The 576,716-nt window shown below is 43.7% G+C and overlaps 6 protein-coding genes, 2 long non-coding RNA genes and 2 other non-coding genes across 22 annotated transcripts; 4 read left to right on the forward strand and 6 right to left on the reverse strand.

The window, feature by feature from the left end:
* Positions 1-41,786: 41,786 nt before the first annotated feature.
* Positions 41,787-331,913, forward strand: NF1 (neurofibromin 1). Of its 7 annotated transcripts, XM_009190060.4 has the most exons (60): positions 41,793-42,229; positions 108,913-109,056; positions 111,866-111,949; positions 116,462-116,652; positions 123,197-123,303; positions 134,875-134,942; positions 135,172-135,247; positions 136,287-136,444; positions 157,960-158,133; positions 158,572-158,694; positions 158,953-159,027; positions 160,701-160,730; positions 163,830-163,961; positions 164,740-164,784; positions 172,042-172,176; positions 176,562-176,675; positions 179,192-179,271; positions 180,776-180,899; positions 182,411-182,566; positions 183,436-183,685; positions 184,222-184,295; positions 184,530-184,613; positions 186,030-186,470; positions 186,844-186,983; positions 187,269-187,391; positions 187,851-187,934; positions 189,072-189,188; positions 189,699-189,880; positions 190,001-190,212; positions 192,956-193,117; positions 193,263-193,366; positions 202,567-202,702; positions 206,845-206,907; positions 212,256-212,414; positions 212,935-213,032; positions 214,261-214,407; positions 215,611-215,757; positions 218,814-218,924; positions 283,068-283,500; positions 284,690-285,030; positions 287,484-287,686; positions 291,650-291,843; positions 293,118-293,258; positions 293,410-293,689; positions 294,141-294,355; positions 294,589-294,650; positions 294,802-294,916; positions 295,473-295,574; positions 297,252-297,392; positions 300,601-300,727; positions 303,212-303,343; positions 304,262-304,397; positions 306,338-306,495; positions 310,560-310,682; positions 311,074-311,204; positions 311,383-311,483; positions 312,554-312,696; positions 313,040-313,086; positions 314,528-314,744; positions 328,248-331,913. In XM_009190060.4, exons 1-60 carry the CDS (start codon positions 42,170-42,172, stop codon positions 328,388-328,390), a joined length of 8,595 nt encoding a protein of 2,864 aa, XP_009188324.3. In that variant the 5' UTR covers positions 41,793-42,169; the 3' UTR covers positions 328,391-331,913. The 7 variants fall into 7 exon arrangements, with proteins under 7 accessions (XP_003912611.3, XP_003912612.3, XP_009188324.3 ...); XM_009190065.4 differs by lacking the exon at positions 206,845-206,907; XM_009190064.4 differs by lacking the exon at positions 164,740-164,784.
* On the reverse strand, positions 225,566-226,937 carry LOC103878716 (circumsporozoite protein-like). The gene is made up of 2 exons (XM_031657454.1): positions 226,473-226,937; positions 225,566-226,314 (listed from the first exon to the last, which is right to left on the reverse strand). Exons 1-2 carry the CDS (start codon positions 226,642-226,644, stop codon positions 225,803-225,805), a joined length of 684 nt encoding a protein of 227 aa, XP_031513314.1. The 5' UTR covers positions 226,645-226,937; the 3' UTR covers positions 225,566-225,802.
* On the reverse strand, positions 248,511-251,276 carry OMG (oligodendrocyte myelin glycoprotein). The gene is made up of 2 exons (XM_003912565.5): positions 251,009-251,276; positions 248,511-250,200 (listed from the first exon to the last, which is right to left on the reverse strand). Exon 2 carries the CDS (start codon positions 250,192-250,194, stop codon positions 248,872-248,874), a length of 1,323 nt encoding a protein of 440 aa, XP_003912614.1. The 5' UTR covers positions 250,195-250,200; positions 251,009-251,276; the 3' UTR covers positions 248,511-248,871.
* Positions 260,847-271,350, reverse strand: EVI2B (ecotropic viral integration site 2B). 2 transcript variants are annotated; one of them, XM_009190056.3, is made up of 2 exons: positions 271,222-271,350; positions 260,847-262,722 (listed from the first exon to the last, which is right to left on the reverse strand). In XM_009190056.3, the coding sequence occupies exon 2, from the start codon at positions 262,699-262,701 to the stop codon at positions 261,346-261,348; it is 1,356 nt and encodes a 451-aa protein (XP_009188320.2). In that variant the 5' UTR covers positions 262,702-262,722; positions 271,222-271,350; the 3' UTR covers positions 260,847-261,345. The 2 variants fall into 2 exon arrangements, with proteins under 2 accessions (XP_009188320.2, XP_021784596.2); XM_021928904.2 differs by lacking the exon at positions 271,222-271,350 and adding an exon at positions 263,613-263,915.
* Positions 274,564-284,941, reverse strand: EVI2A (ecotropic viral integration site 2A). Of its 4 annotated transcripts, none has more exons than XM_017950491.2 (3): positions 284,854-284,941; positions 278,749-278,863; positions 274,564-276,265 (listed from the first exon to the last, which is right to left on the reverse strand). In XM_017950491.2, exon 3 carries the CDS (start codon positions 276,254-276,256, stop codon positions 275,546-275,548), a length of 711 nt encoding a protein of 236 aa, XP_017805980.2. In that variant the 5' UTR covers positions 276,257-276,265; positions 278,749-278,863; positions 284,854-284,941; the 3' UTR covers positions 274,564-275,545. The 4 variants fall into 4 exon arrangements, with proteins under 4 accessions (XP_017805980.2, XP_009188318.2, XP_009188319.2 ...); XM_009190054.4 differs by lacking the exon at positions 284,854-284,941 and adding an exon at positions 278,204-278,251 and having other exon boundaries at positions 278,749-278,978; XM_009190055.4 differs by lacking the exons at positions 278,749-278,863; positions 284,854-284,941 and adding exons at position 277,535; positions 277,615-278,172.
* A 15,033-nt stretch (positions 331,914-346,946) lies between the features above and the next one.
* RAB11FIP4 (RAB11 family interacting protein 4) lies at positions 346,947-493,874 on the forward strand. 3 transcript variants are annotated; one of them, XM_003912567.4, is made up of 15 exons: positions 346,947-347,131; positions 386,829-386,916; positions 388,986-389,074; positions 473,167-473,393; positions 476,799-476,993; positions 477,552-477,686; positions 477,990-478,025; positions 479,141-479,240; positions 479,518-479,621; positions 480,708-480,848; positions 483,463-483,544; positions 484,036-484,173; positions 484,250-484,408; positions 485,976-486,119; positions 487,257-493,874. In XM_003912567.4, the coding sequence occupies exons 1-15, from the start codon at positions 346,973-346,975 to the stop codon at positions 487,371-487,373; spliced, it is 1,914 nt and encodes a 637-aa protein (XP_003912616.1). In that variant the 5' UTR covers positions 346,947-346,972; the 3' UTR covers positions 487,374-493,874. The 3 variants fall into 3 exon arrangements, with proteins under 3 accessions (XP_003912616.1, XP_003912615.1, XP_021784599.1); XM_003912566.5 differs by lacking the exons at positions 346,947-347,131; positions 386,829-386,916; positions 388,986-389,074 and adding an exon at positions 443,955-444,228 and having other exon boundaries at positions 487,257-488,674; XM_021928907.2 differs by lacking the exons at positions 346,947-347,131; positions 386,829-386,916; positions 388,986-389,074 and adding an exon at positions 463,623-464,921 and having other exon boundaries at positions 487,257-488,674.
* On the forward strand, positions 444,240-449,550 carry LOC110741594. Its single transcript, XR_002518046.2, has 2 exons — positions 444,240-446,373; positions 447,752-449,550. It is a non-coding gene; the product is annotated as an uncharacterized LOC110741594 (long non-coding RNA).
* An 11,099-nt stretch (positions 493,875-504,973) lies between the features above and the next one.
* LOC103878718 lies at positions 504,974-505,951 on the reverse strand. Its single transcript, XR_639010.3, has 2 exons — positions 505,653-505,951; positions 504,974-505,451 (listed from the first exon to the last, which is right to left on the reverse strand). It is a non-coding gene; the product is annotated as an uncharacterized LOC103878718 (long non-coding RNA).
* A 114-nt stretch (positions 505,952-506,065) lies between these two features.
* TRNAT-CGU lies at positions 506,066-506,137 on the forward strand. Its single transcript has one exon. It is a non-coding gene; the product is annotated as a tRNA-Thr (tRNA).
* Positions 506,138-519,337: 13,200 nt separating this feature from the next.
* Positions 519,338-519,463, reverse strand: LOC116271156. Its single transcript, XR_004179593.1, has one exon. It is a non-coding gene; the product is annotated as a U6atac minor spliceosomal RNA (small nuclear RNA).
* Positions 519,464-576,716: the final 57,253 nt, after the last annotated feature.

Raw genomic sequence — 576,716 nt, forward strand, 5'->3', positions numbered from 1 at the left:
ATAAAAGACACAATCCCTGCTGTCAAGAGGTCACACTTCTGGAAGGAACCCAGCAGTACTGGAGGCAGCGCTAGCGGGGAATGGGAGCACATAGAAGAGGCATTTGACTCAGCTTTGGGAGGAATTGGAAAAGGCTTTAAAATAGAGTAACAGCTTGCCAGAAAGAATAATAGTTACTACAGCTTTTATTACGCGTCTTCTATGTGCCAAGCACTGTGCTAAAATCTCCCTATATATATTGTTTTATTTTAATCCTCACAACTCTAAGAGGTCACTACTGTAATTATTCCAATTTCACAAATGAAGAAAGTGAGATTTAGCAAGGTCACCTTGGTGGGGTGTGGTTGCTCACACTTATAATCCCAGGACTTGGGAAGCTGAGGCAGGAGGATTACTTGAGTTGAGGAGTTTGAGGCCAGCTTGGGCAACATAGTGAATCCCCTGTCTCTACAAAAAAAAAAAAAAAAAAAAAAAAAAGCTGGATATGGTAGCATGCCCTTGTGGTCCTAGCTACTTGGGAGGTTGAGGTGGGAGGGTGACTTGAGCCCGGGAGGTTGAGGGTCTAGTGAGCTGTGATCATGCCATTTTACTCTAGTCTGGGTGACAGAGCAAGACCCTGTCTCAAATAAATAAATAAATAGGCTGGGTATGGTGACTCAGATTTGTAATCCCAGCACTTTGGGAGGCCAAGGCAGGTGTATTGCTTGAGGTCAGGAGTTCAAGACCATCCTGACCAACATGGTGAAACCCCAGCCAGGTGCGGTGGCTCACGCCTATAGTCCCAGCACTTTGGGAGGCTGAGGCGGGAGGATCACGAGGTCAGAAGATCGAGACCATCCTAGCTAACGCGGTGAAACCCTGTCTCTACTAAAAATACAAAAAAATTAACCGGGTGTGGTGGCGGGTGCCTGTAGTCCCAGCTACTCTGGAGGCTGAGGCAGGGGAATGGCGTGAACCCGGGAGGCGGAGCTTACAGTGAGCTGAGATCGCGCCACTGCACTCCAGCCTGGGTGACAGAGCAAGACTGTGTCTCAAAAAAAAAAAAAAAAAGGTGAAACCCCATCTCTACTAAAAATACAAAAATTAGCCGGGCATGGTGGCACATGCCTGTAGTCCCAGATACTCAGGAGTCTGAAAAAGGAGAGTCACTTGAACCCAGGAGGAAGAGGTTGCACTAAGCTGAGACTGCATCACAGCACTCCAGCCTGGGTAACAGAGTGAGACACTGTCTCAAAAAAATAGTAATAATAAATAAATAAATAAAGTCAACTTGCTTACATCTTTACTAAGAATAAATAGCAGAAGTGAGATATAGATGCAGCTTTTCCTGACTGTGGAGCCCATTCTCTTACCCAAGGCTGCTGTTTACAGTCGTGCAGGTTGTTCACTGCACAATTCCAATGATGGCCCTGCACTCAATGAGCCATTATGGATGAGAAGGGTATCCAGGCAGAAGGGGCCTACTTTACAGAAATATGAAAAAACAACCTCTATTCAGGGAACTGGCCCCATAAAGCCATGTCAGAGGCTAATGAACTCCTTGAAGATGCTCAGCTCCTCTGCACCTCCAGTGATTATTTATGGAACTGACCGATAGTGTCTTGAAAGAGCTCCTGGGGCTTTGCATTTGTTTATTTTGTTGTTGTTGTTTCTTTGTGTTTGTTTTGCTTTTGAGACGGGTCTTGCTCTGTCACCCAGGCTAGTGGGCAGTGGTGCAATGACAGTTCACTGCAACCTTGACCTCCCAGGCTCAAGCCATTCTCCCACTTCAGCCTCCAGAGTAACTGGGACTACAGGTATGTACCACCACACTCAGCTAATTTTTAATTTTTTTTGTAGAAATGGGGGGTCTCACTATGTTGCCCAGGCTAGTCTCTAACTCCTGGCTTTAAGCAACCCTCCTGCCTTGGCCTCCCAAAGTGCTGGGATCACAGGCATGAGCCACCACTCCAGGCCAGGCTTTGCATTTGGTATAGAGACCCAATCCTTTCTTCTTACAGAGCTATGGAGCTCTCAGCAGGATGTGCGTATTTCTGAACTGTTGACCATGCAAACATTCAAGGACATAGGATGCAGGAAGTCCTGAGTCTCCAAACTACTCAGTGTCCTATGAATGGCCAATCAGCTTCTCATGTATAGGCACCAAACATAACCTGCCAAACAAGTCAGTTCAATATCTAAGCCACCCCAACTTCTTTGCAGAACTAGTTTCAGTAGCAAAGAACGGTCTGAGAAAAATGGGCACAACCAGGGTGAATGCCTACAACACTCCAGGTTCTCAGCAGATGTGATCTCTTCCACTCTCACAGCTTTATGAGACATCATCTTTCATTTTGCCAATGAGGAAACTGAGGTGCAGGGATGCCAAGTAACTTACCTAGGTTACGTGTGCAATAAGCAGCCACGATTCTCACCAGCATCCTTCTGGTGCCACAGCCCCTATGCTTCTATCCTAAAGTCCACTCTCAAAAGGTACCCGGAAAAGGACAGGAAACAGCTTATGTGGTTCCTCAAGTGCCTGAGCGCATGTACATGGCAGAGTCTCTCTCTATTTTTTTTTTTTGAGACAGAGTCTTGCTCTGTTGCCTGGGCTGGAGTGTAGTGGCATGATCTCAGCTCACAGCAACCTCTGCCTCCTGGGTTCAAGTGATTCTCCTGCCTCAGCCTCTCAAGTAGCTGGGATTAGAGGCATGTGCCACCACACCCACCTAAATTTTGCATTTTTAGTAGTGATGGAGTTTCACTATGTTGGCCAGGCTAGTCTCGAACTCCTGGCCTCAAGTATCCACCCATCTCAGCCTCCCAAAGTGCTGGAATTACAGGCATGAGCCACCAAGCCAGGCCCAGACTAAATTATTTCAATTTAATGTACTGGAGGTTTGAAAATTAATACTTAAAAAGAAACTTGTCTAATGGTTCAGAGTTTCAGTTTGGAACGATAAAAACGTTCTGGAGATGGATGGTGGTGATGGTTACACAACAATGTGAGTGTACTTAATGCCACTGAACCATACATTTAAAAACAGTTAATATGGTAAATTTTATGTTACGTATATTTTACCACAATTTGAAAAATCACAACCTTAAGAAAGAGAGAAAATTACTAAATGATATGTGGTATGCTGGAAAAGAATATGATCTATAGTTTAGTTAATATTATTGTACCAGTGTTAATGTCTTAATTTTGATAAATGTGTCATAGCTATATAAGATTTTTAACATTAGGGCAAACTGGGTTCAACGTATCTGGGGGCCGGGCATGGTGACTAACACCTGTAATCCCAGCACTTTGGGAGGCCGAGGTGGGCAGATCATTTGAGATCAGTTCAAGACCAGCCTGGCCAACATGGTGAAACCCCGTTTCTACTAAAAATACAAAAATTAGCTGGGCATGGTGGTACATGCCTGTAATCCCAGCTACTCAGAGGCTGAGGCAGGAGGATCACTCGAACCTGGAAGGCAGAAGTTGCAGTAAGTAGAGATTGTGCCACCGGACTCCAGCCTGGGGAATACAAAAAGACTCTGTCTCAGAAAAAAAAAAAAAAAAGGCTGGGCGTGGTGGCTCATGCCTGTAATCCTAGCACTTTGGGAGGCCAAGGTGGATGGACTGCTTGAGGTCAGGAGTTCAAGACCAGCCTGGGGAACATGGTAAAACCCCATCTCTACTAAAATACAAAAATTAGCTGGGTGTGGTGGTACCTGCCTGTAATCCCAGCCACTCAGGAAGCTGAGGCAGGAGAATCACTTGAACCCAGGAGGCAGAAGTTGCAGTGAGCAGAGATTGCACCATTGCACTCCAGCCTGGGCAACAAAGTGAGACTCCTCCTCAAAAAAAAAAAAAAAAGAAAAGAAAAGAAAAGAAAAGAAAAAGAAAAAAAAAAGTATATGGGACTGAGTGTGGGCTCATGCCTGTAATCCTAGCATCTAGCATTTTGGGAGGCCAAGGCAGGAGGATTGCTTGAGGCCAGGAGTTTGAGAACAGCGGGGGTAACACGGTGAGATCTCATCTCTACAGGAATGCTTAAAAATTGGCTGGGCCTGTGGTGCATGCCAATAGTCCCAGCTACTCACTAGGCTGAGGTAGGAGAATGGCTTGAGCCCAGGAGTTCAAGGTTGCAATGAGCCATGATCAGGCTACAGCACTCCAGCTTCACAACTGAGTGAGTATATGGGACTCTTTACTATCATTGCAACTTTTCTGTAAATCTAAAATTGTTTCAAAATAAAAAGTTTATTTTAATAAGGAAACTACATTATAAACATTTTAATAAATAACTTTTATAAATGACATTCAATTCATGAGGGTTTTCAACACGTAAACTACTTTTGTGCAAGACATCCACATTGTTCCATAAAATGAATAAGAAATGTTCTTACCGGCCGGGCGTAGTGGCTCACGCCTGTAATCCCAACACTTTGGGAGGCAGGGGTGGGCGAACCATGAGGTCAAGAGATCGAGACCATCCTAGCCAACATAGTGAAACCCCGTCTCTACTAAAAATACAAAAATTAGCTGAGCATGGTGGCTGCACCTGTAGTCCCAGCTACTTGGGAGGCTGAGGCAGGGGAATCACTTGAACGCGGGAGGTGGAGGTTGCAGTAAGCAAAGATCACGCCACTGCACTCCAGCCTGGCAACAGAGCGAGACTCCGTCTCAAAAACAAAAACAAACAAAACAAAACAAAATATTCTTACCTATTAGAAATTCCACAGTATGATGATGTTCTCATCTGAGTCTTCAGTTCCCTTTGCCTTGATCGTGCAGTCAATAGAATATTCCTTCTCAGAATCCAAGCCACGTAGACTCAGAACTGATGGAATTAAAACTATACAAATCCAGGACAATCACACACCACGTACCTATTCAGGTGATGCAACACGAGGCACACCGCGTCACATCTAAGGTAATCATCCCCAAAATGTTTAACTTGAATCTTGTTAAGCCTTTAGGTTCCATTTTCGGGGGAATACAGGAGATCGACGAAGAAGTTTTGTGACACCATGAGGGGAGAAGTCTGCAAGCTCAGAGCCTGGGGCAGACCGGAAGACAACTGGTGTGGTCTCTGGAAACAAGTCTAAGTTGTACTCTTTTGAGAAGTTTGGCCGTGAAGGGAGCAGAAAAATGAGGAAGTAGGACCTAAGAGGAGACACGGGCAGGCTTTTTTCTGTTCTTCATTTCCAGTTTTTCCTCAGCTGGGGATCAGTAAGATCCTGAGCTAGGCATGGACGAGGGAAATGTCCCTGTCTTCTTTCCCTGTTCTTGTTCTGTGTCGTTTGTTGCTTCTTCTGTACATTATGTGGTCATGTTTGATATTAGAACATTTCCTTCTTAGATCAGAGGTTCTAATTTAATTTGCAGAGCATTTTGCCTGGCTGGCTGTGTGCTCTATAGACACTAAAAGAATCTAAAAAGTCAAAGTTGTGAATGAAGTGGAGATGAACAGAGCATTAAGAGTCAGGCTGGCACTACTAAGGTGAGGTGAGTGAGGCACTTGTTTTAAGTGCAAAGTTTAAGGGAATGCCCAAAAACTCATTGATCAAGAGCAATAAAATTTTAATGCAATATTTTAAAAAATCAAAATTAATATAAAAACCCACGGTGAACAAAATATCAGAAGTTTAAAGAGCCTACATTTGTACAACCCTGACTCATTCATCTCATGCTAATCCCAGCCCCGTAAAACTTTTCCTGCAAAAACACACAGTTGGCTTACAGGCATAGGTAGCTCATCTGACTTTTTGAAATGTTGCATTACAATATTATTACTCTTGATTACTGAGTTTTCTGGGGCCCTTTTAACTCATCTCATCCTAGCCCTGACATTGCTTAAGTTCTATGTGTGACTCAAAGAAGCAATATCCATAAAAGACATTTTGGGGATAAAAGGAAGAAATGATATATGACAATATTGGGGAATACTGTTAACGTTTAGGTGATAATGACATTGTGATTGTGTAGAACATGTCCTTGCTTTTTTGGAGATGATGTCAGCAAAACATATAGCTGATATGTAAATGAAACAAATTGGTCGGGGGTGGTGGCTCCCGCCTGTAATCCCAGCACTTTGGGAGGCTGAGGTGGGTGGGTCACTTGAGGTCAAGAGTTCGAGACCAGCCTGGCCAACATGGAGAAACCCTGTTTCTACTAAAAAAAAAAACACAAAAATTAGCCCAGCATGATGGCGCACACCTGTAATCGCAGCTACTCAGAAGGCTTGAGGCATGAGAATTGCTTGAACCCAGGAGGCAGAGGTTGCAGTGAGCCAAGATTGTGCCACTGCAGTTCAGCCTGGGTGACAGTGTGACTCTGTCTGAAAAGGAAACAAATAGGTAAAATTTTAATAATTGAATTTTGTTCCTGGGTACAGATAGGTATTCACTGCACTATTCTAAGTTTCCAGGTGTTTACTTTTTATGATAAAACATTTTTAGAAACACTTATATAAGCCAAACTTTTATAACAATGTAATAGACTGCAGACCATCTAGAAGAGGCTAATTCATTACTACATAGCTGGGTGGTAAGGATGGAGGTACCTCATTTGCCCTAAAACTAACCCTAACCCAATCCTACTCCTTCCAATGCCTGCTGCCTCAGATGTAGCCTGTCCTTGCTCCAGGCCCAGGAGGAGCTGGGGGTAAGGGTGCAATCAAGTTTCAGTTTAGCTACTCAGAACCCCAATTAATGAATATCATTTCAGGCACTTCTGCTTTGTCCGTCTTTTTCCTGATATTTCCCCAGAGGTGTCCAATGTAAGACAGACCAGCCTCACATCATACACAGAGAAAAGGAAAATGTGATCTTTTTTATTACACAGAACAGAGGGACTGTCACAAATGGGCCTCAAGTGACGCAGTAGCATGACCTGAGTACTTGCTGCAACTCCAGGAGCCTCATCTCAGACCTACTGAATCTGAAACTCTGAGGGTGCAGCCCAGAAATCTGTGTTTAACAAGTCCTGCAGGAGATGCTGATGCACACCAAAGGCTGAAAACCACAGATGCAAAGAGACACACAAGTGCATATGAAGAGACTTATTTCATTTGGTCGTTCCTTTCTATCAGTACGTAGCCTGTATTTCATTATACCTGTGGTGGATGTGCTAAAAAGAATTTCACAATGACACTGTCATGTGCATAATTCTGAGAGAGAGGTTCCATTAGAATGTGCTCAAGAACCTGCAGGAAAGCGTGTCAGAAAAGTGCCAGTGTCACTTTAAGGAGCCACTCTGAGTAGAGATGAACCCAAGGATCATGGGTTGTTGCCAAATCTGTGGCGTCTTCTGACCTTGCTTGTCTTTTTGAGCTTGGTCATATTTTGCAGAGAGCCATGGAGACCCGTATAGTCTAGGTGTCTTACAGGCATTTTCAGGCTTTTATGAGGCCTCAAACTATATAAAATATAAAATATATATAAAATATTTTGAGGCCTCATAAAAACCTGAAAATGCCTGTAAGACACCCACACTACAGGTCTCCATGGCTCTCTGCAACTATTTTATAGTTGCTTTAATTTATAAAAGCTTCCCAGCTGATGTTTATATGCAGCCTGGATTGAGAGTCACTGCTCTAGTGTCCCTGACAAGTGAATATCTTTGATAAAAGAGCAAAGAAATCTTTGTTTCCTTCTGTTTCATACACACACACACACAAATACACACACATTTGATATGTATACATATAGAAGAAACAGAAACAAAGAGAGCTCATTGAGGACATTAGGAGCAGGCTCTTGGATGGGGTGGTGTGCTTCATCCAGTGGCGCCCCAAGTTGGGCCCTGCTTCTACTTGCAGCTCCACGCACTCCACACAGGGAGGCCTCCAGCAGCCACTGGCTCCCGTCCACCCGCTAGACCACGGCAGCCTCCATCTGGCCTCAAAACATGGAGCCGTTGCTGCCCCCACCACAGCTGGCCCAGCTGCACTCACGTTACCCATTTGGCCTTCACATGATTTAGGCAGAAGGTAAACACAGATGGGGCGGGTGAGCAGCAGGAAGTCCAGGTGTGCTGAAATTCCATCGAGGCAGGAAGTGCCTGTGCTGCACTATTTGAAGACAGTTTGTCTAAAAATAATCAAAAAGCAATTCTTCTCACTGAATCTGGACCCCCCTCAGGTGGAGATGGTTCTCCCCAACTGGGGGCCTGGGCGTTTTTGTGAGTGGGCCACTTTCATCAGGTGCAGGAGGTTGCAGGCTCCTCAGAGGGCACATCTCTAAGGTGGGTCAGAAAATGCCACCTTCTAAAATAATAATGAAAATGAAAATGAATCATTTGCATAAACTGTGCTAAATGATGACTTGGAATCGTGCTTCTGGGGTTTCTCTAGTATCAGCAAGGGGACTAGAACGTGACATAAATTGCGATTCAGGGATGGTTGTAGGCCTGAGTTAATGCACCTCTGTTGTGATGGACATTTGTCAGTGTTTGTGGCAGCCTAGCATCCATGCCCTCCCTCTATTTGGGGGATATTCCCACTGTGTCAGTCACAGCAAGCTACGCCTCCCTCTAGGGAAGTAGGAAGGTCTAGAGACTAACCTCTTCCCCAGCATGCTTTTAGTTAGCACAGAGGCAAATGAGAGGCTGGCCAATCAGATGCTCTCACCCTAGACTTTACATTGTGAATAAATGTGTGACGTGAGGCAAAGATGAATGGAAAGTTGGAATCCATGTGCATTGTCTGGGTGCAGTGGCTCACACCCCAGCAGTTTGGGAGGCCAAGGCTGGTGGATCACCTGAGGTCAGGAGTTCAAGACCAACCTGGGTAACATGGTGAAACCCTGTCTCTACTAAAAATACAAAAATTAACTGGGCGTGGTGGCATGCGCCTGTAATCCCAGCTACCCAGGAGACTGAGGCAGGAGAATCGCTGGAACCCGGGAGGCAGAGGCTACAGTGAGCCGAGGTCGCACCACTGCACTTCAGCCTGGGTGACAGGGCAAGACTCCGTCTCAAAAAAAAAAAAAAAAAAAAAAAATCCATGTGCATTGGAAGGATCTGACCAAGGCATGCTGGTAGGTTTGTTCCTGCTCAAAGATGATTATCTTGTATTCTGCTCCTTGGGCCCCTGTCTCTATCGGTTTTTGGCCCATATAATTACCTCTCTCTCTCTCTGTATGTGTGTGTGTGTGATGGCAAATTTCAAATAGACAGTACATTATTATCAATCATAGTCCCCATACTGTACACCCTATCCCTATCTTCTTTCTTCACCTTCTTATAATCTGTTTGTTGCTTCCTACATATTTTGAGGCCTCATAAAAACTTGAAACTATTTAATTCAAAGTGGCCTCTTAGTCTCTTTTCTGCTTATAATAATCAGAGTGGTTTTCTGCTGCTTGCAACCAACAATTGACTATATAGACATGTTTGGAAGGCATAATATAATGCTGATTTTTCAGGTGCTGTAGGGATACCCAGATGAATGCAGTCTGGAATGCACTACACACAGCACATGAGAATACAGGCTCTGTGTGAGACAGGCTTCAGTTCAAATCTTGCCTCTGCCACTTACTAGCTGGGTGACCTTTCACCTGGTCTTTTATCATTGCTGGGTTTCATTTCCTTATCTGTAAAATGGAGTTACTAAATCGTCTTGAACTCCAGACCTCAAATGATCCACCCGCCTCGGCCTCCCAAAGTGCTGGAATTACAGGCGTGAGCCACTGCACCCAGACTTGATGATGATTCTTTTTTTTTTTTTTTTTTTTTTTGAGACGGAGTCTCGCTCTGTCGCCCAGGCTGGAGTGCAGTGGCCGGATCTCAGCTCACTGCAAGCTCCGCCTCCCGGGTTTACACCATTCTCCTGCCTCAGCCTCCCGAGCAGCTGGGACTACAGGCGCCCACCACCTCGCCCGGCTAGTTTTTTGTATTTTTTAGTAAAGACGGGGTTTCACCGGGTTAGCCAGGATGGTCTCGATCTCCTGACCTCGTGATCCGCCCGTCTCGGCCTCCCAAAGTGCTGGGATTACAGGCGTGAGCCACCGCGCCAGGCCTTGATGATGATTCTTAACTTCAAGGAATTTATAATCTTGTAGGTCTGGCTCACAGTCACTAGTTCTTTTCAAACTTCCATGGTAGAGATTCAAGGACTGTAACAAAAGGCAATCACTACTTGGGGTCTAGAAATGGAGAGCCAACGCATAAGGCCATGTGTCAGGCATTCAACAAATAAGACCCACAGATACGTATTCAGATACTTATTGAGCTCCTATTATACGCCATGATCTTACTAAGGATTATTTCAATGGTCTCTAATGGTGAAAAGAAAGCTTTATCTAGAAGAAATATGCGCTAAAAGAAAACAGGGTTGGCCAGGTGCGGTGGCTCAAGCCTGTAATCCCAGCACTTTGGGAGGCCGAGACCGGCGGATCACGAGGTCAGGAGATCGAGACCACCCTGGCTAACACGGTGAAACCTCGTCTCTACTAAAAAACTACAAAAAACTAGCCAGGCAAGGTGGCGGGCGTCTGTAGTTCCAGCTACTCGGGAGGCTGAGGCAGGAGAATGGTGTAAACCCGGGAGGCGGAGCTTGCAGTGAGCCGAGATCCGGCCACTGCACTCCAGCCTGGGCCACAGAGCCAGACTCCGTCTCAAAAAAAAAAAAAAGAAAAAAAGAAAACAAGGTTAATTTTCCAGCCTAAAAGAAGCGAATTCCTCTCAAAGCCAAGCTCTTTCTTTTGTCATCAAATGGGCTTCTGAATACTCACTAATTTACTTTCTCAGGGACCTCACAGTCAGGAAGCAGATATCCTCTAAGTGTAGTTATTGGGAATCCTGTTCCAGGTGCTGGCCTTCCATGAAAAATTAAGTTTCTAAACTTGCAAAGATAAAGACCAGATCCAACACTGACAGTTGACCTCACCAAGAAGCAGAAAGCCTGTGAGACCTATCCTGCCCAGATACCCCTAAATACTTTTTGAGCACATCTTGTGTGTCTGGCATCAGGCTAGGCACAGGGAATATCACAGTGAATCACCTAGGATGGCCCCTGCTATGTTGGTGCTTACTCTATGTCTAGAAAGGGAGATGTTTACCAAATAATTACATAGTCAGCCGGGCGTGGTGGCTCACTCCTGTAATCCCAGCATTTTGGGAGGCCTAGGCGGGCAGATCACGAGGTCAGGAGATCGAGATCATCCTGGCCAACATGGTGAAACCTCGTCTCTACTAATAAAAATACAAAAATTAGCTGGGCGTGGTGACGCATGCCTGTAATCCCAGCTACTTAGGAGGCTGAGGCAGGAGGATCGCTGGAACCCAAGAGGCAGAGGTTGCAGTGAGCCGAGATTGTGCCACTGCACTCCAGCCTGGCAACAGAGCAAGACTCTGTGTCAAAAAAAAAAAAAAAAATTACAGTCATGTAATGACAAACTGTCTTAAGTACCCTGCAGGAGACATTTAGGGATTTATGAGATCTCGTAATAGGGAACACTGATCTAGTCTAGGGAGTTGGGGAGGGTTTTGATGAGTAGGAGCACACCTGAGCTGTGATCTTAATGATGAGTAGTGTTTGACTATGCAGAGAGGGGAGGATGGAACAGGTAAGCCAGAGAAAACATAGATAAAGGCCCTCTGGTGAGAGAGAGCAAGGCCTGGGCACCCACCTTCTAAGGTGTTGTGGGAAACATATGCAGTAATACACAATACATATTAGTGGATGGAACAAATAATAAGCTAGTAAAAACTAACTTTTTCTTAGCCCTTATTATGTTCTAAGAACTTTTAAAATGTGTTAGGTTAATTAACACTAGCTACTATAGCAAAGAATCCCCAAATCTCTGTGGCTTAACGCAACAAGGATTCATTTCTCCCTCACCTCACAGTGAATGTGAGTTGGGCCGCCCTTTCAGGCAATCTCCTTCTAGCTGTGACTCAGGGATCCAGGCTCTACCTTGTAGCTCCATAACCCCCCAGAGCCTTCTTGAAGTTCTCTCCTAGATCTTTTCTATGTGATTGCCCACCTAGTGAAGGAAGACAGTGTGGAAGATAGTGTGGAACATTTTGGAAACAGGTTTATAAGTGACATACATCACATCTACGCCTGTCAAATGGCCAGAACCGTGTCAACCTGGTCCTAACGTGATTGCCACAGAGGCCATGAAAGGTAGCTGTCCTGTGCATGGTGTGACTCCAGAACAAGTTCTCTTAACCATGCCCAATATTTGCCAAGAAATCTGTATCAAGAATCAGACTTAAGTGCTTATATGACAAGGTACTATTCTGGATGAAACACAAACAGAATTAGATAGAAATGGTCACCAGTTTTGGAAGCTTATACCCAAAGAGCCAGCTCTGGCCAGGAAACTCACCAACTTAGAGCACATTCTGTTGAAGATCATTAAACCCAGGGGGTGATTGCCAACTGTCTGGGAGTGGAGAGGGGGCCACGGGAGAGATTTCACATTTCTCAGGGTGCCTGTGTAGTCTGGATAGGCATATTCTAAGATGACCATTGTTTTAATATGTTTTCAGTCATGTCACATTTATTTTGAAGTTTTGAATAAAATTGGGGTGAGGTGTGGAAGGAAATATTTATATTTTCAAAGGGGATTCCAAGAAGGTTGAGAAACTGCAGACCAGGAAAGGGAAGGGAATTATTTACCAGGGGCTGAACTTACGTGTGTGTGGGGGGCGGAAATAAAGGAATCATAAAGGTATGATTTCTTCCCTTTCTCCTTCCCCCAGCCTGAACACATTTCATATTTTCTAAACTTGGTGGGAATTTCCTCCTCAATCTCTGGCCTTGGAGAGAGAAAATTAGGGAAAGAGAAGACCAGGGATGAAAAACTGGAGGGAAAGAATGAAGGAAAATCTTGAATAAAAGAAAGTTGCTTAGAACATAGGGGAGGAGAAGATATCATCAAAAGCCAAACTCCAGACTTAGTTTAGGTGTTAGAAAGTGTTACTGCAGGGTTGGAAAGCCCAAATAAGTCCAAAAAAGATTCCAAAACTGAGTTTCAAAGAAGAGAGGGGTAGCCTGGTGGTTTGAGGCGGCTTCTGAGTATGACATGACTCTGGATAGGGCTTAGAGATTTGGAATGGTGAGAGTGAACAGTGAATAACAAAAAGTAGGTAAGGCTTAGTGAGGGTTCCCACTCACATAATTTGCCATGTGAATTTCATCTGCTTTTAATTGTCACAACATTCCCATGGAACATGCACCCCTGTCAGTCCCATCTGCCAAAAATCACACTGTCAGTAAGTGGCTAAACTGGGATTTGAACAGTCCTTCTGGCCCCAGAGTCCAACCTAGAGTTAGATGTGCCTGAGCTGGATAATGGCTTAATTAATTGTTGGTGTTTATGAAGTGGAAATACACATAGTACAATCAGTTAATTACTTTTCTTCACAGGCTGAACATTAAATATTTTCTCCTTTACCTTTGCTCTGGTCTCCCACTTGGAGAGAGAACCTTTGCATTCTTTTTTTTTTTTTTGAGATGGAGTCTTACCCTGTTGCCTGGCTGAAGTGGCACAATCTCGGCTCACTGCAACCTCTGCCTCCTGGCTTCAAGTGATTCTCCTGCCTTAGCCTCCCGAGTAACTGGGACTACAGGCACGCACCATCATACCTGGCTTTTTTTTCTTTCTTTCTTTCTTTTTTTTTTTGTACTTTAATAGAGACGGAGGTTTCACCATGTTGGCCAGGATGGTCTCGATCTCCTGACCTCGTGATCCAGCCACCTCGACCTCCCAAAGTGCTGGGATTACAGGCGTGAGCCACTGCGCCCAGCTGAGCCTTTGCATTCTTAAGGATAATCTGCTTGTTTCCAGTTGGACAGCTTGGCGAGGAAGAGTGCTGACTCCTAGAAAGCTCCTAATTACTGCCAAGGTGAACCAAGTGAAAAGTTGGTTCCATTTTCTGCAAAGAGGGACAGTTCATTTAATTCCAGCAATAAACTGGCTTCCAGGAGAAAGGACTGTTTAAAGATCTGTGTCAATTATATGGTGATTATGAAATTCATGATATGACTAATCCAGTAGCTGAACCTATGATTATCTGACACAATCCAAGAATGCACAGTGTAACAGGCTCTATGACTCCATTAAAGAAAATTCAGTTTAATTCTCTGCTACACTCCAGATTACTTCTCTCCTTTCCTAAATCTCCTCTATGAAAGAGAGTAGACATTTATAAAATGATTTCTGAATTCAACTCAGTGTCCTGGAAGCCAAATGAGCTATTTTTTTCATGGATGACTCAGAGCTTGGGAATTCCAGTGTGTTGCTTTATATAATTTGAAGTACCATAAAGACCTTTGACCTAGAAGACTTCCTTTGTTGAATGTGTATCTTTTCCTGTAATTAGAGACTATGATTAGACTACAGGCCGTCATGACAAGCCTTTAGCTTTCCAAAGCACTCTTTATTTTTGGATCTTTCTAATTTGTTTTCTTAGGAATACTACATTTTGTAAATATTAACCAAAATCCATTTGTAACAAGCACCTACAAGCATCCCAGTTTCAAAAATCAGGAAGCAAAAAATTTTGCCCAAACTCTGTGGTCACTGACAGTGTTTTGGAGAAGAGTCTAACAAGTCTCTGAATTGTTGCAACTTCCCAGAGCCTTTCAGAGACAAAGGCCCGTGGTTCCTGTACATATTTTGTGTCTTGTGGCCCAGCTTTCCTGGCCAAAGCTGAGTGGACCAAGGACTAGGAACTGATGAAAAAGCTGCCATCTGTAGATTAAACAGCAGCCAATGAGATGTCCTTGTAGAAGAGCCTGGCAGAAAAGGGGCGCCCTCTACAGGATGGGCTCTGGCTGACTCAGTTTGACTGCTAGAAATACTAGAATCATCAGTCAGAGGGAGTGAAGACAGTCACAATAAAGGTAGAAGTCTAGAGTCTGCAGCAATAGGCACCTGTGCTGAGAGGACAGCAAGATAACCAGGTATTTGCCTTGTATCTCAAATGCCTGTTGGTTTTATTGATTTCCTAATCATTTCTCTATGTAACCTTCTAAGAAAGTCCTCATTGACTGACAAAGCTAGAACTTGCTTTCCTGACACCTGTAGTAGACTGAGTAATCCCTAATCCCCAGAATCTGTGAATATCACCTTATACGACAAAGGGACTTTGAAAATGTGATTTAAATTAAGGATCTTGAGATGACGAGACGAGCCTGGATTATCCAGGTGGGCCTGATTGACTGAAATCCAATGTAATCACAACGGTCCTTATAAGTGGGGACAGGAGGGTAGGAATGATTGGTAGGAGATGTGACCACGGAAACAGGAGGTTGGAGTGATGTGAGGCAGGAGCTATGAGACAAGGACTGCAGGCAGCCTGCAAAACTGAAAAAGGCAAGGACATGTATTCTCTTCTGAAGCCTCCAGAATGAGTCATTTCTGCAAACACTTGGCTAAATCTCAGTGAAACTGATTTTGGACTTCTGACCTCTGGAACTATAAGATATACATTTGTGTTGTTTTAAGCCACTAAATTTGTGGCATTTTGTTATAGCAGCCATAGGAAACTAATATGCCAACTGACAGACTAAGCTGGAGGTCCCGCATTTTCTGTGCTCTTTTATTGAGGAAGACAGACAATAAGTACCTCAAGCACTTGACCATTCTGCCTGTTAGCATTGTGAGAAGTTCTCTGATCTGCTTTGAACAGGTTATTACATTTTGCCAGAAAGATATAAGAGAGAACATGGGAAACTAGCCATTGAATAAAAATGACAAGAGAGTTGCCAGTGGGACCACATCGCTCAAAACACACACCGTAAGAGCAGTCTGTGGCTGGGTGCCGTAACTGACACTTGTAATCCCAACACTTTGGGAGGCCAAGGCAGGTGGATTGCTTGAGGCCAGGAGTTCAAGACCAGCCTGGGCAACATGGTGAAACCCCGTCTCTACTAAAAATACAAAACATTAGCCGGATGTGGTGGTGCACGCCTGTGGTTCCAGCTACTCAGGAGACTGAGGTGGGAGAATCGCTTGAACCTGGGAGGTGGAGGGTGCAGTGAGCTGAGATTGCAACATTGCACTACAAACAGGGAGACAGGGTGAGACCCTGTCTCAAAAAAAAGAGCAGTCTTTGTAAGGAGAAAGAATTTGATGTTATATTTTTAAAACTACTAATGACAATGAAAACAGACAAGAACACTGGTAAAACTAAAACCACACTTCACCCAGGGCTGTACCCATCACACAGTAATTTTTCATTAATTCAAAATCTGTCTGGAGAGATATCTCAATACTCTTGTTAATTACTTCTTTCAAGGCATTCTCCTCATTGTAATTGAGCACACCCCTGGGTACCATCCTATAAGTAAGCACATTAATGACTATATACAACATATCGAGCCAAGTACTTATACACATAGACTGGCTTTCTGGCTCACCTTTCAACTCTCCCATTATAATTTCTAGAGAACACTGCCAGGTAGGCTTGCCTGTCATCCTCAATAAAGACCCAAGTGAGGATTCTTTTCTGTAAAGCTTCAAGTTTAATTAGCTCATTCTGCTAGTTCGTCAGAAAAGGCTTTCTGCTGCCAAAGAAAATTAAGTTTTTTAAAACAAAAACAAAACAGGTTTCCACTCATTTGGTATATTTTAGGATAAATGCATTTTGAAGGTAAGGGCAAAGTTTTTTTGTTTTTGTTTCTGTTTTTGTTTTTCTTTTTGAGACGGAGTCTCTGTCGCCCAGGCTGGAGTGCAGTGGTATGATCTTGGCTCACTGCAACCTCCGCCTCCTGGGTTCAAGCTATTTTCCTGCCTCAGCCTCCAGTGTAGCTGAGACTACAGGCACATACCACCATGCCTGGCTAATTTTTGTATTTTTAGTAGAGACAGGGTTTCACCATATTGGTCAAGCTAGTCTTGAACTCCTGACCTTGTGATCTGCCTGCCTCGCCCTCCAAAAGTGCTGGGATTAGAGGCATGAGCCACCGCGCCTGACCAAGGGCAAGGTTTTTATACATACTTTTATTTATCCCTTAGTAACCTGAATATGACTAATAAGGAAATCTTGGCTGGTGCAGTGGCTCACGCCTGTAATCTCATTACTTTAGCAGTATACTAGCTGAAAGTACAGACTTTCATTGAGACAGATCTGAGTTTGAATCCTGGCTTTACCATCATGAGATGTGGGGCGAGTGAATTAACCTCTCTAGTCCTTTGATGTCTTCACTTACAATCCAAGGATACGAATAGTACCTACCTCATAGGGCTGCTTTGAGGATTAAATGAGATCATGTTTCTAAAGCTATTAAGTGCTAGAAAGCACTGGAAATTGCTAGCTATTATTCTCATATAGCTCTCATGATTACCATTACTTACAAATTGACTGAAATCCATACGGTCACTGTGGCAGATTCCACGAATGGGTCCACACAACATCTGCTTTGACCATTTGTAAAACCTACAGTGTCTGGACTCTCTTGTAGCTAGGGTTCTGCCTATGACCCAGGTTCTGCCCAGCAGATGCCTATGTGCTGCAGGAAGATGAAGGTCATTTAAGTGAAGTGGCAGCACATGTAGGTGGGCCCATCTTTTTGCAGACATGACTGTGAAAGAGCTTTGAGAGAAGCCCCACTGTCCAGCCCCTAGCATCACAGGTATTGATTGCTGAGCAGCAGCGATGGAGCTTCTGTGAGAACAGTCCTGTTTATGGCTGGGCATTTCTGCTGGGGTTGTTTCTGGCTGTGTGGTATCCTAGCCTGCTTCTCTGGCACTGGTGAAAATCCTGTAAACTACCTAATACCCTGCTGTAACCCCTTTCTATTGAAACTAGCTAGAGTGAATTCTGTTGTCTGCAACTAAGAATACAGTAATTATAAAAACAATCAATACAGTAACTATCAGAATAATCCTTATTACTATAGTATAAAGATTTTTCTCTTTTCTTTTTTCTTTTTCTTTCTTTCTTTTTTTTTTTTTTTGAGGATCCTTTATTGAGGATGACAGGCAAGCCTACTCATTATTATTGTTAGTTCATCTGCGAGGGGCAGCTTGACTAGCTAATCTGGGCTTCCCATTTCTGGAAGACTTTACCCACAGTGGGACTGTGATACTTGTGTAACTGGAAGTGGCAATGAGATCTTCTGAATGTGGAATCCAAAGGAAAGGGTATGTCTCAGCAGTCCTGGGTTATATTACCTTTGTGTCAGATGTAAGGTGACAAGCCACGCATAGGAGATGCACCAAGTGGAAAAGTCCACTGAAAATTTTATCTTTGAAGAGAACAGAAAAAGTATTAAATCTCTATATCTTGTACAGTCTATATGGGTTGTTTTATCCGAAAGGGGAAGGAGGAATGCTTTAAAAAAAAAAAAAAAAAAAGTAACCTTAACTCTAGGCAAAACTTAAATGATTTTCTTCTCTTTCTTCATTTCTAAAGCTAGAGCCAGTCAGACAAGATGGGGCGTGTAGTGTTGCACAATGATCCTGCATTTTCAGCCTCCAGGCTGAGAAGCAAGTGCAATTAACATTCCAAGGTGCGAGTTATTTCCCCACCATTTGAGCCCTGCAGCATCTTATTGTGATTACAAAGGCTGGACTAACTCTGGCTTTCTCAATGTATTGTATACACATTAAACATATACAGACAGTTCTTAAAAAGTTATAAATTCAAACATTCCATAGTATGTGGAACCCAGTGAATTATAGAATGGCAGACACTTTCAAAGGAGCACCTGATTCAGTGTCCTCCTACCTTGTTTCTAATTAAAAAAAAAAAGAAATATAAAAACAACGGCATTGTAGTCATGCTTTAATTTCATTCTAAACTTGTGTCATCCTGTTGAATTGAGGCCCACAGGGAACAGGGCCCAGCAAATCCCTGGACCTCTTGGTATTTGGGATAAACACAGCACCTAACTTGGACTGGCTTCCATACAGCTAAGACATTTTCTGTTTTGCACACAGAGCAGTATGTTCCAAAATTACATATTTTGTTCCAAATATATGTTCCAAAATTATAAGCGTGTGTGTGTGTGTGTGTGTGTATAATTTTTTGAGTCAGGGTCTTGCTCTGTTGCCCAGGCTGGAGTTCAGTGGTGTGATCATAACTTACCTCAGCCTTGAACTCCTGGGCTCAAGCAACTCTCCTGCCTCAGCCACCTGAGTAGCTTGGACTACAGGTGAGTGCCCCCATGTCCAGCTAATTTTTTTTTAATGTTTTGTAGAGATGGGGGCTCGCTTTGTTGCAAGGTATCCAACTCCTGGGTTCAAGTGATCCTCACACCTTGGCCTCCCACAGTGCTTGGATTACAGGTGTGAGCCAATGCACCTGGCCATGAACACATATTTTTTTAAAATACTTATTTGTTTAAATGCATATTAAGAAAGACTATAATAGGTCAAACATGAGATTCATAGATGTTACTGCTCATAGCAAGGCTAAGATTTTAAAAAAGAAGGGGGAAATCACTGCAAGGAATTAGATAAATAAATAACATGATACTCTAGCGAAACCAAAAATGGTGCAGGTGGTCCTGGAGTGACGAAAGTGAGGGAAGTCATCGAAGAGAACAGTGCCTGGATTTAAGTGCCTGCTCTGTCACTGACAGGCTGGAAAGATCTTGAACAAGTCATCTCCCCCTGATGAACTTCAGACTGTAAACTAAGAGGATGTACTGGGGCAATGTTGAATGTGGGGCGTGTTCCTACTTGCTCCAGGAGACCAGCACTTCCCGTGGTGTCCGAGGCACTGGGCAGGAAGAAAGGTGAGGCTTCCGCTCCCAACAACTTCAACTAGAGGCAGCTGTCACTGGCTTTACAAATGCAGCTTCTTACAGAAGTTGGTTTGAAAATAAGGTTTCATTGATTTAAAAATCCAAAAATGTTCTTCTCAGCCCCAAAATAGAATATTTATATACTATGCTTTTATAAACCATAACCAAAAAGCTAAAGATATCAAAATAAGTTCAGCTGGGGTGCAGCTTGTTTCAGGAAGTCTATTCAAGAGGAAAGTATAGCCAAATAATAACAGATAATGTGTTTGATCACAGGCTATCCCAGACACTGAACTATATACACTAATGAATCTAGGAAAAACAAAACCAATAAACAAAATAAAACCACCACTAGGAGGTACGTCTTATAAATAACTCCACTTTCAGATGAGGATACTGAGGCTCAGAGAAGTGAAGTGGCTTGGCTTAGCTTACCCACTCTGTATACAGTCAGGGTACAAACACAGGCAGTCTGACTCCAAACCCTTAACTGGATCACTGTGTTGCCTCGCAGGAGGGCAGAGAGAGGTGCCTGGAACCTGGGAACTGGCGATCTCTAGCAATACAGATAAATACCCCGTTTAGTGCACATTTCAGGCTACGCAGTCTATGACCCAATTTTCAAAGACTTTCCATTCAACTAGTTGTTAGGCAGTGGTGGTCCAGGCATGCTTCTTTGGCCAGGCCAGGGATGATTTCTGTTTCATGGTACAGTCTTTGCTGTGAGAGTTCATCTGGGTGGGGGCTCACAGACCTCTTGCAATGGAGTTTCTCATATTCTGAACCAATTCTGGGTTCTCAGGCCAGTCCCTGAGTCATATTCTTTTTTCTCCTGGACCACATGGCTGGGTCTACCTACTTTTTTTTTTTTTTTTTTTTTTTTGATACTGATTCTAGCTCTGTCTCCAGGCTAGTGCAGTGGCACAATCTGGGCTCACTGCAACCTCTGCCTCCCGGGTTCAAGCAATTCTCCTGCCTCATACTCCGGAGTAGCTGGAATTATAGGCATGTGCCACCATGCCTGGCTAATTTTTGTATTTTTAATAGAGATGGTGTTTCACCATGTTGGCCAGGCTGGTCTTGAACTCCTGACCTCAAGTGATCCACCCGCCTCAGCCTCCCAAAGTGCTGGAAGTCTTCATTCTTTATGGTACTTCAGGACTTCCAAATGCCTCTTACTATCCCCTCATGGTTTGCATTTCTGCACTGGTGACTCTCTCTTCATTGCAGTGCCTTCTGCATATCCCACACGGCAGAAGGCCCAGACAGGAATCCCCACGGTGAAAGCGGATGTTTGATCTAAGTGTTCTGCCCAAATCCCTCCAGATCTTCTTTTTTTTTTTAAGTCAGGCAGCCCTCAGAATCACAGCAGCTTCAGAGAGAGTCCCCCTCTAGATCTTTTTATGATCTTAGTCATTTCTCTCCACCTTCAAGTGTGCTTTTGTTTACAATGGCCTGCACCTGTGACTCTTCTTAGGGGAATTTGCCCTGGGCTGCTGGAGCCACTTTTCCCTCAAGGATGGAATTCTGGAAGTGCCTAGTAGGTTTTCATGCTCTTGGCATGGCCCTTAGTGGATGATCAAGGGTGAGACCCTCTCTTGTCTTAGGCTGAGACAGACTCAGGTGTGACTTACATCCCAGAGTGTTCCCCCACCCCCACCCCTCCTCCCCCGCCACAGGATAGGGCTGAATCACAGACTGGCTGGGCTCCTTCCTTTGCCTGCCTCCTCCACGCCTTCACTGATTTCTCCTGGGAGCCCTTGCTTAATTTACTTCTTACACACAAGTCCTCATCTCAGGGTGGTGTTCTGGGAAACCCAACCTAGAAAAAGACTTAAAAGAAAAAAAAAAAGAATTACAACTTAAAACTTAAAATAGTTATCACTGGTTTTAATGCAATATAATAAAGCCAGACCTGTTCCTTCTCAGCCTCTTGAAGAACTTAATGCTCAATTTAACATTTTATTTACATTTTCATTCATCTTTTTATGAATTAATCATGCCCAATCTTTTGTTGCTCTTTCCTTCCTTTGAAAGGTTTCTGAGTTTATTCCCTTCTCTGGAAGTTAACTGGTAAGGACTGCCTTAAACACAGTTTAAGGAGTTGTGTTGCCCCCAACCCCAATATCCCCTTTCAGGAAGCAGCATCTTGGTTGTGTTTTGTCTTCCAACACACAGATGTGCACACACACGTACCCACAAATACACACTTGTGCACACACTGATGCACACATATTATGTTCCCACATGCAGGCATGAACAAAAACATGCAGTCACACTCATGTGCACACACAAATCACATACATGCACACATGCACACACATATGCAGACCATACTTAGAATTCAGCACCTGCCTATATGCCTTCCTAAACTGTTCACTGTGGAATTTCCTGATGCTTCTTTTCACTTGTGTGGTTTCCTGAAAGAGTTTGAAGGGCTCTGATGGTTGTCAACAGACTGTCAAGTGTAGGACTGAACCAAATGACATACTTTTGAATAGAATGAGAAAAATAGAAGGCACTGAGAGAAAAAGAAGGCAAGTAGTAAAATTTCTTTGGGTAGGTTCTAAGCACACATTTTTAAAGTTTTTCTAAAGTCTAAGGGGGCATACAAAATTATCTTTGATTAAATGTTTATTATAGCTTCCATATTAATGTTAGGTCAGATTTATAACACGGTAGATTCTGAATAGAACTAGGTTTTTTTTTTTTTTTTTTTTTTTTTTTGAGACAGAGTCTCGCTCTGTCGCCCAGGCTGGACTGCAGTGGGGGATCTCAGCTCACTGCAAGCTCCCGCCTGCCTCGGAGTTCAGGCCATTCTCCTGCCTCCAGCCTCCTGAGTAGCTGGGACTACAGGCGTCCATACTACGCCAGCTAATTTTTGTATTTACCCAACAGAGACAGGGTTTCACCGTGTTGGCCAGGATGGTTCGATCTCCTGACCTCATGATCTGCCCGCCTTGGAGAACTATGTTTATACTATGTCTTATATACACTTTTATTTTTATTTATTTATTTTTTTTTGAGTCTGAGTCTTGTTCTGTTACCCAGGCTGGAGTGCAGTGGTGTGACCTTGGCTCATTGCAACCTCCACCTGCTGCATTCAAGTGATTCTTGTGCCTCAGCCTCTAAAGTAGCTGGGACTACAGACGTGTGCCACCACACCTGGCTAATTTTTGTATTTTTAGTACAGAAGGGATTTCACTATGTTGCCCAGGCTGGTCTCGAACTCCTGGACTCAAGTGAGTCACCCGCCTCAGCATCCCAAAGTGCTGGGATTACAGGAGTGAGCCACCATGCCTGGCCTGCATTGTAATTTTCTAAAAGGAGGATGGAGTCATACTTGCCAAACCTATTGGACTATAGCACCCTTCCTGAGGAGCATCTCTGGAATGAGAGTCCAATGGACAATACTCTCAGCAGTGCTGACCTGCTTTACCCTTGGACCTGCACACTTGCAGTGATCTGGTCTAGCTTTTTGTTATATGAACACCAGCATTTTCCACAGATGTGACCTCCCACTGTCAAGGTAATTTAAAACAAAATTTTTCTGTAAGAACTAAAAGAATCCTTGCCAGATAATTTAAGCATCAAAGAGATAAACGTACATGTGATGTTATAGAAGGAAAAGAATCTTCTTGGGAGGTGCTACTTCTCCCCTAGCCCATAAGGACCAATATATACTAATGAGGACCCTTCTCATCTATAAGCCAGGGTGCTAAGCACCCCCCACAGACTATCTGATTTACTTATTACAGCACTGCCACGAGGTAGATAGCATTATTCTCCCTTTGCAATAAAAAAGCCTGAGGGTTACTTGAAATGCCCAACATCATCTGGTAGGTCTGGATTCAAATCCAAACCTGTAACACCAAAGCTCATGGCCTTAAGCAATAAAAGGTAAAAGGCCGGCATGGTGGCTCACCCCTGTAATCCCAGCACTTTGGGAGGCTGAGGCGAGTGGATTACCTGAGGTCAGGAGTTTGAGACCAGCCTGACCAACAAGGAGAAACCCTGCCTCTACTAAAAATACAAAATTAGCCGGGCATTGCCTGGCGCATGCTGGTAGTCCCAGCTACTCGGGAGGTTGAGGCAGGAGAATCATTTGAACCTGGGAAGTGTTGGTTGCCGTGAACTGAGATCTCGCCATTGCACTCCAGCCTGGGCAACAAGAGCAAAACTCTGTCTCAAAAAATAAATAAATAAATACATACATAAAATAGAATAAAAGGTAAAAAAGCAAGGATTGAGGGGAAAACATATCCAGGTGAACATCTGTACATCCCCCTTCCCTTGTGTGGCTCTAGCTGCCTGGAATTAAAGTCAGGCCAGAGCCTACATACCCCAAGGTATGGGGCCCGAAGTGACCATGTTGTTTTCTCAGACCTTAGGACAGGTCACCCAATGACAATAGCTGATATTTATGGAGTGCTTCCCCGGCGCCAACCACTGATAGGATCTTCACACGCATGATCTCACTTAAACCTCAAAGTTCAAAGCTGTGAGGTAGGTACTATAATGACCCCATTTTACAGAAGAGCATAGGTTCTGAGAGGTTACTTTGCTTGCCCAGGGCCACACTGCTAGGAAATGGTAAAGCTGGGCTTCGAACCCAGGTCTGGTCTGAGTTCAGGCCATATACTTAACCCATTCTCCTATACTGTCGTTCCAAAGTACTGTATTAAGAAAAACCAGAATAGTCTGGTTCTTAAATACATCCTTTCAAAACCTACCATATCTTTGAGTTAAAACTGGAAAAAAAAAAAAAAAAAGAAAAGAAATATCAGTCTTTTTAAAGTATCTCCAAATTATGAACATTTGCTGGTTTCGGGGACTACGTAACACCTAGATCTCCTTCCTATTTTGTGGGAATTCCACTTTTGGAAGGTCTTGATGGGAAGGCCTCTGCCTGTGGGAGCTGGAAAAGGCCAAACATTCCCTGTCCCTGCCTCCTGGCTCACCGGTGGGCTGTTCCAGCAGGGAATGATGGTTTTTGGGGGGTGTGATGATGCCAAGACACAGGAGCCCTTAGAGAGCATCCACAGCAGCGGCTGTGGCTGTGGGTGATGTTCCTGTGTCACATCTTTGACTGGGCTTCCTGCTGACTCACCTACATGGGTTCCTGCCTGTTTCCTGGGGCTGGTGACCAAGCCTCCCCACCCGTTCTGTGACCCACCAACATTCTTCCAATATACTCACTCCCTTTCTGTTTAGGTAAACTGCACGTGGCTTCTGATGTGTGCAACCAAGAACCAGACACGTACAAAAGTCTTCGTACTTCTGGAATTACATAATTGGAGCCAAAGATAAACCTTTGTCTCAGCCTCCTGCAGATGATTTAAAAGTGTATTCTTTTGTGAAATCCAAGCAAAGGACATAGCTGTGGCTTTGTCCTTGCATAACAACCACCTTTTGTACACTGGGGCTATAGGCAGAGAATTCCAGTTTCTCAGTGAGACCTTCAAGGCTTTGCCCAGATTAGCCCCATCCATGACTCTGTCTTCTAACTAGGCCCATATTCCAGCCAACCTGGCCTCCTGGCTGCTCCTTAGCCATGTTTTTGCCTTTTCTCACCCAAATATTCACATGCCCTTCTGAGGTCAGCTTCTTCTAACATGGGTATACATGGAAAGCTTGGTCTTACATATACCTTGAGTCATCCACGTAGAAACACGTCCTACATGTAACCCCAGCACTTTGGGAGGCCCGGCCAGATGGATCACTTAAGGCTAGAAGTTTGAGACCAGCCTGGCCAACATGGTGAAACCCTATCTCTACTAAAAATACAAAAATTAGCCAGGCATGGTGGCACGTGCATGTAATCTCAGCTACTTGGGAGGCTAAGGCGAGAATTGCTTGATCACAGGAGGTGGAAGTTGCAGTGAGCTGAGATCGCACCATTGCACTCCAGCTTGGGCAAAAGAGTAAGACTCTGCCTCAAAAAAAAAAAAAAAAAAAGCAGCAGGTCCTATAGTCACAGATTTGTTTCCCACTGTTCCTAGCTCTACTGAGGGCTGTGGCTCCCCCACAGTGGTCTGCTAACTCCAACTCTAGGCCTGAGGTAGTCCAGTTGGTAGGAGAAGAGTCTAGTTGTCTCTTCATAGGCCTCACTGGGAAGTGGGCGAGGGAGCGGGTCTTGTTCCCCTTCACCACACCACCCCAGGTTGTACAGATGGAACAACTCACTTCACTGGGCATGTTGGAACCATTGGAAAGGGAACCAAAATTCAGTAAAAGGAAGGTGAAAGTTCTTGATGAATCTGATTCTCCCCAAGTTGCAAGGGAAAGTAGCACAAGATGAGGCCTTCACTGGGTTGGGGTAGAGGATTCTGCTAAGGTCTGGCCCTGAATGTCCCACTTTCTCAAGCGTCTTCTACTATGAGACTTTTGGGAAAACCTCTTCGAGTCACTGGAAAGCACTGGGAAGGCTCTGTTCCATCCCTCTCCTCTCTCCAGACATTCCCTCATTCAAATGGGCAACTCAGCAGGACTATCAGCCCTGCTAGGACAAGCAAGTCCTGAAGACCCATCAGAGGTAGCAGGAGCTGGGGAGAGGCTCAGGCTCACCAGGGTCTGTGGCTGAGGATCGGTATGGGTCGTCTGGGTCAGATTATCTTTGTGCTTGCTATTCCCTTCTGCAAACATGGCTGTGTCAGTAGCTTTTGAACTTGTTAGATTTAACAGGTAGTGGTTAATTAAGAAGTTTTTATTCATTAATAACGTGCTTCCCCTTTCCCTTGAAGTCCCTAAATCCCGTTATAATGCACAGGAGGGGTTAGCCCCTTTCTCATTTTGCCTATCAGAGCAATGGAGGAGGCGTGTGGCTCATGCCTGTAATCTCAGCACTTTGGGAGGCTGAGGTGGGAGGCTCATTGAGCCCAGGAGTTTGAGACCAGTCTGGGCAGGGCAACACAAAAAAATTTTTTAAATTAGTTAGGTGGCCAGGCGCGGTGGCTCACGCCTGTAATCCCAGCACTTTGGGAGGCTGAGGTGGGCGGCTCATGAGGTCAGGAGATTGAGACCATCCTGGTTAACACAGTGAAACCCCGTCTCTACTAAAAATACAAAAAAAATTAGGCGGGCGTCCTGGCGGGCGCCTGTTGTCCCAGCTACTCAGGAGGCTGAGGCAGGAGAATGGTGTGAACCCAGGAGGCGGAGCTTGCAGTGAGCCGAGATTGCACCACTGCACTCCAGTCTGGGTGACAGAGTGAGACTCTGTCTAAAAAAAAAAAAAAAAAAAAATTAGTTAGGTGTGGTGGTGTGCACCTGTAGTCCTAGTTGTTTGGGAGGACTAGTGGGAGGATCATTTAAGTGGGAGGATTGTTTAAGCCTGGGAGATTGAGGCTGCAGTGGGCAGTGATCATGCCACTGCACTCTAGCCTGGGTGACAGAGTGAGACCCTGCCTAAAAACAAAAAAAGAAGAATGCAGGAGTTACTAAAAAAAAAAAAAAAAAGCTTTATTCACATATAATTCAAGTATGATGCAATTCACCCACTTAAAGCACACAATTTGAGGGTTTTTACTACAGTATTTTCACAGTTGCAGGCCATCACCACAGTCAATTTTGGAATACTTTCATCACCCCAAAATTAAGCCTCATACCGATTAGCAGTCGTGGTAACCACTAATTGACTTTATGCCTCTATAGATTTGCCTTTTATGAACAATTCATATAAATGAAATTATACAATACTATATGTGTTATTCTGTGACTGACCTCCTTCACTTAGCATAATGCTTTCAAGGTTCATCCATGGTGTAGCATGTATCAGTACTTTATTCTTTTTTATAGCTAAGTAATAGTTCATTGTATGAATATACCACTTTTGTTTATCCATTTATCAGTTTATAGATCTTTGGGTTGTTTTGACTTTATGGCTATCATAAATAAAGCTGCTATGAACACGTGTGTACAAGTCTATGTGTGCACATATGTTTTTTCATTTCTCTTGGGTATATACCTAGGAGTAGAATTGCTTGATCATAGCTCTGTTTAACCTTTGGAGGAACTGCCAAAATGTTTTTCAAAATAGCTGCACTATATTACATTCCTACCAGCGGTGTATCAGGATTTCAATTTCTCCACATCCTTGCTACAACATTATTATCTGTCTTTTATTATAGCCATCCTAATAGGCATGAAGTGGTACCTCACTGTGGTTTTGATTTGCATTTCCTAATGGCTCATAATGTCGAGCATCTTTTCTTGTGCTTATTGGTCATTTGCATATCTTCTTTGGAGAAACATGCATTTACATCCTTTGCCTGTATTTATTGATTTATTTATTTGAGATAGAGTCTCTCTCTGTTGCCCAGGCTGGAGTGCGGTGGTGTGATCTCAGTTCACTGCAACCTCCGCCTCCTGGGTTCAAGTGATTCTCCTGTCTCAGCCTCCCTAGTAGCTGGGATTACAGGCAGGCACCACCATGCCTGGCTAATTTTTGTATTTTTAGTAAAGATGGAGTTTCACCAAGTTGGCCAGGCTAGTCTTGAATTCCTGACCTTAGGTGATCCACCAGCCTCGGCCTCCCAAAGTGCTGGGATTACAGGCATGAGCCACCGTGCCCAGTCAATTTATTTATATTTATTTATTTATTTAGAGATGGAGCTTCACTCTGTCACCCAGGCTGGAGTGCAGCGGTGCAATCTTGGCTCACTGCAACCTCTGCCTCACAGCTTTCAAATGATTCTCCTGATCAGCCTCCTGAGTAGCTGGGACCACAGGCACATGCCACCACATCCAGCTGATTTTTGCATTTTTAGTAAAGAAGGGTTTCGTCATGTTGGCCAGGCTGATCTTGAACTCCTGACCTCAGGTGATCTGCCCGCCTCGGCCTCCCAAAGTGCTGGGATTATAGGCATGAACCACCGCACTGGACCATTGGCCTATTTTTTAATTGGGTTATTTGTTTTTGAGTTGTAAGAGTTTTTATATAGTCTAAATACAAGTCCCTTATCAGATATATGATTTGCAAATATTTTCTCCCATTCTTTGAGTTGTCTTTTCACTTTCTTTATGGAATTCTTTGAAGCACAAAGTTAAAAAAAAATGTGAAGTCCAATTTACCATTTTTTTCCTTAACTGCTTTGCTTTAACATCATATCTAAGAAACCATTGCCTAACACAAAGTCACAAAGATTTACTTCTTTGTTTTATTTGATGAGTTCTAGAATTTTAGCCCTTATATTCAGGTCTTTGATCCATTTTAATTTTTGTATATGGTGTGAGATAGAGGTCCAACTTTATTACTTTGCAGGTGGCTATCTAGTTATTCCAGCAGTACTTGTTGGAAAGACTATTCTTTCCCTGTTGAATTGTCTTGGTATCTTTGTTGACAATCAATTGACTGTAAGTGTGAAGATTTATTTACAGACTCTCGATTTTATTTATATTTATTTATTTATTTATTTATTTATTTATTTTGAGATGAAGTCTCACTGTCTCACGCAGGCTGGAGTGCAGTGGTGCGTTCTCGGCTCACAGCAACCTCTGGCTCGTGGGTTCAAGCAATTCTCCTGCCTCAGCCTCCTGAGTAGCTAGGATTACAGGTGCCCACCACCACAACCGGCTAATATTTTGCATTTTTAGTACAGATGGAGTTTCACTATGTTGGCCAGGTTCCAACTCCTGGCCTCGTTCCAACTCCTGGCCTCAAGTGATCTGCCCGCCTCAGCCTCCCAAAGTGCTGGGATTACAGGCGTGAGCCACCGCGCCTAGCCTATTTCAATGTTTTATAGCTGTCCTTACACCAGCACCAGAAGTTACTTTTTTTTGAGACAGAGTCTTACTCTGTCACCCAGGCTGGAGGGCAGTGGCACAATCTCTGCTCACTGCAAGCTCTGCCTCCTGGGTTCACGCCATTCTCCTGCCTCGGCCTCCCGAGTAGCTGGGACTACAGGCACCCGCCACCATGCCCAGATAATTTTTTTGATTTTTAGTAGAGACGGGGTTTTACCGTGTTACCCAGGATGGTCTCAATCTCCTGACCTCGTGATCCGCCCGCCTCGGCCTCCCAAAGTGCTGGGATTACAGGTGTGAGCCACCATGCCCAGCCCAGAAGTTACATTTTAATCAAGGCTGCTTTCTTTCCTTCCCCAGGAGGAGCTCCTGGTTGACAGTTCCGTTGTTCACAATTTAGTCTTGGAAGAAGGATAAGGTTAGAGAAAGGAAGGGAGGTAGCCAGTTCTTTATGTCTGTATTTTCTCAGGCTGTTCTCATTTCTCCAAGAGTAGGACCCCATACCATAGAGGACATGTTAGTGACACCCTCCAGGTTCATTCATTTATTCATTTTCAGTGCATGGTGATACATTGCAGCTTGTCTGTGCCTAATTAAGTGGTTATATAGATTACACTAACTGGATTCCAATAAACTAAATTTGCTGACATTTTCTGTGAAGGCCAGAAGCTGTCAGTAGTATCAAAACATGCCTGCGTGCGGGTGCATACACACACAATGTGACCTTTAAAATAAAGGTGTTATTTAAAAATGATTGAGAGAATGACAAACTCCTTTCCTAAAAAAACATGTTATGGAGAGGGCATTTGGAAAACAGATCTTTTAAAAATATTTCATAGTTATGTGGCTTTGTTGTAAAGACAAGTATGTATTTATAAAAACTCATAGCTGCGGCCTGGCACAGTGGCTCACACCTGTAATCCCAGCATTTTGGAAGGCCGAGGCAGATGGATCATGAGATCAGGAGATCGGGACCATCCTGACTAACACATGAAACCCCGTCTCTACTAAAAATATATACAAAAAATTATCCAGGCGTGGTGGCGGGTGCCTGTAGTCCCAGCTACTCGGGAGGCTGAGGCAGGAGAATGGCCTGAACCCGGGAGGTGGAGCTTGCGGTGAGCCGAGATCACGCCACTGCACTCCAGCCTGGGCGACACAGCAAGACTCTGTCTCAAAAAAGGAAACAAACAAACCAAAAAAAAAACCTCACAGCCATATATTTTTAAAACTTGGAAATCAAAATTTCTAACCCATTTAGGTTTAAAAGGAAATGTTTCAGTGGATTTTGTACTCATTTGTTAGTTTAGAAAAACAACTGGTTCCCATCAGGAAAAATGGAAAGATGCTAACAGCATTACAAGAACAGCAGCACCCTTGCATAATTAGTGAACAGGGTGGAAAATTAATATCATAGGCTAGGCGCGGGGGCTCATGCCTGTAATCCCAACACTTTGGGAGGCCAAGGCAAGTGGATCACCTGAGGCCAGGAATTCAAGACAAGCCTGGCCAACATGATGAAACCCAGTGTCTACTAAAAATACAAAAAATTAGCGGGCTGTGTTGGTGGGCATCTATAATCCCAGCTACTCGGGAGGCTGAGGCAGGAGAATCGCTTGAACCCCAAGAGGCAGAGGTTGCAGTGAGTCGAGATCGCACCACTGTACTCCAGCCTGGGCGACAGATGGAGACTCCGTCTCAAAAAAAAAAAAAAAGAAAAAGTAAGCAGACCCAATGACAACTTCATCCATTTGTGTATATGTACTCTTTTAGAGCAAATGTGTAAGTTATGATATCCATTTAAAAAGGAACAAAACAGGCCAGGTGTGGTGGCTCACACCTGTAATCCCAGCACTTTGGGAGGCCGAGGTGGGTGGATGGCTTGAACCCCGGGGGCAGAGGTTGCAGTGAGTTGAGACTGCACCACTGCACTCCAGCCTGGGCGACAGAGTGAGACTCCGTCTCAAAAACAAACAAACAAACAAAAAACCTGAACTTTAGAAGCAGAACTTTGAAAAGAACAATAAATCAATATGCTGAGAAATAAGGGCCAGGCGCAGTGGCTCATGCTTGTAATCCCAGCAGTTTGGGAGGCTGAAGCGGGTGGATCGCTTGAGGTCAGGAGTTTGAGACCGGCCTAACCAACATAGTGAAACCCTGTCTCTACTAAAAATACAAAAATTTAGCCGGGCAAGATGGTGGGTGCCTGTAATCCCAGCTACTCAGGAGACTGAGGCAGGAGAATCGCTTGAACCTGGGAGGCAGAGGTTGCAATGAGCCAAGATCACGCCACTGCACTTCAGCCTGGGCGACACAGTGAGACCCCATCTCAAAAGAAAAAAAGAAATTAGCTTGGTGTTGTGGTGGGTGCCTGTAACCCAGCTACTCGGGAGTCTGAGGCACGAGAATCACTTGAACCCAAGAGGAGGAGGTTGTAGTGAGCTGAGATTGCGCCACTGCACTCCAGCCTGAGCGACAGAGCAAGATTCTGTCTCAAAGAAAAGCTGAAAAATGTAAAACAAGTCCAATCACAATGCTCTTTGTAAAAATATTATTATAAACAATATTAACATTTTATGTTTATAATATATTAAATACTATTAATCATATCACAAATATTACTAATGCTGGAAATTTTAGTGAGAACAAAAATTAATATATTAAACAGACTAAAATTAAAAATAGTTAAAAATATATAGAATCTGTAAGTCCTATACTGGGCAGAGGTGCTTACATTCTTTTACTGATACGAATATGCCTTCAAAAAAATTTTTTTTGTTTGTTTTAAAAAAGGAATATACTGTCAAAAAAGTTTGGAGGCCACTGGCTTAAACTATTACATTGTAATACAGAACACCACTGTGAACTGCCAATAGGGAACTACAGTGCATAGCATTTCTCAAACTCATCTGGCCACGAGTCATTTGGAGGCATGAAAGTTCCAAGAAACTGTCTTTGGACCATGCTGTATGGTGGATAAGAGCATGAATCTGGAGTCAGACAAAGCTGACTTCAGCTGACTACCAGACTCATACTAGCTAGGCGACCTGAGCATTTTACTAAATCTTTTTGAACTCTTTTCCTTATCTGTAAAATGGGGATAGTAATATCTACCTCGCATGGCTGTATGGACTTTAAAAACAATATTGTATATAACTGCATAGTATAATGCCTGGTGTCTTGTAAGCACCCCTTAAAAGGAAGTTTCTATCATCTCTGATAGTTATTTAGAGACCTGATGTATCTTTCATAACTACACCTCTTCAGAGCAGAAATTGAATCTTCTCTTATGAGTCCCATGGAACACTTAGCTGCACTAGGTATGCGAGAATGAAGAAATGAATGATATTAATAGAAGCAGAGTTCTCTGAAAGATTGAGAGACTATATCACCAAAGACCGAAGGACAAATGTTTCTTTCTCAGCTGTTTATGACTTACCTTTTTAATGGCTACACCAGAACATTCACATAGGATGAATCCTCATAGTAATTTTCCTTACCTAGGCAGTTGATAACAAATTAGCCTGTAACTGTTTCCAGCTGCTCCCCTTAGATTAATCAATCAAAACAAATTTATAATGGTTCTCCTGTGGTTTGATACTGCTAGGAGCCTGGCATGCCTGAGATAAAGACAAGATGACTACGTGCGCTTAAAAGTCCAGGAAATAGGCTGGGCACGATGGCTCACGCCTGTAATCCCAGCACTTTGAGAGGCTGAGGAGGGCGGATCACCTGAGGTCAGGAGTTCCAGACCAGCCTGGCCAACATGGTGAAACCCTGTCTCTACCACAAATACAAAAATTAGCCAGGCATGGCGGTGGGTGCCTGTAATCTCAGCTACTTGGGAGGTTGAGGCATGAGGACTGCTTGAACCTGGAAGGCGGAAGTTGTGGTGAGCCAGGATCACGCCACTGTACTCCAGCCTGGGCGACAGAGCAAGGCTCTGTCCCCCCAAAAAAAAAAAAAAAAAAAAAAGTCAGGGGAATAAGGACTGGAGTGGCCAAAGCAAATTCAGCACTGGAGGATTAGGTGGGCTTTAAAGGAGAGACAGTGACTCACGCTTATAATCCCAGCACTTTGGGAAGCTGAGGTAGATGGATCACTTGAGGCCAGGAGTTTGAGACCAGCCTGGCCAACATGACAAAATACACAAATTAGTAGGGCATGGTGGTACATGCCTGTAATCCCAGGTACTCGGGAGGCTGGGGCACGAGAAACACTTGAACCCAGGAGGCAGAGGCTGTAGTATGCTGAGATCATGCCACTCTACTCCAGCTTAGGCAACAGAGCAAAACTCTGCCTCAAAAAAGAAAAAAAAAAAAAAAAAAAAAAAGGACAGACAAAAGAAAAGTTATTTCAGACCCAGGTAAAAAGAGCAAAGGCATGATAGTGTCAATTTCTAGCTCTCATTTCCTTTTGTGCCGCTTCCTCTGGAATGTTCCTCTTACAAAGTTTTGTTATAGTAGTACTAATGATACTACTACCACTTACGATAATTACATAAGTACTTAACAAATAATCCAGGCCGGGCGCGGTGGCTCAAGCCTGTAATCCCAGCACTTTGGGAGGCCGAGACGGGTGGATCACGAGGTCAGGAGATCGAGACCATCCTGGCGAACACAGTGAAACCCCGTCTCTACTAAAACTACAAAAAAAAAAACTAGCCGGGCGAGGTGGCGGGCGCCTGTAGTCCCAGCTAATCGGGAGGCTGAGGCAGGAGAATGGCAGGAACCCGGGAGGCGGAGCTTGCAGTGAGCTGAGATCCGGCCACTGCACTCCAGCCTGGGCGACAGAGCGAGACTCCGTCTCAAAAAAAAAAACAAAAAACAAAAAAACAAATAATCCAAATAAGTCCTAGGCATCACTTGGCCCAGTTTTGGAGTAGTATAACATTCAGAGGAAGAACCTAGCAACCAAAAATTCCTATGTATATTTTCCTAATTACAACCCATAGTAACACTTCTGAAAATCACCTCTTTCTATACCTCTAGGTTCCATTCAGCAGCTGCTTAAAGCTCCTCTTTCTTTACGTTTCTCAGTATCTGCCGGGGTCAGTTAGGGTTGCATTCAGCTGCATGGAACTGAAACCTGGATGCACATGCTTCACAAAACAGAGGTTTTATTTTTCTTCTGTAACCAGAACTCTGGAGGCAGGCAGTTCAGGGCAGGTACAGCTGCTTGAAGAAGTATCAGGGACCCAAGTTTCCTTTAGCTTCCATCTTTTGCAAAATAGCTGCTTCACTTCCAGGCTTTGATCTATGTTCTCAGCAGGAAGAAGAATGAAGAGTAAATGACAAAAGATCCGTGCTGTTGCTGGCAGATTGGGCATTTGGTGGCATTAGCAGCTGGATCAGCCTTATTGAGTGGGAGCCCTGCTACTCTGTATTTGCATCCTTTTCTTTGATGTTCCCCCAGGGGATGCCAGTTTTTAAAAATGTAGACTGTTGGCTGGGTGAGAGGGGTACCATTTTAGAAGTTTCCCCAGGTATGGCCTTGGCCTTCCCCACTATGACTGCTCTTGCTCCACAGGCCAAGGAACTACTATAGAAGTTCTGCCAACCACCAAGTATGCCCATGCTAAGTACCCATTCAGAGAGGACAAGGACTCATCACTATATACCCTTGCTGGGAATCCAGTCTTCCTCAGTCATTAGGTTCTGGAAATTGGCTCAGGTTGAGAAACAGGGGAAGGGATTGACTCTTGGGGCAGCTCCTCTCAGCCGCCTCCTTATCTGTCCTTGTGTTTTAAAAACTACACCTTGAGGCACACAGTATCCTCCTAACTACCTTCATAGCTCCCTGGGGGTCAGGCCTCCTTGGATGCCATTCTGTCTTGCCACTCCTAACAATGCCATTTAATCTTCTGCTGGTTATGCACTGCCACCTGGTCTCTAGCAGGCCCATTGCTCTCAGGGACCCTAGCCCCTGAAACATCTTCCACCATAAACCCTGGTCTACAGATAAAAGCGGCTATTGGACTTCTCAGCGATGCTTGTGTCCCTCTCAGTAGCATATTCCTTATTGCTTGTGATAAAGAGCAGAACACGGCTGACAGGATAGCATGTAAATAATATATCATTCCCACTTCCGAGTCTTTTGCTCCCTTCTTCCATTGTTCGCCAGGACAGCTCTGGCCTTTCTATTTTGCTTAGTGTGGGCCATTACTTTCTCCAAGCTTTCTAGAGCCATCCTAGCAATCTGTTAGCTTTATCTCCTGGAGTCCTTGCCAGAATGTAAATACATTTACATTGCTTATATCCATACACTCTGCTTTATTTAGCATTATTTTCTCCTCCCTCCCCATTTCAGCACACTGGGGACCCCTTCCCCATTTCTCCCACCTTCTGCAGATGTATATATAAGTTGGGCAGGTTTTTTTTGAGACGGAGTCTTGCTCTGTCACCCAGGCTGGAGTGCAGTGGTCCGATCTAGGCTCACTGCAAGCTCCACCTCCTGGGTTCATGCCATTCTCCTGCCTCAGCCTCCAGAGTAGCTGGGACTACAGGCACGTGCCAACACACCCGGGTAAATTTTTTTTTTTTTTTGGTATTTTTAGTAGAGACGGGGTTTCACCATGTTAGCCAGGATGGTCTCGATCTCTTGACCTCGTGATCCACCCGCCTTGGCCTCCCAAAGTGCTGGGATTACAGGTGTGAGCCACTGCGCCCAGCCTAAGTTGGGTAGGTTTTTTAGCTCCTTCAGGATATAGTGCCTCTCCTCCCTTAGCAGGTCTAGCATTTTCTTAATGGGGTTATGTGTGACTTGACCTTAGTTACTGGTCTGTTAGACAGGTGGAAAAGAGCAGGTAGATCCTGAGGAGAGTGTGTGTGGCCTTGCAAGGTAGATAATACTTCTTGATCTTCAAGCAAGGGGGTTGGGGTGCTAGTTTCTATAGGGAGGAGTGGGACACTTCTACAAACCCATAGCACTCAAGGTGACGTGGGTTTTGAGGTTCTCAAGTGCATTGACCCAGATGCCCCATCTAAAGTGTCAGGGTCCCACTTCTCAACTATGCCCCGACCTTGGTATAGTAGACTCACTAGGGCTGAAAACCTTTTCAGAGTTCTGCTGCTCTTATAATTAAATCTTGAGCTTGATTTTCTGCTTTTTCTGCTCCTACTTCCTTTATATGCTGCTAAGGAGGCATTCTGGCTTTCTTCCTTAGCCTTTAATTGGTGATTAATCATCCTCAACCTTTCATTGTCTTTCTCCAAAGCACAGGTTTACTCCATCAGTAGCTATCCAATTTCATTGTTCTTCAACTACTATTTGTCCCATATTGTTAAAATGCCTGATAGATTGCACCTATGAGTGCCTTGTTCCACTGATGTTACATCCCACCCATTCCAACTCTTCACCATTGCTGAAAGTTTTAACATTCTACTGCTATGGCAAGCCGGGGCCTGTCTGGGCTTCTCCTGGGGACCTTAGTGCTAACTGGCCAGGGAGATGTTTCAGCTCCACTGGATCAGACCACATTCATGGGACATTTTTGTCTGTTTTGAGACAGGGTCTTGCTCTGTCACCCAGCCTGGAGTGCAGTGGTACAAACACGGCTCACTGCAGCCTCTACCTCCTGGGATCAAGCAATCCTCCAGCCTTAGCCTCCTGAGTAGCTGAGCTGAGACGACAGCTGCTCACTGCCATGTCTGGCTAATTTTTTTATTTTTTGTAAAGATGTGGTTTTACCATGTTGGTCAGGCTGGTCTCAAACTCTCGGGCTCAAGCGATCCACCTGTCTCAGCTCCCAAAGTGCTGGGATTACAGGCCTGAGCCATGGTGTCCAGCCACACTCATGGGACTCAACTGCCCTTGGAATCAACTTCGTGCAGGAGCGAAAGGAGTAGGATTGAGCAGAAAGAGAAGTTGGACTAAATGTAGTCACAGTAAATGCCTCAGCTTCCAGATCCTAAGGGAGCTCTGGAGCAAGGAAAGCCCTTCAGAGCAGCCCCACCCTAAGCCCTGCATCTGCCAGCCAGTGCAGACGGACCTGGTGAGAGGCAGCTTTCTTCAGCTGAGGGCAACTGCTGGAAAGGGATTTAACTGATAGCTGTTGGCAAGCAATGTGCCCAGCAGCTGAAGAAATGAGCACCTTAGTCCTAAAGAGTGGTGTGCTCCTTGGAATGCTGTGATGGTTGGTTGTGCCAGTGGAGATGGGGGCGGTGGGTAGAATAAAGGGAATGCTACTGTAAAAGCTATTTATTTATTTATTTATTTATTTAATAAGACAAGGTCTAACTCTGATGCCCAGGCTGGAGTGCTGGAATGCAATGGCACCATCACAGCTCACTGTAGCCTTGACCTCCTGGGCTCAAACGATCCTCCCACCTCAGCCTCCCAAGTAACTGGAACCACAGGCACATGCCACCATGTCCAGCTAATTTTTAAAAACCATTTTTGTAGAGATGAGGTTTCGCCGTGTTGCCCAGGGTGGTCTTGAACTCCTGGGCTCAACTGATCCACCCACCTTGGCCTCCCAAAGCACTGGGATGACAGCATGAGCCACGGCTCCCAGCTTGGAACAAGACTCTTGAAGAAAATATTGGCAGAGCTTGTTGCCTGACCAAAAAACAGAGGCTGAATGAGAGAGATGCATTTAAAACAATACGAAACACTAAGGGTTCCCTGAATACTGTTGGACACTGCAAAATGGGGGAAGTTAGGATACAAATCTAATTCTGTTCTACTCTAAGGCTCATGCCTTTTCACTAGACTAGAGCTGGTCAAACTGGTGTTCCATGGGCTAAATTCAGACAGCAGACGTATTTTGTTTGGCTGCACAGCACTTAAAAAATGTAAATTGGCTGCCACTATGTAAAAATTGGAAGAGTTTATATGTAAGTTCAGATCTCTAGCTTCTCTTGAGTAACTAGAAGATCTAGCAACACTGGGTCAACATTCCTGCATGGCAGTAACTGGAGTTGAGCGACAGATACTCCTTAAATGGAGAGAGTATCTCTTATCTGGATAAATAGAGGTGGGCATATGCTCCTTAGTTCACCACAGTCTCCATGCATTACCTTCTTTGGCTTTTTTTTTTTTCTTTTTTCTTTTTTGAGATGGAGTCACTCTGATGCCCAGGCTGGAGTGCAGTGGCACAATCTCGGCTCACTGAAACCTTGGCCTCCTGGGTTCAAGCAATTCTCCTGCCTCAGCCACCCTAGTAAGTAGTTGGGATTACAGCTATGTGCCACCACGCCCGGCTATTTTGTATTTTTTTTTTTTTTTTTTTTAGTAGAGATGGAGTTTCATCATGTTGGCCAGGCTGGTCAAACTCCTGACCTTAGGTGATTTGCCTGCCTTGTCCTCCCAAAGTGCTGGGATTACAGGCATGAGCCACAGCACCCAGTCTTCTTTGGCATTTTTGTTTAGAATTCCTGCCATACATACTATGTATGATCTAACAAAGTACATAATGTATAACAGGTATTTGGATACTTTTATTTTTATTTATTTTTTAGAGACAGGGTCTTGCTCCGTTGCCTAGGCTGGAGTACAGTGGCAAGATCACAGCTCACTGCAGCCTCGACCTCTCAAGCTCAAGTGATCCTCCCATCTCAGCCTCCCAAGTTGCTGGGACCACAGATGCACACCACTGTGCCTAACTAATTTAAACAATTTTTCTTTGGTAGAGTCTGGGGTCTCACTATGTTGCCCAGGCTGGTCTTGAACTTCTGGGCTCAAGCAATCCTCCCACCTTGGCCTCTAAAAGTGCTGGGATTATAGGCGTGAGCCACCATGACTGGCCCATTTGGACACTTGATACTGGTTCAGCAGAACTGAATGAATTTAATTGGAGAGGAAGTTGGGGTGAAGTCTAGGCCTCTGACTGTAATGAGAGGCTTGGCACTCAGGGGAAGCAACAGAACAGGGAGTACAAATTAGGATGAATTAACAACATGCTGGCAGGAGCTTGAGTAAAGGAAGAAGAGCAGAGGGCCAGCAGAAGTTTGGGTGTCTTAGCACAGAGCTAAAGAAGAGTGGGCAATGGTGGAAGAAACTAGAGAAGAGGAAAGAAAGGCACAGAGGAACTTCAGCAATGGAATGCCAGGGAAGGCAAGGGAGCTGAAGGTTTGGGCAGTTGCGTCCAATGTAGGGAAGAAGATCAGGGAGATAGGCAAAAAGCCATGGCAACAAGGAAGTACTTAGGGACTTTCAGAGTAAGTACGAGAAAAGGAGAGGAAGGTTGTGGGTCTGAAGTTTAGCAGTGCAGTAGGGGCACTGGAATACTATCGTGCGGGTATGAGTGAGTGCTTTTTCAGGGGTCCTACTTGGGAGAAACATAGACATTCGTTTAATATTCATCCATTTCTTTCCAGCATTGTTATCATTCTGACAACATCTAAAATAAATTAGTATCTGCATTGCATCCTTAAAAGAAGAAGGGACCAAAGACATGTCCAAACTGTCTTTTTGTTCTAGTGGAATAAAACATTTATTTAACATGTATTTTGGACAACCACCGAGAGATTGGAAACTTTTCTCAAGGATGTATCTCTCTGTACGTGGGTTATTGGCTTTGTGGATTTTCTGTAGTAAAATTAAAATTCTAGTTTTGTTTTCCCTTATCACCCAATGTCTTTCTGTGTGGCCTAACTGGCTGATTAGCGTGTGCTTGGAATGTGTAAATTCATTTTAACATTAGCCTAGGGGCCTGTGTGGCAGCTCACCCCTGTCATCCCAGGACTTTGGGAGGCCGAGGCAGAGGGATCACTTGACGCCAGGAGTTCCAGACCAGCCTGGGCAACATAGCAAGACTCCTGTCTCTTCCACAAAAAAAAAAAAAAAAAAAAAAAAAATTAGCCAAAGCAGGGTGGCACTCACCTGTAGTCCCAGCTATTCAGGAGTTTGAGGTGGGAGGATCACTCCAGCCCAGGAGTCTGGGCTGATTGAGCCACTGCACTCCACTGCAGAGTGAGACCTTGTCTCTGAAAAACAAAAACATTCACCTAGGTAAAATGTATCTAGGAAGACAAATTTTAAAATTACTCATTCCAGGCCAGGCGCAGTGGCTCACACCTGTAATCCTAGTACTTTGCGAGGCTGACGCGGGCGGATCACAAGGTCAGGAGTTCAAGACCAGCCTGGCCAATACAGTGAAACCCCGTCTCTACTAAAAATACAAAAATTAGCCAGGCGCGGTGGCGAGTGCCTGTAGTCCCAGCTACTAGGGTGGCTGAGGCAGAAGAATCACTTGAACCCGGGAGGCGGAGGTTGCAGTGAGCCGAGTGCACCTCTGCACTCCAGCCTGGGTGACAGGGTGAGACTCTGTCTTAAAAAAAAAAAAAAATTACTCATTCCAAAGTCCAATGTCAGACATAGATAGATTATCCGTTGTTTTGGATGTAATCCTCTTCCTGGAAAACTGGCACAACCAATTACACATGAAATCCTTTCAACTCTGGTATTGGAGGCATAGGGAAGGACTTTGTTTTAGGAGAGCCATAGTCTGCCTCTATTGTCCTTGGAGTTAAACCACGTAGGTTTATATCCTGACTCTGCCACCTGTCAACTCTGTGACCTTGGGCAAATCAAGGGTCTGAGGAGTGCAGGCTCCCAGCATTCCCACGGGGGTGGGGAACGTGACCTATTCATCAGTTAGATGAGGATAATGATATGTATTGAAAAGATTTGTTGAAATATTTAAAGACGATGAATATATTGAATTAATAATGAAAGCGAGGCCCTAAAGGTGTTTTGAGGGTGGTGAAACTTGAATCTATTATCAGCTGTGCAAAAGTTATATTAACTTTGGTGGCTATGAGTTTTGCAGAGGAAAGCTGGGCTTAAATCCCAATGCTAGACCCGGTGGCTAGACCTTGATTGCCACTGGGTCTAGCATTGGGATTTAAGCGACCTCTTAAAAAAAAAAAAAATCACGGAATCTCTCTTTGGCCTTCCTTTTTTGTTTCTCAGCAGTCTACAAAGCTAAGAAGAACCTGAAAATCGGAGGGTGTGTACTTTATTTTTTCTGAGAACTTAAGGCTGAGAGCACAGCCTCCCCAGGAGATTAGCGGCAGAGATCCGCGCGGCCGGAGAAAGGCTAGCCCCAGGGCGCCCTAACTTCCAACTCCGGGAACAATCCAAACCCGGAGGCCGGCGGGGGAGGGGACAGCCCTAGGGGGCGGTGGGGATGGGAGCGGATGCTCTGGGGTCAGCTCTGGCACTCGCCGGCTGAGCCCAGTGCCAGTCTAGGTGAGCCCCACGGCGGTGAGGGACGCTCGCGAGGCGGCCCAGAGGAGTTAGATGACGTCACCTCCAGGAGGACTCGCTTTTTCATTAATGAAACCGGCCGGCGCGGGCGCATGCGCGGCAGGCCCCCTTCCCTCTCGCTTCCCCCTCCCCTTTCCCAGCCGCGCTCTCAATCTCTAGCTCGCTCGCGCTCCCTCTCCCCGGGCCGTGGAAAGGATCCCACTTCCGGTGGGGTGTCATGGCGGCGTCTCGGACTGTGATGGCTGTGGGGAGACGGCGCTAGTGGGGAAAGCGACCAAGAGGCCCCCTCCCCTCCCCGGGTCCCCTTCCCCTATCCCCCTTCCCCCAGCCTCCGTGCCAACGCCCCCTTTCCCTCTCCCCCTCCCGCTCGGCGCTGACCCCCCATCCCCACCCCCGTGGGAACGCTGGGAGCCTGCACTCCTCAGACCCTCTCCTCGCCTCTTCCCTCACCTCAGCCTCCGCTCCCCGCCCTCTTCCCGGCCCAGGGCGCCGGCCCACCCTTCCCTCCGCCGCCCCCCGGCCGCGGGGAGGACATGGCCGCGCACAGGCCGGTGGAATGGGTCCAGGCCGTGGTCAGCCGCTTCGACGAGCAGGTAACGGGCCCGTGGCGGGCGGGAGGTGGGAGCGGAGTGGGGGTGGGGACAGAGTGGGTGAGGGGAGGTAGGAGCGGCCGCCTCCCCCGCGGCTGCCTCTGGCTCTGGAGGAAAGGAAGGGAAGAAAAGGGAAGGGGGGATAAGTGGGGGTGGTCAAGGCGGGAGGTGAGGGGTAGGAGGGGACAGCTGGGAGCTTGGGCTCCCTTTCCCTCCTAAGTCGGGGGGTGGGGCCTTGTCCCTGACCAGCCTCCGACCCTCCGTACCCTTTATCCCAGCCCTTCCGCTTGGGAATGGGGATGAGTGACCTGGGGGCCCCTTTAGGGGCGCGCCATCTGGATTTAATAATTACCCCCTTACTTTTGTTTTTGAGCAGAGGTGGGTAACGTTTAGGGGTTCTCTCTTCCTCTTCCCTCCGTGACCCTCCTAACTGGGGACGAGCGAACCCTAAGGCCTGTCTTATGTACCCACAATAGGAGAACGATAACATTCCGCCCCTCCCCCAGTTTCTTCAGCTTCCTCTCCTGGAGGGGGAAGAGCAGAAGAAAGCAAGGAAGGCACAGGTTTTCTTACTTTCTGCTCCATCGTCTCATCCTGCCCCGAGAGCTTCAAGTGCACACTCACTGCACATCTTTGTGATGCCCCAAAACGTCGTCCCCCATATCCTGATGACACAGACTGCCTTTTTTTTTTTATTGCCGTTTGCAGTGGAAACCGTGTTTCTGAAATATCTTCCCCTTCCTTGATAATTGTAGTCTCTCCCCCCGCCTTTTTTTTTGCCAGTGGTCTGAGGATGTGATGTATTCTCGAGTGAGGATGTTGGGGAGTAAGGGGAGAAGGGTGAAAGGAAAGTGAGAAACTGCTTCTGAGCCACCAACAACACAGAGCAAAGCCAGCTGGGATATGGTCCTGGAGCAGATCATTCTGCTAGTGTTTGTGGTTGTTTTTGACTCTCTCCTCCTGGTTGACAAGAGAACTTTCATTGAGAATATTTGGGATGGAAAAAAAAGTTTTGTAGCTTGAGGAGGTGACTTTTTATCGGCTGAGTTTCACACAATAAATCCTGGGGCTGATTAGAATGAATGCACGCAGCATAGCCTTTTGTCATTGGAAATTAGTTTAACTTTGTGTTGCTGTAGGTAGTTGGGGATGGTTTAAGGGATACTTTCTGCAGCTGTGGTTGCAATGGGCTTCCTGTGATGGGGGAATTGTTTAAGATTGAGTCAATCTATTTTGTTTACTGGATATAATGGTAAAACATTGTGGGAGTTGAAGGGGTGGGGGAAGAGCTCTTCCCTTATTTGATCCATAAACATTTCTTTACGGCACTCAAAGTGTTTCAGACCTACCTGGAAAATATCTGGGAATAGGCAGAGGAAGTTGAGAAGAAGCTATGTAGATAAAATAGAATTATGAAGCTGTCAGAGACTTGAAGGAATTGTTTTATCCATTCGTATGCTTCCAGACCCAAAGGCATCTAAACCAAACTATACTAATCCATCTGTGGTTTAATGTTACTGCATATAAAATATTGCATTATTGATAGAGTGTTAGATTTAAAACTTGGTAGAAAAGACTGTAATTTTAAGAAAGGATTTAAAAGGCACATAGAAGAACCCCAAAGCTGACCCTTGCGGACAGCAGAATCTGGATGTAGGAATTTGAAGGATTCATGCTGCAATTCTCCTTAAATTTTAAAAATTAAAAATTTTTTTCAGTTTTTTTCTCAATTTTATTTTTTTTACTTCTTACCTGTTCATCTCTAGGCTTATTTACCATATTGGAAAAAGATATTTTAAAGAGGAACGATTTTGGACTGGGCACGGTGGCTCACGCCTGTAATCCCAGCACTTTGGGAGGCCGAGGCAGGTCCATCACCTGAGGTCAGGAGTTCGAGACTAGCCTGACTAACAGTGAAACCTCGTCTCTACTACAAAAATTAGCCTGGTGTGGTTGCGGGCGCCTGTAATCCCAACTACTCAGGAGGCTGAGGCAGGAGAATCACTTGAACCCAGGAGATGGAGGTTGCAGTGAGCCGAGATCATGCCAGTGCACTCTAGCCCGGGCAACAGAGGAAGACTCTTGTCTCAAAAAAAAAAAAAAAAAAAAAAAGGAGTGATTTTGATTATATGCCCATTAATGCAAGAAAGTGTTTCTCCTTCTGTCCCTAGTGTTAAAAGACCTTAAGGCTTCATTGTTATGCATATTGTGGAATCAAACTCACCACCATCTGTTAAAAATTAAGGACATAAGTTTTTAAAACAGCATTTTTCTGCATTCCTTATGTTGTAATTAAGAGAAAGATACATAGCAGAGATTATTCCTCACTTTTTTTTTTTTTTAATTGAGACAAGGTCTCACTCTTCTGCCCAGGCTGGAGTGCAGTAGCTTGATGTCGGTTCATTGCACCCCTGCTTCCCGCATTCAAGTGATTCTCCTGCTTCAATCTCCCAAGTAGCTGGGATTACAGGTGTGCACCATCATGCCCGGCTAATTTTTGTATTTTTAGTAGAGACGGGGTTTCACCATATTGGTCAGGCTGATCTCGAACTCCTGACCTCAGGTGATCTGCCCGCCTTGGCCTCTTGAAGTGCTGGGATTATAGGCGTGAGCCACTGTGCCTGGCCTGTTCCTCACATTTTTCTCTTAGAAAGTTAGTCTCTGACCTTGAGATGCAAAAATGTAAGGGTTTTCAGTGTTTAACATAAGGTACTTACATATATTAATTTATTATAGAGTGATAAATGTTGAATTCATATTAGAGTTCATCTTAAGGTTGAAAATGTCATTTAGTCAGAAAACTGAGGCATAGGGAGGTTAAGCGACATAAATGTATTAACAAGAGCTTCAGTATGAAAAGTAGTGAATGCTTGACCGTCAGGGAGATACTTTTCCTAAGTATCCCACAGAATTTGTTCTAATCCATTAAATAGAAGAGTTTTTTTTTTTTAATTTTTGAGACGGAGTTTTCACGCTTCTTGCCCAGGCTGGAGTGCAATCATGCGACCTTGGCTTACTGCAACCTCTGCCTCCTGGGTTCAAATGATTCTCCTGCCTCAGACTCCCAAGTGGCGGGGATTACAGGCGCTGGCCACTACTCCTGGATAATACTTGTATTTTTAGTAGAGGTATGAGATTACAGGCGTGAGCCATCGCTTACATTTTTATTGAGGGGAGAAAAAGCCCTGCATGTACTGAGAGATATTTGTATAAGAATCTTAATAGTTGGCCGGGCGCGGTGGCTCACACCTGTAATCCCAGCACTTTGGGAGGCTGAGGTGGGCGGATCACGAGGTCAGGAGATTGAGACCATCCTGGGTAACAAAGTGAAACCCCGTCTCTCCTAAAAATACAAAAATTATCTGGACGTGGTGGCGGGCGCCTGTAGTCCTAGCTACTCGGGAGGCTGAGGCAGGAGAATGGCCTGAACCCGGGAGGTAGAGCTTGCAGTGGACTGAGATGGCGCCACTGCACTCCAGCCTGGGCGACAGAGCGAGACTCCATCTCAAAAAAAACAACAAAAAAGAATCTTAATAGTTTCAACTGTTAATAAAACTTTGAATTTTGGATTATGTTATCTGTACTTTGCTCTACTGGGCCCAGGGGAAGTTAAGCTTTTCCTTCTTATTACAGCTAAGAGTTTGCATGTTGGACCACTTACGCCCCCAGGGAGCATATGCGTGTCAGAAGATGGCAACTCTGTTTATGATTGCTGTTTTGGTTGGATTTCCAATATTTGGTGTGATTAAAGCAGAAATGCATTTCTAGCCACTGCTGATTACAGACATATTGCACTCTGATGGGTATTGCTTAGCAACTTAGTGCAGTAGACTCAGTTAAAAGAAGTGGATGTGTGCCATATTGACATTTTGAGCTCACATTCTTGTGGGTAATATAAAATTCCTTAACCTGATAATATTGCAGCTAAACCTAGTATTTAGGGTCTAACTTGAATGAGTATTACCAATTTTAGAAGTAATCACCTCCTTGGTTAGGGAAATGACAGTTGCAAAGGTGGACAGCCAGAAAGCTGAATGTTATCAGTTACATCTTATGTCTCTCCTTAACCTGCCTTTATGGTGCCAGATAGCAAGTTTCTAATTGAAACTGACAAATTGTATGTGTGTAGCTTTTTTTTTTTTTTTTCCCCCTTGAGATGGAGTTTTGCTTTTGTCTCCCAGGCCAGAGTGCAATGGCGAGTTCTCAGCTCACTGCAACCTCTGCCTCCCTGGTTCAAGCCATTCTCCTGCCTCAGCCTCCGGAGAAGCTGGGAGCTACCACACCTGGCTAATTTTTGTATTTTTAGCAGAGACGGAGTTTCACCATGTTGGTCAGGCTGGTCTCGAACTCCTGACTTAAGGTGATCTACCTGCCTTGGCCTCCCAAAGTGCTGGGATTACAGGTGTGAGCCACTGCGCCTGGCCAGGTGTGTAGCTTTTAATTGTGGTTCATTAACCCGGTTTCTAAGCAAATTAGAACCTTCTGTGTATCTCACCTAGTTCTGTATGCCCCACTGGTCCCTGTAGAGCTTTATTTCTGAAAGGAAGTATGGGAAAACTATGGATATTTGAACTTGAAAAAGAAGTCCATCCCAAAATCATTTGTTGTAAATATGATTATTTAAAGCAATTATATTTTCCATATCTGATCAAGCAAAAGCAGTATATAAAAGCCAAAAAAAAAAAACCATTTAAATAATATGTTACAGAATAAACTCTGATTTTAGAGGTTATAATGGCATATCTGTTCTCATACATTGAGTGTTCATCTGAATGTACTTTGAATATGCGGTGAGAGGTTCACAGTATAAAATGATTGGCAAGTATCTTCGAAATTACAAACCACATACTAATTAGACAAATAGATTTGCAAAACTTTGAAGCTTTTTGGATTTAAAAAATATCTCCTAGCTTCATTCTTCAAGCCTGGTCTGTAATTTTTATCAGGCCTTATAATAGTTGAAAATGAGTACTAATTTGTTTTTTTTTTTTTTGAGACGGAGTCTTGCTCTGTCGCCCAGGCTGGAGTGCAGTGGCCGGATCTCAGCTCACTGCAAGCTCCGCCTCCCGGATTCACGCCATTCTCCTGCCTCAGCCTCCCGAGTAGCTGGGGCTACAGGCACCCGCCACCTCGCCCGGCTAGTTTTTTGTATTTTTTTTTTAGTAGAGATGGGGTTTCACTGTGTTAGCCAGGATGGTCTGGATCTCCTGACCTCGTGATCCGCCCGTCTCGGCCCCCCAAAGTGCTGGGACTACAGGCTTGAGCCACTGCGCCCGGCCATGAAAATGAGTACTCTTTTATGGTGAGGAATATTTTATGGTGAGTGAGAAATAATGCTTATTCTTCCAATTTTAGTATATGTGGTGCTGAAGCGAGCACAATAATGCTTATTCTTTACTTTGGAATTTTTTTTTTTTTTTTTTTTTTGAGATGGAGTCTTGCTCTGTCGCCCAGGTTGGAGTGCAGTGGCGTGATCTCAGCTCACTGCAACGTCCGCCTCCTGGGTTCAAGCGATTCCCCTGCCTCAGGTTCCCAAGTAACTGTGACTACAGGTGCATGCCACCACGCCCAGCTAATTTTTTATTTTTAGTAGAGTCGGGGTTTCACCTTGTTAGCCAGGATGGGTCTCAATTTCTTGACGTCGTGATCCGCCTGCCTTGACCTCCCAAAGTGCTGGGATTACAGGCATGAGCCATCGTGCCCGGCCCAGAATTCATCCTTTAAAAAAATTTCTTCCAACTGTTCCTCAGTTCTCTGCACCCCTTACACTTTCCACCTTATCTGTCTAGGAACTAATTTAGTCTCTATGTGGGCTTCTTTCTTTTTCACTTTTCAGGCTAAGATTTCCTTTCTCTTGGAAATCAGACATTTACTTGGTCCTGCAGCTCTCTCTGTGGACCAGCCTTTTTTGTTGTTGCCAGATACCCGCCTCTACTGTTTATCCACCCATTTCCTTTATAACTCTGAAAAGTAGCTCCTGCTTCTGCTTTCCTTCTTGATTGCTGTTTTCTTGAAAGTGATTCCTTATGGCAAAACATAGTGGTCTTTGCTTAGTTGTAATGCCACTGTGATGTTCCAGTACCCACTGGAAACCAATCTCTTCTAGTTCCCAAGACACAATACCTTTCTGCTGAATTGGAATTCCTTAGTGGTGGTCTTAGTTTTGTTCTGTTATTCACTGCCTTTGTCCCTATCCTAGCCATTAGCTTTCCTATAGATCCTTGATTTCCTCATCTGTTGAAAAAGAAGTGGCTAGAAAATCTTTTAGAGTCTTTCAAGTTTAAATATTCGGTGACTTAAATATTCTAACAGCATGTCTCTGTGACCTAGCAGTCTACCGGGAGCTGACCCCACTTAATTTACTAAACTCTTTCCCATTATGCCTCTGCATGCACGTATGTTCCAGGCAGGTCACCTCAGTCTCTTCTATATGTATCTTGCTTCTTCCCACTTCTTGGTCTTTGTTTCTGCCAGTCCCTGTCTGAATGCTTTAATTCCTCCTTTGTGCTTTTCTAATTCCTGTCCTTCCTTCAGTGTTCAGCTCAGACTTCATTTTTTTTTTCCCCATGAGGTTGTTTCACACTAAACTCTGCTATCTCGCTTCTTGGTATCCTTGTCACCTGGAGTTTTATAAACCACACAGTAAGTTTTCTTCCTTTAGGAGGGTTGGTTGAACACAGCTTGGTTTGTTTTCTTTTTTTCTTGTCTTTTTATCAAATGGAGTGTATACTTTCTGAAAAGCAATGAACCCCATTTGAATTCTCTTCTAGTCACCCCAGTGCCCAGCACAGTCTTAAGCACACAGAACATTGATGGAATGTTTTTGAAATGATTCCTGGTTGAAGGGTAGACTGGCTAAATTAAAAAAAATAGTACTTTTGGCTTTGTTTTACTGAATTTTACTTCCGTGTTTGTAATAGCCTAGGTTTGATAAGTGATATTTTAACAAGCAATGAGTAAGAAAATTAGCATAAAGAAGGAATTTGTACATATTTTTATTTCCTCCCATAGAGCAAACATGTTTTTTGTATCAGGTTTCAGATCTGATCAACTACTTTTGTAATTTTGGATTTGTCATTTACTGTTAGGACATTTTGCAGTAGTCTGATAGGATATGAATGTGAAGCACTTTGAAAAGTCTAAAATTTTTCTAATATAGGATTTATATGTTTTCTTTATAGCTGATTACTTTTTTTTTTGTGACAGAGTCTTGCTGTGTTGCCCAGGCTAGAGTGCAGTGTAGCTTATTACTGATTATTGTGTTTTCACTAAATAAGGGAGCGTAGGCCGGGTGTGGTAGCTTATGCTTGTAATCCCAGCACTTTGGAAGGCCCAGGTGGGAGGATTGCTTGAGGCCTTGAGTTCAAGACCAGGCTGGGCAACATAGTGGGATGCTGTTTCTAAAAAATATTAGTTGGGTGTGGTGGCATGTGCCTGTAGTCTCAGCTACTCAGGAGGCTGAGGCAGGAGGATCACTTGAACCCAGGAGTTCAAGGATACAGTGAGCCATGATTGTGCCACTGTACTCCAGCTTGGGTGAGACCCTGTTGGAGGGTCTGTCTTCCAAAAAAAGTGTGAGACCTCAAGAGTGAGACCCTGTCTTCCAAAAAAAAAAAAAGGGAGCGTGACTAGTCTCTGGATATTCCTTTGTATGTACCTTGGCCAATATATACCTTACCTTAGTATCCATTGACAAGTTCTCTTTTTTTCTTCTTTTTTTTTTTTTTTTGAGATAGAGTCTTGCTCTATTGCCCAGGTTGGAGTGCAGTGCCATGATCTCAGCTCACGGCAAACTCCACCTCGTGGGTTCAAGCGATTCTCATGCCTCAGCCTCCCAAGTAGCTGGCATTACAGGCATGTACCACCACACCTGGCTAACTTTTGTATTTTTAGTAGAGACAAGGTTTCGCTATGTTGGCTGGTCTCAAACTACTGACCTCAAGCGATCCGCCTGCCTCAGCCTCCCAAAGTGCTGGGATTATAGGCATAAGCTATGGCGCTGGGTTAATATTGTTACATTTTATTTTAAATGTTCCTGTTTTTTGCCCTACTCTTTTTATTTGACTTTTTAACTATTAGGAAATTAGATTCTTTTCTTAAATCTGCATTATTATTATTATTATTATTATTATTATTTTGAGACAAGGTCTCGCTTTGTCGCCCAGGGTGGAGTGTAGTGGTACAATTTTGGCTCAATGCAACCTCTGCCTCCTGAGTTTAAGCGATTCTCCTGCCTCAGCCTCCCAAGATTACAGGCATGTACCACCACACCCAGCTGATTTTTTTTGTATTTTTAGTAGAGGCGGGGTTTCACCATATTGGCTAGGCTGGTCTTGAACTCCTGACCTGAGGTGATCCGCCTGTCTCGGCCTCCCAAAGTGCTGGGATCACAGGCTTGAGCCACTGTGCCTGGCCCTATTTTTGTATTTTTAGTAGAGACGGGGTTTTGCCATATTGGCCAGGCTGGCCTCAAACACCTGCCTCAGCCTCCCAAAGTACTGGGATTACAGGTGTAAGCCACTGTACCTGGCCTTAAGTCTGCTTTTAAAAAATGTTTTGGCTGGGTATGGTGGCTCATGCCTATAATTCAAGCTTTTTGGGAGGCTGAGGTGGGAGGATCACTTGAGCCTCAGAGTTTGAGACCAGCCTGGGCAACAGAGTGAGACCCCATCTCTACAAAAAGTGAAAAAAAAAAAAAAGAAAAGAAAAAATCAGCCAGTGTGCATTGGTTAAAAGTAAAGTAAAGAAAAAGCAGACAGAGATTAGCCAGGTGTGGTAGTATATGCTACTTGGGAGGCTGAGTCAGGATTGCTTGAGCCCAGGAAATTAAGGCTGCAGTGAGCCATGATTGCACCACTACACTCTGGCCTGGGTGAGACCCTGTCTCAAAAACATTTTTTTAACATGGAGAAAGTATTTTTGTTTTTCATTTTTTATTTGAGTACAGGCCACTGCACCAACCAAAAATTGTGTCCTTAAAATTTGAGTCATATAATACAGTAGTAAGAATGCCTTATTTTTCACATCTTTGTTCTTTAAATTACTCAGATTGCTATGGGGCATTTTTGTTGTAGCTTTCAAATTTGGTGTTCTGGGGTTCTACGTAGACTATATTGCTGCATTCTAACCACATACTTTTAAGAATAAGCAGTGTATTAATTAAAAATGTGTTTTCCACTTGTGTTCCTTAGGTCTGCGTCTATTTTGGAGGTGTGTGTATATATAAGTCAAGGGACAGGAGGTATCGGAAGGCTCTAAAGGAAGTTTAAGGAGGAGAATGTTCTGTAGAAGTGGAAGGGGAGATTTGTGGTCAGCTTAAACTGTTAAAAGGCTTGGGATCAATACCGAAGCAGAATATGAGCATCTTAATCTGTTTCTTTGCAAAGGATTGACTTGTGTTTATAAAAGCGTTGGCTTGTTTCATCTGACATCTTTTAGAATACCTCATTTTCTTGGGGGTGGGAAGGGAAAGATGAGACCATTTGTTTTGATCTTGAAGGATAGAAAAGTGGTTTTACATCATAGTGACTGTGAATTAAGTTTAAAGTTTCAACAAGTTGTAAATTTCTGTATCATACTATGTGGTAGAGCCTTCAGTAAACAGAGTACTCTCAGGTGTTTAATGCTATAGGATATGAATTATAACTGCTATTTATAGTACCCTCACTAAAGTCTCTTAAAGACGATCCATTTGATCACTTCAAATGTTATATGCTTGTGATATATGGTTATATTCTCCACATATAACTGGTTTTTAAAAATTGTTTATTATTCATTTGTTTTAGAAGTGAGGTCTCTTTTTGTTCCTCAGGCTGGAGTGCAGTGGTGTGATCATAGCTCACCATAGCCTCGAACTCCCGGGCTCAAGTGATCGCCCATCTCCTGAATATCTAGGAATATGGGTGTGCGCCACCATGCCTGGCTATTATTTTAATGTTTTTTGTAGAGACGGCATCTTGTTATGTTGCCCAGGTTGCCCAGGCTGGTCTCAAACTCTTGGCCTCAAGTAGTCTTCCCACCTTGGCTTCCCAAAGCACTGGAATTATAGGCGTGAACTGCTGTGCTGAGTCCTGAGTGGCTTTTGAGCCATGGACTATATCATCAAAAAAGCTTCTGTTGAGACAAAGCTTCAAGGGGAGTTCATCCCACTAAAATGAAGAATTGGCATTACATTCTAAAACTTTACATATTCTTACCATAAATGGTACTAATTACTTTGCAGTAGCAGTAACTTGAGGTGCAAACTTCCAGATTGCATATTTTATTTAAACCATAGTCTGGCACTCATGGTTTGGCTTAGGGTTGCCACTGCAGTCCACAAGCTGTCGCCTGCTCTTATTCATATTTTATAGCTTTGAATGTCTTATTCCGTTGAACTTCAGAGAACTTTTTTTTTGAGATGGAGTTTTGCTCTTGTTGTCCAGGCTGGAGTGCAATGACGTGATCTTGGCTCACAGCAACCTCCGCCTCCCAGGTTCAAGCGATTTTCCTGCCTCAGCTTCCCGAGTAGCTGGGATGACAGGCATGTGCCACCATGCCCAGCTAATTTTGTTTTTTTAGTAGAGACAGGGTTTCACCATGTTGGTCAGGCTGGTATCGAACTCCCAACCTCAGGTGATCTGCCTGACTTGGCCTCCCAAAGTGCTGGGATTACAGGCATGAGCCACCATGCCCGGCCGAGAACTTAACTTTTTCTGATGAAATTCTTTCCTGTTCCACCTCATTCCCGTGTCCCACCCCCACCAACAGAGTGGTGTATCTAGCACAAGAGGCATGAAGTTAATTTAGTAAATAGCAGGACTGCTAGAAACTTTTAAGGATTTTATTTAACTTATTTTCAATCAAAATTTTATACTCAGATAATGACCTTTTGGGAAGTTATGTCTCTTAATGATCTCAAGTGGTGACCATTTTCTGTTGACACAGTTTCTCTTGGGTAGTTCTCATAGTAATTTGGGCATGAGAAAACTTTTACCACTTTAGACTTGTGAGGGTAGCCTACTATGTAGTAAAAGAAAAAGCTCTTGACTGTGCAATTTGCAGTGTGGTCTTGGGGAAGTCTCTTAACCTCTCTGAACATCAGTTTTCTATATTTTCGTATGTAAAATGGGCATGATACTTAACCTACTTACATCATGGGCTTGTTTAATGACTTAGGTATGAATCTTACATGAAAGGAAGCTGTAAATAGTCATAAAATTGTATTAGCATCTGTGCACTATTTCTATCCATTCTTCATAATTTGGTGATTATTATTTCTATTCTACGTGAGAAAAAAGTTACAGAGGCAAAACAACACATTCACAATCATATGATATCTAATTAACTGAGTTAAACTAGAGTATGGATGTCTTAATCCTTAGATCACTAACTTTCCAATAAATAGTCTTAAGTCTAAATTTTACTAACAGGTAGTACAAATATGCAAAATGAGGGATGTGTGATTGCCTCTTCACTGGAAGATGATATATTATGTTTTTCCTTTTATGTTCATGTTAGAGTATCTGAATCTTTTTAAGTTGGTTATATGTTAGAAATAGACGTAAATTTAAAAATTATATCCTTGATTTCATTATGTATTCTCCTGGTCACTTTATCAAAACTTCTTCAGCTGTTAGAAGTTGTAACATTGTTTCCCTTTTATTTAGTTATATACTCTCTGTACATTCTTAAGTGACAGAATAGAATTTGTGAGAATACCAACAGAAATATACATACAGCTATAAATACGAGATTATCATTCTTTGATGTTGGTATTGCACAGTCTGTTTTCGTAAAGTTAGTTTTGTATTCTAAGAACATTTTACTTAGAGTTTGATTACATTTTATTAAACTTTGGTAGTATTTCAATGAAGATTCCTGGATGTGGTTTTTTTAATTGTTACATCTACTTTTTCAGTTTTTCTTTTTCCCTAGAACAACTCTCAAATCCTTCATCTTGTCTTTTGGAGTATTTTTTCTACTCTCCTGTCTTTATCAATGCCTTCTATTCCTGTCCCACCGTGGGTCTGGGAAAATGTTGTGCCTTTATGTTCCATGTGAATCTTCTTCCTTTTGGGTAATGAGTGAGGAGGAAAAAAAGGAAAGTATTTATTTCCCTGTTATGTTTCAGTTTTTGGCCTCTGGTAAGTGAATCTGCAGTAGGGAATGACAGTGATGGTAGGTTTTGTTTTAGTCATATATTAACAACAAAGATCAATGAAGACCTGAAGTTCTTGTTCCTCTCATGACACAAGCTGCCTTTGTGGCTCAGAATTCATAAAATTAAAAAATCTTTTGTTTCTTTTTTATTGAGCCAGCCCTCTGGCTGAAAAAATAATTCCAGTCAGTAATTGACTAGTCACAGATTCTTAGTTAGAAAGAATCTGAGATTATTTAAGTCCTACTTGTACAGTATCCCTGACAGCTGATTGTCTAATCTCTATGTAGACATTAAAAATAAAAAAGTAGTAATTCATATCCTAGTAGTATGGAAAATGCAGCAAAATCACAAAAAGTAAATATCATTACTAATATTGTGACTCAGAACCACTGTTAAGATTTTGGTGCGTGGTTTTTTTTTTTTTTTTTTTTTTTTTTTGACAGAGCCCCACTCTGTTGCCCAGGCTGGAGCTCAGTGGCACAATCTCACCTCACTGCAACCTCCACTTTCCAGGTTCAAGTGATTCTTCTGCCTCAGGAGTAGCTGGAATTACAGGCACGTGCCACCACACCCAGCTAATTCGTGTGTGTGTGTGTGTGTGTGTGTGTGTGTGTATATATTTTTTTTTTTTAGTAGAAATGGGGTTTCACCATGTTGACCAGAGGATGGTCTTGAACTCCTAACCTCAGGTGATCCTCCCACCTTGGCCTCCCAAAGTGCTGGGATTACAGGCGTGAGCCACCACGCCCAGCCAGTGCATGTTATTAAATGTGCTGATTCTGAAATCAGATTGCTTAGGTTTGAATCTCTGCTCTCTGCTACTGCTTTTAGCCCTTGGACAAGTTACTTAACCTCTTCAAACTTCAGTTTATTCACTTGTAAAATAGAGTTAAAAGCACCTGTTTCATAGAGGTGGTTGTGAGATTTGATAAAGAAATGTATGTAAAGCATATGACACAGTTTCTGGCACATAGGACCTCAATAAAGGTCAGTATTGTTAGGGTGTTGGAATTGAATGACTTAAATTGTTTTATAATCTGTTCTTTTAATATAAACACTTACCATATGATTACGTTTTCTTTTATATTGTTTTAAAATTTAAGGGATTATATGTAATGTTTTTTCTTTTCTTTTTTTTTTTTTTTTTCCTTGACCTCAAGTGATCTGTCAACGTTGGCCTCCCAAAGTGCTGGGATTACAGGCGTGAGCTGCTGTGCCTGGCAGTTTTTTCTTAATATTTAAAAAATTTTGAATTTTTTACATTGAACATATGTTTTTGTAATCAGAAAAGTAACAGTAAATGTTTCTTAAAAATGTAACTAGAATGTGTCAATGTAAGAAATTATATTCTCAATAATTTCTAGTACTGTAAAGTTAACATAAGAGCAGGATCTGAATATGAGGTGAATATAATAATAAGGTGATTAAAGTCTGAGAACTTCTTTTTTTTTTTTTTCTCTCCTGTCATCCAGGCTGGAATGCAGTGGTGTGATCTTGCCTCACTGCAACCTCTGCCTTCCAGGTTCAAGCGATTTTCCTGCCTCAGCCTCCCGAACAGCTGGGATTACAGACGTGCATCACCATGCCCAGCTAATTTTTGTGTTTTTAGTAGAGACAAGGTTTTTCCATTTTGGCCAGGCTGGTCTCGAACTCCTGACCTCAAGTGATCCACCTGCCTCGGCTTCCCAAAGTGCTGGGATTACAGGCATGAGCCACCGCATCTGGCCTCTTTTTTTTTTTTTGAGACGGGGTCTTGCTTTGTCACCTAGGCTGGAGTGCAGTGCCATGAACACGGTTAACTTTGGCCTCGACCTTCTGGGCTCAAGTGATCCTTCCTCCTCAGCCTCTGGAGTAACTGGGACTACAAGTGTACACCACCATGCCCAGCTAGTTTTTGTATTTTTCTGGTAGAGACAGGGTTTCACCACGTTGCCCAGGCTGGTCTTGAACTCCTGGGCTCAAGCGATCTGCCCACCTTGGCCTCCCAAAATGCTGGGATTATAGGCGTGAGCCACCTTACCCAGCTGAGAACTTGTTACCATACCTTTGGCCCTGTTTAGGTAAGAGGGAACTGTGAACTGCCATAAAAGAGCAGTCTGCTTGACAGGTCTTTGGATTTTAGTGTTTTCAAGGATGGTTAAATGGTTGTGCCACACAAAATTTAACCATTTCCATTAAAAGACATCAGGGCAGGTCATTCTTCTTTTCTTGTGCTGTTCTAAATACTATGATAGGCAGTCTTATTTTGACCTCTGAATGACCAGGTATACTATAGCTCAAGGTAACTCTTTCCATTTGTAGACTTGTAATTGTTATAAGCTCTTCCCTTAAATTGAGCCTCATCTGTCTAAATCTGATCAGCAAACATTTAAGTGCCTTCTATTTGTTATAGATGCTGGAACATTGTAGTAAATGCTAGGGAAATAATAATAAGATGTGGCTCTTGGTTTCCAGAGATCCTAAAGCTAGTATGGGATAGATAAAATAAAATTATAGTTAATATTATGATGGATGCATAAAGTACAATGGGAGTATGTAACAGGAGCATTTGATTCAGATGGGGCAGTTTGAGAGAGAGCTTGTCAGAGAAAGTGATACCTGAAATGAGTTGTGAATCTCATAGCTGCTTATATGCCGTACTAAGATGTTCAGATTCTTTTGTGAAGGCTTTGGGCATTCATTGAATGGCGTATCCTTTAGTGAGAGAAGTTGACAAGTATAAACAAGGGAAATGATGGAATGAAGAACCATAGGACATTGAAGAAGTTAGAGATCCAAATTAAGGTGAAATTTAGAGACTGAATGGTAGAGAAGGAAAGAATGGGTTTGATTCATAATAGCTTTGGGGGAAATGAAAGAGTGGTCTAAGGATACTTAACAATATTGGACACTTAAAAACTCAGCTGAATTTGCAGACCCTTTCTTTGTTACGGTCATAGTCATTGGAATTGAGGAGATAAGGAAAATGGAGGACTAGATGTTGGATAAGTGACATTGAAGTCACCTAGATTAGGGTTGTCAGATTTGGCAAGAAGAAATATAGGATGCTCCATTAAATTTGAATTTCAGATAAACAATGAATAAATTTTTAGTGTAAGTATTTCCCAAATATGGTATAGGGCATACTTAAAATATAAAAATTATTCACGTTTATCTGAAATTCAAATTTAACTGGAAGTCCTATATTTTATCAGGTAACACTAACCTAGATGCTATCTAGATGATGGTGGATGTGGGGTGGAGGAGAAACTGAGCCAGGAACCAGTTTCTTTTGATGAGGGGGAAATAGCTAGAAAATTGGTAGGTAATTGTGACAAGGTTTGGTAGTGAGTATATGAGCCATAAGCCTTAAAGTGTGGGTTTTTATAAAAGTAGAAAAGTTTAGAATTTAGAGTCTTTTATCCATTGTTTCTACTTCACCCTCTCTAACTCAACAGAATAAATTTGTCCTTTTACTTTAACAGATTTGAGGCTGGGCATGGTGGCTCACACCTGTAATCCCAGCGCTTTGTGAAGTCGAGATGAGATGATCGTTGGAGGCCTGGAGTTTGAGACCAGCCTGGGCAACATAACGAGATCCCGTCTCTACAAAAATGTTTCTTTTTTAATTAGCTGGGCCTGGTGGCGCACGCCTATTGTGTCAACCACTTGGTAGGAGTTCAAGGCTGCAGTGAGCCGTGATCACACCACTCCAGCATGGGTGACAGAACGAAACTCGTTTATTTATTTATTTATTTATTTATTTTTGAGACAGGGTCTTGCTCTGTCACCCAGGCTGGAGTTCAGTAGCACAAACATGGCTCCCTGTGGCTTCGACCTTTCTAGCTCAAGCCATATTCCCTCCTCCGCCTCCTGTGTAGCTGGGACTACAGGTGCATGCCACCATGCCTGGCTAATTTTTTAATTTTTTGTAGAGATGAGGTTTCACCATCTTGCCCAGGCTGGTGTCGAATTCCTGGACTCAAGCTATCTTCCCACCTCGGCCTCCCAAAGTGCTGGGATTACAGGCATGAGCCACTGTGCCCAACCGAGATTCTGTTTCTGAAAAAAAAAAAATAAAATAAAATAAAATAAATAAATACAAATAAATACATACAAATAAAAGAAAAACATTTGAAGACATCTTAAGTACACCCTAGATTCCCACCCCCACCAAAAAATTTCATTCATTCTTCAGCCATTTCTCGAAGGACATGTTTTCAAGACACCTTACTATCCTAATTGTTTTCCTTTTGGTGTAATGGTGGTCAGTACTCAGGCATACCTTTTTTTTTTTTTTTTTTTTTTTTTTTGAGAGGGAGTCTCCATCCACCGCCCAGGCTGGAGTGCAGTGGGGCGATCTCGACTCACTGCAAGCTCTGCCTCCCGGGTTCACGCCATTCTCCTGCCTCAGCCTCCCGAGTAGCTGGGACTACAGGTGCCCGCCACTACGCCTGGCTAATTTTTTTGTATTTGTGTTAGCCAGGATGGTCTGGATCTCCTAACCTTGTGATCCGCCCGCCTCGGCCTCCCAAAGTGCTGGGATTACAGGCGTGAGCCACCGCGCCTGGCCTCAGGCATACCATTTTTCATCTTTCCTCTCAATGTTGTATGAGGGCATTATATGAAAATTAAATGGATTTTAAAATGCTGAGCTTGCTGGACATGGTGTTCATACCTGTAATTCCAGCACTTTGGTAGATGGAGGAGGGAGGATTGCTTGAGCCCAGGAGTTTGAGATCAACCTGGACAACATAGCTAGTATACACAAAAAAATCTGCACCAAAAAAAAATCAAAAAAGTAGCTGGATGTGGTGGTGCACGCCTGTAGTCCCAGGAACTTGGGAGGCTGAGGTGGGGGGATGCCTTGAGCCCAGGTGGTGGTGTTTGTGGCACTACACTCCAGTGAGTGGTGTTTGTGCCACTACACTCCAGCATGGGTGACAGAGCGAAACACTGTTTAAAAAAAAAAAAAATGCCGAGCTTCAGGTACACTGTATTTTTGGTATGCATTTGATTACCAATACAGTGTACCTATCAAAAATGTTAATTACATTGAGAGGTGACAATGGCTAGCAGCCCTCACTCTCGGGGCCTCCTCGGCCTTGGCGGCCACTCTGGCAGCACTTCAGGAGCCCTTCAGCCCGCCACTGCACTGTGGGAGCCCCTCTCTGGGCTGGCCGAGGCCGGAGCCGGCTCCTTCCGCTTGCGGGGCAGTGTGGAGGGAGAGGCGCGGGTAGGAACCGGGGCTGCGCGCTTCGCTCATAGTCCAGCCCGAGTTCTGGTGGGTGGGGGCGCAGGCTCTGCGGGCCCCACACTCGGAGCTGCTGGCCGGCGCCGCTGGCCCAGGGAGTGAGGGGCTTAACACCGGGACCAGCAGCTGCGGTAGGTGCGCCTCGTCCCCGAGCAGTGCCGGCCCGCCGGCGCAGCTGCCTCCCTGCGGGGCAGGGTTCGGGACCTGCAGCCTGCCAGGCCGGAACCCTCTCCCCGATGGTGGGCTCACGCGTGACTCGAGCCTCCCTGACGAGCCCTGCCCCCTGCTCCGCGGTCTCGTCGACTGCCCAGGGGCTGAGGAGTGCAGACACTGCTTGGGACTGGTGGGCAGCTCTGCCTGCAGCCCTGGTGCAGGATCCACTGGGTGAAGCCAGCTGGGCTCCTGAGTCTAGTGGGGATTTGGAGAACCTTTATGTCTAGCTAAGGGATTGTAAATACACCAATCAGCACTCTGTTTAGCTCAGGGTTTGTAAATACACCAATCAGTACTCTGTGTGTAGCTCAAGGTTTGTAAATACACCAATTGGTACTCTGTATCTAGCTAATCTAGTGGGGACTTGGAGAACTTTTCTGTCTAGCACTCTGTGTCTAGCTAGAGGATTGCAAATGCACCAATCAGCAATCTGTGCCTAGCTCAAGGTTTGTAAATACACCAGTCTGTACTCTGTATCTGGCTAACCCAAGTTGGGACTTGGAGAACTTTTCTGTCTAGCACTCTGTGTCTAGCTAAAGGATTATAAACACACCAGTCAGCACCCTGTGTAAACGGTCCAATTAGCTCTGTATAAAATGGACCAATCAGCAGGATGTGGGTGGGGCCAGATAAGGGAATAAAAGCAGGCTGCCCAAGCCCGCCAGCGGCAACCCTCTCGGGTCGCCTTCCACAGTGTGGAAGCTTTGTTTTTTTGCTCTTTACAATAAATCTTGCTGCTGCTCACTCTTTGGGTCCACGCCACATTTATGAGCTGTAACACTCACTGCGAAGGTCTACAGCTTCACTCCTGAAGCCAGTGAGACCACGAACCCACCGGAAAGAACCAGTTAACTCCAGACGCGCCACCTTTAAGAGCTGTAACACTTATGCAAAGCTCTGCGGCTTCACTCCTGTCAGCGACACCACGAACTCACCAGAAGGAAGAAACTGCAGACACATCTGAACATCTGAAAGAACAAACTCCGGACACACCATCTTTAAGAACTGTAACAATCACCGGAAGGGTCTGCGGCTTCATTCTTGAAGTCAGCGAGACCAGGAACCCACCAATTCCGGACACAACATGTTTTAAAATGAAAAGTTTCAAACATGAAAGTAGAGAGATTTTGTTGTTGTTGTTTTTGTTGTTGTTGTTTTTCCTGAGACAGAGTCTTAACTGTATTACCCATGCTGGAGTGCAGTGGCACGATCTTGGCTCACTGCAACCTCTACCTCCCGGGCTCAAGTGATCCTCTGTCTCAGCCTCCCGAATAGCTGGAATCGCAGGTGCACACCACCACGCCTGGCTGAATTTTTAGTATTTTTTGTATTGACAGGGTTTTGTCTTGTTGTGCAGGCTGGTCTCAAACTCCTGACCTCAGGTGATCAGCCCGCCTCAGCCTCCCAAAGTGCTGGGATTACAGGCGTGAGCCACTGTACATGGCCTAGAGAGATGATTATAAATTAATCCTTTTGTATCTATTACTCAATTTCTCCCTAGTCTTATTTCATCCATTTTCCTCCCCATTTCCTGCTCACCACTTCTTTATTATTTTAAAGCAATCCTATATATTATTTCAGCATGATTTATTTTTATACTGACTTTAAGAGCTGTGTAATGTAAAAACAATGCAATGAGGAATCAGAGGACTTCACTTTAAGTCTTAATTTTCTATTGGAGTGAGTTAACAGTGGGGCAAGCCAAGCTGTATGAGCCCTGAATTCCTAATATGTTGAAGAGAGTAACAGGTGGTGGAGGGAACATAATGTCACCTGCCCTTTTTCACAGGAATGTATGAGAATCAAAGATAGGAGGTAATATGCATGAAAGTATTTTGTCTATTCTGAACTCAAGCAAAAGTGCTTTACAAAGGTAGGATTTTATTCGTAAATGCTGCTTCCCTGTATAAGTGCTAACAACTCATGCATAATCAATCTTAGAAATATCTGGATGCTGATATTAAATTAAGTCCATAGTATTAAAGTCACCCTTTCATCTTTGCCCATTCTTGCATTTTGACAATTGCAACATTTTCTCATTCCCAATCTGGCTCCTGTCTACTTTTCATGACTTCTGCATGTTCACTGACAGCATTTCTAAATTTTCATCTATACCTTGGATTCATGTACACTTGAGTTTAGGTAAAGCAGGGAGGTGGGCTCTTCATGCTTTATGTATCTAAGTTCTGATGACTCTCAGCAATGCTCTTTTTCAAATTTGAAGATCATTTTCTTTCTTTTTTTTTTTTGAGATGGAGTCACTGTCCCCCCGACTGGAGTGCAATGGCACGATCTCATGGCTCACTGTAACATCGACCTCCTGGGTTCAAGCTATTCTTGTGTCTTAGCCTTTTGAGTAGCTGAGATTATAGGCGCCTGTCACTATGCCCGGCTAATTTTTTTATTTTTAATAGAGACGGGGTTTCACTGTGTCGTCCAGGCTGGTCTTGAACTCCTAATTTCAGGTGATCCTCCTGCTTTGGCCTCCCAAAGTGCTGGGATTACAGGCGTGAGCCACCATGCCTGGCCTCATTTTATTTTCAACTAGAACGATTAGAAATAAAAATTGAGTTGAATAGTTCTGCTTTTAATGACCTATTGGTGCTGGATCATGGACTCTAGTGATTCTTGTTCTTCTTTCCTCATCTTTTTGATCCTAATGTATTTTAAAAGCCTTTACATATTTTTGTCTTTAAAATTTCTAGTTATTCTGAACTTTTGTTTTAACTCTTCTGTTAATTTCATCCATTGTGTGTAGTGTGTATTTTTTCTTAAATGTCCTTATAAATACTGAGCTATGGGGGAGGGGAGAGGAGGAGCAACTCGTGCAGGCAGGCAAGTTTCTTTAGAAATGTAAGCCTTGCCAGATCACTTAAGACTTGTTAAAAGGACAGATTTCCTGGCTCTACTAAACATCTTGTGATTTCTAGAGGTCCCAGGTCATTTTGACATAAAGCTGGGTTTGTAAACCACTGATGTGTGATATACAGGAAGAATTTAATTTCTGGGTGATATTTAATAGGTCACAATACAATCGTATGTATCACTGCAACAAGTTAGAAAAAAAAAACCACAATTGGATGAACTTTAAAAATCAATATTAAAAAAAATACTGGAGAGCTATGGCTGTAATGAGGACTAGATGAATTAGAATTCCTGAGATAGAAGAGATCTTTATAGGTGAGCAGAGGATTGCTGACGTTTGCTGATTCAGGACACACACTGAAGGAAAAGGAAACTAGAGAGGAAGTGCATTTTACTAAAACGCAACATATCCCTGGCCCAGTTCAATTCCTTATTGGACTGAGGTGACCAGCCTATCCTATCCCTTTGTTTAATAGAGGAAATAGACAGCTCTTACTGAGAAGATATATTCTGGAGTTTCTGTGGTTCTTTTCATTTATAATACTATCATACTGTTAACTATTTCTAGAGATGTGAAAGGGTGGAAAAATTCAAGAGAAAAGTAAAACTATAGAAGCAGACTCAGAAAATTGAAGTTCATCAGACAAGGACTTATTTTAAAATACACTTAAGAAAATAAAGGAAAATATGGACAAAATGGATGAAAATTTTCAGAGAATTGGAATCCACAGAAAGAAACCAAATGGACATTCTGGGAATCAAAAACACAACATTGGTTGCTTAAGGTCTTTATTTGTAGTTTGATTAGAAACTTTGGTGCAGGATTCTAGGACCTCATTTTATTGTTCCCCCATTCTTTATTGTTCTTTTAAAAAAAAAAACAGGTAAATTGAATGTATACTATTTGAGTTCCACGAGAGCAGGGCCTATGTCTGTTTTGTTCATTGCTGTACTCCCAGGGCTTGGTATAGTGCATGCCACATTAAAAAACAAGACAGAACAAAATCTTCCTTAACACCACCACCACAACCCCCCCATTAATAATTAATTGGCATTAATCTGAAATTATTCATTGTACTGGTTCAGTAGCAGACTGTGCATAGCAAAAGGCAAGACTAGAGAACTTGTGGACAGATCAATAGAAAATATCTAGATAAAAGCACAGGAAAAAAAAAGAATGGAAAGAGTAGAACAGAGCCTAAGAGACATGTGGAGCACTTGTAAAAAATCTAATGTGTAATTGGAGACCCAAAAGTAGAGACATTAGCATGAAAGCAAATACTTGAAGAAGTAATGATAAAATATTTTCCCAAACTGATGAAAGGCGTCAACCTATAAATTCAAGTAGTTTCGCAAACCCCAAGCAGGATGAACACAAAGAAAACTACACTTAGCATATCTTAATGGAACTGTTGAAAACTAGAAACAAAGAGAAACTCTTTTTTTTTTTTTTTTGAGATGGAGTCTCGCTCTGTCGCCCAGGCTGGAGTGCAGTGGCACGATTTTGGCTCACTGCAAGCTCCGCCTCCCGGGTTCACGCCATTCTCCTGCCTCAGCCTCCTGAGTAGCTGGGACTACAGGCGCCCGCCACCACACCCAGCTAATTTTTTGTATCTTTTAGTAGAGACGGGGTTTCACTGTGTTAGCCAGGATGGTCTCGAACTCCTGACCTCGTGATCCACCCGCCTTGACTTCCAGAAGTGCTGGGATTACAGGCGTGAGCCACCGCGACCGGTGGAAACAAAGAAAGCAGCCAGAAGAGGGGAAAAAAGGCACTGTGTTCAAAGGAACAATATAATATAACTGATGGCTGACTTTTTAACACAACTGGAAACTGGGAAATAACAGACATTCTTTAAATGTTGGCAAAAAAACCTGCCAAGCTAGAATTCTGCTTCCAGCAGAAATATCCTTCAGACAAGAAGGCGAAATAAGGACGTTTTTAGACAATCAAAAGCTGACAATTTATGACCAGCAGACCTGCACTGTAAGATTACTGAAGGAAGTTTTTTAGACAGAACGAAAATATCTGAAATGGAAGTACAAAACTGGGAAATAATGAAGAGCACTCACTCGGGTAAGTGTATGAGTGTATAGACAAGACCTGTTGCCTCTTGTTTTTGTTGCTGTTTTTAGGAACTTTATTGCTTTTTGCCATTCTAGAATAATAGAATTTCTACAGCTTTTAGGTTAAGGTAAAATTGCCATCCAATCAATAAACTGCACATATTTAAAATGTATAATTTGATGAGTTTTGATACACACATAAATAAGCCTTTGATACCATTACCACAATCAAGATGAAAAACATATATTACCAGCAAAAGTTTTCTCCAGCCTCTTTATAATCCATTCCTACCTCCATCCCATCCCTAGAGAACTCTTGAGCTGTTTTTGTCTCAGTGAATATATCATAAGTCATTTATCCATTTACTTGTTGATGGATAACTAAAGACAACCCAAATTTTCACCATTACAAATAAAGTTGTCTTGAAGATTCATATACATGACTTTCATTTCTCTTGAGTAAATATAAAGGAGTAGAAATGGGTGGATCATATGGTGGATGTATATGATAATGATATGTTATAGGATATTCTGTAATTTTTTAAGAGGCCACCAAGCTGTTCCTAAAGTGTACCATCTTATAGCAGTATATGATTGTACCATATTATAGCAGTATATGAGAGTTCTAGTTATTCCACATCTTTGCCAACACTTATTTAATCTTTTCTTTTAAATTATAGCCATCCTAGTGGGTATGAAGTGGTGTCTCTTAGTGGTTTTGATTTGCATTTCCCTAATGACTAATGATATTGAGCATCTTTTCATGCGCTTATTTACCATCTGAATATTTTCTTTGGTGAACAGTTTATCTCTTTTGCCCATTTTTTAAAAATTGAGTTTTACTAGAATTTTGAGAGTTCATAATATATGCTGAATACAAGTTCTTTATCAGATAAATGATTTGCAAATCTTTTCTCCTAGTTTTTGCTTGTTTTTGCTTGTTTTTTGTTCTCAAAGTCTTTTAAAAGCAGATGTTCTTAATTTTTCTGAAGTCCACCTTATCAATTAAAAAATGGATCATGTTATTGGTATATCTGAGATACCTTTTTCTAGTACAAGGTCACAAAATTTTCTCCTGTGTTTTCTATAGAAATTTAGGATTCATACTCAGGTTTGTGGCTCATTTTTAGTTAATTTTTGTATTTGTGCTATATGCCTGTTATGCCAATATCACGTAGTCTTAACTATAGAAGAGCTTAACTATATAAAGTATATAATAAAATATCAAGTCAGGTAGTATAAGTCCGCCAGCTTTCTTGTTTCTTAGAATTGTTTTGACTAGTCTAGAACTTTTGTTATCCTTATATGGTTTCGGATTGGCTTGCCAATTTATATTAAAAAGCCTGTTTTGATAGAGATTGTGCTGAGTCCATGGATCAATTTTGGGAAGATTGCCATTTTAACAGGTATTGTTTTTTAGCTTCAATGTTTGATTGTTGCTAATATATAGAAATACGTGGATGTTTATTGATCTTGTTTGTTTTTATTTAGGCCATAGATTTTTTCTTTTTCTTTTTAAAGACAGGGTCTTGCTCTGTTCCCCAGGCTGGAGTACAGTGGCATGATCATAGCTCACTTCAGCCTTGAACTCCTGAGCTGAAGTGATTCTCCCAAGAAGCTAGGACTACAGGTACACGCCACCACACTTGGCTCATTTTCTTATTTTGTAGAGACAGGGTCTTGCTGTGTTTCCCAGGCTGGTCTCAGGCACCTGGCCTCAAGTTGTCCTCTTGCCTCAGCTTCCCAAAGTGCATGAGTCACTGAACCTGGCCAGGCCGTAAATTTTTTTGAGACAGGGTCTTGCTCTGTTGCACAGGCTGGAGTGCAGTGGTACGATCATGGCTTACTGCACCCTCGACTACCTGGGCTCAAGTGATCCTCCCACTTCAGCTTCCTGAGTAGCTGGGTCTATAAGCACTCACCATGATGTCTAACTAATTTTTGTAGGGACAGGATTTCACCATGTTGGCCAGGCTGGTTTCGAACTCCTGACCTCAGGTGATCCACCCGCCTCGGCCTCCCAAAGTGCTTGACCACTCAGCCTTTATACAGATATTTCATCTTCTTTACAAGAAGAAAAACACTCTGAGCTCTTGCCTAAAAAGATGAAAATGTTATTTGTAAAAATGAGGATGTCCTCACCCTCTTCCCAAAATGAGGAGCAGAGTCTCATAATTGTATCGATTTCTGGGTGACATTCACACTGTCCATTTCTAGGCTGTGTTAATTATGCCTCAAATTCATAGTCCCTTCTGAATATCCTGTTACCTAGGGACTAAATTGTAAAGTTAATCTTTAATAAAGTTTGAATAACAGAGAAGAAGAGAGAAGGAATTGATTTATAAACTCGCCCGATTCCCTGTAATAAGGAAGAAAACATGTATAGCTGTTGTAGACCTTGCTTCTGTAACTGGTTGAGAGATTGTAGTTCATATTTATAACTACTTCTGCTGTGCATTCCATGTTTCCTTTGTTCTCATACAGGATCTCAGCTGGTGGGGTAACCTAAATCTTCATTAATAAAGAATATGGCTTTGGGAGGCCAAGGCAGGCGGATCACGAAGTCAGGAGATTGAGACCATCCTGGCTAGCACAGTGAAACCCCGTTTCTACTAAAAACACAAAAAATTAGCCAGGCGTGGTGGCGGGTACCTATAGTCCTAGCTACTCGGGAGGCTAAGGCAGGAGAATCGCTTGAACATGGGAGGCAGAGGTTGCAGTGAGCTGAGATCGTGCCATTGCATCCAGCCTGGGCGACAGAGTGAGACTCTGTCTCACGAAAAAGAAAAAAAAAAAAGAAAAATGACTATGGGCCGGACACGGTGGCTCACTCCTGTAATCCCAGCACTCTGGGAGGCTGAGGTGGGTGGGTCACAAGGTCAGGAGTTCGAGACCAGCCTGGCCAACATAGTGAAACCCTGTCTCTACTAAAAATACAAATATTAGCTGGGCGTGGTGGCAGGTGCCAGTAATCCCAGCTGCTTGAGAGGCTGAGGCACAAGAATCGCTTCAACCAGGAGGTGGAGGTTGCAGTGAGCCAAGATCACACCACTGCATTCCAGCCTGGGCAACAGAGCAAGACTCCGTCTCAAAAAAAGAAAAAAAAGAATACAAATCCTCGGTGGTCCTGCTTCATGTGTGTGCATGCCTGTGGCTGCTGTTTTCCATTAACTTTTGCTCTTATATATATAGGTTTAGAAAAACATTTCAGGGAATCCTCAGGGTTCCAGACATAGTCCTCTTTGTCCCCATTATGTAGCAACAGTACAGTATCACCTAGTAATAGGATTGAATTATATCAGCTAATAGAATAACCCCCTTCTTTGACTGTTGATGTAGTGTTGTGATTCTTAGGACAATTTTGCCTCCCAGAGGACATTTGGCAATACCTGGAGACATTTTTAATTGTTACAACTTTCATGGGGGTGGGGAAATGCTACTGGCATCTAGTGGGTAGAGTTCAGGGATGCTGCCAAGCATCCTGAAATGCACAGGACAGCCCCCAAGGGTAGAGACTGATCCAGTCCAAACTGTCAGTAGTGCTAAGGTTGAGAAATTCTGATTTAGTGGTATGGAGGCAGTAGTGGTCACGAGGGTCGTTGTTACTTCCAGTTCAGTGGAACCTGGTGGAATCATTCCCTGCTTGGGAACCAAGGCCTCCAATCCAGCAGATATCAAAGTCGTAGGTACTTGAAACAAAACTTCTGCTATTGGAGTTTTTAGGAATAATAGAGGAACTACTTCTACTTCTGCCTGTTGATTCTCAGGTCTTTGTAGTCTAGCTATAGGGAAAACAACATTGTATATTGCTCATTGATCCAAAGCAGTTAGTACATGTTGTAAGATGAGAACCCTCATTCTTGAGGATTTAGTCTCCCAGCCAGTACTGTAACTGAGTGAATCTTCAGTAGGCCATTCTGTTAGACTGGCTGCTTCTGGGTGATGGAGTATGTGGTAAGACCAGTTCCATAACCTATTTCCAAGTTCCATAACCTATTCCTACATACCCCTTTTTCTGTGAAATGAGTTCCTTGATCAAAGTCGTGTTGAGCAGTATACGTTGATGATGAACAAGGTGTCACCCATGTCCTTGATGGTGATACTGGCAGAAGCACTGCAGACAGGGAATGCACATTCATATTCAGAATATGTTGGTGCCAGTGAGGACAAATTCCTGTCCCCTCCATGTATATAGAGTTTTTGTTTTGTTTTCTTTGTTATGGTGTGGTACTATCCACTATCATTAATATTTTCCGAACATTTTATTTCCACATTAAAAAAGAGCAAAATAGGTAATAAGTATCTCACCAAGAAATGTTTTAAATAAATCGTAGACTTTTGACAACTGTATCATCTATCTAAAAACCTTGGAGTAACTGTAAAGTAGTGAGTTTTGAACTGTAGACTTGACTGATGCAGGTATCTTACTAATTTTGTTGAAATCTACCAGATAGAAACCCATTGTTGTGGGTTGTATGGTTGAAAACTTGTTAGGCTGTCATTTGTTTCAAGATACAGATTGACGGCCGGGCGCGGTGGCTCAAGCCTGTAATCCCAGCACTTTGGGAGGCCAAGGCGGGTGGATCACGAGGTCAGGAGGTCGAGACCATCCTGGCTAACATGGTGAAACCCCGTCTCTACTAAAAATACAAAAAAAAACCTAGCCGGGCGTGGTGGCGGGCGCCTGTAGTCCCAGCTACTCGGAGGCTGAGGCAGGAGAATGGCGTGAACCTGGGAGGCGGAGCTTGCAGTGAGCCGAGATCGCGCCACTGCACTCCAGCCTGGGTGACACAGCGCGAGACTCTGTCTCAAAAAAAAAAAAAAAAAAAAAAGAGATACAAATTGACTTGGTATACTTTAACACTTCTCATAGTTGACCAAATTTAGGTAAAAGTATTTAATTTCATTGAAAGTTTTAGGGAAAATGCCTAAATATTAATAGAGATAGGATGAATTAAAGAACTTACCCTTTGAAAAATTGCCAAGGTTAGCAATTTTTATGTGTGGAGTGGTATATATGTTTCAGAGGAATAATATAAATGTTCAGATAAGAGTATCTACCGAATCTAACTAGGACCCGTCTAACCTACCTGCTTAAGGATAGAGGAAATCTTGAGAGACTTGAAATTGAAGAACTTAAAATTTTAAGTGTTCCCTTTCCAGGCCCTATCAACACATCATGACCACATCTTTAAAAACTTATTATTTAATATAGTTAGAAAATTTTATTTTTAGAACTCCAAAATCATTTTATTTTATTTATTTTATTTTTTTGAGATGGAGTCTCGCCCTGTCGCCCAGGCTGGAGTGCAGCCTCTTGGCTCACTGCAAGCTCCGCCTCCTGGGTTCACACCATTCTCCTGCCTCAGCCTCGCAAGTAGCTGGGACTACAGGCGCCCACCACCACGCCCGGCTAATTTTTTTTTTTTTCTTTAAGTAGAGATGTGGTTTCACCATGTTAGCCAGGATGGTCTCGATCTCTTGACCTCGTGATCCACCCGCCTCAGCCTCCCAAAGTGCTGGCATTACAGGCGTGAGCCACCATGCCTGACCCGTTTTATTTTTATTATTATTTTTTGAGATGGAGTCTCACTGTCTTCCAGGCTGGAGTGCACTGGCGCTATTTTGGCTCACTGCAACCTCTGCCTCCTGAGTTCAAGCAGTTCTCCTGCCTCAGCCTTTGCAGTAGCTGGTACTACAGGTGTGCCACCAAGCCCGGCTAAATTTTTGTATTTTTAGTAGAGATGGAGTGTTACCATATTGGCCAGGCTGGTCTTGAACTCCTGACCTCAGGTGATCCTCCTGTCTTGGCCTCCCAAAGTGCTGGGATTATAGGTGTGAGCTACCGTGCCCGACCTCCAAAACCGTTTTTATTCATTATATTCTTTATTAAGTATATGTTTGATAAAGACAAGCATTTTTCCTTTTTTCACTGTTACATTCTTTCTGTTTAGAATAGTGATTTGCGGCTGGGCACGGTGGCTCACTCCTGTAATCCCAGCACTCTGGGAGGCCAAGGCAGGCAGATCACAAGGTCAGGAGATCAAGACCATCCTGGCTAACAGGTGAAACCCCGTCTCTACTAAAAATACAGAAAAATTAGCCAGGTGTGATGGCAGGCGCCTATAGTCCCAGCTACTCGGGAGGCTGACATAGGAGAATGGCGTGAACCCGGGAGGTGGAGCTTGCAGTGAGTCCACATCACACCACTGCACTCCAGTCTGGGCGACAGAGTGAGACTCCATCTCAAAAAAAAAAAAAAAAAAAGTAGTGATTTGCACATAGAAAGGACTCAATAAATATTTGTTGAATGAATGAATATATGAAATAAAATCTTTCATGCTCTTGAAGAGAAGTATTTGTCATATAACTGGTCTTATATGGCAGAGTGTCCCTTGTTTACCATTCTTATTCCTTTCTAAGCAAATCATAATACGTATTTTTAGGTATTCTTTGATATTTCTTTTTGAACGCCTGGAAAATGCTAAAATATGGTTTAAACCTCAGTGTTTGTGAGTTAGGGGTTAGGTGCAGCCTGACTTAAGGGATAAGGGCTGAATTATAGAGAAATTGCATTATGCTTTCAAATATGGTATGCATATGAAACTAATACATGGTTTTGTTTTTTTTTTTAACTGGGTTAAATGTGGTAAATGCACTCTGTCAATTCAGTGTTTTATTAAACTTTGGTAGATGTTGTGTTATAAGCATAAACATTTCTAAAAGAATTTTTGGGCCTAGAAGTTGTGGGAATTGTTACTTTCTTTAACTTTTGGTTTGAAACAATCACAGATTACACTGGATTCTTAAAAATGTTGTAGGATCTTTAGGAATCTCAACTGCAGTCCAGATGCTGAATTTTTCTTTTTTTAAAATACTTTAAGTTCTGGGGTACATGTGCGGAATGTGCAGGTTTGTTACATAGGTATACTCATGCCATGGTGGTTTGCTGCACCCATCAACCTGTCGTCTACCTTAGGTATTTCTAATGCTATCCCTCTCCTGGCCCCCCACCCCACAACAGGCCTGGTATGTGATGTTCCCCTCTGTGTGTCCATGTGTTTTCATTGCTCAACTCCTACTTATGAGTGAGAACATGCAGTGTTTTCTGTTACTGTGTTAGTTTGCTGAGAATGATGGTTTCCAGCTTCATCCATGTCCCTGCAAAGGACATGAACTCATCCTTTTTTATAGCTGCATAGTATTCCATGGTGTATATGTGCCACATTTTCTTTATCTAGTCTATCATTAATGGGCATTTGGATTGGTTCCAAGTCTTTGCTATCATGAACAGTGCCGCAGTAAACATACGTGTGCATGTGTCTTTATAGTAGAATGATTTATAATCCTTTGGGTATATACCCAGTAATTGGATTGCTGAGTCAAATGGTATTTCTAGTTCTAGATCCTTGAGAAATCACCACACTGTATTCCACAATGGTTGAACTAATTTACACTCCCACCAACAGTATAAAGGCATTCCTATTTCTCTCTCTTTTTTTTTTTTTCTTTCTTTCTTGAGACAGAGTCTCGCTCTGTCACCAGGCTGGAGTGTGTAGTGTGGTGGCATGATCTTGGCTCACTGCAATCTCTGCGTCCCAGGTTCAAGCGATTCTCTTGCCTCAGCCTCCCCAGTAGCTGGGATTACAGGCACATGCCACCACACCCAGCTAATTTTTTGTATTTTTAGTAGGGACAGGGTTTCACCATGTTGGTCAGGATGGTCTCGATCTCTTGACCTTGTGATCTGCCTGCCCCGGCCTCCCAAAGTGCTGGGATTACAGGCGTGAGCCACCGCGCCTGGCCTTAAGAGTTCCTATTTCTCCACATCCTTTCCAGCATCTGTTGTTTCCTGACTTTTTAATGATCGCCATTCTAACTGGTGTGAGATGGTATCTCATTGCGGTTTTGATTTGCATTTCTCTAATGACGAGTGATGATGAGCTTTTTTCATATGTTTGTGGGCTGCATATATGTCTTCTTTTGAGAAGTGTCTGTTTATATCCTTCACCCACTTTTTGATGGGGTTGTTTTTTTTCTTATAAATTTGTTTAAGTTCTTTGTAGATTCTGGATATTAGCCCTTCGTCAGATGGATAGATTGCAAAAATTTTCTCCCATTCTGGATGTTGCCTGTTCCCTCTGATGATAGTTTCTTTTGCTCTGCAGAAGTGCTTTAATTTAGTTAGATCCCATTTGTCAATTTTGGCTTTTGTTGTCATTGCTGGTGTTTTAGTGATGAAGTCTTTCCCCATGCCTATGTCCTGAATGGTATTGCCTAGGTTTTCTTCTAGGGTTTTTATGGTTTTAGGTCTTCCGTTTAAGTCTTTAATCCATCTTGAGTTAATTTTTGTATAAGGCATAAGGAAAGGGTCCAGTTTCAGTTTTCTGCATATGGCTAGCCAGTTTTGCTGACACCATTTATTAAATAGGGAATCCTTTCTGCATCGCTTGTTTTTGTCAGGTTTGTCAAAGATCAGAGTGTTGTAGATGTGTGACATCATTTCTGAGGTATCTATTCTGTTCCATTGGTCTATGTATTTGTTTTGGTACTCGTACCATGCTGTTTTGGTTACTGTAGCCTTGTAATATAGTTTGAAGTCACGTAGTGTGATGCCTCCAGCTTTGTTCTTGTTGCTTAGGATTGTCTTGGCGATACAGGCTCTTTTTTGGTTCCATATGAAATTTAAATTTATCCCCCATGATCAAGTCAGCTTCATCACTGGGATGCAAAGCCAGTTCAACATATGTAAGTCAAGAAACATAATCCATCACGTAAACAGAACCAATTCTGCGAGAAAGAAATAAAGGGTATTCAAATAGGAAAAGAGGTAGCTTGATGGGAATAGTATTGAATCTGTAAATTACTTTGGGTAGTACAGCCATTTTCATGATATTGATTCTTCCTGTCCACGAACATGACATGTTTTTTTCATTTGTTTGTGTCATCTTTTATTTCCTTGAGCAGTGGTTTGTAGTTCTCCTTGAAGAGGTCCTTCACATCCCTTGTAAGGTGTATTCCTAAGTATTTTATTCTCTTTGTAGCAATTGTGAATGGGAGTTCACTCATAATTTGGCTCTCTGTTTGTCTATTATTGGTGTATAGGAATGCTTGTGATTTTTGCACATTGATTTTGTATCCTGAGACTTTGCTGAAGTTGCTTATCAGCTTAAGGAGATTTGGGGCTGAGATGATAGGGTTTTCTAAATATACTGTCATGTCATCAGCAAACAGAGACAATTTGACTTCCTCTTTTCCTATTTGAATACCCTTTATTTCTTTCTCTTGCCTGATTGCCTTGGCCAGAACTTCCGATACTATATTGTATAGGAGTGGTGAGAGAAGGCATCCTTGTCTTGTGCCAGTTTTCAAAGGGAATGCTTCCAGTTTTTGCCCATTCAGTATGATATTGGCTGTGGGTTTGTTATAAATAGCTCTTATTATTTTGAGATCCTTTCTGTCAATACCTAATTTATTGAGAGTTTTTAGCATGAAGGGGTGTTGAATTTTATCAAAGGCCTTTTCTGCATCTGTTGAGGAGATAATCATGTGGTTTTTGTCATTGGTCTGTTTATGTGATGGATTATGTTTCTTGATTTACATATATTGAACCAGCCTTGCATCCCAGTGATGAAGCCGACTTGATCATGGGGGATAAGCTTTCTGGTGTACTGCTGGATTCGGTTTGCCGGTATTTTATTGAGAATTTTCACAGATGCTGAATTTTTTTCTGGGAAGAATTTACTATGACTTTTTCATCCTACAAAAATTATTCTGGTTCCAAAGGACGCAAGTGTTTCAGTGGTGTCTCATTAATATAGGCCTAGCACAGTTCTTGCTTGGTTATAATAGGCAATTAACTGTTGAATGAATGAAAGAATTTTAACTTCATTCTGTGGGTTACAGGGAGCCATTGAAGAGTTAAGCAAGTGAGTGGCCTGCTCACATGTGTTAAAGGGTGTTTCCTGGTAGTGATATAGAGGATGGATTTGAAGGGACGCTAAAGACAAGAAGAATAATTAAGAAATTGTTATAATAGGGATGATGTTCTGAGCCAGGGTACTGATCATAGGAAATCAGGGGCAACCTGGATATGAGATTTGTTTAGGAGATGAAATTGGAAGGCTTCAGATGGATGATAGGGGTAAGGAGGAAAGGAGGAGATTTAAGTGAATAAGAGTTGAGGAGAAGGAGGAGTTGTAAATGAGAATTTTCTTGTTTATTGTTTTGAACAAAGGGGAACATTGTTTTCAGGTATTCATAAAGGACTTAAAAATGGACTTTGATGCCAAAAGTTGTTTTGAAGTTATTTCCTGCTTTATCTTTGGAGATGCTTCCTCCCACCCCCACATCAAAGCAAATCCCCCCAACTGCTTTAGATGCAGTCTTGCATTGAAGTAGGTATCATGTTGGTTTATTTTGCTTGAATGGGTGCTGTTGGCTTAAACATCTAATTGCATCTGCTTTGTCTTCTTTAATTGTTGTCTACTTATGGGCCAAAAGAGCATTTCTACCTCCGTAATTTCATTTGCTTATTGGTTTTCAGATAAATTGAAGATTAATTATACAAAGTATATGGTTTGTAATATCAATTGAAGGTGAATTTTTTATTTTCCTGGTTGAATATAATGGAATCATTTTGGTATGGAGAAGAAATGGTTAAAAATAGACTAATGGGTCATCTCAGTGTGAAGTCAGGAGGACTTCTAGGCTTAAGCCTGGTAGCTAAATTTCTATTGGCTCTACCCTCTTCATGATGAGTTCAAGTTTATTTTGATCTGCATCTTTCTTTTTTTTTTTTTTATGAATGAAATTCTCCTTCATTCAGCCTGATAAGTAACCTGGCCATTAGTACATGACTAAATAGCTCAAGCTTCTGGCTTGTATTAAGTTATAAACTTAGCACAGTGGCAGGTGCTTGAACTGCCATGTTAAAACTAGCGCATAGAATCTTTGTCATTCAAAAACTGTTGTCTCAGTCCCATGAAGGAGATGAAGCCTACATGGGAATCTTCACTGATTGTGCTAACTTTTCTTCTACAATTTTTAGTTTATTACATGTATAGTATAGTATATTAGTATACTATATTACATATATAGTATAGTATATTAGTATATTACATGTGAATTGTGCTAGGATATTTTGTTAATATGTTCTTAAAAATTCAAATCCCAGGGGTAAACATCAAATAATTGTTCCTACACACACACACACACACACACACATAGTTAAATGCGTATAATCTTCATTCTCAGTCTTTCAGAATCCTTGTTTTCCATTTTCATTTTTAACATTAGCTGCATTATTTCTTTATATAACTAGGAAAAGGGATTATTCAGAAATTTGGTTGATGGCTTTTTATTTTGTAGAGACAGGGTCTCTCTCTGTTACCCAGGCTAGTCTCTAATTTCTCGTCTCAAGTGATCTTTCCACTTCAGCCTTCCTGGTGTTGGGATTACAGGCATGAGCAACTGCAATGTCCTGATGGCATTTTAAAGCGTAGTGTTAGGAAAATAATTAATTTTTGCAAGTGAAGATAGTTGAAATGTTAGCTAAAATGATGACCTAGAGGCAGCTCGTTTTGGTAAATATCTTAGTCAGTTTAGGCTGCTATAACAAAATACCATAGATTTGGTAGTTTATAAACAACAGAAACTTAGCTTCTCACAATTCTAAAGGCTGGGAAATCCAAGAATAACATTCCTTCAAGCAAGGTTGAGTGTACCAGCTTGGGCGATAGTGGCAAGTAGCCTCCTATTCTATTCATTGCATTTGTTCTAGAAAGCATTTTTTTCTCTTTTCTATTATTTTTCTCTCTGTGTATGTTTATGTGTTAGGGAGAGAAGGAGAGAGAATATTTTTATATTTTTCTTTAGGGGGGATATTTTTATTTTTTAATTATAAATACTTCTAATTTGCGAATGATCCCAGATATAGTTGAAGCTCTTTAAACCCCTCTGAGACACCATTCTGTCCTCTCTGTTAACTACTATTCTGAAGTTAATTTGTATTCTGTCAGTTTTTATCCTTTTATTACACATGTTTGTGTTCATAAAGCAATAATTATAGTTTAACATTTTTACATAAAAAATACTTGTAAATATTCTGAAATTTGCTTTTTTTAATTTAATTTTTAATTTTTAATTTTTTTTTTTGTAGAGCCAGGGCCTTGCCTTGTTGTCTAGGCTGATCTGAAACTCCTGGCCCCAAGCAATCCTCCTACCTTGGCCTCCCAAAGGGCTGGGATTATAAGTGTGAACCACCACTCCTGGCCTTGCAGCTTGCTTTTTAAACTTATTCTAAGACTTGATCCCTATTTATACATGTGTATTGAGTTAACTCACTTTGACTGCATGTATAATATTCTATTATCAGTATGTCAGTTGATCCATTTCTGGTATAGCAGAACACTTAATTTGTTTTCAGGATTTTTTTTTTTTTTTTTGCTTGTGTTTTTGTTTTATTATAAACAATGCTTCAGGAAGCATGTATTTGTATTCTTGAATTTTTTTTTTTTTTTTTTTTTTTTGAGACAGAGTCTCGCTGTGTCACCCAGGCTGGAGTGCAGTGGCTCGATCTCGGCTCACTGCAAGCTCCTGCTCGCGGGTTCATGCCATTCTCCTGCCTCAGCCTCCCGAGTAGCTGGGACTACAGGAGCCTGCTACCACGCCGGGCAAATTTTTTTTTGTATTTTTAGTAGAGACGGGGTTTCACCATGTTTATCAGGATGGTCTCGATTTCCTGACCTCGTGATCTGTCCGCCTAGGCCTCCCAAAGTGCTGGGATTACAGGCGTGAGCCACCGCGCCTGACCGTGAATTTTTATTTGACTTAAAACATACTGTGAAACTTGTAAGAATATATGAATCATGTTTGTACAATTTATACTTAAAAAAAAAAAAATAGTGAACTCTTATCAATCCACAGAGTAAAAAACAACATTCCCAATGCTGTGGAAATGCCTCTGTGGCCCAAATCACAGTTCTTTTCTTACCATTCCCCCTACCACTATCTTGAATTGTATTTTAAAATTTCCTTGCTTTTCTTTATGTCTCCATGAACAATGTATTGCCTTGTTTACTTATTTTGATCTTTATGTAATGGAATAATACTGTAAGTATTCTGATTTCTTTTGTAAGCATCATTTTTCTTTTGAGCGTCATCTCTGGTATTGTATGCACTTCATTCAGTTTTACTGCTATACATTAGTTCATTATTTGTATATATCACTATCTGGGCTATTGATGCCTATTTGGATTGTTTCTAGGTTTTTGCTATTACTAACAATGCTGCTTATGAACATTCTTATTCATGTCTTTTGTGCATGTGCAGGAATTTAGAGCATATATCTGGGAGCAGAATTTTTCATTTTATGGGGTATGGGTTTGTTTAGTTTTAGGTAATGCCAAAGTTTTCTAATTTTAAAATTTTTTTAATTAATTTTTTTTTTTTTTGAGATGGAGTTTCTCTCTTCTCCCCCAGGCTGAAGTGCAATGGCACGATCTGGGCTCACTGCAACCTCTGCCTCCCGGGTTCAAGAGATTCTCCTGCCTCAGCCTCCCGAGTAGCTGGGATTATAGGCATGCGCACGACGCCCAGCTAATTTTTGTATTTTTATTAGAGACAGGATTTCACCATGTTGGCCAGGCTGGTCTCGAACTCCTGACCTCAAGTGATCTGTCTAGCTCAGCCTCCTCAAGTGCTAGGATTACAAGTGTGAGTCACTGTGCCCTGCCACCAAATTATTTTTTAAAGTGATTGAATCAGTTGACACTCCCAACTGCAATGTATAAGTATTCCTATTGCTCTGTGTCCTTGCCAGTGCTTAGAATTGTCTGTTTAAAACATTTTATGGGGCTGGGCACGGTGGCTTACACCTGTTCAAGACCAGCCTGGCCAATGTGATGAAACCCGGTCTCTACTAAAAAATACAAAAAAATTAGCTGGGCGTTGTGGCATGCGCCTTTTGTAGTCCTAGCTACTCGGGAGGCTAAGGCAGGGGAATTGCTTAAACCTGGGAGGCGGAGGTTGCAGTGAGCTGACATTGCACCATTGCACTCCAGCCTGGGCAATAAGAGCAAGACTTTGTCTAAAAATTAAAAAAAAAAAAAAAGAATTATGTATCTGGTGGGTAAGAAATGTTGTTTCCTTGTAATTTGAATCTGTATTTTCTTGACTACCAGTGAGGTTTAGTTTCTTTCAGGTATTCGTAGACCATTTGTGTTTCTTACTCTGTGAAATGTATTTGTGTTTCTTATTCCGTGAAATGTCTGTATATACTTTTTTGCCCATTTTTCTGTTTGGATTGTTTAATTTTTCCTGATTGATTCATAGCAATTTTTGTATGGCTTTAGATCTAATGCTCTTGTTTTTTGAGGCAGGGTCTGGCTCTGTCACCCAGGCTAAAGTGCAATGATGCAATCTTGGCTCACTGCAACCTTGGCTGGGCTTAAGCTATCCTCCCACCTCAGCCTCTTGAGTAGCTGGGACTACAGGTACGCACCACTGTGCCTGGCTAATTTTTATGTTTTTTGTGGAGATGGGGTTTTGCCGTGTTCCCCAGGCTGGTCTTGAACTCATGAGCTCAGTTGATCCACCCACCTCAGCTCGCCAAAGTGTTAGGATTGTAGGTTTGAGCCACAGTGCCTGGCCTAGATCTAATTCTTCATATTTATGTATGTTGCAAATATCTTTTCCAGTTTATGACTGGATTAAAAAAAACTTGGGTGATTGAAGTTCTTGATCTTACTGCAGCTGAATTTATCAGTCTTTTATGATTTATGTTTTAAAATTTTTTGTGTGTCTTTTCTCATATCATTAAGATAATTGTCTATTTTCTAAAAGTTGCTTTTCACTTTTACATTTAAGTCTCTAATCCACGTGGAAAGACTTTTTTTGTAAGGATCCACTTTTATTTTTTTCCCATATGATAACAGATACCTAATTGTTCCAGCCTATTTATTGAGTAGTGCATTTTTTCTCCTGTGATCTCAGTGCTTACTTGGGTGAATATTGAGTGTCAGTATATGCACAGGCTCAGTTTCTAGGCTCTCAATTCTGTTCTCTCCTGTGGTGCCAGTAATCCACTTGATTATTTGTCCTGATTGTGGTTGCTTTATAATAATTCGTAGTATAAAGTATGGCAAGTCTCCAAAAGACTCATAATAATGCCTTTTCATATTGATTTTAGAGTCAGCTTATTGATTTCCACAAAAAAAGATACTGGGATTTTGAATGGTATTGCATTGAGTCTTTGGATCAAGTTGGGAAGAATTGATTGACATTGTTATGATATTGAGTCTTCCTATTTAAGAACATAATATGACTTTCTATTTATTTTATGTTTTAAAAAATCATTCCAGTTAAGTTTTATAATTTTCTCCTTATATAAAGAACTTGTGCATCAAATGTCAGTTTTTCCTAGAATATTTTTATTATTTATACATGATATTTGAAAAATTGTATTTTCTGATTGTATATAGAAATGAGACTTATATTTTGTCTTTATACATTTTTTTTTTTAAAGAAATGGGGTTTTGCTATGTTGCCCAGGCTGGTTTTAAACTCCTGGCCTCAGATGATCATCCTGTGGTCTCAGCCTCCCAAAGTGCTAGGATTACAGGTGTGAGCCATTACATCTGGCTTGTTTTTGTGCTTTTATTGACTTATATCTAGATTCTTTGGGGTTTTCTATGTAGACAGTGGATAATCTACAAATAGTTGTAGCTTTGTTTCTTTATCTTCAATCTTTTTTTTTTAATCCGTGCATCTGTTGAGGGCTTTTAATGTTGAATAGGGGAGATGACATTGGGAAGCTAAGTCTTGTTTTTAATTAATTTTTTTTTTTTTTTGGTATATTGACCTCTTCTGTACCTTGCACTTCTTTTTTGTTTTGCTTTGTTTTTGGAATGCAGTGGCACAATCACAGTTCACTGCAGCCTTGATCACCTGGGCTCAAGCCATCATCCCACCTCAGCCTCCCAAGTAGCTGGGACTACAGGCGTGTGCCACCATGCCTGGCTGATTTTTTTTTTTTAAGAGATGGGGTTTCATCCTGTTGGCCAGGCTGGTCTCAAATTCCTGAGCTCAAGTGATTCATCTGCCTCGACCTCCCAAGGTGTTAGGATTATAGGCATGAGCCACTGTACCCAGCCCCAGGGTTGTTGCTTGTTTATTGAGCATGCCACTCAGTGCCTTTTAACTGGGACATTTAGCCTGTTTACATTCAAGGTTAGGATTGACATGTGTGGATCTGATTCTGTCATCGTGTTGTTAGCTGGTTATTATGCCGACTAGTTTGCGTGGTTGCTTTGTAGTGTCACTGGTCTGTGTACTTAAGTGTGTTTTTTTTAGTATCTGATAATGTTCTTTCCATATTTAGTGCTGCTTTCAGGAGCTTTTGTAAGGTAGGTCTGGTAGTAACAAATTCCCTCAGCATTTGCTTGTCTGAAAAGGATCTTATTTCTCCTTTGCTTATGAAGCTTAGTTTGGCTGAATATGAAATTCTGGGTTGGGATATCTTATCTTTAAGAATGTTGAATATAGGCCTCCAATCTCTTCTGACTTGTATAGTTTCTGCTGAGAGGTCCACCGTTATTCTGATGGACTTTCCTTTATAGGTGACATGTCCTTTCTCTCTAGCAGCCTTTAACATTTTTTTCTTTCATTTCAACCTTGAAGAATCTGATGATTATGTTTCTTGGAGATGATCTTTTTGTGAAGTAATTTGTGGGAATTCTCTTTATTTCCTGAATTTGAATGTTGACTTCTCTAGCTAGGTTGGGGAAGTTCTCATGAATGATATCCTGAAACATGTTTTCCAAGTTGCTGCCTTTCTCCCCATATCTTTCAGGGATACCAGTGAGTTGTATATTTAGTCTCTTTATGTAATTTCATATTTCTTGGGGGTTTTGTTCCTTTTCATTCTTTTGTCTTTATTCTTGTCTGTCTTATTTCAGAAAGCCAGTCTTCAAGCTCTGAGAGTCTTTTCTCAGCTTGGTCTGTTCTGCTGTTAATATTTGCGATTGCATTATGAAATTCTTTTTTTTTTTTTTTTGAGACAGAGTAGTGAGGCGATTTTAGCTCACTGCAACCTCTGCCTCCTGGGTTCAAGCGATTCTCCTGCCTCAGCCTCCTGAGTAGCTGGGATTACAGGCGCCTGCCACTATACCCATCTAATTTTTTGTATTTTTCGTAGAGACAGCATTTCACCATGTTGACCAGGCTGGTCTTGAACCCCTGACCTCATGATTCGCCTGCTGTGGCCTCCCAAAGTGCTTAGATTACAGGTGTGAGCCACTGCGCCCAGCCATGAAATTCTTGTAGAGTGTTTTTCAGCTCTGTGAGGTCATTTATGCTCTTTTCTATACTGGCTATTTTGTCTGTCAGCTCTGTATCATTTTATTGTGGGTAGCTTCCTTAGATTGGATGTCAACATTCTCCTGAATCTCAGTGATTTTCATTCCCATCCATATTCTGAATTCTGTTTCTGTCATTTCAACCACCTCAGTCCAGTTCAGAAACTTTGCCAGAGAACTAATGCAGTCATTTGTTTTAGAGAAAAGAAGATGCTCTGGCGTTTTGAGTCATCAGAGTCATTCTTGTGCTGGTGCTTTGTCATCTTTGTGGGCTGATGTTCCCTTAGTCTTTGAAGTTGCTGTTTTTTTTTTTTTCTTTTATCCTATTTGATGACCTTGGATGTTTGTGGTACAAGGTGGGTTCAGTTAACTGGCTTCATTACTGGAAGGGCCAGGGCTCCTCTCAGGACTCCCAGAGTACGTGGGTCCTCTAACTCTGGGGGACTGGTATTGGGCACCAGTCTTGTTCTCTGGTTCTTCAAGCTTAGGAACCTGCTGCATTGGAGGGGCTGAGGTGCTCCTGGACCTCTGGTCACAATATTAGCATGGGTTGTACCGGGCAAAGTGTAGGGGGTGGCAGTGGAATCCATTCTTGTTCTCATGTGCCAGCAGCAGTGGCAGCAAGGCAGGGTGCCAGGGTGTTGGCCTCCATGTGGGCATTGGCAGCAGCAGTGGCAGTAAGGCCAGGGTGGGGGGCCACTGGTACACATTTGCACTGGTGGTGGTGTTAGCACCCGCTGGTGGGTGCAGGACTGGGTGTGCCCTCTGTGCACGTTCATGCTGGTGGCAGTGGCTGCTAGGGGGTAGGGGTGGGTCCTCTATTTTCTCTGCCTAGTTTCATGTTGGTGCAGGGGCTGGGTTCTGGTGGGGATGGCACTGGTGGACTCTGTAGCTGCCAGTGCTCCCTTGACAATGGCCGTGGGGGGACGGGCAGGGTGTACTCATGCTGGCCGCAGTGGCATGGGAGGGTGCCTGCGCACATGTGTGCTGGCAGGGAAGGGAAAACAAGGTAGACCTGTGTACACGTGTAGGCAAAGCATTTGGGGGGTGGCCATGGGCGAGTGCCTGCAGGCAAAGCAGCATGGACCAGCCTTCAGTGGGAGGAGGGTATTGGCAGGCTGATGCTTTTCCACAGGGATCACTCTGGTGGAGCACTCTACCTGTCAGCACCTCACCAGTGCAGGAGCTGGTATGTGGCCCCCCGGAGGTACCGGGGGGCAGCACTGCAAGCATCCTGGCCAGGCTGGGGCCCCGTGAGAGACCAGCAGACTAAGGGTGCTCAGGTCACACCGCCCCCACCTTACGGGGAAGACTGCCGTGCAGAGTTCAGGTCTGGCAGTTCCTCTAGGGCTAAAATCTCCTATGGGAGCAAGTTGAGTCTTGGGGGATGGGCATTCCTGGCCCTGTTCCACTACAGATGCTCCAGCACCAAACCCTCTGAGCTCTGCCCTGGCTGGAGTTCTGCCCCTACCACTTCTCTAAGCAGCTTTCCCAGCCAACTCAAGTGTCCTTGGTGGTTGAGGGGTCTCCTTGTGGTGGAGGAGTCTCCTCCTGCAGGGATTCCAGAGTCCCCTGGTGAGGGTGGCTTGCTCCTTTCCTGTTCAGCTCAACTGCCTCTTCAGGAGTCACTGGGGGCCAGGAAAAAGTCCCTGTGCGCGGTAGCCCTGTGCAGGGTTCCTCGCTTCTTCCCTCTTCAGCATCTGTGTCTTCCCTCTGTCAGCACTCAGTGCTTTCCCTCTGAAGATCTGCTAGGAGTGTGCCAGTCATCCTGGTCCTTTGGGAGATGTTCCTACTGGCTGCAGCTAGTTGGCCATCTTGGAGCCCCCTCCGTGTGGCTTTTCATGATTTCTAGTAATTACGTTGATGTTACATTCTGTAGGCTGTTCTTATTGAAATGTATAATTTTAACAAATCAGTTGTTGGTGTAAACTTGCTGATATTTTGTTTAGGATGTTTGCATCTATGTTTGAGTAAGATTGGTTTGTAATTTTCTTATATAGCCCGTGTCTGGATTTCATATCAAGGTGGTTCTAGCCTTATAAAATCAATTGGGGAGTTTATATAATCTATTTAATCTCTGTGTTAACTGAAGTTATGTCTCATTTTCACTCCTAATGTTTATTTCTGTATTGTTTCTTGATTTTTTTTTCTGTTTGTGTATTTCATTTTATTTTTATTTTTTTGAGACAGAGTCTCACTCTGTCATCCAGGCTAGAGTGCAGTGGTGTGATCATTGTTCCCTGCAGCCTTAACCTCCTGGGTTCAAGCAATCCTCCCACCTTAGCCTCTCAAGTAGCTGGGACTACAGGTGCATGCCACCACCCCTAGCTAATTTTAAAAGGTTTTTTTGTAGAGACGGGGTCTCACTTTGTTGCCCAGGCTGGTCTTGTACTCGTGGACTCAAATGATCTTCTTGTCTTGGCTTCCAAAGGTGCTAGGATTACAGGCGTGAGCCACTGTGGCTGGCCTCAGTGTATTTTTAAAGACTCATTTCTAGGCTAGACTTGGTGGCTCACGCCTGTAATCCCAGCACTTTGTGAGGCTGAGGTGGATGGATCACTTGAAGTCAGGAGTTTGAGACCATCCTGACTAACATAGTGACACTTGTTTGTACTAAAAATACAAAAACTAGCCAGGTGTGGTGGCAGACGCCTGTAATCCCAGCTACTCAGGAGGCTGAGGCAGGAGAATCGCTTGAACCCAGGAGGCGGAGCTTGCAGCCAGCCGAGATTATGCCACTGCATTCCAGCCTGGGCAACAGAGCAAGACTCCATCTCAAAAAAATAAAAAGACTAATTTCTTAGCTTTTAAACTTTGTTTTCTGTTTTGTTAATTTTGTTGTTATCGTTTTCTTTTCTTGGGTTTATTCTGCTATGCATTTTTCCCCTAACTTTTTAATATTACTTATTTATTTTTTGAGATGGAGTTTCACTCTTGTCGCCCAGGTTGGAGTGCAGTGGCGTCATCCCGGCTCACTGCAACATCTGCCTCCCGAGTTCAAGTGATTCTCCTGCCTCAGCCACCCAAGTAGCTGGGATTATAGGTGCTCGTCACCATGCCCGGCTAATTTTTATCTTTTTAGTAGAGATGGGATTTCACCATTTTGGCCAGACTGGTCTCGAACTCCTGACCTCAGGGGATCCACCTGCTTCGGCCTCCCAAAGTGCTGGGATTACAGGCGTGAACTACCACACCTGGCCTTAATCTTATTTTTAAGTGTGGAAAAATGTACATAACATAAAAGTTACCATCTTAGTTGTTCCTAAGTGTATAGTTCAGTAGTGTTAAGTACATGCACATTGTTGTGTAACCAATTTACAGAACTCCCTTCATCTTAAAAAACTGAAACCTTTTCTCGTTAAACTAGAACTTCCCATTCCTCCATGTTCCCAGGCACTGGAAACCACCGTTCTACTTTCTGTTTCTATGAATTTGACTACCCTGGATACCTCAAATAAGTGGCGTCATACAGTATTTGTCTTTTTATGACTGACTTGTTTCAGTTAGTATAATGCCTTCAAGGTTCGTGCACATTGCAGCATATGTCAGAATTTCCTTCCTTTTAAAGGCTGAATAATATTTTGTTATTTATATAAACCACGTTTTCTTTATCCGTTCATTTATCGATGGACATTTGGGTTACTTTCACCTTTTGGTTATTGTAAATAATGCTGCTGTGAACATGGGTGTGCAGATACCACTTCAAGACCCTGCTTTTAGTTCTTTTGCATATGTACCTAGAAGTAGGGTTGCTGGATGATACAGTAATTCTATTTGTAATATGTTGAGGAACTGTTTTACTGTTTTCCATAGGTAGATACATTATTTTACTTTCCCATCAATAGTGCACAAGGGTTCCAATTTCTCCATATCCTCATTTACATTTGTTATTTTGGTTTTTTTTTGGGACAGAGTCTCACTGTGTTGCCCAGGCTTGAATGCAGTGGTACGATCTGGGCTCACCTCAACCTCCGCCTTCCGGGTTCAAGCGATTCTGCTGCCTCAGCCTCCTGAGTAGCTGGGACTACTGGCCCGCCACCACGTCTGGCTAATTTTTGTATTTTTAGTAGAGACGGGGCTTTGCCATGTCGGCCAGACTGGTCTTGAACTCCTGACCTCAAGCGATCTGCCTGCCTTGGCCTCCCAAAATGTTGGGATTACAGTCATGAGCCACTGTGTCCGGCCTTATTTCATGTCTCTTTTTGACAGTAGCCATCCTAATGAGTGTTACGTGGTTTTATGACTTTTTTTTTCTTTTAATGGAGACAGGTTTTTCCTCTGTCATGCAGGCTAGAGTATAGTATCATGAGCATAGCTCACTGCAGCTTCAAACTCTTGGACTCAAGCAATCCTCCTGCCTTAGCCTCCCCAAAGTGCTGGGATTATAGGTGGAAACCACAGTACCTAGCACGTTTTCTGACTTTAAAAGTTAGATTTAAGCTCATCAATTTTGAATATTTCATTTGATTGAAAGTATTCAAAGTTACAAATTTATTAAATGCTGCTTTAATTGTATCCTACAAGTTTCAATAATTTCAATTTTTATTTTTCAATTCTATATTTCCATGTAATGTTTTCAATTATGATTTCTCCTTTCACCTAGAGTGTTTCATATGAATATGAAACATGTTATGGTTTACATGTTACCAGTAATTTCAAATTTGAAGTTAGCTTTGTGACCTTGAGCATATGTATTAGTTAGTTATTGTTGTTATAAATTATTCCCAAATGTAGCAGTTTTGTACAGCAAACATTTATTATCACATTAGTTTCTGTCCATCTGAAATCCATTAGTGGCTTAACTGAGTGTTTCTGCCTCAGTCTTTCATGAAGCTGCAGTGAAGTCTTGACTGGGTCTGTAGTAATCTGAAGGCTTGACTGGGGGTAGAGCATTTGCTTCAAAGTGAATTCACTTACATAGCTTTTGGCAGGAGGCCTCAGTTCTTTGCTGGCCATTTGTAAGAGGTCTCACTTCCTTTCTACTTGGGCTTCTCAGTCGAGCTGCTTGTAATGTGGCAGCTGACGTCTCTCAGAGTGAGTGATCTGAGAGAATCAAAAGCCACTTTCTTTCATGATCCTTAGAAGTTACATACCTTCCTGCTTGCCATATAATATTGGTTATGCAAAACAACCCCAATACCAGATGAGAGAGGATGACACACAGGTGTGGATATCAGAATGTAGGAATACTTGCAGACCATCTTGGAGTCTGGCTACTGTAAGCATACAGTCTATTTTTATAAAGGTTTCATGTCTTCTTGAAAATGATATGTAGTCCCAAGTTCTTGAGTGTGATTTTTACGTAGGAGTTTGATCACGTTTATTAAGCAGTTCAACTCTTCTAAATTCTGATTCTTTTTTGTCTGCTAGATCTTACTACTGAGAGAGGTAAGTTAGGAAATCTTTCACTGAATTAGTATGTTTATACTTTTTTCTTGCAGATGTGTCAGTTTTGTGTGTGTGTTATTAGGTACATAGAGGCTTACAGTATCTTACAGTTGATTCGAGTCCTGTATCATCATGTAGTGCGCCTCTTGATCTCTAATCCTTTTTGTCTTAGTCCTCTCCTGTTTTCTCTTGTTTCTATATGCCTAATAGATCGTTTTCCATTTCATAAGTATCAATATGTCTGTGCCTGTATGTTTTATATTTGTCTCTTACAAACAGTATGTGGGAAACCAGTCTGATGGTTTTTTTCTTCTAACTGGAGTGTTTAGTTCATTTACATTCATTGTGATTACTGATATATTTGGATTCCTTTCTGCCATTTTCTTTTTAAAATTTAATCTAATTATTATTATTATTTTTGAAACACGGGGATCTTTCTCTGTTGCCCAAACCTGAGTCCAGTAGTGTGATCATGGCTCACTGCAGCCTCTGTCTCCTGGGCTCAAGTCATCCTCCCAGCTCAGCCTCCCTGGAACTATAGGCATATACCATCTTGTCCAGATAATTTAAAATTTTTTTTTTTTTTGCTGGATACAGGGTCTTGCTATGTTATCCAGGGGCTAGTCTTGAACTCCTGAGCTCAAGCAATCTGCCTGCCTCCTCCCAAAGTGTTGTGATTACAGGTGTGAACCACCACACCCAGCCTGTCATTTTCTTATGTGCCTTTTTATTCAGCTGTTTCAATTTTTTACCCCTTGAATCTCAGAATTTACTTTTGGGTTCATTTTACTTCTGCTTGAAGCATCTTCTTTAGAATTTCTTTTGATGAGGGTCTGTTGCAGTAATTGCTCTTACTTTCCTTTCTTTGAAAATACAGTAGCCCCCACTGCTGTCCCCCCCAACTTATCAGCAGTTTTGCTTTCCATGGTTTGTTGCCCACAGTCAACTGCAGTCTGAAAATGTTAAATGGAAAATTCCAGAAATAAACAATTCATAAGTTTAAACTTGCATGCCGTTTTGAGTAGTGTGATGAAATCTCACAGAGTCCTGCTTTGTCTTACTTGGGATGCGAATCATCCCTTTGTCCAGTGTATCCACACTGTTTATGGTACCTGCCTGTTAGTCACTTAGTAGCCATCTCATTTATCAGATTGACTGTCATAATATTGTAGTGCTTGTGTTCAATTAACCCTTATTTTATGTAGTAATGGCCCCAAGGAGCAAGAATAGTGACGCTGGCATATTGTTATAATTGTTCTTTTTTTAAAATTAGTTATTATTGTCGATCTCTTACTGTGTCTTACAAATTAAACTTTTTTATAGGCATATATGTGTAGGAAAAAACATAGTGTGTATATAGGGTTCGGTACTATCTCTGGATTCAGGCATCCACTGGGGGTCTTGGGACTTATGCCCCATGGATAAGGGGAGACTACTGTATCTTTATTTCTCCCTTATTCTTGAATGATAGTTTTGCTGGATATATAGAATTCTGGACAGTTATGTTTCCCTCAGTATGTTAAAGATACTATTTCACTATCTGTCTGCTATTATAGCCGTTGAGAATTCAGTTGACGTAATTGCCTTTATTTTATAGGTGATATTTTCTCTCCGGTTGTTTTTTTTTTTTTAGGTCTCCTTTTTGTTGTTTGTTCTGTAGTTTCACCAAAATGTTTGTAGGGATATAGATCTCTATTTATTCTGCTTTGAGTTTTTAGACTTCTTGGTACTGACATGTGTTGTTGTCTAACAGGTCTAAAAGAATAGCCATTACCTTTTCAAATATTGTTTCTTTTCTGTATTTCTATTAGTTTTCTTCTGGGAGTACAATTAGATGTATGTAATGTTGTTTGAGGCTGAGCCAAGAACTGTACTGTGATTAAGTTTACTTTCTGGTACAATTTTTTGTGTCTCCTAAATTTAGTAAGTCTCATTTAGTCTCTCTTTTTTTTTTTTTTCATTTGCTTCAGTTTTTATGTACCTATTGTTATTTCTTTACATCATTAACACGTTCTCAGTACACTTTTTCACACAGGGTCAAACCGGTTAATCTGTCCAATGTGACCGTTTTCCTTGAGGATTTCCTCCCATGCTCCTGTTTAGAAATGACTGCTTGCTGTGCCAGGTGTGCCTCCTGGGTTCTCCCTTCAGCATCATTTTGGAAATTCCCATTGCTTGTCTCCTGTGTTTATTTGCTTGTTTTGTGGATCCCATTCATTTACAGCACACCTTCCACTAGCTTGCTCGGAAAAAAAAAAAAAAGTACAAAGGAGGTAAATTTTGAGACCTTTAATGTTTGCAAATGTCTTTATTCTGCCTTTTTTGAAAAAAACAATTTGATAATTTGTCTAAGTATTCTAATATGAAAAAATTTTTTTTCTCAGAATTTGGAAAGAATTTCTCCATTGCCTTTTAGTTTATCACTGAGATTATTGCTAACCCCAATGCCATTCTGGTTTCTGTTGCATTGTCAGCAATCTGTTTATTTTTTCCTTTCTAGAATCCTTGGAATTTTTTTTCCTTTGTCCTTGCTGTTCTGCAGTTCAGTAATAACATACTGGGATACCAAATGGGTCTTACTTAGTTTAGAGACTCTTCAAGTCTGGAAAACTTCTTGTATTATTCTTTGGCAATGTCTTCCTATCTTATTTATTTATTTTTTATTTTTTTCACATGTTGGAATTGATTACTCATGTAATTTTTTACATATTTTTTCTTTTATGGTCTTTTTTTTTTGTAGAAAATATCTTGACTTTATCTTCCAACTCTTTAATGTTTTCTTTCTTTCCCTTTTCTTTTCTTTTCTTTTTTTTCTTTTCTTTTCCTTTGTCTTGTCTTGTCCTGTCCTGTCCTGTCCTGTCCTGTCTGTCTTCTTTTTTCTCTTGAGACGGAGTCTGGCTCTGTTAGCCAGGCTGGAATGCAGTGGCACGATCTCGGCTCACTGCAACCTCCACCTCTCGGGTTCAAGCGATTCTCCTGCCTCAGCCTCCCAAGTAGCTAGGACTACAGGTGCGTGCGACCACGCGCAGCTAATTTTTGTATTTTTAGTAGAGACGGGCTTTCACCATGTTGGCCAGGATGGTTTCAATCTCCTGACCTCGTGATCCGCCAGCCTTGGCCTCCCAAAGTGCTGGGATTATAGATAGGCATGAGCCACTGCGCCCGGCGTGTTTTCTTTTATCTGTGCAAAGTTAACATAGCAGGCCTTAAGACTATTATCTTTAGAAAGGCGTGCTCCGAAGCTTGGCGATTGGCTGGTATCTGGGAGCTTGGATTTTGAAAGGGTTCCTACCGTTCCCTGATAAGAATAGCTCATTGTACTTAAAATGGTATGTGTAATGTGGTTTATGCTGAATGACTGTTTTCCTTCTGGGTGCCTGGAATTTGGTATGTTTTAGGCAGAGGATGCCCCTAGTGAAAACCCTGAGCACTAAGTATCTAATGAACTTACCTTGTAAGCAATATTTCACATGTGTTGTCACAACTCATTGTTAGAAGAATTTAGCATGTTCTGTGTGGTCCCACTGGGAGACAACACTTGGAAGCTTGCACTTGGTTTCTTCTGGACCTTGTCCCATTTTCAGCTTTTCATTTTGCTGATTTTGCTTTGTATTATTTTGCATAATAAATCATAGCTATGAATATGACTGTATGCTGAGTCCTGGTGAGCCCTTCTAGAGAACACTGAACCTGTGGATGATCTTGGGGATTCCCAACATACTGCACTGTATATTTAACATTCCCAATGTTCTCTTTTGTTCTTATGCTCTCTTAATTTTAATTTAATTTATTATTTTACTTTATATTTAATTTTATATTTTTAAGACGGAGTCTCACTGTGTCACCCAGGCTGGAGTGCAGTGGCACGATCACGGCACTCTGCATCCTCCACCTCCCTGGTTCAAGTGATTCTCCTGCCTCAACCTCCTGAGTAGCTAGGATTATAGGTGCCTGCCACCACACCCGGCTAATTTTTGTATTTTTGGTAGAGATGAAGTTTCACTATGTTGGCCAGGCTGGTCTCGAACCTCTGACCTCAGATGATCCACCTGCCTGGGCTTCCCAAAGTGCTGAGATTACAGGTGTGAGCAATTGCACCTGGCCTGCTCTCTATTTTAAAAATAGTATTCTTTAATTTTTTTTTTTTTTTTTTTTTTGAGATGGAGTCTCGCTCTGTCGCCCAGGCTGGAGTGCAGTGGCGCAATCTCAGCTCACTGCAAGCTCCGCCTCACAGGATCACGCCATTCTCCTGCCTCAGCTTCCCAAGTAGCTGGGACTTTTTTTTTTTTTGTATTTTTAGTAGAGACAGGATTTCATCGTGTTAGCCAGGATGGTCTCAATCTCCTGACGTTGTGGTCCGCCCGCCTTGGCCTCCCAAAGTGCTGGGATCACAGGCAGCATTCTTTAAATTTTTAAGTATTTTTTAAGATACTAATAATTTACCTTTTTTTGAAGTTTTCTTCTCTTTCCTCATTATCTTTTTTCTCAAAATTAATTGTGTTTTCTTGGTTCTTTTTCTTTCATGTTAATAAGGTTTACTTATACCTGGTGATTCTGAGCTGTTTTCACTTTAAATATCGAAGTTTTGTTTGTTTGTTTTTTGAGATAGCGTCTCATTCTGTCACCCAAGCTAGAGTGCAGTGGCATGATCTCAGTTCACTGCAACCGCCACCTCCCGGGTTCAAGAAATTCTTGTGCCTCAGCCTCTCAAGTAGCTGGGATTACAGGCATGTGCCACCATGCATGGCTAAATTTTGTGTTTTTAGTAGAGACGAGGTTTCACCAGGTTGGCCAGGCTGGTCTCAAACTCCTGTCCTCAAGTGATTGGCCTGCCTTGGGCCTCTCAAAGTGTTGGGATTACAGCATGAGTCATTGCACCTGGCCTAGTCTTGGATCTTAAATGTTTTACACACACACGCACACACGGTAACTGTGATGATGGATGTGTCGATTGTGGTAATCATTTCAGAATGTATACATTTATTAAATTATCATGTAGACCTTAAATTATAATTTTTGTCAATTATACCCGAAGCTGGAAAAAAATGCAGATCTACTCTTTTTTTTTTTTTTCCCGAGATGGAGTCTCGCTCTGTCACCCAGGCTGGAGTACAGTGGCGCAATCTCGGCTCACTGCAAGCTCCGCCTCCTGGGTTCACGCCATTCTCCTGCCTCAGCCTCCTGAGTAGCTAGGACTACAGGCGCCCACCACCATGCCCGGCTAATTTTTTGTATTTTTAATAGAGACAGGGTTTCACCGTGTTAGCCAGGATGGTCTCGATCTCCTGACCTCGTGATCCACCTGCCTCGGCCTCCCAAAGTGCTGGGATTACAGGCATGAGCCATCGTGCCTGGCCTCTACTCTTAAATGTGAGATAATTGGAAGCTAATGTGCATGGGGTAGGGTAAGTTGGTGGAGAACTAACTTTATTGTTGGAGGCTTTCTAAATGTGTGTCTTTTCTTTGAACATTAGTTTGTTCCAGAAAATATTGCGTGGTTGGTTGCCTGGGAAGATATATGTCTGATTATCGGACTTGGAAGCAAGATAAAGGAAAGAGGCTGCTGGTTTATGTTATAGAGATTTTCACTCGTTAAGGAACTAACGAAGTAAGGAAGTAGGGTTATTGTAGAAATACTATTTTACAGTTCAAGTTTGTAAAACACAGGTGAAGGTAATTGTTGATGGGTCTCTTCCTCTGAGATCACCAAACTATCTGTAGACTGATTGGTAGACTCGCAGAGACCACTTGTTCTTGGACAACAGTTAGAAGCATACTGCCCTAGGCAGTAAAAAGGTGGTTGTTGAGGGCAGCAAGAGGCGGTGCATTTTTCTTTCCTTAGCAAGCATGTACTAATTGCCTTTTAAAACTCCTGACCATAGGGGATAAAATGATTACAAGAAAGATACCTGCCCTGCTCCCATGGAATTTACATTGTAGCACAACAGTGGATATTAAACAACGTATCATCTGGTTATGTAATTACAGTAATAAGAATCATGTAGGGGAGGTCAAGGAAGCTTACTGCTGTGGGGTTCAGGATGGCATCTCTGAAAGTATGAATAAGGAAAGTGGTGGGAGAATAAAAGGAGAGTGGCAGAGACTCAGACTGAGAGATTAATTGGGATAATGACAATTGTGGGATTCAGTGAGGTATATAATGTGTTTAGTGCCTGGTACTTGTGCTCAGTAAGTGCTAATTAGTGATTGTTTATAGCAATATTGTTATCTTGGATGATCAAATAGAAGATCCCTAGCAAGTAATTTTATAAAGACAAAAATTTTGTGTCAACTCTATAATAAAACAATATATCCTTAGAATCAGTTATCACTTAAAAATCCTTGTTTTATAGAAATTTTTGTGTTTCAAAAGTATAGCTAGGGCAAGTCCCGCTTCAAGGTGGATACTTGAAGGAGGTGAAATCACCTCATAAAGGTGTCTGCACTCCAATGTTCATTGCAGTGTTATTCCCAAGGTAGCCAAGATATGAAAACAGCCTAAATGTCTGTTGATGGCAAATTGATAAAGAAAATGTGTATGTGTGTGTTTATACAATGGAACGTTATTCAGCCTTTAAAAAGAAGGATATTCTGTCATCTGCCACAATATGGTTGGACCTTATGCTAAGTGAAATAGACCACACACAAAAAGAAAAATACTATATAATCTCACTTATATGTGGAATGTTTTTAAAAAGTCAGATATACAGAGATAGAGAATAAAACAGTGGTTAGGTTATATTGATAACAAAATAGCAGATATGTAGAATAAAGAAGTCTGGAGAGCTTAGGTATAACATGAAGACTATAGTTAATAAAATTGTATTAGGGATTTTTATTAAGTAATTTAACTGCTCATAACACACACACAGACACACACACACTAACTGATAGATATGTTTTCACTATAGTAACCACTTTATTGTCTATAGATATCCCATGATATCATCTTGTAAATCTCATATGCACAAATTTTTTTTTAAAGGTATTGTTGGGGCAGAGATCAGGCTTAACTTTATGGTTGTATCTGTAGTACCCAGCATAATGCCTGACACATAGAAGGTGTTTAGTCTTTTTTTTTTTTTTTTTTTTAAGTATCTGAAATATTTACCAGAAATTCTATTCTCTCAGTTGAGAGACATCTAGGAAGGATATGTGATTTTAGATATTAATAAAAGAAATATTCTTCCTTTTTTTCTTACTACAGTGTTGGTATTGGTGCTGTTTCTTCAGGGACATTATTGATGGCCTTTTAGTTAGAATTTAAATGTTAATCCTTTCTGTAGCCAGCAGGGATCTGTTGGGATAAAGTCTTATTTTTCTTTTCTTGGGAGTAATTGGTGCTTTCTGACTCTCCAGCACTTAGACTTGCAGTATATTAGTTATCTATTGCTGCAAAACACATTACTTCAAAACTTAGCAGTTTAAAACAACAGACATTTATTATCCCACAGTTTCTATGGGTCAGGAAGGATAGGAGTACCTTAGCTGGATGCCTGTGGAGCAGAGTCTCTTGAGGTTGCAGTCAAGCCATTGGCTGGGGCTATATCATCTGAAAGCTTTACTGGGGCAGGAAATGATGTGCTTCCAAGTTCACTCCCCTGATTATTGGGAGAAGGACTTAATTCCGTGTCGTGTGGGCTTCTTCCTGGTTTATGTTTGTTACCTGGTGTCTAGAGCTGATGTACTGGGCACTTTCCCCCTAGCATGGTTATTTTCTTTGTTTTTTCTCTCATTTAGATGAAAACTTATGTGAATTTTAATGTAAACCCCACCCCCATTATGGTCTAAGGGGCCTTTTAGAAAATGAGTAGAATGTACACAGGGGCAAAAATTTTAGCCTGTGACCTTTTGAAGAATTTTCTAAGTGAAACTAGAAACAAATTAACCATTGTTCACAGAGTGCTTTGCTTAATGTTATGCCTTCTTTTGCTAAATCCTCTTGTTTCTTGAAATCTTATATCTTAAGTTGCTGATAGGTTGTTAATAGAGATGATAATTATATTTCTTTGTGCAGTTTAGCTTTACATTTCTTCCATTATACCCAAAGATTTCTATAATATAGCAAGAAATGTTTTTAAAAAGGGGTTTTCCCCAATTGTGTGAAAGTAATGTATCTAATTGAAGAGAAACTCATAAAAGTAAAAATTTTAAAAAATCATCTTATTCTTACCTCTCAAATACAATGACTTCATATTTTTAATTTGGCTGTAGGTTTTTTCCTCCTCATTCTAGGCATAATTATTTTCTTATGTGTGTTCCAGTATTACCTTTTTTGTGAAAAATGTGGTTACAAATGTGGTCTAATTTCATTTTGCACTTTAAAAATTATTAATGAGGCCGAGTGCAGTGGCTCATGCCTGTAATCCCAGCACTTTGGGAGGCTAAGGTGGGCGGATCACGAGGTCAGGATATCGAGACCATCCTGGCTAACATGGTGAAATGCGGTCTCTACTAAAAATACAAAAAATTAGCCAGGTATGGTGGCGGGCGCCTGTAGTTCCAGCTACTTGGGAGGCTGAGGCAGGAGAATGTCGTGAACCTGGGAGGCGGAGCTTGCAGTGAGCCAAGAGCACGCCACTGCACTCCAGCCTGGGCAACAGAGTGAGACTCCGTCTCAAAAAAAGAAAAATTATTAATGAGATGGTCATATTTTTATATATTTACCGATCACTTATCTTTGCATTGCCCCTTATTTCTTGAAGTTTTTCCAATAAATATTCTTATTAATAGACAAGACAACCTTATCTATTAGTTATGTAAACTTTTTGGTAGCTAATTGTACATTCTTTTACCTCCTGTTTGTTTATTAGCAGTGTCTTTTTGTTATAGAATTTATACATTTTCTTGTAGGCAAATATCATTGTTTTTATTATAGGTGCTGTGTGTTTGTCTTGCTTAGGAAAATCTTTCTCACTCCAGTATTATTAAATTATTCTTTAGTATTTGTCCTAATAGTTTTATGGCTTTGTTTTTTCTTAATCACACACGCACGCACGCACGCACGCACACATGCTCTTTGAGACAGGTCTCGTTCTGTCGCCCAAGCTGGAGTGCTGTGGTGCAATTACGGCTCACTGCAGCCTCAACCTCCCGGGCTCAAGATATCCTCCCACCTCAGCCTCCCAAGTAGCTGGGACTCCCGGTACATACCACCACCCCCAGCCAATTTTTAAATGCTTTTTTTTTTTTTGTAGAAACAGGGTCTCACTTTTTTGCCCAGGCTGGTCCAAAACTCCTGGGCTCAAGTGATCCTCCTTCCTCAGCCTCCCCAAAGTGCTGGTTTTACAGGCATGAGCTACCACACCTGGCAGCGCCCATATATTTTAAAATTTGGTGTGAATTAGTCTTGTCTTTTTGATGTGGCATCATTGTGTTGACTAATCCATTCTTTACCATTGATTTGAAAAACCACCTTTATTATATTAAATTTCTGTGTAAATAGGAGTATCTTTTCTGTGACTGAAATTAATTTATACTTTTGTACAGGTTGTGTTATAAGAGCTTAACAGTATATTTCAGTACTTGGTCATGTCTCTTGTTCGTGTTTTTCTTTTTTTGCTTTGTTTTGTTTTTTGAGACGGAGTCTTGCTCTGTCGCCCAGGCTAGAGTACAGTGGCACGATCTCGGCTCACTGCAAGCTCCGCCTCCCGGGTTCACGCCATTCTCCTGCCTCAGCCTCTTGAGTAGCTGGGACTACAGGCACCCACCACCACGCCCGGCTAATTTTTTTTGTGTTTTTAGTAGAGACGGGGTTTCACCGTATTAGTCGGGATAGTCTTGATCTCCTGACCTCGTGATCTGCCCTCCTCAGCCACCCAAAGTGCTGAGATTATAGACGTGAGCTACCGCGCCTGGCCTTGTTCTTGTTTTTCAAAAATTTCTTAGATATTCTCACAAGTTTATTCTTCTAAATTAACTTCAGAATCAGCTTACCGTTTTAAACAAGCATCCCCCTTCTAAATCTATTATAACGTCTCACTACTTTCTCTTCTGTTCTTACTAGCTTAACTGAGCTACCATCCTCCCTTGAGTAAGACTGTTTTCTAACATGGAGCAACAAGAGGGTCCTTTTAAAAACATAAATCGGATTATGTCATTCCTTTGCTTAAATTCCTTCAGTGTCTTCTTCCCCTGTCTTTTGGTTATCTATTGCTGTATAATAAGCTACTCCAAAGCCTTGTAGCCTAAAAACAACCATTTTATTGTGCTCACAATTTTTGGGGTGGAGGAATTCATGACACGTTCAGCTGGGCAGTTCTTCTGTTCCATATGGTGTTGCTGACACTGGAGAATTCCTTCCATTATGGCTTCTTCAGTCACATGTCTGGCTCATCAGTGCTTCTTGGCCTCTCTCTCCAGAATGGTGTCCCATTCTTCAGAATCTTTGCGTGTGGCCTCAGCTTCTCACAGCATGCTGATCTCAGAGTAGTCCCATTTTTTACATGGCAGCTGACTTCTAGGAAGAGGGAAATGAAAACTGTCAGACCAATTAAGGGCTGTGGCCTGGAACTACACAGTGTGCCTTTCAGCCGTATTTTATTGGTCAGAATAGTCACTGGGACCTGCTAGATGAAAGGAGGTAGAAAAATAAATTTCTCTTCCTAATGAGGGAGTGGCAAAGTCTTATTTCAGGAAAGCAAGTGGGATGAGAGATACTTGACAGTTGGAAAATATAATCTGCGACATCATCAAATTCAAAATAAATTCAAAGTTCTTAAAATGGCCTATAAGGCTTTTCATGATCTGACTCCTGCTTCTTGAATTTCTGACCACATCCCCTAGATTTTCCTCTTTTGTTGCCTTTGGGTTAACCACATTGGCCCTCTTGGTAGGCTTTGAACATGGCACACCCAACATCGGATCCATTTTACTTGCAACTACTGCCGTGAATGCTCTTCTTTAGATCTTTGCATGGGTCTTCCCATTCTCATTCATTCATTCATTCATTCATTCATTCATTCATTCATTCATTTATTTTGAGACAGAGTCTCACTCTGTTGCCCAGGCTGGAGTGCAGTGGTGTGATCTTGGCTCACTGCAACCTCTGTCTCCTGGTTTAAAGCAATTCTCCCACCTCAGCCTCGTGAGTAGCTGGGACTGCAAGCATGTACCACCATGCCTGGCTAAGTTTTGTATTTTTTGGTTTCACGAGGTTTCCCCATGTTGGCCAGGCTGGTCTCAAATTCCTGACCTCATGTGATCCGCCTGCCTCGGCTTCCCGAAGTGTTGGGTTTAGAGGTGTCAACCACTAATCCCATGGCTGGTCTTCCCTTTTTTTTTTTTTTTTTTTTTTTTTTTTTTTTTTTTTTACTACTTTTAGGTCTCTGCTCAAATGTCACATCTTCAGAGAGCTTCCCCTGACCACCTCATCTGATAAATTCTTGGTTACTTAGAACTCCTTAATCTTGATTTTTTTTTTTTCTCTGTCATAGGATTTGGTGCTGTTAGTAGGAGCCTGGGAGATCTGAGTACCACTTTTCTTCCTTCCCTGCCTGGCTTCTGAGCAAGTTGAGAAATGAGTAAAGGTGGAGGCCAAAATATATTTTAAAAATTCCTCTGACTAAAGGGAGATGAAGTAAAGGGAACAAAGTATCATGAAGATTCTCAGATGTCCAACATGGGACATCTGAGAGAACAGGTTCAACTGGGCAGTTCTTCTGTTCCATATGGTGTTGCTGACACTGGAGATTGTGGTATTATTTACTAAGACAGGAAACATAGTAGGAAGATTATGAATTAAGCTTTGGAAATGTTGAGTTTGAAGTGCCTACAAGTTATCCATGTGGAGAAACCAAATGGACATTTGGATAACACATCTGAAGCTCACAAGAGTTTACATTATAGATTCAGGTTTGGTAGTTGTTCTAGTTTTCTATTGCCGTGTAACAAACTACCACAAACAGTAGCCTAAAATTCACAAAATTACTATCTTACAGTTTCTGTGGGTCAGGAGTCAGGGCATTGCTTAGCTGGGTTCTCACCAGGCTGAAATCAAGGTTTTGGTTGGGGTCTCAATCTTATCTGAGGCTTGGGGTTCTCTTCCAGGCTCACTGGTTGTTGGCAGAAGGTTCAGGAATCTGGGGAGACAAGATTTTTGGGAGCACCAACCCAGATGTTTCCATTCCATGTGTCAGAATCTTGTTCTTTCCCAGCCGGGTCCCTGATCTGGGCGTAGGTGACCTGCTGCCTTTGGGAGTTCAACCTTTGAAGCTCCACACATATAGATTTAGATACCTAATCTATCTGTCTGTCCGTCTGTCAGTCCTTCCGTCCATCCATCCATCCATCCAACCTGTATATCTCTGAGATATAGAAGTATAGTAAATGAGCGATAATTAAGTGCTGGTTCTGGTCCTTAGGTCTCTCTGCCCTCTTGCTGCAGGAGAGGAGAGTCTCTGTTTTCAGAGGTTCTCTAGCTTTCAAACTTAGTCTTCAATTGGAAGTTAATCAGCTTTTTTGTTGTTATCTTTTTTTCTTTGAAATCAACAGCTGGGAGTGAGGAGCACTGGGCAAATGCAGTGCAGGCCCAACACCAGCTTTGGCCAACCCCCACTGGGAGCCTGGAGCGAGAATGGGAGCCTGGGGCAAGAATGGCTCTTCTGAGTTGCCCAGAATTGCGGTGGCTGAGGTGTCTAGGCCTTTATATTGCCATATCAATTAGTCCTTGGATGTGGGTTATCTTGGGAAGGGTATGACCTTGAACAGGGTTGTTGCCTGTAGGTGAGGCATTCCCTGAAGGGGCTGACTGATAGCACTCCCAGCATTTAAGGCAAGTCTTTTTTTGAAGGAGGAACTGGGTAGCACCTCAGGGTCTACCACAATTTCTTTGTATCCACCAAATGGCCAATTTGTTTTTGTTTTTTATTATCATTATGCATTCATGGATTTAAGCATATATTTAGCAAACTTTCTGTTATGTGTATAGAAAAGGGCACAAATTGTAAATACACAGCTCAGTTAAATGTTCACAAAGTAAACACACCAGTGTAAACAGTATCCAGATCAAGAAATAAAACAATGCTGTGAATCTAGAAGTCCTCCTCGTGTTTCCTTTCAGTCACTGTCTTCCAGGGATCTATCCTGACTTCTGAAATCATGGGATGAATTTAGCATGGTTTTGAAATTTATGTAACATCATACAGTATATCTTGTTCTGACTTCTGTCAGTATTGTATTTGTGAAATTAAGCTCACAATTATAGTGTATTTTTTCATGGTATGACTATACCAGTTTTTATAAACCATTTATGCTGTTGACATTTGGATTGTTCCAGTTGTTGGAAATTATAAAACATGCTGCTATAAAACATTGTTGTGCCTGTCTTTTGGTGAACATATATACATTTCTGTTGGGTATATATATCTAGTGAAATTGCTGAATGTGTGTGTGTGTGTGTTCACTTTTAACAGATAATGCCAATTTCAGCAGATAATGCCAGTTTCCAAGGTAAGTGCTGAGTTACCTACTAGTAGCTCACCAAGGTTTCCAGTTGCTGTAATGTGCTCCTGTTTGTAGAAGACACAGCCTTCCAGGGCTTATCACTGAGAACTGTATTTACTAAGGTCTCCACTAGCAGATTCTGAAATCTTTTAAAGTCGTCTTGAAGCTGCAAGGCTTTCAAATTCTGCTTTTCAGAAGTTTTTACTTTAGCCTTTTTACACTCTTCCACTCATGGGGGCATTTGAGATTCCCTCACGTCTTCAGTTTTGCCAATCTAGCTCTCAGTGAACACCAGAATCTCTGATGGTTTCTTCTTCCAGTAGAGATATATTGCCTGGGGAAAAAAGCCTTATTTCTCAATCTCTTTTCCTGACCAGAATCTGCAAATGTCCCAGGGGAAAAGCAGCTGCAGAAGATCCCCTTATCTCATTATAGCTCACTCTTTTTGGAATCTTAGTGTTACTAATCCCTATTCCTTCAGTAGCTCTCTGAATTCTTCAAACAGATGATTTTTATATTTCATCTTTTGTTAGAAATTAAGTTTGTGGTGGGAGCTATTGTTTTGCAGTAAATTACTCTGTCCTACATGGAAACAGTAGTATGGATTTAAATATATTTAGTATGTTTCAGTAAATTGCTGTCCTTAACAATGTTCAAATTATTACACTTTTGGCCAGTGGGGACCTCTTTAAAATTCATTCCTAACCATTTTTGACTTGACCCTTATTAGTCAGTGCTGCTGTCTGGTATGACAAGATGTTCCAGGGTCATTATGTCCTTTGTGTGTGTGTGTGTGTGTGTATATGTGTGTGTTTTTACCTCCAGACATAGAAGCAGCCATTTCCTAAAGGAGTTCAGATTCCTTTTACTGGGAAATGGTAGTTCAGGATTATAACTGAGTGAGGATTACTATGGGATTGGTCATTAGTCATTACTATGGGATTGGTCATTGTTTCTAGGCATTTTCAGTCGACAGAAGTAGAAGTATATGTTTTAAAATACAAAATAAAATATCTTGACTTCATATAGATACTTCTATTTAAAATTCAAGACTACAGGTGCTTTACTTTACCATTACTTTTATTTCCCATGCTGAAAGTCTTGGGTTTTTAGAGACACTAGGAGTGATGGAATTAAAATACCACAGAATTATTTAGTTCCTTTCTTTATGATTATACCATTAAAGAATTAGATACAGATTTCAGTTCATTTGTTCATTTTTGATTTCTAGACTTCTTAAAATTTTAATTTTATGTTTATGTAAGTTACATAGTTCTAAAATGAAATCTACAAAAACAATATGTATTCCATATAGAATATGGATTCTATCCTTGTCACTTCTACTTTATTTCTTTTCATTTCCTAAAGGCAACCACTAACTTTTTTGAGCATTTCATTCTTCTGCTGTTTTGTTTTGTTTCTTAATATAAGAAACATATATTTCTATCTCCTCCCTCTTCTTAGATGAATGGAACATACTGTATATATTTTCTCCATCTTGTTTTTTTTTTTAACTTAAGATATATCCTGGAGATTATTCTATCGTTTAATGAATTTTGATTCATTTTTTGGTTTTACATTACATTTAATTTTATACATGCCTTTTATTTAAGTGTCACTGTGTTCATGCTCTTTGCTCTTTCAGCATATATAAATATATACGCATATATACACGTACACATACACGTACACACACACACACACACACACACACACACACACTTTTTGAGACAGAGTCTTGCTCTGTTGCCCAGGCTGGAGTGCAGTGGGGCTTAGCTCACTGCAGCCTCTGCCCCCTGGGTTGAAGCAGTTATCATGCCTCAGCCTTCCAAGTAGCTGGGACTGTAGGTGTGCACCGGCTAATTTTTTTGTATTTTGGTAGAGATGGAGTTTCACGATGTTGGCCAGGCTGGTTTCAATTGTGTGCCTTGGCCTCGACGTATATTTTTGTATTTAGAAAGATTTATTCAGACCAGCATTCAGACTGTGTAATGATAAGGAATTTATTGTAGAAATTAGATTGTATACAGTTTTGAGGGGATTAAGTGAGGTGAGTATCTAGAATGGGGAATTGGAGGATCGGGGAGTCCACTAACCAGATAGTCCAAATCAATGACAATGGATAGATAAATTGGAGGGGTTTGGGAAGTCTGAGAAGTTAAGTATATCCAGCCACTGAAGTGAGATTATGAAGGAGGAGCTTGAAGAGGGCACTGTGGGACACTCTTGCCATGTAAGGTTTGTCTTACAAAGCCCTGTAGGTTTGCACCCAAGCATCTGGTGGTAGGTTTGGGCTAGTATTGGTCAGCAAAGTGACCACTGGTCCAAAGAAAGAGCTGGACGTAGAGTGAAAGAGAGTAAAAGCTGGAACTTTCTGGGTGCTCTGTATCTGTCTCTCATTGTATCTTAGTGTGAAAACCTTCAGAACAATAGCTGCTGCTTCACTTCCACATTTCAAACAAATTTTATACAGGTTGAGTATCCCTTATCTGAAATGCTTGGGACCAGAAGTGTTTTGGATTTCAGATATTTTTGGGTTCTAGAATATTTGCATTTTACTCCTCATGATCATCCCTAATCTGAAATGAGCATTTCCCTTTGAGAGTCATGTTGTTGATCAACAAGTTTGGACTTTAGAGTGTTGTAGGTTTCAGATTTTTGGATTAGGGATAGACAGCCTGTACAAATTACCCTTTAGACCAACTCTAACCCAGAACCATACAGTGAATGGGATCTGAGAAAGTAGTTCCCAGCTTAACAGTTAACACACCACACACCACCAGAACAATTTGTGTTTTTGTTCTGGTGGTTACCATTATATTAATACCTTTATATGGTATTCTAATTTCCTTCTCTTTTGGGGTGGAGGGGTATTATGTGTTGGTTTTTTACTCTGAGCAATAATGAAATGAACTAGAAACCTCCTTTTCTCATCTTTTTTCCTAGCATTTTACTCTCAGTTAATAACAAGACAAGAAACATAATCTGCTATTTATATGCTGTCACCACCCTCCCTCTCCTCAATTTTGATAATTGTATCTATATTATCAAGTACATAAAGCAGTCACCTAATATACTTTCTCCCTTATTACCACCATTCTCAGTTCTTTTAGAAAATACAGTGATGCTCCAGCTGGGCGCGGTGGCTCATGCCTGTAATCCCAGCACTTTGGGAGGCCGAGGCGGGTGGATTACCTGAGGTCAGGAGTTCAAGACCAGTCTGACCAACATGGTGAAACCCCGTCCCTACTAAAAATACAAAAAAGATAGCCAGGCATGGTGGTGCACACCTGTAATCCCAGCTACTAGGGAGGATGAGGCAGGGGAATCACTTGAACCTGGGAAGCAGAGGTTGTGGTGAGCCGAGATTATGCCACTGCACTTCAGCCTGGGTGACAGAGCAAGGCTCTGTCTCCAAAAAAAAAAAAAAAGAAAAAATACGATGATGCTCCACATAATGACATTTTGGTCAATGATGGACTGCATATGTAATGGGAGTCCCTTAGTATTATAATACGGTATCTTTACCTTTTCTATGTTTAGATATACAAACACTATGTGTTAAAGTTGCCAAGAATATTCAAAACAGTAACATGCTGTACAGTTTTGTACCCTGTTACCATATAGCCTAGGGGTGTGGCAGGCTATACTATCTAGGTTTGTATAAGTACACTGTGATGTCACATGATAGTGGAATCATGTAAGGACACATTTCTCAGAACATACCCCATCATTAAGTGACACATGACTAAATATATTTATGATTCTTATTAATGTGGATGTCTCTCGAGGTATTTTGGTCATCTGAAGCATATGCCCTAGTATATCCTCCAGGAAAAGGAAAAGGGAACAAAATTTCCAGGGTTCTTGCAGTTTAGAACAGTTTGTCATTGCTATACAATTGTGTCTCAGTATCTGAGACATTGGTTCCAGGACCCCCCATGGACAGTGAAATCGCAGATGCTCAAGTCCCTGATATGAAATGGTGTGGTATTTGCATATAGCCTGCACATATCTTTCTGTGTACTTTAAATCATCCCTTGATTACTTATAATACCTATTACAATGTAATACTATGTAAATAGTTGTTATTTATAATACCTAATACAATGTAATACTATGTAAATAGTTGTTATACACTGTTATTTAGGGAATAATGACAAAAAGTCTGTACATGTTCAGTACAGACATACTAAATTTTTTTTTTGATCTGCAGTTTCTTGGATGCGTAGATGGAGAACTCATGGATTCAGAGGGCTGACTGTATTTGAATTCATTTTGGCTATATATGAAATCCTTGGTTTATGTTTTCTTTAAATATCTTACATTTATTTACTTTATTGTTTTCTGACAAAATTTTGTCAAAGTCTGATGAGAGTCTAATATTTTTTTTGTATAAATAATTTCCTCTTCCTGTAAGTTCAAAAGATTTTTTTTTTCTTGTTCACAGAAGTTCAAAATATGTTCAGGTGTTGGTCATTCTGGCTCACTTTTTCCAGGTGTGTGGTATGCACATTAAAGATATGGCTTCAAGTTTTTAAAAATTTCGATAATAATTTCAGCAAAGTTTTCTTGAATTCTAGTTTCTACTATCCATTTTATTCCATTGGTTTGGTTTCTTTCTTTGGTGATTCCCGTTATATGTATGTTGGATCTTCTTTTTGTATCTTTTTTGTCACTTTATTGCAAATCCTTACTATCTCATATGTAATTACTTTTTTATATTACAACTTTCCTCCTTATTCCTCCTTTTTTTTTTCAACATTCGTTTACTCTTAAAGCATTATCTTCTGTGTTAATTCATTCTTGTGTATCTTCTGGTTAGTCTTCATTTCTGAAATGATTTATCTTCTGATTATTTCTTGAGTTCTGCCAACTTATTTCTATCTGTAATTCTTATTTGTGTTATTCCACATCTTTTGTATTTTTCTTAATTTCTCTTGGCTCACTTTGAAATAATCATTTACAGTTTTCATCTCTTGGTGGATATGTCTTTTTGGATACTTTGATTTTCTGTTGTTTAGATCCTTATTATGATTTTCTGTTTTGTATTCTTTTTTCTTATAATAACTTTGCATATTATTTGATCATAGTACTTTTCTGTTGGCTGATTTTTATGTGAAATTAATTTTTCTGAATTGGTAGGAGAGATTTGTAGGCCAGGATAGCTTTGTAGCTTTATGGCTCTAGAGCTTATTCTTTTTTTATTTTCATGAAATTTAAAAAAAAAATGGTCTCATTCTTTCAGAACTCTCTTGTTCATCTTTCTGTTTTTCATCTTTATTTGGACCTTTTTCCTTTTCTCCCTTTACCTGTGTTTTTGGTTTGGAGTTTATTCTCAGCAGTTTCTTCTCAGTGTGGGCTAGAACTGTGCTGTCCAGTCAGATCTAATAATTACATGTGTGGCTACTTAAAGCTAAATTTAAATAAGCTTTATTTAATAATAATTTAAATAAACTTTAAACTTTTGATTTCTCATCTATGCCAGCTAGGTTACAAGTGGTTAATAGCTACATGTGACGACTAGTGGCTATTATATTGGGCATTGCCCATACAGAGCAGTATCATTACCACAGCAAATTCTATTAGACAGTGATGGTTTTGAATGTGCTCCATTCTCTTCAGACTTTATCATAGGCCTTTTTCACTCATCTGCAAATTGCAGTAAGCATAACTACCCTCTGTTTTGGCTAATATTCCTAAATTGGGCTGCTGTGCTTTTTATTAAGGATGTAGTACATTGGGGAATCTCCTCTTGTCAGATCCATTAGACATTCTCCTTCCACCTGCTTTCTCTTGCATAGATGCTTATACCACACCAGTGTTTTTGTTTTTTGTTTTCTAGAGACAGGATCTCACTCCATTGGCCAGGTTGGAGTGCAGTGGCTAGATCACTGCAACTTTCTGGACTCAAGCAGTCCTCCTGCCTCAGCCTCTTGAGTAACTGGATTACAGGCACACACTACCAAGACTAGCTTTTTTTTTTTTTTTTTTTTTTTTTTTTAAAGTAAAGATGAGGTCTCACTCTGTTGCCCAGGCTGATCTTAAACTCCTGGACTCAAGCAGTCCTCCTGCCTCAGCCTCAAAAAAGTGCTGGAATTATAGGCATGAGCCATTGCGCCTGTCCCCAACCAGTTTTGTAACTGTAAATGGTTTGTTTCTATTTGTTCACTTCTCTGGGTTTGGGAATGAGGGGCCTTGTCCCTTCATTTTCATGTAGATGTTCATCAGTTTGTGGTTTTACTAGAAGAATTCTAGTTTCTCTAATTTTTTTTTTTTTGAGACAGAGCCTCTGATGCTCAAGCTGGAGTGCAGTGGTGTGATCTCAGCTCACTGCAACCTCCACCTGCTGTTCAAGCCATTCTCGTGCCTCAGCCTCCCTAGTAGATGTGTGCCACCATGCTTGGCTAATTTTTTGTATTTTTTAGTAGAGACAGGGTTTCACCATGTTGGCCAGGCTGGTCTTGAACTTTTGACCTCAAGTGATCTGCCTGGCTCGGCCCCAAAGTTCTGGGATTGCAGTAGAGCCTCCTGCACCTGGCCGTTCTCTAAGTTTTTCACAGGGATGCTTAGGGATTCACAGAGCTGCATTTTTGGCTCCTACTTTTAATCTTCTGAAGGATCCTATTTTTGGCCCTTCAGGTTGTTTTCCTCCATAATCTTTATAATTAACATTACAAAGTTTTGTAGTTTCTGTTCTGCCTACTCCTTTACACTCTAAAAATGCCCCATTTCATTTAGTATTTTTTTTTTTTTTTTTTTTTTTTTAGGATGAGTCGGCTCTATCACCAGACTGGAGTGCAGTGGCGTGATCTCGGCTTACTGCAATCTCTGCCTCCTGGATTCAAGCAATTTGGCAGGCCTCAGCCTCCCAAATAGCTTGGATTACAGGTGCATGGCACTACACCCAGCTAATTTTTGTATTTTTAGTAGAGTCTGGGTTTCACCATGTTGGCCAGGATGGTCTCAATCTCCTGACCTTGTGATTTGCCTGCCTCAGCCTCCCAAAGTGCTAGGATTACAGGCCTGAGCCACCGTGCCCAGCCTGTTTAGTATTTCTTTACTATCAAGATAATCGTCCATTATTAACTGATTTAGCAAACTTGGGCATGCCCCTCGGTCTCTTTCCACCTTTAGTTGTACTATGTTAAAAATGAGAATGTTATATTCAGGTTTGTTTTTTTCACAGAGGAACATTGCTAGGTTTCTTTGTTAGCATTAGCAGGGTTTAATATTAACAGTAAGTATGTCTATGATGCTTTTGCTGTTTTTGAGCAGAGTAGAGATGAACTTCTAGACAGTGGAACTTATTCACAGAGAAATGTAAATGTGATCTTCTCATAGAATATTTTTTCTCATGGGATTTATCTACTTGTGTTCTTTTATCCCTTCAGTTGTGTAGCTGAGGGTGCTTATCTTACTGAGTCAGTCTTACTGTGTTTTTTCCAGGTTTTATAGTTTGTTCTTGCTTCTGAACAATCAGCAGTTGTTTGCCATTATTGACTAGAGGTCTAGGACATATATTTTCTTGGTCTGTTTTTCTTTTAATGTCTGAGTTCAATGGATAAGGGAAACGGTTGTATGCATTTTATTGCAGACATTCTCTGAAATAATTTTTAGCCACAAGGAAATAGCTCTATTTCTGTGAGTCATCATTTCTTCTTATATAGTGCTGGGTGAAGAATTTAATTTTGTAGCTAGAGATTTAAGACTTCCAGAAAGAAAGCTGCAAAAGTGAAAGTTTCCAAATAATTTAAGATTTGCTATAATAAATGCTATCATATATTGGAGTTTGAAATTCAGATATAGTTATCTGTGTATCATATATTGGAGTTTGAAAATTGGAGTTTGAGGTGCAAATATAGGTATCTGTGGTTGATACAATTTTCCTAAAACATCATGATTTTCAATGGGAAGTAAGTTATTTATAGTCATTTTTAAGGATAAGCTCTTAACATGTTTTTTTTTTTTTTTTCAGCTTCCAATAAAAACAGGACAGCAGAACACACATACCAAAGTCAGTACTGAGCACAACAAGGAATGTCTAATCAATATTTCCAAATACAAGTTTTCTTTGGTTATAAGCGGCCTCACTACTATCTTAAAGAATGTTAACAATATGGTGAGTATTTGGGTTACTGTGTTTTGGGGAATTTGCTTTCTTTTGTTTTTGATTAAAAAGTTTAGAACAGTATATTTTGAAGTATGGAAAGGGATTTTCTGTGGACTTTGGATATAACCATTAATCTTATTTTGTTTACAAGCACAGAGAACCTTTTTTATTTTATTTGTTCAAATTTTTAATTAGCTGGGTTTTAGATTCAGTGAGCACAAGTAACTAACTTTCATTTTAATTTATTGTTTCCCTTAGAAACATCTCCTATTCTTTGTGACCATATTTCCTTTTCCAGTATTTTTCTTGAATTAGGATTTCATACAGCTTTTGTGTCATACACGAACTGACTACAGTAATCTATTACACATATTTTTCTTCAGCATCTTATTTCAATTTACATATGATTGTCTCAGCCCTAAGTAGATGATAGAATATGATCTCATAGTCCTAAAATGTGGATTGATTTTTTATTGAAGATATTACTGTGTTTTTTCTACCTTCTGTAACCTGTGACAGATTCTATAGTAGTTAGCCTGTTGTTGAAACAGTTTTTCTCAAATACCCGTTTCATCAAATAATTCCACTGTTAAAAGCTCATTTCTTTCTTCTTCCCATTTTCTAAAATCTATTGACGTTTCCTAGACTTCAGAGTACTCCAACTGTTCTCCCACTGTACCTTTGAACATACAACATCTTTTGTCTCTCAAGTGATCCCTTCCTCTCTCTAAATTCCTATTTAATGTCTCCATTCTAAGCTGTTCCAAACTAACATACTCAGTTCCTGGCAACTGATCTGGATTTTTCTTGATTAACTCTGAACTGTCTGCCAGTCTTTAGCATTTATTTATTTATGAATGAATGAATGAATAAATGAATAAATGACAGGGTCTCATTCTGTCACCCAGGCTGGAGTGCAGTGGCGCAATCTCGGCTCACCGTAACCTCCCCCTCCCTAGTTAAAGTGATTCTGCTGCCTCAGGCTCCCCAGTAGCTGGGATTACAGGCATGCGCCACCATGCTCGGCTAATATTTTTGTATTTTTAGTAGAGACAAGGTTTCACCATTTTGGCCAGGCTGGTCTCAAACTCCTGACCTTAAGTGATCCGCCTGCCTCGACCTCCCAAAGTGCTGGGATTACAGGTGTGAGCCACCATGCCCAGCCTGCATTTATAATCCCAATTTGTATTTGTTTGTATTGAGTTGTGAAACAACTGGTTATAGGTTGTGAAGATCATTCCCCCTCCCTTTTTTTTGAGATGCTCCTTAGGTTTATTAGATAATGTTCTAGTATGACATTGAAAAGACATGAAGTTACCTTTTTGCCTTATTCCCATATTTTAAATACTTTTTCTCTTGTTCTGTTTTATTTTTTAATTGATACACAGTAATTGTACATGTTTATGGGTACATTGATGTTTCAATACATATAATACATAGTGATCCCACTAGGGTAATTAACATATCCATCATCTCAACATTTATCATTTCTTTGTGTTGGAAATATTGAATATTCTCCTGTTATTTGAAACTATGTAATGTTAACTATAGGCCGGCGCAGTGGCTCACACCTGTAATCACAGCACTTTGGGAGGCTGAGACGGGCGGTGAAACCCTGTCTCTACAAAAAAAAAAAAAACCTTAGCGGGGTGTGGCAGCATGTGCCCATAGTCCCAGCTACTCGGGAGGCTGAGGCAGGAGAATGGTGTGAACCTGGGAGGCGGAGCTTGCAGTGAGCCAAGATGCGCCACTGCACTCCACCCTGGGTGACAATGAGACTCCGTCTCAAAAAAAAAAACTTAACTATATAATGTTCATGTAGTCATTCTACAGTAGTATAGAACACTAAGTCTTATTCTTCCTATAAATCTGTATTTCTGTATCCTTTAACAAATCTCTACCCACCCCGATTCCCCCTATCCTACCCTTCCTCCCTCTAGTGTCCTGTCTTCTACTTTTTACTCTTTTTAGCTTCCACATATGAGTGAGAGCGTGTGGTGTTTCACTTTTTGTTCACATCATCCTTGGTGTGTTTCCTTTTAAGAAAGTTGCTTACACAATACTCTAAACGTACAAAACTAATAAACTGGAGGTGTAGAAAATTGTTTACCTTCTTTATGGAAAAAATTAGTATTTTCCCCCCAAAAGTAGGACTATTTATAAATATATAAAGAGATTTACCTAAAGACATTTAATATTTTTTTTTAGCTCCTCTGTTGCAGTGTGTGGGGCACAGTTTAGTATTTGCACATATGAATATATGGCTGTGTTCCCAGTTAGATTGAAATATTTTAATATTTGGGACCCTTTTTTCAAAACAAAACAGCATTGTTATATTGGCTTTCATTTAGTGCTTACAAAACCATAGTCTCTTGTTAATACATACGTAGTATTCATTTTGAGGATAGTGAGTACTTAAAATTCACTATGGTGCTGTAGCATTTTTTTGCTATGAAAATTAAGACTTTTGATTATTTCTTGGCATAAAAGTGTAGTTAAATCCCCAATTCAAGATTCTGGTACAGATCTATATGTGTGTCTAAATCCTACGTATTTTTAAAACATGAACCAAAACAGCATCTTTTACTGTTACAAGGTTAATGGCAAACTCTTAATAAATGCCATTTCTGTTTGCCTGAGAATTTAGTTTTTATGAGGATTAGGATAAAATCAGAAATAATAAATTTAAGTATAGTATAATCTGGGAGATAAAATAGAAGATTATTGTTGATCTTTTAGTCTTTCACTTTTCAGTTATGTGTTGATTGGTAGCAGAGAGTGAAACTAACTTTTACGTTCTGAATATCTTTTCTGTTAGAGAATATTTGGAGAAGCTGCTGAAAAAAATTTATATCTCTCTCAGTTGATTATTTTGGATACACTGGAAAAATGTCTTGCTGGGGTAAGTAAATTGATCTTAAGTAGGCAGGCTTTGTGAATTCAATCTTGAGAATGATCTTATGTACCAAAGTACAGATGTGGATCAAGAGGACAGTCATACGGACTTTTGTCTAAGACATATAAATACGAGTTTTGTTAATAATAGCTGACCTGGTGACAATTTTTCGTGAGAAAATTCTCTCATCTTTTGTAAATTAAACAGGTGTTAAGTTTACTTATAAAATGTTATGTTTCAGCCACGTATCTGTCTCTCAGGTTTTTAGAAAATATTTATGAAGAGATCACTATTTAATTTGACGGATCTCTCAGAGAGTTGTTGGAGAATGTGATTCAGAAGACCAAGAGTAATCTTGTATTTCCTCCTATATGAATATGATTTTGATATTCTACTTTTCAAATTTATGTAAATGAGAACTTAAAAATTAAACCTATTAAGGATAGATACTACCTTCAGAACACTTGTTTTATGTAGACACACACACATGTGATAGGTATGTGGAGGAGAGTACCAAACAATTATTTCTCTGGTTTCCTGTAAGTTGTTACCACAGTGTATTTCAACCATTAATTAATTTGAACTTTTTCAAGACTATTTCTATTGTGTAAAGAAAGTATTTCTATATGTCAGTATCCTTAATTCTTCCTGGAACATGGTGAGAGTTTATATAAATATATAAATTGAATACCTCCATTTTAATGATCTGCCTAGTCCATGTGTATTGAAATTAACTCATTTCTTATGTTCTCTCTTCCTTTGGCTCAGAATTCAGAATTTTGTTTTTATTCAGAATTGCTTCCCTCTTCCACATATGTTGCAGTTCGCTATAGTAAAACTAGTTGAAAGAGACCTTAATATATGAGGACTGATAGTGTGGTTGAGAAGTGTTGGTGGAAGCACTGGGATAGGGAATTGAAAAAAAAAAAATTATATTGACACAATTGTGTATCCTTAGGGAAGGCTATAAGCCAAAAAATCTAAGCAAAATATATATGTATACACAGACATTATATATATATACACACTACATGTTGTGTATATATAAATATATATGTGTATATATAGTATATATAGACATTTCCAGTATATGTATAAATATATATATAGTGTGTGTATATATATATTTTTTGAGACGGAGTCTCACTCTGTGGCACAGGCTGAAGTACAGTGGCACTCTCTTGGCTCACTGCAACCTCCACTTCCTAGGTTCAAGCTATTCTCATGCCTCAGAGTCCCGAGTAGCTGGGATTACAGGCATGCACCACCATGCCCAGCTGATTTTTTTGTATTTTCGGTAGCCGTGGGGTTTCCACTATGTTGGTCAGGCTAGTTTGTCTCCTATCCTCAAGTGATCTGCCCACTTTGGCCTCCCAAAGTCCTGGGATTACAGATGTGAACTACTGTGCCTGCCCTAAGCATAATATTTTAAATTTTCTTATTGACCCTTGACCATATTCCAAAATTATGGAGACAGTGTTGTAAGTTTTCTACTTAAAATCGAAGGTGAGCTAGTTGTTTTAGCATGGTATTTTCTGTTAACTTGTGATATGCTATTGTTCGTGTAAAATGGAGTGAAAGAGCTAAAGAGCTGTTACATAGAATTATGGAATTGGGAAGATGGGCAAATTTTAAGCTTTTCTTGAATCAGTTTTTTCCAGTGGTCTTATTACTTTGACTGCAAATTACGAGTATATCAGCCACACCGATGACTGAATGGTGAGGTGCGGGGTGGTTTATTGCCTTGTTCAGTTTCACAACTTTTCTCCATTAACATTTGTAATTGAGAGGTAATGATAAATGTATTTTGGAGAATGATACTGATATTATTGGCCTCTGTTTGATTTAATACTCTTTGAAGATAGCCTAATGGAAATGCTAATAAGTGGGCCTGGTATAACTTATATAATGCATAAAATGTATATTACCTTGCCCTGCTCTACTGTTGAAAAATGTGTACGCATTTTCATTACATTTACGATTTAAAAAATAATGCTATTTATATTATTGAACAATTGTTTTCTTTATTTCCTTCAATGATTTTACAGATGTTTCTTGATTCTTAGTTTTAAATCAAAGTAAATTGAGGCAGTTTAAGAAGAACTGAGCTCACAAGTACATGTTTGTCATATACATAGTTGGAATAGTTAAGTGAAAGAAAAATACTTACCAATATGTTGTAAGTGAAATTTTGTAGAATTTGAGGAATCTTAAGTATTTTTGTTCCCGTGAATATGACTTATTTAAATGATTTAATACTTCTCAGATTTTTATGTTAGAGTTAACATCTGTATTATTTGGTTAGTCTATAAACAAGAAATAGGCATTGTAATGTGAATTCACAGGTTTTTGTTTTTTTTTGTTTTTTTTTTTTTGAGACGGAGTCTCACTCTGTTGCCCAGGCTGAAGTGCAGTGGCCGGATCTCAGCTCACTGCAAGCTCCGCCTCCCAGGTTCACGCTATTCTCCTGCCTCAGCCTCCTGAGTAGCTGGGACTACAGGCGCCCGCCACCTCGCCCGGCTAGTTTTTTGTATTTTTTAGTAGAGACGGGGTTTCACCGTGTTCGCCAGGATGGTCTCGATCTCCTGACCTCGTGATCCTCCCGTCTCGGCCTCCCAAAGTGCTAGGATTACAGGCTTGAGCCACCGCGCCTGGCCCACAGGTTTTTATGAAGTCTGTTTATGTATTGTCCCTATGTTTTAGTGTATTTGCATCTGAGAGTGCTTGGATTGCAGTTACAGAATTGAGCGTAGCACACGATTGTACAGATTTTTGTTCTTTGCCATCTTGCTCAGTGTTATTAAAATTCTTATCCACATACAGATATCAAGACTGTTAGGTGAAATAGTAATGTGGAACAGCATACCTGCAGGATAACTTATCCATTGATTGTTAATTGTAAAGTATATATTTACTTTACAAAGTAGAGATTTCAGTGTTAACACCAAAGTTATCAAACTTGGTGTCATTAGCGGGACAACCTCGCTTTTTGTGCTCATGGTGCGATGTAATGTAACCTGTAGTGAATCCCCTAAACTGTTTAACCTCAATCTAATCAGACCATTAGGTTTAAATTTTAGCTTACAGAAAATATACAGGCTGGGCGCCATGGCTTACACCTGGAATCCTAGCACTTTGGGAGGTCGAGACAGGCGGATCGCTTGAGGTCAGGAATCCAAGACCAGCCTGGCCAACATGGCGAAACCCCATATCTGCTAGAAATACAAAAATTAGCCAGACTTGGTGGCATGTGTCTGTAGTCCCAGCTACTCAGGAAGTTGAGGCAGGAGAATCACTTGAAACCAGGAGGCAGAGGTTGGAGTGAGCCAAGATTGTGCCACTGCACTCCAGCCTGGGCCATAGAGCGAGACTCCGTCTCAAAAAATAAATAAATAAGAAAATACACAATACAGTAACTAGAAGAGCAAATCAATCTATGTCACTGGAAAATAATTAAATAAAGGATATAGAACATTCTGTAAGGCAGCTGACCCACTTAAAGTCATGGGAAATAAGAGTGGTGAATATGGGCTGGGGGTGGTGGCTCATGCCTGTAATCCCAGCACTTTGGGAGGCCAAGGAGGGTGGATCACTTGAGGTCAGGAGTTTGAGACCAGCCTGGCCAACATGGCAAAACCCCGGCTCTACTAAAAGTACAAAAATTAGCTGGGCATGGTGGCGGGCGCCTGTAATCCCAGCTATTCGGGAGGCTGAGGCAAGAGAATCACTTTAACCCTGGAGGTGGAAGTTGTAGTGAGCTGAGATTATGCCCTTGCACAGAATAATGAAACTAAGGAAACATCCTATTGCAATTGGTGAACTTTTTTGGATCCTTATTGAGTAAAAATGGCTACGAAAGACGTTTTGGGGGACAATGGTGAAATTTGAATTCAGACTTGGTATTAGATGACACAAGGGAATTGTTTATTTTTCCTTGGTGTGTTAATTGTATTGAAGTTATATTAGAGAAAATTCTTACTTTTAAGAGATGCCAGGTCACATGGGATGAAGTATTATATTTATAACTTACTTTGAAAAGATTCAACCAAAATAAAATTACTTTGAGTAAGTAGTGTCTGTTTTGGTCAGTCTTCACAAAAGCAAGTGTGAATGCTCACCCGGGAATTTACTTAAATGTTAAGACAGATGACACAGTGCACTCATCAATCAGTATGAGTTAAGTTGTTTCTGTAATTGTAGAACTCACAACAAAATGGGGATTCCCAGGGAAGGGCTCATTTGATGAACAAGAGAGCAACAGGAATGGGAGAACTAGTAAGGATGGCAGGGGGATTGAACTTTAATTGTGATTATGGGGTCAGAGATGGAACCATCCTCTTTATTAAACTATCTTTAGACAGATGTAGCAAATATGATAAAATGTTAACAGTTGTTAAATCTAGGAAGTGTGTATATAGGTGTTCATTATTTTTGTTCTGTGTGTTTGAAAATTTTCATAATAGAAGTGTTTATAGATCAAATTAAAGTTTTAGAATAATGTGATTATTTCTATTTTAGCAACCAAAGGACACAATGAGATTAGATGAAACGATGCTGGTCAAACAGTTGCTGCCAGAAATCTGCCATTTTCTTCACACCTGTCGTGAAGGAAACCAGCATGCAGCTGAACTTCGGAATTCTGCCTCTGGGGTTTTATTTTCTCTCAGCTGCAACAACTTCAATGCAGTCTTTAGTCGCATTTCTACCAGGTTAGTGTGTAAATCCACATGGGACTAAAGTAATATGAATACTGGAAGTCTTGATTTTGACTACATAAAAAGTTAACAGAAATGAGGATTTTTGTTTTTGAGACAAATTCTGTTGCCCCTCACAGCAGCTTCAACCTCCCAGGCTTAGGTGATCCTCCTACCTCAGCCTCCGGAGAAATGAGTTTGTCTAGGCTTTCGTAGAAATTTTATGCATTAATATCTTCGACATTTTAATTGTGTAATATTGTGATATTGATATGTGCAATTAAATAAGAGCACTGTTATGAATGTGAAAGTCTAAATTTTACATTAAAATACCTGCCGTGAGCAGGCTTTAAAAAACAATACTAGGTATGAACTTTTGGTTTGGCTTTTTAAACATTATTCCTTTAAATGAAACTACCCAATCAGATGGAATAATTGATGAGAGTAGTCAGAATTCAAATACTTTCACAACTCTACCCTTTATCACAAGATCTTAGGTTACCAAAAAACAAAACAAAAACAAAAACAAAAAAAAACCTAAGTGATGTGGAAACACAAGGAAGTGAATAATTGCGAAGTAGAATTCTCCAGAAAGTGGACTGTGTTTTAAGTGTATGTAAAATACTGCCATTTATTGAGTATTTACAGCATTTCCTTTGCTGTCTCATCCTCACAGTAACCCTGATGATACTTCCCCCATTTTACAGGTGAGCAAACTAATACTCAAAAAAGTTAAGGTGATGTGCCAAATAATGGAGGACCCAAAATTTCTAAGTCAGACTGGCTTTAGAATTCATATTAGTTTCACTATACCAGATTGCTTCCCTATCTATTTTAGCCACATTTTGATGAAATCCTTTTTATAAAATATACTTCTGTTTTTAAAGATGTATCAAAAATATAATTCAAGCTTTTATTGATGACTCAAAATCATCCTGAGCATTAGTTGTGATATGCTACATACAGGTGGAGAAATTAGTATAGGTGTAGTGCCCAGTGGGATAGAATTATAAGTGACAGTAGCAAGTAACTCTGCAAATTGTTGTTATGCAAATGATTTGCCTTTCTCAGGCGAGTAAAGTCAAATGGGTTATTAACTTAATTAGACACTATAGCACAAATTATTTAGTGATTCATGAATCGAAGACTAATACCAAATAGAGAAAAACAGTCCTCTCTGTTGATGCCTGCATCTTTGGCTTGTCAGTGTTGTATGAACAGTGGACTTTATTAGTCAGATTTACTGATTCCTTTGTTGTTTTCCAGCAAGTGTGAATGACAACATACATCACCATTTGAGAATTTGTGTTATGTTTTTTTGGAGGAATTGATTAACTTCAAAGTCCTGCAATCTTTTTAATCAACAATGACATTTCTATAATTAAGATCCTAGGCAGCAATATTTTTCAACCTCAACACAATTTTTGATCGAAAGAAAATTAAAGTTTTATTTAATGGTATATTATTGGTAATCTTGAGTGATATATATATGATAGAAAAATATTTTCATGAAATCTTTTGAGCAGTAACATTTTATATTCTGAGTAATAATACAGTGGTTGAGTCAGCAAGGTAATAAATACCTACAGAATAGGAGGGTGGAAAACTGTATTTAATAAAAAACGCAAACTGTTTTCATTTAGGTGACTGCTTGGCCAGCCTTACTATTTGAAACACCTGTTACATTGAAGGTTGAAAGTGATACAAAAAAACCCAAATGTCTTTTAGTCTATCAATGCATGAGCTGCTTTATAGAACACAACAAATGTGCCACCTTGGAAAATTCTAGAAAATTTCTAGTCACCAAAGGTTTTACTTTATGGGATTTTGCAGCATTAGCACATGTAAAAAATAAGCAACTTTTGTTTATTTCCTGAATCTAGTTCACTGTTGCCAGAATAGAAACCAAGTGTCTAAAATTTTGTTAGCTTTTAGAGGACAGACTGCTCAGAAATGGCATCTATGAAATAACATTGTTTCAGACAACTGCATTTGCAGTTTCATTTAACTTGTGTCAGAAATAGGAGCTGATCTTGTTGAAGGATCACTCATCTAAAAGACCATTATGATGGTTTACTTTAAGTGGGAACATCTTACGCTGTCACAGTATTAGGTGACTTAAAATATGCATGTGGCTTGAATGGCAGTTCTTTCTAAAGATTGATTTTATGTTTCATATATAATAGATGAATCAGTATCATGAAGATGTTTCCTGTTTGTCCATTCTCCCCGTCAATGTTTCTCCTTTAAGATTTGGTTTTTTTTATTTCTGACCTTTATTTTTCTTTAGGGGAAGATAGGCTACAGATTTATTTATTTATTTTTTTTGAGACATAGTCTCTCTCTGTCACCTAGTCTGGAGTGCAGTGATGTGAACATGGCTCACTGCAGCCTCGACCTCCTGGGCTCAAGAGATCCTCCCACCTCAGCCTCTCGAGTAGCCAGGACTACAGGCATGTGCCACCATGCCTGGCTAGTTTCTTTAATTTTTTTGTAGAGACAGGGTCTTGCCATGTTGCCGAGGCTTGTCTTGAACCCCTGGGCTCAAGGGATCCTCCTGCCTTAGCCTCCCAAAGTGTTGGGGTTACAGGGTGTGAGCTACCATGCCTGGCTGGCTATAAATCTTAAGATAGCTTTATTTTTCTCCTGGACTATACCATTTTCTGTGGCTCATAGTACTATTTTATGTAGAGGAGTAGCTGCTTTCTCCACAGAATTACTCCACAACTGCAGTAGATCTAGTTGTTTTGTAGTGAGACGGTGCTTCAGAATATCTAATTTGATATACCACCAGAAGCAGAAGACCCAATGACTTTAAACGTCATTTGGTTCTTTACAGTTTACCATTTGGTTCTATATAAATCTGTTCATTATGGTTTCTTACTCCTTTTATAAAAATAGTTTTCAGTTTTTTTCTATGTCTCTGATCATTTAAAACATATTTTACATTCTCTTTAGTATTGTTTAATATTGATTTGTTTGTGCTGATTCATTCATAGCGAATTGTTTCATCTCAGTTTTGGAATCCTTGATTGGAAAGTTATCTTTAGTGGGGCCTATATTTTCTTTGAGAATCTTTTGTAGTCTTGGGCTGAGGGAATGTTCTAGTGATGGTTTTGCATTTGCATTTGCCAGGTACCCAGTTCTGGAACTATTTTTTTCTTAATTTCTCTGTCCCACCCTGTATGGGCAGTATAAATTTGAACTGTAAACTCTTAGAAGGTAAACAGCTCTAGATGACTTTTTTCACTTTATCCAAAGTTTAGGCAGAGCAGGTAAGCTTCATTGTGCTGGTAGATATTTTTTCTTTTTTCTTTTTTTTTTTTGTGGGGGGTGGTGGTGGTGGGGGAAGTGCATTGTTCTTTCTAGTTCATATTTTATGCAGGGGCCCGGTTAGAATCCTGAATTATTAGGTTACAAGGCTTTATATCCAGTCTCCATGTGGATGTTAAGCCCCAAGCTTCTAGGTTAAGGAGATCAAAAACCTCACTCATCTTTCCTTTGTTGCAGGGCCAGACCATGTACTCATGTACTTAAATCTCTGGTTTTCAGTTTTCTTCTTTTCTGGACCTATACATTTAAAGTATCTTTCAGTATGCCTAGTCTTTCTAGATGGTTTAGTGATGGGTTTTCTACTCTTCATTTCTTTTGCTCAGACTACCCTTTATCTGATTTCTCTGCTTCAGAAATGATGTTTAACCTTCACAAAATACCTACTCCCAATAAGGGTACCAGACTATAAAAGTGACAAAATTTTTCTTCCATTTTTCACAAGCAAACACAAGAGTCAGCTTTTGAAAAGTTGGTGTTGCTGATCTGTGATGTTGTGTTTTCTAAGGAGCCGTACTCCATATTTCTATGCTCTTTGCAGCAGCTGTGGAATTTTTAGCATTGAGGACAACCTCATTCCCAGCTTGAAATGCTGAGCTTTTCTTACCCTGATGATAGGAAGAGTGTTCATGTAAGTGCTTAGAATAGTTTTACTGTTAGCTGTAGGCTAATTAAAGCTAAAGTGAGTGAAAGGAAAATTTGAGAAGAAAGAATAGGATTGATTACATTCTTATCAACTGAAGGTTTAGTGTAATGATTAATAACTCAGTTGCAAATTGCACTAAATGATTGAAATTCAAGTTACTTCTTATAAATTATAAGACCACATAGTATTTGTGCCTTTTCTCCATATCTCTATTGCTGCATTTATAAAAGTTAGCAATTTAATTGTGCTGCTTATGTTTTTGATGTCTATTAATATGAATAATGAGTATGCCTCATTAGGTAGCATAATTTAATAGGTTAGCAATACCAACTTTTGAAAATCTGAGCGCTGTGGTTTTTGATGTAAAATGGAAGAAAAGTTTAATTGCTTTTATTAACATTTAGGCTAAGTGAATTTCTTTTATCAGTTTAAAAGTATCTACATATTTGTTAAGTGTTAAATTTTTCTACATTTGTGATAACTTCATATTCAGCATAAGAGAAACTTTGGTTTAAACAGATATTCCTGTCCTTATAAGCTTACATTCTACTGTGAAGGAGGGATATTAATCAAATAATTACATAAACGCATGTACATGTACAAACTGAAAAGTGCAATGAAAAAAGGCTTACTCAGTTTTCAAATACAAAGTAAATGTACCCTGTGAATATAAAGTTTCATTCGTGTTTCAGAAATCTAGTTGATATAAGTAGAAGTTAGTAAAATCCAGCTTACTTATTATAGTTTTACTTTTAATTAAAATTATACTTTTACTTGTAATTTGAAATATGAATTTTGAAAACTGTTCATTGTGGAAAAATTAAAACATACACATAGCAGAGAGAACAGTACTTCAGTTCCCCATGCATCTCTTACCCTGCTTTAACTGTTTCCAGCATGCTATGATTTCTCTTCCTCCCTTTTCAGTAATTTAAAGCAAACCCCAGACATCATTTCACCTGTAAATATTTCAGTATATATCTCTAATAAATAGATTTTTAAACATTTAACTATAGTATTGTCATACCTATCAAGAATCATAATTCCTTAATATCATGTATTGCCAAATTTGTGTTTAATTTTTTTTCATTATCTCAGAAATGGCTTTTTTATTTGTTTTGTTCAAATTAAGATACAAACAGGATGCATACTTTGCAATTGGTTGATATTTCTCCTGAGCCTCTGTTAATCTGTATCATTTCTTCATTTCTTCACCTTGCTCTCCTTTTTTTCTCATGCCGTTTATTTGTTGGACTGTGCTATTTGCCTTATAAAACTTTCTACATTCTGTATTTGGGTTTCACTGGATTCAGGTTCATTTGGCTGGGAGGACAAGAATACTTTACTGATGATGCTGTGTGGTTCCTAAAGCATCACATCAGGAAACATGTCCTATTACTGACTTTTAATGTTATGATCAGTGGTTGGATTTCGATGTTATCAGTGTTATGCATTCATTATACAGTTTCCCATAAATTTGTACCTAATATTTTTGGTAATCACTGATGATCACTGCCTGGATTCCACTTCACTGGGGGCTGCAAAATGAAGTTTTCTATTCTGTCATTCATTCTTTATTTTAAAATTGTGACTTCTGTGAAAGATTTTTGCTTCATTGTGTGTTTAGTTATCTTGCCATAGAGTCCATGTAGGGAATGCAGGATACAGACTTGACTTTCATTTTTCATTATCAGAACGAGTTGGTACCCTAACAGTTGTGAAAGGTTACCCATGAGTTTTTTCTTTCAATATTACAACAGGCTTGTGAATTTTAATTTATTGTATGTATTTCCATTGTAGACATAATTCTTTTGATCCTCAGATTATCCCATTTTTGACAGTTGAGATGCCTAAAGTCCATACCTGTGTGATATTTGACATGACTCTGATAGTTGTTGATAGTTTCCTTGTTTTCAAGCCCAAGGTGACCTGCCCTCATCTTGTAGATCTCTTGCCCCCATCCTGGAATTAAATAATTTTCCCAAAGAACCCTGGCCGAAAGTTGGAAATATCATTTAGACACCTCAGTCTTAAGGATAAGGATGCTACAATGCTACGTTTACTGGATTATCATGGTTTCTTTTATCATATCCTTTAAGTTAGTTATGTTCCTTTAGGATTTTATAAGAAATATTTATGGCTTTATTTTTATATGTGTCTTTACTCTTATGAACTCATCTTTGGGGGAAGAATCTGTTGAATTCAGAATTTAGAGATACTCTAAGACTTTTTTTGTTTTTGTTTTTTTTTTAAAGAGACAGGGCCTCACTCTGTTACTCAGGCTGGAGTACAGCGGTGTGATCACAGCTCATTGCAGCTTCAAACTTCTAAGCTCAAGAGATCCTCCTCCCTTAGCCTCCTGAGTAGCTGGACCTATAGGTGTGTGCCATCATGCCCGGCTAATTTTTGTATTTTTTTTGTAGAGATGGTGTCTTGCTATGTTGCCCAGGCTGGTCTTGAACTCCTGGCCTCAAGTGATCCTCCTGCCTTGGCCTCCCAAAGTGCTGGGATTACAGGTGTGAGCTACCACACCTGGCCCCTAATACTTAATTTGATAAGTTATTTTTGGTTTTTACTTTTTAGGTTACAGGAATTAACTGTTTGTTCAGAAGACAATGTTGATGTTCATGATATAGAATTGTTACAGTATATCAATGTGGATTGTGCAAAATTAAAACGACTCCTGAAGGGTAAGTTTAAATGTATAATATATCTGAAAAAAAATCACTAGGTCAAAAACCAGTATCATGAATGTACTAATTATATTAATTGTGCTGAACTAGAACACCAAACTGGATTTCATAATGACATTTCCTTGTGAAATAGCCAGTAATAACATATGGTTAATTATTTTTCAATCTTTGAAAATAATGCAGTAGAGAAAATGAGCCTTTTAAATCTTGGCAATGGAAAGTTTTGCTTAACTACAATTTTTGTTTTCAATACAGAGAATGCGAGGGTGCTCTTATTTCATTTTTCTGGAATTTGATTTCCCAAGGGTGGCTATAGGTTATAGAAGCTATCTGTTTAGCTATTATAGTGCTTTAAAAAGATTGTCTGTAGTAGGATATCAAAGTTTTATTGCCGAATGGAATGAGGAGATTGTGATGTTATGGTGAGAGGATGAAGTGAGCCAGAGATTTCATTTCTGACATTTCTGTTTTCAGCTCTCTTACTGACTTTACAGCATTACAAAGTCCCTTAACCTTCCATTGCCTAGTTTTGTCTCCTTGTTAAACATGTCAATAGTAGTTCCATATATTATAACACCTAATATGTGACTTTAAAGCTTTGGAATTACTTTACATGATTATGTGGATTGAAATAAACTATCAGAAGGAATTGAGATAAATTCTGTGTTAAGCAGTGATGTGTTCGTGTAAATCAGATATCAGTGAGTATTCATAAACTGAGTATGATCAGGAGGAATTGAGATAAATTCTGTGGTAAGCAGTGATGTGTTCATGTAAATCAGATATCAATGAGTATTCATAAACTGAGTATGAATATCTAAATTTCATTTTACAAAAAATGTTTTTTAGTTTTTGGCATTATTAGACCCTGGCTAATTTAGATATGAAACCTTATACAGTTCACACATATTTTTATTTGTAACTCAAGGAATTGTCAAACAATAGCATTTTTAATATCTGACCTAAAACAGATTGAATGTTAGCTTCAAAAACATCAGTTCTGCAATATAATTTTCAAAATACCTGGTTTTGTTTTCTTAATATTTGCTTTAAACTCAATAACTATCTCACCAGAGATGTAAAAAGGCAATACCTGTATAGAGGAATAATATAAAGCTGTGTTCTATTTATATTACTCTTGTTCATAATTTATGATTTTAGGTCATTACCATTGTGAAACCAAGCAGCAATTAAATCAGTGTTCAATAACTTTAATAAAGGAAAATATAGGGATGATTTTAGCTGTTATGCCAAGATAGGAACATGTGGACAGCAATTATTTTGGATTATAATAAACCACCATTGAATTAATAGTTAAGATTTACAAGATTTTAATATCTATTATTAAGCATTGAGCAGTTGAGGAACTGAATGGTAAAATTTAGAGATCTCTATAAGTTAAAGTTAAGAAGTATTAGTGGGATTTTATGATTTTCATAACTCTTCAGTGATGTTTTGGAAACAAGTCTAGCCCAGGTTGCCTGTGAATGGATGTTTAAAACAATAGAAATGTTCAATCCATAATAATTAATTGAAATGGCTCTTCTGTCCAAATAAGAGAAGCTAATTGAATATGTGGATAAATGACTTTCTTTTATACTGTAGTAACTTTCCCATTGAATGCAGCTCCCTCATGAACATAAATTTAGAGTATATGCTGATAAATATATGAAGTGTAAAACCAATATTAAATAGGTCAGCAAAAGATGGCTCTTGGTGACAGTGATAAAAGGAATGCACCCTTTCAATAATGAGTAGTAAAGGTAGTAATGTGTTTTAAATACAATTCAACAAGCTTTTGTTGAGAAACTGTGTATAAGAAGCCATGCTAAGTGCTGGGATTACAAAAATTAATAAAATAGGGACTCTGTCCCTAAGGAGCTCATGGCATGGTTTATGAGACAAATGATATCATTATCAAATTATTTGCAAAAAAAGCTATGATAAACTTAAATAGGGTGAGTGTAAAGTGAGAGAAGAAGTATATAGTTGTCTGAGGGGATGGGAGATGAGCAAGATGTGAAGGTACAATAATAGGTCAGATCATTTTAATAAAAATATGGCCAGGCCTGGTGGCTCGCACATGTAATTCCCACACTTTGGGGAAGCTGAGGCGGGAGGATTGCTTGAACCTGAGCAACACAGAGAGACCCCCATCTCTACAAGAAAATAAAAATACTAGCCAGGTGTGGTGACACGCACCTGTAGTCCCAGCTACTTGGGAGGCTGAGGTGGGAGGATCACTTGAGCCCAGGAAGAGGTTGAGGCTGCAGTAAGCCATGATCGTGCCACTGCATTCCAACCTGGGTAACAGAGTGAGATCCTGTCTGTATGTCTGTTTTCTCTGTCTGTCTCTCTGTCTCTCTCTCTCTCTCTCTCTCGATATGCCTATCTGTATATAGATATATCGATCTGTATGTATATATCCAGATCTATCTATGTATACTATATAGATCTGGATATATAGATAATGTCTATATCTCTAAATAGATATATCGAGAAAGAGAGGGAGAAAAACATTTGTTACATTTTCAGTCTGTGCTGGGCCTTGCACTATGCAGTTTGCATGCCTTTTCTCATCAATTCTTGCAATAACCCTGTGAAGCAATACTAGTATTATCATCTCCTGTGTAGATGAGGAAACTGAGGCCTAAGTAAATTTCCAAAGTTACAGAGCTAGTAATCAATCAGTAAAGATTGAGTTCACATCTGTTCATCTCTAGAACCAAAATACTTGACTGCTGCACTGTTGTGCTTATGAGTTATGAAGCTTTATTTTAGTGGCCATGGGAAGTGATAGAAAGGCTTTAAGGTGGGGAATACCTTAATCAGTATTTTATTTTAGATATACCACCTTGCTTGAAATTTGCAGGATGGCTTGGTAGAGGGTTACCTGACCTTCTGGAACTTGGTTATGCAGTAATATAAGTGAGAAATAATGAGAGTTGTGGATATCCAGATGATGGAATGGGGTAGGATGGGGATGGGGACCAGTTTGATAGCTATTCAAAGAAGTGGAGGCCAGGCTCGGTGGCTCACGCCTGTAATCCCAGCACTTTGTTAGGCTGAGGTGGGCAGATCACCTGAGGTTAGGAGTTTGAGACCAACCTGGCCAACATGGTGAAACCCCATCTCTACTAAAAATACAAAAAAATGGGCCGGGCGCAGTGGCTCACTCCTGTAATCCCAGCACTTTGGGAGGCCAAGGCGGGCAGATCATGAGGTCCGGAGATTGAGACCATCCTGGCTAACACAGCGAAACACCATCTCTACTAAAAATACAAAAAATTATTCGGGCGTGGTGGCAGGCGCCTGTAGTCCCAGCTACTCCTGAGGCTGAGGCAGGAGAATGGCGTGAACCTGGGAGGCGGAGCTTGCAGTGAGCCGAGATCCTGCCACTGCACTCCAGCTTGGGCAACAGAGGGAGACTCTGTCTCAAAATAGAAATAGAAATAGAAAAGAATAGAGAACAGAACAGAACAGAAAGCCGGGCATGGTGGCCCGCGCCTGTAGTCCCAGCTACTCGGGTGGCTGAGGCACAGGAGAATCGCTTCAACCTGGGAGACGGAGGTTGTAGTGAGCCGAGATCACGCCATTGCATGCCAGCTTGGGCAACAAGACTGAAACTCCATCTAAAAAATAGGAAAAATAAATGGAATACATAGCATTTGGTAGTCAATTTAGATATATGAGGTTAGATAATCACCAAATATTACAGAATAAGCTGATTAGAGCAGAAAAAGGAAGGAAAGGTTGATGGCAGAAGAGAGGGTTTGACCAGGAAAATGATAAATTCAGTTTTAGATCTTCTGAGTTTGAGGTATCAGTAGGGTATCCAACAAGAAACTTGTAGAACTGGAAGATACTTTAACTTTGAGAATAGATTACAGTATATAACCCATTTAAGATGTCATAAAGGTAAAGTTGTTGCTAAAGAACACTGTGAAGTGTAATGTCATTATTTGGAAATCAATGGAGGGTGAGAGCAAAGAGAATTCAAAGGAGTACTTTTAAAAACTGATTTGGAGAGTAACTTATTTGCACATCCAGAAAAAAGACTCATCTCTCTCTTAGACACTTATATAGATGTAATAAAAACCTTTATCACTTCATTAAAAGTCAACAGGAGAAGTTCTTTGCAGAGGGACCATTGCCAGTAAAATTATTTATAGACAGGTCATTTTCTCCAGACATAAATCTTTTTCTGGATGTAGACTATAAACTTATAGAAGAAGAAATTAAAATACCCAATATATTTATATAGAGAAACGTTTACTGTTACTTGCGTTAAAATGCAGTCTACTATTTTGAACAATCCAATTAACAAAATAAAGAAAATGAACATGCTTTTGTGATGACAAAGATACGATGAAGGCACTTTCGTATGCTGCTTGGTGATAGCAGCATTTGGCTCAACCCTAATGAAAGGCAACTTGGTAATCTTTATGAAGGGCCTTAAAAATATTCATCTCTGTGACTGGACACTTCTAGAGATTCCTTATCTTAAATAAGCAGTGATATGGGAAAATATTTTGATAAAAAAGTATTTATTAATTTTATTTATAGTAGTGAAATAACAGAAATAACTTCAGTGTTAAAACTGGAAAACATTTAAATAACCAGTAACTTAATACAGTGACTTAAATATTATGAGAGACATCAAAGCATACTGAAAAGACTTTGATATTAAAGCCCAATTCAGTCATTTATTAAATCTGTAACCTTAGACACACAGTTTGCTCATCTGTAATATTTTGAAAGCATTAAGATTCCAAAAGAATTGACTAAAAATACATGGTATGTTTTGTTTGTGTAATAGTTACTATTGCATATAGAGCCATCAAAAATAGGCCAGGTGGGGTGACTCACGCCTGTAATCCCAGCACTTTGGGAGGCCGATGTGGGTGGATCACGAGGTCAGGAGTTTGAGAACAGCCTGACCAACATGGTGAAACCCCGTTTCTACTAAAAATACAAAAATTAGCTGGATGTGGTGGTGCACGCCTGTAATCCCAGCTACTAGGGAGGCTGAGGCAGGAGAATCGCTTGAACCTGGGAGGCAGAGGTTGCAGTGAGCCAACATTGCGCCATTGCACTCCAGCCTGGGCAACAGAGCGAGACTCCATCTCAAAAAAAAAAAAAAATATATATACACACACACACACACACACACACACGAAGAGTTTTTACTGACAGAAAAAATTAGGGACACTATGTAAAAAGAACGGGTTTGGTATAGCCTACATGATCTCAATTATGTTAAATGTATTTGTTTTCTACATGCATAGGAAAAGTGATGGAAGAAAAACCACCAGATGTTAACTGTGATTGTCTCCAAATGATAGAATCATTGATGGTTTTAAAAATTTCTCTTGAACACTTACGCTTTTGCTTCCTTTCTTTTTTTCTTTCTTTTTTTTTTTTTTTTGACAGAGTCTTGCTCTGTCGCTCAGGCTGGCATGCAGTGACATGGTTATAATATACTGTAGCCTTGAAATTCTGGGCTCAAGCTATCTTCCCACTCCTGCCTTGCAAAGTGCTGAGATTATAGGCGTGAGTCATCGGGCCTGGCCCTGTATATGTTTTAAAAATTTTTTTATTATACTTTAAGTTCTGGGGTACATGTGCAGAATGTGCAGGTTTGTTACATAGGTGTCCATGTGCCATGGTGGTTTGCTGCACCCATCAACCCATCATCTACCTTAGGTATTTCTCCTAATGCTATCCCTCCCCTAGCCCCCCACCCCGCAACAGGCCCCGGTGTGTGATGGTCCCCTCCCTGTGTACATGTGTTCTCGTTGTTCAACTCCCACTTAGGAGTGAGAACATGTGGTGTTTGGTTTTCTGTTCTTGTGTTAGTTTGCCGAGAATGGTGGTTTCCAATTTCATCCATGTCCCTGCAAAGAACATAAGAACTTACCTTTTTATCCTACTGCATAGTATTCCATGGTGTATATGTGCCACATTTTCTTTATCCAGTCTATCATTGATGGGCATTTGGGTTGGTTCCAAGTCTTTGCTGTTGTGAACAGTACCACAATAAACATACATGTGCATGTGTCTTTATAGCAGAATGATTTATAATCCTTTGGGTGTATGCCCAGTAATGGGATTGCTGGGTCAAATGGTGTTTCTAGTTCTAAATCCTTGAGGAATCGCCACACTGTCTTCCACAGTGGTTGAACTAATTTACACTACCATCAACAGTGTAAAAGCATTCCTGTTTCTCCACATTCTCTCCAGCATCTTTTGTTTCCTGACTTTTTAACGATCACAATTCTAACTGGTGTGAGATGGTATCTCATTGTGGTTTTGATTTGCATTTATCTAATGACCAGTGATGATGAGCTTTTCTCTCTATATGTTTGTTGCTGCATAAATGTCTTCTTTTGAGAAGTGTATGTTCATATCCTTCATCTACTTTTTGATGGGGTTGTTTGTGTTTTTCTGGTAAATTTAAGTTCTTTGTAGATTCTGGATATTAGCCCTTTGTCAGATGGATAGATTGCAAAAATTTTCTCCCATTCTGTAGGATACCTGAACTCCGTGATAGTTCATTTTGCTGTGCAGAAGCTCTTCAGTTTAATTAGATCCCATTTGTCAATTTTGGCTTTTGTTGCCATTGCTTTTGGTGTTTTAGTCATGAAGTCTTTCCCCATGCTTATGTCCTGAATGGTATTGCCTAGGTTTTCTTCTAGGGTTTTTATGGTTTTAGGTCTTCCTTTTAAGTTTTTAGTCCATCTTGCGTTAATTATTGTATAAGGTGTAAGGAAAGGGTCCAGTTTCAGTTTTCTGCATATGGCTGGCCAGTTTTGCCAATACCATTTATTAAATGGGGAATCCTTTCCTCATTGCTTGTTTTTGTCAGGTTTGTCAAAGATCAGATGGTTGTAGATGTGTGGTGTTATTTCTGAGGCCTCTGTTCTGTTCCATTCGTCTATGTATCTGTTTTGGTACCAGTACCATGCTGTTTTGGTTACTGTAGCCTTGTAATACAGTTTGAAGTCAGGTAGTGTGATGCCTCCAGCTTTGTTCTTTTTGCTTAGGATTGTCTTGGTTATGCAGGCTCTTTTTTGGTTTCATATGAAATTTAAAGTAGTTTTTTCTAATTCTATGAAGAAAGTCGGTGGTAGTTTGATGGGGTAGCATTGAATCTATAAATTGCTTTGGGCAGTATGGCCATTTTCACGATATTGATTCTTCCTATCCTTGAGCATGGAATGTTTTTCCATTTGTTTATATCCTCTCTGGCTGGCATCTGGCGGGTGCCCCTCTGGGACAAAGCTTCCATGGGTAAGAACAGGCAGCAGTCTTTGTTGTTCTGCAGCCTTCGCTGGTGATACCCTGGCAAACAGGGTCTGGAATGGACCTCCAGCAAACTCCAGACCTGCAGCAGAGGGGTCTGACTGTTAGAAGGAAAACTAAGAAAGGAATAGTATCAACATCACCAATATCAAAGACTAAAGGTAGGTAAATCCACGAAGATGGGGAGAAACCAGTGCAAAAAGGCTGAAAAAAAAACCAGAATGCCTCTTCTCCTCCAAAGGATAACAACTCCTCACCAGCAGGGCAACAAAACTGGACGAAGAATGAGTTTGACGAATTGACAATAGTAGGCTTCAGAAGATGGGTAGTAACAGACTCCTTGGAGCTAAAGGAGCATGTTCTAAGCCAATGCAAGGAAGCGAAGAACCTGTGAAAAAGATTAGACGAATTGGTGACTAGAGTAACCATCTTAGAGAAGAACATAAATGACCTGATGGAGCTGAAAAATACAGCACGAGAACTTCGTGAAGCATACACAAGTATTAATAGCCAAATCGATCAAGCAGAAGAAAGGATATTAGGGATTGAAGATCAACTCAATGAAATAAAGCAAGAAGACATGATTAGAGAAAAAAGAGCAAAAAGAAACAAGCAAAGCCTCCAAAAAATATAAGACTATGTGAAAAGACCAAATCTATGTTTGATTGGTGTAACTGAAAGTGATGGGGAGAATGGAACCAAGTTGGAAAACACTCTTCAAGATATTATCCAGGAGAACTTTCCCAACCTGGCAAGGCAGGCCAACATTCAAATTTAGGAAATACAGAGAACCCTACGAAGATAATCCTCAAGAAGAGCAACCCCAAGACATATAATCGTCAGATTCACCAAGGTTGAAATGAAGGAAAAAATGTTAAGGGCAACCAGAGAGAAAGGTCGGGTTACCCACAAAGGGAAACCCATCAGACTAACAGAGGATCTCTAGGCAGAAACCCTACAAGCCAGAAGAGAGTGGGGGCCAATATTCAGCATTCTTAAAGAATTTTCATCCCAGAATTTCATATCCAGCCAAACTAAGCTTCATAAGTGAAGGAGAAATAAAATCCTTTACAGACAAGCAAATGCTGAGAGATTTTGTCAACACCAGGCCTGCCTTACAAGAGCTCCTGATGGAAACACTAAGCATGGAAAGGAACAACCAGTACCAGCCATGGCAAAAACATACCAAATTGTAAAGACCATCTATGCTATGAAGAAACTGCATCAACTAATGGACAAAATAACCAGTTAGCATCATAGTGACAAATTCACATGTAACAATATTAACCTTAAATGTAAACGGACTAAATAACCAGCTAGCATCATAATAACAAATTCACGCATAACAATATTAACTTTAAATGTAAACAGGCTAAATGCCCCAATTAAAAGACACAGACTGGCAAACTGGATAAAGAGTCAAGACCTATCAGTGTGCTGCGTTCAGGAGACCCATCTCACATGCAAAGATACACATAGGTTCGAAATAAAGGGATGGAGGAGGATTTACCAAGCAAATGGAAAGCAAAAAACAGCAGGGTTGCAATCCTTGTCTCTGATAAAACAGACTTTAAACCAACAAAAAAGATCAAAAGAGTCAAAGAAGGGTATTACATAGTGGTAAAGGGATCAATGCAACAAGAAGAGCTAACTACCCTAAATATATATGCACCCAATACAGGAGCACCCAGATTCATAAAGCAAGTCTTTAGAGACCTACAAAGAGACTTAGACTCCCACACAATAATAGTGGGAGACTTTAACACCCCACTGTCAACATTAGACAGATCAACGAGACAGAAAATTAACAAGAATATCCAGGACTTGAACTCAGCTCTGGACCAAGCAGATGTAATAGACATCTACAGAACTCTCCACCCCAAATCAACAGAATATACATTCTTCTTAGCACCACATCGCACTTATTCTAAAATTGACCACATAATTGGAAGTACAACACTCTTCAGCAAATGCCAAAGAATGGAAATCATAACAAATAGTCTCTCAGACCACAGTGCAATCAAATTAGAACTCAGGATTAAGAAACTCACTCTAAACCACACAACTACATGGAAACTGAACAACCTGCGCCTGAATGACTACTGGGAAAAGAACGAAATGAAGGCAGAAATAAAGATGTTCTTTCAAACCAATGAGAAAAATACACAACGTAGCAGAACCTCTGGGATACATTTATAGCACTGCGTAGAGGGAAATTTATAGCACTAAATGCCCAGAAGAGAAAGCAGGAAAGATCTAAAATTGACACCCTAACATCACAATTAAAAGAACTAGAGAAGCAAGAGCAAACAAATTCAAAAGCTAGCAGAAGGCAAGAAATAACTAAGTTCAGAGCAGAACTGAAGGATATAGAGACACGAAAAAACTTTCAAAAAATCAGTGAATCTCCTTACCTCATGATCTGCCTGCCTTGGTCTCAGTGAAACCCGTCTCTACTAAAAATACAAAAAAATTAGCCAGGCATGGTGGTGGGTGCCTGTAGTCCCAGCTACTTGGGAGTCTGAGGCAGGAGAATGACATGCATCTGGGAGGCAGAGCTTGCAGTGAGCCCATATCGCGCCACTGCACTCCAGCCTGGGCGACAGAGCAAGACTGTGTCTCCAAAAAAAAAAAAATCAATGAATCCAGGAGCTGGTTTTTTTTTGAAAAGATCAAGAAAATAGATAGACCACTAGCCAGACTAATAAGGAAGGAAGAAAGAAGAATCAAATAGATGCAATAAAAAATGATAAAAGGGATATCAGCACCGATCCCACAGAAGTACAAGCTACCATCAGAGAATACTATAAACACCTCTACACAAGTAAACTAGAAAATCTAGAAGAAATGGATAAATTCCTGGATACCTACACCCTGCCAAGACTAAACCATGAAGAAGTTGAATCCCTGAATAGACCAGTAACAAGTTCTGAAATTGAGGCAATAATTAATAGCCTGTCAACCAGTGAAAGTCCAGGACCAGATGGATTCACAGCCAGATTCTACCAGAGGTACAAAGAGGAGCTGGTACCATTCCTTCTGAAACTATTTCAAACAATAGAAAAAGAGTGAATCCTCCCTAACTCGTTTTATAAGCGTCATCCTGATACCAAAACCTGGCAGAGACACAAAAGCAAGAGAAAAGTTTAGACCAATATCCCTGATGAACATTGATGCGAAAATCCTCAATAAAATACTGGCAAACTGAATCCAACAATCACATCAAAAAGCTTGTCCACCATGATCAAGTTGGCTTCATCTCTGGGATGCAAGGCTGGTTCAACATACACAAATCAATGAAAGCAATCCATCACATAAACAGAACCAACAACAAAAACCACATGATTATCTCAATAGATGCAGAAAAGGCCTTTGATAAAATTCAACACCCTTTCATGCCAAAAACTGAATAAACTAGGTATTGATCAAACGTATCTCAAAATAATAAGAGCTATTTATGACAAACCCACAGCCAATATCATACTGAATGGGCAAAAACTGGAAGCATTCCCTTTGAAAACCAGCACAAGACAAGGATGCCCCCTCTCACCACTCCTATTCAACATAATATTGGAAGTTCTGGCCAGGGCAATCAGGGAAGAGAAAGAAATAAAGGGTATTCAGGTAGGAAAAGAGGAAGTCAAATTGTCCCTGTTTGCAGATGACATGGTTGTATGTTTAGAAAACCCCATCGTCTCAGCCCACAATCTCCTTAAGCTGATAAGCAACTTCAGCAAAGTCTCAGGGTACAAAATCAGTGTGTAAAACTCACAAGCATTCCTATATACCAATAACAGACAGAGAGCCAAATCATGAGTGAACTCCCATTCACAATTGCTACAAAGAGAATAAAATACCTAGGAATACAACTTACAAGGGATGTGAAGGACCTCTTCAAGGAGAACTACAAACCACTGCTCTAGGAAATAAGAGAGGACACAAATGGAAAACCATTCCATGCTCATGGATAGGAAGAATCAATATCCTGTATGTGTTTTATACTTTTTTTGAAAAAGCAAGTTATTAAAAACAAAGGAAGAAGCTCATAATCATTGATGTCCAAGACATATTTGCTGTTTTGGAATTTTTCTTTCCTAGCAGGCAACTATCAAGTTTTGGGTTTGTGTTAGGTGTCTTTACCTTTCATTGCTTACAGATAACATTGGAGCAAAAGTAATAAGTAAATGGAAAGTTATTTTGCTCTGAGTTGTATTTGTGTTAACTTATTCTAGAGTTAATTTTTAAAAATTGTGTTTTTTCCAGAAACAGCATTTAAATTTAAAGCCCTAAAGAAGGTTGCACAGTTAGCAGTTATAAATAGCCTGGAAAAGGTAAGTTACAACCTCTCTGGTATTAAAATTTTGTTTTCGGTGATAAAATTTGCTGTCTTTAGCATCCTGAATCAAAAAGTTATGACTTGAGTGATAGTTTCACATTAATTTTCAGGAAGAATACATTGTAATATTATTATGAAGGAAGTTAGAAGTTTGTGACATTTTATTTACTATATTACAAAAGATCACTGCTTTCATATAAAGACATGTGTTTGTTTATTTATAGGCATTTTGGAACTGGGTAGAAAATTATCCAGATGAATTTACAAAACTATACCAGATCCCACAGACTGATATGGCTGGTAAGGATAAGATTGAATTTTTTTTTTTTTTGGTCTTTTAAATGCCTACTTGTGACATAAAAACCTATCATTTTCCAAGTTATTTTTGTTATAAAGGTGCTTTTACATCTTCTATTGTCAACTGGCGTCAAATAGGAAATATTGTTTTTCTCTTACATTTCCAAATTACGCCCAACCCTCTTCCTTTCCTTGGAGCAAACAAAGTAGTCTGAAATGAAGGTCAGATCTTTAGAGTTGTGATAGGATGGGATGTTTGACTCTTTGTTGTGGAGAAGCATGTGCTCTGAAGCTTTATTTTGTATTTAGGGAGATGCGTATAAAGTAGTAATATTCTTACCTATGATGTAAGACACAACTGCAAGGCAGAGAATACAGACTCCTGGAGAACTTTGGTGATTCTTTTTGGGAAGCTGTTCAGTTTTTGTTGCTTGGGTACATCACACTTTGCGTAAGGGCCTGCCCAGTGAGACCAAATACACGATCATCCATTCTAAAATGTGGGCTTTTCCAGGATAGATCAAGATAGCTCTTCTAACACATAGACAGTATTACATTGCTTGTCTACTTACCAGAATGCATTTGTGTAGTTGCTTAAATGAAGTTCCATGTTTGGTTCCATGTTTATCTTTTAAAAGTGTTGCCCTTGGGTTTTTTTGTTTTTTTGTTTTTGTTTTTTTGAGATGGAGCCTTGCTCTGTCTCCCAGGCTGGAGTGCAGTGGCGCAATCTCGGCTCACTGCAAGCTCCGCCTCTCAGGTTCATGCCATTCTCCTGCCTCAGCCTCCCAAGTAGCTGGGACTGCAGGTGCCCGCCACCACTCCTGGCTAATTTTTTGTATTTTTAGTGGAGACGGGGTTTCACCGCGTTAGCCAGGATGGTCTCGATCTGCTGACTTCGTGATCCGCCCACCTCAGCCTCCCAAAGTGCTGGGATTATAGACGTGAGCCATGCCCTTGGGGTTTTACATAGTGTCAGCTCTTGCTTTAATGCCAGGGATTTTGTTCCTATCTAATAATGTCATTTAATATATTTTTCATGTAGAATGTGCAGAAAAGCTGTTTGACTTGGTGGATGGTTTTGCTGAAAGCACCAAACGTAAAGCAGCAGTTTGGCCACTACAAATCATTCTCCTTATCTTGTGTCCAGAAATAATCCAGGATATATCCAAGGATGTGGTTGATGAAAACAACATGAATAAGGTGAGGAGGGCAGAATTATTTCCATTATATCTAGATGTGAAGCAGTTTATTTTACTCGAGGTGTGTATTACTTTAGGCTTATTATTTCAGCAAACTATTTCAGGGCACCATTTAAATTATTTTAGGTTTCTTTGTTTGATGGACTTAGAAGAGACATATTCATACATAATTTTATTTGGCAGAGGGATAAATATTACCAGTCAATGATCAAAGATTTAAAATAATCCCTTAGTTTCATTCTTTTATCTGAGAAGACTAAATGATACCTCTGTTAATATTAAATGTAGTTTCTCTAATATTCACTGCAAGGATTGCCCTACTTGACTTCATCACTTTTATAGTGTGTTATTTGCATGTACTTAGGTGTGTGTCCATATGGTGCTACTGAAATTATGTAGTAACTCATTTGAGGTATTTTAGAACAGTTTTCAAAGAATTTTGCCAGGAAGGTAAGGCTCTTGCATATACCATCTGTAGTGAAATTGGCACCGTGACACCTGGTAATTCTAGGAGGCTCTTAAAATTTTTTTAAATAATCACCTAGGCGATTGAAAAAAAAAAAAAAAAAAAAAAGAACTGAGTATTAATCTTAGAGTTTTACTGAAATTTCAATATGCAGTTTGTTTTGCAAATAATTTTTTTTTCATTTTTTGCTGGTTTTGGAGAAATACTCTTAGGTGGCTAAACATGAGATGGGTTCCTTCATGGTTTGCCTGTAGATGGAGATGTTCAGAATCAGGTCAATGATTTATTACTTTGTAGAAGTATTGGGTAGGGAATGTGTACATTAAAGGGTAAATAAATGAACCAGGTAATCCTTGAGCATCTGTGATTGTGTGTTACTCCACTTAGGTGTATATCTCAACTTTTCCATTATGAGGACACCATTTTTCTTGGTAGATTGTTTTGGAGTCCTTCAAAATAGTAGGTATGATGATAAATACTGAGTGTCAACTTGATTGGATTGAAGGATATAAAGTATTGATCCTGGTGTATCTGTGAGGGTGTTGCTAAAGGAGGTTAACATTTGAGTTGTGGGCTGGGAAAGGCAGACCCACCCTTAATCTGGGTGGGTACCATTTAATCAGCTGCCAGCATGGCTAGAATATAAGCTGGCAGAAAAATGTGAAAAGAGAGATGGGCCTAGCCTACTAGCCTACATCTTTCTCCTGTGCTGGATGCTTCCTGCCCTCAAACATCAGACTCCATGTTCTTCAGTTTTGGAACTTGGACTGGCTTTTCTTGCCTCTCAGCCTGCAGACAGCCTATTGTGGGACATTGTGATTGTGCGAGTTAATACTTAATATGCCATTTATATAAATATTCTGTTAGTTCTGTCCCTCTAGAGAACCCTAATAGAGATTTTGGTACAAGGAGTGGTTCTAGAGGAACAGAATATTAAGGATGGAGTTTTTTAGTTTGGAGGTTTCTAGAGTTTGCTGCTTAATATGATTAGACCCCCAAATGCTAAGGACTGTACTTCTAATAGTGTAGAGAACACTGATAGTCGTCGGCATGAACTGTTGAGAGAATTATGCAAAATAAATGCATTTGACACTCCTGATTCACCCCTAGTAAGAGGCAAGGAGTTTAGTGACTCTATATATAATACCTTTGACCATATATGGAGAACCAAACAACATAATGAAGCTGGTTGGTTGCTCCTAAATTCGGTGGACAAAGTGATGAAAGAAAATGATGAACTCAGGGATTCTGTGTCCTGGCTTCAGAAGCAGATACTGCTCAGATTGCCCTGAGTGAGAGTCTTAGCTCCTGTAGAGAAATAACTGAAATTGTGGAAGAACAGATACAAGCTCTTACCGTGCAAGTGTCTGACATACAATGAAAGGTGCGTGCACAGTCTCGCTAGGTGTCTACTGTTAAAGTAAGGGCATTGATTGGAAAAGAATGGGACCCTGCAACTTGGAAAGGGGATCTGTGGGAGGACCCTGATGAATCTGGGGACTCTTGAGTTTGTAAACTCTGATGAACCTTTTTTGCCAGAAGAAATAGCTTCCCCATTCCCAGTTACGGCAGCATCCCCTCCTGGAGCCGTGCTGCCATCAGCCTTTCCACCTTTGTCTGAAGAGATAAACCCTGCGCTGCCTGAGGCAACAGTGATGGCCTCCCCTGAGGCAGTTGCCAGGCAAGATAATGTTGATTCTCCTCAGGAACCACCCCCAACATCCCTGTTTGCTTCTAGACCTATAACCAGACTAAAGTCCTGGCAAGTCCCTAGAGGTGAGGCTGAGAGTGTGACCCATGAGGAGGTGCACTACACTTGAAAAGAACTGCTTGAGTTTTCTAATTTATATAAACAAATCTGGAAAACAGGCATGAGAATAGATAGTAAAGGTATGGGATAATGATGGAAGGAAAATAGAGTTGGATTGGGCTGAATTAATTTATTTGGGACCACAAAGTAGGGACTCTGCATATAATGTTGCAGCTTGGGGAGTTAAAAAAGGTTCTAATAGATTATTTGCTTGGTTAGCTGATATATGGATTAAAAGATGGCCCACTGTGAGTGAGCGGGAAATGCCTGATCTCACTTGGTTTAATGTAGAGAAAGGGATCTAAAGGCTTAGGGAGATTGGGATGGTGGATTAGTCATTTTAGACCTACTCATCCCAACTGGGAGGGTCCAGAAGATATATCCTTGACCAATGCCTTGAGAAATAGATTTGTGAGGGCAGCACCTGCATCTCTGAGGAGCCCTGTAATTGTTTTTCTCTGTATGTCAGATCTGACATTGGGAACCACAGTCACTCAACTACAAAATTTAAATACGGTGGGAATAATTGGCTCCTGAGGTGGCAGGAGCCAAGTGGCAACTCTTGACCGTCAAAGGCAAGGTGGGCGTAGCTGCCTTAATGGACAGCACAGGCAAAGCGGCAATTAGACCAACATCCCTGATGAACGTCGATGCAAAAATCCTCAATAAAATACTGGCAAACCGGATTCAGCAGCACATCAAAAAGCTTATCCACCATGATCAAGTGGGCTTCATCCCTGGGATGCAAGGCTGGTTCAACATTCGCAAATCAATAAACATAATCCAGCATATAAACAGAACCAAAGACAAGAACCACGTGATTATCTCAATAGATGCAGAAAAGGCTTTTGACAAAATTCAGCAGCCCTTCATGCTAAAAACGCTCAATAAATTCGGTATTGATGGAACGTACCTCAAAATAATAAGAGCTATTTATGACAAACCCACAGCCAATATCATACTGAATGGGCAAAAACTGGAAAAATTCCCTTTGAAAACTGGCACAAGACAGGGATGCCCTCTCTCACCACTCCTATTCAACATAGTGTTGGAAGTTCTGGCTAGGGCAATCGGGCAAGAGAAAGAAATAAAGGGTATTCAGGTAGGAAAAGAAGAAGTCAAATTGTCCCTCTTTGCAGATGACATGATTGTATATTTAGAAAACCCCATTGTCTCAGCCCAAAATCTCCTTAAGCTGATAACCAACTTCAGCAAAGTCTCAGGATACAAAATTAATGTGCAAAAACCACAAGCATTCTTATACACCAGTAACAGACAAACAGAGAGCCAAATCGTGAATGAACTTCCATTCACAATTGCTTCAAAGAGAATAAAATACCTAGGAATCCAACTTACAAGGGATGTAAAGGACCTCTTCAAGGAGAACTACAAACCACTGCTCAGTGAAATCAAAGAGGACACAAACAAATGGAAGAACATACCATGCTCATGGATAGGAAGAATCAATATCGTGAAAATGGCCATACTGCCCAAGGTTATTTATAGATTCAATGCCATCCCCATCAAGCTACCAATTCTTCACAGAATTGGAAAAAACTGCTTTAAAGTTCTTATGGAACCAAAAAAGAGCCCACATCTCCAAGACAATCCTAAGTCAAAGAACAAAGCTGGAGGCATCACGCTACCTGACTTCAAAGTATACTACAAGGCTACAGTAACCAAAACAGCATGGTACTGGTACCAAAACAGAGATATAGACCAATGGAACAGAACAGAGCCCTCAGAAATAATACCACACATCTACAGCCATCTGATCTTTGACAAACCTGAGAGAAACAAGAAATGGGGAAAGGGTTCCCTATTTAATAAATGGTGCTGGGAAAATTGGCTAGCCATAAGTAGAAAGCAGAAACTGGATCCTTTCCTTACTCCTTATACGAAAATTAATTCAAGATGGATTAGAGACTTAAATGTTAGACCTAATACCATAAAACCCCTAGAGGAAAACCTAGGTAGTATCATTCAGGACATAGGCATGGGCAAAGACTTCATGTCTAAAACACCAAAAGCAACGGCAGCAAAAGCCAAAATTGACAAATGGGATCTCATTAAACTAAAGAGCTTCTGCACAGCAAAAGAAACTACCATCAGAGTGAACAGGCAACCTACAGAATGGGAGAAAATTTTTGCAATCTACTCATCAGACAAAGGACTAATATCCAGAACCTACAAAGAACTCAAACAAATTTACAACAACCCCATCAAACAACCCCATCAAAAAGTGGGCAAAGGATATGAACAGACATTTCTCAAAAGAAGACATTCATACAGCCAACAGACATATGAAAAAATGCTCATCATCACTGGCCATCAGAGAAATGCAAATCAAAACCACAATGAGATACCATCTCACACCAGTTAGAATGGCGATCATTAAAAAGTCAGGAAACAACAGGTGCTGGAGAGGATGTGGAGAAATAGGAACACTTTTACACTGTTGGTGGGATTGTAAACTAGTTCAACCATTATGGAAAACAGTATGGCGATTCCTCAAGGATCTAGAACTAGATGTACCATATGACCCAGCCATCCCATTATTGGGTATATACCCAAAGGATTATAAATCATGCTGCTATAAAGACACATGTGGCACTATTCACAATAGCAAAGACTTGGAATCAACCCAGATGTCCATCAGTGACAGACTGGATTAAGAAAATGTGGCACATATACACCATGGAATACTATGCAGCCATAAAAAAGGATGAGTTTGTGTCCTTTGGAGGGACATGTATGCAGCTGGAAACCATCATTCTTAGCAAACTATCACAAGAACAGAAAACCAAACACCGCATGTTCTCACTCATAGGTGGGAACTGAACAATGAGATCACTTGGACTCGGGAAGGGGAACATCACGCACCGGGGCCTATCATGGGGAGGGGGGAGAGGGGAGGATTGCGTTGGGAGTTATACCTGATGTAAATGACGAGTTGATGGGTGCTGATGAGTTGATGGGTGCAGCACAGCAACATGGCACAAGTATACATATGTAACAAACCTGCACGTTATGCACATGTACCCTAGAACTTAAAGTATAATAATAATAAAAAGTAAATTTAAAAAAAAAAAGAATAGTCTGACTCGTTTAGAGCTCTGGCATTAGCTATTTAGTCATGGTGTTCCTAAAAATGAAATTGATAGGAAGCCTACTGCACTCTCACTTAATTTACACAAGCAGAAAACTTCTAGGTTGAATGAACAAAAGACTAATTTGAATTATAAAAAACAGAATTATGACTCCTCAATCGGTTTCCAGACTTGAGCCAGTTTACAGACCCAGAACCTCTTGAATGAAAGCGGAGGTCGGGTCCCCTTGAGGAAAGACCCCACTATATTAGTGACAGTTTATGCGGTGAATCTTTCTCCCATCCTTCCCCAAGGAGACCTCTGGCCTTTTACCAGGGTAACTGTGCACTGGGGAAAGGGAAATGATCAGACATTTTGGGGACTACTGGACACTGGCTCTACGTTGACATTGATTCCAGGAGACCCAAAATGTCATTGTGGTCCTCCAGTTAAAGTAGGGGCTTATGGAGGTCAGGTAAATTAATGGAGTTTTAGCTCAGGTCTGACTTACAGTGGGTCCCTGGACTCATCCTGTGGTCATTTCCCCAGTGCCAGATGCATAATTGACGTAGACATACTTAGCAGCTGGCAGAACACCCACATTGGCTCCCTGACTGGTAGGATGAGGCCTATTACTATAGTGGGAAAGGCCAAATGGAAGCCATTAAAGCTGCCTCTAACTAGAAAAATAGTAAATCAAAAACAATATTGCATTCCTGGAGCGACTGTGGAGATTAGTGACACCGTCAAGGACTTGGAAAGACTCAGAGGTGGTGATTCTCCCCACATCTTCGTTCATCTCTTCCATTTCGCCTGTGCAGAAGACAGATGGGTCTTGGAGAATGACAGTGGATAATTGTTAGCTTAACCAAGTGGTGACTCCAATTGCAGCTGCTGTTCCAGATGTGGTTTCACTGCTCGAGCAAATTAACACATCTCCTGGTACCTGGTGTGCAGCCATTGACTTGGCAAATACCTTTTTCTCCATTCCTGTCCATAAGACCCATCAGAAGCAATTTGCCTTCAGCGGAGGTAGGATATACCTTTACTATCCTACCTCGGTGGTATATCAGCTCTACAGTTCTGTGTCATGATCTTACTTGGAGAGACCTTGATCGAGTTTCACTTCCACAACATATCGCACTGGCCCATTACATTGATGATATTATGCTGATTGGATTCAGTGAGCAAGCAGTAGCAAATGCACTGGACTTATTGGTGAGACATTTGGGTGCCAGAGGATGGGAAATAAATCCGACTAAAACTCAGGGACCTTCTGCCTCAGTAAAATTTCTAGGGCTCCAGGGGTGTGGGGCCTGTCAAGATATTCTTTCTAAGGTGAAGGATAAGTTGCGGCATTTGGCCCCTCCTACAAAAAAGAAAGAGGCACAACGCCTAGTGGGCCTATTTGAATTTTGGAGGCAACATTTCTCATTTAGGTGTGTTACCCTGGCCCATTTATCCAGTGACCCAAAAGACTGCCAGTTTTGAGTGGGGTCCAGAACAGGAGAATGCTCTGCAGCAGGTCCAGGCTGCTGTGCAAGCTGCTCTGCCACTTGGGCCATATGACCCAGCAGATCCAATGGTGTTTGAAGTGTCAATGACAGATAAGGATGCTGTTTGGAGCTTTTGGCAGGCCCCCATAGGTAAATCACAGCGGAGGACTCTAGGATTTTGGAGCAAGACCCTGCCATCTTCTGCAGATAACTGCTCTCCTTTTGAGAGACAGCTCTTGACCTGTTACTGGGCTTTGGTGGAAACTGAACGTTTGACTGTGGGTCTTCAAGTCACTGTGTGACCTGAACTGCCTATCATCAACTGGGTGCTTTCTGACCCATCTAGCCATAAAGTGGGCCATGCACAGCAGCATTCCATCATCAAATGGAAGTGGTGCATACAAGAGTGGGCTCAAGCAGGTCCTGAAGGCACAAGTAAGCTACACGAGGAAGTGGCTCAAATGCCCATGGTCTCCACTCCTGCCACCCTGCCTTCTCTTCCCAACCTGTACCGATGGCCTCATAGGGAGTTCCCTATGATCATTTGGCAGAAGAAGAGAAGACTAGGGCCTGGTTCACAGATGGTTCTGCACAATATGCAGACACCACCTGAAAGTGGACAGCTGCAGCACTTCAGCTCCTTTCTAGGACATCCCTGAAGGACAGCAGTAAAGGGAAATCTTCCCAGTGGGCAGAAATTTGAGCATTGCACATGGTTGTACACTTTGCATGGAAGGAGAAATGGCCAGATGTGCAATTATATACTGATTCATGGGCTGTAGCCAGTGATTTGGCTGGATGGTCAGGGATTTGGAAGAAGCATGATTGGAAAACTGCTGACAAAGAGATTTGGGGAAGAGGTATGTGGATAGACCTCTCTGAGTGGTTAAAAACTGTGAAGATGTTTGTATCTGTGTGAGTGCTCACCAGTGGGTGACCTGAGCAGAGGATTTTAATAATCAAGTGGATAGGATGACCTGTTCTGTGGATACCACTCAGCCTCTTTCCCCAGCTACCCCTCTCCTCGCCCAATGGGCCCATAAACAAAGTGGCCATGGAGGCAGGGATAGAGGTTATGCATGGGCTCAGCAACATGGATTTCCGCTCACCAAGGCTGGCCTGGCTACTGCCACTGCTGAGTGCCCAATTTGCCAACAGCAGAGACCAACGCTGAGCCCTCGATCTGACACCATTCCTCGGGTTGATCAGCCAGCTACCTTCTGGCAGGTTGATTATAGTGGACCTCTTCCATCATGGAAAGGGCAGAGGTTGGTCCTCACTGAAATAGACACTTACTCCTGATATGGGTTTGCCTATCCTGCATGCAATGCTTCTGCCAAGATTACCATCCATGGGCTCACAGAATGCCTTACCCACCGTCATGGTATTCCGCACAGCAATGCCTCTGACCAAGGCACTCACTTTACGGCTAAAGAAGTGTGGCAGTGGGCTCATGCTCATGGAATTCACTGTTTTGTGTTTTTGTTGTTGTTGTTGTTGTTTGGTTTTTTGAGACGGAGTCTCGCTCTGTTGCCAGGCTGGAGTGCAGTGGCGCGATCTCGGCTCACTGCAACTTCCGCCTCCTGGGTTCAAGCGATTCTCCTGCCTCAGTCTCCCAACTACCTGGAACTACATGCATGTGCCACCATGCCCAGCTAATTTTTGTATTTTTAGTAGTGATGGAATTTCACCATGTTGGCCAGGATGGTCTTGATCTGTTGACCTTGTATCCACCCGCCTCGGCCTCCCAAAGTGCTGGGATTACAGGTGTGAGCCAGTGTGCCTGGCCACACTGGTCTTACCATGTTCCCCCACCGTCCTGAAGCAGCTGGATTGATAAAACAGTGGAATGGCCTTTTGAAGTCACAATTACAACGCCAACTAGATGACAGTACTTTGCAAGGCTGGGGCAAAGTTTTCCAGAAGGCTGTGTATGCCCTGAATCAGTGTCCAATATATGGTACTGTTTCTCCCATAGCCAGTATTCATGGGTCCAGAAATTACTCACCATCACCCCTAGTGATCCACTAGAAAACTTTTGCTTCCCATTCTTGTGACATTACGTTCTGCTGGCCTAGAAGTCTTAGTTCCAGAGGGAGGAACGCTGCCACCAGGAGACACAACGACGATTCCATTAAACTGGAAGTTAAGATTGCCACCTGGACACACTTTGGGCTCCTCCTACCTTTAAGTCAACAGACTAAGAAGGGAGTTAACAGTATTGGCTGCGGTGATTGACCCTGACTATCGAGATGAAATCAGTCTACTACTCCACAGCGGAGGTAAAGAAGAGTATGCGTGGAGATCCATTAGGGTGTCTCTTAGTATTACCATGTATTACCATGCCCTGTGATTAAGGTAAATGGGAAACTACAACAGCCCCATCCAGGCAGGACTACAAATAACCCACACCCAGAGGAATCAAGGTTTGGGTCACTCTACCAGGAAAAAAACCACCACCTGCTGAGGTGCTTGCTGAAGGCAAAGGGAATACAGAATGGGTAGCTGAAGAAGGTAGTCATCAATACCAGCTGCAACTGCATGACCAGCTGGAGAAACCAGGACCGTAATTGTCATGATTATTTCCTCTTCCTTTTGTTAAAAATGTTTGTGCATGTATACACCTGTACTAAGAAAATATCTTCATTTTATTTCCTTTTTCTTTTATCATATGGCTTAAGATTTATTGACTTCACATCAGCATTTAAGTATTATTAACTTTTAGTATTTGGGTTGGGATAGATGTGTTTCTGGTTGTACGAAGGATAGTTGTATTATGTTAGGCGTAATTATGACCTTATTATTGTCTTTATTTGAAGATCGTGTATGATCTCAGGAGATGTGTATGGGTTCATGTTGACAAGGGGTGGACTTGTGATGGTTAATACTGAGTGTCAACTTGATTGGATTGAAGGATACCAAGTATTGCTCCTGGGTGTGTCTGTGAGGGTTTTGCCAAAGGAGATTGACATTTGAGTCAGTGAACTGGGAAAGGCAGACCCACCCTTAATCTGGGTGGCTACCACCTAATCAGCTGCCAGTGTGGGTAGAATATAAGCAGGCAGAAAAATGTGAAAAGAGAGATGGGCGTAGCCTCCCAGCCTGCATCTTCCTCCTGTGCTGGATACTTCCTGCCCTCCAGCGTCGGACTCCAAGTTCTTCAGTTTTGGAACTTGGACTGGCTCTCCTTGCTCCTCACCCTGCAGCAGCCTGTTGTGAGACCACGTGATCGTGTGAGTTAATACTTAATAAACTCCCCTTTATATAAGTATCTATTCCATTAATTCTGTCCTCTAGAGAACCCTGACTAATACAGTAGGGTGTTTTGTTTTGTTGTTTATTGGAAAAATAGAAATAAATAAAAAGCTATAAATTCAGTAGTACTCTTGAGTGAATTTACATTTTAATAATCACAGCTGTAGCTTTCTAAGTGTTTATTGGTTATTTGTATATCTTCAGGGAATTGCTGATTTTCCCATTGAATTGTTGTCTTTTTTTTTTTTGAGATGCAGTCTCACTCAGTCGCCCAGGCTGGAGTGCAGTGGTGCGATCTCGGCTCACTGCAAGCTCCGCCTCGCAGGTTCACGCCATTCTCCTGCCTCAGCCTCCCAAGTAGCTGGGACTACAGGCGCACGCTGCCATGCACGGCTAATTTTTTGCATTTTTAGTAGAGACGGGGTTTCACCGTGTTAGCCAGGATGGTCTCGATCTCCTGACCTCGTGATCCTCCCACCTCGGCCTCCCAAAGTGCTGGGATTACAGGCGTGCGCCACCACGCAAATTGTTTGTCTTTTATTGATTTGTAAGGGTATATGTGTACATTTTTATTTGGTTTCGTTTTTAAACTTTATGAGTTCTTTTTACTATATAGATATTTACAATTTGCATGTAGTCACCTCAGCCTTGTTCTTTTTTGTCTCCTAGCTTTTTTGGTCAGACTTCTCTTCCCACAAGATATTAGTCATTTTATTGAGATATAATTCACATACCATAAAATTTATGTTTTTGAAGTGTAAAATTCAGCGATTTTACTACATTAACAAAGTTGTACAATCATCACCATTGTTTCTGTGCAGAACATTTTCATCTTCCCAAAAAGAAACCCGTTAGTAATCACTCCCCCCTGTTCCTCTCGCCTCACTCACAACTAGTAATCTAGTTTGTCTCTATAGATTTACTTATTCTAAACTAGACATTTCATATAAATGGAATCATTCAGCGTGTGACCTTTTTGTCTGGCATGTGCCAAGATTTTTGAAGTATGCTTTTTAATATTTCTCTGGTATTTTCTAGATTTAAAAGTTTAGATTTTTATATCTTTCTGGATTTTTAAAAAAGTATTATTTATTTATTTATTTTGAGACGAAGTTTCACTCTCGATGCCCAGGCTGGAGTGCAATGGCATGATTTCGGCTCACTGCAACCCCCACCTCCTGGGTTCAAGCGATTCTCCTGCCTCAGCCTCCTGAGTAGCTGGGATGACAGGCATGCACCACCAGGCCTGGCTAATTTTGTATTTTTAGTAGAGATGGGGTTTCTCCATGTTGTTCAAGCTGCTCTCGAACTCACGACCTCAGGTGATCCGCCTGCCTTGGCCTCCCAAAGTGCCAGGATTACAGGCATGAGCTACTGCGCCTGGCTAAAAAATATATTTAAAAAAATGTATTACAAAAAAAAATAGCTGGATGTGGTGGCAGGCGCCTGCGATCCCAGCTACTCTGGAGGATGAGGCAGGGAGAATTGCTTGAACCTGGGAGGTGGAGGTTGCCGTGAGCTGAGATCACGCCACTGCACTCCAGCCTGGGTGACAGAGCGAGACTCCATCTCAAAAAACAAAAAAATAAAAAATAAAATAATAAAATAAAATAGTATTCTCACCCTTTTCTACTCACATTCCCTCTAAGCTAGTTAGTGTTATTGGCTGGTATGTATTCTTCCACTCACATCTATTTACCCATACATTCAAATGCAAAGTACACATACATACGTAGGGTGGTGTTGGTTGTATTTTAAAATGAAATTATTTTATGCACATTACTCTCCCTCGTTATTTATCTAAGAAAGTATTTTAGCTGTTCCTCAAAATAGTTGATAGAGATCTAACACATTCCTTTCAATATTAGGTAACATTCTGTTACACTAATGAGCCTCATTTACTCAGCCATTTTGCTGAATGGGTGGGTATTCAGATGTTTTCAGTTTTTTGACACTATAGCTAAGCCTTAAGTAAATATCTTTTTCATATATTCTTGTTAACTGATGCTTTTAATTCTATAGATTAGAATCCAAAAACTGGGGGTTCCTGTGTCGAGAACATTTGCATTTAAAATTTGTAATAGTTATTACTAGATTTACATTCCCCAGTAGTTGCAGCAGGTCACAGTTTCATCCCCACTGAATTGCCTATTTTCCTGCATTTTTATCAGGATTAGCTATTGTTCAGTCTTTAGAATTTTTGCCACACTAATAAGGTAAGATAGTATCTCATCTCAGGTATTCTTACCTTCTCTTTCAGAGGTAAACTGTGTGATGGATATGTTAATTACCTTGATTGTGGTACTTATTTTAGAATATATAAGTTTATCAGAACATCATGTTGTACACCTTAAATATATACAATTTTTGTTTTTCGATCATACCTCAATAAAGCTGAAAAATGGCATTCAGAAAGGAAGCAAACAGTATATTAAAAATATGTTATAAATTTTCAAGCATAGAATGATAACATAAGATTAGGAACAAGAATATGCATATAGATTAAACATTTATATCTGTGAATATTAATCCATAAATACGAATGTTGAAGGTGTTACAGTCTTGAAGAAAATGAAAATTATGTTGTGTACCTATAATATGAAAATAAAAAAATCACACAGAGGCATATACCTTCTCTCAAGGATATATACTCGAGTATACATATTATTTATAATAGCCTAAATTTGAAAACAGCCCAAGTGTCCATCAGCTGGTGAATGAATAAACCAATGGTGATGCCTTGAAACCATGGAATACTATTCAGCAATAAAAAGGAACTAACTACTGACTCGGCAACATGTGTAAATCTCAAAAATATTATGCTAAGTGAAAGAAGCCAGGCTCAAGAGATGACATGCTATGTGATTTCTTAAAACTTCTAGAGAAGACGAAATTCAGGACAGAAAGCAGATAAGTGGATGTCAGGAGTGGGAGTTAGGGGAGGAAATTTATTGCAAAGAAGCAGTAGGTGATTGATTGTGGTGATGATTGAAATGTTCTATGTCATGATTGTGGTTGTGGTTACATGACTATTCTGAAAGTTCGTATTTAATAAGTGATATAAAAGAAAAAAGTATTGACCTAAACATTAATTTTCCAAATGAGAGCACTAATTAAAATTCTCAGATACTGAGAACAAAGATAGTATCTCATTGTAATTTTTATTCTTTTTAAGGTTACTGAGGTTTGGAAACAGTTCATATGTTTCTTTGCCATTTGCATGTTTTCTTTTGCAGGTGTCTGTTGACTTCTTTACCTATTCTTCTGTTATGTTGCTTCCAGTTCCTTATGAATTTGCGAAATTTTTTGTATATTAAGAGCAGTAATCCTACATTTTTAGTCTGTAAATATTTTCCAGTCACCTGTTTCTTTTGACTATAGTATCTTTTTTTAAAAAGAAATATTTGAAATGTACAAAGAATGTAACAGTTCCCCATACTCCTATTAACATTTTTATATTTTGCTCGTCTTTTGAGAAATTTATATATGTGTCCACGAAAAGAGTCAAACTCTATAAAATATTTTAAGAGATTTATTCTGAACCAAATATGAGTGACACAGGCCCAAAAGTGGTTGGGGTACAGCTTGGTTTGATATATTTTAGGAAGGCATGAAGCATCAATCAAATACATTTAAGAAATACATTGGTTTGGTTTAGAAAGGTGGGACAACTCAAAGTGGGGGCTTCCAGGCTATAGGTAACTTTAAACATTTTCTAGTTGACGGTTGAGTTCGTCTGAAGACTTGGGATTAATGGAAAGGAGTGTCCAGGTTAAGATAAAGGATAAAGGATTATGGAGACCAGGTTTTGTTGCGCGGAGGAATCTCTCAGCAAACTTCAGAGAGCAGGTTGTAAAATGTTTCTTACTAGACCTAAAAGGGTGCCTGGCTCTTAGTCGATTATCTCCTGGATCTGGAAAGGAAGGAAGGAAAACAAAGGGAAAAGGGGATTCTCTATAGAATGTGGATTTTTTTCCCACAAGAGACCTTGCATGGCAATTTCAAGGTATGGCAAGAAAATATATTTCGGGGCTAAATATTTTGTCCTTGTCTCATAATGTTATGCCAGAGTCAGATTGAAAAGTAAGTCACGATATATAGGGTCAAATAAAACCCATCTGATGAGAACTTATGGTTTGTAGGGCATACCTCCCTTAGACCCCTTAGGTAGGAATTTGGGCAAGTTAAAACATCAGAGCTTAGTCCTTATATTGCTTTTAAAAGTTGTGAACAAGTAATACTTCCATAAATTCTCACTTAATTACAAATCCCACTAATTTCTTTTTCTTCTTTCCCAGGGACAGCCACTGCAAAGGGTTAAATGTGTATTCTTCCAGTCTAGCTTTTACATTTTTATGAGGATGGGGAGATAGACAGATAGGTATATAGTTCAGTGTTTCTCAAAGTGTGGTCTTTAGACCAGCAGCATCAGCATCACCTGGAAACTTGTGAGAAATGCCAGTTCTTAGTTTCTAACTAAATATTTAGTTTCTCACTAAAAACAGCAGTTTTTATTAAGTCCTTTCAAGTGGTTGTTAATGCACATTGAAATTTGAGAACTATTGTTCATCTAGGTCATTGGCTTTAACTGCTGTAAGGTGTTCCCCAAATTGAACATACCATTTTTTTAAAAAGAGACTAAGTCTTGCTATTATGTTGCCCAGGCTGGTCTCAAACTTATGGGCTTATGCGATCCTCTTCCACCTCAACCTTCAGATAGCTGCAGCTATAAGCATGCGCCACTGCACCCAGCTTGAATGTACCATATTTTAAATTCCATATTGTCAAGCATTTAAGTTACTTTTCTTTAAAAAATTAACATTAATGCAAAGGAAACAATTGGCAGAGTGAGAAGACAACCTACAGAATAGGAGAAAATATTTGCAAAGTATGTATCCAGCAGAGGATTAATATCCAGAATATACAAGGAACTCTGACGTCTTGACAGCAAATAAAAAAAAAAGAATCCAATTAAAAAATGGGCAAATGACCTGAATAGACATTTCTTAAAAGAAGACAGACACATGACCAACAGACACATTTTTTTAAAAAGCTCAACATCACTAGTCATCAGGGAATGCAAATCAAAACCACAGTGAGATATCATCTTATCCTGGTTAGAATGGCTACTATCAAAAAGACAAAAATTAGCAAGTGCTGGCAAAGGTGTGGAGATAAGTGAACTCTTAAATGTGGCTAGTGGGAATGTAAACTAGTACAGCCACTATGGAGAACAGTGAGAAGGTTCCTCAAAAAACTGCAACTAGAACTACCATGTGATCCAACAATTCATTATTGGACATTTATCCAAAGGAAGGGACATCTGCACCCCCATGTTTATTGCAGCACTATTCACAATGGCCGAGATATGGAATCATCCTAAGTATCTAACAACAGATGAATGCATAAAGAAAATATGGTATATATACACAGTGGAATAGTATTCAGCCATAAAAAAGAATGAAATTCTGTATTTTGAGGCACATAGATTGAATTGGAGGACATTATATTAAGTGAAATAAACCAGGGACAGAACGTTAAACACTGCATGTTCTTGTTCGTACATGGAAGCTAAAAAAAGTTGATCTCATAGAAGTAAAAAGTAGAACAGAATACTACAGACTGGGAAGGATAGGGCGCAGGAAGGGTAGGGAGCGATTTGTTAAAGGATTCAAAGTTACAACTAGATAGGAAGAGTAAGTTCTAGTGTTGTATACCACTGTAAGATGACTGTAATTAACAATATGTTACACAGTTTCAAAGAACTAGGAGGAGGATGTTGAATGTTCCCAGCACAAAGAAATGATAAGAGATGATGGATATGCTAATTACCTTGATTTGATCTCTGTCTATCTATGGAAACATTACTATGTTCTTCATAAACATTAATACATCAAAAAATTTAAAATTAATAACAAAAGATAAAGGGCCCTGAACTCTAGTTTTAGAGCTGAATTGTATCCAGTGAGATAGTTTCTATGTTATATAAACATTCACTTTAAATTTGGAGCTGAAATATATTTGGAAATCCGTACTTTTAGTATGTTCATTTGTGTGTGTGTGTGTGTGTGTGAGGTAAACTTGGTTGGCTATTGGCAAATGTATTGGGTAGCTACTTAATAAAACATTTCCTTCCAGTGCTTCAGCTTTCTGATGCTTAGAAAATGTGTATATTTAACATAATATGCATTATCACTTTTGAAAGTAACTAATTATTCTAACAGTTATTTGTGCCAAATTAGTAATGTGAGTTCGGGAACTATCAGTCTTTTCTATGGCCTGGAATAATTTAAATAATAGAAATTATCCGATTAGATAGAAATCATTATAAAATCATCAAGGTTAGAAGCTGTTAAGATTTCCTTTGACTTTTGCTTGTCATTAGTTTTAAAGAAAAAAAAATTGACATAATGGAAATTTTCACTATACATCAGGAAGGAAATTCAGTGGAAAAGTAAGCTTCCTGTTCAGTCTTGACCTTCAGTTTATACTTTTCTTCTTAAGTACTGCTACTGGTTTCTTAATGCTATTTCTAGAACTAGCCTATCTATTGCCTATTTAAAATAACTCATTAATCACCTTTTATTTGAACTCCCATAAATGGATCTATGTAGGTTTTCTGTCGCTTTTTAAAACTTTGTATGCAGTAAAATACACACAAAATAAAGTTTACCATCTTAGCCATTTTTAAGTATACAGTTTAGTAGCACTATCTTTCACATTGTTGTGCAACCAATCTCCAAAACCTTTTCATCTTGCAAAACAAATTCTGTGTCTATTAAACAGCTCTCCTTTTTTCCCTACCCTCAACTCCTGGCAACCATCCTTTTACTTTCTGTCTCTCTGAATCATTGACTACCTCATATAAGTGGACTCATACAGTATTTGTCTTTTGGACATGGGCTTATTTTACTTAGCATAATGTCCTCCAGTTCCATTCGTGTTGCCATGAAAGACAGGATTTCATTCTTTTTTTAATGGCTGAAATAGTATTCATCCATATTGTAGCATGTCAGGATTTCCTTCTTCTTTAAGGCTGAATGATATATTCCATTGTATGTGTATACCAACATTTTATTTATCTAAATTTATATGCCAGTGGATTTTTCGGTTGTTTCCACCTTTTGGCTATTATAAATAATGCTACTGTGAACATGGGTGTACAAATAACTTCAAGACCCTGCTTTTAATTCTTCTAAATATATATCCAGAAGTAGAATTGCTGCATCATATCGTTATTTTATTTTTAATTTTTTGAAGAATTTCTGTTGTTTTTAAAGTCACTTTTGATGGTTTGTTCTTTGCTAGAAAATATATTTTTCAATTTTATCAGTGCAGAGTTGTATATAATACTTATATATTTTACTTGTACAATTACATAAAGGTTATATTTCCATATTCTCATGTAATTATCTTTAGTATCCATGTTTGTAACTGTTTACTCATTTCTCTTTTTCCTCGTTCATGTTTACTATTTTACTGGTCTTTAAAACCTAGACTTTGATTTTGTTTCCTAGCATTTAAATTTTTCTGTTTCTTTAATTTTAGCTTTCATTTTATTTATATTGTTATTTCTTGAGGCAATGGCTTAGTTCATCTATTTTCAGTTTTTTAAAACAACTAAAGTATTTGTAAGGCTCTAAATTTTTTTTTTAGTTATAGGAATTTTTAATATATTCTGGTTATTCATCCCTTATGAGATACATTATTTGCAAATATTTTCTCCCACTCTGTGGATTGTTGTTTCATCTTGATAGTGTCCTTTGTTATACAAAAGTTTTTATTTTGATGAAGTCCAGTTTATCTGTTTTTTTTCTTTTGTTGCCTGTGCTTTTTTGGTATCATATACAAGAAATCTTTGCCAAATGCAATGTTGGAAATATTTTTTTTCCTATATTTTCTTCTAGGAGTTTTATAGCTTTACTGTTAAGTTTTGGTCTTTGATCTGTTTTGAGTTAATTTTTGTATATGATGTAAGAGAAGGGTCCATCTTCATTCTTTTGCATGTGGATAATCAGTTTTCCTAGCATCATTTGTTGAAAAGATTCTCCTTTCTCCATTGAACGGTCTCAGCACCTTTGTCAAAAATTGGTCATATGTGTGAGGGTTTCTTTCTAGGCTCTCTATTCCATTGGTCTGTATGACTGTGCTTATGCTGGTACCACATTGTTTTGATTGCTGTAGCTTTGTAGTAAGTTTTCAAATAAGAAAGTGTGAGTTATCCAACTTTATTCTTTTTCAAGACAATTTTGACTATTATGCACTTCTTTGAGATTCCATATGAATTTTAAGAGGGGTTTTTCTTTTCTTTTTTTTTTTTTTTGCAAAAAATACCATTGGGATTTTGATAGGGATTGCATTGAATCTGTATATTGCTTTGGGTAATATTGTTACCTTAACCATCTAGGAACGTGGGATATCTTTCCATTTATTTATGTTTAATTTCTTTCAGCAGTGTTTTGTAGTTTTTTATTGTATAAGTTTTTCACCTTCTTAATTCCTGTATATTTTATTTTTGATGCTATCATAAGTGGAATTGTTTTCTTAATTTCGTTTTTGTATTTTTCATTGCTAATGTATAGAAATCTAGCTGATTTTTGTGTGCTGAATTTGTATTGTGACTTTGAATTTATTAGCTCTAACAGATTGTTTTTGGTGTGTATGTGTCATCTTTAGGGATTTCTACAGATATATCATCTGTGAATAGACATAATGGTGCTTCTTTCTGTCCAATTTGAATGACTTTTCCATCTTTTTCTTGCCTACTTGCTCTATCTAGAATTTCTAGTATTATGCCGAATAGAAGAAGAAAAAGTGGGCATCACCATCCTGTTCCTGATCTTAGGGGAAAAACTTGCAATCTTTTACTATTGAGTATGTTGTTAGCTATTGGTTTTTACTATATGGGTTTTATGATGTTGAGGAAATTTCCTCTTATTCCTAGCTTGAGTGTTTTTTATCATAAAAGGTGTGAACTTTGTCAAGTGGTTTCTCTGTATTGATTCAGATGATCACGTGGAGTTTCTTCTTCATTCTATTAATGTAGTGTATTACATTGATTTTTTTGTTGTTAAATCATCTTGTGCTCCTGGAGTAAGTTTCACTTGGTCGTGCTTTGTCATTCTTTTAATAGGCTGCTGATTTTGTTGAGTTTTGCATCAGTATTCCTAAAGTATATTAGCCTGTAGTTTTCTTGTAGTATTTTTGTCTGGCTTTGGTATCAGGGTAATGTTGGACCATATAACTATTGAGGAGAAGTGTTCCCTTCACTTTAGTTTTTTGGAAGTGTTTGAGAAGCATTCTTTAAATTTTGGGTAGAATCAACCAGTGAAAGCTATCTGGTCCTGGCCTTTTCTTTGGGAGCTTTGTGATTACTGATTTAATCCCTTTACTAGTTATAGTTCTGTTTAGATTTTCCATTTCCTCATGAGTTAGTTTTGGTAGATTGTGTGTTTGTAGAAATTTGTCTCTTTTATCCAGGTTATCCAAATTGTTGGCATATAGGTTTACATAGTATCGTCTCATAATTCTTTTTATTTTTGTAAAATCAGTAGTGTCACCACTTTTTTCCTTTTTTTGGGGGGGGGGGACGGGGGTGCGGGGATGGAGTCTTGCTGTTTCTCCCAGGCTGGAGTGCAGTGACACGATCTTGGCTCACTGCAACCTCCGCCTCCTGGGTTCAAGCGATTCTCCTGCCTTAGCTTCCCTAATAGTTGGGACTACAGGCATACACCACCATGCCTGTGTAATTTTTGTCTTCTTAGCAGAGATGGGGGTTTTACCGTGTTGGTCAGGCTGGTCTTGAACTCCTGGCCTCAAGTGATTCGCCTGCCCTGGCTTCCCAAGGTGCTGGGATTACAGGCATGAGCCACTGCATCTGACCGTGTCACCACTTTCATATCTGAGTTTAGTAATTTGGTGTTCTTTCTCTCTGTCTCTCTTTTATTTGTTTCTTTTTTTGTTAAATGATCTAGCTAGAGTTTTGTTGACTTTTTCAAAGGATCAACTTCTGGTTTTGTAATTTTTCTCCATTGTTTTTCTGTTCTCTGTTTTCTCTCTAATCTTTATTATTTTCTTTCTTCTGCTAGCTTTGGTGTAGTTTACTCTTTTTCTAGTTCCTTGAGGTGTATAGTTAGGTTGTTGAATGAGAACTTTCTTATTTTTTAATGTTTACAGCTTTACATTTTTCTTTTAGCCATGCATTCACTGCATCTTATAAGTTTTAGTATGTTATGTTTTCATTTTCATTTGTCTCAAGTTGTTTTCTAATTTCCTTTGTGACTTTTTCCTTTGATCTGTTAACATTCACAAATTTTCACGTATTTGTGAATTTTTTAGTTTTTTATCTGCTGTTGGTTTTTCATTTCCATTATGATCAGACAACATACTTTGTATGATTTCAATTTCTTTAAATGTATTAAGACTTATTTTGTAGCCTAACATATGGTCTGTTTTGGAGAATGTTCCATGTACACTTGAGAATAATATATTATGCTGGTGTTGGGTGAGTTTAGTTCTTGACTTGTTACATTTGAGCATACATGTAGGTGGAGATGTGAGATACTCATTTAGGAGAAAAGCCAAGTGAAGAAATTTGTTAATGAACTGTAAAGAGGGATTAACATCACAAGAGTAGGTAATTTTTTTTGAGAAACAAATTTAGAGTAACAGAACAGCCTTGAATATATTCCTATTTAGAAGGCTGAAGGTTGAATATAACCTGGTGTGTTACAAAAGGGTGGAACAATTTATCATAGGCCAGAGCCAAGATAGTATAATATTTAGACTTTAAATATCAAAAAGAAGATATGATCAGCTGAATTCAAAGTTGAAGGCTAGGCGTGGTGGCTCACGCCTGTAATCCCAGCACTTTGGGAGGCCGAGGCAGAAGGATCACTTGAGCCCAGGGGTTCAAGACCAGCCTGGCCAACATGGTGAAATCCTGTCTCTACTGAAAATACAAAAATTAGCCGGGCATGGTGGCGGCGCCTGTAAACCCAGCTATTCTGGAGGCAGAGGCAGGAGAATCGCTTTGACCCTGGGAGGCAGAGGTTGCAATGAGCCGAGATTGTGCCTTTGCATTCCAGCCTGGGTAACAGAGGAAGACACCATCTTGGGGGAAAAAAAAAGTTCAGAAAGCAGCTTGTTTGGGAAGGACTGTTTTTTTGTATTCATTTAATAATTCAATAAAGAAAATAGAAAAAGCATGGTTTTTTTTTAAATTTGAGAAACATTTAAATGATGACCACTACTTAAATTATGAAATTGAAAACTACAAATATAAATTATGCCTTCTTTATAGTATGAGTTTTAGAGGCTGTTAATTTGCTATAATATTAGATAAATCTGGAATAGAAGAAACTTCATATATTATCTTATCGCTATATTTGCATTCTGTAGAAGTTATTTCTGGACAGTCTACGAAAAGCTCTTGCTGGCCATGGAGGAAGTAGGCAGCTGACAGAAAGTGCTGCAATTGCCTGTGTCAAACTGTGTAAAGCAAGTACTTACATCAATTGGGAAGATAACTCTGTCATTTTCCTACTTGTTCAGTCCATGGTGGTTGATCTTAAGGTAACATGCTTATTCTTTCTCTACTACAAACTTTAAGAAAATGAAATGAATTTTCTAGCATAAGTATTTTTTCAAAGATAATTGCTAACATTAAAGTTCTGATTCTTTGTTAAGTTCATAGGACTTTCTTTTGTTTTTTCTGTGTTCATCAGCCTAAATGGATTGAGAATATGAAGAAAACACCATTTTCTTAAATGAGCATAAATATACAGACTTAGGTTTAAAATAATGTGTCTATTAGGACCTGAAAGGAACCTATATATAGTATAGGAACAGTTGTATCAGACTGATGAACTACAGTATTGGTGCTTTGTGCTTCTTCTGGCAACTGAATTTTACTGCCATTTGTGTGGGTAATGTGTTGATGTTATTACGTGTTAGTAAAGAAGTACTGCATGGGCATTTAAAGGCTTTTGTTTTCTGTTGGGGTTTTTATAGAACCTGCTTTTTAATCCAAGTAAGCCATTCTCAAGAGGCAGTCAGCCTGCAGATGTGGATCTAATGATTGACTGCCTTGTTTCTTGCTTTCGTATAAGTCCTCACAACAACCAACACTTTAAGGTGAGAGCATTGGTTTTTATCTAACTATGTTTACTGATGCTGTTATCCTTTATAAACAAAAAGACTAGAGAGATTAATAGGTTTACTTTTATTGGTATTTCTCGCTTATTATATATTGATGTTCATTTCAAGACCTTAAAAACTTAGTGTTTTTTTTTAAAAAAAAAAAAGTTCTATTTGCTGTTTTTTTTGACTTCATTTGTATTACTGAGTATTTTTCTCATAGAAATAATCTGCTTTGTTTTTCTTTTTCTATAGATCTGCCTGGCTCAGAATTCACCTTCTACATTTCACTATGTGCTGGTAAATTCACTCCATCGAATCATCACCAATGTAAGTGCAAAAGGTATTGCTAAATTACTAAAAAAAATTTTTTCGTTCTTTTCTTTGCATATTTCTTTTTAAGAAATGCACTCTTGGTTTTCAAAAAGGTTCTGAATTTAGATGTATGAAATAGGAAAATTTCTCCACAGGGATTATATTTGATAATTGATAAATATTTGTATTTTTCATATTAAGTTTGACTTAATTTTTCATATTAAGTTTCATATTAAGTTTGACTGAAGGGACCATATTAAGGAAGATGGAGTTAATAAGATGCTTTGGAAAGATTAAATCTAAAATGTTTTATTCAGATCAGAAGTCCTTGAAAAAAATGCCACTGAAAATACAATTTAAAATTTTCATCCCAAAGCTTTTCAAACATATTATTTGAATACTCTTAGCCCTTTCACAGCATTTGATACATTGACTTGCCACCTTACCATTTAAATTAAAAGTAATAGTATTTATGTTGTAGTCTAGTATAGCACATTGACAAAATGATGGGACTGTATTTGATGGTACTTTTAAATCTTTTGATCCTAAATTCATTCATAGTGTAAAATTTCATTTTTCTTAAACAAAATGAAATATTAACATACTTTAAAGTAGGTATTCACAAGATACAAAAGCATATCAGACAAAGTAAGTGAAATCATTAAAAGGTACTTGTGAAAGCTTCAACTCTGATGTGGAGACATTAAATAGACAGCAAAACTTTATCAGATTTGGACTGTGGATTTTAAAAATTCTGTTCTTGTAATTATGAACAACCCTATTTTGAAAGTTCTCAGGTGTTATTTTCCATTGTTCCACTTTTATCAAATGATAGATACTCACATTTATGGGTAAAATGGTCAACATTTTCCTTCCTTAAAGGAGGCTTTAATCATTGATAACTTAGTATATTTGTCCTGTTTATAATCAAATTCCATTTTAAGACTGTGCCTCTGGTGAGTTGAAAATAACTCTTTACCCTCATTTGCCCTGAATGTTGTATTTATTTAAAATAAATGCTGCCCATATTCTATCCATTCCTGCAGTGGAAAATTCACTATTGATAAAGCTATTTGGTGACGCATTTAATTTTTCTCAGCATGTGTTTAGTGAGCATTTTGGGAGGATAGTCCTTTGTTGTGCAGGATGCCTTGGGCCTTGCAGGACCTTTAACATCTCTGGCCTCACTTCATTAAATGCCAGTTGTGCTGCATCTCCCCCATCCCTAGTCATTATGAACAAATAAATATGCCTGAAGGAATGATACTTCCTCCCTTAGTTGAGTATCACTGAGTTAAATTGTAGGTAGAAGTAACATTGAATATGCTTTGTTCCAAAAGGGAAAGTTTAATGAAGATTGTAAATAAGGTATGTTTGTATTAAAAACTTTAAAAAAATTACTGTACTTTTGTCAGCATAATGAGCCAGGACATTGTACCTTAAAGGTTTACTTTCAAGGCCATTGGAAAAAAAGATGATTTCCACCCTGAAGTTTATGTTTAACTCAGAAATAAGACATTATTGCTTTTTTCTGCTGTGGCTCAGAACACTGAAAATATTCAAAGAGTGGATAGCTTTACATAAGTGCTTAAAATTTGTTTATAATAAACCCAAATATATACTTTTTTGATATTTTGTGGCTAGTTACTTTAATTGTGAAATATTTTTGTCTACAATTGACTATATAGAGCACTTTCAAGCATGGACTTGGCACTGCTGTAAGTGGCTGAGCTGCTTCTTTCTGGGTTCCAAGCATGCCTGGAGTGGTGCTTCATGCATGTCTCAGTGTACTTGGTGAAAGTGGCTGTGCATCCTCTTCTACTCTAATGAGCACTGCATGTGTGGAGGGTGGAGTGTGTCTGTATCAGAGATCAAGTTATATGAAAATCTGTTTTTATAAAGAAAAAAACTACATTGATTTTTAAATATTAAGTATCAGTAGCTTTTCAATGAAATAACTTGAAAAGGAACATAAATATTAGTTCAAAGTATCTTTTTAAATCATGCCTTGTGTAGTGATACTTTTTTATTATAGATTGTGTGAGAAATTGTTTCTCCTTAGGATATTTTCCCCCTTGGTTTGAGGCTAATCGCTGTTGAATCTGAAGTACTTTTTTGGTTGAAAAGGACTATTTATAAAGTGAATATACAAATTTATGAGATTGACTATTTTAGAGTTTCATTGAAGACATTTATTATGGAAATATTTTTGTCTTGAAAAATCACATGAAATTATTCTTAGATATTTGGACTTCTGATCTTCATTCATAGTGTAAATTTTTTTTCTAATGATTCTTGGTTCAATGTACCTCATAAGTTCTCTTCTCCCATGGTTCTTTAGCCAGTCCACACATTTTTTTTTTTAAAGTATCACGTTCTCAAATAAGATAAAAGTTTTACTGATGTGTATTGAGGGTTTGTGTAGAAGTAGTAAGATGTTTGGAGTTCTACTTTTGTAAAACGTACTCATACTCAGTTCATAAGTACTGAGTTTAGATCTAAAATATTCCAGCATTTCTTAGAAAATCTGAAAATATATCCACTATTTGATTCTTATTGTAATGCAGGTTCCTAGCAGTTGCTAAAATAGTAGTAGTTGTACTGTCCTCTTTTTTATTATGATGTACCATAAGAGATGAATTATAGTTGTAAGATCTATGTTATATAATCTTCATAGACTTCCTTTAGGTTAAATTAGATATGTAATTGGGAAATTTAAAAAGTAGTATACATACTTATGAACCAATTATTTTAGCCATCACTGGTACATGCTATAGCTGGTATATTACGTATTTCTGTTTTTTTCCTTATGACAATTGATCATAATTTACATATAGATAGTTCACATACTGAAAATGAGATGATTTCTTTCTACTGAGAGGTTGTAGTTGAAAGAAATTATTTCCAAGGCATTTGAAAATTATTTAAATCTCTTGAGGAATTGCCACATAATTTGTTCATATTATGTCAGGGTTGCCATTTGGCTATAAACATGGTATTTTCAAGGAAAAAAAGAGTAAGTCTACTTTAATTGACTGGTGTTCCGGAAGGACACATTTAGTAACTGCTCAAAATACTAAACTTTTTTGCCAACCACATGATATCTAGTTTTTCATGCTTATTTTATTTGAAAATGTGTCTTTTACTTTAAAATGAATATATTATGAAAAATGAAAACTATGAAAATTACTAAATCTTAAGCCTAACGTTATTTTATATGGTGCACCTGGTACCACAATACAGTTTAAAAGCTATTTTTAAAATGACACAGTAATTTGAATAGGATGTTATATGGGACGTCTTTCTTAGTTTATCAGTTTCTGACAAGATCTTATGAGATGTGTTGGGTGAGGAAGACCCTTCACTCAATGTACATTGCTATTCAGCTTTTTGTTACTTTAGGCTGATTAACACAAGCTGTATAATTTAGTAAGTATAAGGAAATCAAGTTGCATTGGTTGCTTTGGGCAAGTCAAAATTGCAGAGAGTTGGAGGAATCCATTATACTATCAGACTAAAAATTGATCATGTGTAGGAACTAGATTAAATGAAGTAGGAGTTGAGGGAAAAGTGTAAACAACCATACTGTCCCAAAAAAGCATTTCTTCCCTCCCAGTTTTGGGATTCCTCCCTGAATGGATTTCAGTATTCAAAATGTGTATCATAAGTTGGTTTTATATTTTACTATCTGGCGAGCAGGATTTGTAATCCACAGTTTGGGTTAAAGTAATGTAACTTGATGCTATTCAAAATATTCTGAGAATTCCAAGTGAAGAAATTAAAATGTTGACACTTGAATTAGCTTAGTTTTGAATAAGAAAAAATCTGGGAATGAGACGTGAGAGATGTGAGGCTATTAAATCTCTCTTATCTACAATTTGAATGTGTTATTCTTCCAGATTTTTTTATAAACATCTGGAGTATTATAAATTAGAAGCCTACATTTTAGGTCATTTCATGCATACTCTACATATATAGTGAAAATTCATCCAGTCAGTTTTGTATTAACTGATAGACTTTAAAGATAATAGTGATTTTCATAATTGTCATTTTTTAATAATATATCAAGTCATTCATTTTAAAGTTAAAGATACACTTTCAAATAAAATAGGTGTAAAAACTAGACATCAAAGCAAAACAGGTTAAACTGAAATAGAAAATACACGAAATAATTTTTTAAAAAATGTTTTGCTAGGATCAGTTTGTCTTTGTTTATGGTAATTGTTAGTCTCCCATGTATCATGTCATCATTGCATATCAATTTAAGATTATAGATTTACTTAATAGTTTTATTTCATTTACTAATTTCATGTTGTAATTATCATTGTTTTCTGTAAACATATAAGTAATGGTTTCCCACATACACTTTTAATATTGTGTTGAACCACTAATCACTTTTAAAGCTTTGATAATAGCATTCTTACCTGGGAAAATATATGCCATTTATGCATGTGTTCCAGAAATTGTAAAACTTGAAACTTAAAAAAAAGAAGAAGATCGGCTACAGATTAACTCTCTGAAGACTTTAGTTTTCAAATTCACTGGCTTATCATTGAGAAAAGATAGTCTCACATGCACATGCTCATGAAGTGGGCAATTTGTCTCATGCTCACTATTATGTTTTATAATATAATGTGTATGAGTTAGTGTTTGAATTAAAGACGTTGTTTGAAGACTTTGGAAATCATGGTGTGTGTTTGCATGGTCTTAGAAACTTCCTGACAAAAAGATAAAACTTAAAACTACAGTGATAAACACAGTATACAACTCATGTAATTTTGTACTTTCTCTTCCTTATGGTCTTTGTTTTTCTCTAGTCGGCATTGGATTGGTGGCCTAAGATTGATGCTGTGTATTGTCACTCGGTTGAACTTCGAAATATGTTTGGTGAAACACTTCATAAAGCAGTGCAAGGTTGTGGAGCACACCCAGCAATACGAATGGCACAGGTAAGATAAATCATGAATTTTGAATCTCACCTCCTTTCAATTGCATTTTTTAGTGTCTTTATCCCATTCCTGCTGCTTTGATTATTTTAGAGAATTGAAGGGGTCCTTCATTTCTTCTAAATGTTGTGGTATGTTGTATGTAGAATATTGTTGAATACTAGATAATAATGTTTATTTTCCACTGTTTCCATGAGTTGAACTTACTTTTCTTAGATAAATGTTCTCACAAAACACTGAAAGTCTTAATGAATGTCACCTTTTTTTCTATTTTTAAAGTTTTTTTCTCTTTAAAACTTTTGAGCAAAAATATTTTGATTAGCTTCTCACCTTTTGGGGATGAGTAAGGGAAGCTGACTCCTGGGTTAGAGTGAATGTTGCTGCTAATGCACATTTTAGCTCATTGAATAGTGACTATTACATATAAGAAATGAATACAATTTAGAGTTTTTGTGTTTAAAATAAAAATATTTTATATTTCAACAAATATGCTTTGAGCCTTTACAAATGATAGGTACTTTGATACTGACATTTGACTCTAAACTTAATAAAAAGCAGACTTAAAATTGGGTATTCTCACAGATTATTACTGTTAATATGGAATTTAAAAACTCCTATGGAATCAATTTAAAAAGATAATTATAAGATTGTGGAAGTCAGTTTTTGGTGTTTATGTATAGCAAGAGTATTATACATGGCAACTCTTGACATTGATTGGTGGTGCTTTGTCTTCTGCTTCTTATTTTCTATTCTTATTGGCTGCTGTCGCTCACATGATCAGATGCCAACCAGTCACTGTTTTGCATGGCAGTGGGCTTCTGTGGCTGTAAGTATGACCCATTGTAACTACCTCAGAAAAGTCCTTGGTTTCTTTGACTTTTCTGTGTATAGTTACCATTATAGTCACATTTTGTCATTTCAACTGAAAATATAGCATGTCTTCACCTGTTGGTTTTATCTAGTAAATTAGTCATTTCACAGTTACGAGAAATTTAAACAGCTTCCTCCCTGGCATGCTTCTCTTTTTCTAAGTCCCCTTAGTCAGTGAAATAATTTGGTTTTATACAGTTGTGGTTCACTCTTATCCAGTTGTCAGTAATTATTTCTGAGGATAGTTTATCTTAGATGTTCAAATACAGAAGTTTTTTTATGTCATATAATTTGGGATTATTGAGCCTAAAAAATATAGCTAAAAGATCATGACAGTGATGTTTCCTTAAGTAAACTTTAAAATGCAAGGTTACCTTTTAGTTGACTTTTTGTAATGCCAAGTACTTCATTTTTTTTTAAGTTGAAAAAATTTTCAATACAGGTATAAGTTAATTGGAGGTAAGCATAAATAATAGCTGCATTTTATGTTATTTAACAAGACACTTTTTAAAAATCTTTAAAAACTACTTGAAATAAGTTGTTTAAAAGTTATTTATTGACCTGTTTATTCCAGAGACCTTCTGGGAAATTAGAAGTTTATTTGACTTTTTTGTTTTAAGTTTACTACCTTTTCTGGTAGAAAATTAATGGCCTCCAATAATAGGGCTTGGTGGAAGGTTAATATTCACTTCCTATTTAACTTCAACATCCACTTTACCAGCTGCCCATGACTTTCTGTGAATAAGGACTAAAAATGAAACTAAATGATTATTTTGAACAGAGGTAAAATTTGATTGGTAGTCTGAATATGTCCTCTACACTTATTTTACAAGTTATTTTACTTCTACAAGTTATTTTACTTCTTAGCCCTAGTTGTAAGCTGATTCTCAGAGCTACATATTATTTTACTGAAAAACCATAACTAGAGAGGATTTCCTCTTTTGGCCCAAGGACCCCTGTAATAAGAATTTAGTTTTTATTTCTAATTGTTTTCTGAAAATATCAACATACATTTAATTTTCAAAATCATTCTTAAGCTGTTTATGTTTTTGAAATGTTATATGTATGTATATTTGTACATAATGACTGAAGGACAGCTTTTGAGCTGATATATCCAGGAGAGAAAATAAATAGCAAATTTAATATGAAACAATTTTTAGAATAAGAAAATTTTAGGTTTTGAATGGCTGTTAGAGTAAAATCTCACCCTTCATAAACTTGGTGAGTTAACAGTCTGATAACTAGTATGAAAGTATTGACCTTCTATTTGCCAGGCAAAGGTGCTAATGCCAGGTAAGCATGACAAACTAAACATACACAGTACTTCCCCTCACCGAGACTCCAAGCAAAAGGCTTGTAGCTTTTGCTTGAAAATCCTAATGAAGAACTCACACCGGGTACAGTGGCTGACGTCTGTTAATCCCAGCACTTTGGGAGGCCAAGGTGGGCGGATCATCTGAGGTCAGGAGTTCGAGACCAGCCTGGCCAACATGGCAAAACCCCATCTCTACTAAAAATACAAAAATTAACCAGGCGTGGTGGTGCATGCCTGTAATCCCAGCTACTCAGGAGGCTGAGACAGAAGAATCACTTAAACCCGGAAGGCGGAGGTTGCAGTGAGCTGAGATGGCGCCATTGCACTCCAGCGTGGGCAACAAGAGTGAGAATCTGTCTCAAAAAAACACCAAAAAACTCACTACAGGTGGCATGGAGTCTGGCAACACAGGCAAATATATATAATAAATGGTTTACAGATAATACCTAACGTCAGAGTTTCTTACTGTTGGCACTATTAACATTTTGGACTGGATAACTCTATTATAGGGAGCTATACTGTGCATTGTGGGATATTCAGCAGCATCTCTGGCCTCTACCCACTAGCTGCCAATATTTCCTTTACCCCCCAGCCCTCCCCGTTATGAAAACCAGACATGTCTCCGAACATTTCCAGATGCCCCCTGGGGGACAAAATCACCCCCAGTTGAGAACCACTGTATTACAGAGTGTGTTCAGTGGGTTGTCCCTCATTTGTATTGCCTCAAATGATTTGAGACTCTGATAAACCTGAGCCATTAGCTTGCTTCAGAAGTAGCAATCAAGGAGTTCTATTGCAAAACAGTGAAAGTAAAATAATACCTGCTTCAGGGTTTTACTAACACTTTGTATTTTGGAGAGACAAGTTACTTGTTGGAAGGAGCTAATTATTTGAAAATTTTCTCTTTGACCAAGATAGAATCCTGTCTCTGTCACTTCCAGCCATCATTGATCCTCTTTCTTTTGGAACTCTGGAATACTTCTGATTCTTCCACAAGGTGTCCCTGCAGATATTTGAATAAGGTTATTCTGTACTCCTAGAATTCTTTTTATCTTTATATAGTTTTGGCATTTTATTCTTTTAGCTCTCTCTCTTTTTTTTTTTTTCTTCTTGAGACAGAGTCCCACTCTGAGTCCCACTCTGTCACCCAGGCCGGAGTGCAGTGATGTGATCTTGGCTCACTCCAACCTCTACCTCCCAGGTTCAAGTGATCTCCTGCCTTAGCCTCCTGACTCACTGGGGTTACAGGCACCCACCATCATGCCAGCTAATTTTGTATTTTTAGTAGACCATTTAGCACCATTTTGGGCAGGCTGCTCTTGAACTCTGACCTCAAGTGATCCACTTGCCTCTCTGTCTCCCAAAGTGCTGGGATTATAGGCATGAGCCACTGTGCCTGGCCTCTTTTAGCTCTCTTTGAAAGTGTATGTGTGTTTGTTGGGTCTGTTTTTATAGCTAGGGAAACTGAAGCTTAAAAAGTTGTGTTAATAACAAATGCATGGTTAATGAGTCGTTAACCAGAGTTAGTTCTGAGGTTTTTTGACATTCAGTTCAGTGTCTTTATCAGGTTCTTTAGTTGTTCTTCTTCACTAGCAAGTTAGGTTGATTAAAGCATTAGCTTTGTCTGGCTTATTCAACACTGAATCCCTAACTTTTGAACAACATCTGATACATACTGGGCATTTAGTACATGTTTGCAGAATGAATGAAGGAATGAATTTCTTACTTGATCTGGTTTCAAAATCCTCCTCCAGGCTGTGTGCAGTGGCTCACGCCTATAATACCAGCATTTAGGGAGGCCGGGGCGGGCAGATCACTTGAGACCAGGAGTTTCAGACCAGCCTGGCCAACATGGTGAAACCTTGCCTCTACTAAAAATACAAAAAAATTAGCCAGGCGTGGGGGGCAGCTACTCAGGAGGCTAGGCAGGAGAATCGCTTGAACCCGGGAGGTGGAGTTTGCAGTGAGCCAAGATTGTGTCACTGCACTCCAGCCTGGGCAACAGAGTGAGACTGTCTCAAAAAAGCAAAAACAAAAAATCAAAAGCCAAAAACCCTCCTATATCTGATTTACTTCTCTTCTGGAAAGACCAACCTGACAAAAATTTTTAAAATTAAAATGCCATATTAAGATCTGATGTTAGTGATACAGATGTAATACTATGATGTAATAATTGATAAAAGCTATTAAACTGTTGTGTTTGTATGCCCTGTTTCTATTAATACAATCTAAGATAGTATTATTATTTTATATTGACGTCTTAGTTATTTAAACTCTGGCCATTTTTATATGAATGTTGAACCGTAACTTCTCTTCGTTTGTACTTTTGTAGTATTTTTTAATATTTGAAATGTTTGTCTTAGCACTAATTTTACTATTTGAAAACTAACATGTCCTGCTTTCATAAAATTCAAAACTGCCCATAAGAGATGTATGAATTTTCACAAATATTTGTTATTTCTCAACATTTTTTATCTTAAATGGCATGCTGGCTTACCAGATCTTTCTTACATGCCTGTTATTCAGTCACATGGTCTAAATTAAAAAGTGGTTTGGGCCTTTAATAGATACCTGAAGACTCTGGTTCATGAATTTCTTCCCAGACATGATTGCCTCTCATCTTTGGCCAGATCACATGTACCAGCTTGTATTCCTAATAATACCTGCAGTATAGAAGATCAGCTAATGAATGAATGAATTTTTTTCTTACATTTCTAATTAAGAAACACATTGCTTCTTTAGCATGTTGTTCCTGACGTTCTGTAACCCACTAAAATTAAAAGGTATTTGAGATGAATTCTATTTATTGGAATTTCTGAAGTCATACGTTTCATATTAGGCAGCCATGTTGGAACAGAATTTACATGTTGATACTTGGGATTAAGAGGTGACATAATTAAACTAATATAGTCATACATCACTTAATGACAGGGACATGTCTTGAGAAATGAGTGCATCCTTAGTGATTCAGTCATTGTGCAAACATCATAGAGTCTACTTACATGAACCTGGATGGTTATATAGCCTGCTACATACCTAGGATATATGGTCTAGCCTATTGCTCCTAGGCTACGAACCTAGGCTAAACAACATGTTACTATACTGAATACCGTAGGCAGTTGTAGTACAATGGTATTTGTTTATTCAAACAGAAAAGGTGCAGTAATAACACAGCATAAAAGAAAAAAATGTATAGGACACTTAACACAAATGGAGTTTGCAGGACTGGAAGTTGCTGTGGGTGACTCATTGAGTGAGTGCTGAGTGAATGTGAAGCCTAGGACATTACTGTACACTACTGTAGACTTAAAATTTTTTTAAATTTATTTTACTTTTAATACTTTTGCATTTTTCTCGTACTCAGGATCTATACTGTAGACTTTATAATCACTGTACACTTAAGCTATATCAAATTTATTAAAAAATTTTTATTTGATAATTAACTTTACCATAGCTTTTAAAACATAAACTTTTAATTTTTTAAATTTTGACTCTTGTAATAACATTTAGCTTAAAACACATTGTACAGCTAGCTGTATAAAATATTTTTCTTTATATCCTGTAAGTTTTTCTATTTGAAAATGTTCTGTTTTAATTTTTATTTTGAAAACTGTTTTAAGATCTGAGACAGAAACATGCACATTAGCCTAGGCCTACATGGGGTCAAGATCATCAGTGTTACTGTCTTACACCTCCACATCTGCTCCCATTGGAAGGTTTTTAGATATAGCGTGTGGAGCTGTCATCTCTTGTGGTAACAATGCCTTCTTCTGGAATACCTCCTGAAGGACTTTCTGAGGCTGTGTTTCATAGTTAACTTTTTATCTTTAAGTAGGAGTATAACAATACAAAGTATACTATAGTAGGTTGGGCCTGGTGGCACACACCTATAGTCCCAGCACTTTGGGAGGCCAAGGCGAGTGGATCACCTGAGGTCAGGAGTCGAGACCAGCCTGGCCAACATGGCAAATCCCCTTCTTTACTAAAAATACAAAAAAATCAGCTGGGCATGGTGGTGCGCGCCTGTAGTCCCAGCTACTCGGGAGGCTGAGGCAGGAGAATTGCCTGAACCCGGGAGGCAGAGGTTGCAGTGAGCCGAGATTGCGCCACTGAACTCCAACCTGGGCAACAAAGTGAGACTTGGTCTCAAAAAAAGTATATTATAATAAATACATAAACTAGTAACAGTTACTTATTCTCATCAAGTATAGTATACTACACATAATTGTATGTGCTATACTTTTTTTTATATGACTAGAAGTGAAGGTTTGTTTACACCAACATCACTACAAACAAGTAATGCATTGTGCTTGGACATCAGTGATGGCTGTATCACTAAGTGATAGGAATTTTTTAGTTGTGTTACATATTGTCTATCATTGACTGAAATGTTATGTGGCCTATGACTCTATTTAGTTTTTTTGGAAATGATTCTTAACCAAGGAAAAATTCTGATACCTGCCAATTGTTCTCCGATCTTGTGTGCCTGTGCAATGACTGCATCAGGGAAGAGCCGCTTGATAGTTACACTTAGTTACATCAAAGTAAATAAATTTGTTTGATCAAAGTTTCAGCTTGATCTAAGGTGAAACACCTCAACTTAAAGTGAGGGAAAAATACAGTTGAAAGAGAGCAAACAGTAAAACCAGAATTTATTAAATCATTTAGTAAAACATTTGCTTTGGGGTCAGGGGGCAGTTATAAAAGCAAACTATTTATAAGTTTTGCTGTCTCTCTTCTGTAGTGACATTCTTGAGTATAAATGTGTGCATTAAATAGCTAGCCTTCCCCCCTGAGGACTAAAACCCTTTGGTGTTCTTGGGTGTAATAACAAATGCATATTTCACTTGAACATTGAGGATAGTTCATTTGTGTTGTAGATATGCATGTCTGCTTCTTAACTTTGAAAGACAACCTGTTTACTTGGACATTTGTATTATGGGTCCACAGTTGGTATATAGTCTATTATTTCTATGTTACATATATGTTTACATAAAGGCATTCATGTCAAAAGCAGATAGTTTTGTGTTCTTTTCAAGAAAAAAGGAAGGAAATGTTTTATAATAGAGAGGTGATACTAGCTCTAGAATATAATTGTTGGATTTTTGGTTGAAAAACATCTATAATCATTTTAGTTCATCATATGTCTCTATAATTGAAACATATTTTCTGTAAGTTTACCTTTCTCAGAGTTATTTCTGTTTCATGAATGTTCTTTAGGCAAAATGCAGGCATTCTGTAACTTGAAAGAGGTGGAGTGCCATCAAAGGGAAAAGCAAATTTTACAATTAAACTAGTAAATATAGAGTAAATTGCCTACATAACATATTTCGTTAATTCTAAGAAGCACTTATTTTTACTCTTCTCTAAGATTGGGAGTGTATCTTATTTAAAATGTTGTCCTACAATTGACAGCAGTTTTTCATTCCTTTTGGGACATCAAATAATGATGCATCTTACAATTGATAATGTTGTAGAGTCTATGAAATACTTGTATATATGTGTGGGGAATGTTTGTTAAATGAATTACCCAGTAGTTATATTTGTGAGAACTATAGACCAAATATTTTTTCCCTTATGTTTTTAAATTTTGGAAAATAGTTTTTCACATAGATGTTTTACAACCTGATATTAAGCTTTTAGTATTGTAATAGATTTTCATTGTTTTATTAGATTGATTTAAAAAATAACATAAATGGTGCAAAAACAGTTTTCATTGTTTTGTTAAGCTTAATGATACTGACTTTATGTTTACTATTGAGTGTTTCTACTTATACCACACATTTGGTAGTATAAAAAGTAGCTTTTTTCAAAGTTTTTAAATAATTTCTTTTAAAAGGTTGGATAGCTATTATCCTGAGTCTTATGTCTGATACCATGTTTTTGTTTTGTTTTTAGACTCTTACATTTAAAGAAAAAGTAACAAGCCTTAAATTTAAAGAAAAACCTACAGACCTGGAGACAAGAAGCTATAAGTATCTTCTTTTGTCCATGGTGAAACTAATTCATGCAGATCCAAAGCTCTTGCTTTGTGTAAGTATTTTTTTATGAAGTGTCTCAAAATGATTGCACTAAGTTAATTTGGTTTAGCTGAAATGCCAAGACCTTGAGGATAATTTTTAGCTCAAGAGCACTTACTGATCCTTTCTGATCATACCTGAAAACTAAGACATCGCAAAGAAAATTAATGTATAATGAATGCTAACATAATTAGATCAGATTCTTAAGTGCCCTTACCATTTCTTAACATTTCTCTTTCTTCTTAATTTCCCTATCATTATACTAACATACTTTGATGAGATCTCTGTTCTCATCCTATTACTAGGTTATATATTACTCAGATATAATCCTGGTATGGGGGATAGAAGTGACCATCAATCACAGTGCTGTCTACATCTACACCATTGGTTTAAAAAATCTCCAGTTGCTGTTGCCAGTTTAGCTTTTCGTCCCCCTTTCCTCCTGTTATCAGCTTTCTGTTATTGGTTCTGCCTACAAATACTGTATTGGAAAGAGAATGAGGTGAAAATGGGTGTGGTTAGTACTTGAATTATTGTTATTATTATTATTATTATTTTGAGACAGGGTCTCGCTCTGCTTTCCAGGCTAGAATGCAGTGGCACAGTCATGGCTCACTGCAACTTCAAACTCCTGGCCTCAAGCCATCCTCCAGCCTCAGTCTCCCCAAGTACTGTGATTACAGGCATGAGCCACCGTGCCTGGCTAGTAGTCAGTTATTGTCATAACTACTCTTATTGCCTCAGATGGTATTAAATTTCTGAGAACATCACTCTGGTACACAGAGTAATTAGGAACAATGCAAAATAATAAAAATTAGTCATAGTGAAGTGATTAACAGCATGGACACTGGAGACTACTTACTAGCTATATGATTCGGGTGACTATTTAATCTTTCTATGCCTTAGTTTTCTCATCTGATATATTGGGATCATAATAGTTCTATCTCAGAGATACTGTTAAGAAAATTGAAATAGTACATAGAATGCTTTTAGGAACAATGCCTGGTACATAATAAGAACTAAATAAATGTTAGCTATTATTGCTATTAATAAGATACAATTTAACACTAATATTATTAATGCACCAAATGTAATAGTTCTATATTGTGACTTTCATAGGATGACATGTTGAACCTTTGTTGAGCTTCTTGAGTCCCTGGAGAGCAGCATCAAGCAAGGTTTCTTATCGCTTTGCTCAGTAACAGGCTTTTTAAAAAGTGTTAAGGTGCTTTTATTTCAGTGGCATGTTTTTCAAATTGCTGTAATACAGGGAGTTTATAACTACATACCTATGGTTCCAAGAGTTCTATGAAACTTCATTTATTTTTTAAAAATGTGTATTTATGAGTAATTTTTCTTGGAGAGTGGAGAGGAGAGAAGAAAGAAAGAAAAAACATTCCCAAAGGCTCAGTGACCCCAAAAGAAGGCCTATGATACTTTACCCCTGAAAAACCCATTCAAATTTGAAAGTCTAATTAGAATAAACAGATCTTTGGCATGAAAAAATTCCTTAAAACCTGTCAGTGAAACTCTATAAAAATAATGAAATTCCCTTTCTCTTCATTCCTCTATTATGTGTCACAAGCTATTTGTGGCATTATTTCATCATGAAGGTCACATAATACTAGCACCACTCTGTTTACATGGCAATAATTCACTTTCAAAGCAGGCACCAAACTCATCAATGCCTTTTCCACTTGCTGTTTTCCAAGGATCTTTTAAAATGGAAATTATTTGCTTTGCTGCCATCTAGTGGTTAATATGTTTTCTCAAAGTAACGATGAGTACATTAAAATAGAAGATTCATTGTAAACATTTGACCGTTTTGTCTTTTACATAAAAATTCTGAGTCTTAGTAATTTAGGAAGAGTGCAGGAATAATTATTAAATGGTCTCAATCATGGTATTTTTAAAGTAATATGATTTTGTCTTATTTTAGTACTCTCAATTTCTCAAGCCTCCTGATTACTCAGCTTGCATCGTTTCTTAGATCCCCCTGATCATTTCTCCACACTGAAGTTATGGCAATCTCTTTAAAAAGCAAATCTTATTATGCCCCCAATCAGCTTGAAACCTTTTAGTTGAAATTGCTTTTGCTTATGAAGACCAAACTCCAAATAGATCTGCAAAGTCGTGCAAAATCTTTCTCCCATCTACCATTTCTTCCACATGTAGCATTACATTTTTTGTCTTCCTTTACTCTATTCATGATGGTCTTCCTTTCAATCTTTCTAACCACATGCCTTCATACCTCCCTTGCACTTGCTTTTCCCTCTGCCTAGAATCTGCCTACTTTTCACATAGTAATTCCTACTCATTCTAAGCTGTTGTCACTGCACTAAGGAAGCCTCCCTGACTAGGACACTTTCCCATGTTATAGGCTGTCATAGCAGCATGTACCTTTATAGCTCTTATGTGATTTGCATTTTTATACTTGTTGATCTGATTATTTTATTGATGATATCTTCCCCCACGAGACTACATGCTCATGGAGGATGGGAAACACATCTTCTGTTTTTCATTGTTGTATCTTTGGCATTCAATAAAAATTATTTGATTTTGAATGAATTTATATGAATGTCAGAAAATAAGCTAACAGTTTTGAATTACAGATATATTGGAGTGAGGGCTTACCTTAGTCATTATAATGGGGAAAAATCTATAGTTAGCAAAATAAAATATGGGACACAAGTTGCATTGGCTTCGTATATTCTTTTTTTTTTTTTTTTTTTTAGACAGAGTCTCACTGTATTGTCCAGGCTGGAGTGTGGTGGTGTGATCTCAGCTCACTGCAACCTCCGCCTCCTGGGTTCAAGTGATTCTCCTGCCTCAGCCTCCCGGGTAGCTGAGATTACAGGCATCCGCCACCACGCCGGCTAATTTTTGTAGTTTTGGGAGAGATGGGGTTTCTCCATGTTGGCCAGGCTTGTCTCAAACTCCTGACCTCAAGCAATCCGCCTCCCTCGGCCTCCCAAAGTGCTGGGATTACAGGCGTGAGCCACCATGCCTGGCTGAACCATATATTCCTGAAGTGCAAATATATGCTTCCAAGTTAAGAGAAACATTTTAGTCTCTAAATAGGTAGGCATTTGGCAGGGCATGGTCGCTTACACCTGTAATCTCAGCATGTTGGGAGGCTGAGGCAGGTGGATCACCTGAGATCAGGAGTTCGAGACCAGTCTGGCCAACATGGTAAACCCTGTCTCTAATAATAATGCAAAAATTAGCCAGACAAGGTGACGCACACCTGTAATCCCAGCTACTTGGGAGGCTGAGGCAGAAGAATCTGTTGAACCCAGGAGGCAGAGGTTGCAGTGAGCCGAGATCACGCCATTGCACTCTGTTTAAAAAAAAAAAAAAAAAAAGTAGGCATTCACATTTATACACAAGGTTAATTTTCTTTGCTTAGTACACTATCTTTTTCCACAATGAAAAGGACCAAAGTATGAGTATCTGACGATGTGAATTCTAGCCTTTGCTTTGTCAACAGCTGTGTGGATTTGGGCAGGACCTTTGTATGGGACAAGAGGGCCGTACAGGATAATCATGTGATCCTTATCCAACATGTGTGTCCTTTGCCTTTGATCACAATCATGTATAAGCTCAAAACCAGTAACTTCCAAACCAGAGATACGTTCTTAAGCCACTTGGCTATTGTTGGGGAAAAAAATTACTCCTCATATTATTGATGTAATTTTCAATGGAATTAGTGGTTTTTGTTCTCCTTAGGATTTTCCCTGGACATTATTCACATTAATGAACAAGTATAGACGTGGATTAAAAGAATCCCCAACAAAAGAAGTTTTGTTTTAACAAAATTTTTATTTTATTGAGATAAAAATACCATACCCACATACCATAAAATTCACCATCTTAAAGTTTACAGTTTAGTTGTTTTCAGTATATTTACAAGGTTCTGCAACCATTACCACTATGTAATTCTAGAATATTTTTTTTTCTTTTTCTTTCTGTTTTTTTTTTTTCTTCAGACAGAGTCTCGCTCTGCCACCCAGGCTGGAGTGCAGTGGTGCAATCTTGGCTCACTGCAACCACCGCCTCCCAGCTTCAAGTGATTCTCCTGCCTCAGCCTTCCGAGTAGCGGGGACCACAGGCGCATGCCACCACACCTGGCAAATTTTTATATTTTTAGTAGAGTTAGGGTTTCACCATATTGGGCAGGCTGGTCTCAAACTCCTGACTTCAGGTGATCCACCTGCCACGACCTCCCAAAGTGCTGGGCTTACAGGCGTGAACCACCATGCCCAGCCTAGTTCTAGAACATTGTTATCACCCCTAAAAGAAACCTGGTACCCTTTAGCAGTCACTGTCTATTTCTTCCTCCTTCTAATATCTCTCGATTTATTTTTTTTAATTGAAGTTTCGTTTTTCTCCTTGCAGAATCCAAGAAAACAGGGGCCCGAAACCCAAGGCAGTACAGCAGAGTTAATTACAGGGCTCGTCCAACTGGTCCCTCAGTCACACATGCCAGAGATTGCGCAGGAAGCAATGGAGGTAAGGGGAAAATGAATTCCAGGTTCTTGAAGGAAAGGTTGTAACTATGTACATTCATGATGTTCCTTTGGTGTGTGGTTTCTATGAGTAATAGGTAGATGTCATTTCTGGAAATGGTATGTTTATGTCTATACATTGTTTTATAAAACTCCATGGAGAAAGAAGGGATTTACTTGCTTTATATCACATAGCAACAACATTGTACAAATTCTGATGCTTAATAAAATAGTTCGAGATTTTCTAATTGCAGTTGACTTTAAAATTTTTTAAAATATTTTTACTAAATGTTAAAAATACTGATTTTTAAATTGAGACATAATTCACATACCCTCAAGTTGAACATTTTAAGTAGTTCTTATTCACACAGTTGTGCAACTATCACCACTCTCTAATCCATTAACATTTTTATCACCCCAGAAAGAAACTTGACTCCCCATTCCCTTATCCCTACGAACTACTAATCTATTTTCTGTCTCTGTGGCTTTGCTTGTTTTAGGTATTTCATTTAAATAGAATCATAGAATATGTGGCCTTTTATGTCTGGCTACCTTGACAATGTTTTCAAGGTTCATTTATGTTGTGGTATGAATCACTATTTTCTTCCTTTTTATTTCCAAATATTTCATTGTATGGATCTCAGTTTTGTTCATCTAGTTATCAGTTGGTGGACGTTTGGTGTTTCTACTTTTTGGCTATTATGAATAATGCTGCTATGAACATTTGTGTAAAAGTCTATATGTGGACGTATCTCTTAAGTATATAGGAGTGGAACTGCTAAGTCATGTGGTAACTCTGTTGAACTTTTGAGGAACTGTCAAACTCTTTTTCCAAAGCAGCTGTATCATTTTATATTCCTAATAAGAAGATATGAAGGTTTTAATATTTCTGCATCCTTGCTAATACTTGTTATAATGTGCCTTTTTGATTATAGCCATCCTAATGTACATACTATAAAAATGTTTATACATACCCAGTAAAACTATTTATAAAAAATGTTTTAGCACTTATGTAATCATTGGTTCTATTTGTGTACATTGCTATTGGTACCATAAATTGATACATTTCTTGTAGTCTTTTTGGAAGGCTATTTGGCAGAAGCTATACAAACATTTCATTTTTTGTACAAATAATTTCTAGCACTTTAAAAATCTTATGAATATAACTCAAAAGGAAAAAGCTGCACACATAGGTACTTATTGCTCTTAATTATAATATGAGAATATTAGAGCTTTATTTACTGGGAGGAGAATGGGCTAATATTCAATAATGAGAATGGTATTTTAACTTGGTGAGCTGTTAAACATTTATTAAAACATATAGATCACACAGCAATGTGGAAAAATATGAAATGTCAAGTTGAGTATACTGTGTTTATGGCTTTGTTAAAACATGGAAAATACAAAAAAAGAAGGCAACATGAAAAGAAAATTAAAGCCTGGAAAAGGCTAACACGTTTTCTTTCAATATATATTTTTAAAGTTTTATCAAACAAAAATATAGAGAATTTGTCACTTGAAAAAACTACTGGCAGTAAATTGTACCAAGTTTTTGTACAATAGTAGCAAAATTGAATTCTAATTTGTGTTGTTTTTCCTTGATACGAGAGCTATAAATTATATAGCTTTTTAAGATTCTCACAATTAATTGCAATTTTCATTAAATATCTCAAAGTACTTACAATAAAAATGTTTGAAATAAGATAATGCGGGTCTGGCCTTTATATGTTGATATGTTGACCAAGGACTGAAAGAAATGTCCAGAGCTTCAGTGTCTGCTGGGTCGGGGGTGGAGGGGTGTGGGAAGAATGTAAATTGGGATTGTAGAATTGGAGTTAAGATAGGATCCATTTGAAGGAAGAGTTTGTGTTTTATTTTTCATATCTTTGATGGTTTTATGTATTAATCTATTCATATGTTGTATATTGTAAGTGAATTATTTAATTCTTGTAAATGTTCTCTGAGCCAGATTCCAATTTCAGTTCTGTGGTCAATTGAAATACTTTAGAATGGATAATCTGCTATGAAATACAAAATCCATTTTGCTTCCTCTCTCTTGATTTTGAAAAATAATTGCTCTTTTCTGTTACAAAAGACTTTGTGGCAAGTGAGACAATATTTACTTATCTTTTGCTGTGTGTATTAATTTTGGCAAGCCCTTCTTACTTGGGGATTAACTTTTTGTTTCATAGAGTTCTTTACTATCTATTGAAATTATTTTGTTTGTTTCTTAAAGCAGTTTTTACAGTTATATATTGTTCCAAATTCATCATTTAGCTTTATATGTGCATGCCAGTTAGAGTCAGGATGATGGGAATAAAATTATTTCATGCTGCCTGTATTATTCCCTAGAGGTTTGTGTTCACCAGAGTTTCTCTCTTAACCTTTTACTATATATTGAAACTACAAATGAAATAGCTCAATTTCTTAGCATTTATAAAATAAGTACTCCAGTGTTATGTTTACCAAAAATGTTTGAGTGAGTCTTCTGTTTGTCTTTCTCTTTTTTAAAAAATTCAGGCTCTGCTGGTTCTTCATCAGTTAGATAGCATTGATTTGTGGAATCCTGATGCTCCTGTAGAAACATTTTGGGAGATTAGGTATATGTACTTTTATTTTTTAAATTCAACTTTTAAATTTTATTTTGTATTTTTTGTCTTGAAATATTAACTCTGTAGTACTTAGTATATTGTAAAACTGGGTTTTATGGTTTTGTATTTTATTTGACTTCAAATTATTAGAATTTCTTGTTTTAACTTATAAGAAAAGTATCATAGCAATTTAGAAAATAAAGTTTAAGAATAGTGCTAAGTTTTGTCACCCTAACATAAGTACTGTTGTTTTACATATTACTTTTTTCAGATTTCAATGTGGTTACTACTGTATTTTAATAGATTTTCATAGTTATAAGCCTAGAATGATAAAATTTTGTAACAATACTGTTTTTTCAGTTTTTTAAACTATGATCTTTTGTAAACTTTCTGTAATACCAGTGCTTTTAATGAATGAATTAATAATGGACACCTGCTTAGAAGAAAAAAATATATACAGAATTTTATGGTCTACTTCCTAGATTATATAAATCATTACATTTTAATGAGCATGAAGTCACCACACTGAGGAAAATGTAAATGTGTAAACCTCAAGTTTGCCATTATCTTATAAGAATGGGTATGCTAAGTTACTTGGTAGCTGAATTAAACCTTACTCTAGAGTAGTGCTCTCCACTAGTAATATAATGAGAACCCCATATGTTAAAGTTTTTTTACTTACTACATTAAAGAGTAAAAAGAAGCAGGTAAAATTAATTGTAATAATGTTTTATTAACCCAGTGTATATTATCTATAATATAATTTCAACATGTAATCAATTTAAAAGTTATTAATGACATTTCATTCTCTTTTTTAAATAAAGTATTCAAACTTTGGTGTGTCTTTTATCCTTACAGCACATTTCAATTTGAACAGGCCACACTTAAAGTGCTCAGTAGCCATGTGTGGCTGGCTAGTGGCTACCATGTTAGACAGTGCAGCTCTGGAGTAGGGATCAGAAAATTTTTCTCTAGAAGACCAGATAATAAATATTTTAGGCTTTGTGGGTCATACAGTTTCCGTCATAACCATTCAGTTCTGCCTTTGGAGCATGAAAGTTGCCACAGACATGTGAATGAACGGGCATGGCTGTGTTTAACTAAAACTTTATATACAATAGCAAGTGATAGGCTGGATTTGGTCTGTGGATGGTAGCTTGCAGACCCCCACTGTGGAGCACTGGGTTTATAGGCAGTCTCTGCTGTGCATATGGTTTATTGTTTCTTCTTATGTCCACTGCACGGATGAGTTACATGGATAGAAACACTGGAAGTTTAATGAAACATAGGGAGCTTATAAATAAATACTTGCTTTTTTTCTATAACCTATGGACATACTTCCTTTGATTATAATGCTGTTAACACTTTGATAACTGTTTCTCTAAAGCCCTACAAGGGAAACTAAGCTTCTCTAAACTTGTATTCATTATGGGAGAATGCCATTCTTATGTCTGGTTATATCTGCATTAAGTTATTGATGATGCTAGTAACAATGAACTTTATGTTACCGCAGCTCACAAATGCTTTTTTACATCTGCAAGAAATTAACTAGTCATCAAATGCTTAGTAGCACAGAAATTCTCAAGTGGTTGCGGGAAATTTTGATCTGCAGGAATAAATTTCTTCTTAAAAATAAGGTAAGCAAAATGACATATTTAAAAAATGGAAGAATATTTGGAATGGTAATGGTGAGAGATTAAGAAAGTGTTTTATAGCCAAATTAGATTCTATTTCAGCTCCTTCTTCCTCCCAATGTTCTCAAAAGGAAATATATGTGCAGAGGACAATTTTAAAAATTGTTCTGAGGCTTTAGCCTTAAAACCACACCGTTGATGAATTCTAGTTCTAGTTGAGTTAAATAGGTCTATCTAGGGCAGGCCTAGGAAAAATGGGGGCTGCTATAACTAAAGCAGCTGGTGAGGAGCATATTCTGTCTCTACTCTCAAGTTCATACATAAGACATAATTCATACATAAAATTTATTTTAACATATAGCTTCTATAATTTAAGAATTCTGTTATGGCATAGATTTGGGAGTACTTGATTTAATTAGTTTTTGTCCAGTTCTAGAATAATAGCTCTGAGAGATCGTAAAGGCCTAGATTTCATGGCTAGACTAGTCCAGAGAATTATCTATCAAGAACCAAAAGGGAAGGAGTTGAGGGTTCTCAATCTAGATTTATTTCTATTCCTCCAATAAGGGTTTCACCTCTTGAAAGTATCAGGAGACTTCTTCGTTGGGGTGGAGTGAAATGTTTTGATTCTGAACTATTGAAACATGGTGAGGTTGTGGAGGATAGAGAAGAGCCTTAAATTTCTTTTAAAATATAGTTTCCGTAATTAATCTATTTAGGAATTCTGTTATGGCCTAGTTTTCAGAGTACTTGATTTAATGAGGTTTTATCTGGTACTAGAAGCATAACTGTGAAAAACCTTAAATGTATGAAACTCATATCCTTTTCAGTGTTTTACAGCTTGTTATTAATAAATTGCCTCTTTTCGGAAATAGACTAATGGTAAAGTGGGTTTATTCACATGTGGCTTATTTGATGTGTTAATGTAGTGGAATTTGGCATTATTCCAAAGATACGGAAAGAGATTAGACTTCAGACTTTCATGCCCTTGCCTATGGTGTAATCTCCAGAATGCGAGTATGAGGAATCCAATAATGAATTCCTAGGGCCCTGGTAGGCGCAGTCACTCTTGTGACATACTTGGTGTATATACCAGGGTTAATTACTGGTCCATAAAAACTTAATCTCAAGAGTCAATTTCTGGTTATCCCAACATGACACAGTATAAAATCTTACGGAAAAAAAATATTTGTCATTGAGATGGAATTACAGTTCATACAGTAGTTTTACATTGTTGATGTTTTATTTATGTTTATGTGAGACTTAATTTATATTTGTAGAATCTACTGTTTCTAATGATTTAGAGAATGGGAAACTGAAAGAAATTTTAAAGACATTAAGTAAACCTTATTTGTTCTAATGGGTTTCTAGTGAATCTCCTTCAAGTTGGGGCATAGACATTGAGAGGAGAGGTTTTTTAGGAGAGTCTCAAACAAGAAGACAACTCAAATTAAGTGTTTATTCCTCTTGGTTGTCAGTGCTTCATTAAAGCTTATTTATTTCTTTTTTTCTAGCAGGCAGATAGAAGTTCCTGTCACTTTCTCCTTTTTTATGGGGTAGGATGTGATATTCCTTCTAGTGGAAATACCAGTCAAATGTCCATGGATCATGAAGAATTACTACGTACTCCTGGAGCCTCTCTCCGGAAGGGAAAAGGGAACTCCTCTATGGTCAGCTTCTTCTGTACTTTTCCTGTATCATTTTATGTGCTCTGTTTGTTTTCTGAATGAACTTCGGTAAATTTCATCTAGGTATATAGTGTAATAGTGAAAAACTGCTTAGAATCTAGTTCTATTACTGCTCTTTGGGGAACTTTGGGCAAGTTCATAACATCCTTATTCCTCAGTTCCTCAACTTTAAAATGGGAACAGTAATAGTTCCTGCCCCAGAGTTGTTAAAGAGGGATAAATAAAAGGATGTATAAATAGTACTTGACACTTACAAGCTATATCTGATAATTATAATTATTATAAACCTCCACTCCATAAAAAACCCATTCATACAACAGAAGTATAGAATTTGTACCAGCTAACAAAGGTACAGATTTACAGGGATAAAAACAAAGTATTTTGCTTCATGTGAAAGATAAGTGTTTCTGTGATTTGTGTTTGTATGTATAATTTCTTTTAAATCATATTTCAAGTGAAAATATCAGATCGTTGCAGAAGAGTTTATTTTCCAAACCAAAACTTTTTTCATCTCTAATTTTTAACATAACCTTGTTAGGGAAAAAAACACCTAAGCAGTATGGTATTTACTATTGTCTGTTTTACTTGTAGAATTTGCATTTTCTTTTTTACCAATTTTCTTCTCCATTTCATGTTTGGGGAATAAGTAATTCAGAATCAAGTATATCTGCTACAGCTATATTTAGTTCTTGTTTATGCCCTTGTTTCAATGAGTGCTACAGTGTACTTATTTTATTACTTCCCTACACACACACACACACACACACACACACACAGTTGATTGCATTGTTGGGTTTTATATGTAAAATTACCCGAGTTGCAAATATATGTCTTCCACCCTTGACTGTCAGGATAGTGCAGCAGGATGCAGCGGAACCCCCCCGATTTGCCGACAAGCCCAGACCAAACTAGAAGTGGCCCTGTACATGTTTCTGTGGAACCCTGACACTGAAGCTGTTCTGGTTGCCATGTCCTGTTTCCGACACCTCTGTGAGGAAGCAGATATCCGGTGTGGGGTGGATGAAGTGTCAGTGCATAACCTCTTGCCCAACTATAACACATTCATGGAGTTTGCCTCTGTCAGCAATATGATGTCAACAGGTAAATGTGAATAGTGGTTTTTTTTACTCAGTCTGCCTCAAAGCACATGGCATCTGATTGTGAGAATGTATTTAAGGTCACTACTTTGTAAGTTTACAGGGGAAATTCAAATAGCTTACTTGAAATCCTTCTCTGAACAAAGTAAGATGAAAATAAAAAGCATTTGAAATAAATTGTTAGTCTCCTACTGAGTTGTTAATATGCTATACATTTTAAAAATAACTGGCAGTGTATGTTACTATCAGTTATGATTATGTAATTTACTCTGCCTAAGTTGTAGATAGTGAAGTTTTATGAACATTGGCATATGTTTCGAGTAAATTATAGGTGGGAATAGTTATTTTATTCTGTGGACATTGTAGAGTCCAAGATAAGTACCTTTCTTCTGAGGTTAGTGAAAGGAAGTTTTTGGCTTTATCATTTGAGGCATTTGCTCTACTCTTCCTACTCTGCCTTTTGGGTGGGGCTTATCAGGTTCTCCATTGGCAGGCAGGGCTCTAAGTGCAGTAACTTGATTTGCTGTTGTATTTGCTTAGGAAGAGCAGCACTTCAGAAAAGAGTGATGGCACTGCTGAGGCGCATTGAGCATCCCACTGCAGGAAACACTGAGGTATGCCCTTAGCAACAGAAACACCCTTTCCAGGCGCCCACCCTCAATTTTGGAAGCCTCTTGTTACATATGTGTGATCAGGAATAGCTTTTGAAGTAAATCTAAGATATGTGCATATTACAAGTATAATATCTGAGTATTTAATATACCTCAAGTTTGAAACTTGACTGTTGCTCATGGATGTTTAGCTCTAGACTTAAAGTTATTTTCAAGTGATAACTGCCTTCATTTTAGGCTTGGGAAGATACACATGCAAAATGGGAACAAGCAACAAAACTAATCCTTAACTATCCAAAAGCCAAAATGGAAGATGGCCAGGTAAGTTTGTAAAGTTGACTTTTGTCTATTAATTGATCTGCTAAATATATGTACTTCACTTTGGTAATCTTTCATGAGTCACTCAGTAAAGTAAGCATATAGTTGTCTGAAGACTGATATTTAATTGTGGTTTATCTAGACCTGTACTTTGTAATATGGTAGCCACTAGCATGTGTGATGATTTAACTTAAATTTTAACATAATTAAAATTAAATAAAATTTAGTTCCTCAATCATATAGTAGCCACATTGCAAGTACCCAGTAGCCACATTTGACAATTACTTACTCTGTTGGACAGCAGAGAGAGAAAATGTTCCCATCATCACAGAAATACTGGGCAGCATTCCTAGAGACTGTTTGTTGCAGAGACCATTTCTTTACCTTTTCTTGCTCTTTCTCCCTTCATCAGGGTGTTTCACAGAATTTTCAGAAAAGGAGCAACAGAGGTAGAGAAGAGTTAACATGGAAACAATTCATTTTGCTATTTTGTTAGGTATTCTAATTAAGGAATGTCTTAGGCAGTAGATTGAGCCCATAGAGTAAATGAAATTTTAAAATGTGGACAGTTCATTCAACTATTACTATTCACTGTATTACCCGTTACTTTGGAAATTAATGATCAGTTGGTGTTTGTGTGTACTTGATTTGTAATGTTCATACTGCTCTCATTATTAGGTGATTTATAAAAACTGGTTATTCCCCCATTTTTTTGGTCATGCTTAATTACAATAAGAAAAAAGTTACATTTTTGTGAAGCAAAATTATGTACCTAATACCTTTATTTGAAGGGGACATGTAGCTTTAGAATGAAAGCTTTTGGGGAGTTTAATATAATATATAATTACATGCCATACAATTCACCCATTTAAATTATCCAATTCAGTGACTGTTTTTAGTATATTCACAGAGTTGTACAACCATCACCACAATCAAGTTTTAGAACAATTTCATCAATTGAGAAAAAAACCCTGTACCCTTTAGCTATCTCTGCCTCTAACCACCCCCCACCCGCTTTCTTGCCTCTCTTCCCCTAACTTCTCCAGCCCTAGGCAACCACGAATCTACTTTCTGTCTCTGTAGATTTGCCTATTCTGGATATTTTCTGTAAATGGAATTAATAGAATATGCGGGCTTTTGTGATTAGCTTCTTTCACTTAGCATAATGTTTCCAAGGTTCATCCATGTGAAATCAAATTTTTGAAAGAAATTTGATACTCGGGTGATTATATTAGTATATGATAAAAATAAATCAGTGGCTCTTTAAAAATGTGTATGGTAATTTTGGGGGTTGATTTTAATGTATTTTTTACATTTTTTGTACTTTTGTCATGGAATAAATGTTGGATAAAGAATAATTTGTCAAGTCTCAACTAATTAAGGTTTAATTCATGCTTTGCACAAAAATTTTGTGTTTAGGCTGCTGAAAGCCTTCACAAGACCATTGTTAAGAGGCGAATGTCCCATGTGAGTGGAGGAGGATCCATAGATTTGTCTGACACAGACTCCCTACAGGAATGGATCAACATGACTGGCTTCCTTTGTGCCCTTGGGGGAGTGTGCCTCCAGCAGAGAAGCAATTCTGGCCTGGCAACGTATAGCCCACCCATGGGTCCAGTCAATGAACGTAAGGGTTCCATGATTTCAGTGATGTCCTCAGAGGGAAACGCAGATACACCTGTCAGCAAATTTATGGATCGGCTCTTGTCCTTAATGGTGTGTAACCATGAGAAAGTGGGACTTCAAATACGGACCAATGTTAAGGATCTGGTGGGTCTAGAATTGAGTCCTGCTCTGTATCCAATGCTATTTAACAAATTGAAGAATACCATCAGCAAGTTTTTTGACTCCCAAGGACAGGTAAAGTGTTCTCTTTTTTATTTTTCACCTTTCCCTATGAATAGAGTGACGTGTTTGAAACAAGCCTTTTTCTTTGAGATTATTTAAATTAGGTACTCACAGTTTTTAAAAATTTCCAAAAAATTGCAGAAAGAAGAGTCATCTCAATGTAGGGGTCAGCTTGCCTCTTAGGAACTCTGGTGTGTACATGTGCCTGAGGGTATACGTGCCTTGTGTATGGGTACGAGCGTCTTCGTATATCTGTAGGCTTGTTTGGCTCTGTGCCTGTGGGTGCACTTACTCTGTGTGTTTAGATCAGTCAGTTTCATCTCTCTAGGGGGTCTGTCTTGTGGGCATTGATGGCAAATCTTTAATATATTTGTTCTTTCTATAGGTTTTATTGACCGATACCAATACTCAGTTTGTAGAACAAACCATAGCTATAATGAAGAACTTGCTAGATAATCATACCGAAGGCAGCTCTGAACATCTGGGGCAAGCTAGCATTGAAACAATGATGTTAAATCTGGTCAGGTAAGCGTTCTACTGAAATATAGCAGAAACATTTTAAGAGATAAGAAAAACCTCTTACACATTGATATTGGTGGTAATTGATAAAATAATTTGCCATTCTTTACTGCACACAAACTAGGGTGTGACAATAAGGTAACCAGAAGTTGTGTATGTTCTTTTCTAAATAAATATCTTATTGTTTTCGAACTTAAATTTAATTCATTTTACTTGATGACTAAAGTACTTTGAATGCCTTCTCCTTTGTCTATATCTGATAATTTTTTTATTGTTTCTATGTCTATATAGGTATGTTCGTGTGCTTGGGAATATGGTCCATGCAATTCAAATAAAAACGAAACTGTGTCAGTTAGTTGAAGTAATGATGGCAAGGAGAGATGACCTCTCATTTTGCCAAGAGATGAAATTTAGGTGAGTTCTCAAAAGAGCAGTGTAGGGTCTTGTAAATCTTAATATGTTCAATGAAGTACAGGAAAAGAGTAGATACATGGTTATTGGTAGAAAGGAGGACATGAAAAGAGAGCAATTTACATGTTTGTTTTTCTCTACATCTCTTCTCAAATTTCCCTAAGCTTTGTGCCTGTGACAGTGCTCCCTTTTTCTAAAACTATGCTATAATTGAGCTAAGAATTTGATTCTGTTTCCAATCTGATACCATAACTAAGGGCCATGATGGAGGGTAAATATCGATGTTGCTTGTTCCCTTCTGGCTTTTATGTCTGTGATAGCAGTATCTCTTTTATAAAGTCATCATGTCACTTAGATTATCTGGGAAATTATTTGCACTATAAGAAATCTTACATGACTAAAGGTGTGTGTGTGGCTTCAAAAAAATTGTTTGCTGTTTCTCTTTTCTCCACCATTCTATAGGAATAAGATGGTAGAATACCTGACAGACTGGGTTATGGGAACATCAAACCAAGCAGCGGATGATGATGTAAAATGTCTTACAAGGTAAAAAAGAGAATGACCTTCAAGTATTAGTGGGTTTTACTGTGAGAATTATAACTACTTCATTATAGCTTTATACTTGTATTTTATGTGTATTTAAACTTTTTAGGTGTCAAACTTTTGTGTTTGAAATATGTAAAGACACTAATCTTTATTACTTTTTTTTTTGACTGATAGACTTTCAGTAAAAATAAATGTGAAAGAGCGATATGTTTGGGAAGTTAGTGTTGCTAGGTTATGAAGAATAGTGTAGAGTTATTGGGAAATAAGATACATAAAGCCTCAGATTGCATTTATGTTATGATTAGATAAAGGTATTACTTGAGGAACTCATTGTGTTGAATCTTTCTAAGAAATAATTGATTTCCTGATTCAAGCACCAGAGACGGAAAAAAAAGGAAATAATTAAGTCTGCTTTAATGATAAATACTTATTGACACATATCAGAAAGTGATTAAACACTATGGACTGTATAATAAACATTCACATATGTTTCTTTGACCAAGCCTAGCTTTATAATACAGTCTTCTCTCAGGATCTGTCAGGGATTAGTTCCAGGAACCACTCCCCAAACCGCTCCCCACATCTCACTCCCATGAACACTAAAATCCACAGATGCTCAAGTCTCTGACGTAAAATGTCATAGTATTTGCATATACACTATGCACATCCTCTCATATATTTTAAATTATCTTTCGATTACTTATAATATCTAATACAATATAAATGTTATATAAATAGTTGTTATATCATATTGTTTAGGGAATAACAACAAAGAAAAATCGGCACATGTTGAGTGCAGATGAAACCCTACTTTTTTTTCCCCCAACTTTCTTCAGTCCGTGGTTGGATGAATCCATGGATATAGAACTCACTGATAGAGAGGGCTAATTGTACATTCTAAATTTAAGGTAGTCATTTTGCCAAGATTACTTTATAGAAAGTAAGTATTACCTTCTCCCCATTTGAGATGATTTTGTATTCTGGGATCTGCATATTAACTCAAATTATTTGGGTTGTGCTGATAATTTGTTTAATGAAATAGATATTTCCTAAGGCTATATCCATTAGTAAGAGGTTTATTTGAGGGGAAGCAAAAGAGCCTGAAAGATTTATGGTCTCTAAATTTTTTTTTTCCAGAGATTTGGACCAGGCAAGCATGGAAGCAGTAGTTTCACTTCTAGCTGGTCTCCCTCTGCAGCCTGAAGAAGGAGATGGTGTGGAATTGATGGAAGCCAAATCACAGTTATTTCTTAAGTAAATTTCGGTCACCAAAAAAACATAAAGCAAAAAGCAAATAAAGCCCCCCACCACACACACAAAAACAAGTAATCCCCATGACAGGACTAGGATAGGAAAATAACTGTGTTTTGTGATTTTTTTAAAGAAAATAATATGATCAGTGAAATTTTACTTATAATAAAACCCAAATTGCTTCATTAAGTCATTTACAAAAGTGACATTGTCTAAGCTGTTTGGACCACTAATTTTATATACTAAACATTAAAAGTGACACATTTAACCAGGTTACATTGCATCTATTTGATGCTTATGTTATGAAGGGTATACTAGGCTATATCAGCTAAAATCATGTCCAACATAGCACACTTCATAATGAGCCACCCTGGCTGATTATCCTGAGAGAGGAGAGAAACAGTTAACCCAGGGCCAGTCACACCATGCACATATGATTGTTTTGGAATGTCTGGTTAGCTTTCTAGTTGATACGGCCTTCCCTACGTAAAGGTCGGTTTTTTTATTTCTCAGATACTTCACATTATTTATGAACCTTTTGAATGACTGCAGTGAAGTTGAAGATGAAAATGCACAAACAGGTGGCAGGAAACGTGGCATGTCTCGGAGGCTGGCATCACTGAGGCACTGTACAGTCCTTGCAATGTCAAACTTACTCAATGCCAACGTAGACAGTGGTCTCATGCACTCCATAGGTGAGATCAAAAGAAAGTTTCATTTAGAAATACAAAACCTAGAGAACTGGCATGTAAGATAAGCAAAAATTACTTCAGCAAGGCCATGTTAGTAAATTGGCATCTGTTTGTCCACATTAGGCTTAGGTTACCACAAAGATCTCCAGACAAGAGCTACATTTATGGAAGTTCTGACAAAAATCCTTCAACAAGGCACAGAATTTGACACACTTGCAGAAACGGTATTGGCTGATCGGTTTGAGAGATTGGTGGAACTGGTCACAATGATGGGTGATCAAGGAGAACTCCCTATAGCGATGGCTCTGGCCAATGTGGTTCCTTGTTCTCAGTGGGTAAGTGCGTAGAGTAAGCGGGAAAGAAAAGTGCCTGGCATACAGCAAATCCTTCAGACTATATTTGTTCAGTAAGTGTTTGTTGAATGAATGGGTAAAACTTTAGGGCCAGAATAAATCTTTTTTTTTTTTTTTTTTTGGAGATGGGATCTCGCTCTGTCTCCTAGGCTGGAGTGCAGTGGCCCAATTTCGGCTCACTACAACCTCCGCCTCCTGGGTTCAAGCAATTCTCCTGCCTCAGCCTCCCAAGTAGCTGGGACTACAGGTATCCGCCACCACTCCTGGCTAATTTTTTGTATTTTCAGTAGAGACGGGGTTTCACCATATTGGCCAGTCTGGTCTCGAACTACTGACCTTGTGATCCGCCCACCTCAGCCTCCCAAAGTGCTGGGATTACAGGCTTGAGCCACCGCACCCGGCCCAGAAGAAATCTTAGAAGATGTTTAGTTAGGTGATTTTTCAGGTGTAGGGAAATGGTTGGCACCACTAGACCTGACTGGTGTTCTATATCTTTCCATCCTACTAAAAAGTTCCGTTTAAACACTGATTAAAAATCGCTGATCTACTCTGGTGTCTTCATATATTTGATAAGGTAATTAGGTTAAACCTAATTTTAGTTAGTAGTTGCAACACTGGAGCTGGAATCCACAATTTGTGCCTGTGTACTACCTCCAGTTTGCTATTCTTTTCCCCAGAATGTCTTACACAATTTTTTTAAAATGTAAGTACTTTTTATTTGCATTTGATATTATGATATTTGTTTTAAACACTGAAAACATCATATGGCTATTAGGTCTCTCTCTTAATTTAATGAAAAATTTTCCTAAAATCACATCATTCTTAATACATGCTAAAACGTTGAGAAGGGTTGTTGTTCCTTTCCAGTGTTAAAAGGCTATTTGCTTTTTATTGTACCAAAACTGATTTCAGTTGTAGTAAATTATGACTAATAAGGTAATCTGTCGTCGTTACACTTGTACTTAAAGTAAAATTTTTTATACCTGTACTTAAAGTAGAATTAAAACTCCTTATCCTGTCCTACAAGGCTCTACCTGATCTGGGCCCTGCCTCAGAGATCTCTAACATCATCTTATGCTATTTTCTTTCTTGTTCACCAAAGCCACACCAGCTACCTTTCTGTTCCTTCTTGTTAGACTTGTTTCTGCCTTAGAGCACCCTTGCTTCTGCCACCACCTGAAATGCTTCTTCTCTGGTATTTTATTTTGGTGAGAACACGTAGCATGAGATCTACCCTCTAACAGATTTTTAAGTGTATAATACAGTATTGCTGTCTGTAGGCACAATGCTGCACAGCAGATCTCTAGAACTTACCTTGTATAACTGAAATTTTACACTCATTGATTAGCAACAGCCCCAAATTATTGAAACCTTCTTGAAGCCTAAAATTAGTTCACAGATGTTAAAATGTTTTGAAAATGGATGTTCTGAATTATCTTATTAGCACCTATTTATAATTAGCACTGAAAATACTCAGTAATTTTTTAAATTAAGAATCAGTTAAGGGCCGGGTGTGGTGGCTCACACCTGTAATCCCAGCACTTTGGGAGGTCCTAGGTGGGTGGATCACAAGGTCAGGAGATCGAGACCATCCTGGCTAACACCGTGAAACCCTGTCTCTACTAAAAAAAAAATACAAAAAAATTAACCGGGCGTGGTGGCAGACGCCAATAGTCCCAGCTACTCGGGAGGCTAAGGCAGGAGAATGGCATGAACCCGGGAGGTGGAGCTTGTAGTGAGCCAAGATCACACCACTGCGCTCTAGCCTGGGTAACAGAGCGAGACTCCGTCTCAAAAAAAAAAAAAAAAAATTCAGTTAAGTTCAAGTAGCTTTAATTCGTTGAGTTTTATATTAAATGACTTTGAGAAGGAATTTTCTGTTAGGCCAGATCTCACCTATAACATTATTGTAATCCTGGGATCAGGCCAGAATTAGAGAGCTATGGGCCATGATCCTGGCCTTTGTTGTTACTGCTTGAGGATTGAGGCATCTTTTTATAGCTTCCCCTATTCTCTATAAATTTCTTCTTATCATGTGATTAAACAGTGGTTTACCATTAGATCATTTTTTCTTGAGTGTACCCCAAACTGCTTTACTACAGGGAGTTATAAAGGATGTCATTTAGGTAATAGATAGGAATTTCAGCCCTCATCCTTACACCTCTAGCTTTGTATGTAAATCTGACTGATCTCTGGGTTCTGAATGCCCAATTCCTTTTCTTCCTGATTTCTCAAAAATCCTATAGTCTTTCTGTTTTTGTCATGTCTCTGCCTAGTATATATTCAGTATTCACTGAGTTCCCCTGACTGTATGAGAAGAGAGTAGAACTCTTCTGATCATCAGTCTTATTTCTGCTCTGTGCAAATGCTTGTACAAATCAAACTAAATTCTTTGCTGTCATCTTCTGTTTCTGTTCTCTTTCATTTTGTGATGTAATTTGAGCTGAATCTTGGAGGTTTTGTCTCCTGGTAAAGCCTAGGCCTCTCCCAATAGCTTTCACCAGTTAATCCTTGGAATTAACAGCTATCGTAGACATCGTATATAGTCATCTATCATAAACAATATTCACAGTTAAATCTCAGGATAAATATTAATCAGTCACCATTTGCCTTAATTTAGCAAGTGGTTGTCAACTTTGGGTTTACATTTTTGCTACTCTTTAGCTTTCTACCTAAGAACAAAAATGGGATTGTTTGCGCTAAGCTGATTTTGTTTTGTTCTCAGGATGAACTAGCTCGAGTTCTGGTTACTCTGTTTGATTCTCGGCATTTACTCTACCAACTGCTCTGGAACATGTTTTCTAAAGAAGTAGAATTGGCAGACTCCATGCAGACTCTCTTCCGAGGCAACAGCTTGGCCAGTAAAATAATGACGTTCTGTTTCAAGGTTTGTATCATTCATTTTGTGTGCGTGTGTGTGCTGACGTATGTCAAGTAATGATTATGTACAGAATGTGCAGGACTGATTGTCTTCTTTTAAGGTAAAATATATGGAGCAGGCATAATCAACTCCTACTCATGCATTTCTGTAGGTATATGGTGCTACCTATCTACAGAAACTCCTGGATCCTTTATTACGAATTGTGATCACATCCTCTGATTGGCAGCATGTTAGCTTTGAAGTGGATCCTACCAGGTTTGTCATCTTTTCACATAGAACTGCTCTGGTTTTTTTTGTTTTGTTTTGTTTTGTTTTTTACATGAAGCAAGGCCCCTTCTCCCCATGATCATTAAAATTAGTTTTTAATTATAAAAGTTATATACAAATACACTTTAATGATATCTGTAATTTTTTTTAAGGTATCCTTTTTTTTTGTTTGCCTTAGATCCAGGGACAGACTGGAGAAAGGTGTCTTTGACTTCCACCTCCAGAGACTGTTACTAGTTAAGTCTATTCCACTGTCATTTTTCCATGCATTTGCATATTCATATACAGTCACTCACATGCATACTCTTTTTCTAACTCACTTTTCCTATGATGAGGAGTGACTTAGGAGAAGGGAAAGAGGCTAATAGGTAATGTAGGGTGCAGTTTATTTATTTGTCTTTTTTTTTTTAATTTGAGACCGTCTCATTCTGCCATTCAGGCTGGAGTGCAGTGGTGCAGTCTTGGCTCACTGCAGCCTCCGCCTCCCAGGTTCGTGTGATTCTCCTGCCTCAGCCACCTGAGTAGCTGGGATTACAGGCATGCGCCACCACACCCAGTTAATTTTTTTTTTTTTTTTTTGTATTTTTAGTAGAGATGGTGTTTCACCATGTTGGCCAGGCTGGTCTCAAACTCCAGACCTCAGGTGATCTGCCTGCCTTGGCCTCCAAAAGTGCTGGAATTATAGGTGTGAGCCACCATGCCCAGCCCAGAGTGCAGTTTAAACCACCATTTCTGTGAAGCTTTCTCTGTCTGTTACCAGGTACTACCCATGAACAAAGAAATATGCTTTGTTCTGTGCCTCACACCACCATTGTAACAATTGGGATGGTTTATGAGTTTATCTCCCCTCTAGAGTGTTGGCTCTTACACATTTTTACATCTTTATATCCTTCCATGAGTATTTAGCATGGTGTCTGCCTTATAGGGAACATTTTATAAATATTTGTTAAGTGAATAAATTTTAACTGATTTTCTTATGCTTACTTTTTATAAGCCACATGTTAAGATGTTCTTGTCTTTCAGTTAGGACTTTATTTGCCATGTGTATGTTTATTTTTTATTTTTTATTTTTGGCTTTTTTTTTTTTGAGACACAGTCTTGCTTTGTCACACAGGCTGGAGTGTAGTGGCGCAATCTCGGCTCACTGCAACCTCTGCCTCCTGGGTTCAAGTGATTCTCCTGCCTCAGCCTCTTGAGCAGCAGGGATTACAGGTGCCCACCACGATGCCCGGCTAATTTTTGTATTGTCAGTAGAGACGGTGTTTCACCATGTTGGTCAGGCTGGTCCTGAACTCCTGACCTCAAGCAATCCACCCCCCTCGGTCTCCCAAAGTGCTGGGATTACAGGTGTGAGCTACCATGCCCAACCATGTAATATCTTTTTTCTTTCCTTTATTTTCAGTCTGTGTTTTTCCTTGTAGGTGAAGTCTGTTTCTAGTAGGCAACAGATTTTTGGGTCATTGGGGTTTTTTTGTTTGTTTGTTTGTTTTTAATCCATTCAACCACTCTTACGTCTTTTGATTGGAGAATTTAGTCCATTTACATTCGATGTTATTATTGACAAGGACTTACTCCTGCTATTTTGTTATTTGTTTTCTGGTTGTTTTGTGGTCTTCTCTTCCTTCTTTTCTTCCTTCCTGCCTTCCCTTTAGTAAAAGTGATTTTTACAGGTGGTATGTTTTAATTTCTTGCTTTTTATTTTTTGTACATCTGTTTTATGTTTTTGATTTGAGGTTACCATGAGGCTTGCCAATAATAGTTTATGAGCCATTCTTTTAAGCTGATGACAAGTTAGCACTGATTGCATAAAGCAGCAAACAAGCAAAAAGAAAACTAATAAAAACTCTACACTTTAACTTTATCCCCCCACTTTTTAACTTTTTGTTGTTTTTATGTATACCTTACTATACTGTGTCTTGAAAAGCTGTAGTTATTATTTTTAAAAGGCTCATCTTTTAGTCTTCTCAAGATAGTAGTTCATACCACAATTACAGTGTTATAATATTTTGTGTATTTACTATTACCAGTGAGTTTTGGACCTTCAGATGATTTCTTACTGCTTGTTAATATCCTTTTCCTTTTGATTGAAGAACTCCCTTTAGCATTTCTTCTAGGACAGGTCTGGCATTGATAAAATCCCTCAGCTTTTGTTTGTCTAGGAAAGTCTTTATTTCTCCTTCGTATGTGAAGGATATTTTCACTGGATATACTGTTCTAAGGTAAAAGTTTTTTTTTTTCCTTTAGCACTTGAAATATGTCATGCCACTCTCTCCTGGCCTCTAAGGTTTCCACTGAGAAGTCTGCGGCCAGATGTATTGGAGCTCCATTGTATGTTATTTGTTTCTTTTCTCTTGCTACTTTTAGGATCCTTTCTTTATCCTTGACCTTTGGGAGTCTGATTATTAAATATCTTGAGTTAATCTTTGGTTTAAATCTGTTTGGTGTTCTGTAACCTTCCTGGACTTGAATATTGATAAATATCTTTCTCTAGGTTTCATAAGTGCTCTGTTATTACCTCTTTGAATAAATTTTCTACTGCTCTTTCTACCTCCTTTTTTTTTTTTTTTTTTTTGAGATAGAGTTTCTTGTCACCCAGGCTGGAGTGCAATGGTGCAACCTCTGCCTCTACCTCCTCTTTAAGGCCAGTAACTCTTAGATTTGCTCTTTTGAGGCTGTTTTCTGGATCTTGTAAGCATGCTTCATTCTTTCTTATTCTCTTTTGTCTCCTCTGTGTATTTTCAAATAGACTGTCTTCAAGCTCACTAATTCTTCGGCTTCATCAATTTTGCTTTTAAGAGACTCTGATGCATTCTTCAGTATGTCAGTTGCATTTTTCATCTCCAGAATTTCTGCCTGGTTCTTTGTAATTGTTTCAATCTCTTCATTAAATTTATCTTGTAGGATTCCCATTCCTTCTCCACATTATCATGGATTTCCTTGAGCTTCCTCAAAACAGCTATTTTGAATCCTCGGTCTGAGAGGTCACATATCTCTGTCTCTCCAGGATCGATCACTGGTGCCTTATTTAATTCGTTTGGTGGGTCATGTTTTTCTGGATGGTCTTGATGCTTATGGATGTTCATTAGTGCCTGGGCATTGAAGAGTTAGATATTTTTGTAGTATTTGTAGTCTGGGCTTGTTTGTACCTATCCTTCTGGGGAAGGCTTTCCAAGTATTTGAAGGCACTTGGGTGTTGTTATCTAAGTCTTTGGTCACTGCAGCTATATCTGCTTTAGGGGACACTCCAAGCCCAGTAATGCTGTGGCTCTTGTACACTCTTAGCAGTACCACCTTGGTGGTCTTGGGTAAGATCCTGGAGAATTCCCTGGGTTATCAAATGGAGACTCTTGTTCTCTTCCCTTACTTTCCTCTAAACAAACAGAGTCAGTCTGTCTCTCTTTCTCTCTCTCTTTCTGTCTGTGTGTGTGTGTGTTGAGCTGCCTGTAGCTGGGGGAGGGGCGACACAAGCAGCCCTGTGGCCACCACCACTGGGAGTGCACTGGGTCTTGCCCAAGGCCTGCAGTACTGCTGCCTGACTACCACCTATGTTCACTCAAGGCCCAAGGGCTCTACAGTCAACAGGTGGCAAACCCAGCCAGGCTTGTGTTCTTCCCTTCAGGCAGTGAGTTTTCCATGGGTCCAGAGATGCTGTTCAGGAGCCAGTGACTAGAGTTAGATACATTAGAGATCTGTGTAGTGCTCTATTCTGCTGCGGCTAAGGATTAAGCTGGCACCCAAGCTGTAAGACAAAGTCCTTCCCACTCTTCCCTCCTCTTTTCTCAAGCAGAGGAGTCTTTTCCTGTGGCCGCCATTGCCCCAGGCCCATGGTGAGAGCTGCCTGGCTATCACTGATGTTCACTCAAGGCTCAAGGGCTCTTCATTCAGCTTATGGTGAATGCTGCTAGTTCTGAGTCTCTCCCTTAAGGCCATGGGGCTCCCCTCTAACCCAGGGCAGGTCCAGGAAAGTCTTCCAGGAGCCAAGGCCTGGAATCTGGGACCCCAGGAACCTACTTAGTGCTCTACCCCACTGTGTCGAGCTGGTACCCAAGTTGCAACACAGAGTCCTCTTTATTCTTACCTCTTCTTTCCTCAAGCGGAAGGGATCTGTCTCCATGGCCACCACAGTTGGTAATGTGCTGGGTAACACCTGAAGCCAGCATGTCTCCCAAGTCTCACCCAAGGACCACAACAAGTACTGCCTGGCTATCCCTGCTGGTTATTCGGGGCCAAGGGCTCTTTAGTCAGCAGGTGATGAGTTCTGCCAGGACTGGGTCCTTCCTTTTAAGACAGCAGATTCCCTTCTGGCCCAGGGTTTGTTTAGGAGTGTTGTCTGGGAGCTAGGGCCTGGAATGGGGGCCTTAGGACTCTGCCTGGTGCCCTCTCCTACTGTGGCTAAGCTGGTAGTTGCAAGATAAGGTCCTCTTTACTCTCTCCACTCTTGTATTTGAACAGAGGGAAGGTGTCTCTGTTGGAGCTACGAACTGAGCTGAGCTGCCTGGGTTTGGGAGAGGGGTGATGTAAGCATTCCCTTGGCTGCCCTGGCTGTCTTACTAGGTCTACCCCAAGTCCACTGGCTCTGAGCCCAGCACAGCACCAGGACTTACCCAGAAACTGCAGTCCTTGTGTCCCTAGACTGCCTTTCAAGTTTATTTAGGACTTCAGGGCACTTGAGCTCTTGGTGGTGGGGCTTGCTGGAAGTCAGGTTTCAACAACTGGGATGGGTGATTTACCTCTGGCTAGGTCTGTTCTAAGTTCTCTATCCGTGAGCACTAGTTGAGCTCTGCCCTGTGTTGCTTTCTGCTATGACAGGGCAGCATTGAGTTCTTATGCAAAGCTCCATAATCACTGCGCTGTCCGTCCCCCAAATGCAGATTTTCTTTGCACACCATGGGGCCACTGCCAGGAGGTGAAGGAAGGGTGATATAGGTAATTCAAGACAGTTTTTCCTACCCACTTCAGTGCCTCTTTCCTTAATATGATGTTAAGACCAGGTGTTTTGATTACTTACCTGATTTTCAGTTCTTATGAAGGTGCTTTTTTTGTATGGATGATTGTTCAGATTGGTGTTCCAATAGGGGGGACGATCCCTGGAGGCTTCCATTCAGCCATCTTGCTCCACCTCCAATTCTGAAGCTGGTTCTTTGAAAATCAACTTGAGCGAAAAGTTTTTTACACAGGAACACTTGAATAATTGAACACAGATGTTCATTGTAGTTCAGAATTACTAGAATATTCAACAGGTTACCATTGGCATGTGGGAAGCAAGAGAGCACTGTGGCTAGAACGTATTGTTTTATAGGGAAACCTGAAATGGACTGCAGTGTTCCTGCTGCTATGCTGACTAAAAAAAAAAAAAAAAGAAAGGCAATTGTCCGGGTTTCTAGCAGTCTCTTTGAGCCTTGTTAAAGAAATTGTTAATCTCATTCATACCCACCAATTTCTAGGCCTCCATATCTAAGATTTGGATTACTGCTGTATCTTAATGTTCTGCCTGCATATAATCCCCATATTTAGACAGTCTCTTCAATTAGCCACATATTGCAAGTTCATTTTCCTCCTCTGGCTTCCTAACAATCATCAGCCATTCTCCAGTGGATACCAACCAGGTGTCCTTGTGATTCAGTTCAACCGTGACACTGTTTACCTGGAGTGAACATCAGATTTCCCACAGGGTGAGGGCTGAGTGAGATTGCCACCACTAAAGATGCCAATTACAAGCCACAGGTTGTTACCTGTGCTTCTCACAGCCTCACCTTGAGTTGGATTAATTTGCTAGAATGGCTCACAGAACTCAGGGGCATACTTTACTTTCATTTGCTTACTTACTATAAAGGATATCACAAAGGGTACAGATGAACAGCCAGATGGAAAAGATGCACACAGGGCAAGGCATGTGGGAAGGGGCTTAGAGCTTCCATGCTGTCTCCAGATGCACTATCCTCTAGGCACCTCTGTGTGTTTGGCAACCTTTAAGCTCTTCAAACTCTGTTCGTTGGGTTTTTATGGTGGCCTCATTACATAGGCATGATTGATTCAATCATGGGTGGTTGGTGATAAACTCAACCTTCAGCCTCTCTCCTCTCCTTGGAAGTTGGGGAGTGGGGCTGAAAGTCTCAACCTTCTAATCATAACTTGGTCCTTCTGGTGACTAGCCCCATCTTGAAGCTCCCTAGGGCCTCCCAGCCACTGGTCATCTCATTATCGTACAAAAGACACTCAGCACTTCCAGAGATTCCAAGGGTTTTAAGAGCAATGTGTCAGGAACCAGGAGCAGAGACCAAATATATGTTTATCACAATATCCTTGAGTTATTGTATTGAGTACTTAGTGTGGAATACCTGGTGTATATGTCTTTCTCCTTTTTGAAAAGGTCAAAAGGCAATTATTGTTGAATCCTCAGCACCTGACACTAAGATGGCAAATAGTAGATGTGCACTAAATGTTTATTGGATTGAACTGATTACCTGACCTACCTACTTTCTCTTTCTGAAATACCCTTACTTCTTTTGTCTATGCAAATTCTGTGCCTCCTTTGGAACTCACCTGTTCAATGAAATATTTCCTGCTTTGCAGTCCATGCTAATTTCTGAACTCTTACTGTATTCAATGCTGTACCACACAGCAAACTCTTAAGGAATCTAGAGCAATGACGTAAGTGTCTAAAGCATTTCTGTAATACGTTAATTAATATAGAAACAAAATTACTAGTTAATCTGTTAAAACAAATATTTACTCAGTACTTGCTGTGGTAAGGCACTGTGCTAGTCTTTAAGGGGACATAGGTAAACACTTCCTTCAAGGAGCTTACAGTTTAGTAAGAGGGATAAAACACATAACAGATAAGTGGTGAGTTTCATAAGGGATGTATTTTGAGAGTTCAGATTAGGCTAGTTAGAGAGTAAAGGTTTGTGGATTTGATTGCTATTGGGTAAAATTTAAACTACATAAAGCAGGTATTATTATTCCTGTGTTATTGATGAGAAAAAATGACACCCAGAGAATTTAAGGGTTGTGACCAAGCTCATAATGATCCATGACTGATACAGCTGAAATTTAAACCTAGTAAATCTGCCTGCGGAATCTCTTCCTTTAATCGCAACACCAGAGTTTAGAGGTGGTACTGATAAGAGTTAGCAACACCGGGGTGGGCGTGCTGGCTCATGCCTGTAATCCCAGCACTTTGGGAGGCTGGGGCAGGCAGATCATGAGGTTAAGAGATCAAGACCATCCTGGCCAACATGGTGAAACCCTGTGTCTACTAAAAATACAAAAATTAGCTGGGTGTGGTGTTGGTGCTCAGCTGTAGTCCCAGCTACTGGGGAGGCTGAGGCAGGAGAATCACATGAACCCGGGAGGCGGAGGTTGCAGTGAGCTGAGATTGTGCCTCTGCACTCCAGCCTGGCAACAGAGCGAGACTCTGTCTCAAAAAAAAGAAAAAAAAGCAACACTGATTGGATATGGGGAATAATGAAGTAGAGCAGGAAAAAGTGACATCAGAGATGGCCTGAACGATGTGATTAAGAAAGTGATAGTGCTATTGATAACATAGGGCACAGGATAAGACATACGAGTATAAGGAAAAATCAGTTAATTTGGGGCATACTGATTTTTAGATATCAGTGGGGAGGGGACATCTAGCAGTTAGAAACGTCAGACTGGATGTGAAATGCAGTTCAAAATAAGGGAAACCTGAATGGCCACAAAATATCTAAAAGCACGTCTAACCTTAGTAGGAACTGTGGAAATAGAAGTTAAAAACATGTTTTTCCCACCTACTAGTTTGGAGGGGAATAAGAATTCTTATACAGTACTAGCTTTAGAGCTATTTGGCAATTATCTAGTAAAGTTAAATCTGCATATACTCAATAACTCAGAAATTTCATTTTTAGGTAGCTGCCTTAGAGAAACTCTTATGTGCAAGAATGTTCATTGCAGTGGTGTCTATAAAGGTGAAAAATGTTTAATGTTCATTAATTAGAGAATAGATAAATCATGGTATACAATAGATTATTATGCAGTAAAGTGAACTATATATTCATCTATCAACATGGATATCAGAAACATGATATAGAGTGAAAGATGAAGGTTGCATTTTGTTACTATTGATGAAAAAATTAAAAACCTACATCATTTAGCTGGGCATGGTGGCTTATGCTTGTAATCCCAGCACTTTAGGAGGCTGAGGCAGGTGGGTCACTTGAAGTCAGGAGTTCGAGACCAGCCTGACCAACATGGTGAAACCCCGTCTCTACTAAAAATATATAATTAGCCGGGTGTGGTGGCGCATGCCCTCAATCCCAGCTACTTGGGAGACTGAGGCAGGAGAATCGCTTGAACTCGGGAGGCGGAGGTTGCAGTGAGTTGAGATTGTGTCATTGCACTCCAGCCTGGGCCACAAGAGTGAAACCCCATCCTCCCGACCCCTCCACCCTCCCACCCCCCCAAAAAGCCCTGCATCATTCATATGTGTGTGTTAATTTTTTCATACGGGCATATACACATAGAGGATTGTGAATTGGAAAAATATGTGCTATTCTTGTTTTATCTGTCCTCTCTCTCCCCCTTTTGTTGCTTGGGTATTTTAAAGCATATCTCAGAGATCATGTTTCTAACAGATACAGACTTAAACACACACGTGCGTGCGCAGCCTGAGTATTTCCACACAAATTAAAGTTAGTAATCCTGAATAATTTATCTAAGACTAGTTTTCTGTTAAATTTTTTTCAGTTATCTCAAAGTCATCTTTTTTTTATTTTTATTTTTATTTTTGAGATGCAGTCTTGCTCTCTCATCCAAGCTGGAGTGCAGCGGTGCAATCTTGGCTCACTGCAGCCTCCACCTCCCAGGTTCAAACGATTCTCCTGCCTCAGCCTCCTGAGTAGCTGGGATTGCAGGCACCTGACTAATTTTTGTATTTTTAGTAGAGATGGGGTTTCACCATGTTGGCCAGGCTGGTCTTGAACTCCGACTTCAAACGATCTGCCAGCCTTGGCCTCCCAAAGTGCTGGGATTGCAGGCGTAAGCCACCGTGCCCTGTCAAAGTTGTCTTTTTTATAGTTGGTTGTTTAAAGATTCCAGCGAAGTCCACACATTGCATTTGGCTTAATGTCTCTAAAAGAGTCTCCTTTAAGGAGTGATTTTTGTTATTTGTTTGAAACAAAAGTGTTAGGATTTTAATTTTTTTGTAGATTAGAACCATCAGAGAGCCTTGAGGAAAACCAGCGGAACCTCCTTCAGATGACTGAAAAGTTCTTCCATGCCATCATCAGTTCCTCCTCAGAATTCCCCCCTCAACTTCGAAGTGTGTGCCACTGTTTATACCAGGTATGCTTACAGTTAGAGATGACCATTATTAATCTAAAGTTAAATTATGAAGAATGCTTTATCAAAGAAGGATCTAGCTGCTGATGGTGTGTGGTTAACTATAATACTGAGTGAATTTGGGTGAATAACACATTGAGAATTGTTGTTGGAATTGTCTTTGAAAAAACTTAAATATTACTTAGGCAACAGTTTGAAGTAAGAGAAGACTTTAAAATACTAAATTTTCCTTGCACTGGGAGCAAGTTTAAAATGCAGTGAATCCACTGGATGTGATGGGTGTGACTGAAATGAACATATTATGGATTTTTGTTGTTGTCGTCTATTAACCTAAATTATTTACAGGGTGTTTCACAGTTAAGGCGGGTCTCCTCCTCGCTTTTTTACCTTGTGAATTGCTTGATCATCTGTGATTTTGGTTTCTTCATTAATGTATAATTAGTTTGTGTCAGGTTTTCCCAGGATAGACTGATTGTTCTGTTTATTTTATGTAGCATGTTTCTTAAAAGAGATATTGCATCATCATCATTCAGACCAAATTACTAGACTTTCTAACATTAGCACTGCAAGTAATGCATCTGAATTCAGAAGATAGCCATAGTCATGGCCTTCTTTTTGAAGGAATTAGGTCTATGTTCTTTTATGCCTTCTACTGTGTTTTTGAATTGCACATTGCAGTTTTAGGAATTATTTATTCCAAGGGAGATCCTGCAAATGCACGTTAGCCTTTTGGAAACTATGGTTCTGGAAGAAACATTAGTGGGTCTGGAATTTGGGGTAGGGGTGGGTATAAGGTAAATACACAGTTATCAAAACCCATGTCTTTGTGTCTCTCTCTTTGCAGAGTCATCGCAGCCATTTGCTTTTTTTAGCACACGGCTTCAGTTGCTTAGAGACGTTAACAGCATCATTGAAATCACCATTTTAAAAGCTGTTTGAGGCTGCTCTATGTGAATTTTTTCCCCATTGCTATTTTTAAAGATGTATTTGTTCTATCTGTAAAAAAGCTTTTCACAGTATACCTAGATGATAAAACATACTTAACATTGTCTCTCTTAATTTATCATGACTTTTCTGTCTTTACAAAAAGACTCAAAGAAACTTAGGAAAATCCTAATTTTTTCAGCTAGTTAAATCTGACTCTAAAGGGTGGTTTAGTTATAATATGAAACTTAATACAGTGAATATCTTCTCTTAAGTTTGGGCTGTATTCAGGTGTCTCTTTAAATTTATTTAGTAATTGTTCTATTGATGAAACTAGGCAGACAGGAAATAGCACATATTAAAAATAGTCTGGGTTGACTTCTTGGTTGGCTTTGTGGTAACTGGTGTCAGAGAGCAAGTGGGTTTCTAAAATGACAGTGGCTTTGACTTTAGCTGGTTAAAAGTGAATGGGGACTGACTACATGATTACATGGTCTAGGAGATTGTAGTAGAATTTCTTCATGTGGTTGTCATCCTAAAAGAAAAATCTTTTTGTATGTATCATCAGCAAACTTGGAGACCATTTCAAGACCATGATTCTGATAATGTAAAAGGAACAGGTCTTAGCACTTATTTAGTACTTAAGAAATATTTAATGAAGAAATAAATTTCCCCATCCCTCCCACCTAAGTAAACAAGATTCTTGCCAGCTTTCATAGCTGAGAAAGGAGGAAAATAGTGAAAATAGAAAATAGATTTTTAAACACTATATGTGGTGGTTATTAAACAGTATGTTATGCTTTTTAGAGCACTTCACAATAAAATATCCTATATTAATAACAAACCTAGATTATTATGTTAAAATTTCACATAAAATTATTATCTTTAAAAACATGAATTAAATGTGGTATTAGTGCATTGAGTATTGGGTAAAAGCATTGTTGAAGAGCAGAGACAGTATGTTGTGTTGTTATTAAATAAGGCTTTATTTTTTAATTAGTAATTGGTAACATTTACTGATTAGAAAGAAAGATAGGGCCGGGCGCGGTGGCTCAAGCCTGTAATCCCAGCACTTTGGGAGGCTGAGACGGGCAGATCATGAGGTCAGGAGATCGAGACCATCCTGGCTAACACGGTGAAACCCCGTCTCTACTAAAAAATACAAAAAACTAGCCGGGCGAGGTGCCAGGCACCTGTAGTCCCAGCTACTCGGGAGGCTGAGGCAGGAGAATGGCGTAAACCCAGGAGGCGGAGCTTGCAGTGAGCTGAGTTCCGGCCACTGCACTCCAGCCTGGGCGACAGAGCAAGACTCTGTCTCAAAAAAAAAAAAAAAGAAAGAAAGAAAGATAGGAAAAACGCTTTGGTCTCAAGATAGTATTTTATTGAGTCTGCTCCCCAAACCTAGTTTTTTTCCTTTTCATTTGCTCTTTTTTTTTTATTTGTCTTCCCTCTTCTGACTTCTTCTTGCCCCTTTGCCTTTGGCAGTAACACAAGTGTAGCTTCCTGCCCTTCTGTGTTCTGCCTGGAGGGATAGTAGTCCCTTGGCTCCTGCTTTGGGACTTACTGGGGAAATGTTGAAAGGGAAATGAGTATATTGCTAGCTGATAAACTTCCCTGGACTTTAGCCCCTTTTTTGAGTTCATATCTTGGCCTTTAAGCCTTTTAAAATCATGCTTTAACCAGCTGTATTACTTTATATACCTTCCTTCCTTAGTTGACTGATTAAGGTTATATAAGAATAGCCAACTGTGAACATGTGTCAGATTTATAATTAAATCATTTTCTCATGTGTTGTTTTCACTTCTCCTGATGGTTTTAGAATAAAGATAAAATAATTCCCAGAGTGCATATTCTCTTATGGTGAGAGAATTCTAAGAACTAATTTATGATTCTAAATAAATCTCACCTTTTTTCAGTAAATCTCCTTCTCCAAACTGAAGTAGTTTACACAAATTTTTCAGGCTATAAATGATAGTTATATACCATGGTTACTAATACATTTGTATATAGTCTAAAGTTTGAAACAAAGCTCGGTGAGCTAAGGGGCTGTGTCTTCTTGTTTTACTGCTATTTCCCAATGCCTAGAATGGTATTTGACATTTGGGTGCACAATAACTGCTTGGATAGATGAATGGGTGGGTGGATGAATGGATGTCTAACTAACTTAAAGCCCAAGTTATGGTTATGGTGTTGGATGCCCAGAATTCCTAGAATAAGATGCCATCTATTTGTGGATTAAATAATTCTGACATGGTTTTTGAAATATTTTAAAAATAATTATTCTGCCTAGGCTAGTCCTATCAAGAGTCTTTTAATTTTGAAAGAATTCTCTGGTCTAGAAAGAGCTCTGAGAGATGAAGCCAATATGTGTCTGGAGTTTTGGGATTTTTTAGGTGGCCTTTTTTTTTTTTTTTTTTTTTTTTTTTAGATATTTTGATCAATGGTCAACTGTAATATGTGAAGTTTTAAGCAGGCCTACAGTTTTGTTCTGTAATTTTCTCTGCAGTTTCTTCACTTTAATAATATTAATGCTTCTTACTAGTTGAGCTGATAACCTTCTTCTCCCAAATGTTGCAGAGCTTTTAACCTCTGATTAAAACCATTTCAGGAAGTAGCCTGCAAACATTGAAAAATAATGTGAAATGATAAGAGTAATCTTTTTTAGGGAGAGAGAGGTCTTTAATTCAGAATTTCTAAAGTGCATTTTTATATTTATCCATATAATTTTTATTTCTTTGTTCAATAGGATCTTAATTAAATGCCAGGTGTTGGAAAAAGAACTTAAAGTCAATTGAAGGATACACAGAGAAGAATTTTACATATCAAGAAAAAATTATGTAGACACAAATGTTTTTAGTGTGTGATCTACTTGTAATGAGTATTTTATATTAAATTTCTCAAAAGCTAGGAATTAACCAAAATGTAAATATTTAATATCCTCAAATTCACTTGGGGAGAGTTTTTCTGTGATTCATAGCCAGAAATAGTAGACATGATTGGGTCTCAACATTTCTTGCTGTTTTAGTGCTTGGCTTAAAAATGTAATAAAAATTAAAACCCAGAATTAAAATTCATTCCTCAAAATTCAGTTGATTTCTAATTTTTTGTTGATTCCATTTGTGTTACATTTTATGGTATAATTTTATGTACAAGCCAACATTGTTTTTGTTGCTGTATGTAGTCGGTGCTGTGACTTGTTTGTGCTCATCTCTGTTCTGTAGGCAACTTGCCACTCCCTACTGAATAAAGCTACAGTAAAAGAAAAAAAGGAAAACAAAAAATCAGTAAGTTTGGAGAACTTTTTACTAGCTGTTTCTTTCAAAGCAAAACAAAAATCTTTTGCTGTTTGTTAAGAATATCTTCACTTCAGCCTATTTGACCTTCACTGTAAAATCATTCTACTAATTCTGGCACAAAATAGCTTTCATTTCAATTAACCCTGGAATTAAGTTACATTGAAACATTCTCTGTGTTCCTTTGGTTTGATTTATCCCAAAGGCAATTTGTGGGCATTTGTTGCATTGGATATCCTTGGTCTAATTTTATTATTGTTACTTTTAAAATTATAAATGAATGCAAAGAAACTTAATTTCAAGGCCTTAGGAAACGCTGACTCTCTTCATTCTTGCTTCTTGTTTGAAGGTAATGTGAGTGGTTTCTTTTTCCAGAGATGACAGTGTTTCTTAATTGTTAGAAGTATATGGTGGGAAAGTGTCACTGTCTAAATCTTACCTAAAAGTTGCTAAATTTTATTTTTTTACTCTTCATATTTTTATCTAGGCAGTCCCAGGCATAATTTAGATATTTGTGCATAGTTTCCTAGAAATTTTAATGGTAAAACTACTTTTACCTCAAAAAAAAAAGGAGGTAAATGATAAGATAGTATTTTTGAGATAAAAGAAAACTGAGTTTGTATGTGTAGAAAAACACATCATTCTGCAAACATAATGTGAATATACTCTCTGCTTCTATGAACTTGGCCTGATTTATTTAAAAGGAAGAAAATTATGAGAGTCATAATTATTTTCTTCCAGTGAATGGAATTTGTACAAAATATAACATGCATTCATTTAACATTTGCCATTATTTGTCAGAGTGACTTATCAGGCTGAGCCCTGTCTTTGTTCATATAATCCAAATGATTGTAGAGTAAGATGTAAAGAAAACTTTTAGGAGTCAAGTAGGTAGTTTTCTTAAAAGGGTGTAATTTAGAATACAGTGTTCATCTGGTTTCATCTTTCATTCCTTTCAACTTTACATATAATAAAGCTTTATGGCAGGGCACAGTGGCTCATACCTGTAATCCCAGCACTTTGGGAGACCAAGGTGGGAGGATCTCTTGAGCCCAGGAGTTCAAGACCAGCTTGGGCAACATAGCAAGTCATCTCTACAAATATATATATATATATTTTTTCATTAGCCAAGTGTGGTGGTGTACTCCTGTAGTCCCAGCTACTCGGGAGGCTGAGGCAGGAGGATTGCTTGAGCCCAGGTGGTTGAGGCTGCAGTGAGCCGTGATTGTACCACTGTACTCCACCATGAGTGACAGAGTAAGACCCTGTCTCACAAAAATCTCACAAAAAAAGAAAAAGCTTTACATATGTTTCTAAGCTTTACATATAAATTGTCTAAGCGTTAAATATAGATTTTTAAAAATTCAAATCAAAATTTAAATTTATAGACATACTTTTGTTGTGTCCATTGAAGATTTTATTTTTGAGTATATTAAGTAAATTTGACTAGCTATGATCAAATTGATTGGATTATAAAGACGTTTCTAATGCTTCAGACTTCTAATTCTCAGTATATGTGAGTTTAACATAATGTACACCATCATCGTTGAAATTAATTTGCTGCTTCTAACACTCTTGTTCAGTGTTATACTAATGCCATTTTGTAGTGTATCACATAATTAAAATTCAGGCTTTCTGTGTTTCTCTAAAGCATGTTTTCTAGCCTTCCTAACACTGCTTTATTTATTAAGATTTTATCTAAAATTGTTTCTTGAAATGTTTTTTCTACTAGAGTTGTTTTCAAAAAAAATTTTTTTAATTTCTGAGTAATACTAAGTTTTGGAATATATTTCTCAGTACAGGTAATATGAGCTCCTCGTGGAAACAAGGGGAATCTAATTGGTAATTTCAGATATTTTAGAGTACATTCCAAAGTATGAAGACAGTATACTCATAAATTTAAGTTGTTTTATGGAGTTGTGTGCTTTAACAAAATCTAATGATCTTTAAGAGCTGACTTTCTTTTTGGGTGTATGTATCATGGATTGGAATATGTAAAATATAGAGAGATGTGGCTTCTAGTATATAACTGTGTAGTCACATTACAGATAACTGTTTATTCTCAAACATATAGTGTATAATGAGGTTTACTTTGAAAGTTAACTGTCTGCCTAACTCAGGGAGAATGCAGTAACTAAGCATATATGGGTAGTAACGCTCTTGCTGAAGTGTAGTTTGTGACTGCATGCATTCACATTACGTAGTCAGCTTTTACCAGAGGAAGAAAGGGGACATTTGGCTGATAACGGGTCTCAACACACAGACTGGCCCAACTTTGACCTTTTATGCAGAATGTCTCTTGGATCCAAATTAGATTTTTATGAATTAAAAAACCAATAGAGCATGTATGTATTATGAGGTAAAATTACATTGGCATCAATTAGTGTTGAATGAAAAAAAAACAGTCCTTTTATAAGTTGACTTATGAAACTTGTTATATAGCATTTTTATTGGTTTTTAAAATCAGTTTTTAGTTCCAAAATTATATTGATTCTGCCATCAGTGTGATACATATTTATATGATACATGAAACAGTATGTGTTCCTGAGGTGTGGATATTTTGGGTTTTAACATGAATTATTTTTAAAGATGTGGAAGATGGTAAAACTGTGGTACTTTTTGTAAATTTTACAATATTCTTTTGGGAAATCACTTAGTTTTTCATTAAATTCTGATGCTGAGTACCATTAAGTATAAATCAGGTGTAAATATGAGTCACACTTTAAAACTTCTTTGTGCTAGAGAAAACCAGTAAATAGCTACTTCCAAGAAAGTATTTTGTCTAATTGATGATAACCATTACAAATTTCCTTGTTCCTTCTCCACTCCCAGTGCTTCATTTTACTAGCGTAAAAAATGAAACAGTATTTTGAAAGCTCTCTATGTGTTTCACAGCAGGTTAACATTTTATAAACTAACTGGTTCTTTGAAAATTAAACTATGGCTTTTAGTTTTTTAAAAACCGTTTTAGAATTTTAATGGGTTAAACTTATTAGATGCTAATTCTTTTAAAATAATCTATTTTTAAATAATTATAAAGTAATTTTTAATCCTTTTCCCTCCTGCTGACTCACTCCTTAAGGGCTTTAAAATGTTATAGGTTTGTTTTGTCTGCCTTTTTATATTTATTTATTTATTTATTTATTTTTGAGACAGAGTCTCTCTGTGTCACCCAGGCTGGAATGCAGTGGCACAATGGCTCACTGCAACCTCCACTTCCTGGGTTCAAGCGATTCTCCTGCCTTAGCCTCCCAAGTAGTTGGGATTACAGGTGTGCGCCACCACGTCCAGCTACTTTTTGTATTTTTAGTAGAAATCGGGTTTCGCCATGTTGGCCAGGCTGGTTTTGAACTCCTAGCCTCAAGTGATCTGTCTGCCTCGGCCTCCCAGAGTGCTGGGATTACAGGTGTGAGCCACCACGCCCAGCCAGAGAGTTGTCTAAGATTAAAATTTGGGAGTTTTAGAAGAACCACTCAGTAGCAATGATGGTCTATGAATATTCTAAAATTATGTGAAGAATTTTGTGTGTGTGAATGCATACATTCATTTTTCTAACCTTTATCAGATTTCAGAGAGGTTCCTCATCCCCAGAAGGTTGAAACACCGTACTGGAATAGTTGAAGCACTCGAATTTTTTCTTAATTTTACATCTTTCTATAGTTTCAGCTAAAACTTCTGTGTCTAATTCTAAATTTATATATTTGAGCTAAAAATAAATGGTATTTAGGTTTTAAAGCCATTCTAATAAAGCAGCTATATTTAGTCACCTTCACCAGTTTCCGCTTATTTAAGAGTTAAGGTTGTTCTTCATGCAATAAACACTGTAACATAAAGAAAGCTTCCTGAACTACGTGTAGTGTAACTGAAGGTGGGACTATATTAGTTACAACTGACCTCTTTTTATCACCTCTTACAAATATTTTTTTCTCTAAAATCTAGTTTTTACTAACTTCCTATCAGAGATTATAGAAAGCTATTTTGAGATTATAAGCAGTGATAACGCATTTAAAATGTGGACTGCTTGAAGCACTGCATTGAACAGGGTGAAGTGAAATAATCCCGATTCTTTCCAGAGTTAATCTGGAGTCAGCCTATCATAATTTATGTCATAATTTCCTGTCATAACTTATGACAGGAAATATTTATTGAGGCATTGTGAAAAAAATAGCTACGTGATATTCTGTGTGTAAATCTGGGACCCCCCCCACCAACATCCTTTGAAATGAAGGTTTATCCTTGGAATCGCAGATTATTGAGTGGAATGCTACAGTTTTGTAGTCACTGCTAGTTTAAACAGCAGTTAGCCACACTAAGCAAAAATAGCTGTAGAGATTAAAATGTTACATTAAGTGTTCTTTAAAAATACACATATATAGTATATATAAAAAATGTAAATTGTAAAATATAATTTTCATCTATAACATGATTTAAAGTAGGGGACACTGGGAAGGGATGGGAGCTGAACCAGTTTTATAGCACTCTTCCCAAGCTAAGGTACCTTTTACTTTATCTTAATGTAGAATGTTTTATAAAGGGAAAATAATCCATTTTTAATATTGGGTTCACATTGCTTTTCAGGCTGGACAACCATTTCTTGAGTTCTTAAATTATTTTTATTTGACAGAATTATAAATTGAGGTAGATATAGGGATTCTCTCTTCTGGTGAGATCCTTTTTTCTTTTAGTTCCCCAAGAATTCCCATCCCTCCATGGTTTAAATAATAGGTAGGTTCTTATATTATAAAGGAAGCTATGAAGAAAAGGAACTGGCAGTAACATTACTTGTAAGTAAGTTGTTTTTTTTTCCCTCAGGAATCTAAGATTTTGTTTTGTATATGGCCAGCATTTTTTTCTTAAATTCAGTTGTAACTGGTACACAACAAAATGTAAATATGTACTATCAAGTATAGGGTGTTTTGGGGGTGTGCTGTTGAAAATTTAGTTTCACCTTATAAAGTTGACCACACTTTCATGTCTGTTAATCTTAGTAAATTATGATCATCTTTGTGTGAAAATTTGGTCTGCTTTCATTACTCATCAAACTTGCGGTACAAGTGATGATACAGTGAAGATCTTTTTTCAGGTTTCTTCTACCCATCTCATCCATGAGGTTTTTCTTTCCTCTGAGATACCTTAATTGTACTTTAATATGATACAAGACTAGAATTGAGAGGAAACCATTTTCTCATGTTTTGGGAGAAGAAAAAAATAGAAATATGTCATTCATGAGGACTGATTGATTCAGAGTGTTTGTGCGAAGTTTGACCTTTGAACTCTTTGTTTTCATGTCCTTATTTTAATTCAGACCTTATACTCAATTCTCAACTCCTTGTTTTTAGGTGGTTAGCCAGCGTTTCCCTCAGAACAGCATCGGTGCAGTAGGAAGTGCCATGTTCCTCAGATTTATCAATCCTGCCATTGTCTCACCGTATGAAGCAGGGATTTTAGATAAAAAGCCACCACCTAGAATCGAAAGGGGCTTGAAGTTAATGTCAAAGGTGAATTATTTTGATAATCTAACTATCTTAAATTCCCTTTGCAACTAAATTTTCAGCTTTTCTTATAGTACTTCCTCTTACATTTATATTTGAAATACCCTATGGTTTTCAGTTATGTGTTTTTGTTTTATTTTGTTTATATTACAAAGGAATTCATTAGATACCTGATGGACCTTATTTTCGTGAGAAAACATGTTGTTATAGCAGATGTCTTGTGTTATGAAGATCATTTTTTGCATAATCATTCTAGACATTCTGAAACAGACTAGAATGTAGACTATAGGATTTTTTTAAAAAGGCATTGAACATTTTTAATACGTATTTTTACATGTAAATATAATAATTGTATTTGGGAAGGATAGAAACACTACCTAAAATAAGTTATAGAATGAGGAATGATTAATTTTTAAGTACTAGCAGAAATATCAATGAGAAAATTCATGCTTTTAAAGAATATATTAATGTATAGACTTCATACAATAAATAATCTGATTATTTATAACCCTGTTTTATTGTATAGATACTTCAGAGTATCGCCAATCATGTTCTCTTCACAAAAGAAGAACATATGCGGCCTTTCAACGATTTTGTGAAAACCAACTTTGATGCAGCACGAAGGTAATTTACTTGCCACTTATTCAGTTGCTCTGTTTGAATCAAATATTTTCAGTTTCACATAAGTCCATGTACCTGTTTTACATGAAGTTCCAGTGTAGGTTTTTTTCTTTTCCTGCTCTAGGTCAAGACATAACTTGTCTTATTTTATTTTACTATAAAAGACAGTCATGAAATAAAATAATATTTTTTATAATTTGATAGTGATTTTCATATTTGAAAACCAAGAGGGATTTTTGACATGTCTGGTTAAATAAAGGATTTGAGGATGGTTCAATATGGGGACAAGGAAGAAGTAGGATTCTTTTTATTTAAAACTAAAACCATGGTATCAATAATACATAACAATGTTTAATAAGGTTTTTTTGATGTTAGAGTATTTGTGGTACTTAAATTTGGAAGTGTATCTAAACTAAAATGTTATTCTTTAAACCAAGTAAAGCAAACACGTAAGATTTTGTTTATGAGAAACTGAACTTTATGATTGTAGAAAACTTTTCTGCTAGATTTCCATAACTAGTTATTTCACTTTATTTCTCTGAGTTACTGGTTTATCTGTAAAGTGGGAATAAAGTCTTTGCCTGAGTTGTTTTTAGAGGGAAAAAAATGAGATAATTCATAAGAAAGTGTTTTGTAAATTTTATGTCTGGAATTCTGCTTTTCATGTAGTATGAATCTAATTGATCCTCATCATCTAAGCTAGGCTTGTACAACTCTCTCTTCCAGTTTATCATCATTGTAGTTGTTACTGACTGCTTTTCTGTTAGGGAAACGAGTTTAAAAGGTATATTGCTGAATGACAAGCCATGTTGGAAAGAGAGTGAATGTCAGCATAGGATTCATATTCTGGCACTCTGAGGACCCATACAAAGTTAAAAGGATCAAAGTTTTAATCCTAGCTCTGACAGGCTATGTATCTTTGGGGAAGTCTTTGTCTGGACCTTCATTTCCTTATCTGTAAAATACTAGCCTCTTTCCGAAGTTTCATCCATCTCAATTTTGTTGTTAAACTTCAGAGCCTACTTTGAAGCTGAAGCCAGGTATCAGAAGTGGAAAGCCAACTTTCTTCTTGTCCTTTTTGCTTTGTCTGATGTCAAGTCACATTTTGGGAACAAGCCCTCCATATTTGTAATCTCAGTTACTTCACAAAGTTACTTCATATAAATTTAATTCAAACATAAGTCTGGGTGTATCTGGTATTGAAAATTCTAATAACTTTGCATTTTTGAAGGTTTTTCCTTGATATAGCATCTGATTGTCCTACAAGTGATGCAGTAAATCATAGTCTTTCCTTCATCAGTGACGGCAATGTGCTTGCTTTACATCGTCTACTCTGGAACAATCAGGAGAAAATCGGCCAGTATCTTTCCAGCAACAGGTAAGATTTCCCAGTCATGGGGATAGTGAATACTCTCTGTTTAAATTTAGATTAATAAAATTATTGGTAATGAATAGTGCTTTTTACTTTGCATCTTCTTGGACTAAGAATTATGGTTTAGAAAGAGAAAGATTCTTTTTTTCAAAAAAATACAAACAAAAGGTTAAGTCATATTAAATAATCAAGAAACCTACCTAGGTTCCAGTGGTTATTATTATTATTTTTTTGTCAAGTTAAGAAATCACAGATTCGCTCTTTGGGTTTTTATGGCTTGCAAACTGTCATAGACCCAGAGTTCAAATTAGCGTTGGCATTTGAATCTGAAGAACAGCTAATTCGTAGGAATTCAGTAATTAAAATATTGTCAGCGTTTTAATTCTATGATAAACTCATTTGTGATACTTTAAGTATATGCAATAAAGCTTTGTATAGAAAATACCAGCCTGACATGGTGGCTCACGCCTGTAATCTCAGCACTTTGGGTGGCCTAGGCAGGCAGATCACCTGAGGGCAGGAGTTCGAGATCAGCCTGGCCAACATGGTGAAACCCTGTCTCTCGTAAAAATGCAAAAATTAACTGGGCATGGTGGCAGACGCCTGTAATCCCAGCTACTTGGGAGACTGAGGCAGAAAAATCGCTTGAACCGGGAGGCGGAGGTTGCAGTGATCCAAGATCGTGCCATTGCACTCCAGCCTGGGCCACAAGAGCTAAACTCTATCTCAGAAATAAAAAAAAAAAAAAGAAAATACTTAAAAATTGAAATTATTAATTTGGGCATTGTTTCATTAATCTTGGTAGTCTCTTGTGTATCATAAATTACTTGCTGTCCCATCTAGTTATATAAACTTGTAAAGAGACCAAATTCCTATGTATGAGGAGTCCCTAACAAAGGAAAAATGAGTTCAGATTATTTTTAAATGCCAATAAAAATGGTTAGCACATTCACGGGAAAAGTAGTGGACTGTGAAGCTAAGGGTAAGCAATTGGGAGAAGGGAGTTTAAATGACAGGGCATTTTCATCTTTTATGAGTTATTAATGGATTGAAGTAAACATGGTCCTGAGGTCTTTTTGGTGCTGTTTACAAATCAGCAGAGACCACCAGCTGACAGTAAAAGGAAAAGCAACCAGTTACAAGTTAAAGAAATGTGTAGCGCAAAATGTGAACTGCTAATTTTTTTTCTAAGTAGTTTGCTGTATCTAGGGATCATAAAGCTGTTGGAAGACGACCTTTTGATAAGATGGCAACACTTCTTGCGTACCTGGGTCCTCCAGAGCACAAACCTGTGGCAGATACACACTGGTCCAGCCTTAACCTTACCAGTTCAAAGTTTGAGGAATTTATGACTAGGTAAAGTACAACCTTGAAATAGTTGATTGCATTCTTTTTGTTTGAGAAGCAGAGTTTGCCCACCAGGCCACTTGTTAGATATGATAGAAGACTATGAGGAAAGATGTATTTAATAATCACATTGCCATGTTTGGGGATCCAACTATGTATTATTTATATATATAGGGTGTGTTTTTTATATGTTGATTGTCATAACAATAGTAACAAATCATATTTTATCATCTTGCTTTCATAAGTTTTCACATTTAGTACTTACCAGGGAGTGAAGACAACATTATTTTCAAATTATAGTTAAGGAAGACGCAACTCAATGTGAATAATTGACTTGCTTAAGATTCCACACCTGTTTCATAGGTCTTTTGGTTTTAAGTGAAGGACTTTTCTACTACACTGTAACATTTTTCAGAACCCTCATAAAGGTTAATGGTTTTGACTTCTTTCAGATTAAGGTCCAGAAAATATAGTATACTTCAATATTGCTATAAAATTTCTGTGGACTTTTGTTTGAATCCCATTTAGTGGGATTTAGTTTGTGAACCAAAAGATCCTCATTGTTAGACACTTACTCTATGATGATACAATGGGAGTAATTTGCTGAATCTTTTAAAGTACCTTTCACAGGACTTGATGCTTAATAAGTGCTCTTTGGTGTCTGTGAGTTGAGTGTTATGTTCATAGTTTGTGCCAAAACAGAAAAAACAGGATCTGATGATGAGAAGTTAAAGATTTGTATATAATATGCCTTGAATTGTAAGTGCTTGTTATTAGTTGTATTGCATATAGGTCATGGTTTTGTATATATAAATCCAAACCAATGATACTGTTAAAAGAATATATGAATATATGAAAGAATGTATAAACATAAGAATGTATGGGTATATAATGTCCTTTCCAAATTAATTTTTATTTTTAGCTCTATTAGATTTTTCTCAGTGCAACAAATGTTTATTCCTGTGTAATTAAGGGCATATTTTCCATACAGAATATTCACATTACCTAACTGAAAATTATATACTACAAAAATATAATACTATTTTTAGGCCAGGCATGGTGGCTAATACCTGTGATCCCAACATTTTGAGAGGCCAAGGCAGGAGGATTGCTTGAGGCCGGGAGTTCAAGACCAGCCTGGACAACATAGCAGGACTCTATCTCTACAAATAATAGAGTATTAACCAGGTGTGGTGGTGCGCACCTGTGGTCCCAGCTACCTGGGAGGCTGAGGTGGGAGGGTTGCTCGAGGATGCTGTGAACTGTGATTGCACCACTGCATTTCCAGCCTAGGTGACAGAATGAGACCTTGTCTGTGCAAAAAGAAATGAGTAAAAAAAAAATAAGTAAATATAAATATAAAAATGAATGAATCAAAACAATTTTAAATTTGACATCACTGAGGACATCCTAGCCATTTTTCTAGGAAACTATTTTTATCACTCCTTTTTTTCTAAGATCCTACCTTCCCTTACAAAGCAATCTTTTGTGCTTTTGAAGATTAAGTGATCCAATATGTATAATATACTTAGCGTACTATCTGGTACTTGTAAACTGTTTAATAAATGTTAGATCTTATTTTTGTTCTAAATTCCCACTGATGCTCTTGGAGACCCATTTTCTTTTAAAAAAAAAAATGAAGGTAGCTTTATAATATTTTCAGTTATTAAAAAAAATTATTAAATTACTCGATATAGAAATCTAAAGAAGAAAGTAAAAAAAATAAAAATTGTTTATCCTCCCTGTCAGAAATAATTCAGTTAACGTTTGCTGAATAGTCTCCCAGTCATTTATCTATGCACATGTATAATTATTTCTCCTATCAAATGATATCTAGGTTGTTTCCATTAATATTTTTAAAATTCTGACCTGGTACCAGCAGCACGATGGGCTGAGCTAATGCAATCTCTTTCCCAAGACATAAGACTCAGAAATACTAGGTATAAAAGAAAATATGTATAGTTTAAAAAATTTTAGGCCGAGTGCGGTGGCTGTTGTCTGTAATCCCGGCACTTTGGAAGGCCGAGGTGGGTGGATCACCTGAGGTCAGGAGTTGGAGACAAGCCTGGCCAAAATGGTGAAACCTCATCTCTACTAAAAAAATATATATATATATATATAAGCTGGGTGTGGTGGTGGGCACTTGTAATCCCAGCTACTTGGGAGGCCAAGGCAGGAGAATCGTTTGAACCCTGGAGGCAGAGGTTGCAGTGAGCCGAGATCGCGGCACTGCACTCCAGTCTGGTCAACAAGAGCGAAACTCCGTCTCAAAAAAAAATAAAATTTATAGCTGAAGCTAGTTTCTAAGCAAATTACCTAGCATACAGTCAGTACAGACAGATAAATGGAAAATATGAAAGAGGTTAAGAGATGCAGAAGATAGAATGAGAAGGTCCAAAATATGTCTAGTAGGTGTTCCCTAGAAATTGAGCTCAGTGAGAATGGGGAGAAGTAATATTTGAAAGGCTAATGGATGGATGTTTTCTGGAGTTGATGAATAACGTGTATCTTGAGGTTAAAGAAGCACACTGAGTCTTGAGCAAACTATATAACAATTAAACCAGGCTTTAATACATATGGGAACATAACATATGGTAAAACTGGTATTCAAAATCGAGATTAGGGTGGCCTTTCAGTAAATGGTGTTGATACAACTGAGTAATGATCTGGAAAAATACTTTCATACCATTTATGATAGACTCCCATAAATCAAAAAAGCATGAGCAAAGCTAAGGCCTTTTTCATCCATTCAAAATCCATAAACTAGAAAAGATTGATAAAATGAATTCATTAAAAAATCATAAACTTCTGTCTGGGACAAAAACGTCATGAGTAAAAACAATCCTATGGTTAATATCCTTGTCCAATAGTTCTCTTAGAATAGTCCTAAAAGTGCTTTTGTGGTTCAAAGAGTAGTACCTTGAAATTTTTGGTGCATGTTGCCAAATTACCCTTTAGAATGTTTTTCATTTTAGTATTTTATTGTTTATCCAGTTAGAGACTTTTTTTTACATACTCAGTAGACAACATAAAGCCTCATAGTTACTCTGTTCTTTTTCTTTTAGGCATCAGGTACATGAAAAAGAAGAATTCAAGGCTTTGAAAACGTTAAGTATTTTCTACCAAGCTGGGACTTCCAAAGCTGGGAATCCTATTTTTTATTATGTTGCACGGAGGTAAGACATACTATGTTTTGGTGTCCCTTAACAGAATTTTTTAAATTATAGCAAGAGACGGCAAGTTTGGTTTTTCCTAATTGACTTAACAGGAATTGAAGACAAGTTTACCTGGGAGCATATAACAGGATAAATAGCCTGCCTTTCCTAAAATGATGGTCAGTATCTAGTAGCTGCTTTTGATACTACCCATTTCATACTGGTTTCTCTGTCCTACATCATTTTTTAAAATACTGCCTGCCAAGAGTCAAAAATTACCAAGAGTTAAAAACCCACAAAGAATATGTTGTTTTCAAGTATATTCTGATTAAATAGTACTCACAACATGATAACCGGGAACTTTTTTTAAAGGAAGAAATAAAACTGTAAAAGCCTATTTCTGAGAACTTTTAAAAATATGCTGTGTAAGATGGCATCAGGGTGATTTAGAAAATAATTCAAAGGAGTGGTGGAAAATACCTGTGAAGATGGTGCAGGGGGTGGCCTGGAAAATGGTTCTTGTTCATGCTGCCCTCAGTTGAGGCTAGTTCCTAGAAAGCCTTTCTGGAAATGTTGTGAGCTCTTCTTTAATAATAGGTATGATGCTTGCCTTGCTTTCCCTACCATTGTCTTTTCTTTCTTGCCTCATTTTACCTTCCTTTTGAAAACTCATCTGTGACATTATTTCGTCAGTTTGACTTCTTCGCATTTACCATGACATACATTCATGGTAATTGAACCTTAGAGACAACATGATATGTAGAGAAACCACTGACTTTGGAATCTCAAGGACCATGTTTAGACTTACTTCTGCTACTCATTAGTTGTAGACTTAATCTTTACCAGTTTCCTGAATTTAACAGTATTTAACATCCATGACCATTAAGTTAGTAGACTTACATTGTTAGTCAACTTACTAGCCACAGGTGGCAGTGTGTGGGAAACAAATTGAGGTTGAGAAATAGTAGAGAGATGGTGAAGGAAGATCAGTGGAAGATGGGAAACTTGTCTAATTGGGTAATTCAGATAGCCTTAAGACCAAGAAGTCCAAAGGACTGGAGCATTAGGGAATCAAGAAAGTAAGAAAATTGCATTGAACCTCCCCCCGCACCCCCCTGCCCTTTGACAACTCTAAGTAACCCCTCCTCACCTTCCCATGAAAGACCTCTCTCCAGCTCGCATCTCAGTTGCCATTTCTAAATTGCCTAAGATCATTTTAATTTTCGTTTGCACTTGAGATGAACCATATTTGTATTCTAACCCCAACCTTTAATACAACCGGGATATTTTTACTTTCCCTTTGTTGTCTAAGTAAAAAGCAGACATTGTAAGGGAGGTAGCAGACGTGTATCCCTGTCTTCTTTAAAATCTTATTAGTTTACAAATAGCAAAGATTTATGGTAAACAAAGCTGGGTTTTTTTTCAGGATCAGAAACTATTATATTTGTATTCTTGCTCTGTGGTGATCTAGCAAAAACTAAAGGAAAGCAGATTGGACCTGCTACAGATCCCTTAGTGAGATTCAATCAGTTAGGTTTCCATGAAACCTATTGAGTGTTGTGGCTTTAGAGTGCTAAGAATTCTCAGCTCTGCTGCTTATTAGCTGCATAATTTTTTTTTTTTTTTTTTTGAGATGGAGTTTCACTCTTATTACCTAGGCTGGAGTGCAATGGTGCGATCTCGGCTCACTGCAACCTCCACTTCCTGGGTTCAAGTGATTCTCCTGCCTCATCCTCCCGAGTAGCCGGGATTACAGACATGCACCACCATGCCTGGCTAATTTTGTATTTTTAGTAGAGACGGGGTTTCACCATATTGGCCAGGCTGGTCTCAAACTTCTGACCTCAGGTGATCTGCCTGCCTCAGCCTCCCAAAGTGCTAGGATTACAGGTGTGAGCCACGGCACCTGGCCTTAGCTGCATAATCATAAATATAAGTTTATTTTTCCAAATCTGTTGCTTCATCTGTTAAAGCTGGGATGTGTGCTTATAAAAACTGTCTACCTCTCCTATAAAGTGTTTTTTGACCTGTAAAGTTATGTAAGGAGTAAATTTGAGATTTTCTTTTTTTCTTTCATTCTTTTTTTGGGGAATATGGCACTGTCAGTTTCAGATTTTCAATCCTTTTAGTTTCTTACTTAGACCTACTGGAGCTCCTCCTGGCCTTCATTTTTACCTGGTGTGACAGATGAGTACACAGTACATCAGAGCAGAGCATCCATTTACTCCATTATGAAGGTCTTGTCTGTCTGTATGCCATCAGTTTTGTCAAAGAGCACTTGGGTTTGACTTCTTTTGATATTCCTGCGTTTCTGGGGCTTAGACAACCATGTGTTAAGTGATGCTTTTTGAATTGTGGATTTTCTAATCTCCTTATAGATAGTCCACAGATGTTTCAGACTTGAAATGTCCAAAACTTAATTCAGTATATCTTCAAATCAACCTCCTCTTCACACCATATTTCTCTTTCTCAGTAGCATCATCATCCCTTCTAGTTCCCCATCTAGAGACCCTAATCATTTTAAATTCTTTCCTCTTACTTCTTTTATCTTTCTCATTGTTAGTCACCAAATCTTGGTTTTACCTGTGAGATCCTGGGCAATCAATTAAGTTATTCTAGTTATTATTGCAAAGCAGTCATTTGTATTTTCTCAAGAATAGCTTTTAGGAAAAGCATGAATTAGAGCAGAGCCTACCCAGATAAAGAGAACTAGATGACTGTGGTGCTGGAACTGGCTACGCTCTTTGACTGTCTCTTGGTTTTGTGTTCAACTCTTCCTCATGATTTTCTTCTTTCTGTATCCTTTCAGCTTTTGCCCCAGATAGTAACCCCTTCATTGTCTCAGTACTGCATGTCTGAAATTTTAGAAAGAAAATATGATTCAGCTAAAAAGTATCCCTGCTTGGCAGAAACTTTAATGTTAGGTTCTGGCCAGCCAGTTGATTTCTGGCTGCCCCTATGTCCAGTATGTGCTCCTGGCCCAGCAGTCATGTGATTCAAAATGTGACCACTTGGCTGTGCACAGTGGCTCGTGCCTGTAATCCCAGCGCTTTGGGAGGCTGTGGCGGGCAGATCATGAGGTCAGGAGATCAAGACTGTCCTGGCCAACATGATGAAACGCCATCTCTACTAAAACACAAAAAATTAGCCAGGCATGGTGGCGCGCACCTGTAGTCCCAGCTACTCGTTAGGCTGAGGCAGAGGAATTGCTTGAACCCGGGAAGCGGAGGTTGCAGTGAGCCAAGATCGCACCACTTCACTCCAGCCTGGCGACAGAGCAAGACTCTGTCTGAAAAAAAAAAAAAATGACACTCAGTGCTGTTTCTTCATCAGGCGCTGTTCTTAGGTATGTGTTTTAATTGTTTTGTTTTGTTTTGTTTTTGAGATAGGGTCTCACTCTGTTGCCTAGGCTGGAGTGCGGTGACACTATCATGGCTCACTGTAGCCTCTAGCTCCCAGGTTCAAACAGTTCTCCGGCCTCATATTCCCAAGTAGCTGGGAAGACAGGTGTGCGCCACCACAGCTGGCTAATTTTTCTTTTTATGTTTTTGTAGAGATGAAGTCTTGCTATGTTGCCCAGGCTGGGCTTGAACTCCTGGGCTCAAGCAATCCTCCTGCCTTGGCCTCCTAAAGTGCTGGGATTATAGATGTGAGCCACAATGCCTGGCCTAATTTTTTTTTTTTTTAGCTGGACCTTAATGGACTAATATTACTATTAGGTACCTTGGCAATGTCTTTCGAAACCATTTTCTCCCACTGCATTGCTGGAACTCTCACTGTGTCTTACCTATACTAATGTAGCATTATTCTCCTCCTCCTTCATCCCCAGATGACTACTTCTAGGTAATCTTAACATTTCTTCTGGAGCCAGTTTCCAGTAGAAAGCTTGTCTCTCCCATTGACTCCCTGCATAAAGTCCAAGTTCTGTAGTCAAACATGCAAGGTAATTTTGGCCTAATTTACTTTTCTAATCTTTTCCTTCTATTGCATCCTATATACTTACGCTCTTGCCCTGTGATAAAGTAGCATAATACGAGGACATTGTTGCAACATTGTTTATACAGTGGCAACAAAAAGGAAAACAATAGAGCTGTGTTTCGAAAGGGGGATTGTTGAATAAATGATGATACATTTATATTAGGGAATAATGCAGTGTGTTGATTTTGCTTGTTAAAAGTGACAGAAATGCAATTCAAATTTACGTGTGCCAAAAAGGAATTTACTGACTCATATGCCTAAGAAAATCAAGAGATGTACTAGTTTCTTGCATGACTAGATGCAGAGCTTTGAACAATATCATCTGCAGAACATTTGTCTTCTCTGGCTCTTAACTCTACTTTCTTTGTGTCAGTTTTATTCCCAAGCAGCTCCTCCCAAGTTTTGGCCAGTAATGGTTTGTGTTCTCCCAGCTTAACAATCCCAGTGGAAAAACACCTCTTTCTCAGTTTTGTGGTTTCAGCAAAAGTGGTTGGTTTTACTGGCCTGGTGTGAGTCACATGCCGATTCCTAAGGCAGTCACTATGGCAAAGGGGATGGAATTTCTTGGTTATCTAGACCTGGATCATGTGCCCCTTCCTGGAATGCAGTGGTAAAGCCAGCCCTATCCAAATTGCATGAACTAAAAGGAGGGCATAGGGGCAGGGTTTTCACAAAGGAAAATTGAATTGCTGTTACCAGAATGAGGAAAAATGGATGCTGGACAGGCAGAACTAGCAGAAGTCCTCTACATCCAGCTTTTAAAAGGCCCAGAAAGATGACTCTGACACTTACCTTACAAGGTAGACGACAATGTGTATGTGTACCTGCACATGTGTATGTGTAGACTGAGAAATGTATGAAATTATATATATTAACTGTTCACATTGCTTATCTCGGAAGTGTGATTGGAGGAGATAGAGGACCAATTTAATATTTCTGTTATTTATCTCTATGTTGTTTGGCTTGCCAGGAGCATATATTGTTTTTGTAAGAATAATTAAAAATATAAAACCCCAAGGTGGCTGGACGTGGTGGCTCACACCTGTAATCCCAGCACTTTGGGAGGCCAACGCGGGGAAATCACTTGGGCTCAGGAGTTTGAGATCAGCCTAGGCAGCATGGTGAAACCCTGTCACTGCAGAAAAATACAAAAATCAACCATACGTGGTGGCATACACCTGTAGCCCCAGCTGTTCAGGAGGCTGAGGTGGGAGGATCACTTGAGCCTAGGAGGTCAAGGCTGCAGTGACCTGAGATCACACCACTGTACTCCAGCCTGGGCAACAGAATGAGGCCCTGTCTGAAAGAATAAATTAAAAAAAAAAAAACAACACAAAACCCAAGTTACAAAGAAGAGTTTTCCTCCTAGGAATATTGTGATACCTGGCAATTGCTTTTTGGGTGGTAGTAGTAAACAATGATAATAGCTGACATTTCCTAAGTGCTTTCCCTGCATCAGGAAACTGCATATTACATAATTTCTCATTTAATCCACATAATAACCTTCTGATATATTATTAACAATTAATTGATGTGCATATAAACTGAAACCCAAACCTGGCTATCAGAATGATCTGGAACATTAAAACAAACATATCTGCAGCCCCACTTCCAAATCAAAATCTCAGGGGCAGGGCCTTATTTATATATTTAACAGGCACTGCAAGTGATTCGTTTATTACTAAAGTTTGTTTGGGAATCTCAGTGGGTCATGTATTTAATCCATGGTAGCACAACTAGTAAGAATCAGATGTAGATTTCAAACCTAAGTCAAAGCTCTTAACAAATGCACTATTAATCACATGCTTATTACTATTATAATTTTATGCTTGGGTAAATCTTTGTAGATGAGCATGAAAACCTAACCAACAGTTATGAGATATATTACTCTGGGGAAAATAAGTTCTCAATTCCAGGCATCTGATTTACAAATGATTTTTTGAAACATAAGACAAGAGTTTACTCAATATAAGATAATCTTGTCATTGGCACAATATCATTATACATTACAAAGGTTAGCAGAATTGGCACCTTTTCTTAGCGAAATGACATACTACTATTAACACATTCATGAAATATGTTCAGATGAATGTGTTATTTTGTAAAGCACTTTAGTTTATCAATTAGCATTTTTTGTCTGTTTAACAAAAAATAAAATATAGACCGGGCATGGTGGCTCACACCTGTAATCCCAGCACTTTGGGAAGCCAAGCCTGGTGGATCACCTGAAGTCAGGAGTTTGAGACCAGCCTGGCCAACATGATGAAACCCCTCTACTAAAAATACAAAAAATTAGCCAGGCATGATGGTGCATGCCTATAATCCCAGCTACTCTGGAGGCTGAGGCAGGAGAATTGCTTGAACCTGGGAGGTGGAGGTTGCAGTGAGCTGAGGTCATGCCATTGCACTCCAGCCTGGGCAAAAGGAGTGAAACTCTGTCTCAAAAAAATAAAAATAAAAATGAAATACAAAAACAGCTTCCCCCATACCACTCCTTATCCCACACCCCCATCCCCTATCCCCTATCCTTCATCTCTCTGTTTCTCACTCGCTTTCTCACTGTCATGTGTGTGCTCTCTCTCACACACACACACCCCCCACCTAAATAATTTCTTCTCTTACACCTTTAATATAAATATCTGAGTTTCAATTCAGTTTTGCAACCATTTAAAAGGCAAACATGGTATTTTGCTTCTTTCAGCATTTAATAATAAGGTAGTAAGTACATACTTTCCTCATATGGAAGGAAACCACCATATTAAGTTAATATTTGAACTTACACAATTATAATTTGCAAAAAAACAAATCAAGTTAATAATTTCTTAAGTAGTAAGTTGAAATAAATGATATTTTCCTAGCATGCTTGTCATTCAGCAGATAATAAGAAACTGAGATAAGAATGCAGGCAGTTGAAGTTCACTTCAGCCCGAGTGCAAGTGTACACAAAACAGCAAAAATATTACATAGAAAATAAAGTGAACGTTGTCCATTGGATTGAGTATGGTCCTACCATTTGTCACAGTGCACATATTCATAGTTGTGGCTGTCTTTGGGGTCACTGCTGTGTTCAGACTTGTCTTGGAATTTGGAGTCATCTTGGGACTTGAGGTCATTTTGAGATCTAGGCTTGTCCCAGGATTGGTGTTCATTCTGGGATTGCTGCTACCATTTGTCACAGTGTTCATATTCATAGTTGTGGCTGTCTTTGGGATCACTGCTATATTCAGACTTGTGTTGGAATTTGGAGTCATCTTGGGACTCGAGGTCATTTTGAGATCTGGGCTTGTCCCAGGATTGGGGTTCATTCTGGGATTGCTGCTACCATTTGTCACAGTGTTCATATTCATAGTTGTGGCTATCTTTGGGGTCACTGCTGTATTCAGACTTGTGTTGGAATTTGGAGTCATCTTGGGACTCGAGGTCATTTTGAGATCTGCACTTGTCCCAGGATTGGTGTTCATTCTGGGGACATAAGCACCGGTCACGCCAGTGTTCATATTCAGTCGTGGTCTTTGGGGTCACTGCTGTATTCAGACTCTGTGCTGGAATTGCTTCAGCCCTGGGGACTCGAGGTGGTCATTTTGTGGAGATCTGGACTTGTCCCAGGATTGGTGTTCATTCTGGGATTGGTGCTCGTCCCAGTATTCAGGCTTGATACGGTACTGGATACTGCCATAGAATTTGAGGTTGTTGATGTTGAAGTTGTTCCCGGAATGTTAACAAACATGAAGAGCACGCCGATCAGTGATAGCTTGAACATCATCCTCCTCTGTTTCACAGTAATTAGATAATTTTAATTGAACACATGGATCACAAATAGGCAAGCATATATCCTTAATTGTGTTTATCAGTACATTTGTGTTATGTAAATGTTTGCTTTTTCACTGTTAGTGAACAAATAAAAAGCTTCCCTTTCTTTGTTGTCAACATCTGCTGACAGAAGACCTATTTTCTGTTGAGGGCTACCAGCTGAAGGCAAAAACAATCCAAAGACTAAAAAAGAGCTTAATTGGCATTTTTCTATTTAAAAAAGGAAAAAAAACACTAGACATTCAATACAATAAATATGGGGGCTTGAGATCAGTATAGAGTAGGGTAGGGGCAAAGGCTGAGAGACAATTTGGGACAGTAGAGCAACAAAAGAAATAATGAAATTTTCTTATGACCTTTATTCCAACAATTTAAGGTTTTAGTTTAAGTCACAAATTAGGATATTACTTCTAAATATTTACTCCAGAGACTAAAGAGGTTAAACCGTAGGATTTCCCCAGTGCTGGGATGAGATTTTCTTCGTTAAAACAACAACAAAAAACTAGTAAGTTCATAGTTTTAAGATTTAGAAATGAGCAAAACCAACTCCTTCATTTTGTAAATGGACTCAGACAAGGGACATAACTTGTCTGAGGGTGCATATCTAAAAATGACCCAAGCTAGAACTTAAGTCTGTGACTTAAAGCCCAAATTTTAACTGTAAAACTCTTAACATATATAGTAAAAGTTGCATTTGGCTCTAATATGTAATTGAGAACATTTCAAATTAATGTTACCTTTTGATATTTTTCTTTGAAGAGTAAGAATTCAGTCTTTCTCCAGTATCTATGGGGAATCTGATTTCTCACTCACTACATTCTATTTAAATATAATTAGTGAGGAAGTCACGTGTTCTAAACTTGACCTGTCATTTGCTCTTTGGAAGTATCCAACTGAGTGTTTCCAGACAACTACGCATAAACAGATAGACTTTGGCAGAGATTAAAGAATTCAAATAAAGTTCTAAAATCTGCTTGCTTATTTAAAGAATCCAGTGAATAGCATTTGTTATTTCTCTTATCCATGTATACATTAATGAATTGCTTCACTGGATTGACTCTAACTAGATGAATTTACTGTTTTGCCTGCTGTGATTATTATGATTTTAAACCAAGTAAGTGTATTAAAGATGTCTGCTTTTTTCTTAAAACATAGGGTAGTTTCTACCCATGGTTATTTTGAAGTTTAAAAAATAATTCAGTAATATAACATTTCAGGTATTTAATTTTTGGTAAATAAAGTAACCTTGGAAAAGAAGTTAAACTTCATTAATACAAAACTTAAGAAAAGGACTACATATGAAAGTGATACTTTTTCATACTAAGTTTACAAACTTTTGTGTGTTTGTGTATGGTTTTTTAATGTATTAAACCACTCACCTTGAAGTGCATAAAGTAAATTTTTTAAAGGAGTTTTGTCTTTTGGTCAGCCAAGAGTTTTCCATGATAACTAGCATATAGGGAAGTTGAGTTGTATTGTGCTAATGTTTTCATCACATTGGCCAGCATACTTTAAAAATTGCAGGGCTGTGAACAATGGTGTTGACATACAAGGAAATTACAACATAAATGGCAGAAATACAAGCCGGTACATGTTCCTTGCTTGTTTTACTGTGCTATGAAGATCGTTTTTCCCCTGAATGAATAAACCATGAATAGAACCATGCTTGGTAAATCTTATTTATGTGGTACATATAATAACTTCACTTAACCAGAGGTTAATCTGGTCAGATCTAAGAAGTAAACAAAAAAAGTTTCTTGGCAGCCAGAGTAGATATTATGAATCAGAGTACCACAGTAATTTACAGGAGTTTGTCATTGTCCTCTCTCTGCTCACTTGCTCATTCTGTGGATTTCTTTAGGGGCATATAGTTGATAATAGTAATAGTAGTGTTTCGAACTTGAGCAAACTGTGACTTTATTTTTCTAATCCTGATATTTTGAGTACTACACTTACACAACTCTTTATTGATGCTTCAAACACCTCAGTCTCAACTTGTTTAAAATTCAAAAGGTAGCATTTTCTGCTTCCTATTTTTGTATCTACATATATTATTCTCATAATCTCTTGGTTAATTGTATCATCACCTAGCCAAATGTTTCTCCAACATTGGGTTTCTCATTATCTTCTCTTTCTTATTTCTCTTAAGCTCCCCAGGCCTCTTGATGATGATTAAGTAAAATTTAAATTCTATTTAGTACTCAAATGCTCCCAAACAAACAAAAATCAATTTGCCGTTATTCGGGTCTTCAAATACCCACCAACTTTGTATCTTTGTGCAGCCTCCTCAACTCGCCCAAAGTATAGTAATAGCCCCCTCTTATCCTAAGTTTCACTTTCCATAGTTTCAATTACCCATGGTCCACCATGGCCTGGAAATACTGAATAGAAAATTCCAGAAATAAACAATTCATAAGTTGGATGTATTATGAGAAGGTTAATAACCCAGCACTATGTCACAGTGCTGCATCAGTCAACTCACTTCATCTTACCACATAGGCATTGTGTCATATCACATCATCACAAGAAGGGTGAGTATAGTACAATAAGATATTTTGAGAGAGAGACCATGTGCACATAGCTTTTATTATAGTATATTGCTATAACTTTTATTTTATTGTTTTTAATCTCTTACTGTGCCTAATTTATAATTAAACTGTATCACAGGTATTTATGTATAGGAAAAAAAACAGTATATATTGGGTTCAATACTGTAATTCTCTGGTTTCACGTATCCCTGAGGGGTCTTGGAACATATCCCCCACAGTTAAGGGGGTACTACTGTACTTTCCTCATTCAAAATTGTGTTGTTTCTTCAAGTTCCACTCATGTCAGCACCTTTTATAGGATCCTTCCCTAATTCTTCACATCAGAATCAGTCATTTTAGTATTTTATACTTATCAGAGTCTCCTTTTCACTAAAGAAACTAAATCTTCCACCATATTCTGGCTTTTTTGTGGTAAGATACCACCTCTTATTCCTTCTATTCCCTCTACCTTCTGAAATATCGAGTGCTTATAAAGAATAGGATACAGGGCCAGGTGCAGTGGCTCATGCCTGTAATTCCAGCACTTTGGGAGGCCAAGGTGGGCAGATCATGAGGTCAGGAGATGGAGACCATCCTGGCTAACACAGTGAAACCCCTTTTCTACTAAAAATACAAAAAATTAGCCGGGCGTGGTGGCACGCGCCTGTAGTCCCAGCTACTCGGGAGGCTGAGTCAAGAGAATTGGTTGAACCCGGGAGGCGGAGGTTGCAGTGAGCTGAGATCACACCACTGCACTCCAGCCTGGGGCACAGAGCAAGACTCCATCTCAAAAAAAGAAAAAAAAAAAAGGACACAGTAAGTATTGGAATTCATTGAAATACCTCCTGTTTCACCATGTCGGAGGGCTGGTATAATTAATGTCTAAAGTAAAAGTTATTTGGTTATTTGCAGTTTTCCCTTCACATTAGCATAAATTTGGAAGACATAGGCCTGAGTTTAACTTTCATCTCTACTTTCCTGGCTGCTGTTTTGAGAGGATTTCTTCATTTGTACAATGTGGATCATAATGCACATAATCCCTTGTCTGTAATCTGAAATCCAAAAATCCTCCAAAAACCTTAAGTTTTATCAAAAATAAAAAAGTTTGACACCACAATTTATTTGGTGCAAATGCCTTATCTGCATTGGTGTGAGGTTTTTAGCTATCTTTATTTGTTTCACTTAGTGTGGATAGTAAATGTTTCACTGCAGAAATATTGATGAGATTGATTTTGGGATGCTGTTCTAGTTTTTACTGGAGTGTTACATAATACATGATAAGAGTAGTACTTAGCATATTCATGTTCCTCTTCCTTCTGGGCACAGCACCATGCCACTCTTAGCATTCTGATAGGTGGTACCGTCTGACTGAGTTCTGGCCACTAAAATGTCAGTTCCAGTGATGTACAATCGACCCTTGAACAACACTGGGGTTAGGGGCACTGTATCTCCACACAATTGAAAATCTACGTATAACTTTTGACTCCCCAAAAACTTAACTACTAACAGACTGTTGATCGGAAACCTTTTGATAACATAAACAGATTAACATGTTTTGTAAGTTAATGGTGTATATGCTATATTCTTAGAGTGAAATAAGCTTGAGAAAAGAAAATGTAGCTCAGAAAATCATGAGGAAGAGAAAATATATTTACTATTCTCTGAGTGGAAGTGGATTATCATGAAGGTCTTCATCCTCATTATCTTCATGTTGAGTAGGTAGAGGAGAAAGAGGGATTGGTCTTACTGTCCCTGGGCTGGCAGAGGTGGAAGGATTAGCACGGTTCAAACCCGTGTTGTTTAAGGGTCAACTGTATATCATTTTTAAGCCTGATGTCTTAACTTCTCACCAATCTTCCATTCTTGCTTTCTTCTGTCAACACCTACTAGAAACAGATGGTTCAGTGGAGGGGGTCGCCAAGACCCTAGAAGATGGTAAAACCATTAGAAGACATGATCTAAGGGAAATAAACTTTTGTTGTCCTAGCCAGTGATATTTTGGGATTATTTGTGACAGAAATTAGTTTGTGCTGACTAACATAATTACATGCTGGACATTTTGCCTTTGCCTCTTCAAATCCACTCTGTTCTTTACCCTGCTCTGTGCAGAGGGTATCTTTGGGCTCCTCTCCTCTCTGGCTTTCAGCTGGCCCATAGGGAATACAAGCAGAAGATTGGAGGGAAGAAAGAGAGTAAGGTTAGGATGTATATATTTTTGGCTCCCTTTCTGTAGGGTCCCTGTGGGCTGGCTGCATCGCTCCACGCAGTATGGTTTTTGTTGGGTGACCCTCTCCACACAACCTACTCTGCGTCTACTTTTTGCTAACTGCTTCCTGCACTCACTACTTTAGGTGTAGTATCACACTGTCTCTTAGAGTTTCCTTAAAACCTGCCTTCTCCTTTATACATAATCTCTAATATCTCAATTTGAATGTGCCACCTGTTTCCTGCTAGAACTTTAATTGCTACAAACAGTATGTACACTGTATCATCTTCCTAAAATCAACCAGGCATGGTGGGATGTGAGCTATAGTCCCAGCAACTCAGGAGGCTGATGTAGGCGGATTGCTTGAGCCCAGGAATTCAAGGCTACAGTGAGCTATGGATACCCTAACCTGGGCAACAAAGCAAGACCTTGTCTCTAAAAAGCAAAAATTAAGTTTAAAAATAGTGTCTTTCTTTATATACTTACATTGCTACTTTCAGTTGATCTGTTTTTGAAATGTTTCCAGAACTGTCTTCCCTCACGTATTGATTCTTCCAAAATTCTTAAGAAAATGGAAAAAAGTAATTTCTGAAAATCATGAGAATGATCATAAATTTCATACAACACTTTCTTGAGAATTTCAAATTGCAGTTTTAATATTTTACTTTAGAAACAGGTCCAGTTTTCCCTTCTGTAATTTTTTTCTTTGGTCTTTTTGGATATATATATATTTTTTTTCCATGAAAAGAACACAGAGATCTTTTCTTGAGTGATATTTGCACAGACATTACCTTGGCAATTTTTTTTTTTTTTTTAAAAGAAAACCCTATTAAGTTTTATGCCATGTCTATGTTCATTGCACCTGTGCCTCATGTCTCATTTATTTATTTATTTTACAATTTTTTTTTTTTTTTTGAGATGGAGTTTCGCTCTTGTTGCCCAGGCTGGAGTGCAGTGGCGCGATCTTGGCTCACTTCTACCTACGCCTCCTGGATTCAAGTGATTGTCCTGCCTCAGCCTCCTGAGTAGCTGGGATTACAGGCGCCCACCACCACACCCTACTAATTTTCGTATTTTTAGTAGAGATGGGGTTTCACCATGTTGGCCAGGCTGGTCTCGAACTCCTGACCTCAGGTGTTCTGCCCACCTCGGCCTCCCAAAGTGCTGGGATTACAGGTGTGAGCCACCGCACCTGGCCTTCATGTCTTGTTTAAATAGGACTTCTAAAGTTTGAAATGAGGCCAGCTTCAGTAGCTCATACCTATAATCCCAGTGCTTTAGGAGGCCAAGGCAAGAGAATCACTTGAAACCAGGAGTTTGAGACCAGCCTGGGCAACAGCATGAGACCCTGTCTCTACAAAATATATTTTTTAAAAAATTAGCCAGGTGTGGTGGCACACACCTGTGTAGTGTTAGCCACTTGGGAAGCTGAGGCAAGATTGCCTGAGCCCAGGAGTTCACGGTTGCAGTGAGCTATGTTCCCTCCACTGCAGTTCATCCGGTTAAGGGGACAGAGCGAGACCCTGTCTCAAAAAAATTGTGTTTTGAAATGAATTTATGTATGTTTGGTTATTTCTGAAAGCAGTTCAGGCCTACAGCCATACCACCCTGAATGCACCTGATCTTGTCTGAAAGCAATTCAGGTTTTCAGGATTAAAATTTTTATGCTACTAGGTTTTTAACCTATATTTAAAAGTAGAACATTTAAAACATTTTAGTAGTATATAGCACTGAAAAGTGGACTTTTAGTGTAGACAGTTGTTTTTCAAAAAACTATTTTGTAATCCTGGCTACTTGGGAGCCTGAGGTGGGAGGGTCGTTTGAGCCCAGAATCCAGTTTGGGCAACAAAGAATTCCAGTCTCTTAAAAAAAAAAAAAAGGAAGAAACTATTTGGAAGTTTTGTGAACAATAGATATGCAAAAAGGACATTGTTATAATAGGCCTAATTGTGAGTACTTTCTAGAATGTATATAAGCGTGATTCTCTTCAATAGTAAAATGTCAGCCTCTTCATTTTAGAAATCTAATATAGGAAAAAGAACACATTTCTCCTTAGTTATGAAACACAGGTTCTCAGGGTGAATGCCCATCTTTGAGCAAGTTTGTCTTCCTAATGGTATAATACTGTAAGTCTGTTATCTAATTTTGGCTTGTCACTTATTTTTCATAATCAAAGAAAAATGATTTAATTTTAAAAAGATACTCTCCTTTCTGTTTTCTTCTCTTGGATGATAGTATCTGTCATGCGCATCCATGTGAAGAGACCACCAAACAGGCTTTGTGTGAGCAACATGGCTGTTTATTTCACCTGGGTGCAGGCGGGCTGAGTCCAAAAAGAGAGTCAGCGAGGGGAGATAAGGGTGGGGCCGTTTCATAGGATTTGGGTAGGTAAAGGAAAATTACAGTCAAAGTGGGGTGGTTCTTTGGCAGGCAGGAGTGGGGGTCACAAGGTGCTTAGTGGGGGAGCTTTTTGAGCCAGGATGAGCCAGGAAAAGGAATTTCACAAGATAATATCATCCCTTAAGGCGAAGACCGGCCATTTTCACTTCTTTTGTGGTGGAATGTCATGGGTTAAGGCAAGGCAGGGCATTTGCACTTCTTTTGTGATTCTTCAGTTACTTCAGGCCATCTGGGCGTATATGTGCAAGTCACAGGGGATGTGATGGCTTGGCTTGGGCTCAGAGGCCTGACAGTATCCCTATCTGTCTGAGTTTACAGAATCTTAATTTTTAACTGCTCTTACCACATATATCTGATTAGTCATTAAGTCATGTTGATTCTGCTTCAGAAATTGTGTTTTATGCTTCACTGTCATGCTACAAACTTATTTGGTAGCTTCAGCAGTTGTCCAAGCTGGGGGTGGCAAACTTTCTCTGTAAAGGACCAAATAGTAAACATTTTAGGCTTTATAGCCCATATAAAGTTTTTTTTTATTTTTCTTTTCTTCTTCTTTTTTTTTTAAAAAAAAAAAAAAAAAAAAAAAATGCTTTAAAAATGTAAGAACCCACACCTGTAATTGCAGCACTTTGGGAATCTGAGGCAGGTGGATCATGATGTCAGGAGTTTGAGACCAGCCTGGCCAACATGGTGAAACCCTGTCTCTACTAAAGATACATTAGCTGGGCGTGGTGTCTTGTGCTGTAATCCCAGCTACTCAGGAGGCTGGGGCAGGAGAATCGCTTGAACCTGCGAGGCAGAGGTTGCAGTGAACTGAGATCGTGCCACTGCATTCCGGCCTGAGTGACAGAGTGAGACTCTGTCTCAAAAAAAAAAAAAAAAAAAAGTAAGAACCATACTTAGCCTGGAGGCCATATAAAAACAGATCACAAGCAGGCTGTGGGCAGGATATTGCAAGTGGGCCATACTTTGCAGACCTCTGGTCTAGGCTATTACAACAATTTCCTAATTGGAGTATTTGTCACTGGTATTTTACCCCATCACCTTCATCTTACACATTACTGCCAGAATCATCTCTCTGAATTGTGACCATCTCACTTCCAGGTGAAATCTTTATGTGCTCCTTTTAGCTAAGTTTTCATGCTTAAGACATTCATGTACCACTTTGGGGATTTTTTTTTTTTTTTTTTTTTTTTTTGCCATTTCTTCATAACCATCTATATTATCTATTCAGTATTTTTATAGACTTTTTTTCTTAAAGGAAAATTTATACTGTAAATGGAAAATCAATATTGATAGCCATAACTAGAAAACCAACAAAAGTTAACAGTAAAAGGAAATACAGAACTATGAAATGCCTGTTTCATGTAGCACCCAATCATATATGTACTACATTTCAAAAAGCCCCACTGGCTTATAAACATATTTTTTAGCGTCTCATACAAGTCTCTTCATAATCTGTTATACTGCTCACCTAACTTGCACAGTTGCTGAGCCAAAGCAGATCAAAAGTCATTTTGGTAAGAGGCTAGATGCTGACCTTGTATTCTGAAAATCTGATTATTCTACTGTCGTTGTGATGTGATTCCAAGTAAGCCTGTGTGAACTTCTGGACTATTATCAGGGAAGTGTTTATGATACATTGTTGAGGGTATCATCAGGGCAGTTGATCCAAGAAGACTGTAGGAGCTGACAAAGCCACAAAGTCTGCCCAAAAAGCTCAGAATGACAAATGGATGTTTTGTACATTATCTCTACTATAATAGTAGGAAAAAAAGTCTTAAAACCATTTGTCTCAATTGATCATTTATATGGAATAATAGAAGACTGGTTAATCATCTTAAATCATCATAGTGTTTGGTAATGTCTGTAGAAGGACGCTTTAAACTACTATGTACTTCAGCTATGCTGACCGTCTCACCATTGCCCCCTGTGCCATGCCCTGACATGCTCACATGCCTCTCTGCTTTTACATACTCTTTCCTTCTGGTTTGAATGCCCTTCCTTTATCATGGGACATTATCTTTTCCATTTAATACCCATCTTGATAACCTGACTCTGACTCCTCTAGGCAAGTTAAAAAAAAAAAAAAAAAAAAAAACAAAAAACTTCATTGAAATGAAATTCACCCTTTCTGAAGTACAATTGGCTGGGCACAGTGGCTGACACCTGTAATCCCTGCACTTTGGGAGGCTGAGGTAGAAGAGTCACTTGAGCCCAAGAGTTCGAGACCAGCGACACCTGCCTCTACAAAAAAATACAAAAATTAGCTGGATGTGGTGGTTCATGCCTGTAGTCCCAGCTACTCAGGAGGCTGAGGTGGGAGAATCACTTGAGCCCAGCAGGTTGAGGCGGCAGCGAGCTAAGATCAAGCCACTGTACTCTAGCCTGGAAAATGGAGAGAGACCCTGTCTCAAAAAAAAAAAAACAACTTTCTTTTTAAGTATACAATTTTGCATATTCAGAGTTGTGCACTCATTACCACTATCTAATTGTAAACATTTTCATCACCCCAAAAAGAAACCGCATAGCCATCAACAGTCACTCCCCTTTCCTCCTGCCCCACCTCAGCCCCTGGCAACCACTAATCTACTTTCTGTCCTATGAATTTGCACAGTTTAGATATTTCATTTAAGTGGAATCATATAATATGTGCTCTTTTGTGACTGCCTTCTTTTACTTTAATGTTTTCAAGATTGATCCATGTTGTAGCATGTATCAGAACTTTATCCCTTTTTACAGCTGAATAATATTCTATTGTATCATATAATATGTAAGTTTTTGTGTGGATATATGCATTCAGTGTTTTTAGATATATATCTAGAAGTGAAATTGAACCATGTGGTACCTCAGTGTTTAACTCTAGAGGAACTGCCAAATGATTTTCCAAAGTAGCTGTATTATTTTACATTGTCCCCAGCAGTGAATGAGAGTTCCAATTTCTGTACATCTTCACCCAACACTTGGTATTGTCTTTCTAGACGAATTTTGATAAATCCCTCCTTTTCTAAACCATAGAAACATAAACCATAGAAACATTAACATTGTTAAACCATTGTTTAACAATGACCATCTTGGAGCATAAATTTTCTGTTCCCACTTTGAACTTTAACTTCCAGGTCTTAGATGTCTTTATTTGGATATACAGAGAATCTACGTTTTGTATGTAATCGTTCAATGATAGTATTAAAACTAAGGCCGGACACAGGCTCACGCTTGTAATCCCAACACTTTGGGAGACCGAGGCGGGTGGATCATGAGGTCAGGAGATCGAGACCATCCTGGCTAACACGGTGAAACCACGTGTCTACTAAAAATACAAAAAGTCGGGCGTGGTGGTGGGCGCCTGTAGTCCCAGCTACGTAGGAGGCTGAGGCAGGAGAATGGCATGAACCTGAGAGGCGGAGCTTGCAGTGAGCCGAGGTTGTGCCACTGCACTCCAACCTGGGTGACAGAGTGAGACTCCGTCTCAAAAACAAAACAAAACAAAACAAACTAATTACTAGTATTTTTGTTTTTGTTTTTTTGGAACAGGGTCTCACTCTGTTGCCCAGGCTGAAGTACAGTGGTGCAATCACAGCTCACTACTGCCTCAGCCTCCCTGGGCTCAAGTGATTCCTTCCAGCTCAGCCTCCTGAGTAGCTGGAACTATAGGTGTGCACCACCATGCCAGACTAATTTTTTTTTTTTTTTTTTTTTTTAGAAACACCATGCCTAGCTGATTTTTGTATTTTTTTTGTAAAGACAGGGTTTGTCATGTTGCCCAGGCTGATCTCAAACTCTTGGACTCAAATGATCCGCCTTGGCCTCCCAAAGTGTTAGAATTACGGGCATGAGCCACCTTACCGGGCCTAATTACCCTTTTTAATTATAGACCTACATGACTACAGTTTGAAGGAAAAAGACTTGATTTAATACTTGTGATTGGAATTGGAATTCTGAATTGAGCCAAAAGATTTCTTGAGTGGTTTTGTTTTCTCTGATAACTTGGTTTATATAAGTAAAGTGGTCCTGGGTGTTAGTGGTAAAGCAAGTCTTTGCCTTGTACAACAAAGATGATTTAATGATTGATACATTCTGAATAATATGGTGGTTATGACTTGACACATACAAAAAATGATAGTGGTTGCAATCCATCTGTTGCTCTGTAAAAAGATTTTTGTTATTGTTTGTTTGTTTTGAGACCAAGTCTCACTCTTATCACCTAGGCTGGAATGCAGTGGCACACTCTCTGCTCACTGCAAACTCTGCCTCCTGGAAGCAAGCAATTCTCCTGCCTCAGCCTCTTGAGTAGCTGGGATTACAGGCATGCACCACCACACCTGGCTAATTTTTGTTTTGTTTTTTCTTTTTTTTTGGAGATAAAGTCTCACTATGTCACCCAGCCTGGAGTGCAATGGTGAGATCTCAGGTCACTGCAACCTCCGCCCCACCAAGGTTCAAGTGCTTCCCCTGCCGCAGTCTCCTGAGTAGCTGGGATTACAGGCATGTGCCACCATGCCCAGCTAAGTTTTTTATTTTTAGTAGAGATGGGGTTTCACCATGTTGGCCAGGCTGGTCTTGAGCTCCTGACCTGAAGTGATCTGCCTGCCTTGGCCTCCCAAAATGCTGGGATTACAGGCATGAGCCACCGTGCCTGACCTAATTTTTGTATTTTTTTATAGAGATGGGGTTGGCCAGGCTGGTCTCATGGAACTCCTGACCTCAGGTGATCCACCGGCTTTGGTATCCCAAAGTGCTAGGATTACGGGCATAAGCCACTGTGCCTTGCCAAAAGTTGTTTTCTTGAATCAACTGTGGTTCATTTATTTCAGTTTAAGTGTTTAATCCTCAAAGGAAATAATCCATTGAGATATAATTATGAAGTTTAAGTCTATAAAACAATGTGGAGGCAGGGCGTGGTGGCTCACGCCTGTAATCCCAGCACATTGGAAGGCCGAGACGGGCAGATCACTTGAGGTCAGGAGTTCGTGACCAGCCTGGCCAACATGGCAAAACCCCATCTCTACTAAAAATACAAAAATTAGCTGGGCATGCTGTGCGTGCCTGTAATCCCAGCTACTCAGGAGGTTGAGGCGGGAGAACCACTTGAGCCCGGGAGGCAGAGGTTGCAGTGAGCCAAGATAACACCACTGCACTCCAGCCTGGGTGACAGCATGAGACTCCATCTTAATAAATAAATAGCCAAGTGTGGTGGCACATGGCTGTAGTCCCAGCTACTTGGGAGGCTGAGACAGGAGAATCGCTTGAACCTGGGAGACGGAGGTTGCAGTGAACCAAGATTGCACCACTGCACTCCAACCTGGGCAAGACAGAGTGAGACTCTGTCTTTAAAAAAAAAAAAAAAAAAAAAAGTGGAAAAATTCTGAAACAAGCATGTAAGAATAAATGCATCCAAATGAACGTTGTTCATCTCAGAAGAGTCACTATTGGAGGTAATGCGCTGAGTTCAAACTGTGCCACCTTTGAGCACAACATTTTAGGGAAATAATTTTTTGGAAGTGTTGTCAAAGTCTGAAATACATTCTTGTAGAATGTGGAAAATCTTCACACTTGAAATTTTTTGATAAGCAAGACAAAATGTCACGTTTAGTGATACTGTTTTTTGTTTAAGATAAGGTTTTTCTGCTGGACATGGTGACTCACACTTGTAGTCCCAGCACTTTGGGAAGCCAAGGCAGGTGGATTGCTTGAGCCCAGGAGCTTGAGACAAACCTAGGCAACATGATGAAACTCCTTCTGTGTAAAAAATTAGTAGAGAGTGGTGACGAGAGCCTGTAGTTTCAGCTGCTTGTGAGGGTGAGGCTGGAGAATCACTTTAGCCTAGGAGGTCAAGGCTGCACTCCAGCCTGGGTGACAGTGAGACCCTGTCTTTAAAAAAAAAAAAGTTTTGTTATATAACTTGTAAACTAGCTCTTAGTGGTATTTGAAAGGAACGGCCCCGGAGTTGTTTTCAGTAGTGATGGTATCATTGGAGTAAAAGTATAGTGATCCAACATGACTACTTTGAAGAAATATACAGAAAATGTGTATCATGTATGACATTTATGTTTAAATTTAAAATCAGTTTATAGTCAACTCATAGTTAATATATGAATATTTTTTTTTACTAATTTCAAGTGATTCCTTGATACTTTTAATATGCTTTTTTGTTGTTTTTTGTTTTAAGATGGTGTCTTGCTCTGTTGCCCAGGGTGGAGTGCAGTGGAGCGATCTCGGCTCCCTGCGACCTCCACCTCCTGGGTTCAAGTGATTCTTTTGCCTCAGCCTCCCGAGTAGCTGGGATTACAGGTGCGTGCCAACATGCCTGGCTCATTTATGTATTCTTAGTAAAGACAGGTTATTCTCCTGTTGGCCAGGCTGGTCTCCAAGTCCTGATGTCAGGTAATCTGCCCGTCTTGGCCAGCACTTGGCCAAAGTGCTTACAGGCGTGAGCCACTGCGCCTAGCCTATTTTAATATGTTTTAAAGAGACTTTAGCTTTTACAAGGTGTCTCTAAGCTCATATTTAATGACCTGCACCTTTTTTTGTAGAATTTAAAGTCGAGGCAAGAGACTCATAATACTTTATCCAAGTATGTATATATATATATATATATATATTTTTTTGAGGTAGTCTGCAGCTCTGTCGCCCAGGCTGGAGTGCAGTGGCAGGATCTCAGCTCACTGCAAGCTCCGCCTCGGGTTCACGCCATTCTCCTGCCTCCCAGCCTCCCGAGTAGCTGGGACTACGAAGCCATACCTACGCCCGGCTAGTTTTTTGTATTTTTAGCAGTAGAGGCCGGGGGTTTCACCGTGTTAGCCAGGATGGTCTCGATCTCCGACCTGGTGATCCGCCGATCTCGGCCTCCCAAAGTGCTGGGATTACAGGCTTGAGCCACCGCGCCCGGCCCCAAGTATAGTTTGTTAAAGCAAAAAAAAAAAATGTCATGTGATCTTGTGGAAAAGCCATACCATGAGGAAATTTTAGATCCTATAAATAGGTGAAACTGTTTTTAAACAATTGTTTGCTTTCTTAGATTATTTGTCATTGGTATGAGGAAATACAGCTGAGTATTTAATGTCTAAATAATAGAACTCATAAATGGATGTGGTTGTATGCCAGTTACTCTTACACTACATAATATCTCAAATGTGATAGTGGTCGCTGAGGCTTTGGATGGCAAATTAGGGCTTTTCCAGTGGTTATTGTGGTGTATGGCATCCTTGTCTTCCCTTACTTATGTTTTGTTTTTCTTCTTTCTCAATGAAAAGCCATTAAGTCTTAGTTTATTTTCTGTTGAGGCAAGCATTTGACATTCATGCGAATTCCATCAGCCTTCCAGAAGCGTTTAGTATGTTTCACCTGTGACTATGGGCAACAAAATAATACAAAGTGAAAAACTGCATTTCCTGGTGTGAGTATTTAATTAGATTTATTGATCTTTAGCCTTCTGGTATCTATGTGAAATATTCAGACATCTAATTTTTTACTGCTAAATAATTTTTTTCAGGGGATAAATAGCAAACCTTGTAAATTAATTATTTGAAGCATAACTGAAGATGTCGGATATATGGGAAACTATTTACTATTACTGTTTCAGTCATTTTCACTTCTAATCTTGTTAATTATCCAAGAATCTCTTGTACAAAGGATAGTAATCATTAAAATGGCTATATAGCACCCACAAAGTGCTTTAATATACGTGTTTTAATCTATTCCTTAAAACACCTCTGGAATATATGTTCTTAACCATATTTTTTATCAGAGGACACATTTAATCACTTGCCCAAGGTAAAAACACACACAAGTGATAAACTTTGTGTCATGCTTTGCTATTAAACCACCAATATAGTTAGAATTATTTTGATCAGACAGGAGCAAAGCAGTTTTCCTGTTTTTAGTGAGTGTGTATGTATGTTTAACTTCTGTGCTTTGATCTCATTCGTAACTTTGTGTGTGTGTGTGTGTGACACAGGGTCTGGCTCTGTCACCCAGGCTAGAGTACAGTGGCATGATCTCAGCTCACTGTAGCATCTGCCTCCTGGGCTCAAGCCATCCTCCCACCTCAGCCTCCCAAGTAGCTGGGACTACAGGCACATGCCACCACACTTGGCTACTTTTTGTATTTTTTTTATAGAGACAGGGTTTGCTGGGCTCAGAGCTCAAGCAATCTGCCCACCTTTGCCTCCCAATGTGCTGGGATTACAGGCATGAGCCACTGCTCCTGGGCTCATCAGTAACTTTCCAGAAATTTAGATTCAGAATCTCAGGCCAGGCTTTCTAGATAAGGATAAATGGGTGTGTTGAGCATGCGTCTCACCTGGCTCTTAAATATATTTAATGAAGTTGGGGCTATTGAACCAAACTGGCATTTCTTAAAAGTTGAACTTCTTAAAGACCTCACTTTGCACCACAGTTTTCTAAGTGTGAAATGTATTAATCTGCTTAACACATTAGTGACACCTTAAGGTGACATTTGTTTCTACTTCTCTGCTAACTTCCCTCGAACAATTTTCTATACTGAATTGTTCACGGGTATCAGAATTAGCCTTTCTCTAGAATTGTTCCAAAGGTAACTCCACATTGCCCAGAACTAGTTTGTTTGTTTTTTTTTTTTTTTTTTTTTTTTTTTTGAGGGGGAGACAGAGTCTTGCTCTTGTCACCCAGGCTGGAGTGCAGTGGCACGACCTTGGCTCACTGCAACGTCCGCCTCCCAGGTTCAAGTGATTCTCCTGCCTCGGTCTCCTGAGTAGCTAGGATTATAGGTGCCTGCCACCATGGCCAACTAATTTTTATATTTTTAGTAGCGATAGGGTTTCATCATGTTGACCAGGCTGGTCTCGAACTCCTGACCTCAAATGATCCGCCCACCTTGGCCTCCCAAATTATTGAGGTTACAGGCATGAGCCATGGTGCCTGACCCAGAACTAATTTCTCATATGACTAGTAGTAGCCTAGCCAAATCCTCCCTCATTCTTACCTTTTCTTTGATCTCTCTTTTCTCAGGACTTTGAAGCTGTAACTTTGAAATAAATGAAAGAAACTTAGACTCTAGAATAAGACTATCAGGTTTGACTTGGTCTGACCTAAGTAGGTCATTGTTAGTCCACTAGTCACATCTTTGATCTATGTTAATTCATTCTTTTATTTATAAACGCGGATAAAGATGGTCAAAAAAACCAAACTTCTAGGGGCAAGTGAATGTCTAAGCTGAAATCAAAAGGATGAGTAGGGTTTGAGAGGTCAAGAAGAGGAAGAGAGGACATGCAGCTTCTCTGAAAGCCTAGTGACACGAAACATGGTGATTGAGGGGCAGAGGATATTTTGTTTGTTTGAACTATAAAATGTTAGAGAGCTGGAAAATTTTAAGATGATACTCTAAAGGGAAGCAAGACCCTGATCATGCAGTAAACCATATTAAGAATTTAGATTTTATTCTGAGATACGAGAAATTATTGAAAGGGAAAGGTTGGTACACAGTTCATTTGTGTCTTCTTACTTCTCTTATTTTCTTACTCAGTCTGGATGCCCTAGACAAACATTTCAATAGTTCTTTTCTTCGATCTCTTGGCTATTTCAAGGACAAGGCAGGTAATAATATATGCTTGGTCTGCAGTATTAGCATTTTGGCATGTTTCTTTTTGTTACTTTTTAATACATGGCTCTATGTCCTGTAATTTTTTCTTATTTTTCTAATATTTGCATTTCCCACATTTCACACTTTAAAAAACTCTTCATAAATATTTTTATTGGCCACATATTCTGGTCATTGGGTCATCGTTTACTTAATTTCCCAATAGTGGATATTTATCATTGTTTCAGTTTTTCTTGTTAGAAAGAATGCTGTGATTTACCTATAGGCGAAATTTTAAATACCTTAACTGTAGACAAAAGTTAAAATATCTTACTGTTTTTAAATTTCATTGCCAGATTGCTTTCCCAAAGAATTGTGCCAATATGTGAACATGGCCATTTCATTCTACCTTCCCCATCGTTGGTTTTTATTTTTTTTTAATTGCTTGCTATTTTAATAGTGAAAAATGATACCACATTTTTATTGCTTTTCTCAATTATGTGGTTGGCCATATTCCCATATATTAATCATAGTGTTTCATATCTTGTAAACATTCTTTTTATGTCCTTTGCCCATTTATTTATTGCGAATTTTAAGATTTTTTTCTCATCAATTTTATGAGCTCCTGATTAACAACCTCCTTTACACCATTTTATTTGAATATTTTTATCAGGCTGGTTGTTTCAGCATAATGGGGATTTTGTATAGACCAATCTGTTGATAATTTCTTTGTGATTTTTTAAAATAATTAAATAGCCTTCCACCTGAAGACTTACAAATATTTTTAAATTCTTCTGCTGGTTTTATGACTTCCTTGTTCATGTTTTCTTTCACTTTGTCAGTGTATCACATGAAGTGAGTGTTAAACTGAACTTTTTTCCAATTTCCTCATCTCATTTGTTGAGTCTTTCTCTTCCCCTTTGGTTTCTGATTTTTCTTTCCACAGCAAACAATGTTTGAGAATTTACTATGTGCTAGGCAGTGTTCTAAACACTTTATCTGTATTTTCTCATTTTCTTCTCACAACAACCCTGTAAGGAAATAGAGGCACAGAAACCTAATTTGCTGAAGTGACACAGCTAGTAAGTAAAGCTTGGTCACATATTCAGTTCTTCTGTGTACCTGCGCTCTCATTGTGCTGTTGTTTCTGTATTGTGGTTATCTATTTTTATGCCACTATCATTCTGTCCTAATTAGTATGGCTGATATATGTTTCTCTCTCAAGAAAAGCTAATATCGGCTGGGCATGGTGGCTCACGTCTGAAATCTCAGCACTTTGGGAGGCCGAGGCAAGCAGATCACCTGAGGTCAGGAGTTCAAGACCAGCCTGGCCAACATGGTGAAACCCGATCTCTACTAAAAATACAAAAATTAGCCGAGCGTGGTGGCACATACCTGTAGTCTTAGCTACTCAGGAGGCTGAAGCAGAAGAATTGCTTGAACCCAGGAAGTGGAGGATGCAGTGAGCCAAGATCGCACCACTGCATTCTAGCCTGGGTAACAGAGCAAGACTCTGTATGAAATAAATAAATAAATAGGCTAATATAACTGTAGTGTTTACTTCTTTTTCTATTCTTGCTTATGTTTCTAAGTGGATTTAAGGTTCCAAAATGTTTCTCATTGGAATATTTTTCAGAATTGCCTTAATCTATAAACTATACTAGAAATAATTGCAACTTTATAGTATCCCACCGAAGTCCTCTGTACCTTAGTGTTCGATATGTTCCAGGTGCTGACTAAATATTTGTTGAGTGAAAGAATGAATGAATGGAGAGACCTTAGTTTGTCATCTGCATCAAGTCTTAGTTTATACTTCTCATTAATATTTTTCAGATTTTTCCCTTTTGATCCTGCATATTTCATGTTAATGTTTTCTTGACATTGTATATTTTTTCCCATAATTTTCTAATTATTTGTTGCCAGTATCTGTCATTTCTGGTTTTTTTTTGTTTTGAAATTTCCCAAATATTGTTAAAAAGATTGGCAATAGTGGGTATCCTTGTTTTGATTGTGATTTTAATAGAAATATAAGTTACTCTTCACCACCAAGATGTTGGGTGGTAGCGTGTAATACATTCTTTTATCTAGTTCTTAAAATATATTTTATAAGGAATAATTTTATGAAAGATTTTAGGTTAACTCTTGTCTGACATTTTTGGGATTAAAGGAATTTGCTGTTGTTTGATAGCATCATTATGGAAGATACTGAATAGCACATATTTGTGATCTTTTAAGTTAGCCATAGAAGACATCTTCTCATTCTGCTGTGATAAGTGAATGTCTTTCTGACTTTCTTCTGGGTCCCTATTTCACTGATCTAAACCTGGTTTCTAGCAGAGAAGAGACTAAAGCAAGCACATCCTTGCATTCCCTTGCTTTCAGTATGTAGAGCTGAAATGTTTCCATATATGGGAATTTCTCATAGCATTGGGTTTGGACATATAGATGTCATAATAATCCTCACAACAACAACATTACTGCATCTAGGAATATAGGTGAGCCAAGACACTTTGAAGGGTTTATGTGAATTATGTTATTTAATCTTCAGAAAAAATAAAACACTGTGAGTTCTACTAGCCCATTTTATAGATGAGGAAACTGTGACTTAGAGCAGTGAAATAAATTGTCTATGGTCATACAGCTGAGAAGGGGCAGAGGCAAATTGCCTGTAAAGTAGAGCCAAGCCTTAGGGATGGATGGGTGGAGATAGATATAGATATGTGTATATAGGTATGTGTATATCTGTACACATATGCATACATATTTGATGTGCTTGAGAGATAGATGCTGAGGACTAATACATTTTGAAATTTTTCTGGAGCCAGTAATATAGTAGTACTTAGTGGCAAATAATGAGCCTTTTTCTGTTAATAATAAGAATACAATTTCTTTGGAAGGGAATACTATCTAATTATAGTTTCCCTCAGTATATCTCGGGGATTGGTTAGCAGACCCCTGTGTATACCAAAATCTGCACATATTCGAATCCCAAAATCGGCCCTGAGGAATGTGCTTCCTTATGGAACCTATTTATACAGTATGTGGGTTTCACATCCCACAAATACTATACTTTCAATCTGCGTTTGGTTGAAAAAAATTATAAGTGTGCCCATATTGTTCAAGGGTCAACTTTAAGGCTAGATAATACTTCTGTCTAAGGACCTAGAGTCTGAGTAGTTGACATATATTGTACTTGTAAATTTACCAAGTTAGACTATGCATTTTGCAGACATGTCTGTAGGGTTGACATAATCCATAGGTGCTCCTAATGCAGTAGTCCGTAATTTGACTTTCTTATTAGTTTTCTCCCTAAAAATTCTAAGACAGCATTGAATTTTTGGTATCCTCAGAGGAAAAGACAGTTACCTCTAAGAAACCTACTTTCTGGGCGGGCACAGTGGCTCATGCCTGTAATCCCAGAACTTTGGGAGGCCGAGGCAGGCGAATCACCTGAGGTCAGGAGTTTGAGACCAGCCTGGCCAACATGGTGAAGCCCCATCTCTACTGAAAATACTAAAATTAGTCGGGTGTGTTGGCAGGTGTCTGTAATCCCAGATGCTTGGGAGGCTGAGGCAGGAGAATTGCTTGAACCCGGGAGGGGGAGGTTGCAGTGAGCAGAGATTGCACCATTGCACTCCAGCCTGGGGGATAAGAGCTAGACTTCGTCTCAAAAAAAAAAAAAACAAAACTACTTTCTGTGGAAGTCGGTGTATATGTTTTTTTAAATAATACACAAGTATATGGTAGAGTAGGGATTATCTAAGCAATTAGTCCCTATCATGGATGGTGAAGGTACTAATCAGTGTTTGGGAGGGAGTGGAGATAGCCTCCCCATATAGAGAGGTAATGCATTTTAAAATCATTTAGGGGACTTTTTCAAATAATCCTGTTTCTTCATGGTGACATTCCCTGACACAGTGAGCCAATCAGGTTTGCTAGGGCAGAAAATGTTCAAGAGCCACTGTACTAGGTAGCGTAAAAGAGGACTCTTTTGTTGAAGCTTGATGGTAATTTTTCCATAATCCTGGTCTTTAAAAAGCAAAAAAAAAAAAACCACATTAAAATGTTGTTACTTTTCTCTCTCTCAGTAGAAATGTTCCTAAACCAGCAAAGGAGGCTATCTGAATTTTTAAAAGTTTTTATGAAGGAACATAAAAATTCCTTTCTATAGTTTTTTCCCACCTCTAGAAATGCTTGAAATGAGATTCTGCCTTACGTCTCACAAATTAAATACCACATTTGTGTCTCATCCATCTCAGTTTTCCTATCTTGCATTTTAATCTATCCTGTTTCAGGACTTCTTTTGCTGCCTTGTGGCTGTTTCTTATGTTTGTTACTAATTCATAAGGTGGCTAACTTTCATATTTGTAGAAAATTTCTCAGTGATTATCTTTTAGTTGGAGTTCCAGTGTAGTTTGATTTGGAGTGTCAAGATCTGTCTCATGCCTAGCCTTAGTCCTCAGTCTGTTTTATTGGGTTCAACACCTGGTTGTAGTACCAAATGCCCTTTTCCCTTTCTCTCTCTCCTTCCTCTCTTCCTCCCTCAGTACTGCCCAAGTTGGTCAGACTCAATGATTTTATTCTTAAGCTAATCTTATGTTTAATTTAGGTAAGTCACATTCTGATTTCTGATTTGCAAAATACAAATTTTCTTCTCCTTCATGTAGTAGGATTTTAATTTTATAAATATTTAAATTTTCCATTAATGATGTGTTAAATCTGCACTAAAACTGCTTCTTTACGTGTTTTTAAATTTTTTCATTGTGGTTTTAACACTTTTTTTTACATGCAAAAAACAAAACCATTAAACTTTTCTTATTAAAATGCAAAGCCTAGTGTCTTCTAGCTTTTTGAAGAGCTTTTGTCCATTATATAATCTGTAAAGTAGCCAAGAGTTCCTCAGAAGCAGGACATCATTTAGATTTAAAACAATTATGACTTGTCTGTAAAATAATAATGTAATATAACCATTCATGGGATGGCAGCTGCGATTTTACTTCAGTGACAAAATCCTTGGATACTACCACCGTTCTATTTACCTTAAAGATTTTACCAAGGTACCCTAGAACAAAAATGGTGAGGTCATTTTTATTCTGATAAAGTTGATATGACTAGAAAGCCAAATGACACAGTTATGAGCATAGACCTTTTATTTTCCAGATGTTTGACAGTGTAAACATACATAAAATACATATTAAAGTTTAGATGCTTTATATTTTGTGCAATAAATTGAAGCCTTAAAAAGAAAACATTTTTTTATAAAAGAAACTCATTAGTTTACTTAATTAAGACAGTAAAATAGCAGCAAGTACCAAGGCATTGTGCATTTCTTTTATTTAAGACAAGTTACTTCATTTACATCAGAGTCAGAAATGTTAAGACTGGCTTTCTTGAATACTTAATATAGCTTGAATCACTGGTTAGATATGGACATATTTTCCCAACTGTACATCAGGGAGGAGTGCTTTCATTAGTTTCAGAAAATGCAGACCCTCAGACAGCCAGCATGACCACAACATTGAGCATTAAGAGAAATGAAGCATTTACTTTCCAAGCATTTGCCACAGAAGGTAATTGAGTCTTTACGTTTGTGGTTGTCTCTTCCCTCCGTAAGTTAAGGGTTGTGCTTTGTTGAGGCATTTCAGAGAAATTATTTGGCATGCCACTAGTGATACTTAGGGTCATGGGTGTTGGGGATGATTTTGTTGAGCTAGTGAGGCTTGTGTTTGTAACCATTCCATCTTGGAGATGAATAGTTAGAGTTGCAGCTGCTGCTTCATGTGAATTGATAGTCTCTGTGGATGTATCTTCTGGATAGGGCACAAAAGCCTTATCAGTGCTAGTAAAGGTGGTGTCTTTGCTTAGAGTGGCACCAAACGTTGTTTCCTTTGTTCGATATTGTTTGGGGATTTTGGTCACTTTGGGTTGAGTTACCACACTCAGAGAGTTAATGGTGTCCACTGTCTGCATCCCACTTACAGTGAATAAGCTTGAGGTAAATCCAGAAGGTGTGGGATATATGCTATGTTCCTTTAAAGATGATATTTGGGTAGAACATGGAGTCCCTATCACTTGGGCTTTTGTTTCCATCATCCACTTCAGTAAGTAAGTAATGTTTTGTTTATGGTCACATGACCACCTGTTATTGTAAAGGGTTATCTCTTGCAACTGAAAGAGCTGGTCAAAAGATTGGTCTGGAATGAATGTGAACTTATTGTTGTGCAGGTAGAGATGCGTGAGATTTGTCAGGTTTATTAATGTACCTGGAAGGATTTGTGTCAAAGAATTATTAGACAGGTCCACAATATGTAGTTTGAAGGGCATGTTGGTTGGAACTGTCCAAAGTTTGTTACTACTGAGGTTGAGAACCTCAAGACTTCTTAGTGTATTTTTAATGAGAACAACCTTTTCCAGCATATTCTTAGAAACATCCAGATATTTAAGATTCCACTGATAAGCAGTATCAGATTTGTCAAGAAGTTTAATGTTGTTGTTAGCAGCAGACATGTTCCACAGAGACCGAGGTAACTGAGCAGGCAGGCTTTCAAGCCTGTTGTTTGAAATGTCCAGGGTCCTCAGATTGGTATATTGGGTTAACTGGTTATGCAGATCAGTAAAGTGGTTATAAGACAGGTTTAAATGTATAATATTCTCTTGCAGTCCAGATGGTAATGTAGTCAAGTTTCTACCTGAACAGTCCACATGCCTGTGCCTTTCTGTGCATATACATTGCAGAGGACAAATGCATAAAATACCAGGTGTGAGAAACAGAAGGATGAACAGGCAGAGAGACATTTTCAATATCTGATATTCCATCAAAGCCTAGAAACAAACAGATACACCCTTCTTTTAATATGCAAATACAGTTTAGGCATCTGCATGGGTCACTTAGCATTAGGCAAAATTTTCAATAAACCTCGTTGTTGTTGAGTCCTTTTATAATTGTTCCAGTGATTAAACTAACAAAGCTCCCCTTCATTTATAGTCCAAATGCTTAATCCTTCAATTGGGCTATGTGGTAGAGAGAGACTCTCTCCCTACTCTCTCCTGCATTTTCTCCTTTATTTTCTCTCCCCCTCCCCCCTTTTCTAACCATATTCTTTCTTATTTATCTTTCTAGAGCCTTAATATGATAAAATAGCATTCTTTGCAAATAAAGAGTTGCAGTTGTAAGCTATTACTATTTTTGATGATATGCTTTCTTACTCAGATGAGAAAAAATGGCTGTCGTGTCTTTTTTTTTTAATCTCTGCAGTAATGTAATTCAATGTGTGTGTATAGGGTAGATTTTATTTAGATATTAAAGCAGTTCTTCGAAATGTTATCTTTTTGTTTTTAGGATAAATATATCTTTGTAAAAGGCACTTGAAAAATCCAGACCAACACTGTACCTATAAACCTCACATTTTATAAAGTGGTTTTTTCTATATATTTCAGTGCCCATTTTAAAGGAAAACAATATATTTACAAAGTGAATGAATATATAAAAAATATCCCTCAACTGACACTGCAGCAAATTTCTGGTGCATGCACTTGCTATTGAATATATATTTAATCTTAACGTTGACTTTTTCTTAAAAAGGAAAAAGATTCCAAAGTCAGCCTTTTACTGATTTAAATAACATCTTACCGTAGTGTCGTCTTCAACATCAGCATCTCATTTTCTCTGGGAAACTTAAAGCTTAAAGGTCGTCTTGTTCTGGAGAGTCGGAACTGTTTCTGGCTGTGGGCTGTGCTTGCCTGCTCAGCTGCATTGTGTTGCTGTGAGCTGAAGCTCTGCAACCACCTGATCAGTACCACATAGGAGGACTGCAGAGCTGTCGCTGGTGCTGACTCAAATTTATGGTGCACACGCAACAAAATGGACAATTTTTTAAAAAATTTACGGCATCAAGTGTACCTATATATCTGATTTGCTATAGGATGGGATACCTTATGCACATTAGAGTTGGCCCTTACTCCTTTCTATGTATTTGTCTGAGATTGGGTTCCATATTTTAACATTTGTCTCATTAAGAATCTTTTTAAATACCTCTACTCTTTATCCTTTTTACGTGTTGAAAATGAATTTGACCTTCCTCATGGATAGTTTTCTATGATATTAGTCCCACTATTTTTAACTCCTGCCTTTTTATATTCCTTTCTAAAATGGTATAATTTTCATGTCACATTTTTAATATTAAAAAAATCTGTTCTCTGATTTTTATGTCTTCCTCCAACATGGTGATTATTATGTTTAATCAGCTTTTCAAATTTATCAACCACTTAAATGTGCCATCTTCCCTCTTAGGATGTATAGAATTACTGAAATATGATTATTTTTTCTTTATCTTTCTGATACAATGGATCATTTGACCAAGGCTATACACAAGCCAGGATACATTTGGAAATTAGCATCTTATACTTTAGATTATCACTTCCTATGGTAAAATAAACATGTTTTATTTTATATATTTGGGGTTAAAGTTTTTTTTCTTTATGAAACCTTGGATAGTAAGTGGATATGAGTATTGTTTTTTCCAAAGACATTTTTGGTGCTATATGAATGACCATTTATTTGATTTTATGTTTGAAGAATAACAGTATCAATTTAGGCGATTTCAGAGTATTGCACATTTCAGCTTTCTGGGAAAGTAGTTTATAGTTTTAAAATTACATGAAATAATGTAAGAGGAAAATTTTTCATCATGAATTTTATAAAATGAGGTCAAATTTATGATAAATTTTGCTCCACTCTTCAGTGGACTGCTTGCGTAAATCTGTTAAAACACAAATCTGATTTCCAGAATGGCCAGTTTACTTTAAAGCAAGCAAATAAAGTTATGGTATTTCGTTACCAAGTGGCACCATTTAAAAATGAGTAATATTTAGCATATTATATGTAAGGAAAATCCCTTTATGCCTTGTTACTAAATCATTTGTTTTTTCTCTAAATTATATTAGCATTATTTAGATTATACCACAAATAGAATTTGTTGTATTAAAATTTGAAGTTTATTTTCTTTTTTCTTTTTTTTTTTTTTTTTTAGGCGGAGTCTCGCTCTTTCGCCCAGGCTGGAGTGCAGTGGCCAGATCTCAGCTCACTGCAAGCTCCGCCTCCTGGGTTTACGCCATTCTCCTGCCTCAGCCTCCTGAGTAGCTGGGACTACAGGCGCCCGCCACCTCGCCCGGCTAGTTTTTTGTATTTTTAGTAGAGACGGGGTTTCACCGTGTTAGCCAGGATGGTCTCGATCTCCTGACCTCGTGATCCACCCGTCTTGGCCTCCCAAAGTGCTGGGATTACAGGCTTGAGCCACCGCGCCCGGCCTTCTTTTTTTTTTTCATTATACTTTAAGTTCTAGGGTACAGGTGCACAACGTGCAGGTTTGTTACATATGTATACATGTGCCTTGTTGGTGTGCTGCACCCATTAACTCGTCATTTACCTTAGGTATTATCTCCTAATGCTATCCTTCCCCCCTACCCCCTCCCCACAATAGGTGTGTGATGCTCCCCTTCCTGTGTCCAAGTGATCTCATTATTCAGTTCCCACCTGTGAGTGAGAGACATGTGGTGTTTGGTTTCTGTTCTTGCAATGGTTGCTGAGAATGATGGTTTCCAGCTGCATCCATGTCCCCTAAAGGACACGAACTCATCGCTTTTTTATGGCTGCATAGTATTCCATGGTGGCATATGTACCACATTTTCTTAATCCAGTCTGTCGCATTGGACATTTGGATTGATTTAAGTCTTTGCTGTGTGAATAGTGCCACGATAACATACGTGTGCATGTGTCTTTATAGCAGCATGACTTATAATCCCTTTGGGTATATCCCCAGTAGTGTGATGTGGGTCAAATGGTATTTCTAGTTCTAGATCATGAGGAATCACACACTGTTTTCCACAATGGTTGAACTTAGTTTTACAGTCCACCAACGTGTAAAAGTGTTCTATTTCTCCACATCCTCCCCAGCACCTGTTGTTTCCCTGATTTTTTAATGATTGCCATTCTAACTGGTGTGAGATGGTATCTCATTGTGGTTTTGATTTGCATTTCTCTGATGGTGAGTGATGATGAGCATTTTTCATGTGTCTGTTGGCTGTATGAATGTCTTCTTTTTGAGAAGTGTCTGTTCATATCCTTTGCCCATTTTTGATGGGGTTGTTTGTTTTTCTTGTAAATTTGATTGAGTTCTTTATAGGTTCTGGATGTGGCCCTTTGTCAGATGAGTAGATTGCAAAAATTTTCCCCATTCTGTGGTTGCTTGTTCACTCTGATGGTAGTTTCTTTTGCTGTGCAGAAGCTCTTTAGTTCATTAGATCCCATTTGTAATTTTGACTTTTATTTGCCCGTTAGCTTTTGGTGTTTTAGACATGAAGTCCCTTGCCGTTACCTATGTCCTGAATGGTGGTACCTAAGGTTTTCTTCTAGGGTTTTTATGGTTTTAGGTCTAACAAGTCTCTAATCCATCTTGAATTAATTTTCATATAAGGGAGTAAGGAAAGGATCAGTTTCAGCTTTCTACTTATGGCTAGCCAATTTTTCAACACGTTTATTAAATGGGAATCCTTTTCCCATTTCTTGTTTTTGTCAGGTTTGTCAAAGAGATCAGATGGCTGTAGATGTGTGTGTATTATTTCTGGGGAACCTGTTCTGTTCCATTGGTCTATATCTCTGTTTTGGTACCAGTACCATGCTGTTTTTAGTTACTGTAGCCTGGTAGTATACTTTGAAGTCAGGTAATGATGCCTCCAGCTTTGTTCTTTGACTTAGGATTGTCTTGGCAGTCTTGGGGTCTTTTGGTTCCATATGAACTTTAAAGCAGTTTTCCAATTCTGTGAAGAAAGTCATTGGTAGCTTAATGGGGATGGCATTGAATCTATAAATTACCTTGGGCAGTATGACCATTTCACAATATTGATTCTTCTATCCATGAGCATGGAATGTTCTTCCATTTTGTTTGTGTCCCTCTTATTTCACTGAGCAGTGGTTTGTAGTTCTCCTTGAAGGGTCCTTTACATCCCTTGTAAGTTGGATTCCTAGGTATTTTATTCTCTTTGAAGCTATTGTGAATGGAAGTTCCTCATGATTTGGCTCTCTGTTTGTCTGTTACTGGTGTATAGAATTAGCATCGATTTTTGCACATTGATTTTTGTATCCTGAGACTTTGCTGAAGTTGGTTATCAGCTTAAAGGAGATTTTGGGCTGAGACAATGGGGTTTCCTAAATATACAATCATGTCATCTGCAAAGAGGACAATTGACTCTTCTTTTTCCTACCTAGACCCTTTATTTCTTTCTCTCCCCTGATTGCCCTAGCCAGAACTTCCAACACTATGTTGAATAGAATTGGTGAGAGGGCATCACAATCTTATGCCAGTTTTCAAAGGGAATGCTTGCAGTTTTGCCCATTCAGTGATATGATATTGGCTGTGGGTTTGTCATAAATAGCTCTTATTATTTTGAGATGCAGCTCCATCAATGCAATTTATTGAGTTTTAGCATGAAGGGCTGTTGAATTTTTGTCGAGAGCCTTTCAGCGTCTATAGAATAATCATGTGGGTTTGTCTTTGATTCTGTTTATATGCTGGATTCGTTTATTGATTTGTGTATGTTGAACCAATGCTTGCATCCCAGGGATGAAGCCCACTTGATCATGGTGGATAAGCTTTTGATGTGCTGCTGGATTTGGTTTGCCAGTATTTTTATTGAGAGTTTTGCATGATGTTCATCAGGGATATTGGTCTAAATTCTCCTTTTTGTGTGTCTCTATCAGGCTTTGGTATCAGGATGATGTTGGCCTCGTAAAATGAGTTAGGGAGGGATTCCCTCTTTTTCCTGTCCAATTGGAATAGTTTCAGAAGGAATGGGTATAACTCTTCCTTGTACCTCGGTTAGAATTAGGCTGTGAATCCGTCTGGTCCTGGACTTTTTTGGTTGGTAGGTTGTTAATTATTACCTCAATTTAGGCACTGCTATTGGTCTATTCAGGGATTCAACTTCTTCCTGGTTTAGTCTTGGGAGGTGTAAGTGTCAGAATTATCCATTTCTTCTAGATTTTCGATTTATTTCGTGGGGGTGGGTATAGTATTCTCTGATGGTAGTTTGTATTTCTGTGGGGTCGGTGGTGATATCCCCTTTATCATTTTTATTGCGTCTCTTTGATTCTTCTCTCTTTTTTTTTTTATTAGTCTTGCTAGTGGTCTATCAATTTTGTTGATCTTTTCAAAAAACCAACTCCTGGATTCATTGATTTTTTGGAGGGTTTTTTGTGTGTCTATCTCCTTCAGTTCTGCTCTGATCTTAGTTATTTATTGCCTTCTGCTAGCTTTTGAATGTGTTTGCTCTTGCTTCTCTAGTTCTTTTAATTGAAGTTTATTTTCTTACAAGAGAAATTACACTCGAGGAGCCACCTTTTGTATAAAACTAATATTGCTCGAAAAGTGTCTATATTTTAAAAGTCTGCAACATAGAAATTTATTGTTGATTAGGTACTTTATTGCCACTTTACTTTGAGGGTTCAGTTGAACTCTTAATGAGATTCTTACTGTGGATTTAGAAAACCAGCCGTCATTCGTAGTGCTTAAAATAGTATGTTAAAAATACTACATTCAGCAATATTGTGGAAATAGGGAATGCATTGACATTTAGAGTTCTGTTTAAGCTCATATATACACTGCTGCACTTCTAAAGATGTGACTGAGGGTCAATTTACCGACCACTTAAATCTCTTAATTTTAGGAAACCTCATTAAGTCAATGTGGAAGTACAGTTATGCATTTTCATTACACTTAACAGTACTTTTGTTTGAAAGAAAGGACATGTTACTTCATTAATGGATTCAAATGAATTTGGGTTTAGGCTGTATCAAGTTTAGTTTCTGTTGCATATAATAGAAAATTCCAACACAATAGTAGTGGCAGTATTTCTCATTTCAAGTTTGGGGCATACCAAATTGCTTCATATTATTCAAAGATATTGTAAAATTCTCAAAAAGAAAAAGGGAGATCATTTCAACATATTTGAATTGTAACAGTCTCTTACACTTTTAGAAATTCTCATGAAATAAAATAATACTATATTACTGTTACTCAAAAAATACTTTTTAGAGGCATAAGTATTTGTTACAACTTATTTTAAGTATTATTCAGACTCATTACATTTTATATTAGTCTGTCTAGGTCAGTAATGATAGCTAGTTAGCAACTTTTACATTCTAGGTTAAGCAGTGAATTAATTTACATATTCTTTTGTGTCCTAGAATATATTAGCCCAACATTGTGAAAGGTATCACAAAGCATCTGCCAGGGAATAACTATCCCACACTAATCACTGGTTTCAGTTTTCCATTATTAGAGATAACATTTGCTATGCTTGAGTGTCAGATATTGTTTATTTTGGGTAATATGGTTGGCTCTTTAGACTGATTTTCCTGCTGAATACAACTGAGAGTACTCAATACAGTATTTTAAAAGCATGAAAGAACAACATAGAAATTACCAAGTCAAAATCCAAGTGAATCAGTTTCTTTGCCCACCTCCCTACTCCTTTTTTACTTTATGCCACTGGCTTGTTGCCAAAACTCAGTCAATTATTTCCTAAAATGTCTCTCATCTTGGAGTTTTCTCTTTGCCTCTTTGGGAAGATTTAATTCGTTCTTCTGTCCCCCATATTTTCTCTAAGTGGTTCCTAATATCATTGATATAATTACTTATTTGCATCATCTCTCAGTAATTTCAAAATAATGCCAGCATTGACTGCTACAATTAGATTATAGACTACCGAATAAAGTTTAAAATTTCTTCATAGCTCTGCTTGTTTTATTTTCCTAAAAGTGTGTAGTAAATTCTGTGTTCTAATGCAATGTGAAATAATTCTTTTCTCTATATTTTAAATCACCAACTTGATATAAACTTTGTTTTAGTTTTCAGCTTTTCAGGATCACAAGTCAAAATTATATAACAAGGTATATTCAGATAAATCTTGCTTCTCTGTCTTTTCCATCCTGTTTCCTTCCTTCTCCTATTAGTGACTTTTTATTAGCTTTTCATTATATCATTAACCTTTCTTTTTGAAAACCTAAAAAAATGTATTTAAGCATATGTATGGTATGTTCTTATCCCCCCTTCTAATATAAAAGGTGATATATATACATACTGTTAGATATCTTGTTCTTTTTTTCTTACTGTATCTTATCACTCCATATCAGTATATAGGTATCTGATTCATTTTTTGATCCATAGTACTCCATTTGGGAATGTACCATGGCTTATTCAACCAGTCCCCTATTAGTGTACATCTAGGTTTTTTTCAGACTTTTGCTATTACAAATAATGCCACAGTGAATACCATTGTACCTAAGTAATTTTATATGTTTGCCAGTAAATCTTTGAAAACGATTCCTACAAGTAGGATTGCTGGGTAAAAGGGTAAATGCATTTGGAATTTTTCCAGACATTACTAAATTTCTCTCCATTGATTATACCATTTTGCAGTCCCACCAACAGTGTAGCGGGGTGTCCAGTTCTATACAGCCTCACTGTATCCTTTGTTGTTGAACTTTGGGATTTGTTGTCCATCTGATAGTCAAGTGTCTCCGTCTAATTTTAAATGCATCTCTGTAATTATGAGGGAGAGTGTATGTCTTTACATATGTTTAAAGACCATTTAAATGTTTTCTCCTGTAACTATCTTTTTTATGTTTTGCACTATTAAAAGTTGTGTTTTAGGTTTTCCCCTTCCCGCCCCATATTAGGAGCGTTTTAAATTTTAGAGGTATTAGCACTTTGTCTTGATTTAAGTTTTAATTTTTTTTCCAGTTTGCCGTTTATCTTTTGGCTTTATTATGGTGAGGTGTGTGTGTCGGTTATGCTCACGTGCATGTGTATGACATTTAAAAGTTTCGTATAATTTCTCTTTTTACTGCCTCTGGATTTTGAGTCTCAGCTAGGAAGGTTTTTTCCGACTTCCAGATTATAAAGGAATTCACTCATATTTTCTTCTGTTACTTGGATAATTTCATGATTTATATTTAGAACTCTGATCCTTGGTGTTTATTCTAATATAGTGTGAAGTATGGATCAAATTTTCTCTTTTTTCCAGGTGTCTATCCAATGCTTGTTTCCACTGATTTGATATTTATTTCTGGACTTTTTATTCTGTTCCATTGATCTGTTTGTTTAGTCATATACCAGTACCACAATGTTTTAGTTATAGGTTCCCAAAGGTGCTACTTTACTTTTTGATCAGAATTAGGTAAGAACAACAGTTAAAGATCAGCCGCATTGGATTCATTTGTGTCCCTCACCATTCACACCAAATAGAAGACTTACACGATATATGTATGTTTCAGTGCATGATGTAGGTGCTCTTTGGTCCTATATTAGTGAAAAGAGTGTTGAACCAGTAGTCAGGGAGCAAACTCAGCTTTTAGTACTGCTTCTAAGCATGTCACTTACTTTCTCTGGTCCTGTTTTCCCAGTAGTTAACAAACAAAAGGAGTTGAACCAAATGCTCTTCAGGGTTGTGTCTGACTCTGGTTAATGCTGTTCTGGTTAAGAGCCCCACTAGTATGTGGTGTGAACTTTAATCTTTTATTCCCCTGCGCCTTGTTCTTTTGCAGTATTCATGTAATAAACTTTCTCTTCTGGATCTTAGTTCTTTAATCTTTTCTCTAAAAGATTTTTCTTTGTTCCAGCATTTTCTTCTGTCCTATATTTATTAGTTTGTATCTCTTCCTGCTGATTAGCAAGGATTGCCACTGTTTGGCTGCTCAGCTTCCACTGACCTCATCGGGGAAAATTACATGCGGTTAAATGTGAGTTATTCTTCCCCCAGCAAATAATTTCTTTTAAAAAAAGGAAAAAAGACAACATAAAAACCCAGCTGCTGCCAGTAGTCTGTCCTGTTATACAAAGAACAGAAAGAGAAAAGCTCCCTTTAAAGTACTTAAAGATACCAGACAAGACTATGGTCAACTAATCAGTTCCTGTTTAATCTAAGAAAATTGGTATTTCCCTATTTTTCCCGGTATTTCTTTCAGGAAAGAAGGTGGTTAAAAAGGGACAAAAATGTGGAAAGAGCCCATTAAGTAACTGTCATAAATGTAAAATGAGAAGAGTTATGATGTTTAAGGTATGTCAAAGACTTGGCCAAGTATAAAAACATATCTTATTGACCATAACAGAAATTCTTAAAATTCAAAAGAATAATAGGAAATTATCAACTCCAGATTGCTGCTGGGGAAATTAGCTTTAAAAGTACTAAGTTTGGGCCAGGCACGGTGGCTCACACCTGTAATCCCAGCACTTTGAGGGCCTGAGGCAGGTGGATCACGAGGGCAAGAGTTTAAGACCAGCCTGGCCAATATGGTGAAACCCCGTCTCTACTAAAAAAAAAAAAAAAAAAAAATTAGCCAGGCGTGGTGGTGCACATCTGTAGTCCCAGATACTCAGGAGGCTGAGGCAGGAGAATCACTTTAACCCAGAAGGCGGACGTTGCAGTGAGCCAAGATCATGCCACTGCACTCCAGCCTGGGTGACAGAGTGAGACTCTGTCTCAAAAAAAAGTACTAACTTTGAAGAATACATGAAAGAAACTTTTTAATGAGGAAGACAAAAGATGTAATGTAATATGATAATAAGTATTATGCTTATTCAGGAAAAGAAGCTCAAGGAAGTGTTTCTACAGATTAAAATATTAATGGTTAGTAAAGATGGCTTGAAAGATTTTAGGAAAAACATTGTACGTAAAATTCATGTGTCCAAAACCCTACTGGTTCTTATTAAATATGGAGCTTTGTTAATGTCATGAATGCCAGTGCTATGAATAAATGCTGTGTTCTATTCTGAAAATCCCAGAACTCTGAGTGATTCTCCAAGACTGGGCTACCATTTTATTCTAAGTGCTTGTTTCCCCCTGGAGTTAAATGGGACTAATGAGGAAGAGTATGTGCTTGTTGGGCAAAGGAGCGCTTCTGCAGACACAGGCTGGCATCCCCAAAATCTCAGGCTACTGACCACTCTTGACTCTGACAAAGATTGGGCCCATTCCTACTCTAATAACTCAGACTTACCAATTGTCAGATAATGGATAAAGATGAAATTCTGTATAAGAAAGGTGATTTAAGAGTGGATAGCATCAGAAAGTATAAGTTTAGTAAAAAGTTGAGAATCATCTGTGTTTTGATAGTCTTTTTTCCTGAAAAAAAAATCACCCAAAATCACCCGTATTTAGAATGAAACCATAGTCTTCTTTTTCTTTTTTTTCTTTATAAAACTTGATTTTGTTTGGGTGTTTATAAAGAAGAAACGTTTTAAAGATGCTAGTTTTAAAATTTGTGCCTCCCCACGACATGATAGGAAAATATTTACATTTTATGATGTATCCTCATATTTTTTTCAGGGTAAATGTCTTTAACCCAACCCTTCAGTTGATGTTTTAACATGTTTGCTTTACTCTTCGTGATGAAACCAAGAAGAAAGTTTCTCTATTCTCAAACATGCATTTTAATCTCCCATTCCCACAAACTTGGAATATTTATTTAATACTTGAGGTATTAATTTAAAACTTGGAGTGTATACTTAGTCTCTTATTCCTCTCCACCCCAGTCTTTGAAATGGAAGCATAAAAGTTTATTCACAATAAGTTTATACACAGCTTTTCAGGGAAAAAAAAACTGTACTGGGGTAATAATAAGTATATGTAGATTGTTTCAGAGTGATTAAATTATTGAAACATACACCATTTACATCTGTAAAATGTACTATACTTTAAAGATAGGAACTATAATTAGTAAATAGATTACTGTTAAATAACTTTTTAAAAAAATGTTTCATCTATGCACATGGGCTCTGAGTAGATTTCAGATAGTTTCTGAATAAAAATCAAAATTGACTATCAGTTGCCATTTTGTATATGTTAACATATAAAGAAAAACAAAAGAGTCATTTGAGGATGGAAGATCAGCTAAAAAGCAAGTTGTAATATTTATAACAGTTCTGCAGGTGGAGGTGGCAGAGATTCATTAAGATCTTGATCAGAGTTGGGAGGAATAGAGAACTCCTGACACTGGATCTCAAGGTTGGAATCTTCTTGATGTTTCATAAAATCTACCGGTGGCATGGGCAAGTTAAGTGAGTCAGGCGGGGGTGGAAATGATTGTATTATCTCAGATTTATGATCTCCACAGTCTTGATTGAGACAGTCCAGAGATGGAGGGAAACTAGTAGAATCATTTGGAAGAGGAGATACAATTGTCATTATGGGTTTGTCAGATTGGTTACTTTCCTGTCTTTCCAAATCCAGAAGGGGAGGTGGTGGAGGCAGATCTGCATCATCTGAAGAAGAAATAGCAGTTCCAATTGTTGATCCATCAGCACTATCTTCTGATGTACCATTTACTTGATCTTTTGTTTTCTCTGTTTTGGGGTTGTTGGAGTCTTCAGTGTTTTCACTTGATTCAGACAACTTAATTTCTAAGTCATCTGCTAAAAGTGTGCTTTTGCTTGGTTTCCAGGGTGTAAGTGAAATGACTGAGGTATGTTTTGTGGATATTTCATTTTCTCTGATGTTATCGATACAAATGTCAGGGGTTTCTCCATCAGCAAATGGAGATCTACCTGCCCAATTTGGATCATTTAAAACTGGTTTCCTTAAGCATTTCCAAAGTACAATGATGATTATAGCTACCAACATGGAAGTCAGAAGTACACCAATTAGTATGGCAGCTGTTGAATTATAATTGTTTTTTTGTGGAGTTTGTTTGTTACTGGTAACATCTAAGATAAATCCTGGTGTACTCCTAGGTGAATTTTTGACAGTTGATATTGGTTGTGTGGATGGATTATGAACCGTTGGTGTTATTAGTTTTGTAGAAGGGATCTGGACAGTTGATGATTGTTGAGTGAAAGTGTAGACAAATGGCGTTGGTGGTTGTGTGGTAGAAGTATGGGAAGATGGTAGTTGTCTGGCAGAGGTGAACACAGCTTGCTGGGAGGAGGTGTTGGCCATTGGTGTTGGTTGGTTGGTGTTGTAGGCAAGTGGTTGTCCAGCAGAAGTATGTGCTGCTGGTTTTTCAGAAGAGATATAGACAGCTGGTGTTGGTTGTCCAGCAGTGACTTTGGCAGGTGATACTGATTGTCTAGAAGAAATGTCGTTGAATTGCATTGGTTGACCCAAAGGATTCCCTGTTGTGTTTTGAGAATTAGCCAATACATGTGACATTAATGATGTGACTAAGGTGGGCTGTGACTGCTTCTCTGTTGTAATCGTCTCTGTCTTTGAAAAAAATGTATTGTTCAGGTGTCCACAAAACAAAATTAAGATGAAATATTTGGGATCCATTTCAGAATATTTCCTCCTTACCTATAGTGGGTTTAAAATGAAAGAGAAAGACAGTTAGGCGTCATTGGTGTCTGGTTAAAAAATTTGACTTTTCATTATAATGCCTGGCATAAAGTAGGTAGACATTATTCCTAATTAGTAGTAGTTGATTAGTAGTTATTATTCCTAATTTAGACTTGATACACTGTAGGCTTGGTGTAACAACTCTTGGGTATACTCTAACCCATCATACAGCATTTGGACCTCATAAGCAGTGGTCTCTCTTCTTTTATTAATACAAGTTCTGCACTTGGCTCTGCTGCCCCTCTAGCTTCATTATATTTCAGTACTTCACTTCAGTCATACTTCTCAAAATGCATAGGCTCTATATGCTGGATCCATGTGCTCTCTACCTTTTTTCACCATTTACTACTAGAAATATATTGATTCTCCTGCCTTGAAGAACACTAGTGACCATCTATTACCTAATCCAATTTTTTTTTTATTTCTTCTCTCCCCTCCCCTCCTTGACCACATTAGTCACTACTGTTCCTTCACTAATATTCAAGTAGCTTTTTGTAATCAGTCTTCCTTTCATGTTACTCTCACTAGCTCTTTTTCTTCTGCCTTCTAAATATGGTTAATTGATATTCAGTCCTCACCCTTACCTACTTCTCTTTTTTCCTGATTCTGTAAGATTTTAGTTCTCAGCTTTATGCCACAATTCCCAAATCTCTACCTCCAGTCTACATCTTCTTTGTCCTAATTCTATTTGTATGACTTCTTGGTGGATGTTTTTATGTATATATACACATATATATACACACACACACGTATGTATATATGTGTGTATATATATAAACACATATATATATATCTCTCCATCCCACTATCAGGAAATTTAACATATTTAAAATGGAATTCATCTTTACCCTCACAACGGACTCTTCTTCCGACTTCTCTATATCCGTTAATGGTACCACTCAGTTTCTTAGGCACAGACACAGAGTCTATTAGTAATCTTTGCAGCATCCTCAGTGTCTCTGTAGCATGGTAGCCTGATGTTAAGATTGCATATTTTTAAAGGATTCAATTCAACTCAGAGACCTAGGCTTAAAATCCTAGAGTGATCTCTGAATCTGGTGGAATAAATTCAATCCAGTTGGTCAAGTAGTCCTGCTGCTGCTTTCATTCATTTATTGGTAAATGCCGCATTTGTGTGGAGCCCTGTTCTAGGTTTAGGAGATTTTTTAAAAATTTTAAAAAAAAAAGATAGTTACTGCCTTCAAGTGTTTCAGATTCTAGTGGTAGAAGCAAACAGTAAAAGCCAGGCGTGGTGGCTCATGCCTCTAATCCCAGCACTTTGGGAAGCCAAGGTGGGGGGATTGATTGAGGCCAGGAGTTCAAGAACAGCCTGGACCACATAGTGAGATCCCATCTCTAAATAAAAAGAAGAAAGAAAAAAAACCTAAAAAATAATTACAATAATTTTTCCTTCCTTCCTTCCTTCCTTCTTTCCTTCCTTCCTTCCTTCCTTCTTTCCTTCCTTCCTTCCTTCTTTCCTTCCTTCCTTCCTTCCTTCCTTCCTTCCCTCCCTCCCTCCCTCCCTCTGTCGTCACCCAGGCTGGAGTGTAGTGGCGTGATCTGGGCTCACTGCAAACTCCGCCTCCCGGGTTCAAGTGATTCTTCTCCCTCAGCCTCCAAGTAGCTGGGACGCATCACCACGCCCGGCTTATTTTTGTATATTTAGCACAGACGGGGTTTCACCATGTTGGCCAGGCTGATCGAGAACTGATCTCAGGTGATCTGCCCCCCCTCGACCTCCCAACGTGCTGGGATTACAGGTGTGAGCCACCACGCCTGGCCCAATTACAATAATTTGATAAGCTTTCTCATAAAGGTATGCAGGAGAAGTACAGAGAAGTTAACCTAGCCTGGGAAGGCTTCAGTGAAGTAAAACTGGAACTTAATTTTAAAAGGTCTGTAAGAACTAATTAAACAAATTTCCAGCCAGGGAGAGCAACAATGTGGGCACAGGAAAATAAGGCACATATGAAAGTTTGGCAGGTAGGGCTTTTTCTGGGAAGTGGTAGATGCTAAAACTTGGAGAGTTAAGTTTCAGTTCTACTTCTCCCATCTAACTACCTATCTAACCATGAGAACTAGTTGCTTAACCTTTCCTGTTCTCAATTGCCTTTTCTCTAAAGTGAGGAGTTCTACTGAGACAATTTGCAACTTTTAGTATAATATACTTGTTTTGCACATCATCAAGCACAATGGCAACCATTTGGTTATCTCTTAACATTAGGGAATAGAAAATCTTAGGATGTTAAATATTGGTATACATGATTAGAAACTATAGTTCTTCTCACTCATAAGCCTGTATTTAGAGAGATTTGATGTTCTGTTGGAAGGTGTAATAAAGGTTTTACAGATTACCTTTTCAGCATATCTAAATAGTTTTCATTGCTTACTCCTCTACCACTTGGTACACAGTGAAGATAAATGACCCTGTTTTAGTAGAAAAAAAGGTATGTGATTTTTTTTTTCCTATATTCAAGTCTAAATTTTAAATAATTCAAGTCTAAATTTTAAAACAGTTCTCCTTTGAACTCTCCTGCACACTGCTGAATTAATCTTAAAAGCATCCATGATCAGGTTACTACTCCCTTGCTTGAGGGTTTTCTCTTTCTGTTAAGATAAAACTTCCTTTTTTTTTTTTTTTTTTTGAGACAGAGTCTTCCTCTGTCACCCAGGCTGGAGTGCAGTGGTATGACCTTGTTTCACTGCAACCTCTACCTCCTGGGTTCAAGCAATTCTTGTGCCTCATCCTCCCGAGTAGCTGGAACTACAGTAGGCATGCACCACCACACCTGGCTAATTTTTGTATTTTTAGTAGAGGCAGGGTTTCACCAGGTTGTCCAAACTGGTCTCGAACTCCTGACCTCAAGTGATCTGTCCAGTTCAGCCTCCCAAAATGCTGGGATTACAGGCGTGAGCCACCACGCCTGGCCTATTAAGATAAAACTTCTAAATTGAGTTTTCTTCCTTCTTGCTTGAGTTAACCAGTCCAGATTCACATATCATGACTGAAACTTCTTATCCAGCCAAATACATCCCTTTCCCACCTTGCATACTTTCTAAACACACGCTTCCCCCCCCAAAAAAAAACAGACCCTTTTATGCTGTTTTTTACCATGCTCAATGGTTTTTTGTTTTTTGTTTTTTGTTTTCCTTCTTCCTGACCTAGCCTCTTCCTCTTTCTGGCTACATATCTGAATCTGTCCTCATCTTTCAGACCTCAGTTTAAATTCCCCTTCTTAACCCAAGTTCTTGTTGACTGACTATAGCCCAAACAGATCAGTCATTTACTGAATTCCCCCTAGCTCTCATTTATTGTTTTTAATGGTTCCTTACATAATTCATGTATGTCCCTCACTCACACTTCTATTCTCTTAAGTAACTGTTTATTTTTTATTACTTTTCACATTTTCTTACACCTACTTCCTCGAACAAGATTATAAAGAACCTTGAAGAAGGCAGAAAGGAGAAAGAAAAATACTTATCTAGAGCATACTATGTGTTATACTATCCCAGCTTTGCATACTTTATTTCACTGAATCTTTACTTTATGAGGAAGGTAAGGGGATCTTTTATTTACAGATAAAGAGACAGCGTCAAATGAGTTAAACAGTTTGCCTGATGTTTTACCACTCTAAGTGACAGATTGGGAGTTTGTACCCAGGGCCACCTGATTCCAAAGCCTACGTTCTTCTTACTACCCTTTATTGCCTCATGTTTTTATGTTTTGATTTCTTTGTAGTATAATGCCTTATATATTAGGAGTACAGTAAACATTTAACCTGTATTGGGCTTCTTGATTCCTTTCCATTTTACTTTTTGCTTTTTACTAGTACTTCTACCAGAATATAAGCAGAGGCAGTGAAATATAAATTAATAAATTCTGCTTTTTATCCATTTTGCAAAAGTTTTAAAAGGGAAAATGTGAACACTTTTGGCATAGATATAGGGATTTGAATCATCTTTAGATGGTCATCATCCATGCAGTTCCTACCCATTATTCTTATAGATTACAGAAAAAAAAGGGAGGGGGCTTCTTTAAAAAATGGAAAAAATTTCTTCAGAATTTCATTTTTAAAATGTGTTTTAATGCTATCCAAAGCATCAGAAAATACAAGCCATGAATTGTCTCTAGCCAAAAATGTTTCCTCTTTTGTAACTTTGCTTAAAATAAGGAAACCATACGGTTCCTCTTTTCAGTTAGCTGAAAAAGGAATTAGAGAAGGAAAGAGCCCAAACAAGAACTTAATTATAAATCCACGTTAGTTTGTAAGATCAATTTTGATAGGCTCCTGTCCTCTAATGTCAGTAGTAAGCTGGTGGAACCCTCCATGTATGAGATTTTCACTTGTCAGTTAATGGCTATGGCAATATTAAAACCAAATTCCATTTTTCGCCTATCCTAACACTTTCTACCACTCTTCAGTTAGCTTTTTATCCTAGGATCTGCGACATCAGAATACTAGAAACTGTATTAGAGTTCTATGATGGCAATTCAGCATAGTCCAGAGAAGGAGGAGAAAGATTTAAAAGAAGAAGAAATAGGGAATATAGTAGTGGAAAAAACTGACTTTTTTCCCAGAGGTAATGAGGCCAGTGTGTGGAAGGTTATTTAGCATACACATTTTAAAATATGTAAGTGGTGTGTACCCGAAGTACCAACATTTTTCTGTAGGGAAAGAACAATATTGGGCAGGGGAATAAAAAGGAGGAGAAGATTTAGAATAAGATAAAAGGCAGTGCAGAGAAATATGAATAACACAAAAGAGAAAAAAAAAAAACTCTAGGAAGCAGCAAACAGAAAAGAGGAAGGTCAATTGACTAGAGAAGATACAGAAAAGAAGAAAAGTTAATAAACAGCTGAAAAAAAAGCAGTGGTTATATAATTAGCAAGAAGGCAGTATAGATGATTGAAGCAGGCAAAATGAAGAAGTTGGGGGTGGGGGCAGATGATTGAAGTAGATGAAAGAAGCAACGGCAAAATGCTGCTCTGTCGTGGCTGGCCTGTGTGTGTGAGTGCAGGGAGCCAGTAAAGAGGAGATTGCTTTCTAAAATGGAGGACCAGAATGAACCATCCGTTCAAATTCATTTACCTTTCATTTCAGGCTCTCCTGTCTGCTGTGAGTATCCTTACCATCCTCTCCCCCACCTTTTTTTCCTGACACTATCCAGAAGCATACCTAGCAATTACTCCAAAGAACCCGTGTACCTGTGTATATTTTATATAGAGTTTTTCTAGAAATCCCTTAGTCTGCTGCTCAAGCAAATACCAAATTTGTCAGCCCTCATATGCCAGTATTTTACTCATTATTATAGGCTGGCACTTTGATGAGGTTTAAATCTGTGATTTTGGTTTTTTTTCTTTGCTGAATATTTAGAGTATTTTAAAAAGAAAAACATAAATGTAACTAAACATTTTAAAGACAGTTACAGCGAAGCGAGAGTCCCCATGTATAAGACATGTTCCTTTTTTTTTTTTTTTTTTCCTTTCTTTCGGAGACAGGGTCTAGCTCTGTCACCCAGGCTGCAGTGCAGTGGTGCAATCTCAGCTCAATGCAACCTCCACCTCCTGGGCTCAAGCGATCCTCACACCTCAGCCTCCCTAGAGAAGCTAGAACTGAGGTGCGTGTCACCATGCCCAACTAATTTTTGTGTTTTTTGTAGACATGGGGTTTCACCATGTCACCCAGGCTGGTCTTGAACTCCTGGACTCAAGTGAACTGCCCATCTTGGCCTCCCAAAGTGCTGGGATTATAGGCATGAGCCACCAAGCCAGGCCATAGACATGTTCTTATAAATATAGTGCATAAGTACTTAAAGGGTCCAGCATTTAAAATTGATGCTGTTAAGTTGCAGATGATAGGAAGTATGCCATTGTCTTTTAAAGAGAATCAAGATTTGGAGAGTATGTCCTAGACAAAAGGCAAGTATAGATAGCTGTATCAATTACTTTGATATAATAAAAGTTGTGATGCAAACATAATAGATTAAAATTTAGCAGTAGTATTATCTCTGACTAGTGAAGTTTTGAAACGATAAAGGAAAAAACCAGCCATTCTGCATCTTGAGGAAGAGTGGAAAGAAAAATTGACCTTCACCTACAGTAGGAAGTATTTGATGACCATCTTGTATTGTGATAGTGACCATTTACTGAGCACCCACCAAAGGTTAAGCAGTATCCTATTTTAATTAGCTAGGTGGTGGTTTTTTCATCCTACAGATAAGGAAACTGAGGCACCAAGATGTTGGGTAACTTGGCAGTATCACAGCTCTAAGTAGTGGCACTAATACAAAAATCATGCTAATCTTGTGCCAGAATCCTTTCTTTCTATCACATTTCACTATATGTGCTATACTGTCTTTCATAGAAAAGTTATGAAATAGAAATGCTTTATGAAGGAAGGAGATGTGAGTTGGCGGGAATTATATGTAAAGTAATTAAAGTAAGTTTACTGAAAAATTTTTTTTCTCCTTTTTTTAGTTTATTGAAAATTTTATGGTGATTTTTTTTAAAGCTTGGACGTCGAAAGGCATCAGATTTATGTTTCTCAATTCAAACTTAATCAGAATTAAAGTTCCCTTCTAAATGGAATTATGTAGGAATTAGCTGGAAAACACAGGCACTACTAGTAAACTGTAGTTTTGGGAATAACCCTTTAAAAACATGTATGGGGCCAGACGCAGTGGTTCCTGCCTGTAATCCCAGCACTTTGGGAGGCCGAGGCGGGCCGATCACTTGAGGTCAGGAGTTCAAGACCAGCCTGACCAATATGGTGAAACCCTGTTTCTACTAAAAATACAAAAATACAGGCATGGTGGCAGGTGCCTGTGATCCCAGCTACTCGGGAGGCTGAGGCAGGAGAATCTCTTGACCCTGGGAGGCAGAGGTTGCAGTGAGCCAAGATCGTGCCACTGCATTCCAGCCTGGGTGACAGAGGGAGACTCCGTCTCAAAACAAAACAAAACAGCAACAAAAAAACAAATGTATGGGATTCTATGATGACAAAAACACACCATAAGGATTCATGGGAAATTTTTTAGTTTAATTTTATGAAATATGATAGTGAAAAAAATTTAATAAGATTTTATGACTTAATATGCACAATGAAATAAACTAAATATTAGAAGCAGAAAAATACATAGACAAGCCTAATCTGAAAAAGAGATAAATATCTTTATTTTCTGACTTCCACAATAATTACTTAGAAGAAATCCTTCTAAGAGAAAGTCATGAGTATTTATTAAGTGTTGAAATGGGATATCACCCACTATGAACATATTATTCCCTGAAATTACAAGTGTGTGTAAAATACTCTTTGCAGTTTTTATTTGTCCATTTTACCCACAGCAAGCATCTTTTGTGCATATTAACAATTTTCTATTGTTTATTCTTTGGGTTTCTTCTATCTTATACTATGTTCTAAAGTCTCATAATATGACATAAACACATAGGTGATATTAATATATGCATGCATGTTTGACTATTGAATAACACTTTTGGCTTAGTAAGCTTTCAAAATGAGCCATAATGTTTTCATGTCATCATTATTAAGTATAAAAATCTATATGTAAAAAATAAAGCATGTATAATAATAATGAAGCACATATAATAGTAATAATATTAATCAAATACCACATCTGATTTTTTTTTCTTTCTAAACTGAGTGAAGGTGACCGTTCTTACTATGCAAACTAAAGGGGATACAAAAATTTTAATTTATGGATTATATTGTGTACAGGAAAATTTTATTAAAAGTACATTAGAACTTTTAACAATTAATATTTTGGAGGTTATAAATTCAGTCATAGCCCATGGAATCTAGTTCTATTTCTAACCCTTACCTTTATCTGCCATGACCATAGTTTATTTTTAATTATAAAACTAAGGTTAACAAATATGATTGTGGCTGGGAGCAGTGGCTCACTCCTGTCATCCCAGCACTTTGGGAGCCAAGGTGAGCGGATTACCCGAGGTCAGGAGTAGGAGACCAGCCTGGGCAACATAATGAAACCCCATCTCTACTAAAAATACAAAAAAATTAACCAGGCGTGGTGGTGGGCGCCTGTAATCCGAGCTACTTGAGAGGCTGAAGCAGGAGAATTGCTTGAACCCAGGAGGTGGAGGTTGCAGTGAGCTGAGATCATGCCACTGTACTCCAGCCTGGGAGACAGAGTAAGACTCCGTTTCAATATATGTCTCTGTGTGTGTGTGTGTGTGTGTGTGTGTGTGTGTGTGTGAGATTAAATAAACTTAAAAGGTCTTATACAAACCTAGGTGAAAATGTTTTTCTGAGGCAAGCTGAACACTGAGTATTTTTTAATTCTATGCAACAAAACCACAAAAACCTGCTATAGACATCTTTAGACTATCAGAGTTTAAGTTTAAAACACTAATGACAGTTTTTAAAATAAATTTTATATAAAGCAAGATCAAACCAAATCGTGTGAAAATTTTCTTACCTCAGCTGTTAACTTCTTTTGCAGAATGCTAAATTCTTGTTCTAACTGCACATTTTGGTGATTTGGCTAAGAAAGGAAAATGGGTGGTTCAATTCAGATTTAAAATGTTCCTCTAGCAAACTGAAATAGCTTCTGTAGAAAAAGAGGAAGTTTATCAATAGCTGGTTCCGGAAGTGCAATAAACCACAAAGTGACTAAGAAATATATTACTTTAACAGAATTTATTTTGAAATACATTTTGGAGCCCTATGATTTGAGTGCTTTTAATTAATATATGTAAATAAATATTTGAGATGCTCTAGTAATATGATTATATAAATTAAATATTTAGGATGGGGTCCTGAAGAGAAAATTACATGTTCTAAGAAGAAAAGCTGCCAGTTGGGTTATAGTGAGATTTCTTCTCATAAGAAATGAGTGATGTGTTCTGTTTACTTGTATGACCTTAGGCAAGACTCTGCACTTCTGAGTCACCATTTCTTCTTCTAAAGGAATATTTTATTGGGTTATTGTGAGGATTAAATAAGATAGCATAATATAACATGTATAAATGCCTCACCCACTGTAGGTAACCACTAAATGTAATGTTATTTCCTCATAGTGTAAAAAGTCCAGGGTAAAAGTATAATTACATTATTTTGCAAATGACAGGATTTCATTCTTTTTTATGGCTGAATAATACTCCATTGTGTATATGTACCATATTTTCTTTATCCACTCATCTCTTTATGGACACTTAGGTTGCCTCTAAATCTTGGCTGTTGTGAATAGTGTTACAACAAATATGGGAGTGCAGGTATCTCTTTGTACTGTTTTCCTTTCTTTTGGGTATATACTAGCAGTGGGATTGCTGGATCATATGGTAGCTCTATTTTTAGTTTTTTGGGGAACCACCAAATTGTTCTCCATAGTGGTTGTACTAATTTACATCCCACCAACAGTGTACGAGAGTTCTGTTTTCTCTACATCCTTGTCAGCACTTGTTATTGCCTGTCTTTTGGGTTAAGCCATTTTAACTGGGGTGAGATGATGTCTCCTTGTAGTTTTGATTTGCATTTCTCTCATCAGTGATGTTGAGTACCTTTTCATATGCCTGTTTGCCATTTGTATATCTGTAATTAAATTATTTTGACCAACTATTTTACTGATGACTTTTGAGTTCAAGTTCACAACCATTTATTTGGTTGCCCACACAGTAGTTACTTCTCAGTGGAAAATAAAATAAATTGGGGATCATTTTTTAAATAAGAATTTAACTAAAGTTAACTTGTTACTAACGGGTAGTGAGGAGATGGAGAGATGGTGTTACCAGTTAATGGGTACGAAAAACAATAGAAAGAATGAATAAGACCTATTTGATAGCACAGCAGGGTGACTATCATTAATAATTATACATTTTTAAATAACTAAAAGTGTAATTGGATCCTTTGTAACACAAACGATAAGTGCTTGAGGGGATGGGTACCCCATTCTCCATGATGTGATTATTTCACATTACATGACTGTATCAAAACATCTCATTACCCTTTAAATATATACACCTACTATGTACCCAAAAAAATTTAAAATACAAAAAATTTTGAAGTTAACTAAACAAAGTATATTGAAAAGAGTGAGTCCATCTGAATAAAAATTTCTTTGGGTAAGTCACCTTTCCTCTCTTGAGAAATGGAGATCATAATTCATAATTTATAAGCTTATGGTGGAATTAAATAAATGTAATGTGCCTTGCATGGTGCATATTATAGTAGATATGGAATGTGTTAACCCATGCACTGCTTTTTCCTGGTCACTGCAGGAAACACAGGTTATTATGACCTGGTTCTTAACTTCAAGGTATTTACAGCTTGGTGCAAAAAGAATAGATTTTTTTTTTTTTAACGGGCTCCTACTATAAAGCATAATATACTCAAATGCTATATAAAGCTTTTGATTCACTGATTTTTGGAAGTATTGTTGTTTTTAGAGACAGGGTATTGCTGTGTTGCCCAGGCTGGTCTCGAACTCCTGACTTCAAGCAATCCTCCTGCCTCAGCCTCTTGAGTAGCTGGGACTACAGGCACATGCTACTGTGCTGGCTGGCTGACTTATTTATTTATTGTAAAGATGAGGCTGTTGCTTTGTTGTGCAGGCTGGCCTTGAACTCCTGGCCTCGGGTGATCCTCCCACCTTGGCCTCTGAAGTGTTAGGATTATAGGTGTAAGCCACTGTGCCTGACCTGATTCACTATTTTTAAATCTCTGAATTAAGCTGGTGAACTGTAATACCCAGGGATAGGGAGTGTGTTTTTGTTCAAAACTAAATGTCTCTTAAATTTTGAACTCAAAGGTATCTTACCTACCATTTTTAAATACCTGTCATTTGGAAAGGAACCACTTCTGTTTGTTCAGTAACTATCATTGGATAGTATCATTCTGAGAGTATATGTTTAGTAGCCAAGATAGTAAGTAGTGAATTTTAAATATTCTTTTAAATATCCCTGTGGTAGAAGCTGTCTGGTGAGAAAATGTTTGACTAGTATGTTGAATATGAAAGTAGTTTCCTAGTTTTATAATGATACTAATTTATTTTAATTTTCTCTGACAAGTATTTATTTAACGACCCTTGAGTCAAGGATGCTTTGTGTTATTACTGGATGTGTTGGTGCACAATCTCAAATTTTCAATTTTTGCACAGAATGGAAAGTCTGTCCAGTTTCATTTCTAATCTGGGTCATTTTTCCGCTCAAAAGATAACCTGATTTCAGTCACGATGACTGGCATGAATATTCTTATGCTTTCTTTGTTACTTTGTTGACACTTAACTTTGTCTGGAATAATATTTTTATGATTTCTTGTTTAGAGAATAGATTTGGTTTTTACAAATTGCTAATAAATTGATGATAAAAGTAATGCTTTATTTTTTTTCTCTCATTTTAATAATACCTAGACGTTTAAATTTGATGACCAAGAGCAGCTATCACCTTGAGAGTTACGTAAAAATTACCAGTGCCTAGAGTTCACCCCATTCCAGTTGCATCAGAAGGAAGACATAGGGATTAAGCATTGGTGTTTTTAAAAAACTTTTCAGGTGATTCTGACATGCAGCCAGGGTAAGAATCACTAGCTTAGAAGGGAGAGTAAGGTTGTAATCATACTTGGGAAAAAATGTATAAAAAATATTTTTTAAAATGGTTAGTATATTGGCCAAAATAAATGCCCAATAAGGGATGAGTTTTTTGAAATGTGGCCTGATCTTAGCCCTGTGTTAATTTCAGTAGATATTTGGAAAGTCTGTCAAACCAATTTTTGTAATATATTTAATTGAAGATGGGGGGGGTCTCAACTTAAATGTAAGTCATTATTTTACTTGAAGCCAGTTTATTGAAAGGTTAAATAATAACCTGAAGTATCCAGTTTTCCAAATTTGAACATACACACACACACACACACACACCCCAAATCAATCATTAGGCTACTTGGCATCCTTGAAGTCCAAATATTAATCAACCCTTGAGTACTTGTTGTTAATGTTCCAGTAAGTAGTATTTATAGAAAAGATGAATATTATTAATCTTAAACAGTAAAACATACTTTACATTTACACTTAGCCTATTGGTGTGGGTATAAATCTTATTTATTTTAGTAGTGCTCTGTTTCTTACTGATCTTTACAACGTGTTCTCTAAAGTAATAAAGTGAATGGAAATATACATAGTCACAGGTTTATTCTGAGTTTTAATTTATTATACAAAATTAAAGGTTTTAATTTAATATTAATAGTAGAAAAACACTTTCTTACGTGTGCCATATGAAAGATAAAAGCGTCTAGGCTAAAATTAGCTGTGTTGATTGATAAGCTGGTGTGGATTCTGCCACATCCAGCAAAGAAGGTACCATTAAATTGCACAGTTTAGCTCTATCTTTGCATTAGGAATTTGACTTCCATTTGATGTTAAAGCATATACTTGGCTTTAAGGACACTAAAACTCTTCAAAGTTTAATTACATTCAGACAAAGGTCATCTAACCACTATTGCTACATAGGGAATATTTATTCAGTTATCTCTTTCTATCTCTGTTAATCAGTTTCCTCAATTTATCCTTAAAACTTTGCTCAAATGCTTATTTTATTATTTGCTGTTTAAAATATTCAGTGTCAAAACAAAAGTACACAGTTTAAGTAATTAAGCAGGCATACTTCTTTCTGTCTCACCCACTTGATTCTAAATTACAAGGTCTACCATGTCAAATTTTAGATCATCAGAACAACACTTTGGGATTAAATACGAACTGACTTCATTTTTACTCCATAACCCTTCTCATTGCTACTTTGCATTTTTCTTCACTAACCCATCTGTTCGTTAGTAAGTTTTTCAGTTCCTTCTTCATCTTTTCTTTGTCTTGTAGCTGTGAGCACTCCAGTAGATTGCATCACTAGGTTGGGTCCTGTGAGCTGTTTTGTTCTTTTCCAAGTGTCTGATTCAGCAGGCCATAGACCGCTTGCCAGAAAATCACCATTGCTTCTAGGCTGACGCTTGCCTGCTTGTTTTGATCGTCTGAGAGATGAGACTTTGTTTGCCAAAACCACAGTTGATAGAAATAGAAAGGTACAGATAAGAAAAAGCACTGCAATTATAATTAAGCAAATTAGCATAGCCATGTTGTTGTTGTTTTCCGCACAGACATCCTTTTTGAAAATTTCACCATGACTTTTACTTGTGTTTTCAATGCTTTGTACTGTTGAAGGACTGTTGCTGACGACAGAAGGTATATAAAGCTCCTGTTCAGATTTAGAAGTTAAAGATACGATGTGAGATGTTTCAGGCATGTTTGTAGAATTACCTTTATAATCTGCTTCAGGAGTTATAAGGTTTGTGTTAATGTTTTCATTTTGGCTTCTGCCTGTCTTATTTTGAATAACTGAATCCCAGGAAGTAGTACTATTAGCCCACAGATGGGTATAGTTTGCTTTTGTTCCAGGAGACAAAGAAAAAACTGTTGTCATCAGAAAGGCAAGATGTAGGTAATGTCCTGTGTGTTCCATGTCCATGGGCATACTGGTAATCTGTTGGGATAGGAATATAATTTGTTAGTTTGTGAAAGAATAATGGATCCTAGTTTTGGTAGCTGTAGTTAAAAGATAGTGTTGAGATGTTATGGGTAAACTACAAGCTTATGCCTAATATTCACTACCCTGAATTCATTCTCAACTGAATTTCTTTCCTATTCAGCTATGTGTGAAGAAGCATTTTACTTTCTATTACACTTTTAGATGCTAGAAGTTAGCATTACAAATAAATATTAATCATTTTAAGTGGAATATCATGACTTTATGTGGTTTTCTCCCTTTGAAGCATGTTAGACTTCTGCTTTGAGTCAGTCAGTTCTGCTTTTACTTCTCTGATTCCTTCTTTAAAAAAAAAAAAATTAAGGATCATTCTTGCAGAAACTACCCATCCTCTAACCTGTCACCAATCTTTACAGAAGAAATGTGACCTTGACCTTCTTGCTTCATGTATGAAATAAAAATGCAAATTTTTTTTGGTGGAAAGAGGGGAAGTTTGGTAGCAACCAAAAGAAACTGAACTTCTAATAGGAATTCAGGGTGTTCTTTTTCCTTCTTGGGTGTTCATCTTGAAGCTTAGAATAAAGCTGGTACTTAGAAATATATTTGTAAGTATATTTGTGAACACAGTTTTACTGTGGTGGTTGTCTCTTTTCATTTCTATTTCCCCGGACTGACTATATCTTTCTGAAGGCAAAGGCGTATTGGTTTTCTCAACCTAAAAATCTGAAAAAAAGCAGAAGATTTCCTCTGAATAGACTTAAAAGTTCAATAGAAGTTGTTGGGTTTTCTTTTAAAACATCATTTATACTTAGCATTTTTTCTGATTTGACATAATTGTAAAAAAACAAAAAAAAAAAAGAAAATATGTAATAAAATAGAAATAGAGCATCAGGATCTTGATTTGGGATGAAGTGGCAGATTCTAAGCATCTCAACATATAATTGAAAAAGTTGAATTTCCACTTTGGCCCTGAGCTTGTTGGAAACCAGAACAAAAAGGAGACAAGTTATATTATAAATTTTTATTATCTACCATATAATTGATTTAAATAGAAATGGCATATCTTAGAATTTAACAGTTTCATGTACCGCTAACCCAGCAGGAAAGATTTATAATCATTATTGAGGTATCTTATAATAATATACCTGTTTGTCTTGAGCTACTTTTGAAAGGAGTATTTTACTGTTAGCATTTATTTGAATGAACTAAAAGCAAAACTGTATTGTTCTCCTGAGATTTACTAAATGAAATTGCCTGGTTAAGAACCCTATGTGTGCTATAGAAATTCTTCTCAAATGTACATAGGAGTCCTTTTTTTTAAAAAAAAGAAAAAAGCAGATTCTTACCTAGCTAGTATAGGTAGGGCCTGAAAGTCTTTGTTTCCAAACCAACTCCTAAGCAACATGGATGCTACTGCTAGTCGGGCTTTTGAACATCAAGGTTTTATAAGAAATGGTTGTTATATGTCATTGGCTAACATTTGTATACTATTAAAATAAAGAAATTGAAAATAAGAAATGTGATATGTTGAGTTATACAAACAAAAGTAGCATGTAATAAACAATGCTAACTGGAGACTGTATTTCATATTAATAGTAGGAAGGAAAAACTCTATTATTAAATATTCTAGGATTAAGATTACTTTTTAGATTATGACCTTTAGTAGACAGTTAAAGGCACAAGTCACTGGCTTTTATATAATAGTGTTCATCTTTAATTTTTAAGTTTAGTGACATAAATCTTTGGATATTTCATGATTATTTCACAAAAAGAAATACTTGAAATTGGATTAGCAAGTAATTTCCTTCTTTTTATACTAGACTGGACTTCTGTATTAGATGCTATAATGATTTAAAGTGGATTATTCTTGTCACATTAGTTCATTAACAGTGTAGTATACATCACAGTATTGGTACACATTTTAACAGTGCTTACCACGGGACAGATAATAGGCCTGCTGTTGATTGTCTTCAGCCAGATGTACTGCAATGCCCAAATAAACAAACTGTATGACAAAATGAGACTTTCTCTTGCCCTTACAAATGCCTGAGAATTGAGGACTGTTTTTACACCAGTTTATGCCTTGGAGGCCAGGTTGTGTTATCAAAAGTTTTCTTATCTCTGATCATTTTCGGCAGAATTTATTTTCAGTAGAATTTGTAATGTCCAAGCATTAGTGAAGAGAATTTTATTTTTTAACTTTTGAAAAATAACAAAACATGTGCGGTTTACTTGTGAAATCCAAACTTAAATCTTTCCTAGTCCTAATTTAAAACTCCATGGCGATGGTAAATTTTTTCATTTCTAACTTAAAATTTATGTAATAGGACAGAAAAAAAAGTATACATTTTCAGTCACTTACGATTCTAGTTTGTTAGTGAGATTCTTATACATTTTGATAGCATTTCCTCGAACACTAATCTGTCAAAAGTTAGAAGTGAAAAGGCATAAGAAAAGCCATATATATATATATGACCTACCTTACAAAATGCTTGGTCAAAATCTGATTATAACGTGATTTTGATAAACCACTTCTTTTCTTGTCTTCTTATTTAAAGCAGAATAGACTTGGAGAATATGAGCCTTAAAGTAAATCTGCAGTAAAAAAAAGGATATGTGCAGCTAGTTTTCCACTTTTAAAACCAAACCACAGATGACACATTTCCTTTCCACTGCAACTAAAGCACATGTCACGGGGGGGAAAAAAAACGAAAAAACTCCAACTCGTCTAGTTGGCCACTGGCATGACAGGAGGCTTTGTAGAACAAATCCCCGCCTCCAGAACAGGGAGGGTTTTCCACTTAATGCCGTTTGACAGTATGCTCATTCTGTAGGCCTGCTACATGCTTTAGTGTCATTCAAAAGAGGTTTTGAAATGGTATCTTCCATTTCAAATCTTCTCTAAAAGACGTATTTGAAATCTACAGACTGATTTGAAAATGTGAGTTTGGAGTCCATGGGATGCTGGTCAGATAATATACAATTGTGGAACTGCAACAATTATTTGAGAAAATATCTAGTAAGCTTAGATTATATGGGACAGAAAATGCTTTTGTGTGGTGTAGTGTGTGTATACACACACACACACACACACAACTGTCAAACATCCTGTCATCACCTCAAGTTTAACATGTCTGAAACAGACTTTAAGAATTGGGTATGGGCTGGACACAGTGGCTCATGCCTGTAATCCCAGCACTTTGGGAGGGTGAGGCAGGCAGATCACTTGAGGCCAGGAGTTCAAGACCAGCCTGGCTGACATAGAGAAAACCTGTCTCTACTAAAAATACAAAAATTAGCTGGGCCGGGTGGCGTGCACCTATAGTCCCAGCTACTTGGGAGGCTGAGACGGGAGAATTGCTTGAACCCGGGAGGTGGAGGCTGCAGAGATCATGAGATCTCGGCTGCATGAGCTGAGATCATGCCATTGCACTCCAACCTGGGTGACAGAGTAAGACTCTGTCTCAGAAAAACAAAACAAAACAAAACTGGGTATGGCAGCACCTATCTGTAATCCCAGCAACTAGGGAGGCTGAGGTAGGAGGATCACTGGAGCCCAGGAGTTCAAATCCAGCCTGGGTAACATAGCAAGACTCCATCTCTTAAAAATTAATTAAGTTAATAAAATAAAAAGAACTTTATTTTTTCTTTAAAAGAGACTGCCTGTCACAGTCTTCTTGTTTCTGTGCATGATAGCAACATTCTAATATCAGAGGCTTAGTATACAACACACCATTTTAATTCAAGTCTTCTCAGTCCTGATCAGACTTTGAATCATGTTGGTCCTTCCTTCATATTCTTGGATCAGTTTCTTTTTCCCTGTCTTTACTGTCTACAGTAGTATTTTAGATCCTTATCAGGTCATACCTAGACTCTACAGTACCTTTTCGGTAGCCCTGACTCCTTCATATATCTTGTATACATCACTTTCTTTGGTCATATCACCCCTTTCTTTAAGGGAAAATAAAACCGGTTGAACATTCCCTAATACTTACAGTAATGATTCAGAAATGTTTGTGTACTTAAACATCAGATGAGAGGATTGTTTAAAAACAATAAAAGCAGGGCATGGTGGCTCACACCTGTAATCTCAGCACTTTGGGAGGCTGAGGTGAGAGGATTACTTGAGCCACAGAAGTTCGAGACCAGCCTGGGCAGCATGGCAAAATCCTGTCTCTACAGAAAAAAAACAAAAACAAAAACAAAAACAAACAACAAAAAAAAACACTAGCTGTTCATGGTGGTACTTATCTGTAGTCCCAGCTACTCAGGAGGCTGAGGTGGGAGGATCACCTGAGCCTGGGGAGGTCAAGGCTACAGTGAGCCGTGAGCCGTGACCATGCCATTGCAGTCCAGCCTGAGTTAAGAAAAAAAGAAAAAAAAAAACCATAATAAAAATTTCCAGGCCCCACTACATAGATTCATATTTAGTAGGTCCAGGTTGGGACCAGAAAATTGCGTTTTGATCAAGCACCACAGGTGATTCTGATGCCGGTAGTCCACAGAACATATGCTGAGAAATGATGAGCCCCTAGGAGAAAACCTAAGCCCTTTGGTTGAGCAGTTATGGTCTCTTCACAATTTGACTATTCTGTATTTTCCCAGCTTTATCTCTCAAAACTTCCCTACCTGAATCCTCCATTCTGGCTAGACTAGCTGTCTCTTCAACACATCTAGTTACCGGTTTCTTTTCCTTTTTGTCTTTCTCCATAAGGCGTGCCCAATCCTCTTGCTGAGTTCTGCATTCCTCCTTACCCGATTCAGCCACTGTATCTTCTATGTAGCTTTCACTGACTGCCCAGTTTGTGTTGATCTCTCTCTCTCTCTTTTGTCTTAATAACAGTATTTTCTCTGCAGTTCTTTGACAAGTGATTACATTCTACTTCATATCGTTTATCTTGAAATATTTGACTTGTTTTAAAATCATTTGACTTGTCATATTTTTATCTTATTTTCTCCCAACAAGATTAAAAACTCTGAGGTGCAGTTTTTTATTGATACATGATAATTTGTACATATTAATGGGGTATGTGTGATTTTTTTTGTTTTGTTTTGTTTTTGCTTTTTTTTTGTTGGAGTCTCGCTCTATCGCCCAAGCTGGAGTCCAGTGGCGCAATCTCAGCTCACTGCAAACTCTGCTTCCCGGGTTCAAGCAATTCTCCTGCCTCAGCCTCCCAAGTAGCTGGGACTACAGGCACGTGCCACCACGCCCAGCTAATTTTTGTATTTTTAGTAGAGACAGGGTTTCGCCATGTTGGCCAGGCTAGTCTTGACCTCCCGACCTCAGGTGATCTGCCTGTCTTGGCCTCCCAAAGTGCTGGGATTACGGGCGTGAGCCACCATGCCCTGCCTGTATGTGTGATATTTTGATACATGCATATAGTGTGTAATGATTAAATCAGGGTGATTAGGATATCCATTGCCTCAAAGAAAATAAATTGTTTCATCTAGCTGTTTTGAAATATACAACGTTACTATTAACTAGTCACCTTACTATGAATAGTAGAACTTGTTCCTTCTATCTAATTATAATAATACATATATTATTTTTTTTTTTTAAGACAGTCTCACTGTTGCCCAGGCTGAAGTGCAGTGGTATAGTCTCAACTCACTGCAGCCTCTGCCTCCCAGGTCCAAGTGATTCTCGTGCCTCAGCCTCCCAAGTAGCTGGGATTACAGACATGCACCACCATTCCTGGCTAATTTTTGTATTTTTAGTAGAGACAGGGTTCTGCCATGTTGGCCAGGCTGGTCTCAAACTCCTGGCCTTATGTAACCCACCGGCCTCAGCCTCCCAGAGTGCTGGGAATACAGGCGTGAGCCACTGTGCCAAGCCCTAATTATATTTTTATATCCATTAACCAACCTCTGAGGTAAAGATATTTATTTTAACTTACTTAGTAGTATTATCACCAGAATCATCACATACAGAAAACTTTGGGCCTGAGTTAATATAGATTCTTTTGATTTGAAACTTTGGTGCCATTACTTCAGGGCTTTTTCATGGTCATCACTGTGGCTGCTCACATTTATTAGTATTTTTTTGGTTTTAAGCAACATATGACCTAATATGGCTTAATCAACACACGGTATTTATTGGCTTATATAACTAAGTAGTCCTGGGATAAATTTGACCCCAGGAGAGGCTTTATCTAAGACACAAATGATATGGCCAAAGCTCCAGTTTGTCTTTTTATTTCTCAGCTCTTTCTCTTCAGTCTTTTGGGAAGCTCTTCTTTTATATCCCAAAATATGAGCTAGCAACTCCTAGGGCTATGTATTCCCTTGTTTATAAACACCAGGAAAGAAATGTCTCAAATCCCAACAATTTAAGCTAAAGTACCTGAACTGGGCCTCTTTGGCCCTGGTTGTCCTGGTTTGAATCATGTGTTCATTGCTGAATCAGTCTGTGATCAAGGTGGGATAAATGGATTGGCTGAAACCATCTCACTCCAGAGCTCCAGATGGGTCATTCCTACCAGACTGTTTGCCTAAGGAGTTTGGTGGGCCTGCAGGCAACCTACTAATTCCCACTGTTTTCTTCCCTTCTTGACTAATGAGCAAATTTGTTATTGTTGTTGTTGCTCAAAATTTTTGAATTAGAGATTTGTCTCTTCTCTTAGCCTTATTTCTCAGTGTTCAAAAAACAACTGATTTAAAAAATGAATCCAGACTTTGAAGAATTGTTTTATATTATTCTCTCTAGAAAATGAACCATAAAATAAAATCGATGAGTGGCATCTGTATATTTATTTAAAACACTGTTAATAATCTTTGTCTTTTTTGTCATTTTCCTTAGGTTCAAAACTGGTCAAATCAATGGTGATTTGCTGATATACCATGTCTTACTGACTTTAAAGCCATATTATGCAAAGCCATATGAAATTGTAGTGGACCTTACCCATACCGGGCCTAGCAATCGCTTTAAAACAGACTTTCTCTCTAAGTGGTTTGTTGTTTTTCCTGGCTTTGCTTACGACAACGTCTCCGCAGTCTATATCTATAACTGTAACTCCTGGGTCAGGGAGTACACCAAGTACCATGAGCGGCTGCTGACTGGCCTCAAAGGTAGCAAAAGGCTTGTTTTCATAGACTGTCCTGGGAAACTGGCTGAGCACATAGAGCACGAACAACAGAAACTACCTGCTGCCACCTTGGCTTTAGAAGAGGACCTGAAGGTATTCCACAATGCTCTCAAGCTAGCTCACAAAGATACCAAAGTTTCTATTAAAGTAAGTTTTAGTCTGTGTTTTGTAAATGATTCATTGCTTTTCTTGACTGACTAGACTATATCCTGGCCTCCCTAGGTGTCCTACCCCCATAGTGGTGTATAAAATGTCACGTAAGGCCATTGCGGTGGCTCACGCCTGAATCCAAGCACTTTGGGATGTCAAGGTGGGCGGATCGCCTAAGGTCAGGAGTTCAAGACCAGCCTGGCCAACACGGTGAAACCCCGTCTCTACTAAAATACAAACATTAGCTGGGCATGGTGGTGGGGACCTGTAATCTCAGTTACATGGGAGGCTGAGGCAGAAGAATCGCTTGAACCTGGGAGGTGGAGGTTGCAGTGAGCCAAGATTGTGCCGCTGCACCCCAGACTGGGCAACAAAGGGAGACTCTGTCTCAAAAAATAAAAGGTTATGTAAATCTAGATGTAGGAAGACCAACATTTGTTTCATCATGGAGGTCCTGTGGAGGATATGAGACGTATACATTTTATTCTAGGTTAGGCTGGAAGTAGAAGAGCTTTTTGGAGAGGGCAGTTTGTTACGTCATTCAAATCGTAGGAATGTGTGGAGAGTAGAAATTACCTAATGAGAGTTCTTCTGATTATTGCATGCTTTTTGCAGAGTGAGGAACATGAACCTTCAGGATAAAATCCGTACTTTTCTGTAAGATTCTTTTTTTTTTTTATTTGAAATCTCACTCTGTCGCCTAGGCTGGAGTGCAGTGGCATGATCTTGGCTCACTGCACCCTCTGCCTCCCGGGTTCAAGTGATTCTCCTGCCTCAGTCTCCCCAGTAGCTGGGATTATAGGTGCCCACCGCCACGGCAGGCTAGTTTTTGTAGTTTTAGTAGAGACGCGGTTATTGGCCAGGCTGGTCATGAACTCCTGACCTCAAGTGATCTGCCCACCTCAGCTTCCCAAAGTGCTGGGATTACAGGTATGAGCCACTGCGCCCGGCATTCTATAAGATTCTTGACCTTTTCAAAAAGAAAAAATAAAAATTTTGTAAATGTTTATTTCTTTTGAGAACATTTATCATAACAATTACTGAACCATTTGAATATACAATGGTGGGAACTCTTCCTTAAATGGCATAGTGTTTTGGTTGGTTGGTTGGTTTCTGGAGCCTTTTAGAATTTTATGTAAAATAATTTAATTCTTCTCCACTTCACCCCCTCACCACCACTTTCCAGGTTGGTTCTACTGCTGTCCAGGTAACCTCAGCAGAGCGAACAAAAGTCCTAGGACAATCAGTCTTTTTAAATGACATCTATTATGCTTCGGAAATTGAAGAAATCTGCCTAGTAGATGAGAACCAGTTCACCTTAACCATTGCAAACCAGGGCACGCCGCTCACCTTCATGCACCAGGAGTGTGAAGCCATTGTCCAGTCTATCATTCATATCCGGACCCGCTGGGAGCTGTCACAGCCCGACTCTATCCCCCAACACACCAAGATTCGGCCAAAAGATGTCCCTGGGACACTGCTCAATATCGCATTACTTAATTTAGGCAGTTCTGACCCGAGTTTACGGTAGGTTTTTTAAAAATTCACTTCAGTTTTATTTGGGGTTTGTTGCTTTTAAAGTAAGACCATTTAATGAATTTTAAAATAGCCTCTACCTTAATATTGTAAATTGGAAGGTATGCAGTGTTGGTTAACCACTGTGACATCATCAAGTTGTGGGGTATTCACATGAACTGTGGAATTCCAAACAGGGTGATTCACACTAAACCAATATATGTCCTTTCTCCAGGAAACTTTCATGTAAAACAAAATGACATAGCAGATTTTTTTTTCCCCAAAGTATCCTAAATTAAGTTTTTCCTCCTCTAAGTCCTCAATTTTTTTTCCATTTTCAGAAGTATATCACTATTTACTTTAAAAGTCAAGTCAGATTATCATTTGACAAAAGAAGGCCTAATGTTTAATAACTTGGTAACAGTATTGCATACTTTCCACCTACATCACTCTTAACAAAATTCCCAAAATAAATCTTAAATACATCATCTGAGCAGAGTGTAATTGGTTCCATTTAGGGTTAATAATTTGAATATGCATGTGGAAAGAGCATGGCTGTGGAGTGAGTAGATTTGGTTTGAACAGATATGCCACTTTCTCGCTATGTACTTTGAGAAAGATACTGAAGTTCTCAGAGATCTAGTTTCCTCATTTGTAAAATAAAGTTAATTGCCTTCCTCATATACCTACAAAAGCTTAAAAAATAGTATGTGTAGTAGTATAGCATAGCAACCTAACGAATAGTTTATACTTGGTAAGTAGTATTTTCTTATCTTACCTTTTCCCTCCCTGCCAGCGTCTCCTTGCACCTCTCCTTACCAAGTTAGGATAATTATTTGTCTCAAGTACCTTGAGACTTCGAAGATTTTTACAGATGTAAATTCTTCTGAAAATTTTCCCTGAGGATAACATAGCCCAGATTTTATAGTGGGCCTTTTAGGATTCCAAATTCTCCTTTACTTAAAAGGAAAAAGAAAAAAAAAATCAAGATTTATTTACTTGGACGGGCTTTAGAAATTGCAAGATTTTGTGTATGCTTTGCTTCCTTTATCTCATAGGTGTCTGTGACACCTATCCTGGGTTGAGGAAGTCCAATTCTTTATAAGTGTTGAAATACACAGGATAAAAGTTTTGTCAAAATTGTATAACTTAGAATTCCTGGGAATTAGTAAAAGATACAAGCTGAGCACCGTGGCACACACCTGTAGTTCCAGCTACTCAGGAAGCTGAGGCGGGAGGACAGCTTGAGCTCAGGAGTTCAAGGCTGCAGTGTGCTATAATCATGTCTGTGAATAGCCAATGCACACCAGCCTGGGGAACATAGTGAGACTCTAAAATTTTTTTAAAAAAGAAAAAAGATATTTAAACTTAGAAACAATAACACTAATATTCACATTTTAGATACATGGAGCTGTAAGCCTGCCTTTAATTTCTAATTCAAAGACCTTCACTGAAAAATACAAACAACCTTTTAACAATTATTAGCCTGGGTAAACCTGTATTCTTCTCTAGTGACCTAAAGCAATCTCTTACAACTTCTGCTTTTTGCTGAAGCATGTCATCCCAGAGAAAAAGCCTTTAGGCAGACTTAAATTCTAGTGGCTTTGTTCTCCTATATGGTTGTTGCATAAATATAGTAGCATGATAAACATTCAGACGTAAGGAAAACCTGACGTTTACTGAGCAAACTATTTCCTTTACTGGACAGGGGAGAAAATTAAAATTTTTAAATTGAGTCTGAGTGTTTTAGACCGTCTCCTAAATTGCTTAAATATATTTTCAGACATTTGTAAGTGATGTTTGGTCTCAATGAAACCTGGATATTACAGGTTTTTTTCGATATTGGTGGTTGTATATGATGTAATGAGGTCATAGAGGGAAACATGGGAGGACTTAATTATAAGTTAATTTTGTTTTTAACCTTCAGTTTGTAGGGTAACTTTTAGGACACCCAGAAAGAAGTTCAGCAGACCCTGATTAAAGATTTTCACATTCCAATTTGATGAAGGGAAGGGCCATCTGATACCTGTCCTTACGATCCCCATTATAACTGGATCTAGTGGGAAAGGGAACCAGAATTTGAGTTTTGGCTTTACTAAAAATGTATTGTGTGCCTTATTCTGACTTAATTTCTATTGATCCACCTTAGGACCATAAGTCCTTTCATATTTTATGTCCCAGTAAGATTGATTTTAGGAAAGCCTGCACCCCGCCTCTCTGTCGTAGGAGCCTCACAGTGCTCTTATGGTTATATGAAGTGTCTCCCTTTTTATAAAATCCCTAAATGATTAAGGGGTATTTTGGTTTTACTGTGGAATTATAGCATCTTATTTCTAATTGATCATAAAACTTAAAAATAGTTGATGATACTTTGTAATAGAATCACAAATTGTATGTTATGAAAACATTTTGGAACTATAAGGAAAAATACGTTTTAAAACAACTTCATTTGTGTTTTCTTCTAGGTCAGCTGCCTATAATCTTCTGTGTGCCTTAACTTGTACCTTTAATTTAAAAATCGAGGGCCAGTTACTAGAGACATCAGGTTTATGTATCCCTGCCAACAACACCCTCTTTATTGTCTCTATTAGTAAGACACTGGCAGCCAATGAGCCACACCTCACATTAGAATTTTTGGAAGAGTGTATTTCTGGATTTAGCAAATCTAGTAAGTAATGATAATTTTCTTTAATACTAACAATTATTCTAAGAGAATTCAAAGAAAACCCTTTCATTTCAGAATTTGCCAGTGAAGCCTTTCACTTATATTTTTACTTTTTTTCCTCTTCTGATTTTATATCTGTGGTACCCTGTAACTGAAGGAACTCTGAAGGAACTTTTTGGTAGGCCACATTGAGAAATCCACCAAAATTCTGACAATAAAAGCAAAGTGGCAAGAGTTTGGTACTTTACATAACTCTGGACCACTACTTTTCTTCACTGTTACAGTTTAAGTAGCTTCAGCATTTCTCTTGTTTGCAGAAAAGTTCACATAAGTATCCATGTTGCCTCCTTAATTTTAGAGAACTAATCATTTTCTCTTTTCTTCAGGTTGACTTTGAACAATAATTTTAAAGTACATGTACAGTTCCCGGAGAGCAAGCACAGTGGCACATAATACAGGGCCCTGAGTCAGTTCTGACTTGGTATTAACTAAGTCTCATAAATTTAACATCCACTCTTTATATTTGTCCATCTTTATATCCAATCGCTTTATAAATGTTGATCTTCTCCCAACATATTTCCTGACCTTTTCTTCCCTTTCCTTTTCCAGTAATACATAAAACTTTTTTTTCTGCATTCAAACATATTTCTTGATTTTTCTATATTAGATCATTAAAAGCTTCAGCAATTCACTAAGACTCTTTTTCAGGTAAGAGATGTAGGAATATAACCCTAACAAAAAAAAATGTGTAGGACAGACAAAACAAGGAAAATATAAACTTTAGTGATAAATATTAATATGAGAAAAGATTTGAGTGAATGTAAAGGCATATTGTGTTCCCGCATGAACAATTCTTCCCAGATTATTACAAATTTAATGTAATTTCATCAAAATAACCATGGGATTTGAGGATTGAGAATGGAGATAGAACTTAAATGATTCTAAATTCTACATAAAAGTGCAAAAATAGCTAAGAAAATATTGAAAGGAGACTTGAGACTTGATAGTACAGATGTCTGAACACTTTATAGCAGTACAATAATTAAAACATACGTGTGCAAGAATCAGCCATCAGATCAGTTTAAGAGAAACAGATTGATAAAGAAGCATCACAAACTGATGCGGGAGAGATTAAGTCATTTAAGAAATGAAGTTGGGAAATGACTTAAATTAGGTCTTCATCTTCACCATACACCACAGGATACCAAGTGTGTTCTGCCTGTATTTAAGAGTTGAGTAGGACTATGTGTGATGGCTCACGCCTGTAATCCCAGCACTTTGGGAGGTTGAGGCAAGAGGATTGTGCCTGGAGGATTGCTAGAACCCCAGAGGTCAGGGCTATAGTGAGCTATCATTGTACCACTGCACTCCAGCCTGGATGATAGAGTGAGAGCCTGTCTCTATTTAAAAAAAAATAAAAATAAAAATAAATTTTTTAAAATTGTATATAAAAGCTTAGAACCATTTTAAAAAGAAGAGGAACAAGTGAATATTTAATTGCTTTCTAGGTGAGTAAGGACATATGAAGTAAAAAAGGGATAGAATGAAACAAAGGAAATAGCGAACAGATTTGACTACACAAAACTTCAAAACATATCTACTAAAAAATAAACATAAGTGAATATAATTAAAAACTATGAAATACACTTGGAGCAAATATGATAAATGATTAATATCCTCAATCGGCCGGGCACAGTGGTTCATGCCTATAATCCCAGCACTTTGGGAGGCCGAGGTGGGTGGATCACAAGGTCAGGAGTTCGAGGCCAGCCTGGCCAATATGGTGAAATCCCCTCTCTACTAAAAATGCAAAAATTAGCCGGGCTTGGTGGTGCATGCCTGTAATCCCAGCTACTCAGGAGGCTGAGGCAGGAGAATCACTTGAACCCAGGAGGCGGAGGTTGTGGTGAGCCGAGATCACTCCACTGCACTCCATCCTGGGCAACAGAGGAAGACTCCGCCTCAAAATGAATGAATGAATGAATGAATGAATGAATGAATGAAATCCTTAATCATGAAGAGTGCTTACAGATTAATAAGTGGATTAACAGTAACACACAAATCATGTTTTTAAAAAAGAATATTTGTACAAAAAAAGAAAAAAGCCAGGCACCATGGCGCATGCCTATAATCCCACCTACTCAGGAGAATCACTAAGCCCAGGAGTTTGAGACCAGTCTGCACAACATAGTGAGGCTCCCATCTCAAAAAGTATATATATTTATATTTTAAGAAATTCACTAATAAAAGCAAATTGAAAGAATAGTGAGATAATATATTTAGTTATCAGCTTGGCAAAGTTTTTTTTTTAAGATCTATTCCTGGTGGTCTGTGGAATTGTGAGTATGGGCAATTTTTCTAGAAAGGCATTTGGAAGTGGATAACAAGACCTTAAGACTATTCATACCTTTTGTCCTCATAATTCTGCTTTTTAGCGTTTATCCTAAATAATGTTAAGATGTTTATTATAGCATTTTTTTAATGTAGATTTTTAAATTGAGGGTATATCTTATCAGTAAAGTGCAAGATCTTAAGTCAACAGCTTGATGAACTTTTACACGCAAATACATCATGAAAGTATCTCCAGATCAAGACAGAACATTTCCAGCATCCAGAGGGATATACTCAGTACCCTCCCTTCAGCAAGAATAAACACTATTATGACCTCTATTGCATAGATTTATTTTGCCTACTTTAGAACTTCATATGATATTATTCATAATAGCAAAAAAATGAACAGGCCAAAAGTCAAAGAATAAGGAACTGATTAAATTATTGGTTCTCCATCTGATGCAATAATATGAAGCCATTAAAAAATGGCTTTGTTACAGAATTTCAGTTTGGAAGATGAAAAGGTTCTGGAGATGAATGGTGGTGATGGCTGCACAATGATTTGAATGTACTCAGTGCCACTGAACTGTGCCCTTAAAAATGGGTAAAGCCACGGAACTGTACGTTTAAAAATAGTTAAAATGGTAAATTTTATGTTGTGTACGTTTTACAATTTTAAAAGTTCTTTGAGACTTTAGGTAAAGTGTATAAATTTTTGTACAATTTTTGTCTTATAAATGTGAAGCTTTTTCAAGTAAGTTAAAAAAAAAGTTCACAGAATTTGTAATGTTGAATAAACAATCTCAGTATAGGTCAGGCGCAGTGGCTCACTCCTGTAATCCCAGCACTTTGGGAGGCTGAGGTGGGCGGATCACGAGGTCTGGAGATCGAGACCAATCCTGGCTAACACGGTGACACCCCGCCTCTACTAAAAATAGGAAAACAAAAAATTAGCTGGGCATGGTGGCAGGTGCCTGTAGTCCCAGCTACTCGGGAGGCTGAGGCAGGAGAATGGCGTGAACCCGGGAGGTGGAGGTTGCAGCGAGCCCAGATCAAGCCACTGCACTCCAGCCTGAGTGACAGAGCGAGACTGTCTCAAAAAATAATAATAATGTAAGTGTAATCACTGAAAAGAATATTCAGAGCATAGTGCATGTATAACATAATCCCAGTTTTTGTGGGGGAGTGAGAGTGGATTATACTTATGTACACACACATAAATGTACATTAAGTCTACATAAATTTGAAAGCCTGAGGAGAGATGAGATGATACACCGATGTTAATACAGTTTTCATTTTTGCGGTGATGCTTTCCTTTTACCAAACTTTCTGTGATTACCACATTTTCCTTTTATAATGAGAATAAAACAACTTTTTAAGAAGAAAGGACTAAAATGGAGGAAAATAAGACAAAACTTTTCAAAAATTGGCTTACTGGCTTTTAAAATTACTTTCTTCAAGGACTGTTCTTTCTTCACCTCTACAAAAATATATTTGCCAAGTCTCTTTTCTCCAGGCCTGATTCTAGGTAATGGTCTTTACCTTTTACCGTTTTTTCCCTGAATTCTTAATATTAAATACTTGTTGATGTGATTTTCATTGACCATCACATGCTAATAGTGTATTTTTTTCCAGGTATTGAATTGAAACACCTTTGTTTGGAATACATGACTCCATGGCTGTCAAATCTAGTTCGTTTTTGTAAGCATAATGATGATGCCAAACGACAAAGAGTTACTGCTATTCTTGACAAGCTGATAACAATGACCATCAATGAAAAACAGATGTACCCATCTATTCAAGCAAAAATATGGGGAAGCCTTGGGCAGGTATTGAGTTTGCTCAAATATTTATCTAGTATCTCCTTTATGCAGGTATTTATCTGGTGCCCATGTTGGGCAAAGCACTGCCCCAGATACTAGGGATAGAGTTGTAAAAAGCACAATTTCCTCCTTCAGAAAGCATGTAGACACTCACCCAGCTCTTCATCTGATTCAAAATTGTAAATGTCTAGTGCATATCTCAGAGCCAGAGAAAAGCTAGTGATTTGCACAGTCTCCTTCTTGGCATAATTATAGACTGTGCAAATAACTAGCTTTTATATATATATATATATAAAAAATATAGAACTGTAGAAATCTGATGACATTTCTAGTAAATAGTGCTTTATTCTAATTCTCTACATTCCAAAGGTGTCAGTAGATGTTTCTTCTTATTGATGCTATTTGGGACATCTGCTTTCATTTATAGTTCTACATAAGAATGCCAGTATTAAAATAGGATATAATGTAAATTTTATTTTTATCTGACAAGAATTAGGCATATCATTTCTTCAGAGTAATCAATTAAGGAAATAATGTCCTCACTCAAACACTGCTGCTGCTCTTCCAAATAATTTGAAATAACCTTAGAGCCAGTGTTACAGCCCTAGAAAACATCTTGGTACTTGATGTCATTTCCTATATTTTATTTTTTTTGAGACTGGGTCTCACTCTGTTGCCTAGGCTGGAATGCAGTAGTGCAGTCTCGGCTCATTGCAACCTCTGCTTCCCAGGCTCAAGTGACTCTTCCACCTCATCCTCCCAAGTAGCTGGGCCTACAGGTGCACACCAACACATCTGGCTAATTTTTTTTTTTTTTTTTTTTTTGTAGAGATGGGTTTTTGCTATGTCGCCCAGGCTGGCCTTGAACTCCTGGCCTCAAGCAATCCACCTGCCTCAGCCTCCCCAAGTGCTAAGATTACAAGCGTGAGCCACTGCACCCAGCTCTGTATTTTCAAATAACTATTTTATATTGATCCTACATTACTGTCTTAGAAAAGCACAGAGATACTTTGCAAGTGACTGAAGATAGTATTGATAGAGATTTAAAATTTTTGAATGCCAGTCTCTTAATCTCTGAAGGAATCAAATACATATACTCATCCTTTCCTGAATATTTTATAATAAATTGTATTTACTGACAGGTCTGTAAATAAAATCTAGTATTTTTGAGGCCTCAGGTAAAATAGAATTTTCATATTGATTAGGCTGTTCCAATGAATATTTTTAAATTAAAAATTGGTAGAGTGATTAAAAACATGTTATTTTCCTTCTTCAACTAGATTACAGATCTGCTTGATGTTGTACTAGACAGTTTCATCAAAACCAGTGCAACAGGTGGCTTGGGATCAATAAAAGCTGAGGTGATGGCAGATACTGCTGTAGCTTTGGCTTCTGGAAATGTGAAATTGGTTTCAAGCAAGGTAATCACTTTTCTTTTGCCCTCTGTACTATAGCATATCTGTTTTATCATCAGGAGGTTTTTTGTTTTGTAATTACTTTTAAACTGAACTCTTTTGTGCTAAAACTTTTAGTCCCATGTTTTTTTAAAAAAAAAATCTTGCTTCTTTACAGGTTATTGGAAGGATGTGCAAAATAATTGACAAGACATGCTTATCTCCAACTCCTACTTTAGAACAACATCTTATGTGGGATGATATTGCTATTTTAGCACGCTACATGCTGATGCTGTCCTTCAACAATTCCCTTGATGTGGCAGCTCATCTTCCCTACCTCTTCCACGTTGTTACTTTCTTAGTAGCCACAGGTCCACTCTCCCTTAGAGCTTCCACACATGGACTGGTCATTAATATCATTCACTCTCTGTGTACTTGTTCACAGCTTCATTTTAGTGGTAAGTTCTCGGAAAGGAATTTGTGTTTACCAGTTCCTTTCTCCATTTTACTTCACCTGATCAATATGGATTATTTTATTTATGTTGGTGCCCTAACACCAAGTTGCTAATTTAAGCGTGTGGTAATGATATGCAATATTACCAAAAAGAAAATAAATTACTTCCATTCTATATCAAGCTATAATAAAGCATACTTGTCGTGTAGACCCTTGTAGTTATCCCATAAGCAGAATACTCAGTGCCAGTTGACCATGTTCCATTACCAGCACTAATGTGTAGATAAATGAAGCAAGAAGCATTAATACAATGTATCTAGAGGTTTGATTTAGGGAGCATGATTATGTAATTTTTATATGGTATTCAGATTTTCTAAATTCAAAATGAAGCATGGAACTTTAGAAATTAAAAAGTAATATTTTCTGTCTTTACTTGTTCCTTTATTCTCTTACAGAAGAGACCAAGCAAGTTTTGAGACTCAGTCTGACAGAATTCTCATTACCCAAATTTTACTTGCTGTTTGGCATTAGCAAAGTCAAGTCAGCTGCTGTCATTGCCTTCCGTTCCAGTTACCGGGACAGGTCATTCTCTCCTGGCTCCTATGAGAGAGAGACTTTTGCTTTGACATCCTTGGAAACAGTCACAGAAGCTTTATTGGAGATCATGGAGGTAGAGAAGGCAAAATGATAAGAAACTAAGTTAAAATCTTTTTTAAAAAATATGTAAATACTATATAGAAGAAATACTGGTTTATTGTGCTGTTTTGCACTTAATGCTTAAATAAAACACTTGATGGACTGTGTTATTGGTAACAGATAGGTCACTTAATGACATCACAGTAAACATTTAACAGTTCTAAAAACATTTCTGCACATACGTATTCAGAGTATCCCCTTTTTTAGGCATGCATGAGAGATATTCCAACGTGCAAGTGGCTGGACCAGTGGACAGAACTAGCTCAAAGGTATGTCCCAAATTAAATATAAGTTGTAAAAATATGTGTATTGTTGAAAATGCAGCTGTTACTGTATGATCAATATTATAATTTATAATTTATTATTTAGTATATATAAACACAAAGGTTTTTATAAGTTCTGTGGATCTTTTAATTGCAGATTTGCATTCCAGTATAATCCATCCCTGCAACCAAGAGCTCTTGTTGTCTTTGGGTGTATTAGCAAACGAGTGTCTCATGGGCAGATAAAGCAGATTATCCGTATTCTTAGCAAGGTACCTGTTCCACCCTCACTTCTCCCAAATATTTATGGTTCTCAAGTTGTAAAGCATATCTTTCATTTTTCTAAAAGACATTTAAATTTGAGGTCAATAAAATATATGTTACTTATTAAGCCTTTAAAATGTATTTTGATTATTTATTGTAATTATTTGAAGTCTTCTCTAAAGAAGCTGTCTTTATTTGTAAACTCTGATTACTTCGATAAGGAAGATGTCTTTAAAATAAAATATGTTGCCTCTTTTGCTAAGCAGGTACACTTAGTATTTTACCAGTTTTCAAAGTATTTAATTATATGGTAAGACTATAGCCTTGTATAAAATTATTTAATTTGTAATTACTATCATAATGTCTGACTCTTATAATGTAGAAATATCAAAACATAAGAAAACAAATGTACATTAAGCTAGCTACGAAGATCACCATAGCATTAGAAATCATTCTAGCATTTATTAAATAAGTAAATGTTCCTGAATTCATTCTGAGATTCAGTTTAGGAGTTAATGTTTTATTTCAATGAAAGTAAAATAAAAAATTCTGTTTTCCTAAAAGGCACTTGAGAGTTGCTTAAAAGGACCTGATACTTACAACAGTCAAGTTCTGATAGAAGCTACAGTAATAGCACTAACCAAATTACAGCCACTTCTTAATAAGGTAATTACTGTACAGAAAATGAGCACATTCATTTTGGGTATCAGTGTTGAATTTTACTTTCTTTCAAAGAGTTTAGAAAATAAGATGAGAATAAGTTATAATGAAAAAGCTATAGTTAAAGTAGAACCTCTTAGTTGTTTGAAGTAGTTATATTAGGAGAAGAGTAAGTATGGCTAGTATGTTCTCAAGTGCTTATAAGTTTTTTGTCTCATCAGTGCTAAAGGAAAGATAGGTATATATTCTTAATTATTTTATCTTATAAGTATTGATTATCTGCTATTGCCAAGGACTGTTTCAGGCGCTAGAGATAGAGTACTAACAAAGCCCATAAAACTCACTGCTCTCATGGAGCTTACTTTCTGGGGTGAGTGTGGAGGTTGGGGAGTGAGTGGATAATAAAGTAAACCAAATACATAGTATGTTAGTGATTATTACTATGGAGAAATTAGAGCTGAGAGAAGTATACTTGATCATCATAAGAGTTTGGGTGCCAAATGAAGATGATATTTAAAAGGAGTAAAATGATGTGGCCATCTGAGCTTAACCCATTTTTATATTTAATATATCTGGACATGTTTTCATATTAATAAAATGAAAAATCTTAGATTAGATAATGGCATAGTGTTACCCTCCAGTTCTAAAGTAGTTTAATTCTGTGATTTGAGTACAAAGGTATGCCAGACTTGGGAGAGATAACAGAGAAATAAATACCTGTTATATTCCTGGTTTGTCTACAAACATCCTAATTTTATATTATACAAAATGGTTCTCTGGTCCCCATCTTATAAGTGAAAATGAGCTCAGAAGGGCTAAATAACTTGCCCAAGGTCACATACCTAATAAAAGAACCATGATTCTAATGCGATACTATTTGACTCTAAAGTCCATGTATTTTCCCTAATATCACAGTGCTAAATAAGGATTGCCAATAACACATGCTTTTAATTCGGAGCAGCAAGAGATTACCATACTGGTTAAGAGTGACAAGAAGTTGAAAAGACAGAGTTTAAACTAAAGTTAAAGGGAAACATAGGAGTTAATGTAGGTAGAGAGAAGGGGAGAGAGCTGCACAAGAATGCCGGGACAATGGAGGGAAGGTGGGTAGAACATTCTAGTTGTAATGGAGAAACTTTTCAAAGGAATCAAGAGAGGGAAAGTTGTGAGGACTGGATAGACCTCATCCCATATTCAGCATTGTTCAGAAAAGAGTTTGGAAATGTACAGTTTTTAAGCAGGCAAGTCATGTGATGAAAGCAGGACTTAGATCCTGGTGATAGTGTGCACAGTGGATTGGAGTAGGGAGAAACTGAGGTAAAAAGAATCCACCTTTATAATAAAGAAGGTTGGCATGTGGTAATGTCATTAGCAATAAGAAAGAAATGACAGATACAAAAGAGACTACTCTAGAAGAATCGACAAACCTTGGTGACTGGATTTAGAAGTCAAAGAACAGGGAGAAGTCAAAGGAGGTGCTAAGTAATGCTCTCAGTCCAGCTAACAGTGTCTTTAGTTATGCATATGGAAAGGTGAAGAGCTTACCTGTATCTTTATCTTCCCCAAAAGAGAAAACCTGGGTAATTTAGGAAGATAAGCTGCTTTATTTTTTACTGCAGTGTGTTTTGAAAGAGACTACATCATAATTCATCTTACTAGCCTCAAACGTGTCTCCTTTGCCAGGACTCACCTCTGCACAAAGCCCTCTTTTGGGTAGCTGTGGCTGTGCTGCAGCTTGATGAAGTCAACTTGTATTCAGCAGGCACGGCACTTCTTGAACAAAACCTGCATACTTTAGATAGTCTCCGTATATTCAATGACAAGGTAAGCAAGCTTTCCCTTGAGGTTCCTAGATTACTCAAATTTAGAATACTCTTCCATCTTTTATTGTTGCTATTCTTTTAAAATCACAAGAAGTCCATAACTTAAATATGAATTTCTTTAATGTAACTTATTGCGAGTATATTTCCTTACCAGCTCATAAAGAACTATGTAAACTCAAATGCATATTTTTTATACAAAAATAGCAAAAAAAAAAACAAAAAAAAAGTACTGGCCTAATACTAGTAGAATTCCAGAATAAGGATAAATAATACATGATTATCCTTATAGAATGAGGATAAATAATACATGGTAATAATAGCTACCATGCCAGGCTATATGCTAAGCACTATTATTTTTAATTTTCATAACCTTAAGGTAAAGGTTAGCATTCTCTGCCACCCATTTCACAAGTGAAGAAATAATATAAAAGTAATCTTATTTTTACTTAATAATGCCACTTAATGAAAAATAGGTATAATTCATAGTAGATAAGGAAGCTGGAGAGTCTAAAGGAAACTTTTGGGTACTTAATTTTACTAGTTTTTTCCTTCTGTCTAATCTTACTTTAAAATATACCATTAGTGGCCAGGAATTGTGGTTCACACCTGTAATCCCAGCACTTTGAGAGGCCAAGACAGGTGGATCAGTTGAGCTCAGGAGTTAGAGACCAGCCTGGGCAACATGGCAAAACCCCATCTCTACAAAAAAGGCAAAAATTAGCTGGGCATGGTAGCATGCATCTGTAATCCCAGCTACTTGGGAGGTGAGGTAGGAGGATTGCTTGAGTCTGAGAAGCAGAGCTTGCAATGAGCTGAGATCACACCACTGCACTCCAACTTGGGCAACAGAGCGCGACCCTGTCTCCAAAAAAAAAAATGTGTGTATACATATATTATACACACACATATATATGTAATGTATGTGCATACATATATAAAGTGTGTGTGTGTGTGTGTATATAAAAAACATATATAAAATCCAACTCTAGTTAAGGTTAATAAATGTTAGGAGGGGTGCTAGTGGTGTGTGTGTGTATGTGTGTATATATATGAACATGGGCAAGTTTGTTGCGGGATCTGGCCAGCAGCCTGCAATGCAACGGGGCTCGCTCTTTGTTCCCAGGCAGATTGGCAGGTCGAGAAATAATAGACACACACAAGATAGTAAAAGCTGGGTCCAGGGGGGTCACCGCCTTCTGGTCCTGTGATGCCGTCAATGCACTGGATGTACCAGCATTTATTATTAAGTTTAGTGAGGGCGGGGGTAGGTTAGTGAGGGATTTAGGGTCATTTGATTATGAGGTGAGATGGTCACATGGGGTGAAAGTAATTCTTTAACATAGTATCTGTATGCAGAAGTACAGTATACAGAGATAAGAATTTATAATACAGTGTGTGCATCAGTAATTTCTAACAGAGCCTTAAAACAGAAGCACAGTCTCTCCATAACCTCTGATTAGTAAGATATTAATCAGCAGTAACAGTTGCAGCAAAAGCTGGTTACAAACAATCCATAGAAACAGGATGTGAAGCTAGACAACCTGTTAGACCAGAAATTCTCAGAAGGGAGTATGCCTTAACCCTAAAGAGGCCTAGAAGAGCTGTGGCAAGATGAGGGCATTTATAGCCCTATCTTACCCATATGAACAGGCACCCCTCATGTGTCCGTTTATAGGCTCTCCACAAGGGTCGCATTCCATTCCTAGAGCTATGAACATCTGCTTTTCTGGGATAGGAATCTTGGTGATGTGAAACCTCCCTGACTGCACATCTGTTCATAGGCTCTCTGCAGGGGGAAAGCACATCACATGCTGTTGGCTCATTCTGGCAGTCCATCCTGGCATTTTCTTTACACAATCCTGCATGCAATTTTGTATTTACAATAATCAGGAGCATTTCCTCTTTGATTCTGTAGCAATAGTTTCAGGGGTCTCCCTACACAAGTTACTTCTTAGTTCCTTTCTAATTTGTAAAATGGAGATCTGATTGGGGTTGGATTTTAGTTCATAGAGAATAGAGGAGAGAATAAAATAGTGTGAAATTATGTCCCTTTTGTCTTTGGATAAAAATGGGAAGTGTCTAGGAGAAAAGAGGGGAATGTTTTTAAAAGAATGTGTATATACAATGAGATGTGCCTGAAGTGAAATTAACTGAACTGTGGGTAGAAAGAACAGGATTATGGTTTTAAGTGTAAAGATACTTGGTCTAAACATTATTAGTTCAGACTACCAGGTGTAGTGTGAACCTGAAACAGCTATGGGTCTGAGATATATGGACACAAAATTTTAGGAGTAGGAGGTCTTATGGAGTTTATTAATCAGACCTCCATTTTGCAAATTAGAAAGGAACTAAGAAGTTAAGTCACTTGCCCGTGTTTGTACATCTGTTTTGAGACTAGAACCCCTCTTTCCTAATTCTCATTGCCCTTTTTCTAGAACTATTTTGGGACAATGGTGGTCAGTGATATCTAGTTGTTGGCTATTTATATGTTAAGAATATTTGCAGATTGGCTGGGTGCAGTGGCTCATGCTTGTAATTCCAGCACTCTGGGAGGCCGAGTTGGGAGGATCACTTCAGGTCAGGAGTTTGAGACCAGCCTGGCCAACATTGTGAAACCCTGTCTCTACTAAAAATACAAAAATTAGCCACGGTGGCACGTGTTTGTAATTCCAGTCACCTGGCAGGCTGAGGTGGGAGGATCACTTGAACCCAGGAGGTTGCAGTGAGCCAAGATGGTGCCACTGCACTCCAGCCGGGGCAACAGAGTGAGACTCCGTCTCAAAAAAAAGAGTATTTGCAAATGGAGCATTGCAAATGGGGCGTCTGCCTCGGTATTTTCATCTTCAGAACAGCCCAGTAGCAGGCGCTAATACTGATTCTGGTGCCCTTAGGATGCTAGGCATCAAGAGTTAATAAGCATGTTAAAAGTCACCAGGATGTAAATTGACAGTTATTTATTTTGTATTGTAAATAAAAGTGATTTCATCTTCCACCATCTTCTTATTCATATGTTTGACTGTCTTGCATCAGTTAATTTGTAGTAGCTAAAATGTTCTGTGGTTTTTCTGCAGTCAACTGAAAATAATTTCTCTCAGATTGAAAGGATTACTTATCTTGTCATACTATTGAACACAAAAACCAATTAAGTGAGCCTTTAAAGAAAGCTACTGTGTGAACCTCATCAACCATCTCATGATTATCTTTAATAGAGTCCAGAGGAAGTATTTATGGCAATCCGGAATCCTCTGGAGTGGCACTGCAAGCAAATGGATCATTTTGTTGGACTCAATTTCAACTCTAACTTTAACTTTGCATTGGTTGGACACCTTTTAAAAGGTAAAAGCCTATGTTAGAATATTTTTATGAAATAGTATTAAGAAACCAAAAGTAATTTGAGTAAGTGATTACTTGAAATAAATTGAAGTAAGTTAGCCCATATGTCTTACTTTAAATGCAAACTAGGCCGGGCGTGGTGGCTTACGTCTGTAATACCAACACTTTGGGAGGCTGAGGCAGGAGGATCACTTGAGGCTAGGAGTTTGAGACCAGCCTGGGCAACATAGTGAGACTTCATCTCTACAGAAAAAAATTAGCCAGACACGATGGCACGTGCTTGTAGTCCCAGCTACTTAGGAGGCATAGATGGGAGGATTGCTTGAGCCTGGGAAGTCGAGGCTACAGTGAGCCATGATCACACCACTGCACTCAACCTAGGTAACAGAGTGAGACTTTGTCTCAATAAATAAATAAATAAATGCAAACTATATCTGTCCTAATGAGTTGTGTTTTGTTCAATATGTGTTTTATGAGAGCCTCATTTCCATATCAAATATCATATTTGCCTGAAAAATCAAAGAGTTTATTCTGGCTGGGTATGGTGGCTCAAACCTGTAGTCCCAGCACTCTGGCAGGCCGAAGCAGAAGGATCAAGTCTTGAGCTCAGGAGTTTGAGACCAGCCTGGGCAATATGGTGAAACCCCCTTTCTACAAAAAATACAAAACATTAGCGAGGTGTGGTGGCACATGCCTGTAGTCCCAGCTACTTGGGAGGCTGAGGAGGGAGAATCACTTGAGCCCAGGAGGTCAAGTCTGCAGTGGAACATGATCATGCCACTACACTCCAGCCCGGGTGACAGAGTGAGACCCTGCCTCAAAAAAAAAAGACCACAGAGTTGATTCCTAAAAAACCTACATACTGAGTCTTATAATAGCTGTATTATTATTAATAGTAACAATACCTAAGTGTCTTACTGATTTTCAAAATAAAACAGACTGTAAATCACTGAGTGTTATTTGAATAATTTATATTAGAAAATGTTAAGAGATGATCACAGATTTTCTTCAACCTGTTTATAGTTTATTGTTGATTAATACTATTATTTTATACCATTGTATCTCACCTTTCTGGTACCCTATCCTCACCCCTTTCTATATTGCTTATAGCCAGTGATCTCCAGCTATTCCTCAGAGCCAGCTCATTCACTTCCTAACCTGGTTTTATTCCCCATTGCTGACTTCACAGCCTGTTAACTTTGGTTCATTAACATGGGGCAGTCATGGCCAGAGACTGCAGTTAATAGGAACAGCATGTAGTGGTGGGTCAGAAGCAAAGCAGGGTAAAGTAAGACCTGGGAGAAGGAGCTGGCATGAACCCCAGTGGTCTCAGCAGTGGATTTGGCCACAATAGAGATTCAAGCTATAGCTTGAGTCAACAATTTTGTATCAATTTAAATCTTAGGCTTGAGGGACCATGGAGATTCCCCCAGTTTTTATGAGAGAGAGAGAGAGAGATGCATACACCCACTACTATGAATGTATGCATTTGATTTCACTTTCTTAGGAAATTTCTACAAAAAATATTGACAGTGTTAATCTCTAAGGTCAGTAGGGATTTCTCAAAAAATACTACGCTTACTAAAGGATACCAAGATAAGTAATTGCAACTGGGCTAATAAAGTGCTTACTTATTCTTTATATCTAGAAGAATACCAGGCTGGGCACAGCGGCTCACGCCTGTAATCCCAACACTTTGGGAGGCTGAGGCAGGCGGATTGCTTGAGGCCAAGAGTTCAAGACCAGCCTGGCCAACATGGTGAAACCCCATCTCTACTAAAAATGCAAAAATTAGCCAGGTGAGGTGGTGCACACCTGTAGTTCCAGCCACTCAGGAGGCTGAGGCACAAGAATTGCTTGAACCTGGGAGGCAGAGGTTGCAGTGAGCCAAGATCCTACCACTGCACTCCAGCCTGTGTGACAGAGTGAGACTCTGTCTTAAAAGACAAGAATACCAGATACTTTCCATGTTCAAATCACCTATTTTTAAATGGGGGTAGCATTAATGATTAAAAGCTGGCCAAAGATCAAATTTATCCTCTAATCAACCCTATTTTTTGGGCTGTTAGAGCATATACTTCCTATGTCATCAGGTTTTCTTTTAATTAAAAGTGTTTTTGTAAAATAACTCTATTTTCAAAAGAAATCTTAAGGAGAATTCTAATACATAGATTTTTTTTTTAATACCTGTGCTGCTTTAGGAAATAGAAGATCTGAAAGACTATCATGTTTTTTAATTTTCCTTTTCCTGGAGTACTATAGAGTTCTAGGGAATATTATTATATTCTACACATTTTTGGTACTTAATCTTATACATAGTTAATTATTCACATTCACATATGTATGTTTTACCTTCCCAAATGGCTATTCTTGGAAAGTAGGAGTTATACTTCCTTTCCTTGCAGAGTTGTTAGTCAAAGGGAAGAAGACCTCAGCAGATACTTGTTCAAAAAATTAATTCTTACTTGTTTGTTTGTTTTTTTGTAGGGTACAGGCATCCTTCACCTGCCATTGTTGCAAGAACAGTCAGAATTTTACATACACTACTAACTCTGGTTAACAAACACAGGAATTGTGACAAATTTGAAGTGAATACACAGAGCGTGGCCTACTTAGCAGGTAAAAACACAAAATAAACAAAATTAATCTTGCTACAGCTATATGTAAGGATCACCCCAAAAGTGCAAATACCTATAGGTTTTTGGCGATTGCTTGGCAGAGTAGAAAGTTCACAATCTAGTCCTTTAGTGATTAAAATTTTGAGAGTTTTGCCAGAACATTTTTCTGTAGGAATAAATTTAATTCCCATTAAAATCTGAAATGTGTTCCCTTGGTCATCTTTGGTTCAGGACACAACAGCGGCTCTCTGTTATCCGTCATAAAATCTGAATGCTTCAGTCTAGCATCCTGGGCCCTTAAATAGCCTTCTCAGTTCTGTTATCTTTCTCCAGATTTCATGAGCTTCATTTTTTATCACCACTCCAAATGGATGAGCTATTTTAAGCTAATCTACTTGCCATCTCCTACAAGGGACTGCCTCTTCAATATTCATTCCTTATGTGATTTTATCTGGAATGTCTGCCCTATCCCCACCATTCCATTAAAGCCTCCTGTTTGCTCTTATCTGATTTTTGTTTCTCTACTCAGCAACACTTAGCACTTATGTACAATTCTTGAATGTAGTTGTTTGATGGAAAGTGCTGATTCTCAGTTTCACAGACTTCTGTTTGTTCAACTTTTTTGTTTGAACCATATCACCTTGAGCAAATCATTTAACATCTCTGTATTTGTTCTCACTCAACTTAATAATACCTGCCCTGCCTACTTTGTGTTTGTTAAAATCAAATGTACATTAAAGCACTTGGAAAATAAAAGATGCTTATTAAATCTCTTTGTATATTTCATGTTTATGTAGTCTTCCAAAATATGTGCACATTTAACAGGTATTATCCTCTTTAGGAGACTGTAAGTTCATCCTGTTTTAAGTCACACTTGTGATTTGTTAAATTTTTTAACCTACCACCATTTTCCTTTTAGCTTTACTTACAGTGTCTGAAGAAGTTCGAAGTCGCTGCAGCCTAAAACATAGAAAGTCACTTCTTCTTAGTGATGTTTCCATGGAAAATGTTCCTATGGATACATATCCCATTCATCATGGTGATCCTACCTATAGGTAAGTGGATTTACTCTCCTATAATCAAGTTTCAGTGTTCCAACTAATGGAGGCAAGCAGCAGAGTAATCTAGAAGGTAATATGGGAGAAATCTAGAGTTGGCCTAGGAAGAGTGTGTAAGTCAAAACTCATTTTATAAATGTGTAGTATTTTATGTGGGTTAGTAGGAAAGTTATTCTTCCAGTCTAATTGTGCTAATGTTAACATTAGTTTGCCTGTGAAGCACAGACCAATTGAACAATGAAAAGAGACGCTCTTGAAAAATATTAGGTTGTGGGGGAAGGACCTGGGGAAAAAAACTAACGCAAAATATAAACAACACATTACGTGCTTGGATAGAGAACGAATCTATACAGATTTGTAAAAATACAGACATACTAACACGTTTGTTGTATTTACTCATATGTTATTTAATGTTTTCTATAATGTAGATTTAGATGGTCAAAATTATATCTGTTATACATGGTTTTGGGTAATATATTTTTCAGTATAATTTGGAGAAATTTCATGAAAATGGCATCGTTGGGGGATTTTTCTGTATTTTCAACTAAAAAAAATTTCTTTAAGGTTTAGGGACAGTGTTGAATGTAGAAAAGTTATCTTCTGTTCGCAAAACTCATATCATTCCATTTATCAACATCCTGCTTTTTGATAAAAAGACTTCAACAATTTCCTTAAGATTCTAACAATGTATGCAAAAATTTTTCAAACGTACTTGGTATTCAGTAGTCTTACTTTTGTCAGTCCCATTATTATATTACTTTGAGATATGCCCTTTTTGTTATAGAAAGAGTAAAATAGTTTGCCTGTGTTCCCCTGTCAAAACTATAAATTAATGTCTGATTTTCTTGGTTTTTAAACAGTTGCCTGTTTAGACTTGATTTTTTCTGATTTAAAAAAAAAATCAGTGCAATAAGTTCAAGGTCGTTTATCAGCATAATTACAGTTAATAACAATGCATTTTATACTTGAAAATTGCTACAAGAGTAGATTTTAAGTATTCTCACCACAAAAGATAAATATATGAGGTAATACATATGTTAATTAGCTTGATTTAGCCATTCTACAATGTAAACATATTTTATTTATTTTTATTTATTAATTTTCTTGGAGACAGAGTCTCACTCTGTCGTGTAGGCTGGAGTGCAATGGCACAATCTCAGCTCACTACAACCTCCGCCTCTTGGGTTCAAGTGATTCTCCTGCTTCATCCTCCTGAGTAGCTGGGATTACAGGCGCACACCACCATGCCCAGCTATTTTTTGTATTTTTGTAGAGATGACGTTTCACCGTGTTGGGCAAGCTGGTCTTGAACTCCTGAACTCAGGTGATCCACCCGCCTTGGCCTCCCAAAGTGCTGGGATTACAGGCATGAGCCACAGCGCCCAGCCAATGTAAACGTATTTTAAAACATAATGTTGTACACCAAGCTTGTCAAACCCATGGCCCGCAGGCTGCACCCAGCCCCGGAGGGCTTTGAATGCAGCCCAACACAAATTTGTAAACTTTCTTAAAACATTATGAGATTTTTGCAATTTTTTTTTTAAGCTCATCATCTGTAGTTAGTGTTAGTGTATTTTATGTGTGGCCGGGAATATTCTTCTAATTCCACTGTGGCCCAGGGAAGCTAAAAGATTGGACACCCCTGTTGCTGTACCTTTTTATTTGTCAGCTTTTAACAATTGCAGTACAGTTCTTTTTGCTCAGCATTTGGTGAGTTCAGTACTCACCAAATGTACTATGTACAAGATACTATGGCAAGAAAGTTGATAATTCCTGGGGATACAACAAGAGTTTGTACCCTAAAGCCCTTTAAAGTACAGTTTTAAAATTAATTGATTGCTGTTGTTAGGAAATAGGACAGCCACTTGGAAGGAGCAAACAATGGTTATATTTGTCACCATGTTAATTAATTTTTCTCTATTGTTTTAATCTTTCAGGACACTAAAGGAGACTCAGCCATGGTCCTCTCCCAAAGGTTCTGAAGGATACCTTGCAGCCACCTATCCAACTGTCGGCCAGACCAGTCCCCGAGCCAGGAAATCCATGAGCTTGGACATGGGGCAGCCTTCTCAGGCCAACACTAAGAAGTTGCTTGGTTAGTTTATCTAAATTATGTAGTTTTTTTTATTATTTAAAAAAATAGATATTTTTACTCTTGGAAAATTATTTGAAATTGCAAGATTATCAAAATTTTCCATCTCAATGTAGCAAAGTTTTTGATGCCATTTAAAAGAGAGTTTGATAGCTCAGTTAAGCATTATAAGTTGAGATAGAGAAATGAGAATGGGGCCTTGAAACGGTTTTTTCTGCATCTTAGACTATTATGACTCTCCTTATTTTGTTTTGCCTTGGCTGGTCAGCAGGGAATGGAACTCTGAGACATATTAGATAAACACCTATAAGAAAGCAAGAGTCTTGCTGCACTCAGGGGATTTAATGATATACTGTAATACTTCCCAAAATTATCGTCTGAGAGAATATGTGAATATGGTATGAAGCTATAATAGTACTATTTGCCATGCTTTCTTTGAAAAGACAATAAGACATGTTTTTCAGTTACTGAAAGAAAATAGGATTCTTTTTTTTTTTTTTTTTTTGAGATGGAGTCTTGTGTTCACCCAGGCTGGAGTGCAGTGGCACAATCTCAGCTCACTGCAACCTCTGCCTCCTGGGTTCAAGCAATTCTCCTGCCTCAGCCTCCATAGTAGCTGGGATTACAGGCACACATCACCACATCTGGCTAATTTTTGCATTTTTAGTAGAGATGGGATTTTCCCATGTTGGCCAGGCTAGTCTTGAACTCCTGACCTCAGGTGATCCGCCCTCCTCGGCCTCCCAAAGTCCTGAGGTTACAGGCATGAGCCACCTTGCCCAGCCAGAAGATAGGATTCTTGAAATTAAGATTGCTCAGTTACATCAACATTTATAGAATTTTTGTCTCTGAGAAGTACACCTAAAACGCTGCGAGACTCATTTCCATTTTAGTAACTGAAAGTAAATGAATGAAAGAACCCAGTAGGCCAGATGCAGTGGCTCACACCCATAATCCCAGTACTTTGGGGGACTCAGGTGGGAGGATTGCTTGAGTCCAGGAGTTCAAGACCAGCCTGGGCAACATGACAAAACCCATCTCTACAAAAAATACAAAACTTAGCTAGGCATGGTGACAAGCACCTGTAGTCCCAGCTACTCACGAAGATCACTTGAGCCCAGGAGGCAGGGGTAGCAGTGAGCCAAGATTGCACCACTGCACTCTAGCCTGGGTGACAGAGTGAGACCCTGACTCCAAACAAACAAACAAAAACACTGATCTTACATTGCTGCTCAGAGGAAATGCAGAGATGTTCTTCTGTTCCATTGGGTAAAATTGTAATTGTTACTGGAATACATTGCGATCTATATTTCAGTGGCCAACACTGTGAATAGTTCAACAGATTTCAGTTATCCATGCAAACATATTTAATATCTTTAGATATTAGAAGAATGTTTGTGTTCATAAGGAAATTAGTGAACAAACAACAAATTGTAACATAAATAACCTGCCAGTAAACCATGAAAGAAATAGAAACCGTGAATGTCAATCACGGTTACTAGCCACATAGGTGTGTTACTGTTGTTGAGTTCCCTTCTGTTAGTACCTTGCCATAAGTAATCTTTTAGGAGTTTCCTGGTTACTTTGTGTTTTGTAATTCTGGATTTTCATGCCAATGAAGTTGTAAATGAAAAACTAACCTCAGAAAAAAATGTAGTATTGAATTCGTTCAACCCATGTACTAAGTGAAAAAGATATGGTAACTGCCCTGGAAGAGTTTGTAATTTGTGTCCAAGACTTATAATCAGCCAATCACAACAGCAATTCCAGGTGCCATTACAATGATATGTCTTAATGGAGGAAACTGGAGATCTGGGGAAATTAGAAGAAAAAAAAACTGCAGCGAGGAGATAACATTTGAGCTGTGTCCTAAAGATTTAATATATGCTTGCTAAATAGACAACAGGATAAGTAGGGGTGTATGTTTAAGGGCAGTGGGGAATAGCAAGAGTAAAGAAAAGGCAGGAAAGCAACATGATACATCATGGCGTCATGGGGAATGGGGTAGGAAATGAGATGAGAAGAAGGATTAGAACTCGATTGGAAATGACTGTGTGCCATGATAAGAGATTTTTCCTTTATCACACATTCAGCTGAGCTATTTAAGTAGGGGAAGAACATGACCAAATTTTAATTTTCGCCAAGTTTTTCTAACAGCAATGTGGAGAGACAAGAACAGATTTTTAGCAAGGGAACCATTTAATAAAATTGATATAGCAGTCCAAGTAAAAAAAAAAAAAAAAAAAAATGGTGTGGACCCCGCACTAAGGCAGACGCAATGAGAGAATGGAGAAGAACCAGCAGGTTTGGAGCTGGGCATAATGGTACACACCTATAGTCCCAGGAACTCAGGAGACCAAGGCAGGAGGATTGTTTGAGGCTGACCTGGGCAGCATAGTCAGACCCTGTCTCAAAAAAAACAAAAATCAGGTTTGGAGTAGGTTTCTGAAGTAGAATGGACATGACTTAGTGACCAATTGTTACAGGTGGGGAAGGGGAGAAGATCGTGAAGGATGTCAGAAGTTTTTAGTTTTAAAAACTGTCTGGATAGTGATTCCATTCATAGAGATCAGGACTAATATGTTTACAGTACATGATAAATTTAGGTTGGTTGATTATATTGGAATATTTTCAAGACATCTAGGAGTATATAACTAAGAGATAAACGACAAGATGTACCTGGAATTCAGGAAGAAAGTAGATGAGTAAACATTTAGAATTGATTAGCTCACAGATAGTTGAAGCTATGGAAGCAGAATGAGATCTTCCAGGAAGAATGCAGAGAATAAAACAAAAAGGACAAGTGAGAAAGGAAGGAAAACTAAATGTAGAAAGTAGTGTCCCAATCTCATGGAGTATGGAAAGCACTGACTGGTTTTAGAAAACCTGAGTTTTCCATCTGGTCATTGTCTAGATCCCTAGCCATGCTGCCTCAGACTAATTACTTAACTGCTCATGGCTTCATCGGTGTACATGTGCATGAAACGAAAAAGCTGGACTAGATCCCTTTGGGCTGTTAAATTATTTGGCCTTGGTATTTATGACTATTATGAATAGTTATTCGTGTTAATTCTTGAGGTAATAGACTTTGTATTTCTCAAGTGTTAAATTGTCAGATTTTATTATATTGGCTTTAATTCTGGCTTTAAAAAAGTAATACTGTTGGCCGGGCCTGGTGGCTCATGCCTGTAATCCCAGCACTTTGGGGAGACCAAGGCAGGTGGATCGCTTGAGCCCAGGAGTTCGAGACCAGGCTGGGCAACATGGAGAAACCCTGTCTGTACTAAAAATAGAAAAATCAGCTGGGTGTGGTAGTGTGCGCCTGTAGTCCCAGCTACTGGGGAGGCTGATGTGGGAAGATCATCTGAGCCCAGGACGCGGAGGTTACAGTGAGCTGAGATCATATCACTGCACTCTAACCTGGGCCACAGAGCGAGACCCTGTCCAAAAAAAAAAATAGTGTTAATACATGATTACATGAATAGAGAAACTAAAAGCCAAGTGGGAGATAATGCTACTTGCTATTTTTGAAGCATCTCCCAGTGTATCTGGTTTTTAGTATTTTCAGGCATGCATATCTTTTTTTCAAAGCTTAAAAAATTAAAATCAAACTCTGCTTTTTTCCTAAGCTTGGAAATTACTCATGTATTAATGAGTAGTTCTTGCCACCAGCAGCATTTTTTAAACCGAAAAGACTGGTCAGACATAGTTGACCTTTGGTACTGAATAATGCCTACCCTTGTATTTATTATCAGTTATCATATTTGTTGATTTACCTCCAGTGTAGTTTGGTTTACCTCCAGTGTACAGAATATAATCTCAGTTTAATTTGCACCAGTAAGGTGCATCCTATCCTGAAACGGAAAGCTATGGGAACAAAACCCTTTGAGAAGATGGAAAATAAAGGAAAGAAACTGCTCCAGGGATATATTAGAGCTTTCTTTGAGTCCTAAGTGAAAGCTTAAACACTTTATGTCCAAACATTTTCTTTTTAGTATATTCCCATTTATACCATTTATAGACATTGTGGTTAATGAACTTCCATATTCTGTAACTTTTGTTTATAGGAACAAGGAAAAGTTTTGATCACTTGATATCAGACACAAAGGCTCCTAAAAGGCAAGAAATGGAATCAGGGATCACAACACCCCCCAAAATGAGGAGAGTAGCAGAAACTGATTATGAAATGGGTGAGAAACAAAGTATTGATCTAGATCGTTGAAAATAAGGTGGGAGAGTACATGAAAGTCATGTTTATTTTCCAGCTATTTCTTAGAATCTTTAGAATGAAATATAGAAACATTTACCATTTCTCAAAAGATAAACTCTACCATTCTTAAAATGACAGTTATCTTGAAGCTTGTGTAAAAAATAGTCATATATATTATATACAACATTGTAAATAAGTAACCAAAACTTTTGTATAGGTGAATAGTAATTCTATATGATGTTTATGTTAGTATTTAAAGTATCTACTAAAGAAAGCTGTTGAATTGTAGAAGTAACATTGAAATAGGTGAAGTGATTATCCAGGTGTTTGATTAATACAGCTGATCACATTAATTCCCTGTCTTACTGCAGAAACTCAGAGGATTTCCTCATCACAACAGCATCCACATTTACGTAAGGTTTCGGTGTCTGAATCAAATGTTCTCTTGGATGAAGAAGTACTTACTGATCCAAAAATCCAGGCGCTGCTTCTTACTGTTCTAGTAAGGATTTCCCCTTTTTGAGTCCCCCACCCTCAAATTTTTATTCCAGTCTACTTTTAGGAGGCCCTTAAATATTAGAAACATGAATAGGATACAGTCTTCTACTTCTCACCCAAACAGATAACATTTCAGCCACAAAGTAAAAATGTTGTGTGTTTACTTTTTTGCATCTTGGCAGGCTACACTGGTAAAATATACCACAGATGAGTTTGATCAACGAATTCTTTATGAATACTTAGCAGAGGCCAGTGTTGTGTTTCCCAAAGTATTTCCTGTTGTGTAAGTATCTCCTTTTGGTTTAATTAACCTTCGTGCCTGTCTTTAAGTCAAATGCTTACCCAGTAATGTGCACTGGTTGCAAAGAGGGCAAAATGAGATATTGTGATAGTGATTTTAGCTTTGAGACAGTAGATTTAATGAGGGTTAAGATTAGTTTTGACCTATTAGATCTATTAGAAAGTTTAAAAAAAACTGGTTTATTTAAGTGGTTTATTTTGATGATCATTGCTCATTTTCCTCACTTAGAAGCAAACTATTAGACTGCTATATCTAAATCAGCATACCTGTTTTGGTTTACTTTTTAGTAGAGCTTTTGTATTTATCCACATCTGAGTGAAAACGACATTGACCAAAAGAGGTGAATTTTATTCTCTCTTAAGGACTAAAAATATTAACCTCAAAGTATTCAAATTTAAATACCTCAGATAAATTCTTTTCCTGATCTAGGCCTTCTACATCATGTCATTATTTTCTTTTTTTTAACCTCATGTTAGAATTTTAGAGAGTTAGGACTCAGTTATTTTTATTAATGGAGTGTAGCCGGGTTGGAAATAATTTTTTTCATAAGTTTCAATTGGATCATGTATTTCACTCCCTCTAAACTATTTTGCTTTCCCTATTTGATCTGACTCAGCATTTTTTTAAAAGCTCTGATTAACATTAAATTTAATTTTTTATTTTCGTTTTGCACAGATCCTAAATTTAGTTTTAACTTCCTAAGTGCATGTCAGTATACAACAGATGGAAATAATACTAAAGCATGCTAAGTAGCAGACAGAGCCAACCTTGTCTTAAGCAAACATTTACCGTGTATGGCTACACACGGTTATATGACACTACCAGTTGTTTGTTTTCACCATTTCTTCCCTGGTGACTAAAAACAAAAGACAGACAAAAACAGACACACAAACATGTTCATTGTAGAAAATTTGGAAAATGAAGAAATGCCCCAGAAAGTAAAAAGCACTCATCTCCCTTCAATTTTAGCACATTATTCTGGGGAATGTATATTATGTTTTCCACTACATAATTTTGCTCTAAAATGTTCCTCTGTTGACTTTTTTTTTTAGGCATAATTTGTTGGACTCTAAGATCAACACCCTGTTATCACTGTGCCAAGATCCAAATCTGTTAAATCCAATCCATGGAATTGTGCAGAGTGTGGTGTACCATGAAGAATCCCCACCACAATACCAAACATCTTACCTGCAAAGTAAATAAATGTATCTGGAGAAGGATGGTTGATGAACTTGCTAACATGCGCACTGTTGTAGAATGCACTGACTACAGAATTCTTTATAAGGGATAGACTTGTTCATACTTTTATTTCCATATTCCATTTTTTACTCTCTCAATTGTATGTCCAATGTAACAGGTTGACAACTTTTTATACTGAGTATATTTGAGGTGGGTTTTAGTCGCTTTGACATATTCTAAAAACGTGTTTTCAACGTGTACATAGGGTTTACATATCATCAGCTATAAAACTTATTTAATTTCTATTACAATTAAAAGATATCTTGCTTGTTATAAGAGTGATATTTGATTTGTTACAGGTTTTGGTTTTAATGGCTTGTGGCGGTTTGCAGGACCCTTTTCAAAGGTAAGAAAATATATTTTTCTCTAACTTTTGGCAAAATGAAGGTTTCTGTTCAAATTAGTATGCTTGTTTTAAGAACACACAGTATGCTGAAAACCAGAATAATAATTCACAATAAACACATATGTTACTTTTGTAAAAAGTTTCTCATCACAAGGTTTTTTTCCAGGAAGCAGCACGGTGTGGGGGGGGTGTGTATTCACTTTTACAAACAAAGTCAGCTTATGCTTGACTTTTCAGAAGAGTATCATAAACCTCGGTGATACTTTTCTGCCACAGTCCCTTGTGTATTTGATAATCTTAATGCACATACTTAGATAGCTTATGACTAGCAAGGAGCATTACCATTTTATTTCCAGCCTATTAGATAAGATTCATTTCTCTCTGAATTTGTCCTCATTTGCTCCTATTCAGTTTTTTTCGTTTGTTTGTTTGTTTTTGTGAGACGGAGTCTCACTCTGTCTCTAGGCTGGAGTGCAATGGCGCAATCTTGGCTCACTGCAACCTTTGCCTCCCACGTTCGAGCAATTCTCCTTCCGCATCTCCCAAGTAGCTGAGACTACAGGCATGCACCACCACGCCCAGCTAATTTTTGTATTTTGGGTTTCACCATGTTGGCCAAGATGGTCTTGATCTCTTGACCTCATGATCTCCCCACCTCGGCCTCCCAAAGTACTGGAATTACAGGCATGAGCCACTGCACCTGGCCTCAGTTTGTTTTCTGATTGGCATTAGTTTATGTAGTGTTACATAATATGTATATAATCATTTCTCTGTATGTGGGCTTTTTCCAAATTGATCAAAGTTCCTTGAAGGCAGGATTTCTGTTTCTTCCCTTGAACAGTTCCTAGTGCAGTGTTTTAGATACAGGGGGTGCTGAATCAATATGAATTATATAAACCTTGTTCCAGTTTTTAAGAATTGGGTATTTTGTTTATTTCTTTTCACTATTACTGAATATCTGTTGACATGCAAAGGTTGTCACTTAAAAAATGGGCCTGAAGTTACAGAAATAGTATATCATACAGAAGTTTTTGCATTCTGATTGCCAGTAACCCTCTGAGCCCTTTACAGTGTCTAGTGATTAGAATCTAAATGGCAGCTGGAATGATGATGCTCTGCTCATTTTCTCTGTTTTGGAAAATTGACTAGACATCATTCCTGATGATTGTATTGCCTTAGTATTAAATTCAGTCTGTCTTGTGCATGGCTTTCAGAAAATGCAGGTTCATCTGGAAGCTTTAAGTGTAAGCTGAATAGACCTGCCTGTTGTAAGTCCTCTGGTAGTCTATAAATATTACTCTACTCCCCTTTTTTAATGGTAAGTAATACAAAGGAAGAAAAATAGTAAATTAAGTCCAAACAAAATTAATACCTTTTTGACTTCAGATGGGGATTTACTTAAAGAAAAGGAGCTAAAATAATTTCCTGGTTTTCATTACAGCAAACACAAATTCCAGACTATGCTGAGCTTATTGTTAAGTTTCTTGATGCCTTGATTGACACGTACCTGCCTGGAATTGATGAAGAAACCAGTGAGGAATCCCTCCTGACACCCACATCTCCTTACCCTCCTGCACTGCAGAGCCAGCTTAGTATCACTGCCAACCTTAACCTCTCTAATTCCATGACCTCACTTGCAACTTCCCAGCATTCCCCAGGTCAGTAAATGTGATCTTTACATGACTTTGAGCAACAGTATAAGATACCAACATTAGGAATTCTCTTGTGATCAGTTTATAGCAAATTTTGCTCCTTTTTCTTATGAGATTCACCTTACATTTCTTCTTTACCTTGTAACTGACTTGACTTTTGTTACTCTATAAAGCTTTCTACTTTCAGACAAGTTGTATGTAAGACAGTAAAATGTTAAAATGTCCACATGATATTCCAAGGTTGACAAGTTTCTAGAGTGTGGGCAGGAAGAGTAACTTAAAACACATTATTCTGTAAGTGAACAGAACTATAATTCCTTTACTAGATATACTAACATTGCCCTAAGGGCCTCTTTCCTCTGTCTCTGATACAGCATACTATATCAAAAAATAAAAATAAAAAGAAGAAGAAGAAACACAAAATCTATTAGGTACCTCACTTTCCTGCTGCCAACAATAACTCAACCATCCATAGACCATCCTGAAAATCTGGAAGTAAATAATCAAAAAAGTCATCTCAAGAAAATAACATCTTAAAGCCCATAAGCATATACATACCAATTCATAATGCAACTTAGATTTGAATACACTGAGAAATACTAATAGCTAATAGCTCAGGTGGGACTGAGATAAACAAGATGGCAGAAATGGCAAACCTACAGAACTCTGGACTCATTCAGTGTCATAGTGAATGGTTTCATACAACACTGGTTGACCCAGGAGGGTCATTATTCATTATAGAACTTAACACTATTGTGTGTGTTATGATGACAGTGAGTAATGAAGGAAAGCTTTTGTTATGGTCGTGTTTTCTATTTAGAAAGATACTCTTCTAAAATGGTTAAAAATAAAAGAAACTTTAGTTGTTTAAAGTTCCATTATCTGAAAAGTTCACTTATGAAACACATCATTCTATAAGGAAAAGTTACTATATATAGTTCTTTTAAGTGTTAGCATAAATTTAAAAAAATGACCTAACTATTCTGTGATGTTCAAGATCAATAAATAGAATTCCCAGTTTATGATCCCGGTTTTGCATGAACATTTCAATTTATGTAATTTTGAAGGTTCTAAAGAATTTTGCAATACCTAATTCATATTATAAACTATTACATAATTAACTGTATTCTATTAAATTCTGGTTAACAACAAAGCTTTGCTCAGCAGAGGAAACAAATTTTATTTCAACATTTGTCAGTCGCCTTACAGGTAATCCTTTTCTTCCCCCCAGAAATAAGAGAAGTCTAACTTTTTTCCCCATGTAACAAGGTTTGTTTGCCCTCTGCCTCTAACTCTCTAGTACAATGTTTCTGCAAGTGTGATCCCAGACCAACAGCATCATTTGGGAGCTTGTTAGAAATGCAGATGCTGGAGTTTCACCTCAGATCTGCACAAAAAACTCCAAGTAGAGCCCAGTCAGCAGTCAGTGTGTTAATAAATACCCCAGGCAATTCTTATGCACACTGGAATCGGAGAAGCACTGCCCTGGGGTCTGCTTCTGGTCTTGCCCGTTATCAGCATTTCAGCTGTGAAGGCCAGGGCAAAACTTAAAATTTACTTTTTTTACAGATACTGCAGCCACTGAATTCCTTGCTTTCTGCTTCCCCGCTGATAAACTCTTTAGCATTTTGGAGCTAGGGAACCATACAGGTAATTTAGTTTTAGGCTCACAATATCGTGTACGTTGGGGAGACTGAGTTTTAGAAGAGCTAGGTTAACTGCTTTATATAGTTCTTATCTAGAACCAAGTTCAGGCCCTTTTGTACTACATTCATTGCCTTCCATGTCTGTTGTCTGTCTGATTATCTATCTACTTTCCCTTCTCCTTCTCTATTTCCTTGTTTTTGTTTGTTTATTGCTAATTCATTACTTCTGTCTGCCTTGCCTTAAGCCCACCAGTTCTTTTTTGTCTGTGGGACTGTTTTCTGGGTTATTGAACAAAAGTTGAAAAGTTTTTAAAGTCTGCTTCATTTTAACCAAGCTTTTTGCCTTTTGGGCTACTAAATTTGTGTTAAACATGTCAAAAATGGTTAGTTTTTTTATTAAGTTTTTTTACCCAGTCTAATTGTTTGGGAAATTTCTGCCTATCTTTGCCCACTAATGGAGACAATAAAATAATCTGGATGAGAATAAAGAACCATTACAGGTTTCTCTGCTATTTGATTAGTTGCATATGTCCAGTGTTAATTGGCTATTTGCCAGATCATTTGCTTTGGTAAAACAGTCTTACTCTACAACCTCTTACTTAGAATTGTTTATTAAAATCAGAATAGGTTTTATGACTTTGGTTCCAGTTTCAAACTAATGGTGTCTCCTCCATTAACTCTCCAAAGATGAATAAATAGACTGCTACACCTTGGAAATCTCTGACTATACACAGAAGAGATGAGGAGGTTTAAAAGTAATAGAATTAAGTGGTATCATGGTGTTCAGCTCTTCCTGTCACTCAGTTGTGTGTCATTGGTTTGACAGTTTATTTTACTACATTCAGAGAAAGGGTTTATCTTTTCAAAAGTAACCTTACTCTCCCACAAAACCCATTTGTATCTCTAAATTGTGGGCTCATGTTCACAAAAGGATCCCAATTTATATGCCCCATCACTGAGTTTTTGTCATTTGCTCTTACAGAATAACTCTTAATGGTAAGAGTTGATCTTTTTGTTTGTAAATAGATGTATTGCTTCATATCTTTAGCTCCATCGAATCTTATATCCTTATCTCTTCTTTTTTTTTTTTTTTTTTGAGACGGAGTCTCGCTCTGTCACCCAGGCTGGAATGCAGCTGTGTGATCTCGACTCACTGCAACCTCCGCCTCCCAGGTTCACGCCATTCTCCTGCCTTAGCCTCCCAAGTAGCTGGAACTACAGGTGCCCGCCGACACGCCCCGCTAATTTTTTGTATTTTTAGTAGAGATGGGGTTTCACCATGTTAGCCAGGATGGTCTCGATCTCCTGACCTCGTGATCCGCCCACTTTGGCCTCCCAAAGTTCTGGGATTACAGACGTGAGCCACTGCACCCGGCCTTTTTTTTTTTTCCTTTGGAGACAGTGTCTCACTCAGTCGGCCACGCTGGAGTGCAGTGACGCAATCTTGGCTCACTGCAACCTCTGCCTCCTCGGTTCAAGTGATTCCCCTGCCTCAGCCTCCCTAGTAGCTGGAATTACAGGTGCACACCACCACGCCTGGCTAATTTTTGTATTTTTAGTAGAAATGGGGTTTCCCCATGTTGACCAGGCTGGTCTCGAACTCCTGACCTCAGGTGGTCCACCCATCTCAGCCTCCCAAAGTGCTGGGATTACAGGCGTGAGCCACAGCACTCAGCCACCTCATTTCTTTATGGCACTGAGTTTGCTTATATCAAAAAACCAAAAGAAAGTTGTCCAGATTCCTAACTCGGTCTGGTGTTTCAACTTTGCTATTTAGCTGTATAGAAACCAAAACATTATCTCCAGCAGCAAAGTCTCAAGCAGTAGTATTTAAAGAAGTTCTTTGTCACTCCCCAATATGGAGCATAAGTTTGATTTACCATCAAATTACCCAACATCAACCTACACTGAGATTTAAACAGATAAAGTTTCCATTGCCGTATTTCAAAAAGCAAATGTTGCTGATCGGCACGCATTCAATCCTTTGCTGCAAATGTTTCATGTCAATGCAAAACTCTTCATTCTAGATCTTTGGTGTTTAGCAGGATCAGCTACTAAGCTGTATTTTCTTTTGTCCAACATTTTCTGCTAGCAAATCAACAAAATAAGAGATTCATGAACCTCATCCTCTTCCCCCCTCATGCCCCTGCATTAGGTCTTACTTAAATAAAACATTTTGGTAGTATTTAATTAGTTACCAGCTTTGAGGAGAAGTGGTAGTCACTTACATAAAGCAGTTGTCTCTGAAAATGCATTCTTCTTGACAAATTAGCATAGCCTAATTCTCCGTCCTAAGGAGAGCTGTTTTACAAGTCCACATACAAAAGTACCTAAATAGTTGTCTTCTGAATCCCTCCCTAGTAGAAATTGAATTTGGCATCAGTGGAGCCAATGACTGCACCTGGGATTCAGTGCATATAGAATTGCATTCACTGTGACCCTTTAGCCAAATGGATGTAAGACTTTGGCTCTTAGGATTTTCTCAAACGCCAATAAGAGCATCCTGAAGAGAATCTATTTACTCTATGATATATAAGAATATTTCAGGTTTGATATTATGATCCTTATTAGGTCTAGTCTAGCTGAGCTGGACATGAATTGAAGAACCAGGATTAGAACTAGAAAATGAAACCCAGGCTGAGTGCAGTGGCTCACAACTGTAATCCTAGCACTTTTGGGAGGCCGAGGAAGGTGGATTGCTTGAGACCAGCCTGGGCAACATGATGAAACCCCATCTCTACAAAAATAGAAAACTTAGCCAGGCGTAGTGGCATGCATTTGTACATTTGTAGTCCCAGCTACTTGGGAGGCTGGGGTGGGAGGATCACCTGAGCCCGAGAGGTCAAGGCTGTGGTGGGCTGTGATCTTGCCACTGCACTCCTGCCTGGGATTGAGACCCTATCTCAAAAAAAAAAAAAAGGAAAGAAAGAAAATGAATTAAATAGGATCCATTTCCAAAGTATCAAAATTTGATATATACTTTATCAGGGTCTCCTGATATTCTTCAGAGGAGAATTGTTATAACTGAATTCAATAAACATTTGAATACCTATTTTGTAGGTGTATGTTAGGTGTATATTAGAATCCTTGGTCACCAGAGACTTGACAGTTTTTGCCCATGGATCTAGGAAGGAAAGTTATTTCTTTCCGATCCATGTTGTTTAACAAATTCTAAGTGTGCACTACTTTTTTTTATTTTAAATACAAGATTAATACTATAGTGCTCTGTAGAAAATACCAGAATTCCAGATACTTACCCTACATACATGTATTGTTTACTACATGCACGGGGCTCTTAGACCCAGGGGAGCCGAGGAGCTACCAGGGCATGATACCTGCCTTCAATAGAACCGGCAGTAGAATGTACATAGACAACTATTTTGACCTCTATTGTGATACCTGTCATGTTGTACCTGATAGTTCAAAGGTACATTTGGGTGTAAGGATCATGTAATAATTATGGCAAAAGTTTTATAACACATTTTTCACCTCAAAAATGTTTTTAAACAAAACAAGTAAATTTGTGATTTAATTTTTTTTTTTTTTGAGATGGAGTCTCGCTCTGTCACCCAGGCTGGAGTGCAGTGGCACAATCTCAGCTCACTGCAACCTCCGCCTCCCAGGATCAAGCAGTTCTCCTGCCTCAGCCTCCCGAGTAGCTGGGACTACAGGCACCCACTACCATGCCCAGCTAATTTTTGTATTTTTAGTAGAGATGGGGTTTCACCATATTGGCCAGGCTGGTCTCAAACTCCTGACCTTGTGATCCTCCCACCTCTGCCTCCCAAAGTGCTGGGATTACAGGCATGAGCCACTGCGCCTGGCCTAAATTCTTTTTTTACTAGGAAAAAGGCTTTAACTTTTTTTCGTTTGATTAGCTCATTTTACTGTTAGTATTGGTGCATGAATTTTTTAGAACAAGGACATACTTAGTTCATCGTTACTTTATATTCCTTTCTTCCATTTTTATTTCTGGGCTTCGTCCAAGCCTACCAGTCATCCTCTCACTTTGCTTCTGTAATGTAGACCTTCTTCCTGAGAAGCTGGCTAGATCAGGTAGTGATCATAACATTCCTAAACCAATAGTGCTGATAGCTCTCTGTATGGAGGGATATTTCATCCAAACCATTTCTCTAAACTTAGACTTAGCTCTGAGTCAGTAATACTTCTGTTTACTAGGTTTGAAATATCTCCCTCTTAGCTGGGCAAAGTGGCACGTGCTTGTGGTCCCAGCTCCTAGGGAGGCTGAGATGGGAGGATTGCTTGAGCCCAAGAGTTGAAGTCCAGCCTGGGCAACATCATGAGACCCCCATCTTTTAAAAGAAAAAAAAGAAATATCTCCCTTTTAGAAGAAACCTAAAGGTCTCTATTTTGAGGCCACTTAAGATCTCTGAAATGATTTTAATGTTTTAGAGAATTATTTATGGTATTACCTGACCTTTTTTTTTCACGATTTGTTTTCTTTTTCTTCGTTATTATCCTATGTTTAAGGGAGAAAAATAATTTTAAATTGAGTGATTTCTTGGTATAATTCTTGCTAATTTTTAAATCTAATTTTTAGCTTAATTCTTAATTTAAACTAAAATTCTTAATTTTAATATAAATGGTAAAAAAAATACATCTACAAAGTTGTAAGTTCTATCATTTATTTACCAATTGTAAAATTTAGGAAATTAATGGTCAGAGTTCAATAATTAAAACCAGATTCCTTCTGAAAACCAAGGAACATTATAATTATCTAGCGTCTAATTGTACTGCAGCCTTTTTTTAATCTTATGAACATCACTCACTTGTTTTTTTCTTCCATTCTTTGTAAAGCTTCTCTGCCTTGCTCTAAATCAGCAGTTTTCATGCACCTGTTCCCTCATCAAGGTACTCTTTACTTTCATCATCTTTGCACGAAAATACTGCTTACCCAACAACACTCATCCTGGGCACATAGCATGAGACTTTACTCACCGGTCCCTGTAAGCTCAGTCTGGCTTAGCCACTTTAGGAACTTGTAAAGCCACCACTTTATAAGGTCTTGGTACTTAACAGGAATTGCAGGGCCAGTGTGTGGCCTTAGTTAAGGAGCTGCTGATACCCACCCTGAACAATGAAGATGCAATCCCAGTCCTGGACTAACAAAGGCAGATTAATAAGAAACTCAAGAGAGAGTTAATAGAGAAAGAGCAGAATATGTGGTTTGATGAAGTTTTAGGTTAGAAAATAACTTGTTTTCCCCAAATAGAAAGCCAACCCTAGTGTTTCCTCAGAAATTAAAGCTGCCTGTCTATTCAATCACCTGTGGTTAAAAAAAGGAATATGACTGGGTGCAATGGCTCATGCCTATAATCACAGCACTTTGGGAGGCTGAGGCGGGCTTATCACTTGAATCCAGGAGTTCGAGACCAGCCTGGGTAACATGGCAAAACCCTCTCTCTACAAAAAATATGAAAAGCTGTTCACAGGGCTGAGGTGGGGAGGTTGAGGTGGTGGTGAGCCGAGATCGCACCACCGCACTCCAGCCTGAGTGACAGAGTGATATTCTGTCTCCAAAATACATATATATATGTATATATGATTTTATATATATATTTTTTATATATATATATATGCCTTTTCTTTTATTCACCTGTAATTATTATACAAAAAGATTACACCTAAACAGAAAAAGAAGTGTTAGCAGTTGGTGAAAATCGTTTTTAAAAATTCTTTTTTCTTTTTGAGACGGAGTCACTCTCTGTTGCCCAGGCTGGATGGAGTACAGTGGTGTGATCTCAGCTCACTGCAACCTCCACCTCCCCAGTTCAAGCTGTTCTCCTGCCTCAGCCTCCTGAGTAGCTGGAATTACAGGCATGTTCCACCAAGCCCGGCAAATTTTTTTTCTATTTTCAGTCGAGACGAGGTTTCACCATGTTGGCCAGGCTAGTCTCGAACTCCTGACCTCAAAGATGTGCCCGCCTTGGCCTCCCAAAATGCTGGGATTACAGGCATGAGCCACTGCACCAAGACAAAAATTCTTATAGTTACAATTTGGTATATTTAGCTCAAAATAAAGATATTTCTAAGTCTATATTTAATATGCCTCCACGAATGTATTTACTGTAGCTTAAAAACAGGCTGTAGCTACCTTTTCTTCTATGAAGATTTATTCTATTTTGTGCTTATTTATATTAGCTTCACTAATTTTACAAATTCTAGCATAAAATTAAAGTCCTAGTATTTGTTCTAAAACTCCTTTGTATCACCTGGTCTTTTACTACAGATATTAGGAGCATCTTAATTTGTGGAGTAATTATTTTATCTGTGTGCAAAAATTCTTCACATATTTTGTCTAACAACCCTTTGAAATAGACAAGTCTGCTGTTACCCTTAACTGACAGATTAAGAATTAGAACTAAGTAAGAGTACCAATCCAAACAAGTCTCAAAGCTAGGTCTTCTGACATGTTTGACTTCTCCTGTACGTAATAAGAGTTTTCTAATAAGTTTGCCATATTGCATATGAAATAAACTAAATGCAGATTAAGGTAACCTACTAGTGCTGCTGCACACGTGGCAGGAGATTTCAGTTATTATTAGTCTGTCATTTTTGTAGTATAACTTCTCACAAATTACCTAACCCGTTTTTCCTTAGCTTTTCAAGAGTTAAAAGTGATTCTGTTCTTTTATTGTTTCATGATACTATTATAACTGATTATTTCAGTTTTGGAAACCAGAAGTGTTTTTTAAAAATGGATGACTACAAAATTGTCAGGCTGGAGCTACATCACTAGTTGTAAAAATACACAAACCTTGGTACCTGCCTTCAAGGAATTCGTGTTCTAGCAGGGAAGATAGACATATAACTTAAATAACAATAATGTAATCTAATGCTTTTCCCCAACTACTCAAATTCACTAAATTTTGGCCAATAACACCTTCTATTGAGGATTTTGTCTTTATCTGGAACCACCACAATTTATTGAAACATAGTACTACTGATACACTGCTGTGCAGAATGTCCAGCTGTTTCTGCTCTGCATGTTTATAACTGGCTGTATGTTTGACCACAGTGTGTCTGTGGGGTCATTTAAGCTAGCAAATCAGGACCACAGAAGTTTAGCTTTATTTCCTTTGTGTGGTAGCCTCTGGGTTTCTGTCAGCCACTTCGTAGTTTTTTCTGTTCGTGTCCACCAAAGGCCAGAAGGGAGAGCCAATGCTTTAGGGGCAAAAGAGAGACTAGAATACAAAACTTTAAAGGGCCTTTGATGAAAAGAAGTGCAGCACCAAGGCCTTCTCACCAACTTAAAATACAGCATATACCAGTGCAGGATGTGTTCCGTCTGCATTGGAGCGGTCTGTCAGATAATCTGAGAGTTTTTCCTATGGGATTTTGAAGTGAAATCCTTCACCAGCTTCTAGAGAGATTTCTAGATGTAATTTTAGGGGATAAAAAGAAAGAATGCTGCCAAAATTCTTACAAGTGAGAATTATGCTTAGAAACTTAAATGCCAGAACTAGATACCATGATCATTCTGTTTCATACTACCTTGGCTTTTTCAAGATATATTTTGGTGTAAATATAATGCATTTTAATTGTTTTTTTAAGTGACTGTCCAAGATTTTTGTTAGTTTCTCCTTTGATCCTTACAGTAAAACATCTTTGCTGTGAAGCTGGACTTAGGAATCACAGTCACACCACATTTACCTATGTATGATTTATACAGTTGGGTCACTAAGTAGGAAGAAAACACACATTCCAAAAACAAGAATTTAGATGAAAAATGAATTTGAGAATAGAAGTAGAATATCAACTTTTGACATAGTGTTGAAGCTTTTGGTTATGAGGGACCGGGCTGACAAGTCACTCGTACTTTTACATTTTTAATTAATGTGCTCATTAGGAAAAAATTAGAAAATTCAGAAAAATAAAAGGAAAAAGTTACCCACCATCCTGTCATTCTAAGATAGATAACCACTGTTTATTAACATTTTGGTGCATTTCCTTCCAGTTTATTTTCTTTGTATACTTGAGGTCATAGTATGTGAACAATTTTATAGCTTGTTTTGTACCCTCACATTTAACAGGAGATAAATAAGGCCTTTAAAACTATTTGAGGTTTGACCGTTGTTTGCTTCACAAAACAGAAAGTGGAATGTTCTTAGCACTTCTGTGAAGATATCTTCACCCTAGTGACTTCATCTACATTACTACAATTTATGTAATTTTAATTCTCAAGAAGAACACTGTGCCCAAACAGAAGCATTGCCACGCATGTCATGACTGTTTTCCCCTCAGAGTAGGCCATGGTCTAGTAGTAGCAAGACACACAAGAACAAGCCCCAGGGTAGCAGATTGCTGGCAGAGAGCCACAGGGCCTTCCTAGTGGTCATCCTTGCTTCATGCCCGTCCTGCATGCGGGCCAGCTCCAAGTAGTTTCAAACCTTTGTCTTTTTAAGGTCCTAGTTTTGCCTGAATCTTATTTCCTGTTAAACAATTCAGAATTACTGGACTTGAAACTTGTAGGCCAAATGCAAATTTAAGGAAATGGAAGGTCAAACACGCTGATAAATTCATAATTTTAAATGGAGGATGCCAAAGGGGAAAAAAAAGTTCTATCTTTTCAACTAAAAATATTATACTACTCCCTGGAGATCAGGGATTGCATGCTTTGGGGCTCTGAATTACAGGGATCTAGCTATCACATTTTAAAATGGAAGCATTCCGTTCATTCAGTATTAATTGAAAATAATTTTTCAATGTATTGAAAAAATAACTACGGCCGGGCGCGGTGGCTCACGCCTGTAATCCCAGCACTTTGGGAGGCCGAGGCGGGCGGATCACAAGGTCAGGAGATCGAGACCACGGTGAAACCCCGTCTCTACTAAAAATACAAAAAATTAGCCGGGCGCGGTGGCGGGCGCCTGTAGTCCCAGCTACTCAGGAGGCTGAGGCAGGAGAATGGCGTGAACCCGGGAGGCGGAGCTTGCAGTGAGCCGAGATCGCGCCACTGCACTCCAGCCTGGGCAACAGAGCAAGACCCCGTCTCAAAAAAAAAAAAAAAAAATAACTAGATTTTACAGGAAAACAAAAATGAATAATAATGATCTTTATTTACCCTTCTAGGTGCTTTTACTTGGTAGAGGAAATAAGATGGATGTACAAGTTGGGGAGTCATAGGCAAGTTAATTTAAAAGCAAGGAAAGAGAAAGTAGTTCTGGCAAGAGACAGAATAATGCATCATGAAGGAAAAGGAGATGAGAAAAACTATGGGTTGAATTTTATCTTGTAGAGATAGGCAAGACAATTAAAAGAACCTGCACAAACATACATCCCAAAGTTGTTCAAGGCACATTCCAGAGATCATGAGCAGCTTTCTTTCAATTTTGTTATTTCTTTTGTAAATAGCTCTGGAGAGGATGCAAATAAATATATAGAAGAGAATTTAAATTGACCAGAATTCTGTTACCCAGAGAAAAGTTCCATGAATGTTGCTAGTCATCTTTCTATGCATATTAGGTTAGATTAGATTAGAACATGACTAGCCTTAAAAAATTTAATAAGGGTATTTTTAAAGATTTGAATAGAATAGATTTTCAGTGGCAGTTCAGCTATGCTCACTTCCTGGAGAAATGTCGCTAATGTTTTTCGTTGCACTCATATGCCTGATGCAGTGCACATGTTCATAAACAGTCACTGACAAATGCCCGTGTTCCTTTGACAGCCTTTCAGATTTTCAAGACAGCAAATCCTGTTGAGCCCATGTAAACCAGGCCATGTGCTTACAGATGCCTGATATCTTGAGTTGAATTCTGACCTGAATCCAAATGAAAGATGAGTGGCTCCTAGAGGGAGGTCATCCCAAGTTCAATTCCTGTTCATGAGCCAACAGATAACTAACTGGGTAGATCTATGTACATTTTGTGTAACATAATGAATACTTCTTGACTTGAAATAGTACTTTTTGTCCAAAAATGGAAATTTTTCCATTCTGAGATTTAAAATTTCAATATATAAAGAAGAATAAAGTAGAAATTACCTGAAATTTTGCCATACAGAGGTAAAATGTATTTTTTAGTCCTTTGACTTCTAACAGAGATAAAATATTTTGGCAGATGTTTACCCAGCCCTACCCCCTCTCCCCACAGTGTGTGGGTGTTTTTTTCCTACTCCAAAAATTGTGGTCATCTTTTTGTATCAGTAAATATCAATCAGTAATGTACATTTTGATACAAATTACTAAAACGTTCTGCAGCTATTTGCTCTCCCACCAAAAGTTATGCCAGAAGTAGGTATAATCAGTCTAATTTTGGGGGTATATTTTATTGATGAGTAACAGAAAAGTTTACAAATTGCAAGTTTACAGTTTAATGAACTTTTAAAATGTAAACACACTTGAAAATCCATCATCTACATCAAGAAACAAAACATTACCAGCACCCCAAGAAGCCATCCTCATGCCCCCTTCAGTCACTACTTCCGCAAGGGTGACCACAGTCCTGTTACCCAATTTGTAATCTTTCCTAATGTGATAGGTAAAAATAAATATCTTATTTTAGTTTCTGGTTACTTTTCTGAAGTTACTGCTTAGATTATTTATAAAATTAATTGGGATGGGGTGCAGTGGCTCATGCCTGTAATCCCAGCACTTTGAGAGGCCAAGATGGAAGGATTGCTTGAGACCAGGAGTTCAAGACCAGCCTTGGCAACATAATGAGACCCTATCTCTAGACAAAATTTTAAAATTAGCTGGGCATGGTGGCATGCACCTGTAGTCCTAGCTGTTTGGGAGGCTGAGGCGAGAGGATGGCTTGAGCCCAGAAGTTAAGGTTATAGTGAGCTGTGATCACACCACTGCACTGCAGCCTGTGCAACAAACAGGGCAAGACCCTATCTCTAAATAAATAAACAAATAAATAATCATTGTTAGGCCCGGCTTTTGGAGTTTTAATCTCCTCAAGAGAAATAAATGGCATTTGTTTAAGGTTGCAGAATGTGAAATGACTTGCCATAGCTGAAAAGAAGCAAAGATTCTACAGTATGACCTTTGTGATATATTATTTTCTCAGTAAATAGTTTCTTTGGGACAAGCACTGTGATTTAAAAAATAAAAAGCATCTGAGTTTTCTTTGAAGAGACAAATTTGCTGGAAAGATCAGTACTTTCTGCTGCTGGAGAGTATATTCTGTTTATAAATATGAATGAGGATATGAATAAGGCTAGAAGCTGACCTCTGCTGGAAGTTTCTGGTATGATTTGGAGGAAAGAGCACTAGTCTTCCCTGGTGGCTGCTAGCCTTTCATTTAGTTCAAGCCTGCCTGCCTCTAGCTTTTCCTTGCAACTTCTCTTTTCATTTTTCTTGTGCTAGTTTCTGCTATGATAGCAAACTTTGCCTAACAAAATGTGAAGTTTTCCATGTGACATTAACTTAAACATTCTAGCAATTGACTATTAAAATGAAATGTGCAAAAACAATTTGCCAGGTTGTATCTTATCACAAATATAGTCATGTGCTGCATAACAACATTGCAGTCAACAACAGAACACATATAGACAGTGGTCCTGAAAGATTATAATACTGTATTTTTACTGTACCTTTTCTATGTTAGATATACAAATACTTAGCATTGTGTTACAACCACATACAGCACACAATATGGTAACCTGCTGTACAGGTTTGTAGCCTGGGAGAAATAGGCTGTACCGTATAGCCTTGGTGTGTAGTAGACTATGCCATCTAAGTTCATGTAAGTACGCTCCACAATATTTGCACAGGCAAAATCGCCTAATGATCGTTTCCTAGAATGTGTCCCCGTTGTTAAGTGACACATGACTATAATGAAATTCAGTCCTGGAAGGAAGAGAAGAAGTAACTGGCTATTCTGTTTTTCTCCAGGAATCGACAAGGAGAACGTTGAACTCTCCCCTACCACTGGCCACTGTAACAGTGGACGAACTCGCCACGGATCCGCAAGCCAAGTGCAGAAGCAAAGAAGCGCTGGCAGTTTCAAACGTAATAGCATTAAGAAGATCGTGTGAAGCTTGCTTGCTTTCTTTTTTAAAGTCAACTTAACATGGGCTCTTCACTAGTGACCCCTTCCCTGTCCTTGCCCCATCCCCCTATGTTGTAATGCTGCACTTCCTGTTTTATAATGAACCTATCCAGTTTGCCATGTTGCCAGATGATCAACTTTTGGAAGCATTGCCTAAATTTAATGCTGCCTTTTCTTTAACTTTTTTTCTTCTACTTTTGGCGTGTATCTGGTATGTGTGAGTGTTCAGAACAACTGCAAAGAAAGTGGGAGGTCAGGAAACTTTAACTGAGATCATCTCAATTGTAAGAGAGGATAAATTCTTGAATACTGCTACTACTGGCCAGCAACGAAAGCCATTTGCACAGAGCTCTGCCTTCTGTGGTTTTCCCTTCTTCATCCTACAGAGTAAAGTGTTAGTCCTATTTATACACTTTTCAAGATACAAGTTTATGAGAGAAATAGTATTATAACTCCAGTATGTTTAATCTTTTAGCTGTGGACTTTTTTTTTAACCTTACAAAACTGAAAGAACCATAAAGGTCAAGCCTCAGTGACTTGACACCATAAAGCCACAGACAAGGTACTTGGCAGGGGAGGGCAGGGAAATTTCATATAGTGGATTCTTAAGAAATACTAACACTTGAGTATTAGCAATAATTACAGGAAAATAAGTGTCACCACATGTATCTTAACATTACTGAATTAAAACTATGGCTTCTAAGTCCTTACCCAAACTCAGTCATCCAAACTAGTTTATTCTTTTTCTCCAGTTGATTATCTTTTAATTTTTAATTTTGCTAAAGGTGGTCTTTTGTGTTTTGTTTTTTTGTAAACCAAAACTATACTAAGTATAGTAATTTTATATATATATGTCTATTTTTCCCTCCCCCTCTTCTTTCCTAAATAATTCTGAGCAGGGTAATCAGTGAACAAAGAGTTGAAAATTGTTCCCAGAAGGTAATTTTCATAGATATTTGCATTAGCTCCATAGCAAAATGGAATGGTACGTGACATTTAGGGTAGCTGATATTTTTATTTTGTTAAATAATTTCCAAGAATAGAGTATGGTGTATATTATAAATTTCTTTGATAAGATGTATTTTGAATGTCTTTTAATCTTCCTCCTCCTCTCCAGAAAAATCGGAAACCTCTTTAAGAAAACATGTAGGTTATATATGCTAGAATTGCATTTAATCACTGTGAAAAGACTGGTCAGCCTGCATTAGTATGACAATAGGGGGGCCATTAGAGTTGCTGCTATACGGGTGGTATGGATTATCATGGCATTGGAATTTTCATAATAATGCAGATCCAATTTCTTTGTGGTACCTGCAGTATACAAAATAATTTTACTTCAGTGAGCATATTGGTATCTGGATGTTCCAATTTAGAACTAAACCATATTTATTACGAAAAGATATTAATCCCTCTACTCCCAGGTTCCCTTTATATGTTAAGATATAATGACTTTGAGAGGAGGGAAAATAAACCTAGGGGAGAGGGGAGTTTCCTGTAGTGCTGTTTCATTAGAGGATTTCAGTAAATTAAATTCCACAGCTAATTCAATAAATAATGGTACATTTAAGTGTTCTGATTTTAATAATATAATACATTTCACATTTATCCACACAGTAACAATGTAATATGTTAATGTAAATAAAATTGTTTTTGATACTCAGAAATAACAAGAATTTAATTTTTTTAATTTGTTTACAGTCCTGGGAAAAGTAAGAATTATTTGCCAAAATAAAAGGAAGGAAAACTGTAGTGTTCTTAGTGAGTTTACCATAGCATTATTGGAAATACTGAAGACAGGTGCAATTTACTAAACTTTTGTTTTTAAACTATTGTAGAGGCTGCATTAGAAGAAAATGTCTATAATGACAGAGCAACTAAGACTATATATAAAAGCTGAAATTAGAACTGAGTTTAGAAATAGATCAGTAACCCAGTGCCAAGGATGCCAAGCTGCCATCATGGTCTTGGCTCTCCCACAACCCAGTGTTTCTGGGGTAAGTTTCACAGTTTGTAGGCCCTAGAATAGCAGGCAGTGTAAGCCTTTGATAACTTTAGTTCCATGTTTTTCTTTTTTTTGTTTGTTGGTTTGGTGCATATGATAGTGGGTGTTATGCTATTTTGCTCTTCCATCAAAATAGAGAAACTTGCAGAGGTTTTACTGTTAAAAATATCGATATTTCCATAAACAAGTTTACCAAGGTATAGTATTTCATACCCCCTGAAATGATCAGCGTTGGCACAAATCAAAATTGAGCCGCTTTTGAAATGCAGAAATACCTTTGACTAGTAAGTACATCCTAGGAATTTGAAAACTTACTAAGGTTTAAAATTTACCCTGTTTAAAGAACTTCTGACTTTCGAGGAAAATCTAGCTTTCCAAGTAACTAAAATGTACATGAGATAAACCTCTCACCACTATGTGTCCCGTGAGAAATGCAACACTTTTTTAGTCTTCATACTTGTAATCTATAAAAGAAATTCTGAAGTTTAGAGCAAGTTGCCCATTTTTGTGTAATTGACATAAGTTCTGTTAAGAATATTGTAAGTAATTTGTTTTGGTTTGTAGATGTTTCCCCTGACTTGTTAAAGAGGAAAACAGGAACTCAGTCATGTTTTTGTCCTGGATAATCTACCTGTTATGCCAGTACTCACGTCTGAGGGGCGTGTCCTTAGTTGCCAAGATGCAGATGCAATTCACTAGATTTGGGGCAAAGTGGCTACAGCTCTATCTTCCATTCACTCAACACCTGTTCATGACTGAGCCAGGTGCCCAGGACACATCCTAAACAGTCAGCTTCTATCCTGTGTCCTAGTCGGGGAGACAAGAGTGCCAGCCAGCAACCCTCCCAGGTTTGTAGGTTTTAGGGGTTTTCAGTGTTGTTTGGGGTTTTTGTTTTTTGGTTTTGTTTCTACATCCTTCTCCGACTCCCAGGCATAATGAGGCATGTCTTACTCAATGTTATGCAATGGATTTAGGCAAAAATTCATTCTTAGTGTCAGCCACACAATTTTTTTTTAATGCAGTATATTCACTTGTAAATAGTTTGTGTAAAATTTGACAAAAAAGTATATTTACTACACTGTAAATACATGTGATGATATATTGTATTATTTTGCTTTTTTGTAAAGCAGTTAGTTGCTGCACATGGATAACAACAAAAATTTGATTATTCTCGTGTTAGTATTGTTAACTCCTTTTTGCGACTGCGTTACATCATTTAAAGAAAATGCTGTGTATTGTAAACTAAAATTGTATATGATAACATACTGTCCTTTCCATCCGGGCCTAAACTTTGGCAGTTCCTTTGTCTACAACTTTGTTAATACCGTAAGCAGTTGTACGCCAGCAGGAAAAATACTGCCCAACAGACAAAATCGATCATTGTAGGGGAAAATTGTAGAAATCCATTTCAGATCTTTATTGTTCCTCACCCCATTTTCCTCCTTGTGTATGTACTTCCCCCATCCCCCCTTTTTTAAGTAAAATGTAAATTCAATCTGCTCTAAGATATGAGGAGTTATTTAATTTCTTCACATGTATCAAGCTCTGTTTTCTTACTTCCCCCCAGTCCTCCCAATCTTTTGAAACATTAAGGCCATTTTCTTTAAGGATGTTTTTGGCTCTCCTACTCCCCATGAGAAAGATCCACTTCCAGAAGTTCTCCACACTAAAAGTGAAATATTTTGGTGAAATGCTTTTTTAGGGCCTGCCAAACTCAGGTGAGTCTATTCTCTGGGATAGGCTGGCTTCTGTTAAAATGAAGCCAGTCAGAAATGTCCAGGGCATCCCAAGATTGACCAGAGGGCAGTTCTCTCCAACTTTTCAGCTTTCCTGCTGTAGAATCTTCTGTGACACTAAACGTGTACACAATGTAAACCACCTCCCCTGGCTCAGCTGCCCCATGTTACTATTTCACTTACTTGATTATGTGGAGTACCTCCCCCAATCAGTGGAGAAAGAACACAACCCACACCCAGTGGGCAAGACAGAGCTATCCTCAGAAGGGTAACAGTGTCCGATGTTGAACAAAGGACTAAAAAAGACCATGTGACAGATACCTACAGGTCTGAGGCAAGTACTGGTCTGTTTATGGGCAGGCTTGGAAAATAGGGGTACCTCACCTGGAGAGCTTGCTAATACACTGGTCCCCATCCCAGTCCCCCAAGGTAAAGGCAGACTCTCCAAAGATGGGCTGTTGGGAGAAAGAGTGTGTGTTTAAACTTCTTAAGCGATTTTACTGAGCACCCAGTGGTTTAAAGACCACTGGAGTAGAGAACTGAAAACTCAAATACTGCAAATAGCTGCCTTTTCCCTGTAGCCTAAAGCATCTTAGTCCAAACTAGGGGATGTTTTTAGGGTAGTGACCCTCTAGATCAGAGCTCTCCCTTCCTGGACAACAAGCTTCCTGAGGACATGGGCCACTTAGTACATCTTGTATGGGCCTCTCTGCCTGTTGTTTGCTTTGCTTTCTGGGACACCCTTAGGCTAGTCTAGCAATTCCAAACCTGCCTGGCTTGAAGAGCTGATTCCCATGGGATTTTGAGGAGGGGCCAGAGGTTCTGGAATAATAGTAAAAAACCTACAACCAAGTGGTAGCATCTCAGTACTCCTCTTCTTCCACAAAGTAGTCCATCCCCACCATCACTAAGGGAAGCCCCTAGTGGTGGCAGGCATCTTGGGAATTTTCCTTCATTACGAATTATCCCTTGACTACCAGTGGCACTTCTTAACCTGCTCACTGCTCATCAGAACAGCCTCCGACAGAGCTGCATCCAAATTCTTTAAAGGGCAATTAATTGCCCCAAGTAATCTGCCAAACCTGTCTTCGTTAGAAAATCAGTCTTCATATTCAGGTGAGTTCCACTTAAGACCCTTCTAGCTGCCATTTTAAAAGAAGCCCTTTTGCAATGTTGATTATGTTTCTGTAAGTATTAGAACCGGCCGGGCGCAGTGGCTCACGCCTGTAATCCCAACACTGGGAGGCCAAGGCGGGCGGATCACTTGAGGTCAGGAGTTTAGGAAATACGGTGAACCCCGTCTACTAAAAATACAAAAATTAGCTGGGCATGGTGGCTCATGCCTATAATCCCAGCTACCAGGTGGCTGAAGCAAGAGAATCACTTGAACCCGGGAGGTGGAGGTTGCAGTGAGCTGAGATTGCCTGAGATTGTCTTTAAAAAGCAAAACAAAACAAAAACATACTACAGCAACATAGTCACTGTGGGTTTGAATCTCTCACATTTTGTTCTTTCAGAAGTGCTGGCTGATCATAAGTTTCATAAAGTAATGTGGAGTTATAATTTTAATCAGTTGGTTTGGCTTTTTAAAAGAATTATCTTCTAAAAATCTGTTTATACTGTGTGTGTGCATACGTACTACATATGCATATGTGGATGCATATTTTTCTATCCTAGCAATTATAAATGTTTTGAGTCTGGCCCAAAATTGAAGTAGAAAGAAATTGATGGTAAAGAGATACTTTCTTTGTAATTTGTGAATGGAAGGCAGCTTGATACATTTTACCTACATTGGGCCAAATTATTTTGTCTTTTAAAATTTTCTCAAAAAGGTCATATTGCAAAATTATTCTAGGTCCTTTACTATGTCTTTATGCTGACAATCAAGCTAGTAGTGATCAAGGGCATTAAGCTTCTGGGGTTACAAGGTTCAGAACTTTCCCCACTGGCCACTTCCTCCATATAAAATAAGACAGTCACACTGGAATCTTAATAGGGCCCTTTCCTGCTGAGAAGTTCAGAAAGCATTGCCTAAATTAATATTTTTAAAGGAAGAAAATGTTGACAGATGTAACCTTAGCTGATTGTTCAAAGAAACATTTTCCGTTGGTTATAATTGTAAATACAAAAGAAGAAAGCTTGGCCTTTGCCCTCTATGACTTCATGACTTAGTGGGGAAAACAGCCACCCAAACAATGACCACAGTGTCCCAAGGTGTGGATGGGGTTCTTAGAGGGTCATGGAATGACTGGCATGGTTGGCAACTGAGGAGGTGGATCTTGAAAAATGACCAAGAAGTTTGTCCAGGTTGAAATATGTCCAGTGAGCAGTTGAAAATAGGGTTTTGGAGTATTTAATGGACAGAAGGTAATCAAGGCCATTAAGAGACTGGCCCAGAGACGGATCATGAGGTCAGGAGATCGAGACCATCCTGGCTAACACGGTGAAACCCCGTCTCTACTAAAAATGCAAAAAAAATTAGCCGGGCATGGTGGCGGGCGCCTGTAGTCCCAGCTACTTGGGAGGCTGAGGCAGGAGAATGGCGTGAAGCTGGGACCAGAGCTTGCAGTGAGCTGAGATCCCACCACTGCACTCCAGCCTGGGCGGCAGAGCGAGACTCTGTCTCAAAAAAAAAAAAAAAAAAGACTGGCCCAGGGAGGGCAAGTAGCAGAGAAATGTTTAGGCAGAAAGCAGCACAACACAGATTGGCTTCTTGTGTTATTTTTCTCCATTCTTTTGTCCCACGTTGGGGAATGCAGCCTAATTTTCTACATTTAAAAAGTATATGGACCAGGCATAGTGGCTCACACCTGTAATCCCAACACTTTGGGAGGCTGAGGCGGGCAGATAACCTGAGGTCAGGAGTTCGAGACCAGCCGGACCAACACGGAGAAACCCCATCTCTACTAAAAATACAAAATTAGCTGGGCGTGGTGGCACATGCCTGTAATCCCAGCTACTGGGGAGGCTGAGGCAGGAGAATCGCTTGAACCGGGAAGCAGAGGTTGCAGTGAGCCGAGATTGTGCCACTGCACTCCAGCCTGGGCAACAAGAGCGAAACTCAGTCTCAAGGAAAAAAAAAAAAAAAATGTACATGAAGATATGTCTTAGTCCCAGACCACAAAAATAGCAACACTTTTTCTATCCTAGCAATTATAAATGTTTTGAGTCTGGCCCAAAGTTGAAGTAGAAAGAAATTGATGGTAAAGAGATATTCTTTGCAATTTGGTAATTTGTGAATGGAAGGCAGAAAGGAATTAGGTGATCTGTGCCTTCATTAAAAAAGACTCCACAGGCCAGGCGCGGTGGCTCATGCCTGTAATCCCAGCACTTTGGGAAGCCGAGGCGGGCGGATCACGAGATCAGGAGATCAAGACCATCCTGGCGAACACGGTGAAACCCGTCTCTACTGAAAATACAAAAAAATTAGCCGGGCGTGGTGGTGGGTGCCTGTAGTCCCAGCTTCTAGGGAGGCTGAGCAGGAGACTGGCGTGAACCCGGGAGGCGGCGGAGCTTGCAGTGAGCAGAGATCGCGCCACTGCACTCCAGCGTGGGCGACAGAGCGAGACTCCGTCTCAAAAAAAAAAAAAAAAGACTCCACAAATACCACCCTTACTCATATCTAGGATTCTACAGGAGGCAAAAATTCGTTATCAAAATACCAAGTCTTTTCTAATGTGCAGCAGTCAGTCATTCAGCAAAACATTTTCTGGGTGCCTTGTTGTCACTCAGTTTGAGTACCAGCACCTCTTGGGAAAGATTTCTGATCTCCCATTGGCTGAGAGCCCTTCTATTGCTTCTGTGACAGCTTCTCTATACAACAACAACGTAATCATCAACTATCTTCCTATGTCCCTGGTTAGGACTATGAGCCTTCCAGTGTAGGGAACATGCATTGTTCAAAGGTGCTCAATAGATAGTTGTTGAATAACACTGAAGGCTTTATGTTATAAGGAACTATATAAATAGAATAATGGGGAAAAAAAAGACCCCATTCACCATAGCAACCCCAATGCAAAATCCCTAACAAAATAAAGGTGACCTGTGTAATAAAGACCTATTGAAAATTCTAATCCAGACTTTGAGATTTCACCCATCAGTAAAATTTCCAAAACGTATTTCATCAACTTACGCATTTAGAAACCAGAAAAAATATATCTAACATAGGTTTTTTTTGTAAAATGCCATTTCAACTCTGAGTAGCGGGGGAGGGAATCACAGGATAAAGTACAGTTCTTTAAAACGAATTAGTTTTGCTTTATAAAAGTCACTATGTTGTTCTCAATTTTCTCTCATTGCTGCTTATTTTTCTCCGCACAGCACTGCTCAGCAGGCAGGCATGTGAGGGGGCTGGGCTGAAAGGAGACTGCAGCAAATGGAGAGACAGACCACAGTCCTGAGTTGGAAAACTGAGTATCGTTGAATGCCAGATCTTCCAAAATAAATGAACTGGCTTAATACAATTCTAATCAAGATGCCAACAAGAAGAGAGTGTATCCAGACAAAATGATCTTTGGAAAATATTCTTCACCTTGTGGAATAAACAGGAAAGCATGGCTAACAACGGGTAGTCGAAAACTTTCCTTACAGAGTGGAACAGGCTAGAAGGTCCAGATTATGCTTTGATTTTTTTATTTAAAAAGAAAAGCATGAGTAATTCCAAAAGTGTATTGGCTTCAAAGCCACAAAAGCTTATTTCTCACCTCTGCTACATGTCCATCGCCTATTATCAGGAGGCTCTGCTCACCCTGATTTCCTGGGACTCCAGACTGAGTGATCAGCCATATCTGATCACTCACTCATTTGATCTACAGATTGCCAGCCATCATGCCAGAGGGAAGGAGCTCAGGCTACACTGTCCAGCCACTGTGATGATGGAAATGTTCTGCTGGTAGCTGAAACAGAGGGGTTCCATTTTCATTTGTCACATTAGCAAAGATAATATTGGTGCAAGTCCAGAGTGTGGTGCAATGAGTTCTTCCTGCACTTGGCCTCATCTTTCTGTATTACCAGTTCCATATCTGCACTGTCCAGGACAGTGGCCACTAGCCACATGTGGCCATTGAACACCTGAAATGTGGTGAGAATGGGGAACTAAACTTTTATATTAATTAAATGTGAATAGTTAACATGTGGCTACTGACTGCTAGACTGGACAGAGCAGCATCTGGAAGCTCTTGCATCAGCAATTAAAGGCTTGAGGCCAGATGTACTGTTACTTCTCACAGTCACTGCCAGAACTTGACACACAGCTTCACAAAGTCACAAGGGTCAAAAATCACTATCTTCCTCTGTCCAAAAGGAAAAGAGCTGGAAACGTTGGCCAAGAACATTAATGACTCCTACAACTGGGAAGGACTTTGTAAGCTTAAAAGCAGTGTAAGTGCTGGGTGCGGTGGCTCATGCCTGTAATCCTAGCACTTTAGGAGGCCGAGGTGGGTGGATTGCCTGAGCTCAGGAGTTCAAGACCAGCCTGGGCAATATGGGCCTGTCTACTAAAATACAATACATTTCCGGGCATGGCGATGTGCACCTGTAATCCCAGCTGCTCAGGAGGCTGAGACAGGAGAATCGCTTGAACCCGGGAGGTGGAGGTTGCAGTGAGCTGAGATCATGCCATTGCACTCCAGCCTGGGTGACTCCGTCTCAAAAAAAAAAAAAAAAAAAAGGCAGTGTTTAAGCTTAAAAGCAGAAATCCTAAGGGTCCTGCATTGACTTCCTAACATTAACATGTCCCCATGTCCAAAAAAATCACACACAAAATTAAAAGGTCAACCAACAGGGAATTATAAAGAGTTCATAAAAATCCATCTAAAGAAAACACCTAAGTAGAAAGAAGAATGGGCAAAGGACATGAATGGCCAATCCACAGAAATACTGTACCAACTCCTATTTATGATGGAAAAGGTCATCACACTCATTAGTTAAAAAAAATGCAAACTGAAACAATGGGATGCCTCATACAAATTTTCATTGTCACATTAGCGAAGACATACTTAACTAATACTTGGTGCAGGTCAAGAATGTGGTGCGATGAGTTCTTCCTGCACGTAGCCTCATCTCTCCGTATTACCAGCCTTAAAAATGTCCATACTGGCCAGGTGCGGTAGCTCATGCCTGTAATCCCAGCACTTCAGGAGGCCGAGGCAGGCGGATCACCTGAGGTCGAGAGTTTGAGACCAGCCTGACCAACACGGAGAAACCCCATCTCTACTAAAAATACAAAATTAGCTGCGCGTGGTGGTGCATGCCTGTTAATCCCAGCTACTCAGGAGGCTGAGGCAGAAGAATCACTTGAACCTGGGAGGCGGAGGCTGAGGTGAGCCGAGATTGCACCATTGCATCCAGTCTGGGCAGCAAGAGCGAAACTCCGTCTCAAAAAAAAAAAAAAAAAAAAAAATCCATACCATTTGCCCTAGAAATTAGGAATCTAGCCCGGAGAAACAAATGGTAAAAGAGTGAAGATTTTCATCAAAGTATTATAATATCAGAAAACCTGAAGACAACCAAAATATTGGTTAAATTATCTACATTCATCCAGCACCTTCTGGAGGCTGACCACTTCCTTATGCAGCCTTTAAAAATGGCCTAATATGGGACATGGATGCAGCTGGAAACCATCATTCTCAGCAAACTATCGCAAGAACAGAAAACCAAACACCGCATGTTCTCACTCATTGGTGGGAATTGAACAATGAGATCACTTGGACATAGGAAGGGGAATATCACACACTGGGGCCTGTCGTGGGGTGGGGGGAGAGGGGAGAGATAGCATTAGGAGATATACCTAATGTAAATGACGAGTTAATGGGTGCAGCACACCAACATGGCACATGAATACATGTGTAACAAACCTGCACATTGTGCACATGTACCCTAAAACATAAAGTATAAAAAAAGGCCTAATAATATTTAAATTTTGGGAGGGGACTTCCAATAAAATCAAGAGTTTTAAAACCACATAAGAGGGCTAATTCCCAATTACGTAAATACAAATATATGTATATAGTTTTTGCATAGGATAAAGAAAAGGAAATATATTCAATGTTAACAATATGTATGGCTCACTTATTCCTTTTTGTGTCTATTTTCTTTTTTTTTTTTTTTTTTTTTTTTTGAGACGGAGTCTCGCTCTGTCGCCCAGGCTGGAGTGCAGTGGTGCAATCTCGGCTCACTGCAAGCTCCGCCACCCGGGTTCACACCATTCTCCTGCCTCAGCCTCCCAAGTAGCTGGGACTACAGGTGCCCGCCGCCACGCCCAGCTAATTTTTTGCATTTTTAGTAGAGATGGGGTTTCACCATGTTTGCCAGGATGGTCTCTATCTCCTGACCTCATGATCTGCCCGCCTCGGCCTTCCAAAGTGCTGGGATTACAGGCATGAGCCACCACGCCAAGCCTTTGTGTCTATTTTCTGAGCATTTTACAATGATCATTATTGCTTCGAAAACAAAAAGGGTTTTAAGAGATGAGGATAATGCTTACTTTTAATTGTACTAAAAAGGGTGTTTATGAGAGCAGAGTTTATTTAGGTATTACATTAACTACCACCTCTTGGATATTTTTACCTTTATCTTTTTCCTTTTATCAAAAGGTAGCTCTTTACCTAATTTGGATTACAGGGAGCTGGGTTTGTTTTCCTTCCTTAGGGAAGTATCAGCATAACTAGTTTAGAGTGGTGCAGGTGAACTGCTGTCAACTCCGTAGGTCAACCCCAAACCTTCACCGTTGTTTTATGACTTCTACTCAACAGCTTGCAACCTTTCAAGGTTAACAAGGTTGATGGGGAATGGTCCTTGCTCTCAAGCAGCTCTCAGGTGGCCAGGCGCAATGGCTCACGCCTGTAATCCCAGCATTTTGGGAGGCCGAGGTGGGTGGATCACCTGAGGTCAAGAGTTCAAGACCAGCCTGGACAACATGGTGAAACCCCATCTCTACTGCAAATACAAAAAATTAGTAGCCGGGCGTGGTGGCTCGCATCTGTAATCCCAACACTTTGGGAGGCCGAGGCGGGTGGATCACCTGAGGTCGGGAGTTCGAGACCAGCCTGACCAACATGGAAAAACCTGTCTCTACTAAAACTATAAAATTAGCCAGGGATGGTGGCATGTGCCTTTAATCCCAGCTGTTTGAGAGGCTAAGGCACAAGAATCGCTTTGAACCTGGGAGGCAGAGGTTGCAGTGAGCTGAGATCGCACTATTGCACTCCAGCCTGGGCAACAAGAGCGAAACTCCATCTAAAAGAAGAAAAAAAAGCCAGGCGTGTTGATGGGCACCTTCTAATCCCAGCTACTCGGGAGGCTAAGGCAGGAGAATCACTTGAACATTGCAGAAGTTGCAGTGAGCTGAGATCATGCCATTGCACTCCAGCCTAGGCAACAAGAGTGAGACTCCATCTCAAAAAAAAAATACATGGTGAAGGATGTGCATACTTAACTACAATTCAGTCATTTTCCTTACCTCTTTGGGCTTCCAGGCACCTGTTCCCTCTCCTCCTACGGCTCTGACAGCACTTCCTACACCTGCCTCTTAACTCTCGGCTCTTTACCCTGTGTCTGTTTTCCTAATCTTGGAATGATCCCATCATCCCTGGGAAGACAGCTGGGTGCCCCGGCCAGGGGAGACAGCCGATGGGCAGGGCATCCCTGTGTGTGCATCATGAACACACTGTAGGGTCTGCGAAGTTCTGTGAGGGCAGAGCAGTAAGGGCAGCTGACTCAGGGAAGGCTTCAGGGGGTGGCATTTGAAGGATGGCAGTGGGGGTGGTGGAGGGGGGACAATCCAGGCAGAGGGAACAGCATGTGCAAGGCAAGCCAGGCATTTCACTGATCAATTCCATGTTGAGTCACTGTCTTGGAATCTATGCCACACAATGCTTGGGATATAGTAAGTGCTCAACAAATGTAAACTGAGTATAGTAGATGATGTTACTGCTCAGCCATGTTTTACAGAACAGAGAGCATCAAGCTGTAAAGGGCCTTCCTGCTTGCCACTCACCCTGAGGACTGAGTTTTTCTTTTAGGTAGAAGTGGGCAGTAGAGGAGGCTCAAAGCCAGGGAATGTGAGTGGATTTGACTCACCGAGGACACTGCTTCCTAAGCCAGGAGGGAAATATTGGTGCCCTGCCTGGAAGTTAGTTTCAGGGGCCATTTCTGCAGCTGACAGTAGGATCTGGAGCCCAGTTGGGTAGAATAAGTTAGGTTTTGGTATTTCTTCTTAGAATCCTGGAAGGAAGTTTAGCAATCCTGCTTCTAAGGGTCAGAGAAGATTCTGGATACCCCTCACATCAAGAGCTCATGCAGCAGAGGAAAGATGAGGTCTCAAGATGCCCCCCTGCACCCCAAGTGTGCCCTAGTCCAGCCAGGGTCGTCAGCACTCCAAAGGCAGGGCTGGCTGTGTCTCCCAGCAGGGGCCTCTCTGCTTTTGCTCACAGAAACATATTTTGGGATCAGTGAAGAAGGAAAATAAGTTCACAGCACCTTCTTCCCCTTCAAAGTGATAATTACTCATGGGTTTAAAAAAAAAAAAAACCCAGCAGGTTGTGAACAGGAAGTTACTGAATCCTGCCCCATTTCCAGACAACATGGACAATGAAATTAAGGCTCACAGATGAAAATACAGAAATGTTCCCCCTTTTAGACTGGTTCCAAACTGCTCCATACCGCCACACATAATCACCCAGGTGCCAGTACTGTGCCAAGCACTGGGCGAGGCATGACACAATCTTTTTTAAATTAAAACCCTGGAGGACCTCTGCAAGGTAGAAAAACTGAGGCTTAGAGAAATTAACCTGTCCAGAGTCATGGGGCTAAACGAGCAACAGATGTTGGTGCCCAGCTCAGCTGTTTTGAATTCCAAAGCCTGGCTCTTAATAATCTTTGATAACTTCCACATGGTATTTGTACCATCCGTATTCATTTCTCATGGCTGCTGTGCTAGCTCCCACAAACTTGGTGGCTTAAGACACCAGAAATTTATTCTGTAACAGTTCTGGAGGCCAGAAGGCCCAAATCCAGGCATCAGCAGGGCTGTGGGCCCTCCAGAGGCTCTGGGAGGGATTCTGCTCCTTGCCTCTTCCAGCTTCTGATGGCTGCTGATGCTCCTTGGCTCATGGCTGCACCACTCCAATCTCTGCCTCTGTGGTCACATTACCCTCTCTTTATGTGTCAAATCTGCCTCTGATCCATCTTATCAATATGTGTGATTGCATTAAGAGTCTACCTCGCTAACCCAGAGTAACCCCCCATCTCCAGATCCTAGTTTGTGTTGTTGTTGTTTTTGTTGTTGTTGCTTTTGTTTTGTTGTTTTGTTTTGTTTTTGGAGACAGGCTGGAGTGTAGTGGCATGATCTGGGCTCACGGCAACCTCTGCCTCCTTGGCTCAAGCCATCCTCCCACCTCAGCCTCCTTAGTAGTTGAGACTACAGATACATGCCACCATGCCCGACTAATTTTTGTATTTTTTAGTAGAGACAGGATTTCATCATATTGCCTAGGCTGGTCTCAAATTACTGGGCTGAAGCAATCCGCCTGCCTCAGCCTCGCAAAGTGCTAGGATTACAGGCGTGAGCCACCGCGCCCAGCCTCCAGATCCTTAATTACATCTGCAAAGACCCTTTTTCTAATGAGGTAACATTTAGGGGTCCCAACGCCCAGACCACAGACCATTACCAGTCCATGGCCTGACAGGAACCACAGCAGGAGGTGAGCGCCGGGTGAGTGGGCATTAGCGCCTGAGCGCCACCTTCCATCAGGTCAGTGGCATTAGATTCTCATAGAAGTGGGAGCCCTATTGTGAATGGCACATGAGAGGGATCTAGGTTGCATGTCCCTTATGAGAATCTGTAGCCTGATGATCTAAGTTGGAACAGTTTCACCCCGAGATCCTCTTCCCCTGACTTGTCTGAAACCAGTCCCCGGTGCCAAAAAAGGTTGGGGACCACTGATGTACAGGGATTGTTACATAGATATCATTTAAGGGGGCATTTTTCAGGCTACCACACCATATTTGTCCATTCCTTAATTTATTCCTACACAGACCCTAACTATGTGTGTATGGGCATTATTTAGGAGCTACAGAAATCAGGAGAGAAATGGACATAGTCCCTGCTACCAGGGACCTCATGGTCACTCCTACGACCTTCCATACAGTTTCCCAGATACTCCAGTGATAGACAACAGGGGTAAGAGATGGTAAGGATAGTCACAAGGACAATAGCTGTCACTAACCAGCAGCACTGTTCTGACACTTACATGTATGTATTAACTTACTGACTCTCACCACAGCCTTATCCGCACCTGTAAATGGGCTGCACAGTCTGTACTTTCACCTCTCCGCAGGAGCACATGAGAGAGGTGGTCAAGGGGGCAAGATGGGGGTGGTCATGAAAGGCTTCCTGTAGGAAGTGCCACTTCCACAACACAAGGACAGGAATTAGAGAAAGTGGAATTGGGAGGGAGTAGGATTGAGGCCTCCCACCCACTAAACAGAGGGAGGCAGTAGGGAGCCTGAATGCTCCCACACTAGGGTTAAGGAGTGCAGGAGAGTATGAAGACACTGCACAATGCCAGCTCAGGCAATGGTGGCCATTGAGTTTTCAGCAGGGGAGGGACCTGATCAAACTTGTTTCTTCCTAGAGAAGGGGCCAGAATCCCAACTGTCCCTTCCATGTATATTTCCCAGTATATTTCCAGCCTGACAAGGCTGCTGCAGCTGTTGGAAATCCCCTGGAGAATCAGAGGTCACCTGGAGGAAGTGGAGAACAGTGAGGAGGCTCCCCACCTTCCCACTCTATCCATGCGGACCTCTTGCTTTCCTGGAGCAACCCCCTTCACCCTGAGGTTCCCAGTCCTGCAGCCGGTCCTGACATGGATATTCTCTTGCTGCTTCTGCTCGGGGTTGCACTTTGAGCTCTTTGATCAAGGCGATGGGAGCCTTAGTGGTCCCAGGTCCACGTCCAAGGACCCAAGGACTCCATAAATCTCACCATCTCTGAGGGACCTTTGGGTAGGCACTCAGCAGGCCCTCTTGGGCTCCTAGAGCCTGGGACCTCAATGTAGATCACACTGGGCCATGACTGTCCCCATCAAGTTCAGCAAGTGGCTGCTCCCCTTTCACTGTCATCCTAGCATACCCGACACAACATAGGTGCGCCACAAAAACGTGACAACCCCAGAAAGAATGCCTGTGATGTGCTTTGCTGGCCCCAGCAGCACAGCGGTGAGCAAGAGACCCAGTGCCACTGGTGGGCGAGGCAGGTGTCCTTCAAACCATCGCCCACCAGAGACAAAACTGCAGAGACCTGGGCAAGGAGAGTCGGGTCAGGGAAAGCTCTCCTGGGGGATTTTTGAATTTGTGATGATCCTATCTTTGACAAGAACTGGCTAATCTCATGGCGGGATCCTGTCTTGGTTCACTTGGGATTTGTTCATGCTCAGGCCTGAGGTCCCCGCCTCTGCCAGCTGAAGTGGGTGAGTCTTCCAGCTCCCCTGTCCCCAGTAAGGGGGCATTCAATGCCAGGCAGAGCGTGGAGAGCCACTTCTGCAGCCCCCACCAGGGGGCAGCCCCAGCTCCTGGCCATCTCCTTTCTGTGCTGAGCCCCTTGGGTGAGAGAAAACCACACAAGCTGACCTTGGACGAACTAATATCGGGGTCCCAGGGGCAGGCAGCAGCCCCCAGCTTCCACTCCCTACCTCCTTGCCGGGGAGCTGGCTGAGTCTCCAGCAGCCAGTCTCTCCCTACCAACCGCCCGTCCTTATTCTCCATTTCCACCTCCATTTTGCAGGGTAGGCCGGGGGAAGCAGCATTGCTTAGATTCGCTCTCATCTTCAGTCGCTCTAAAAGGAAGGCACTATTATCCCCACTGTACAGGAGAGGAAACCAGCTAAAATATGTTAGTATCCGGCTGAGGGGCATCCAGCTAGCAGAGACGCTCTCACTCAGCCGAATACCCCCACTCCACTCCCAAGGCCTCCCCTTTCCCGCTTTCACACATTTCCGACTCCTCAATCCTCAGAACCACAGGTCTCTCTTCCCAAGAGGTGCTGCCTTTCATGGCTCTCAGAGGAACCGAAGGGTCAAAGGAGAGTAGCTAAAAGCCAGGTTCATCCCAGGAGCCAGGGCTGGAAAGAAGAAGGCCCCGCCCACTATCAGAAGGCAAACGGCAGTCCCTGTGCAGGATATATTCAGGGTTGAGCAGGAAGACCACAGAGCTACAAACCGAGGCCCAGCTAGGGGAGGTCATGCAGTTCACCCCGGACTCCCACTACATTGCTCCTGGCTCCTCACACAATGGGCGGGCCCATCCCCTCTGGGTGGGGCTTCCTCTGGGCCCACTCTTGGCTGGAGACCAGGGACTTGAAGGTAATTAAGACATGTCTTGCCCTGGAGGGCTTCCCAGCATGGTAGGGAAAATGGGCATCCCACTAGAGAATGAAGAACTAACTGGGCATCTGGAAGAAGGGCCTAGAACTCAGGATAGAAGACAAGATGGAGTGCCATCAGAGAAGCCTTCCCGGAAGAGGAAACCTCTGTGCTGAGCAGGACAGCACAGGTGGGAGTAGCCTCAACCAAGGCCTGTTTTTGGCTTGGGGCCAATCGTTGCCACAAAGACCTGATGTGCCCAGCAAGGAGGTGGAGAGCAGAGGAGAGCCCGGCCCGGTCCTGCAGGGCGCCGAAGCGCGGCTGGGAAGTCAGTACAAGCTGGAGTGGAGGCTCCGCTGAGCACTAATGGGAGGAGGCCAAGGTCCTGACCTGGAGCCTGCAGCCACTAGGACAGAGATTCTGTCCTGGACTCTCTGAGCTTGGGGCATGCGGGCTGCCAGGGAGGTGTGATGGTGGGAACCCGGGGAAAGGGAGGAAGCCTCCTCCAGGCGTGGGGCAGCCCTGGGTCCTGCAACAGGCAGGCCTCTGGAAGGGCCTCGCTTTTCCTCCCTTGGGCCTCATCCTGGTTTTCTCCTCACCTCCCTGTCGCAGGGTCCCGGGTCCAGGCTGGGGTTCAGTTCCCTGCTCCTCCTCTCTTTGCCCTCCCCCCGCCCGATGGCCCCACAACTGCCGTCTTGGAGTAGAGCGCCGGGAGACCGCGGCGCCGAGGTGAAGAGCGGAGTCCAGAGCCCTCCAGAGCTGGGAGCGAATCCCAGCCCTGCCTATCGCGAGCTGTGTGGCCTAGAGTGAGTCCGACCTCTCTGGGCCTCAGCTTCCTCCGACATGAATGCAGTCACGGAACGCGCCAACGCAGGAGACACCCAGGACATCCTGACCGCTCGGGAGACGCGAGGCGCGGCAGCGGGCACGGGCAGCGGAGAGGGGCACGACCCTGCGGAATCCTCCGGCAGGGCGGGGCCTTCGGGTGGCTCCGGGTGTCCAGGGGAAGGGGCGGGCTCCGGGACGCGGAGGGAAACTGAGGCCGCGGAGGAGGCGACCGTTGGCAGCGCGCTGCTCCTGCCGGCCCCGCGTGGACGGCCCCACTCGGGAGGACGCGGGCTCCTTTTGTCTGCAGCGTCCCCGCCGCCGCTGCCGCCTCCCTCTCTCCCTCCCGCTCTCGCCGCGGCCCCCGCCCGTCCCCTCCCCCTATTGCCCCTCCCCTCCCCCATTGCCCCTCCCCCTTATCCTCCCCTCTCCCCCTCCCCTTCCCTCCCCTCCCCTCCCTTCCCCTCTGGAGCGGCGGGGGCTGCGGCGCCGCTGCTGACACTGATCGGCCGCGGCCGCCACCGGGCGGAGGCTGCGCGGCGCAGACCCAGGCGGGCGGCTCCGGAGGGCGCGCGGCGATGGCGGCGGCGGGAGGGCGGCGGGTGCGGCGGGCGAGGGGTCCGGGCTGAGCTGCGGGCCAGCCCGGATGGCGGGCGGCGCGGGCTGGGCGGGCGCCCCCGCGGCTCTGCTGCGCTCCGTGCGCCGCCTGCGCGAGGTGTTCGAGGTGTGCGGCCGCGACCCCGACGGCTTCCTGCGCGTGGAACGCGTCGCGGCGCTCGGACTGCGCTTCGGCCAGGGCGAGGAGGTAAGCTGGCCCGACCCCAGTCCCGGTCCAGGGACCCCAGCCCAGCCCCCAGCCCCGCCGCCCCTCCCCCAGCTCTCCCGCCGGGTCACCCGCGTGGCCCGAGGCAGTGGCCTCCCTCCCAATCCCCTCCCTCCGCCGGAGCCCAGGACCTCGGTCCCCCGGGTATCCCCGGCACAGCCGGGCCCTCGCTTTCCCCCCCTCCCTGGCGCCTGTGCCCCGAGCATCACGCGTCACGCCCAGGGTGGCTTCTGCGCCCACCTTCCCTCCTCGGTCGTGCAGGTCCTTCTGAGCGGTCTGCACATCCACCCTTGTCTTGGGGAGAGACCTACCAGAATCTGGTCCCAGGCTCCCCACCCCACCCCCAGCTGCAGAGAACAAGATGCAAGGGTCTGTGTACGCCCTGCTGGGCCGGGCCAGGGGGTGAAAGGGACAGGTAGGGGTGCTCTGCAGCCTTGGCTCCTTGGCTGCACCCACCCTGCCCAGACACAGGAGGAGGTGTCTGCTGGGGCCACCGTGTATTCCCGGCCCAGTGCCGAGTGACCTCTCTCATTCAGGCTCTGCTGGGCAGCCAGGCTGGCAGCCGGCTGTGTTGGCTGCAGCAGGCCAGGCAGAGCCAGGCTCGGGGAGTGGTGGCTGAGCAGAGGGCTTTCATGTGGCATCTATTTGGGGAAAGCAGGACTTACGTAGATTGTTAACAGGGCTGGAAGCGGAGGGTCGGTGCAGCCAGTAGGGTGGACGGAGTCATATCACCACACCAGAGTCCTCTGGTGGCACCGGCGTGGGGACTGGGGACTGTGTCTTTAGGGGAAGACAGAACACCCACCTGGCTGAAATGGTCAGGGATTTCCCCTGGAGACAAAAGCCGTGAGAAGTGGGTTTCCAAGATCATCTAAGGCCTCAGGCCCTGCATGGGGGGCCTGGGGCCATGGGCCTCAAATGGGCACTGGCTGGCATTGTGTTCCCGGGACAGGTCAGACCAGGCATTTCAGGACATGGGGGAAGCTGGATGATGGCCAGGTTGGACCCGTGCCTCCGTGTCACCAGACAGTGAGAGACGATGGAGAATTATCTCTCACTGGCACCTGGGCATGGGCCGAGACCTGTGAGTTGCTGAGAGCGGTGGGCAGAAGAGAGCGAGGCAGCTTCAGGGCTTGAGAACTCAGGTACCCACCCCAGGAAACACCACTGCAGTGCCTGTGAGAGCCCAGACTGCCCTCTGCGGGGCTCTGCTGAGGGGCACTGCCTGCTGCCACCATGACCTTTCTTCCCCAAAGGCCAGCCACACCCTTCCCTTTTCCCGGTGGTTCCCATCTGGGGCAGGCTGAGCCGCCTCCTGGTGTAGGTATAGTCCCGCTCCTTCCTCTCAGGACACAGGCTGCAGGTCGGGTAAAGAAGCCACCAGCTCTGGCTGAAACCTGGAGTCCCCGAACCACAGAGCCTCAGTGGTGGGAAGGGTCTCCCAGCAACCTCTGGCAGGGGCCACCAACCTCAGCCACGTGCCCAGCAAGCTCACCCACTTCTCCCCCAGCTGGACAGTTCCTGCCATTAGAACCTTCTCCCTCATACACTCTAGAGACAGACCTGCTCGTCACTTAGTCATCACCATTCTGCACAGGGACTCACATGGGTCCCTCTTCTTTGCTGGGGCCTTTAAATATTTGAAAATAGCACTCATGCCCCTTCTCTCCTTCCTAGCTCCTTACTCCCATTTTCCCTTCTCCAGGCCAAATACCCTAGTTCCTGAAGCCCTAGGCCATTTCCATGTGACCCAGTAGCCAGACATCTGGCTTCTGGCCCTGGAGCTGCCATCGCCTAATTCTGTGATTCAGTTTTCCTAGCAATAACATGAAAGGGCTGGACCAGCAGACCACCCCCCCCCCCCCCCAAGACTACCAGCCCCAAGACCTCACACATGCACGCAGCTCAGGGTGGGGCTGCCTCTGCACTGTCCGCTCATATTAAGTTTCTGGCCACCAAAACCTCCAGGGATCTGTTTTAGAAACCTCTGCCAAGCCAGGGATTCTCCACCCTTGGGGGAGCGTCAGTGATTTCTTTCTTTTAAAAACATACTCTGATATTACTACAGAAGCGGTGGATATGCACTGCAGAAAACTGGAAATAGGGACAAGCAAAATAAAACGTATTGTGTCCTATCTGTCCCGCAGCGCCTCGATGACACTTCTGTCAGACCTTTCCAGCTGTTTCCATGCTTATATGTCAATTTTCTCCAGAAAATGAGATCATACTGTGCATACTGTTTTGTAACCTGATTTTTTTGCCGGTAAATGATCATCACTTTTCTGCTTCAATAAATTTTCATCTCGTTTAATATGCAGACCTTTTTCAGATTTCCCTATTTGACCCCAAAATGTCCATTTTTGCTGTTTCCTCTCTAGGACTGTGCAGTGTATGTGGTTGTTGTCACCTTTTAGTCTCTCTTACTGTAACACAATTCCTTTCTCTTTTCTTTTTTTTTTTTTTTTCTTTTTTCTTTTAACAATCCTGGCTTGTGGAAGCATTCGGGCCTGTTATCTGTGTCAATAATTTCTGGAATATAAGCCTGTTTCTTGGCCCTTATTCCCATTTAATTTCGTCTTGTTCATTTCCTCACATTGTATGTGTCAAGAAAGAGAATCTACCATCCTACCTCTGTCAGTCTCAGCTGTGGAGAAGCAGTGCTTGGTGTGTCTGAATCCACAAGGCTGGTTAAACATGCGGGGCAGGACCATGGACAGGGCCCCGAGGCACTTGTAGGGGTGGTTTTCTGCTCACACTGTATTGACCGAGACCCGTGGAAATATACTTTGCATCTCTACTCACTACCCATCATATCCCCTGATGCATTACAAAATCGGACCGTTGTTTTCCAGCGGTGGAGGGGGCCTCCCTTACAAAATGCAGTGTACTCTGACTGTTTCTATTTCATTTGCTTTAAAATCAGGCAGTGGCATTGATTTCCCAGCCACTTGGTGCTCTGGGGTGGATAATGCTCATTCATTAGATATGGAGTTCAGTGAACTTACAGCTGATTGTCCACAGTTTACCACCTACCCCCAGAATACCAGGGATACCAGGATCAAATGCTTTGCAGAAACCAAAATATACTAGGTCATAAAGTATGAAATAAATATCCATGAGGCCATAATGAAGTATATATAGTATAAATTATTGAACAAATGAATAATAAATAAATAGGAAAATCTCTCGTATAGAAGAAATCCAAATAACATATGCTAATAATTGCCCCACTGAGGAAGTAAAGCATAACTTCACACCCTGTAAGCATGAGATGTGTGTAGTGGCTTCCTTATAAAGGGTAGGGTTTGGAAAGGGGAGGGGAAGAGCAACTGTATAGTGGAGAAACCCAACACACACTGTCTCAGAAGGTGATCAAGGCCAACATCGATAGTGACAGGTCATGATGATGGCATATACCCTTAGTGTGATGTGGTGAGAATAGACCTTTTCCTCTGTGGTCTTCCTCCCAAACCAGGAATCCCAGTCTAGCCCTGAGAAAAACACCAGACAAATCCCAACCGAGAGGCATTCTACAAAATACCTGATTAGCACCTGTCAGATTTGTCAAGGTCATCCAAAACAAGGAAATTCTGAGACACTGTCACAGCCAAGTAGAGACTAAGGAGGCAGATGACCAAATGCAGTGTGGTGTCCTGAATGGGACCCTAGAACCAAGAAGAGGACATTAGGTAAAAACTAAGGAAGTCTGGATCAAGTATGAATGTTACTTAATAATGGTATTTATGGATTAGGTTAGTCCCTGATAGTTCCCTACTTTGTTGACCTAGGTATCACAGCAGAAAAGAGGAGACAATGGCCCAGGTGTGGTGGCTCATACCTGTAATCCTAAAACTTTGGGAGGCTGAGGTGGGAGGATCGCTGGAGCTCAGGAGTTCGAGACCAGCCTGGGCAACATGGTGAGACCCCCCATCTCTACAAAAAATACAAAAATTAGCCCGGTGTAGTGGCATGCACCTGTAATCCCAGCTAGTCGGGAGCCTGACGCAGGAGAATCGCTTGAACCCAGGAGGCAGAGATTGCAGTGAGCTGAGATTACATCACTGCATTCCAGCCTGGGTGACAGAGTGAGACTGTGCCACCAAAAAAAAAAAAAGAAAGAAAGAAAGAAAAGGAAGAAGGAGGGAGGGAGGGAAGAAGGAAGGAAGGAAGATTTTTGAGGGATGGGGGCACACCACTGCCCTGACCCTGAAAGTCTACAATGCCACGGGAGCAGGACTCTGATAAATATGTAACATGATGGCTCAACACCCTGACCCCGCGTTGCCTTCCTGATGTATTGCATAGTCTCCCTAACCTCTTTAGGCCTCTATTTACTCATCCATCAAATGGAACTGATCAGAGGCCCCATTCCATAGGGTTATTTTGGGATTTGAGTGAGTTAATACATACAGAGGGCTTAGCCCAGTATCTGCACAGAGTAGGCATAATATCAGAATTGCTGGCGCTCTCCTTGTCATTATTATTATTTTCTTAACACTTGCAAGCATTTTTGAGAGGCTGTTCTAGGTGGGGATTTGCTAGAAATTGAGGTCAAGATCTGGCACTGGCCTCTGTGTGTTCAACTTACCCTCCTTAACCAGCTGTGGTGTTCCTGCCCCTCGTGCGTCCCCCCGGCAGTCAGAATGGCAGACATTGAAAGCAGCCAGAGATGTCCTGGACCACACTTCCTTGTGACATGTCCTCTTCCCTTTCCAGTTTGAAGACCGTCCTTCTTGCTAGAAAAATGGAAATAAGAATCACCAAGTAGGCCTCTGCCATGCATTAACCCAGCACCATCTCCTCTGGACAGCAGGCCTGTCCTGCCTGCTTGGAGATGAAATGATGGTCCCCATTCGGCTCCCTGAGTCCTCAGGTCCCCTCTGAGCTAATGCCCGCTATCGGGGAATTGCTAGTGTCACTTGGCTTAAGCCTGGGTCTTTGAAATGGCAAAAGGGTTGGGGTGCTAGGATGGACTGAGACCAGCCAGGAGCCAGCCCTGGGGCTGGGGTCGACGTCTTCTGAGATACATGGGCTTCCAGGAACAGGAGCACCTGGAACTAAAGCTCCTCTGCTCATGAGTGGGGATTGGATAATGGGGAAGACACAACTGTATCCCCTCCGCTGTGGCCAGAGGAGGCGGTGAAGGGGAAGATAGGGCCAGATCAGTGGTTCCCTGTAGGCAGTGAGGAGACCTAGGCAGCCAAGAGTGGATGTGTGTGGGAGAATGGGATGGGGAGCAGGACTGGAGGCAGAAGGCCTCCTCAGGACTGTGGCACATGGTAAGAGAGGAAAAGCAGCCTGACTTGGGCAGTGGCGAGGGGTGCAGAATTGACAGGGGCCTGGAAGGCCAGCAAAGCCCCAACAAGCCACTCCCAAAAGGTGATAGTTAAAGGTGCTCTTTTGAGACCAGGCAGCCTCGATGTACCCCACCCTAATGAGGCCACCGTGCAGAGTAACAAGGCTGGCACATCAGAAGGAAGGCCCAGGTGCCCTGAGCCTGGCAGGAAAGGTGGGAATGCCTGGGACCTGAGGTGGGAGCAGGACAGGAGTGGGCCCAGAGAGACGTTCTCTTTCCTGTGCTTCTGGGGAACGGTGCTCCTGACGTTGGAGGTCATCATGGAAGTGGGGCCAAGGCTGGGGTCCCTTGGGGCCTGGGGATGGGCACGTGGCACCACACTCTGCTTTGGGGTGGGAGGACGAGTCCTAGCTGGGGCACCCTCTGGCCTCTCATGCCCACCAGTTTGGCTGTGCTGGGAGGAGGCCAGATGCAGAAAGTCTGCTGGGACTCATCCATCTTATCAGACACGCCCCTGCCTTTTTTTTTTTTTTTTTAATTGAAACAGGCTCTGGCTTTGTAGCTGTGGCTGGAGTTCAGGGCTGCATCACCACTCACTGCAGCCTCGAGCTCTTGGGCTCAAACCGGCCTCCCGCCCCAGCCTCCCAAGTAGCTGGCACTGCAAGTATATGCCACCATGCTCAGCTAATTTTTTGTCTGACACTCTTTTTTCCTGTTTTTTGTTTTTTGTTTTTGAGGTGGAGTCTCACTCTGTCGCCCAGGCTGGAGTGCAGTGGCACCATCTTGGCTCGTTGCAACCTCCACCTCTTGGGTTCAAGCAATTCTCTCACCTCAGCCTCCCGAGTAGCTGGGATTACACAGCCACGTGCCACCACACCCGGCTAATTTTTTGTATTTTTAGTAGAGACGGGGTTTTGCCATGTTGGCCAGGCTGGTCTTTTAACTCCTGACCTCAGGTGATCCACCCGCCTGAGCCTCCCAAGGTGCTGGGATTACAGGCCTGTGAGACACTCTTGATGAAGCCTGAATCCATTTGGCAAAACCTTGCTGAGTTCCAGCATCATTCCCAAGACACTGGAGTTCTAGAGAAGGAAGCGCCAGTGTTGAGGGGCCGTGCTCTGGTTGGGGGGTGTGATCCCTGCCTCCATTGGTGAGACCTGAATGGGGGACGTGTAGACCTGAGTAGGGGGAAGAATCAGTCCTTCCCATCAGCAAGACGTGCCCTCTGAGGGGTTTCAGTGGGTAGAGAACCTTGAACCATCCACAAGCTTCCCTTAGGGGCGTCTAGCCCATGAAGTGAGACGTTCCCCCTGTACAGGTAGGTCACGAGGCTGGACAGGCAGCATGGCTTTCAGACCTGGCCCCGGCTCTGAGGCCTAGGAGCCTTCCCCAGCACTGGGAAGAAAACCAAAGAGGAAAAGAAGAAGAAAGGACTGGGCGGAGGGAGGAGAGCCCGGGCCAGAAGATTCCTGTGTGCTGCCTGGGCTGGTGGGCAGGAAGTAGGGAGCCCAGGAACCTGGGAATGGGGGCGATGGCTACAAAGCCACTCCTTTTTCCTTTAGCAGGGCCTCCACCGCCTTAGAAAGTCGGTGCTGGGCAGCACTGCCTTGGGGGGCAGTGTGTTGCTAGGGTGGGCCGCAGGCTCCTGGACAATGGTGCCCCGGCCTGGGCAACCTGCCGCCAGCAGGAATAGGTCCACGTGGTGGAGGGGGTTCTGCCTCAGTCCGGGAGTGTAGGGTGGAGGGCTCCTTCCCTTCCTGTTGCAGCACCCCTTTGGCCCACCCAGCAGTCGTCCCCACCCCAGCCCTGAGCAGTGCCACCAGGAACAGTGCAGAAGGGGAACCCAACAGCTGGCTGAGATTGACTCTTAGAACTGAGTCACACCAACCTGGGCAGGATGGAGGGGAAATGCCCTTGGCCTGGAAATGGCATACGGCTTGCCCAAGTCACTGCTGTCCTCCCAGCCCCAAGTTATTGGGTAAATGTGCTGAAATTTTTATAGAGTTGATTTTATGGAAGTACCCCTTACATTTACCCTTAACATGGGTCCAGATGTAAAAAAAAAAAAATTTTTTTTTTAGACGGAGTCTTGCTCTGTCGCCCAGGCTGGAGTGCAGTGGCACGATCTCGGCTCACTGCAAGCTCTGCCTCCTGGGTTCACACCATTCTCCTGCCTCAGCCTCCCAAGTAGCTGTGACTACAGGCGCCCACCACTACGCCTGGCTAATTTTTTGTATTTTTTAGTAGACACGGGGTTTCACCATGTTAGCCAGGATGGTCTCGATCTCCTGACCTCGTGATCTGCCCGCCTCGGCCTCCCAGAGTGCTGGGATTACAGGCGTGAGCCACTGCGCCCGGCCAGAAATTTTTATTCCTAGGCCAGGTGTGGTGGCTCAACTCTGGAATCCCAGCACTTTGGGAGGCTAAGGCGGGTGGATCGCTTGAGGTCAGGAGTTCGAGACCAGCCTGACAAACATGGTGAAACCCCGTCTCTACTAAAAATACAAAAATTAGCTGGGCGTGGTAGCATGCACCTGTAGTCCCAGCTACTTGGGAGGCTGAGACAGGAGAATTGCTTAAACCTGGGAGGCGGAGGTTGCAGTGAGCTGAGATTGCACCACTGCACCCCAGCCTGGGTGACAGAGCGAGACTCCGTCTCAAAAAATAAAAATAAAAAAATAAATACAAATAAATAAATTTTATTCCTAGGCCCAGCACAGTGGCTCAAGCCTGTAATCCCAGCACTTTGGGAGGCCGAGGCAGGCAGATCACCTGAGGTCAGGAGTTTGAGACCAGCCTGGCCAACATGGTGAAACTCCGTCTCTATTAAAAATACAAAAATTAGCCGGGGGTGATGGCACACACCTGTAATCTCAGCTACTTGGGAAGCTGAGGCAGGAGAATCATTTAAACCCAGGAGGAGGAGGTTGCAGTGAGCCGATTGCGCCACTGCACTCCAGCCTAGGCGACAGGGTGAGACTTTGTCTCAAAAAAAAAAAAAAAAAGCCATTTTATTGCATTTTTAACATCGTGGGTACCTACTGTGTGCCAACCCTGCCCTGGGCACTGGGAAACAGGAAACAACAGGGACCTGGACTCGCATTCTGATTGGGGGGCACAGGAAAGAGACAGACAAAGGAATAGAAACACCTGTCAGGGGCGGGTAAGTGGCGGAAAAAAACATTAGTGCTGAAACAAAAGCCAATGTACTTAGAACAATGTCATAGATGGATATTGAGGTGGAGCCCAGAATGAAGTGGGGGCTGCACCTTGCAAATGTCTCGGGAACGCGGTCCATGCAGAGGCAGGAGCCTGCCCCAGGGCTTAGAGGCACAGTGAGCCCGATGACAAGGGCGGGCCAGTTCCTGCGGCCTTCCCTGCAGGGGCTTTGGCTTTCTTGGAATGAGATGGAAGCCCCCAAATGGTTCTGAGCAGAGGAGAAATAGGATCAGACTTAGGTTTAATGGGGACCACCCTGGCTGCCATGTGGCTCCTCGGAGAGGCAGAAGGGGCCGGGAGAGGCAGGGACACCAGTGCCAAGGCTGCTGCTTCACCCAGGTGATGGGCGCTGGGGGCTGGGAGCAGAGGAGAAGCCGTGGAGCAGTGGCTGGTTCTTGAAAATGGAGCCGATTGGCAGTGAGAGTGAACAAGAGGAGACTTTGGAGACAGGCTGCCGTTGCTGGGTGGGGAGGCAGAGAGGAAGAGGGCTGGGTGAGGACTCGGGAGCTCCACGTTGGCCTGTGAGACCTGAGTGCAGCTGTGGAGCCAGTGGCGATGGACAGGTCTGGGGACCACGTTTCAGCCCAACCCTATCTGGCACATCCTGGGCTCTTTCTCCCCTTCCTTCTATCCTGGCCCTTGGGTCTCATCTCACTGCCCACAACAAAGGAATTTACAGAAGCTGACCCAGGTGTGGCCTGGCCCCCTTTAAAAGCCAGACTTGGACAGGCGCGTTGGCTCACGCCTGTAATCCCAGCACTCTGGGAGGCCGAGGCGGGCGAATCACGAGGTCAGGAGACCGAGCCCATCCTGGCTAACACGGTGAAACCCCATCTCTACTAAAAATACAAAAACAAAATTAGCTGGGCGTGATGGTGGGCGACTGTAGTCCTAGCTACTGGGGAGGCTGAGGCAGGAGAATGGTGTGAACCTGGGAGGTGGAGCTTGTAGTGAGCCGAGATCGCGCCACTGCACTCCAGCCTGGGCGACAGAGCCAGGCTCCGTCTCAAAAAAAAAAAAAGAAAGAAAAAGAAAAACCGGCTTGCCCCAGCATCTTCAGATTCTTGGAGACTCCCCCATGGGCCACAACTTAGGGCCACCAATTTCCTGCAACCTGTCACCCCTGAGGTCACTGCTGAGGACCCATTGTCCATAGCTTCTGTGTCCTTGGGGGCAGGATGAGCAGAGCAGCCCAGAATCCTTACAGGTTTCTATAACAACCTGTGACCCAAGATGGGGAGCATACAGCCGTAGCCCAGATTCCAGCTGTGAGGACCTCTGGCTTCCCTGGAGACCAAGGCCTTGAGTCCAACACACACTTCAGTTGCTGTGGCTCAGGCCTTACAGGCACAAAACCCAGAGAAGATTGCCAGCTTCCTCCAAAGTGTTTGCTGATGACACATGGGCCTACAATGGGCACTGTCCCCAGGAAAATCCCAGTCTAAGGCCAGCACCTCGACAGGATAGGCAGAGGATTGATATGAACCAAAACAAAAACCAGAAGGGAAGTAGAAGTCATTCAGTGAGACTCCCATTCAGCGCCTGCATCACTCAGTAGCCAAGAGACAGGGACACGCTGCCTCCCAAGGCAAGCCCATTCTCACCTGGCAGAGCTCTGGCTGAGTTCTTGTTCATATAATGAGCTGAAGTCTATCTCCTAGAGTTCCATCTGCTCACACTTCCTCCACCCATTCATCCAACCATCTGCCTGCCCGTTCACCTAAGCATCCACTTACCCATCCATCTACCCATCCATCATCCCTTCCGTCCAGCCATATATACCCAACCATGTACCTCCTGATCCATCCGTCCAGCCAACCGCCCATCCAACCATCCATCCACCCATCCATTCGTTAGCCACTCACCCCTTAGCCCACCCATCTGTTCATCCACCCTTCCTCCCACTCCCCTAGCCTCCCCATCTGTCCATCCATCCATCCATCCATCCATCCATCCATCCATCTATCCATCCATCCATCCACCCACCCACCCACCCACCATCTACCACTTCCTGAGTATCAGTCATGCACAAGGCCTAAGCACAGACCCAGGGATGGGGACTGGTATTTTCAGGGAGTGACAAGTGTCTCCATGTAGTAAAGGGACAGGAAGGGCAGGGAGACTGAGAACTCAGGCTGGAACAGGGACCAGATGGTGACTTTCGGGAGGGCTCAGGAGCTGGGAGAGTCTGAGTAGCTCAGATGAGTTTTGGATGAGCAGCAGCACTTCATCCAAGAGCAGCATGTCCCTGTCTCTTGGCTACTGAGTGATGCAGGCAGTAATTCCCGCCCTCTACGGAATCGACTCCTTTTATGACTTCTCACTTCCCACACAGGCCACTGGGTCTGGCAAGAGCTGGGGTCTTGCTGAAAAAAGTGAGGGCTCAGATTATTTTATTTTTATTTATTTATTTATTTATTTGAGACAGAGTCTTGCTCTGTTGCCCAGGTTGGTGTGCAGTGGTGAAATCCCGACCCACTGCAAGCTCTGCATCCCAGTTTCATGCCATTCTCCTGCCTCAGCCTCCTGAGTACCTGGGACTAGAGGGGCCCCCCACCATGCCCGGCTAATTTTTTTTGAATTTTTAGTAGAGATGGGGTTTCACCATGTTGGCCGGGATGGTCTCGATCTCCTGACCTCGTGATCCGCCCATCTCGGCCTCCCAAAGTGTTGGGATTACAGGCATGAGCCACCATGCCCGGCCCTGCCTTTGTATTTCTTAATCCCTTTCATCATCATGGCAACCAGGAGGCTCCAAGAGATGAAGTGACTTGTCCAGGGTCTTGAGTAACTGGAGGAGCTGGGATTTGAACCCAGGTCTGTCAGGTTCTAAAGCTGCCTTTTTAGCTTCCTACAGTGGGGGTCCCACGTTCTTAGAAGGTCAGAGGAGGGAGAGAGTGACCTGATCTGAGTTCCAGAAATCTAACATTGGAGAAATCTAAAATTTGAGGCTTCCTCTGGCTGGAGAATTTGAGCCTGGGATGGTCTCGGTTGGGAAATGCACAGATCAGAAGTAGGTCTGGGATCTGCAGGATGGGCGGCCAGGGGCGTTCTCATGGGCACTGTATCCCAGCACTGGGCAGGGAGGGAGTCTGCCAGCAAACTGTGCCCGGAATTATGCATCTGCGCCACCTCCTGTTCAAGTGGTGATGCCATGACCCCAGGAGGTGTGCGTTTGTTTCTCTGACTGCTCTGATTTCCTGCCAGGCGCTCATAGGTAATTCTCTGCAGGCCCAGGCTGTGTGGGGCTGAGTCTTCTGTGTCTCCAATTGGCCACCCCGCCACCCCTGGACCACAGGCTCCTGTTCCTGCATCTTCCTCAGCCTGCACTGCAGATCCTCTCCAGTCAGAGGCCCTGCAGCCCCAGCCGGCCTCAGCCCCATCCTGCTCTCCTACCCCTTCCCCACTTCCACTTTTCTACAGCACCTCAGATCAGGCCAGGCCATCTCTCAGGTTCTCTGCCTGCCCTAGGGAAGTGGCTGGGAGCTGGGCCCTAGTGTCAGGCACATCTGGTTTGAGACCCAGCTCTGCAACTTACTTGCTGTGTGACTCTGAGAAGTTACCTAACCTCTTTATGCCTCAGTCTCCTCATCTGTATAGTGGGGATAATATTAGCAATGCATGTTAAACCCTCAAAACATAGTGACACGTGACATAGTAAGTGCCACATATATTTGTTAAAATGACCATTACCACGAACTCTAGGTTTTCTGAGTCAGCTCTCCGATCCACTCTTTTACAGATATTTTTGAGGTCTGATTCTGTGTCATGTTTGGGGCCAGAGGGTATACAGATGAGTAAGATGGGATTCCTTCCTTGCGGTGGGGGAGGGGGACTGACATGGAAACCTTGGTCAGACCTGCGGGAAGGGCACGGGCTTGTGCAGGTGTGGCTGAAGCATGAAGACAGGGGAGTCTGGAAGATGAGAAAGCCTTTCTCGAGTGGGACTCCAGAAATGGATGGTGGGGCTGAGTTTGGAACAGGGTCTGCCAGGGTGGAGGGAAGGACAGGTATGCCAAAGGTGAGACCTACCTGTGCAGAGGCCCACCTGCAGGGGTGGAGGGGCTGACCAGGCAGGCTGGAGGCAGGAGGTGGCAGGGCTTGATGTTATCCCAACGGTGTCGGGATAAAATGTTGAAGAGGTTTAAGCAGAGGGCCACACTGCACTAATGCCTTTAGACAAACCCACCTAGAAGTAGCGTGGGTGGGGGAGAAGGGGCTGAGGTGGGAGGTTTCTGTCCCAGTTCAGGGGCAAGGAGAGGGGACCCTGAGGATGGAGAGAAGGGGAGGGGAGGGTCAGAGGGAAGCTCCCAGGTGGTCTGGAGGCATTCACATGGGTCCTCCATGATTCCCACCTTGGTGACTAGGTGCTGGAGCCCTGGGTCCAGTGCAGGTGGCGCTCATACACCTGCCAAGCTCACGCGGCTCCAGGGCCTGCCCTTGCTCTCAGGAATCTTTCCAAGGGCAGCTGCTCTTTTTTTTTTTTTTTTGAGACAGAGTCTTACTCTGTCGCCCAGGCTGGAGTGCAGTGGTGTAATCTCGGCTCACCGCAGCCTCTACCTCCCTGGTTCAAGCGATTCTCCTGCCTCTGCCTCCCAAGTAGCTGAGACTACAGGTGTTTGTGCCACCACGCCTGGCTAATTTTTTGTATTTTTAGTAGAGACGGGGTTTCACCGCATTGGCAAGGCTGGTCTCAAACTCCTGACCTCAGGCGATCTGCCCTCCTTGGCCTCCCAAAGTACTGGGATTACAGGCGTGAGCCACCGCACCCAGCCTGCTCTTTATTTTAAAAACAAAAAAATTATCAAATATTGTTCTTGATATAGAAGTTTAAACTACTTTATACCTAGTTTTTCTTAGTTTTCTTTATACTTAGTTTTACTTTTATAGTAGGAAAAAGAAAGCTAACTCGCACTGAACTGAAGTTCTGTACCTTAAAACAGAAATGTGGCTATGATTGCTGAGTGTGAGCTATCGTGACCTGTTTCACCTCGTGATATTTACTGTGCCTGAGTCTGCTCAAGAGATGCTGGTGTCTCCTCCCTCTCCCACCCTGCTTCATCCCAGCACGGACCGGCCCTCACACCAGTCACTATTAGTGTCTGCTCTGGACTCTGCTCTGCTGAGCCCAGCTCACTGAGCCCAGCCCACCTGGCAGGGCACCTGGGCCAGCTGGTCAACCCCTGGGCTCAGCCCCTGCTCTGGTGCGAGCAGGGTGGAGCCCAGGGGGCACTTTGCTCCCCAGATGATGCCCTCCAGAGGGCAGAAGGGGGGATGTCTGGAGCCAGGCTCACTGCTGAAAGTCTGGAGGAGGAGTCCTGGGTACCCTGAGCTGAGCTGCACCTCCCTCAGTACCACTGACTGTCCCTTGGGCTCTGCTCCCAGCCCAAGCGCTCAGCTGCCAGCCAGAGGAGTGGCCTCTGGTGTGGGCATCTCACAACCCCTGACCCCCAGGGGGCACGTCCTAGACACTGGGTGGGTGGAATCTAGGGCCTGTCTGCTCACTTGTCTGGCCAGAGGCACTGGCTTTGGGCTTCTGGTCACCTTTTCTAAGAATGGTCGCGTCTTCTCCTTCTCTCTCCCCTGCCTCAAAGCAAGCCTTGCTGCAGGCACGAGGGTGCTGTTTCTGCACGGCCCCATCAGTACTACTATTTTAATATATTTGTTTCTGCCAGTTTGATAGGTGTGTAATGCTATTTCACGGCTTGTTTACACTTGCATTTTTAATTGCTCATGAGACTTTGCATTTTCTCCATGTTGCTATTTACTCTTGGTATTTCTTTCTGCATAAACTGTCCTATCGATCTTTTTTGAGCATTTATCAAGGGGAATATTTGTTTTCCCCTTTATTTTAAAGTCAGTTCTATATATTTCAGCACTGTTTGTCATGCCATTTTTTCTTGCTCTGTTGCTTTCCTCTTTCTCTCTGTTAATCCTATCTTATTGCTCAAAAGTTTTCCTATGTATGAGTATGTTCTTTCAATTGTATCACATCTGCTTTGTTTCTGATTATATTTATCACTTCTTTAGTAGTTAGACACTTATTTTCCATCTCTAACAAGAATAAATGAGCTATTTTGTTTATAACCCCCAGTAAACTCACCAGCTGTTTTGTGTTTTGCCACGTTTGGTTTTTTCTTTCGCTCTATTTTTTTTTTTTTTTGAGACAAGGCTTTGCTCAGTCACCCAGGCTGGAGTACAGTGGTGTGATCTTGGCTCACTGCAGCCTCCACTTCCTGGGCTCAAGTGATCCTCAGCCTCTTGAGTAGCTGGGACTAACAGGTGTGTGCCACCACGCCCAGCTAATTTATTTTTATTTTTCATAGAAATGAGGGTCTTGCTATGTTACTCAAGCTGGTCTTGAACTCCTGGGATCAAGCAGTCCTCCTACCTCAGCCTCCCAAAGTGCTGGGATTACAGGCATGAGCTATCGTGGCTGGCTTTCACTCTGCTTCTTATCTGTCTGTCTGTCCATCTATCCATCTATCATCTATCTCCATTTCTGTTGTTTTGTTTTGCTTGAACCATTTTCAGTAGATAGAAGACATCTTGACCTTTCTCCCATAAATATTTGACAGTTTCCTGCCCAAATGCAGCGCAGTGATCACCCAGGGATTTCACATTAATTCACCAATGTCATCTAATATTCAGCTCATAATCAGATTTCCCCAGTTGTCATAACATTGATGTTTCTGAGGAGTCCGGGCCAGTTGTCCTATAGACTGTCCCATCACTTGGATGTGTCTGTTTCCTCGAGATTAGATACACAGTAAGCATTTTTGGCAAGGACAGGTGGTGGTGTGTCCTCAGAGCATCTCATTAGGGCCACATGATGTTCATTTGTTCTATTTTGGGGATGCTGAGTTCAATCACTTGGTTAAGGTGGTGTCTACCTCATCTATTCAACATAATGATACTTCTCCCCTTATAATTAATAGGTAATCTGTGGGACCATACTTTGGGACAGTGTAAACGTTTGGTTCACAGAATAGTTTTAGCATCCACTGCTGCCCCTTGCCTGAGTAGATTACACTGGTGGTTGCCAAATGGTGGTTTTTCTAATTCTCTCATTCTTTCCACAGACAGAGCATTGTTCTGTTAAAAAAAAAAAAAAAAAAAAAAAAAAGGAGGAAGGTCTTTCCTTCCACCCCGCTTTTCTGAGTATCACTATGAACTCCTGGCTCCTTACCTCCCCAGCCTGTCGCACCTTGTTACCATCATTCTTTTTAATGCTCAACAGTTTTTTGTTTTATTTTTAATGCAACATTATAACATTTTGAGCATTATGACTTGGAATAATATAGTTTTAATTGAAACAAGCCAACCGTTATTACCTTTTAAAAATCCCTCTGATAGTCTTCATTATTTATGGATTTTGAAGAATGTAACACATTTTTCAGGGTCTGTAATTGGTATTGCATTCAGTCTATTAGATTAGAAAGAGCTGCCATCTTTACATTTATATTTAGTCCTCCCAATAGGAGCAAAATATTAATATTTAAAATAAATGTTTTACAAATGGACTAAATACATGTTTAATATTTAATGTGCTTTATTACTGCTGATAATGCAGTACTTTTTTTCCACTGATTTTTTTCCTAGCTGCATGTCACTAGCATATAGGAATACAATTGATTTTTTGTAAATGTTTTCTCTGATCTCACCACTGGTATGAATTCATTTATTATTTCTAGTAGTTTTCTGGTTGATGACTTTGCATTTCCTAGGTAAGCCATCCCATCCAGTTCAAAAGTCATTGTTTTGTGTCTTCTTTTGAGTTCAATTACTTTTTCTTCTGAGATGGGAGCTGCCAGCATTTCTAGAGCCAAGCGGGGTGGGCACAAGAGACATTGCCCCGACTGACATGCACTGGAACATTGGCCACAGGCCCAGCTGTGAGTCAAGGAGAACAGCCGGGGCAGGGGCTGTGGTCTCACAGACAGGGTCCCAAAGGAAGCGGTGAATCCTGAAGAGGTCGAGGCTGGTGTTGGCACAAGAGGTGGCCTAATAGAGAGGGAAGGGGGCCAGCAAGAGGTAGTCAGGCCTCCTGCTATGGATCGTGGGGACTCCATCCTCATGGCAGAAAAACCAAGTCCCAGGCAGCAGAGGAGGGATGATGGACCAGGTGAAACATTCACACAGACGGCCACAGACTTGATCCGGGCAGCCAGACACAGCTAGCTGGGCTGAGGCTGTTCCCTGGTCCCTGTGTGGTCTCAGATGGTGGTGGAGCCAGTAGAGATAAGGGTTGGTAACGGACGGAGGAGGCAGGACCCCATCATCCTTTCCTTGTAATTTTTTACAGTGGAGGGACAGTAGCTTCCTACCACTAACTACCTTGTCGGTACTTGGGTTTGGGTCAATATTCTTGTGCATATTAATGAAGACCACCCCCTCTCCCCTCCGTTCTCCTTTTGTTAGAGTTTTATTCAAGACCAGATGGTAAATTGTACCAAATGTCTTCCCAGCATCTATTACATGTTTCAGTGATGCTTGCTATTTTCCCAGTTGATGTAAAGAATTACATTTGGAATGGGTGAGTCTCCACTTGGCCAGGCCTGGTCAGGTGCCCGTCCTCAGGGGCAGTCCGCCCAAATTACAGGGAATGGGGGAGGGGCAGCTTCCCAGAGGAAAATCAGGGTGCACCTACCAGGTGAGGGGCAGCTCAGCGTTGGGTAGAAAGAAACCACAGATGTGCAGGACTACCTAGCCTCTTAGCCCAAGCACTCTTGGTTCCCACCCTGCACTCGAGGAGCAGGGAGGAGCATTTATTTCTGTGGTTCTCCTGGCATGAGGACAGATGCTGGGTTTCTGCAGCCCTCTGCCTCCAACACAGGGTATTGTACTGGTTCACAGTACTGGATTTACAGGGCGTATGTAACAGGGGCACAGTGTTACTTAGCCGACGGAGTGAGTGAACACATGGAATGCAAGGGGACCAGCCTGGAACCAGGAGCCCCAGCTCCTCCTGAGCCCTGCCCCAAAAATCTTGTGATTTGGAAGCAAGTTCCTCTCTGCTTCTTGAGGCTGCTAGATGGTTTGGGAGGCAGGAGGGCTTTGTGATCAAGGACTCAGGGTCTGAACGGGTCAGAGGTCAGCTCCCAGCTTTCCAGCTTGCTGGCTCTATGACCTGGGATGGGCCTCCCCTGCAAAATTGGGATGCAATACTCTTCCCCTGAGAGGGTTCTCGTAATGCTAATGAAAGAAGGTGGGTGAAGCACTTAGCACAGCCCTTGTGCATCCTAAGCCCTTTACCCAGAGGAGTTATTAGGGTGCACTCTGTGGCTTTGGGGATATTTAGAAGAGGAAGTTCTGCACTGGTTATAGATGATTTCAGGCTCTTGGGGGGATAAGGATAAGCATCCAAGTCCGTAAGTCACTGAGATTGTGCGCTTGCTGCTGCCACCACGTGGTCCCAGGATGATGATGATGATGATGATGATGATGATGATGATGATGGAGAAACATACCTGCGCCTCCGGCTGCAGATACAGGGGTAAATTGAAAAAGTGGTATTGCATAGTAGAAAAGAGTGCAAGCTGGGCTGGGTGTGGTGGCTCACGTCTGTAATCCCAGCACTTCGGGAGGCTAAGGTGGGCAGATCACTTGAGGCCAGGAGTTGAAGACCAGCCTGGCCAATATGGTGAAACCCTGTCTCTACTAAAAATGCAAAAATTAGCCAGGCATGGTGGTGGGCACCTGTAATCCCAGCGCTGCACTGAGGGGCTGAAGGGGGCAAGGGCATGGTATCACACCCTTGGAGGGGCCGTGACTGCTGTGGGCTGAGTCTGCCTGGGAAGGGGTGATGACACAACCCCTCTGTTTCCACTGTTGCTGCTGGAAATATTCCCACTGCCACCACCTAACCGCTTTTGTGCCAGCCTCAGAGGGCATGTGCCAGCTCCAAGACCAGGGCCCTGGTTGAAGACCAGCCCCTGCCACTCCCTGCCTGGGTGAGGTCCACCAGCCGCCCAATCTGGATTCCCCTCTCATGGTCTCATCATCAGAATCTCCAGGGGAAGCCCTGGAAAATACAGCTTCCAGGGTCTCACCCTGGTGAACAGGCTCTGCAGATCTGTGTTGAGATAACAGGATGAGAATCCCCCCTATCCTTCCGCCCTGGATGGCATATGGTTTAATGGACCATGCGTAGGCCCTGGATTGGAATGCCAAGCTCAAACCTCATTTTTCGGGCTGGGCGCGGTGGCTCACACCTGTAATCCCAGCACTTTGGGAGGCCAAGGTGGGTGGATCATGAGGTCAGAAGATTGACACCATCCTGGCTAACGTGGTGAAACCCCGTCTCTACTAAAAATACAAAAAAATTAGCCAGGCGTGGCGGCAGGCGGCTGTAGTCCCAGCTGCTGGGAGGCTGAGGCAAGAGAATGGCAGGAGAATGGCGTGAACCCGGGAGGCAGAGGTTGCAGTGAGCCAAGATCACGCCACTGCACTCCAGCCTAGGCGATGGAGCGAGACTCCGTCTCAAAAAAACAGAACAAAACAAAACAAAACAAAAACCAAAAAACAAGAAAACAAAACAACAACAACAACAACAACAAAACCTTGCTTTCCTGTCTCCTCGCCCAGAGATCCCGGCCAAGTCCCTGGCTCTCTAGAGCCTTGGTTTTCTGGTTTATTAAGTGAGGCCAGTAACCTCTCTCCAAGGGCTGGCATGAGGATAAACCAGGAGAAGGGTGTGCAGGTGCCACACGCCTGAGTCCTTTCTGATACCCAGGACTCTGTTACGCTGGTCCTCCACCCCAGGCCTCTGAGCCACTTTCTTTTGGGAAAGAGGTTTAAATTATAAATAAGGGCCTTAATCATGGATGAGGCCTCTTGCCTCCTGCTGTGCTTGCTGGAAAAGAACTTTGCCTCTGCAAAGAGCGTCTACAAAATGAGTAGACTCAAGACCTCCCCTGTGGCCCCTGGCCCTGCCGTATGGGCCCTAAGGAATTTGCCAAGCTGCCCAGGGGGGCCTCCCATGAGGCCAGCTACTCAGACTGCAGGGCGTCCTTCCGGGCAGAAGGTGCAGTTGCAGCAGAGAGGAAGCGAGGGCTAGAAAGCCTGAGACATAGACAGCCCCATGTCCTCGCCTCAGTCGGGCTCTGGGAGGGCCGCAGCCAGGCTGAGTAGGCCTGGGCCACCCAGCTTCTCCACCTGGGGAGCAGCTTGGTCCTGGGAGGACCCAGGGAGATCCCACCAGAATTTCTCCTCCCCAAGTGAGTGCATCAGTGCTGGCAGCTGCACCCACAAGCTGCAGGCAGGGGTGTGGAGCGAGTGAACCTAGGCAGTTTATCCTCTAGGGGTAACCGTGCACACTGCCACCCTCCTCTCACCCAGATGCCAGTTTTGCCGTGGAAATGGCCCGTTTAATGTCCTGTGCAAGGGAGAAAAGCTCTAGACCCCCAGAGCAGGGGTCCCATCCCGTGTCCAGCAAAGAGAGGGAGGAAAGCATATTCCGGTCCAGCAGTTGGTCAAGCAATGTGGAAATGGAGCCTGCTCCGCCTTCACTTTAGTCCAGGAAAGCCTCCGGGTAAAAACACTGACTCTGGCCCAGCCTGTCTCAAACTTACGGAGTTCAGAAACCTTTCTACATGTAACACATTGACACTCTCTAAGAAATGCCATCCTGGTGACCTTGGGTGAAAGACTCACCTCTCTGGGTCCCACTCACTTCATCAGTGAAACTGGAACCATAATCCCCATCCTGCCCTGTCCCATCACAGGGAGCACGGATCGGAAGGGGCGGGGCCCCCTTAGTCTCTGCTGTCCACATTGGCCTAGGAGCTCCTCTTGTCGCCAGCCCCTGGCTAGGCCTGGCCCGGGAAATGTACTTGAGCACCAGTGAGTCCCAGGGAGCAGGCAGACACTAGGCGCAGGTAGGTTTCGGTCCTCTGCCAGGGCTGCAGGCTGCACCTCCCCCGGGATCCATGTGAGGTTTCTGTGATGGAGAGATTGACCAGTGGGCAGGACCTCACCGCCACCACCACTGCCGTGGCCCTGCAGCCACCATAGGCGCCTGCCTGACCCCTTCCAGGCAGCAGGGAGGGGCGCTTGGAGGAGGCAGGCGGCAAGGGACCATTAAACCCCTGAGCAATGTTTCACCTATGGTAAGAGTTCTCAAATCCATATTCCCTCTGATCCCCATGGTGACGGTATGAGGTGAGGAGCAGTACCTGCCTCATTCACAGGCGAAAAAGCTGAGGCTCAGAGAGGTCGGGGTCTGCCAGGGTCTCATGGTATGTTTGAGATTCCATTATGGGATCCCCAGAACAAGTCGCCCTTCTCACTTGCCATCTTGTGTTGTACTGACAGCAACAACAGTGGAATTTCTGGCCGGAGCCACTGTATTTTGCTTTGTTTCTGTAGCTAAACCTCAATTCACTGAAAGGCCATGAGGTGTCCTGGTTAACTCATTTTCTGGGGAACGGAGGGAGGACTGTGGGAGATTTTCAGTTTGAGTCTAGTTGAAGTGTCAGGGCTGGGCAGCTGGGCCTGTTTCGGACAGGGCAGGATAGATGGATTAGAGGAGGCAGGGTCCAGGGACCACACCTTGGAGTGGCCCAACTCCTGCAGGCCAGCACCCCCCTTTGATGAGCAGACATTCCCATGTAACCTTAAATAATGGGTCTGAAGCCAACCAAAGCCCACAGCAAGCAGCACCTTTCAAACTACGCCAAGAGCCAGAGATGTCAACAGAGGGCCTCACACGGAGGGAGCTGTCCTTCCGTGGTCCCCCCGAGAAGAGAGTGTCCTCCCTCTTCCCCCCCCCACCATATTTAGCTTCCACCTGCCCTCCAGCCACTCAGAACAGCTGGTGGTTCCTCAGACCCTTCGGGCACCTCTAGGGCCTGGCCTTGGCTACCCTCTCCCTCCTTCCTCCCTTTGCTTACACCAAAGCCCCCCTTCTTGAATTCCCATTCCCCACATCTGCTGTGTCAGTTCTTCCACCTGCAGTCCAGCAAAACCTCCTCGTCCTCCAAGGCCCTTCCACATCTCCCAAGCCCTCTGGGTTGTCTCCCCTGGGCCCCAAAACTGCAAGGATTTGGGGTAGCACTTTCGAAGGGGTTACATTGTGATGGATTCTGTCTTATCTTCCCCTACAATGCCGTGAGCAGTTTTTCAAAAGAGTAAAAAGAGTATTTTTTCCCTAAGTTCAAAAATGATCCAGTTCATTTTTTAAATTCAGCCAGTTAAAAATTGCTGGAAGAAGAGGTGCAGTGACTGGCTGTCCCAGCTCATGAGTTTCACGGGTGTCCGCAGCTTCCTGACCAGGGTCCAGGCATGGTCTGCCTATGAAAGCCTCATTTATCCCAAGGCCGCTCTGTGTCAGCTGCCAGGCTGTCTTGATACGCCATTCCCTCTCAGTCCTAACATGTGATGAGGCAATGCTGTTGCTCGGGGATTAGTGCGCAGGGAGGTGGAGTCATCCACCACTGGTCACACAGCTGGGAAATGGAGGTGGGACTCCAACTCAGCAATGTCTACCTAGAGCCTGGGAGCCACGCTACCCTGCCTCTGGGCTTGTGGCAGTATTAACAGTCACCTACACACTTTTATGCTATTCCCCAGGCTATTTTTATTTCACTCAAAAATAACTCCAGGACATCTGTTCCTTCCCTGGGAGCTTCCCGGGAGCCTCTCTGTCTCCCCACAGGCCAGTCTGGCTGTGGAAACATTTGCGGAAGGAACGGACAGATGGGCAGATGCATGCAGAGGCCAGTCCACTTCAGAGACCACCCAGGCTTCTGTCACTTTCGCTCCTATTCAGACCCCAAACAAAGCCCTCGTGGGTGGCCGGAGGGATTCTGTCAGCCCAGGCTCAGGCTGTGAATGAGGGGCCACCTGATGACACTCAGACGGATGGACGTGTTGGCGGTCCCATAAAGGAAGATGTCTCCAGCTGTGGCTGCTGGGACAGCGCTTCCCAGGAGGCAGTGGCCTGGGTACCATGTCACTGGGCCATGGTGCTGGCCAGCCCTCTGGATGTCTAGCCACCCTGGTCAGAGACACTCCAAAGCCTCACAGCCCCTCTCCACCTTCCCTCCCATCACCACCTTTTATCTGAGCGGGTCCCTGAGACCGGGTCCTTCATCGGGTAGGGGCCCTCCAGCTTTGAGAACCAGGAACCAACACAAAATGACTTGCATGCTGAGGCAAATGTGTTCTTCCTTATAACACAAGGGTCCAAGGTAGGGCAGCTCCAGGGCTGGTTCCTCAGGGGCTCAGAGGCATCAGCTAGGACCCAATCCCCTTCCATTGAGCTTCCCGGCATCGACCCAAGATGGTGTCCATTCTCCAGCTGGGGAAGCAGGTAGGGGTGAGCTGCTTACGGATGGGCGCCCCCTCCAAAGACAGCCTCTCCCAGAGCCCCCTGCAGATGTCTTCTCATGGCTTATTGGCCAGAGATGTATAACATGCCTTTGCCTGAACCCATCAGTGGCAAGGGGAATGAGTCCACAGGACTGGCTTGGTCCAGTCAGAACTCATGCCCCAGGTTGAGTGGCCCCAGGCACCTAGTCAGACAGAAGGTGAGCACCTCGGACCAGGGGGAGCTCTACGTGGACAGAGAAGAGGGGAGGGGCAGGATAGTGGTGACTGACGAATCTGCCTCCGTTCTTGTCATTGTTTCTTGGCTATAGAAGAGGGGAAGTAAAAGACTCGCAAGAGAGGTTGAGTAATTCCCCAGGACCACACCCTCTCCAAAGTCCCCAAGCCATTTACTTGTTCCGCAGTGAAGCTCCAGTGAACGGAGGCATTTTTCGCCCAGTCCTCTGACCCCATCTACTCCACTCTGGCTTTCTTCTCTTCCTCCTCCCAACCCCACGCCCACCCCAAACATGCCTGAAAGCGTTACGATCACATAGACCTCAGAGCTGGAAGAGACATTCAATATTAATGTTATCCAATGCTGTCATTTTCCAGATGGGGAAACTGAGGCCTGAGAGGGGAAGGAGCTCAGCGAGACCACTCAGTAAAGCAGTTGGTGGTGGAGCTGGGACTGGATGGAGGGCCCAGAAAGCGCAGCGTCCCCGAGATTCTCAAAGGGTCTCGGACCACCCTACTTTCTCACCTCAGCCCCCCTGTGGACGGTCTCCGCAGCCTCCCTGCTGGCTGGTGGCCCCTCTGCCTGTCCCTCCTGGGGGAAGGCTCCCCCTCAGGCCCCCTTTATGCATCTTTGCACCTGGCACTTCCATAGCACTCTCCAGCCTCCGACGTCCTTGACTCAGTCTGGTCTGATCGTCACAGCGGTCCTGTGAGCTGGTGGGAAGTGCATTAGAGATCCAGAGACTGAGGCCCAGAGAGGCAACAGGGCTCGCCCGAGGTCATGCGGTGGCGCCGTACTGAAGCCCAAGCCGAGCCGGCCTGCGACCTGTGCAGACACACAGGGATCAGTGGTCTGAGGTTGCCTTCTTGAAATTCGTGGTAATTTTCCCCTTTGCTCTGGGCCCCACTAATGACGGAGGTGGTCCTGAGCCCTGGGCTCCTGACTTCTCCAGGATTCTTTCCACAACCACATGCTGTTCCCCCTCTACCAGTGGCCTACCCAGGGCAAGTCCGACTGATTCCATGGGACAGCCCTTCACATGGAGGGGAGCGGGCTTAGGGATTGGGAGCCAGACAGTCGTATATTTTGGCCTGGGCTCGGGGTGCAGGAACTGGCAGGACCCACTTTGGCAATGCCTCCTTCATCCCTTGTCTCAGGCCGGTGTTGCTGAAGCTCTTGCCTGGCTCTTTTCCCATCCCCGCCCCAGAATTAATGGAGAGGGCCAGTGGCAGCCTGTGCCCTTTGTCCCACCGGCCGGCCTGGGAGTGGCGGCTCCAGAATACAGGGTCCTATTGTGTGCCCTGACGTCAGGCAGCTGGACTGCCGGGAGTGAGGATAAACAAGCAGCTGCAGCATCTTGCCGGAAGCCCCAGAAGAGGTCTGGAGCCCCTGCAGCAGCAGGAGAAGGAGCCAGTCTGAAGAGGAACAGAGCTAGGGGGAGTTGGACTCCAGCCCTGCCTGCTGTGCGGTGAGGCCAGCCCAGCATCGGCGTCCACTGCTGTAAGAGCGGAATGACTGGCCGTTTGCTACTTCATGGGGCTGCTGAGAGTGATGCACTTGAGTGCTTCGAAGGCTGCCTGACACCAGCCAGCTCTGCCGCTGCCGCTGTCCGCACTTGCCCCTGTTCTTACTATCGCCCATATTCAGGATAAAGCACATACAAGCCCTTTGCCTGGCTCATAAGGCCTTGTCTTTCAGACCTGTTCCCTCTCTGGCCCCATCTCTTGATGACGCCCCCTCCCCACATTCCCTCCATCCACTCCAGACCCCCTGCCTTTGCCAGCATTGCCCCCTCTCCCTCTCCTGCTCCCTCTTGCTGCCTTTCACATCCTTCCCCACCATCCCTCTCATCTGGCCAGCTCCCAGCAGAAAACCCTGCAACTGGTCCTGGGATTTACGATGCCTCCAGTACCCCAGTGTCCCCATAGGTGTCCCCTGAGTGTAAGGCCTCCAGAGTAGCCACCCCTGAGCAAGGATCTGGCACCAGCAGCTGCCTCACCTCCTCCAGAGGGTCCCCTCCCCAGAAGCACTGCCAGGACAATCTAGGTTCCACATGGGGACAAAAGGCACTTCCTGGCCTGCTGCAGGGAGTCTCCAGGTACCCAGACCTGCCACTCTCTTTGTAGGCCCCTCTTGCCCCACAGGCACTGTCCTTTCCCCACTTTTCCCGTCTGCCTTCTATTGTGGCTGCTTTTTTATGCTGGGGAGTTTCAACTTCACCCTACTCCAAGCCAAGCCCTGAAACTCCTTTTGCGAGTATAGACGGTGTCAGATGCCCAGCCAAGCCCAGGTTACTGCTCAGGGTAGCAGGAATTGCCACTCTCATGCCCATAGGGGCCAGGAAGGAATGCAGCCTAGGTGGGCTGCGGTGGGGAGCTACTTGGGATTTGGGGGTTCCCATAGACAACTGGGGAGCAGAACACATTCCCTTTCTAAAGAGTGTGCTTGAATTCAGCTGTCGCTCATTGTTGCTGTGGGGGAATATGGGACCTGTGTTGCCAGATCTGATATTTCAAGAAAAGCCAGGGGCTGGACATGGCGGCCATGCCTGTAATCCCAACATTTTGGAAAGTCAAGGCAGGAGGATCACTTGAGGCCGGGAGTTCAAGACCAACGTGGACAACATAATGAGACCCCATCTCTACAAAAAATTAGCCAGGTGTAGTGGTGTATGCCTGTACTCCCAGCTACTTGGGAGGCTGAGTTGGGAGGCTCCCTTGAACCCGAGAAGTCAGGCTGCAGTGAGCTATGATCAATCATGCCACCGCACTCCAGCCTGGGTGACAGTGAGACCCTGTCTATAAGAAAAATAAAAATAGGCTGGGCATGGTGGCTCACGCCTGCACTTTGGGAGGCCAAGGCAGGCAGATCACCTGAGGTCAGGAGTTCGAGACCAGCCTGGCCAACGTGGTGAAACCCTGTCTCTACTAAAAATACAAAAATTAGCCAAGCATAGTGGCGTGCACCTGTAATCCCAGCTACTCGGGAGGCTGAGGCAGGAGAATTGCTTGAACCCGAGAGGCGGAGGTTGCAGTGAGCTGAGATTGCACCATTGCACTCCAGTCTGGGGGACAAGAGCAAGACTTCATCTCAAAAAAATAAAATAAAATAAATCAAATAAAAATAAAAATTTAAAGCCAGATATCCAAGTTTGTATGTGCAGTTCCTTTTTTTTTTTTTTTTTTGAGACAGGGTCTCACTGTGTCACTCAGGCTGGAGTGCAGTGGCACATCACAGCTCACTGCAGCCTTGACTTCCCAGGGTTAAGGTGATTCTCCTCAGCCTCCCAAGTAGCTGGGACTACAGGCGTGCACCACCACACCCGGCTAATTTTGTTTATTTTTTGTAGAGACAGGGTTTCGCCATGTTGCCCTGGCTGATCGCGAACTCCTGAGCTCAAGTGATCCTCCTGCCTTGACCCACTCCCAAAGTGCTGGGGTTACAGGTGTGAGCTACCATGCCCAGCCAGTTCCCTTGATTTTTAAAGAAAAATTTTTTTAAATTGTTTTTACTTTACATACAGTAAAATTCACTTTTGGGGGGTGGGGGAAGAAGTGTTACTATTTACATAGATTCCTGTGACTCCCACCACCATCAGGGACAGAACCGCTCATCCCCCAAATTCCCTCCAGCTGCTCCTTTGTCTTCAGTCCCTCCTCCTCACTCTTGGCATCCACTGATCCAACTTTGTCACTATGGTTTTGCCTTTTGCACATAAATGGAATCGTACCGTTTGTAATCTTTGGGAGTGGTTTCTTTCCTGTAGCATAATGCATCCGAGATTCATCTGTGGTGTTGTGTCGATCATTTGTTCCTTTTTATTACGGAACACTTGCTTATCCATTCAGTTGTTGAGAGACACTGGGGATGTTTCCAGGTTTGGGTGATTATGTGTAATGCTGCTGTGGACATTTTTGTGCAATTGTGTGTGTGTGTGTGTTTGAATGTAAGTTTTCATTTCTCTAAGCTAAGGAAGGATAAGGAAGTTCCCTTCTATTTCTACTTTGTTGAGAGGTTTTTTTTTTATATCATGAATGGATGTTGAATTTTGCCACTTTATTTCTCTGCATCTTTTGATAGGTTTTCTTCTTTAGTCATGTTTAGATTACAGCCATTAGTTTTCAGATGTTGGGCCAGCTTTGCTGAATAAACCCCATTCGGCTGCTGGTCTTGTTATATTATTCATATGTATCTCCTGGATTCGATTTGCTAATATTTTGCGGAGGCTCATTGCATCTGTGTTCATGAGGGATATTGACTTGTAGTTTTAGTTTTCTCTCTCTCTCTCTCTTTTTTTTTTTTTTTTTTTTGAGACTGAGTCTCGCTCTGTGCCCAGGCTGGAGTACAGTGGCCCAATATCGGCTCACTGCAAACTCCACCTCTCGGGTTCACGCCATTCTCCTGCCTCAGCCTTCCGAGTAGCTGGGACTACAGGCGTCCACCACGATGCCCAGCTAATTTTTTGTATTTTTAGTAGAGACGGGGTTTCACTGTGTTGCCAGGATGGTCTCGATCTCCTGACCTCGTGATCTGCCCACCTCGGCCTCCCAAACTGCTGGGATTACAGGCGTGAGCCACCGCGCCTGGCCAGTTTGTAGTTTTCTTATATTGCTTTTGTTTAGTTTGGGTATCAAGGTATTGCTGGCCCCATAAAATGAGTTGGGAAGTGTCTCTTCTATTCTCTGAAAGAGGCGGTGTAGAATTTATGTATATTTTCCTTAAATACTTAGTGAAATTATCTGAGCCTGAGGTTTCCTTTTTGGAAGGATATAAATTCTGAAATTAATTTCTTTAATCGCTCAAGGACTGTTCAGATTATCTGTTTCTTCTTGCATGAATTTTAGTAGTTTGTGTTTTTCAAATAATTGGTCCATTAGTTCATCAAAGTTGTAGAAATTATGTGTGTAGAAGTGTTCCTAGTGTTCCCTTATTAGCCTTTTAAAGAATGTAAGACTGTAATGATATCTCTGTTTTCTTTCTTTTTTCTAGACAAGGTCACACTCTGTCACCCAGGCTGGAGTGCAGTGCTGCAATCAAGGCTCACTGCAGCCTTGACCTCCCTGGCTCAAGTGATCCTCCAACCTCAGCCAACCCCAGTAGCTGGGACCAGAGGCATGTGCCACCATGCTTGGCTAATTTTTTTTTTAATCTTTTGTAGAGGTGGGGTCTTGCTATGTTGCCCAGGCTGATCTTGAATGCCTAGTCTCAAGTGATCTTCCCACCTTGACCTCCCAAAGTGCTGGGATTACAGGTGTGAGCCACTGTGCCCAGCCACATTTTTTGTATCGGTAATTTGTATCCTCTCTCTCTCTCTCTCTCTCTCTCTGTCTCTCTCTCTGTTTCTCTGTCATTCTGGTTAGAGATGCATCAGTTTTGTTAATCTTTTAAAAACAAAACCAGGTTTGGGTTTTGTTGATTTTTCTCTACCAGTCTCGTTTTTAATTTTATTAATTTCTGCTCTTAATTTTATTATTTCTTTCCTCCCTTTTGCTTTGGGCTTGAATTTTATGGTATTGTATTTTTATTTTCATTTAGTTTAAATTATTTTTAATTTCTCTTGAGACTTCGGGGCCAGGCACGGTGGCTCACGCCTGTAATCCCAGCACTTTGGGAAGCCAAGGGGGGCGGATCACCTGAGGTCGGGAGTTCGAGCCCAGCCTGACCAATATGGAGAAACCCCGTCTCTACCAAAAAATACAAAATTGGCCAGGCGTGGTGGAGCATGCCTGTAATCCCAGCTACTCGGGAGGCTGAGGCAGGAGAATTGCTTAAAACCCAGGAGGCAGAGGTTGCAGTGAGCCGACATCAGGCCACTACACTCCAGCCTGGGTAACAAGAGTGAGACTCCACCTCAAAAAAATAAATAAATAAATAAATACATAATATAAAAAACAGTGTTGTACTGGCATAAAAACAGTGGCGCAATTTCAGCTCACTGCAATCTCCACCTCCCATGTTCAAGTAATTCTTGTGCTTCAGCCTCCCAAGTAGCTGGGATTATAGGCACAGGCCACCATGCCCAGCTAATTTTTGTATTGTTAGTAGAGATGGGGTTTTGCCATGTTGCCCAGGCTGGTCTTGAACTCCTGACCTCAAGTGATCCACCTGCCTCAGCCTCCTAAAGTGCTGGGATTACAAACGTGAGCCGTTGAGCCCTGTTATTGATTTTTAGTTTAATTATATTATAGTCACAGGACTTTTTTTTTTTTTTTTTTGAGATGGAGTTTTGCTCTTGTTGTCCAGGCTGGAGTGCAAAGGCGCGATCTCGGCTCACTGCAACCCCCACCTCCCAGGTTCAAGTGATTCTCCTGCCTTAGCCTCCCTAGTACTGGGATTACAGGTGCCCACCACCATGCCCAGCTAATTTTTTGTATTTTTAGTAGAGATGGGGTTTCACTATGTTGGCCAGGCTGATCTCGAACTCCTAACCTCAGGTGATCTGCCAACCTCAGCCTCCCAAAGTGCTGGGATTACAGGTGTGAGCCACTGCACCCAGCAGGACATACATTTATAATTTCAGTTTTTAAAAATTTGTTGCCAGACTCAGGTGCTTATGCCTATAATCCCAGCACTGTGGGAGGCTAATAAGGCAGGAGGATCTCTTCAGGCCAGGAGTTCGAGACCAGCCTGGGCAACATAGTGAGTCCCTCATCTCTACAAAAAATAAGAAAATTAGCTGGGCATGGTGACATATCCCTGTAGACCCAGCTACTCGGGAGGCTGAGGTGGGAGGATTGCTTGAGTCTGGGAGGTGGGGGCTGCAGTGAACTATGATCACACCACTACACTCCAGCTGAGGTGACAAAGATCCTGCCTCCCCCCCACAAAAAAAGTGTTATAGTTTGTTTAATAGCCCAGCATATGATCTACATGATCTACCTTGGTGACAGTTCCATGTTTACATGAAGAGGATGTGTGTTCTGCTATTATTGGGTGGCGTGTTCTATAAACATCAATTAAGTTAAGCTGGTTAGTGGTGATATTCAGGCCTTTTAGATCTCTTGTTGATTTTTCATCTAACTAGCTTTGTTGTTAAAAATTAGACTTTCTATCTAACTAGTTATATTGTCTAGAGGAGTGTTGAAGTCTCCAACTATGATTGTCAATTTGTCTATTTCTCCTTTCAATTTTATTAGTTTGGCTTCATGTATTTTGAAGCTCTGTTGTTAGGGACATGTGCGTTTAGGATTGTTATGTATCTTCTTGGTGAGTTGACCCTTTTATATAATGTTTGTCTGAATCCTTGGTAATTTTCCTTGTTTGGATTAGGTAATTTCTGTTGTTCTATCACTGCTTTTTTCTGTGATCTCCATTCTGCTATTGATCCAATCCAATGATATTTTATTTCATATATTGTATTTTTTAGTTCTAAAATTTCCATTTGGTTCCTTTTTTCTAGCTCTTATTTTTCTGCAAGAATTTCTAAATTTCCATTTATTTCAGGATTGTTCACCTTTACCGAACCATGGAGCATTGGTATAATAACTGTTTTAAAGTCTTTGTCTAATTATGGCAACATCTGGGTCATCTCAGCGTTGGTATCTATCTATTGATTGTCTTTTTTTTTTTTTTCTTTTCGAGACAGAGTCTCGCTCTGTCGCCCAGGCTGGAGTGCAGTGACACGATCTCGGCTCACTGCAAGCTCTGCCTCCCGGGTTCATGCCATTCTCCTGCCTCAGCCTCCCGAGTAGCTGGGACTACAGGCTAATTTTTCTTTTAGTCTTTTGTATTTTTAGTAGAGACGGGCTTTCACCGTGTTAGCCAGGATGGACTCGATCTCCTGACCTCATGATCCACCCACCTCGGCCTCCCAAAGAACTGGGATTACAGGCGTGAGCCACCATGCCCAGCCTTATTGTCTTTTGTCTTATACATTGTTGTCAGCTTTTCCTGTTTCTTTGTATGTCAAGTAATTTTGGATTGTGTCTTGGACATTTGGAATACTATAAGACTCTGGGTCCTGTTAAAATCCTCTGAAGAATGTCAGTTTTTTCTTTGTTTATTCGTTTGTTTTTGAGACAGGGACTTGCTCTGTCACCTAGGCTGGAGTGCACCGGTGCGATCATGGCTCACTGCAGCCTCAACTTCCTGGCCTCAAGCAATCCTCTTACGTTGGCTTCCTAAAGCATTAGGGTTACGAGCATGAGCCACTGTGCCCAGTCCGTTTGCTTTTTGAATCAGTTAGGTTGATGCCTCAGATCCCAGCCTGCCCTCTGTGAGTTATAGTTTCAATGTGAGTTCACTTTTCAAAGCCTTTGCAGTGCTGTTCAGATCCACCCCAAGTATACATACTCCAGGGGCCAGTCTGTTCGGTCTACACTGTAGTTCAGTTCTCAGAGTCTTTGGTAGGTTATTTGGGGTCAGTTCCATGTATGTGCAGCTTAGGAGTAGGCTAGGACCTCAAATATGACAACTTTATGGGATCACATTCTCAAGCTCCTTTCTTTCTGTGATGCTGCCCTATCCAGCTCCCAGGGGCCCCCTTTTCTCATTTTTTCCAGGCAAAAGATTTTCCCTTTCTCGGAGTTTAGGTTCCCCTGTGTGACTGCTACGGCTGCTGCCGCCACCTAACCTTTGGGATAGGCTTTACCTTGTAGGGAGGCAGCTTGGAGAGAAAAAAGACCCAGGGCACTTTTCCCACTCGATTTTTCCCAAGAGGCCCCCCTTCCCCAGCTTCTCATCAGAAAGAGAATTTCTTCTGTAGCTTTTTCTCTGTGCACCTGCTGCACAGTTCTGGGATTTGGGCTACTGAGTCTAGGTCAGAAAATATGCAAAGAAAAACTAAGAAAGCTCACCATCATATTTGTCTTACTTAAAGTTTTTATTTTCCTCCTCAATTCAACTTCCGCTATTCACTTTTCAGAGTCCTTGTGTAGTTGTTTTATGTCTCCTGTCAGAGTTTTTAGTTATAATCAACGGGAAAGCTAGACTGTAGTGTGCTCACTCCATCTTAACCAGAACCAGGAGGCTTGCTTGGCTTTAAATACTGGCATCTAATTTTAAGTCTCTCCACAAGCCACATCTGAGATGCTAGCTGGCCACCTCTGCTTTAGTGGCACAGTGTGTCAAAATTATTCTTTCCTTCCTTCCTTCCTTCCTTCCTTCCTTCCTTCCTTCCTTCCTTCCTTCCTTCCTTCCTTCCTTCCTTCCTTTCTTTCTTTCTCTTTTCTTTTCTTGTCTTTCCTTCTTTCGAGATGGATTCATAGTCTTGGCTTATTGCAACCTCCTGCCTCCTGGGTTCAAGCAATTCTCCTGCCTCAACCTCCCCAGTAACTGGGACTACAGGCACGCACCACCAAACCTGACTAATTTTTTTTTTTTTTTTTTTGAGACAGAGTCTCGCTCTGTTGCCCAGCTTGGAGTGCAGTGGCATGATCTCGGCTCACTACAACCTCTGCCTCCCAGGTTCAAGTGATTCTCCCACCTCAGCCTCCTAAGCAGCTGGGATTACAGGCGTACACCACCACACCCAGCCTAATTTTTGTATTTCTAGTAGAGATGGGGTTTCACCATGTTGGCCAGGCTGGTCTCAAACTCCTGACCTCAGGTGATTCGCCCATCTCGGCCTCCCAAAGTTCTGGGATTACAGGTGTGAGCCACTGTGCCTGGCCTAATTTTTCTTTTAAGACTCAAATTCTTAAGCAAAGGTTGTCAGTACCAATATCAGTTTTTCCAGATGAAAAGAGAGCAGAATACAGATTTATTCTTTCTGTGGTCAGAGCAAGCCCTTAAACCTGTCAGCATAATAATAGTGATTGCAATTATTTTAGCATAAATAATAATAATTACTGGCTAAGGGCATGAACTCTGGAACCAGGCCTCTTGTGTTCAGCCATCTCCTACAAAGTATGTGACCTTAACTCTGAATGACTTTGCCTTTCTATGTCTCAGTTTCCTCCCCTGTAAAATGGGAATAATAATAGTATTTACTTCCCAGGTGGTGGCGAGGATTAAACAAATTCATATGCATAGAGTGCTCAGAACAGTGCCTGGCAAAAGAAGGCTCGCTAAGCATTTGCTTTGATTCCTGTGAGTAATGGCTAACGTTTATTAGGCACCTTGCCTTGCAGACAGCTTCACGGCGGCAAGATAAGCCGGCTTATCTCGCTTGCTCAGATGAGGCAGCTGAGATTTCAGAAAGGCAAATGGCTTGCTTGAGTCCGTCTGGCCTTCAGACCTTGAAATTAGGGAGGCGTGGGTGGCTGGGCATGGGCTCAGGGAGTGTCTGGCTGGTAATCAATCAGACGGCAATGGCAATGAAGCTTTTTAACATCATCTGGTCTGAGCTAGAAGAGATGTGACCCAGGGGACTGAGTTCAGGGGAAAAAATCAGCTCAAAGAGAAAGACAACAGAAATAGAAGGGGAAGCCTGGTAATTGAGTGGCCCCAAAAAGGAAAGATCAATATTTTACTTCCAGTGAACAACCAATTTCCCTGGCAGCAAGCTGGGGCCCAGCTGCGTGTGCTTCAGCGACAACAGCTGCTCCTGCAACGCCTGCCAGGCCTGGTGAGCCGGTCTCTCCTGGCCGGGGAGCCAGAGCAGGAGCCACACATGGTGTGTGCCCCGGGGTGGGGACGGCCCCCAGCTCCCCTGCCTGGGGTGTAGGCTTCCCACGAAGACCACATGGGGTGGCTATTTGCTATACTCCCTGTGTGACCTTGGGCAAGCCCCTTCCCTCCCTGGGACCTGGCTTCACTGACTGTGGAATGATGGGCTGGGTCAGCGGCATGTGTCCAGCAGAGGACCAATTGTGGCAAAAGGTTACCCGATGTCCAGGAAGGTCGAGACTTTTTGTGATCAAAGGCGAGGGGTCCTCACCATAGTGGGTAAAGCTTCTTTGATGCACAGGGCACCAGGGGATAGAAACAACACTTCAGTGCAGACAGCCCCGTGACAGTCTCTGGCCCAGTAAGGCAACAGGGAGCAGCGGCTGACTCTTCAGGGTCAGTAAGACCTGAGTTCAAGAGTTGCCACTACAGGTGGGCAAAAATTTTAAATTTTAAAAAGAGGAAAAAAAAGGGGGGGGTTACCCCTACAGTGACTTTGTCTAAATGTCTTAACCTCTCTGAGCCTCAGTCTCCTCAATTTAAAATGGGAGACTATAATAATAGCTACTGTTAAGTTGCTGTGAGGATTAAATGAGACTATGTATGAAGCCTCCGTGGACTCCAAGCATTCGCAGTACCTCGCCGCATAAATGATGCTGTTATTTATTTTAAAAATCATTGAGCCTGTGGTGATGGTATATATTGCTAATAACCAGCATGCCTTGTTCTAATAATTTCACACCTGTTTTTTTTTTCTTTCTTTTTTTTTTTTTCTTTTGAGACAGTTTCATTCTTGTTGCCCAGGCTGGAGTGCAATGGTGTGATCTCAGCTCTACCTCCGGGTTCAAGTGATTCTCCTGCTCAGCCTCCCAAGTAGCTGGGACTACAGGCGTGCACCACCATGCCCGGATAATTTTTTTTGTATTTTTAGTAGAGGCAGGGTTTCACCATGTTGGCCAGGACGGTGTCAATCTCTTGACCTAGTGATCTGCCCACCTTGACCTCCCAAAGTGCTGGGATTACAGGTGTAAGCCACCGCCCCTGGCCCAATTTCACACCTGTTTTCTAAAGGGCAAGACATCAGTGTGCCTTGCCTCTTTTTTTTTTTTTTTTTTTTTTTTTGAGGCGGAGTCTTGCTCTGTCGCCCAGGCTGGAGTGCAGTGGCCGGATCTCGGCTCACTGCAAGCTCTGCCTCCCGGATTTACGCCATTCTCCTGCCTCAGCCTCCTGAGTAGCTGGGACTACAGGCGCCCGCCACCTCGCCCGGCTAGTTTTTTTGTATTTTTTAGTAGAGACGGGGTTTCACTGTGTTAGCCAGGATGGTCTCGATCTCCTGAACTCGTGATCCGCCCGTCTCGGCCTCCCAAAGTGCTGGGATTACAGGCTTGAGCCACCGCGCCCGGCCCTTTTTTTTTTTGAGATGGAATCTTGCCGTGTCACCCAGACTGAAGTGCAGTGGCACAATCTCGGCTCACTGCAGCCTCCACCTCCCCAGTTCAAACGATTCTCCTGCCTCAGCCTCCCCGAGTAGCTGGGATTACAGGCACACATGACCACACCTGGCTAATTTTTGTATTTTAAGTAGAGATGGGGGTTTCTCCATGTTGACCAGGCTGGTCTTGAACTCCTGACCTCCGGTGACCTACCCACCTCAGCCTCCTGAAGTGCTGGGATTACAGGCGTGAGCCACCGTGCCCGGCTGGTCTGGCACTTTTGTGGCCACCACTCTGGGGCTGTAGCTCTTTGAAGAGCCCTGTGAGAGCAGCTGTAGAGAGGTCACAGCCTGGGCCATGGCTCGGGTGCTCCGGGGAACATGCAGTGGCCCTCAGCACCCCATCTATCTGCCTGTCATCAAACAACCCCACCCCACCTCTGTCCAGGTAAGCTTTTGCTGGCAGAGGAATGGACAGCTCACCCGCCAGTGTCTCCCAGCCCCAGGGAGTTGTGGACACAGAGGTTACAGAATCCAAATCCCTGCACTCCTGCCTCCTAGGTGGACTTGAGGTGGGGGTCCTCATCAGTCAGGCAGCACTCTGTGGCCGACTCCACCCTTGACTTGCTTCGGAAATAATGAAGGCAGAGCCCTGACCTTGGAGAGGATTGTAGGTGTGAGCACGGGAGGCTGGGGGTAGAGGGTGCCCTGGTCCATCCCCACATTCACAGACCCCCTATAATGCCAGCGATGTGAAGGCAGGACGAGAGGAGGCAGAATGCCAGCTGGGATGGTGGGTGGGCTCCCCTGCAGCCCTACAGGTGGCACCTGGGCATTGCTATTCTCAGAAGTCACGTCATTGCCTGGCAGTGTCAGAGGCTGGCATGGCTTGGGGGAGGGGGCAGCTGCAATGCTGAGGAGGCTGGCAAAAAACCACTTTCCTCCTTCACTGAAATTTTACAGATCTTTCCTGAGAGCCCACTAGGTACCAGGTTCAGGGGGGGTTCACGGAAAGAACGTGGCACGACCCCGCTGCCCTTCCCTCATCCCAGACTCACACCAGAGTGGAAAAGCAGGGTCAGCCGGAATCAAGACGCAAGCACAGAGCTTCCAGGTTCCAGGCAGGGAGAAGATGGTTAGGGTGGGGCCCTCTTTGTCCACTGCTCACCTTCCAAAGCCCACTGGGCACAGCCCCATGGTGCCAGGCCACCGGCAGTGACCAAGGCTTCAGACCCCTGCTGCAGCTGCCACGCTGTGGGCATGCAAGAAAAACATGGTCCCTATAAATAGATGAATCCCCAACGTGGTTTGGCTTCGGTGCCTGTTATGGGCGGTGTGGTGTGCTGGTGAGTCTGCCTGTAACGGCGTGAACACTGACAACAGTGACAGCGAGCCGTTTCCTGCATGCTGTGCTCTGCAGGCCCCAGGTGCCCTCAGATCCATCATCTGCAGCCCAGCCTGAGCAGATTCTGGAGAGAGCTCATCCTGGCCTGGCTGTGCTATAGATACTGATGGTAATTATTAGGGGGAGCGGCAAGATGCCTGACAAGGAATGTGAGCATGTACACATGTGTGTGCACTATTGTGTATGTGTGGCTAGCCAGCAGAACCAGCACCTACCACCATCAACCCCTGAAAGAGTGCCCGGCATGTAAGAGGTGCTCAGTCATCACTTGTTGAATAAGTAAATGAATGAATGAATGAATGAATGAATGAATGAATGAATGAATGCTTGTATAGGTGCTGTGGGAGGGCTGCCACTAAGTTTTAGAAGCAGTTTTAGATTTAGAAGCAGGCTTCTGAGCCAGGCGTGGTGGCGTGCCAGTAGTCCCGGCTACTTGGGAGGCTAAGGTGGGAGGATCCCTTGAGCCCAGGCATATGAGGCTGCAGTGATCTATGATCATGCCACTGCACTCCAGCTTGGGCAATAGCGTGAGGACCTGGCTCTTAAAAAATGTATTATTATTATTATTATTATTCCGAGACGGAGTTTCACTCTTGTCACCCAGGCTGGAGTGCAGTGGCGTGATCTTGGATCACTGCAATCTCCGCCTTGAAGGCAGAGCCCTGACCTTGGAGAGGATTGTAGGTGTGAGCAAAAACAAATATTATGAAGCCTCTACTATGTACCAGTCATGGTGCAAGCGACCAGGTATACAGTGGTGATCAGAACTGACAGGGTGCTTGCCCTTAGAGAGCTTACTTTGTAGAGAGAAGATATAAATTAATCAAATTATCCCACACACATACAACTACATGAAAGAATATGGAGAAACTAAGGCTAAGACTTTCTGCAGTGAGGTCGGGAGATACTCACGCCTGCTAAAGTTCCAGCCACACAATATCCCAAAAGACTTGGATGCGCAACCGAGGTCGTGATCTGCCAGCCTCCAGCATTTCTCAGCTGCGAGTACCCTAACCAGCTCACCAGTCAGAAAGGCTTTGCAATCTAGGATTTCTGCCCAGCCAATGAGCTGCCTCTGAAAACAACTTTCTGTAGAAATCCTCCGTAAAAAGTCCTCTCCTGGCCGGGTACGGTGGCTCATGTCTGTAATCCAAGTACTTTGGGAGGCCGAGGTGGGCGGATCACCTGAGGTCAGGAGTTGGAGACCAGCGTGGCCAACATAGTGAAGCCCCCTCTCTACTAAAAATACAAAAATTATCTGGGCATGTTGGCGGGTGCCTGTAATCCCAGCTACTCAGGAGAGGCTGAGGCAGGAGAATTGCTTGAACCTGGGAGGCGGAGGTTGCAGTGAGCTGAGATCGCGCCACTGCACTCCAGCTTGGGCGACAGAGCGAGACTTCGTCTCAAAAAAAAAAAAAAAAGAAGAATCCTCTCCTCCACTTGCCTCCTGGGACGCTCTTCAGGGCTGTCCTGATCCCTTGTACCTTCCACTGTGGTGTGAGTCTGGGATGAGGGAAGGGCAGCGGGGCCATGCCACATTCTTTCTGTGAACCCCCCTGAACCTGCTGGTACCTAGTGGACTCTCAGGAAAGACCTGCAAAATTTCAGTGAAGGAGGAAAGTGACTTTTTGCCAGCCTCCTCAGCATTGCAGCTGCCCCCTCCCCCAAACAAAGAATTGCAATTCTTTGTTTCCCAAATAAACCCTCCATGTCAATCTCTTTTTAGTTAACAATAAATAGCAAGTTGCAACAAATAGTTTGAAGGGAAAGTATAGGATGCTATAAGACAGTATAGCAGCAGGGTGGGTCCTGAATCGATGCGGGTGGTCAGGACAGACCTGTCTTGGGGAGGGACGTTTCATACAGGTACAAAGGGAGACCTGAAGGATGAACTGACATGATGAATGGGGAGGACAGCTGTGCAAGATACAGAGAATAGCATGTGCAAAGGCCCTGGGGCAGAGAAGAGTGTGGTGGTTTGCTTGAGGAGCTGACCAAAGGCCAGTACGACTGGAGTACAGTGAGTGATGAAGAGTATGGGAAGAGAGGGAGTGGAAGGGGTCAGATCACATGGGGCCTCATGGGCTGTGCTGTGGACTTTGGATTTTTATCCTAAGTGTGGTGGAATGATACTGGAAGGTTTTAAGCAGAGGAGTGGGTGACATGATCCAGTTAGACTTGCATGGTCCAGGAGAGAGAGGATGATGGCTATGACCAGGTGGGGCCCCTGGGGTGGTGTGGGAAATAGGGAGCTGTGGGATACAGTGGTGGGATAGATTGGACGTGAGTGATAGTGAGCAGACCCAGTGATGCTGAAGAACCCTGCAGTGGCAGGAAGGGAGGGAGGATGGGGTCAGGGAGTGGGACATTCGGATGGGTGGGATTGGAGGGGGTGATGACTGGGTTGACCAAGGGACTTGGTGCCTGAGGTGGAATATGAGGCAATAAGACAGTCAAGAATCTGAGAGGCCGGGGGTTGATGGTTCATCCATACAGCTGCAGGAACCCCCAAAGATGAGTTATAAAAGCAAAAAGCTGGAAATAACCAAAATGCCCAGCTATTAGGGGTGGTGAAGTAGATTATGATGAACCCACCGGGCAGAATATGTTACAGCCACTAACAATGTGGGTTGTACACACCAAGCAGCATGGAAACTGTTTCTGTCCTACTTACTATTACACGGGAGAGAAACTCCAACCTCAGGGATGTCTGACTCTGCCAGGCTAAAGCTTACTTCCTTATTCATTTAACACTCTTTATTGAAGTGCAAGGTACAAATGGAACAGAAAAGTACATCAGCCACCAGTGTCCATCTCAGTGAGTTTCCCCATCTAGCCAGCGCCTAGAACAAGAAATAGAACAAGAGAAACGGTGGGGTTTCTAGGTCTTTTACAATGCGTTTGTGTCCATTTTGTATGAAAGAAACCAATTTTAAAACATTGGCAGAGCCTTGGCTTTCAGTGTGCAGCCCCTGGGGGAAGGAGGCTCGGTCCCTGAAGCCGTGCGCTCACGGGGGAGCTGGTGTTGGCTCTGCTTTTCCTCGCCCAAGTTGTCTGTCACCATGGGGAGAATAAAGTGGCCCCGTGGCCGATACTGACCCCAGGGTGAGGGGAGAGGATGGGGCGGGGACACTGGTGTCCCTCCCTCCCTCTCGGCCTCCCCGTCCCAGTTCCCTGAGTCTTCGGGTGATGCTTGGGTGTCTCACACCTGTCCCTGCTTCCTTCCCACAGGTGGAAAAACTTGTGAAATATTTGGATCCCAACGACCTGGGGAGAATCAACTTCAAGGACTTTTGCCGGGGGGTGTTCGCCATGAAAGGTGAGGCCTTCTGGGGAGGCTTTCCCACGTGCTTCAGGCCCTGCCCAGCTGGGGAAGCTGGTGTGGCTGGGACCCAGCCTGGATTCCTCCCCACAGGGCTCCCAGAGCCCAGGATGGGCCAGAAATCGGTTCTGCCTCTGGCTTCCGGCGGGGCAGAGAGAAGGACACAGTTGTCCCAGCCGTGGGGGCTGTGGTCTCACCCATGGAGGTCACTTCTGCCCTTCCCCTTGTCTGCCTGCCTCTGGAGAAAGCCTCCCTCCTTGCTTTTCTGTCGTCTTCCTCTGTCTCCCGCTCTGGGATGACCAAACCCAAGGAGTCTCCTGGGCAAACCTGGACAAAGTGCTGGTCACCCGACTGCCCGCCTCCCTCTGAGCTGCTTTTGTGTCCTCCCTGCTCCCACCTCCTTTTTTTTTTTTTTTTGAGACAGGGTCTGCCTTTGTCACCCAGGCTACTGGAGCGCAGTACGACTATCATGGCTCCCTGCAGCCTCAACCTCCTGGGCTCAAGCAATCCTCCTGCCTCAGCCTCCTGAGTAGCTGGGACTACAGGAGGTACACCACCACGCCGGGCTAATTTTCGTATTTTAAGTAGAGATGGAGTTTCGTCACATTGCCCAGCCTGGTCTTGAACTCCTGAGATCAAGTGGCCCTCCCACCTTAGCCTCCCAAAGTGCTGGAATTACAGGCCTCCATGCCCTGCCCTCTCTTCCTCTTAATTCTTCCTAATTCCTGCCTTTCTTACTTGCTCCCCCTTCCAGCTTTAGGGGGACACTATAAATCCCTCTGTCTTGTCCCCAAAATTCAAAGGCCAGTTGTGAGAAACTTGCAGGAATCAGAATATGGCCACTCACTTACTACTAAGCTGTTTATCTGAGACAGGGAAGGCCAGGCACGGTGGCTCACACCTGTAATCCCAGCACTTTGGGAGGCTGAGGCAGGCAGATCGCTTGATCTCAGGTGGATCACTTGAGTCCAGGAGTTTGAGACCAGCCTGGCCAACATGGCGAAACCTCGTCTCTACAAAAAATACAGAAAAATTAGCTGGGCATTCTGGTGTGTGCCTGTGGTCCCAGCTACCTGAGAGGCTGAGGTGGGAGGATCACCTGAGCCCAGGAAGTCAAGGCTGCAGTGAGCTGACGTCACACCACTGCACTCCAGCCTGGGTAACGGAGTAAGACCCTGTCTCAAAAAAGAAAAAAATCTGAGACAGTGGCATAGATCAGCAGCCAGGTGGGCTTGCTAAGGCCTCCCCACTAGCTGCAGAGAGAATGCAGTCACTTCTGGAGTCCCAGGGTGTCTGGTTATCTGTAAAGGAAGCCGTGGTTTCCTGTCTGTGGCTCAGATCAAGGTGAGCCCTTTTCTGTGGGGTGCCTGTGAACCCTGGGAGGGTGGAAGGATGCAGGGTGAGGGATGAAGGGAAACGAATACACGGTGCAGGGGGCACAGAACACAGAAGGCACCCAGGGGAGGTTTTCTGCGTGGATTTGACAATGGGCCACTGCAGGCTGCACCTGCCATGTGCCTGTGCCAGGCGTTTTGTCGGGTCCCCCTCCCGTGTTCAGTACAACGTTGGGGCATTTGGTTGGGAACTCAGGAGCGAGGCCAGCCGTGTACAGAGTCAGCAGGAACTGGAGCTGTCCTGGAGCGGCCCTGTCCTGGATGTCCCAGGGTCTGCAGGACGCAGAGGGCACCCAGCTCAGAGGAATGGGTGTGTTTGCTTTCTCCAGAGGCTGGCAGAGTTGTTAGGAGTCCCTGCGAGCCAAGCGGGCAGCACTGCCTTAGGTCCCCTCCCTCAGGAGGGCCTCCTTCTTCCCTGTGTCCCCAGCCTGCCCTCTGCGTGTGGGAGTTAGTCCCAGAGGACAAGGGCCTCTTGCAGCTCCCTGCACAGTGCCCTGAGCCGAGTTCCCCACTGCCTGGGCTCCATCCCTGCCTTCCAATGCTCAGCGGGCCTCTTGGAGCCTTGGGACCCCACCTCAGCCCTTCCCACCCCATGCCCATTAGTTAGAAGCAGAGCAGCCGTCCAGGCTGAGGCTCAACCTCTCACCGTCCCTTGTCTGCCTGTCTGCACAGGGTGCGAGGAGCTTCTGAAGGATGTGCTATCGGTGGAGAGCGCCGGGACTCTGCCATGCGCGCCAGAGATCCCAGACTGTGTGGAGCAGGTAAGGCTTGGGGGACCTCTAGGACCTCCATGGCTCTGCCTCCTCCTTGGTCTCGCCTTTGCTCCATTTTCAGTATCTGGGAGGATCCAGAACCTCCCTCTGAGGACCCTTCTTGAGCATCAAAGTCAAGAAATAGTTTTTGGAACAGGAGCCCTGAGGCCCCATTGGGAAGCCCCAGCAGAGTGTGTAACAGCTGGGGGTCCCCTCCCAGCAACTTTGTTCCCCATCTGTGGCACGGAGGAGAAACTGAGTTCCAGACAGGGAAAGTGACAAGTGGAGGGGAGGCAGGACTGGAATTGTTTCTTCTTCTCCTGCACCATCGCTCTCTGGTGAACGCTTCCTGTTTATTTGTTTTCAAACAATGAATTCTCCAATTCTCTGACACTAACTGGTGTCCAGCAGTCAGTTCCACCTGCCACTAACTACCCAGCATTAGCACAGACTCCACGAGTCAAGTCCAGCCCCATGAGACTGCCCCACTTCCCATGCCAGCTGCGGTTCTTCCTGGATAACTGCAAACACAGGGTTCCCAGGACCCCCTCTCTCAGGCTGGGTAATTTACTGGAAACACTCAGGAAATGGTTGTACTTATGATGATCAGCGTATTACAAAGGGTACAACTCAGGAATAGCCGCACAGAAGAGATGTACAAGACAAGGTATGGGGAGCGGGGGTGCAGAGCTTCCGTACCTTCAGGGACACTGCCTCCCAGCACATCACTGTGCTACCAGCACCCAGGCTCTCTGCATCTCATTGTTCGAGAATTTGTAGGCCTGGCGTGGTGGCTGATGCTTGTAATCCCAGCACTTTGGGAGGCTGAGGCAGGAGGACAGCTTGAACCCAGGAGTTTGAGATGAGCCTGGGCAAGATAGTGAGACCCTGTCTCTACAAAAAAATTTAAAATTAGCTGGATGTGGCGGTGCACACCTGTAGTCCTAGCTACTGGGGAGACTGAGGTGCGAGGAGCCCTCGAGCCCAGCAGTTTGAGACTTCAGTGAGCTGTGATTGTGCTACTGCACTCCAGCCAGCCTGGGTGACAGAGCCAGACTCATCTCCAAACCTAAAACAGTTTTTACAAGCCGGTCTCCAGCCCGTCTCCTGTGCCTGGAGGTTGGGGGTAGGTGGGAAGGTGAGGAAGTTCCCACCTCATTGTATACTTGGTCTTTCTGGTGACCAGCCCCATCCTGAAGCTCTGTATCCGGAAGTGGGACAAAGACCACAGTCCCCAAGGCTCTGTTTTACTGTTATCATCACCTAATGGTGTGTTTCTTATAAAACTTTGAACTAGTTTTCCAAACAGTGCAGCTTCATCCTACAGAGAAATAGTTTAAGGTGCACAAGCTGACAACCAGCGAGGTCCCTCCTGGTGGCGACACCCAAAACTAGAGGAGAATGATTTTGATTTCTCACCGAGTCCAACCCCCAATCCTTTTCCCCAGTTCTGATAGGTGCCTCCTCCGGCCCCCAAAACATGAGTATGTTTATAGCTGAAGGAGATCCAGGACCCCAGAGGCTGCTTTGGCCGATGGTAGGCCTCTTGGAATCCAGCTGGGTCGTAGGGCCAGGGTTGGGTTCCCTGGGCAGGACTGGAAGAGGGACAGTCCACAGAGAGGGACCCAGTGCTGAGGGCTGCCAGTCCACGGCGGCAGAGACCAAAGCCAGGCACCAACTGTGGCTAGGCCTCAGGCTGCTGTGCTCAAAGCAAGAGCCCTCAGGGATGCGTGGAGATAGCTGGGCTCCAGGCCCATGCCCGTGCCAGCAGTGGTGGCTCCAGGCCTGTCTTGATGGGTCCAGCAAGGAGGGGTTGAATATGTATTTGGGGCCAGCTAATGGAACCAGGCTTAGGGCAGAGGACCCCTACTGTGGGACAAATACTGAGTTCCCCAGGAAGTTTGTGGGGAGGCCCTTCCTGGATTGCTGAGCGGGAGGCAGCGTGCAGAGGTGTGCAGGACTGGGTCCACACCCACGTGGGCCACCCAGGACAGGCCATGGAACCCGAGCACATTCTTCTCAACCCCTCTGAGCCTCAGTGTCCTCAGCTGTAAAACAGGGCTTGCCACGCCAATCTGGAGGGTCTGTTGTGAAAGTTCAGTGGGAAGACAGACCCCTAATATGTGCTAATTCCTCACCACCTGCTGCTGTAAGAAAATAGTGCTGAAGTTACCGTTTGCATTTTTCAGTTTACCTTTGGATACTGGTGTTGCAAAATTATGTCAAAGTAAAGCCCTGCCCCAAGAACTGCAGGGCAGAGTGGAGCCGAGGCCTGGGGTGGGTGGGGAGTGCGGGTAGGGATGGCGTGTTCCCTGCAGTCTTTGGCTGCTTTTGTGGTCCCCACATTCTGCCATTCACACCTCTGGAAAAGATGGCACGTGGAGAAAAGGTGAGCAGGGGGCACAGAAGAGCGGACCTCCACCAAGGTACTCTTTTTTGTAAACTGATATTGTTTTCCTCCAAAGTCTAGAGGTTATGGGAAAGTAGAAAGAAAGACCGCATCAGCCTATCTCAGCAAGCCTGGTGCTTCTCCTCATTTGTTCATGGGACTTTGCAAGCCTATAGGTGTTTGTTGCTTTGGGTTTTAAGCTTCTCGTGGGTGAACTGCTTTCTGCCCTCCATGGAGGCCTGGCCCTGGCTTGGGCGACCACAGCCTAGTGAGATGGCAGTCGGTGGGGACACAGTGGCAGCCTTGTTCATTATACTCGCTGGGGCTGTTTGGTTGACCTGGGCTCCGTTCCCCACCATGGGCTCCTGTGTGTTGGCAGGGAGAGGAAGGGGGCACAATCCAAAGACCAGCCTGACCGAGCAGACGGCTTCTGGGTTGTGAATGAGTCCCCTTCCAGGCTCAGGCTCCTGTAGTAGCAGGGTCAAGACCACAGCTCTGCAGATGAGGTGTCAGAGTGGGCCAGACGGGCAGGTCCGAATTTCTCAGGCCCGGCCCTCGGCGCCCTGCTGTGTCTTAGCTGTCCCCTAGGGGTCAGTCTGAGACCGAGAAGAAGCGGTGCCTGGATCACTAAGTGGGCTTTCCAGATGCCCCCAGGGAATGCAAACCTGAGGCATGATTTGAGGAGGTGTGGGGATGACACACAGATGGGACGGCAGGCGCTCCACCCCTGTGCTGTGCTTGTGTGCTGGGAAATGAAGCCTGTCTTTTGGGGACACCCCCTTCCTCCCAGGGTGTGGATGGAGACCTCTGATGTCACCACTGGATGTGACTCATAGTTAAAGCAGTGAATGCTTGAGTGCTGGCTGGTGGGCGAGCCGCTGCCACCTGGCCCCTGAGAGTGCCCTGCCCTTCTCATCCCCCTCCCAGGCCCCGAGAATCCCCTAGCATTGGACATCAGTCAGGGACCCCTGGGGTTGCTGTCCAGACCTCAGGCCAGTGCGAGTCTATCCCAGGCAGTTGATGCCTGGATGCACCAGTTCCTGACCTAACTGGATGTGGCTCCACCTGCGTCCCCAGAGCCCTGTGAAACACTGGCACAGGGAAACTTTGAGTCTTGGGAACCCCAACTGTTGAGCAGGCTGTTGAGCGAGTTTCCTGACCCAGGGAAATTTGCTTCTGGTCAAAGGGAATGCTAGATGTGTCCTGAAGGACTCCCCAGGGTCCCTGGGCCCATGCCTGGGGTCCCTGGAATCGCCCTGGGAGTCCCTCTGAGACTGTCCTGCTCAGGCTGCCCATCAGCACCCAGTCCATATGCTATAGGGGCTCCTGTGGGGAGGGGGCATGGAGACATGTGGAGAGCACCACACTCGGGTGCTAAAGGCAATGGGATAGTTGCTAGGGGCCCGTGGCCACCCCTCGGCAGGTGGTGATGTGAACCCTAACCCTGCAAGCGCTGTAAGGCCGTGGGCCCCGTTCACCCACCCCATGGTGGATTAACAGGCAACCCCATTAAATGGAGAGGGCATCCGGCCACCTGCCCTCCTGTGTAGCCACCATGCCAGCAAATGGTGTCAGTAGCCTCCAACCCAGAGAGTCATCCACAGCGCCCCCTCATGCAGCTGCCTGGAGTCCTACGTTCCCCACTCACCCCTGCCTCCCCCTCCCATCGCAGTCACCCACTCACCCCTGCCTCCCCCTCCCATCGCAGTCACCCACTCACCCCTGCCTCCCCCTCCCATCGCAGTCACCCACTCACCCTGCCTCCCCTCCCATTGTAGCCACCCACCCCTGCCTCCCTCCCATCAGAAGTCACTCCACTTCCACCCTGCCTCCTCCCATCGTAGCTCACTGCTAACACCCCACCAGGGCGCCCTCCCTGTCCTCGGGCCCTCCTTCTCCACCAGATACCATGTTTGAGCCGTCCCTGTTGCTGCTCTGATTTGTCACCCCACTCCTGGACCTGTCTCATTTTGGTGGATGAAAACCAACATCAGCTCCTACCCACTGCTCCAGCCTCATCTCTCACCGTGGTGCGTCTCACACCTAAAACTGGCGATACCAAACCACTCCCTGTTTTCTGAGCAAGCCGCGTTCTCTCTTGCCTCTGAGCCTTTGCATGAGTGTTGTCTTTGTCCTAGGATATCCTCCTTCCCGCTTACTTGTCAGGAGCTAACGTCTACTCACCTTTTTAAGACTTACTTGGCAGGAGTTGTGGCTCATACCTATAATCCCAGCACTTTGGGAGGCTGAGGTGGGAGAATTGCTTGAGCCCAGGAGTTTGAGACCAGCCTGGACAATATAGTGAGATCCCTTCTCTTTAAAAAAATTTACTTAGGTACCACCTTCTCCAGGAAGCCTCCCTGGCTCCTTCTGCCCCAGCCCAAAGGAGAAGGACCTGCAATGAGCTTCCTGGGGGCGCTGCACCCTCTATCACCGCCCGAACCTCACCTCTCATGACAGCCAGCCCCATGTCCACCCAGTGGCTGCAGGACTCAGGCTGAGCTCCTCCTTTTCACCCCCAGGACAGCACCCACAGCAAGCATCCTTATCCATGCTCCTTGAGTGTGTCTAAGTATTTCTAAGACTAGATATCTGGAAGTGGAATTGCTGTATCAAAGGGTATGTAGATTTTGTATTTTAATAGATACAGATATAATTTTCTTCCTCAAAGCCTGTACCGTGCCTATCATCCAAGCAGTATATGAGAGTGCCCCTTTCCCATGGCCTTCGCCAGCCCTGGAAGCCATCCATCCACCTTTTGGTCTCCGGCTCAGCAGCCTGGGGGGAGGAAAGCCCGTTGCTGCAATCCTCTGTGCTGCCCGGCTTCCTAGGGAGGCAGACCATCTTTTTCTTATCTTTCTCAGTCACCCAGGCTGGAGTGCGGTGGCGCGATCTCGGCTCACTGCAAGCTCCGCCTCCCGGGTTCTCGCCATTCTCCTGCCTCAGCCTCCTGAGTAGCTGGGACTACAGGCGCCCACCACTATGCCCGGCTAGTTTTTTGTATTTTTAGTAGAGACGGGGTTTCACCGTGTTAGACAGGATGGTCTCGATCTCCCGACCTCGTGATCCGCCCGTCTCGACCTCCCAAAGTGCTGGGATTACAGGCTTGAGCCACCACGCCCAGCCGGATTTCTGCTTTTACGAATTATTCATATTCTTTGCCCGTTTTCAATATGGTTGTTTGTCTTTTCCTTACTGATTTGTAAGAAATCTCTGTATATTCTGTTTTTTGCTTGTTTGTTTGTTTTTGAGGCAGTCTCGCTCTACTGCCCAGGCTGGAGTGCAGTGGCACAATCTCAGCCCACTGCAACCTCTGCCTCCTGGGCTCAAGTGATCCACCTGCCTGGGCCCCCCAATTAGCTGGTACCACAGGCACATGCCACTGCGCCCAGCTAATTTTTGTTTTTGTTTGTTTGTTTGTTTTGGTAGGGACAGGGTTTTGCATGTTGCTCAGGCTGGTCTTGAACTCCTGTGCTCAGATGATCTGCCCACCTCGGCCTCCCAAAGTGCTGAGATTACAGGTGTGAGCCACAGCAACAGGTTGAAATCTCTATATATGCTGATTATCAATCTTTATGCATTTTGCTTGTGTTTTAATCTTGTTTTGGGAGCGTTTTATTACACAGAATGTTAATTCTGATGTCATCATTTATCAGTCCTTTTATGCCATTTACGTTTTGTGTATCATTTTGTGCCTTCTCTACCTCCAGGCTATAAACATATTCTTCTATATATCGTTTTCAGATACTTTTGAGAAAAAGAAGTATTTATGCTTAGCTCTTTGATTCACCTGGAGCTTATTTTTGCTTTTGGTGGGAGTAGAGATCTGGCACTCTTACTTCCTCAATATGGCCAGTGCTTTAAGTTCCTAACGTTGAATAGTCCCTCTTTCTCAATCAATTTGAAATGTTATCTTTATTGTAGGCTAACTTGCCTTATAAACGTAGGTCTCTTTCTGGACTCTAGTCTGTTATATTGATTTGTCTACCTAATTTTAAGCCAAAGCCATAGTTTCAGTTACTCTTGCTTCATAGTTTGATATCTGATAGGGAAAGGCTCTCTCATCCTTCTTTTCTTCCTTCAGGCCAGGTGCGGTGCCTCACGCCTGTAATCCCAGTACTTTGGGAGGCCGAGGCAGGTGGATCACCTGAGGTCAGGAGTTCGAGACTAGCCTGACCAACATGATGAAACCCCATCTGTACTAAAAATACAAAAATTAACCAGGCATGGTGGCGCACGTCTGTAATCCCAGCTACTTGGGAAGCTGAGGCAGGAGAATCACTTGAACCTGGGAGGTGGAGGTTGCAGTGAGCTGAGATCGCACCATTGCACTACAGCCTGGGCAACAATGCAAGACTCCGTCACACACACACATACACATAAAAACAAAACAAACAAAAAAATACCTTTTTTGTTATTCTTACATATTTTCTCTTCTGGAACAGCCTGTTTGTCAAGCTCTCTTACAAATCCTGCTGGAGATCATGTTTGAAATTGAATTTGTGCATTAACTGAAGGAAATTGGCTTCTTTACAATATTGCATTCTGTCATCCAGGAATATATATCTCTCTTTATTTATTCTGGCCTTTTATGCCCTCTAAGAAAGTTTTTTGTTGTTGTTTTTTTGGTTTTTTTGAGACAGAGTTTCGCTGTTATTGCCCAGGCTGGAGTGCAATGGCTGGATCTCCACTCACTGCAACCTCCGCCTCCCAGGTTGAAGCGATTCTCCTGCCTCAGCCTCCCTAGTAGCTGGGACTACAGGTGCCCATCACCATGCCCAGCTAATTTTTTGTATTTTCAGTAGAGATGGGGTTTCATCATGTCGGCCAGGCTGGTCTCAAACTCCTGACCTCAGGTGATCCGCCCGCCTCAGCCTCCCAAAGTGCTGGGATTACAGGCATGAGCCACTGCATCAGGCTAGAAAGTTTTATAATTTTCTTCAATAGGTTATGCACACTTTCTTCTTAAGGTGACTATATTTTGGAGTTTTTATTGCTGATATGTGTAGGATCTTTTTGCTATGATATTTTATAATTGGTTACAACTGATGTATAGGATTGGTTTTCATTTTTGGTGTTAATCTTGTCATGATAACCTTGTTAAGCTCTCCTTATTTTATTTATTTATTTATTTATTTACTGAAACAGGGTCTCACTCTTGTTGCCCAGACTGGAGTGCAGTGGCGTGATCTCGGCTCACTGCAGTCTCTGCCTCTGGGGTACAAGCAATTCTCCTGCCTCAGCCTCTCAAATAGCTGGGATTACAGGCATCCACCACTATGCCCAGCTAATTATTGTACTTTTAGTAGAGATGGGGTTTCACCATGTTGGCCAGGCTGGCCTCGAACTCCTGACCTCAGATAATCTGCCTGCTTCGGTCTCCCAAAGTGCTCAGATTATAGGCGTGAGCCACCATGCCTGGCCCATTAAACTCTCTTTATATTTTAGTAGTTTATTTCTATGCTATTTTCTATAATACTTAATTCTATATAACAAGGTAACCATGTTGCCATTTTAAATTTTAAATGGCAACATATTTCATCACATGAAGACAACCAAATTTATATACCAGTTCCTTATTGTTGGATATATATATATATATATGTGTGTGTGTGTGTGTGTGTGTGTGTATATATATATATATATATATTTTTTTTTTTTTTTGAGACGGAGTCTTGCTCTGTCGCCCAGGTTGGAGTGCAGCGGTGCGATCTCGGCTCACTGCAAGCTCTCCTCCCAGGTTTACGCCATTCTCCTGCCTCAGCCTCCTGAGTAGCTGGGACTACAGGCACCTGCCACCACGCCCAGCTAATTTTTTTTTTATTTTTAGTAGAGATGGGGTTTCACCGTGTTAGCCAGGATGGTCTCAATCTCCTGACCTCGTGATCCGCCCACCTTGGCCTCCCAAAGTGCTGGGATTGCAGGCGTGAGCCACTGTGCCCAGCCTTTGCATCCTTCTCATAAAACAGTCTCCATTTGCCTGAATTTACCATACGGGTTGGCAAATTTTTTCTGTAAAGGACAGACAGTAAGTATTCTAGGCTTTGCAGTCCATTTGGCCTCCATGGCAAGTTTTCAGCTCTGCCACTGCAGTGTGGAAACAGCCACAGATAAGATGTGAACAAATGGGTGTGGCTGTGTTCCAGTAAAACTTTATTTACAATAACAGGCTCCTAGATTTGGCTCACGGGGTCTGTAATTTGCCAATCTCTGATTTACTTTAAAGTGATGATTGCTGCTGTGGGGAAAGACTTAGCTATAAGAATGATTATTGTGGCACATGGTGGCACACGCCTGTAATCCCAGCTTCTCGGGAGGCTGAGGCAGGAGAATCCCTTGAACCCAAGAGGCGGAGGTTGCAGTGAACTGAGATCGCACCGTCGCACTCCAGCCTGGGCAACAGAGCGAGACTCTGTCTCAAAAAAAAAAAAAAAAAGAAAGAAAGAAAAGAAAAAGAAAAAGATGCAAAATGTTAAAACTGCCTAATACTAATCTGTCAAATTCCTCTGCAGGAATCCCATCAGGATTGCATCAGATTCCTTCTACCCTTTTGATACTGGTGTTGCTGAGTTTTCAGACCCTTTAAATTTGAGATGCTAAAATTAGAACCCCTCTTTTGAATTATAATATGGTTTAACTTCTTAAAGTATATTTTTTGGTCACTAAGAGGGCTTTCTTCATGAATTGCCTGTCCACATTCTCCACCCTGGCTATGTTTACTTCTATTGAGTTTTTTTTTAAAGAACTAGAAATATAACTTTTTGACATACATTAAATTTTTTCCAGCTTGTTATTTATTTTTAGCTTTGTTTATGACACCAAATTTAAAAATTTTTATAGCCAATTCAGCATTCTTTTGCTTTATGGCTTCAGCCTTTGGTGTAATGCTTATAAATGCTTTCCTGCCCAAGATTGTGAAACTGTTCTGTTTTATTTTTGTGTATTTAATTTTTCTATTTAAAGCTATAATTCCTAGAATTGACTGTGATGTCTAGAGTGAGGTAGGGATCCAGTTTGCCTTTTTGCCATCAGTTCCTCTTGCCCTCCCTCACCTGGCTGTTCAGCAGCTTCTTGCTAGGCTATGCTTTCGCACACAGTCCCCTGATGGCAAAGGAAATGAGGTTTGACCTGGTGCAGTGGCTCAGGCCTGGAATCCCAGCACTTTGGGAGGCCGAGGTGGGCAGATCACTTGAGGCCAGGAGTTCAAGACCAGCTTGGCCAACGTGGTGAAACCCCATCTTTACTGAAAAAAAAAAAAAAAGTTAGCCTGGCATGGTGGCACATGCCTGTAATCCCAGCTACTTGGGAGGCTGAGCCACAAGAATCACTTGAACCCAGGAGGCGGAGGTTGCAGCCAGCCGAGATCGTGCCACTGCACTCCAGCCTGGGCAACAGAGCAAGATGCTGTCTAAAAAAGAAAAAAAAAGGAATTGGGGTTTGCTGGGAACCCAGACCTGAGCCTGAGCCCAAAATGGCTCTTTTGCTCATGTTCAGAAGGGGCTTTGCCAAACTGTCGTCTTTCCGGAAGTTTTTAAAATGATGATAACCTGTGCCTCTCTCTAGAAATTGCTGGGGAGGAGGCCTACAGCCTGAACACCTAAGGCCACCCTTGCTTCATTTCATCCATCCTGAAACAAGCATTTCTAAAACCACTCATGACAATGGCACTTATACATTCTAAAAATACTTCTCCTGACAAACAGCACTGTGATTCACCGCGCTGCTGGAGGTGTGGGTGGGGCGCCATGCTCCCACTGGTGTGGTGGCAGGAGGGAGTTTCAGAGCTCAGGGAAGGAGCCTTTCTACTTATATCTGGCCCCAATATATTTTTCTGTGTTTCAACACCCTCCCCCGCCTTCCAAAGAGAAAAAAAAAAAATCTACTTATCCCAAGCTTCAGAGCTTCTGTAAGATCCTCGATTTGTGTCTTTAGGTAATAACTCAACTGATTAAGCCAAAGGTGGCTGGGACAGAAGCAGTGCAGATATGGAAGCCCCTTTTGTTTGTTCCAAGCCTGGTCTGCCCTGAACCATGTGTCTCCTACCTCCTGCCCCTGACCATCCCTACCCTAAGGAGGCTAAGCTGAGCTGGCCGGCGAGTGCTACTTCCCACGGGCCACCTCCTGCCCCTGATGCCCAAGTCCACATAAATCTTTAGAACCTACTCACCAAGTTAGAGCTTGATAAAACTCTGGAGAGGCTCCTTATATCCCATCTTTTTAAAGCTGAGCAGGAGGGAAAAGTTTGGGTTTTATGACCCTGTAGGACGTTAACCACCTTCGTATGTACCGTTCCAGTCTCATTTCAGCATCCTTTCTTTCCCTGATGACACAGACTTTGATCCCTCCCCTTCTCCTTTGGACCAGCTATCCCTACCTGCTGCTTCCCTCATTAATGAGTCTAGCACAGTGCGTTTTTGAAGGAGTAACTGTGGGAAACACACAAGCACAATCACATGAGGGCGGATGTTCTCCGAGACAGCGCGGTCAAAACCAATGAGGACTCCGGGTCAGCAGGGCCTGGGGTGCTTCATGTGTCAGAGGCTGAACTGGAATCTCAGTGGAGATTCTACACCCACCATTCAGTTTATAAACCTCCGAGGGCCCGGGCTCCTGCTGCAGAAGGTGCAGGAATAAAGAGTAGATCACTTTTACTAAACAAAGACCTAGAGAGTTGGCTTTGTCTCCAACTTTTTATTTTGAAAATTTCCAATCTTCAGAAAATTTTAAGAGCAGAACGATGAATCCACATATATCCTTCACTTGGATGACCAGTTGTTAACATGCCGCTAAACTTAGTTTCTCTGCCCCTGTGTTTGTTGGTGGGGTGTATGTGCATACACACTACTTTTTCTTCTGGACCATATGAAAATTAGTTGCGGGCATGACACTTTATCCTTAAATACTTGGCCATTGCTAAGAAGGACACTCTCCTATGTGACCACAATATAGTTATCACTTGCAGGAACCTTAACATTGGCACAATTTGTTACCTACTGTAAAATCTACATTCAAATTTTCCAATTTTTATATATATATATATATATATATTTTTTTTTTTTTTTTTTTGAGATGGAACCTTGCTCTGTCACTCAGGCTGGAGTGCAATGACGCGATCTCCGCTCACCGCAGCCTCCGCCTCCTGGGTTCAAATGCTTCTCCTGCCTCAGCCTCCTGAGTAGCTGGGACTACAGGCACCCACTACCACGCCTGGCTAATTTTTGTATTTTTAGTAGAGATGGGGTTTCACCATGTTGGCCAGGCTAGTCTCGAACTCCTGACCTCGTGATCCACCCACCTCGGCCTCCCAATGTGCTGGGATTACCGGCATGAGCCACTGCACCTGGTCCCTCCCAGAAATAATTTTATAGCTTTTATTTTTATCTCAAATCTAATCCAGGATCACACAGTTTAGTTGCCATGTTTCTTTAGCTTCTTTTAATCTAGAAGAGTTCCTCGGCCTTTGTTTTATTTTCTTTCTTTTTTTTTTTTTTTTTTTTTTTTTTACTCCTATAATGACATTGACCTTTTTAAAAACTTCAGGCCACTTGCTTCAAAGAATGCCCCTCAATTTAGATTTGCCTTTATTGATTTTCTAGTCCTTTGGGGTACTGTAATTTAAATTTAAATTAAAAATAAAATGGGGTGGCGAGGAGGGGGCCTGGAGGGGAGTTCTACTGTGTTTATTTTTCAGGTCTAAAACACACTTAAAGTGCGTATTGTTGGCGCCCTCAATGGGCCTCAGTTTTCCCAGGTGAAACATGATCTAAACACCCCTTCCAGCTTGTGTCCATTCTAGCATTTGGGGAAAAATGCCTAATTGTGTGTGTGCGGCCAAGCGTCCACCCTTGGCATCTCTCAAATTGTGGGGAGGCAGCTGGCCTCGGTACTTTCTGGCTCCAGGAACATGCCATGGGCCATTGAACGTCTGTGCGGTGTACAGTGGGGACAGTGTTAGGAAGTGTGGGCTCTTACACGTGACCAGGCCACGTCTCCACCCTCTTTGGGCTGAGATTAGGACATTGGGGTAGGTGTATTTGTCTCCTGAGAGGGCCAATCTCAAGAGAAAACGAGAAAAGAACCCTCCAGGTCTTTGGGGGAATTATCTGAGATAATGTGGGGAAGAAGTCTAAGCCCCTAAGATATACTGGATGGTGCTTCTCCAGGTACCCGTGCCCGAGGGAGAGACCAGCCACTTGCTGGGACGCCAAGGGGCATCTTCCTGGAGCAGCAGATTCCCTGGAAGAATTGGGGGAAACATTGTCCAACATTAAAACTAACATGGAACATAATAAACATATTTTGAAGATAAGAAAGAAGCCTGTAATCCCAGCACTTTGAGAGGCCCAGGCTGGAGGATCCCTTGAGGCTAGGAGCCTGAGCAGCAAAGTGAGACCCCATATCTATTAATAAAAAAAGACAAAAATTAACTGGGCATGGTGGCAAGCACCTGTGTGTCCCAACTACATGGGAGGCTGAGGCAAGAGGATTGCTAGAGCCCAGGAGATTGAGGCTGGAGTGAGCCGTTTGTGCCACAGCACTCCAGCCTGGGCAACAGCGCAAAATCTCATCTCAAAAAATAAAGTAAAATAAAGATAATAAGAAAGACTTTTATCAATTTTATTTTACTTTATTTTATTTATTTATTTTTTTCGAAACGGAGTTTCACTCTTGTCGCCCAGGCTGGAGTGCAATGGTACGATCTCGGCTCACTGCAACCTCTGCCTCCCAGGTTCAAGCGATTCTCCTGCCTCAGTCTCCCAAGTAGCTGGGATTACAGATGTGCACCACCACGCCCAGCAAATTTTTGTATTTTTAATAGAGACGGGGTTTCACTATGTTGGTCAGACTCGTCTCGAACTCCTGACCTCATGTGATTCGCCCACCTCGGCCTCCCAAAGTGCTGGGATTACAGGCACAAGCCACTGCGCCCAGCCGCTTTATTTTATTTTTGAGACAGGATCTCACTCTAGCACCCAGGTTGGAGTGCAGTGGCGCGATCTCAGCTCACTGCAACCTCCACCTCCCAGGCTCAAGCAATCCTCCTGCCTCAGCCTCTTGAGTAGCTGGGACTACAGGCGTGCACCCAGCTAATTTTTGGATTTTTTGGAGAGACAGGGTCTCACTATGTGACCCTGGCTGGTCTTGAACTCCCAGGCTGAAGCGATCCACCACCTCGGCCTCCCAAAATGCTAGGATTCCAGGTGTAAGCCACCATGCCCTGCAGGAAAGACTTTTAAAATTGTTTTGCTTTAGAGGCTACTCTTTCGAGTCTTACTTCTACTATAGACCCATGTCCCTCTTCTGCTGTGGGGCCACTTTATGCAAGGTATTACTGTTATTGCTGTTTTGTTTTCCTTTTCTTTTTTTTTAAGAAACAAAGTCTTACTCTGTTACTCAGGCTGGAGTGCATTGGTGTAGTGGTGTGATCACAGTCACTGCAGCCTCAACCTCCCAGGCTCAAGCAATCCTCCCACCTCAGCCTCCCCAGTAGCTGGGACCACAGGCACGCACCACCACTTCCAGCTAATTTTTTGTTTGTTTGTTTTTTCAGAGACCGGGTCTAGCTATGTTGCCCAGGATGGTCTCAAACTCCTGGCCTCAAGCAAGGCTCCCAACTGGGCCTCCCAAGACACTGGGATTACAGTCATGAACAACCTCTCCTAGCCCTGGTTTCTTATAATAAAGTAAATGCAATGTTCCTTTTAGTAACAAAACAGGTCTTGGCTGGGAGGGAGAAACGGGGAAATTTGACCCCACGTGGCCGAGGCCTGAGATGGGCTCCACGGGCAGCCTCCAGGAGGGATGTAATTTTGCCTCCTCTCAAGGCTGGCCTCAAGGAGGCCTGATTCCAGCCCCTTTGTCTAGCGCTGCCCTGAACCTGTAAGAATCCTTCTGACCAGATCCTCACCAGACACTGTGAATCCTCACCCAGGTTGCTTAGAATCCTGGAAAGAGCTCAGGTTCAAGTCAAACGGGCTGAGTGTGGGTTCTGCTTGACCACTTCCTGTGTGTCATTTGGCAAGTCGCTTTGCTTCTCTGAGCCTTCTTCATTTCTGCCTGTCTAAAGTCGGAGTCGTCAGCCTGATTTTCAGTGTTGTGGTGAGAATGCAATGGATTAATGCTTCTAAAGGTTCCTGAGGAGACGGGTCCCCCAGTCAGTAGTATCTATGACTGCATTCTCTGTACCACTCAGAACCCTCAGGGGAATCATTCAGGACACTGGGGACAGAATTCCTTCCCCTTCCCATTTCCAAAGTCACCAGCCTGCCTCCAGCTACACCCACACTTTCAGCTTGCTGCTGGGATGGTGGGTGGCATGACCCAGCTCTGACACAGGCCCTGCCCTCCAATCCCAGCTCCTCACTCGCAGCCTGCCTGAACACTGGATCCCAGCCCCTCCTGCCAACTCAAGCACTGGCCTTCACAAACAGCCCCTCACCCCCAGCACCCGCACCACGCCCCTGCTGGGTCCTTTCCACTCACTTCTGGAGCTGACATAATAATGCCCATGGGCAGGGAAGCACCCGCTTGACCCCACATCCTGGCTTTCTTTCCTTTGGTCTATTTCCTCCAAAGACTGGTCTCTACTCCCTTTCTTGTGCCCCTTTCTCTCTGTTGCCACTGCCAATCATGTCTTGGCCCCTCTGTTCTGCTGAAACACTTCTCACAGTCACCAGGAACTTCTTTTTGAGACAGGGGTCTCACTCTGTCGCCCAGGCTGGAGTGCAGTGGTGCAGTCTTGACTCACTGCAGCCTCCAACAGCTGGGTCCAAGCAATCCTCACAACTCAGTCTTCCAAGTAGCTGGGACCGCAGGCATGTGCCATCATCCCCGGCTATTTTTATTTTTTGTAGAGATGGGGGTCTTGTTCTGTTCCCCAGGCTGGAGTGCAGTAGTGCAGTCCTAGTTTGCTGCAGCCTCAAACTCCTGGCCTCAAGCAATCCTCCAATCTCGGCCCCCCAAAGTCCTGGGATGACGGGCATAAACCACCTTGCCTGGCCACCAGGAACTTCTCACTGGCCAAATCCAAGCATCAGTTCTCTAGTCACGTTTTTACATAGCGATGGTGTGTGGTGAACAGATCAGGGTAATTAGCATTTCCATCATCTCTGGCATTTATCATTTCTTTGTTTTGGGAACATTCGATGGTCTCCTAGCTACTGAAAATCTGTATTATTGTTAACGATAGTCATCTTACAGTGATGTGGAGCAATGGAACTTATCCCTCCTCTCGAACTGTAATTCTGTACCTTTAACAAATGTCTCCCTACTCTCCTTCCCCTCCTATTCTCAGCCTCTAGTGTCCTCTGCTCCATTCACATTTTACTGCAACCCTGGGCAGGGCCTGGCACAGCCAACCTCTCCCTTCTCAGACCGTCCTTTTAGCTCGAGGCTTCCTCCTACCTCTCAGGCTGCTTTTCTCCCCACACACCCCCCGACTCCCCTCCTTATTTTATTTATTTATTTATTTATTTTTTGAGACGGAGTCTCCCTCTGTCACCCAGGCTGGAGTGCAGTGGTGTGATCTCAGCTCACTGCAACCTCCACCTCCAGGGTTCAAGCGATTCTCCTGCCTCAGCCTCCCAAGTAGCTGGGATTATAGGACCGTGCCATCACGCCTGGCTAATTTTCCTATTTTTGGTAGAGACGGGGTTTCACCATCTTGCCCAGGCTGGTCTTGAACTCCTGGCCTTGAGTGATCTGTCCACCTGAGCCTTGTCTGCCCTCCTCCTGGGTCCCTTTAAATGGCACTGGGTCTCAGGCCTCATCCTCAGCCCTGTGCTTCCTGCCTGCCCTCTCCCCAGGGGAGCCAGTTGGTCCAGGACTCTAAATGCACCATTACCCTGAGGCTCCCAAGATAGTATTTTCCCCTCCGACACTGCCTTTGGCTCCAGACTCTTCTATCAAACCTTTGGGCACCCTCTGCATTTCCAACATGTTCCAGGCTACACCCTTTGATCCAGCTCCATCCCCTCAGCCCCAAGAATGTTTCCCCAGGCTCCCCATCGCAGTAAATGGCACCATCTCCCCAACCTGGTCACTCTGACCAAGGATCAAGTAGTCCTTCATTTCTTTCCTTCTTCCACATCCAACCCGTCACCACAGCCTGATGGTTTTACATCCAAACTGTGTCCCGAGCCATCCACTTCCCTCCATCTTGGAGGTTACAACCCAGGCCCGGCAGAGCCACACCCTGTCCCTGTGCCCCTACGGCCTGCATTCTCTCTTATCTTTTGTGGTCCGTATGACACCAGAGTGTTCTTTAAAACTTGTAACTCCTAGTCGCCAGGCATGGTGACTCACACCTATAATCCCAGCACTTTTGGAGGCTGAGGCGGGTGGATCACCTGAGGTCAGGAGTTTGAGACCAGCTTGCCCAACATGGTGAAACCCTGTCTCTACTAAAAATACAAAAATTATCTGGGCGTGGTGGGAGGCACCTGTAATTCCAGCTACTCAGGAGACTGAGGCAGAAGAATCTCTTAAACCCAGGAGGCAGAGGTTGCAGTGAGCCGAGATGGCGCCACTACACTCCAGCCTGGGCAACAGAGCGAGACTCCGTCTCAAAAAAACAAAAAACTCCTAAGTCCCACCCTGCCCTCCCTTGCATAAGAGCCTCCAGTGACAAAATCTGAAACCCCAACTTCCCACTGTGGCCTCGCAGGTTTCACTTGTGCCTGAATCTTTGACCTTGCCCCTCCCAGATTCCCGGTGACTCTCATTGTTCAGCCACCCTGGCCTGTTTTCTCTTCCTCAAACTGCCCAAGTGAGTTCTGCACAGGACCTTTGCCTGGCTTCCCCTCCAACTAGAACCGTTGTCCCCCAAATCTTTGCACAGCTGCCCTTCTGCCCTTCGGGTTTCAGCACAAATGTCACCTCCTCAGAGAAGCCTTCCCCGACCACCCTCTCAAGAGGTTTTCATGTGATCAGGCCAGTCTCTGCCCTGGGAGAACGGTCTAACAAAGGGGTGGCAATTCTTCAGAATGCCCAGGGGCTGAATTTTCTAGCGAGTTTCTAGCTGAATTTTTGCCCCCATCACACCGAGCACCCTGCTTATTTCCTTGAATATGCACCACAGTTAGCTGCATGTTTTTTTAGTGGCTGTGTAATAGTGATACACGTTTTTGGGATACATGTGATATTTTGATAACTGCATACGATGTGTAATGATCAAATCAGGGTAACTGGGGTATCCATTACCTCAAACCTTTGTCTTTGTGTTGGGAACATTACAGTTCGTCTAGCTATTTTGAAAGGTACAAGAAATTATTAACTATAATTTCCCTGCTGTGCTAGCAAATACTAGAACTTATTCCTTCTCTCCAACTGTGTCTTGTTTGGCACAGTCTGGATCATCTACGTGTGTCCTGTCAGCCCCCCACTGGCCTGTAAGCCCCGTGGGTCCGGGGATTCGCCTGTGTCATTCACTGCTGCACAGTGCCTGGCATAGAGAGGCTGTCGGTGCAGATTTGTTGCACAAGCAGATGGATGAATCTCAGATGTGGAATGTTGACTCTTCGTCAGGGAGGGATGGGCTCCTACCTAGGAATCTCCGAGGACCAGCTCAAAGGCTGTAAAAATCACGCCCTGCCTCAGTGCTCTGGGGGATTAGAAAGGGGGTGCCTGGATGCTCTGAGACTCTGCAGCTGGGCTCTCACTTTCCTGTGCGTGTGAATCACTTGGGGTCTTAAGAAAATGTTGGTTCACAGGCCTGGGTCTGCATTCCTAGCCTGCTCCTCAGCAATGGTGGTGCTGCTGACCTCAGATCTCCCTAGCAGTGCTTTTGTAACTTGCAGGTCCTGTGCCGTCTTTCCCCCTACATGCCATGGGACCACGCAGAAAGAGCCGGAGGGGTCCTTTCATTGCCTCCTCTGCCCCTCCTCCCTCCATCTACCAGCAAGTGTTATTTGTAGCAGTCACTGTCACCTCCGCATGTGGTGGGGCCTGCTAGGTTTCTGTCTCCGCATTTCTGCTACTGTGACAGACAAGACAGATTCTCTGCCAGGAACTGTGCTCAGCCACTTGCTTCTGGCATTGCTGTTTTCTCTCTGCGCACCTCTTATTCAGGCAGACTCCTGGGGGATGTTGCCCCTGCTGGAAGTCAGGCCCAGCTCATTGCCCTAGTGCGGGATGGCGCAGCTGACTCCGCGGGGACCTGGGAGGCGTTACTGAGAGGTTTCCAAGCTTTGGTTTCAGGAGTACAGGTATAGGCCTACCTAACTGGCCCTGGGGGCAAAACATTCATTTAAACCTGGGGAGAGGCTGGGCGCGGTGGCTCATGCCTGTAATTCCAACACTTTGGGAGGCCAAGGCGGATGGATCGCTTGAGCCTAGGAGTTCAAGACCGGCCTAAGCAACATAGAGAGACCCCATATCTACAAAAAATGTAAAAAGTAGCCAGGCATGGTGGCGCGTGCCTGTAGTCCCAGCTACTCAGGAGGCTGAGGTGGGAGGATCACTTGAGACTAGGACGTTGAGGCTGCAGTGAGCTATTATCACACCACTGCACTCCAGCCTGTACCATAGAGAGAGACCCTATCTCAAAAAACATTTGCGGAGAGTTGGGGACCTTTGGGGTCCAATGTTCTGAGTTTGAATCCTGATGCTGTCACATACTACTTGGGCCATGCTGAACGAGGAACTTAGCCTCCCTGAGCCTCACTTTCTTCACTTGCTAGATGGAGGTTGTAACTGGTGTCTTCTTCCCAGGGTCGTTGTCAAAATGAAACATGAAAGTGCATGAAAGTAGGAGGCCAAGGCAGGTGGATTACATGAGGTCAGGAGTTCAAGACCAGCCTGGCCAACATGGTGAAATGCTGTCTCTGCTAAAAATACAAAAATTAGCCTGGCATGGTGGTGCGTGCCTGTAATCCCAGCTACTCGGGAGGCTGAGTCAGGAGAATCCCTTGAACCTGGGAAGCAGAGGTTGCAGTGAGCCAAGATTGTGCCATTGCACTCCAGCCTGGGCGCAAGACTCCGTCAAAAAAGAAAGAGAGAGAGAGAGAGAGAGGAAGGAAGGAAGGAAGGAAGAGGGAGAAAGAAGGAAAGAAAGAAGAAAGAAAAGAAAGTACAGAGAAGGCTCTCAGCACTCTGCAAAATGCAGGCATTTCTCAACCCACAATGCATAGATTGTGAGACATATCATCGTCCATTGAATATCTTTTGACTCCGGGTGGTGACCAGGTGCTGATAGCAAGGCCTGGGGCCCAGTCCTCCTCCCACAGCTGCATACCACGCAGCCCCATCCACAGCCACCTGCTGCTCTAGCACTAGCTAGAAAATTCAGCCCCTGGGCATTCTCAAGAATTGAGCCCACCCCTTTGTCAGACCATTCTCCCAGGGCAGAGACTGGCCTGATCACATGAAAACCACACCTGCCGAGCCAGAGGGCAAATGCTCCAACGTTGTATTGGAGAGATAAACAGCTGTTCTCAACCAGATCATTGCTACATTCCATTTCCTGACCAGGAAAATGAAAAATGGCTGTCATAGAACACAGGGCACAGAGTCTGATTCTTTTTTTTTTTTTTTTTGGGATGGAGTCTCCTTCTGTCACCCAGGCTGGAGTGCAGTGGCGCGATCTCGGCTCACTGCAACCTCCGCCTCCTGGGTTCAAGCGATTCTCCTGCCTCAGCCTCCCGAGTAGCTGGGACTACAGCCGTGTGCCACCACGCCCAGCTAATTTTTGTATTTTTAATAGAGATGGAGTTTCACCATGTTGGCCAGGTTGGTCTCGAACCCCTGACCTCAAGCAATCCGCCCACCTTGGCTTCCCAAAGTGTTGGGATTACAGGCGTTAGCCACTGTGCCTGGCCTAAGTCTGATTCTTTTTTTTTTTTTTTTTTTTTGAGATGGAGTCTCACTCTGTCCCCCAGGCTGGAGTGCAGTGGCCGAATCTCGGCTCACTGCAAGCTCCGCCTCCCGGGTTTACGCCATTCTCCTGCCTCAGCCTCCCGAGTAGCTGGGACTATAGGCGCCCGCCACCTCGCCTGGCTAGTTTTTTGTATTTTTTTTTTTTAGTAGAGACAGGGTTTCACCGTGTTAGCCAGGATGGTCTCGATCTCCTGACCTCGTGATCCGCCCGTCTCGGCCTCCCAAAGTGCTGGGATTACAGGCTTGAGCCACCGCGCTCGGCCAGTCTGATTCTTAAGATGGAAACTCAGCCAGACGGCTGTGGCTCACGCCTGTAATCACAGCACTTTGGGAGGCCGAGGCAAGATCGCTTGAGGTCAGGAATTCAAGACCATCCTGGCCAACATGGTAAAACCCCGTCTCTACTAAAAATACAAAAATTAATCAGGCGTGGTGGTTCCTGCCTATAGTCCCAGCTACTCGAGTGGCTGAGGCAGAAGAATCACTTGAACCCAGGAGGCAGAGGTTGCAGTGAGCCAATATGGCACCACTGCATTCCAGCCTGGGCAACAGAATGAGACTCCTTCTCAAACAAAAAAACAAAAACAAAAACAAAAAAAAAACAAAGACAGAAACTGTCTGTGGGCTCTAGGGAGGCAGTGGAGGTGCCAGGTGAACTGACGATGAGCACCACAGTGGGAACAGGCAGGAAGAGGACTGGGCTCCAGTCTCTGGTCTCCTGTCTGAACAAGTCTGTAGGGGAGGAAAAGCTTTTCCTCTACCCTCTTATGTTATGTACCTGTGGTCTGCAGCTAAAACTGAGCAAAGACAGATTAACAGAAAAAAGGCATACGAATTTTATTGTTGTTTTTAATTTTACATGCATGAAAAGCCAAAGAGGTGGTTAGAACCAGGGTTTTTATACAATTTTGACCAAGGAAGATAAGTTGTGGGCAAGTAACTAAACAAGGAAGAGGGGGATTTGGGCTCCTAAAGGCAGTATATTCTGTGAAAGTAGCTAGGAAATGTGTGTTAGATTGGGGGGCGCGGTTTAGATGTGTTACACAGATACATATCCTCCCCACTGGATTTATTCTCGTTTTCGTGGGACGGGAGAGGGTGGCACTTTTACAAATGGAAATTTATGCCCTACTTTCAGGCACCTAAGGGGAGGGCAGAGAGTGGCATCCTGTGCCTGCTGTTTCTCAATTGCCTTCAGCTCAAAATAATCCTTATGCCAAAGTGGCATATTGCAGGGTGGCATATTCGGATCCCCTTCAAGTTCCTGCCTCAGTCCCTTCCCCAGCCCTCTGCCTTGTACACATGGGTGCCTCACTGTACCTACTCAAACTAGGTCTCCTTTGACCACAGAGAGTGGGAAGCTGAGCATCCTCTCTGCTCTGATAATGTGACTTTACAACCAAGATTTCAAAACAACTGCCTTATCCAGCCCAGCCTGGGGTTTCTGCCTTGTGCTATGACTTGCAACATTCTTGGTTAGACCCCTTCTCCTCAAGGGAAACTTTACTCTAGGCCGAAGGGGCCTCTGAGATGGGTACCAGGCAGGAGGCATGTCAGGACCCTTACCTGTGGCAGTGAATGTCAGCTTTGCCACTTTCGGGGCTGACGCTCCAGAGGCAGTTGCACTCACCGTCCGCTGAGAGCGCCGTCCTGGGCTTACAGGCAGAGGCTCAGCTCTGACATGTGATATCGGAGAAAGTCAGTCGTCTTCAGGTCATGTTAACCCTATTCCTTTAGATTTTCCATTCTCTATCCTAATATCAAGTTCCGTGTCAGAAAGCACTGTTTACTCTTACCTCCTTGCAAATACCTCTTCACTGTTGTATATTTTGTTTTTATTCCCATGGCTCATTGAATATTGCTTCAATTTCATTAGAATTGCTATAGGAAACCTTACAACTGATTTGTCATCCTGTGTACTCTTTGATCCAATACATTCTTTTTTTTTTTTTTTTTTTTTTTTTTTTTTTTGTGACAGCGTCTTGCTCTGTCGCCCAGGCTGGAGTGCAGTGGCCGGATCTCAGCTCACTGCAAGCTCCGCCTCCCAGGTTTACGCCATTCTCCTGCCTCAGCTTTCTGAGTAGCTGGGACTACAGGTGCCTGCCACCTCGCCCGGCTAGTTTTTTGTATTTTTTTTAGTAGAGACGGGGTTTCACCGTGTTAGCCAGGATGGTCTCGATCTCCTGATCTCGTGATCTGCCCGTCTCGGCCTCCCAAAGTGCTGGGATTACAGGCTTGAGCCACCGCGCCCGGCCCCAATACATTCTTTTTTTTTGAGACAGGGTCTCACTGTCACCCAGGCTGGAGTGCAGTGGCACAATCTTGGCTCAGTCTTCCAGGCTCAAGCAATCCTCCCACCTCAGCCTCCCAGGTAGCTGGGACTACACTCATGCGGCACCATGCTCAGTTAATGTTTGTATTTTTTGTAGAGACAGGCTTTCACCATGTTGCCCAGGCTGGTCTCGAACTCCTGAGCTCAAGTGATCCACCCACCTCAACCTCCCAAAGTGCTGGGATTACAGGTGTGGGCCACCCTGCTGGCCCCTAGTACATTCTTTTTAGGATTTTGCACCAGAAAAGAAGTCCTTCCTGATGAAATTATACCTTTTTACATCAGATAACGGGAATTACAGCTGTCTCCATTTTGGTTTTGGTAGTCAGAAAACTTAGAGCTAACAAGACTGCTGAATCAATAAAATCTGCCTTTCCATTTAATGATATACCTTCTTTTCCTCTATGGTTTATTTTTATGTTACTAGTCTAGCTGTGAATGTGTCTTTTATTGTAAATAATTTCATAGCTGTCAGGAAGAGATAAAAACAAGGAATCTTGATTTACTAAGGTGAGACTTATTAGAGGATTACTGCCTGGGGGCGGTGGGGAGGGACCATTCCAGTGGGAGCGGGAGCATTGCAGTGGGAGCGGGAGCATTGGAGTGGGAGCAGGAGCATTGCAGTGGGAGCGGGAGCATTGCAGTGATTCCAGTGGGAGCGGGAGCATTGCAGTGGGAGTGGGAGCATTGCAGTGGGAGCAGGAGCATTGCAGTGGGAGTGGGAGCATTGCAGTGGGAGCGGGAGCATTGCAGTGATTCCAGTGGGAGCGGGAGCATTGCAGTGGGAGCGGGAGCATTGCAGTGGGAGCGGGAGCATTGCAGTGGGAGCGGGAGCATTACAGTGGGAGCAGGAGCATTGCAGTGGGTGAGAGCTCGGTCAAGCAGAAAGGGTTGTTCTTTTCTAGGCAAGAGTAAACAAGGCTGGAAAGAACTGGTGTGGGGAGGTGGGTTGAAAGAGTGGCCTGGTCCTGGGGGCCTGTCTTACCGCAGACCAACCTGTCCTCCAGAGGGCTGTAAGGAGGGGTAGTGAGTTGCTCAGGTGAGGGTGGCCAAAGTTCACAGAACTGGGGGAGAGAGAGAAACTTAGAGTTTGGTTAAGAAGCATCGTGTTTTAGCTAGAGAATGGGAATTTGGAGGGCCTTCCTCACAGGTTCTCGACTGTGTTCTCTTGGGGGACAAGGAACAGCCTCTTGGCTTGCTCTGCCCTGTCCTGGGCCTGACCACGTTACTTGGTCCCTGTTTGTTGACTGACCATTGACTGAGGGCCTTTCCAGAGTCAGGAGCTGACCCTCTCAGAGATTCCAAGAAGTAGCAGGTCATACTCTCACCTCTCCCCAGGGGTCCCCAGCTCCCGGCCATGCCGTGTCCTCTCCTTCTTCTCGAAGGGGTCCCCAGGCCTAACCTGGGGAAGCACTCTCCATTCCCTCTTTCACCCCACCCCAGGCCCCTCTGGAACCGGCTTCCCTGCCTGCTTCTTCCCCTTTCTCCAGGGCAGGATAAGGTGGAGGGAGAGTGGGAAGGAGAGGAGGAGTCACCCAGCTAACCCCTAGGACTGATAAGAGACCCAGAGGGAGCTTTGAAGGCTGTTACAGCCTGGGGGTGGGAGCAGGCCTGACCCCCACCCCCCTCACCCCCACCCTGCAGGTGGCCACACCCCTCCTGCTGCCCCACCCTCTGTCTCTCAATTTGGCCCTTTCTGTGCGTCTGCGCTCTCTCTTTGTGTGTGTCTCTGCCTCTGTGCCTCCCTCTCCGTCCCTGACTATCCTCCCTTCCTCTCTCTCCCACTTTTCCCCTCCCCACTCTGTCTCTTCTCTCTCTCTGCACCCCATCTCTCTCTGTCCTGATGTCTGCAGTCTCAACACAAGGGGACCTTCCAGTCTGACCCAGGTCTCAGCAGAAGCCAGACAAAAGGCCTTAGGGAAGGGACAGATGGAGTATCCCCATGCTAATCTCCTTTAACCACCCCCAGCCCCCTCTTGTCTACTGAGACCAATCCTGCAAAGTAGGTACTGTAGTACCCATTTCGCAGATGAGGAAGTTGAGGCTGTAACAGCAGTTAAGTCGTGTGTCCAAGGCCTCGGGGCCACAGAGTGCAGGGCCAGGATTTTTAGCTGCATCTGACCCAGATGCCTCAGATTGCGGGCTAAGTCCACCTTTCCTGAGGCTCCTCAGGTGTCCCAGGCCTCTCCTCACTCCCTCCACCCCATCCCTGGAGGCAGGACCAGAGGGTTCCTTTGAGGAGTTGCATAGCTTGGGAGCTGCCCATCAGGAGTAGCTGCACTGCTGCAGGACCATCTTTTACCCAGAGGCGTGAAGTGAAGTATCACAGGAGCCCCGCAGGGCATCGCAGGGCGGCAGGATTCCCCCAGCCCATTCCTGCTGCTTTTGGAGGCCTGAAGGTGGCTCTGACCTGGATGTAGGGGGTCCTAAAATGGAAGCCCTTTGGTTGGGTGGAAGAGGCAGATGGCACCGAGCCTGCCAGCATGGGGCTGTGCCAGGGGTGTTTGGAGGTGCTCCTCAGAAAGGGCATTCTCTGCACGGGAGCCTGGGAGTTGCATCAAGGAAAGATGCGCCGGCTTCCTGGCTGCGGGGCTTCTGGGGCTCTGTAAAATGCTCATGTGCGCCTCTGAGCCTCCCAGCACAGAGGTGGAGGCAGTTTGCCAACCTTCTTTCCTCTGGGAACCCTTCATGCACCAGCATCTTTGTCACATTAGTGAAGAATGGACTGGCCCTGTGGGTCGCCCAGGGTGTGAAACACGTTTGGGGCGAAGCTGCCACTTCCTCCCCAGAAGAAAACAGAATGTAGCCCTTGACAGCAGTGTGGGGTTTAGCTGGCAGCTGTTAGCCCAGGAGCTAAAGACTTGTGGCTACATGCACAGTCATATGTGTGGGTCTGGTCCCTCTATTAGCCAGGGTCACGGCTACCCAACTCCAAGGGACACTATTATCACTGTAGTCTATGGGAATTGTGCAGTACCCAACCTGGGCAGCTGAACATGGTAGTCCTGGTCCCAACCCTCACTCATGATGTCTGACAGTTGCAATGGCCTCTCTGCTGACTTTCTGCCTCTAGTCTCTTCCCTCTAGTGTTGCCTGCACCCCCTGCATGGTGTCACTTCCCCAGTCCTACCCACCTCCAAGTCCCTTCTCCTCTCAGCCACCTGTCAGAGAGATCTACGAGTACTCTCAGCTGTTCAGGCACCCTGGGAGTGGATGCCTTCCTCTGAGATGGATGAGCTGTGTGGTCTTGGGCAAAGCACTTAACCTCTCTGAGTAACCCCACACTGGTATCACTTATTCTCATTTATAACATGGGGGTAAAATGCCCATCAGGTTGTAGTTTTTTGATCACTAGATTCTTAACTTCAGGAGGCCAGATACTCTCATTCCTCTCTGTACCCACATCTGACACATCCTCGGTTCTGGTGAGCGTTTTATTATTCTTATTATTTAACATGAATGGTATCATAAAGCATTTGTTGAATAAATGAGCGCATGTCACTTTGACCAAAACCTTTCTGCAGCTTCCCCTCCCATGCCTGATGGGTTAACTCAGGACTTCTCAGGCACTGCTGCCCTTTCTACTCCTGGGCTTTTGCCCATGCTGTTCCCTCTCCTAGAATTCCCTATTTCTTGCAGCACTGTCATCTTTGACACAGCTCGGCTGCCACCCAGAAGCTATTCCAGCTCCTCCCCCCTCCCAAAGCAGCCTCTTTATCCCCCACCAGTCCCTCCCCACGGCCCCAGATACCTCTGCCCAACAGTGGATTGTGCCCCAGAAGGGCTCCTCTGTTGTTCTGGACACGGGGGTGGCTGGGACTTTACCCTCCTGGGGTGCCAGGGCTTGTGTGGAGCCTGGGACTGGCTCGAGACAGAAGTACACAGAGTGCTCTGGAAATTGGTGGTGGCCACGGTGCTCCTTCCTGCCTTGCGGTCACTCCCGACCCTCTCAGGTACCCCTTGAGGAAAAAGCCCTGCTTTCCCAGACACAAGCCCACCATGGGCTGGGACAGACCAGACTACTAAAAAGCCTGGCTGGAATGGGATGGGGTGGGCACTTCATGGTCAGGCTTTGGGGTCCACTGAAAAATGTGTCTTTGGGTCTGGTGGAGGAGCAAGCACATTGAAGACCCATGCCTGATGCCTTGGCTTACTAGGCTGTTGTTTAAAAAGTAAAGTGCTTTTCAAATGCTTAACTCAGGACCTGACCCAAAGTAAGCAGTGGATCAGTGTCTGCCGTCCCTGGGAGCAGGTGGTGTAGACTCACCTCAGAGCTTGGACGTCGGAGTCAGAAGGACCTGGGTCTGAATCACAGCTTGGCCCTTCCCCGTGAGACTTTGGACAGGTTGTGTCATCTCTGAACCTTGTTTTCTTTGCCTGTAAAATGGGCACGACCCTGGTGTATGCCTCAGGCTTGTTGAGAGGATACAGGAGATAAATTAGAAGCCGCTGGCATCAATTAGAATGTGTGTTAGAGCCTGACAGCAAGACAGAGTGCTAGAAACGTTGGTGGCTATAAATATTACTACTTTGCTTCTATTTTCTGGCAAAGAACCATTAATTTCTTGGACCTCTTCATTTTCTCTCTCCCTCCAAGACTAGTGGTAGCAGGTGGCTTTCTCTCTGGGACCATTTTTTCACAGACACAAAGTTGAGTGGGCGTATATATATAGAGATATATATATATATATATCTTCAAGACAGGATTTCACTTTGTCGCCCAGGCTGGAGTGCAGTGGTGTGATCCTAGCTCATTGCATCCTCCAACTCCTAGGCTCAAGTGATCCTCCCACCTTGGCCTCCTGGGTAGCTAGGACTGCAGGTGTGCACCGCCACTCCCGACCATGTGTGTATTTTTAATCACTTAGCAGGAGTTACCACACACAGTTAGTAAGGAACAGTACTGTGCTGTAAACGCTGGCTGGGTCATGTGCCAAGCCCCCTACCACCCACAGCCTCCTGTATCCACCAACTCTCACCACCCACAGACCTCCACAGCCCCCACATACACCACGATGATGCCGCCCAAATCCATGGACCCCTACTCATAGCCTCTGCAGCCAACAACCCCCTTGACTCCCACCCTTAGCTTCCCCACCACCCTAATAGCCCCACCTGTCTGATAAATACCTTGAGGCCATTTGCAACAGAGGTGCAGGTGTGCAGATGAGGCAGAAAAGCCACTCCACACACACGAGCCTGGGCCTGGCCTTGGACTCAGACATCATCTACATCCACATCTCCATCCACCCTACAAAGCCCTCACTGGTCCCTGAAGTGCACAGCTAAGAACCATCACCACAATACGGGGCACTTACTGAGCACTTAGCTTGGCACTGAGCACTGATGTAAGCCCTGGATGGTCAAATAAAAATGCATGGATTACCTCGATGCAGGACTTCTCAGAGCTTTGATATCCCAGCGCCCCTCTGGATGCCAAAGAGGGAGATGAGAGTATGCAGCATTTGCAGACTTGGCCAGGGCAACCTTTCTGCAGCTCTGGAGCACACCTTAGGAACATTCTGGGTCCTTGACATTCCTAGTGTGGTCCATGGACTCATGCGTATATCATCTGCAAATCACCTGGGGGCTGGTTAGAGATACACAATGAAACCCATTTCTACTGAATCAGAATCTGCATTTTAACACCCCCCGGAGATTCATTCATATGCTCATTAAAGTTTGAGACACACTTTTGTTGGTCACAGATCTGGACCTTGGCCACATATTGGAATCGCCTGGGGAGCTTTAAAAAATAATGTGGCTGGCTGTGTGTGGTGGCTCATGCCTGTAATCCAGCACTTTGGGAGGCCCAGATGGGTGGATCACCTGAGGTCAGGAGTTCAAGACCAGCCTGACCAATTTGGTGAAATCCCCCATCTCTACTAAAAATACAAAAATTAGCTGGGTGTGGTGGCAGGTGCCTGTAGTCCCAGCTACTCGGGAGGCTAAGACAGGAGAATCGCTTGAACATGGGAGGCAGAGGTTGTGGTGAGCTGAGATCTGCACTCCAGCGTGGGCAACAGAGTGAGACTCCATCTCAAAAACAAACAAACAAAAATGCCGGGACCTAGGTTCTACCTCCAAATTCTGATGTAATTAGTCTGTAATTTGGCTTGGTCACTGGGAGTTTGAAAAGCTTCCCGGGTGATTCTGATGTGTGGCCAGCTGCACGCATGAGTGAACATTAGAAAGGGTCTGGAGTATCTGCTTGGAAATTTGCAGGGAAGCATTTAAAGTCCTGGAACAGCCCCAGCGAGGCACAGGAAGAACAAGGGACTGTCCCGAGGTCTCATAGCTGGCTGGTTACGAAGCCTCAACCAGCACTCAGTTTCCCAGCACCAGCCTCGGTCCAGACTCTTAGCATCACTATCTCCACACCATCTTCTTTTATTTTTTCTTTTCTTTTATTATTTTATTTTATTTTTTGAGAAGAGTCTCACTTTGTTACCCAGGCTGGAGTGCGGTGGTGTGATTTTGGCTCACTGCAATCTCCGCCTCCTGGGTTCAAATGATTCTCCTGCCTCAGCTTCCCAAGTAGCTGGGATTACAGGCGCGTGCCACCACGCCCAGCTAATTTTTGTAGTTTAGTAGAGATGGAGTTTCGCCATGTTGGTCAGACTGGTCTCGAAGTCCTGACCTCAAATGATCTGCCCGCCTCGGCCTCCCAAAGTGCTGGGTCATTACAGGCGTGAGCCACCGTGCCCAGCCTCACACCATCTTCTTGAATATCCTCCTTCCTGATCCTGAGCCTCAGCTTCAGTCCTCAAACAAAAACCTTGACTGGGTTCTGATCATGAGGCCGCCTCTGCACTTACTTTGCTGGCTGCTGGCTCAGGGCTCTAGCAAACAGTCCCAAAGCCAGTAAAACTTAAGCCATCAACATGGGGAGGCGTTAACACATTGTAACCACCAGAGCATAGTCCCATTATGTAAGGAGTCCTGCCGTGAGGCCGCTCAGCTTAATGGAGAACACGAGACTCCAGGCAGGCCTGGGTTTGAGTCCCAGCCCTGGCACTTGGCAGCTGTATTGCCATCATGACCCCTTGAGCCTCTCTGAGCCTCATCTTCCCTACCTGTAAACTGGGCACAATGGTAATCCCCTGCTACAGGTGGTGTGCAGATCATATAAGATAAAGAAGATGATGAGTCCGGCAGTGCCCTGGCATGTGGTGGGCACTAGATCAGAGTTAGTTGAGGGCTCTAAGTTTTGGCACCAACACAGGAGGCCTGGGGTTCTCAGCTGACCCCAGCATCTCAAGTTTCCACATAGCAAGAGCATCCGGAACCTCCCTCCACCAGGCCAGAGGCAGCCAGCACGTGCCTTTCTCTTCTCCTCGGCTCACTCCAACCTTTGTCTCCCAGGCTCAAGCGAATCTCCTGCCTCAGCCTCCCGAGTAGCTGGATTACAGGCACCCGCCACCACACCCGGCTAATTTTTTGTATTTTTAGTGGAGACGGGGTTTCACCATGTTGGTCAGGCTGGTCTTGACTTCCTGACCTCAGGTGATGCGCCCGCCTCGGCCTCCCAAAGTGTTGGGATTACAGATGTGAGCCATTGCGCCCGGCCTTTGTTTTCGTTTGTTGTTTTTGTTTTTTGTTTTTGTTTTGAGACGGAGTCTTTCTCTGTTGTCCAGGCTGGAGTGCAGTGACCCGATCTCAGCTCACTGCAACCTCAGCCTCCTGGTTCAAGCTATTCTCGTGCCTCTGCCTAACAAGTAGCTGGGACTACAGGTGCACACCACCACACTTGGCTAATTTTTTGTATTTTTAGTAGAGGCAGGGTTTTGCCATGTTGGCCAGGCTGGTCTCGAACTCCCAACCTCAGGTGATCCATCCGCCTCAGTCTCCCAAAGTGCTAGGATTATAGGCATATAACCGGGCCCAGCCTCTGCTCCCCGTTTGTTTCTCCTGTGCCAGACCCTCAGGTTCAAGGATCGTACATGCCTGTGTTTGAACATGGCTGCAAGGAGACCTGTGCTGTCCGTGTGGGGGACCCCCCCCCACCAGCTTTCTCAGGCTGATCAAGCAGAAGTTGGCCATGCCGGCCCACAGTTGGTGGCACTCTTCCCATCTCGTGGGCCCACTCATGACAGAGCAGCTGTTACTGTCATGGTTATTTTATTTTATCCCTCCCTCTGGGAGCCCAGAATCAAAGGGAAACATCAGCACTGCTGCCTCATGACAGAGAGCAGAGAAAATGGGGCTGGGCTGGATATTCTGTTTTTTCTTTTTCTTTTTTTTTTTTTTGAGATGGGGCTTAGCTCTTGTGGCCCAGGCTGGAGTGCAGTGTCACGGTCTCGGCTCACCGCAACCTCCGCCTCCTGCGTTCAAGCGATTCTCCTGCCTCAGCCTCCCGAGTAGCTGGGGTTACAGGCCCCCGCTACCACGCTCGGCTAATTTTGTATTTTTAGTAGAGACGAGGTTTCTCCATGTTGGTCAGGCTGGTCTCAAACTCCCGAGGTCAGGGGATCCACCTGCCTTGGGATTGATTACAGACATGAGCCACTGCGCCTGGCCTCTTTTTTTTTTTTGAAACAAGCTCTTGCTCTGTCACCCAGGCTGGAGTGCAGTGGTGTGACCTTGGCTCACTATAACCTCCGCCTCCCAGGCTCAGGCAAACACCTCAGCCTTCCGAGTAGCTGAAACTTACAGGCATGCACCACCATGCCTGGCTGATTTTTGTATTTTTAGTAGAGACAATTTTGCCATGTTGCCCAGGCTGGTCTTAAACTCCTGGGCTCAAGCGATTTGTCTGCCTTGGCCTCCCAAGTGCTGGGTTTACAGGCATGAGCCACAATGCTTGGCCTGGATATTCTCATCCAGGGCTTGAGGGCAGTCAGTGGAGACCATTTGGGGTGACATATTCATCTTACAGATGGGGAAACAGGTTGCACAGAGCCTGGGACTTCACAAGGCTGTGTTGAGGCCAGACTAGAACTTGGTTCTCCTAGCTCCAGGTCTGAGGTCTTTACCCCGTAGTCAGGAAGGAATCTGGGTTAGGACTCCAGAGCCCTCACTCCTCAACCAATGTGTCCATGTTAAATGCAGATTCCTAGGCCCCATTGACTGGTCCAGGATGTGGGTGGACCTGGGAATCTGATTCCTTAGCACGCTCCCCTAACCAAAGTTCTAGAATCACTGCCGTGGACTCTTCCCATTGGCCCCAAAGCTCCAGGCCTATGCTCTGGGACTCTGTGCTTCAATCCCACATCAAAACTCACCATTCAAGAATTTCAGCCCCTCAATAGGGATGGCACCCGGTTAAATAAAAAAAAAAGAATCCCAGCCCCTGCTGGGCGCAGTGGTGCTCCTGCAGTCCCAGGTCATGGGGAGGCAGGAGGATCTCTTGAGCCCAGGAGCTCTGGGCTGTGATGCTGTATGTTGATTGGGTATCTACACTGAGTTTGGCATCAATATGGTGACCTGGGAGCAGGGGACCACAGCGTTGCTTGAGGAGGATGAACAAGCCCAGGTCAAAAACAGAGCAGGTCAAAACTCCCATGCTGATCAGTGGTGGGATCGCGCCTACCAGTGGCCACTGCACTCTAGCCTGGGCAACATCATAGCAAGACCCTATCTCTTTAAAAAATTAGAAAAGAATCCCAGCCCCTGACTAATCTACTTCATTTACAGAGTTGCTTATCTGGTGCCCTTGAGGACAGTGGGTCCCAGGGGAAGGAGGCAGAGACAGTGTCATGTTGTGGTTGAGGACATGCACCCTGGACCCAGACAGCCTGGGATCGGTTCCTGAATCCGCCACTTCTAGTCCTGTGACCTTGATGTGTTTCTCCCCGTCGGCGCCTTTGTTTCCTTTCCTGTAGGTGGTGATGCCTTCCTCCTAAGATGTTATGAGGATTAAATGAATTAGTAAAAAGTACTTAGGTTAGTGTCTATCGCATAGTTAAATGCTAAGTGTTAGCTGCCGTTACACCATTTTACAGGCTGAGAATGTTATGCAGAGAGACGCTGAGACTTTGCCGAGGTTATGCAGACTCTTGAGTGGCAAAGCTGACTGGGGCTTCTACCCTCGTCCCACATAGTTCCTGCCTGGGCGCCTACCGTCTTCCAGTGCCAACCGTGGCTCCGCTGGTAGATTATAGCTTGGCATGAAAAGACCCTCTGCACTCCCCCATTCACTCATGTACCTTCCTACACACTCTGGGGTTGGGGTAATTTCCCCAGTCCCAGTAGCCAGGAAGGCAGAGTCTATGGAAACCAGGTGGCCATACAGAGCGCAGCTGAGCTTCCCTCAGCCCTCAAAGTCCCTAATGGGGACCCAGGGCCGCTGGAGATGCTACCACCTTGAGTCTCAAAAGCTCAAGCTTTATTATGTCAATGCTCATTTATACTCAAAGCTTATTTCCATTTTTCTGGAAGAATTTGCACTTTAAATCTCTGCATTTTGGTTTAAGGGAATGTTCTCCAACATCGGCACTCCTGGCTCTCGGTGTCAACAAGACCACTTCCTTCCCTGTCTGGAGAAGAAAATGGAGTTAAGGCCCGGCGTCCTTAAACCATACCTCCTGCATCTAGCTCCCAATTATTTCTTTCTTTTCTTTTCTTTTTTTTTTTTTTTTTTTTTTTTGTGAGATGGAGTCTTGCTCTGTCACCAGGCTGGAGTACAGTGGTGTGATCTCGGCTTACTGCAACCTCCACTTCCTGGGTTCAAGCATTCTCCTGCCTCAGCCTCCTGAGTAGCTGGGACTACAGGCACCCGCCACCACACCTGGCTAATTTTTGTATTTTTAGTAGAGACTACCGTGGAGGTTTCACCATGTTGGCCCGGCTGGCCTCGAACTCCTGACCTCAGGTGATCCGCCTGCCTCAGCCTCCCAAAGTGCTGGGAATACAGGCATGAGCCACGGTGCCCGGCCACTTCCTAGTATTTCCAGAGGAAACAAAGTGCTCTCTTCTTGGTACCCTCCTTCTTCATCCGTGCCGTCAGTCTTTCTCTCTGACTTAATTCTCTACTCTGACTAGTTCTGATGCTAAGTTTGGTCCAGGGACACGACAGAAGTCTATGTCCCCACTGATCGCAGCCTCAGAATGGGCTTTGTGGTACCCCTGTCCCCAGGTTGCTCTGAGGACGGAGGGACTGAGTGAGGCCGTTCAAGCCTGTGGAGGGCCCAGGCACACAGCACCCCACTCCTGCCGCCCACCGCTCTCCATCTCAGCGCCCGAGGGAGGGCAGCTCCATTACCGCTCTTTTTCTCTCCTCCCATCCCTGCTGTGACAGAATCTGCCCTGAGCTTGGGGCCCATTCTAATTAAGGTAACTGAATGCCCAGGCAGCTGAAACCGGTCCTTTGCAAAATAGCAAGTGGAGGGCCTGCCCTTGAGGCCCAGCCTGCCAGCTCCTGTTCGCCCTCGCCTGGTGTTCGAGATGACTGGGCCCTGCAGCCCCAGTGAAGGAGGGGCCCGGAAAGGGGAAGGGGACAGAGAGCAGGTTTATTCGGGGTGAACTGCGCTCGTCCATTGCAGTTTACACTCAGTGCTTCCAGGAGCTGGAAAGGCAAACAATAGATTTAGGTCACGAGGGGGTTGGGGGAGGAGATGGTCAGATTTAGAAGGATTCTGATGCCAAGTAGCTGGTGCTCAGGGCTCTGGGCTGTGAACTTGGGACCCTTCTGATCAGAGCCTCTCTCTCTCCCTTCCTCCTTTCCTCTGCTCAGACCCCCACGCACATGCCACCACTGTCCTGGGCTCCTTTCCCTAGATTTGAGAGGCCCAGGGCAGAGTGGAGAGGGCTTTGGTCTGGCATCCAAATCCTGGCTCTGAATGTCCTTTTGCAGGTTATTTAATCTTTCTGAACCTCAGCCTTCTCATCTGCGAAATGGAAGAGCAATGCATTCTCTGGTGGATCTAGGTTGTGTGGGGCCTGAAGCTCTTACCACATGTGGATCTTTTTTTAAGGTGAAGAATTTCTGGCCAGTCGTGGTGTCTCACGCCTGTAATCCCAGCACTTCAGGAGGCCAAGGCAGGTGGATCACGAAGTCAAGAGATCGAGACCATCCTGGCCAACATGGTGAAACCCCGTCTCTACTAAAAGTACAAAAAATTGGCTGGGCATGGTGGTGGGCACCTGTAATCCCAGCTACTCGGGAGGCTGAGGCAGGAGAATTGCTTGAACCCGGGAGGTGGAAGCTGCAGTGAACCAAGATTGCACTACTGCACTCCAGCTTGGTGACAGAGCAAGACTCCGTCTCAAAAAAAAAAGAATCTTAGCATCTTGTGCAAAGTTTACAAAACACTTAGCCATGTGAATGCACTGTGAGGGCTCCTCCAGAGCACGTGAGGGTCCTGGAAGCTTAAGCTCTGTTAGCTTCACAGTAAATCCAGATGTGTTCACGCCTACCTGGTAGGACTGTGAAGGATTAACTGAGCTCATATTTGAGCTCCTAGAACAGTGTCTGGCACAGAGTAAGCCCCTCATAAGTATTGGCTTTCATTCTTATTGCCTCTCAGGGTTCCTGTGAGCATTAGACATTTGCAGATTGCCCAAGTAACATCAAATGTGGTGTGGGCAGATGCTGTGCACCTGACACATGCATTCATTAGCTCATCTAATGTGTAGCATTCACGATGGGCCAGGTGCCATTCTGAGCACTGGGGAACCAATGGCCCCTGTTAAAGCTTTCGGTCTGAGAGGGGTAATCAAGCAGTTAATCACACACATAGGAAGGTCCAAATGTAATGAGGACAGGTGCTATGAGAAAGCAAGGCAAGGCTAGGCACAGTGGCCCATGCCTACAATCCCAGCACTTTGGGAGGAGGATTGCTTGAGCCCAAGAGTTTGAGACTAGCCTGTGCAACATAATGAGACCTTGTCTCCACAAAAACTGAAAAAAAAAAAAAAATTAACTGGGCAGGCATGGTGGTGTGTGTCTGTAGTCCCAGCTACTCAAGAGGCTGAGGCAGGAGGAGCACATGAACCCAGGAGGTTGAGGCTGCAGTGAACCATGATCATGCCATTGCACTCCAGCCTGGGTGACAAAGTAACACCCTCTCTCAAAAAAAAAAAAAAAAAAAAAGCAAGACTATATCTAGGGAAAGAAAAGTGAGGAAATGATTTTGATTTGGGGTATAAGGAAAGGCCTCTTTGAGACATTACGAAAGAGTAGGGAAGAATTCGTATTCTCGTTTCTGGTTTGCTTGCCGTTTCTGCATGTCCATCCGTAAGGCCGTCTGGCATGGTGACATTCATTAAAGCAACTAAACCGTTTGGCGGTCCAACTAAAATCTAAGCAAATATTACCTCCCCTGAGCCTCTCAACAACTCTGAGATAAGTAAGCGGAGACCCAGGCAAGAGGGGCTTTACCTGAGCTGACACAGGTACTAAATGGAGGAGCTGGCATTGAAATCTCCACCCGACTGCCCCACAGGCCCTTTCTTCACATCGTGTGGCTGACACAAAGCAGGGGTGCTCCTGCAGACTCATGTGACCTCATGACCTTCTCAAAGGCCACACGGTCTAATCTCCTCCCCTCTCACTGTGGGAACGGAGGAAGCTGAGGGCCTGAGTATCGCTGCTTCTGAGACCCATCCCACGTCCTCTGTCTGCCACTATCAAAATGGTTGTGACCTCCCTGGGGCAGCAGAGTCCAAGAAAAGTCAGTCTCCCAGACACAGGAAGCCCTCGTGTGGTCCTCAGGCACCTGCACCGTGGGTGCGGCCGCAGATCTGGCCCTCACTGATGCAAACACCAGCCCTCTCCTGGCTTTCTGCTCTACCCACTGGCACATTTCTTCCCAGAAGGGTGATTGATGCTCTGCTACTTGTTGCCTTGGAGGTGCTCACAGTGACATACATGAGATGCCTTAAAACCATGAAGGTCAGAGTTCAAAAGGCAGGTAGGCAAGCAGGGAGAGCCCAAGTATTGGGCCCAGAGAACTACAGTAGGGGAGCAGGTTTATCTCTGAGCATCCCCACAGGCCTGGCAGAAGCAGGAATGGATGATACATGGCTCTCATGATCGAACGGAGGGAAGCAGGTGCTTAACACATGGGCTGGGGTGTGGCACCATGGGGATGAGTGCTGCTTAAGCACCTACCATGTGCCACCCACTGTGCTAGGTGCATGAAGCCAGTTACCGAGTGGGCCTTGAAACCATCTTGTGTGGGAGGTATGTTTATCCCCATTTCACAGATGTGAGCACTGAGACTCAGAGAGGCAAGTGAACATTGTCTCCTCTAAAATGACCATCCCCTATAAACTCCTGGCAGGAGGGCCTTGCCAGCTGAGTCATGGCACTCATCAGAAAGGCTTCAAGGGGGAGGGGAGTCGTTAGAGAGGAGACAATGGGCCACATAGTAGATGCAGTTTTCTATAGAAGTTTTATTTTAAAAATCAATGTTACTGTTTTTAAATACAGAAACGTTTGATATTTCCATTAGTCCTGGTTAAAAGCTGAAGCAAATGTTTTAAAATCATATGTGATAAAAGTATGTCTGGGAAATGAAAGGTTTTTTTTTTTTTTTTGAGATAGGCTTTCACTGCCACCCTGGCTGGAGTGCAGTGGTGTGATCATGGCTCACTGCAGCCTTGGCCTCCTGATCTCAAACAATCCTTCCACCCCAACCTCCTGAGTTGTGAGGGACCACAGGCACACCATGCCCAGCTAATTTTTTTTTTTTTTTTTTGTAGAGATAAGGTCTTACTATGTTGTCAAGTCTGGTCTCAAACTCATGGCCTCAAGCGATCCTCCTGCCTCAGCCTTCTAAAGTGCTGGGATTACAGACGTGAGCCACTGCGCCCAGCTGGAAATGGGAGTTTTTTAAGTGTCCAGGATTATAATATTTGGTCACATATCTCAGTGCTGGAGCACTCATAGAAGTGTAAACATATTGAGGTCACAGGAACTAAGTGCTTTAGAGATGCTACCCCAGCCAAGCCCCCAACAACTTTGTGAGAGAGATATTATTCTTATCCCCATTTCACAGATAACAGGCTTAGCTGTCAAGCAGGTTGCCCAAGGTCACCCAGCTGGGAAGTGGCCGAGCCCAGCTGCAAAGTCAGGGCTGCTGAAGGGGAGACAGATGGCCGCGTGCCCAGCCATGAGCAGGCTAGAGGTGCTGGGGGATAGTCGGGGTGTGCACAGAAGCAGCTCCCGAGCTCTCAGTGCTAGTGTGAGGATGAAAGGCCTTCACCCTGCTGCTGCCCAGGGGGACAGCCTGAGGCTCAAGCTGGCAATGAACCTTGCAGGCTGGGCCTGGACCTGTGTCTGAAACAGGGAGCCTTGTCAGTGGGGAGGTGCCTTGGCTGAAGCCCTCAAATGCAGAGTCATGGGGCTGGGCGCAGTGGCTCACACCACTTTGGGAGGCTGAGGTGGGTGGATCACGAGGTCAAGAGATCGAGACCATCCTGGCCAACATGATGACACCCCATCTCTACTAAAAATACAAAAAATTAGCCAGGCGTGGTGGCAGTCGCCTGTAATCCCAGCTACATGGGAGGCTGAGGCAGGAGAACAGCTTGAACCCGGGAGGCGGAGGTTGCAGTGAGCTGAGATTGTGCCATTGCACTCCAGCCTGGGCAAAAAGAGCAAAACTCTACCTTAAAAAAAAAAAAAAAAAAAAGGTAGAGTCATGGAACAGGAAAGGGGCTGCTCACCTGAGGTCAGATCCCCAGACCTGGCTGAGCGCTGCCCTGTCCTCAAAAAGAACCACTGTGCAGTGCCACGTGATGAGCGCTCCCACCATACCCAGCGCGGGGAACCTGGCGAGAGAGTGGCTGGTTCTGGTTCGGGGGTCAGGGCCAGCGCAGGGAGCTGGCAGCCAAGCTGGGCCTTACCTGCTGAGTCATGGCACTCATCATAAAGGCTTCATTCAGAGACACGGCCACAGGCGGTCCCAGCGCTCACCATCCCAGGTCCTTACAACGAACGGCCCAGGATGAGTCCCAGCCGCGCACCAGGGATACACCTGTGCATGGGAAGACATGGTCCCTTCTCTCAAAGAATTGCGGTCCGAGGGGAGAAGGCAAGACCATGAACATGGAGGTCAGTCAGTAGCGCCCATGCTGATAGAGAAAGTGGGTAAAGGAGGAGAAGCAGAAGGGAAGACAGGGATGGCCATGGTGGGGGTTTTTCTCTAGGAAGAGGGCCTCATGCGGGAGGTGACCTGAGCTGAGCCAGACAGAAGTGAGGGATGGAGGCCAGGCACGGTGGTTCACGCCTGTAATCCTGTACTTTGGGAGGCCGAGGAGGGTGGATATCTTGAGGTCAGAAGTTCGAGACCAGCCTGGCCAACATGGTGAAACCCCATCTCTGCTAAACATACAAAAATTAACTGGGCGTGGTGGGGGGCACCTGTAGACCCAGCTACTCAGGAGGCTGAGGCAGGAGAATTGCTTGAACCTGGGAGGTGGAGGTTGCAGTGAGCCGAGATTGCACCACTACACTCCAGCCTGGGCAACAGAGCAAGACTCATCTCGAAAAAACAAAAAAGAAAAAAGAAGTGAGAGATGGAGGCACGTGAGGTGGGGGAGTGGGAAAGAGCGTGGCTGTTTGGTGGCTGAGTGATGGGAAGGCGGAATGGAATGGAAGGAGGACCCGGGCAGAGGTTCTGAGAGCACGAGCAAGGAGTCTGCACAAGAGGCCAGGCGAGGGTTTTCAGCTGGGAAATGACAAGACTTACTTGATGTTTTAAAAAGATCTCTGGCCAGTCACAGTGGCTCACGCTTGTAATCCCAGCACTTTGGGAGGCTGAGGCAGATGGATCGCTTGAGACCAGGAGTTCAAGACCAGCCTGGACAACAAAGCAAGACCCAGTCTCTACAAAAAAAAAAAGAAAGAAAAAAGAAAAAGAAAAAAAATAAATAAAGAAAAATTAGCTGGGCATGTTGCATGTTCCTGTAGTCCTAGCTACTCGGAGGCTGAGATGGGAGGATCACTGGAGCCCAGGAGTTAGAGGCTGCATGAGTTGAGATCACACCACCGCACTTCAGCCTGGGTGACAGAGCGAGACTCTGTCTCAAAACAGAGGCCCTGCAGCACCTGGAGGAAGATAGCACTGGAATCGGGAAGAATTAGATGGTTGCATTTGTCCAAGGAAAAGAAGGTGAGAAGGAGGTGGCTTGGTCTAGGGCAGTGAGAGGCGGTCAGCTCGGCCAGGCTGCCAGGACTGCTGATATGGGTGGAGGAAAGAGTCATCCAGGGCTATCCTGTGGTTCTCACCTGAGCTCCTGCATGGAGGTTGATGCCATTTGCTCAGCGGGCATGAAGGGGTAACTTGACATTTGGGCGGTGGGCATGTTAACTTGACTGCCCACTGAATAGTCAGTTGAAGTCATCTGCACACTGGTATGCGTCCATATCCCATTGAGGTCCAAGGCCCTTGATCTCCCACCTGCTGGAAGTGTTGGCTGCTGCAGACCGTCCCCAGGAGCCAAAGGGGCTACATTGCCCAGGATGACAGATCCACCCTGGGGCAGCCCTCATCTGAAGAGTGGTCCATGTGGGGACACAATGATTTTGCCCCCTTACCTCTTTCTGGGCAACTCTGAAGGACTGTCCTGGCTCCAGATGACCCGGGGGTCAGCTGAGGCTCCTTGCAGCTGCAATGCAATCCACTTCTCCCTCTGCCCACCCTGTATCCCTTGTGTCCTCACAGGCCAAGCCCTAAGACATTCCCTGGTCAACTTCCTCACAGGCAACTGGATGCATTTAGTTTGGAGCTCCGGGAAGAGGTCTAGGCTGGGCAACAACAATGTAGGGTGAGGACATCATGGGAATTTAAAGTCTCAGGCTAGGTGAGAAGGGAAGAGGACTGAAGCACAGAGCATGCCAACCTTGAGAGCTGAGGAGGTTGGAGGGGTGGTGCCCTGGAACCAAGCCAAGAAAGGTTTAAAGGGACCAGGTGTGATGGCTCACACCTGTAATCCCAGTACTTTGGGAGGCCGAGGTGGGTGGATCACTTATCAGGAGTTCGAGACCAGCCTGGCCAATATGGTGAAACCCATCTCTACTGAAAATACACAAGTTAGCCAGATGTGGTGGTGCATGCCTCTAGTCCCAGCTACTCAGGGGGGCTGAGGCAGGAGATTCACCTGAACCTGGGAGACAGAGGTTTCAGTGAGCTGAGATTGCGCCACTGCACTCCAGCCTGGGGGACAGAGCTAGACTCCACCTCAAAAAAGAGAAAAAAAAAAAAAGAAAGAAAGAAAGAAAGAAAGAAAGAAAGTGTTTAAAGGAGAGATCTGGTGCCTATAATCCCATCTACCTGGGAGGCTAAGGCAGAAGAATAGCTTGAACCCAGGAGGTGGAGGTTGCAGTGAGCCAAGATCGCGCCACTGCACTCCAGCCTGGGCATGACAGAGCGAAACTCTGTCTCAAAAAAAAAAAAAAAAAGGGAGAGATTCACCTCGCCAGGTGCTATGAGGATTGTCTGGGTAAGATGAGGACCCATGACACTCTAGTTAGTTCATTTCAACCGCTGTGGTATTCAGGGAGGAACTTGGAGGAACTTTTAAAGCCAGGGGCATCATCTGGTGAGGAGAGGAACTCGTAGAGAAGGAGAAATGGATGATTTAGAAGGGGAGTGGCAGGAGCAAAACCTTGGAGGGGATGGGGTCCAGGGCCCACATGGAAGGGTCCATCTGTGAATAATGCTTTGTATCAGGAAGAAGGCAGAGTAGAGGCACCTGTGCAGGTTGGAGCGTAGACCTGGTGGGGAGGTCATTAGGCACGGTCATTGGCTGTGAGTGAGTGGTGTGAAGCGGTGCTGGAGATGAGAAGACAAGAAGAGTCAGCTTAACCTGCAAGTCTCCCGGCTGCAAAGGGCACTGGTGTGCTTCAAACCTAACTCTGGGCTTCATTCGCTGGAAAAAGCACAAAGATATTCTAAGCTGTCAAGACGTGGTAGGTTCAGCAAGTAATACTAGTTACAGTAAAAAGATTTGAGCTGTTGCTATGCTAAGCATTCGTCGTGCATTCTGTCATTTAACAAGCCATCCCTCAAAACCCCTGTGACACAGATACAGTTGGTCCTTATTAGTTGCACATTCTGTATTTGCAAATTTGCCTGCTTGCTGAAATTCATTTGTAACACCAAAATCAATACTCGCAGAGCCTTTGTGGTCATTTGCAAACATTCTTAGGGTGGTGAAGATGTGAGTTTCCCAACGTGCATGTTCCCAGCTGAGGTCAAACAAGGCGACAAGCGGCCGTCTTGTTTCAGCTGTCATACTGTAAACGAGTGTCCTCTTCACGGTCTAGTTAGTGCCACATTTTCTGCATTTTTGTGTTTTTTATTGGCGATTTTGCTATTTGAAATGGCCCCCAAAGGCTATCTAGTGTTCCTAAATGCAAGAAGGCTGAGATGTGCCTTGTGGAGAAAATAACGACTGTTAGATAAGCTTTGCCCAGGCGTGAGCTACAGTGAGTTCAATGTTAATGAATCAACAATATGTATTAAATACAGTGTCTTTAAACAGAGACATGCTTCAAACAAGGTTATGCGTTGATTGTTTGATGAAAATGTTGTGATCAGAGGCTCACAGGAATTCAACCAGTATTTCCCCTAGGGGCAATGTTTCAGTATTCACGATTCTGTGTTCGTAGTGACTTCATAGAGCATAACTACTGCAAATAATGAGAATCGACTGTACTTTTGTTGTTTTTTGATACGGAGTCCTCCTCTGTCGCCCAGGCTAGAGTGCAGTGGTGCAATATTGGCTCACTGCAACGTCTGTGCCTCCTGGGTTCATGCGATTCTCCTGCCTCAGCCTCCCAAGTAGCTGGGATTACAGGTGCACACCATCACGCCTGGCTAATTTTGTATTTTTAGTAGAGAGATTTCACCATGTTGACCAGGCTGGTCTCGAACTCCTAACCTCAAGGGATCCACCCACCTCAGGCTCCCAAAGTGCTGGGATTACAGGTGTGAGCCACCGTGCCCGGCCTCATATGTACTATCAACCCTGTTGGTCACATAAGAAACCAAGGCTAAGAGACTAGACAAGCTACAGGTAGTAGTAGCAGAGCTGGGGCTGAAACCTGGGCTGGCGGGGCACTACGGGGCTTCGCCCCATGAATGTGGCCTCGTGATCCAGTGGGGACCGCAGGGGACCTGGCTTGGAAGAAAGGTTTCTTTTTTAGGACACCCTTTGAGCAGCCAGTCTCCCCACTGCGCTGGCCTCTCCAGTTTCTACCTGAACACAGAAGCTCCTTCAGCCCGCCTGGGCTGCAGCCACAGAGCTGTTGCCAGGCTATGGTTTTCCCCTAAGCGGGTAGAACAGTGACTCCGTGTCCAGAGGCCGGGCGCCTTTGGTTTTCCTTTGCCCAGCCCAGCCCAGCCCTGGCAGGGGAGGCACAAAGGAGGCATCTGTGACTGAGCACGGAGGCCAGCCAGTCTCCCGACACCAGCCCATCCGGTCTGCTGCGGCCTCCTGTTTATTCAGGGATAAACTTGGGCAGGCCCCAGGGAGCCACCCTCTCCTCAGCCCCACCGCCTTCTCCACGGGGCAGAGCCCACAGCCCTTCTTCTGTCTTTTGTGGGGTGGCTTGCTTGTTGTGGTTTGGGATACTTCTTCATCCCAGCATCACTGAGATAATTTAGGAGACAATTGTGGGGGACTCTGTTTGCTTTCAGAGTGGAGTTACAAGCCTTTCAGTGCGTGTCCTTCCAACCCCAGAGCAGACTCAGAGTTGTCATCGTCCACTGTCATCCTGGCCTAACAGTTATTCTTCTCTCAGGAGGCGGCTAAATCTGAGACTAATGGCTGCCACCTGGCGTGTTCCTCAGGGAGGCAGGGAGCACCCACACGACTGTGAGGACGGGGCACTTACCTGGTGGGGGCTCAGTGCTCCCCTGTGGGGCTGAGGAAGGAGCCCGGGCTTGGGGAGAATCTGGGTGCCTGCCGCCCACCCTTCTTGACTCATCAGATATAGATGAGAAGCCATGGCTGGGAGGGCGCGAAGCTGACAGCAGAGCCCCAGGTCCCCAGACAAGCTGTGGGGAGAAGAGCAGCGCAGGTGTCACAGGTGCCTGGACAGGCGGCCGGCAGGTCCACAGCAAGGCTGCACCTTGTTCTTCCTTGATCTCTGGGTGACCAGCACTAGGCCTGGCCTGCGGTTCCTGCTCAGTGATTCTTGTTTGAGTAAATGAACGACGGGGTGAAAGAATGGATGGTCTTAGTTCTATGATGGTTACTTTGGGGAAGTTATTTTATTATACAAACCTGAGCTTCTCTTTTTTACATAGGATAATGGCTAGGTGCACAGTCTCTGGAGCCAGGCTGCCTGGGTTTGACTCCTGGCTCTCAACTTACTAGCTGTATATCCTTGAGTAACCTTTCTGAGCCTCAGTTTCCCCATCTGTAAAATGGGGATAATACCTGCCTCGTAGGGTTGTCGGGAGGATTAAATGAGCTCATATCACATGAAGCACTAGAATGGAGCTTGTGTATATTAAGTGCTGTGTGACCATTTGCTGTTAATACTTTTTTTTTTTTTTTGAGAAGGAGTCTCACTCTGTCACCCAAACTGGAGTGCAGTGGCTAGATCTCGGCTCACTGCAACCTCCACCTCCCGGGTTCAAGTGATTCTCCTGCCTCAGCCTCCTGAGTAACTGGGATTACAGGCGACCACCACCATGCCCAGCTAATTTTTGTATCTTTAGTAGAGACGGGGTTTCACCATGTTGGCCAGGCTGGTCTTGAACCCTTGACCTCAAAGATCCACCCGCCTTGGCCTCCCAAAGTGCTGGGATTACAGGCGTGAGCCACCGCACCTGGCCAGCTGTTAATACCTTTAAGATGAACGTAACATCTGCCTTCTGTGTGTGTTGGGAGCCTGGTACATTGTTTTCCCAAGTGTGCTCTTCTCAGAACGCTGATCCCTTGTGTTGTTAAATAAGAAGGGTCCTGTCCAAGCCCAATTGCCTTAAGGAAGCCTGGGGTTAAAAGCTAGGGAGGCTTCTCTCCTGCAGAGGTGCCTGTGACATCTCCAAGAGGGAGTGATTTGACCACAGATCACTTGCTTGCTATCACAGTGGGATGGGGTTTCCACAAAACACATCTTTGAAAACAAATACTTCTTCCTTCCCTCTATCCCTGGAGCCCTGGCCTCATCCTGCTTAGCTTATCTGGTGGCAGCCAGGGAAATGGCAGGATGTGTCTCCCTGGGCTTAGAACTGGGGCAGGAGGCAGCAGCCAAGTCAACACCAGGCAGTGGCCACTCCTCGGCTCTAAGCCAGCAGGTAGGACCACAGAGGTGCATGTGGGTGAATCGTAGACACCTGATGTGGGCTGCAACTGATTGAGACACTGCTGAGTTGGATAGTGGACACCTGCAACCCAAGGATGATGAAGAGGAACTTGAGGCCTTTTATTGCTCCTGGTCTTCAATCATCCTTATTAGTTTCTGCTGCTTCCCAGGCAATTCTAGTTGCTGTAAGTAAGCCAATGATGCAACGAGAGAGGCAGAAGGGAGTCCTGAACATGGGCCAGATCTGGGTACAAATCTTGGCTCTGCCACCACTTAATCCTCTTGAGCCTCAGTTTCCTTATCTGTATCATGAGTGCGGTAACATCTACTCTACAAGATTGTTGGATTGGCCGGGCGCGGTGGCTCACGCCTGTAATCCCAGCACTTTGGGAGGCCGAGGCGGGCGGATCACAAGGTCAGGAGATCGAGACCACGGTGAAACCCCGTCTCTACTAAAAATACAAAAAAAAATTAGCCGGGCGCGGTTGTGGGCGCCTGTAGTCCCAGCTACTCGGGAGGCTGAGGCAGGAGAATGGCGTGAACCCGGGAGGCGGAGCTTGCAGTGAGCCGAGATCGCGCCACTGCACTCCAGCCTGGGCGACAGAGCGAGACTCTGTCTCAAAAAAAAAAAAAAAAAAAAGATTGTTGGATTAAAATAAGAAATGAAGTGGCTGGCACATAGTTCATAGCTATTATTAATAATAGGCTGCAGGGAAATGTTCTCTCCTTGGTTTCGGGGCCCCTGGCCAAGGTTCCTGTTAGGTAGAGGAGTTGTTTCTTCAGAGTTGAGATGTGATGTGTCTGGGAAGAGGGCAGCTTGATCTTGAGAAAGGTCTCTCTCCTTTCAAATGCCCATCTCAGGAACTTCAGAAAAGGCTTCCGCTAATTCACAAATCAAGTTCTCAGCTTTCCATTGTCTGAGGGTGAGGGATTCTCAGTCCCATTTGGGGCCCTAACCATTCCCCAGGTGACTACTGTGTGCCAGACATGTTAGGAGCTTAAGTCCAAAGACACCAGAGGCGTGGACCCTGTCCTCAGGAATTGCAGAATTGTAGGGGACCTGACAGGAGGCCAATCCTGACAATTCAGTGTGTTCCTCATAGTAACGGAGCTTGTGATTGAGGCGTAGAGATCATGAAGTCAAGGACTCATTTATTATCACTGGAGAAGACAGGGAAGGCATCACCTGGGAAATCATACCTCGGTGGAGTTTTGAAGGATGAATAGGAGTTTGCCTAGTGGACAGAGGAGGCCAAAAGTTTGGTACTAAAAACAGCATACCTATTCTACTCCCAACCACCTCCCTTTTCTAGGATTGGTGTGGGTCCGTCTGCCATTAGCAAGCTTTGTGACTATAGGTAAGTCATTTCTTCTCTCTAGGCCTCAGTTTCTCATTTGTGAAATGGGATCCCTTCCAGCTTTAATGCACTGTGATTTCATGTGTATGTAGGCCTAGCTAATTGTTTTAAAGTCCTCATATTTGCAAAACACTTGGCGAAAGTCTTTGACTTTTTCTCTTCTAACGCACCTCCCAGTCTTACAAAGTGGGTTGTACTCTCTCCATTTGACTGAGGAGGAAACTGAGGCTTAGTGAAGTTACTTGCCTTTAGCCAATGTGTGGCAGATCCAGGCCTCAAATCCAGGTCTTCCGGCCCTGAGTTCCACTGTTTCTCCACTGCTCCACACAGCCTCTCATCCCACAAGCCCTCGGCGGCTGCACATTATGATCCTGGACAGATTACTGCCTTGTGCAGGCTCCTGTCCGATGTTACTCCTGACAGGTGGGGAGGAGGAGGAGCGAGAACACTGTGTGCCAGGATGCCAGGCCTCGGCCCTGTAGAAGGAGCTTATGAGAAAGAGGCAAGCAGGGAGGCAGCAGGTAGGACGTTGAGCATGGTCAAGAAAGGCTGTTTTGGCCAGAGAGTGGGTAAAGAATAAAGTCTGGAGTAGCAGGCAAGTGCACAGCACCCTTTCCTGAAGCAAAAATTGGTGCCTAAATCCACAGTGAAAATAGTCCCCCTGGCCGGGTGCGGTGGCTCATGCCTGTAATCCCAGCGCTTTGGGAGGCCGAAGTGAGCGCATCGCTTTAGGTCAGGAGATTGAGACAACCCTGGCCAACATGGTGAAACCCTGTCTCTACTAAAAATAAAAAAATTAGCTGGGTGTGGTGGCACATGCCTGTGATCCCAGCTACTCCGGAGGTTGAGGCATGAGAATTGCTTGAACCCAAGAGGCAGAGGTTGCAGTGAGCTGAGATCACGCCACTGCACTCCAGCCTGGCGACAGAGCCAGGCTCCGTCTCAAACAAAAAAAAAAAAAAGAAAAAAAAGAAAGGAAATAGTCCCCCTGGCTCCAGGGTCTCTGTGTGCCCGTACCCTGCTTTGTTTTTCTTCAGAGCACATATTATACATGTCACTCATTAATTTATTGTTTCATCACCCGACTTCTCCACTAAAATGTCAGCTCCACGAGAATCAATCAAGACTTGGTACTGATCAAGGCTGTGTCTACAACACCTAGAACAGAGCCTGGCACTAACTGTTCTTGAACGAATGAAGGAATTAATGAAGGAATGACTGAAAGAATGAAGGAATGAATGAAAGAATGAATGAAGGATTGAAAGAACAAACGATACCTTCACCTGTGATCATGTCAGCACCCACTGTTGTCAGCAAGCCTTTAGCAAAGCAGTTCCCAAACCGCTGCATCAGAATCACTGGGATCTTTAAAAACTGCCAACACCTGGCTTCCACCGTGACATTCAGATTAGGTTGCCATGGGGTATGTTATTGACAATTTTTTTTTTTTTTTTGAGGCGGAGTCTCGCTCTGTCGCCCAGGCTGGAGTGCAGTGGCGTGATCTCAGCTCACCGCAAGCTCCGCCTCCTGGGTTTATGTCATTCTCCTGCCTCAGCCTCCTGAGTAGCTGGGACTACAGGCGCCCGCCACCACGCCCGGCTAATTTTTTTGTATTTTTAGTGGAGACGGGGGTTTCACTGTGTTAGCCAGGCTGGTCTCAATCTCCTGACCTCGTGATCCGCCACCTTGGCCTCCCAAAGTGCTGGGATTACAGGCGTGAGCCACCGCGCCTGGCCTGTTACTAACATTTTTTTTAGGTTCAAGTGATTCCAATTGTTTTTTAAGTTCTTCAGGTGATCCTGATGAGCAGTGCAGTTTAGGAACCACTGCTTTAAAGGGTTGTCTACTCCTAAAAAAGGGCAGTCCACTCCTACAAAGCTTCCAGCTGAGTTAATGGCCAATCAGAGACATGGGCAGTGGCACCCTGGGTGGGACCTCTGTGCTGCCCAAGTCTGGGAGGAGGTGGGGGCGGTGAGGTGTATGGGGAGAGAAGAGTTGTTTTCGCTGTCTGGGTTTGCAGTTACCTGATGTTACCAAGAGTAGAGGAAAAGGAAGTTTTTCTCCTCGCCCTCACCCAATTCAAGTCAAAAGAAGACCTTGCTGGACTTCCTCCTCCCCTGCCACCTCCTCTTCTTGGATGACTGAATGAGTCAGAGGCGATGTTTGTTAGGGAGGAAACACTGGTTTTCTCACCATTTTCCTCCTTTCTTTGGGCTGGAATGAGTAAGAAAACCCATTGTTTATACATGCACACATTGACAAAAATAGAGCTTGGAGCTTCTGAAGACTCAACCTGGGCTCCAGAGTCAATAAGTCCAGGTCCTACTCCATCTGCACAGCATCCAGCCAGATGTTATGAGAGAACCCAGCCCCAGGGGCAGACTGGTGAAATCATCCCAGCCAATGGACAGTCACCAACACCGGGGTGTTTGCCAAGGGAAACACCTTGTTTCCACAGTCCAAGATCCTCTCCTGGGCTGGCACAGAGTTGCAGAATTGGAAGAGACCTAAAGATGCTGTCCAGCCAAGAGCTTTTCCAGGGGAGGAGTCTGAGGCCCAAAAAGTTAGGGAGAGCCCAGAACCCAGGCCTCCTGCATCTTCACTGGGTTTGGTGGGAAGAGGCAGAGGAAGGAGTGGTCAGAGAAGATGCCAGCTTAGTGCAGACCCCTAGACACATCCCCACTGGAGAGAGAGGGCGCTGGGATCCAGGAGTCACTCCCATTTTTTGTCTAAATATAATTGGGGGCCAGGTGTGGTGGCTCACACCTGTAATTCTAGCACTTTGGGAGGCCGAAGCGGGCAGATCACTTGAGGCCAGTTTGAGACTAGCCTGGTCAACATAGCAAAACCCCATCTCTACTAAAAATACAAAAAATTAGCTAAGTGTGGTGGCGTATGCCTGTAATCCCAGCTATTCAGGAGGCTGAGACACAAGAATCACCCGAACCCCAGGAGACAGAGGTTGCAGTGAGCCAAGATCGCATCACTACACTCAAGCCTGGGCGACAGAGGGAGACTCTGTCTTAAAAAAAAAAAAAAAAAAAAAAAAAAAAAAAAAAAAATTGGGAACGGGTCAAGAGGCCTCTGCAGTCTCAGAGTCCTGCCTACTTACTTGGTAGTCCCTTCCCTAAGCCACTGCTTAAGTCGTCAAATACTGAATTTATCACCTGGGATGAAAGCTGAGATTTAAGAGTTGTAGCTGAACTTCCTGAGTGTGGAGTCAAAGGACCTCTGAGAGAGAGGTGAGAGAGGATGAGTGCTTGTGGTAAAGTCCTAGCCAGCTGCCAGGGGGCCTTTTCCACGCAGAGCCCCAGCTGGGCAGAAATAATGTCCTCTGGCGGGGAGTGGTGGCTCACACCTGTAATCCCAGCACTTTGGGAGGCCGAGGCAGGCGGATCACAAGGTCAGGAGTTCAAGGCCATCCTGACCAACATGGTGACACCTCATCTCTACTAAAAATACAGAAACTAGCCAGGCGTGGTGTCATACGCCTGTAGTCCCAGCTACTCAGGAGGCTGAGGCAGGAGAATCGCTTGAACCCGGGAGGCGGAGGTTGCAGTGAGCTGAGATCGTGCCCCTGTACTCCAGCCCAGGTGACAGAGTGAGACTGCGCCTCAAAAAAAAAAAAAAAAAAAAATGTCCTCTGTGTGTGTGTTGACAGAATCAAGCCCTGCTAAGATGGACCGGGTTTGACTGATGCTCACGGTCCTGATTAATGACCGGTGTCCACCTTGGAGAGCACTAGACTGAGAGTCATGAGACCTGGTTCTACCCCTGGCTCCACCACTAACTGTCTGTGCTACTTGTGAGGGGAGATGCCATTTCCCACCTCTGGGGCTCATTCCCCTGTCTTGGAAATGGTTATACTATACGAGTGATTTTAAACATTTTTAAAGCCATAGAACCCTTTATTCACATGAAGTCTCATGCAGAAGACAGCATGTACAGCAGACAGAAGTGGAGCTATTTTTGTGGTCCCCCTGAAGTACACCTTCCCTTTTGCGAAGTCTCCACAAAACCCTGAGGGTTCCAAGGAACTCAGTTTGAGAACAACTTGCCAGACTTTTTGTTTTAGCTCCAACACTATTTATGTCAGCTGTTGTTTGTTCACTTGGCTGATATTGGTTGGCATCAGTTGCTTGGCTAATGTTAACATTAGGTAATGTTCAGAAGGGTTCTTTTCTCAAAATAATGATCATGAAACCATATATATATTTAGCCAGTCGTTCCACATGGCCCCAAACATGTGCAGAATGTTGCTTCTTTACACCATCTAATGTTGAGCTAACTCTTGCATGGTGGCAGCAGAAAGAAAATAGACTTAGGCCAAGCATGGTGGCTCATACCTGTAATCCCAGCATTTTGGGAAGCTGAGGTGGGGGGATTGCTTGAGCCTAGGAGTTTGAGGCTGCAGTGAGCTATGATTGCGCCACTGCACTTCAGCCTAGGCAACAGAGCAAGGTCCTTTTTATGTATTTATTTATTTTTTAGACAGTCTCCCTCTGTCACCCACGTTAGAGTGCAGTGGCACAATCTTGGTTCACTGAAGCCTCTACCTCCTGGGTTCAAGTGATTCTCCTGCCTCAGCCTCCGGAGTATCTGGGATTACAAGCGCTCGCCACTACACCCGGCTAATTTTTGTATTTTTTTGTAGAGACAGAGTTTCGCCATGTTGGCCAGGCTGGTCTCGAATTCTTGACCTCAGGTGATATACCTGCCTCGGCCTCCCAAAGTGCTGGGATTACAGGTGTGAGTCACCGTGCCCGGCCTAACCCTGTCTCTTTAATTAAAAAAAAAAAAAAAAAAAGGAACCTCACAGTAATGCTAAGAGACCAGGGTACCTAACTCAAGACCTTCCTTCCCCACATCCTCACAGGTGGTGCTGTGCTCAGAAGGCAGGATTATACTTCCTATTAACTCACTCTTAGCCCCCGTTTGAACCAAGGACAGAGTCCTAGCCTGTATTAGAGCCCTCAGATCCCGTATTCATCCCGTGTCTAATCCCACCCATCAGATACAGTCACCATCCCCACCTCACTCCCCACTGGACTATCACTGCTTCTCTGAACCCTGCTGGAAAGTGTTAGCCCTTACCTCAAAAGTCAGGGTCCTAAATTTTCCCTCGGGCTGCCTCTAATCCTCACCTCTGTTCCCCTCAGCCTCTTGCCATAATGATCATGAGTAATAGCTACTGTTTATTGGCTACCTGCTCTGTGCCAGGCTCTGTTCTATGTATTTTACTGGCCCTGATTATTTTGATCCTCACAATAGTTCTAAAACACATACTATTATTATCTCCAAGTTAAAGATGAGGCAATTGAAACACTGGGACTTAAACTTGCCTACGGTCATTTAGCAACAAGGTGGTAAAGCCAAGATATGGCCCTCGGCCCCAGCACCCATGCACAGAACCAGTGCATCAGACTGCAGCTCACTCATGCTGCTGGTAGTGACTAGGAACTACCATTTATTGAGCACCTGCAGCATCTCAGGCATTGCACTAGACACTTCGTCATTTCATTGAAACTTCACAACTGCAAGAGGAAGAGTCTTATTTCCATTTTCTAGAAGTGGAGACTAAGGCTCCAAAACATTGACTTCCCTTGGTAAGTGGAACCGGGCAGGCTTTGAACCCAGGAGTGTTCAATACATCTGTGGCCTTCCTCTGTCATTCTACCTTTTTTTTTTTTTTTTTTGACACAGAGTTTCGCTCTTTTTTTGCCCAGGCTGGAGTGCAATGGCGCGATCTCGGCTCACCGCAACCTCCGCCTCCCGGGTTCAAGCGATTCTCCTGCCTCAGCCTCCCGAGTAGCTGGGATTACAGGCATGTGCCACCACCCCGGCTAATTTTGTATTTTTAGTAGAGACGGGGTTTCTCCATGTTGGTCAGGCTGGTCTTGAACTCCCGACCTCAGGTGATCCACCTGCCTCGGCCTCCCAAAGTGCTGGGATTACAAGCGTGAGCCACCGCACCCGGCCTGTCACTCTACTTTTAAGGACAAGTACCTGGAGACATTCCCCACTCCACTACCCTTGAGAAAAATAAAGAGGGACCTACTGACACAACCCATTCCACAGAGCTCTTGAGAATGTTGCTCAGGCTGCCCGTGGTAGGGACATGGAGGGGGCTTGACAGGCCTGACTTTCTCCATTGACCTTCGCTGGGAGACAGCCAGGACCACAGAAGGGATGATCACCCTTGGTTTCTGCTTTTCTTTCTTGGTTCTGGACGATCCTGTCATGTGACCCGCTTTCTGGAGCCCAATTATCCTTAGGAGCAACATTGGACTTGGAAGGGAAGAAGGGAAACCAAGATAGAGCCCCTGGACTCAGCCACATCCTAAAACCTTATGGAAGGCTGCTGAGTTAAGGTCTCAGGGTGGAGCTGGGAAGGCAGATAGGGTGGGCCCAGGGTGCATGGGCTCAATCACTTACCACACCTTTGAGGAGTGCCTAAAATTAAGTGTACCCACTGTGCTAGGGGGTACAACATCCCGTGAGGTACCATTCCCATTTTACAGATGAAAAGACATTGAGTCTTAGAGAAGTAACAGAACTTGTCCCAGGACATCTGGGAAATAAGACTCAATTCAAACCCAAGTCTGTTTGACTTCAAAGCCAGTGGTATGATACACCACGTAAGTACTTTTATTTATTTATTTTAAATAGAGACAGGGTCAGCCAGGCGCAGTGGCTCACGCCTGTAACCCCAGCACTTTGGGAGGCTGAGGCGGGCAGATCACGAGGTCAGGAGTTCAAGACTAGCCTGGCCAATATTGTGAAACCCCGTCTCTGCTAAAAATACAAAAATTAGCTGGACATGGTGGCACACACCTGTAGTCTCAGCTACTTGGGAGGCTGAGGCAGAAGAATCACTTGAACCTGGGAGGCGGAGGTTGCAGTGAGCCAAGATTGTGCCACTGCACTCCAGCCTGGACAACAGAATGAAATATAAATCTCAAAATAAATAAATAAACAAAGAGAGACAGGGTCTTGCTGTCAACCAGGCTGGAGTGCAGTGGTGCCATCATGGCTCACTGCAGACTTAAACCCCTGGGCTCAAGTGATCCTCCCTTCTCAGGCTCTCCAGTAGCTGGGACTATAGGCACGTGCCACCATATCTGGCTAATGTTTTTATTTCTAATTTTTTTGGTAGGGATGGGGTGTTGCTATGTTGTCCAAGCTGGCCTCAAATACCTAGCCTCAAGTAACCCTCCTGCTTTGGCCTCCCAAAGGCACTGGGATTACAGGTATGCGTCACCACATCCAACCAACATGTGTGTTCTTTATGATACACCACAGTGCTCCTGTGTGTTAGAGACTGTGGGAGCAGACACAAACAAGAGAAACAGACTGGCCTCTGCACATAGATCTCTGAACAGCAAGGCACACCTTGCGAGGAGAGGGCTGGGGCAGTGGAGTTTCTATCTTGGGCCACAGCTCTAGTTCCTCTCTCAGGTGGCTCTGGCCAGGAGGCCCTCCTCTAGTTAATGCTGTCCCATTTGGAAAGTCCCCAGCAGTTCTGGGAGCCGTAGGGGCTGCTTTCTCTCAGAGACAAGCCCTGGTAAACATAGGAGCCGCTGATAATTTACTGGCAGGAGAGACTGAGGAGAAGGAATTTGACAGCAAAAAGGCAGAGAAGTGGGCAAAGCTGCTGCGTGTGAGCATGTGTGTGTGGGTGGGTGCATGTGTGGGTGTGGGTGCGTGTCTAGGGTGGTGCAGGACCAAAGCACCCAGATGCCCTACTGATCTTGCCCGTACCAAAGTGCCGGTGCCATTTTGTTGGCCAGTGAAGACTCAGGGAAGGCAAGGGTGGCTTTGAGCCAGACAGGAAGATAAATCTCTCCCCTCACTCAAGTTATATAGTTCAACAGCAGGTCGAAGGGCAACCACATTTGCAATATTTGCCGCTTTACATTCATCTCATTTTTGCCTTTTTAAAGTCCAGGGCATGGTTAAGAGTGATGGGGGGATGGCGAATATATTTTTAAACATTTAATTTTTTGTAGAGACGAGGTGTCGCTATGTTGCCCAGGCTGGTCTCAAACTCCTGGCCTCAAAGATCCTCCGCCTCGGCCACTTTGTCCGAGCCACTGTGCCCAGCCTGAGGGCACATGTTTAACATAAATAATATTTACTAGCATTCAACTAGGAAGGGTCCTCTCTTTTTTTCTTTTTTCTTTTTTTTTTTCTTTGGTTCTTTAGTTCTCGTTGCCGCTTGGTTCTTTGTGTTCCTGAGCTGGTTATGGAGATGGTTCCGACTTCACATAAAAAGGCTGGGAAAGTTGTGGGTAGGACTCAGGATGAAAGTCAGCCTAGGCGCCCCCGGACTCATTAGGGGGTGGAGACGGCGGCTGGCCGTGTGGGGTGGCGTGCGCCGTGTGAGCCGGGGAGCGCCGGCTAGAATCTCGCAGTGCGGTGACAACAAACCGTGAGGGTGGCGCGGAACGGGAAGGAGACTACAGCGCCTACCTGGTAGTGGCGCGAGCTTACACGCCGCCTTCTGGAGTCCTGGCCCGGGCCGCACGGAGCCAGGCTGGCGCAGGCGAGCTCCACCTCCGGAGGCGGGGCCTGCCGCGCGGCCATTGGTCGGTGCCCCGGAGCCACCTGCCCCTACCTTTAGGGGCGGGGTTACCTGGGCCCCGCCCCGCGGCTCGGGTTCCCGGGCCCTGTCCCAGTCCTCCGCCCCCGCCCCGCCCCGCCCCGGCGCGAGGCCCCGCCCCTGAGTCCCGGGGCCCGGGCGCCTCGTGATGTCACCGCAGCTTTGATACAAAGAGCCCTTCGGCCCACGCGGGTCTCCCGGCAACAGGCGCGGGCGGAGGCGGGGCCGCGCCTTCCACTGGTGCCCAGGAGTGCGAGCGGCGGCGGCGCGGCCGGAATTGTTCCTGCGCTTCGGGGCTGCCCGCCGCGTCCCCGCGCGCCGCCGACCCGCGCCTGCTGGCTTCCGCGCCTCTGCCTGGGACCGGCCCGCGGATGCGCACCCCGCCGGCTCTCGGGAGCCAGGTAAGCGGCGGCCCCGGGGCTGGCGCTCGCGGGGCTCTGGCGGCGCGCACCTGGCTCGGTCCGGCCCGCGGCCCCGGGTTCCGGGCCCCGGGAAGTTGGCGGAGTGCGGACTTGGCCTGAGAGGTCGGGTTACCTGAGCCGTCTCGCTCGGCCGCGGGTAGAAGCCGCTGCCAGGTGTGCGGGTGGCGGCTCCTTCCCCAGCGCGCTTTCAGGAAGTGCTTCTGGTCGGCTGGGAAGGGGGCTCGTTTGCTGGGAGGCCTCCGTGGGAACCGTACCGCGCGCCCCACCTCGGCCCGCAGCGCCCCTGCCCTCCTGCCCTTGCGGGACCGGCGTGGTCCCCAACGCTGTACCCTTGGCCGGGTCCCCGAGGGGGCGGAGCGCCGCGAAGTTTTTCTGTAGCTCTTGGCGGCTGCACAGAGCCTGTTTTCTGGCTTCCCCCGTCCCTCTGGGCGGGTGGAGTGGGGGAGTCCTCGGGGCCAGCCCAGGTCGTGGTGGGGGACAGGGCCTTGCCTCTCTCTAGCCGAGAAGCTGCCGTGGCGGGAGGTGTGTTGTGGCCCTCGAGGCGGCCGGTCTCCCCCGGTGGTGGGAGCTGTTGGCACAGCCGCTTCTCTGTGCGGGCGACAAGTGTCTCCGAGGTCCTGGCGGCGCAGTCTCTGGAGAGCGTGTCTGTGCTGTGGGAAACCGGGTTCCGACACAGCCCCGGACCCCACTCCTCGCCCGTGCTAACTCCAGTGCCTCCTCTTTCCCTTTCCCCTCACCCTGCTCTCCCACGGAGGACTGGAAGTGACACCTCACTCCCCCGAGGGCCATGTCAGTTTTCCTTGACTGACTGATTTATACCTTCCTTCTCAAAGCGATGTGAGAGGTCTGGGTCCTGTCTCTGCACTTAGCCTCCATCAGGTCTTGAAGTGGCAGCACCCTGGGCTGGTTCCTGGTGATCCACCAAATCTCTGTCCTGCCCTCCCAGAGCAGGTGGCAGTGGCTTGGGCTCCTGGGACGCTGAAAAGCAGTGGGGCAGGCACATTCCTTGAAACATGCCCAGGTCCTGCCCCAGCTGAAAGGTGGTTACAGTGGTTGCTGAGATGGGAAAAAGGAGACCCAAAGGGGTCGGAGGCAGTACTAATTGTGTGCCAGTAGACCTCTGCAATAGGAGCTCTCACACTCCCCCTCCCATATCCTCCCCCTACCAACTAGCCTACCTTGGTGGGGTGCCTGAGTCGCGCTGCCTTTGATTGGGGTCTCCCCCAGGTGCTGGCACCCTGGCACTGGCCCAAACCTTACCCTCCTTTCTGGCTTTCGGGACTGTTGATTATGTGCCCAGGGAACATTACGTACGAGACATTTCCCTGCCCTCAAGGTGTTTGCAAGCTCAGGGAGTCTGAATACTGGGTCTGCTCTGGGCCAGCCCCGCTCTTCTAAGTTGATTGCAAATTGCCTGCAGTTGTCTTTGAGGTCCCTGTGACTTCACAGGGGAGAGTGTGGCCTGCCGGGGCGAGGGAAGCCGCTTGGGTTCTTCACTGTAGGAGGCAGCACCGCTTGGACAAATGGGTAGTGAACAGCTTCGGAATTTGAGGGGGGGCCTGGACTTCGGTGAAGGGGGTGGAGTAAATGACTAAGGCCAGTAGAAGAGATAAGACTGGGCCAGAGGCGAGGGACGGAACTAGCCAGGCCAGGTGAGCCTGCTGGAAGGCATGACCTTTGCCCTAAGGGAGGTCTGTAGGAGAGACTGCCTGGAGCCTGCCCTTGGGAGGGACTTTCAGCCAAGTGAGGGAGGAAAAGCAGAAGAAATTAGAGGGACCGTTGGGTTCTAAGCCACCTCCTTCGGGGTTCCAGGGGCAGTTTGCACTTGGAAGACTGTGGGCTGCAGCTTGAGACACTCCACAGGCCCCCACTCTCCCTCCCGACCATCTGCGCCCCTCCTAAAGCATGCTGGAGCCTTCCTCGCCACTTCTTCTCCTGGTAGGCAGGCTGCTTCAGACCCAAGGTTTTCTCTTTGGCGGTTCACCTGGGGCCCTCATAATTTCCTCTTTCATTTGCACCCTCAGGTGTCTGGCAGTCCCCGCTCTGGGCAGCCTGTTATGCTGAGATTTTCCACAACTGATTCTGTTCTGAGGGGCCTTCGCAATGTCACTTTATATGTTTTAGGTATGGGTAAGGAGGGGGTGAAGGGGACAGGAGAGGCTCCCAATGAAATAGCGGGTGAGCAGTTCCCAGAAGGCAGGCATATCTGAACGGGAAAGGGCGTGCTGTCTCCTGGCACAGGGCTCATTGTGTTTGAAAGGGAAGCTTTTTTTTTTTTAATTGAGACAGGGTCTTGCTTTACGGCCCAGGCTGGAGTGAAGTGGTGTGATCAGGGCTCACTGCAGCCTCCCACCCTCCCAGGCACAAGCGATCTTCTCACCTCAGTCTCAGCTGGAACTACAGATGTGTGCCATCCTGCATCTGGCTAATTTTTGTTTTTGTAGAGATGGGGTTTTGCCATGTTGTCCAGGCTGGTCTTAAACTCCTGGGCTCAAGGGATACGCCTGCCTCAGCCTCCCAAAGTGCTGGGACTACAGGCATGAGCCACCACACCCAGCCGAAGCATCTTTATCTGGTCGTGCCTGCTGCCTGGTGTTAGCAGTGGAACACAGTGCCCTGGCCTTGCCAGGCGTACAGAACCCCTGGGGCTGGACTTTGTTTTCCTCTGGGTCAGCTCTGCTGGCTCTTGACTCAGGAACTGGGCACTTATGGCATCAAACACTGGCCTCGAAAATCAATGCCCAGTTACTTTGCCTCAGGTCTCATGGCTGGATTATTGGGTGGTCCTGTCTATACCAGTTAGACACCAGAAAACAGGCATGCTGATTTGGCAGGCCCACCTGGTGCCTTACTGGATGTTGTATGATCTTTGCCCCTGAATGGTACCGCAGTCTTCCTCATGAGGAGGCGTTTCAGGACCCGGAGGCTTCCCCATCTCTGTTTGCTCAGCCCCTAGCATGTTGCCCAGTACAGGGCAAGTGGTACTGAATTCATTCACCAGATACTTGGTTGTCTACTCTGTGCCAGATTCTGTGCTGGGCCCTGGAGATACAGCAGTGAACAAAACAGATGAGAACCCCTGCCTTCAAGGAGCTCGCAGGATGGTAGTGAGGCAGGTAGACCAGTAAAACACGGAGCATGGGAGTTGGCAGGAGGGAGAGCAGGGTAGGGGAGGGAGTGCTGGGTTTCAGAGTCAGATGGGGAAGTTCTCACTGAGAAGGTGACATCCCAACAAAAGAGGTACAGGCAGAGAAAAGAGGAACTGCAAGGGCCCTGAGGTGGGACCGTGGCTGGCATGCTATGTTCACAGAACTACAAGACGGGATGTGATTGGAGAGCAAGCCAGGGCTGGGGGGACAGGGGACAAGCTCAGAGAGATGGGGGACCACCCAATGCCGTGACAACCCAGAATCCCAGGAGGAGGAGAAGGGGGGACTGACAGTACAAGTGAGACTAGAAATCCACAGGCACAAGCTGCCTTCCATTGCTCTGCCCTCCTCAGAACCTCCGCATCAAGGGGATTTGGGCCTTGAGGCATTTCTGAAGGACAGGCATCTGTGGCCACGGCTGCCACGGACTTCCCTGCCTCAGCTTGAGTCGGGTCAGATGAGCCTGTCCATTGAACGTGGAAACACTTCCTGCCAGACTATGCTGTTGCCACCCCATGAATCAAACCAGCAAAGGGCACACCAGCGATGTGCATATAGCCATGTCTCCGACAGCTGCCTGCGCCTGCCTGCTGTTCCCACGGGTCAGCTCCTATCGGGTAGGGACAGGTCCTGCTCTCAAGGCCCATAAAGCAGCCAGCAGCCTGCCCGTGTTTTCCACACTCTGGCCCGTGCCACCCAGGCTGTCTCCTCATCTCTTTTCTGATCCTCAAGAGCTCCCTGGCCTCCCTCTCCACTCCCTCTGCCTGTGGGCAGGCAGCAGCACGGTTCTGTGGGGTCCTAAGGACCCCAGGGAGTCACTCCCACATTTGAGCATCGACTTTGGGTTTAATCTGTCCAGTTTAGGGTCCCAGGTCATATATGCGTGTGTGCACACACGTGTGTGTTTGCGTGTCAGGCAGCATTCACATGGGGCATCCTGTTCACCCCCCTGCTGTGGGGTGGCTGAGGGTTGGGGTGCCCTCTGAGTTTTTGGTGGGTGGGGCTTCAGCAGAGTGTCTTGGCTATCTCTCTTGGCCAACACGTGTTCTCCTGGGAGGATTTGCAGCTTTGGGCCTGACCATGGTTCCAAGCAGCATGGTCTGGAGCCCACACTGGGTGGCAGGCTGCAGAGAAGGTGCCCCCAAAAGCCTGGACAGCACCCTTATCTGCTTTCATTTGGAGGGATTTTCTCATTTTCTCATGCCGAGTGTCTGACTACACATGGCAGTCCTTCCCCAAGTGTTTGCGGCCTCATCATAATACTGTTAAGTGAATGGAATTTGTCATTGGCCAGTTTCTGTGGACCCCATTCAAGGCTGAGTGGATGCTGGGGGCACCCAGCTGGCCTTGCTCAGAGGGGTCCCGAGTGTCTTGGTGCTTCAGAAGCTGAGCCCCCCTCAAGAGCATTGATGACCAAGAGCTCAGATTCTCAGAACCCTCTTGAGCACCCAGACAGCCTGGGTGGTTGCTTCTTCACTTTGTCCCATGACCTGGAAAGGAGATGAGATGGGGAGGAGGACACAGGCAACCAGAAAGATGTGCAGCCTACAAAGGTCGTATGAAGGTCAGAGGGGTGGCTGTTGTGGCCCAGAGCTGTGGGGTCTGGGTGACCTCCAGCCCAGATCCGCCTGGCAGGCCAGTGCTAGTCATGCCAGCATTTCCAAACCCACTTCTTGACTTCCCTTAAGAAATGGGAAGTTTTCCAACTCTTGGTCACATTTTTAATTGATTTAACCTGCTTCATCTTCCCAGACAAGTGGGTTCTTTCCCAACAACGTAAACATTAATTCAGATGCAGACAAAGCTCTGTAGAAGTTATTAATATCCGTGGCTCTGCTCATGGGAGCCTTTCTCTTTTGAGGGACCAGAAAGAGGAAGGCCTAAACAGAACTGGAGTGTGGGAGAGTGGGCGGGCCCTCTCTCTTTAGTCATCCGCGGTCACCCCCACCTTCCTCTGCGCTCTGTAAGCCTGACACCATGAAAAGGGAACCCACATTTCAAATAGCCGCTGCTGCTCCAGTGAACTTGGGGTAAGGGAGCTGAGGGGTGTCTGCCCTCTGCACCAGACTCAAGTCTCTCTCCTAGAATAGGAGTGAGAATAGTAGCAAGTCCCTGCCCCCTGCTCCCAGGTTTTCCTGGAAGAAATGCCTACCTAAGACACAGGCACCTTCATGCCACGCTCTGTCACCCAATGCCTGTTTCCTTAAGGTGAAAAAATGGGTGCCAGAGAACTTCTGGGTCTAGATTCCGGCTCTGTTGCTCGCTAGCTGTGGAACTTTGGACAAGCGACGTCACCCTTCTGATTTCACTCTCCCTGGCCTCCCTCTCCACTCCCTCTGCCTGTGGGCAGGCAGCAGCACGGTTCTGTGGGGTCCTAAGGACCCCAGGGAGTCACTCCCACATTTGGGCAGCAGCTTTGGGTTTAGTCTGTCCAGTTTAGGGCCCCAGATCATATATGCGTGTGTGCACACACGTGTGTGTTTGCGTGTCAGGCAGCATTCAGATGGGGCTTCCTGTTCATCCACCCCCCTGCTATGGGGTGGCTGAGGGTTGGGGTGCCCAACCTGTAGAATGGGGTTGATAATAGCACCTGCCTCGCAGGGTGGTGGTGAAAATAAAATGAGCCATGGTGATTAAAAATGCCCAGTCTAGGTTTTGGCCCTTACTTAGTTGGCACTCATGGACGGTTAGATGGTTAGAGACGCAGACCAGTTTGGTACCAAAATGCCGTCAGAGTCAGGCTGTCTCTGGGTTCAAATCCTGGCTCTGCCCCTTGCTATTTGTGGAATCTTAGACAAGTTATTTAACTTTTCTGTGCCTCAGCTTCCCCACCTGTAAAATGAGGATGAGGGTGGTACCACCCTCACAGGGTTCGTGGTAAGGCTCAAATATGTAAATGTATGAAAAGCACTTAAAACTGTGCTTTGGGGGGAGCTGTTATTCTTAGTTCCTGCAGGCTTCAGGTGGTTTGATTGTTGTGACTGATAACCTTCACATCTAACAGAATGTCTTGCCGGGGAGCGTCATGGCCCAAACAGGAAGGTGGCAGGGGAAGAACTCCATTACTCAAGAGCCTTTGCAAGAGAAGCAAAACTCTGCTTCCTCAGCTTCTGTGCGTTTTTACATCTTTTTTTTTCCATTTTAATTTTTTTTTAAAAAAAGTAGAAATGAGATGTTACTATGTTACCTAGGCTGATCTCGAATTCCTACCCTCAGGTGATCCTCCCACCTTGGCTCCCCAAAGTGCTGGGATTACAGGCGTGAGCCACTGCACCCAGCCAGCTTCTGTGTTTTTAACAAACCTGCTCGGGCTCTGCAGATGCAGATTCCGGGTCTGGGGTGAAGTGACTGGTATCTGCGTGGCAATCTGTGAATGAGATGCCAAGCAGCATCCGAGGTGACAGCCTTCTTCCCAGGTTCAGTGAGGGAGGCTGTACCTCGCCTGTCCTTCCACAGGCTGCTCAGGCTGCCAGGCTGTGGCTGGCCTGCCAAGGGGAGGATGGCCATCCACACCTCGGCCCACCTGCCCTTCGCCTCCAGCCAGGGCCTGCCTGTCCATCCACCTGTGCCTAGCTGGGAAAGCTGGCTTGGAGCAGTGCTGCCTGTCTGCCATTGCCAGCCTGCAGCATCTGGCTTATTAAGATGCTGAGGCGCTGGCTGGCCACACGCCCCAGGAGATTTGGAGAAAGACCAGACAAAAAGGTGCGGGCTGTGCCACCGCCCGGCCACACTGGGTGACTGCCCTTAGTAGTCAACCAAGGAGCAAACCTGCCTGCTCATCCAGCTTGGCTACCCAGAGGTCTGTAGCTCCACTCAGGCGAAGCTGGCTGGCCTGGCCTAGCCTGGCTGGTTGGGTGGGTAGGACAGCCTCCGCCTGACTGATTTTTTTTTTTTTTTTTGAGACAGAGTTTCGCATTTCTGCCCACCTTGAGTGCAGTGGTACAATCTTGGCTCACTGTAGCCTCAACCTCCTGGGCTCAAGTGATCCTCCCACCTCAGCTGCCTGAGTAGCTGGGTTCATCAACACTCCTTGCTATTTATTTATTCATTTGGTGGAGATGAGGTCTCACTATGTTGCCCATGCTGGTCTCGAACTTCTAGGTGCAAGCAATCCATGTTGGCCCAGGATGCTCTCGATCTCCTGACCTCGTGATCCGCCCGCCTTGGCCTCCCAAAGTGCTGGAATTACAGGCATGAGCCACTGTGCCTGACCCGTCTGACTAATGTTAGGCAACCTTGAATTGATGACCTCCTGGTGAAATGAGGGTTCTTGTTGACAAGGCAGGTCTGGCCAACACATTTTTGTATGATTATCTGCACGATTTCATCAGTTGTTAGCAAAGAAGGATTTTACAGCAGCAGGTGTGTGCTCATGTGCTTGTGTGGAGTTGTTGACTGCCCTTCACTGCACACAGTCTGCGGAACTGTGACTGAATCCCTGTTCCCCACTCACACTCGCATGGTATTTTCGATTCTAAGGCACATTCTTTTTTTCCTTTCCTTTTTTTTCCATTTAACGTCTTAAATTGGAATGTGTCACACATTCGTGGATTATTATAATTTGACAGCGCCTTTTTCTCGGCATAGTTGAAATAACGGTGCATTGTAAATTCAGAGGTGTCTCAGATTTAATGAAACAGAAACTAGGTAACCTCTGGGGTACTTACATAATTTGTCCAGTTCCTTCAGGGAAGCAGATGGCACCTTGTAGTGGTGGCAGATTATATGAGGGGACGCTGATGCGATTCAAGGGGACAAGCTTGGATTGGGCTTAGATTCCAGCTTTATGGCTCGCCAGCTGTGTGGCCTTGGCAAAGTTGAGCGACCTCTCTGAGCCTCACCCCATATGAATCGTGGCTCCACAGTTGTCATGGTTGTGTGCAAGGCAACTTTCCCTGTTTCTCTTGCTGGGCATCATCTAAGGTCTGCCCAATTCCATCTGGGTTCAGAGGGAAAATGAGGGCAGGGAGTGGGTCACTGGCCTTCCCAAGGGAGCAGAGGGAAACTGGTGTTCTTGACTCAGTTTATAATCCTTGGACATCACTCTTTCTTCTTCCCTTGTCCTTCTCCCACTTTGCCTGAGTTTTCATTTTCACATGTGTTTCCTTTTAGCAATTTTCTTTCAAATCTCTCCTCTCCCTTTCTGTAAAGTCTTCCCACATGTAGCCTCTTTGAAGCTGCCTGTGGTGGGAAAGGGGAGGAGGGCTCTGCCCGATGGCCTGGATGGCACAGACCTCAGAAACCCAGTGTGCCGTGGTCCCTGCAAGTTTCAGCTCAAGTCCAAGTTCTGGTACCATCAGCGTTGCTAACTGCTGTTCCCATGGCCGCAGGGTCAGCCTGAGTCCACTCCAGTGCATGGCGTTGTCCATGGGGTGCTGGATGTCACATCGCTGAGAGCATTTGATATTCTCTGTACCCTCCTTGCTGCGTTAAAATCAGACCTGGTTCAAATCACAGCCTTGCAGCCTTTCATGAATTACTTAACCTCCTTGAACCTGTGTATTCTCATCTAAACAGTGGCTGATGCACAGAAATACCTGGCACATGATAGGTGCTTCGCAGATGCATGCTTTCCTTGTTCTCAAATGTTTAAGACCTCTTTTTGGCCAGGCACCATGGTTCATGCCTGTAATCCTGGCACTTTGGAAGGCCAACGCGGGCAGATCACCTGAGGTCAAGAGTTCGAGACCAGCCTGACCAACACGGTGAAACCCCATCTCTACTGAAAATACAAAAATCAGCCCGGCGTGGTGGCAGGTGCCTGTAATCGCAGCTGCCCGGGAGGCTGAGGCAGGAGAATCGCTGGAACTCGGAAGGCGGAGGCTGCAGTGAACCAAGATCGTGTCACTGCGCTCCAGCCTGGGTGACAGAGCAATACTCCATCTCAAAAAAAAAAAAAGAGAAAAAAAACTATTTAGGTGCTAAGGATCTCAGGGAGTGCCAGCCAATGGCACTGCTCCTGAGACAGAGGCGTTCTGGGCGGGGGGCAGTGGCAAAGGCACAGGGGCCTGTGTGAGCAGGATGTGTCAGGGCCCCCATCCTTCAGGATGGCTGGGCTGCAGTGGGGTGGGGCAGGATGGAGAGAGAGGAGGAAGAGTGGTGGGATGGGCACGCAGTCGGCACGGCACCTGCAGGGGTGCAGGTGACAAGGCTGCACAGGGTCTGGCTGGAGCAGTGCAGAGGGTTAGGTGTGGGCTACTCATGGAAGTCGGGGCTGAGTTGGGGAGGCACTGGGAGATAGCCACATGGGGATGTCTAGGTGACAGTGGCCCCCAAGCAGGGGCTGTGCATGAACTGCTGGCTGGAGGGAGGCTTTAAGAGCAGGTGATGGTTTTAAACCTTGTTTTCCTCAGAGATCTTCTCTCTGCCCCTCTCCCTCTTGAGATTCTAGTGAAAGGCAGTAGCCCGACCTCCTCAATTTTGCCTGCAGTGTCAGAGATTCGAAGCACCACCTCTTTGATGAGGTGGTGCTTATGCCCCACGTGCATAAAAAGCAGCATGTACTGAGGCATGGAGGTGAGTAAAGGTGCCCGGAAGCCTGGGGTACTAGGAAAGGGGAGCGGCAGAGCACGTCCTGAGGCTGAGACCTGCTGGAAGGGGCTTTGCCAGCTGCTCTCAGGAGCTGGGCCTGGTTCTGTGGGCAGTGGGGAGCCCATAAGCTCTTAGAGGGGGTTCCCAGTGGACTCCCTGGGCGGGAGGGTCTCTACCCCATGAGCCCCAGACCTAATGCCCTCTCACCTGTCACCACTGCAGGAAAGCCTGCCCTGGCCGGAGGCCCTAAGCTGAGCTCTGGCCAGCTATGCTTGAGTGACACACCCCAATCCCCCATGCAAGACAGCAGCTTCTGGAACACAAAACTTGGGTAGCTGGGTCTAGCAAAGGCCACAGGACAAAGAGGGACACCTGAACTGAGCTTTCTGGGAAGACCATGGGGGCTCTGTGCTGATGGGAGGTACCAGAAGATGGGCAGGGAGGAGGAGAGGGTTATAAAACCCGAGGGCTCTGGCAGGAGGCCCTGCAGGGTTGGGAGGAGAAGAGTCACCCTGCTGATCCTGACCTGCCCGCTCCAGAAGGGCAGGTCACATGGAGCCTTGGCCTATTGGCTGTGGGTAAACATCAGCAGCCTGCCGGCTGTCCAAGTCCTGAGGGTTCTGTGGCGGAGGAGGAGTTGGGTGGGAACCCACCCTGACTTTGGACCATGGATCGGCTCCATCCAGGCGTACTCTCCTTGAGTTGGATAGTGGCCTCTCTCTAGAAAGTTCCATGTCACCTCTTCGGAGGGCACTCCCCTGAAAAAGGAGCCTGACCTACTTGGTGGACTCTACGAGGGGAAAGAGCTGGCCTGAGCCGCTGCTTTCCCTCCCAAACCTTCACTTTGAGTGAAGTATTTTTATCATCACTCCTCTTATCATGATGGTAAAGTATGGAGCCCCCAAAACAAGCCCCACAGACTCTTGGCTGTGTGAGTAATTAAACTCTCTCTTCAAACACCCACATCTTGAAAAGCTATAATTTGTAGCAAAAAATAACTGCCCATTCCAAGAACCAGAAGAGCCCTTTATACACACCCCATTCAACTGCAGCCCGTTACTTCGCTTTTGACACTTGAGTTGCTGGGACCTCTGGTCCGTGCTTTCCTCAGGGGAACCAGAGGCGCAGTGGCTGCATGGGAACTGGAGCTTCCAGAAGGCATTTGGAAAATCTTTTCTGAGAATTTAGATGGGACGACTGAAATTAGGGAACTCCTGATTTGGGTTTGCATGGCCCCAACTTTTTGTGTGACTCCAAAGGGGAATAAAGAGAAAAACTGTAGGGCACTTCAGGGGAAAGTGGATGAGACTCTCTGGACACCATTTCCCCACCTTTCTTTTTCTTTTTCTTTTTTTTAAGATGGAGTCTCGCTCTGTCACCAGGCTGGAGTACAGTGGCACAATCTCAGCTCACTGCAACCTCCTACTCCCTGATTCAAGTGATTCCCCTGCCTCAGCCTCCCGAGTAGCTGGGATTACAGGCACGTGCCACCGTGTCCAGCTAATTTTTGTATTTTTTAGTAGAGATGGGGTTTCACCATGTTGGCCAGGATGGTCTCGACCTCCTGACTGCGTGACCCACCCGCCTCGGCCTCCCAAAGTGCTGGGATTACAGGCGTGAGCCACCGTGCCCGGCCGCGTTTCCCCATCTATAAGGAGGGAAATGATAATTACTTGCAGGGAGTTTACCGTCTCTGTAAAGCACAGAGCAGACTGGCCACGTGGTAGGCGCCCTAGTATGTCAACTTTGTTCGCTTTCTCTGAGCTGTGACTTTACCAGCTGTTTGTAGACAGGAGATCTTTGTGGCTTCAGGTAGGTAATGGGGGACTGAAAGCTAACAGGAAATACCTCCCCTGACCTACAGCTTCTCTTTGAGCTGGCACGCCTGGAATTCTTGGGGCTGGCTGCTGGGTTTGTTTTCCAGATGTGGAAGCAATTTAAGTTCTGTTTTCATAGTCCCCAACAGTTTGCCTCTGAAGTCCACATTCTCATTTGAAAATCAAGGCTGTTGGCTCTGTTTGCAGGGCCCAGGGTAGGCTAGATAGCCTCTTCAGACCCCTTTTGTTTAGGAAATGGACTTACCGGGGCACTCAGATCTGGAACCCAGGGCTTGGTTGGGACAATCATACCCCATCAAGGACTTGGTTAAAAGGTGAGTTCACTTTCTCTGTGGGTTTTCCTTGGAGATGATTCACGGAGCTAAATTCAGCTGCACCTTGGTTACAACCCAGCTCTAGACTGCTGTGGAGTGGCGGGGGTGGGGCCCGGGTTTGGGCCATGTCACAGGCCAGCTGGCGTCCCTCTGAGCAGGGTGCCCACGTGTCCCAGGGGCAGTAGCAGTCCTCCTTCCCACACTGACCACAACAGAGAGAGGAAAATGCTCCAGATGTCAAGTAGCCAGAAATACTGTCTGGCACGGAGAAACTGGTAATATCGTGTTCAGTTACTGAGTGCTGCTGGTCACAGAGGCAGCCTGACCCAGGGTAAAAGGCTCCTTGTGTGAGGGCCTGTGACTCCAGGGCTAACTGCTGGTTTCTTCTCTTGTAAACCAGTTGCTGTATAGGTAAAACACCTTTTACATTTGTTTTATAACTACACTAAATACAGTTTTGGGCAACAGAAATTGCCTTTGCAATTCTAACATCTCTGAACTGTGCATATGCTTCTCTAAAATTAAAATAGAATACTTATACTACTGAGAGAACACACAAGAAAATGGACCTGGTCAGGCGCGGTGGCTCATACCTGTAATCCCAGCACTTTGGGAGGCCGAGGCAGGAGGATCACAAGGTCAGGAGATCGAGACCGTCCTGGCCAACATGGTGAAACCGCATCTCTACTAAAAATACAAAAATTAGCTGGATGTGATGGTGTGCGCCTGTAGTCCCAGCTACTCAGGAGGCTGAGGCAGGAGAATCACTTGAACCCGGGAGGCGGAGGTTGCAGTGTGCCGAGATCGTGCCATTGAACTCCAGCCTGGCGACAGAGTGAGACTCCATCTCAAAAAAAAAAAAAGAAAAAGAAAATGGAAATAACTTACTTAGATTGGCATATAAATAGTGTTTATAGAATGCCATCCTGATAATCATAGATTCACCAAGCTTTGGTTTCAACAAAATATCATCTCTTAAGAAGCAGCTGTATTTCAAACTAATCATGAAAGAGAATAAGAGAATACAACCTTTTTTTTTTTTTTTTTTTTTTTTAGGACAGACCAAAAATAAATCCCTGAGTCTCTTGAGTAGGTTCTAGAAATCCAGTTACAGATGCTTCTTGATGGGGTTACGTCCCGATAAACCCATCGTATATTGGAAGTGTCATAAGTTAAAAAAAAATGCATTTACTACATCTCACCTACCAAGCACCATAACTTAGCCTGGGCTACCTTAAATGTGCCCAGAACACTTACTTTACCCTACAGTTGGGCAAAATCATCTAACACAGAGCCTGTTTTACAATAAAGTGTTTTATGTCCCATGTAATTTATTAAGTACTATGCTGAAAGTGAAAAACAATGCTGTTATGGGTACTTAAAGTATGACTTCTGCTGACTGTGGATCACTTTGCACCATCATACAGTTGAAAAATCAAAGTCAGCCCGGGCACAGTGGCTCATGGTGGCCTGTGATCCCAGCACATTGGGAGGCCAAAGTGGATGGATCACTGAGGCCAGGAGTTGGAGACTAGCCCGGACAACATGGTGAAACCCCATCTGTACTGAAAATACAAAAATTAGCCAGGTGCGGTGGTGGCTACCTGTAATCCCAGCTATTTGGGAGGCTGAGGCAGGAGAATCACTTGAACCCAGGAAGGGGGCATTGCAGTGAGCGGAGAGGCACTCCGGCCTGGTTGACAGAGTGAGACCTTGTCTCAAAAAAAAAAAAAAAAAAAAAAATTGTAAGTCAAACCATTGTAAGTTGAGGACCATCTGTAGTTGTCTTTAAAGGTTGAATTGGCTGGGCACAGTGGCTCACACCTGTAATCCCAGCACTTTAGGAGGCTGAGGCAGGTGGATCACTTGAAGTCAGGAGTTCAAGACCAGCCTGGCCAATATGGTGAAACCCCATCTCTACTAAAAACACAAAAATTAGCCGGGCGTGGTGGCGGGCACCTGTAATCCCAGCTCCTCAGGAGGCTGAGAGGCAGGAGAATTGCTTGAACCCAGGAGATGGAGGTTGCAGTGAGCTGAGATTGTGCCACTGCATTCCAGCCTGGGTGACAGAGCAAGACTCTATCTCAAAAAATAAAAAAAAAGGTTTAATTGAATTAACCTTGAAAAAATTTGTTTTTGTCATCAGGGTGAGAAGGTGGGCGAAAAATCCAGACTGAGCTTGGGTAGGGGTTTCCACATAGGCTTCCTGGGGGAGGAGAAGAGATATTGGTATATTGGTCTGTTGGTCTGCTACGGCTGTCATAGTGAAGGACCACAGACCGCACAGCTTAAACAACCAAAGTGTATTTTATCACAATTCTGGAGGCTGAAGTCTAACATCAGGGTGCCAGCAGGGTTGGTTTCTTCTGAGGCCTCTCTCCTTGGCTTGCAGACAGCCATCTTCTCCCTGTGTCTTCACATGGTCTTTCCTTTGTGTGTGTCCTCATCTCCTCTTATAAGGACACCAGTCACATTGCGTTAGGGCCAACCCATTAGGACTTCATTTTAACTGAATTACCTCTTTTTAATTATTATTATTATTTTCCTGTTGTTTGTTTTGAGACAGAGTCTTGCTCTGTCGCCCAGGCTGGAGTGCAGTGGCACTATCTTGGCTCACTGCAACCTCCACCTCCCAGGTTCAAGTGATTCTCCTGCCTCAGCTTCCCGAGTAGCTGGGACTACAGGCATGTGCCACCATGCCTGGCTAATTTTTGTATTTTTAGTAAAGACAGGATTTCAACATGTTGGCCAGGCTAGTAGTCTCGAACTGCTGACCTCAAGTGATCCACCCACCTTGACCTCCCAAAGTACTGGGATTATAGGTGTGAGCCACCACACCCAGCCTGAATTACCTCTGTAAAGACTCTATCTACAAATACAGTCACATTCTGAAGTACTAGGGATTAGGACTTCAATATATGAATTTTAGAGGGAACAGGATTCAGCCCATAACAGAAAAGGGTCTTGGGGACTTCCTTCAAGAGAAGGGGGAAGAGGAAGAGGAGGGTAGGCAAAGCCTGGCAGAGTAGAGGGGAGGCAGTTCTGCTTTCAGGCAAAGGCCCGTGGGTGAGGGACCCCCGTCGGGATGGCTCTTGACTACCTGCTCTATTTGGAAACATTTCTAGGACTGTTATGACTGTGAATGGTCGTTTAGAGGCCAGATCATTCTTACGACCTCAGCCATCCATTGCCTCTTGATCTGATCATTCGAAACCAAGACTGCTCATCATTCTGTTCTCATTTCATCCTCGAAGCTCATGTTGGTCCATCAGGCTCCAGTTTCTGTGGACTCTACCCTCTAGGATAGTATTCTTTCAGGATGACTTCACTTCTTCATATCCTTTTAAATAGAGCTGGACCTGTCAGGAAAAAGCAAATAAACCGATCAAAAAATCGGCAAAAGATCTGAATAGACATTTCTATTGTATGTAATTTATATAAATGGCAAACAGGCATATGAAAGGTGCTCAACATCATTGATCGTCACAGAAATGCGAATGAAAACTATAATGAGGTATCATCCCATCCTAGTTAAAATACCTTTTATCCAAAAGACAGGCAGTAACACTTTCCTTAACTAGTTCAGCAAATTTGGGGCAGGCTATTTTTTCATGTTTCCATACAATGTTTACTTCTTCTTTTTTTGAGACGTTTTCTCTCTCTGTCACCCAGGCTGGAGTGCAGTGGTGCGACCTCAGCTCACTGCAAGCTCCGCCTCCTTGGTTCACGCCATTCCCCTGCCTCAGCCTCCCGAGTAGCTGGGACTACAGGAGCCCACCACCACGCCTGGCTAATTTTTTTGTATTTTTAGTGGAGATGGGGTTTCACTGTGTTAACCAGGATGATCTCGAACTCCTAACCTCATGATCTGCCCACCTCGGCCTCCCAAAGTGCTGGAATTACAGGCGTCTGCCACCATGCCCGGCTAATTTTTTTGTATTTTTAGTAGAGACAGGGTTTCACAATGTTGGCCAGGATGGTCTCGAACTCCTGACCTCATGATCCGCTTGCCTCGGCCTCCCAAAGTGCTGGGATTACAGGCGTGAGCCACTGCGCCCGGCCTGTAATTTTCAAATGAACCAAGTTTCTTTTCAAATGAGCTATTTGAAAATAAATTAAACTAAATATTATCGAAACTAAGGACATTTTCCTTCACAACGATATGCCATTAACACACCTGACAAAATTAAGCATAATTCCCTGACATCATCCAATATCTCCTCCAGATTCCATCTTCCTTATTTATCCTCAAAAGGTCTTTTACAGCTGGGTGGTGGTTTGTTTGTTTGATCTGGGATCTAATCAAGGATGATATTTGGTTTCTATGTCTCTCAGTTAATCTAGAACAGTGGTTCGCAAAGTGTGGTCCCGGGACGAGCGGCATCCGCATCACCCGAGAACTTGTTAGAAATGCCTTTTCTTCCAACCTGTCTCAACCTTTAGAAATGCATCTTCCCTATGGTGATGTGTAACTTCTTCTATCCCGTTTTTCCATTTGGTAGAAGTTAGATCCTAAGGCTTGATTCGAATTGAGTTAAATGCTTCATTAAGCCCACATTATAGGTGATGCTGCGTAGCTCATAGGCATCACATTTGATCTCTGCATTAAGGGGACAATAGCCTGTGTTCTCCCTGGTAGAGGTATGTGGGGTGCTTTGGTGTTTTGCAGCAATCCGTAGGGTGATTCTTTGGTATTGTGCAAGTATCCAGTTTCTCATTAGCCTTTAATCTACTGGTTTTATTCTGCAGTTGAGTGTAGTGTTCTGTATGTATCAGTCTCAAGTTTGTGTTGTTCCGGTCTTCTGTAACTTCTCTAATTATCTTGTTTGCTTATTCCATCAATAATAATAATAGTCATATTTTTATTATAATGTTAATATTATTTATAGTTATTAATATAATATAAATATAATTAATAATAATTAAGTAATTATAATTAGTGAAACTTATTATTAAAGACAGATTCTTGAGCCCAGTCACCCAGGTGCAGTCATAGCTCACTGCATCCTCGAACTCGTGGCCTCACACAATCCTTTGGCCTCAGCCTTACAAGTAGCTGGGATTACGGGCATGTACCACCTGACTATTTTTTTTTTTACTTTTTTTTTTTTTCTTTTTTTGGTAGAGATGGAGTCTCATTATGTTTCCCAGGTTGGCCTGGAGCTCCTGGCCACCTGCAAGTTTTGCTTTATGTTTTGAAACTGTTAGATGCATAGATATAAAAGTGTTACATCTTGTTAAATTTCTTTTTTTTTTTTTTTTTTTTTTTTTTTTCTGGAGACGGAGTCTCGCTCTGTCGCCCAGGCTGGAGTGCAGTGGCCGGATCTCGGCTCACTGCAAGCTCCGTCTCCCGGGTTCACGCCATTCTCCTGCCTCAGCCTCCCGAGTAGCTGGGACTACAGGCGCCCGCCACCTCGCCCGGCTAGTTTTTTGTATTTTTTAATAGAGACGGGGTTTCACTGTGTTAGCCAGGATGGTCTCGATCTCCTGACCTCGTGATCCGCCCGTCTCGGCCTCCCAAAGTGCTGGGATTACAGGCTTGAGCCACCGCGCCCGGCCCATCTTGTTAAATTTCAATTGTGTTTCTTGTAAGTGGCATGTAGTTGTTTTTAATTTACTCTGACAATACTGATCTTTTAATAGGATTGTTTACTCCATTTTCTTTAAAGTATTACTGATGTGGTAGAGTTTTTATCCCACCTAATCTTTAAGTTTTTAATTGACACACAATTGTACATATTTAAAGAGTACAGTATGATGTTTTGACACACATATGTATTGTGGAATGATCAAATCAGGGTCATTAGCATAACCATCACTTCAAACACTTGTCATTTCTTCGTGGTGAGAACATTCAAAATGCTATCTTCTTGCTGTTTTTAAATACACATTATTGTTAACTGTAGTAACCCTAGTGTGCAATAGAACACCAGGACTTAGTCCTCCCATCTGACTATAGCTTCGTGCCTGTTGACCAACCTTTCCCCATCCTTCCTTCTCCTACCCTCTCCAGCCTCTGGTAACCACCATTCTACTTTCTACTTCAATGGGGTAACTTCTTTAGATTCTGCATAGGAGTGACGTCATGCTGTTTGTTCTTCTCTGCTTGGCTTCTTTCACTTAACACAGTGTTCTCTAGGTTCATCCATGTCACAAATGACAGGATTTTTATTCTTTTTTATGGCTGAATAGTATTCCATTGTGTATATATACACCCCATTTTAAAAATGCATTCATCTGTTGATGGATACTTAGTTGACTCCATATTTTGGCTGTTGTAAATTGTGCTGCAATAAATGTGGGAATGCAGATCTCTCTTTGACATACTGATTGCTTTTCTTTTGTGTGTATGCCTAGTAGAGGAATTGTTGGATCATATGGTAGTTTTAAATTATTTGAGGAACCTCTATACCATTGTCCATAATGATTGTTCTATTAATAATTACAGTCCCAGCCGGGCACGGTGGCACACAGCTATAATCCCAGCACTGTGGGAGGCTGAGGTGGGCAGATCATGAGGTCAGGAGTTTGAGACCAGTCTGGCCAATATGATGAAACCCTGTCTCTACTAAAGATACAAAAAATTAGCTGGGTATGGTGGTGTGTGCCTGTAATCCCAGCTAGTCGGGAAGCTGAGGCAGGAGAATCATTTGATTCCGGGAGGTGGAGGTTGCAGTGAGCCAAGATCGTGCTTTTGCACTCCAGCCTGGGCGACAGGGTGAGACTCCATCTCAAAAAATATATATATAAATAAAATTACAGTCCCATTAACAGTGTATAAGAGTTCCCTTTTCTCCACATCCTTGCCAGCATTTGTTACTTTCTGTCTTTTTGATGATAGCCGTTCTTACTAGAGTGATGTGGTATCCCATTGTGGTTTTGATTTGTGTTTCCCTGATGATTTGTGATGTTGAACATTTTTTCATATACTTGTTGGCCATCTATGTGTTGTCTTTGGAGAAACACCTATTCAGATCTTTTGCCCATTTTTAAATTGAATTATTTGTTTTTTTGCTATTGAGTTGTTTGAGTTCCTTATGTATCCTGGCTATCAGTCTTCTGTCCTTTTGGGTGATTCAAGCATTTTTTTATTCCTTTTTTTCTCTCATCTATTAGATTTTTTTTTTTTAAAGATGTGGGGGTCTTGCTCTGTTGCCCAAGTAGGCCTTGAACTCCTAGGTTCAAGCAGTCCTCCTGCCTCAGCCTCCCAAGTAGTCGAGGTTACAGCCTTGCACTGCCTGGCTTAGATTTTTAGTAATATGTTTTGTTTTATTTTATTTTAGTTAATTTATTTTTAGACAGGGTCTCGCTCCCATTGCCCAGGCTGGCGTGCAGTGGCACCATCACAGCCTTGACTTCCTGGGCTCAGGTGATTGTCTATCCTCAGCCTCTCAAGTAGTTGGGACAACAGGCATGTGCCACCACACCTGGCTAACTTTCTGTATTTTTTGTAGAGACAGAGTTTTGCCATGTTTCCTATGCTGGTTTCAAACTCCTGGGCTCAAGTGATCAGCCAGCCTCCCAAAGTTCTAGGATTACAGGTGTGAGCCACTGCGCCTGGCCTGTTTTTAACTGCCAACCTTTGACTGCTCACTTGTTATTGGAACGGAAATGGAGAGGAGTGAGAGCATCCCCCACAGTGGATGACCCAGCTGTTCAGGATGTTTCCAGTGGGGTCACACCACGGTCCGGGGTCTGGTCTGCATCCTAATGGGCTCGAAAACCAGATCTTACTGGCTTTTCCCACGCCCCACAACTTGAGTCCACTCATGCTCACCGATTGTCCCTAGATGGACGTGCAGAGCCAGTGGATCCCTTTGTGGTGAGAAATGCACTCCCGTGAGCTTGGGCAGCCCTTCTCTCTCTGTCAGCAGGCTCCTGGAAGTGGGTGCTGCATGAACTTGGACACAAGGGCCAAGGGCTGGACAGGTGTGGAATGTTGAGCCAGGCCACACAGCCTTCGGGGCAGGCTGGATGTGCTGACCAGCCAGACCCACCACCTCTGGCCAGTGCCTGGGTGGACGCGGCCCGGGTGGGCCTCAGACCCTCCCTCTTGGTGCTTCCCAGAAGACCACCCGCTTAGCCCCTCCCTGAGGACAGGCTCTGTCTTTAGATCCCTTAGTACTTCAGTCCGTCTGCTCAGCTTTAGGAAATGTGTGCATCTCTGTTTTAGTTGAGCTCCCAGGAGGCTATCTGACATCTCTCATTTCTGAGTCTTCCTGGGAACCTCGGCACACACCCCGCTTCCTCTCTGTGGGCTCCTCTGACGCTGCCTTAGCAGCAGTGTGTGTGTTGGGGTGAGGGTGTGAGATCGGAGAGAGAGACAGCTCAAGAGTTGTGATGAAAACACTGAAAGCAAGGCAGTGTGGGCTTCAGCAGCCCTTCCTCGGTGATGTTGGTGCAGCAGCAGAACTTGTCGAGTGACCGCCTTTGCTTTATGTAAATGTCATGAGAGTTCTGGAGAAACACAAGCATGGCTTTCACTTTCTCTTCTGTTCAGCACCAGCCTGAGTTCCACAGCCAGTGAGTGCCAGATCCAGGACTGAACCAAATCTGCCCAAGAGCCTCAGTCTCTCCATCTGTAAAATAGGGTGATTTATTACCTCCCTCCGGAGGTGATGCAACAATCAAAACCTGCTTGCTTCTGAGATGAATGAGCACCTGGGGAACCCCAGTTGTCCCGGTTGCCCCTGTTCCTGGGGCCTGCAGGCCCACCTTAGGATGGAAGTGGAGAGCAGCAGCCGGGTGTCTACACAAGATTCGCTCCTAGAAGCTCCAGGGCGGGAGCAGTGGGCCCTGCTGAGGGGTGGTCTTGAGCTCCTGGCCACACCTTTTCTGGGGTGAGTTTCAGGAGGTGGATCCTGGGGCCCCTGGCTGGGAGGAGAGAGCCTAGAAGCTGCCCTGCCTTAGCTGCCATCTCCTGGGAGGGAGTTTAGCTGGAGGAATGGGGCACTGGATCTCTTCCTGACACCCCAGGGCCTCTGAGCCACTCTGGGGATGGAACGTGGCAGCGCAGCTTTTCTTCCTGACCAGAGCAGGAAGCTCTGGGCTGCAGAGCTTTGATCTCACAGTATGCGGTCAGTCCCCGGGGCTGGCTGAGGTGTGGGATAACGCTCGTGACCTGGCGACCTGGTGCTCCCTTGCTTACCCCTGGCTCTGTCGGAGTGAGCCGAGGCCTTGTGTCTGAGCTGAGGTTGCTTGTTGTTCAGAAGGCAAGGCCGAGGCACTGCCTCTGGGTGGATGCTTGAACCCCCTTTATCCCACCCTTGCCTTGGCTGGTGCCTGGGCAACTCTCTGTTGAACCAAAACCTCTTATCAGCAACTGATAAGTACCCAGCCTCGCATCTGCAGAGCAAAGCCTGACCCATAGCCAGGGTTGGCAGCTGCAGCAGGAGTCAGTTACAGCCAAGACTGCGCACTAATCCCTGCGGCACCACCTTTTCATGATGAGAGCAGCTAAGCCACAGTGGAGTGTAGAAGACCCCAGCCCCGGCAATCACATCCCTTCCCTGTGGACCTGGGGGCACTGGCACCTGTGAGTTAGCTCAATAAGCTGAATTTCCTGCTGCCCATGGGGAGGACCCCGTGAGACCTTGACGCAGCCCATCTCGTTCCGGGGCTGTTGGTTGGCTCGGCGTGGGGTGAGAGATTCTTCACAGGCGTAGCCCGGGCAGCCACTGGGCTCCCCAACGCTAGGCTTAGTGTATGTTTCCACCCCCACCGCACACATGCACACCTTCCCAGCGGCAGCGCAGCACGTGTGCCTGCTGGTGCCTTGCTGCAAGGGAAGTGGGCATGTGCCCGCCCAAGCTATTTTTACCCTGCCTCATCCCCACAGAGCTGTTCTTTGGCTCTGAGTTAGTGCCTGGGGAGTGAGGCCGTTGCCAGGGCTGGGGGTGGATGAGCTGGAACCTCAGAGCTTCTTGGACTCCCTTCCCCAGGCAGCGTCTCATCTTAACGCTTATTAAAGGGTGTAAGTCGTGTGCAGGACGACCTTCCATGAGAGTAGGCAGGAGAGGGCCCTGCGGGGAGAAAGAGGCCCTGATGTTTGGAGGGCAGGCTCTGGAACCTGCAGGTCTGGCTTCCTGAAGTCAAAAAAACCCAACCGAGCTGCAGCCCAGTGAGCCACAGTGGGTAGAGGGAGGGGGTCCCAGGGGCTGGATGGGAGCCAGGAGGCACCCCGGATTGTTTTCCCTCAACACAATGACGACAATAGTAGTTCAGTTTTGGGGTGTGGTGGTGTGTACCTGTAGTCCTAGCTGCTTGGGAGGCTGAGCTGGGAGGATCACTTGGGTCGTGGGGGTTTGAAGCTGCAGTGAGCTGTGATTGCGCCACTGCACTCCAAAGGGTTTGTTGTTGTTGTTTATTTATTTGTTTTGAGCGCTTTCTATGTGTGCTAAGACCATAAAGTGCTTAGGACATGTAGCAGCTCATTTACTCCTAATCACAGTTAACTCCATTTTATAGATGGGGAAACTAAGGCACGGAGCGGTTCAGTAACCCTAAAGCTGCAGAGCTCGTGAATGGTGAATGGTGGAGCAGGGCTCGGGCCTGGCCGTCTACTCCAGAGCTTGTCCTTAACGCCGCCCCGCGCCTCCTTTTGCGGTGTGTTCCGCACCCTCATGACACAAGGCATCGTCCTAGTTCCCTGTGGCAGCCCTGCCAAACAGGTGGTTCCCTCTCTGTGTTTAGATGAGGCCCAGAAATTAAACAGCTGGTCCAGCATCACACAGCCCGGCAGTGATCACACCAGAGTCGACACCCAGGTCTCAGGGTCTTGTGGCTGGGCTATTCCCAGCTCATCATACTGCAGTACAGTGTGGTTCAACCAGCACACGTTAACCATCTGCCATGTGCTCCCTACAGTGCTAACCACTGGGGTCCAGACGTGGAAATCCCCATAGCTACCCACTTAGGGTCCTCCCTCTCACAGGGAAGGTGGACATGAGGTCACTTGGGGTCCATGTCCTCTGTGTGTCAGCTCAGGGAAACGCAGAGTGCTGGTGTGTGTGCCTGTGAGGCGGCTCCCCATGGGGGAGGTGGGGAGGGAGAAGACCAGATGCTGCATCCGCTCCCAGAGTGTGGACAGTGTGGCGTTGTTGGCCACTCTGAGGCTGGGACGTCCGCCACGTGTATTGATACTTGGCCTTTTCAGCCGCCCTGAATTCAGCCCTTGCCAACTTCCTACAAAGGAACGGGGTGACTTGGGGCCTGCTGGCGGGCGAATGTGGCTCTCAAGACTGGAGAGGGCCCCATGGCAGGCTGTGTGCCTCCAGGTTCCCACTCCCTGCTGGGGACAGGGTGGGACAGCAGGACAGCGAGGTAGGGTGCAGGGGTTGCAGATCTGCCTGCCAGAGTGGCTGGCTGGATCCTGTTCCCCAGCTCTCTCCGGAATGCCCTGGCCTCAGGTAATTCCCCGGTTTGGCTTCTCTGAGGAGAGTGGCATCCCTCCTGGCTGCTCGTCTGTTCAGGACATTGCTGGCTGACCAGCCAGAGACCTGTGGCTGTAGGCTCAGCCTCTGTTGCCTGTCAGGTCAGGCAGAATTTAAGGCTCATTAGGCCAGGTCAGAATTTAAGGCTCCCACTGTGGCCGACTCTCCAGTGTAAATTGGCCCCCTAGAGCTGCCACTGAGGTGGAGTTGACTGGCCCCATTCTGTAGGTGAGGAGCCAGGCATTCACAAAGGTGGTCACTTGTCCAAGGTCACATGGCTTGTAAGTGGCTGGGCCAGCAGGGCCCGAAACCCAGACTCCTTGGCCCCAGAGCTGAGCCCTCACCCAGGCCCACTCCCAGGGACCTCCTGGGGCTTGTGGAGGAACACATTGAGTTCGCTGTCTCCCTTCACCCTGGGGCCCCCTGGCAGGTGGAAGAAAGCCTGGGGTGGTGTGGCCATGTACCAGCCAAGCCTGTGGGCCTGTGGTGGCCGGCCCTGTGCCCCAGGGGACAGGGAGCTATGAGCTCAGGGCTGGCTCTGGGTCCTGAGGGACAGAGTCCTGGCAAGTCAGACTGTGCCACAGACGATGCCCGGTGCTGCCTCCTGAGAACACCACACTGTCCCTTCCCCACAGGTCCCCAAAAGAGCAGACACAGCCTTTCCGTGCAAACCCTGGGAACACGAGGCCAAGCTCCAGGCCTGGACGTGTCACTGATGCTGAGGTCCCTGGGTTGTGACTGGATGGCCGTATGTGGACACCTTTTTCACACAGCGTGGGGGAATGGCAGGAAACGGGGGCTCTGAGAGGCAATCTTGGAAGCTGCCCCGGGCACAGACCTGACTTGCTGACTCCGGCCACCTAGAAACATGAGCAATGGGGAGGCCTTGTCCCTGCCCCGCTGCTCCCGCCAGCCCTGCAGAGCCAGCCTTGGGTGGGCGCCACTGTGGTGAGGATGCAGACCGTGCAGCCGGGGTGAGCGGGCGGCTCTCTGGACAAGCACAGCGCGGTGAGATGGGGTGATGGCTCCTCTCCCATGGCCCCAGTCTACTTGGAAGTGTATTCAACAGGGGGCTCCGCATGATCCTGACCTGCGGGCAGCCTGGCTGGAGAGGAACCCACTGCCTCCAGAAGCCCGTGACCCCAGGCCACCTGGAAACCTTATGAGGGCAATGTTTTTATTATGGCCAAGTTCTTCCTTTTCCTCTGCAACTTTGTCTAAAACACATGCAAAAGGGAAATTGTCCAAAAAGAGTTCTAATATGCTTGACTCCGAGTTCTCCCTCGGAGAACTTGAATGGTGGCTTAAGGAGGAGAGAAGAGGCTGCGTTCTGGCACCTTCCAGCATCTCCCCTCCAGGCGGGAGAAGGAGCGGGGGCTTCCACCAGACCCTTCCCCAGAGGGCAGGGGAAACAAGAACTGGGGCTGGGGACTTCGGCCCTCAGGGAGGAGCAAGGGTGACCATGGCAAATACCAAGCCAAGGGGGTCTTGGGATAGGCACAGACCAGTACTGTCCTGGGCTAACCAAGGCATGCAGTAAGCTGTCTTTATAATATTTGAATTTAGCAGGCAAACTACTAGAAATGGTTTAAAGTAATAATTAAAATTTCCGATTGCCTTGGACAAACAGCTGTGGGTTGAATGAAAAGGTATTAATGTTGGGAGCAGCCATTTTTAAGAGAAAAAGCTGGAGAGAGAGAGAGAGTGTGCGCGTGTGTGGCCAGGTGGGTGAGGGCTTGGCGTGTCAGAGCTGGGCGTCAGGTCCCCGCAGGCCCTCTGTGAACCTCGAGGTTCCAGGGCAGCCGCCCTCCCACTCTGAGCCTCATCTTCCCCAGGTGTCAGACGGAGCCGACGAATCCCAAATCTTTGCCCTGTCCACCCCAGGCAGCTCGCGCAGGGCCGTTGTGAGGGATGGGGTATGTGAGACAGGCGAGGAGCTTGCTGAAGGGCTGGGCAGATGTGGACTCCACTTAGTCCAAGCCTGAAAGCCTGCCCAAGGAGGTGGTGGTCTTCTTTGGAGGGTAGGACCCTGGTGCCCCTGCTCTGCCCCGCCTGTGCCTGAGCCAAGCCATTTGCGGCTGCTCTGTCGACCTGGTCAGGGGCTTGGGCCAGCTGCTGGGAGTATCAGGACGCTGCTGTGGACATTGGGTGAGAGGGCCTGGCGGTTCCACCTGCATGCCGTGAGCCAGGTGTTAGTGGGGCAGTGCCTGGCACACACTTGGCCTCTGTGTCGTTGTGTCAGTGAGCTAAACCCAAGTTGGCCAGAGGCCACGTCGGACACCTGAGGAGCACGGACGCTGATCTGTGCTGGGCCCTCTGCCTGCCTCTGGGAGCTGGCGGGCCACAGCCTCCCTAGGACGTGGCTGTAGGGGGAAGGTGGGCGTTGGGGACACAGAGTGGTATCCCTGTCCCGACCCGGCTGTGTAGAAAGGGGAAAAGAGGCTCAGCTCATCGGGCTGGGATGAAGACCAGAAGAAACGCCATTGCCATGTTGCTGAGCTCACGTGTGAGCCACAGGGCGGGCATTCCCAGCAAGGCGGAACTCTCCGTACTTGTGTGGCCGGGAAGGTGAAAAGTTTGCAGTTCTTCATGGCCAGGTGAAAGAACAGACCAGGTGCATGGTCCTCTGAGAGCCCCAGTTCTCTTCCGGTCTCCCTCCTGCCTTGTTTCTCTTAGGTGTCCCTGCACTAACCTGCAGTATCCTGTGGGGGTGTTAAGTGGAAGTTGCTACATTAGGGGGTGTGCTAAGGATTCATAATTAGTCACATGTCCCTATAAAATGTGCTCTCCTTGTTGTCACCATGAGGTTTGAAAATCCACAAAGTGTGGGAGGCATCAAGGATAAATGGAATCAAGTGTGGATGCGAAGGCAGGCGGCAGGGGTGGGACGGGGGAGTGGGCCCAGCCCTGCCCTGCCCTGCCCTCTGGCTGGAGGACTTCTGACATGCTACTCTTTGAGCCTCTGTTTCCCCATCAGTAAAATGGGGATAACGATCACTGCCCTGAAGAGCTGTCTTGAAGCACAGGTTGGATAGTATGTGAATGCCCAGCTCGATCTCTGGAGCCTGATGGCTGCTTAGTGATGCTGGTTTCCTTTTGTTTCCACTGGGATGCAGCTTCAGGCTTGGAGATGAAGAGCTTACTTAGGGCACAAGATCTGATCGGTTGGGAGCCATGTGACGAGATTAGTATGTGGGTGGAAAGGGCCCTGGAACCCTGGGGGAATTCTCATTACACAACCTGTGTCCACAGTCTGCGCTGTTGGCACGCCCAGCTCGCTGGTGCTCGTGTTATTGGTCCGTCTGGTGCTCAGCCTATCACAGCACAGGCAGGAACTAGGCTCATTATAATATTGCCATCTATTTTTAGCCCAGGGGTCTCCTGGTGGGGATGGACCCCCAGAAGGGCTGCCAGCTCACTGGTGGCAACAGACAGCTGCACATGTCTGGGCAGGCACATCCAGGCCTGTCGCTGAGCAGCTTCTTCAGCTGTCCCTGAACCTGTTCTTGTCTGAGACTCCAGGAGGCTTTTCCCAGCCTGTTTCTGTTGCCCTTCTGTAGTCTTGAGACTGCAGGTCCTTTAATAGCGTGCCCTGCCAGCCCTGGCTGAGGAGCACACCAAAGAACCTTGGGAACAGGCTGACCTCTCCAATGGGTCAGGTAGAAGCAGTGCCACCTGAGAAGTACCTCCTCCTCAGAGGTGAAGTGGCCCCAGTAAATGGTTTACAGGGGCCTCAGTCTAGGGTCAACTCTGAACCAGGCCAAAGCTCTTCTATCTGATGAGTTACGCAAAAGGTGCCAGCATGTCTTTACCACACACCGTCATTGTGCTGGGCGGCAGACCCAGCACAAGCAGTGCTCAGGAGTGAGGCCTGGCGTTCTTGCTCCCAGCAAGGCTGTGGCAGGGCGCAGGCAGGCAGTTGCCTCCTGGGCTGGGCATCATATCTTCTGGCCGGGGTTTATTCGTTGAGGTCCTACTGTGTGTTAGATGCTAACGTGAAATACCTCATTTAATCAACACAGTGATCCTGTAAGATTCCATCGCCATTCCTGATTTACAGAGACAAGTGAGGTTCAGAGACATTCCATGACGTGCCCAGAGTCATGGAGGGTGGATCCCAAGTTGTGCAGCGTTCACTGTACCACGTTGCAGCAAAGTCTACTAGATCAGAGTTGTTGATCCTAAAAGCTATTCAGTGTGAATAGCTTACATGGGGCACCCCTTACATGGGGCACCAAGAAGCCTTTTCGAAGCCATTTGACTTCCTCTGGCAGAGACTTTTGTGGTGGTGTTACCAGTGGAAGGTTCTTGGTGTCTAACAAAAAAATTGGACAAAACGCACAAAAAAAACAAGGAAAGAATGAAGCATCAAAAACAGACATTTATTTTATTTTTTGAGACGGAGTCTCACTCTGTCACCCAGGCTGGAGTGCAGTGGCGCCATCTCAGCTCACTGCAAGCTCCACTTCCTGGGTTCGCGCCATTCTCCTGCCTCAGCCTCCCGAGTAGCTGGGACTACAGGCGCCCGCCACCATGCCCAGCTAATTTTTTGTATTTTTAGTAGAGACGGAGTTTCACCATGTTAGCCGGAATGGTCTTGATCTCCTGACTCGTGATCCACCTGCCTCGGCCTCCCAAAGTGCTGTGATTACAGGCGTGAGCCACTGCGCCCGGTCTAGAGATTTATTGAAAAAAAAAGTACACTCCACAGGGTGGGAGCAGGCCCAAGCATAGGGGATCAAGAGCCTGGTTGCAGAATTTTCTGGAGTTTAAATACCATCTAGAGGTTTCCCATTGGTTACTTGGTGTACACCCTATGTAAATGAAGTAGGGGCCCACAGTTTGGTTGCAGGAGGGGACCACCATCTAGAGGTTTCCCATTGGTTACTTGGTGTACACCCTATGTAAATGAAGTAGGGGCCCACAGTTTGATTGGTTGCAGGAGGGGACCAGAGGCCAAAGTGAAGACGTGAAGTTACAAAGTTACACCCTATGTAAACATCTGATTGGTTGCAGAAAGCAATCAGAAAGCAACCAACCAGAGACTAAAGTGAAGTTACAAAGTTATACTGCTATGCAAATGAAAACTTAGCCTGTGACCAGCCTGATTGGTTGCAGGAGGGGACCAATCAGAGATACTCTCAGTTTTTCATCTGCCAGGCAGATAAAGGTTGGGGGGTGGGGGAGTGAGGGGGCAGTGGGTAGGAGGGGCGGGGATGCAAAGGGAGTAGCTACTTGGGAGCGGAAAACTGAGGTTTTTCTTTTGATTTAGCTCTAGGAAGTCAGCATGAATCAGCCTTATGTTCCCTGCCTCAGTGGGGGCTCTGATGGGCCATATTCTGCCTCAGTGGGGGCTCTGATGTGCCAACCAGGGTGCCCTGAATGAAGTGGCTGGCCTGACTGTGGCCCTTCTTCATGGATGGCTGTTCCTGGGAGTTCCAGCTCCTCACTAGACACTCATGAGTCAGCCAGTATGAGAGGTCCCTGGGACTAATCACCTGCCAGGTGTTCCCACACTTAGGGTCTCAGGGTCTGGGCCTCCGGCACCCAATCCCTGCTGTTTTGGCCTGGCTGATGCCCTTGCGGTTTGAGTGGAACATGGAGCCCTGGGAAGCTGGCCTCACTTACCTTGTCCACGCTCTTTCTTTCCCAGGGCAGCGAAGTCACAGGCCCCACCTTTGCTGATGGCGAGCTCATCCCCAGGGAGCCCGGTTTTTTTCCCGAGGACGAGGAGGAGGCTATGACGCTGGCGCCACCTGAGGGCCCCCAGGAGTTGGACACGGACAGCCCCATGGAGAGCCCTCAGAGCCTGGAGGGGTCTGTCGGGAGTCCTGCCGAGAAGGACGGGGGACTCGGGGGCCTGTTTCTGCCAGAGGACAAGTAAGTTAAAACCGCCTGAAGCTCAGTATTTGACCTCTCAGCCCAGAAATGTGGTTCTTGGAAAGTGTCTCCAGGAAGTAAATGTGAAACATGCTCAAAATTTGTATCAGAGGCATTAGCTGAATAGCAAAAGATTCTAAACATACTAAATGCTTAACAGGAAGGGATAGTTTTGGAATTTTAGGCAGCCGTGCAAAGTCAAGTTTTTAAATTTAATTTTACTTTATTTTCAGTGCTAGTCCTGCAGACAAAGTCAAGTTTTAAATGACTGTTAATGATATGAGATACATGATCTCAATTAGTTTTAAAAAAGGTTGTGGCCAGGCATGGTGGCTCACACCTATCACCCCAGGACTTTGGGAGACTGAGGCAGGAGGATCACTTGAGTGCAGGAGTTTAAGGTTACAGTGAGCTATGATCACATCACTGCACTCCAGCCTGGCAACAGAGCAAGACTCTGTCTCAAAAACAAAAACAAAAACAACAAAAAAGCAGGTTACAAAGATGTCCATGAGATCAGCTTTGTTAAAAACACAAACATATGCCAGGCAAGTGGCATGTGCCTGTAGTCCCAGATACTTGGGAGGCTAAGGCAGGAGGATCGCTGAAGCCCAGGAGTTCTGGGCTCTAGTGCACTATCCTGATCGGATGTCTGCACTAAGTTCAGCATCAGTATGGTGACCTCCCGGGAGTGGGGCACCACCAGGTTGCCTAAGGAGGGATGAACTGGCCCAGGTCAGAAATAGAGCAGGTCAAAACTTGAGTGCTGATCAGTAGTGGGATCACACCAGTGAGTAGTCACTGCACTCCAGCCTGGGCAACTTAGCAAGACCCCATCTCTTAAAACAAAAAAACAAAACATAGACGTATGTGTTAGGAAATGCCTAGAAAAAATTAATCTGGAAAATTAAGCAGTTATTTATGTATGGTGGGATGATTTTTTTTTTTTTTTTGAAACAGACTCTTACTCTGTCACCCAGGCTGGAGTGCAGTGCTATGATCTCAGCTCACTGCAAGCTCCGCCTCCCAGGTTCAAGCGATTATCCTGCCTCAGCCTCTCCAGTAGCTGGGAGTACAGGCGCCCACCACCATGCCTGGCTAATTTTTTGTATTTTTAGTAGAGATGGGGTTTCACCATGTTGGCCAGGATGGTCTCGATTTCCTGACCTTGTGATCCACCTGCCTCAGCCTCCCAAAGTGCTGGGATTACAGGTGCGAGCCACCGCGCCCGGCCAATTGATCATTTTAATTACCTCCCATCTATTCTGCTATATTTTCTATATTGAGCATGTATTCCCATAATCAGAAATGTTATTTAAAAACAACATTAAGACTTAAGTGACTTCCCAGTGAAGCAGTTTCATCTTTAACTTTGGTTTTGGCAGGAAGGAGTCCCTTCCATCTCAGCCCTCACCAGGTCTCTTGAGGGATACAGCGCTGTGGGGTGGTAGGAAGCTGCCACCATTGTGCCTGAGGAAGCCGAGGGGATTGCAAGTGGCAACCCCTTACCAGAAGGTGATGGTTACAGCTGCTGCAGGGACTTGGAGAGGGAAGAGAGGGGTTCCCGTGTTGGTTGAACCACATGAAATTGACAACTTTTAATCATTTCCATCTTCAAAAAAAAAAAAAAAGGTAATTTCATGAGGTTCAACCTAATACATCTCAATGCAGGATTTCTCAAACTCAAGTGGTTCTCAGAGTCCCCATGTTCTTGGTGGGGTCCTTTGGGGCTGTGGATGGAGAGAGGGGCCGTGCTGCTTTCTGGGAGCAGCCTTGTAATCCCAGCACTTTGGGAGGCTGAGGCGGGCAGATCACCGGAGGCCAGGAATTTGAGACCAGCCTGGCCAACATGGCAAAAACCCCATCTCTACTAAAAGTACAAAATGAGCTGTGTGTGGTGGCAGGAGGAGGCTACTCCCAGCTACTCAGGAGGCTGAGGCAGGTGAGTGACTAGAACCTGGAAGGCAGAGGTTGCACCACTGCACTCCAGCCAGGCGACAAAGCGAGATTCTGTCTCAAAAAAAAAAAAAAAAAAAAAAGAAGACAAACTTACAAAAAACAACACAGTGTAACAACTATTTCCATAGCATTTACATTGTATTAGGTATTATAAGTAATCTAGAGATGATTTTGAGTACACAGGAGGATATGCATAGGTTGTATGTGAATACTATGCCATTTCATATCTGGGACTTGAGCATCCTCAGATTTTGGTGTCCACAGGGGGTCCTGGAACAAATCTCTTTTGGATACCAAGGGACAATCATACTCAGTCTTACAGTATCTAAAATTTTAGATCCATTATATTCATTTTCTATATTACTCTCAATGTTTGGTTTTTTTTTTTTTTTCTCCATAAAGTGAAAGCAAGTTTATTAAGGAAATAAAGGAATAAAAGAATGGCTGCTACATAGGGAGAGCAGCTACTCTGAATTTTTTTTTTCTTTTTTTTTTTTTTGAGATGAAGTCTCACTCTGTCTCCCAGGCTGGAGTGCAGTGGCGCGATCTCGGCTCACTGCAAGCTCTGCCTCCCGGGTTCACGCCATTCTCCTGCCTCAGCCTCCTGAGTAGCTGTGACTACAGGTGCCCGCCACGACGCCCGGCTAATTTTTTTGTATTTTTAGTAGAGGTGGGGTTTCACCATGTTAGCCAGGATGGTCTTGATCTCCTGACCTTGTGATCCACCCGCTTCGGCCTCCCAAAGTGCTGGGATTTCAGGCATGAGCCACCGCGCCCGGCCACTACTCCAAGTGTTTTAACCTTTCAACAACTGTTTGATGTTCTGCAATTTAATAATTTACTCCCATTATAATTTAATAATTATAATTTGGTCTAGCTGTAGCTAGACAGTTAGGTTGTAAGCAGTGTTTTGCTCCTCTGGGGTAGCATGGGTAGAACTGGTTTGAACTGCAGAGATGGTTTCTGTGGTGAGATGTTTCCCTTTAGATAGGGTCCCTGAAATGTACTTACCAGGTCAAGAAGTACAAACTTAATCGGTAGGCTGGGCGCGGTGGCTCACGCCTGTAATCCCAGCACTTGGGAGGCCAAGGCAGGTGGATCACGAGGTCAGGAGATCGAGACCATCCTGGCTAATACAGTGAAACCCCGTCTCTACTAAAAATACAAAAAGTTAGCCGGGCATGGTGGCAGGCGCCTGTCGTCCAGCTACTTAGGAGGCTGAGGCAGGAGAATGGCATGAACCTGGGTGGCGGAGCTTGCAGTGAGTCGAGATCGCGCCACTCCACTCCAGCTTGGGTGACAGAGCAAGACTCCATCTCCAAAAAAAAAAAAAAAAAAAAAAAAATAGTGCCAATTAAAGGGAAATGCCTACTCGGTTTCCCTACCGCAGGCTGTGGCTGGGGACCCATGAGTCCTCCTCTGACTTGGGTGCTTTCGGATCCTCAGGTCCCTGGTCCACACTCCATCCATGACGACCTCAGACCTTTCTACACACTCCACCACCTCACTTATCAGCAATGAGGAGCAGTTTGAAGACTACGGGGAGGGTGACGACGTGGACTGCGCCCCCAGCAGCCCTTGCCCCGATGATGAGACCAGGACCAACGTCTACTCGGACCTGGGGTCTTCAGTGTCTTCCAGGTGGCCCCTTGGTCGGGGATGTCATTTGGGGTCAAAAGTTGCAGAACCAATCTGAGCACATCCTAGGGGGTCGGGGCGGGGGTTGAGTCCTGAGCTGGCCCCTTTTCCTTTGTCCTAAGCTACATGAGTTCTGCGCCTGGGGCTTGGGGTTGCTACCTTTGCACCCTGATTAGGGGTCAGAAGTTCCTCCTGAATTAACTGACCTAGGAGGCTGCACACTGGGGGCCATGGGGCTCTGTGTCGTTTTGTGTCCTAGAGCCTCAGTGTTGAAGGGTCCTTCCAAGTGACCCTCTGTGATCCCTTCTCACCCACCTGAGTCACCACTTTCTCTGAAATGAGCTTACAGTTTGCCTTAGCTGTTAAATGGGTATGCATCACTGGCTTCTCTTTGAGCGTGTTGGAGAAGGGATGATCTGTTGCTATACTTCCACTCCCTGCCCTTCTCCCTAACAAGGTTCAAAGGTACTGGGGACTCAAGTAAAGTCAGCTCAGCAGGGTGGCATAGGGCACCAGACTGGACAGCAATTAAGGTGGTGATTCCTTTCCCTCGTGAACCAGCGCGGGGCAGACGCCTAGGAAAATGCGGCACGTGTACAACAGTGAATTGCTAGATGTTTACTGCTCTCAATGCTGCAAGAAAATCAACCTGCTCAATGACTTGGAAGCCCGACTGAAAAACCTGAAGGCCAACAGGTGAGGCCCAGGCCCAGCCCGGGAGCGGGAGGCCAGGGGGCCAGAGCAGGGCCTGGAGGGAGAAGCTACAGGCATGGCGACCCCTGCTCTCTGGGCAGGTGAGAGTTCTCAGAGGAGGGTTGATCCAAGGGCTTTTGCTGCCACAGGAAATCAGGCTGTTTCTTCTCAGGACCAAGCTGACTAGTGAATTCCTTTGAGTGGGAGGGAAGGGCCTTGTCCTGCCCTTTTGTGTCTTACAGCTGGGACAGAGTAAGGGAGTGGACTGAAGCCTCTCTGTTCAATGACTGTTTCCTCTCTCTCTAGCCCCAACCGAAAGATCTCCAGTACAGCCTTTGGACGGTAAGGCCCGCCTCAGGGGAGGGCAAATTGAGTGCTGTCCCCATGCTGCCCACTGGCCGGGGCTCCCTGCCAGCAGCCCAGACTCAGCTGGTGCCCGCATGTAGCTGAGAGAGCAGAGGGGAATGAGGCCATCCCAGGGCAGTGCAGCCAGGGCAGCGTCCACTTCTGAAAAACGGGCCAGCTCCTCCCTGCCCTCTCCCCACCCCTTGTCCCTTCTTCAAATCCTAGGTCACCTTGACTTCAGGCAAGCACACCAGGGATGCCCTGAGAGAGACAGAGCACCCCACAGCGTTCAGTGTCCTTCCCCCCTCTTGGAGCTGGCAGCCATACTCAATAAAGAGACCCCGGGTTTCCTGCAGGCGGGGATCTGGACATGAGTGTGTGCCATCAGGGCTGGTCACTTTGCTCTGATTAAGTCCTGCAGCAGCTCAGTGTGGCCCCAGGTCCACACTCGGGGCTTTGGGAGCTGGCAGCAAGGGCTCAGGAGCTAGGTGGGTTGGCCTCTTGGCAGAGACCCTGGCTGCTGCCTGTCAGGGAGCTGGAAGGGGATGTCACTGGGGGTGGCAGCTGGATTTTGCCTCAGGCATGGGTTAGCTCACCAGGCCCAGTCCCACCCCAGCTCACTGCTCTGCAAGGCCTGGTGAATTCTCTGCCTTTGCCATCCCCCAGAGTTCCCAGAGATGTAGCAGGAGCCAGCTTGGTGGAGAGGCTCAAGCCTCAGGAGGCCGAGACCCTCTGCCAGGGCCATGGAGCTGGGCTACCTCCTCGGGGGCTTCCCCACTGGAAGAGGAGCAGGCTCACGTGCCAGCTCAGGTCACTGGGTAGCTGCAGGTCAGCCTGCTGGCGTGAAGAGGGCTCTGAGGCCGCAGGAGAAGCTGTGCCTCTTTGGCTGTGTCTGCCAGGGAACCCCGGGGGTCTGTACAGCCCATTTGCCATCCTCTGGGCTGGATGATCTGCTGGGATTGGCAACACTCTCCGTCTCAGGCTGAGTGAGGGCGGCCTCCTTAAAGGGGCAGATCCCCTGGGGTACTGGATGCTCGCCTAGCCAGTAGCCTGAGTCGGCCCCTGTCTCTGGAAGGCCCCTGCAGCCAGACGCCCTCTCCCCACCCCTGCAGGCAGCTCATGCACAGCAGCAACTTCAGCAGCAGCAACGGCAGCACCGAAGACCTGTTCCGGGACAGCATTGACTCCTGTGACAATGACATCACAGAGAAGGTGGGCCCCGGGTGGCTGGAGAAGGGACTGAATGCGTGCCTGCTCCCAGGGGTGGTGGGGTGTGCTCGGGCTACTGTCTGGGGACTTGGGAGACCCTGTGCCTGCCCAGGAATTGGGGATAGGTGGCCGTGGTGTGTTCCCCGCCCCTCACCCCACACATGACTGTTCTCGGATACGTGGTGGTTTGGAGGTCCTGCTCGTGAACCTCACGGCATCGAGGTTCTCGGTTCTGTGGCCTCGAGGGTCTTCTCCACCCAACCCCTGCCCCCTGCTGCAGGTAAGCTTCCTGGAAAAGAAGGTGACAGAGCTGGAGAATGACAGCCTGACCAATGGGGACCTGAAGAGCAAGCTGAAGCAAGAGAACACGCAGCTGGTGCACAGGTCAGGGAGGCAGGGCGCTGGGGGCTTGGCTGTGACTCTGGGGAACAAAGGGGGGTCCTTCTTGCTGAGACCTCCGGGAGGAGGCAGCCTCATGCCTTTGCAGCTCTGAGGGTCTGTGATGCATCAGCCTCTTGTCACGTGGCCCTGCCCACATGTGCTGCCCAGGACAGGACCTTAGGGACAGGGAGACAGGTTGGAGCTCGACCTTGGCTCTAGGCCAGATGGATTCCACCCCTGAGGTCTGCAGCCACAGGGCTGGTCCAAGATGGGAGTGGGGATCCACTGTCTCTCATACAGTGACAGGAGCCTGATGTCCCTTCCTAGGGACAAGCTCTGCAGGGGACAGGCCAGTGTGAGCTGGGCGGTGGGAAGGGTCCAGCACTGCTGCTGCTGGAGGTCCCCCGAGCCTGCCGTTCCTGATGCTGTCTGCAGTGGTGAATGCAGGGTTTAGTTGTCCTCACCGATGGCATGACCCTTGGGGGACATACCCTGGCCAGGGGTCCGGTCCTCTAACTTGTCACAGGGCCCATCTTGGGCCCTTCTGTACACCCCAGATGGTCAGCCTGGTGGAGGGGCTGTTGCCAGTGAGACGTACCCCAGACCAAAATACCAACCAGGCTGTCACTGGGGTGCTCACGTCTACGTGCCCCTGGCCCTGTCCCAGGTCTGGGGCAGACTTCAGGCCACTGGCCGGGATGTGCCTATTTTGGGAGTCAAGATGCCCAATAAGCTGAATTATTAATCAGAGGGGTGGCCGGGACGGATTAGTACAAAAAGTAGAGGTGAGGCCTGAGTGCTTCCAGCCAGGTGTGGCTGCAGGGACTGGCGGGGGGGTGGTCCCTCCCTGTGCTGCCCTGAGCACCCCACCTTCTGACTGCCAGGCCTGTTCCTTCATGGCATGCGTGACCAGCACCCCCTCTAGATATGTGGTGTCCCTGTTCATCTCTCCGAAAGCTACTGGCCCACACACCCTCGGTGGGCATGCCAGTGACTCAGGGTCTTAGGGCCCAGGGTTCCCGGTGCCACAGCCTGGGTTGGGGTGAAATAGTGCAGGCCCCAAGAGCTTGCCCCTTGCGCTGTCCTCAGGGTGCATGAGCTGGAGGAGATGGTGAAGGATCAGGAGACCACAGCCGAGCAGGCGCTGGAGGAGGAGGCGCGGCGCCACCGCGAGGCCTACAGCAAGCTGGAGAGGGAGAAGGCCACCGAGGTGGAGCTGCTCAATGCCAGGTGGGCCCCTCCACCGAGCCCCTCCCTCAGAGGGATCCCCTGCCCTGGGGCAGCCCTGTGGGATAGGCGCTACCCCATTTTATAGATGGGAAGCTGAGGCTGAGGGGCAGCTTCTTGAGCCTTCCCAGTAGTAACAGTTCCACTTTCATACCACGAGAAACACAGAGGCATATGCTCTTCAGAAAGTTCGCTAAAGAATGTTCCCAGGAGCGTGGCTCACATTTGGTGGTGCGAACTACACATATGTCAATGAGAAAAGGGCCTGGGCTGGGTCTAATGTCCAGGCCTAGAGCGCCCCCTGCTGTCAGATTCTCCCCTGACCCCTGAGGGACTGAGCCAGAGCCCCAGGGCCAAGGTAAATGGAAAACCCGGCTCCTGTTCCTTGCGTGTACCTGTGGCTTCACCATTGGAATGTGAGGCAGGCAGGACGAGGAGCAGCCTGGGGCCAGGGATCTGGGTTGGTCTCCCGTTAGCTCCGTGGCCTTGGACGTATTGGGTCACCTCCCTGTGTGCCCCACAGAGCGGCTGTGTGGGTGGGTGAGCTGACGTAAGTGCAGACCCTTCCCATAGGTGAGGGCTACGATGATGCCTCTGTGATGAAGCCCCTTTGCGGCCCTTATCCGAGGCCGAGGAGGCCGCCTGGGCTTCTGGCAGAGAGGACAACTGCCCCGGCACTCCTCAGGCCCCCTGAGGCCCCAGTCTCCATGCTGAGGCTTCCCAGAGTTGCCAAGCCCCACGTGGTGGCTGGTGGGCTGCTGAGCAAATGACTGGGAGTTGGGCTCTCAGGCAGGTACCTCCCTGCCCCTGTGTCCCTGCCCCTGTGCAGTTTGGTGAGGAGACTTCCCAACTCCCCGGTATCTGAGACCTGCTTTGCTAAGTTACCCACCAGGGGTTCATTTTACATTTTGACTCTTCTAGAAGCTGCTGTTTTGCATCTGTTTCTGGAGGCTGGTGCTTGGTTAAGGGTGACTGCTCTCGCTCAGCCCGCCTCTGGCAGCTGGCCCAAGAGAGGTGGCTGGGACACGGGAGTTGGTAAAAGACAGTGTGAACCTGGGCCACAGGACAAAGCGCAGAAAGCCAGCCCTTGGGAACTATCTCCTAACATGTGCCCCTCGCACAGCTCCAGGGGTGCCATTCATGTAAAATATCCGAGTGGTGTTCCCAGAGTCCTGCCCTATGCTTGGTTCCCTACCACTTCCACCAGCTCGGGGCCACTTGCGGGTGGTGGGGCTGAATTCCTCTCTGGAGCCCAGAGGGCAGTGGAGGCCCAGAAGCCATCCTTCCAGGAAAGAGGATGTGATGGGGAGGTGGTAGGTTGAGAACAAGATGGTCTGCAGGAATCGGTGCCAGAAGTGACCCTGCTCGGTTCTGGTGCCACCGACGGCCCAACTCACCTGCACCTGTTCTCGGACCATTTAAAAGCGACCTGAGACTGGGCACAGTGGCTCACGCCTGTAATCCCAACACTTTGGGAGGCCGAGGCAGGTGGATCATGAGGTCAGGAGATCGAGACCATACTGGCCAACATGGTGAAACCCTATCTCTACTAAAAATACAAAAATTAGCCAGGCATGGTGGTGTGTGCCTATAGTCCCAGCTGCTCAGGAGGCTAAGGCAGGAGAATCGCTTGAACCTGGGAGGCAGAGGTTGCTGTGAGCTGAGATCACGCCACTGAGACTCCGTCTCAAAACAAACAAACAAACAAACAAAAAACCGACCTGAACACCCAGGCTCTGTCTTCTTGTGGAATCCCTTTAGGATTCCCTTTGTGGAATTCCTGTGTGAATGCTAACACAGAGGATTATTACTGTCAGAGCCCATACCTGTCGTCATCAGAGGCAGGTGCAGTGAGCGCTCAGAGAAGAGCCCTGGATGAGATGGTGTTGGCGGGGAATGAAAAGCCAATATGATCACTGCCTTCCAGTTACAGAGTCTAACAGGAGGGCCCAGTCGCAGAAGCCACAAGAGTACTGTTTCTCCATCTAGCAGAGAAACAGCCCCATGTTGTTTGCGGATCTGAAGGATGCATACAAACAGAATCTGCGTTCCTACTCTCTAATGAATGTTTCCACTTATTGGAAAAATAAAGGCCACGTGTGGTGGCTCACTCTTGTAATCCCAACACTTTGGGAGGCCAAGGTGGGCAGATCACGTGAGGCCAGGAGTTTGAGACCAGCCTGGCCAACATGGCAAAACCCATCTCTACTAAAAATACAAAAATTAGCTAGGCATGGTGGTGCACGCTTGTAATCCCAGCTATTCAGGAGGCTGAGGCACGAGAATCGCTTGAGCCAGGAAGGCAGAGGTTGCTGTGAGCTGAGATTGTGCCACCTCACTCCAGCCTGGGTGACACAGGAGGACTCTGTCTCAAAAAAAAAAAAAAAGAAAGAAAGGAAAATAAGAACGATAATAATTTAGTATCCTTACTATTTTGCTTTGGCTGATAGGAAGCTCACGGCTAAATTGTCTTTGACATAATAATCATATTCTTTCTCTCAGTTGGTTTCTGGTATCTTCCCTCTTGGAGGAAGCAGAGAATCACTGCAGACTGGCAGGCCCTTATCAGATAGTCTCCATTCCAGGTTTCTGAGATTTGTCTTTCTCCTTTCCCCAGGGTGCAGCAGTTGGAGGAAGAAAACACAGAGCTTAGAACAACAGTGACTCGGCTCAAGTCTCAAACAGAGAAACTGGACGAGGTGAGTAGCAGATCCAGGCTTAGGGCCAAACTCCCAGAGGGGCAGGGCTGGCCATTGGGGGCCTTTAGTTTATTGCTTCTGAAATTCTAAACAAATGCCCTAAGAAATGCAAAAAAAGTTAATAACAACTTGTGTTTCTGTATTTCTGATTTTCCAAGTTTCCTACAGCGAATGTATTTATTACTTTATACAGTGGAGAAGAATTACAGTTTTAGAAAGAGGTTAGCTTCTATTTGGGCTAATACCTTCAATTCAGGTTGCATCTAGCATTGTTGAAGGACTTCAGAGGCCTGAGGTTTTTAGTTGTGTTTCTAGAATCATCAGGGCTCTGGCCGTTTCTGTAAGCCAAGACTCAGAGCTCTGTCTGAGGGAGCTGGTTTCACTGTGCATCTGCCTCGTGAAGATGTCTGACCAGACCCCAGGGATACCCCTGGACATAGTGAGCCCCTCTCTGGAAACTCTCCTTCCCTGACCGGGTCTCCCTGCTCCAGGAGCGGCAGCGCATGTCCGACCGTCTGGAGGACACCAGCCTGCGGCTCAAAGATGAGATGGACCTGTACAAGCGCATGATGGACAAGCTGCGGCAGAACCGCCTCGAGTTCCAGAAGGAGCGGGAGGCGACACAGGAGGTGGGTCCCAGGCCGGCAGGCACCAGGGCTCCTTCCAGCGTCCCTGCTCCTGCCAACCTGCCTCTCTCCCTCGCAGCTCATCGAGGACTTGCGGAAGGAGCTGGAGCACCTGCAGATGTACAAGCTGGACTGCGAGCGGCCAGGAAGGGGACGTAGTGCCTCCTCTGGCCTAGGCGAGTTCAATGCCAGGGCCCGCGAGGTGGAGCTCGAGCACGAGGTCAAGCGGCTCAAGCAGGTGGTTCTAGCAGTTTCTGTGTCCAGTGGGGTGGGGTGGCTGGGTCCACCGCCTGGGTTTCCTATGCAAGATCTGTGACAGGGGAGCCCAGAGCTGTAGCAGCACTGCCTGTCTGCTTCTCAGCAACCTGTTTGTCAGGGCTGGCTCTCCCATTTCACAGTCAGGAAAATCGATCCGCAGATCTCCCCCTTATATCCATATAAAGAAATAGACACTGCTGTCTGCCTTGGTGCTCAGGGTGGAGGATGAGACTATACCCAGCTGCAGTATAGTGCCCGCTGGCATTGGGTTCTCCCACAAGTAGACCCGGAGGCCAAGATTCCTTTTTTTTTTTTTTTTAAAGAGACAGGGTCTTGCTCTGATACCAGGCTGGAGTGCTTTGGCACAGTCATCGCTCACTGCAACCTTGAATTCCTGGGCTCAGGTGATATTCCTGCCTCAGTCTCCCACATAGCTAGGACTACAGGCACCCACCACCATGCCCACGTAGTGTTGTTTTTGTTTTTTGAGGCAGGGTCTCACTGTGTTGCCCAGGCTGGAGGGCAGTAGTGTGATCACAGCTCACTGCGGCCTCAAATTCCTGGGCTCAAGCAGTTCTCCTGCCTCAGCCTCTCAAGCAGTTAGGACTACAGGAGAGCGCCACCACACGTGGCTAATTTATTTATTTATGTATTTGTAGAGATGGGGTCTCCCTATATTGCCCAGGCTTGAACTCCTGGGCTCAAGGGATCCTCCCGCCCTTAGCCTTTGAAAGTGTTGGGATTACAGGAATGAGCCACTGTGCCTAGCCGGAAGATTGCAGTTCAAGGAGCGCTGCCTTAGCTAAAGACCCTTGGGTGGGGGAGTGGATCAGGAGGAGGCAGTGGCCAGGTGGTGCTGGTTGAAGTGTCAGCTCTGCCTGACCCTGCAGGTGGAAGAGCCTGCAGCATAAATTATCCTTCTGAGTTTGTTCCACTGGGGACAAAGGGGCTGGTGGCTGTGCTCTCATGGAAGTCCTAAAACCCCAGCCCTTCTCCTAGTCTAGGGGTGGGGCGCCCAGGGTCCCAGGTGTGAGCATTAGGGCTCTTTAGGCAAAAGCTGGCACGTGAGACTGGTGCATGGGATCTGGGTGGGTCTGCCTGGGACAACTCCAGCCAAGCAGGGTTCAGAGCATGGCTGCCGGGGAGCCAAGGAAATGAGCTGGCCGGCCTGCCCAGAGAGCCCAGAGCATCACTTCCTTCGGCAAGGGCCAGTGTTGGAGGCCGGGCTGCTGGGTGGGTGATGTCCCTACACAGGGCCCAGGGAGGAAGGGATGGCCAGGAGCCTTGGCTGCTCTGAGCAGGGCTATAACTCCTCCACAAACCCTGTGCACTGCCAGGACGCCGGGCCCCTGGACCAGGACCCACCCCTCTTACCCCCCAGCGCCTGGCAAAGGCTGCGACATCTATGGCCCCTTGAACTGGCCGTGATGCATACCTGTGGGAATGGCGCTGGCGGCGGGTCGGGGATGGTGGATGTGGAGAAGTGGGTTCCAGTGGGCTGTGGATGCTTCTTGGGGTTGACGTCACCTTCGTCCTTCTCTCTGTAGGAGAATTATAAGCTGCGGGATCAGAATGATGACTTGAATGGGCAGATCTTGAGCCTCAGCCTCTACGAAGCAAAAAACCTCTTTGCCGCCCAGACTAAAGCCCAGTCTCTGGCTGCGGAGATAGACACTGCCTCGCGTGATGAGGTAACCACATCACTGGCTCTTGCTTTGGGGCCTGGCCGCTCCTCTGTAATTCCTTCTCCCAGCCCCCGCCTGCCCAGAGTGAGAAAACCAGGCCGGGGCTTGGCAGAGAGTCCCATCTACAACTATTCCACATGACAGAGGGCAAAGCCGTGAGCAGGGGAGGGGGCTGCTGGAGAAGTCAAGTCAGCTCTGAGTTCTGCCTGTGCTGGAAGGAGTGCAGGTTTGGTTCAGAGTGCCGTGGGAGTCTTAGGTCTGCCAGAAAAGTGCCAACATAGCCAGCTGAGTGGATCAAGCCGTGACTCTGGGTTAGGCTATCACTCCCACTCTTCCCAACCCAGAGGGAGAGGACATTAGCATTTCTCCAGCACCTGCTGCTTCTGCGATGTGTTTTCACTGAACCTCCTGATGACTCTGAAGCTTTAGGAACAGCTCCACATTCCAAGCTGGGAAGATGGAACCCAGGACCACCCAGCTAGGGAGGGAGAGGGACCCAGGTCTCTCCAGAGCCAAAGCCTACCCTTCCTGCCACACCAGAGTGTGCTTATGAAAGGCCGGGCCTCCAGAATGCCCTGGCTGCGTTTGAACAGGAATTGTAAGACACTGTCACTGAGCCTTACCCTCTGCCTGGGACACGGGGTGATGAACTGACCTCTGTCCTCAAGGAGCTCCCAGGTGAGCTGGGCCCCAGCCCCAGGGCAGAGGCAGCATGTCAGCAATGTCCGAAAGAACACTGTCCTGGAGAAGAGCAGTGTGGGGAGGGGTGTCCAGGCAGGAGACAGCTCCCCTTTGGAGTCTTAGGGGCCCTGGGACTTTGTCAGTCTTTATTTTAAATGACTTTGGCCCATGTTCTCTACTTTTACGAAAGATTACCCACACCTGGGCCCCCTCTACAAACTGATCACATTGGAATCTCTGGGGGTGGGGCCTGGGCACCTGCATAGGTAATACTAGGGGCTGAGCCACTTCGACTCTCATCCTGGCATCCAAATGCTGAGGCTGTCCTGGGGCCCGCCTTGCCCAGGGTCTCCTGATGCCCTCTGTCGTTAGGCACTGGCCTGCGACAAGCCTGGGAATCTGGACTCTGCCTGCACCCCATCCCAAGCCCAGCCACTGACCTATCTTTCCCATTTCCTTCAGCTAATGGAAGCCCTCAAGGAGCAGGAGGAGATCAACTTCCGGCTGAGGCAGTACATGGACAAGATTATCCTCGCCATCCTGGACCACAACCCTTCCATCCTCGAGATAAAACACTAAGGCACGGGGCTGGCTGCAGAGCAGCCTTAGGACCCTGGAACCAAGGGGCAGACCCTGCCCAAGGATGCAGGCCTAAGCCGGGCCTCACACTCACACTGTAAATGTCTCTCTGGCCACCATGCGTTACGTGTACCTGTGTATATATGTGGGGAGGCTGTGCACACGAGCGAGGGGTGAGTGGCCATGGCTGTTGGCAGCATCCACACGGTTAGCCGTGCATGCACTTTGTGGCCCCTTTGCAAGGGGCGGAGGGTACTGGAAGTGGGAGGGGGCAAGGTCTGCTATCAGGAGTTACTGTAAAAACAAGAACTGGAAGCTCGTGTTTCTGGTACTGGGTAAAATGATTCTACCTCTGGGGATAAGGATCCACATTCGCTCTAGTACGATGGGCTTTCACCCCACTCCTAGTCCCCTGGGCGTGGGAGCAAAATTGTGATCTTTCCTAGGAGTTCGAATGCCCCATATTTGTGTCCTCGCCAGCTCTTTGGCCACCTTTCAAGCCCTGGTGTTCAAGCTCAGAGAGGATGAAGGGGCATCTGGAGGGTCCACAAGATGGGGCCCTCACCAAACGCCTTGGCCGCCGGCCGGCAGCCCTCTGTGATGTGTGTGCAGAGTGAACAGAGGACTCAGGTTTCAGAGGAGCTAGTGCAGGGCACCCTCATCCTGTAGAGTTCATGCACTCCCCATTCGTGCTACCTACCTCCCCGTTTCTGTTTCGGTTTTAAGACAATGAAGCAGCATTCACTGGGTGTAACATGAAGGGATAAAAACGAAGGAGAAAGAGAGTTTGGGATGGGATGTCTAAGGCAGGAGTTGACATCAGGCAACCAAAGAAATGAGTTTTGGGGAGGAACACAACTCCCATCCCAGTTTCCTTCCCATGGCTGCATGTTAAGATGGATGCATGGAGAGACCATCTGCCTGGCTTCCTGTCTTCATTCTCCACACAGCCTGGTGATGGCAGGCCTGGGTTTGGATTTCAGAATCTGAGCTCCGGGCTCCACTCATGTGGCAGCAAGACCGCTTCGTTCCAGCATTTAGAAACACACCTGTATTTGGTTCTCAGTCATGGGAGCACTCGCTGCACTGGTGGGAGGTGGTTGGGAAAGTTGCAGGAAAACCTTAGTCTTCCATCCTTCCGATCCATGGTGGAAGTTCACGCCATGGATTTTTAATGGATCTTTTGTTCTAGGCAGCTGGGAACAGACATGGTACTTACCTTAGAGTTTTCCAATTTATCTCAATTTTATATGGCTTGTGATTCATTTTCTTAATCCAAATATATATAAACGTGTGTGGTCTTATTTTTCCCCCTGCAGTTTCTTGTTTTCTTCAGCACATCTTATAGTATGAGAAGGAAGGTTTGGGCATGTTGGGAAGGACAGTGGAAGGGGAGACACAGAAAGAAAGGGCAGTGATGGTGAGGAGAGGGGATCTGGGGACTTGGGTGTGACCCCTGCATGGCAAAGACAGGGCTGTGGCCAGGACCAACCTTCAATTCCGTTCTAATCAGCCTTTGCATTTGTTGGATCTTGTGGCTTCTTTTGAATCCTATGTTGGGGATTAGTTTCATGCTGCAAATAATGGGGTTGCATTGGTCTGATCCAAGACTTTGGAGCCACCCACACCGGGAAGACTAGGCTAGGCAGTCGGTCTTCTGGAGTTTCTCAGCCCCTTAGGACGCAGGTCTCCTTGGGCTCCCCCAAGGGTCTGCAAAGAGGCAGTGGAAGAAGGCATGAGGAGAGGGTCTCTTGAGAATTTGCCAATAGGAAGCAATGGCCATGGCTGAAAGGAACAAGACAGATCCTGACATAGCTTTGGCCTGGGTGTTAGGTCGAAGGAGTACTGGTGCGTGGGGGCCTTGCCCCAGGGTTGAATATTTTCTATGTAAAATGTTATCTACTCTTTGGCTGCACTGGAATTTCAGAGAAGGCTGCAGAGGCCTGGGTTCCACAGCCTGAGTCACAACGTGGGAAGGAATCTGCCATGGGAAAGGCGGGCGGAAGCAGCTGGCAGCCTGGGGTGTGCTTCAGGCTCCTCCCTCTAGGGGGCGCCGTGGGAACAGGCTCCAGGAGGCGGCTGGAGTCCAAAAGGCCCCTGGGACAGCCCCAGAGGGGCCTCTGGAACAGGACTGGCTTTTAAATGGGGGGCTGAATTCCAGCTCACACACACCTCAAGTCCAACCTTACTCTCTTCAGCCAGAATACATTTCTTGTAAAACCTGGCCTGTCTGCTTGGCTTTTAAAGATCACATATGTTTGTAAAAATATTCTTCTGGGCTCAAAAGGTAGCTTGAGGGGGCAGATGCCCCAAGGGTCCCAGCTCCACAGCCCCTGGCAGGTCCCAGAGCCCTTGGTGGTAGGGATGGAGCTTGATCTTTGTTTCTGCCCTTACACCTCAGTAGTGGGGCTGCAAGGTAGTAGACAGGATGCCCAGTTAAGTTTGAATTTCAGATAGACAAATAATTTTAGAATGAACATCTGTACTTCAGATAGACAAATAATTTTAGAATGAACATCTGTACTTCAGATAGACAATAATTTTAGAATGAACATCTGTATTTGGGACAGATGTTATTTTTAGAGATAGGATCTTGCTCTGTTGCCCAGGCTGGAGTGTAGTGGTATGGTCATAGCTCACCATAACCTTGAACTCCCAGGCTCAAGTGATCCTCCTGCCTTAACTGCCTCAGTAGCTGGGACTACAGGCCTGCACCACCACGCCCAGCTAATTTTTCTTATTTTTTGTAGAGACAGGGTCTCACTGTGTTGCCTCACCTGAGCTGCTGGCCTCAAGTGACCCTCCCGCCTCAGCCTCCCAAAGCACTGGGATTACAGGCACGAGCCACCATGCCTGGCCAGGACATATTTGAAATGCGGAGATTTGAAAAATTCTGATGATGAGACTGAGTCCTCAGACATTCCGGTTTAATTGTTGTGGGTGTGACCCAGGCATGGAATTTTGTAAAGAGCTGCTCAGGTAATTCCAATTTAATTGCATGTCCTACTTGGGTTTTTTTTGTTTGTTTTTATTGTTTTGCTAAACCTGGCAACCCTACCAAGTAGGGATTAGCGGTAACTTATCTGAAATCTAGAGGTGTTTTTTGGGTGGGGCGAGGGTTTCTGTAGTAGACTCAGATTTTACATGGCCCTGAGCTGCCCTGGTGTTCAGTTGGAAGTCACGCAAAATGAACTGAACCAGGAGTGAGCTTTGTATACATTATCTACTAGAAAATGAAGTGCCTCCTGGTTCAGCAAGTCCCTGTGCGGTGAGAGGCTTTAAGAAAGTTCTAGTAAAAATGTTTTTTTTTCTTTTAACTTTGAATTGGCCAGAGTTAATCCTAGGTCATTTTATTTTAAACTGGTATATTTCTTTGCGAACCGTCACAGAGAAATTCCTTTTCGTGACTATTTCTGACCTATTTAAAACATGAACAGGCCAGAACAGTGGCTCACGCCTGTAACCCTAGCACTTGGGAGGCAGTGGCAGGCGGATCGCTTGAGCTCAGGAGTCCTAAACCAGCCTGGGCAACACAGTGATACCTTGTCTCTACCAAAAGTTAAAAATGAAAAAACACAAAGCTCAGGAACCTGCATGAGGGCCTAGAACAGTGGGCTCAGCTTTGGCTGTGTATTGGAATTACCTTGGGAGATTTGTAAGCTTCTGCTGTCTGGGCTGAACCGCCAGAGGTTCGGATTGAATTGGTGGGGGTGTGGTCCAGGCATCCAGATATGTAAAGACCTCCCCAGATGATGATATGCAGCCCGAGGTTGAGACTTCCCTGTCCTGGAAGGTCATTGGCCAGAGGTAGAAGAAACTGGTCAAAGTGGCTGTTGGGCTTGCCAAGCCCATGGCTGAATGACAGCGAGCACTCTTGCTGGGAGGGTACCTTTTCCTGTTATGTTGTTGAATGGTCCTGGCCTGCAGGATGGGAGACCAGATGCCTTCAGGAGCTGGTGGATCCAACTGTTCTCACCAACCTGGAGGTTGGCAGACCAGAGTAGGCGGGCAGGACCTCGGCATGGTGCCCCTGGAGTCAGTGGGTGGCATGTGTTGGGATATACTGGCTACAGGCTCATTCCAAAGAGCAGGTAGAACAGAGTCGGCAGGGAACTGACAGGTGAGGCTGTTCCCCTGAAAGCAGCCTCAGAAACAGCTGCCACCTATTTGCGTAGCTGAGCAGGAGGAGATAATTTTTTTGTGGGTTTTGCCTCTGGTCTGTTTCCTGACTGGGTTGATAAGGGAGTTCCAGCTCTTTCCCTGTTAGCCAAACCAGCATCCCACTCACACACTGGACACTCCCGGTGCTAGTCCGCTGGTGCTGGTGTTCAGGAGAGTAGGGGTGGGGGATGCAAGTGCGGGTTCTTGGTTCCAATGAGGGACTTAGCCAGCAGAAGCCTCCAGGGGCCAGCAGGGCCAGGTGAAACTGGGAGAAGTGAAGCCTTCTTTCTATGTCCTGTGTGTGTGGTGGGGTTTACTGCATTAGCAAATTTAAACTTAAAAACGAACTCTAGGCCAGGCACGGTGGCTCGCACCTGTAATCCCAGCACTTTGGGAGGCCAAGGCGAGTGGATTGCCTGAGCTCAGGAGTTCCAGACTAGCCTGGGCAACATGGTGAAACTCTTGTCTTTATTTTTTCAAAAAACAAACACTAACTTTAGATGTGATCGTACCAGGAAAGTTTTGCGTGGTCACCATGCCAAGAAAATGACTTGGGTTGCCCAGCAGATCCACAGTGACTCTTTTTCAAGGGCTATTGTGGATTCTAGATTGAGGGAAGGGGCCACCTAGGACTCAGGCTGGTATCCTCCACAGTCCTTTCTCCTAGACTCTGGCCCTCCTGTTGGGACCCAGGGAATCCCCTCTAGGGTGACACTGCTGGCTGGTAAGACGGAGGCCTGCTGCGCCAAGGGACCTCAAGTTAGAAGGGCCGTTCATTCAGTGGATGACTTTGAGCGCTGATCCTAGGCACCCTTCAGGTCCTCACTTCCTGCCCTGAGTGCACACGTGAATGGAGCAGCCAGCAGGAAGCAGGAGAGGCTGGAACCAGGAGCCTGCCCTACCTGCATGGCAGGACAACTCCGAGGCCCTTCTGCCATATTCTCTGCTGCCCACCAGAGAAAATAGGCTGCTTTCTAGAAAGATTTGTTTCTAAAAGTGTAGACCCTGGGGAAGTATAATGCCACCATGCTCACCAGGCAAGGTTTCCCATATGGCCTTCCTGCCCTGACCTCGTAGGTTGCTCCTCTCCCCATCTGTAAGGTAGAGATGTCTGCCCCGGAGCCACCAGCTGGGGATGGCATCCAGGCCGTGTCTCCTGCAGGATCCAAGTGCTGTTGTCCCCAGGGTAACCCTGCCTCCTGCTGGGGCCCATCCGCTTTGCTGTGCTGCACAGGCTGTTTTCCTCTGCATGGTTTGCGGTCTTTGTCCTTGTGCCTTTTCTTCCCCATCGCCACTGTACAGGATTTTCCACATTACCCACTGCCTCCTTTTCTACATAGTCTCGTCTCCCTGACCTTTCCCGAGCCCTGTAAATGTGTACGTTTTCCACGTGCCTCCCCCAGGTGAGGCCAACTCTCCCGGGCACATTCATCCACAAGGATCAGGCCCCACCTACCCTTGGCTCACTCAGCCTGTAGACTTGGTAACTTTGTACAGAATCTTTCATTATTGTCTTAAACATGGGGGACTAGGACCCACTTAGTCCCTCCTCCAGCCTGCAGCTAGTTTAGGAGCCTTGCATTCCAGAAAAGGGCAACTTTGTGTAAAGCAGCTTCTCCCACAGAGCTTTTCCTGCATTGTTGGCGATGTCCGGCAGAGCATCACTCTTTAACCTGGGGCACTGAGTGGCCCCAGCAGAGATGTCATGGGACTGCAGCCACTCCGTGTACCATCTCTGCCCCCAGAGGAAGACCTGTCCGTGGTTCCAGGCCTGCCTTGAGGCCACCACATCTGTGTCTAGAACAGCTGCGGGCGCCACTCGGGCCGAAGGAAGAGGCGTTAGCTGCTGCCCTTGCCTGCTGTGAATACCCGCCCAGTCCTTCCTTGTCTGCTGAGGTGCTCAGACCAGAGTGCCATTAAATACCGACTGATGTCACGGAGCGGACGGTGCATTGCCGAGGACTCACTCACAGCTGTGGGCCCCCTTCCATCTCCTCCCACTTTCTTGGCTGGGTCTTCTGAGGCCTACGTGGAATGAACTACACACGTGGCCTCATGCCCAAGGGTTTGTTCGATGGCTTCTGACTCTGGGATTCAACTTGATTTTTTTGCCCCAGGAGGCCCTGTCTGGAAACAGGCTTAGCTTTAGGGCTAGGGTGGGACCTGCCCTGTGGGCCCCAGGGAGGGGATAGCGGGGGTGAGGCCCTGAGGCTGTCCAGGGTCCGAGCTCTTTGCCTCCAACCTGCTTCTGCCTCAAAAGGAACAGGCTGTTGGTGGCAGGCTCCTCCCAGGGAGCTGTACTGTACAGACCAAGGTGTAAATAAACAGTTTGCTCTTCTCGCCTGACTGAACCGAGTTTCTTTGGTTGCGGGAGGGTGGGCAGAAGAGGCCTGGTTCCAGGGCTCACAGGGACGGACGGTCTCCCTTAAAAAGAGCAATCCCCTACCCTCACCACGTTTGTGGTTCCCAGGGTGGCGGGTGCTGTCCCCAGGGGCAGCGTGGAGTGGGGGCGGTGTCACTCTCCAGTCCCTAGGGGAGAAGACGTGGATCTCAGAAGCCTCTGTACCACCACCATTCCAGCCACAGGGCTATGATGTTTGGAAACTTCGTCCTCTGGCCATGTTCTTTCCCACTGAGGTCTTCCTAGGGGTTCAGTGGGGTCCCAGTGCCATGCTTCCTCCATGTCCGCCACTGTGGCTCCCCAGGGTGACTGCCCAATGCCTCCACTCAGGACTGGCTTCAGACCTGCCAGTTCTGGTCTCTGCCACACCATCAAGTACCAAGGTGGTCCCCAGTTGAGTCACCCAGACCCCTGGATTTCTGCCCTCTGCCCCTTCCTCTGTTATGGGATTCCAGGCATGGAAGTGGCTTCCCAGGTGGCCCAGGCCCTCTACCTCCCAGTGCAGGCCCTGGTGCCATGAGTCCTCCAGGGAGGGCAGACAGCTCCCCACTCACTGGACTTACACAGCCTCCTGGCTCAGGATCCTGGGAGTGCTGTGTCATCCTGGATCTTTATTGCCTCCTTCCTTTTTTTTGTTTTTGTTTTTTTGTTTTAAGATGGAGTCTTGCTCTATTGCCCAGGCTAGAGTGTAGTTGCACAATCTCGGCTCACTGCAACCTCCACCTCCCGGGTTCAAGCAATTCTCCTGTCTCAGCCTCCTAAGTCGCTGGGATTACAGGCACACAACACCACGCCTGGCTATTTTTTGTATTTTTAGTAGAGACAGGGTTTCACCATGTTGGCCATGCTGGTCTTGAACTCTTGAGCTCAAGTGATCCGCCCGCCTCGGCCTCCCAAAGTGCTGGGATGACGGGCGTGAGCCACCGCGCCTGGCCAGTTCCCTCCTTCCTCCTCATATTCCTTCTTTCCTTCCCAACTGGGGCTGCCAGATTTGGCAAGTAAGAATACAGGATGCGTAGTAAAACTTGAGTTTCAGATAAGTAATCCAACGAGCCTCATCTTTACTTGATTACAAATAGGGTCTTTACATTGCAAAGACCCTGTTTCCAAAATGAGCTTGCATAGGTATTGGGGCTTAGGACTTCAACATATCTTTTGGGGGGGACACAATTCAGCTCGTAACACCTATTGAAGGAGGTCTTTGGAATTGCCTCAGTTTACCATCCTGGAGAGAGGTGGGAGCCAGCACTGCTGTGTGTGCAGGCTGTACCCTCTGCACAGGTGTGTTCCCCATTCACCCATTTTGGAGAACATTTCCTTACAGTCCTATTAAAAAATGATGTCATCCCTGTGCCCCTTTGAGGCCACAGTACCTACTAAAGGTGTCTCATCGTTGGATTCCATCGACTCACCAGGCCCTCAATTAGAGGGCCCTTTAGGGTCATCTGCTGGGCCCAGGCTAAAGCAGATGAATGCGTGGAAAACATCTGAGCACAGAAATCACTCAACCCGCCAGCATCATCTACCGAGCACCACTGTGTGTGCCGGGCACTGGGAATTCGTACAGGCAAGGCCTCTGCCCTGTGAAGTCCCCACACTCCTGGGGGAGGGGAGAGACATAATTGATTTCCAGAGTGATGAGCACTACCAAGAGGAAGATATGGGGGGGGGCTTCGGGAGCTGGGGGCAAGTGGATTGAGCCCACTCAGGCATCAGGTATGGCTTCTCCCAAGGAAGGGGCCTTTCAGCAGAGCTCCAAAGGACTGTAGGATCTAAGGGAACTGCCATGGGGAGGAGATTTGGAAAAAGCACCACCCTTTCAGGGTACTATGACTAGGAGGTGGACAGAGAGGGGAATTGTGGAGGGCTGCAGCCTAGCCAGGTGGTATAGAGTCTAGGGGGCCAAGGGTGGATCTATCACATTCACTCACTAAGCAGATGCTTCATCAGCACCTATCAGATGCCAGGTGCAGGGGAGGTGCTGGGCTCATGGCACAGGGAGCCTCTAGAATGTACAAGAGAGGTTCTTAAAACCACCCCACCCCAGCAATTCTGATTCCATTGGTGGGGAGTGGGGCTTGGACACTGGGATGTTTTTTAAAGCTCCCAGGTGATTCCAAGGTGTAGCCAATGGTGAGAATCATGGGGTATAAAAAGGACACTTAGACTCACATGAGGAGGCTTCAACTGAGACTTGGAGGAGGAGAGACTGGCCAGGTAAGCGAGATAGGAGGGCAGGGCGGAAGCAGGAGCAGAAACAGCAGGTGCAGAGGCCTTGCCGTGGCGAAGAACTACGAACCAGCTAGCTCAATGGTGAGTGGGACTGTGGGGACTATGCCAAAGCATTTTAAGCTGGGGGTGGCCTGGTCAGGTCAGTTTCAGATTTGGGTGGTGAGAGGTGAGGGCGGCCTGGACTGGGGTGTGTCTTAGCTGTGACTGACTTGACAGAACACAACAGGCTGGGAGGCTTACACAGACACCTATTTTCTCACAGTTCTGGGGGCTGGAAGTCCAATCTCGAGCTGCCAGTAGGGCTGGGTTCTGGTGAGGCCTCTCTCCTTGGCCTGCAGACAGCCGCCTTCTTGCTGTGTGCTCACATGGCCTTGTCTCTGTATGCAAAGAGCTCTTTCTCTGCTGTCTCTGTTGTCTTAGAAGGACACCAGACCTGCTGGATTAGGGCTTCACCCATATGACCTCATTTAACCTTATTTACCTCCTCAAAAGCCTCATCTCCAAATACAGTCACACTGGGGTTAGGGTGGTAGGGTAGTTGCTTGGGTGAGGGAGTCGGGCTTCTCACAGCCTTTCTGGGAGGGTCTACGTCAGCCAAGCCATTTCTCCAGGAAATGATCAAACTACTCCCCAGGGTGGAAAGCCCCTCATTCTTAGAACCAGGCTTTAGGCCCAGGGCCCTTGGGAGCAGCAGGTGACAGCACCACCAACCACTGGATCCAGAGACCCATCAGGTCAGCAGCCGGGGTGCTCTGAGAGGATGGGGCCGGGTCCTCTTTTTTGGTTAGTCCAGCTGGTTGTCCACTCTTTCGAGCCCTGGGGAAGCAGATTTGGCCTCATTCCCCCCTCTACCACCCTCCCCTCCCAAATCCCTGAGCCTAACCCAGCTTGGCCCACAAGAGGCATCAATGAGGTGGTTAATAATGATTGCTTGCCCTTGTTTAGGGCTTACGCTAGACCAGACAGTGTTCCAAGTGCTTTGCATGTCCTGGGTTATCTGACCCTCACAACTCTCTATGAGGTGGGTAGTATTTCAGATGAAGAAACAGCCACAACAGGTGATCTCACTGGCCACATGTCACCTGGGATTCAAGCCCAGGCAGCCCAGGGATTCACCTGGGATTCAAGCTCAGATGGGGTAGGGTCACTGCAGGCTGGGAAGGCAGAGAGAACAGGCAGGACACATGCTGAGCCCTGGAGCCTGGATCCCCTCTCCAGCAACAAGGGGTTGTGACATGAGCACGACTGGAGCAGAGCCAGGAGGTGGGGCCTGCAGCCCTGCTCACAGCTATGTAGAACTGAAGAGAGGACCAGGAAGGGTGGCAGCTCCACTGTGGCTCAGCTTGGCTGTGGCTCAGCTTGGCTGGCTGGACTGTGCCTTAAAGTGGGCTGAGGGGGTCAACCCTGCACCAAGTCCACTGGGAGCAGTTGGGGGCTCTAGGGCCCAGGACATCTGGAGCCAGCTTGAAGCCAGACCTCCCTGGAACTAACGAGGTGGCTGGGATTGCGGCTGCAGGAAGTTCCCCTCACTCTCCTGCCACCTCTGGTTCAGGTCTGGCTGTCACTTCAAACCCCAAGCTCTGACTTTGATTTCGGGCTTTGTCTTGGGCTCCATATTGGTGTGGCCTTTGGGTTTAAAAAGGAGCTAGAATTTCTGAAAGGCCCAAACTGAGGGTGCAGAGGAGCTGAAACATGAGCCTACTTCCTACAGCCTGCTTGACAGCACCAAGCCCACGGGAGCTCGTGGACTCTCGGCCCTTGCTTTCTAGCCCAACTGGCCCCTCCGGGGAGAAACGCCTTTTCCAGCTCTGCCACCACTTGGCCATGGTTTCAGGGTTGGCTTTCCCAGCTTACCCAGGTCAGCAGGCAGCCCCTGACCAAAACGTGGACTTTGCCAAACTCTGGCAGAGTCTGGGTCAGACCCTCAGACCTTGGTTCTGCGGTTGGGAGGCTATGAGTGTGGGCTCTGAAGGCCATCAGGGCTGGAAGAAACGTGGGAGAGTATCTGGTCCAAACGCTCCCACTAGTGAGCCCTCAAGATGAGGCCATTTTTTGACGTGGGGCGGAGACAAAGGAGACCCACTTTGTGTCTCTTTACATCTTTGTAAAGATTGAATCCAGCCCCAGGACTGAGTCCAGTTTGTGTCTACGCTCAGAGTCACAGAGCCAGTGAATGACAGGTGTGATACAGCCTCCAAAGACAGGGACCATGGATTTATTCCCTCCCTGGGTGCAGGCCACTCTTCTACTGAGAGGTGAAGTTTATTCTTCACCTCTTTGAATCTGGGCTAACTCTGACTGCTTTGATGACTAGATGCAAAAATGCATCACTTGAGGCAGAAGTGACATTCTGGGACTTTTTTTTTTTAGATGAAGTTTCACTCTTCTTGCCCAGGCTGGAGTGCAATGGCATGATCTTGGCTTAATGCAACCTCTGCCTCTTGAGTACCTGGGATTATAGGCACCCACCACCATGCCCAGCTAATTTTTTGTGTTTTTAGTAGACACAGGGTTTCTCCATGTTGGCCAGTCTAGTCTAGAACTCCTGACCTCAGGTGATCCACCCTCCTCGGCCTCCCAAAGTGCTGGGATTACAGGTGAGAGCCACCGCGCCTGGCCCATTCTGGGACTTTTGAGCTCTAACCTTAAGAGGATCGGCAGCTTCTGTGTCCTTCCTCTTAAAATGCACCTTCTTGGAAAACCCAGCTGTGAGGAATCTCAAACAGCCACATGGAGAACTGAGGCCCCAGCCAGGGCCAGCAGGACAGTGAGGCCATCCCAAATCTTCAGCCACCACCAGATGAAGCAGAACTGCTTAGTCAACCCACAGAGCCATGGAAAACAGTAAACTTGTTATTTTAAGATCAAAATGTTGGGGTAGTTGATTAGACATAGCAGTAGGTACCTGAAACACCAGGGCCTCTAGTTTCTTCTCCACCAGACTTTGTCTCAGAAGATCCCCCATCCCAGAAGGAATCCAGTCTGGTCAACAGAGCCAGACCCTTTCTCTAAATAAATGAATAAAGCTAGGTGCAGTGGCTCATGCCTGTAATCCCAGTATTTTGGGAAGCTGAGGCGGGCAGATCACCTGAGGTCAGGAGATTGAGACGAGCCTGGACAACATGGTGAAACTCCGTCTCTACTAAAAATACAAAAATTAGCTGGGTATGGTGGTGGGCACCTGTAGTCTCAGCTATTTGGGAGTCTGAGGCAGGAGAATTGCTTAAATCCGGGAGGCAGAGGTTGCAGTGAGTGGAGATTGTGCCACTGCACTCCAGCCTGGCAACAAAGCGACACTCCGTCTCAAAAAATAAATAAGAAATAAATGAGGCCGGGCGCGGTGGCTCAAACCTGTAATCCCAGCACTTTGGGAGGCCGAGACGGGCGGATCACGAGGTCAGGAGATCGAGACCATCCTGGCGAACACGGTGAAACCCCGTCTCTACTAAAAAAAAATACAAAAATCTAGCCGGGCGAGGTGGTGGGCGCCTGTAGTCCCAGCTACTCGGGAGGCTGAGGCAGGAGAATGGCGGGAACCCGGGAGGCGGAGCTTGCAGTGAGCTGAGATCCGGCCACTGCACCCCAGCCTGGGCGACAGAGCGAGACTCCGTCTCAAAAAAAAAAAAAAAAAAAGAAAGAAATGAGTAAGTGGCCACATACTCTCCAAAAAGTCTCAAGTTGCATTGACTTTCCCCTCCTATTAATGGCACCTTAATTTAGAGCTTTTGTGGTGGCTGTGAAACTTGATCAAAGGGAAAAGTGTTAGTTGTTACTGTACCAAAGGCAGAAGGATCAAGCTGGCATTTCATTCCGCTGTTCACTTTAGCGGTGGATAATGAACCTTGCTCAATTTATAATTAACGCAGGGATGTAAATAATGGGTAACTCTCCCATTCTGTAGATGAGGAAACAGACTAAATGGAGGCTGAAGGGACATTGTACATGGCCCCTGACAAAGTTACCCTGTGTCACTAAGTTTTGCCTACTCCATGCAAATAACCACTAGCCCACAAACCTAGAATGGAAAGGTGTATAAGCTGTATATGGCCCCCTGTATCAACGAACTATTGCTTCCATGTAACAAACCACCCTCAAATCCTAAGGCGTACAAAGGTTTATTACCTTCCTGATTCTGTGGCAGACTGGCAGTTCCGCTGCTGGTTGTGCCTGGGTTCATTCTTGCAGCTGCCTCCAGCTGAGGGGTCAGCTGAGCTGGAAGGTCGCAGATGGCCACTTGACATGTTTGGCAGATGGTGCTGGCTGTTGGCTGGAATGACCCTCCGGGCCTCTCAGCCTTCAGTAGCTAGACTGCCTTTCTTCCACAGCATTCTCAGGGCAATTTCCTAAGACAGTGGAGGCAGAAGCAGCCTCTCTAGGGGCCTTAAGCTTCAGAACTTACATAACTTCACTTTTGCCACATTCTTTTAGTCAAAGCAAGCCCCATGGCCAGCCTGTACCAAAAAGTGGGAGAAGAGACTCCACCTCTAGGTGGGAAAAGCTGCAAAGAATTTGTGACTGCATTTAAGCTATCCCACTTATTTATGAGATGGAGTCTGACTCTGTTGCCCAGGCTGCAGTGCAATGGAGTGACCTCGGCTCACTGCAACCTTCCCCTCCCAGGTTCAAGCAATTCTCCTGCCTCAGCCTCCAGAGTAGCTGGAATTACAGGCACCCACAACCACGCTAATTTTTTGTATTTTTAGTAGAGACGGGGTTTCACCATGTTTGCCAGGCTGGTCTTGAACCCCTGACCTCAGGTGATCCACCTGCCTCAGCCTCCCAAAGTGCTGGGATTACAGGCGTGAGCCACTGCACCAAGCAACCACCTATTTAAAACTGCAACCCGGCCGGGCATGGTGGCTCACGCCTGTAATCCTAGCACTTTGGGAGGCCGAGGTGGGCAGATCATGAGGTCAAGAGATTGAGACCACCTGGCCAACATGTGAAACCCTGTCTCTACTAAAAAACAATTACAAAAATTAGCCGGGCGTGGTGGTGCGTGCCTGTAATCCCAGCTATACTACTCGTGAGGCTGAGGCAAGAGAATCGCTCGAACCCAGGAGGTGGAGGTTGTAGTGAACTGAGATCGCGGCACTAAACTCCAGCCTGGCAACAGAGCGAGACTCCGTGTCAAAAAAAAAAAAAAAAGCTGCAACCCCCACCCCACCCCACGAAGAACTTCCTAGCCTCCTTCCCTGCTGTATTTTTCTCCCTAGTACTTCTTACCAACCGATAGACTGTATGATTTGCTTATTTAAGAATGGAAGCTCCATAAGGGCGGAGATCTGTGCTGCTTAGTTCACTGCTATAGCCCTAGCATTGAGAACAGTATTTGGCATACAGTAGATGCTCCATGATTTGCTGAAGGAATAAATAACTAGGTGCTCTTATGACCACGCTGTATGAAGGTGAGTAAGGCTTGATTCCTGCCCACTTGGAGCTCTGTGTTTCAGAACCAGCTCCCAGGTCTACCCAGCTGAGAAGTGGACCTGGGTGAACCCACAGTGACCCCACCAAAGGGCAATTACAGTGTGGCCCAGGGTTGATAATGATTCATAGCAACAGGTCAGACAGGAAAGAATTCAATAATTATTTTTCTTGTTTTCTTTTGGAAATGGAGTCTTGCTTTGTTGCCCAGGCTGGTGTGTGGTGGCACAGTCTCGGCTCATTGCAACCTCCACCTCCTGGGTTGAAGCAATTCTCCTGCCTCAGTCTCCCAAGTAGCTGGGACTATAGGTGCATGCCACCACATCTGGCTAATTTTTGTAGTTTTAGTAGAGACAGGGTTTCACCATGTTGGCCAGGCTGTTGGCCAGGCTGTTCTTGAACTCCTGACCTTACAGGTGTCAGTCACTGAGACCAGCGCCCTTTTTGTAAAGTATACTTTTTTATTTTGAGATGAAGTCTCTCTTTGTTGTCCAGGCCGAGGTGCAATGGCGTGATCTTGGCTCACTGCAACCTCTGCCTCCCGGGTTCAAGCAATTCTTCTGTCTCAGCCTCCCGAGTAGCTTGGGATTACAGGTGCATGCTGCCACACCCAGCCAATTTTTTGTATTTCAGTAGAGATGGGGTTTCACCATGTTGCCTAGGCTGGTCTCGAACTGCTGAACTTGGGCGATCCACCCGGCTTGGCCTCCCAAAGTGCTACAATTACAGGCATGAGCCACTGCACCCAGCCTCGTAAAACAGACTTTTAAAGAGCAGTTTTAGGTTCACAGCAAAACTAAGCAGAAAGCACAGAGTTCCCCATATATCTATGGCCCCCATATCTCCCTAGTCTCCCCTGCCATCAACATCTTCCACTAAAGTGGTACATCTGTTACAACTGATGACCCTGCATTGACACATCATCACCCAAACTACATAGTTTACACTAGGGTTCACTCTTGGTGTTGAACGCTCTATGGGATTTTTTTTTTCATTATTTTTCCCAGCCCAGAACCCGTCTATGGGTTTTGACAAATATATAATGACACGTATCCACCATTATATCATGCAGAATAGCTTTGCTGCCCTAAAAACCCTCTGTGCCCTATCTACTCACCCTTCCCGCCCCTCAACCCCTGGCAACCATTGATATTTTTACTGTCTCCATTGTTTTTTAACATGTCTCCATAGTTTTTTTAAAATGCCTTTTTTAGAATGTCATATAGTATGTAGCCTTTTCAGTTTAGCTTGTCTCAGTCTGTTTTGTGCTGCTAAGACAGACTACCACAGACTAGGTAATTTATAATGCACAGAAATTTATTGGCTCATGGGACTGGAGGTTGGGAAGCCCAAGATGGAGGAGCTGGTATCTGGTGAGGACCTTCTTGCTTCATCAACCCAGGGAGGCAGGGCAAAGAGAGGGTGGGAAGGCAAACTTATTTATAAGAAAACTACTTGCTCCATAATGAACCCACTCCTTCTGGAATGGCACTAACGCATTTATGAGGGTGGTGGCCCCATGACCCAAACACTTCCCACTAGGTGCCATCTCCAAGACCGCCACATCAGGGATCAAGTTTGTAACACATGAACTTTAGGGGACACATTCAAACCATAGCAGTAACATGCATTTTCACTTAGTAATATACATTGAAGATTCTTCTGTGTTTTTTCATGACTTGGTAATTCATTTCTTCCTTTTTACAGACTTAATTTTTCAGAGCAGTTTTAGATTCACAGCAAAACTGAGCACAAAGTACAGAGAGTTCCCACATACTCTCTACCCTCCCAACTGCACGGCTTCCCCTGAACAAGAGTTGTGCACTTGTTATAACTGATGAAAAGATCCACTTTATTTTTTCTTGTGCTGTGTTGGCCAGGCTAGGGTACAGTAGCACAATCATAGCGCACTGCAACCTTGAACTCCTGAACTCAAGTGATCCTCCTGCCTGAGGCTACCAAGTAGCTAGGACTATAGGTGCTATCATGCCTGCCTTGTTTTATTTTTTGTAGAGATGAGGTCTCACTATATTGCCTAGGCTAGTTTCTAACTACTGGCCTCAAGTGATCCTCCTGCCTTGGCCTCCCAAGGGAAGCCTGGGATTACAGGCATAAGCAACCATACCCAGCCTTTTGCCCATTTCTGAGTTGTTTGTTGTTGTTGAGTGGCAGGAGTCTAAGTTTTAATTTGGATAGTGATCCCTTATTAGATATCTGATTTGCAATATTTTCTCCCATCCACAGGTTGCCTTTCATTCTGTTGTTTCCTTTGCTATGCAGTTTTTATAAAGTCTGATGTAGTCCCATTTGTCTATTTTTGCTTTTGCTGTAATATCCAAAAAAATCATTGTCACATCTAATGTCGTAGGCCTTTCTCCCTGTTTTCTTTTTTTTTTTTTGAGACGGAGTCTGGCTCTGTCACCCGGGCTGGAGTGCAGTGGCCAGATCTCAGCTCACTGCAAGCTCCGCCTCCCGGGTTCCCGCCATTCTCCTGCCTCAGCCTCCCGAGTAGCTGGGACTACAGGCGCCCGCCGCCTCGCCCGGCTAGTTTTTTGTATTTTTTTAGTAGAGACGGGGTTTCACCGTGTTCGCCAGGATGGTCTCGATCTCCTGACCTCGTGATCCGCCCGTCTCGGCCTCCCAAAGTGCTGGGATTACAGGCTTGAGCCACCGCGCCCGGCCTCTCCCTGTTTTCTTTCAGGATTTTTATAGTTACAGGTCTTATGTTTATGTCCTGAATCCATTTTGAGGTAATTTTTGTATATGGTGCTAGGTTAGGGTCCAACTTCATTCTTTTGCATGTGGATATCCAGTTTTTCCAGCATCAATAGTTGATGGGTCCAGAGATCCGCCCGCTTTGGCCTGCCAAAGTGCTGGAATTATAGGCATGAGCCACCTCACCCCGCAGAGTCCAGAGAATTTTTAAAAGCATAAAGAGGAGGTCAGACACGGTGGCTCACGCCTGTAATCCCAGCACTTTGTGAGGCTGAGGCAGTGGATCACCTGAAGTAAGGAGTTTGAGATCAGCCTGGTCAACATGATGAAACCCCATCTCTATTAAAATACAAAAAAATAAGCCGGGAGCGGTGGCAGGTGCCTGTAATCCCAGGTACTTGGGAACCTGGGAGGCGGAGGTTGGAGGGAGCCGAAATCGTGCCACTGCATTTGCACTCCAGCTTGGGAAGAGTGAGACTCTATCTCAAAAAACAAAACAAAACAAAACAAACAAACAAAAAACATTCTACACACAAATAAGGCTTAATTTGGCCGTGGTGGTGGCAGGGTGGCTGTCCCCAGTGAGCATGATCCCTGCCTGAGAGAAGGACTTCTCTTTCCCCACCCATGCACACTCGCCTCTCTCCTGGAACAGATGCTGTGGTCACAGGCCAAACAAGAACAGGGGTACCTAATTCCCCCCTTTATTTAAAGAAAATAAAAGGTTTACCAAAAAAGTATACAGCATCCTAATAGGCACTCATGTTCCCAGTCCCTCACCTCTGCCTCTTCCATAGAACAGAAACGAAACAATGCCAATTAAAGTCCACTTTGTCCCCCATCCCCAGTCCCAGGCTCCCTGTTTTTCCAGTAAATTTTCACGTGTGGTTCTGGGCTCTGCCTATGCTGACAATCAGCCCTTTGAACACGAATGGTGGTTCCTTTTCATCGTGAACTGTTCCGCGGTAGGACAGACTACATGATTCCGCGATTCGGGTCGTCATGACATCCCTGGGGGCCTCTCCTGGCGTGCCCACCTCGGCTCCTCCGGGGCAAGGTCATCCAGGCTACCCAGATGCTCAGAGTCCACCTTGCCAGGGGCTGGAAGGGGAACGACTTGAACCCGGGGAAGGTCGTGCTTCCTGCAGGGCCAGCGAAGAAAGGTCACCTCCCGGCGCCCCGAGCCTGACCCCATGCCCCGGGCTCCCCGCGTCGTCCTCGGAGCGCTGGCCTCGTCCCAGTCCCCGCCCCCGGCCACGCCGCCCTTCTTCTTGCGCCCTGGTCCCCACCGACCCGGCCCCGGCCGCCCACGGACCCTGCCCGGTCCGACAGAAATCACCCACCCAGGGTCACACACTGCCCGGCGCGGCCCGGCCCGGCGCTTCCGCTTCCGCCTCCGCCAAGGCTTCTCTGCGACTCAGACACGGCTCTGTGCAGTCGCTTCGACCCCACCGCCTGGCCGCCGCCTGCTCTAGACGCGGGCTGGGCCTCGGGGCGGCGCTCACGGCGGGCGCCGAGCGAGAGAGGAAGGAGGACGGCCGCGCTCTCTCAAGACGCCGGTTCGGGTCCCGCAGGCGGCAGGCGCGAGACTTGGCACTGACCGCGCGGGAGCGATGCTCGCAGAGTCGCGCTCGGGCTTGCGGGTGGGGCGTGCGGGGGCGGGGAGGGGCGGGGCCGGGGGCGGGGCCGAAGCCGCCGCTCCCAGCCGGTACCACCTCCCCTCCACTGAGAGCTTCCACCGCTCCCTGGGCTGTCAGGCGCGGTGGCCAAGTGGTAAGGCGTCGGTCTCGTAAACCGAAGATCGCGGGTTCGAACCCCGTCCGTGCCTGAAACCTGAGGTTGGGGTTTGGCTGTGGGAAGTCGGTTTTCTCCACTTACGCCGTCCCTTCTACGTGGCATTTTTTCCATTTTCGGATTCTGTTCAGGCGCCCTCCTGTTCTTCTGCCCTGGGGCTCCGCGGTCGGCCGGGGCCGGTGCACCTGGGCCTCGAGACTCCAGGGTCCACCTTACAGATGAGCTCGAACCGCGCCACGACGCAACTTACCTCGCCACCGATCCCCGCGTCTCCTTTCCGCCAGCCGCATTCCGCAGAGCCGGAGTCGTCTTCACTGATTCGCCGATGGGGACACTGAGGTCCAGGTGGCCCGCGGGGACTCGGGTCCCGCCCGATTTGCGTGTGTTATGGCGGGGCAACTTTTCAGAGAGGGTGCTTGAGTTTCCGGAACGGTCGTTTCTGGATTGTTCCTCGGAAGGTGAGTTATGCAGGCCATGCACACTGCCTGCCTTCCTGTCTACAAAGCAAACCATATTGCTCAACTGGTGGGCGCTTCTTTCCCATTCCTGGTGAACTGACTCTTTGAATCTGCCCCCAGCCAGTTATGGCACTCCCCACATCATCTCTAGGATAAACAGTCCGATTTAACATATTAATAACATGACATTGAGCACCTCCTCCCATTCCTGGATCCTCTTTTTGATACACTCCTCTGTCTGTCCTCCTCTTCAATTGTAACACTGGGTACCAAACATACTACTCCAGATAGAGTGTTATGAATGAAACTTCACCTCCTTCACTCTATACCCCATACATCTGTTAATGTAGCCCTCAAAAAACCACATTACTTTCCCTGAGGCCTGTTACACAGATGACCATGAGGAGCTTTAAGGCGGACTGAATGTCAGCAGAGTCTCAGGTTATCAGAAGAGAAGGTGTAGAGCCCAGACAGCAGAGAAATATTGACCTTTTCTCTAAGATCCCAATAAATGGAAGAGACGCTCTTGACTTTTGAAGGTAATGCCGAGCTAGGATGTCAGTGTCATCATGAAAGTGTTATTAAATACAAATTAAGGCCTTTTCTGACAAGCACCTTAGCTTAGACAGAGTCCAGATATTCAGGGATAGGGATAGGAAGGTGGAAAGTCCTGCTCTACTGGATATTGCCTTGAATCCTGTCCCTTCAAATTCCTGATGAGAAGGAGCTTCAAGACTGAACATGGGTTATCTGAAGGAGCTGGAGCAGAGAATTCCACCCTAGAGGAGGGCAGGGGGATGAGCCAAGCCAAAGTCAATATAAGAGAAGTGCAAGGGGCCGGGCGCAGTGGCTCACGCCTGTAATCCCAGCACTTTGGGAGGCTGAGGCAGGCGGATCACTTGAGGTCAGGAGTTTGAGACCAGCCTGGCCAACATGGCGAAACCCTGTCTCTATTTAAAATACAAAAAAATTAGCTGGGCATGGTGGTACGTGCCTGTAGTCGCAGCTGCTCAGGAGGCTGAGGTGGGAGAATCGCTTGAGCATGGAGGGTCAAGCTTGCAGTAAGCTGAGATGGTGCAACTGCACTCCAGCCTGAGAGACAATGAGAAACTGTTTCAAAAAAACAAAAAAGAAAAAAAAAAGTACAAGGTACAGAAGAGGTCAGTGTAAAGATACTGGGGAAACATGGGCTTCCAAAGGTGAAGGACCAGAGGCAGGGGTCAAGTATGGATTCCAGGTCAAGGTTGGTGAGAGGAACTGAAGTGAATACAAGTCAGATACAAGCACCAGGGTGAGCTTGGGGAACAGAAATCTTGTAGTTATCTTGAAGGCCAGCAGTTATATACATGCACCCCCATGGAGCCAGGGGTAGGTCATTGGCTTAAAGAATGAGGACAGAAGTGAAGGCAGAGGCAGAAATGGACACATATGTTGAGTTTATTGCATGACCTCCATTAAATCGCTGATACTCCCTAGACTTCAGCTTCCTTAGTTGTAAATTCTACAGTTGAAAGAGCTATGTCCTAAATGCCTCATGTCCTGAAATTTTAGGTTTCTACCTCAGAGCCTGGACTTTGCAGAAGCAAGGGGATCAAGGCCACCCCACCCATCATAGTAGCCCCTTCTGCAATGGGGCTTGACCATTGTGACCTCCTGATGAGATCTATGTGACCAGGGCTCCTCCATCCAGAGAGTTATAAGCAGTCCTCCCTGATGGGAAGCACTGGAGCTGCAAAGGCTCCCCATGCTGGTTACCCCTGGTAGAGTCCTCCCTTTTGCTCCTCCTTAGTGTCCAGGGCAAAACACAGGGCCTCTGGTACTGCATTTTGAGAGCCACGCAGGCAGACATAGTCATTTGTGGGCAGCTAAAACCTCCAGGATATTTTTAAAAACATAGACCAGAATTTGGCAATTCTATATATTATGCCTCATTCTATGAGTTTTAGCCCATTACCAGCCTGGAGAAATATGCTTTTTTGTGTGTTTTGTTTTGAGGTGGAGTTTCACTCTTGTCACCCAGGCTGGAGTGCAGTGGTGTGATCTTGGCTCACTGCAACCTCTGCCTCCCAGGTTCAACCAATTCTTCTGCCTCAGCCTCCCGAGTAGCTGGGATTGATTATAGGCATGCGCCACCACGCCCGGCTAATTTTTGTATGTTTAGTAGAGATGGGGTTTCACCATGTTGGCCAGGCTGGTTTCGATCTCCTGACCTCGTGATCTGCCCGTCTCAGCCTCCCAAAGTGCCGGGATTATAGGCATGAGCCACCGCGCCTGGCCCAAGAAATATGTTGTTAAATCTTTTACTATACAATACAACACAAATTTGAAAACCACACAAATCAAGTGAATGCCTTAATGAATTATAAGGGGAACACCATCCAAGTTAGATAATTTTGCCAGATACCCCAGAAACCCTTTTTATGTGCCCGTCCCAATCACAACCCCCCCAGGGCCGTAAGTATCCTTAACCCTCTAATCACTTCCTTGCATTTTAGTTTATCACCTAATTGAGCATTGCAGCATCTTTATACATTATAGTTTAACTGCTCATTTAAAAAAATGGATAGAAGCTTTTTTTCAATCAGGAGGTATCCTTTCCTTCCCTTTTATTTCCTTGCAGTGTGTCTGTTGAGGATCCTGGGCCACTGGACCTGGAGGGTTTCCCACAGTCTAGATTTTGCTTACTGCAAACTCTTGGTGTAACCCAGTAAGCTCCCCAGTCCTCAGTACTTCCTGCAAATTGGCAGCTAGATCCAGATGCTGGATCAGAGACAGGTTGGATGCCTATGGCAAGACTCTGGTATTATGAGAAGGCTCTGATTCCCCCAGGTAAGGAGTCACTCAATTTCTTGTCTGGGACCCCTCTGTGTGTCTGGCACCATACTGGGAAGCCCCTTAGGACTTGGATGGTGTCTCACTCATGTCTGTGTTACCAGCAGCTGGAACAGAGACAGAGCCCTGGCACAAGGAAGGTCCCGGCCTGAAGGGCTAGGGAAGACTTCCCTGAGGAGGTGACATTGTGGCTGCAGGATGAATAGGAACTCAACAGAGCACAACCAGGTCTTGGGTATCTCTGCCCTCATTCAGTCATCTTTGACACTCAAATATCATGATCTAAGTTGCATCTCAGCAGGCAGGGGTTCTTTTCTTTCCCCTGTGGCCCCTCGAACCTGCAGGTAAAATTGATTTTTGAATTAAGAAACAAATTCTCACTCCCTGTAGATGGTTTTATTAGCAAACCCTAAGGGTCTAACCCCATACTTGGGGACAGAAGTTACCAATTTGGAATCATACACTGATAGGAATGAAACCAGCCAACTGTCTCATTTCACACTGCAGAAACAGGCAAAAAGAAGGAAAGCAATTTGTTCTGGGTCACCCAGAAAGCTCTGCCTTTATCATAGAGATTATGCTTGTCTACAGCACGAGCTCAAATCTTCTTGGAAAAGTCATCTTCATTATTAACTTGACATGCACCGAGGAGATGGTCTCTTTGCCAGCCTGTAGGCCAAACTGGCACCTCACTTGTCAAACACTCATACCTGATCAGCAGATGATGACCAGCAGATGATGACCAAAAACATTAGGGCAGCAGATGATGACCAAAATCATTATACTTGATTACAATATTAAGGTTTTAGGAGCAAGAGAGGGACAGAGATATACACTGTTAAAGGTTGGATTCCCCAGAAGGCAGACCCCTAGACAGAATTTAATGTGCAGAATGCTTATTCCACCTGGGGAAGGGTGGGAAGCAGGTGTGAAATGAGGGAGAGCCCCTTCCCCCACCACTCACTGGATGTGGGCTGTCCAGAAACCTTAGACTAGGTGGCTCTGATGGCAGAAGGCAGTCTGTTGATAGCACTCCAAGCAGCTGGGACAAATCCTTTCTTGAAGGAGTAACATGGCACAGTGGCTATCACACACACAGTGGGAACTTAAAGACAAGAATCAATTCAGTCACAGAAGGTGAGGGCAAAGATAAAGCTCATAGGCCAAAGACTTAACTTCTGGATCAAGGGCTCTAATATTTTCTGGACATGTGCTTTGGCTACTGAAAGCATTTCAGAGAACCCTGAGTAAGAGGGCTGGGACCTGGGGCCAGTAGGTATCATCATTGTGTGACCTCACTTCCCAGGAGCCTCAGATCACCTGCCTCCTCCCCAGACCCCATCATCCAGGAAAACTGAATTCAGCTGAAAGCACAGCCATGGCATTGCTGAAATATGACACCACCTGGAGAGAATGGATTCCTTTCTGGGGAATTTACCCCTCTGCTGCTGCTTGAGGGCAAGTGTCCTATCTTCCCTTCCCTTGCTAGATAAAGAGGCTCTTCATTTGTTGGCTGAATGAATGAAGGTCAGAAAAAGAAAACTCAACTTCTCTTCCTCCAGTAATGGAACAATCAAGCTGGGAGAAATCACAGAGATAAAAATCACGTCCCAATTTTGTCCACGAGGAAACTGAACTTCAGAGGCAGGAAATAACTCTTTGAAGGTTGCAGAGAAGGTGAGGAATGGAAACAGGCCATAAGCAGCGACAAGCCTGGTAATGCCAGAGTGGTGTTTCTGCAGTAAAGATTTCCCTTCCTGCTTGCCTTTCCCCTGGGTTCTGGGGCTCTCCCTTGGTCCAGACCATTTGGGCCGAGAGAAACAAAACCCAGGTGCACTGCCATCTAAGCAGAATATGCTGAGAAAATCAACCTCACAAATTCCATAGTCATCTACAAAGTACTTCAGGTTATCACCAGCCCCTTTCTCCCTCTGGTCCCAGGATGCCTATGTCTTCTCTCAGATCTCTTTCTGGGCTGGGTGCGGTGGCTCACACCTGTAATCCCAGCACTTAGGGAGACCAAGGCAGGAGGATCACCTGAGGTCAGATTTCACTAACATGGTGAAACCCTATCTCTACCAAAAATACAAAAATTAGCCGGACATGGTGGTGGGTGCCTGTAATCCCAGCTACTAGGGAGCCTGAGGCAGGAGAATCGCTTGAACATGGGAGGCAGAGGTTACAGTGAGCCGAGATTGCGCCACTGCACTCCAGTCTGGGCAACACAGTGAGACTCTGTCTCAAATAAAGGAATGAATAAAAATAACTGAGAGATGTTAATATCATCATTATGGTATATGTTCTTGAAGGCAGTAGTTCTCAAACAGCAGGAGGTAACCCTGTTAAGTGAAACCAATTTAACAGGTTGTAAACAGCATTTTAAAAATGAAATGGTAACGCAGAATATATATTTGAGTGCATAAGAATTGTTTCATAAAACATTTGTTTTACATATGTACCTAGATACATACACATATATACATACACACACACACAGATATTTCCTATCATGGGCATGACTGAGTTTGAAAGCTACTGTTCTAAGGCAACATTTCTCTAAAGATGATTGAAAGGAGTGTGTTTCTTTTCTTTTCTTTTCCTTTTTTTTTTTTTTGAGATGGGGTCTCACTCTGTTGCTCAAGCTAGGGTGCAGTGGCATGATCACAGCTCACTGTAGCCTCAGCCTCCTGAGCTCAAGCGATCCTCCCACCTCAGCCTCCCAAGAAGCTGAGACTACAGGTGCACTGCACCACGCTTAGCTAATTTTTCTGTTTTTTTTTTTTTTTTTTTTTTTTTTTTCAGAGACAGGGTTTCGTCAGGTTGCCTAGACTGGTCTTCAACTCTGGAGCTCAAGCAATCTGCCTGCCTCGGCCTCCCAAAGTGCTTGTGGCTTACAAGCCTGAGCCATTGCGCCCGGTCTATTTTTCTAACTTTAGTAATTTGCATACCACTGCCACTATTGCTGCCATATCAGAATACTACCTATAACATTATTTACTAAATTATTGTCTTTGAGTTGGCTCACTTTAGCCATTTTAGCCTCATTGTAACAGCAATATTCAGAAATTTTACATTTAATACTACATATTACATTTTTTCCCACCTAAAACCATCTCTCATATGAGCACCACCTTTTGGGAAACGCTGGTGGCAAGGAGTGTCACATGCAAAAGCCCTTTCCAGAAGTCAAGCTGGGAGCCAGAAAAGCTGTGTGATGTTGGAATGTTGGGTGAGCCCCCGTCCTCTGCCCCCAGGGTCCTCCTCTGCCCCTGGAGGCAGTCCCAGTCCTGCTGCTGGGTGTCCCAAGTTCTTGTGGTTGACCTTCCCACAGTGGCCACCTCAAGAAGAAAAGAGCAGGCCCTATCTGCCTGCGGACTGGATCTTTCTTGGGATGTTCCCGCCAGTGGAAAAGGTCAGGCTCTGTTGTCTGCCTTTCTGTAGCGAGCTGCGTCCTGCTGCTGCCCCAAGATGGAAGAATTTCCTTTCTTGTCCAGCTTTGATTCCATTGATGGGATTAGGCACCCCCCATGGCCGTGTCCTTTGATGTGGTCAGGGGGTAGCAGGGAGATTTCAGGCCCAGGGAGCAAATCTTAATCTTCTTCGAGCTTCTCTGGGATCAGCACCAGGATAAACCCATTACAACCCTGCCCTTTCATCCCCCCAGGACACCGGCTCCTCCCGGCTCCTGAGTCTCAGAGATCGTAAGGGTTTGTCAGATTTGGAGCGAGCAATAAAAGGGGAAGAGAAAGCAGAGCACTAACTCCAGACCCCCTCCAGCACTGGCTGCATCTCCAGCAATGTCAGGGCATCTTCTTTCTTCCCTTCTAATCCCGCGCTCCCACAAAATGGCGATTACAGAGGCCTGGGGCCCGCGCTGTCCATGCCCCAGCACAGGGCGTCTCTGCCGGCGCTCCGCCGCCATCCCTCCCCCAGCTGCGCACTTCCGGGAGCACCAGCTCCTGGACATGTCCCACCCAGGGATCCCGATGTGGGGACAGGGGGAGCAGATATACCCCTCAACCCTTACCAAAGTGAGGTTTAGAGACAGGGTCTCGCTCTGTCATGCAGGCTGGAGTGCAGTGGTGCTATCATATCTCACTGTAGCCTCAAACTCCTGGGCTTCAGTGATCTTCCCACCACAGGTGTATGCCACCACGCCCAGCTACTTTTTTTTTTTTTTTTAACTTTGTGTAGAGACAGAGTCTCACTATGTTCCCAGGCTGGTCTCAGACTCCTGGGCTCGAGCAATCCTCCTGCCTTGCCTCCCAAAGTGCTGGGATTACAGGTGTGCGCCGCCGTGCCTAGTCTCACAGTGAGGTTTGAAGGCAGGGTTAGTGAGGCCAGGCAAGAGAAGGCAGGAACACAGCTAATATCTATGTCGGGACACAGATATGTCACGTTATTTTCTTTAAATGGTTCCAAATCTCGACCTGAAGAGGTTGGGAAACTCAACCTCAGTGGGTATTTGGGCTCCCCCATCATCCACGGTCCCTGGAATCCTGGCCATCTTGAGGCTGGGGATCTTGGCAGAGGCCTGGTCCAGGTCCCAGAAAAGACACGCAGTTACTCTCCCAAATCCTGGCGTCTCCGGAGAGAGTGGGGCAGCAGGTCTCCACCAAGGGGATTCCACTGAACTCCCACCCCTCGCTAATCTTGCGACAGCTCTCCCTCAGCCTCGAAGCTTTTCTGTCCCACTCCTTTTCCACAGTCCCCCTAAAGGAACTCAGCTTTTCAAACAGCACAGACAGGAAGAGAGGTTGTCTGCAGGCCGCTGGAACTGGGACTTGAAAGCACGAAATTTTAACATCTCAACAAAGCATGCTGCCAGGTACTATGTTTGGCGCTTTAATATATAATCTTTGCCACCATAAGCCCTGCCAGAAGTGCCCGGGGGCTCCAGGTTCCAGATGGGGAAGTTGAGGCCGGCGGCAGGCACGCTCCACCGGGCGCGGGGCGCGGCCCCGGAGTGGAGCGGCCGGCAGGGGGCTCTCCGCGCCGGTCTCGGCGGGAGGAAGCGCTGGCAGCTGCTCGGACGGGTCAAAGGAGGAAAAGGGAAAATTACTGGGCTTGGAGGCGGGAAGGACTGCGTGACTGGGAGGAAGGCACTCGAGACTGTCGAGTCGGGCCGCCGGCGTCGGGACCCCATCCCCGGGGCAGGGCGGGCCACCCGGGACCGGGAAGCCCGGGCTGCCCCCCACCGCCGTCAGGGTCTCTCCCGCCGGTGCCGCAGGCTGGAGCGGGCGTCGCGGCCGGGGGCGGTGCCGCCTAGGGGCGGGCGGAGGGCGGGCCGGGGCGGGGCGCCGTCCGCTCGGCTCCGGGAGGCTGTGCGGGCGGGCGCTGGCCGCGTCCGCCCGCCGGGAGCCGCGGGGCGCGCAGCCTTCCTGATGTGTCACCAGCACGTGGAGCCAGGTCGGGCCGCGGCGAGCAAGCGGACCCCCCCCCCAACTTTCGAGGGGTCTCGCCATCCCGCTCCTCTCCCGGCTTCGCCCGGCTCGCTCTCCTAGCGGAGAGGGCAGCGGCGGCCCCCAGGTCCCGGGCAGGTCGAGCGAGACCACGGCCCCCGGCCAGGAGCGCGAGGGGCTCCCGGAACGTCGGGGCGCGGGCCCCGGCTCGCGGCTACGGCCCCAGTGTCCAGGCGGCGGCGCGGGTTCGGCCGTGCGGGAGGGCGCGGCCTGCGGCGAGAGGTTGGCACCGGCCCCCGCCCCGCGCCCCGCGCCCCTCGCCCCTCGCCACTCGCCCGCCGAGCTGAGCGCAGGTAACCGAGGCGGAGCGGAGCTGGGCCTCGCGGGCGCGGCGTGGGAGCGTGGCGAAGTTTCTCGGCGCGTAACTCTTGCGCCCCACTCGGGAGTGGGGCTCTGGTGGGGAGGCTTTGGTCCCTGCACCTCCCCCTCCCCCAGCGCTGTCCCTCGGCCTGCACCGAGGCGGCCCGGGGGTGGCCTGGAGGCCGCCGAGCGCGCCAAGCGTCGTGTAACCCTTCGAGGGCTGGGTTTGGAGCCCGCGACCCGAGGTCGGGCGGGGCAGTGGACTTTCCCGGGGGATGCCGCCTGAGGGACACCCAGAGCTTCGGCTGAGTGGAGCGCGGTGCACAGAGCCGGCGGCCAGACCCAGCCCCGGGAAGCCCGTCGGGGACGCGCCGCACCCCGAACTCCGAGACGGATGGGAGCTGAGGGCTGGGTCTTTGCGGGCGAGATGAGGGTGTCGGATCAACTGGCCTACAAAGTCCCAGTCCTCGGCCCCCGGGACCAGCGTCTTCTCCACGGTCCTCGCCCCAGGCCAGCTTCCTCCCGGGCTCGCCTGCGCTCCGGCCGCCGGGCTGCCTCTCAGGTCCAAGCTGGAGGAGGAGTGGCGAGGTGCGCTCGCCACCGGCTGCGTGCGGGGATTCGGGAAATCCCCGCACTTCGCTGGAGAAATAGCTACGCTCTCGGACGTGTGAGTCGGTCACTGCTTGCGGATCCGTACCCTCTGGGCAGACGTGGGCCCCGCCCCGGCGACCTGGACCCGGCTTACCCATGGGCCAAGCCCTGCCACTTACCGAGGCCTGCCCTGTTGCGCTTTCCAGGGCGGCAACCTTGAGCTTGGGGGTGGGGAGAACCGGGCCTGACTTCTAGAATTGCCCGTGGGGAGGTGGGAAGCCGAGGTTTGGCCCGGTGGCTCCGGAAGCCCCTGTCCCTCTCCCAAACACCATTTCTTTAAAGATGGATCTTTGTGGATGTGTTACCAATGGCCAGTTTTTTGTTCCCTGACAGATGCAACATAATGTGGCCCCACTCCAGTCCTCTTAAAGTTTTATGCTGGAATTCCTTAAACTCTCCCTTAAAGTCTCTTATCTATAGGAAGTCTATAGTAGTGCGTTTGCTTCTACTCCCCGAAAAGAAAAACCCAACAGCCCCTGAAACCTCGGGTTTGCCTGGTGTTGGAACTTTGGTTATTTGTCCTTTTGTTTGTGTTGTTTTTTGGCTCTTGGCCGTGGGGGCCGTGGAAAAACATTTGGGGACATGCAGTGAGGTGACTTGAACTGTGTGAAGAACTGGTTGACAAAATAGGGAACGTCTGGTCCCTGTCTTACTTGGCTTTGGAAAACAGGAGAGGTTTTTAGGAGCTGGGAGGAGGGAGGGTGAGAGGGAGGAACCTTCACGGCCAGGTTGGCCCACCCCTTGCCAGGTCGCGAAAAACCCTTCCAAGAGGCATTTTCCCACAGGCTCCCTGCCTCTGCAGGCCACGTGTAGAGTAGTCCTTTGCAGGCGTCCTGCCCATGCTGCTGTCCCTGTTTTGGGGGCACGTGGGAGCCAACACGGGAACCAGGTGTGTGGTGGGCAGTCAGGTGTGCTTTGGGGTCACGGAGGCAGGTTTGGGACTGGGAGCCCAGAAAGGGACATACCCAGTCCTGCAGTTGGCCTGACTTTTGTCCATGTTAGCTTTGTCCTGGAGGCTTAGCCAGTGGAAGGTGCAGATGTCAGAATTATGAGAGAAAAGTGTTTCTTTGGCCATGGGGTAGATTTCTGAGCATCTTGACAAATTCTCATTTTGGAGACAAAATTGTCTAGGAGTGGAACTGGTGGGAGCTTCAACTGGAGACCTCGCCCCTAATTAAGAAAAATGCTCTTTGGAGCGCTGAATCAGCTTGGGAAAACAAAGTTCTCCCTTTGAACCAATGCCTCTCCCAGCCCTGGGGATCAGTGTCTAAAAGTAAATGAAGTGGAAATCTCCAGAATATTGCGTGGTCATAAAACATCCCAGAAGTGGGCTGGAGCAATGAGATGCCGAAAAGCAGGCCGGGCTGGCTGCCCTGCACCCACCCTGGAGGGGACAGGCTGGAGAAGGTGGACTCTCAGGGCTGGGAATGAGACCTGAGGAGCACTGTGGCACCCCTGGCAGTTTCCCTCAGGCTGTGCCCCATTCTTTCTGGGTCTGGCCAGGGCTTTAGAGATTTTTAGGAAATGACTTGGTGCTTCGTTTCTTTGGGGGAAGTGAGTGATTAGATTTTTCCTTCTTGGATTTTTTTCCTTTGCAAAATGTGATTGAATCAGCTATGCAGTGGGCTGGGCTAGCCTGGCCTCCTGCAACTGATTTATGCTTCCGTGTAGGCCGTTGGATTGAGGAATTGTGTTGTAGTGGAGAGCTGTTTGATTTTGCTCTCTCGAATTCATGGTTTCCTGGAGCAGAGGCCTCCTTCCTGGCTCCTATCCCCACCCCAGTCCATCCTTCAAAGATGGGTACCTCAAGGTTTCAAGGGGAAGTAGCTTGAACATAGACTGATTTACCCTGGAGCCTTCTTCAGGAAGCAGCTAAATGCAAGGTAGAAAGCTGGTAGGATGGGGAGGGTTTTAGCTAGAGCCCCAGGGAGACCAATGGGAGACTCCTAAAAATCCAGCTGGATTCTCGGTCCTGCGTACTGGGAAGAAACTTGCATTCCCTCAACTCTTAGGTAAATTGCAGCCTGGTGAATAATTAACCTTGCCGTTTTAGCTTTTTTTTTTTTTAAAGAAAAAGAAAAATCCCAACCTATGAAAGATTAAAGATCAGTTTTTGTCCAGCAGGATTGGAATGACAAAGGAGGTATTGGGAGAAGCCAGTCCTCTCATCTGCACTCCTAGCAACTCTGGAAATTCTGAACCTTAGAAGAAATCCCTCCAGGGTTTTGTTGGTGGCCATCCCTGCCGAGCCCCTGGCTGCTTCCCTGGGTTTCCTTTGGTCCCTCTTTGCCCAAAGCTGAGCTGTCTGAATGGTGAGGATTCTCTCCTCCACTTTGTCTAGCAACAGCTTGGCCCTTGATACTGCAGGAGGAGTTAATTCCGCTGCTGGGCCAGTCTACAGCCCTCTGCGCGGGCTGGTAAATATTTGGCCAGTCTCAGTTCTTTTTACACAAAAGAACGGCGCTCCTAATCTGTGATAAGTCCCTGAAAGAGAGTTGTCTCAGAAGCAAGGGATCATTTTGGTTTCCGTGAAGTGTTTTTTTCTCGAAGCAGACCAGTCTGAAGGCCATGGAGGCACACTTTGCGTCCAGATGTATTTGGGTTCCAACTGCGGCTCACCAGCTGTATGGCTTTGGCCCAGTGACTTCTCTGTGCCCCAGTTTCTTTCCTTGTGAGATGAGGGTTATGATACCTACCCTGTAAGTGTGTGGCGAAGCTTACGAAAGATGTGTGTCAGGGTGTCTGGCACAAACCAGTAGATCTCCGACTGGTAGTCTTCGTCCCCTGGCTCTTTTTTTTAAATAAAATTTTTCAAATTATTATTTTCTTTCTTTTCTCCTTCCTTCCTTCCTTCCTTCCGTCCGTCCTTTTTCTCGACATAGTCTTACTCTATTGCCCAAGTTGGAGTGCAGTGACACGATCTCAGCTCACTGCAGTCTCCGCCTCCCAGGTTCAAGCGATTCTCCTGCCTCAGCCTCTCGATTAGCTGTGATTACAGGCGCCCGCCACCACACCCGGCTTATGTTTGTATTTTTAGTAGAGATGGAGTTTCGCCATGTTGGCCAGGCTAGTCTCGAACTCCTGAACTCAAATGATCTGCCTGCCTCAGCCTCCCAAAGTGCTGGGGTTACAGGTATGAGCCACCACGCTCGGCCTGTTTATTTTCCTTTTCTTTGCTTTTCCTTTCTTTTCTTTTCTTTTCTTTTTTCTTTTCTTTCTTTCTTTTTTTTTTTTTTTGAGACAGATTCTCAGTCTGTTATCCGGGTGGAGTGCAGTGGTATGGTCTCTGCTCACTGAAACCTCTGCCTCCTGGGTTCAAGTGATTCTCCTGCCTCAGTGGGATTACAGGCATGCACCATCGTGCCCTGCTAATTTTTTGCATTTTTAGTAGAGATGGGGTTTTACCATGTTGCCAGGCTGGTCTTGAACTCTTGGCCTCAAGTGATCCCCTCACCTTGACCTCCCAAAGTACTGTGATTACAGGCATGAAATACCACGCCCTGTCTTAAATTATTATTTTAAATTAAAAAAAAAAAAAGATGTTTAGATGCCATGATGTAGGTGGCAGTGCCTTAACCGTGTGTGTGTTGTCAGGCCCAAGAGCCTCTTCCATCCTTGTCAAGGGGAGCGCTAACCTTCTCTCTTTTCATACAACCTGGCTCTCTTATTTTGTATCTGTATGTATATACATGTTGGTTGAAACTGGTGCAGGGTGATTGAGACTTGGGCTTGTGGGTCTGGTAGGTTCAAGGACTAACTGCATCGCTTGGGAGCATGGGGCCTCGGGCAAGTTACTTAATCCACTGGGAACAGGAGCATTGTAATCACGAGATGGGGATACTGTCTGGGATTCCCATCCCCTATCTGAGTCTCAGTCCTCTCAGTTTCTGTGGTTTGACGACTGTGTGCTAGGGGCTGGGCCAGGCAGATGCTGGGGTGTCCGTTAGTAAGATGGGCACGGTCCCTCGCTGCCTGCTCTGATTTTTGCCCCAGCTCTGAGAGCAGATTAATGGTATTGTAAGTCCTCACTGTATGGTTGAAGTCGCGACTCAGAGGGGAAGAGACCCTCCCAGAATCTCCCAGCTTGCCTCGGTACCACAGGAGCAGGGCCCCCGGCCTTCCGGGTACAGCCTCCCAGGTTGGAAGCTGGCAAGCTGGGGCTGTAGAACAGGAGGTGGCTGGGCCTGGATTCGCTGGCACCGAGTCCTTAAAGGAACCCTGGGTAGCAGATGTGGCTGCCTTGCACATCTGCTCAGCAGTGCATCACTCCTAAAGGCCCAAAGACTCGTCCGGTCCTGACACTGAGCACGTTTCAGAAAAGGTCCCAGGGAAGACATTTGAATTGCCACAGCTGCTCAAGGCTCGCTCCCTCACTCATGCCGTGGGCAAGCTTAACATCCTCTAGTAGGACCAGTCAAGCAGGGCACAAAATGGAAGGGGGGGGTGAGGGGGACGAGAAAATAATGATATTCCAGAAAATGCTGCAGAGTAATCATCGTGGGGGGGAAAAATCAGAATTTCTTGGGACTTAGACTTTTTCATGGCTCAGTGGTGTTTTTCTTTAGAATTTAGGACTGGAGGTAGGGATAGACCATAATCTTTTCAATGCTCAAGAGCCTTCAGCAGGCCTCACTGGCTCTGGGCAGGGGGCAGGGCTTACAGGACCCAGAGCAGGTGACATCTTACCCACTGTGGGTGCTTCCTCCCTCCTCCCTTTGGCACGGTCTGAGGAATTTTGAAATCACCTCATAGCCAGACCCCTTGCATTTGCTGCCCAGGAGAACGGAGCAAGGAGGTGCCATGTGGAAAGCCCCGCTGTCTGATTTTCCTCTGAGCTTGTCACTGCAGCCTGAGAGCCCCCTTCTCTGTCAAGTGGGTGACTGGACTGAATACACCAGACCCCCTTTGGCATTCTTCTAAGATCCTGAGGAGGAGGAAGAGCCGAGGAGGGCACGGGGTGGAGCCTGGGGCTGTGGTTTGGAGGATGGGAGGGCTGGGTGAGGGATTTGGAGATTGCAGCTGGGAAATTTGGATCGGCCTGTGAAGACTTTGTGGTTCATTCTCATGAAACTCGCTTCCTCTCACTGGATTTCTGCCCTGGGGGACGTGGGGTTCAAGTGAAAACACTGGGTTTTCCTTCTTGGTGACTGAGGCTTAAATTCTGGTCTCCCAGGCAAACATTTAAGAAATAACTCTCTTTTCTCTCCTTGTCCATTGTAAAACAAACCCTTTTTTTCCCCCATGTGTCCCACCCCCCTGAAAAGAATTAGATTGCATTGCTGCTTACTAGCTGGTAGCACCTGGCTTTCCAGCAGGCTGGTTGAAAACAGAAAATGCTTCTCTGCTTAAGACAGGGAAAGGGCGTGGGCTTTGGCATCAGAAACCCGGCTTTCCTGTAGACTAGCTGGGTTGGGCCAGGGACGTCTTCCCAAGACTCAGTTTCCCTGTCTGTGATAATATGTACCTTCTTCTCAGGGCATTATAAGGACTGAACAAGAATGTCTGTGTGAAACACCAGGCGCGTGGTTGGGGGTGGTACATGGTAGTTCTTCCCGGGTGACAATGTTCATCCCAGGGCCCATGGGACAATGAGGTCAAAGAAGGACTACCTGAGGCTGGTGTGCCTGCTTGCTGGCTTGGTATCTGGGGAGAAGACAGTGGAAGAAGAGCAAATCCTTGCTGTTGGGGTGTGGGGGTGAGTTGTGTGGGTCCTGCCTCTTCAGTGAGACATGCCTACCACTTGGGAGGGGCGTGGGATGGAGGTGGGGGGCCAGGAGTCACAGCCTTTTCCGGGGGTTGGGTTCGTGTGACTACCACTTAAGCCTATCTGAGAGGAGAGGTTAGTGGGAGAGTCAGGGTGAGTTTGTGCTGAGTTCCTTCTTGTCAAACTTGCTTTTGTGGGCTTAAGAACATGGGAAGGGTGGAGAGGGGGCCATATCTTACAAAAGAGAAAGGCTGGGCTCAGTGGCTCACGACTATAATCCCAACACTTTAGGAGGCTTAAGTGGGAGGATCGGTTGAGGCCAGGAGTTCAGACCAGCCTGGCCAAGATAGCGAAATCTCATCTCTACAAAAATAAAAAATAAATTAGCTGGGTGTGGTGGCTTACACCTGTAGTTTCAGCGACTCTGGAGACAGGGGCAAGACAGGATTGCTTGAGCCAGGAGTTTGAGGCTGCAGTGAGCTATGGTCACACCACTGCACTCCAGCCTGGGCAACATAGTAAGACCCTGCCTCTGAAAAAGTAAGAGGAAAAATTAGTCAGGCATGGAGGTGTGTGCCTGTAGTCCCAGCTACTCAGGAGGCTGAGGTGGGAGGATCGCTTGAGCCCAGGAGTTCAAGGTTACAGTGAGCTGTGATTGACTGGGTCACTGCACTCCAGCCTGGGCAATAGAGTCAGACCCTGTCTCTCTTGAAAAGTGTCTTGCTTTTGGAACTTTGAGGGCGATTAAACAGAGACTTAAGTACAAGTAAAAAGTCTTCAACTTGCCCGGCCAGACCACTGTATATCTGGGAAAAGTCAACTAGACCGCTTGCTCCAGCTGGTTGGTCTGGTTGGTGTGGAGGGTGAACCCTCCTCTGGCCCGAGGCACACACCCTCTCTCCTCCTGTGTCTGGTGATGGCAAGTGTTTATCTTTGCTCAGGTCTGGGTGCACGCTAACCTTGGCCAAATCTCTGAATGTTCAGACATCTGCCAAAATATCCCATTTCGACAATGGGCCTTCTCTACAGAGATGAGATTACAGGGGGCAGTACTGGGATGCTGGAAGACCACTTAAACTTTGACCGCAGGAAGGGGCAGGGTCTAGGATCCTGACTTTGAATGTAAGGAGTGGGGATAGAGAGAGGCCTGAGGACCAGCTCCCTGCTTCCAGAGCCGGAGGGGGAGGGGCTGCTGCCACCCTATCTTGGCATTCTCCCTTTCGTCCTTGGGGCAGATTTCGTTGTAATTAGACAAGTTGTGACAAATAGCCCATTGGTCTTTGGGCCGGAGAATTGTGCCGAGTCCTGCCTGGAAACCCAGCCTTGTTCACTTGGGAGCCATAATTAGGCAAGAGAACAGTTCATGAGCCCTTTGATTCAATAAAGACCCTTTTATGATGTTGGTTTTTCCCAGAAAAATAATACCACTTTGCTCCATGTATTGCATTTAGATGTGTAATCATATTAGAGCTAAGCAGCCCAGGGGACTGAAGTCGTGTAGCTGGGTTTGTGGGGGCAGAAAGGTGCAATCCCTCTCCTCCCCGTAAGGGTCACAGCTGACACTTGTGTAACAAAGACAGGTTAACAGGAGAGAAGTTTGACAAATTTATTTAATCAGTGTTTTACACAACATGGGAGCCTTCAGAAATAAGACGCAGAGACCCAGGGAAAACTATTTTTATGCTTAGATTGGAGGAAGAATGGACAGCCATCTAGGAATGTGATTGGACAGAAAGGGTGTGACCTAATGTAATAGACAGAGGGGGCCACCCAGCAAGGCCTGTCTATTCAGATGCTTTTTGGCCTCACTGTGCAGTGCAGCATGTTGGGGTGTATGGGGCAGGACCCCTTTGGGATGAGGGTTGTGAAGGGAGAGAGTGACCTTTCTAGATACTATGTCTTGCTTTGGGGGAGAGGAGTTCTACTTCCTCTGACCCACCTTGGGGAAGAGGAATTCTGGTTTCTGTGCCTGGCTGCTGGGGAGAAAGAGGGGCAAGAGACAGAAGGGTGGAAGAAGGTCAGAGAGAACTTGCTTTCTCCTTTAGTTCAAAGTGCTCAGTTTACCAAAGTGCCAGGCTTTGGGGTATCCTGTTCTCAGCCCCATGGAGTAAAGCCTGTTATCCGGTCTTCAGAGAAAAACAGTGTCCTCAGAAAAAAAGAAAATGAAAAGGAACACTTCTGAAGATTTTCTGTCTTGTCATTTAAAGAACATTTTCTCCCTTCAGAGTGAGAAGTGACCCAGGGGAAAAAAAAACAAAAAGTGAAAGTGACTTGACTGGCCAGTGGCAGTGGCAGCCCCTGGTGCCCTCTGCAGTCCTGTGTCGGCCCAGGCCACACGTGCCCAGCATGGTTGATATTTGTCAGATGAGTAGCACGTGTCCAGCCACGGGCCAGAGAAAATGCCCCCAGAGGATGCTTGCGTCCTCTCCACAAGGAGTTGTGGTCAGCCTACTGGGGTCTCCACCGGGGTGGCAGGGCTGCAGACGCTGGTGTTTGCAGGTGGCAGTTCTCGTCCTCGTCCTCATCGCCTCCCTGCGAGGGACAGTCAGCCCTGACTACATGTAGCCCTGGAGCTTGCGGGCAGCTTTCAGCTCATTGGGAAGGTGTGCCGGGCCCATGACGTTGACCAGACAGTTCTTCCAGGCATGAGAGGGATGCCCTGCCCAGGTCGCTGTCAAGGCACAGCCCCTCCCAACAGCCACCCTCTTGCCTTCTTACCCCAAGACCATGTTGTCAGGCAGGCCAAAAGCATTTCCCAATCATGGAGTCAGATCCATCCCAGAAATCTGCCCTGTGCCCAGGAGAGGTCGAAATCGCCAATGGAATCAAGAACCTCTTTCCCAATTTGGGGTTTAGAAATCTCTGGCAATGAGGAAATTTCTGGTAGTCATTTGTAAGAGTTACTCTATTAAGAAATAGAGGGTATGACATTTCAGAATGCTAAAATTGTGTTGCATTAAAAAGGGGGAAAATCCATTTACCTCCCAAACATCTGGTGGGAGTTATCACCAAAATATATTTTCAGATATCCTCTAATGTAGAAAAACTGTGTATTTTGTAGGACATGGTTTATCTGTTTGTAGATAATGTGTATTAAAATACTTTTGCAGTCTCACTACTATTTTAAGGTGACTCTTTTTGACCTTCATACTGTAGGCTTTTTAAAAAAATGTAGAGTGGGGGGGTTCTCACTATGTTGCCCAGGCTGGTCTCGAACTCCTGGGCTCAAGCAGTCCTTCCACGTCAGCCTCCCCAAGTGCTAGGATTACAGGTGTGAGCCACCATGCATGGCCTACTTTAGGCTTTTTGGAAGGTAGTTTACACTTTTTGGAAGAAGTGCTGTTAAGTTATGTATATGTATATATTGCTTCCCCCGCCCAAAGGAGTATAATTAGAACATCTGAAACCAGATTATCCACTTAGTACATTTTTCTAATTAGCTGTTAGGAATTCGTGATGAGATAAATTATTTTAGATTTCCAAATGGAACTTTGGCCACAGGGAGGCTCTGAGGAAGTACACAGGGGAGAAAAATAATGGGTTTTTAAAGTTTCAACTCCACCCACTCACCTGCTCCCCGAAAAACCTAATGTGCCTGCCCATGAGGCAGCAACAGTGACCAGAAAATAGTTTCTTTTCCTTATTCTGAGTAAATGGAGTTGGAAGAATTATTCATTTATATTGGCTTTTCTTTGTTCCTGGTAATGAAGCAGGCAGACAGGGGTTGGCATTAAATACTATTTTTTCTACATTTTCATCAGTCATATTAGTAGCTGTTCTTTGGCAGAAAAAAAAAATCTGGTGATCTGAATTAATTCAGAACATATTTACTGTGAGCCTTGTATGTGCTTCCGTGTGCCAGGTGGCAACGAAGACCGTCTGTCAGGGGCTTTGGAGGGATGTCCCGTCAAGACCAAGGGGACGAAGTCAGGACCCAGCTTTTGCGTTTTGTAACTGTAGTTGATGCAGGCCCACCATCCTTTGTCCAAAATTCTGGATATGCAAGAAAACTCTGGATACTGAAAGTTGTTTTTGTCACTAATTGAGAGGGAAGACCTGACCCAAACTGACTTGAGACTATTGGAGTCCATATTTATCCTGGGGAGTGTAAATATTCATGGGTTTTCCTGCAGAGATATTAATGTTTGATTACGGGTGCTGCCCTGCTGGGGTGTTACATAATATGTGGCATAGGCACCACATTCCCTTTCTAAAACCTGAAAAGTTCCGGAACACATATGGCCTGAAGGTTTGGAGTAAGAGACTCTGCCCTGGAGTAGCATCTACTTAAGACCACGGCAGCTATGTGCTCAGAGTCCCCGCTCTGCCAGGGCCCGTTTCCGCTTCGGCTACAGGAGGAGCCTGAAGTCAGAATGAGAGTCCAGCTGACCAGTGTGTGCCATGCCCAAACAGCTGCCCCTCCACCAGGACAGGTGACTTGGCTGTCCCCATGACCCTCAGAGGCCTTCCCTCACCAGGTGCCAAGCAAAGATTGTTCAGAAGCAGATTCTACTCTGCTGTCGTCGTGAATACATCAATGAATGAGTACATCTATGTTCTAATAAAACTTTATGAGGGCTGGCTGCGGTGGCTCACACCTGTAATTCTAGCACTTTGGGAGGCCGAGATGGGCGGATCACTGAAGGTCAGGAGTTCGAGACCAGCCTGGCCAACATGGTGAAACCCCGTCTTTATTAAAAACACGAAAATCAGCTGGGCATGATGGCAGGTGCCTGTAATCTCAGCTATTTGGGAGGCTGAGGCAGGAGAATCGCTTGAACCTGGGAGGTGGAGGTGCAGTGAGCTGAGATTGTGCCACTGCACTCTAGCCTGGGTGACAGAGTGAGACTCTGTCCCCCCCCCCCCCAAAAAAAAAAAACCCAAAAAACAAAACTTTATGAAAACAGGTGGTGGGCTAGGATGGCCCTTTGACCGGAGTTTGCTGACGCCGTGTCAAAACGATGCATGCATCCTTAAACATACTGTTTTCTTCTGCAGACTTTAGCCCTGCCGTCTGCCTGCCTGGTCTGCTTGTCTTGTTCCCCACCCCCTGCCAAGTGGAGTTGCTTTAAAGAGATAAAAGTTGTGGCTCCAATGTCAGTACCCAGCCCTGCTTGGCTCCTCCAGATGGTCTGGAAACATAGATGGAAAGCAGGCGCTGCCCTCATTGGCCTGGCCTCGGTGGCAGGAGTGTGTTTTTGTGTGGACAACTGCAGTTGGGCCCAGGTCCAGCCTTGCTGAGGGCTACTCACTCAGGCCTCCACCCACTGATGGATTTTGGGGTCAGAGCCAAGCCCTAAGACATGTCGGCTGGCAGCCTGGGGCCAGGCAGGGCTGCTGCTGGGGGAGCCCAGTCCCAGGTGGGTTTGTGAGGTGTATGGGGAGTGAGGGGCTGAGAATGAGTGTTTCAGAGCCGATGTGTTCTTAGCAAAAGAATTTCTGGCAGAGAGAGGTTGATTATCGTAAACCCAGCGGCTCTGATGGATGAGTTTCAGGTCTCCTGGCTTGTTCATCCCAGCCCCGGAATGTCCAGCAAGGGCGGGGCCAGCCTGTGAGGCCAGGATGGCTTCTCACTGCATCAGAAGTTTAAATCCAGCCGAGCCCTCTGACTCCCACCTCTGTAGTGCGCTGGCCTGGGGAAGACTGGCTGGAGTAGACAGAAGGAGGGCGGGACCCTCAGAGCCCACTCTAGTCTGTGTACTGGAATCGCCCCTGTCCTCCCCAATCTCCAACCATCCCCAAGCTCCACCAAGGATGTTTGGCCCCCCGACTCGAAGAAGGCCTGGCCTTTCCAGGCTGCAGGGCCAGATCCTCTCAGCCAGCCCTGGCGGCAGGCTCCAGCATCCCAGAGAGACAGCGAGTCCCTGTATGTGCCCAGCACCTTCTCTCTGTAGGCGGTTTCTCTCCCAAGACATTTTGGGACTTTTGCCCTCTGCCTGGTCACCTTCTTTCCTAGCCAGGATAGGGCTGGTGGATGCTTTTTTTTTTTTTTTTTTTTAAAGCCAGTTCCAAACAAGGGCTGATATTTAGTTGCCCTTTCTTTTTCTTCTCTCATGGTTTTGTGGGTTGCTGGCACTTTAGGGACTCTGTTCAGAGTGGAGCCTCCTCACTCTGCAGCTCCCTGGTAAGCCCTGGTGGCCCATCAGCCCGCAGAGGAAGGAGGCACTCACTCGGGTGAGTATGAATACCCACACTCCGCAGGATAAATACAGACTCTGACAGTCTCAAGTCAGTTTGGGTCAGATTTTCCCACTCAGTGACAAAAACAACTTTCGGTATCTGGAGTTTGGTTTGAGTTGAGAATTTTAAATAAAGGATCGTGGGTCTGCATCAACCACAGTTACAAAATGCAAAAGCTGGGTCGTGACTTCATCCGTTTGGTCTTGATGGCACATCACCCTGACCCGTCCTTATCGCCACCTGGCACATGATGCACCTCAGTCATCAGCGTGTGCCCAGTGCAGGCCCACGCGGAGTGAGCACTCAGGGAAGGCGCATGGAACTGGACTGGGTGGCTGGTGTGTTTGGTGATAGGTTAGCTCTGCTGTCATAGCCAAGTCCAGATGGGTCACCATCACATACCCAGCACGGTGTGAGGAGATCCTCCAACCACTGTCAGGGGCAGCTCTCCTGGTTCTGCCTCCTTGTTTTTGGACCAAGCTCTTTGGTTTCTGGGCCAAGAACTGCCTGTAGCATTGGGTGTGGGGACTTGGGTTTTGCTTTGTTGGTGGAGAATATGGCTGTGATCTGGGTTAGGGCACAAAGCTCAGGTAGATGACAGGTGCCAGAGCAGTGGTTCAAACTTGGGGGAATCACAGCAGGAGCCTATTAACAATGCAGATTCCAGGGCCCCTTGGTAGACCTGGGAAGGCGGGTGCAATCAGCATTGTTAATAAGTGTGTGTGACTGTGAGGCAGGTGTTCCCCGGATTGCGCTCTGGTGGGCTGGACCAGTAGGTAAAGCACAATGTGATGAGATTTGGGACGGTGGAATGGGGAGAAGGAAGGGGCTATAACCCAGGGAGAGGCTGGGGTCAAGGAAGGTCACCCAGAAGAGGTGAGCTGAGTCTTGAAGAACAAAGCAGGAATGGTAATAATAGCTAATCTTGATTGAACGCTTTGTGCCAGGCACAGTTCTAAGCCTTTTCCATGAATGAACCCATTCAGTCCTCCAGACAACCCCGTGAAATAGGTAGTAACCCCAGACTCACACAGGAGCAGACCAAAGCACTCGGGGCTAAGTTGCTGGCCCAAGGCTAGTGAGTGGTGAGCTAGGTCTTGCCTGCTCATTGCACGGCACCACATGGGGTAAGGCGTGCCAGGCAGCGGGAGCAGTTCAGCACGGTGATGCAGGTGTGGTGTTCAGTGGTTCAGATGATGCAGAGCCTAGTGTGGCGGGACTGCTTCGGTTCTGCTTTGTTGGTGGAGAATATGTCTGTGATCTTGGTTAGGACAGAAAGCTCCGGGTGGGTGACAGGTGCCAGAATGGCAGTTCGAGAGGGCTGAGGCTGGAGCTGGCAGTCGGGATAGCAGGCACACTTCCTCACAGTCTGAACTGGAAGGAGCGTGGAGTGTGGGGGAGAAGGTGCAATGTCAGTGCCCAGGGTGCAGCGAAGCACAGGCTGACACCCTGACCCAGCCCCCTTCCCAGAGGGGAAGAATTCGAGGTAGCCCAGCCCCTGCCCTTGGGGGTCTGACGGGATCCACTTTCATTAGGAGCCTGCTACACACTTTGCTTTCTTTCAATCCTTACGTTGCCCTTCCAAGTGGGGCTTATTATTCCCATTTACAGATAGGAGAGCTGAGGCTGGGAAGCCAAGTGGCGTACACAGGGTCAGGTCATACGGCAAGTTAGCGGGTAGTGGTGCCAGGGCAGGCTGGCTGTCTTTTGTGGGGATGTGTTTTCACCACAGCGGGGGCAGCCTGTGTTCTGAGAGGCCAGATTTCCTGCATGGACAGTGGGACCCATGGTCAGACCCCCAAAGAGCAGGTGCAGTGCCAGGCTGGACAGATTCCAGCTGTGCTGGGGCCTTGCGCAAAGTGGCCTGGTCTCAGCAGACACGTTTCCTGTTGCTGGGTGACATTCCACAGGTGGGAGGCACGTGCAGGACCTCATTCCCTAGGGGCCTTCCTGGTCTGGGCCCTGATGCTGGGGTTGACCCTCTATTGCCCTGGAGGCTCACCTGGGCCTCCGAGCAGAAGGGACTGTCCCATTAAGGAGAATCCTCTACAAGTCTCTGATTCTGGAAGCTCTTTGTTTTTATCATCCCATACGAAAAACACATTGGCCAGCAGTCTCTTCCCTTCTTTTTGGCCACTTTCTCACCATCTCCTTCACTCCACCTTGGTTTCTTCCAGCCGAGCCTGTGAGCTTGTTGATTTGAACTCCAAAACCACCTACGACATCCCAGAGGTCTTCACACTTGTCTTTGTTGCCCATTGTAGGCCGTTTTCATAGAAGGTATTGGGAGGACCTGCCTTCCCACTCAGGCCAATGTGAAGCTCTTTTGCTAAGGGTGGGGTGGGGTATGGCCGAGAATTGGCGGGCTGGCCTGAGATACGTTCAGCGGCACCCCAGGGCGCGCTGTTACTCACAGGTTGCAGCCTCTTCCAGCCCCTTTGCTTTCTGTGGCTGAAAGTCTCATTTCCTCTTTGGCTTTCCCTTTGAAACGGGAGAGAGGGTGGTGGGAGCTTAGCTCCTTCCAGGCCCATTTTACAGACAGGGTAACCAAGGCCACGACTGCTAGAGAGAAGCGGAGCCGGAGTTCCCGTGCCCATTCCTGTCAGAATCTCATGTCTGGGTGCTGTTCTTTAAGACAGGCTGGAGAGATTCGGGGCAGCTCTTCTCCCAGGTTTTCAGGCCTGGATCGCTCTTCCGGGCACTTCCTGGTGTTTTCTTCTCGTTGCCTGAATCAGGCCTGGCCTCAGCAGAGGCCTTGGTTCCAAGAAGGCTGGAGGCTGGCTGGCTTGTGTTCATGTGTCACACCAGGCCTGAGACCATCACTGTCTCTCTGAGATGGTCCACGCCTCTCCTGTGAACACAGGGGCTACAGGCTGTAGTTCTTGCCACATTCCTGAGTTTTGGGGGCTGCCGTTCACATTGGGATTCCACCAGGATGCTGGTCTGCGGTTGCCTGCAGGCAGAAGGTGCTGGGTTCTGAGTTGGCTTTGGGTGGAACACAGGTCATTCCTGGGCGTGCCTTGGGAGGGCAGCGAGGCTGGCCACAGCTGGGCCCAGCACTGGAGAGAATTGTGCCTCTCTGGAGACGCTGCAGCCTTCCCACGGGCTGTGTGGAGGGGGGTCAGTGTCGGGTGAGGGGACTCCAGCTTCACCTCGGCTCACCTGGGCATGGCAGACGACTGCTTCCTCACCTGGAGAGTGTTCAAGGACAGCAAGAAAAATGAGGGACTTTCAGGGGCAGCTGTGTTTTCTGACTCAGTCATAATGCCCCTAAAAATCCTTATTGTTCTTGCAGTGTGCATCGGGCAGCGGCCAGCAACCTGCCCCTCACCCACCTGGCCCTTCTGGGAGGACTGGGACTTCCTGGGGTCAGACTGGAATGTACCTCCAAACCAAGAGTGAATGGGGACTTGCTGATTATTAAAACAATTTTGTTTGCGTGCATTTTTAGCATCTTCTCTTCTGGTGGAGGATTGGAGTGGCTGAGGGTCGGGAGGGCTGGACATCAAGATATTCCTGTGCAGATCAGAGCCCAGGAGGGTGCAGGAGCTCCCTGGTTTGTGTGCAGTGAAGGCCTGGAAGAGCCTAGCTGCACGTGCAGTGCCTAAGGAAGGTCATCTTCCGGGTCAGTGATGTTAGAGGCAACAGTGTTGGGCTGGACAAGATGCCCCCCAACCTTTCCTGAGAAGTTGAGGCAGGAGCGGAGGAGGCATCTATCTGGGCAGGAACTTGCATAGTATTTTAAAATAGAAGGCAGCCTGGCCAACATGGCAAAACCCCATCTCTACTAAAGATGCAAAAGTTAGCCAGGTGTGGTGGTGTGTGCCTGTAATCCCAGCTACTCGGGAGGCTGAGGCACGAGAATCGCTTGAGCCCGGGAGGTGCAGGTTACAGTGAGCCAAGATCGTACCACTGCACTCCAGCCTGGGCGACACAGTGAGACCTTGTCTCAAAAAATAAAATAAATAAAATAAAATAAAATAAATAAAATAATAAAATAAAATAAAATAATTAAAATAAAATAAAATAAAAGCTCAGAGTCCACTGTCTGAGGCCCAGTGAACTAGCCATTTTGAAAATAGAACTGCAGTGGGTTGAGGGTCATTCCTCCTCTGCTGTGACCCTGGAGCTTGCTTTTCCTTGTCTGAAAGTTCTCCCTCCTTACTTCACTTCATGGATCTCCTCCATTCTCAGCAGGTCTCCCTACCCCCACCCTATCCAGTCCCACCCCGCAGATACAGTCACGCACTGCCTAACAATGTTTTGGTCAACGAGGGACTGCATGTAGGACGGCGGTCTCATAAGATCATAACACTGTGTTTTTACTGTGCCTTTTCTATGTTTAGATACACAGACACTTGCCATTGTGTTCTAATTGTCTACAGCATGCAGGACAGGAACGTGCTGTACAGGTGTGTAGCCTGGGAGCAATGGGCTACCCCATCTAGTCTAGGTGTGCAGCAGGCTATACACCATCTAGGTTTACGTAAGTACACTCTGTGAGGTTGGCACAATAACAAAATCACCTAACAATGCCTTTCTCAGGACGGATCCCCGTTGTTAAGTGACATATGACTCTATTTTGACCAGCCAAGGCTTTTGGAGATCCTGGGGGATTGTCGAGAAGCAGAAATACCTTTTTATTTTTTCACTTTTATTATTGTTACTATTTTTTGAGACGGAGTCTCGCACTGTCCCCTGGACTGGAGTTCAGTGGTACGATCTCAGCTCACTGCAACCTTCACATCCCAGGTTCAAGTGATTCTTCTGCCTCAGCCTCCCAAGTAGCTGGGATTACAGGTGTCTGCCACTACACCTGGCTAATTTTTTGTATTTTTAGTAGAGGCGGGGTTTCACTATGTTGGCCGGGCTGGTCTTGAATACCTAACCTCATGATCCACCTGCCTTGGCCTCCCAAAGTGCTGGGATTACAGGTGTAAGCCACTGCGCTCGGCTGAATCCAAATTTTTCTGAGACCTATTTTTTTTATTTTTTACTTTTTTGAGACAGAGTCTTACTCTTTCACTCAGCCTGGGGTGCGGTAGCTTCATCACAGCTCACTATAGCCTTGACCTCCAGGACTCAAGGGATCCTCCCACCTCAGCCTCTCAAGTAGCTGGGATTACAGGCACCCACCACCGTGCCCAGCTAATTTTTGTATTTTTAGTAGAGATGAGGTTTCACCATGTTGGCCAGGCTGGTCTCAAACTCCTGACCTCAGGTGATCCACCTGCCTCGGCCTCCCAAAATGCTGGGATTACAGGCATGAGCCACCATGCCTAGCCAGAAATACTTTGTTAAACAAATCAATTTGTGTTATGCCTGCCTTCCGCAACAATGCCAATCCACGAGAATGTCACTAAACCCGAAGCAACAGAATCCTGCTCTTCAGTGGAGGCTGGGCTGGTGGCTTGAAGTAAAGGACAGGTGGGGAGATGGACAAAGTGACAAGCAGGACTCTGCATGCCCCAGAGGGTCCACTCTATGTTTTACTGCCTTCATGGGTCAGCAGGGGAAGTTTACCCTTGAGGTATTTCCAGGGTCCCTAGGTGCCGCTCAAAAGCTCTCGTCACTGGAGGAGATGACCACGTGTGCTCAGCATTTGCAGAACTCCAACTGCCACGATCTTCCCTGAAGCCCAGCCCTGGCTCCAGTGGGCACTGGCCGGTGCTACTGTGACTGTACCTCCACACGAGCTCTCCCAGAGACAGTTTTGAAGGGGCTGGGTTTGCTCAGGAACCTTGCCTTTTTTCTGCCCAGGGCAAGGACAGCTCCAAGGTAAAATTTAAACATGATGGCATTTATCCTTTCTTGGTAAGGGATGGGTGTGGCTCCCACGAAATGCTATTCTCACAATCTCCAATGGACAGGGGTGTTGCAAAGGTTCCTTCATCCCCGATCAGCTTCCCTGCCATTTGCTACCCTCAACCATCCCATCCCATGGGGCCCCTTTCTCCTGCCCTTCATTCCCCTGAACCTCTTTGTTCTTGCATGTTTTCCTCATTCTGTTTTTTTTTCCTTGACACAGAATCTTACTCTGTCACCCAGGCTGGAGTGCAGTGGCCTGAACCAGGCCCACTGCAACCTCTACCTCCTGGGCTCAAGCAATCCTCCCACCTCAGCCTCCTGAGCAGCTGGAACTACAGGCGCACACCACCATGCCTGGCTAATTTTTGCATTTATTGTAAGGACAGGATTTTGCCACATTGCCCAGGCTGGTCTCAAACTCCCGAGGCCAAGCAATCCTCCTGCCTTAGCCTCCCAAAGTGTTGGGAATAGAGGTGTGAGCCACTGCACCTGGCCAGTTCTTCATTCTTTACCACAAAACATTTACAAAAGATAATACATCAACCTTTTTTTTTTTTTTCCCCAGACGGAGTCTCACTCTATCACCCAGGCTGGAATACAGTAGCACAGTGGCACGATCTCGGTTCACTGCAACCTCCGCCTCCCAGGTTCAAGTGATTTCCCCTGCCTCAGCCTCCTGAGTAGCTCCTGGCACCTGCCACCATGCCCAGCTAATTTTTTGTGTTTTTAGTAGAGACAGGGTTTCACCGTATTAGCCAGGATGGTCTCAATCTCCTGACCTCATGATCCGCTCCCCTTGGCCTCCCAAAGTGCTGGGACTACAGGCGTGAGCCACCGCGCCTGGCCTACATCAACTTTTTAAAAGAGGAAATATATCAAATATAAAACTGATTACTATTTTTTCGCTATTGTAAAAGAATTGCCTTCTACTATGGGGCATTTGAAAAATACAAAGGGGCCAGGCTTGGTGGCTCACACCTATAATCTCAGCACATTGGGAGGCCTAGGTGGGCAGATCACTTGAGTTCAGGAGGTTGAGACCAGCCTGGGCAACATGGCGAAAACCCTGTCGCTACAAAAAACACAAAAATTAGCTAGGCGTGGTGGTGCACGCCTGTAGTCCCGGCTTCCCAGGAGGCTGAGGTGAGAGGATTGTTTGAGCCTGCGAGGTGGAGGTTGCAGTGAGCCGAAATTGCTCCACGGCACTCCAGCCTCAGCGACAGAGCCAGACCCTCCCTCCAAAAAACACAACAAAACAAAAAAAGAGAGAAGGGATAGAAAGGGCTTATAAATGCCCATACCTAGAGATAATGTCCGCTAATGAAATCTATCCTTCCAGCCTTTTTTACTCATGCCTGTACTTCCCCACCCAGTTAGCAGGATTGGGACTTTTAAAAGGATCAGGCTTATAACTCATTTGAGCAATGGCCCTGTGCCCTCGGGCCAGAAAGCCTTTATTTTCTTTTTACCAAGCAGGATATGCTGTGGGCTGCTGCTGGCCTCTGGCCAGGAAGCTCAGTGATCTTGCTGGAGGGTGTTTGAGCAGCACCAGGTCTCTCTAAACCAGGATTGATGAAATTGTCAGTGAGGATGCCGGACAAGAGGGCTTTATCCCGTCTGATTTCTAAGTGGGTGGCTGCATTGCTTCTTGACCAGGCTGCACAGGAGAATCACTTGGGAGCATTAAAAACGTGCCAGTGCCTGGCCCCATGCAGGACCCACTGGATCTGAATTGCTGGGGAATGAAAGGGCCCAAGAACTAGTATCTTTGTTTTTGTTTGTTGTTGTTTTTTATTTGTTTGTTTTTTTAACACAGGGTCTCTCTCTCTGTCTCCCAGGTTGGAGTGCGGTGCACTGCAGCCTCAATCTCCGGGGTGCAGGTGATTCTCCCACAGCCTCCCAAGTAGCGTGTGGTGTGTGCCACCGCGCCTGACTGGTGTTTCCTGTTTTTGTTTTTGAGACAGAGTCTTGCTCGGTGGCACAGGCTGGAGTGCAGTGCTGTGATCTCGGCTCATGGCAACCTCTGCTTCCTGAGTTCAAGCGATTCCCGCGTTAGCCTCCCGAGTAGCTGGGTTACAGGTGCCCACCACCTCGCAAGGCTAACTTCTGTATTTTTAGTAGAGACAGTTTCACCGTGTTGGCCAGGCTGGTCAAACTCCTGGCCTCAAGTGATCTGCCCGTCTCAGCCTCCCAAAGTGCTGGGATTACAGGCATGAGCCACTGCACCTGGAACCTGGCCATTAAAAAATTCTTTTTTGTAGAGATGAGATCTCACTATGTTGCCAAGGCTGGTCTTGAAGTCTTGGGCTCAGGCTTCCCAAAATGCTGGGATTATAGGCATGAGCCACCACACCTGACCAGTTATTTATTTATTTTTTCTTATGTTCCTCAGGTGAGTCTCTTAAGCAATCAGAGGAGAATTGTTGGGCTAAATGCCCACAAGCTAGAGATGGAAGACGTTTTCTCCCGCTTTGCCTTCAGAGCCCGATCAAGGGACGGGACCATTTGCAGTTGGCCAGCTTTCATTTCCATTATTGTCTCTGCTGCTCGGTCATCTTTTGATCCTCATTTTGCAAGCAGAAAACTGAGGCTAAGGGGATCGGAGGACTTACCTGAGGACACAGAATATGGCAGAGATGAGATGTAAAATCCACAGCTTCTGACCCTGCAGATTAGTGCTGTTTCAGTAGTACTAGTCATTAGTATTCATGATGAGCATATAGATAATAAGCATATTCTTGTGCTTAATAATAATTGGACATTTGGACATGACAGTATGCTGAGGCGTGGGTAGGGGCTGTCCCAGCAGGGTGAGTCATCGTCCCCTAGTTTCCCGATGCTCTGTGTCCCCTGCCAGTCAGCCTGGACCCACAGCTGCCCCCAGCCTGCCCTGTTGCACCAATCCCAGCTGTGGGCAGAGTAGGATTTGGCCCCATTTTACAGATGAGGAATAGGCTCAGAACACTCAAGAGGCTTGGCCCATGTTACCCAGCTCTCCTTGCCTGGACAGAGGCGTCTAGGAAGGAACACAGCCCTGCATGGGGCTTGCTTGTCTGAGTCCTCAGGGGCAGAGCTCTACTGGGGGTGCCCAGGTCTCTAGCAGACTGTCCCTGCCCCTCTCTCCTTCCTGCCGAGCTCAGCTCCAGAGGCCTGGCCTGTGGGTCGGCTGGGCAGGCAGCCAGCGCAGGGAGCTAACGATGGGTGCATTGTCGGCTCCAGGAAGCAGTCAGCTGTTCCCTGGCAGGTCTGCAGAGCCGGAGGGCCAGCCTGCCTCACTCGTGGAGGGTAGAGATAGAATCTGGGAGCTGAGAACACCACTTTCCCGGAGTCCAGTGGCTCTGGGCCAGCCCTCGGGCTTCCTTTGGAAGGAGGGCCCCGTGTACTCGGCCGCTCCTTCCTTGCTTGGCATCGGCCCTCTCCGTCCTCAGTCTGGCTCTCACCGTCCCCCCACCGAGCGCTTTGCAGCGGAGTGTACACTCTTGGCAGCGATGTCCATTAAACCTGCTTCCCAGAAAGCAGCATGGCTGTACAGGCAGATTCAGCCAGCGCCTTAGTGGGAGATGCAGTGGGCATCAGCTCAGGCTTTTCTTGCCCAGGTTCCCTGGGGAGCTGGGTTGGGCGATAGCCCTAAGCTGCCTTGGCTTCCTGGATCAGAAGTACCCTCAGCTCAGTCAGCAGCCTAGCCACTAGACAAGGCTGAGACAAGCGCTTTGACCTCCTGGAGTTGGGCTGGAACAAGCCTTTGCCTGGGAGTCTGATGAAGGCGGTCACTGAGCTGAGAACCTGGGGTAAAGCTCCCTGCTGAGCCTGTTGCCTCATTTGTTTGATGGGCACCATAGTTCCCTGTAGGAATCTGTGTACTTTCTAGGCTTCTTCCGAATAGATACAAGAAATTGTGGCTGCCTTTCCCTTCCCGGCCAGGAGTACACTTCAGCAGAGAACTCAGCAGTGCCTAGCGTGGGGAAGATGCCCAGTGAATGGTGCTTGCACCACATGGCTCACGAAGTGAAGTCTGGGTCGCAGCCGGAGGATGGTGCCTTCCCTCCTTGACCCTGCAAGGACAGCCTTTCCTGACAGTCAGTGTTGGGACAGTGGCTCTGAACTGGAAACTGAAGTCTTTACTTCTTTGCTCTGGATTCCCATCAGGTCTAGATCGCTGAGGTCCAGCGCCCACAGAGGTATCTTCCCCTCTGGGGGGGTTTGTCCTGTAAGTCCAGCTCCAAGGCATTCCCACTGGACCTGGGCCAGCGTGGCTGGTGCGGAACTGCTAACTCCCCTGCCAGCTTCCTTGGGGTGCAGACGGCCCAGCACAGGCAGGAAGGGCTTTCTGTTTGGCTCGACTGGTGGGGAAGCAATTAGTGCTTGCTTTCTGTTTTGATTCTTGTATCTAACAGGCAGAGTTTGTGATGTCACGGAAAAGCAGCCTTGGGCCTGCGTGGGTTTGAGGTCTGTCCTTGATAGCCTGGCCAATGTGGAATTGTCTGGAGGTAGGGGTGTGTGCTGACAGTACTCCCTGGGTATGAGGTGGCCATCTGTTGGCTTTCCATGCCCCCTTCTGATAATACCTCTTTTAATACCTTTCTGATAATACCTTCAGGAGATCACTGCTCCCTTACCCTGTATCTCTGGGGTTCTGGTGTGGCCAACCCCAAACCCTGGCTTTAGACACAGGCATGTGATCTAGGCCTGGAGGCCAAGTCCTGAGACTCTGCCATGGGACATCTGCAGCAATTATGGGGAAAGAGACATTCTGTTTCTGAGGGAGTTGCTGTGTTGATAGGATGTAGGCTGGGAACTGCTGGTGGCCATCCTGTCCTCAACTTGACAAAGCCAACAAAGAGGAAGGAAAATGAAGAGATGAGGCCAGGCGTGGTGACTTGTAATCCCAGAACTTTGGGTGGCCAAGGTGGGCGGATCACAAGGTCAGGAGATCGAGACCATCCTGGCTAACTTGGTGAAACCCCATCTCTACTAAAAATACAAAACAATTAGCCGGGTGTGGCGGCGGGAGCCTGTAATCCCAGGCTACTAGGTAGGCTGAGGCAGGAGAATGGCGTGAACCCGGGAGGTGGAGCTTCCAGTGAGCCGAGATCATGCCACTGCACTCCAGCCTGGCCGACAGAGCGAGACTCTGTCTCAAAACAAACAAACAAAAAACCAAAGAGATGGAGAGTATGGATCCAGCCATCAGTGAGCCCCTGGATCCAGCCATGCCTGAAACTAACTGCAGCCTGGACTAATCTGATTTTGTGAGCCAATACTTTTCTTTCTTTTTTCTTTTCTTTCTTTGCTTTGAGACAGCATCTTGCTCTGTCATTCAGGCTGGAGTGCAGTGGTGCAATCATAGCTCACTGCAACCTCAAACTCCTGGGCTCAAGCAATCCTCCTGTCTCAGCCTCCTGAGTAGCTGGGACCACAGGCACATGCCACCACACCCAGCTAATTAAATTTTTTTTTCTAGCAATGGGATCTTGCTGTGTAGCTCAGGCTGGTCTCAAACTCCTGGCCTCAAGTGATCCTCCCACCTCAGCCTCCCAAAGCACTGGGATTACAGGTGCAAGTCAGTGCGCCTAGCCTCTTTTCTAAAACCAGCCTGAGTTGGGTTTCCGTCACAGAAAGGGTCTTAATAAAGGCAGTGTTTTTCTTTGGTCCTGTATTTTTAAAAATAAACTTTATTGGGATATACTTTACATGTAACAAAACCCACCCAGTAAGTGTATAATTCATAAGTTGTGTCAGATGCGTGCACCCTTGTAACTACTACCACAATCACATGTGCAACATTTCTTATTTGCCCCTAAAAGTTTCTTTATCCCCTTTATGACCAATCCCTCTGACCCAGACAACCTCGATCTGCCTTTGTTTTGCAGATTCATTTTGCCTTCTCTAGAATTTCATGTAAAGAGCATCACATAGCGTGTACTCTTTTGTGTCTGGTTTCTTTTACTCAGCATGTTTTTGAGGCGCATCCACATGTTGCATGCATCTCAGTAGTTCGTTCCTTTTAATTGCTGGAAGGCATTCTATTATTCTATTGTATGGATGTGCCATGGTTTGTTTAACCATTTATCAGATGACAGATAGTTGAGCTGTTTCCAGATATCGTCTATTATGAGTAAGGCTGTTTTGAACATTCACATATGTTTCTTTCATTCTTTGTATGGGCGTATGTTTCAATTTTTGTATCTAGACATCAGCCTCATTTTACTGTTGAGGAAACAGGTTCAGAGAGGTAGAATGACCTGTCCAAGGTCACATGGCTGATGAACCTAGGGCTGGCACAGGGAACACAGCTGGGCCAGTGGGGTAGCTGGAAGAATGGCACCTTTCTCCTTTTGGGTATTTGGGTGTCCCCTGATAAATGGAGCTTGGGACTACTTGGAAGGAGCTCATGGAATCCTGGTAGCCAAGAACATCATTGCTGGGAGGGACTGCCAAGATGTCTCCCAGCGTCTTTCTTCTAATAGTAAATCCCAGCGTCTCCCTTTCTTCTAATAGTAACACTCCCTTTCCTTGGAAAACTGCTCCCCTATCGCTCTATCTGGTCCTGGAGCATTTTAGCTTTCCTGGTAACCCAGTGGTCACATGACCTTGGTGAGCCAATCATGCCCTGGATTGGTTCAGGTACTGGACATGAGATCCAATCAGAGTCCTTCCCTGGAATATTTGGAATTTTTCCCCTGAAACCTTTGGCCTTAAGCTAAGTTGAAATTAATGCACCTTATCTAGTGTTGAAGAAAAAGCTGGAAATGTGGGTGGGTGGCCCGGGGACCCTGAGAGGTAGGTGCCTACCATGCACCAATGATCATGTGCCATAATTCTCACCTTTCACCTGTCTAGACCAATGTTATTTTCCCCCTGTGGATTCCAGGGCTTGAAAGATAATATCTACTAAACCCCATACAGGAAGCCAGAATCCACTTCCCCAAATGTATTCTTCAATGCATATGTACAACTCACTGTCTCAGCTGACGGCTCCATCACTGCATAAGCCTGAGGCAGGACCCGGAGTTGAAATCATTCCAGCCGTAGGCAAAGAGGAGGAGGATGATGATGATGATGATGAGCTTGTCACCAACAAATCATGGACTCCTCCCAGAGGTCTGGAGGATGTCAGGTTGGCAACCCCAGTTTAGTCCAGCTGCCCATTTTGCAGGTGCTTCAGCAAGGAAACGGAGGCTTGGAGAAGTTAAGGCCTGGCTGGAATGTGGGTGTGTCACATGCATCTTGCTTGTCTCGTCAGATCCTCGCAGCTCCCCCGCCCACCAGACTGTTGGCTGCTTGCTGGGCCTTGGCCACAGCTGGGGCTGAAGGACTCTGTGGGGTCCCCGCAGTTACTTCCACAGCTAAAACCGACCAGCTGCTTTTCCAGCCTGACTCCTCTGAAACCATATGCCAGGAGGGCGTGGGACCTGGCTCCCACATGGCTGCTAAAGGGGCTGGAGAATGCAACCCAGAAGTGGGGTGGGGGTGAGGGAGTTCTATGGGATGACCTTTGAGCAATAGGAAATGGGAGGGTAAATTCCTTCTTTCTCTCTCCCTTCCTGGAGCCAGGCTTTGCTTGCTGTGAAGTGGCAGCAGTGTGGTTATCCATCATGTTGCCCTGCTTCCCATCAGTTTCCGACTTCACTCCTCTGTTTCCTCATTCCTGGTGCATGGGGGTACAACCTCCAAATTAAAGCATCAGCAATTAATCGCTTGCCCAAGGCTATTTCCTAGTGAACTCAGGCAGCCTGACTCCAGGATCTGCCCTACTCTACTTAGCAAACATTGAACCAGAGGGTAGATGTGTGGGAATGTGAATACATGAGTAAAGGTGATATATTCATATTTTATTTTAATTTTATTATCATTATTATTATTTTGAGATGGAGTCTTGCTGTGTTGCCCAGGCTGGAGGGCAGTGGCACCATCTCGGCTCACTGCAACCTCCGCCTCCCGAGTTCAGGCGATTCTCCTGACTCAGTCTCCCAAGAAGCTGGGATTATAGGCAGCACCACCACATCTGGCTAATTTTGTATTTTTAGTAGAGATGGGATTTCCCCATTTTGGCCAGCCTGGTCTTGAACTCCTGACCTCAAGTGATCTGCCTGCCTCGGCCTCCCAGAGTGCTGGGATTACAGACATGAGCCACCACGCCTGGCCTTATTATTGTTTGAAAAAATAACAATAGAGACGAAGTCTCTCTGTGTTGCCCAGGGTGGTCTACAACTCTGGGCTCAAGTGAACCTCCTGCCTTGGCCTCCCAAAGTGCTGGGATTACAGGCATGAGCCACTACACCAGGTTTATCTGTGATTTATGTATCATTACTATGGGGATGGGAGAGTTGATAGGGGGCCAGGATGGTGCCAAATTCATCAGAGATTATTCCCCTTGCTCTCTTCCCCTCCATTCACTACATTTAATCAAATTCTCTCTGATCTTCTGCTGTATTTCAGAGGCTATGGCCTCCCCACTAACTTCTCTGCCTAGTACAAAAGAATCCATACTCCCTGATCCTCCACTGAGGTATGAGATGCTGGCAAGGTACTCTGCCTCCCTGAGCGGGTCTCCCAATCTGAAAAGTAGGATTAACAATGTTCTCACTGCATAGGACCTCTGCAGGGCTTAACTTAGTTTGTACCTGGTGCACGAGTGTAGTGGGCATTGTTGGGGCTGCCTGTGCCTCATCACGTCTTCCAATAAGCCCTAATTTTGGGGCCCAGTCTCAGTCCCTACTGAGTAAATGGTGCTGTCTTCTCCACCCCATTCCCAGGCCGGCCACCAGATCCAAGTTCAATCACCACATTCCCTGCTCTGACTCCAAGAATTGGCTCAGGCCTGGGCCTGGGACTTAAGTCTGGCCAGTCACTGTAACAGTGCCCCCAAAGGTTTGCTGGAACAATCAGGAAAGAGGTACTTGCTCTTTGCTGAGATCATTAGCTTGCAGCTGCCAGAGGCCGTTTTTACTATTCGGCTGTTTGAGAATGAAGTCAGTAGAATGAAGTCAGAAGGAAGTGGAGCCAAGGGCCAGCACAGGACGCAGAGTCCTGATGATGTCTTTGTAGCTCCTGGATCCAGCCAGGCCAGAAGCTAGTTCATCTCTGGTACTTTTAGGAATTAAGATATCAACATTTTCCTTTTTATTTGCTTAAGTCAGTTTAAGTTGTTTCTGTGACTTAAAACCGAAATGGTCCTGACTAATACAGTAGGTTCCCTATGAGTGATCGCTGTGGTTATTGCAACTAATATTAGAAACACATCGGCGGGAAGGTGCAACCATGGGGATGTGTAGGCCAGGTTCCTTCAGGGGCCATCCCGGCTCTTCACACATCATGCCCAGGATATCATGTCCCAGAGGCTGAGTTTTTTTCTCTTTGCTGCTGATGTATCCCAGGTGCCTGGCAGATGGCAGGTGATTGGTAAACATCTGTTGAATGAACAAATGCAGTGGGCCCGTTGTCCATTGTCTGGTCCAAGGTGCCCTGCCTCCCAGTCCCCAAGCCGGGGTACACACTTGCTCTCCGCTTATCCTTAGCTGACCTCTGAAGCCAAGAGGAGGGGCTGCCAGGAGTCTATCCTGGCAAACTGATCTCTTGTTTTTACAATTTCACAATTTTCCTAGAAAGTATCCCTTCTAGGCCCTCATTCATCCCTTTATTCATATATTTGATTTAAAAAAAACTTTATGAATGAGTGTCCATTTTGTTAAGTACTAGAGAAAGATGCAAACATGAATACTATTTTGCCTGCTTTCAGGGAACACCTGTTCTAATGGGGATTACACTGACAATTTTGGTGCAATTAGGTTATTTAGGCATTTGGATAATTTTCTAGTATCCTACATACCATACAGTGAAACAAGTCTAAGGAGGACATTTTGGCCATAAGCTAAATTGAAATTAATGCACCTTAGCTAGTGTTGAAGAAAAAGCTGGCAATGTGGATGGGTGGCCCTCGGACCCCAAGAGGTAGAAGTCTACCTCGTGCCAAGCTCTCAGCTTCCCAAGCCCATCTATAACAACTGCCGACTTGGAATCACTGTTGCATCCTACTGATGGAGAAACAGGCTCAGAGAGGTGAAGTAATTTCCCTGAGCAGAAGTGGAATCTGAACCCATCATTGTGCTGTAGCAGGGACCCTCTGATCCTTGGAATTCATAAGACATCAGTTCCCCAGTGGGCAGTGGCTCATTGTCCATTAGCTCTCATGGAACCGCCCCTGGATGTTGTGGCTCTTTCCACATTCGCCCTTGGATAACAGTGACTTGTGTCCTTGTCTACATCTCCCATCCCAACTCCCTGTAAGAGCTCCCGGTTACAGTCATCTCCACAGCTGTCATACTTGTACCTTGTACCAGGGACAGGCCCATGGTAGAGTCTCAGTGTCATGAGCTTCTGTTGGTTTTGTCCCCAGCGTCTGTTCTCCCTTTCTTCCAATAGCAGCACCCCCTTTCCTCAGAGAACTGCTCCCCTATCACTCTATCTGGTCCTGGAGCATTGTAGCTGCCCTGGTAACCCAGTGGTCACATGATCTTAGTGAGCCAATCATGCCCAGGTTTGGTTCAGGGACTGGGCATGAGATCCAATCAGAGTCTTTTCTGGAATATTTGGAATTTTCCCCTTGGATCATGAGCTGTTAAGAATCTGACTCCAGCCAGGCATGGTTGCTCATGCCTGTTATCCCAGTACTTTGGGAGGCCGAGGCAGATCACCAGAGGTCAAGAGTTCGAGACCAGCCTGGCCAACATGGTGAAACCCTGTCACCACTAAAAATACAAAAATTAGCCAGGTGTAGTGGCGGCCCCTGTAATTCCAGCTACTCAGGAGGCTGAGGCAAGAGAATTGCTTGAACCCAGGAGGCGGAGGTTGCGGTGAGCTGAGATTGCACCACTGCACTCCAGCCTGGGCAACAGAGTGAGACTCCATCTCAAAAAAACAAACAAAAAAAATTAAAAATCTGATTCCAGAGCTACCAGTGGCTGTATGGTGGAGCCTGAGAAAATGAGGCCCTGAAGCAGTCAGCTGAGAATATTAGCCCCTCTGACTTTCTGTATCTGGCTTATATGAGGCAATAAACTCCATCCCTTTTTTACCTTATTATTATCAAAATATACAGGAGCATAGTAACAAATCAAATACAGGTTGAATATGTCTTACCCAAAATGTGTGGGAGTAGAAATGTTTCAGATACTAGATTTTTTTTAAAAAATTGGAATATTTGTATTATACTTACTGATTGAACCTCACAAACCCAGAATCCAAAAGTTTAAAATGCTCCAGAGAGTATTTCCTTTGAGCATCATGTTGACGCTCAAGATGTTTCAGGTTTTGGAGCCTTTTGGATTTCGGATTCATGGATTTGGGATGCTGCTCCTGTAGCACAAAAGAGCTTGTAAGGAAAATCCCCAGCCTCCTGCCCTGTTCTCCCCTCTTTACCCAGCTGTACTCCAGACACAAGCTATTTCACACATTTCCTTTTGTGTTTTTTTCTGTAGTTACCCCGGTTACTAGATAATATGCTTAACATCTATTTCTTGATTTATAACTTTAGACCAATAGCCATTAACTTTTCTGTAAGGTACATGAGGATTTAGTTTATTGACACTCCTAACCCCCTCAACTTTGAAATGTGTAGTACATGTAGGTCATCTACTGATGACCTGTATCTAATAGTTTATTTCTGGCCGGGAGCAGTGGCTCACACCTGTAATTCCAGCACTTTGGAAGGCTGAGGTCAGAAGTTCAAGACCAGCCTGGCCAACATGGCGAAGTCCTGTCTCTACTAAAAAATACAAAAATTAGCCGGGTGTGGTGGTGTGCACCTGTAGTCCCAGCTACTCGGGAGGCTGAGGCAGGAAAATCGCTTGAACCTGGGAGGCAGAGCTTTCAGTGAGCCAAGATGGTGCCACTTCATTCCAGCCTGGGTGACAGAGTGAGACTGTCCAAAAACAAAAAGTCTATTTCTTTTGTTCAACTTTAGGCAGTATTTTTTGTGTTCCCCACCCTTTTTAGAATAAGAAAAAATATGGATGCCCTTACCATTTTATCTGCTTATTCACATCCTATCTTTGCCAGCTATAATTTTTTTTTTTTTTTTGAGACGGAGTCTCGCTCTGTCACCCAGGCTTGGAGTGCAGTGGTGTGATCTCGGCTCACTGCAACTTCCACCTCCCAGGTTCACGCCATTCTCCTGCCTTAGCCTCCTGAGTAGCTGGGACTACAGGCACCTACCACCATGCCCGGCTGATTTTGTTTTTGTATTTTTAGTAGAGACGGGGTTTCACTGTTAGCCAGGATGGTGTCCATCTCCTGACCTCGTGATCTGCCCCCGCCTGGGCCTCCCAAAGTGCTGGGATTACAGGCGTGAGCTACCACGCCCAGCCATCAGCTATAATTTTTACATTGTTCATGTTATTGACATTCACATTCTCTTCTCCACAATGTTTTATTGATTGATTGATTGATAGATAGATACAGGGTCTTGCTCTGTCACCTAGGCTTGAGTGCAGTGGTACTATTTTGGCTCACTGCAAGTCTTCTGGGTTCAAGCAATCCTCTCATCTCAGCCTCCCGAGTAGCTGAGACTACAGTTATGCACCACCACGTGTGGCTGATTTTTGTATTTTTTGTAGAGATTGGGCCTCCCTATGTTGCCCAAGCTGATCTCGAACTCCTGGGCTCAAGAGATCCACCCACATCATCTTCCCAAAGTGCTGGGATTACCGGTGTGAGCCACTGCACCCGGCCTAGTTATTTTTATTTATTATTATTTTATTTACTATTTCTTTTTGAGACAGGGTCTTGCTCTGTCTCCCAGGCTGGAGTGCAGTGATGCAATCATAGCTTACTGCAGCCTTGACCTCTCAGGCTCAAGCAATCCTCCCACCTAAGCTCCCCTAGTAACTGAGACTACAGGTGTTCACCACCACGCCTGCTAGTTTTTTAATTTTCTGTAGAGACTGGGGTTTCACTATGCAAGCTATCCTCTTGCCTCAGCCTTCCAGAGCACTGGGATTACAGGGATGAGCCGCCGTGCCCAGCCTTCCACAATAAATGTTTATAGCTTTGTCAACAGGTTGACTCAGAAGATTCCCAAGAAACAACATTTACAGGACTATGATTAAGAAACACTGTTTACTGTAAACTCTCTTTTAGCCAAAGCTAGTTTGATTTGCATTTGTGTTGGTTATGGCCAATGTGTCCTGACTTACTCAAGTTTTGTTGAATCGAATGAGGTGTGTCCACATGCCTTCAAACGCAAGCTGGGATGGAGCTCACCCCAGGCCGCCTCCGTGGGCCTGCCACTCATGCAGTCACAACAGGGCCCTCCACTAAAAGGGTTTTGTGCTTTGTTTATGCTCTCACCACCTTGAAATTCTTAATAATTTTGAACAGAAGGCCCATAAAATATGTAGCTGGTTCTGAGTTCACCATTTTGCTGGGAGAGGCCTGTGCTTTCTGAGAAATAGTCTCTCTCCTTGGCCATGGGCTATTCTCTTGTGGGGGCCCTTAGGCAGGTCCGGAAGCAGCCATAGAAAGTAAGAGGGAGAGAGGGAGAGGCTGTGAACCTGAAGGTTGACTTGGTGAATGAACCTCACATTGGGAGGTCAGACTGGGCTTCTCCAAGTTCCTCTTGCAAAGAGGAAACTAACCTTGGTGGACCTGGGGCTGTGTCAAGGAGATGGGATTATCCCTACATTTACAGAGAAGCATCGGGGCAGAAAGATTTGCCCAAAGCCCACTGGTTATAAATGGCAGGTCCTAGATTCAAGTCCGGGCCTCTGATTCCTGCTCCACTACACAGCCTCCAGATCAGTGCTGCGCATGAAGCAGCAGACCTGGGTTTAAGTTCTAGCCCTGCTCCCAATTTGCTGTGTGTCCTTTAGTGACGGGCTTGCCCTCTCTGGCCCACTTACCCTAGCAGTCCTTTGAGAGAACTGATCAACTACAGAAGTCCCTTTCAAACAGAATCACTATGTAACAAAATCATAGAGGAGAGGAAGTCTCTTTTATAGATGGATTCCAGCTAATAAATGCTGAATGATTGAAATATAATGTCATTCTGAAGTCCTTAATGAATTAATTGCTTGAAGCTTCAATGGCTGCTAACATCAGGAACAAATAATTGGACATTATGTGCCTCCTAATAGAAGAATTCGATACCATCTAAGGACATAGTCTCATATATATACACACACACACACATGCACACACACATCTTGAATCTGATCAAGTCTGTACTTCCAACTACCAACTTTTAGGAAAAACAGAGGATAGAGGAACATGTTGAACTACACCGCAAGGGAGCAATCTGCAAAACCCAGATGGAGGAAAATACCATAAGACAAACAACTCGTTTCCTCCAGTAAATAAACTGCAAGCAAAAACAAAAGAAAAAACATTGCCGGGCGCGGCGGCTCACGCCTGTAATCCCAGCATTTTGGGAGACCAAGGTGGGTGGATCACCTGAGGTCAGGAGTTCGAGACCAACCTGACCAATATGTTGAAACCCCATCTCTACTAAAAATACAAAAATTATCTGGCCGTGGTGGTGGGCGCCTGTATTCTCAGCTACTCGGGAGACTGAGGCAGGAGAATCGCTTGAACCTGGAAGGCAGAGGTTGCAGTGAGCCAAGATCGCACCATTGCACTCCAGAGAAGAGCAAAACTCTGTCTCAAAAACAAAACAAAACAAAACAAAACCTCTAGACCCAAAAAGACTCAGAAGATATACTGACCAACTGCAATGTGTAGACCTCATTTGGATCAAAATCTAAACAAACTCAAAAAGCAACTGTGTGGCAATTATAAATTGGAACATTGACCTGCTCTTTGATAATAATAGCAACTATTGTTAATTTTTTTGTTGTGATTATGGCACTTTGTTTTTTGGAAGGAAGAATTCTTTTGGCGATACACACTGAAATATTTATGGATGAAATGATGTCATGCCTGAGATTTGCTTCAAAGTCGGCCAAGTGCAGTGGTTCACACCTGGAATCCCAGCACTTGGGAAGCCGAAGTGGGTGGAACACTTGAGGTCAGGAGTTTGAGACCAGCCTGGCCAACATGGGAAAACCCCATCTCTACTAAATATACAAAAATTAGCTGGGTGTGTAGTGGTGGGCGCCTATAGTCCCAGCTACTCAGGAGGGTGAGGCAGGAGAATTGCTTGAACCCAGGAGGCAGAGGTTGCAGTGAGCTGAGATTATGCCACTGCACTCCAGCCTGGGCGACAGGGTGAGACTTCATCTCAAAACACACACACACATACACACACAGTGAGGAGGGATGTGGATGGGAAAGTGGGTATGTCTGGATGAGGCAGGATGGGGCATAGGCTGATGATTGTCACAGCTGAGTGGTGGGGGTAACAGGGTTTGTTATACCATTGTCTCTTGTGTGTGTGTGTATAATTTTCAGTTTCTAGCCCATTGTAAGGGCCTGAGGGTGGGAGTTCTGTGGACGGCTAGCCATGCCATCTCGGAGCAGGGGTGAGGGCATGACTTTGGTCACACCAGGCCTTGCCTCTCTCTCCCCACCTGCCTTGGCCAGGCTGGGCCCTGGAGTGTTGTGCCCACTAGCGCCCAGGCTAAGATCTTTGTGTTTGGATAAGCTCATGGAGCCAGACACTGTAATTGTAGAACTCTGGCCCTCACTCTGGTGAGTGTGTGTGAGCCACAAGCCAGGCTCTCCCCTCCCCGGGCAGACTGGCTCCACATTCCAGGCACATCGTTGCCTATGCCAGGCCATCTGGCCTCCAGCACGGGTGGGGAAGGTGTGGCAGCTGGTGAGAGCTGTAGGGGTATTCCCAGACACATCTGTCATGACATCCTTGGTGCTGGTAGCATGGCCAGTGCCAGGCCAGGATCTAAGGACCTGGAGGGTCAGAGGGCCACTGTCAGGGCCACCGCCCAGGAGTGCTCCACGAAGGGAGTGAGTACCAGCCACCTTGGTGCTGTGCGACCTTGGCAAGACGTCTTCCATCCCTCGTCATGGGTTCCCCATTCGACAGGAGGCAACTCAGTGTTTCTCAATGGGGTGCTATTGACCCTTTGGGAGGGACAGTTCTTCCTAGTGAGCAATCCTGGTCCCCAGTCCATTAAATGCCAGCAGCAGTCCCTGTCACAGTGGCAACCAAAAAATACCCTACACATTTCCAGCCACCCTGGGCTTGCAGACCACTGTGGGTCTTTAAGGGCCTTGCCAAGCCCACAGTTCTGTATATCTGTGCTTCTTGAGCCTTTAGGACAAATTGGGTAAGGGAGGAGTAGAAACCATTACTGTTGCTCATAGTCTGGCAAGGGGCTGAAATCTGGATGGGTTTGAAGTATAACTAGGAGTTTGCAAGGTGAGCAAGGGATGGGGACCGGGGGAGGGGAGCGAAACACATTCTAGGTGGAAGGATCAGCTGGCATGTGGGCATGGAGATGGGAAAGAACATGGGGCGTTTGGAGAAGTGCATAAATTGCCTGTGGCTCCGAGGCTTGGCCTGGGCTGAGAAGCCATGCAGTGGAGGTGGGCCTTCAACTTGTAGATGACAGGGAACCAGCAAGGCTTTTTGTTGTTTGTTTTGTTGTTTGTTTTTGTTTTGTTTGTTTTTGAGATGGAGTCTTGCTCTGTCACTTAGGCTAGAGTGCAGTGACATGATCTCAGCTCACCGCAACCTCTGCCTCCCGGGTTCAAACGATTCTCCTGCCTCATCCTCCCAAGTAGCTGGGATTACAGGTGTGTACCACCACACCCCGCTAATTTTTGTATTTGTAGTAGAGACAGGGTTTCACCATGTTGGCCAGGATGGTCTTGAACTCCTGATCTTAGGTGATCCACCCACCTCAGCCTCCCAAAGTGCTGGGATTACAGGCGTGAGCCACCATGTCTGGCCCAGCGAGGCTTTCAAAATGGGGCAGAAACAAACTTCTCCTCCTCCTGAGCAAGAGCAGGTTTTTCCACCCCAGTCCCTCTGGACTGAGAAATCACCAACGCCTGGGTGTGAATCAGGAGAATGTCTCACTCCTCATGGCTCAGGACTGCAGAGAATGCAATTGCGCAGCTGGGATGTGGGGAGAGATTTAAGGTGACAGAGAGAGAGTGGGCTGCTCATGTTTTTTTTTTTTTTCTTTTTTATACATGGCACACTCGGGACATTATTTTTTTTTTTTGAGACAGGGTTTCCCTCTGTTGCCTGGGCTGCTGGAGTGCAGTGGCGAAATCATAGCTTGCTACAGCCTCAGCCTTCCAGGTTCAAGTGATCCTCCCATGTAGCTGGGACCACAGGCACACACCACCGCGTGCGGCTAATTTTTTGTATTTTTTGTAGAGGTGGAGTCTCACTATGTTGTCCAAGCTGGTCTCAAACCTCGGCCTCAAGCAGTCCATCTGCCTCAGCCTCCCAAAGTGCTGGGATTGTAGGCATGAGCCACTGTGCACGCTTCTTAACTGGATGAGAACTCCATGGGGAGGGGGAGAGTGTGTCTATGGAGTATGTGTGAGTCGTGTAAGGAGTGTGCTTATGAGTGTGTGTGCCCCACGCATGCAGGCTGCTCATTCATTCATTTAATACCTGCCAGTTGCACAGCGAACGGTGAACACACCCTGACCTGGTCCTCGTCTTCATGGAGCGTGGAATTCAGTGGATCCAGTGGAGGAGAAAGAAACAAACAAGAAAACAAAACAAAACACATCCCAAAAGCTAGAGTTCGAGGCAGCTAGGGCGGGAGTGGGGAATAATGAGGGCCGGTGGGGAGAGTCTGCTGGATAGGCGGGTGTCTGAGGTTCCTCTCAGAGCAGAGCATGGATGGTGGGCATCTGCTGAGCCTGGACCACCCAACTCCCCTTCCTCACAGGCCTTTAGTTTCTTTTGGGGAGGAATTGCCTCTTCTCTGCTGGACAGAGTCTACCAGGCTCCCTCTGCCCTGCCCTGCCCTGCCATAGGGTGGACATGCGACCCACCTAGCCAGTAAGATTGTCCACCCCTCCAATTCATGGGCAGAAGGACAAGGACGGTCAGAGTCTCCCAGCTGCCTCCTGCCACGCATTCCTGCTCCCTAACCCTGATCTATGTGCTTGCCCTTCCCGCCATTTGGTCCTCAGGGGCTGTCTCGGTTCCTGCCCTCGCCCAGGCCTGTTTTTCCAGCCTTCCCACCGATTTTCTGAGCTCCTGTGGGTGTGCCTATCTCTCTGTGGGTTTGGTTTTGGCTTTTAAATGAGCAAAGGCAGAATGAGGGTGCCATGAGCACAGATGAGGCTCTTGGGAAACACCCCCCTTCCATTGCACTCTTGGAAGGCAGTGTAGAGGCTGCTGTGTTTCCTGGGGCCGGCCACCTTGACACCGTGCCTGCATGCACGCAGCCCTCCAGCACACTGCTTCACCAGCCGGCCCCAGTGCGGGGCCCTGGGCAGCCTTGCCAGGAGGAAATGCCAGCCGCATTTCTTTAAGCCTCAGTCAGCCTCCCCAGGGACACTCGACTGCCCTAATGCTTCCTCCCAGGCCTTGTCAGTGGTGCAGGCCTGGTCTGCCCGGAGCAGCAGGGCCTCCGGCAGGGGCCTGTGACTCAGGGCTCAGTCAGGCGGAGGCAGGATGTCAGTGCCATTCACTGGGCCACGGGGAATCTCACTCTTCTATTTATAGGCAGCGCAACTGCTGGCCCAGCCTGGCCAGAGGAAGTGGCTGCCGCTGCCAGCGAGTCAGGAGCTAGGATGAGGGAGACATTGCGCTGCCCCCACTGCCTGCCGGGGGGATTTCCAGGTTAGCACCAGCTCTTCCACTGCAGAACGGTCAAGGCTGGGACAGGCCGGGACAATGAGCTCATGTGGCTTCATGACCCATCGACTGAGCAATAGGGTGGTGGACATGGGGTGGCTTGGTCTGTCAAGAGCCTAGAAGTGAGGGCAGGATGGGGGCCTCCCTGACCCTGAAGGGGGAAGAGGTAAGTTGAGGGCAGGATGGGGACCTCCCTGACCCTGCAGGGGGAAGAGGTAAGGTAAAGGCAGTGCCCAGAGCCTGGCATCCTGAAGTTTGGCCCCAGACAACTCACCCCAGTCTTCCTGTATTGGGGTCCCAACTTCATCTTACTTCATCTGTCAGAGTGTAGCTGCTAACACTGGATACTGTCCTAACGAGAGGTGAGCCCTGTCACGTCGATTCCCGCATCCAGTCTCACAACAGCTTTACAACATAAGCCCATTTAGCAGAAGTCAAAGCTGAGGTCGAGAGTGGTGAAGGCACTTGCCTGGCTTTGGGTGTGTGCACAAATGTGCCCTCTATGCATAAGTGTTGTAAAATGTCAGCTACCTTCCCATCACAGAGGGGCTGTGAGGGAACTGAGGTGGCTTTGGTCATTGTGAATCTGATGCCATCTCTGTCGGAGTACCCATCTACATGGTTGACCTGTCCTCAGTTGAGTGTGCATGAGGCGTGAAAGATTCTTGTGTTTGTCTCCTGCACTGGACGAGGTGTCCCTGGAGGTCAGGAAGGCAGTCTTGCTCCTCCTGTGACCCTAGACCCCAGCTTGGATGGAGCTCAGCACCAAGCAAGTGCCCAGTAGACTACCTACCCCGTGGGCCCGCAGAGGCTCCCCGTCCTCAGACTTGGCCTCTTGCAGGCAGCAGCCCTGCTGGGTGCTCTGCTGCATTGGGTCTGCACAAAGGGGCAGGTGTCAAAGAATGAGGACGGGGCAGGGGGACGCTTCTTCCCGAGAGGCTGCCCGACGGGGAACCCCAGGCCTTCAGTCCTCATGTCAGGTGGGAACCAATTTCCTGAACAGGACGCCTTTCCAACTGAGTCCACTGGGGCCAGAGGGGACCAGTCTGGGGCCATAGTGGATATTGCAGATCTGCCCCCCGCATCAGGAGATAGGGGAGAAACCCTCATGCCTTCCTTTGCAGTCCACAGGGCAGCCTCCCCAGCCCTGCGTTCCCTCCTGTGGCCCAGATCTGCCCACTCTCCAGGGCTGCTGTGACTGCCCACTGGTCCACCATGCGTGCTGCTACCAAGAGGCAGGTTACCCCTCCCGCCCGACCTGGCCCTGTTCGCCCATCCTCACTGACCCTGAGGAAGCTGGGAGCACCGGGTAAGCCTTTACTGAAAAGCTCAGGCCATTGTTCCAAAGCCAGGTGGAATGGGAGGGAAGAAGCGGGTGGGGGAGGCAATTGGGGTTGATATGAGATGGGGTCTCACTGCCTGGCGCTCCAGAGGGCCCCTTCTGGCCTCTCCTGCAGTCCTTGGCTCATCCCCTTCACCTCCTCCTCCAGGAAGCCTTCCCTACCTCCTCAACCAAAGTTCTCACCCTTCCTTCCAACCCCACCACATCTCTTCCTAAGGTAATTAGCAAACCTCAGGGCCCTTCCTGAGTCCTGCAAGTTTGCAGGTCTGACAGTCTCTACAGGTCAGTGGCTTTCCTCTTGTGGGCAGGACCCCCTGAGGGCACACAGGAGGGAACCAGGGGAGGGGTTGGCTTCCTTGAGGAAGGGAAGAAGAGTAGGAGTAGAGTCAGTGTGAGCAGAAAAGGGGTCCCAAGGGCTGAAGATCTTGGGGAGGGGAGGTAAAGCTTCGAGAACGTGCAAGGAACTCCGGCGGGTGGAGGGGTTAAAGCGTGGAGTCTCAGGGTGTGGGGGGAAGAATTCCAAGGCAGGAGATGGTGGGCAGATCTCGAGGGCCTCAGGGCAGGCCAAGCTTTCTTCTGAGCACAAAATTAGTCAGTCAAGGGTATCAGGCAGGGCGCTGCTTTGCAGGCTGGGGTAAAGGTGGAGGAGATAGGGTGGCAGCAGGAGGGCCGGCTCAGGCCGGGCAATCTTTCTGCTGAGAGATGACAGTGGCTGAACTTGGGGCAGCGTGGGCAGTGGAGTAAATGAGAGGCTGGGAGAGAACTGAGAACTCTGATGTGGCCTTGATGCCCCCTCCCCAAGGCCCACCCATACTGGTGAGGATTGGGGTGACCGGCATGAGGAGAGGGAGAGCCCCTGATGAGGCCAGAGTCCAGGCCTAGAGAGACCCCGTCAGCTGTGCCACACATGACATCATTTTTGTGTACTTAACACAAGGTAAACAGGGCTGGAAAAACCCAAGTACTCATTATCTGACTTAGTGGCCGCTGCTGGCTTCTTAACAACTGGTTTCCTGGGATTCTGCAGTTCTCCTGCAGAACGGAGCCAGACGGAGGGGCTTCCCTCCTGTGCGCAGAGAACCCTTGCCTGGTCCCTGTGCTGGGGGCTCGCTGACCTCTTCCTTCTGGGAGGCTTTGAGTCATCGCCTACCAGTTCATGGGACTGGGCCTGCTGAGGGCCAGGTGCCAGACTGGGCATTGTTGGAGCATGACGGAGAGCAAAGCCCACATGTGGTCAGGGGGATTTGGTTCTAGTGAGCAGGTGGGTTTGAGACCCCAGGAGCACAGGAGGGCAGTGGGAGCCCAGTAGGGAGGTTGTGGTAAGCACCCAAGCATGAGCTGGCCGAGTCCTGGAATCCCAGAGGGCACCTCGGAGGTTGTCCACTCTTTTCTTTCTTTCTTTCTTTCTTTCTTTTTTCTGAGACAGTGTCACTCTGTCACCCAGGGTGGAGTGCAGTGTCGCAATCTCAGCTCACTGCAACCTCTGCCTCCAGGTTCAGGTGATTCTCCTGCCTCAGCCTCTCGAGTAGCTGAGATTACAAACGTACACCACCACACCCAGCTAATTTTTGTATTTTCAGTCAGGGTATTTTGTATTTTAGAGATGGAGTTTCGCCATGTTGGCCTGGCTGGTCTCGAAGTCCCATCCTCAGGTGATCCACCTGCCTCAGCCTCCCGAAGTGCTGGGGTTACAGGCGTGAGCCACCACACCCGACCCATTTTGCCATTTGATTCTACAGATGGGTAAACTGAGGTCCAGAGGAATCACAAGACCCAGAGTCATACTGGGGGAGAACCAGGGGCCGGACTAAAACCCAGGTGTTCTGATGTCGGCGAGAAATTGGCTGGCTCTAGAAAGAAAAACAAATTTAAGCATTTAGTCCCCTCCCCACTTCCACTCACCACCCAAACATGCACACATGTGGATTCTGCAAAACGTCAATGATCTTGTGAGAAATTTTTTCTTAGTGGGTGGGTTCCAAGTGCTTTCCTTTTAGCCCCAGAACCCACCCCCATTCAAGGCCAGAGGACAACATTCCTTCCTGTGGAAATAGCTGAAGGGTGGTCGGGCGTGGTGGCTCACACCTGTCATCCCAGCACTTTGGGAGACCAAGGCAGGTGAATCACTTGAGGTCAAGAGTTCAAGACCAGCCTGGCCAACATGGTGAAATCCTGTCTCTACTGAAAATACAAAAATTGCCAGGCAGGTGTGGTGGCACACGCTTGTAATCCCAGCTATTTGGGAGGCTGAGGCGGAAGGATCGCTTAAGCCTGGGAGGCGAGTTTGCAGTGTACTGAGATCACACTGCTGCACTCTAGCCTGAGCAACAGAATGAGACTCCGTCTCAAAAAAAAAAAAAAAGTCAAAGGGTGACCAGCAGCCTCAGAGGACCGATTGTTTGCCACTGCTCTATATGGCAGCACTGGGTGCCTCTGGCCCCAGTCCACCCTCCCTTCCCCCACCCCAGTCCTCCATGTTCCCTGGATGGAGGGCCCAGCAAGGCAAGAACCTTTCAAAGAGCCCAGAGGCACAGAAAGTTCCTGCATTAATGACACTCGGGGACTCTGGGGCCTTTACTTGCAAAGCAAACCCTGAAAAATAATCTGGTGGATTTTGTTCTCTGCCTTAAAGAATAGCAACCACAGACAACAACAATATTCCTCTTTTTCTAACGTCAGTTGAGTTGAACAGACAAGCAGCACAGAGGAAAGCTGGAAAACTAGCCCTGCAGCCTTGGACAGATCCCTAACTCCCCTTGGGCCTCGGTTTCCCCATTGGTATCAAACCCAAAGCGTTCTTAAGCTTCACTAATCTGTGAGTTTGAATGACCAGTTAATGTTAATGACCAAAGCCTGCTCATCCTAGGCCCCTACTTCTGCTCCCAGGGCCTTTATAAAAGAGGGGCAGGAGGGTCAGAGTCGGAGGCAGGAGGGTCAGAGTCAGAGGCAGTGACGTGGTGGCAGAAGCAGAGGGAGAGAAGGCAAGGGTCAGCAAGATGCAAGGAAAGGGCCAGGAGCCAAGGCGGCAAGTGGCTTCTAGAAGCTGGAAAAGGCAAGGAAACAGATTCTCCCCTAGCGGGTCCACAAGGAACACAGCACTGCCAGCACCTGGGCGTGAGGACTTCTTCTCCGGAACCACAAGAGAGTAAATGTGTGTTGTATTAAGTTATGAAGTTTACGGTTGTTTGTGACAGCAGCAATTGGACACTGGATGGCTCAAGAACAGAAAGTGGCTGGCTCAAGGGTAGGACAGACACCGCTCCTGCTCATCTCAGGTCACCTGCCTGGCCTCCTCTGCCCCTTCTGCTGGGTTGCTGCTGTTGCCTTGGTGACCCTGAGACACAGCTAACTCTGTTGGCCTCACTTTCCACATGGGCTTCTGCAAGGGCCACCAAAGTCTGTGGGTCGCTGCCTGATCACCCTAGCAACAAGCGTTTGCAATTTTTTTTGTTTTTTGAGACAGAGTCTCCCTCTGTCACCCAGGTTGGAGTGCAGTGGCATGATCTCGGCTCACTGCAACATCCACCTCCTGGGTTCAAGGTATTCTCCTGCCTCAGCCTCCCCAGTAGCTGGGACTACAGGCACACACCACCATGCCCGGCTAATTTTTATGTTTTTATTAGAGACAGGGTTTCACCATGTTGGCTAGGCTGGTCTAGAACTCCTGACCTCAGGTGATCCCCCCGCCTCAGCCTCCCAAAGTGCTGGGATTACAGGCGTGAGCCACTGTGCCTGGCCTTTTTTTTTCTTTTCGAGACATATTCTCACTCTGTCACACAGGCTGGAGTGCAGTGGCACCATCTTGGCTCACTGAAACCTCCACCTCCCAGGTTCAAGCAGTTCTCCTGCCTCAGCCTCCCGAGTAGCTGAGACTACAGGCACATGCCACCACACCCAGCTAATTTTTTTTTTTTTAAATAGAGACGGAGTTTCACCATGTTGGCCAGGATGGTCTCGATCTCTTGACCTCGTGATCCGCCCGCCTCAGCCTCCCAAAGTGCTGGGATTACAGGCATAAGTCACCACACCTGGCCAGCATTTGCAGTCTTTAAGGGACAGTGGTAGCAGTAGCTTGGCCTTTTTCTGGGTCCTGAGCGTTACACATACATGCGAGTGCATATGCACCCACACACACGCGCTTGCACATACACACAGACAGACACACACACACAAACACACACTGTCCCCTGAACGCAGACCTACTGCCAGGCTAGAGCCAGCGGCCCCATGATTTAGGATTTTATTCTCTGCATGAAAGAACAGCAACTACAGACAACAGGACCACCCTCACCAACAGCACCCAGGCTGGTTTCTGAGGGGGGGCTCCGTATGCTGAATGTTCCTTACCTCGTCACTTCTTCCCAGGAACCCCCATTCTCCACCCACCCCACCCTCTCCAAGGTGGCCAGACATTCTCAGTAGGAATGTCCCCAGCTGTGGATGTGGTTCAAGGTTTCCGATTTCTTACCGAGAGGCCTCTCAGCCCCCACAGATCCACGTGCAGAAAGTCCTCATTTAACGTACTCTCGATGGGCTCTTGGAAACTGCAACTTTAAGCAGAATGACATACAGCAGGTTCTCAATAATGTCGTTTCATCCCATGTCGTTTCCTTAATAATTGATTTCATTATACATCATTGTGCTCAAAGTCACAGTTTCCAAGAACCTATTGAGGAGGTTAACTGAGGACTTACTGTGCATGTTAGGGATGGGGTGTGGAAGGTGCGGAGTCCCACCTGCCGTGAGCCGGCCAGGGACCAGCATCCAGGGCAGGACCAACCGTGCCCATGTGGCTTGTAACCTGGCTATGGGAGGGAGGTGGGTAATGGTTGCATATGGGCCCCATGCCTCCCTGATCATTTTCTGGCCTGGACCCCCGCTATTGATGTCCCCAGCCCCTTCTCATCCTCCAGCTTTGTTTGTCCTGTGCCTCCCCTTCACCAGTGGCGTAAGCAAGCCCCCTTCGCGTGGCCCAGTTCAGCAGTTTCTTTCTGGAGAAACCACTGACAACAGTCAGTTTTGCAGGATCTTGGGAACATTTTCCTTTGAAAGACTTTTTAAGCTTTTATTTAATTACGCAAGTGACACATGTTCCCTGAAGGAAAAAAAAAAAAAAGCAATAAACAGAAGAGATCTCTCATCCTACCTATATCTATATAGAAATAATAATCTGCCACGCCACTGTTGGAGTCTTGCTATATATCTGATCTATTTCTAATAATCTGATATCTGATAATTGATCACTACTGGAATACTGTTTATTTGTTTTTAACACAGCCATGATCATATCACGCATACTTCTCCAACGCAGGTTTTCTCACACAGCAAATATGTGATGAACTGCTTTCTGTGTCAGCAGAACTAACATCATTTTTCGTGGTTTTGTGGTATTTGATGGTATGAATATGCTGTATTTTATTAAGTCAATTGTTGGACCACTATGTTGTTTCCAGTTTTTCAAAACCATAAACAATGTTGCCTTGTAAAGACTTCTTTGCCCACTTACCCAGCTATTTTGGGAGGAGAAATTCCTAGAGGTGAAATTGCTTGGCCAGAGGTTGTGCACATTTTTAAGGCTTTTGGTGCATATTCCTGGCCCCCTCTTAAATCCAGACCCATTTCTTTCATGCTTTGGATTTGTCACCTACTTTAGCATTAACTCAAGGCCACATAAATTTCAGTGGTGAATCTGCTATTTACAATTCTCCGGGTGGCTTCTGTCCATTAATATGCATGCATGAAAAAAATGACTCTAGTTTCCATTTTTAAAATGCCGAGCATATTCTCCCAGTGTTCCTGTGCACCTGGCTCTTCTTCGTAGTTTTGAGAGTTTTGGATTAAATTGTGTTTTTTCCTTCTAGAGGGAGCAGTCCCCAGATGAAGCCAAAGATAGTATAATTTCTCTGAGCCTCAGTTTTCTCATCTGTAAAATAGAGATATTATGAGTACTTTGCAGTATTTTCATGCAGGCGAAAAGAACCCAGCTCCATGTCTGACGTGGTGAAATCTCCGAATTTTATCTCTGTCCTCTCCCAGGGCCAGCTGGGGTGTGCAGTGGGGTCTCTGGGCCCAAGTGTTGTCATTGGACACTTGGTTCCTGCTGGGCTCTGTTCCCAGCTTTTCCTACCCATATTTCCAGGTACCCAAAGCTAACTGCCTCCCTAAAGAACAACCCCTAGATTCGTTCCACCTTAAAAGGTCCTTGAGCTCTCACTAGAACAACCAAACAAGAGAACAGAACATTAGAGAAAATTGCTTGTCTAAAATAGACAAATAATTTTCATTTCATCCTTCTCTCTGTGCTCCACTTTATCTGTCTCCTTGCTGTCCCTTTTTCTACATAAGCCAGGCACGAGGGCAATATTATTCTTATAAATTCTCAAGATGGATTACGTAATAATCTAGACTGAAAAAAGAAAAGACAACTGCTTGGTAAATGGACACGAGTCTTTGCAGTTATTTAAAAAGATAAAGCCCAGATCATCCTTGCCTTCCAGTACTCAGTAGTAGCTGATTGCCCTTATTCTTGGGTTTTGCAGACAGTCCCAGCTGGGCCTGTTCGGAACTGTATTGCCCAACTTCCCTGACGATCAGAATCACCTGGGATGTTTATGACATTGCAGCTTCGTGGGCTCCAGTCTAGACCTGACTCAGATTTCTCAGGGGAGAGGTCTGCACATTTACAAATGTACCTTGCATTCAGGTCTATACATTTACAAATGTACATTGTATTTAATGAGTGGCCCTGGATGATTCTTAACATCAGGAAAATGTGGTCAACATTGTTAATAGAGGGAGAAAGCCTCAGTAGTTTTCAACCATGTTTGCACATTAGGGTCTCCCAGGGAACTTTAAAAGCTCCGATGTCCAGTTATGTTAGAATCCCAATCATCTCAAACCACATTCAGGGGTGAGTTGAAAGACCTCTGACATGGACCAAGGGTCCAGGGTTCTGAAAGAGAAAGCCCTGGCTTTGTCACTAATTCACTGGGTAGCATCTCCAGGCCCCAGTTTCCATACATATAAAATGAAGGACATGGACTAGCCCAGTGGGAAAATGCTTTCTGTCCTGTGTGGCAGTCTGGTTGATGGGTAGTCGCTGTCTGGGTCACAATACTGAGAAGAGCTCTGAAGCTGGGACTGGGCTAAACAGGAGAGTGCCTTGATGGATTAATGATGTCTGCCTTGGGTGCACAGGAGAGGTGTTGGCTCATACGTTAACATGCAAGAGCCAAGTATCCCTGGACTAGGTCATCTGTAAGGGCCCATTTAAGCCTCTGTGACGTAATAATAATGAACATAGCACCAGGTTCATTATGATGCATAGTTGAGATAATCTATGCAAATAACACCTTGCAACCTTTGAGGTGTTGCACAGATGTTGGCTATTATAATAATATTATTATTTTAGTTCTTGGATGCTACTTCTTCAACACTTTTTAAGGCAGGGTCATGACTAACAAGTGGCCTGTCTGGGCCAGGGTGGGATGAGGTGTTGAGGTCAGAATGCACCATTGGAGGCCGAGCACGGTGGCTCACACCTGTAATCCCAGCAATTTGGGAGTCTGAGGCGGATGTATCACTTGAGGTCAGGAGTTTGAGACCAGCCCGGCCAACATGGTGAAACCCTGTTTCCATTCAAAATACAAAGAGAAAAAAAGTCAGCCAGGCGTGGTGGCATGCACCTGTAATCCCAGTTTCTTGGCAGGCTGAGGCAAGAGAATTGCTTGAACTCAGCAGGGAGTGGAGGTTGCAGTGAGCCAAGATCCTGCCACTGCAGTCTGGCCTGGGCAACAAAGTGAGTGAGACTCTGTCTCAAAAAAAAAAAAAAAAAAGAATGCATCATTGGATGGGTAATCACATGGGATTACAAGAATGAATAGTTGAAGATATTAGTGATTTCAAAGCTAGAACTTTTCTTCAACCTGAGGAGGGAAATGACAGAGGGAAGACGGAGTTCTACTTCCAGTGTACATCTGTGCCCCAACCAGCCTACAGCCCATAGAATCTTTCTACTCTCAGGCAAGATTATACTTAAGGATGCCATCCATCCATCCATCCATCCATCCATCCATCCATCCATCCATCCACCCATTCATCCATCCACCCACCAATCCATCCACCCACCCACCCCACTACTCATTCACCCATATGTCCATCCATTTATCCATTTATTGAGCATTTTGCATGTACCTGGCCTACCTAGGTGCTGGAAGATAGTCAGGGCTGCTGTGTTTCACAATGCCAGGTGACAGCTGTGGTCTTTGCAGAGATCCACTGGACACAGAGTGAACAAGACAGACAGCTGAGAACAGTGGCTCACGCTTATAATCCCAGCACTTTGGGAGGCAAAGGTGGGTGGAACACTTGAGGTCAGGAGTTCAAGACCAGCCTGCCCAACACAGTGAAATCCTGTCTCTACTAAAAACACAAACATTAGCTGGGTGTGGCGGCAGGCACCTGTAATCCCAGCTACGCGAGAGGCTGAGGCAGGAGAATCACTTGAACCCAGGAGGTGGAGGTTGCAGTGACATTGCACTCCAGCCTGGGCAACAGAGCTAGACTCAAAGACAGACAAGGTCTTTGCTGGCATGGATCTTTCATTCTAAACAGGGGAAAGATAATAAGCAAACAGTGAATCGGCAAGATCATTTGACATAGAGATAAGTTCTAAGAAACTGAAACAGAGTGATAGGGTATGATGCACAGTAACAGGTGGGAGATAGGCTGGGACCCTAGTTTGGATGGGGTGCCCAGGAAAGGTGATATTGGAGTAAAAGCCTAAATAACCAGAAGGGTCTTTCCAAGTGAAGTTCTAAGGATAGAGCGTATCAGACAGAGGGAACTGCAAGTGCCAAGGCCCTGTGGTGGGAACAGTGCTTGGTACCAGAAGAATGCCAGTGTGGCTGTGTTACTAGAAAGTAACCCAAGAGAGGGTTCTTGGACCTCGGGCAAGAAAGAATTCGGGGCAGGTCCATAGAATAGAGCGAAAGCAAGTTTATTACATAAGTAGAGAAACAAAAGAATGGCAACTCCATAAGCAGAGCAGTAGCATGGGTTGCTAAACTGAGTATACTAATAGTTTTTTGTTGTTTGTTTTTTTTTTTAGATGGAGTTTCACTCTTGTTGCCCAGGCTGGAGTGCAATGTCGCAATCTCAGCTCACTGCAACCTCCACCTCCTGGGTTCAAGGGATTCTCCTGCCTTAGCCTCCCTAGCAGCTGGGATTACAGGCATGCACCACCACGCCAGGCTAATCTTTGTATTTTTTGTAGAGACAGGCTTTCACCATGTTGGCCAGGCTGGTCTCAAACTCCTGACCTCAGGTGATCTGCCCACCTCGGTCTCCCAAAGTGCTGGGATTACAGGCGTGAGCCACCAGGCCCGGTCTGTTATTTCTGGATTATATGTTAAACAAGAGGTAGGTTACTGGTTGAGTTTTCTGAGAAAGGGTTGGGCAATTCCCAGAACTGAGGGTTCCTCCCCTCATAGACCATGTAGGGTAACTTCCTGACATTGCCAATGACATTTGTAAACTGTCATGGCGCTGGTGGGAGTGTCATTTGGCATGCTAATGCATTATAATTAGCATATAATGAGCCATGAGGATGACCAGAGGGCACTTTCATGACATCTTGGTTTTGGTGGGTTTTGGCCAGCTTCATCCTGTTTTATCAGCAGGATCTTTGTGACTTGTATCTTGTGCCAACTTCCTATCTCATCCTGTGACTGAGAACGCCTAACCTCTTGGGAATGCAGCCCAATAAGTTTCAGCCTTATTTTACTCAGACCCTATTCAAGATGGAGTCGCTATGGTGCGAACACCTCTGACAGCTGGAGCTCAGTGTATGAAGAGAAAGGTATGAGATGGTGGAACTTTTGGCTTAAGCAACTGGGTGAATGGTTGATGCCATTTCCTGAGAAGGGAAGACTGAAGGAGGAACACAACAGATGAGTGGGGAAGTGACTCAAGCGATCTATTTTGGCTATGTTGCCTTGAGGTGCATGTAAGATATTCATGAGGAGATATTGAATAGGCAATTCAATTTAGTAGTTTGGAACTCAGAGGTTGGGTTGGAGGTTTGGATTTGGGAGCTGTGGTAGACATGGGGTTTCTTGCCCAATATCTATGCCCCTTTTCATGATAACTACCCTAATGTAAGTTCCTGTGTCCATATCTCCCAAGTGCCTGGAGGGAAATAACACCACCCTTGCACTAGGGGTGGAAGATAGAACTCAAGGCCATCTTCTGGCCTTGTAAGTGGATGTGGAGTGGGCACTTGACCCTATTTGGAGAAATACAACTATAGAAGACGAGTGCGAGGGCTTTCTGGTTCTCTCAAGAGCACTTTGGAAGAGGCCTCTCTCTCCCTGAACATGAAGAGTCACATAGCCCTAGAAGCTGTTCACAGCTATCTTGCAACCACGAGCATGGCCAGGATTACAGTAAAATTGATTAAGTAAAAGGTAGAGCTGAGGAATATGGAAAAAAGAATGGTAAAAGTCCTGACATTGAGTCACCGAAGCCCACCCTGCCTCAGAGTTTGGTGAGATGCAAAATTCACTCAAATGTCTAAACTAGGTTGGGTTGAAATCTCGTACACACACACACACACACACACACACACAACCCAACTGATACTAGCCATGGGTTAGACGCTGTCGCCTAGGGAGAGTGTGGACGGACCTGCATGTGAGTGGACCAGGAGCAAGGTTACTGAGAGTTTTCCAAAGAAAGGGCGGTGGGATCCCTGGACACAGCCATCCTGGAAGTTTTCCTATGTGGAGTCCGGGTCTCTTCTAGTGAAGAGGAAGTGAATGCACTGGAAAAACCTCGGGTCTTTGTGCCAGACAAGCTAGATTTGAACAGCCTCTGCCATTTGCTTGTGGGGGAGTTTTGGCAACTTGCTGAACCTCTCTGAGCCTCAGTTCCTTCTCCTATTCAAAGGAGGTCACAGTAGCCACATCATAGGGTTGTGTGAAGGTTATGCAGTATAAAAACTGTGAGGTGGGGGCTGGCTTTCTGCCCCTCCTTTCTGCCCTCTCCTTGGTGGTGATAAGCTGCTCTCTCGCAAAGCATATTGAGGGACGCTGAGTCATTTTATAAAACGAAAAATGTTAAGTGCTCCCTCAAATGACTGTCTCCAGAGAGGCAGTTGATAGCCAAGCACATTTGTCCCTCCTTTTCATGCATGGATCACATTTTAGCATGAAAATAGATGCTCTAATTAGGGGAGAAAGGAGCATCAGCTCCCATCTGCTGGCTGCTAAGTGATGGCTCACAAAGGACAGGGAGGAAGGGCTGCTTCCAACACAGGGATGGGATGACCTGGGGGATGGCACCCCACCCTGAGAGGTCCCTGAGGGGCAGACCTGAAGGTGGGAAACACAGAGCTTTTGCTGAACTGGAAAATAATTCCTGGAGACGAGGCAGTCCCAGGGGGCCAGGATGCTGATTATGGAGGGGTCAAGCCTGCCTAACTCCTCTCCCGAAAGGGCAGATAGTGAGGTCCTGCCAGGCCACTGCTGTGAGTCGTCTTGTTATCTACGAAGGAGGCGTTTCTTGGCTGGGTCCAAGTGTCAGCTCTGCCTCTCACTAACTCTTATGACCTGGGCAATGCATTTAATGCCCTTGTACTTCTGTTCTTCCATCCGTAAAACATAAAATTGGGAGAGTCACGGCTGCGTCAGGTACACTCATATCCCAATGGGGGAAGGCAAATGGTATAACTCCTATTGAGGAGAATGTGGTCATTTCTAGTAAAATGACATATGCAATTGCACTTTGACCAGCGTTCCTGTTACCAGAAAGGGGTCCTGATCCAGACTCCAAGAGAGTGGTCTTGGATCTCACATAAGAAAGAATTCAGGGCAATTCCACAAAGTAAAGTGAAAGCAAGTTTATTAGGAAGGAATAAAAGAATGGCTATTCCATAGACAGAGCAGTCCCAAGGGCTGCTGGTTGCCCATTTTTATGGTTATTTCTTGATGACATGCTAAACAAGAGGTGGATTACTCATGCCTCCCCTTTTTAGACCATATAAGGTAACTTCTTGTTGTTGCCATGGCATTTGTAAATTGTCATGGCACTGGTGTGAGTGCAGCAGTAAGGATGACCTAAGGTCACTCTTGTCACCATCTTGGTTTTGGCCGGTTTCTTTACTAGAACCTGTTTTATTAGCAAGGTATTTATGACCTGTATCTTGTGCCGACCTCCTATCTTATTCTATGATTAAGAATGCCTTAACGTACTAGGAATGCAGCCCAGCAGATCTTAGCCTTATTTTACGTAGCCCCTATTCAAGATGGAGTTACTCTGGTTCAAATGCCTCTGACAATCCTACCCTCTAAAAATCTATCCCAAAACCACAGTGGCAGAAATACAAAACATATATACTCAGTCTATTTGATACAGCATGATCTGTATTAGAAAAAGGCTGGGCTGGGCGCAGTGGCTCAAGCCTATAATCCCAGCACTTTGGGAGGCTGAGGCGGCCAGATCACCTGAGGTCAGGAGTTCAAGACCAGCCTGGCCAACATGGTGAAACCCCTTCTCTAATAAAAATACAAAAATTAGCTAGGTGCGGTGGTGGGCACCTGTAATCCCAGCTACTAGGGAGGCTGAGGCAGGAGAATCGCTTGAACCTGGGAGGCAGGGGTTGCAGTGAGCTGAGATCACACCACTGCACTCCAGCCTGGGCAGGAGAGTAAGACCCTGTCCAAAAAAAAAAAAAGAAAAAGAGAGAGAGAGAGGGAAAGAAAAGAAAGAAAAAGAAGAAAAAGAAAAGGAAAAGGAAAGAAAGAGAAAGAAAGAAAGGAAAGAAAGAGAGAGAGAGAGAAAGAAAGAAAGAAAGAAAGAAAGAAAAGAAAAGAAAAGAAAGAAAGAAAGAAAGCAAACAACCTAAATATCCATCAATCGGGCTGGTTGAATAAGCTATGAGCCATGTATATAAAGGAGTACTATGCAGCTGCTAAAAGGAACAAGGATTATTTCTATGTGTTGCTTTGGGGTGATTGCCAGGATATGGTGTTACATGAAAAAAGTAAGATGGAGAAAATATGTTTAGTATATAGCCATTTATGCAAGAAAGGAGGGAGGGAACACACACACACACACACATACACACACCCCACAGAACTTTTTAATCGGAAGGATATTTTTAACTGGTTACCTATAAGGAAGGGGAGGTAGAGAATGAGGTGGAAGGGCAAAGATAGAGTCTAGATGTCTCTGAAAGTGGTTCACAATACCATTCCCTCTGTTTTTGTAAGTATTTGGAATCTTTCATAATGCAACTTTTTATTTTTAAATGATTTTCCTTTCTTTACACTGGCCAGTGGACCAAATGGCATGGAGCAGAGCTACCACTAACCTAAAGCCTTACCGTGGACTTTTCTGTGAGAAACAGCAAGCCTGTTCTTGTTTCTTGTTTCTATGACTGAATGACATCTATTTGTTCCGCAGCTTTGCTCACCCTAACTAACACACAGTCCCACCATTTATCTTCCAAGTCTTACCCTGGCCTTTCCTTCCTGGCTCAAAACCTGTGGGTTCGCCTCATAGGTGAGCAACCTCCAGCCTGACCTCAAGTCCTTCTTTTACAATATGTTCTCAAGGAGACAGAAGCCAAGAGTCTGGGCCCTGCCTCTTCCTTAGCTCCAGCCCCAGGCTCACAAAGGAGTTGGAGGTACACAGGCAGTTCTATATGGTTGCTGTCCACTTATTCTATGAGCAAGGGGACACTTGTTTTGGCCCAGTGGTTTTCATTATTTTCCTTCTCCTCCTCTCCCTCCTCCTTCTACTCTCCTTTCTCCTACCACCTCCCTCCCCTCCTCACCCTCCTTCCTCCCCACCCTGCTGTTATATGTGACTTCTAGTAGGTCTCTGTAAAAGGAAGAGAGGATTTCCTTCTTTTCCCCTACCGCATCCCACTGCCTGAAATGTGGATGCAATGGCTGGAGCTCTAGTAGCCATTTTGGACCCTGAGGATGAGAGTCACATCCTAGAAGTGACAGAGAGCTGGGGGATGCCTGAATCCCTGATAATTCTGTGGCATTACCACACCACACCAGGCTCAGGCCACCTACTTCTGAACTTCATAAAAGATGTAATAGTGTGGTCGGGCATGGTGGCTTGTGCCTGTAATCTCAGCACTTTGGGAGGCTGAGGCAGGTGGATCACTTGTGGTCAAGTATTCGAGACCAGCCTGGCCAACATGGCGATACCCCGTGTCTATTAAAAATACAAAAATTAGCAGGGTGTAGTGGCGCATGCCTGTAATCCCAACTACTTAGAGGCTGAGGCAGAAGAATTGCTTGAACCCAGCAGTCGGAGGCTGCAGTGAGCTGAGATCAAGCCACTCCACTTCAGCCTAGGTAACAGTGAGACTCTGCCTCAAGAAAATAAATAAAAATAAAAGATATGATAGTATGAGAGAAATTAACTTCTATCTATTTAAGCAATTGTTATTTTATGATTTAAAAACTCCAAACAAACAGTTTAATCTATCCTAATTGATAAGTCTTCACTCCCCAGCATCAGCTCAGGTATGCCTCTGCAGGGCCCCAGACTACATTGAATACTGTTCTGGCCAAAGGAAAATCAGCTGGTTATTGTGAGCTGTGCTGACTCTTAAGAGCTTCTGCCCAGAACGAAACGTGTTGACTCTGCTCACATCGTGTTGACCAAAGCAAGTCATGTGGCCAAACCTTATGGCAATGGGGTGGGGATATAGAATCCCCTCAAGGGGAAGGACAGGGAATATTTAGAAATAATAATATGATCCATCCTAATAGTCAACAAAACCAAGGCCCAAAGAGGCAAAGTGACTTCCCTGAGGTTTTACAGACTAGTAGGAGGCAGAGTTAGAATACTGATTGGGGCCTAGTACGGTGGTTCATGCCTGTAATCCTAGCACTTCGGGAGGCCAAGGCGGGCAGATCACCTGAGGTCAGGAGTTTGAGACCAGCCTGACCAACATGGTGAAACCCTGTCTCCACTAAAAATACAAAAATTAACCGGGAGTGGTGGTGGGCGCCTGTAATCCCAGTTACTTGGGAGGCTGAGGCAGGAGAATCGCTTGAGCCTGGCAGGTGGAGGTTGCAGTGAGCCAAGACTGCGCCACTGCACTCCAGCCTGGGCAACAAGAGCAAAACTCTGTCTCAAAAAACAAACAAACAAAAAAAAAAACGCCCTGGTTGGGTTGATTTCAACTCTAATGCTCATTCCTTTACACTTTACTATGTCTCAAAAGGAACACTTGATTTGGGAACATATAATGGCTTCCAAGAAGGCAGTGCTTGGTGAAATCAGGCTCACCCACTAGGTCTTATTTCCATGATTTCTCCCTTCCTGTAGTCTTCTTTGGGGCAACAGTTATATTTGCCCTCTCTTCTCTTCCCAACTTTTGAAGTCCAAGGTATCAAAATTTATTACTACAGTGGAGACTAGGAAGTGTACCCTTGCCCTAACTTGAGGAAGGATAACAAAAAGTGTGGAGGAATGTGTGAAATAGCCTTCACATGAGAACACAGATATTCCCAGAGGCAAAGGCAACACGGTGTGACCATCTTGGAACCTTTCCAATGAATTCAGATATTTTAAGGATACAGACAAAAGTCAGGCGGAAAGGCATATTCCTAAGTGGTATGCAGGAAAGAATTATGGGATATTGTGGGTCTTTACATTTTTCTCTTGTGTTGTGAACTGTTCTGGCTCCTTCATCTTTCAGACCACTAATTCGATTTTCCACATAACCAACCCACCTTTCGGTAGTCAATGTATTTTGAATATTTAAATTTGTACAGTTTCTTTTACTCCCAGAAATTTTTTAAATGCTCTAATTGTATCTCCTCAAGAGTTGTTTTTCCCCTTTCAGTTAATTTTCTTGTCTAATTCTTCCATTAGTTCAATAGAAGCCACTTGTTCAACTAACAAAAAAATGAGAAAAAGGAAAAAGAAGGGAAAGCAAATAATAAAAAGTCTAATAAAGAAAAAGCATAAAATAAAATTGGTAGGAATAAAATCGAGAATATCAGTTATAATACCAAGAGAAAACACTGTCAAAGTACATTTATAAAACAAAATATATATACAAGCATATACTCATAGTTAAACAGCAAAAAGTGTAGAAAATAAAGGCATGGACGAAAAATAAAGTAGTAGTGATGTTAGTATCAGATAAAATGAAATTTAGGATCAAAGACATTCAACTGGTCAAAGAGGAACATTACATAATGATAAGATAATATTCTTTATAAAGAAGAGATAGTAAACATAAAGCCTTATGAACCAAACAATAAAGCAGGTAAATATAATATTTAAGGCAAATACTCCTGATGATACTAAGAGAATTTAATAAAAATTTATGTATAGTGGAAACATTTTAAATATCCCTTTAAGAATTTAACAAGTAGTTAAAATATGAGCAAGGACTTACAGAATATGACTGTTCTCATTGATAAGCTTGGTTTAATATGCTAGAATTTTTTAGTTTTTTTTTCTTTTTTTTTTTGAGACAGAGTTTCACTCTTGTCGCCTATGCTGGAGTGCAGTGGTGCAGTCTCGGCTCACCACAACCTCTGCTTCCCGGGTTCAAGAGATTCTCTTGCCCCAGCCTCCCAAATAGCTGGGATTACAGGCATGCACCACCACGCCTGGCTAATTTTGTATTTCTAGTAGAGATGGGGTTTCTCCATGTTGGTCAGACTGCTCTTGAATTCCTAACCTCAGGTGATCCGCCTGCCTTGGCCTCCCAAAGTGCTGGGATTACAGGCATAAGCCACTGCACCTGGCCTTTTTAGTCTATTATGTATTTTTTTATGTTAATGACGCAGCTACCAAAGTCAATTCTAAACAAGTAAAAATGTAATGGAAGGCCTGATAGCATAAAACCATCAATTCTTCCAAATTAATTTATAAATTTAATGCAATTTCAGTGATATCTTCAGTAGTCTTTTGAAAAGGGAAAGAGTAAGTGATTTTAAAGTAAATATAAAGAATAAATGTTCCAGAATAACCAACCAAATTATGAAGATGAAGAGTACTAAAAGGATACTTGTCTTACTACATGTTAAAAACTACTGTAATTAAGCTGGGCATGGTGGCTCACACCTGTAATCCCAGCACTTTGGGATCCTGAGGTGGGTGGATCACTGGAGGCCAGGGGTTCGAGACCAGCCTGGTCAACACGGTGATGCTCCGTCGCTACTGAAAATACAAAAAAATTTAACTGTGCCTGGGGCGCGTGCCTACAGTCCCAGCTACTCGGGAGGCTGAGGCAAGAGAATCACTTGAGCTCAGGAGGCAAAGGCTGCAGTGATCCAAGATCGCGTCGCTTCACTCCAGCCTGGGTGACAGAGTGAGACCCTATCTTAAAAAAAAAACCTACTGTAATCAAAAGAGTTTAGTATAGGGATAGACCTACAGGTAAATGGAAGAGAATAGTCTAGAAATAAAACCAAATATATGAGAATTTAAAGTATGTCAAAGGTGATATTTCAATTTGGTGGGGAAAAGATTGTTTAGTTACTAAATGGTGCTGGCATAATTTGTTACTCATCTGGAAAAACTGCAAAAAGAACCCCTTACTATATTTGGAAAAATTAAATTCCAGTCAGATTAAAATGCAAATGTAAACAATATTATTTTTAAATTTAGCAGCAAATTTAAATATTTTGTGTAACTTTAGCAAGATAAGAAATCTGAATGTTGTAAAGAAAAAGATTATATTTGACTATGCAAAAATAAACTTTGTTCAAAAACATCACAAACAAAGTCAATGATAGCACTTGGGAAAACTACTTTCAATACATATGATGGGTAAAGTATTAAATCTATAACATTTCAAGCACTCCAAAAATTCATATGAAAAAGACAGGCTGGGCACCGTGGCTCATGCCTGTAATCCCAGCACTTTGGGAGGCTGAGGTGGGCGGATCATGAGGTCAGGAGTTCGAGACCAGCCTGGCCAATATGGTGAAACACTGTCTCTACAAAAAAAAAATACAAAAATACAAAAATTAGCTGGGCATGGAGGCGTGTGCCTCTAGTCCCAGCTACTTGGGAGACTGAGGCAGAAGAATTGCTTGAACCCAGGAGGCAGAGGTTGCAGTAAGCTGAGATCGCACAGCTGCACTCTGGCCTGGGCGACAGAGAGAGACTCCATCTCAAAAAAAAAAAAGAAAAAGACAAATATTCTGATAGAATAAACGGATGCAAATAGGCAACTCTTGGAAGAGGAGCTCTAAATGACCAATAAAAATGATGTTCAAGCTTTCTTGGAGTCAGGAAATGAAAATGAAAGGAACAAAGAAATAAAATCAGATTGGTAAAACAAACAAACAAGAACCCCAAATGATAAACTTCAGTCTTGGTAAGGATGAGGAAAATTAGGCACTCAACATTGCTGGTGGGGAATGTTAATTGCTACAGCCTTTTTAGAGGGCGATCTGGCAATATCTAATAAAATACACAATGCATATTCCACATGCCATGTTTGTATATACATGCTATCTCTGAAAGTATATCTGAAAAATTGGCAACAGTGATCAGACATCTCTGGTAAGGGGAACCATGTACTGGAAAACAGGGATGGGAGGGCAACCTGTGTATCATAAATAGTCTTTTTACCTTTGGAACTTTATGTTGTATTTGTGTATATTTTTTAGCTAACAAATAAAATATTTGCAACATTTTGATTTGAGATCTTTCCTCTCTTAAACATAGGCCATCTACAGCTATAAATTTCCTTCTAGCAACTGCTTTCACTGCATTTCATAAAGTTCAGTATGTTGTGTTTTTATTTTCATTCATCTCAAAATATTTTCTAATTTCACTTGTGAATTCATCTTTGACCCATTAATTATTTAGGACTGTGTTCATTTCTATGTATTTGTGAGTTTCGCCAATTTTCTTCTATCATTGATCTCGAATTTCATTCTATTGCAGTTGAAGAAAATACTTTGTATAATTTCAGTATTTTTAAATTTATTAAAACTTGCATTATGGCACAACATATGGTCTATCCTGGAGAATGTTCCGTGTGTACTTGAGAAGAATGTGTATTCTGTTGTTATTTGGTGGAGTGTTTTATAGATATCTGTCAGGTAGAATTGGTTTTAGTGTTGTTCACGTCCATTTCTTTGTTGATCTTCTAGTTTAAGATCTAATTGTTTTACCTATTGTTTACAGTGAGTAATTGAAGTCTCCAACTATTATTGTTGAATTGTCTATTTTTCTCTTCGAATACTACCAGTTTTTGCTTTAGTATTTTGGAGCTCAATTGTTAGGTGCAAATATGTTTATAATTGTAATATTTTCTTAATGGATTGACCCTTTTTAAAATTATTTAAAATATCCTTTGTATCAAGAAACAATTTTTTGTCATAAAGTCTATTTTGTCTGATATTAGTATAGCCTTTCTGGATTTTTTCAACTATTTGTCGCCTTTTTACTTTTTTCATCCTTTTGCTTTAAACCTTTTTGTGTCTTTGAATAACAGATGTATTTCTTGTAAACAGCATATAGTTACATAATTCTGCCAATCTCTACCTTTTGATTGAAGTGTTTTGTGCATTTATATTTAATGTAATTACTGATAAGGTAGGATCTACATCTACCATTTTGCTATTTGTTTTCTACATGTCTTATGTCTTTTTAATTAATTTATTTTTAATTTTTGTGGGTACATAGTAGGTGTATATATTTGTGGGGCACATGAGATGTTTTGATACAGGCTTGCAGTGTGCAGCAATCACATCATGCAGAATGGGATATCTATCCCCGAAAGCCTTTATATATACATTCCTTTATTATCGCCTTTTGTGTTAAATAAATTTCTTTTTTTTTTTTTGAGACGGAGACTTGCTCTGTTGCCAGGCTAAAGTGCAGTGGTGTGATCTCGGCTCATTTCAACCTTGGCTTCCTGGGTTCAAGCAATTCTGTTGCCTCAGCCTCCCAAGTAGTTGAGACTGCAGGCACGTGCCACCATGCCCAGCTAACTTTTGCATTTTTAGTAGAGATGGGGTTTTACCATGTTGGCCAGGATGGTCTAGATCTCCTGACCTCGTGATCCACCCACCTTGGCCTCCCAAAGTGCTGGGATTACAGGTGTAAGTCACTGCGTCCGGCCTTAAATAAATATTTTCTACTATACCATTTTAATTCCCTTGTCACTTCTTTGACTATTTTTTGAAAAATTATTTTCTTAGTGGTTGCCCTGGGGATTACAATGAAAGCTTTGCCCCTGTATATTCCCATTTCCTCTCCTTTCTTGTGCAAAAATTTAGACTATTAAAAATCTGCATGAAAGGTTTTTACTTTTTGTATAAAAATTACATCTTTTTATACTATATGCCCATCAACACCAATTTTTAGTTATTGTTTTATGCTGTCTTTGAAATCAGGACAAAAATGAGTTTGAAACAAAAACAAATTACACTGTCTTTTCTATTTACCTGTGTGGTTACCTTTACAAATGTTCTTTATTGCCTTATGTTGATTTGACTTAACACTCTGTCCTTTCATTTTAGCCTGAAGGAGTCCCTTTATTTCCTGTAGGGAAGGTCTGCTAGTGATGAAATCTCAGTTTTTATTTACCAGGGAATGTTTTCATTTCTGCTTCATTTTTGAAGGATAGTTTTAGTGGATATAAAATTCTCAGTTGTTTTTTAAATTTCAGCATTTTGAATATGTCGTCCCACTGCCTTCTGTCCTCCATGGTTTCTGATGAGAAATAGTTGTCAATTTTATTCAGGATCCCTTGTATGTAATGAGTCATTTGTCTCTTGCTGCTTTGAAGATCCTCTCTTTGTCTTTGTTTTTCAACAGTTTAGTTATGATGTGTCTTCAAGTGTATCTTTTTTACTTAATCCTATTTGTAGTTTATTGAGTTTTTTGGAAGTGCAGATTAATGTTTTTCATCAAATTTAGGAAGTTTTTATCCATTCTTTCTTCAAAATTCTTTCTCTTCTATCCCCTTTACTGAAACTCCCATGGGACCTTGAGGCTCTATTCATTTTTTTTTTGGAGACAGGGTCTCGCTCTGTCACCCAGGCTGGAGTGCAGTGGCATGATCTCCACTCATTGCAACCTCCACTTCCTGGGTTCAAGCAATTCTTGTGCCTCAGCCTGCTAAGCAGCTGAAATTACAGGCATGCACCACCACGCCTGGCTTATTTTTGTATTTTTAGCAGAGACGGGGTTTCGCCATGTTGGCCAAGCTGGTGGCGAATTCCTGGCCTCATGTGATCCACCCATCCCCGCCTTCCAAAGTGCTAGGATTATAGGCTTGAGTCACTGCACCCAGCCAAAGAATTGAAATTAGTTGGAAAAACTGAGTGTGCATTGGCTAGGAATATTTTTTCTTTCTGTTCCTCAGACTGGATAACCTCAATTGACATATCTTTAAAGTTCACCAATGTTTTCTTCTGCCTCCTCAAATCTGCTGTTAAACTCCTCTTAGTAAATTTTTCATTTCAGTTGTAATTTTCAACTCCAGCATTTGGTTATTTTTAATGTATAATTTGTTTCTTTATTGAAATCCTTTGTTATCATACTTTCCTTTAGTTCTTTAGGTGTGGTTTCCTTTAGTTCTTGAGCATATTTAAAATAGCTAATTTAGGCCAGTCACGGTGGCTTACACCTGTAATTCCAGCACTTTGAGAGGTCAAGGTGGGTGGCTCGCCTGAGCCCAGGAGTTTAAGACCAGCCTGGGCAACATAATGGGACCCTGTCTCTACAAAAAAAAAAAAAAAAAAAAAAAAAATACAACAATTAGCCAGGCATGGTGGTGCACATCTGTAGTCCCAACTGCTCAGGAGGCTGAGGTGGGAAGATCACTTGAGCCCAGAAGGTTGAGGCTGCCAGAAGGTGTGATCACACCATTGCACTCCAGCCTGGGCAACAAAGCAAGACCTTGTCTCAGAAAATAAAAAAATATAATAAAATAGCTGATTTAAAGTTTTATCTAGTAAGTGCAATATGTGGGCCTCCTCAGGGAAAGTTTCCATTAATGACTTCTCTCATGTGTATAGGCCATGCTTTCTTATTTCTTTGCATGTCTCATGATTTTTGTTGAAAATGGACATTTTATATAATATAATGTGGCAACCCTGGCAATCAGATTTGGCTTTCCAGGGTTTGTTATTATTACTATTTGTTTAATGAATTTCTTGACCTAATTCTATAAAGTCTACCTGTATTCTTTCTCATGTGTGGCCACTGAACTTTCTGATCAGTTAACTTACTGGTAAGCTAATGACTGGACAGATACTTTATTAAATGCCTGGAACCAGAAAGTCTCCCAATCTTTGCCAAGGACTCTGTGTGAGTTTGGCGCATGCTTCAGTGCTCAGCCAGTTTAGAATCCTACCTTAATCTTTACTTTCTGCTTGCACAGTTTCAAGGCCAGCCAGAGGTGAGGGCTCAGGGCCTTCTCAGGTCTTCCTTGAGCATGTGCATAGCCCTGGGCATGCACACAGTCCTGGGCACATGCATGACCTTTTAGAGTCCCAGGAATCTATCGGCGCTTTTCCTAGCCCCCTGAGGATACCTCTTTCCTCAATTTTTCCTTGTAAGTTTTTTGGTTACTTTGTTGTTTGTCCTGTGATACTAAGTAGTAACTACTGGGTCGGGTGCAGTGGCTCACGCCTGTAATCCCAGCACTTTGGGAGGCCGAGGCAGGTGGATCACCTGAGGTCAGGAGTTTGAGACCAGCCTGACCAACATGGTGAAACCCCCATCTCCACTAAAAAAATACAAAAAAATTAGCCAGGCATGGTGGTGCACACCTGTAATCCCAGCTACACGAGAGGCTGAGGCAGGAGAATCACTTGAACGTAGGAGCCAGAGGTTGCAGTGAGCCAAGATGGTGCCACTGCACTCCAGCCTGGGTGACAAAGTGAGACTCTGTCTCAAAATAATAATAATAATAATAATAATAATAATAATAAACAATAGCTACTGATTATTTTTGACAAATGCCCTCAGGAAAAAAGCTTTTCATACTGAGCAAGTTCTACATCAGGTCAAATAAAGGTAGCCTTGCAAGTAGGGTTTTCCAGGGCACTGACAGACAATTCAAATAGGACAATTTTCTGGGAATGGTGTTTTGAAAGCGTGCCATTCCCTG

The sequence above is a fragment of the Papio anubis genome, chromosome 17 (assembly GCF_008728515.1).
Source record: "Papio anubis isolate 15944 chromosome 17, Panubis1.0, whole genome shotgun sequence".
Taxonomy (NCBI): Eukaryota; Metazoa; Chordata; class Mammalia; order Primates; family Cercopithecidae; genus Papio; species Papio anubis.

Bases quoted from the DNA above. Each gene is read 5' to 3' on its own strand.
- LOC103878716 (XM_031657454.1), bottom strand. From the start codon at position 226,644: ATGATGTTCAAGCTATCACTGATCGGCGTGCTCTTCATGTTTGTTAAC. The intron at 226,315-226,472 runs ATCTCCACAAAA...GGACAAGTGCAG, and splicing joins CAATCCTGGGACAAGTCCAG to ATCTCAAAATGACCTCGAGT.
- EVI2A (XM_009190055.4), bottom strand. From the start codon at position 277,673: ATGTTGCTTAGGAGTTGGTTTGGAAACAAAGACTTTCAGGCCCTACCT.
- EVI2B (XM_009190056.3), bottom strand. From the start codon at position 262,701: ATGGATCCCAAATATTTCATCTTAATTTTGTTTTGTGGACACCTGAAC.
- NF1 (XM_009190060.4), top strand. From the start codon at position 42,170: ATGGCCGCGCACAGGCCGGTGGAATGGGTCCAGGCCGTGGTCAGCCGC. The intron at 134,943-135,171 runs GTAAGTTACAAC...GTTTATTTATAG, and splicing joins TTATAAATAGCCTGGAAAAG to GCATTTTGGAACTGGGTAGA. The intron at 285,031-287,483 runs GTAGGTTTTTTA...GTTTTCTTCTAG, and splicing joins AGTTCTGACCCGAGTTTACG to GTCAGCTGCCTATAATCTTC.
- RAB11FIP4 (XM_003912567.4), top strand. From the start codon at position 346,973: ATGGCGGGCGGCGCGGGCTGGGCGGGCGCCCCCGCGGCTCTGCTGCGC. The intron at 477,687-477,989 runs GTGAGGCCCAGG...CTCTCTCTCTAG, and splicing joins AAAAACCTGAAGGCCAACAG to CCCCAACCGAAAGATCTCCA. The intron at 483,545-484,035 runs GTGAGTAGCAGA...TCCCTGCTCCAG, and splicing joins AAACAGAGAAACTGGACGAG to GAGCGGCAGCGCATGTCCGA.
- OMG (XM_003912565.5), bottom strand. From the start codon at position 250,194: ATGGAATATCAGATATTGAAAATGTCTCTCTGCCTGTTCATCCTTCTG.